This window comes from Desmodus rotundus, chromosome 12 (assembly GCF_022682495.2).
Source record: "Desmodus rotundus isolate HL8 chromosome 12, HLdesRot8A.1, whole genome shotgun sequence".
NCBI lineage: Eukaryota > Metazoa > Chordata > Mammalia > Chiroptera > Phyllostomidae > Desmodus > Desmodus rotundus.
In genome coordinates this window covers 62,257,479-62,784,698 of record NC_071398.1, presented here as the reverse complement: position 1 = coordinate 62,784,698, position 527,220 = coordinate 62,257,479, and the positions used below count along the sequence as shown (strand labels likewise).

The 527,220-nt window shown below is 47.4% G+C and overlaps 8 protein-coding genes, 1 long non-coding RNA gene and 2 pseudogenes across 20 annotated transcripts; 6 read left to right on the top strand and 5 right to left on the bottom strand.

Moving 5' to 3' along the window:
- Window positions 1-29,821: 29,821 nt before the first annotated feature.
- On the top strand, window positions 29,822-30,809 carry LOC112313982 (small ribosomal subunit protein eS25-like; annotated as a pseudogene).
- Window positions 30,810-56,991: 26,182 nt separating this feature from the next.
- On the bottom strand, window positions 56,992-82,096 carry TAFA3 (TAFA chemokine like family member 3). 4 transcript variants are annotated; one of them, XM_053916227.2, is made up of 6 exons: window positions 81,783-82,096; window positions 80,554-80,611; window positions 78,815-78,930; window positions 78,009-78,158; window positions 77,039-77,163; window positions 56,992-57,050 (listed from the first exon to the last, which is right to left on the bottom strand). In XM_053916227.2, exons 3-6 carry the CDS (start codon window positions 78,927-78,929, stop codon window positions 57,042-57,044), a joined length of 399 nt encoding a protein of 132 aa, XP_053772202.1. In that variant the 5' UTR covers window position 78,930; window positions 80,554-80,611; window positions 81,783-82,096; the 3' UTR covers window positions 56,992-57,041. The 4 variants fall into 4 exon arrangements, with proteins under 4 accessions (XP_053772202.1, XP_045059265.1, XP_045059266.1 ...); XM_045203330.3 differs by lacking the exon at window positions 56,992-57,050 and adding an exon at window positions 72,120-75,240; XM_024570549.4 differs by lacking the exon at window positions 56,992-57,050 and adding an exon at window positions 75,157-75,946.
- Window positions 82,097-85,315: 3,219 nt separating this feature from the next.
- PPM1J (protein phosphatase, Mg2+/Mn2+ dependent 1J) lies at window positions 85,316-90,536 on the top strand. The gene is made up of 10 exons (XM_024570587.3): window positions 85,316-85,673; window positions 86,989-87,103; window positions 87,596-87,883; window positions 88,144-88,256; window positions 88,532-88,616; window positions 89,176-89,294; window positions 89,498-89,561; window positions 89,715-89,822; window positions 89,936-90,087; window positions 90,215-90,536. Exons 1-10 carry the CDS (start codon window positions 85,348-85,350, stop codon window positions 90,360-90,362), a joined length of 1,518 nt encoding a protein of 505 aa, XP_024426355.3. The 5' UTR covers window positions 85,316-85,347; the 3' UTR covers window positions 90,363-90,536.
- Window positions 90,537-92,981: 2,445 nt separating this feature from the next.
- On the top strand, window positions 92,982-98,959 carry RHOC (ras homolog family member C). 2 transcript variants are annotated; one of them, XM_024570644.3, is made up of 5 exons: window positions 92,982-93,136; window positions 96,216-96,373; window positions 96,876-96,996; window positions 97,303-97,433; window positions 98,299-98,959. In XM_024570644.3, the coding sequence occupies exons 2-5, from the start codon at window positions 96,218-96,220 to the stop codon at window positions 98,470-98,472; spliced, it is 582 nt and encodes a 193-aa protein (XP_024426412.1). In that variant the 5' UTR covers window positions 92,982-93,136; window positions 96,216-96,217; the 3' UTR covers window positions 98,473-98,959. The 2 variants fall into 2 exon arrangements, with proteins under 2 accessions (XP_024426412.1, XP_053770644.1); XM_053914669.1 differs by lacking the exon at window positions 92,982-93,136 and adding an exon at window positions 93,495-93,512.
- Window positions 98,960-99,099: 140 nt separating this feature from the next.
- MOV10 (Mov10 RNA helicase) lies at window positions 99,100-118,403 on the bottom strand. Of its 3 annotated transcripts, none has more exons than XM_024570316.4 (20): window positions 118,267-118,403; window positions 108,818-108,988; window positions 108,349-108,584; window positions 107,910-108,168; window positions 106,713-106,844; window positions 105,862-106,030; window positions 105,019-105,173; window positions 104,566-104,742; window positions 104,308-104,455; window positions 103,783-103,941; window positions 103,434-103,537; window positions 103,178-103,275; window positions 102,864-103,083; window positions 101,996-102,113; window positions 101,611-101,802; window positions 101,287-101,361; window positions 100,325-100,450; window positions 100,155-100,243; window positions 99,771-99,892; window positions 99,100-99,682 (listed from the first exon to the last, which is right to left on the bottom strand). In XM_024570316.4, exons 1-20 carry the CDS (start codon window positions 118,401-118,403, stop codon window positions 99,591-99,593), a joined length of 2,979 nt encoding a protein of 992 aa, XP_024426084.1. In that variant the 3' UTR covers window positions 99,100-99,590. The 3 variants fall into 3 exon arrangements, with proteins under 3 accessions (XP_024426084.1, XP_045059324.1, XP_045059323.1); XM_045203389.3 differs by lacking the exon at window positions 118,267-118,403 and adding an exon at window positions 117,779-117,912; XM_045203388.3 differs by lacking the exon at window positions 118,267-118,403 and adding an exon at window positions 116,101-116,229.
- On the top strand, window positions 118,356-135,484 carry LOC123480707 (uncharacterized). The gene is made up of 3 exons (XR_006656798.2): window positions 118,356-118,494; window positions 119,590-119,672; window positions 135,345-135,484. It is a non-coding gene; the product is annotated as an uncharacterized lncRNA (long non-coding RNA).
- On the bottom strand, window positions 123,257-157,555 carry CAPZA1 (capping actin protein of muscle Z-line subunit alpha 1). The gene is made up of 10 exons (XM_024570091.3): window positions 157,419-157,555; window positions 146,953-147,016; window positions 144,540-144,591; window positions 140,797-140,860; window positions 135,481-135,687; window positions 132,623-132,702; window positions 131,963-132,041; window positions 126,858-126,929; window positions 125,227-125,289; window positions 123,257-124,853 (listed from the first exon to the last, which is right to left on the bottom strand). The coding sequence occupies exons 1-10, from the start codon at window positions 157,455-157,457 to the stop codon at window positions 124,713-124,715; spliced, it is 861 nt and encodes a 286-aa protein (XP_024425859.1). The 5' UTR covers window positions 157,458-157,555; the 3' UTR covers window positions 123,257-124,712.
- Window positions 157,556-157,902: 347 nt separating this feature from the next.
- Window positions 157,903-220,565, top strand: ST7L (suppression of tumorigenicity 7 like). 5 transcript variants are annotated; one of them, XM_024570633.4, is made up of 14 exons: window positions 157,903-158,411; window positions 160,209-160,291; window positions 164,430-164,592; window positions 169,287-169,341; window positions 171,468-171,583; window positions 177,093-177,171; window positions 182,546-182,700; window positions 184,399-184,496; window positions 184,762-184,876; window positions 189,571-189,643; window positions 190,558-190,660; window positions 206,208-206,358; window positions 209,731-209,823; window positions 214,729-220,565. In XM_024570633.4, the coding sequence occupies exons 1-14, from the start codon at window positions 158,198-158,200 to the stop codon at window positions 214,905-214,907; spliced, it is 1,677 nt and encodes a 558-aa protein (XP_024426401.2). In that variant the 5' UTR covers window positions 157,903-158,197; the 3' UTR covers window positions 214,908-220,565. The 5 variants fall into 5 exon arrangements, 4 of the variants coding, with proteins under 4 accessions (XP_024426401.2, XP_045059325.2, XP_045059327.1 ...); XM_045203392.2 differs by having other exon boundaries at window positions 158,201-158,334; XM_045203391.2 differs by lacking the exon at window positions 157,903-158,411 and adding an exon at window positions 158,422-159,009.
- LOC112314111 (U11 spliceosomal RNA) lies at window positions 174,118-174,275 on the top strand (annotated as a pseudogene).
- Window positions 220,566-231,109: 10,544 nt separating the features above from the next.
- WNT2B (Wnt family member 2B) lies at window positions 231,110-244,299 on the bottom strand. Of its 2 annotated transcripts, none has more exons than XM_024570634.3 (5): window positions 243,337-244,299; window positions 237,518-237,738; window positions 236,187-236,464; window positions 235,242-235,506; window positions 231,110-232,092 (listed from the first exon to the last, which is right to left on the bottom strand). In XM_024570634.3, the coding sequence occupies exons 1-5, from the start codon at window positions 243,522-243,524 to the stop codon at window positions 231,863-231,865; spliced, it is 1,182 nt and encodes a 393-aa protein (XP_024426402.1). In that variant the 5' UTR covers window positions 243,525-244,299; the 3' UTR covers window positions 231,110-231,862. The 2 variants fall into 2 exon arrangements, with proteins under 2 accessions (XP_024426402.1, XP_053770643.1); XM_053914668.1 differs by having other exon boundaries at window positions 243,608-244,299.
- A 15,646-nt stretch (window positions 244,300-259,945) lies between these two features.
- CTTNBP2NL (CTTNBP2 N-terminal like) lies at window positions 259,946-305,137 on the bottom strand. The gene is made up of 6 exons (XM_024570631.3): window positions 305,002-305,137; window positions 292,756-292,879; window positions 289,760-289,867; window positions 268,648-268,878; window positions 265,703-265,810; window positions 259,946-263,986 (listed from the first exon to the last, which is right to left on the bottom strand). Exons 3-6 carry the CDS (start codon window positions 289,856-289,858, stop codon window positions 262,505-262,507), a joined length of 1,920 nt encoding a protein of 639 aa, XP_024426399.2. The 5' UTR covers window positions 289,859-289,867; window positions 292,756-292,879; window positions 305,002-305,137; the 3' UTR covers window positions 259,946-262,504.
- Window positions 305,138-527,220: the final 222,083 nt, after the last annotated feature.

The window sequence follows — 527,220 nt, the reverse complement described above, 5'->3', positions numbered from 1 at the left end:
CTACCGTCCCGACTTCCAATCCGTCATCAATCTGCCAGGTGGTTATTGTTCCCATTTGGCAGATGAGGTTCAGTTTGGTTAAGTAATTTTCTCATTTAAGGTCACGGGGCTACTAGGTGGCTGAGCTGGAATTTTAACCAACCCAGGCCTGATACCGGTGCCTGCTACTTAATGGCCACATGAGGAAAGAAAAGCAACTCTCTTTCTGTCCTTCTAAGTTCTTCTGGCTGGTCTAATAACCAAGTTAACATGAGAGATTTATCAGAGAAAATAACCAAATTTACTATGCCCGTACATACGGGGGTTCCAGAAGCATATGGGACCTCAGGACTGATCAGGCAGTGACGGCTGCTGAGATGCCGCAGAGACGGGAAAGCAAACGCTAGTGAACCAGTGTTGGCTGGGCCATCCTTCACAACGGGACACAGAAAAAGACAGACAGACAGGACAGTGGGGCGCAGCAGGACTCTGATCAAGGGGACCAGGCCGGCTCCTCCGTGCCTGTCACACTCAGCTCACGTTAAAGGACAGTTCTCTGTGGTGACAGTGCCCGTCCTAGAGCAGGGTCTCTGTCTAAATTCTTTTAGGCAAAGAGGGGAAGTTTTTTCCTGAGTCTCTTGTTTCTTTAAATAACCAGCTTAAAATAATATCCCAAAAGCCATACTTGGGGGTGGCAAACTCTGCTTCCCTTCAAGTACACGGCCACTGAGCCTTGCTCCTGGACCCCAGCACTCCCCAGAGTGGTCCCACCCCAGAAGGTGTGGTTCTCTGACATCACCCATGGCTGTTGGGCTGCACCTAGGAATCAAAGCTCCTGGGAATGATGGGGTGCACTGACCCGAGCCCAGGCCGAGGAGGGGAAGGTCTGCTGGGGAGAAGTAGGGACAAGGACAGAAAGATCAACCAGAGCGCTGCGAGGCTCTGTTCTTGGTCTCCTCTCCCCAGCAGGGGTCAACTTGGCTTTGCAGCAGCATCCTGCTTTGTCCCGGTGTTTCAAGACCCCAGGACACCTGGGCTTGCTATTCTTCTTCCTAGTCTGGCTCTGAGAAGCCTTAAGACCGTCTTCGCCCTGCAGTGGGATGCTGTGTAGGGCCTCAGCCTGCGGGCCTGAGGCTGCCACCCTGGGTTTACGTTCCACCAACCCTAATGCCCTGAAATCCCCAGCTGAGACGCCAGACCAGGGCACGGACCTCGGAGCTTACTCACGCGCAGCAGCTGTTCAGCGACCACAGTGGAAGTGGGAGGAGACTCGGTTCTGGTCCCTGTTCCCCTTGAAAGGAAGGAAAAGCAATTTTCCCTTCTGGGTTCTTGGCTAAGACCCCTGGACTAAAAGCCAGAACAACAGGAGAAAAATGAGCAGGTTTATAGATATTTACCTCATGTATACATGGGAGGTACCCAGGGAAAATGAGTTAATTCTCCCAGGTGGCCTAAGCCAGCAGCTTAGATGCCATCTTCAGCTAAAGACGAGAGAGAGAAGTGGAGTGGAGAGGAGGCCTGTCATGGAAGGTCACCAGGAAAAGCAGGGTAAATGGGGGAAGGTCTGTGACAGAGAGCTAAGTCACTGCCCTCTCCGCTGGTGATGCTCTCGTATGATCTAGAGTCATTTTCTCCTCCTAGAACAGAAAGGGACACACCCTTACAAATTAAGATTTTCTTTATAAACATAAGTGCCCCTTTCAAACGAGTAATCTATGCTCTGTTTCCAGCGCTTCTCCTGTGTCTGTTGTTCCTCAAAATAATTATGCCTGAGAGGCAGATTCTGGAGTGGCCTATTCTGCTACCCCCAGACCCGGGCTCCCCACACCACGTGGGCAGCTTTCAGAAGAAAAAATCTGGTCTAAAATGAGACCTTCGGTGTCTCTTGGGTCACAAGACCTCTGCTGGGCGCTGCCCCCGGGCACATTGTGGTCAGCAGCAGGCCCCCACGGAGCAGCGGGCCGTGCAGCCTCACGGGTGTTGAATGGCCGGCACCAGAAGGCCTGGGGATCCGCAGACCCACAGGACATCCCCACAGTGCAATCCTACTGGGCCAGGCTGAAGGCCCAGGCTTCGGCCTCCTCCAGACTGGGGGCTCCTCTCCTGGGGAAAGCCAGCTTGCTTCAGGTTTCCCTTCTTGTTAGTACCAGCCCCAGGCCTGGCAAGCTGGAACCACCCCTTCCCACACCCCCACCTCCCCCACCCTCTACTATATTCATGGAGAAACCCACACCCCCACACCCCTATAGACAGTCACTCCCAACACAGGACACAGGCGTAGCACTCACACCTTAACAAACATTCCCCTCCCCACGGCAGGCAGCCCTGACATACAGATGCACGGATTCCTCAGGGCCTGAAAGCCACTGTGTTTCCAGTTGCCAGAGAGACTCCACACTGGCCTTCAAGTCTGCACCACACAGGAAACCTGGAGAGGGGCCAGTGTCTGCGGGTGGGGAACGCACTCTCCCGCCTACTCTCCTCCCAGCTCTCCTCTCAGCAGACCTCCTCCCCATCCTCCTTACACTCCGTCCTCCACCCCACCTTGGGGCAGTGCAATCGCCCTCATGTGGGCGAGGCTGGTCCTGCAGCCCCGCCACCAGGATGCCAGGCTGCCCTCCTCCTGGAGCCCAGGGTGCTGCTGTCCCACGGACGGACGTCATGACGGTGCCACGGCCCATGATCACTGCCACCGCCTGGCCCGCCTCCAACCTAAACTCCCTCCTTCTTTTATCTCTGAGTATTTTCTAACACACTTTAAAATACAATATTCTGTGCATATAAAAATGCATTTTACAAACGGTTAGGTATAAAACATAAGGTAGTTAGCAACCCTGGCCCTGCCACCCAGAGAGAGCTGAAATATCACTGAGTAACTGGTATCATCTTCTCCACCACTCCCTCCTGTCTGCCCCATCAAGAGGTGACCCTATCCTAAATTTCGTGTTTTCCTTGCTTTAACTGTCTCACTTCTTTTTATCGAAAACTTTTATTGTGGTAAAATATACATAACAGAAAACTTACACGTTAACCATTCTAAGTGCACACAGCTCAGGGGCATTAAGCACGCTCCCCATATTGAGCAGCCACCACCCCCCTCCGTCTCCATGGCTCTTTCCATCGTGTGAACTGAGACTCTCTTCCCATTAAACAGTAAGTCTCGTTAAAGATAAACGGAGGCATAGTAAAATTCAAGTGACTCCATTTTGCGCCTGTTGTCTTGTTTGTAACACTTTCCCTTCCCACCTTCCCCCCGGCTCCTGGCAATCACCATTCTACTTTTTGTCTCTGTGAATCTGACTGCGCTAAGTATTTTTTTAAAGATTCTATTTATTTATTTTTAGAAAGAGGGAAAAGGAAGGAGAAAAAGAGGGAGAGAAACATTGATAATAAGTTGCCTCTAATACTCCCCCAACTGGGGACCTGGCTAGCAAGCCAGGCATATGCCCTGACTGGGAATCAAACCAGTGACCTTTTGGATCACAGGCTGGCATTGAGCCAGGGCTAAGTATTTTATATATAAATGGAATCACACAGTTTTTGTCTTTTTGTGATTGGTTTATTTCACTTAGTATAATGTCCTCAAGGTTTGCCTGTGTTGTCTATGTGTCAGAATTTCCTTCCTTGTTAAGGCTGAATAATATTCCACTGTGGCCCTGGCTGGTGTGGCTCAGTGGATTGAGCACCAACCTGCAAACCAAAGGGTTGCTGGTTCGATTCCCAGTCAGGGCACATGCCTGGGTTGTAGGCCAGGTCCCTAGTGGGAGGCGTTCGAGAGGCAACTGCACATTGATGTTTCTCTCCCTCTCTCTCCCCCTTCCCCTCTGCCTAAAAATAAATAAATAAATCTTTAAAAAGAAAAATATTCCATTGTGTGTGCACTACGTAAGTGTTCATCAAGTCACCTGTCAATGGATACCGGACTGCGCCTGAATTTTAGCCACTATGAATAGTGCTGCTATGAACACGGTGTTCCAGCATCTTTTTCAGACCCTGCTTTCAGTTCTTTAAGGTGTATGCCCAGAAGTAGAACTGCTGGACCATACAGTAATTCAACCTTTAACTTTTGAGAAACTACCACACTGTTTTCCACAGCAGCTGGGTACTTTTGTATTCCCGCCAACAGTGTACAAGGGCTCCATTATTTCCATATTCTCGCCAACACTTGGTGGCTCTTGTTTTCTGATAATGGCCATCCTAACGGATGTGACGTGGCATCTCATCGTGGTTCTGCTTTGTAGTTCCCTAATGACTAATGATATTGAGCACCTTTCACATGCTTACTGGCCATTTGTCTATCTTCTTTAGAGACATGTCTTGCGCATTTTTGAATCAGGCCGCTTTTTATTGTTGAATTTTAGGAGTTCTCTATATATCCTAGATAGTAATTTCTTTTCAGTTATATGATTTGCAAATATTTTTCTCCTATTCTGTGGGCTGCCCTTTTACTGTTAGTGTCTTTTGATACACACAATTTAAAAATTGTCATGAAGCCCAATTTGTCTATTTTTTCTTGTTACTTGTGCCTTTGGTGATGCATCCAATAAATCATTGCCAAATCCAATGTCGTGAAGCTTTTATCCTATGCTTTCTTCCAAGAGTTTTATTGTCTTAGTTCTTACATTTAGGTCCTTGATCCATTTTGAGTTAATTGTTGTTTTCTATTGCTTTTATCTTTGCTTTAAACTTTATTATTTCCTTGCTTGTGTGAGCTTTTGGTTTCACTTGTTCTCCTTTTTCTCGCTCCTTAAGGTGTGAAGTGAGATTGTTGATCTAAACTGATTCTTATTTTTTATTTTTTCATTCTTATTTTTTAACGTAGATGTTTGTAGCTATAAATTTCCCCCTAAGCACCACACCTGCTGCATCCCACAAGTTTTGCTGTTGTGTTTTCATCTCTAAGTACTTTTATTCGTCTCTAAGTATTTTCTAAATTCCCTTGTAATTTCTTTGATCCATTGGTTGCTCAAAAGTGTGTTGTTTAGAGCTGGCAGGTGTGGCTCAGTGGACTGAGCACGGGCCTGGGAACTGCAGTGTGGCCCATTCGACTCCGTCAGGACACATGCCTGGGTTTCAGCCGGGGTTCCCGGTGGAGGGTACATGAGAGGCAACCACGCATTGATGTCTCCCTCTCTTTCTCCCTCCTTTCCCCTCTGTCTAAAAATAAAATAAATAAAATCGTTAAGAGTGTGTTATTTAATTTCTACAAGTTTTTAATTGTACGGTTTTTCTTATGTGCTGATTTCTATCTTCATCCCACTGTGACTGAAGAAAACACTTTGCATATATCTGCTTTCAAATCTGTGGAGACTTAAGTCTGCGGCCTGACATATGGTCTCTCCTGGAAACCGTCCCGCGTGCATGTGAGAGTAATGTACGTGCTGCTGTTTGGGCGAGCGTTCTGTATGTGTCTGTCAGATCTAGTTTTTCTATTGTGTTGTTCACGTTTTCTGTTCCTTAACTATTTTCTGCCTGGTTGTCCTGTCCATTAGTGAGAGTGGGGTATTGAAATCTCCAACTACGATGACAGAACTTTCTCTCTCACCCTTCGATTCAGACACTTTTTGCTTCACATATTTTCCTGGTCTGTTATTAGGTGCGTGAAGGTTCATAACTGTTCTCGCTTCTTGTACTATTAAACCTTTTATTCATATGTAATATCCTTCTCTGCCTCTTGTTACCTTTTCTATTTAAAGTCTACTTTGTATGATATCAGTAGATCCACCTCTGATTACGATTTTGCATGGAATACCTTTTTCCATCCTTTCACCTTCAACCTATTTGTGTCTTGGTTTGAAAATGAGTTTCTTGTAGATAACGTATAGTTGAATCATGGGTTTTCATCTATTCTGCCCATCTATGTCTTTAGGAGTGTAATCCATTTGCATTTCAAGTAATCTCTGATAAAAGGGGGCTTCCGTCTTTGACTGGACGCCTTGGTTTCTTCTCTCGAGAAGGGCCTTTCCACAGGGCTACCTACACACTCTCCAGCCAGGGCAGGGGGCTGTCCCCAGACCCAGAATCAAAATCTGCATGTGACCAAGGTGGAAACCACAGATTGTCTGTGACCTTGTCTGTCTGCCTCTCTCTTCCTCTTCCTCTCCTGCCCACACACACAGACACACAACACTTCTCCTTTATCCTGTTTTAGGAGTGAGTCACTAAATTCCACCCACATTCAAGGCAGTGGAATAAGGCTCTGCCTCTTGAAGACGGGAGTATCAAAGGGTTATGTGAACAGATTTTCTGAATCACTGCAGCTCTTCCACAAGCCTCCTCTCTCACCTCAACCCCGCTTCCCCAGGGCCCTGTGAGGTAGGCAGGGCAGGTGATGAGACCCAGGGAGGCTGCCTGGCCTGGTCGTACTCACGTGCCTGGCATGTGAGGCTGGAACCCAGGGCCTCATGAACCTCCTCTCCCCACCCCACACCCCAGACAGGAACACCCTCACATCTGGCACGTCTCACTTTTTAAGCACCACTTTCTCCCCCAGCTCTGGTCCTCGTGACGATCCTGTGAAGTATATCAGAGATTACCAAACATCAAGAAGCCAGAAGAAACCCGGGTTCTGGTCGTGGCTTTGGCACAGCTAAACTGTGATCTCGGGGAAGTCCCACCCCCCTCTGCACCTCCGTATCCTTCTCTGCAGGATGTTGAAGGATTAATATTGTGCAAGTTAATAAGCAGAAGCCTCAAAGTGAAAAACAGAAGCCAGAATGGGGAGCTCTCACGCCCTACATCACTCACAAAGCACAACAGGGGACACCCCCTTTGTTCACAGCTCTTCCCAACCTCCTTCCCCCCTCTATGAAACAGCCTCCCTCCTTCGCTTAGCGGATGTGCACGTGCCCGCCATGGCTGCACGTTCCCAACTGCAATTTCTTGTTGTTCCCCAAGAAACCCTTTCTGCTGTGCGATCAGCAATATTCAGGAGGATCCAATGACAACTCTTACACTGATGTAAAATGCACAGGAGTACCAAAGAGCTTAAGTCATCAATTAATGAGGAAGCCCTGAGATTATAACCAATTCTAAGATCCACACGTTCATAGTCAGGTAAGAAATGCTGAAATAAATTTACAAATAGTTGCAAAACTGGAACTGCCAAAACTGGTCAACAGCCATAGAAATCAACTGAATTCCAATTGTGGAATAGTCACAAATACCATTTCTCAGAAAGGAATAAATTGCTTTGCTATCAGTTTTTGACAAGTTAACGTCTACGGAGTTGTAAAATAGCCGCGTCAGAGACAAACTAGGCAGAGATGACCTGATGGACGAGCTATCCAGGTGAGGACTCCCACTGAAGTTCAAAGTCTTGCAATTTTTCCTTACAAAGATAAAAATACGAGTGTTGATCTCTGATTCCTTCCAGCTCTGACATTCTCTGGTCCTAAGTCTCAATTTGCAAATAAGAACAGGGAGGCTCAGCTTGCGGGCAGCATAATGGGAACTGTCTCCTTCAAGCTGGCCGCACCAAGGTCTGCCTCCTACTTTTCCCTTCCCTCGGCTCAACCCAAGAAGATAAAGATAAGCACCCTCTGTCCTCTCTGGACACCAGATATTCCTTTTCGAAAAGAGTTGAGCTTTCTCATTCCTTCTCTTGTCCTGGCCCAGAAGTAGGGCCCTTCTCACACTGACTTTACAGGACTTCAGAGCAAGCCGGTCCAAGGTGCAGTTCCAGTGTGTGGATTATGCTGAGCTAAAGGCAACCGGGACCCTACAGGCTCAAGACAAACTTCTGCTCCCCGCTTACCTGTGTAGAAGAATTTAAATTAGCGGCCTGGCCCAACGTAAGAGCTGACCAGAAAGGACATTTTACGTATGTACTGAAATAGATGTCAAGGTAAACTACTAATTACTGAACAGGTTATCTCCGCAATCGCCTTCTGAAGCTCCAAGGTTCATTGCCTCATCCCTAGCTCAGGATGTCTGTTATACCTCAGTCTGCTTTTCTACCTCCGAACCTTGTGCACGTGGGGTTCTCACGGCTCTCATGGATGTACGGCTCCCATCACGGGCATGTAGTTACACTTGGTCATTTTCTCTTGCTAATCTGTCTCATGTCTGTTGGATTAGAGCCATGAAGGTAGAAGAAAGTCCCCCCACCCACCACAACTTGAAGTATGTAATGAATAGCATGTAAGTCAAAACCAGCCTCATTAAAGGCACTTGAGTTAATAAACGCCTTCCAATCCATGCAGAGAGCTAATGCACTCAGAATAACAAAAGAAGAAAAGCCATTATCTTGAAACGTCTGGGCTGCTTGCTCTCTGGGCTGAGCTCTGTGAAGTCATTATGGGTACTACAGGTTATCAGAACCTATCATCCCAGCAACTCAACCAGCCCCAACTGCTAGTTAATCCGTCCAGGGGTCTGACACAGGGATGTTAAGGGTAACTTTCTGGGCTGTTATTGTTGTTTCGCATTTAAGATTTACTGTCTTAGCAACTCTCAAATATACAACATAGTATTATTAACTGTAGTCAGTTTTTATTTTTATTTAAAAAACTTATTTATTGATTTTAGAGGAGGAGGAAGGGGAAGAGAGAAACTTTGATTTTGTTGTTCCATTTATTTATGCACCCATTGGCTGATTCTGGTACGTGCCCTGACCAGGGACTGAACCTACAACTTTGGTGTATTAGGACGATGCTCTAACCAACTGAGATACCACCAAGCCAGGGCCAGCAACTTTCTGCTTTTAGTTCCCTTCATCCCACTTCTTGTGAGTGCCCCCACCAAGCTCCTCCACTCCATCACCAGGTTTCATCCCAACGGATTTGGTATTTATTCTTCTGTGGCTGTGAACTCCAAGAAGCCTCAAGGAACTTTCTTAATTCTCTACTCAGCTCACTCTGAGCTGGCTTCGCTTTTCCAGAGGGAAAGTTGAAGACTCCTAGAGGGTGTGAAGTGGGGAGAAGAATGGGTATGTGAGTTGGGGGGCCAGGAGGAAGAGTGACATGCCAGGATGACAGCTCGGCTACAGCTGAGCTACGGTACAGAGGGTGGAGAGGAGACGAGAAGACAGAGAAGCTGGGTGCTCACCGAGAACATCTGAGGCTCTGGCTGATGTCCTTCTAAAGGGGGCAGATTGGTAGGTGGGGCGGGAGGTATACAGCTCTTCAAGACTGCAGTTCAGTAAGGCAAAGGGTGATTTCCCTTTATCTACCCAATATTCCAATTAAACTCTGCGGTAGATTAAAGATGGCCACAAATTCTGTTCCTCCCCTCAGAGGTAGAATGGACTTCCCCTGTCTTTGAGTCTGGCCTGCTCTTGTGACTTGCAGAAGGGAGACTGCATGAATCCAGAGCTCAGGTCTCAGCACACTTGCCACCTCTGCTTTCCTTCAAAACACAGCCTGCAGACTGACAAATAAAAAAAACAAGTCCAGTCTCCTGGAGGGCAAGAGGTGTGGGGACTCGTAAAGCAAAAAAATGTGAGCTATGAGAACACATAAAGAAATCTTATCTGAGCTGCCCTTATCTGACTAAAGCAGTGACTCTTGAAAATGCCATTACCCCTCCTTCTGGGGAGTTTCCTGTGAATTCAGATGCCACAGGGAAGGACTGCCTGTACTTCCATTAGCATTCAAAAGTCCAGTAGAATCTTCCACACTTTCCCACCGAAGCCCTAATTATATGTACCTATGTATCTATACGTCTGCATATCTATCCATAGTTTACTACTGGGAGCTCCTATGCACATGTAAATAAACCTTGTCTGTTCTCCTGTGAACCTGTATATTGTCAGTTAATTTGCAGGCCCTCACTAGACCCAAGTTGGAAGAGATAGAGTTTTCCTCCCAACAGAGAGAGAGTGTGTTTCATCCCAAGAATAGGTTATGCGGAAGAGGGCAGAGAAGCCCACTGTAGAACTAGCCTCAAGGATCCAGACATGCGGACCTTCCGGCCCGGGAAAGCCAAGCCAGCAGCTGAATGTATCCACATGAGAGCCCAGGCAAGACCAGCAGAACGGCCCAGTCAACACACAGAACTGTGGGAAATGATAAATATTCGTCGTTTTAAACCACTAAGTGTTGGAGTGGTTTGTTACACAGCATTAGGTAACCAATAAACTCATCGTTTCCATTTGTTACACGCCCTGTACTTTTTTCATTCTGCTTCCTGTTTGGAATGCCCCCCCCCCCACAGCCCCATCTTCTGACCATGATTCTTTGCTTGACTAAACTTTAGTCAGGCTCCTGAACCTGCTCCTAGGCCTAACTATACACATCTCTGTAAAATCTAGTTTTAGCAAGAACCCTGCTCAGTCAGTTTAACAAGAAGCGCCCCCACCATTGATACCTGCTCATCCTTCATATCCGATAGGTCCCTTATCCTCCACCATCCCCCAGGTAATGTCTGATCACCCTGGCCTGACTTCAAGAAGAATCCTTTAAGTCAGTTCAGCCAGAAGCCCCCTGACTCCTGATGTTTCCTCTTGGTGATTTTCCATCCACTGACCCGACCCTGTTCCTTGGCTGTAATGTAAGCTCCCACCCACTGGCCCATGCCGCATTCGGAGTTGAGCCCAACTGCAAAACCCACTGCAGTCGTCCCCATACCCATCATGAGGGCCCTGAGCGAAGTCTGCCTCGCCATGCTTTTTTTTAAGATTTCATTTATTCATTTTTTAGAGGGGGGAGGGAAGGGAGAAAGAGGGAGAGAAACATCAGTGTGTGGTTGCCTCTTGTGTACCCCCTACTGGAGACATCGCCCACAACCCAGGCATGTGCCCTGACTGGGAATCGATCCAGCGACCCTTTGGTTTGCAGGCCGGCACTCAATCCACTGAGCCACACCAGCCAGGGCTGCCTTACCATTTAATAAGAGTCACTGAATAATTTTTTTAATACTTCACATGTTCAACCATACTTATACCCCAAAGCCTAGACCAAAGAACCCCACCTCCAGGCAGCAATCCCCAACTCTCCAGTCGGAAGAGACATCTTGCCCTGGTCGGGTAGTTCAGCTGGTTAGAGCAATGTCCCAATACGCCAAGGTTGTGGGTTCAATCCCCAGTCAGGGGTCATACGAGGAACCAATGACTGCATAAATAAGTGGAACAAACTGATTGATCTCTCTCTCTCTCTCTAAATCAGTAATTTAAAAAAAAAACTAAAAATAAAAATAAAAGAAGAAGAGATATCTTCCTTCCTCTGAATTTTCACAGCCCCTCAGCTTTACTACCCTTATCTTGCCAACACCTGTCTACCTTGTATTGCAGGCATTACTGGTCACCGCATTTCCTCACTGGAAGGTCCGCTCCTTGAGGGTAGTCTCTCTTCATTCATGAGCACCAACAATGTGCCAGGCACAGTTCTAGTCACTGCCTATACAACCATAAACAATTCAGATGAGTCCCTGCCACCTGCAGTGACATTTTCCTTTGGGAAGACAGACAATAGGTACATAAGTGAACAGGACAGACTCAAACAAAACCAATGCTATGCCAAGCCTTAGAATAGGGTGCTGCTATTTCAAGTGATTGGGTAGATTCTTGAGAGCTTGTTTGGAGGTTCGAGCAGGGGAGCGCAACTACTGCCATACCCTTGACCGAAGACTGCTCCGCTCCTCCAGTCGGGAAGGTCGTTCTCTTTGACCAAGCGCGCAGCTTCAGGAAGGACGCACACGGATCGGTGAGGGAGGAAGGGGACACCTGCCTCACCAGCCAGATCTGTCGAGTCAAACCTGGTGATTACTGGGGTGACCGGAATCGCAGCCAGATTGCCCTCACATCCTCAAGTGATTAGGCAGATTCTTAAATTGGATGCTCAGGGGAGGTATCTCTGAGGAGGTGACATTTAAGCCAAAATCAAAGTCAAAGAAACGCCAGGATGCAAATTCAGAGTGAATGCATTCCGGGCAACGTGAACAGCTAGGAGAGAGGAACGGAGAGAAGGGGAATCTGACACAAACTCACACAATGGTGTGTGTCAAGTATATTTCAATTAAAAAAGAAAGGTAAGGAGAGTCTGGAAGAGAAGAGCGTTGACCCTCAACCTAATGAGGCATAAGCTTCCAGGGATCCTCCTTACAGATGCTCCCAAAGCCCCATACTCATTTGTTATTTTCTAGTGTCTTTTTCTACTCCCCGGTGGCCCACAGCTTACACAAACTTCAGGTCCCCTCAAACTGGGTCTGCCCTTGGGAGCACAAGGGGGGACAGAGGAAGAGGATGTGTTCAGAGACGAATGCAGGGGTCAGGCCTCAGAGTACTTTGTGATGAAGGAAGGCTGAGGAGCTCGGGTTTTATTTGAAGTGTAATTTGAATCCACTAGGGAGCTTATAGCTGAAGTGAGATACAAGCTGACTGCAAATTTTCCAAGTTGACTCTGGCTGCGCTGTGGAGAATGGCCTGTAGGGAGGCAAGAGTACAAGCAGGGAGAACTGTTAGGAGGTGACTGGGAGGTCTGGCTAGGGCGAAGCAGTGAAAATGCTGAGAAGTGGTCAGACATGAAACGGAAACCTGTATCTACACAAAGCCTGTTACACGGATGTTTATAAGGACTTTATGTGTAACTGCCCCAACTGGAAACAATCCAAATACCCTCAGCTAGGAAATGGGTAAACGAGTAGTGAGTGAACGAGGGGTATATCCACACGACGAAATTCCACTATGCAGTAAAAAGGAACAAATTACTGGTATTTACAGTAACAAGAGTCCCAAAAGCATTATCTAAGTGAAAGCAGCCCAACTAAAAAGACTTTCTAGTTTATGGTTCCACTTAGATGACATCCTTGCAAAGGCAAAACTATAGGCACAGAAAGAAGGCAGCAGCTAAGAGAACCGCCCTATTAGAGAGAGTGGACTCATCCACTAGCTCCGAGATCAGAACGGAACAGCCTGGCACTTGCGGGGAAGGGAACCCACAGGGAAAGCACTTGGGTGGCCTAAGCGGACTAAAGGATGGGAGGAGGGGAAGTCAGCATCCCCTAATAATTAGGGGGAGAAACCATTTAGGTGTTCATTCAGCTGGGCCTGGCCTCAGGGAGTGGAAATGAGGGAGATGTGTCAGCATGGAAATCACTCTCCCGTATCCATCTTCGGTCCAGGTGGGGGAGAAGACAGGGAGGCCTTCATGAAACTGACACCCCATTCCTTTCACATCTCATGTAAGGTTAGCCTCATGGTATTGGACCAGGGGTGCGTTGTGAGGGAAATGTCAGGGATCTGGGGAACAGGAGAACAGGCTGTGGGGACATGAGTGATTGAGGGAGCCTAGGCAATTCCTTTGTTTAGAGATCTTCCTACCAGGGCCGGAATCACCTTGAGGCAGGAGGCATGGCAGGTGTACCATCTCGAAATCGTACAAACGTAGAGTTGGTCCCTGAGAGTGAGCGCCTCCTGCTCTGGTACCCTAGGTGCCACACGTGCAGCACCCTAGTCCCAACCCTGACCCCTACATCAATTCCTCTTTGGCCCTAACCACGTCCTAAAAATGTACAAAAGAGGAGAGGGGGGAGACACCAGGTCTAGTCTCCCTTGCGGGCTGCTCTTTCAGTCACATTCGAGTCTCCCTGACTCTGCTCTCTGTGATCTACACTCTCAAACCCATCAGCTGGGATCTGGGCAGGAAACAAACCTCTTCACATTCTAAGCAGAAAGGCCCAGATTCACTCACTTCTATCGACTCACCCTTCAAACTCTTCCCACACTCGCCCGCCCTAGTCAGGACCACAGCTCCTCAGACAAGGTTTACAGGCAAGGCAACCAGCTCTACAGTGACGGGACATCTGAGCTGAGCCCTCCCAACCTCAGTACAGACAGCTTCCTGTGCAGGACTACAGGCTTGGGAATCAGAGCCCCCCTCCCGGCTACGTTCATAGAGATTCCTCCACTCTCTCGTGTCCCCTCCTGTGACCTCAAAAACCCGGAAGCATCTTTAATGCTTAAAATCAAGGACTGGAGAATACATCCTAAAATACCCTGACCTGGCTTCCCATGACCATCTGAGTGCCCCCCAGAGCCAGTGTCAGGCTAGGGACAGGCCGTGTAAGTCCCAGACCTGAAATGAGGGCTCTCGCCACTCCTGCCTCGTGTTCCTGTGCCACACCGATCCCCAGTTTTGGCATCGGGCGGGCCATCTGGCACCTTTCCTGGAACTCTCAGTTGGCGCTCCGCATCTAAACCTGTGCAAAAATATGATGAGACCTGAGCCCACCACTGAGTTAGACTAAAGCCACTGTTTTAGCCTGGTGACTATTTACACTGAAATGCGTTTTTAGCTTCATATATTTCATGACAGGTGAGCTGAGTAGAACCAGCAGGATTTAATAGCTGATCACCCATCGAGGGTATTATTATGTTTGCTGCACAGTTTCAGCTTCAAGGGACAAATCCAACGTGGGCAACTGGTATCATCCGACCTCACTTTAACTTTTGACAAAACTTCTTCCAGGGACTCGTAACGAAAACCTTTCAACCAGCATCCACTGACAGGGGTTTGGGGGGCACAGTCACGTCCCAAGCAAAAGCAGGCTGGGCTAGGATGCAGCCCTCTGTGGCAGAGACATTAGTTTCTGACGCCTGAACTGGAGTTCAGCATGTGTTGCTATTCCACAGGAGACTGAGAAGAAGTAAACAAGCTAGTTACACACTTAGTTGTCATTAGGGGGATTCAGGCCGCCATGAGAGAGGCTCACAGCAATCAACAGTTCTCGTTTCTCCTGCGGGACGTCGTTGCCGTCCTGTGGCTGACTCTCTCACACTGCTCCCCGGGCTGCCCTGTGAGATCCATTCAGCGGTTAGGGTTCCAAACAAGGAACCAAAACCCTCTAGGTGTCCTAAGGATTCTAACCAGAAAGGGATTTGATACAGGACACTCAAAACTGCTGGCAGGGCTGGAGCAGAGGAATAACTGGACGCCACAGAACTAACGCCCTTTGGGGCTGTGGGCCCAGCCTTGACCTTTCCGTACTTCGTCGACGTGTACATATTGAATGGCTGTTAAGGAAATTAAGAAACTACTAGACAACGTTCTAAGAATAATGTGAAACATATTCTGCGTTATCTTTTAAATAAAATTCTGGCTTTTCAAGAATATCTTGTATGGGCCCTGGCTGGGGGGCTCTGCTGGTTAGAGCGTTACCCTGATTCACCAAGGTTGTGGGTTCGACCTCCGGGCAGGGCACACACAAGCAGCAACCAGTGAGCGCATCAATGAGTGGAACAGCGTATTGATGTTTCTCTCTCTTTCATTAAAATTGATAAATTAAAAAACAGAATATTTTGCATTAATTTGAGCTGCTGCAGCCCTAGATGAATGTGCCTTTTCACCCAAACTTTTATAGAACTGGGTATTTTCATTAAACACTATTCCTAACATTTTTGTAATTAAGAGACATTTTTGTTATAAAAAATTACTTTTAAATCACCCTAGAAGACATCCTGCCCAAGAATGGCCACTTGGGACGTAGTCTGCTCTTCATTTCCCGATTGTGAGCTGTCTCTTCACAGTCACGCCCCTCTACTGAGCGCCTGTTGTAAGCATAACTGTGAGCGAGGTGTTCATGTGGTGTAGATTTTAACCCTTCCAGACTTCTTAACAATACAAGTACTACTTCATGTGTTTTCCAAACAGGTCCTTTCTTTTTATGTCGTTCACTAGCACAGGACATCCACTACTACATACACGCCCCCACAACTCCTGTGTAAATAGCATGATAATAACAGCTATCATGGATTAAGCCCCTATTCTGTGCTAGACAGCAGGCTGTTGGTATACAATACCTCCTATAATTTTCCAACCAATTCATTTTACCAAAGAAGAAAGTCCGAAAAGTTAAGCAACTTGCACAAGAGGTTCTATGGCATGGTCAGGATTTAGATGCAAGTCTTTCTGGCTGTATGTTCACCCCGCGCATGCTCTAGTCCTTCTAATTGAGTAATCCTCTAGTTACATTTTTTGAGCTATATTTTTCTGCATTTATGGAGCCGGTCATCGGATTTCTCTCCTATATTCTGTCGATTGGTGAACTATCTTGATTTTTAAGACAATTTATCTTTATATCAATATTTTAAATGTTTACAGTGAATAGGAATATAATGACAACTACAAAATTAAATTAAAACACTCCATTATGATTTAATCAGCACAAATGGACTACGCTGTAGGAGAAAGTATACAAAATTTTAATGACTTACAAAACAAAATTTAAATTCTCTGATGTGGGTTAGTGGGGGATCTTCTCCATTGAGTAACTCAAAGTATTCTTTACCTCACTCTGTTGCTACTATACTTTTAATTTTTCTGTTCTTTCTTCCTTGTTGATGTTCTAAGATTTCTAATTCTATCATATTCTTTTTATTTAGACTATTCCCTTTGGCCATCCTTTTGGGATAGGGCTGCTGGACAAATACTCTTTAATTTTCCTCCTCTGAGAACATCTTAACTTCTCCTTCATTCCTGATGGATATTTCTGCTGCATGTAGAATTCTGGGTTGACGATTCTTTTGTTTCAGCTTAAAATATGTGCCACCTCCTTCTGGCCTCCATGGTTTTTGATGAGAAAACCTGTCATCTGATCTGTTTATCCCCCAATAGATAATGCATCTTTTATCTTTGCTGATTTCAAGATTTTGTCTTTGTTTTTAGTTTTCAGAAGTTGTGTGTTGGCATGGACTTCTTTGGGTTTATGCTAGTTGGGGTTTATTCATTTTCTTCAATCTGTAGGTTTATGTCTTTTGCCAAATGTAGGAAATTTCCAGCCATTTTAAAAAATACTTCGTCTCTGCCTCTTTCTTGCTCCTTTCAGACCCTGGTGACACAACTGTTAGGAGACCTTTTGTTCATAGCTCCACGAGTCCCTGAGACCGCATTCACTTTTTTGTCCATTTTCTCTCGGTTGTTCAGACTGGATAATTTCTATTCTCCTATCCTGAAGTTCATAGATCCTTTCCTCTCTCTGCTCCACTCTGCTGTTGAGCCCACCCACTGAATTTTAATTAAGTTATATTTTTAAGCTCTAAACTTTCCACTGGGCTTTTCCTTACCTTCTATTTCTTCACTGAGACTTTCTGTGTTTTCAGTGGTTTCCAGCGCGTTTGTAATTGCTCGCTGAAACATTATGATGGCTGCCTTAACACCCTGTGTCAGGCGGTCCTGACATCTGTGGCATTTAAGTGTGGGATATCTAATTACTGTCTCTCCTCATTCATGTTGAAAGGTTTTCCTGGTTCTTGTTATGAGTGATTTTTTTTGACACATGACCTTTGTGGATATTATAAGACCCTGGATTTCATCTAAACTTTCTGTTTCAGCAGGTCTTCTCTGACACAGCATGGTGGGTGCCACCTTGTTACAGAGCAGGCTTTGCTTGCTGCCTGGGATCTCCAGCAAGGTTTACAAAGCCCTTAGTGATTTGCCAAAGTACTACTGTATGCAGCAATCAAGCTGCTGGGGGAGGGGGTGGGAAGCCAAGTAAATCAGCCCAGGCATGCCGACCTTGCTGACTCATTTAAGAAAGAATCAGTTGTTAGCGAGAACAGGCTCTGCTATGGTCTGAATGTTCATGAGCCCTTAAAATTTATATGTTGAAATCCCAACCCCAAAGGTGATGACATCAGTAGGTGGGCCTTTTGGGGGTGCTTCAGTCACCAGGGGGAACTTTCATGAATGGGATTAGTGCCTTATAATAAAGCCCCCCCCCCCCCCAGAGAGATCCCTAGGAAAGGTTCTTGAAGTGAGTCTTGATAAGTACATTATTTGATAAGCAAGCTTTTGGCCAGATATCTGAACTGTTTACTCCCACCAGCCTTTATTCTTCAGCCTAAACTGGGGGCTAGACCATTACCATCTGGAATTAATATCAATTCAGATCTGGGCCACTGTTTGAGGTATTGTAATTGCCTATCAAGATCCTGAGGTGATCATTTTGAATTCTATACATGTCAGGTTTCCTTAAAAATTCATTGATTTATTTGCTAAAAGACTTAGCTCCTCTGTAACGAACAATCAGTACTAAGAGGATTATGATCGGAGTTCTTGCTTTACCTCTAAGCCAGAAGTCGAATGTGTGCAAATTTAACCAAGAGAATAAACAGCCCCCCTAATCAGAAGAGCCCACTGGACCAAATATGGGAATATTAGTTTACTCATCCCAGGATTTCTGTGTTTCCTGGATCTCCCCAGTAATATTAAGGGTCCTAGAAAAATCTGTAGGGATGTAAGTAAAACATTCCTCCCCCACAACAGCAGCATCAAACCCAAAGCAACTGTATGGTTCACGTCTTGATTTCATTAACCTATTGGGTGAAGGGTTCTATGGCTCTGGTGTCACTGTCTGGCTCTCCTGCTATTCTCCGGCATAGATGTAGGATTCTCTGCACTTCTCAGGTCTTTGACAAACTGTATTAGCCAAATCACAAGTAAAGTGTAGGCAAGGATTAATTTCATACTAAGATGTGATCAAGGATGCAAAAACCAATATAAGCACAGGGATATTACAGGTATAGTTAAGAGGCAATGAGTGTCTATTAACAATCCAGAATCTTATCCTCACAAAGAAAAAAAAAGATAACTAGGAAAATAAAAACAAAAGCATAGATAAAAGCACGACAGTGCAACTCTGTTCATCTACATCTCACTGTGTGAGTCTTGGGTGAAAACTATCTTCTCCTAATAATGCTCTGCTTCGGGAGACTTTAGAGCCAATCTCAGTTTTAAATTTGATGACAGAAGAGTGACCCAAGAGTCTGAGGGTGACACTTTGGGTCTTTCTGGCCAGGAGACACAAATCCAGGGATTTATACCCTGGAGCTATAATGCTCCAAGTTCCTGCCTGACAGTGTCCTTTCCAGTAGGACTGTGAAACGTGTACATACGTCTTAATGTCTTTTCCAGAGGACAGAGCCTCCAAGTGTCGGGCCACGCAGAGAGCACCTGGGGGAGGGTGCAGGAAGGCAGTCTGCGCCTGCTGGCCATAAGACAGTGCACATCACGCGTCCTTTGCGAATCTCTGCCATATGCAACTAGAGTAAGACAGAGCCCAACACTGGAGAATAGATACAGCCTCATAAAACAACTTGCGAAAAACCCACATGGTAAGAGTTGAAGAGTACCGGAGATCGTGGAAAATCGTGGCCATGAGGCCCAGAGGTAACACACACCAGCCAAACAAGTCCCACGTCAAATACAGTTTGACCACTAGAGCCTGAAACTTCCATTAGCTTGCTCTGCTTTTCCTAAGGATTGAGGATCATGGAGACAATGAAGTTTCTGAGTAAAAAGCAACTTCTTTAAATTGTGGTAAAACACACATAACTTGAGATCTACCCAGGAACTAGAAAAATGAGCCTGCTGGGCGGCAGCTCCAGTCTGCGTTCTGGACGACAGCACAGCACAGCGAGGAGGACACGGCCCGACGGACCTGGGTTTACCACCTGGTAGCGACCCTGCATCAACTGTTCGACTTTAAGCCAGTTACTTAACATCCTGAGCCTGGGTCTTGATCCATGCCAAAGAAAGGAGAGGGGCTACTCTTGTTCTGTGAAACATAAAGAACAACTAGAAAACGTGTACCTGCAGTATCCCTATGCAGCAGGCCCGCAGTGAACAGCTGTAGCTGTCGTGTGTGTGCTTTGCGGGCTGAGCGTGAGCACAGACCTACGTGTGCGGGTTGGGAGCAGAGCACACGTGTGGGAGGGTGGGAAAGTGCCTGGTGTGGAGCGCGGCTGTGTGTCGCTGGAGCTCTGAGCGCCTGTGAGGCCCGGACCTCTCCGTGGGTTACGTGGTCTGCATTCTCCATCCTCCGTAGAGGCCTGCAGACGAGCACGGGAGGAAACCTCAGAGGGGCTGCCTCAGGATTGTCTGGGAATGTGGGGGCGCAGAGAAATTTTGTCTTAGATGCCTTCACCTGTCATCAACAGGGAACTTGACCGAAGAAGACGGAGATCACGGTCCTTACATAGAAACACTGTGCGCTGCACAGCTACTGCTGATGATTCAATGAACTGACATCTTTGAAAGTTCTTTGGCCTTTTCTTCACTATTGCAAGATGGCTGCTGCAGTTTAAAAAAAAAAAAAATCACATCCAGGTTCTAGGCAAGAAAAAGGATATTATGGACCACAAAGCTTTCTGAGGACAGCAAAAGCTTTCCCAAAGGTACCCAGCAGACTTCCGCTCCTAAGTCACTGGCCATAACTGGGTCACTGGGCTGCTCAAAGGAGGCTGGGCGGCCAGGTGTTTTGCTCCTTCATACTCTACAGTTGAGTGAGGCTAGGAAGAAAGGTTTGGGGATGGGAACTGCGTTGGCCAACCAATGGGGTCTGCCATGGATATAATGCTCCGACTGGCCAGAACTGGTTCACCAGCCCACTTCTGAAGCTGGGGTGGACTCTCCTCCACCAGAACCAATGAACTGAGCCTGACAGAGGCAAAGTGGGAACTATAAACCTGAAACAAGGAATGAATGCTAAATGATGAGAATAAAAGCTGTCCATTATTATGTATGTTTGAGAATCTATCACTACATATAAGAAAGCAAAAGTTACATGTATTTAGCTCTGCATTATCTTAGGAGATGTTTCAGGTCCCTTTCAACTCTAACAGGTAAAGTAATAATTGCTACAACTATATGAATACCTCCAATTTATTGGATGATAATCCACTCAAAAACTTCCTCCTTCTTCCCTCCCTTACTCAAGAGCATATGTTGGCGTGTTAAGGAATATTTGTTTCTTTTTCAGGTGACTGTTTTCACATTAGCAACATATACTGAGAATCATGTGAGGTGCTTCTGCATAGATTATTCTGCGAAGCCCTCACCAGTGCAATCCATTTACTGATGAAGAAATTAAGATCAGGTGACTTGTTCAAGGCTTCACTCAGCCAATATATTCCAAGCTGCAAGTCTCCTTACTCAGAAAACAGTATTCTTCTCATCATACCTCAACTGCCGTGCAACTTCTCAGAACAGACTGGGCCCATTCCAATGAAATGAGGTCACTGGGGGCAGTTTCTGAGTATTGCAGAAAGTTTCCTTTTCTCCTTATAAAAGTGGATGAAGTGCCAATCACTCCTAGACTGACGGCTCTGAGCCTCTTCAAAGAGCAACCCTCTGTTGTAGTAAGTGTGGTTATTGCATGGGTTTTGTGACTTCTTCCAGCTGGATTCACCCAAGGGTTTCAACTAGCCTAGTGCCCTGAAGCAAAACAAGCCTGCCCGGTGGCCAGTGCCCTGGCTCCCAGGCCTCTGACAATCCTCGGGGAGGTGGTGTCCTCTGTTACGTGCAGGGCGGAGGGAGCTGGCTTCCTGCCACCACAGCAGAGAGCAACTGAGCACAGTGTTCCTAGGGAGGAATTAGAAAACTAATCTGTCAAGTCTACTGGGCCTGGCTGCGAGGGGCCTCCTCGGCTTCCTAAGTGTGGGGTTGAAGGATGGGGGTAGGAGCTTAAATGCCCAGGTCATCCGAGTGCATTTTCCCAACTCGCCATGGCAGAAATACAGGTCTCTAAATAGAGCTTCTCCTGCCATTGCTATACCCTCAATGTGAACTTCTTTTTATGTGCAGTTGACTAGAAAGGTGTTAACTCCCTGTTAAAAATATAGGTTGTAAAAAAAAAAAAGTTGTAAACCTATCAGCAAGTAGGTAACAATAATGTTCAATAAAATGCACAACAAGACTCATCTCTTTAGAGCAAAGTTTCTTTTAAAAAAAAGATTTTATTTACTTTTAGAAAGAGGAGAAGGGAGGGAGGAGAGGGAGAGAAACATCGATGTGTGGTTGACTCTTGTGCACCCCCTACTGGGGACCTGGCCCACAACCCAGGCATATGCCCTGACTGGGAATTGAACTTACAACCCTTTGGTTTGTTATTCTGAACAATAGATCTTGATTTGCAAATATTTTCTCCAATTCTATAGGATGTCTTTTCACTTTCTCAATAATATCCTTTGATGCACAAAAAGATATTAGGATATTTAATCTTAGTGAAATCCAATTTATTTACTTTTGTTGCTCATCTTTTGGTATACTGCATCTAAGAATCCACTGCCAAATCCAAGGTCATTAAGATTTACCCTTACGTTTTCTTCTAAGAATTTTATAGTTTAGCTCTTACATTTACATTGTTGGTTAATCTGAGTTAATTTTTGTGCATGGTGTGAGGTCGGGGTACAACTTCATTCTCTGGCGTATGGATACCCAGTTGTCCCAGCACTATTTGTTGAAGACTTTTCTTTCCCCATCAAATGGTCTTGGCACGCTTTTCTAAAAATCAATTGGCCTTGGATTTATGAGTTTTTTCTGGATTCTTAATTTTATTCAATTTGTCTATATACCAGTATCACACTGTTTTGATCACTGTAGCTTTGTGAGTTTTGTAGTAAGAAAGTACGAGCCCTGGCTGGTGTGGCTCACTGGATTGAGAGACAGCCTGTGAACCGAAAGGTCGCCGATTCGATTCCCAATCAAGGCACATGCCTGGGTTGTAGGCCAGGTCCCCCAGTGGGGGGGCATGCAAGAGGCAACCAATCCATGTATCTCTCACACATTGCTGTTTCCCTCTCTTTCTCTCTCCCTTCCCCCCTCTCTAAAAATAAATAAAATCTTAAAAAAGAATGAGTCCTCCAACTTTGTTATCAATATTGTTTTGGCTATTAGGGGTCCCATGCAACTCCATAAGAATTTGAAGATCAGCTTTTCCACTTTTTCAAAAAGGACTGTTGGAATTTCAGTGGGTATCGCATTGAATCTGTACAGCATGAAGGGCACTTCTGCCATCTTAACAACATTAAGTCTTCTAATCCATGAACATGGAGGTCTATTTAAGTCTTCTTAATTTCTTTCAGCAGTGTTTCCTAATTTTCCTAATTTTTGGTGTGAAGTCTTTCACCTTTGTGTAGTAAGGAATGTGGCCTCATCTAAAGAAAAGTCTCGAAGATGAGAGGAGAACCAAGATGGCGGCGTAGGTAGACACACTGCGCCTCCTCGCACAACCAGAACTGACAGAGAATCGAACAGCAAGGGGGACCAACACCAAGAAAATAGAAAATAACCATTCATCCAGACTGGTAGGAGGGGCGGAGACGGGCACCGGGGTGGAGAGGACTCGCGTGGCTGTGGCGGGACTGAGACTGGCGGAGTGTGGGACAAATGGCGCAGGCAGTCCGAGCACTAGCAGACCCTGCGGCCCGACATTTGCACAGATAAACCCAGAGGGCCGGACTCAGAGTGGCGGAGAGTGGGGCAGGCAGAGTGGCGGATAGCACATTGCGGCACCACATTCGCCCACAGATAAACCGGACGAACGGCGGGGAGTGAAGCAGACCGCGTAACCCAATAAAGCTTCAAACCTCTGATTGAAAACGCCCGTGGGGGTTGGGGCGGCAGCAGGAGAGACTCCCAGCCTCACAGGAGAGGTCGTTGGAGAGACCCACAGGGGCCTAGAGTGTGCACAGGCCCACTTACTCGGGAACCAGCACCAGAGTGGCCCAGTCTGATTGTGGGTAGCGGAGTGAAAGATTGAAAGCCGAAGGAGAGTGAGGCGGGCGCCATTGCTCCCACTCGGCCCCTCCCCCACGTACAGCGTCACAGCTCTGCGACCAGCATTACCCCGCCCTGGTGAACTCCTAAGGCTCCGCCCCTTAAAGTAACAGACGCGCCAAGACAAAAAAAAAAAAAATGGCCCAAATGACAGAACACTTCAAAGCTCCAGAAAAAATACAATTGAGCGAGGAAGAGATAGCCAACCTATCGGATGCACAGTTCAAAGCACTGGTTATCAATATGCTCACAGACCTGGTTGAATCTATTCGAAAAACAGATGAAAAAATGAAGCCTATGCTAAGAGAAACAAAGGAAGATGTACAGGGAACCAATAGTGATGAGAAGGAAACTGGGACTCAAATCAATGGTGTGGACCAGAAGGAAGAAACAAACATCCAACCAGAAAAGAATGAAGAAACAAGAACTTGGAAAAATGAGGAGAGGCTTAGGAACCTCCCGGACGCCTTGAAACGTTCCAACATCCGAATTATAGGGGTGCCAGAAGGAGAAGAGGAAGAACAAAAAATTGAAAACTTATTTGAGCAAATAATGAAGGAGAACTTCCCTAATCTGGCAAAGGAAATAGATTTCCGGGAAGTCCAGGAAGCTCAGAGAGTCCCAAAGAAGCTGGACCCAAGGAGGAACACGCCAAGGCACATCATAATTACATTACCCAAGATTAAACGCAAGGACCTACGTCCAAGATTACTGTATCCAGCAAAGCTATCACTTAGAATGGAAGGGAAGATAAAGTGCTTCTCAGATAAGGTCAAGTTAAAGAAGTTCATCATCACCAAGCCCTTATTATATGAAATGTTAAAGGGAGTTACCTAAGAAAAAGAAGATCAAAAATATGAACAGTAAAAATGACAGCAAACTCACAGTTATTAACGGCCACACATAAAACAAAAACGAGAGCAAACTAGGCAAACAACTAGAACATGAGGGTTGTCATTAAGGGAGTGGGAGGGGGAGAGAGGGGAAAAGGTACAGAGAATAAGTAGCATAGATGATAGATGGAAAATAGACAGGGGGAGGGTGAGAATAGTGTAGGAAATGTAGAAGCCAAAGAACTTATAAGTATGACCTATGGACATGAACTATAGGGGGAGAATGTGGGAGGGAGGGGGGTGGGCAGGATGGAGTGGAGTGGGGGGGGAAATGGGACAACTGTAATAGCATAATCAATAAATATATAAAAAAAAGAAAAAAAAAAAAAAAGAAAAGTCTCGCCTTCGTGCTCCCCACTCCCAGTCCCTTCCTGGGGGGTGACCTCTAAACCCTTGTAATTTCCCAAGTAACAGAGTGTCTTCGTAATTCACAGTGGGTCCCTCAGGTCCACCCTGACAGTTTGTGGCTAATGTGGCATTTCATGGTGGGTCCTCTCATAGTTCATGCAAACAAAACTGCACTGACTCAGGGTGGGGGCTGGCAATGCCAGAAAGACCAACCAAGTGACTGCATAACTACGGCTTTGGTCACTTGGTAACAGCTCAACCTCCAGGGGGCGCTGACTATGTGAGTCCAATCACATGGGTGATGATTCAGGCCAAGGAATGAAGACTCAAAAAACGCTGGACATCAGTGAGCTTCCCTGGTTGGCAATACTCTGAGCATTAGCTGGGAGGAAGTAATACCATCCAGGACTTCACAGGCAGAGGACAGCCAGAACTCCCTGTTTGGACCCCTCCAAGGTTCTGCCCTATGCTACTCTTCCCTTAGCTTATTTCAATGTAGCCTTTTCATGTAATAAACATGACCACCAGTATAATAGCTTTCCATGAGTTCTGAGTGTTTCTAGCAAATTATTTAGCCTTAAGGTGGTTGTGGGAAGCCCCAAATTTGTGGCCAACCGGTCTGAAGTAAAGGTAACCCTGGGGATCCCCGAACCTGCAGCTGGTATTTGAAGTAAGGACAGTTTTGTGGGCACTGTTTCTTCAGACTGTACGGCTGCCTGAACCCTTTGCAACCTCCGTGGTTAAATCTATCCCTAGGCACTGTATTCTTCTAAATGCTGTTGTAAAATGGAATTATTGTCTTAATTTCCTAAAGCACTGCTGTTTTAAGTCTTCATGACCCCAACGACCTGAAGTGCCTTCCCCTTCTCAGCATTTATCAACAGTAAAAAGCAACTGCTGCTCATAAGCAGTATTTGCCCATCGATTTGCGCTGTCTTCTACTACCAAGTTCAACTGTCACTGACAACTTTGCTGTGAAACAGAGGCAGAGTGTGTGAGAGGAAAGCACATGAGAGCTCTCTGGATCTGATCCCCCAAGTGCCACTCCTCCTCAATCTCAGGTTCTTCACTCACAAAACGGAAAACCTCACAGGGTCATTGTGAGAATTAAAGGAGGGGGTGAAGGGTGGGGGCACATGGCAGGATTCTGGCCTGCAGCGAATGTGCAACAAACATTGGCTGATTTTTACCTGTCTCCCCAAAGAACTTGTAAGTTCTTCGAAGGCAGGGGCTTTGACTTGTATTTTTTACTATTTCTTAAAAGTTAAGATTATTTCACCCTGGCTAGTGTGGCTCAGCGGACTGAACGCCAGCCTACCAACCAAAGGGTCCTGGGTTCAATTCCCAGTCATGGCACATACCTGGGTTGCAGGCCAAGTCCCCAGTAGGGGGCGCGTGAGAGGCAACCACACATCCATGTTTCTCTCTATCTTTCCCTCCCTTCCCCTCTCTCTAAAAATAAATAATATTTTTAAAATTAAAAAAAATTATTTAACAGATTTCATGGCAGAATCAGACACTGGAGGCTGACTCTAATGTTGGCCACTAATAATCACTCTGTTACCTCTACGAAGTTGCTTACCCTGAGCCTCACGTTCCTTGTTTGTTAACAGGACCTACTTCACAGGATCAGAGGGTTCAGGTGAACTGCTCAGCATATAATCGCACCCCACTCCCCGAAACTGCTAACTACAACTATATCCCGTCCCAAACACTCCGTGTCCATGAAAGTCTGGCCCCCTCTGTATTCTCATTCCTCCACGTTCCCGCTAGACACACCCTCGCCCTTCAGGCAACTCTTGCCACCTTCTGACTTGCTCTTCTTTCCCGACGTGTCTTTAGTGCGCACTATTCATCTAAGGCCACAGGCAAGATCCCTAAAAACGCCTACGGGGCCGGTTCTATCACTGCGGCCGGTTTAGAGAACAGGAAACAGGCCCCGAGGATTTCAGCGGCTTCCTCGAGGTCAGGGGACTCCAGGGCGACGCCACAGCCCGCGCTCCCAACCGCCGCCCCTCCGCCTCTTCCCCGAGGTCCCCGCGCCCATTCCAACCCAGCCCGGTCCCTCCACTGCCGGGCGCCTCCCCGCGCCTCCGCGCGCGCATCGCCCCCACACCTGAGTCCGGCCGTGGCGGCTTCCCCCTTTCCTACGTCAGAAGCCCGGGGTGAGGCCGACATCCGTGTGCCATACGCGTGCAGGCCGCCGCGAGGCTGCGGGGTTGCACGTGGCTAGAGCGGGAGTCGGCGCACGTGGCTGCGTGGAGGGCAGACGCGGGGAGCCGGTCGGTTGCGGGGCGGGGGTGCCGGCCGCGAGGGCCACCTCCATCCGCAGTGCGCAGGCTCCCGGCCCGCGGGGCACAGGGCGCTGCCCGATTCCTCGGGGAGTGTCCAGGGAACGCTCGAGGCTCGGTGCCACGGGAGCCCCGCCGCGTCGTCACGCACACGCTCGAAGCCAGAGCGGCGCGTAAGGGTTCGCTGGGAAACGGCCGCGGGTGGCGCCGGCTGCCGGCCCTGCGGCGTCCTGGCCGCCTCAGCGGGCGGGAGGCAGCCTGCGGGGAGCCGGGAGCCTGGTCCCCCGGGGATGGAGGCGTCGGGGCAGCGGTGCTGTGGCCGCGGGGCAGGGACCGGCCGGTGAAGAAGGAGCGGGCAGGTGTCCCGGCCGCGGCTCGCGGAGAGCACCGAAGGCGGGCGGACTTCGCTCCATTCCCAGCGGGGGTGCTTTCGATCAGGAAGAGCAGTGACCGAGGCCGTAAGTCACCTCGAGCCTCCCGGCCCTCTCGGCCGGGCAGTGCCTCTGCGGGAGGTGACTTGTGCGGGTGCCACCTGTGGCCTTCTGATCTTAAAGCCCGTTTGCTCCTCCCGAATTGATCGGGACAAACTGAATCCTCCCCACCCTCGATCGTCAGCGACTTTGCTCCGCCGGGAGCGATTCCCCTCTCCCCTCCTCAAACCCTACCGGACCCTGTTCTCCGCTGAACTTTTCTATTACGTGAACCTTTACCAGAGTTGTCGTGTTTTTTCCTCTAGTCTTACAGATGGTAAGTCTCCTTAAGGTAGTGATTTTTTAAAAAATTTTTTGGCGTTGCCGCAAAACATAGTTAAATGCGACGGCGTGTCTTGCCGTAACTTACCGGGCCCGGTGGAGCCAGTCACATTGAGTTGTCGGCAGCGCCGAAAGCAAGGGCTGGGTCGCACTGCCACGAGTTCAGCTCTAGCTCTGTGCGCAGCCCCGTGCGCCTGCCCGGGGCTGGGTCCTGAGCTGGAAGATGCGGGCCTGCGCCGGGGGAGGGCTGGGGAGGAGGGGGCCCTCGCCCACCCTCCCGCGCCTGCGCACACGGGACACACTGATATACACACACTCACTTCCCTTCCGTCCAGCTCGCCCCCTCCCCTGCTAGTCCGGCTCCCGCGCTGCGCAGAAGCAGCTAGGCGGCGGTAAGGTGTGCGTGGTGGGTGTGTGCGCAGACTGTAGCGGCCGCACAGCGCCGGTGCCGCCCGATGTCGCGCCTCCCCGAAGGCATCCCAGGCGCTGAGACTCACAGCACTGAAGCGCTTAAATTAGCCCCAAAGTTCGTCCTCAGCGCCTCATTCTAAGAAGCAGGGCTTCATCCTGCCGACTGTATAACCCTCCAGCGGACAGCGATCCTCAGCTGGGGGGGCGGCTCTGCACATTGGAAAGGCACGGGTTTCCCTCGCTCTGCGGGGGTTTGTACAAAGCAGCTGTTTGTAGTCAGTCAAACAAAACAGGGGCAGGGGCAGACAATGCTAACTACGGTCTCTTTTTCTGAAGGAAAGTCAAATTGTTGGAATTGAGTGTTATGGTATAAGTGCACCATAAAGGAGGTGGTTCTTATCTTAATGACAATATATACATTTTTTATTACTTAAAAAAATGTTTATTGTTATTCAATTACAGTTGTGTGCCTTTTCTCCCCATCCCTCCACCCCACCCCAGATGACAATATATTTTAAGACTTACATTGTCAGCATTTAAAAACTTTTAAGTTTAGCTCTGACCCATGTGGCTCGGTTGGCAAAGCCAAAGGTCGCCAGTTCGATTCCGGTTAGGTCACATGCCTGGGTTGCAGGTTTGGTCCTGGGTTGGGGGTGCATAAAAGAGGCAACTCATTGATGTTTTTCTCCCTCCCTTTCTTCCTCCTTTCCCTCCTCTCTCTCAAAAAAATAAAAAATCTCAAAAAAAACCTTTTACGCTTAACCTATAAGTGTTTCTTGAGGTAACAAAATTTCCTTTTTGATATTTCATTAGTGTTCTAAATGCCCTCTAAAATAACATTGCAACTTAAATAACCATTTATGTGTGCTTAGCGTAAATAATGCTTCTGCCTGCCAAATAATGCTCTATCTTTTTTGGTGGATAAACAGGTACTCTACAAAAACAAACAACTTCCTTCCTTCCTTGAAGTAGTGGGCTCAGACGTGAGTGATGGGCTGAGTGGTGACGCTCAGCCTCATTCATGGAATATTAGGTGTGTAAGAAAGAACTGGAGGGGACATTCAGGCATCTTGGATTTGGGATGAAAACTTTCAGAATGATGAACAAAGCTTTGAAATAAAACATGTGAGATATTTCTACATATAATTTTATACAAAACTATTTTTATAACTATTAATTATATTGTTAAATATTTGTGAGTAGTTCACACTTTTGGAATGGAAGAATAACTTTTCTCTGCTGGCTGCTTCCTTGTGATGAACTTTCCTAATTTGCCCTAAAGATCTGTATACGAAGTGGACGCCAGTGGTATGGTAGCGTTTCTACTCAAAGGAGTAATGTAGGTGACCACCACCCTAGCGCCATACTTGTTTATTACTGTAAAGGAGCCAATACATTTCTGCCTCCAACTCTGGGACAAAATCAGTCGTATGTTAATTAAAATAGTACATACAGGTTTTAATGTAGAGTGTCTACTTTGCTGCAGGAAAGTATGTATAGATGATATTCTAGGTTATAATCTGAAATTCTACCAAGCAAACTCTCCTGTACAGTGTAAAGGACGGAGTCTCTAACTTCCCTGGTTTCTCTACTTGAGGTTTGTATGTTCTTTTTAAAATGTTAAATAAAAGGGGGGGGGTCCGTATTTAGAAAGCATGCCGAGGTAAATTTCAAATGACAAAGAGGAATTTGTTAATTTGGCAGAATTGTGTTGAGTGTATGCCTGGGTTTTGGTTTTTTTTATCTATACGTTTTCTTTTGGGTGTTCATTTTATTCACTTTTTCTTTCTCAGCTTGTTTTAAGACACAGTTTTAAATATAATTTTGACACTGTGGAATAACATTTTTAATACAAGACAATGTTACTATTAAGACTGACTAGAGAGTTCTTGATGACCAAACAATTGTGGCTTTTTAAAAACAAATTGTGAGGAATCCTAACTGACAACCAAGCTCAGTTTCATTACATCCAGTGTGTACTGTGTTGTTTCCAAGGGGCCTTAGTGTACAAACAGCTCTGCTGTGACTGTGCATGTAAATTTAAGGGTAAATATTATAAGGTGAATAAATCTCATGTTTTACTTTTAATTCAGAAAAAAAATACTTGGAACATCCATGCCATGGTGCATTTCTATTTTATATTATTTTGTTAAATTATATTTTATTGGCTTTTTGTCTGACATCTTCTCGGGTAGCAGTGAGAGCAGGCGCTCCTTGAGTTTCGCTCTGCCACCCAAGGACGACATGAAGAAAGACACTGGAAACTCGCCCAAGAAAGACAAAGACCCAGTGAACGAATCTGGGGGCGAGGCCACAAAGAAGTGGTCCACAGGCAAAGTTGGGGACAAGCTCAATCACCTAGTCCTGTTTGAAAACGCAACACATGATAAACTCTGTAAGGAGCTCCCGGCTACAAGCTTATAACCCCAGCTGTTGTCTCTGAGCGACTGAAGATCGCGCTTCCTTGGCCAGGGCAGCCCTTCAGGAGCTCCTTAGCGAGGACTTAGGAAGCTGGCTTCAGAGCACAGAGCTCAAGTAATTCACACCGGAAACACCAAGGGTGGGGATGCCCCAGTGGTTGGTGAAGATGCAGGAGCAACAGGAACCACCAGCTGTACGTTTCGAAAAATAAAACTTTATTAAATCAGAAAAATTATATTTTACTGATTATGTGATTCAGTTGCCCTGGTTTTTTCACCTTTGTCCCCCTCCACCCAGCACCCCTTATACCCTCGGGCAATCCCCCACCATTGTTCATGTCCATGGGTCATGCGTATGAGTTCTTTGGCTTCTCCATTTCCTATACTGTACTTTACATCCCCGTGGCTATTCTGGAACTACCTATTTGTATTTCTTAATCCCCTCACCTCTTCACCCATTCTCCCCCTCCCTGCTCCCATCTAGCAACCTTCTGGTAACTAACTGCTTTTCTCTTGCTGCTTTTAAGAGTCTCTCTTTATCTTCAACCTTTAGCCTTTTAATAATGATGTGTCTTAGAGTGGGCCTCTTTGCTTCCATCATAATTGGGACTCTCTCCACTTCCTGGACTTGCATGTCTATTTCCTTCACCAAATTAGGGAAGTTTTCTGTCACTATTCTTTTAGACAGATTTCTGATTTCTTGCTCTTGTCCTTCTGGTACCCTTATGATGCGAAAGCCGGACCTCTTGAAGTTGTCCCACAGGCTGCTTATATTAACCTCTTTCCTTAGGATTCTTTTTTCTTGTTGTTGATTGGTTGTTTTTTGCTTCCTTACGTTCCAAATCATTGATTTGATTCTCGGCTTCATCTACTCTACTTTTGTTTCCCTGTAAATTGTTCTTTATTTCAATTAATGTGTCCTTTGTTTCTGACTGGGTCTTTTTGATGCTGCTGAGGTCCTCACTCAGTTCCTTGACCATCCTTATAACCAGTGTTTTGACCTCTGCATCTGATAGATTGCTTATCTCCATTTCATTTAGTTCTTTTTCTAGAGTTTTTGTCTGTTCTTTCATTTGGGCCATGTTTCTTTGTCTCCTTGTTTTGGCAGCTTCCTTGTGTTTGTTTCTATGTATTAGGTGGAGCTGCTTTGACTCCATGTCTTGGTAGTGTGGCCTAATGCAGTAAGTGACCTGTACCACCTGTACAGTGGCACAGCCTCCCCTATCACCCAAGCTGGATGCTGGAGGTACACCCTTTGTATGGGCTGTGTACATCCTTCTCTCGTAGTTGAGCCTTGGTTGCTGTTGGTAGATCAATGGGAGGGATTTACCCTTGCAGGTCAGTTAGCTGCAAGGATTGGCCGTGACCACTGACCACCAACCTCTGTGGAGGGTGGAGGATCAACTGTGCAGGGGTAGGGTAGTGGTGCTCTGATGTGGTCTGTAGCTGTCTATTGGGTGGGCTGGCCCTGGGATTTCCCAGGTGGTGCAAGCCCCACCTGTGTTTTGCCGGGGTACCCTGCCTGAGCTGTAAAGCAATCTGAGATGGCTACTGTTTGGCTGGGCTTGGAGATTCCGATGCAAATCCAAACTGTGAATCTAATCTGGCTGCAGCTAGGACTCACTAAAGCCAGCTGTTGCTTGTGTGATAGGATTTAGGGGCCAAGACCAGCCATTCTTATGGGAAAGCAGCTTGGGCACACCTGCGAGTTGGGTGGGTGAGGTACAGCCTCTGGGGATCTCCAAGGTAGGGTCACACAGTGTTAGCCAGGTTGACTGAGTCTCAGATATGGCACCAGCCTACCGGCCCTGATTACTGGAATCCTGGGCTGGGTGGCCTGGTGTGGGTCTGGGACGCCTCACTCCTGATATGTCTCCTGACTTTTCATCCACATGGGTGTGGGACCAGCCCGTTCTGTATCTGTGCCCCTCCTACTGAAACCAGAAAAGCTGGCCTGCCACACCCAGTAAGCAGAGACAGGGATTGACGTTGGGCATTTTATTCAGATGGTCTGCGAGCTGAGAAGACTGCGGGTTTGTACCCTAACAGACCATCTTACATTCCATTTTAAACCAACCCTTTTTACAAGGAGAAGAAAAGTGTAGGTAAGGGGATTGGAATTCAGGAGAAAAGTTAATCAGATAAAAACTGCAGCATTCTTTCATCTGTGCCCTAGGCGAGGTCTTTATCTGCGGTGGGGGCGGGTGTCTCTCCTGGGAGTACATTGCTCAGATACCACCCTGAAGGCTCGCAGTCCTCCTGAGGCACTAGGTGGAACTGTTTACGGTCTCCTGGAGTCAGGGTGGGTCCTACCTTCAGTTCCTGGAACAACAGCTTTTTACATACATTGATTACTAAGCTTACTAACTACTCCCTGAACTAAAATTTCCCCAACATTTGAGTCCCCGGTCACTACCAGTCTGGAAGGATGTGGTTTCTTCAATTCCGTAGCTGTCAGACTTCCGTTCAACTTGATTTCTGATGTTCTTAAGTGAGTGATAGTTGTTCCATATTCTAGTTGTAATTTGATGTGGTTGTGCGAAGAGGCGCGCCGTGTCTGCCCACACCGCCGTCTTCACTGGAAGTTGTGCTGAAGAAACAGCTTTTATCTGAAGTCATTAAGGTTTACTTCACACACAGTACAAATCCTTTTATAAGAGTAAAGTTTTATGAATTTGAACTACGCTATTTAGTCAGATAACTATACCCCAATACGGAATGTTTGACACAGCCAACACTGTCCCCTCCTGCCCTTTTGCATTAGTTCCCTTCTCTTAAGTTCAACCCCTGGCAGCCACTGGTCTGATTTGTTTTCTATCATTTTGCTTTTTCCAGAATGGAATAAATGGAATCACATAGCATGCACCAGTGGCATAATAAGAAATACAAGCATATATTTGGTGTTTTCCCCAGTTCTTGGTACACAGTTCCTAAAACCCTTAGAATCTCTGAAGTGGGAAGAGTGTCTTTTGTATGCTAATGAGATGATTGGAGGCCCGAGGCAGCTCCAAAAAGACCAAGGCATGATTCAAACTTTCCACCCTAGCCCTGACCTGGGGGTGGGGCAGAGGAGGAGGCGGAATGAGGGGTTGGAAGTTGAGTTCAATCACTAATGGCCAGTGATTTAATCAATGACGCCTACATAATGAAACCTCCATTAAAACCCCCTGGACTACAGGGTTCAGAGAGCATCCTGGTTGGTGAACACTGAGGTGCTGGGAGGGTGGTGTGCTGCAGTGGGGGTGATGGGTGCTCCACATCACTCCTCCCCATCATGCTTTGCCCTCTGCATCCTATGCATGCCTCCCAGCTGGCTGTTCCAGACTCGTCTCCTTTACAATAAGTCAGCAAAGATAAACGAACTGTTTCCCTGAGTTCTGTGATTCATTCCAGGCAAGTGTCAGACCTGAGGAAGGAGTCATGGGAACTCCCAATTTATAGCTGATTGGTCAGATGTACAGGTGGCAACCTGGGACTGGCAACTGGAATCTGAGATGAGGGCCGTCTTTGGGACTGAGCCTTCAAGCCTGTGGAATCTGACACTAACTCTGGGTACTTAGTGTCAGAACGGAACTGAGTTGTAGGACACCCAGGCGGTGCCTGGAGAGTTGGAGAAGTGGTTGTTGGTGTGGGAGACTCCGCATACTTGGTGTCAGAAGCGCCGGAGTAAAAACAGTTGGGAGTAGCCTTCCATGTCTGGCGTCTGTCATTGGTCCATGATGTTTTGACTCATCCATGTTGCTGCACTTCTCAGCAGTTCGTTTTTCTTTGTGTAGGTGTGCATAACTTATCTCCACCTACCAATTGGACATTTGAGTTGTTTCCACTTTTTGACTATTAAGAACAAGGCTCCCATGAACATTCACGTAGAAGTCTGTAGACCTCTGCTTCCATTTCTCTTGGGTAAATGCCTAGGTCTGGGATTGCTGGGGCACATGGCAAGCACACGCTTAACTTTGTAAGAAGCTTTCACACCCTTTTCTACGTGGCTGTCCCATTTTGTAGTCCCGCTGGCAGTGCAGGAGGGTTCTAGCTGTTCTGCAGCCTTGTCAGTACGACAGGCCCCGACTGACTGTGATTCGACCTCATGATTTCCTGGCTTTGCAACAGTGCAAATTTGTATTAGTCAGTAGAACCCATACTCACCATTTCGAATTTTGATCTCTCTCGTGATGCCAGGCAGCAGCAGCAAGGTGGTTGTGCCCAGTTAGGCTAACGTAAGTGCTCTGAGCACGTTTAAGGCGGGCTCGGCTGAGCTTTCCTGTTCGGCAGGCTACGTGTTATAAATGCGTTTTCGACTTGGGATGTTTTCAACTTACAATGCGTTTATCAGGACATAAGCCTGTTGAAAGTTGAGGAGCCCCTGAGCTGGGCATTGTTTTCGTCTTTGGAGCTGTCCTCCTGCTCTGGTTGCGTCTTGTGTGACCTCTCCCTGAACACCGCTGCAGCTGCCTGTTCTTTCACGTTCTTTCATCTGTGTGTTTTTAGTGAAGCTGTCTTCTTCAATCCTGACATTTAATCCTGAGACTAAATCTTAAAAATATTTAAGTGCCTTGAGTTTTTGTCTTTCAAACTCTTCAGTGGGTTTCTCCTGGCATGTGTGACAGTGAAATGAACAATATACCTGGAAGTCCCTGAGTGTGCGGCGGTGTGTTCCAGTGGGTGGTAATGAAGTGCAACAGCGTGGAGTATGAGTACGCCACAATGTTGCAAGAGAAGAGCAGAGCCGGTTAGATTAGTGTGTATATGATATACCCTCAGGGGGAAAAAGAGGGAAAGAAGTGCACACACGATTCCAACCGTACCTGTGTTGGGATGCTGACGTTTTTCCTATGTGTTTGTATTTGTTTTCCTTAATGTGAGTGCGATTGTTTCCTTTTCACCAATAACAAAGGAAAAATGAAAGGATTTGAAATATAAGAGTTCTGACAAGAAGAACTTGTCTTCTAAAAAAATAAAGCTAATGATGATCATAAGCAGGTATTTATTTATCTAGCTACATAAGTATTTATGGAAGCGCGGAGCCCAAAGTGCCTCAGGCACGATTCTGCTGGGACTGGATGAAAGCTGTGGCAAGGGGAGTCCGTGCACTGCCAGCCGCCCCTGCCGCCTTCCTGGAAAGAGCTTCCTTGGGGACATTATTCCCCTGGTTCCTCTTCTGATTGCCATTCGGACGCAAGTGAATGTTTAACTCAAGAAGCCAGATATCCTGTGGCTACCCAAGTCACAGTGTTGCAGCTGTTCTCCACCATTGTCACACTCTGGCAGCAGCAGAAGAAAGTACAATGATGTCACAAAGGACGGGGAGGGGTTGGCCACAGGAGGAAGTGTACCCACCCTTTCACTCAGTCACGCACAGGTATTTCTGACACTTCCCTGTGCTAGTTCTAGGTGCCGAAGACTCGCTACAGAGCAGAACACAACTGTGTTCCATGCACCCTACACCCTGGTAGGTAGGGGAAGACAGCAGTCAGTTACAAGGAAAACTGCAGTTTTCGGGATAGAGCAATGGGTGTAAGATGAGCCTTCATTCATTCATTCATTCATTCATTCATTCCTTCATCCAAACAGTGTCTTTCGTTTTGGAGCATCTTCATGTGCCTATTTGCTGGACAGAGGAGACGTAACAGTGGACAAGTCTGCTTCCTGCCCCACAGCTTCCGCTCTAATGAGGAAGACTTCTGTAAGTGCTGTGATGGGCAGCACATCAAAAGCCTGCTAACTCAGTGTCAGGAGGGTCTAACAAAGCCTAAAAATATATTCTTGAGCAAGTTAGTTAACTTCTGAGTCTCATAAAAGTGTAATTGAATTGTCAGGATTAAAAGTGAAACTGCATCACATATTGTTTTTAAGTCACCTATTCACACTGCAGTGAGGAAAACATGTTCATCATTAACCAAAACAACAATGAAAAAGAGCTGCAGTGATATCTACATAGTTCTTCATGGTTTAAAAGCCCTTCCACACACAACTTATAGCCAACCCACACAAAACCCCAGGGAGCTGTAAATAAAAACAATGACCCCTCTAAATGCCCCATGGGATCCGAGATCAGTCTTGGCATCAATGGGAAAACTGGCCTGTAGATCAGTGAATAAGATTGTCCAACGGTTACTTCTTAGTTTTGACAAACGCACCATGATTATGAACAAGACTGACCGCAGAGGAAGCTGGGTGATGAGGATCTCTCTACACTAACTTCTCTGTAAATCTAAAATTCCAAAACAAAAAGTAAACAAACAAGGCTCCTGTGCTCCTAAACTCTAAACCCTTCGCATTCCTCATCACCATCCGAAGCTCTCCTTGCCTCCTGTCTCCCCTGCCCACCCTCCTCACTGGTTCCCTCTCACGCAGCCTCGTGGGAATTCCCAAAAGCGCCTTCCAAGGACCCCCGGCCTCAGGTCTCATGCATCAATTCCAATCCGTCCTCGACTCTGCCACGGTCAAGGCACAGCCATTAAAACAGGACTGTCACATATCAAACATGCCACGGAGATGAAGTAATCCATTAATGAAGAAACAAGCTGAAGGCAAATCTAGTTCAAAGAAAACTTCAAGAAACTAAATACATTCAAAGAAAAGCAGAGGGCTGAAGTAAGATTGTAAACGTGGCCACCACAATGCTAACGTCCGTGCTTTCTCCTTTTTCATTCCTCACCTGGCCCAGCACTTTTATTGCCTTCATCCCCAGGTCTCATCTGAGGCCTTCCAAGGCCCTCCCCAGGGCTTCTGCCCAGCCTCCTTACAGGGGAGGAGGGGACTATAAAGGCACTTTCCCCACCTGACTGGAGTATCCAGACACCTGGGCTGTCTCAGCTGCCTCCCTGCCCCACACACCCCATCTGGGTCAGCCCCAGCCCTGAGGACAGCCGCCAGGAGCCTGAGCTGCTTGTGCTTCAGGAAGGGGCAGACACCTTGGGAACCTGCTCAGGCCCTACCCTGGATCAGACCAGCCCAGGGCCTGAGAGCCCGCTGGGTCACCTCCCACACCCAGCACTCACCACACCTTCCCCAAAGCAAGACGAGGTCCGCGGCTCTGGGTGCACAAGGACCTGGCTTCACAGCCTGGCTCTACCGCTCACTGGCTGTGGCTCTGCGCCTGTTTGCTCATCTGCTAACAATTGTAGCAGCCAGAGCACAGTGCAGGAAACAGTGATGATGTGATACAGAGGGTTAGGTGCTTGTGGGATGGTTAGAGTGACTAGATGGGGAAGGGGAGGCGGGGAGGCTGAGTCTCTAGAGGACCTGCTCCCTGGACCTGGGCAGGAAAGGAAGCTGGGCACCTGGAGGTTGCCACTGGCACCACTGAGTTCCGGGGTGCGCTGGCATGGCTGTGGTCTGGGGAGTGGCCAGGGGTGAGGGTGCACGCTGGGCACGCTGCAGGAAAAGATGCACGTCTGCGTGACCCTGCTTGCCAGGAGGAGCAGCCAAAGCAGGAGGAGGGGGCCACTGGCTCCTCCCACCTTCCAAATCCCAGGGGAGGGTCTAAGCCTTGGATCCCAATGTGCACCCAGCCCACTAGGAGCCCTTCTGGAAAATGCAGCTTCAGCTTTCTGCCCTCAAAGCACAGGACATGGGTGGGAATGGATCCCGGGTGCCCCAGGAGGGTCCGTGACGTTGGTGCAGGGAGAGCACTCTCACAGTTCCTGGCTCACGGTGCCTGCGCAGTGGGGGCGGGCTCCCAGAGCGCTGGCTCCCAGAGCGTGGTCAGGGCTCCACGCCTGCCACGGGCCAGCACCGGGCCAGGCCCCAGGATGTACAGCAGCAGGCAAGACAGGGTGCTCCCCTGGAGAAGTGAGGAGACTGTGGGGAGCGTAAAGCGGAATCACAAAGGCAAGTGGTCAGTGTGAGTGTGTCACACAAGCCTGGGGAGCTCAGAGAGCTGGGAGGGCAGAGAGATGGGGAGCCCGGTGGGAGGAGGGGAAACACCTCGTAAGGTGGGGACAACTTGTAACTCTGGGCAGTCAGCCGTGGGGTGGTGCCCACCCACACTCTCTCCACCCCTCAACAGAGTTCTTAAAAAGCCCTTCCCTCCCATCAACTTCATGGCCTACAGGTAATTCAAGTCTTCAGTACTTATAAGCATTCATAATGCACCAAAAGCCAGGGAGACATCTTCCAGTCACAGCTAAGGGAGACATTTTCCTCTGGATGAGTGCAGAAGCTCTGCAGCTGGGACAGAAGATGGGGTGTGAGGAAGATGGGGAAGGTTTCATACAATCTCTCTGCACCCTAGCCATCTCTCTTCCACAGAGCAAGAAGGGCCAGAGGACCACAAGCAAGCCCCCATCACTCTCAGCTGAGAGAGAAAATCCCCAGGTGCCTGCCCCTGCCCACACACTACCCCCCCCCACCCCACCCCCAAACCACCCTGGCAGGCAGCCCTGACATACAGGTGCACGGATTCCTCAGGGCCTGAAAGTCGGCTGTGTTTCCAGCTGCCAGAGGGACTTCATAAGGTCCTTCAAGGCTGGACCACACAGGAAGGAAACCTCGAGAGAGGGGCCAGTGTCTGCGGGCGGGGAGAACACTCTCTCTCCCCGCAGAAGGCGCCTCTTGCTTCTTCCAATCCCTACCGCCCCCTCCCCGGGCTGGATGTAGTGGTGTGGAGCGCCCTCATGTGCGCGAGGCCAGTACTACAGCCTCGCTGCGAGGCTGGCCCCCGGAAAGCTCAAAACAGCATCTTTTCTTTCTCCAACACCCCCCACCCCGCCTCGCCTCCTCCCTCACTGAAGCCACTTGTTTTGGAAAGTGGAATAAAAGAAACAAACTCCAAAGCAAGTCACAGTGCTCTGATCTCCATCATTATTAACAGATTGTTAATTAATTGCTTACCCACAGAAAGGAAAAGTTAATGACCTACCATGGACATTTCAAAAAGACAAAAGGAAACAGGAGGTGAAATTTTCATTAGGGTCCCTGCATGTGGGAATGGGAATGAGCTGGTTTCACCCGGATCTAATTGTTGGCCCTAAAGCAAAGGCCTTTGACCCCTGACAGCCTCCTGCTCCTCATACCAGCCCCTCAGAGGAGGCAGGGAAGAGGAGCATAAAGGGGGCAGACCACCCCCCACAGGACTGTGTGTGTGTGAGCACAGCCACACAGTAGGACAGTCACCAGCTGGCCTGGTCACCAGCTGGCACGTGTCGGACACGTTTAGGTGCTTTTGATAAGCTCCCGTGCAGCAGCGTGAGTCTCCAAGCTGGGGACTAACTCAGCTGAGGTTGTGTCACCCCCTGCATGGCAGGAAGGGCCACTGGTCCGCTAAAGAATCAGCCGGTGTGCAAGGGCTCCCTAGATTCCGCCCGTCCCTTGGACAAAGCTGGCTCTAGGACTGTGTGCTTGCTCTGACCCCAGGCACAGCTAGATGGCGCTGTCCTCTCAAGTCTGCACCTGCGGGGGGCCTGACCAGCCCGCTCAGCAGGCACTGACCCTTGTGACTGCACAGATGCACTGGGGTCCACACTAGGTCCCTGGACCCCAGTGCTAGGCTTTTACTTAAGCCATAGTCACAGACCATTGGAGACACTGCTTTGGCACAGCTGTGTGATCTGGGGCAAGTTCCATTCCTCTCTGGGCCTCCATAACTTATCTTCTCTGTAGGAGAAGATAAGGACCTTGTCTTCTTGTTGACAGGACCTTGTCGTGTCAACATCTAAGGTCCCTTCTTGCTCTGACAGTCTCTGGTTCTAAGCCCCATATAACATAAGAAAGTCGAGGCTTAGCTTGTGGGCAGCATGAATGGAAGAAAACCCTCTTCCAGTTGCCCCATGGGGACCTGCCCCGTCGCCCCTTTCCTCTGCTCAACCCAGGAGCACGAGAGGGAAGAACCCCTTGCCCTCTCTGCATCCAAGAGACTCATTTAAAGAAGAATCTAGGTTTTTTGGCTCCTGTTCTTGTCTGAACCCAGAAGCAGGAAGCTTGTCAGTATTTAATGAAACCAGGACCCACCTAATTATCAAAGGCACTTGTGTTAATAAGTGCCTTTCCATCCATGCAGGGAGCTCAGGCACTCAGAATAAAAAAGGAAAACCCATTATCCTGGAATGTCTGGGCCCCCACCTGGGCTGAGCCCCGTGAAGTCATTACGGGTAATTGTGATCTGCCCTGCTACACAGCACGGGGTCCCAGTTAGGTCCAGGTAATGAGGGGGGCATGCGGCCCTGGCGAGGCAGAGAGGCTGAGGTCGTCAAAAAGGGAAACCTGCCATTCTCAGTTCCCCTTCTTCCGCTCCTTGTGAGTCCCCACCCTGCTCCTCCATTTCCTAGTTCTGGTTTCACCCCCAACAGAGTTGTTACCCCAAGTTTCCTTTTGTTCAGGGAGAAAAGTGACTGTGCTCTGAGATTCTATACCTGGGCATTCCAGAAGCCTTCCTTAAAGAGCTTTCCTAGTTTTCCTCCCAGCTCCCCGAGCTGACCACTGCCTGGGCTGGGGTGAAGCCAGGAAAATGGTGACAAGTGGTCAGCCTAGACTTGCCGATGGATGGCATGGGGAAGGCGGGGTTGTGAGGGGCGAAGAAGAGTCTAAGATGACTGGGATTTGGGGCTCGAGCAGATGGCTGGACAGCAGGAGCATTTATCGACATGAAGAAGACATAAAAAGAAGTGCGGAAGAGGAAAAATAAACAATTATGTTCGGCTATGTTAAATAGAAGGTGCCTATTATGGACCCAAATGTCTAACATTTCAAATACGGAGTACAGGGAGGGGTCAGTCCTGGAGATAAAGATTTGAGTCACTGGAATACATGGCACAGAAGTCCACGAACGGGCGGAAATCACTTAGGGGGATGTGTCCATAAAGAAGGGATGGACTCCAGGGTTGGACCCTGGCCCTGGGGCACCCAGCATGTAGACGTTGAACAGAGGGTCTTCAGAGTTCTTGCCCCAGCACCGCAAAGCAGAGTGTGGAAGGGCAGGTCTGAAGCTGAGAGACTGCAGCTGCGTAACCGGCGAGCACGCTGGTGTGTTTGCCCACTGCCCAAGGCCAGATGCGTAGGGCTGTCTCCCATACTTACCTCCTGGCCATAACAGGCAGCAGCGGTTGAGTAAAGCCAAGGGAGGGGAAGCAGGCATCAGCTGAGAGAGCCCCACACTGTGAGAAGCACCTCAGTTTATTAGCACGGAGCTCAGAATGGAGCTGCTGGGGACTGGCAGTGCAAGAGGCCCATTCAGAGAGCACTAGAGTGACCTAGGCTGGTGGCAGGATGGGAGGAGGGGCAAGAGTAAGGGTAGCTTCCCTGGAATAGGGAGGAGAAAATATTTAGTCTTTCAGCTGGGATTCAGGGAGTAGGACTCAAGAGAGCTGATCTCACCTCTGAAAGCCTCCTCTGCCCCCATTTCTCTGTGGTCAGGCAGGGAGGAGATGGGGAAGCCTCAGGAGAACTTAGAAACCCTGCCCTTCCTTTCAAGTCCCTTTGGATTAGGTTCTTAATGGACTTCACCTGGGGTGGAGCACTGGGGTGGGGTGGGATGGGACACTTTGAAGACCTGAAAAGGGTGTGGGAATACTGGTCATGCGGGAGCCTAAGCAATTCAGTTGTCCATCTGGAGAGATCCCCACACCAACAATTCTTTAATTTAACTTAATGTCCTAGACGAACGAAAGGCACTGAAAATATGGCTGCCCCACTAGGTCCAGCTGGCTCGCCTTCAGATTCTTCCCCCACTCACCACCTGCCAATCAGAACCACAGCTCCTGGCAAACCTGATTTATAGACCTGTCCACCATCTCTCCACTGACAGGCTATCTGCGCTTGGCCTTCTTAAATCTCCAGCTATCCGAAGTCTCCCACTCCCACTCCCAATGCATCTATCTGGTCATACAGATTGCCCCACTCTCCCGTCTTCCCATGAAGACTGAAAAGACTGAATGCATTTTAAATGCTCACAATCAAGGACTGGGGAAGACATCCTGTAACGCTCCAATCGAGCTTCCCATGACCAGTAGAGTCTCTAGCCAGGCTAGAGACAGGAGTCCTGGAGTTAAGTGAAGACCCTGCCACTCCCCGCACCACATCTTCCTGCTGCCCGGCTTCCCACCTTCTGCACAGGGTCAGCCACTGGTGCCCTTTCCCGGAACTCTCAGCCTGCACTCCGCATCTGCCCTGTGCGATAAAAGATGATAGAACCTAAGCTCACCACGGATTTGGACGAAAGCCCTGGTGACTATTTAAACTGAAACACATTAACAGCTCTGAATATTTCATGCCAGGTACATTAGAACAGCCAGCATGATTTACTGAAGGCTGATTGCCCATCATGGGTGTGGCTACATTTTGCTTCAGTGTCAGCCAAAGGGAAATTAGCCTCATGGAACAAGGTAGGAGGCTTCTGGTACTTTTGCCTAGAATCTTGCATGGCTAGAAGGTGTGGCCTGATGGTGTCATCCAACCTCACTCCGGCTTCTGTCAAAACTTCTGGAAGGCTTCTCAGGAGGGCCTTTAAACCACCAGGTGAATGAGAGTCCCACGGTTGTGTCCCAGACATGACTGGACTGGACCGAGACGCAGCTCTCTCCAGCAAATGGTAACTCCCCAATGTCTAGCTCTTTTGGTTTCCTACATAGTGAAGGGAATGAACAGGCTTAACTGACCAGAGAGGGATTTGGTTGAGGGGAGGCAGAAACTCATCGACGGGCAGCCCCAGACCCTCTGGCCAGATAGCCACCTCCATCAGCCCAGGTCTCTGACACCGCTCCCTTTGGCCTGTGCTCTCATACTCACTCGTCAACCATGGTCTGCCCAAGAAACAAACCACCCTAGCTATTGGATTTTAAGCTGCAAGAAATAGAGAATGAGGTGCTTACAGAACTGTTGGAAGGACTCGCGGAGTGGACCCCATGCTGGCCCCCAGGGGAAACTCATGAGACTTCATCCAACTGACCCACCAGAAGTGTCAGTCTGTCCTTCTCTTTTCCTGGTTTCATGGGCATGCTGACATTAATCTACTGTTACAGAAATTAGGAAACTCTCAGGAAAATATATTTTGATATAAAAGCAATGTAAAACACTTTAGTTATATTTTAAAGATTAGGTCAAAACTATATAGCTCTTCAAGCCTATGGGTGGGGGAAGTCAACTAGAAACAGTTTCCTCAGAGCATTTTATGCCCTATTTAACCCATAGGACACTTTCACTCGTCCGCTGCATCCTGCCTGTCCACCCCGCCTTGCACACAGCCCCTCCGTCTGGTCCAGCCAGTTAACATCAACAAGGGTGGGGCCCCTTGATCAAAAAGCAAGAAAAAAGTGCCATTAATGCTGCTAAAATATAAAGCCCGTTCCTTTCTTCTGCACCTTTCCTCTTGACTTGTTATGGTGTTCATTTGCTATTTAATGTCAGCCTAAGACATCAGTCCACTTTCAGAAGTTAAAAACTTGAATTAACATATTTTACTGTTCATCTTTATTTCATACAACTGCAATTTTAAATGCAAATATGAGGTCATTTAGTTCTTATGCAGAATCACGAAAGATATATAATTTATATTTCATAGTTTGTACATCTACGTGTATATATTGTTCTTACCAGAATTGCGGAAACACACAAAACTAACTCCGTTCCTACTTTGCTTCTCAGTACAGGCGATGCTCTCTACTTACAGCCATGGTTGTCCTGTCTTTCCTTCCCTTTCTAAGTCCTCATTTTCACTGTGAGTGGTCGCCTGCTACAAGGAGGTAACGGGAGTAAGAAAGGAAATGATAAGGTGTGCCATTAAGGGGCACATATGAAATCGTGGCCACTTCATTTGGAGGATCAGGTTCGCAGACAATAAAGACCCCAAGTCAAAGGTGAATAGTTAAGCACTTTATTAAGCTAAAGCAAAGAGAAAAGCAAGAATCAAGAGCATACATCACTAGATGGGAAATCACCTACACCCCAACACAGACACTGGGGAATCCCAGAGGTAGCAGCATTTGGGGTTCGTCTGGGAACAGTTCTGAGAGAAGCATCCTTCCCTTGGGTGGGATTCCAAAGTCTCACTATGGGGGATATGATTAACCATGTTTTAGACAAACGTGGCTATGTGCCAAGGGCCTCGTGTGATTTTGACTAACTAATCATTCCCTCTGGGAGAAGGGCCAGTTCTCCCAAGGGAACAGCTAAAGATCAAAAGGCACTAATCTCCCGGGGAGAAGGGCCAGTTCTCCCCTGGAGACAGCACTATATTTTGCTTTTCCAATGAAGGTCACAGCTCAGGCATAAACAGACAGAATTCTCATAGTCCCTTTAACCCTTCATAAGGTTCCTTGGTTGCTCATGTTTCTTAGGACTCTATTGCCTCCCTTCTGGTTTGAAGAGAAGGTATAGCTTCGATGGGCTGTCAGTGTCCTGCCTGCCCCCCGCCCCTCAGTCTCAGATGGGACACGCTCGCTGCACATTCCTCCCGCACCTGTGGGCCAGCGCTTGTTGGGCACCATGGAAGCCACATGTGAATGGGGCAGCAAGGGAGCACAAACACACAGGTTCCTGTGTCGCTTCTGCTCCTGTATGTAATCCATTGTCCCACTGGATTTCACACAAACAAGTTCCAAGGCAAAAGCATTAAGAATTTCAAGCAGATAGCATTAAAACGAACACATCGGCGGGGTGTAGATACCAGAAGAGATAACACATTCTCCTGCCTGGAAACAGCAGAACACTTAGCCCCTCGGGCTGAAGGGCCTGGCACCCCAGAAGGAGAGGGCAATGCTGAAAGGGCTGCGTTGAAAGACGCTGAGACCTTGGGTTGACGGGCACAGCTCATTCCAGGCAACCCCATGGGGAAGGAATTGATGAATTAAGTACCCCAACCTCTCCTTCCTCCCTTCTTCCTGGCTCTTGCTGGAAGAACCCAGTGGCCAAACCCAGTGGGAAGCCAGAGGGCAAGTGAACCTCTCCATGTAGGTCAGCCTCCAGAGCAGAGACTAGGGTAGAAAGGGGCAGGTAAGGGTCTGGGGGAAAACAGGACACACCCCTGGGCAGGACCTCAGCTGGGCCGTTTAGACTCTTTCCCCAGGACCTGGATTTTGAGTGAAGCAACACAAGGATGGAAGGTGATGGGAGCTGATTGACTCAAACTGCTGTGTTGTGACAAAACCACTAGTAGTTCTTGCTCCCTGGATCCCTGCAGTTGCCTACGTCCCTGCCCTTTCCAAGACTCGCTCATTCAATTGTTGCTGCTGTGCTATAGGATGCCCCATACTCTTCCAGTAAATTCTCCTCTTGCTTTAGTTAGCAAGAGTTCATTTTCGTTGTTTGGTATAAACTCCTAGACATGGGAGGAAGCCTTCACACTGGCAGCTGGGTGGATTTTGTGGATTTAATGCGGCAGAGCCAGGAGCAGCAGGACCAACTAGGAGGCTACTTCAATAGTCCGTGTGAGAAATGAAAAGGGCTTGAACCAGGAACAAGAGCATCTAGCTAGTCTCCGGCCTCACGTTCCTACTTGACATCACATCCTGCCAGACCATGTGGTGAACAGTGAAAGACCTAGTTTTGGGTTTGGAAAATGTGGTCGCCATATGTGCTGACCTCCAATCATGAGCCAGGCACAGAGAAATTTGGGGGAGGGACAAAGAGGTAAGTAAGATGCCCCGGGAGCCTGAGCCCTTGGCCTTCCTTGGGCGATCCCAGCTTCCCCGAGCTGTGCTCGTTGTCAGTGTGCTGCCTCCTCCAGCTGTCTGTTGTCCCGCTCTCTCAGGAGGAGGAAAGGTGAGACAGAAAACCACTTCATTCGATCCATCAGTCCACCCCCCAGTTTCCATTCATAAGGGGCAATTTTCCTTTTGGCCCCCATATGAATCCTTCTGTGTATGTCTCCCTCTCTCTGTCTCTCTCACACACACACTCACACACACGTACACTCACACACACACAGCCAGCTGGCTCTGCACGTCCCTGTTCCACTTTCCTCTCTTCTCTACCTCCCTGCAATACTCCACCTCCTTTCCCTAAATGCATTTGGGAATATGGAGTAAAAATGAGAAAGCCAAAAAAAAAATGGCAAAGACCCAAAGCTAATTTGTTTGACTATGCTAATGAGCATGCACAGAAATGTATTGTTTTTGCATACATTACTTTGAAATGCAAATTGCAAGAACAGTCTGTAACTATCTCCCTCATCTCCTGGGGTTAAAGGACAAAGGGGAGAAAATTACTTGAAAATTCTTTTGTCAGCTCTTTTTTAGCAGGAAAACCTCTGCCATTCCCCAGGGCTGGCTCCTGCTCCCACCAAACAGTGAAGTCCTGGAGTCCTCCGCACACGTGGTTGAACGGGGCACTTCCGTGGCAGTGGCTTTGCAGGTTACTGCCAGCTTGGGGAACAAGTCTGACATCAGAAAGAAAACACAGCTGCATTGATTTTGTTTCGTTTTCCTCTCTAGAACACCAACCGGGACACCAAAGGCAAAGAGATGGGAGAGGCAGAGAAACAGAGCCAACTAGAACGCCTACGTTCAGAGGCCAGGCTGAGTCCTCCGTGGCTCAGAGCTCCTGGCCCTGCCCTTACACGGTCACTGGTCTGACCTTGGAGGTCACAGCAACACTGCTGGTCTGACCTTCCTTTACCATGTACTTTATGAGGAGTCTGACACCTGGTAAGGAACCGATGTATGATTTTTCAGGCCTGACCTTAGGCCAGTGATTTTCAACTGGTGTGCCGCAAGAATTTTTAAAACACACAGTATCTGTCTATTTAGTCAGGGTCACTGATCTCTTTTTCCTTAGATTGTCAAATTAAAAAAAAACAACAACAGCCAACATAACAATAGCAGCCTGGTGTGAATGAATCAACATTATATCTATTTTTTTTTTGTCAGATTGGCAAAAAATACCACCTATTTTGTGGTGTGCTGCAGAATTTTAGCAACTAGTTCATGTGTGCCATGTGATGAAAAGGCTGAAAGTGCTGCCTTAGGCACTTACCGATTCAGTCTTTTTAGTAGTAATTGGTCTGTTCCGAAGTTCTATTTCATTATGCTTCAGCCTCAGTAGGTTGTATATTTCTAGGAATTTATCCAATTCTTCTAGATTGTCCAATTTGTTAACACGTAATTGTTCATAGTAGTCTTTTATGACACTTTGATCAGCCGCTTGGACACCTGACAGCTCAGCTCTTTCCCACCCATTCCCTCTTCTCTCTCTCTCTCTCTCTCTCTCTGATCTTTAACTCAGCCCAGCTCCTAACACCTTCTCTTGCAGTTTCCATGGTCATTAAACTAGGATCCCTAAGATCAAAAGAACTTTTCCCTGATAATAACAGGTAGCATTTTTTTTAGCATTTGCTGTATGCGAGACACAATGCTATATACTATATGCATGATCTTAGCTAACACTCATGAGAATTTCCTCTATTGGTGCTAATTATGTGCCAGGTACACTCATTCCCTTCCTTAAGATGGGAAAACGGAGGTTTAAAAACATTAAATGACTTGCCCAAGGTCTCACAGGCAGTAGGCGGCAAAGTGGGAGTGAACCGCAGATCCCGGCGGTCTTTCTGACTGTGCTCCCAGGCACCTCCACAGGGGGCAGTGTCTGCACTCCCGGCGTGCAGCAGAGGCTCCAGAAATGGTTCTTACCTGACTGGTTCTCAAGTTTCCGTCTTCTGGCCGGACAGACTGCCTATCACTAATGCAGGACATTTCAGTTAGCTGCCCCTTGGCTACTTCTACTCAACATGTCCAACTCTGAATTTATCTTCTTATCCACCCAAATGCCCCTCTTTCTCAACGGTTCTACTTCTCCTCATAACCCCACCATTTTCCAGTCCCCAGGCTAACCATCCCACAGTCAGCTTAGGCCTGCCATTGCCCAGCGCCCCAGCCCTGTGCGTAGTCTGGCCTCAAGTGGGATGGCTCTTCTCTCTGATCTCAGGTTCACAGCTTCGCCACCTCTCTGCAACCACTCTGATCTCAGCTCCCCTCCCCCGATCTCGTGACCAACACAGCTCCGGTCTGCGAGCCCACCCTGCCGTCTTACACCCTCCCCCGCACACATCCCCCAGCGCCCAGAGTCTCATGGTGGGCCCCATGAATCGTATTTGGTGATGAAACAGTATGTTTGTTAGGCTTGGGTTCGATTGGAGTGAGGGTCTGTGTTTTGTTCATTTGGAGAAAGGAGATTGGTAGTTTCGTGTCATCATAAGTAAAATATAAACTCACACCCTCCAGGACTTGTTAAGCTGCAAACTGCCCTGCTGCCCTCCCACTGTAGTGCTCAGCCCCTACCTCTGGCCTCCCAGCACTTGCTGCAAGAATCCAGTTCCTATTGTTATAAACGAGCAAGCAAATAAACCCTGCCGTTCCTGTACATTATGCTTATTGTATTTATTATAGTTGTTATTCACGGCAGGCTTTCTAGACATAAGCAATTGCATAGAATAATTATTTCTCTGGCTTTAAATATAACCAGAAATAATTCAATAGTAATTAAAAATGATAAACATACTGGTAGGAATCAAGTTTGCTGCTACAGAAACTAAAAAACAGGATTTTGAAAGGTAATACTATTGGCTTATTGGATGAGGAATTATTGGGCAATTAGACTTGGGGAAGTGGGGAGTAACCACCCCTTGTCCTTAAGACACTGTTACCTCCCAGCCCAGGGATCCCTATCCGTGGGGGAGCCAGGGCACAAGGAGAAGGCGAGTAAAGGTCTTTGAGCGGGGGTCCAGAGAAGAAAGCAGGTCTGTGCGCCTCTTTGGGCCCTAGAACCCCTGGTCCCCACCCGTGCTATCTCTCCTCTTCTGTCCCAAGACCAGAGAGCACAGGCACTTTAAAGACCTTATCTGTCAAGATGTATGAAGCCTTTGCAGACCATTATGAAAATTCACACAAATCTGATTATCTCCCCCAGCAAGCCAAATTACTGTAATTTCTTCAACAAGATTAGTGTCAAATAGATTTGCTGAATTTACTGCCAGCCGCTTTGGCCAGTAACTGGGAAAGAGCAAAATAAACAGAGACCTCTGTCCCTTTCTTAGTCCTTGCCCTCATTCTCCTTTCCCCTGCCCACTCTCTGAACCATCTATAATCAGGGGTGTCCAACCTTTTGGCGTCTCTGGGCCACACTGGAAGAAAAAGAGCTGTCTTGGGCCACACACTAAATACATTTTGACAGATAATCACCAAAATATCTCATAATGTCCTAAGCAAATTCATGATTTTGTATTGGGCCACATTCACAGCCATCCTAGGCCACATGAAGCCTGTGGGTCATGGGGTGGACACCCCTGGAGATCTTCAAAGGTGAGAACTTATAAATCACACATGCCATTCATTCAATGACCTGCATCCACTGGGGCCCATTTGCACCTGATCCGAACCACATTCTGCCCTGTCCTTCCCTCCCACTAAAAAGTAAACAGTCCTTCATTATCTCAGTAGCTTTCTCTCTCTCCCCGCAGTTCCTGCCCACGGGGCAGTAATAATTGCACCCAAGGCTAGAGCTGAGATGAAAGCAATTTTTCCTCCCAGAGGTCTGGGCGTGGGTTGACGGTTAACTGACCAGTGATTGGGCGCAGCCTGGGTCGGGCCTGCCTCCATCATCACCCAACTCACAAGTTTAATCAAGATCTAAATCCACAGCCATCCTCCCTGGGAGTCACCTGCCCAGCATTTTCTTTGGCATCGGATTTCTAAGTCTCCCTTTATAAATGTACCAGGACAGCAGGGGCTTGTCACTGGTTGTAACAGTCAACCACCATCATCCTCTCCACCTTGTCACCTGAGTCACGTACCTTCCCCTCCTCCAACCTCACCACAGCCCAGCAGGGGGTGGATTGCTACCTCTTTCACAGAAGGTGAAGATGAAGCTCAGTGACACTGAGCCAGGCTGGAACCCTGTCCTGATGAGACCTTAGTGGACCCTGCCCATGCCCTTGGCATTCACCTCCACACATCCAAGGCTGCCACTGAGAATGTCTGTGTGCTTAGCAAACCGCAGTACCAGAGAGCGGAAGGCCCCGGGAGCAATCCTCAGCAACACAAGCACTGAGCCTCCTCACCCTCGGCTGAGACTACCCACCCCCCACCTCCCAAGTTCGGCAGCAGGCAGGGCCCCAGGTGCCCACTGTGGTGATGGGCATAACGGGTGACAGGCACTCAGGGGAGGGTAGTGCAGAGAAGACAGCTCTTGAAGTCAGGACACCTGGCATGAGATGGTGAAAAATACTAGGGAAAACCTGAGCTCAAAGTGCATTTATTCAAGCTTTTAAAAATGCTTGCAATTAGGTTTATAATCCTAGCTGAGTGACCTCAGGCAAACCACTTAACCACTCCAGGCATTGTTCTCCCATCCAGTCATTCATCAGACGTTTCTGAAGCTGTGTGCTAGGTACACAGACACAGAGGTGGCCCCGCCCTCTGGGAGCTCCCAGTCTAGATCCCACCCCGGGTCTGGGCTAGAAGAGGAGTCAACTCAAGGTGCAGAGAGAGGAGTACACAGGAACATCTAACCCAGGCTTGGAAAGCCAGGAAAGGGCTCCTGGAGGAGCTGCCACTGGAGCTGAGTCTTCAGCAGCAGTTACTAAAGAGAACAGCATCTGAGTGGGGGAACAGTACATGAAAAACATGGAGGGCAGCGAACCCAGAGAGGTGGGGGGTCTGAGCCATTTCTCTATGGTATGTACCTGAGACAGTCACTTCACCAGGATGCACCATGGCTTTCCCACTTGACCTGCTCTCTTCAACAGCTGGCATGATATGAAATATGATAACGTATGCGAAAGGTTTTTTTAATTCTTTTTTTGAAAAGATTTTGTTTCTTTTTAGAGGCAGAAGTGGGGGAGAAAGAGAGGGAGAGAAACATCAGTGTGCAAGAGAAACATCGATCAGTTGCCTCTTGCCTCCCCCAAATGGGGACCTGGCCCTCAACCTAGGTATGTGCCCTGACCGGGAATCGAACCCGGCAACTTTTCGGTTTGCAGGATGGCACCCAACCAACAGAGCCACACCAGCCAGGGCTGAAAGTGGAAGTTTAAAGTTCTTTGGAAATCGGAAAGACTGAAGTGTGAGCCTGACAGGGCAGACCCACACCTGCTGGTGGGAAGACGGCGGTGGGAGAGAAGCCTGGCCCACAGCTCCTTCCTTTCCCTCTGGCCGGCTGTCAGTCACACTGAGACGCAGCAAACACAATCCTGTGTAGGGCACTTGACAGCCAAGGGGCGCTTTTACAATGATTTATTCCGCACATTTTATTGAGCTGCTGTGCCAGGGACTCCTCCAGGTGCAGAGAGCACGATGATGAACAGGAGACACGCTTCTGCCCTGTGAAGCGGGGAGTGGGAGGGTCAGGTGAGTAAACAGGCCATTTCCACAGTCACACTCCGGCCTCACAACAGCCGCGTGAGGGAGACAGGGCTGAGATCCCGCTTCCTGATTTCTCAGTGAGGGAACTGAGGCCCAGAGAAGAGTGATGACTTGCTTAAAGTCACAGCTGGATCTCGGTGGTGCCAGGGCCCACACTAGGTCCCACTAGGACTCCAAGCTGTGTCTTTCCACTGAGAGCAAGATTATGCCAATCTCTGGCGCCAGAGTTAGAACAAAGGGAGCCGGCTGGGGCTCCGAGGGTGGAGGGTAGATGCTGGCTCTGATCACCCAGCAATGGACCCCAAGCAGCAGAGATGGAGAGAACAGGCAACTGAGCTTGAAGTGTTTAGTCCTAAATCCAGGAGGGCTTTCATTATTCACATTAAATCCTTCCCCTGCCTCCAGCTCCTCCAGTGGAGCTTGACTCAGACTTTCTCAGACATTAATTAATTTCTTCTGAGAGGGAAGAATGAATTCTTGGACTCCCTTTGTCTTCCTAGCTCCCTCCACGGGCTCCCATCTGCTTCCTTCATGCCTGGAAGTGAGGAGACCAAAGGAGATGAAAACAAGCCTGGGGATGGGCTGCTGCTGATCTGAGTGTCCCAAATTGAAATCTCCTCTCCAAACATGGCTTTGGGGGCCGCGGAGAGAAGGTGCTAAAGCTTCTGATAAAATACAAACAGCTGTGCGTCAGGCTTTAACTGTACAGGCTGAATGAGAGTTATTAGTAATCCGGCCCTTCATCAGGCAGAGCCAGATGTTGGGGCTGGTGCGGGGGTGGGCGGCTGCTGGGAGCAGGAATGATGGGAGATGAGAAACCTCTTTCCCGGCAGTGAGAGACACATGTCCCCATGTGCAGTGGGAAGATCCCAGGCCAGGGTCAGGGGAGTGACTCTGGGTACCCTCTGTCCAGACAGCAGAAGTCCTTGGCCAGAAGAGCTCAATAACCTTCCTTCATCCACTGGCCAAACATTCCCTGAGTACAGGAGCCAGGCACTGTCTCAGTTCTAGGAAATAAGATCAATGAGACACAGTCCTTGTAATCAGGTCCTTTCAGTTCAGGTGGGGAGACAGACAGGTTAACCAGTGAGTGAGCAGAATGTTGTCAGTCTCTGCGCAGCGGGGGCTCACCAAGGAGATGGCCAATTCTACTTGGGGATGTCTGAGAAGATTTTATGGTGGGAGAGTGCATCTTGAAAGATGAGTAGGGTCTGCTAGACCAAGAGGGAGGAAAGGCATCTCAACATTAGTAACATTAGTATCAACAGCATTTATTGGGTGTGTGAACATTCCAGGCGGGATTCTAAGAGCTTTGCGTTCATAATCTTCCAATTAATGCTCACATAAGCACTATGTGGTAGTTTTATTGTTATCCCCATCTTATAAACGAGGCCCAGCGTGGTTCAGAAACTTGCCCACTGTCAGTTTGGGGATCTGAGGTGAATTAGTGGGACTGGACTCACTCAGGTTTGGAGGTGGGATGTGCCTCAAATGATGAGGCCAGAAAGGTGGGCCAGGCTCAGGCCACGAAAAGCCTCCGTGGCTTTGCTGAGCAGAGCGGGTTTCATCCTGCTGGGCAGGTGGCGGCATGACCTGCTTACTGCTTTCCAAGATCACTTTGGCAGCAGGATGGAAGCTGAACTGGAGGCAGCAAGGCAAGGAGGCCAGTCAGGAGGACGTTTCAATGGTCCAGGGAAGACACAATGAACAACGGCGAAGACCTCAGCACCGTGACTCAAAACCGGCAGGACTTTCTGGCCACCCAAAGGAGAAAAAAATATGCTTGTAGAGTCGCACAGACCTGAATGTGAGTCCTTGTCACGCCACGCACCAGGCCTGGGCAAACTGCCCTCGCAGTCTCTCCGTGTGTGAAACGGAGACAGTAAAGCGAGCGATGAACCGCTGGATTCTAATGACGCTAGGTCACACTTTCCCACTTGACTGTGAGCTCCGGGAGGGCGGGCCCCCAGCCTGGTTTTCTTTGTACCGCCAGCACCTAGCACCGGACCTGGGACATGGCAAGCACACAGAGGCATTCATTCCAAGAAATGTGAACCAGAATCTAATGGGCTTGGGCTGTGTCACCCTGGAAGCGGATCCTGAGGCTAGGATTCGATTTAAATGGTTCATCTGGGAGGTGAGCCCAGAAACCTCCAGTAGGGGACAGAAAAGTGAGACAGGTACACTGTGGGCAGTGTGGCTCCACCTCGCTGGAGAACATGGGCAGTGTGGGACAAATGTCAGAGTCACCCCAACTGAGGCAGGAGGAGGCCGGGGCCTCTGTCCATTGGTTGAGGGTTGCCTCTGTGGACATGGATTCTCCTACATTTGCGACCTGCCCGGAGCCCAAGTAAGCCTGCTTCGCAGTGAGGCAAAAAGCCTTTGGGCAGGCAGACGCCAACCGGGGCGTGTGGAAACGAATGCCCAGGGCAAGAGAGGCATTGGCGGTTACTCTACATTAATCATCACTCCAGACCTGAACACCAGTTTACAGTGAAGTAACACCTTAACCACACCACGAGAGTACCATCAGTCAAACCCACAACGTGAGATGGCTGTGTTTCTCCCACAGGTTAATGGCTTGAGAGAAAGAGGAAAGGGTGGGCTGCCATAGATTAAAAGAGACTTAAGAGATGTATCAACTGCAGGCAATATGCAAACTCTGGGTACTTATTCGCATAAAAGAACTGTAAAAAGGCATTTTTTATGTAATCGGAACAAATGGAACATGGACTGAGAGGTAGATAATATGAAGAAAGTACTGTTAATTTAGTTGAGTGTGATTATGCTGCTGTGGCTATGTTATTTCTTAAAGTCCTTATGTATGAGAGATTCTACAAAACAGATGAAGCAAACACTGTTAGCAGCTATTACATCGAGGTGATGAGTGTATGGGAATTCGTTATATGTTTCTGCCTGCCTTTCTGCCAGTTTGAAATTTTGTAAGAGAGGAGGAGGGGTGAGGGAGGAGGGGAACCCGGACTACCTGGGTTTGAAACCTGGCTCTGAACCCTGGCTCTGCTGCTTTCTACTGGAGAGAACTTGGACATGTCACTTACACTCTACCTGTCTCTTCATCTGCAGACTAGCTAGTAACAGTGTTCAATTCATAAGATCGGGACAAGGATTAAGCGAGGTAACAAGGGTAATAGCTCAGTAAAAATGAGCTATTGCTAGTCCATCAGGAGCAAATGCCAGTGTATGACGGACGTGCAGGGAATGCAGCCTCCAGCCCATCACCTCTGGCAGTCCGGCAGGCCGTGTGGTTCCGGAGGAATGGGGCAGCTCTCCCCAGAGCACATGGTAGGGAGCGGAGGGGAGAGAGTGCTCTCGCAATGGTGATCCCAAGAGAAGGGAAGTCTAGTGCTGGACAGACAAAGCAGTAGTTGAGGAAGTGGGACTTCCTAGTGAAATTCATGGCCCGGAAGGAGGTGGTGTTAAACTCAGGGAATGCAGTATGGGAGAGAGAGTGCGGCAGGGCCCCAAGGTTACAGCTGGACCCTGGGAGAACACACAAGAGGGGTCGGGGTGGGGGGTGGGGTGCAGACACTCATTGACATTCCTCTCCCTCCAGCTACCACAGGGCACCCACAGGTCTGGAACAGGAAGCTTCAGGTGTGTGTACTCATTAACGGGCCCTGCTGGGGACTGACAGGGTGGGGGGCGGTGTCCCTAAGTGAGCCTAACTGTGCCTCTAATGACTCTCCTTCTGGAAGAGGAGTGGTGTGCACATTCCAAAGGGCTGTATCAAAGGGCCCCAGTCACAGCTTTCTGCCTCTACTCAAGCCTCTAGAACCCGAGGAAGCATCAAGCCTCACCCTGGAAAAGAGGTTTATGTTTTAGCTCTTCTCTGCGGCCGGAATACACTTACCCACAGTGACAGTGAGTGCCTTCGCACAATGGCTTCAGAGCGACCGGGCCCCTCTCCCTCCCATGAACTCCTGGCAGGTGGAAAGCCCTGTGTCACGCCTCCTGACTCCTGGATGGAGAATTCAGTTTGCTAAGTTCTGGGGACAAAACTTGCCAACACACCCCAAATAGCCTTCTGGACCCCCAGGGAGAATCCTCAGGCCAGAGGAAGCAACTGCTGCTTCCTCTTACCCTGCACCCACACTGACCATTTTCCGTCTGTCCTGGACTTGGAGGCCCCTGGTGAGCACACCTTCCCAGGGGCTTGGGAGTGAGTGGGGGGAGCAGCCAGGGACATTGTGGGACAGTGGAAAGGAGTCTGGACTTGCATGTGGGAGAACCAGTTTCAAGTCCCAGTCTGCCTCCTACTTGTTTATTTATGTCCCTTGCGAAAGTCAGCTAACCTCTCTGAGCCTGTTTCCTTGTTCGTAAGGTGGGAATGATAACAAAACCTTGACCCACGGCTGGCTGTCGGGAGCTCAAACGAGATAAAGGGAGAGCAAGGGAATGCTTTTCGAAATTCAATTTCCTGCAGAGCACCAATACATAAAACAGACTAATGTTTATATAAATAAGTTTTCCCTGGTGTAATTTATATACATTTACAGTTGTACAATTTATAAGAACACATTTTATAAGTTAAGACTTATAACTAACTTGTTAAAGGCAATAACCGTAACAATCGAGAGGCCACTCTGACGAACAGAAAAAACTGAAACTGAAGTACTGGATGACAGTTTCAGACTCAGGCGCCCTGTTTCTTTCTCAGCTCTGCTTCAGCCACACGCACGAAACTCCCCACTCACACAGATTAGCAGCTGTAAATAGTTGCAATTGTTTTTTAGCCTTGTAATCTTAGGATCCTCTTTAATACTCTTAATTCCAGAAGCTTCCAAAAAGAATGGTGGGGATTTTCCCTCAGAGTCAATATGATAATTTCTGAGAGCAGCTCAAATTCCTTATTTTAATATTGAAGTTAAACAAATTGACCCTCACCAACAATCAATGCTAACCTTCTGGAAAGGCACTATCATCACAGTGCATCGGGTGTTTGTTGATCACGGTACAGCAACAGTTCCGAGCAAAAACGCGCTTTAAACGGGTAAGCCTCCTCGGCCATTTCCGTTCCCTGCCCGCGCTGCTGCTGAGTACTCACCGGTGCGGTGGGCCCTCCATTCAGGTCCTCTTCTTGTTCAGCATCGTCACAGCATCGTCACAACATCGACGAGATGCCCTGTAGGACCTTCGCTCCTGCCGTATCAATCAGCCTGTGGTGAAATGGGTTTTGTTAGTCGTTTTGCTTGAAGTCACAGACCCTACTGAGTGAGGAGTTACTATGCAATCACAAGTAGACACAGGCAGGCCTGGATTTTTTTAAGTGACGGAGCTACCACCTTCCTAGTTGATCATACTTCAAGTTCTAATTGAGTTCATAGTGATGGCAAGAGAAGCGTTATGGAGATCTTTCTCCCAAAGAGGAGTTGGGGAATATTCCCCCCCGCCCCGTCCCATACCAGGAGGACAAGGGCAGTTATTCCCCTGCCCACCCGGCCACCCTGGAGCTGCACAGTGACGAGGAAGGAGTCCCTCCACCTACCCCCACGGTGGTCTCTCTAATTCCTTCCCAGCAGCAATTCCTCATTGCTGTCAGCTGTGGAGGGACTTCTGTGGCCCCCCCAGGATGAGACCCTTGCTGCTCTGCCCTTTTAAGGAGGGCACCACCACCTCAAGGGGTGTCAGAGAGCTGGGCAGCCTGAGCCCCAGCCACCTGAGCCCCAGCCACCAACACAGAGAACTGTGTTGGTTGAGGTCCACTGGAGAATTTAACTGGAGAACATAAGTCACAGAGCCATGAATAATCATCATAATTATCATGAATAATCACAATTAAGACAGAGGGTTGCCTTTTGAGGATCCTTAGTTCAAGAGTTGCTGGCACTTCATTTACTTTTCCAGGGAGAAAAGGAAGTTTCCAGTAACTTCTGCAGCGACCAGACTGCACGAGGCAGCTGTGTGCTGGGGACATCATGCACAGAATAAGGAGACCCTGAGCCAGAATTACTGAGGGACCTAGAGCCGCCTGACCTCTTAGAGCCCTGTTTCTCATTTGCAAATGGACACCATACCTTACAAGGTTCTGGTGAGGATTTTACAAAACCATGTGTGTGAAGCATCCAGTGCTGAACCTCAGAAATGATCACTTAGGATACAGGTCCTTTAAGATATGCTAACAGACACCAGGAGTAGGGAAAGAAGGAAAGTGTGAGGAGTATAAGGCAGACTAATGCCACTATCTAAGAAGTAGTAGGTACCCGTTCAATAGTAGCTATTATTTCACTTTTGAGAGTGGAAGGGGCCTGAAAAGTCTTACGAAGGCCCAGAACAGAACTGCTCGACTGACCCACAGAACAGCGAGACATCGGAAATGCTGTGCTAAGCCACTGAGTTTGGGGGTGACTTGTTATACAAGAGACGTTAACTGATACAAAAGGTAGAGGGCATCTTTCATTCTTGCCTCCTGAGCATCCATTTAAAAAAAAATTTGTGTGTGTGTATTAATTTATAATCAACTTAATCAACCTAAAATCTCATTTTTCTTAAGTTTTTACATTTACTTCTTGACATTACTGTACTGATTAATCTTTTTAAGATACATTTTATTAATTACGCTATTACAGTTGTCTCATTTTTTTCTCCCTTTTATTCCCCTCTGCCCTGCACCCCCCTCCCACCCACATTCCCCACCACCCATAGTTCATGTCCATGGGTCATACATATAAGTTCTTTGGTTTCTCAATTTCCTATACTATTTTTAACCTCCCCCTGTCTATTTTGTACCTACATTTATGCTTCTTACTCCCTGTACCTTTTCCCCCATTCTCCCCTCTCCCTCCTTGCCGATAACCCCTCCACATGATCTCCATTTCTGTGACTCTGTTCCTATTCTAGTTGTTTGCTTGGTTTGTTTTTGTTTTTTGTAGGTTCAGTTGCTGATAGTTGTGAGTTTGTCATTTTACTATTCATATTTTTGATCTTTTTCTTAGATAAGTCCCTTTAACATTTCATATAATAAGGGCTGGGCGATGATGAACTCCTTTAACTTGACCCTATCTGGGAAGCACTTTATCTGCCCTTCCATTCTAAATGATAGCTTTTCTGGGTAATCTTGAATGTAGGTCCTTGCCTTTCATGACTTGGAATACTTTTTTCCAGCCCCTTCTTGCCTACAAGATTTCTTTTGAGCAATCAGCTGATAGTTTCATGGGAACTCCTTTTCTCTTGCTGCTTTAAGACTCTATCCTTACCTTTAATCTTGGGTAACTTAATGATGATGTGCCTTGGTGTGTTCCTCTTTGGGTCCAACTTCTTTGGGATTCTCTGAGCTTCCTAGACTTCCTGGAAGTCTGTTTCCTTTGCCAGATTAGGGAAGTTCTCCTTCATTATTTTTTTAAATAAGTTTTCAATTTCTTGTATTTCCTCTTCTCCTTCTGGCATCCCTATGATTCAGATGTTGGAACCTTTAAAGTTGTCCCAGAGGTTCCTAAGCCTCTCCTCATGTTTTTGAATTCCTGCTTCTTCATTGTGTTCTAGTTGAATGCTTACTTCTTCCTTCTCTTCCAAAGGCCCAGCCAATCAGCATGGCACCTCTGGGGGATACCAGTGATCAGCTAACCCAACTCCCATTCCCAGCCCTCTTCTGCCTAACCCACTTCAGTTAGAGTCTGGAGGAGCAGATTTTTTTCCTAGCCTCCCTTAAAGGTAGGAGTTGCTGTGTGACCCAGTTACAGCCCAAGCGTTTCAAACAGAATTCTGCCAGGAGCCTCTGGGATAGCTTTTTCTTTTCTCATAAAGGAACAGTTGATGCTAGTGCCTTCCCTTCTCTTCTCACTGCTTTGAATCTGGCTGTGATTTTTGGAGCAGCAGCAGTCACTTTATAACTGTGAGGCAAAGGCTAAGAGCATTTTCAAGATGTGGCTGCACGGCTGAACCATTAAATTAACAATGGCAGCTGCCTACTTTCAGACTTCCTGATACACAAGAAAAATAAACCTACTTTTTAAACACTTCTTTTCTTTGTGTTGGTAGTCAAGTTTTCCGTTTCTTACAGTTGAAAAAAGTCCTAACAGAGCATCTCATTAGCTACAGTAATTATCAAAGACATTAAGAAAATATAAAGAGAGATCACTATGAATGAGAAATTATTTTTATGTTCTTCTTTGTAACTACCAGTGTCTTTAAAGTGCATTTTAGTAAGCATGCATTTATATGGTAATCAGTAGGGAAAACGAAAATTCAAACAATAACAGCAAACTAAACTTTCAATACCCAAAGCATAGAAGCAGCTTGATCCATTGTCAGGAGACAGACCCAGATGTGTGCTTTCCATGTTCAATTTTCTTATCTATAAAGTGAGGACATTTTCTAAGTATTTATTTCATATGGATCATGTGAGAATTAAATATTTATAAATGTACGTGGTGCTAAATACAGATGCACTTTTTAGTGCTCCCTTTTAAAGTAGGAATGCAGACAAAAGTGGCTGGGGTTAGTGGATACAGGGAAGAAAGACTGGGGGCATGGGACCCTAGATGACCACCCTTAGGTCACACCCCATAATTCCAGTGCCTTCTGCACCCTATCTTGGTCTCTGCCGTCCTTGTCCACGGGGCAGCCCAGCTCGCTGTGTATCTCTTCTATCCTCTTCCTTCTGCCTCTTGAGAGGCTCATTACCATTCACAGACATGTTCTGTACGGTTACATCTTCAGTGCGAAGGAATGTGAATGGTAAGCGAGGTACCTAGTCTGAAGCTTTTCCTTTGAAGTCTTTTAACAAGTCACCAGGGACTGATGAAAGCACAGAAGTGCTGTCTAGAATCCAGAGTCAGGACCTGAGAGCCGTGGCTGCTGCCAGGGAAGGGGGGCCACGCCCCCACACTCCCAGACAATCCTGAGGCAGCCCCTCTGAGGTTTGCTCCCATGCTCGTCTGCAGGCCTCTACGGAGGATGGAGAATGCGGACCACGTAGCCACGGAGAGGTCCTGGCCTCACAGGCGCTCAGAGCTCCAGCGACACACAGCCGCGCTCCACACCAGGCACTTTCCCACCCTCCCACACGTGTGCTCTGCTCCAAAACCGCACACATAAGTCTGTGCTCACACTCAGCCCGCAAAGCAGACACACGACAGCAAGAGCTGTTCACTGCGTGCCCGCCGCATAGGGAGGGGTTACACACGTTGTTCTCTGTCCGGTACACTGATTCTGTAAAGCAGGAGTTATTAACCACCTTTTCATGGATGAGGAAACCGGCTCCGAAACGTGAAGGCACTTGCCTAAAGCCACAGGGCTGGCAAGTGGCGGAACCAGGTTCGAATCCCAATCAGGCTGGCTGTGCCGGGTGCCTACCGCCCGCAGCTGGGCCCCCACGAGCGAGCGGCGTAGCGACCACACACCTGATGGATCTCGATGGACAGAAGCTGTTCTCCTCTGCCGGGCGATTCGATTTTCTGCGGAAAGGAAGCTTCGTACTCACACGAGCTTCGTTAATGTTCTATTCCCTCTCCCTCCTCCTTCACTGTTTGCTAGAATTGAGTTTTGATTGAAAAGTACTTTAGCTGTTCACTTCATCAGTCCCTGGGAGTCACTGCAGCCAAAAGGCAGAGAAAGGCGGAGCTGAGCCACTTCCTTCGGCCCGTGTCCAGCCTGGGGACCGCTGCTACAGCCTCCAGGGGCCCGGTGCCTTGGCAGCACGGGGGCGGCCGGCAGCAGCCACGCCAAGGTGGTGTCGCCCAACTCCACGCTTCGGAAAGCCACGTCGCAGAGGTGGAGGAGCGGACGCGACTCTCCGATTCGTTCTCTAACAAAACGGAGTTGAACCCGGAAGCCAGCGCGGGAGCGGCGCGGCCCGCGTGCCGCTCACGCCTGGCCTTCCTCCGCCGCCTCTCCGGCGTCCTGCGACGGCGGTCACACAGAGGCCTCGGGCAGCGCGGGCTGCGGGAGGGAAGTCTCCGCGGCTCTCCTCACCCAGCTCCCGCAGCCCTCTGTGCGCGCGCACGCCCACGCACGCACGAACACGCGCACGCACGCCGTTTGAGGGCTGCTTCGGCGAGACCTGCGGTCGTTTTGGTGCCAAATCTCTGCTTCTCCTCGTCTGACCTGGGACGCGTGCCGCAGTGTCCCCTCCGCGGCAGCGGGAACGGAAGTCCTACTTCTCAGCATCAGCGTCATGGTGGACACGGAATAGTTCCTGTGAGTGAGGTGCTGAGGACAGTGCCTGACTAGTCGCTCTGCAAGTGTCACCATTGTGGCCGTTGTTTGTCTTATTCTCCCAGACTGGGCCTGCCAGAGGCCACTGTTTCTGAGAACCAAGGAGTCCACCGGGAGGGGTCAAATAAGCGACAGGAGGGAGGTCACTATGGCCAGAGTGCTCACCAGCCTCCTCACTCCCGTCCCATCTGCCCTGAATCTGTTTTTCCTTGTTCCACTCTGCGCAGTGTCCTGCCCCTCACTTCGCTGTGCTTCCCCCTCCCGCTCAGTTAGGAATCAGGCCTGGGAAAGGGGGAGGAGGAGAAGGTAGTGAAGGAAGGAGAAAGGAAAGGGGAGAAATGAAGACGTCTTTCCTTTCCTGCTTTTTTTCTTGAGGAGGGGGGAGTGGTCAGACTTCCAGAAAGGGGCCTAGATCCCAGCCCTGTGCTTTGGTACGGAACCTTACTACGTTGTAATTGTTCTGTGTCATGCAGGTTCCTTCTGCCCAGGGTCACACTGCCAGACGCTGGCCTGGGTCAGCCTCACTCTGAAGTCCAAGCTCCTCCTACCTCCCCACACCTGGGAATGTCTGGGGGTGTCCACGCCCACTTAGCTCCCTCACCAAACAGGGAGCCCTCCCCACGCTGGCCCTCCCCTCCGCCCCAGCCCCCAGCTAAAGCGCGGCCTGGCTTTCTCCACTCCCCCACCTCTTGTTCCTGCTAGCTTCTCTGCATCCAATGTTTGACATTCTCTGATGTTTTCTGACCTTAAACGAGAATTAAAATTTTAATCAGCAAATTACACTGTTCATTGAGTTCATGACTTTGGTAAATGTTGCCAGTGGAGTCCAACACCCCCAACCCCGCCTCCAGTCCCTGCCCCACATAAATGAAGCGGTGTCCCTGAGGGGCAGAAGGACAGGGGTGGGACTTCCTATTAGCCTGAGAGGTTGCCCGCTTCAAGGGCCTTCCCTGGAGTCCAGGGCTGGGCGGGCCAGCAATGAGCAGGGCCACTTGGAGCTCTGTGGGTTCTCTGTTACCTGTCATCACAGGCACAGTGACATTTCGGTGGCTGAGCCTGCCTGTATACCTGCTTCAGTTTTAATGGTTTCTACATCTGCCTACTGGGGCTCACATTCTCTTCTCCGCGCTCTCCTGCCTGGGTCAGAATGCTGTAATGTCTGTCTGTCTGTCGGTCTCACACATACACACGCTCCCGAGCCCCAGGGAGGACCAGCACACAGAAGCCCAGAACAGAGTGGAGTGCGAAAGCTGAGAAATGATGGAGATGATTCCTATGCTGCCGTGAGCACCTTCTCCCATACCATGAGAGTGACCTTAGGGAGGGAAGAAGAGGCTGTTCTTCCTCCCAGGGACATCAAGGTCTAACAGGGGACAAATCCCCACCTCCAAGTGCACATCTAATGACCCAGAGGTCACAGAGAACATGTACAATACATACTGGGCTAGTGTGTGTTGGAAGGTAGTGTCAACACAGGACATCGGCCTGGAGGTAGGAGGAGGGGGGATTGCTTCAGAGGAGCTTCTAGGGGTACAAGGGGCCCGGGAGGGAGGAGGAGGCTTAGGTAGGGTCAGCTGGCAGCCCTGCAGCACCTGCATCTCCCATAATGACATATTAGCCAGAGACCAATTTCTCCTTAAAGGAAATTCACTCCTAGATCCTTTGTCTGTATATCAATTTCAGAGCAACTTAGTGTTCCCTGATCTAAGGGCAGGAAGAGATACTGCGGCACAGCAACCCAAAGGTGGTGTTTCCTCCTTGCCGGGACAGCACGCTCCCTTCGGCCCACATCCCCAACCCTCCCCTCTCCCATCCCAGGAGATAAGAACAGCAAATGCTTATTTCATGCCAAGTGCTCTACACAGACATGTGACATCACTGTGAACACTATTATTAGCCATACTTTAACAATGAAGAGACTGAGGCACAGTGAGGTTAAATAACTTGCCTAAAGACACTCAGCCAATAAGCAGTGGGACCTGGTTCAGAGCCCAGAGGCCTGGCTCCAAGGCCACAGTCCAACCACTGTGGGTTTCCGCCTCTTGGGTGAGCTGTGAGTCTACTTCATCGACACAGAGAAATCAAGCAAAGCCCTCTCTGCAAGCCTTGGCAGTTCCAGCTGCCCTTAACAAGGGCTGAGGGAGGCCAGGACTTAGAAAGAAGTACAATTATCTTTATTTACAGGGGACGACATTGTTCATGTAGAAAATCTAAGGAATCGTTTTAAAAAGATTTTTACTTTTTCAGAAAGAGGGGGAGGGTGGGAGAAACAGAGAGAAACATTAATGTGTAAGAGATACATCGTAGGTTGCCTCTTGCACACTCCTAACTAGGGACCTGGCCCGTAACGCAGGCATGTGCCCTGACAGGGAATTAAACTGGTGACCTTTTGGTTGGCAGGCTGGCACTCAATCCACTGAGCCACACCAGCCAGGGTGGAATCTTTTTTTTTTTTTTAAAGCTACTAGAACTCATCTGATACAGCAAGATTACAGGTTCGATCCCCAGTCAGGACACAGACAAGAATCAACCAATTAATGCGTAAATAAGTGGAACAACAAGTCGATGTTTCTCTCTCTCTCATCCTCCCCTCTCCCTCTAAAATCAATAAATAAAGATTAAAAAGAAAAAGAGCTACTAGAACTAAGAAGACCATATAGAAAGGTCAATATACAAAGAGCAATTGTATGTCTATGTACTAGCAACAACCAACAAAAAATAGAAATACTACAACACACAGTACTCTTCAATGAAAACCCCAGCAAGATTTTTGTAGAAATTGACAAGTTGATTCTAAAACTGACATAAAAAGATCAAGTACCAAAAATAGTCAAAACGTTTAAAAGAAAGAACAAGGTTAGAGGGCTCCAAGACTCACTGTAAAGCGACAGTGGCCAGACCAGCATGCTGTTGGTGTAAGGACAGACACAAATCCAAGGGACAGAAGTAAGTGTCCAGAACAGAGTTTCCGCGGGTCAGGCATTGGGATGCAGCTCAGTTGTGCGGGTCTGGCTCAGATTCTCTCATGCAGTTGCAGTTAAGACGATGCCGTGGGCTAGTCGTGCGAGTGCTTGACTGGGGCTGGGAGTCTGTCTACTCCCAGGTGGCTGCCATACCGGCAGCCAGGTTGTGCTGGCTGTGGATAGGAGGCCTCAGTTCCTCGCCACATGAAGCTCCCCACAGTGTCTTCAGTGTCTAGCTGACTTCCCCAGGTGAGCGATCCAAGAGAGTAAGGTGGAAGCCAATGCTTTTATGACACAGCATTGTAGGTATATTCCATCATCTCCACAGTATCACTACGGACTGAATGTTTGTGTCCCCTCAAAATTCATGTGTGGAACCCCTACTCCCCAAAGTGATGTACTAGGAGGTGGGCCCTTTGGGAGGTATTTAGGTCACAAGGATGGAGCCCTCATGAAAGCAATGAGTGCCCTTGAAAGAAGAGACACAGGAAGTATGTGTGTGCAGGGAGGGGGGAGGGATTAGCAGGATAGCCTGAGATGGGGCACAGGGAACTTTTTTTAAAAGAAGATCTTATTTATTTATAGAGAAAGGGAAAGGGCGGGAGGAAGGGAAAGAAACATGGATCAGCTGCATCTCACACATGTCCTGACGGGATGGACCCTGCCACCCAGGCAGGGGCCCTGACCGGGAATCGGACAGGTGATCCTTCACATTGCAGAAGGATGTCCAACCAACTGAGCCACACGGGTCAGGGCACACAGGGAACTTTGGGGCAGATGGAAATGTTCCGTGTCTTGACCACAGTAGTATGCAAATGCATCATACCTCACCAACATGTCCACAGAAAACGGGAGCACTTCATCGCATGTAAACTGCCCTTCAGGAAAGGTGGTTTTAAAAAAGGAGGCCCAGCATTCAACTGGGTTTCAATTTGAACAGACACTATTGGCACCTTTTATACGTCTTCATCAGCGCCCGCAGGGCCCAGGGCCTTCGCACCAGCAGACTTTCCCCAGTGCCACAGGGCCTGCCACGGAGGAGCCCAAGAGCTTCCACACGGTCAGCAGCTCTGGTGTACTCTTCAGTAGGTGGTGGCAAGAGTTTGGTAACAAAGGAGAGTGGGAGAAGGAAGAGGTAGGCGAGGCCCTTCACTGTCGCATCCTTGCAGGGGGTGGTAGTGGGGGGACGGAGATCCACCCTGTTGTGAGAGGGTGTCACGCGTGCAAACTGCGAAGATCCAGACCCCTCAACGGAAAGGCGTCTTCCCCCACCTGCTCCAGTGACAGTGCGCGGGGGGGGGGGGGGGGGGGGGGGGGGGGATGGGCCCAGAGGCCTCCGAGTGTGCATCCACGCCACCATCCCGGCCCTTGCCTCCCCCAAGTCTCAGAAAGGCACCGTCGTGTCTCGAGCCTGGATTAACCTAACTCCGCAGGATGGGCGCGAGGGCGCGGTCCACGGAGGGCCACCGGGCACTGGGAGCAGGCAGGAGCCAGGAGGGCGAGAGAGCCGAGCGGAGCGCAGAGGGCGGTGCCCCCGGCCGCAGGTTAGAAAAGAGAAGCTTCAATTGTGCCCGGGGATCTGGTGGAAGGACCCCTGCCTGGGCGCCCAGGTGACCCACTCTGACTGTCGAATCCCTCTAATCTGCATTGGGACTCAATCTGCTTTTTGCGGTGGCGTGGCCTCTCCGAGCGCCGCCTCTCCGGGACCCTCACGCGAGACCCAACCCTCTGCTCAGAATCGCCACTAGCCTCCCGGGCCCGCCGCACAGCACTGATCTCGCCCCAGGAGCTTCAGGTGGACACCGCGCCCTCCCATCCCCGCTGCAGGGAGCTCCGGCCCCCAAATCTCCGGCGGGCTCGGGGAAGGGCATCGCCAGACCCCCGCCCTACGCTCCCCGTCGTGCGGCGGCCGCTGCGGGCAGAACTGCTCACCACAGACACGCCTCCAATCTTACACACATCCCTCAGTCTACACGCCCCCCCTACACACACCCCTGCACACTCACGGCCCCCACTCCACCTCCCGCGCCCTCTCTTCCATCTTTTCATTGACAGTCTACAATTGCAACCAATTGTTCCTACATAAACTTAATTAAAAGATTCCTCTGGAAAGACTGCTGATGTTCAATGGGCTTACTAAGCAGCTTAGTCTTTAAAAATCAGCAGCTAAAAGCATACGTTTGCACGTCGCATTGACTGGTGATCAGCTACCAGGAAGGCGCTTGGGTGCTGGCGGGTGGGAGCGGCGGAGCGAACCCGGTCCTCCAGCCTTGAGAGCTGTCCCAGGTATCACTCTCAAGGAGGAAACTTCAGCGCTCCTGTCCCTGGGCCAGCGATGCCTCTTGGCTCAGTCCTCAAGGAGCCCTTAGAGAAAAGCGCAAGGTGGGATGGGGCTGCTCCTGCAATTTTGGGGGAGCTCTGAGGGGCCCAGAGCTGCCTCCTCGGCCCACGCGAAGCTTGGCCAGCTACAAACAGCTTTTCATAATCCACCTCCCAACCCTTGTGGAAAACACCTGCAAGGAGATGCTCTATTACATGCCTTCTCCCCTGACCCCCGGCTCTGGCTGAACCCCACTTGGTGGCTCTGGGAATATAAGTGCATAAAGAGAAGCTAAAGAGAAACTCGACCTTCGCGGGAGTGAAATGGAAGACCAGTGCTCCAAACCCCCTGGGAAACAAAAGGCAGGAATTAGGGCAGGACTCCCAGCCTGACCCCAGCAGCCCTTCTCCTAGGCAGTGTGGCCTCCTCTTTCGCAGGAATCCCCCAGCATCTGGTCCCCTGGAATTGCCACCCTTATTATCCAAACTCGTTTTCCAGGCTTTCCTTGAAATTAGCTAAATTTTCAGTGGTGGACCCTTACAATGTCACTAACTGAACACACCAGTAAGTACTCAGGAAATGTTTGCTTTTGTTGAATACTGCCCCCCCCCCAAAAAAAAGGGGCTCAGTGGAGGGTTACAGACCCTGAAGAAGGTAGCACGTTTGGATGCTGGGCTTTTAATGTCTTTCCAACAGCACAGAGGCAGTCACCTGCCTGTGCGTGGAGGGGTCAGTGGGGCACTCACACCTGTGACTGGGAGAGAGGAACAGGTAGCATCCATGAAGGAGTGGAGACATGTGGGAGCTTGAAAGTATCATCTTCCTTCCTCTCCATTCTGCACCCTCAGGCCACCACTGCTTTTGGTTTAAGGTCTTTTTGTTTCTTACCTGGGTCATTGCCAAAACTTCTAATTGGTTTCCCTGTCTGCAAATTCATCGTATCATCTGGGCTTACAGCGGTCAACCAAAGGTCGCTACCACCAATCCAATGCCAACAGGGTCCCCAATTGGGGGGTGGCAAAAAGAAACACTCTATTCAGGTAAGCAGTCTGCGCACTTTGGAAACACAGGAACCATAGGAAACTGAAAGTGTGCTTCTGTTAGATGAGGAGCAAGCCTGTTTATATAGAGAAAGTTCCTGCCCTGATCCCTTATTGGCCCATTTTTATGCAAATAAGGAATCCAAATATTCACTGTTTGATTGGTCCAAATTGTACTATCCTGATTGGTTGGAATTACATGTTTTGATTGGTCAGTAATACGCAAATGATACTACAGCTGTGCTGCTCTCTTGGACTGGGCAGATTTCTGCCCATTGGTCAAAATATAATTCCAGGAACTCCTTTATAACGTTAGGCTCAGTGGGCAGGAACCTCTCTGAGTCTTAGATTCCTTGTCTGTAAAATCACAAGCCCAAGGAAGTCAGGAACCACCAGCTGCTCACACCCGGGGGGAGGGAGAAATGAGCCTTCCTTCCCTGACCTGGAGTCCTTCTCAGCCACAGGAGGTTTGGCAGGTAAGCCTATGAGTTGCTGACCCCCGCGCACCTCCCCCACCCCCACCCTTACCCCCACCGAATTGCAGTTTGTGTGACTGAGAGGCCTCTGCAAACGGTGACTGCTGGACTCTCCATTATTTGGGCCAATCACAAGGAGCCCTTCTTGGTAGGTATTTTGTTTCTCAGGGTCAACGCAGCCCTGTCTCTAATACCGCAACCTGCCCCTGCGGTTAGCCCTTGCAAGGCTCTCCATTGTCTGGGAGTGGAATTCAAACTGCATGGTATCCAGCTTCTTTCTTAGCTCACCCTTGGCCAACTTGCAGCCTCATCTCTTACCATCTATCCTTACCCCTTGTATTCCAGCCACAGCTGAGTGCTTCCTTCAACTTTATCGCAATCCCTCTGCCTTTGCAAAGGTTTTTTTTTTTTTTTTTTTTTTTTTCTACTCAGCCTTTATTCTTGGTTTCTCCCAACACACTCACACACACTCTTCACCTGGCTGATTCCCCCTCAAGTCTAAAGACTTGGACTCAGGATGCTTTCCCCATGCTGGATTTCTTTTCTTTTCTAAATAGGTGCTCCTACAGCACAGAGGATACACCTCTGTCATCGATTGCACTTATTAACAGCCCACCCCCTAGCCCATCTCAACTTCCCTAAGCACTAATTATAAAGTACTCGGACTCGGCAGTTCAGCCCCGGAGGAGGTGGCCAGGACACAGCCCGTGTGTGGTGAAGGATATGAGCTTTCACCTGCGCAGACCTGAATTCAAACCCTGGTTTGTCAGCTTTTTTTGCTGTGTGATCTTTGGCAAATTACCTAACCTCTCTGAGTCTTAGATTCCTTGTCTGTAAAATCGGAATAGTAATTCTGATTTGGAGCAATCCTATGGAGCAATCCTTATGGAATTGTTATGAAAATGAAACATTTCACATTAGAAAAGTCTGTTCCTGAGTTCTTTCTCACCATGTGCTTTCTCCAGGTCCTGGACCCACAAGACAGCTCCTGAAGTCCCCCAGACTTTCTCTCCCCTTCTGAGCATTTGGATCTGCAAACTGCTGCTGATAACACTCACTTCTCTGGGTCTTGAGGAGAACAAATAAGTCAACGTATGTGAAACCAACTGACTGAATTAAAATAACATGGTAGGGCTCCTGCAAGAGACACTTGATTCTTCATCCCACCTTTCTTTACCTTTGACCTCAACATGTGGACAAATTTTTGTGGCTCAGGGTAAAAAATATACAGCTTCTGTATATTTTTCTGGTTGCTTTCAGGTAATTAATAGTCCTGCTCACTTTCATGAATGGGAAAAGGGAAGAAAATAATTATTTAACATGTAAATTAATACATTCATATTAATATAAGGAAGAAATATGACAGTGTTCACTTCCATAACTGGTCATGTGGCCAAAGCTGATATTTTTAACTTCCTTCTCTATGATTCATTGCACATTCCCTTTGTTTTCCGCAAACACCTCTCCTAAAGCAGTCACTGAAAGATATCTATAGTAACATATTTTGCTAACATTGAATTAACCTAGGCAGATAAATCATTTTCTGAAATAGAAGAGCCCAAAGTTGTGGGTCTGGGAAGCAAAAATCCTCTTAGTGGGTCACTGGGAGTAACAGTGAGCGGAGCCATCCCCATTTCCATGCCCCAATTTTCCTGCCTATGAACCTGACCCAGGGGAGACTGACTTGGAAGAGGACGTGTTACTGGGCCTCTCCTACTTAGAGGTCCCTCGATATGGGTGATATCTCCTTCCACTGGCCCCCTATGATGGCCTCTTTGCCTCAAAGGCTTCTGGCAGGCTTTCCCTGCCTGGGGTCGCCCTTCCAGGCAGCCCTCTTGGGCAGTCCACATCTGGCCCTTGGAAAACATACAGACCTCCATGTTCTGCTAAGCTCTGCAGGTGCAGCTTGCTCCCAAGATAGTTCTCAAGACTCACTATCCAGGCCTGCAAGCCAACCACAGCCACTTGCCTTCTGATTATTTTCAGGCCTGAATTCCGCTGTCCCCTGCCTTCCAATCAATTCAAGTCAAGCTTTTGGAGCTCTTTTCTGCAATCCCCCTCATAAATGGGTTATAGTAAGAAAGAATCAACACCTAAACCTTGCCTTTGGCTGAGGGAGGAAGAAGAGGCAACTTCAGACAGATCTTCATTATCACCAGCTTTCGACCTGAATTCTTGACCTATCTTACACAGTCTAGAGGTGGGCGATGGACTGTTATTGACCATTCCTTTTACAAATCTGTAGAAAGAGTCTACCATCCTGATTTAGTATATGGGAATAGTTGAGAATAGTTGATACCTATCTTTCTTTTCCTGACCTTTGATGCCTCTCTCCAAGCTTTGAGATGGGAAGGCTCCCATTTAACACACTGTCACCTATATAGAGTCTAGCATGATGTTTGACGCATGGTAGATGCTCGCTAATAGAAGTGATGGTGTTATTGCCCGTCACCTAGCATGTGGGTCAATCCAGCCCTTGGAAATGGTAGGACCCCTCCTCCCCTAAGCCAGAGTGAAGGGGAGTTTGTAACCTCATGTAAGGCTTGAAAGGCTGTTGCCTCATCCTCCTTATGCCCAGTCTACGTGTGTATTCCAAACACAATGTTTACAGCCATCCGAGTCCAGTAGCTTCTGTGCCCTTGCACGCACCCAGACCCACACACAGGGACAAATCACAAGCCCAAGGAAGTCAGGAACCACCAGCTGCTCACACCCGGGGGGAGGGAGAAATGAGCCTTCCTTCCCTGGCCTGGAGTCCTTCTCAGCCACAGCAGGTAGGTGGGAACGTGCTGGGCTTCATGCAGCCAACGCGCCCTGGTCTGACGTACAGGCTAGCATCTGCCTTGATTAGTCAGTTACTGAACTAAGCTAGTTATATATTTGTAATATCAGCCTTGCTCGTGGGCATGGAGATACTCAAACCCACCAAGGCACAAAACACCAGCAGCATGTGAGCATGCACAATTACCTCTGCACACATGGGTGCATAGGCAGTTACTTTAAATTTAAAAGTAGCAGTTGTAGGAACTTGGCAAATATGAACTGAGCTGATCTGGGGTGTGACAACGTATCAGGGAGGCACTCATCTGCTTCAGGTCTTTCTCTTCGCCTGGGTCTTAATCTTCCTGTCTTCGCTTCTTTGGTTGTTAGAGCTCACAAACAGTACCCGAGGGGATTAAAGGGGATACAGGCACAGTCTCAGAAAAAACAATCCCAAACCGAGAAATACAACAGAGTCATCATTTTCCAGTCTGTAAGGATGCCCTGAGGAAGATTCGATTAAAATGCCAGGGCAGGGATTGGCAAAAGTTTTCTAGAAAGCGTCCAGTAGTAAATATTTTAGGCCTGTGGGCCATACGGTCTCTTTGCAATGAGTCGGTTCTGCTGTTGTAACAGGAAAGTAGTCATAGAGAATAATAAACAGATGAGCAGAGTTACATTCCAATAAAACTTTATTTACAAAGTCATGGGCCAGATTTGGTCCATGGGCCTTAGTTTGCAGACTCCCACACTAGGGTCTAAAGAACCCAGAAGCCATTGAGACTGGCTTCACAGGTCTTCCAGAGGTTGGTAGGGGCTCTATTCTGTCGCCTCCAAAAAGGACAAAAATCAACCACTCTGGATGTGGCATTAATTTTCTTCTAATTATTTTGTGATTTGCTTGTGTTTTGATGTTCTGAATGAGTGGTCTCAATCTCTTCTTTGTCCCTACTTCCCGCTTTCTGAGTATATATCTCTAAATCCTTCCCATTCTTTGTTCTGTCCCCTTGCACTCAGAGCTGGGTAATTTGGGAATGAGACTCTCACATCCATCCTTGCTAAAATCCTGGCTTCTTTTCAGCCTCCTCATCTGCACTGGAGGAAAGAGGCAACGTGCAGTCGTGCAAAGAGTGCTTGTCTGGATCACTGGGCAGGACCTGCCACTAGCTTGCTGTGTGACTTTGAGCCAATCACCTAGCCTCTCTGAGCCTCCCTCTCCTGTCCGTCTAATGAGGGAGTTGGCTAACTGATCTCTGACAGTCCCTCTAGTTCTAAGCTTGTGATTTTAGGAAATTGCAGCCTCAACTGTAGGCAACTGCCTGGAGCCATTAATTAGGATGTCACTAACAGACTAATGAAAACTGCCAGGAGGTCACAGAAATTAGCTGCATGATTTCCTGTAGTTGGCAACCTTCCTAAGGAGGGGGTTGGGGACACAAGCTGACTCTGGGGAATCTGAGATCCCATCCCACTAAGAGGAGAAGAGGAAGACAGAACTCTAGGATGCCTGTGCTCCAGGAAAATTAACTTGCATTCCTAAACTGCCATTGAAGTAGCTATAAAACGTGCACAAACGTTGACTTAGTTGGAAGCGGGACCCTAGGGAGCTACTGTTGGGAGATGGAGCGCTTTCCCTTTTCCACCAGACCCCCCTGGATGGGGCTCTCTCTCCTGGCCACATAAAGGACATCCCTCAAAGCCCATCAGATAAATATCTGGATAGGTCAGGAGGAAATGGAGACTTTGAGAGATTAAAAAATGAATTAGCATCCCTGGCTGGTGTTGCTCAGTGGATTGAGCACCAGCCTGCGAACCAAAGGGTCAAGGATCCGATTCTCAGTCAGAGCACATGCCTGGGTTGCGGGCCAGGCCCCCAGTATGGGGCATGCAAGAGGTAATAACCACACATTGATGTTTCTCTTCCTCTCTTTCTCCTTCTCTTCCCCCTCTCTAAATAAATAAATAAAATCTTTAAAAAAATGAATTAGCAAATTTCAGCATTTGCCAAAGGAGAGAGGTCTCTGTAAGCAGGGAGGACAGAAGATCAGGGAGGGACAAGGAGCTTGGACTTTGACCAAGGCAGGGACTGGCGGTGGTCGGCAGCGCAAGCGGGTGGAGTTTGTACAGCAGTGTCCCTATCCTCAGGCTCCCCGAGCTCGTAGCCCAGCAGGCTGTGGACACAGCAGATGGGCAGGGGAGGCAGTGGAGAAGCCCATGTCCTGGCCTCTAGGAGGGCAGGCTCTTATTGCCTGACTCTGCTAAAGCTGTCTCATAAGTAGCCTAAATAATTCACTCACCGATCTCTCAAGGAGCATTAGAAGAAAAACAAAACCTGACCCAGACCTCGCGCTCAGGTTCCACTGCAGAGAAGGCAGGCCAGGAGGCTGGGAAGGAGCCCGGAAGCTGCAGACATGAGGGATGGCCGCCTTCAAAGGTTCACTGGGGTTGGCTACCTTCCCAAAACAGCCTGGGGCCTGGTTTGGTATAGCCCTCGAGCTAAGAATAGCTTTTACATTAAAAAAAAAAATTTTTTTTTAAACAAAACAAACAACACTGAAGAGAAATGCTCCAAAGAGACTGTATGTGTCCTGTGAAGCCTAAAATGTTTTCCATCTGGCCCCTTCTAGAAAGTTTGCCAACCCCTTAACCCACTCCCAGTATTGAAGGCGATGAGAACCTTTGGCCTACTCCTTGACTGCCCAGCCCGTGACCCCACTATGTGCTGAGATTCACAGCTGTCACAGCCCCAACAGTTACAGCCCAGGGAGCAGCTGGCATCATCGTTCACCCCAGGACCCCAAACAAAACAAAACAAACACAAGAAAGGAAGCCCTGGAGAGGGTGAACAGTCTTGGTTCTACTGCATGGGGTGCGAGGGAGGGAGAAAGAGACTTGGCCCCAGCCCTCAGTCTGAGGATCAGAATTCAGCATTGTCCAGGCTGGTCTCCCCCTCTTACGCCCCCCAACCCTGGGCCCCACAGTCTTGGCCATTCCAGCTGATCCCAGCTGTCACCAAAGCTTCGATTCTCTTACTGATGAGATACTCAAGCAGCCCATGTCTCTGGGTCCCTGGAGCCAGTGTGGCAGCCTTACTGGGCCAACTCTCAGCCCTGGACAGAGGTTCCATCCAGCCCAGCAGGACCTTTGAAGGGCTGACCAGCCTGGACTCCGCCCAGACCCTCTCTTGGAGCCAGAGCCTCTGAGAGTGACAGCCGAAGGATTCTGGAAGAGATGGGGCAGAGCGGGCAATGGGGCTGCCAGCTCAGAGTGTCCTGGCTGTCACTGTGCTGAGTGACCTCTGGGCTACCATGGGCCCTGTGTGGAATTTCTGGAGCTCAGGGCACAGTAGAGATCCTGTGGCCCCACATCCTGGTGTGTAGGGATTCAGTTTTATTTCAGATAGGAGAGCAGGGACCACGGTAAAAGTTCCTGCTGTAGGTTCTCCCAAGAAAAATGTTGCCACTGTGCAGCCAGTTCTTTGAAGGTTCCTGTTCTTGAGACAAAAGCAACAAGGAAGGCCCAGGTTGGATTCCCACTTCCAGGCTGACTTGGAAGGTCAGTCATCTTAAAGCAACGGAGGTCCAAGCTGTGAGGCCTTGGGCGAGCCGAGCCTCCTCTCTGGGACTTGTCCTCATCTGTTCAAACAAGCGAACAAAAACTCAAGGTGTTTGGATGGCGGCAGTCCTGTCCATCCTCTACCCAATGAACAGCCCAAACCACGTGTCGCCTCTGCAGAAGCTTAGCTGGCAAGTTCAGCTCCATCTCCACCCTCCTTCCCCAAGTCAAGCCAAAGGATGTACAGCCGGTCTGGCATGGGGGTGAGTGTCTTCCTTCAGCATGTTAGCGGCTTGCTGGGGATTTGGATTTATGTGGAGGAGGGGAGTGGTGGGTGGTGAATGTGACCTCTTGCCTCTGTGCCCTCTGGCCAGTGGTGGCTGATGAGCTGTGGAGTCTCATCCCCAAACCCCCACATGCCCACAGCCCGTGACCCAGAAGCCACAGTCTGGTACCACATGCTTTAGTCTAAATTATCTGGATTGTCGTCCATCAACTCTCCAACTTGACTGCCATTCCTTGAAGGCAGACATTGTATCTTGACCTCCTTCCGTGTCTCCAGGGAGAGCCCAGCACAACACCAGACATGTGGCTGGAGATGTGTCTGCACCGCTCAACAGCTTAACTGAAATGCCCCGGGAGGAAGTGGCGCTGCATGTGGCATGGGCGTGTGTCCAGGCAAGTGAACCTCCATGTTTGCTGGCCGATAACTGGGTACCCTGCTCCAGTCCGCAGACCAGTCAAGCTGTCCTGCCCATACCGTGACCCCCAGGGCTATCGCGTCACCTAGAGAGCAAGCAGGGGTGGGGCAAGGGTGAAGTTAAAGAAGGGAAACAATACCCCCAGGATATGCAGGTCACGTGCAGGTCACTGCCACCATCCCTTCCCCCTAAGAAGTCCAGCCTGGGGGAGCGTGGCCAGGTGGCCCACGCAAACATAAATCAGGCATGTCTCACCACAGCGTGCTTCAGATGAGTTACCAAAATTGCAAGCACAGTGAGTGATCTGCAGCCTACAAATCCAAACCTATAAAATAGTAACATATGTCAGTAGCTCAGTGGAGGGGGGTCTGCCTCTCTTCTGGTCTTAAATATACTCAGAACAGCTGTCTGTCCTGCCGCCTGCAGAGAGGAAGCTCTCCTGTATATCCAGCCACTCTTTTTCTTGCTGTAGCTCCCTCTCTGTCCTGTGCTCTCCGAAAATGCTGCTCTCTTCAGAACCCGGAAGCCAGCCTTTCCTTCTGTTCGTTTGTTTGTTTGCTCGTTTGCTGTGTGTGGTGGTGTCCAGGGAAGGCAGGAGTAGAGCTCTGGCTTGCCCCAGGGTGACACCATTTGTACAAATGGCGATGACAGAGCTATGCAACTAATTATCCGTGACACATGTGGACTTGCTGACACATTTGATAAAATTTTAATTACCCCTTGTTCTGCAGGCCAGGCAGTCTGCCTAGAGGAAGGCAGGTGTGGACTGCAGGGAGCTGGGAATCCTGGGACTGTGGGGCGGGGCCTGTGGCAGTGGTGGGCTGGCAAAGTGGCTACTAGAGTCACCTCTGAATTATCTAGATAATTGCCTCAATTCTCTACTTTGCTCTTACCGACCTGACATTTTCTGGGATGCAAACTCACTCCAGGCAGGGGAGGAAACTCAGACACGTGAAACACCAGGAAATTTGCCCAGAAGGACACATGCATTTCAAACCCAGAGGCCCTGACCCCAGACCCCAGAGTCGAGACAGACCTGGGGGGCCTGTCCAGAGATGCACCCACGCAGTTCCCGGTCTCACCTTAGGACACCGACATTGCCCAGGGCTCCTGCACGCCCTTTTCCATCCCAGGTGAAGGGGAGCAGGAGGGGGATGAAGTGGCCACCCCTGGGTACCTTGGTGGTTTTGACTCTGTGTCCACTGCTGCAGCTCCACCCCGACAGGTCCGGGAGCACTTTGCACTCCTCCCCGGGCAGGCAGGGCTCCATCTGGCACCACCACCTCTGCAGGACGATGGAGGCTGTGGGAGCAGAGCGCAAAGAGGGCCGCGCTAAGCTCTCTGAGAGTACAGTGAGCAGTCAAGGTGGCAGGGGAGGGGTCTGTCCGAAAGAACTGCACGTTTCCGCACATCCCTGGCTTTTTGGAGCCCTGCAGTTCCCTGTCTTTCCCCTCCTCGGGCTGCCCAGAAAGGCCTGGGCTCACAACCGTATCAACCGCAGTCCCACTGACCCCTGCATCTCACCAAAGACAGCACAGGGTGACGGCTGTGGACATGGTGACTACAGCAACCCTCCAGGTGAGTCACCGTGTCATTAGCAGAGAGGCACCGTCCCAGCACACCCTGGGTGTTGTGGGTAAGTGTGTGAGCCGTCTGGAGGGGCCCACAGAGCAGCAGTGCACAAGGAGGCAGGCACGTGGACAGCGCTGCCACGTGAGTGTGAGAAAATGGGGGGAGGGGCCGCGAGAAAGGGAGTGGAGTGAAGGGATGCACGGGCCCCTGTGACAGGAGGCAGAGGCTGGAGTGAGAATGAGAAGAGGGCCTGGGGAGGAGGGTAAGAGCAGAAGGCCCCGTCTGCAGGAGGGAGTCCGACACACGAGGTGTGGGGGCATCTGGGTGCAGGGACATGTCTGTGTGCGTTCTGGGCAGTGGGTGCCGGCTGGAGGGCGGCTGTGGTGTGCTTTCCTCCTCTATGAAGCACCACGGTCACGTCTGCCCTCCCCCAGAGGTTGCCCCATCATTTGAGACCTGACACGGAGGCCCTGAGATGGGTAGGAAATCATATCCTCAGCAGATGGCGAGGCCGAGACAGACCTTCCTATCTCTCTGATCAGGCCCTCCCTGCCAGGTCCCGGCCTCTCACTCACCGTCCACACAGGAGGGCTTTGCCCGGGTGGTGCCAGCCACCTGGCCGGAGGAGCAGGAGCACTTGACAGTCTGGGAGCGTTCCTCAACGCGGTTCCGGTTGCAGCAGCGATGAGAAGCTGTCACCTCGCAGGTGCCCTGCTTCACTGGGACTGCAGGGGCCAGCACGGAATCAGGTGCCAGGCTCGGCCTGCGCCCCTGCTCCCCCCACCCGTTACCCGCCCCCGCCCCCCAACCCTGGCATTCCTCCAGCCCCTCCCCCCAGCTTAGGGGAGGAGAAAACAGGAAATCCTCCTGCTGCTTCAGTGTGAGGCCACACTCATGCCCTTTGGCAGAGCCTGGCCCTGGGCAGAAGAAAGATGAAGTCCCACGCCAACCCACACCTCCCAGCCTCCTCCGGGAGGGCAAGGGCCCCAGGGTTTACAATGCGCAGGAAGGATCATCCGCTTACACAGGCTTTAGCCAACCCAGAGGGAAAACCATAGAATTAGGCCAGGAGGCTAGACTTAAGCCTCCAGGGCCGGCTGGGCAGGACGGTGGGGACCAGGGGGGCAGCTCTCTCCTTGCAGAACACCTTCCAGAACCAAAAGGGAAGGCGAGCAATGGATCTGCCCACCCCTGCTCCAGGTTGGGACAGCAGAGGGGGCAGAGTTTCCTGGGTGAAGAAGAGGAGCAGCCAGACCCCCCTAGGATCTAGGGATCTGACTCTGCCTCAGAGATCTGCCTGCTGTGGGATGGGATGGGGGGTGTCCAGCTCCCCAGGTGTCCTGGGAAAGCCCCTCCCCAGGCCCCGCCACTTCCCCCAAACCTGTGGGAGTAAGAGACTGCAAGGAAGCCGAGGCCAGGAGGGTGCACAGCCAGGCGAGACAAAGCGCCAGCAGCCAGCCGCCCGTGCTCCAGGCCCACGTGGCACTGTCACGCATCCTGCGGAGAGAAGCGCACACCTTGCTGAGCTCCACCCAGGGGCCCCCAGAGCCCAGCCCCAGCGCCTCTGTGCCAGGCACCCTGGGAAGCACAGAGGTGGGCGGGGCACACCTTGTTCCTGGGCAGCTCTCAGCCTGGCCCAAACTCACTGTACAAAGTAGCAGTGATTGCCCTCCCAGCAGGAAAGAAAGCAGGAAGGGAGACCATCCTGCTGTAAAGCTTCGTGGAGATGACATTTAGGAGGGGTCTTGAAGGATGAGCTAGGCATAGTCCCACGGACGGCTATGACACGGGAGGGACAATAATGCTGATTCCCATTTTTGGAGCACTTGACCCAGGCAGTTCATGAACAGAGTCTGGAATCCTTCATGGCTGTCCCACAAAGTAGAATTTTTTGTACCTATTTTACAGAAGAGCAAACTGATACTCAAGAAGCCCAGACACAACCTAAAGAACCATCAGTCAAGGACTGGCTAAATATATTGGGGAGCATCTGTACAAATGCAGTCCCGTCCAGGCATCTGTAAAAAAAGGAATGAGGAGACACCTCATGTGCTGAGGCACTAACAATAACCCACCGTTAAGGGGGAGGAGCAGAGTGCAGGATGATGTGTATAAACTGCGTAGCCCTGGCCCTGGCTGGGTGGGGCAGTTGGTTGAAGCATCATCCAGTACACTGAAAGGTTTCGGGTTCGATCCCGGGTCAGGGCACAAACCCAGGTTGCGGGTTTGATCCCTAGTCAGGGTGCATACAGGAGACAACTGAACCATGTTTCTCTCACATCAATGTCTCTCTCTCTCTCCCCGCCCCTCTCTCCCTTCCCTTCCCTCTAAAATCAATTTCAAAACATATCCTTGATGATGGTTGTACAATTCGCTGAATATACTACAAAGCATTTCATCATACACTTAAAATACATTTACTGTATAGTATGTAAATTATATCTTCATAAAGCTGTTATTTTAAAAATTGAAAAAAAAATATCCTCAGGTGAGGATTGAAAAAACCCCCTAAGATGTGTAAAAGGGAAGGATGATATGTGTTGCTCAAATATGTATAAGCTAGCTCTGGAAACGTACAAAAATATCCTAATAACACAGGTTGCCCCCAAGAAGGGGAAATGGTTGGCTGGGAGGTAAAAAGGAAGACACAGAATTATTTTTGTCCCTGTTACTCTTTTACATTTTGGGTTTTGAGCCTTGGGAATGTCCTAGCAATTCAATTTAAACAAATTTAAATTTTAAAAGGAAGAAATGAAACCAAGGCTAATGGAAGTCAAATGACTTGCCCACGGCCAGGCAGCGTATGGGTGGCAGAGGCCGGCAGTCTGTCCCATTCCCACTGCCCTCCTTTCCGTCCCTTCTCCTCCTCCATCCTCAATGGTTCAGCTCTCCTAAGTCCATCCCAGAGAATGAGTCAGAAATGGAGGGAATCCCAGGCAAGCAGAGGCACAGAGCAGCTGGGAGCTGCTCTGGGGCATCGCTGGGCTCCTGCAGGTGCCAGCACAGTGCTGGGAACACCAGAGGCCAAACCAAATGCCAGGACCTGGCTGCTCCCTCAGGTAGGGTGCTGGATCTCTGTCCCCCCGCCTTCTCCCCATCTTCAACTGTCTCCTCACTCACCTTTTGGGGGATTTCTCAGCTTCTGTCTGTTCATCCCCTGGCCTCAGACTCACTCTACCTAGACAAGTAGGAAAGATTCTTGGGGGGCTGCAAAGGACAAAGGGAGCCCATGGTCCTGCAGGGGGTAAAGGGGGGCCTAGGTGAGGGCAAGAGGGGTGGGCTGAGCACTGAAGCAGAGCCCAATTCTGAGGCTGTTCCCCAAGGTGCCAGGGTGGAGGCGGTCTCTCCTCTGCCCCAAGGAATTCGCAGGGGTCCCTGCGGACTCTGGGAACCTGTAGGGTGTGGTGAGCCTGAGGAGAGCAGCGGAGGAGTTTCTCTGTCCCAGGAGGAAAGCAGGCCCGAAGGCAGGAGGCATCTAAGAACCAAAGCTGTCTACCACCTACCTGGCCTTGGAAGGGAGCTGAAGGCCAGGGGTCCTGAGCCAAATCTGACAGGAAGCTACTTAAAGAGGCACCTGGGACAGGCCCCTGAGCTCCTGAATTCTCTTTGTCTCCATCCACCTCCTGCCCCCTCAACACCTGCTTCCTGGACTTGTATGGAGAAGGCCAACCCTGCCACCCTCACCCCAATCCCCACTCCCAGTGGTTAGAATGGGAGTCCTCCAGCTCTCTGAATCACAGAGGCCCGTAAACAGCTCCTCCATTTCTTCCTAAGACCTCTCCCTCAGCCTCCAAAGGCAGGTAGACCGAAGCCAGCAGGATGATGTGGCCCAAGAAGAGAGCCCAGACCTCTGTGTCCTAGGTTCCTGGAGCAGAAGGCAGAGAAGACCAAGGGGGAGGAGGGCAAAGCGGGGCTGATATCCCGGGAATGGGTAACTCTGTGAGCAGACAGCTCCCCACCCTTGCAGATGGACCTCCTCTGACGGCATCTCCTCTCCCCATCTCATTTCTCTCTGAGCAGCCACACCCTCCGATCCAACCCTCCTATGAACCCCAGGACCCAAAAGACGTGGGGCGGGGGGGGGGGTGCATTTAGGCTGGTTTTTAGCATTCTGTTCCCTCCCTCAAGACAGCTGGAGAAAGAAGCTTTGAGGATTTATTCTCTGGCTTTAACACTCTTGACTCAGTTTCCCAACCTGTTTCCCCCCAACCAATCCAGGTTACAGCTAGTCTGAGTAGCAGCCAGCAAACCAGCAGGGGGCTGAGGATGTGAACCACAAGAACCTTTAACCTTTTCCTTCCTTTCCGCGCCTCCACTCCAAATTCTGAGCCCCCGCCCCTGGGACCTACCTGTCCCACGGCGGTGCCCTGGTCCCACCCGCCGGCCTGAGGTTGTCCTCGTCTCTGGGCCGAGACCAACACTCGGAGAGCCCTCCGGCGGGAGCGGCCAGCTCTGGGGCTGTCTAGTCTGGAGCCCTGTGTCCCTCACCAAGTTGCTGCGTCCCCGAGGCTGCGGGGCTCTGGTCAAACTGGCATCACGGTCAAGTCGGGCCCCGCTCTGCGCAGGAGGGCAGTTCCGGGCCCGCCCGGACAGCTCAGCGGAGCTCAACGGGGGTCCCTCCGAGGCTCCCGCCCGCAGGCCCGGGAGCGCGCAGTCACCGCTGCAGTCCTCCAGCCCCGCGCGGGCGCCGCCGCCTCCTCGGGGCAGCGCGGGACGCCGAGCGCTGCACTCCGTCCGGCGGGCGCAGCGGGACACAGCGGCCCCTGGCGGCCGAGGCAGGGCGAGGGACGAGAGGCCCTCCGGCGCCAGCGGTGGGGTAACGGTGAACATCCTTCTGTGGCCGGGGTCACTCAGAGATAGATGTGAGAGGCCCTCAAAACTCGCCAGGTATTGGGGCCTCAGTGGGTGGGGGCTAGAGTGTGAGGAGTGACTGCGCAGACCTTCAGGGGTTTTGAGCTTTGAAGATTCTAGAAGTGCATGGTCTAATACGGTAGCCACTAACCGTTATGGGGTTTTAAACGTAAATAGACATAAAATAAAATTTAAAAATTGAGGTTCTCCTTCGCACTCACTGCATTTCAAGTGCTCAATAGCCACATGTAGCTAAGGACTACGGTACTGAGCACAAAAGATAGAGAACATTCCCACCATTGCACAAAATCTCCACAACGCTCATCTAGATTGATATGTGAGCCCTCCGCTGTCAAAATGTCAAAATCCAGCGGGGAGTAGCAGATGGTCCCCACCCTAGGAGTGGTGTCCTCAGGCGTGGGAAGACCTAGGGGAGGGATTAGGGTAGAGGTACAGCAGGCAGGAGGGCTGCAATAGGCTGGTCCCCATGGCTGTGGGATGTGAACGCCAACTTGGAAACCAGAGTCTGAGACAGGGTTTCTTTATCATAAAACTACATCATAATTGCAATTTTATAATTCTTTATAGGGTGAAATTTTGAAATTTTGGATGTGCAAGTATTAGACATATGGAAGAAAGAGGTGGTATGAATTTGTCTCTTAAGAAGAGGGACAACCCTCTTAGGTTAAGAGGGCTTGGGGTGAGGTCATGGGGAGGAGCCTGGCAGGGGAAGAAGCCCAGTTCTGAGCTCAGAGCCACTGCGTACAGGGGCCTGTCTTGAGGATGCCCAATTCCCTCCCTACCTGAGGCCCTGGCACTGAGTCTCATTTCTTCCTTTTTTTAAAATTTTTTTTAGAGAGAAGGGAAGGGAGGAGGAAGAAAGAGAGGGAGAGAAACATCATCATGTGGTTGCCTCTCACATGCCCCCAACTGGGGACCTGGCCCACAACCCAGGCATGGGCCCTGATGGGAATCAAACCAGCGACCCTTCGGTTGGCAGGCCCACAGGCCTGCAGGCAGGCACTCAGTCCACTGAGCCATACCAGCTAGGGCCTGGGTCTCATTTCTAAGCAGAGGAGAATATCTCACAAGCCCGCTTCTTCCTACCCTCCCCCCCTCCACATTTTTTTTCCTTTTCATTCTCTGCTGCCTCAGGGAGGAGCAGAGGCGGTGGCCTTCTCACCGGGTTCTGGGGCGGTCTGAGGATGAGGTGTGATGATGCCAAGAACAGGAGGTGAGAAATTCAGGGAGAAGAGAGCCAGCAGGCTGTTCTGGAGCCCGAGAGAGCTGTTGACATCCCTGCTGACCATCTGGTGCTGGAACTAGGTGTCTCTGGGCCCTGGCTCTGTGGCCCACTTGCAGCCACACCCTGCTGGGTGCTGCAAAGAGCAGGGGTTAGGGAGCTGGGCCGCACAGAGAAGTGGTAAGCAAACTGTCCCAGAAACACGGAATAATAAAAATAGTCAGGCTGTTACATTTTTTTCTTAAGTCTCTGGCTTGCTGCTAGTGTTCATGCCATCATTCTGAGCATTGCTTCTAGTTTTTCTCAAACAGAAAGGAAGTATCCACAGCACCAGCATGTTTTTTATCCGTCTGTCTGCCTGTGACATCCTATGTACCTTTGGACTGATTTCTGTGTGTGTGTATGTGTGTGTGACTTCCTTTTCTTTGGCTCTCTGCTCAGAGTGCAGGCGCAATCACTCAGGCGAAAGTTCAAAAAACTAAATGATCATTATGAGATTTTTATTTTTATTGCCAGGAAACTCACCCTTCTGGGGGCACTGTTTAGCTCCCGCACAGAGAGTCTTGTGATCAGGAAGCACGCTGCCCCCGAAGTCTAGAGGTGAGTCCCTACCATGAGCTGGGTGCTACCACTGCCTTGCATTAGGGCCACTTGTGCCCATTTGTACTGTGGGTGGGGTAGTAGGTATCTCTGGGGGCCTAGTGATCAATTCCCATTCCACAGCCCCTTCCCGGCAGGAAGCTTAGCCTGGCCTCTGCCTCCCCCTGGCGGCAGACACGGAACTTGTTCAGCATCCCCAGACTGCAGCCTCTGCCTTAAGAGGAGGAGACAGGGTGGGAGAGGAGGAACCCCGACTCTTCCCTCTACCATCCACCTCCCTCTTAACCCTTCCTCCCTGATCTCGATAAATCAGCTTGGTTCTTGTTTTGGGCGTCCAAGGACTGCCATGGCTGTGAATTTTAGATTGGCTTTGTGACCTCTTAGAGCAAGTCATGTAAAATGTCAGGAGCATCATCGGTAAAAAGAAATAAAGTAAAACCCACTTTGAAGGGTTGGTGTGTAGTATAAATGGAGTAGTAAATGGAAAGTACTTCCCAGAGGGCCTAAGTAGTAAGTCCGCAAAATGGTAGTTATTGTTGTTATCCTTACTAACTAGTACTGCCGTGGTCAGGGGAGGTCTAAATGCGGGGGGAAATCGGGTCCTGAGAAGGCAAGTGGAGTAGGAACGGCAACCGCTATCCCAGATCGAGGTGGTCTTCACGGAGACCGGGAACTTGCAGCTCCGGAGTACAGGATGATCGAGGCTCCAGACCACACCACACCCAGCACCAACTCGCTCGCCCTCACTCTCACTCCAGCTGCCCCAGCCAGACGTGTTGTCACACCAGGTGACTCACACCCAGTGGTCCCGAAGCGGCTGGCTTCGCTCGAGGTCATCAACCCTATCACCCTTCGGGCAGGCAGGCCACAGCGAACCGAGGGCAAGGAGACACCACCCTCCCGTCACAATGGGGAGGTTCTGCCTGGTGTCTGATCTAGAGCAAGGCTGAAATAGGGTTTCCTTCCCTCCCTTCCCTTCTCAGAACAGCAGTACAATTTTTCCCGAAAGAAACGGAGGCGGGGCGAAGGCGGAACGGGGCGGGAAGAGGCTTTGAGCCGGAGAGGCGGTTCCGGGGAGGCCCACAGCAGGAGGAAGCTCTGCCAGGAACCCGCCCTGCCCGGCGGGAGCCAATGGCCAGAGATAGCGGGCGGGAGCGAGCCCCGCCCGCTGCGAGCCCTAGGGGGCGGGGCCACGGCCGAGGGCGGGGCAGGGAGGCAGCATGCTAAACCGGGTGCGTTCCGCCGTGGCGCACCTGGTGAGCTCCGGGGGCGCCCCGCCCCCGCGCCCCAAGTCTCCGGATCAGCCCAACGGGACCTCGGCGCTGCCCGCCGCCCCTGCAGAAGCGCCCAAGAGCCCTCCGGCGAAGGCTGGGGGCGGGAGCGCGGCACCCGCAAAGACAGCAGAGGCTCGAGCGAGCTTCTCCCGACCGACCTTTCTGCAGTTGAGCCCGGGGGGGCTGCGTCGCGCCGATGACCACGCCGGCCGGGCTGTGCAAAGTCCCCCGGACACTGGTCGTCGCCTGCCCTGGAGTACGGGCTACGCCGAGTGAGCGTCCCTGGGGTCACCCTAATTAGGATGGGAGCCCCACCCCCAATCCCTCCCCACCTCAGCATCCCTGGAGCTGGGGTGGTCCCCCTCGCTGCGCTCGGGGCCCACAGCTCTCTTCTCCCATATCGCTCTCTATCCTCTGGGCTGCGGGCCGCATCTCCTCCCAGCCCTCTCTCCAGTCGGTGCACCCTCCTCAGGACCTTCCACGTCGTTGACTACCGTCACTCGCGCTGCCTCAGGGACCTTGTTCCCTCCCAGAGCCCGGAGTGTGTAGGGCCCCCGAAGGATGAGTTGACCCATTCTCAGTCGCGGCCTGGCATTTTAATGGCTAAGGTTGGAAGGGTTTCAAGGAGCAGGGGGTCTCTTTTCATAGAGGAGATGGAGGCTTGGGAGACTCTGTCCCGGACTTCCCGACCACTGCGCCCCAGTTCCCTGTCCCTCTTATCGTTCCCCTCCCCCTCCACACCCAGAAATAGCCCGCGACACCTGGCGGCCGCTGGCTTCCCCTGGGGTGGGGGCGGGGGCCACCGGGGAAGCGGAGGGTCCCCTTTGAACGCCCCTCCACAGGCGGATTTGCACTGGCCAGACAAGGAAGTGTACCTGGGATGGGAGCAGCCCGCTTAATCCCAGGCGATGTGTATTTTTAATGCCTGTGCTGGGAAAGCGGAGCACTCCGGGAGATGGGGGTGCTGATGTCGCCGAGGGTGGTGGTTGATGGACCCGTGGCCCCAACACCATCTCTTTAGCTTCCTGTTTTGCAAGAGTTGGTGGTTACGGGACTCCTGCACAGTCCAGGTGGGCTCCACTCCTACCCTATTTCAATTCCTCTTTCCGGATCTGGGCTGGAGCATTTCCTCATTGCCAAAGCAGCGGAAATTTTCACTGGGTGGCTTTAGGATAAGGGTGGGTGTGCCTACCAGGGCTCTGTGGTGTGGACAAGGCACTAGGAGAATTGATTGGGTTTCAGGGTGGGAGGTGGGGTCTCCACAAGCAAGGAAGTAAAACCTCATGCCCCCAACAGGCCTCTCCCCTGCAACACCGTTAAGGATGCCCACTTAGCCAGTGATGGGGACCTGAGGCAGGCAGTTGCTGTTGCTGGCCTCTCTACTAGGTGGTGGGGCCTGACACCCAGACAGAACTCCCTGTGCCTTGCCCTGCCTCCCAGTTCCTCTTCACTCTGGCCTGGATCCCAGGTGGCTATGACCTTTCTCAGCTTGGCCAGCAGGCCAGAGAGAGTGTGTATGTCTAAGATGGGGGTTATTCCAGGGCCTGGTCTGGTGTCCAACCTGATGTGGTCACTCTGGCCTGGCAGGGTCATCAACGCTGGCAAGAGCCGGCACAATGAGGACCAGGCTTGCTGTGAAGTGGTGTATGTGGAAGGTCGGAGGAGTGTTGCAGGGGCACCTAAGGAGCCTAGCCCAGGCCAGGTAAACCCCCAACCCCTTTCCTAGCCTCCAGAGACAGAGTGACACCTCTGCCCTGGGATTCTAGGCATCCAGTTTTAAATCCAAAACATGTGGAAGACCTACCTCCTCACTCACTAGCTTTCTACCTTCTGGCACAGAATGCCTGTCTCTGGCATTGATCCATTAGGCTCTACCACATCAGTATGAATTTAGTTTCCACTTAAAATGTAGATGCTCACATATTTATGGGTGATTTAATTAATTGCCAGTGTGGGTAATTACTTTCATCATCCATAAATATGTGAGCATCCCCTGAGTTTGGCTTTTTTGATGCTTTACTTTCTGACACAAAGTAGGCCCTTGGTAAATGAGTGAATAAATCTAACTTGCCCTGATTACCAAGCTCTGACCTCCTCTCTCATGTGTGTATGCATGCCCAGAGGCTTGGTCTTCTCCCTGCATCTCACACACACACACACACACAATCACTCACCTCTATTTCTTCTCCACCAGGGACTCTGCTTCTACTACTGGGGCCTGTTTGATGGGCATGCAGGGGGCGGAGCTGCTGAGATGGCCTCCAGGCTCCTGCATCGCCACATTCGGGAGCAGCTAAAGGACCTAGTAGAGATACTCCAGGACCCCTCGCCACCTCCCCTCTGCCTCCCATCCACTCCAGGGACCCCAGGTTCCTCAGATCCCTCTCACTTGGTTGGTCCTCAGTCTTGCTGGTCTTCACAGAAGGAAGTGACCCACGAGAGCTTGGTAGTGGGGGCCATTGAGAATGCCTTCCAGCTCATGGTGAGTGAGTGGCCTGCTAGGTAGATAGATACTCTGGTCAATTCTGTGTGAGAGTCAGATGGCCTGAGGGGGTGACCCTGAGAACCTACATCACCTTTGAGAGCTTGGTTCAGAGGGGAAGAAGAAGAGCATGTTCTGCCCACGTCTCCCTCCTCTCCTCCAGCTTGGCTGGGCCAGTTTACCTCTGCAGATGAGGGGCATGGCTGTATGCCTGGAACCTCTTCCTCATCTACCCCCTTTGACCCTTCCTTACACTGCAGGATGAGCAAATGGCCCGGGAGTGGCGTGGCCACCAAGTGGAGGGAGGATGCTGTGCACTGGTTGTGGTCTACTTACTAGGCAAGGTGTACGTGGCCAATGCAGGTGACAGCAGGTATGGGGGGGGGTGTCTTTGAAAACAACTAGAGGGGATGACACTCTGTAGGATGGGGAAACAGAAGAGTGAGGTGGTGGGTCTTAAATCCAAAGGCAAGCAGGGCAGGAGGGATTGCAGACATAAGGAAGGGCCTGAAAGAGCCTCCTGGGGAGGAAAGATGGGGGCTGGGTACAGGGTTGTAAGGGTCATTATGGGGAAGGCCTGGTGTTTCTGGAAATCTCCACGAGAGGGCCGAGGAGAGCTGAGTCCCAACCTCTCCCTTCCCTGGGCAGAGCCATCATTGTCCGGAATGGTGAAATCATTCCAATGTCCCGGGAATTCACCCCGGAGACTGAGCGCCAACGTCTTCAGCTGCTCGTAAGTAGGAACTAAACTCCTGACTCCTGTCCTTTGTTGAGTCTTGTGCTTGTACCCTAGGTCCTGTCCTGAGGACTCCCCCACCTGCACCACACAGACAGACAGCTCCTTACCGCAAAGAGTGGGAGGAGTGTGGGGCTGAGCTGGTGGAAGCCTCAGCAGGAAGCAGCGTGGGCTGCTCCACGCCGGTGCTCCCACTGTGGTTCCAGCTGAGGAAGGAAGTGGAGGCAGAGGTGGGGAGGGAACAGCAAAGGCCCCTGAGAGGCAGTGTGGTTTAGAGCTTTAAGCCCTGTTCCTGGATGAAGCTGGACTGCCAGGGATTGAATCCTGGTTTGAGTACTTTGCTAACTGTGTGACTTTGGACAATTCCCTTAACTTGTTTCAGTACTTCCTGCCTTAAGGGTTGTTGTGAGCAGTGAGTTAATATCTGTTAATGCCACACAGTGTGTGGCACCTAGTAAACTCCATTTAAGGGTCTGCTAAAATTAAAATCATTTAGACACCAGGCCACACTGTAAGCCTAATAACCCCTGCTCTCTCTGGCCACTCCCTACCCTAGGGCTTCCTGAAACCAGAGCTTCTGGGTGGTGAATTCACCCACCTCGAGTTCCCTCGCAGAGTTCAGCCCAAGGAGCTGGGCCAGAGGATGCTGTACCGGGACCAGAACATGACTGGCTGGTAACACTTCCCTCAAAGCTGGGCCCATTCCCATGGCAATGCAACCAGTCCCTGGCCAGTAGCAACGTGGAATCTGGAGGCTTGGCCAGACTGGGAGCTGGGGGGATGTGGCCCTTCTCAGGGGTTTATGTGAGGGGCGTGGCTCCTAAGGGAGAGGGGCTTTGATGCCTCTGGTGATGCCTCCTCTACTCCCCCTCCCCCAGGGCCTACAAAAAGATCGAGCTGGAGGATCTCAGGTTTCCTCTGGTCTGTGGGGAGGGCAAAAAGGTAAACTCCATGATAGACTTGGGAGAGGGCAGGAGGACCCGCCATGAGTTGTCTAAGGAGGTGGAGGTCCCGCTGAGGGCAGGGGTGGAGCTGAGGGCACGGGTTCAGCGCCTCGGGGAGGGTTTTAGCAGCACTGCGCCTCCTTTTCTTTAGGCTCGAGTGATGGCCACCATTGGGGTGACCCGGGGCTTAGGAGACCACAACCTCAAGGTCTGCAGCTCCAGCCTGCCCATCAAGCCCTTCCTCTCCTGCTTCCCGGAGGTGAGCTGTATGGGTGCCTCCTTAACCTCCCTTTCCCTCCTCCAGGGCTCTGGCTGGCTCTAGTGCCAGGTCCCTTATCTCCAAGCTCCCAGTCCACCCCCTTCCCTCACCAGGTGCGAGTGTACGACCTGACACAGTATGAGCACTGCCCCGATGACGTGCTAGTCCTGGGAACGGATGGGCTGTGGGATGTCACCAGTGACTGTGAGGTAGCTGCCACTGTGGACAGGGTGCTGTCGACCTATGAGCCCAATGACCCCAGCAGGTAGGGGTCGAATGGCAGCCAGGGGTGACAGTGGGGAAGGACGGGGCAAAGGGAAGCAATGAGGGCCTGTGTGTCCGTCTCCCCATGTACATGTCGGTACATGACTGTGCACGTGTGCTCCTGGCAGGTACACAGCTCTGGCCCAAGCTCTGGTCCTGGGGGCCCGGGGCACCCCCCGGGACCGTGGCTGGCGTCTCCCCAACAACAAGCTGGGTTCCGGGGATGACATCTCAGTCTTCATCATCCCCCTGGGAGGGCCAGGCAGTTACTCTTGAGGGGCTGAGTCCCTGACCCTCCCACCATCATCCTAACCTCTCCCGGCTTCACCTCCTCCCCACCCAAATTCTGAAGTTGTCCCCCTGACCTCCTTTAGTGACAATTCAGCTAAAGAAGGGTGTTGGTTAGACCCAAAACTACAGCTACTGACAAATAAACCAGTCGGATAAAAATGTGTCTCTATTTACTTTGACTAGAAACCGACAGGTAATGAGAGGCCCTTTGGGATGGTAGAAGGTGCACCAGAATGGTCCTAAGAGCAGAGCGTTCCCAGCTTCTGCCCTCTGCCCTTTCCACTCCACGTACTGTCTTCCACTGTGTGACTTCATCCGCCCACTGGTGTTGTCTGAGTCAGGACTCCCGCCCAGACTTCTGCTGTCTCCAGGACAGCAGGGCACCCCTCAGGCGCTTCAGCCCAACCTACCTCAAACTGAAGTCGCGTGTTCCCAGCAGACGTTTGCCTCCTGGCTCGTCATCTCAGTGGGCACCAGCTCAGCTGCTCACGCTGGAAGTTCGCCTTGAAATTGGTCCCTGTGGCTCTTCCTCATCAAGTTAATCACTAAGGACTTTTGAATAGGTATATCTGAAATATTTCCTATTTGTCCACTTATCTGCACCCCTACTGTCACTTCCACAGTTCTTCACTGCATTAGCGTCCTAACTCATCTACCTCTGCCTCCAGGCCGCTCCCCTGCATCCCCCAGTATACCGGGACATAACGGGCAGAGTGTCCCTTGTGCAGTGTGAATCTGAGTCAGCGATTCCCTTGAGAGAACATTTTAGTGGCTCCCTACTGCCACTCAGAAGAACGCGCTTGAACGTGGCGTGCCTTTGCGTTCTGTGTTCTGGCCACTGTTTTCTCCTCCAGCCTCCTCTCTCACTGCCACCACCACTCTCCTGGGGTTTCCCTTCTGTAATCCGGCCTGTGGTGGCCCCAACCCATTTAAAATCTGCACATCACCTCAAACACTTCACCTGTCCTTCAGGGCTGGGAATCCCACAGCGCACGCATGCGCCCAGCCCAGCGACTGCCTCCTGTGTTATTTCTGTCTGTGGGAGGAATTGGTGTGGGGTAGCAGTTAAGAGCCGGGATCCTAGAGTCCTGCTGTTTGGGTTCTGATGCCAGACCCAACATTAGGTCTGACACCTCTCTCAGCCCCGACTTGCTTCTCAGTAAATGGAGAAAACCATACTAGTGCCTAAGGTTGTTGTAAGGGCTAAAGTAGCTCATGTATATAGAGCCAGGCCCATGCAGTAAGGGGTCAGTAACTGTTAGTTATCTTTACGTTGTCTGAATGTAGACTAAGTCCTTTGAAGGCAGAGGTTGATCTAAAGCGAGCACACAGCTCTCAGTCCACACTCCAGGCCTGGGGACCAAAGTGCTCTGGACCTTGGTCCTTGGTCTCCTGATTTATCAAGTGTGGGTTGCACGTCAGACCTTAAAAGTCTATACGACTTCTAACATTTGTTCGGCAAGTATTTGGTGACAACCTATAATGTGCCACACCTTGCTAGACAGTGGGAAGGGACAGGTTGGAGGAGCACGGGGTAGCGGGGAGAGAGCACCAGCTTTAGAGCCAAAAAACCCCTCCAATGTCTGAAAAGATTTTATTTTTAGAGGGAAGGGAAGGGCGGGAGGAAACATCAATGCGAGAGAAACATCAATCTGCTGCCTTCTGTACTGGCCCCAACTGGGGTCCCAGCCCAAAGCCCAGGCAGGTGCCCAGACAGGAATCGAGCCAGCGACCTTTCGTTTTGCCTGAGGATGCCCAACCAACTGAGCCACACTAGTCAGGGCAATGCCTGAATTCTTGCTGTATTACATAGAAATCACAAAAATTGGGGAAAGCCACGTAACTTCTCTGAGCCCTAGTGTCTTACAGGCAGAGGGGGCTGGTACACTTACCCCGAAGGCCTGTGGGGAGTAGTGAGACGGCAGAGCTGTGCAGTGTACCCAGCACAAGCTAATAGAATGTTGGTAGGCTTCCTCGCCCTCCACCCACCTCGGCCACCTTCCAGGGAAGGTGATACACGTGTAGGTATATACCCAAAGCGTTCATTCAGACCCAAGTGTCCCTAGCGGCACGGAAATCCTACTTGGGCGGGAACCGAATTCCCCGCTGGGGATCTGGATTTCCAGGAGCGCCCTTTGATAGTTAAGTAGGAATTGGACTCCTGGAAATTCCAGGTGGGGGGAAGGAAGGAAGTTGGGAAGTGGAACGGTGGCCTCGGTCTCAAAGTTTCTGAAAAGGTCTCAGGTCTGGGGGATGATATCGGGCTGTATTGGCTCCGCAGCGTTTCCAGGAGCAGAGCTCTCCGCAGGCCCCTCTCCGGGCGCCCGGGAGGCCGCCCTTTCCCAGTCCCGCCTCCCGGGAGGTCCCAGGTGGCCGAGGCGCCGGCGGCTAGGCGGCCACGGGAGGGCAGCAGCGGCCCTTCCCAGACCCCACCCCGGGTGTCTCTCAACTTTCCCGACGCCGGTCCGCCCCGCTAGGGCCTGGGAAGCGGAGCAGGGGGAGAGCCCTCGGGGGGGCCGTCTCACCCCGCCGCCCACTCCTCCACAGTCCAAGCATCTCCCCCGAGCTCGGGCCACCTGCGGGGAAGACGATTGGCGGGTGGCCCCGGGCCGGGACGGTGGACGGGAGGAGCCCGGGCTCGCCCCTCCTTTGCCGGGCCCGCCCCTCCCCTCGGCAGGCTGGAGGAGGGCGGGGCGCGGCCCTCGGGTCAGTCTCTGCCTCCGGCACCGGCCGCGCAGCTGTAGGCGGCCCAGCGGAAGGTACCCTGGGCCCGGGGCTGGGGGTGCGGGGCATCCCGGAGCTCGTCCCCGGTAGAGCACTCTCCCCTTCTCCGCTTGGCCGGAGCTCGGGGCGCCGGCTGAGGAGGGGCCCGGGGCCCGAGTGCCGGCCGCCTTCCCTCCGCTAGGACGCAGCGTCTGGGCTGTGCGGGGGTCCCGGGCCGGGCCCTGCCTGGGCTACAGCCAGGGCCCCTGGGAACTGCCCCGCTGGGCCCGTCCCTCCCGGTGTCCGAGCCGGAGTCCTTCCCTTTCCCCTCCTGGCTTTCCGGAACCTGCCCCGCCGGGCAGCGAGACAACTTGGAGCTCCGCGAGAGAGCCCCAGCGCAGGCCGGGCCGTTCCGGGGTCGGGCAGCCGGAGGTGGACCTGGGGTGGGGTGTGGGTCCGGGCCGAGGCCGGGTGGACGTAGGGTTTTCCCCAGGCGGTGTCGGGGGAATGGCGGGATTAGGGGCGGGGTGTGACCGGTGGGGGCTGCCACTACTCGGCGGGGTCTGGACACCGCCCTAGACGGTTCCAGGAGCCAGCCTGGGGTGGGAGATTAGTGAGGATCCAGCTCGTGTGTGTGTGTGTGTGTGTGTGTGTGTGTGTGTGTGTGTGTGTGTGTAAGTGTAAGGTGTAAGGACCTCCTTCCTTCCAGCCCTCTCCTTCACACTCCCCTGCTGGTTTGGACTGGGAGACCAGAGGCCAAGTTCTGGTTTTCAAGTTGAGGAGGAGGCATCCGATTCCTTCAGGGTGGTTGGCAGGGAACAGCGGGGCCCTGGGTCATCTGGAAGTGAAGAGAATGCTCCAGGAGAGGGTGGATGTCTGTCTTGCCTCCAAGAAGGCCCCAGGAGTTCCAGGCTCCATTCCAGGCACAGGGTGGGGTTTGATTGCCCCTCTTAGGGTCTGCGGGGCAATTTCAGTGGGGCCACTTCTCCAGGACCTGTTGCCATTGCCATCTTGGCCTTTGGCCCGAGAGTCCTGGCCTGGGCCAGCTGCTCTTCTGGCCCAACCAGAGCCTGAAGAGAAAGACTTCTGATTGAGCTGGGCACTCCAGGCCACTTAATGTATGCCCCCGTCCCACTGCCTGCTGCCACCTAAACTGCTCTGCTGGGGGAGGGCAGTGGCACACTGAAGCCTAAGTAACTGGTGGTTGCCCTCCATCCACACTGCGCATCCCCTGCTGCGCCTGTTACCCCAGCCTGTCTCCACACAGCTGGACCAAAGGAACTAGTGGGAGGGAGGGGGCGGGGGTGGGGGGAGTTGGCCACTTGGGTTGAATTTCCAGGAACCCCCTTTTTGAAGGATGGTTTCCATTTTTGGAGGGGATCTACTGGCATGGTGAATGCCTTCTTGCCTGTCTTTTGGGGTATCAGGGAGAGCCCCTTTTGAGTTGGAGAGAGTGTGGCCGTGTACTTTCAACTCCTATAAACTCTCTGACTCATATCTACTTCCGCTCATTCCAGCATGTGTGCTGAGGGTGGGGGGAGGCCCCCCAGACCCCCCTGTTACAAGACAACGGGCCTTGGGCTGGAATATTGGCTTTGCACAGGGCAGACCAAGAGAGGGGTGTGAGGTGGTGGTAGTATGGGAGGAGAAAAGGAGTTCAGCCCAGTTTGACAGGATGTGGGACTGAGAGAAAAAGCCAGGTTTTGGGCAGAGATCAGATTACCTTCCCCTTCTTTCTTAACTACTCCCTGCCTGTTCTGTCCGGGGACTGGCTCTCATTTGTCTCCTTTTGGGGGGCTCCTCCCAGCAGCCTTCCCAACAGTCTCAACTTCATCTGGACCCCCCTCCCCTCTCCCTCCAGGCGTAGCGCCTGGGAACTCCAGCCGGCTGGAGGTCAGCTCCATTCCCTTGGGAGGGAGGAAGTGAGGCTCAGCTCAGGGGCAGGGGAGCTGGGAAGGTGTGATGAGCTGTGCAGATGCGCGCTGGCTGTGTTGGGGGTGGGGGACCTGGAAACCCTGGGAAGCTTGGGAAGCTGACTCCTTGCCCTGAGTCACAGGGAGGGGTGTGCAGGGCCTTGGGTGAGCGAGCTGGACAGAGGGGAGGAAGGGGCTGTTCCACGGAGTGGGTGGAGGTGACTCCCTAGTGGGTTATTCTGTCGCTCTGCTTGGATGTGTGGCTCCCTACAGTGTGGTCATTGTCCCCTGCCTGAGGCTGAGTGACCCAGTGTTGCTGCCAGGCCCAGGAGGAAGGGGGGGGGGGAAGGCAGGCTGCCCAAATGTGGGCTGTGGGCAGTGCGGGGACTGAGCCTCCTTTGTGTGACTCGGGGCTTTGGGAACTGGGATGGGGTGGGCCAGGGAAGCCTGCCGGCTGTTGCTGCTGCCCTCTGTCTGGGTTTCCCTCCCTCTGCTCTTCCCCACCTCTGGGATGATTCGTAGAAAAGTCACAGAGCCCTGCTTTGAATGCGGTGCCTGCATGACTCTGCTGAATACGCGTGTGAGCCCCGCTTTCCTAATTTGTGCAAATAGGAAGCTCTCCGTTTCCTTTCTAGGCTTCTGGAACTGAGGGAGATGATTCTTGTCAAAATGCCCAACAGTTTCTCTTACCCACCTACCCCGTGGTTCTGGCCTGTGGCCTTGGAGAGGGACTTCTCATTTGTGACAGGGCAGGACATGACTTGTGCTGGGCGAGGGACAGGACAGTGTGTTCTAGATTGGACCTTAGCGATTATTAAATTTTAAAAGTATCAAAATCCTGGTGACAAATGAAGTCTGACCGGAAACCCCGATATGTAGAGCAGGTGAAGGCTGGCTCTTCTGGGCATGTCCCTGAACACCCACTAGGTGTCCGGGGTCCCGCAGTTGATGAGCGGATTGGGTCAGATCTCATGTTGTCTGGCTCCCAAGTGGCTGCTTTTTCTACCTCCCACTTCAGTATTCTAACCCACCGGGGAAGACCTGACCCTGAGATAAGGAATTTCAAGCTCAGTTGCCTGAACGGTTGGTTCTTGGCAAGAACATGCCTGAGCAAGCCCGTTTCTGTCCCTTTGCTGGGCGCCTCGGTTTCCCGGGAGGTCTTAGGGGGCCCAGAGAGGTATATTTGGACTTACCCCCACGGCATTTTCCCTGCCGGCCCCAGCCATGGCTGCGCTCCGAAAGAAGCTGGTGATCGTGGGGGATGGGGCCTGCGGGAAGACCTGCCTCCTCATCGTCTTCAGCAAGGACCAGTTCCCAGAGGTCTACGTCCCTACTGTCTTTGAGAACTACATCGCAGATATAGAGGTGGACGGCAAGCAGGTGAAGGCATAGCCCCTCCCCGCATCACCCGGAGCCCCGCCCCGACACTGTGGGCCCAGGCCACCCTCCTTCACCCACGCCCTTGCTCCGCTCTCCCTGTTGTTGCCCACGGAAGTCAGGAAGTAAAGCCACAGTCAGGACATCTAAACACGCCTGGTTCTCTACACAGTGACCCCTCGCCTCTGAGCGTGAGCGCCCCCAACTGCAAAATGGTAACGACAAGGCCTCCTTCAATGGGTTTCTGTGAAGGTTAAATGAAATAGTGGTGCTCACAATGCCAGTTCAGAAACTTCCCAAAGATCAAGCACTGATGTCTCAGGATTTAAAAAAGTGCCCCTAATTTGTGTTGGGCGGCAGTAGTTCACACTCCTGGCACGTGGCAGGCGCTCAGCAGCTGTTCAGTGAGCCTCAAGGACCAGTGGCCTCACTGATAACCTCTAGGTGGTGGGGGGGGGGGTTGCCTGGGCCCTCAGGCTCGCCACTCACTGGCCCTGTATGTCAGGTGGAGCTGGCCCTGTGGGACACCGCAGGGCAGGAAGACTATGATCGCCTCCGGCCTCTTTCCTACCCGGACACTGACGTCATCCTCATGTGCTTCTCCATCGACAGCCCGGACAGCCTGGGTGAGGGCGCTGGAGGGAGGGGACCAGAGCCCCTCGGAATCAACCCACCCGAGGTAGCTCGTCTTGGCTCATCTCAGCTTTCCGCTGAGGCCAAGGCTGTGGGGAGGGATGCTGGGGGCTGTTAGCTTCCCTCACTGTGGGAACTCTGGCTCCTGGAAGGGCTAGGGAAGGGGCTTTGAGCTCTGAAAGGTACTGTCACACTGAATACCCTCTAAGCTTCTGCAGTGGGGAGACCAGGGGCTTGGTGGGGGTTGCTCTTTAGCTTAAAGGGAGGGCACCAACACCTGTTGGGACTTGTCTGTGCAGAAAACATTCCTGAGAAGTGGACGCCGGAGGTGAAGCACTTCTGCCCCAACGTGCCCATCATCCTTGTGGGCAATAAGAAGGACCTGAGGCAAGACGAGCATACCCGGAGGGAGCTGGCCAAGATGAAGCAGGTAGGTGGGGCTGCCAAGCTGGGGGGGAAGGGAGCCTTCTCTCCAGAGGACTGCCTGCTGGCGGGGACGCTGGCATCACTGCCCACCCTGGTGAGGGGGAAGCAGAAGGGCCCCTAGATCCAGTATTTGCTGTAGCCATCAGAGAATGAAGTGACCTGTCCAAAGTCACTTGACATTTTACTTGTCTGTTTGGGGTTGGAGCTGTTAAGATGAAGAAAATCCTTAAGTGGCTGGAAGAAAGGCCTAGAGTGAGGGAGCCGGCTTAGCAGGGGATCTGGTAGTTGGTTCTCTAGCCAGAGGATTACTTTTCAGAGAAAGCTGCCAAAATACGGAGTATGGACTCTCCTGAGGGTAGGTAAGCCAGGGCTTTAAACTGGGGACAGACGTGGTCAGGTCTGTGTTAGAAACATCACTCTGGCAGCCATGGGGCATGGCCGTGTGAGGGAGAGCGGAGCCCTGCTGAGTGGCTCAGCTGGTTCAAGGCTTGTCCTGTACACCAAAAGGTCGCGGGTTCAGCCCCTGTTCAGGATGAGAATGGGAGGCAACCGATTGGTATTTCTCTCTCCCCATCAAATCAATAAACATTTCCTTGGGTGACGCTAAAAAAAAAAAAAAAAAAAAAAAGAGAGAGAATGGAGGCAGGGAGGTCAGGTAGGAGGTGCTAGGTACCTATTCAGGTGAGAGAAGGGTTTACCTTGGGTATGGGGCTGAAGGAGAGAATTTTAATGTAAACACAAGCCCTGAAGCTGCCTGGGGGCTGGGCCTAGGGTGCTGCTGGGGTTAGGGCTGCAGATGTTTCTTCCGGGGGTGGCAGCGAGACGCACCTCCCTGCCAGCTCCCTTTGCCTTCTCCCCCCACCCCCCAGGAGCCGGTTCGGTCGGAGGAAGGCCGGGACATGGCCAACAGGATCAGTGCCTTTGGCTACCTCGAGTGCTCAGCCAAGACCAAGGAGGGGGTGCGGGAAGTCTTCGAGATGGCCACTCGGGCTGGCCTCCAGGTCCGCAAGAATAAGCGCCGGAGGGGCTGCCCCATTCTCTGAGACCTCCAAGGCTTCCCCTGCTCCCGCACTTCAAGTCCCTCCACAGGGGTGCAGAAACACCCCAGGTCCCACCCTCTTAGGGCACCATGCTGAAGGCCCCCTGTTCCAGTTCCCTCTAGCCCAGGACTGCATCAGTTTCCCTAGGCCCCGGCCCTGGGGATGGCAGGCCCTCCCTCCCCCGCAGCACTCGGGGAGCCTAGGGCCATGTCCGGCCCTACCGGAGCAGAGTTCTGCTGCTGCCTGGGTCCAGGGGTGGGGATTGGGGTGAGGCTCTTGGTCCCTTTGGCCTTTCCCAGAGGATCATAACAACACACCCGCACTTTATGCACTTCTGGCACACAGAAGCAGAAGCGAGTCTGGGGCAGGGGACTTGGAAGGTGGAGCCCAGAGCTCTGGGCCCCTGCTGTCTCTGCTTTGGGCAGGGGCCTTATCTTTGGCTGTACCTGGTGGGGGACATGAATAAAAGGGCCATAGGCTTTAATGTGTATATGACAGCTTCCTGTCTTTCTCTCCTGGTCCCTGTCTTAGTCTCCAGCCTATAGTCCCATCTCTCCTCTTTTCCAAGTCACTCACCAGGCTGCCCCCCACCCGTTTGCAAAGGCAGGACTCTGGGCAGGCAGGGTGGAGTCTAGCAGCGGGGGATGAGGTCATGCCTGGCTCCGAGCCTTAGAGGCGGGTTAGGGGAGTGGTCTGGAGCAGGGGCTAAACTTAGAAGCTGGTGGGTGGCTTCCCTGCCCCCTCCCACTGGGTTTCCTCCCCTGGTATGGGGGCTGGGCTCCTCTCTAGAGGAAAGGGTATGGCCTTGGGTAGTGTCCCATCTTCCCCTGTGGGGTCAGCTTGGGGGCTCCGGAAACAGAGGCCAGGCCAAGAAGACATGGACACTTTTGCATAGAACAAGGTTGTTTTTCAGAATTTTTCTGCCTCCCCTGCCTCTTTGTCAGTAGCTCTTGGTCTATCCTTCTCTCCAGCAGGGGAGGGGGTGGAATGTTTTGGATTGTAAACTCCCTCCCCCAGCTTTCCTGTCCCTCATAGGGGCAGCTAGGCTGGGTTCGGTTTTGGGGTTGGGGGGCAGGTAAGGCTTGGCTGGTGTGCAAAGGCTGGAAGCCAGCTGTGTCTCTTCAGAGCTCATTTCTCCACTGTGGCTCCACTTGCAGGGGCAGGTCGCCTTCACCCTCCAGGTCCTGGGAGAGGTAGTTGTGACTTTGGGGCCCTAGGAGTAAGAGGAAGGGAGCTGTCTTCCTTACCTGATGTGCCCCCAGTGCTGGCCTGGACCTGGCCTGCCTGGGGCCCAGCCATACCTGAGGTAGAGGAGCTGAGCTTGCTCAGATCTTTGAGTAAGTTCTGTCCTTGCTCCATTTCCAGTGTGGCAGGGAAGGGGCACCCGGTATAGCCCCCCTTTTCTTTACAGAAGTCCAGGAATCTGTGGGGGACAGGGACAGTCACAGTGCGCCTGGCGGAGGCACACCAGCAGAGCTGGGGACTAAGTCTTGGTCCCGCCATGTCGGCCAGTGCCTTTGCACAAGTTGCTTAACCTCTGAGTGCCAGGTGACTTAAATGGGGGTGCCGTGAAGACAGGCAGGTCTGAGGATGGACTGAGCCACAAGAAGGTACCTACGAAGACACAGCTGCCCTAAGCTGGGGGCTGTGGGCACCAAGAGGGGTTACAGGGTAGGAATGCTCACGCCTTCCAGTCGGGATCATGGCCCAGGAGGAGCGGGTTGCCCACCACGATGAGCAAAGCCTTGGCCCGGGTCACAGCCACGTTGAACCTCTGGAAGGAGGAAGTAGTGCTGTCACAGGAGAGAAGAGCCCTAAGGAATGAAGCATTCCTGCCCCCCGCCAGCCCACAAACCTTGGGGTTCTTGAGGAAACCCAGGCTGAAGTCCAAATCCAACTGCACAAAGCTCTGGCTGCTCCGCACGGTGGAGATGATGATGACGTTGCGCTCTTGGCCTTGGAACTCTTCCACAGAGCCCACCTGGAGTAGGGAGGGCAGTGCCTGAGCCCGGGGGCGGGGGAGCCCAGAGGAACAAGCCCTGCCTCAGGGAGTGGTGAAGTCACCGGGCAGTTGTCATGGGAGTGAGCCAGTGTCCTGATGGGCAGGAGAAGGGACAGGAGGATGGCCTGGAAGCTGCTCCAGTTAAAGGGCCGGGGGGGTGGAGAGTGTTCTGAGCAAAGAAAACCCTCAGCAGTGTTTTTCAAACTCTCCTGAAGATATTCACTAAGTACTTGTTAAAAATATATTGTATAACCCAGACCTCCTGAATCAGAATTTCCAGGGGAGAGGCCCCTAAGTCTTACAGCATCAGTTTTCAACCCCAGCTGCACCCAAGGTCACCTGAGGAGCTGGGAGCAATCTGGATGCCCTGGCTGTGCCCCCAGATCACTGTGTTAATTGGCTGGGTGGGGCCCTGGCACGGGCAGTACCAGACGCTGCCCAGGAGATTGTTATCTGCAGCCAATGCGGAGAAGCACCACGGGAGTGCAGCGACTGTCCCAGAGGGCAGGAGAGGGCAGCAGGATGCTATCACATGACGTGCCCAGCAGGCCGGCTGGGGAGTTTGGACTTTATCCTCAGGGCCGAGGCCTCCAACCAGCCTGACCATAGGAAAGGCGTGGGGCTGCTGGCTCAACACGTAGGCATGCTGGTCCCATCCCCAACCACAGGTCGGGATCTTGAGAGTGAGAGGCCTGGGGAGGGTCCCAGCCAGGGAAGAACATCAGGACAGGAGCCCAAGGAGGTCCCTGGACTGGACGTGGGGAAGTGAGGGGCACAACAGGAAGACAGTGAATGTGAAACAGTGTCTGTGTCACCTTCAAGTCCTTGATGTCGTCCAGTCCCCGAAGCTTCTTGTCAAGTCTGGTGATGCATTCCCGGATTTTCTCCACCTGGGAGAGGAGGGGACAGGTACCCTTCTCTCATCCCATTACCCCGGTGCAACAGAGAGTCAGGAGGGCAGGAGGCCAGGGAGCTGGGAGGCAAAGAGGGAGAGCAGCAGACCTCGGAGCTTCCCAGATACGGGGCCAGCACAGGCCCGAGCTCCTGGGGCCTGTACCTAGTGCTCTGGCTATGAATGAGGAGCCATCTGGGGGGGCGGGGGGGAAGGGCTCCACCCTCATGCCAGCTGAGGGCCTAACCTGCTTCCGGTATGGGGAGATAACGCCCACATGTCGGGGGCTCAGGTGGCCTTTGCCTTTCTTAGATGAGGAGGTCAGAAGCTGCTTCAGGTAGTCGGTCACTTTGGCAGCCTCTTCGGGGTTGAAGAAGGACGGGCTGTTGCCCTCACGCTCATCCTTGCCCATTACGCCGTGAAAGATGATGGGAAAGCCCTGGACACAGCCAGGGGCAAACCTCAGCCACACACCCCTGCCCCCCTTCCCCTCACCCTCCAACTCCTTCAGGCAACGTGGGCTCCCAGGCCAAGGTGATGAAGAGGCAGGCCGTAGCTTCCACTCAGAGCCTCCTCCTCCCTTGCATCTTCAATAGGAGGGAAGGTGGGGTGCACGGGTGGGAGCCCCTCACCGGTTGGGGCAGACCCTCCCAGTGGCAGAATCGTTCCCGGTCCATAACGTTGGCACGAGCCAGCAGTTCCCCTTCGTAGTACAGCCGGTTAGGAATGTCCAGGATGGTGGGGTGAGACCTGGGAGGCAGGAGGAGGAAGGGAGAGTAAGACCAGGGGCTGGACTACCCCTGCCTTGCCCTCAGGGACCCTGCTCGACATGCACTGGGCCCACACACAGCATCCCCTGCCCTCTGCCCTGTGTGCTCGCTCATCTACAACGTCTGCTGCTAGGACTGCAAGCCACAGAAAACAGCCACATGTGCTCCTGGAGAGGACCCAGTCTGTGGATTTCAGATCAGCCAAATTTAAAAGAAGAAAACCAGAAGTTAGAAACCCATTCTCAGGTTTCAATTTTGAGAAAAGAACAACACACACACAGGGATCATCTGCTGTCAGCAGTACTGGATGAGCTAATGTGTGAAGTCCACAGACGTAACATAAGCAGTACCAACGCAGCAGCTAGCGCTGATCGACCTCTTCGTGGTCTCCTCCAGGGAATTAGGGACTGGGGGTTCACACATGAACTTGCTGAAAGGAAGGCCAGGTCTATAAATAACAATGAGGTTAATGGGAAACCACATTGTCCCTATTTTTCTCATTTCTCCTTGGATTGCCCTGAAACTTCAAGTGGAACCCATACCAGACACACCGCAGTGTCCGGGAACCTGTGGTCCTGCCTCACACACGAGGTAAGCTCACCGTTCTAGGGGAGAGTCCCTTGCTAAGCCGCACAGCTGAGGAGCAGCAGTGATGGGGCTGGGGAGGAGACCTCGGGCCCCGCACAGGGTGTGGAGGCAGGGGGTTGTGGGAGGGGAGAGGGCGGGATACCTGTAGTTGCACAGCAGCTTGGTTATGAACTGGGGGTTATAGCCATTGGCGCCCTTCTTATACAAGGGGTTGTGGGTGAGCAGGCGCTCCAGCAGCGAGTGCCGCAGCCCATGCTTCTGGGCCAGTGGGGAGCGTAGCACGGGCCCCAGCTGCCGAGGGTCTCCTGCCAGCACCAGCTGTCCTCCTGGATCATCTGATGATTCCTTGACTTCCATCAGCCCTGGGAAGCAAGGTGGCATGGGGAGAGCAGTGAGTGGTGGGGCCTCCCCAACCCCACGGAGGGTGGCGCCTGCGTAGCCCACCGAGCCCCTCACCTGCTATGGCCACCAGGCTCTCGGGCTCCATGCACTGGCCAGCCTCATCGATGAAGATGTGTGTGAAGTGACTGATGGGGAACTGGGCCGAGACCAATCTAGGAGGTGCCAGGCCAGGCTGAGGTCAGCCCCGGGCACCAGACCACCAAGCCTGACTGCTCGTGCCAAATGGCGCCTCACCCCACTCCCCAGCCTGCGACCTCTTTACTTATGTGCACACGCGATTTACAAACACGCGTGCGCACACCCGCAATACCTGCTGGCAGTGATGAGGGTGGTGATTATGACTCGATACTCCTGCAGCTTCTTCTTGGAGGGAAACACGTACTCCCCCTTATTCGCATCCCAGTTACAGCAGGGCTGTGGGTGTGAAGGGAGAGGAGAGTCCACTTGGCACCCCCTTCTCTGGCTCTGGGTCCTCAGGCAGATTTATTCACCTCTCACTTCACATACACAGGAACTGAAGGCCAGAGAGGTGTCCTGACCCAGGCAAGGTCACACAGTGGGCCTCAGACTCCAGGTCTCCCAGTGTCCCTCCCTCAGTGTTTACCCTGAGCACCTCCCAGCACCCTCCATCTCTTGGCCTCCTGCACTTCCCCAGGTACCTTGATGTCTTCGGGCACCATACGGATATCCCTGCTTGGGGCCAGGAGGCGGTAGATAGAGCTGGACAGGTGGGGCCGGAGTCGCTGACAGAGGAGGTCAGCCCCTGAGTTGGATGGAGCACAGGCCAGGATGTGGGTCTTGGGGAAATGCTTCACCACCTGAGGGGGAAGGGATAAGCAGTGTGGGAGGCGGCTTCCAGGTGGTGGGGAGACTTGGTCGTGACTCAGGCTGGTGCAGTGTGACATTGGCCTCCCAAAGCTGCGGGAGGTAGTGACACAAAAGGCAAGTTCTGACTGCCAGGACCCCTGCCTAGTCCAAACAGTCCTTTACTGCTGGACTGAAACGTGAACGGTGACTCTGAGAGCTGTGCAGTATGCCACCCCCGCAACAATGCTCAGCTGCCACAGCGACCCGTGACGCCAGCTCAGGGGCACTCGGGAAGCTGGAAGGAACCAAAACCTGGGGACCACTGCTCAGTCCTGGGGAACCCGAGTGGGGACCCCAGGTCGTTACTCAGGCCCCACCTGCTTGATGGCTTCCACTACGGTGACAGTCTTGCCAGTGCCCGGGGGCCCAAAGATGATGTAGGGGGCCGGCCGGCTGGCGCCCGTGACAATGGATTTCACGGCCTGGAGCTGCTCTGGGTTCGACTCCAGATTGCGATCATACAGCCTGCAGAAGAGCCGGGTACATGAAGTCATCCAGTGTCCCAGAGACCTCCCTGACTCCAGGCTCTAGGCCCACATTCCAAGTAGTCCAGAGCCCCCCGCCCACAGTCTCACTTGAGCTTCACTCCTGAGGACAGCAGCGGGACCCCGTGGGAGGCCTTAGGAAAGAGCGTGGGCCACAGTGGGTGGCATCTCGTCAGCTCCAAGGCACGATGCTGCGCCTGCAGGGGCTGGCGGTTGAAGGTGAACTTCACCTTGAAGGTCAGCCCATCTACAAAGCGATTCAGGAGGCTTTGGGAAGGGAGAAAGAAAGGGAAGAGTTCCAGTTAGGAGAGTAGGCAATAAAAGGCCAGGACTCTCCACCTACCTCGACTCCAATCCCACTGTCCAAGACCCCCAAGCACTCCCTCGAGGACAGGAAGCTGCTGAGGCACCTCAGGGTCCCCCTGGAGAAAGGCCTCCTGTCCTGTCCCTGGGGTCCCACTCATCTCAGGAAGAGCACCCCTTCTCCCCTGGCCTGAGAGAAATGTCTGTAGACCCTTCTAGCTCAGGGTTTCCCACACTCACCTCGTGGAAAAGCTCAGCTTGACACGGTCCAATTCCACCCTGTGCACAAAGCCCTTGTAGGTGACAGAGTTATTCTGGTGAGCCTCAGAGGACAAAAGAGCAAACAGGTGGTCTCCCCGGAGTACTGAGGGGCGGCTCTCGGCCACCCCAGGAACCTATGGAGTTTGAACACAAGCAAGATTCTATCTCAGGGAGGCCCGCTGGCGGGCCCCCTTCCATCCCAGGACTCAGGGATCTTTGCCTCTTTCCTCTCCAACCAAACAGCAGAGGAGTCAGGAGGCAAGGGAAGAAACAAGTCTGTCCAAGCTGCCCAAAGATGCTAAGCACAGGGATCCTGGAAACCCTTCAATGCATGATCCCAGGACTTGGGAGCAGCTTTCCAGCCTGTCCAGTTGCCCTCTTGGCCAGCTCAGTTCCTACTGTGCCTTTAAAATCTCATTTAAAACTCAGTTCCTGCTTCTCACCAGGTCCCTTGCTCAGTACCTGGGTGTGGGAATCCATTCTCACAATTCTGGGCTTCTGTGAGCACATTTGACATCTGACAGGTGGAAAGGGCTCTGAGATCTAGGCCAGCTCTGTGCTTTTCAGATAAGGGAATGAAGCAAGGGACTTGCCCAAGGCCACACGGCTGGTGGCAGTGAAGTCTGGACTGCAACCCAGGCCCTCCCACCGCCCTGCCCTGGCACTCTTTTTGGGCACAGGATGCCCACTCTGCCCCTTGCTCAGTCCTCTGGGGCACAAACAACTTTGCCCTTCCTCCCGTCTTGCCCTGCCAGCAGGAGCAGTGTTCTGCCCACAGCCTGTGGGCTGAGCCCACATCCAGCCCCCGATTCCGGCCCTGACCTCCAGCGTGAGCAGCTTGGGGTTCTGAGTGATGAGGTCCAAAGTCATGGGCACCGACTCCAGGTCATAGTGCCGGATGTCATACTCCATCTGCAGCTCCTCCAGGTGCAGCAGCAGTCGGAATTTCGTCTCGTAGTTTGTGCACTTCAGGGATGTCTCTAGCTGGGCCCTGCCAGTGACGGTGTGGAGGGGGGGTACGGGTGGGGCAGGAGGAGGAAGGGTCAGGCAACCCCAAGCCCAGGGGCATCCACCCTCTCCCGATGGCAGTTCTGGGACTACGAAAGCATCTGGAATCAGAGAAGACTAGAAGGGCCTCAAAGAAGGGAACCGTGGCTCTCACTCCCTCCAGTGCTGCTTCCCCCAACCTCATACCTGAGTGGGCGTGGGATCCTAGTGCCCGAGATCCTCCTATGACCTCCACGCTCACCTCATTCACATGCCACTCCCTGCTCCAATGTCACCGTCTCCAAGAGGCCAGGACTAACCACTGCCCTCTTCAAAATAGGGCAGCTCATCCCCTTACCCAGAATTAGTTTCAGCTGAGCTTTCGTTTAGCTCTTCACAGCACTCATCACTCCATTAAATTATCAGATACATGTTCTTTATAAGAAATTTTAAGATAAACGTTCTTTTGAGACATTTGAAGATAAATACTCATTTTCCTCCAGTAGCGGGGCAAGGCCCTCACGTGACTGACTGACCTGGAACAGTGCCTGGGCGCGCAGCACGTGCTGAGATCGTGAACGGGTGGAGCATGGGAGGCTGCAGACAGAGGTGTGGGGTGGGGGAAGCCAGCGGGGCACCGACAAGGAGAGTGGGGAGCATGAGGGGTGCAGAGGGCTGGCACTCACTTGATTTCAGCGATCTTCTTTGGGGCGGTGAAGATATTTGTTCCCTGAATTTGGGGGAGCAGCTGCCGGAGCTGGGAGGGGGGGTTGTACTTCGCCAGGGGCAAGGTTAGCTCCAGGTCATAGCCCCTTGTGCTGTAGGAGTGGGGGGAGAAAAGCTGTCACTAACCCCAAGATCCCCCACTTCAGAGATGTGGGGAAGGCCCTGCCCTGGGGGATGCAGGAACCCTACCCAGTGCCATTGCTGAAGGGGTCAGCGGCCTTCGCCCAAGGAGGCAGCACTTACTACCTCCTGAGGCTGCGCACCCCGAGGATGGGCCATTCATTCTCAGTTCTTGGGAAGACATGATACTTGGAAGCATTAAAATATATATATAATGAAAATGAAAAATAAAAATACATACAACACATGCATATGTACGTAACAATACATATTCATTAGAGAAAAATCAGAAAATAGGTAATAGCCCTGGTTGGTGTGGCTCAGAGGATTGAGTGCTGGTCTGCGGACCAAAAAGATGCTGGTTCAGTTCCTGATCAGGGCACATGCCTGGGTTGCAGGCCAGGTCCCTAATTGGGGACAAACGAGAGGTAACCACACATTAATGTGTCTCTCCCTCTCTTTCTCCCTCCCGTCCCCTCTCTCTAAAAATAAAAATAAAATCTAAAAAAAAAGTAAAAAAAAAAAAAGATGCCTACACAAATTCCACTCATCTGAAATGCTCAGAAAAGGGAAATGTATGGAGACGGGAAGCAGAGCTGTGGTCACCCAGGATGGGGAGGGAATGGGGAGTGGAAGGGCTAAGAGGTGACAGGGATGGGTTCCTTTTTGGGACAACGAAACGTCCTGAACCAGACTGTGGTGATGGACGCACACATCTGTGAATGCACCAGACCCACTGAGCTGGGCGAACTGCACGACATACAAACACAGCTGTTAGAGGGGGAGAGGCGTCTCCATGGGGGCGGCCTGGCAATCCCCCACAGGGTGGAGACACCTTGAATTTTCTCCACACCGCCCTCGTATCTGCAACCTTCTCCCTGGACAGAAAAGGTCCCTGAGGCCTGGAGGAGTGAAGACCTCACGGTCAGGGAAGGGGCCCTTGGCTTCCTCCAGCTTCACGCCCTTCCCATGGGCCCACACTGTCGTGTTGGGGCACCCCCCCCCCCAGCCTGGCCAGGGCTGGAGGGAGAACTTACCGGTCAGGTCTCTGTCCTTCCTCAACCCGGGTGGTCGTGACAGGGTTTCCAGTGACCCGGGTCTGCCTGTAGGGCGTCGTGGGCTTTAGCTGTGCGGCCAGGGAACTGTGGGCAACGGCAGCCAAGAAGCGAGCGATGTAGAAAGTGCCAGCTTTTTTGGACCTTGGCTCCTCAGGTCCCAGCAGCTCCCAGAGCACCGTGGCCGGGAAGTAGCCCACAAAGTTGGTCTGACAGTGGACGTGGAGCTCATAGTATTCACCTGGGGGCGGGGGCCTGAGTGAGCGGAAGTGTGGTGGGAGAGGGGCCCCCCAGCACTACCCTTGTCCTGGACAAGCCCCCTAGAGCCCCCTCCCTGGCAGGAGCGCCCAGGACAGCACCAGCCCCCTCCTTGGGCAAGCCCCTGTCCACCACAGGCTCCTTCCATTGGAGACCCACTAACCGGGGCCCAGGGAGCAGGGCAGCTCCTGGTTGCCATAGAAGAAGGTAAACTGGGGGCTCCGGAAGAGTGGAAAGACGTGGGTGAGGGTGACGGACTGGGTTCCTCCATTCTGAAGCCGCAAGGTCAACACCTCCTTGCGCTCCAAATCCAGGTGGATAAGGAGTTGCCCATCCCGGTCTTCATGAGGCCCCTGGACTTCCACGTCTACCCCATGCTTCCCGTGAAGGTACTCAGCCCTGGAGAGAGCGGGAGTCAAGGGGGCGCTGGAGCAAGAGGGTCCTGCTTGGATGTTGCCCTCGGGAAAGTTTTAGGCTGGGGAGGCTGGCCAAGTAGCAGTGGTGCTGGGCAACACACCCCCACCCTAGACCAGTTAGCTCCTTCTCCATCCTCCCCCTGCTCCTTAAGGGTTGGGGCCTCACCCCAACACTCTCTCAGCCAGACAGCTCCCCCCACCCACACCCCCACACACCTGTCATGAAAGATCTTGGCGAGCAGTGACTTGTGGTCTGTGCTGAGATCAGACACATTGGCCCAGCGGTCAAGTTTGAAGAACCTGACCCGTGTCTTGGTGACGTAGGCCAGATTGGCAGTCTTCATTCCATACAGCATGGAGGAGAAGCCAGGGACGGATTTCCCAAAGCTGCCGGAAGCAGAGAAGACTGGGGAGTGAGGGAGGGCAGCAGGGCAGGGGGACGCAGGCAGTGTGCTAGGGAGGGCATCTGAGGGGGGCTCTGTGTGGGACACACTGGCCCCGCTGAGGAAGAGCCCCCAGGGCAGGGACAGAGGCTCAGGCTGGGGATCGAAGGAATTTTTAATGTGTTAAGGAAAGGCAATGGGACTTCCCAAGGCAAAATTCGATTGTTTTACACAGCAGGTTGTGGGCATGCATTTCTGAGGAGAAAAGCCTAATCATGGGCTGTTGATTAGAGACTAAGAGAGAGAAAGAAATGAAGTTTTTTGGGGGGAGAAAACTGTGGGGGACAGAAAAGGACACAGACACCCCAGCAGGAAGAACTAAGACTAAGGGAAGGAAATGAGAGGGTAGATCTGGGGTCCAGGCCAATGGGGCAGTGAGGGAGGTCAGAGAGAGAGAACAGGTGTCTGGGGCTGTGGGCAAGGGGGCTGGCAGACAGCACGTTCGACCCCAAGCCAAAGCGCTCAGGTGGAACCCAAGCAGAGAGAGAAAGGATCCTTGTCCAGAGATCAAAGGTAGTTTGGCTTTTTGCACCTAGAGAAGGTAAAGACAGGGAAAACTGGTCAGAAGGGCAAGAGCTCAACATCCCATCCCTGAAATTCGGTTTAGTCAACTCAACAAACGCTTACAGAGACCCGTTATGTGCCAGGCACTGGATGCCAGGGGTTAAAAGTGGCAAGAGCCCCAGGCCTGCCTTGAGGAGCATGGGCTGAACACATCAATCCCAGCCCCACTGCGTGGGGGGCAGCAGCAGTTCCGGGGTGCACTGAGCCCAGCCTGGGGACAGGGGCGGGTGTCCACAAGGTTTCCCCAGAAGCCAGTGGCAGGTGCAAGAGTGAGTGCAGAGTGCCGACCAGGTTGGGGAGCAGGCAAGAACAAATGCTGAGGGGCTGGGGGACTACCCGTTCGCTGCCAGATGGGTCGCTTCAAGTTACTTTGCCTCTCAGAGCCTCGCTTTCCCCGTCTGTAAAATGGGCACAACGACAGACTTACCCGGCAGGGTTGTGAGGGTTACCCCAGATGGACTGGGCAGTGAACCACAACCCCCAGTGCTAGGCACATAAGGAGACCCCAGTAAGGTGTGCTAGGGTTAGTAACACGCACAGTCTAGTTGTACGAGAGTGAAAAGCGCAAGGAGAGGAGTGGCAGGAGGCAGCAGAGGTGGGCAGGGGCCAGGTCACGCACAGCTCTGTCCACCAGGCCGTCAAGCCTGGATTTGACCTTGAAAGCCAGTGGGCATCTCTATATGTGACATATTACATGGGCACATTCAAGATCTGGCCAGCTAACAACCCTCCTTGAACGCTTTCTAGGGAAGAAAGTGAACCCTAGTTCATAAGAACCACGGTCATCACTATTTACCTGTTCAGACTAAATCAGCACGGGCACTCACTAGCGTATAGTAGAATTTACGGTTGCAGGCATTTTCCTGGTGACCCCTGCTTGGAACTCTGCCCCTTCCCTTCATCCCAAACAAATGAGAACGACACTATGCAGAAAACTTGGTATCGGCTCTGATTTGCTTTAAAAAGGGAAGGAATCATTTGAAAAGACAAAAGAAAAAAGTGCTCAGGAAATGTTAGCTATCTTTAGTGTCCGTGTTAGTGGTAACAGCAGTACTAATCGTAGCGGGAGGAGCAGCAGCAACTTACTTTCAGCCCGAGTCAGAGGCTACACTGTGGTTACAGAACCACCCGGTTGGTGGGTTATAAGCAGGGGAGTGGCAAGACCACATTTGCATTTCAGATCATTCTGGCATCAGGATTGGAGGGTGGATGTGCTGCAGGCAAGACTGTAGGCAGGAGGCCAGTTAGAAGAAGGCCACAGCAACTGTCCATCTGGAAGATGGCAAGGGCCCGAACGAGGCAGTGGTGAGGAGAGAAAAGGGGCCAGATGTGATAATAAGTAGAATGTAAAATTAGCAGGATTTGGTGATTGTCAGGAGGGGGAATGGAGAGGGGAAGGAGGAAGAGTCAAGGACAATACCCACATCGATGGCTTGGCTTTGGGGGCTGTTCCTGAGATAGGAGGTAAGGACAGGAGGAGGAGGAAGGTGGAGGGACTGACCACGCCATTTGGATTTCCATTTGGATTTGGACGTGCTCAGTGTGAGATTCCTGTAGTCCAGAGGCAGGTGGCTCAAGCTGAGAACTCAGGCCCAAGTCAAGGCAGAGCCTAACATTAGGGAACCCTCAGGCAGCGGTGACCGTCACAGAAGTGTTTGGGACCTCCCCAGGTGGTGGGAGTACTCTGAGAACACAGGAGGCCAGCACTACCCAGGGAGGAAGGGAAAAAAAGAGAAGAACTCCCCTCCCCCAGAGAGAGAGGAGCACCGGGAGGAAGTCTTCCAATCAGGTGTCAGCCTCGCCCCACCGGCTGCTGAGTCATAAAGGAACAAATCAGAAGAGTATCAGAAACTTTCAGCAGGGCTCCTTGGTCAGTAAGTCATTACATTTCACAGGTTGGGCTCAGACTCAAATGCAGACAGAAGCCAGGCTCCTCAAGTACCTCTGATACCCTCAGCGCTTTCAGGCCCCCCGTACCACCCGCTGTTGAGTCACTGGTGTAAGATGGATAACGGCCCACGCCCCTCATCTGCACACAGATGCTGCCAGCAGACAATGTAGGCCCAGGATGGCCAGATCTGGCTTTTGAGAGAAGTGCAGATCAAAATTTGAATGTAACATCACTTATTTCTGGAAACTTCTGTGTGGGCACAGGGGCAGGAGGAACTCAGCTGTGCAAATTTTACAACTTCTACTGTGGGTACTACCACCATAATATTTCTCAAGCCATTCCCCATGTCTGAGACTAATACCCCGATCCACCTATCCCTCCCTGGTCTACGGTGACTGCCATAAACAAAAATATTCTTAAAATCAAAAACTTAGTACATACTGCTTAGAAAAAAAAACAAAACCCAATTTTTGTGTTATACATGTAGTTACCCAGATGTCTAGGGAGAAAAAGATGAACAATTCAATAGAAAAACTGAATATTTAACTTGAACAAATCCAGATGACCCCCCCAAAAGTTTAAAAGATGCTTCAGAAGTAGAGATGCAAATTAAAGTAAAAACAAGATACCACTTTGTAAACTACCATTGAACCGACAAAAGTGGAAAACAGCCATGATATGTTTTGTTGTTATTATACAGGAAAGTGAAGTAAAAGGGGAAGTACTACAACCTTTGCGAAAACCACCTGGCAGTATCTCCTCACAGCTGAAATGTAGGTGTCCTTTAACTCAGAGACCTCGTGACAAGAAAGCACACATGTATAAGGACACAAGTGCAGGGACGCTTCCTGCAGAGTCATCCGCAGTGGCCAAGAGCCAGAAACAAACCCATGCCCATCAACAGGGAGACAGCTGAATCGCTTGTGGGCACCCACTCCATGGAGCACTATGCAGCCGTGGAAAAGAATGTGCCACACACTCAAGTGGCTAAAACTTAAAAGGCCGACAAGGATCTGGGGACACCAGGACACTCCTGCATTGTGGGTTGGATTATAAATGGTCCAATCATGTTGGAAAAAGGCCTTGTAGTTTCTTGTAAAACTAAACATATATCATAACATTCTGATTTTGAATAAAAAACGATGTGCAACAAAAATTCACTTAAAAAATAATGCAACTGAACACCTCGCACTGATATTTATTCAACAGGTACCTGCTGCGAGGATGAGTGAAAGAAAAATTAAATCATTGCAGACCGTTGTTCCCAGAGGAGACGGACGACAAAGCAAACAAACATCAACAAGCTGGCTGGCACACAGCACCACTGGACAACGGCCTGGAATGTTAGGTGCCAGGGTCGACACATTGCCCCGACTTGGAAAAGCTACGTAAAGGAAGAAACATAATGAAAGGGAACTAAATATATGAAGACAGGGCCAGATTGCTGGCAAGTTGGGCCCTGGCTGGTGTAGCTAAGTGGACTGAGTGCCGGCCTGTGAACCAGAAGGTTGCCGGATCGATTCCCCGTTAGGGCACATGCCTGGGTTGCAGGCAAGGTCCCCAGTAGGGGGCGCACAAAAGACAACCAAATGATGTTTCTCTTGCACATCTATGTTTCTTTCCCTCTCTCTGAAAATAAATTTAAATAAATAATATTTTTAAAAATTGCTGGGAAGTTGGGAGAAGCAGGCTCAGGAAATGGCAGGAACTAGCTAGGGAAGTCTGAGGGCCCACTTCCATACAAGGTCAAAGGGCATGAACCTTTACCACTTTGGTAAGTTCTGCCAGACTGTCCTTTAAACAAGTTATACAAACCTACATCCTCACTCACAAAAATTTGAGAACACCCTTTTCCCAGACCCCAATGGAAACCTTCAGTCCCTTAAGTTTTTGACAACTTGTTAGGAAATGATGGTGTCCTGTTTAAATGTGCATTTCTCTGTGTCGCAGGTGGGCACAGGTAACCAGGTTCTTGGTGATCACGGACAAAGGACTGAACCGAACGAATGCACAGAGTTTATAGCAGAAAGAGAGAGAACAGATTTATTCAGCGACAGCACACTCCACAGAACCTGGGAGCAGGCCAACTCCAAGCAGAGACTGACCTTGGGGGCTGGAGGGATTCTATTCTTATAGGGTGGATCCTTTCTGGCTAGTTTTGGCGGGCTTTTATTGTGTATGTAGTCTCCCATGATTTTCTTTGGCCGTCGGAGAAGGGGGTCCCACAATGTTAATTTGTCATAATGCTATTATAATGAAGCAGGGGTCATGTAGCATCTTCCGCACAGGTAGTCATGATTCACCATGATTCAGCGCTTTTCCAGAAAGCGGGAACAACCGGTTTTAGAACAGGGTCTCTGTCCTGTATGATGTCCTCTATCTTAGCCCTGGGGCACCTCCAGAATTCCCTCCTTCCTGACTATTGACTGCCTCACCTGATCACTAGATAGTTGGAGGATCTTGCCTTCTGTTTAACCAGTCATTTATATTTCTTCGTGAACTACCGGATCCTATCATTTCCCCAAGCTCTAGGAGCTGGTTCCTCCTTCACACCCCTCTCTCCTGGTCCATCGTTAACACGAATCAGATCTGGTCCCCCAGTTTATGACCCCTCGGTCTGCAGGATTAAGTCTAAAGCTTTAACACGGCATGCTTAAATCCTCCACGTTAATGATGGTAATGCAAATAACAATAACATCAACAACAGAAAACATTTATCGAGCACCCTCTGTGTGCTGTTGTAAGTACCTACACACAGAGCCTCACTGAGTCCTCACAACAACTGCGATCATTCCATGTTAGAGAAGAAACTAAGGCACGGGTCCTCCCCCAGCATGGGCCTCTGGACAACCCCTCTTTCCTGGTACGCTTCAGTCACTCACTACTTGGACCACGGAACTCCCCTCCGCACCCGGGTATCACTGTGAACATCCCAGGTCTGCAATGCCCCGCCCCTGTTGGTTGTTGGGTGAACGATAACTAATCTTTTTAGACCCGGTTCAGGAAAGAGTAATAGCTAGAGGAATAGTATTTCAGAAAGTAGTATCAGACTTGGAAGTGACCTTAAATTAAAAGGACAGCTAATTCCATGTTTTTCAAACTCTGGGTTGCAACTCTCATTAGTGGGTCAAGAGCAGGATTTTTGTAAAATTGAAATAAGATAGAATTTAAAATGTCAGAAGAAAGCAGGGAGTAAGGCCGCATATTGTTTCAAAGACACATACTGTTCTGTGTAAACAGTGTATACCAGGCCCTGGAAGAAAAGGTATTTTCTTCGGTGGACAGAGGTCCAACCACCAGCCCGTTCTCCGTGCCAGAAGCCCCAGTGATCTTTCCCAAGCCCTGACCCTGCCGGTCTCCTCCTTTGGCACTTTCTGTGCTTTGCTCTTTCTGTTAAGATTAAAGAGAAAACAAACAACCCTCACAATGTCTCTCCAGGGTCCACAAGGCCCCACACCATCCAGCCCCTGCCTCCTCCTGCTGGCTTCACATCAGCGGGTTCTCCCAAGCTCCCCCCAAGACCTTGAAGGTGCTACTTCAAAGTGTGGAATGCTCTCCCTGCCCCTTAACATCTGCTAACTCCTGCTTATCTTTCAAGATTCCGTTCAAACGTCACTTTTTCTTAGAAACTTCAAATTCCTACACTAGGTCACCCGCAAGCGTAAGAAATGCATACTGGACTTTTTCTTACAAGCGCTTGTCACAACAGTCCTTAAATAATTTTTTAAACTGCCACATCCTTCCTGAGACAGTGAGGTTCTTTCCGTGTATCTCTTGTGATTCACACGTGTGGTGCTTTGCTCTCAGGAGGCATCTGGCCAATATTTGTTGATAAAAGAATGAGTCCCCTGGCCAAGAAAAGAAACTTTCCAGCACACCAGTCCCTCCTCTGTACAAGGGACTTCTAACCATCACTGAACTAAAATGACAGCCACCAGTCCCAAAGCCCGAGCAGCATGCCACACCTGATGAAGGCCTTACCTACCACAGCTCATTTTGGCTTCACACAACCCTGAGAGAAAGGCTTTATTTTACATCAGTTGGGAAAACCGAGAAAGGTTAAGAAAAAGAAACCACAGGCCCAAGGTGGAGTCGCCTGCCCCCAGGACAATAAACCAAGACTTGATAGGAGCGTAACTGCAAACCAACCAGTCTGGAATTTCCTGACCAACACTGGTGAGGTAATGTGCCTGATAAGACCCCTGCTGCCAGGCCTTCCCACCCGCCCCCCAAAGGTGTCCCAGCCAGAAACGTCTTATCTTTTCTTTTGCTAATAACTTTCTTGCCCGACCCAGTTCCTGCTTATAAAAACCTTCCATTTTGGCCCTGGCTGGGTAGCTCAGTTGCTTAAGAGTGCTGTCCCAACACACCAAGATTGCAGTTCTATCCCTGGTCAGGGCACATACAAGAAGCAACAGTGAAGGCACGAATTAGTGGAATAACAAATCGACATTTCTCTCTCTACAATCAATCAATAAAATTAAATTAAATTAAAAAACGCTTCCATTTTGTACAACTTGCTAGAGGGCCTGTTTTGCTAGATGGGATGCTGCCTGATTCATGAATCCTTCAATAAAGCCAATTAGATCTTTAAAACGTACTCAGCAGAATTCTTGTTCTTCAACAGATAGTTGTTCAGCATCTAATGCAACCAGCGAAGGGCAGGAGCAGGACTTGGACTCCAGCTATCCAAACACCAGGGCAGTACTGCATCACGCGTTGATCTACCCATCTTCCACTCCCCACTACACGGCACAGGCACAGAGCAGAGCCTCCTTAAGTATGTTTTATTCATGAATAGAGAGAGATGGGAAAGAGAAAGAGTTGGGAGGAGAGCATTTTGTAACTCCCTAAAATAACCCAGTGGAGAGGGCCAATCCCCTCCAGTGTGGGAATCTCCCTGGAATTCCTGATGGGGTGGGGGGTGGGGGTGGTGTGTGGTTTGGTGCTGGCTACACATCCCCTACAGCCTATTGTCTTGCAGATTAACTCTACTGAATAATTCGATTAGGTTCCACAAGCATTTAATGAGCATCTACTACATACAAGGCTCTATGGTGGGGACTGAGGGAAGTTGCAAATAATGAAAAGCCTGCATCTTCTGAGGTTCTGAGAGTCTGGTTGGGGGAAGACAGTCCCTACCAGCTCAGCTCCAACACGGGCAGAGTGTACGCTGGCTATATTACCAGGGTGTGAAGAATGAGCTATGAGAGCCCAGGGGAAGAAGCAAAGAATCTCCATTGGGAGGATGAGGGCTGACGTCACAGCATTCCAGCCTGGGTTTAAAACATGCGTCCAATTAGACTAGAAATCTCCACCTGGAGTAGGGAGTTGAGGGGGGCGTGCTGAGTGAACCAAGATTTGCCTTTTGGAATGACACAGAAATATAATTCTCTCCATCATGACAGTCTTTTTTCTTTTTCCTTTTTTAAATATTCAAGGTCAATTTTTCCTCTTTTCAAGGCAGGCATTTTTCAGTTTCTTTGAACTGGGTCTCACAATTGACTATGAATCAACTTAGAAGCCTTTCCTCCTCCTCCAAATAATAAAACTCTATCCTTCAACGCCAAGGTCAATGCCATCTTCTCCACTGGGTTGCCTTGTATACTGTATGCATATCGTAGTTATCGCTCCCCTGGGATTGGGTAATCGTCACCATATATTCCCCGCAGTGCCCGGCACACTGTGGGAGCACAAACAGGTCTCATCTTTGCTCCTTCAGATATTTGCTCAAGCCTGTAAATGTCCCTCTTAAAAACGTCCCACTCATTATTGAAAACAATATCCCAGATGTAATCTGGTCAATGTGGAGTCACTCCACCCAAAATTCACTTCTATTAACACGGTCCCATACTTCTTTTGCTCTTTCTACAGCCACACTGGCCTTCCGTTTGCTAAAACCCAGGCTTTTTCAGGTCTGTTATTAAGCCTAACCCCGTATTTATTTGTATAAGTCTTTGCATTTATCCCTGTTGTTTCTTGGTTTTCTGCAGCCTGTTGATAGTGGCATTTCTGAAGCACAATTCTATGGCTGGACAGAGAGAAGTCTTTGATTTTCACTTGGATGGTACCAGAAAAAGGGAACCAAACAGCCTTCCGCCACATGGTAGAAGCACCCCCACCCCCATCGCCCCGCCGCCGCCCACCCGCCCGCGGGAGATTGGCCCTGGCCCTGGCGCTCGGTCTCCATGGAGAAGCCACAGGTGCTAATGGGGGGTTGGCACGTAAGTAGATGGTGCCTTTTCTTCTTTCTGAGCCCCCTGAGGTTCTCCCTCTTACCCTGGACTCTTCAGCTCTCACGGTTAGTGGACCCCGGAAGAAGCAGCCCCCCAACGAGGCGATGGGGGAATGCCCGTGCAGCCCGCGCCTCGGTTCGCCACCTCCACCAGAAACCACCTTCCCCGCGCTTGCGCGACGCCGGGGACTCCCCCCACCCAATGCGCCCCTCCCCCCGCAGATCCCCCAGAGCAGGACCCCGCCCGGGGCATCCAGGAGCAGGCTGCGCGGGAGGCTCTCCGAGGGGACTTCGGTGCAGGGTCCCGGCGGGGGCAGAGCTTGGCGGGCTGGCTCCAACAGACACGGAGGGGCGTGGGCACCAAGCGGGAGGGGACGTCTGCACCGCCCCTGCCCCGGGACCGACCAGAGCCACTGCGGGAGCTGCGTCCCTGCGCGCTGGCGCGGGAAGGGTGGAAGGGTGGCCTCGCCACGGGGGTCGTGGTGGTGAGCCGGGCCCGCGGTTCTGGGCCAGAGAGGGGGCCAGCCCATACCTGGTCTTGAAGTTTCGGTTATAAATGATCCGCAGCTGCTCGCGATTTGTCTCCATGTCCAGTCCCTGAATGAGCAGGAAATTCTCGAAGCATTGGCCCGTCTCCCGGAGCTGCCGGACGCTGAACTTACTGGGCATCGCGGCGGCGGTGCGGCCCAGGCAAGAGGGTCCGTGGAAATGAAACTGAAACTCGGAGCCGCGGCAGGAAGTTAGCGGCCCTAGGATGAAGGTACTGCAGGGGGTAAATACCCTAACTCTGACTTCTGACCCTGCAGGGTCGCGAATCCCCACCAGGCTTCCCTCCTCTGTCCTTTTCCTACCTGAGCCTTCCCTACGGTCTCCGTCCTATCCCCTCCCTCTCAGCCTATTTAACTCTTTCCTAAGGAGTCTGACCCCTCCCTCAGGGCCCTCCCCTGGCCCCAGTCTCCCTCCCCTGGCTCCCAGCCAGACTAGGAAGGCGGGTACCTTCTGGGGCCCCCCGATCAGTCCCGGAGGTCAGCGGAGCCTGAGCAAGGGCTGCTCCCACGCCCACCCACCAGAGCCCGGGGATTCAGGATGAAGCGGGAGAGCAAAGGGCAGGGACTGAGACCCGGGTCGGCGGCTGCAGGACTAGGACAGCTCAGGCAGCACCTCCCCCAGACTGCCGGGGGCATAAACCAGTGCGGAAGCTAACGGCACGCCTCCCTCCCCCATTTTCCCTCCTCGGGCTTTGAGACTGAGGGAGGGAGGCAAAGGGCCAGAGAAGTTTGAGGGAAAGAACTAAGTGTCTCCGAGATAAAGGTGTGTATGTGTGGGAGGGAAGGACAAGGGGCTCCGCCAGCACAAATCATTACTTTTCTCTGCTACCCAGGCTTCGTTATTTGTAAAGGCTGGCGATCTACCCTTAAGCCATATTTTTGAACCCTTAATTGCACTTCAGCCTTCATTGCTCTTTGTTACTGTCATAGAAGGGTTGCCTGAATTATCAAAATATTAGCTTTTTGAGAGCAAGAGGCCACGGCATCAGCACCAGGAAGAGAAGAGCAGCATGCTTCAAAAAAGACTGTTAAGACAAAGGGGGCGGGGCTACCACCACAAACATAAAAAAACAAGTCTCGACATCTCTGCGTCCTCTGGCATAACAAAAAAACCCTAGAAGGAGGGCAAAGATAATAACAGTTGTACCAAAAAGTTTTTTAAACAAGTATACCAGGGTTCCAAATATATCAAAAGTAGTGTTGCTCTCCAAACAAATTCCCTGCAGGAGGTCACACAATCTAACCTAGTGAGGAAGGTCCAGACCCCAGGTCTTGCTCCAGCTGAGCTACCCTTGTACCTTTTCCAGGCCAACAGCCCACTACAGCCAGGAACAACAGACTTTTTAGCAAGAGGAAATGCAGTCAATGGAAACGAAAGCTACAGGATGGGGTAAGCAGAGCTGGGGAGAACATTGTCTTAAAAATTGATTATCCAAAGTAGGGGGGGAAAATGGGAAAGTAGCCAAGGATTTTACCTTTTTCTCCCCCAAATACCTGGCGAGGCCTGAGAGTAATAGAGTGAACTCCTCTGAAATGCGTCGTTACCATTTCAACAACCTACCATCTACCTTACCCAAAGCGAATGTCTGGTTGCATTTCCATCAGCGAGTCAGTGATGTCCCCATTATCGGATGCAGGCCCTAGTCCCTCTCTGGTTAGGCTTGTTTCCTGAACGTCCTCAAAATGTGAACAGCCATAGTACAGTCAAAACTGAGGTAGAAATGTGATGTTATGTGGCTTTGCTTACAATGGAACCTCTCTAGACTAGTTTCATCTGGAAAAAAATACACTCTACGTGCAGTTGTAACTATTTTCAAACATGCTGGCTAGAATGGTCTTCCTTTCCATCTTTCACATTCAGCTTAGGTTTCATTCTCTCTCTCTTTTTAAAGATTTTATTTTTAGAGAGATGGGAAAGGAGGGAGGGAGGGAGAAAGGGAGAGAAACATTGATCAGCTGCCTCTGGTAGGCCCGCAACTGGGGACCTGGCTCCCAACCCAGGCATGTGCCCTAACTGGGAATTGAACGGGGCAATCTTTCCGTTTGCAGTTTATGGGAAGACGCCCAACCCACTGAGCAACACCATTCAGAGCACATTCACTCTTGAAGCCTTCCCCAAATCCTTCTGCACGTACAAGAATCTGACTTTTAAGGCAGTAAGGTTGATTTTAGTATGGGTTAAAATAGCACTGAAGGCCATCTAGTAGTGAATTTGGCCAGTGATGTTACTGGAATAAATTTTATAGCTTTACATCTACTTTGAAGATGAAAAGCCCTGTATTTTTTTCAGTACTCCATGGTTAACTTGGGTTCAACAATTCAGCATCGAATGTTCTCTAACTTTTTGTTCCAGCTAGACTGTAATCCCAAAGGCAACTAGAAACAGCCCATAAACCGAAATGCTGAAGCTAGTCTAACATAGATGAAAGGAGAGGCTGTGGCCGGTATTATGAATTTTGTACTTACAAATTCACCTACTCACTAAAACTTATCTGTAACTCAAAATCAGTACTTGGAGTACTTTTGCAGTTATTCACGGACCTGTCCAGAACAGGGAAAAAAAAAAAAAGAGTTGCCCACTGTGCCTGTTCCCAGCTGAGGAGGAACAAAGGTGACGTTCTTTCTTGTTTCAGCTCATATGATAAACGCATGTCCTCTTTGTGATCTATTTTATGGTCACATTTTTGGCATTTTTGTCCTCCTTGTTGGTGACTTCATTGCTGAAAATGCCCCCCAAGCCTACAGTGCTGAAGTGCTTGCTGTTTCTAAGCAAGAGAAGGCTGTGACATACCCTGTAGAGAAAAAGCCTTGAGATAAACCTCAGGCATGAATTACAGTGCTGTTGGCCACGGGTCCAATGCCCGTGAATAAACAGTGGATGTTACATGTTTGTGTATTGATCAGCTGACAAAATTGTGGTGACCAGAAGCCCACAGGAATCCCCCCTTGTATTTTCCCTGGTGTTGAGGACCACTTTGTGTGGTATCAGAGACTGTAGCCCCTCTCAAGTGAGGCCTTGAAAGAGACCTGTAAGACTTGACCGGTTTTCGGGAATGCAGGAGGCAGGCATGACCCAAGGCTAGCACTGAGGGTTCCAGTGGAAAATCAGGCCTGAAGAATGCAGTGTCCTTTGAAACTTGCTTTGCTTTGGATGGCCCTGTTGGTATAACCAGATGTTTTTAAGTTCAAAGCATAAGGAGTGAACTCCTTATCTCATACACCATGCCTTACGGACCCTCTGGCGTCAGCATGTCTAGCAGACCCTGACCTGAGGCAGATTTGTGTTTCTTCAATTGTTATCTATAGATCCTATCTGTTTTCTCTAACTATAGCCCTTTGACATTGATTGATGAGCTATGTATGTATGCTGTATACCCCAGCACAGACGGATCCCAATAAAAGCCCTTTTGGAGAAGGGTTTGAGGCATCATCCACTTAAGTCACCAGCCCCTATTCCCCCAGTTGTGTCCGGGCCAGCTTATGTCATCCTCGACAGGGAGGACTCAGTGGGACAGGCTTCCCCTCACCCTAGGAAGAGTTTGCTAATTCATTGTTTGGTGGCAATCGTATAGACCAAAACTACTGTGAACAATGAGGACTGTACACTTATGTACATATCAGAATGCTTTTGGAGATGCTGGATTTGAAGAAGTGTGAGGCTGATTTCTGCCCTCAGTCTTAGATCTTCTTTTTATATATATCCGGTCTGTTCAAGGGAGAACTGTAATTCGCTTAACTTGTCTTGATGAACCATCCACTTTTGTTCTGTTTACCAACCTTCCTTTCTTTGATTTCCCACATAGGTGATTTATATAGTTCAAAATAAAGTAATAAAATCATAAATTGGCATTCAGATATGCATCAGTCTTTTGTGAGTTCGGAGAGAATGTGCCAAGGTTTGCCAACTATCTCACAAACCTTTGAGTCCAGCATCAAAGTTCTAGATTATAAAATGACAACAGGTACCAGACCTAGGCAACTAACGGCACGGCACGGTCGCCCAGGATCAGAGGAAAGTCTCTGGCAGTGTAATTTCAAACCCAAACACAGGAGTGAGGCCTCACAGAAAACTCCTCCTCATCTGGGTTGATTTCAGCAGTGTGTGATAAAACAATCATTTAAGCACATATTCTGCAGAAGGAGGTTGAGGAAGTCAGGTTTCTGTACAACTTGGCAAGGAGGGTTGACTTTCTCCTAATTATATAAGTAACCGAGGGCTTTAAAGGCCAAAACATAAGTTCTTACAAGTCTATGGGGACTAAGGAAATCCACGGAATAGCCTGGTGGCACACTTTAAGTAAAAGGCAGAGGTCAGAATGTTCGAATCTGTTCGTGCTACAAGTACAGAGTGTAATACAGTCAATGTCCCTCAAAAAGGGGGGAATTTGAATTGAACTGACCTTGGATGGAGGGGGAAGCACTGAAACTCCTCTGGCTCTCTGTTGGAGACCAGCATAAAAGCCTTTCCCACATGTCTAGCTAAGTCAGATTTGTATGGAAGACAAGCAGCACGTAGAGTTAAGTCAACAGGAAAACATTACCCAAATTGGAAGTATAGGGATTCTTCCATTTCTATTTCCTGCTTAGTGACAACCACCACACTGAGGACCTGCTTTCTTTTCTTACTTTGATTTTTTAGAGAAAGAGAGGGAAACCTCGATGTGTTGTTCCACTTACGCACGATCGGTTGATTCTTGTGTGTGCCTTCACTGGGCAAACAAATGCGCAACCTTTGGCGTATGAGGATGACACTGTACCAATGGAACTGCCCAGCCAGGGCCTAGTGAAGGAAGAGCAGTGTGATCCACAGGGACCTATTCTTTCCAAGTCTTGGAATATTCACTATATCTGGAATAGTGAAGGCAGGATCCAATTTCAGAAATCCTGAACGCTCTCTTCAAATACAGTTAGTTCCACATCTTAACTTGAGAATAAAGGCTGAATGGATGGATCAAAAAGGAGAGACTCAGACCATTTAAGAACAAAACAGATATATTTCTATTGGACTACCTGATACAGAGGATAGAGTGGTATGGATGGATAGCATGAATAACAAATAATACAAATATATTTTATTTGAAATAAACAAAAATGCTTACACAGCTCAACAGGTCACTTGGAAACAAACTCTTGCTTGACTATATTACTGAGCAAAAACGAAGCTGAAGCACAAACACCCTTCTTTTTTGACATGTATATGGAGATAGGTAGGAAGACACTACTTGGTTTTTAAAAAACTGACCTTCCCTTAAGGCCTGGTCATAGAAGTGTAAACAATGTCAATGAGTCTACCATTTCAGCTGTCATATCATATCTATGTCACCTGTGTATTCTGGGATCACAGGTACACCTGCCAATACACCTGGGAAGGAAGGGTGCTGTATCACAGTTAAGTTGTTGGCAGGCAGGACTGAGGAACAGTAATTTGGAACAAGTCTTACATACTATTTAGAACAAATCACTAGTATTCCCTTAAATAATAGGTTTCAATAGAAAGATACTGCCTGGAAGTTATCCTTTTCACTTTGGTTCATTTTTAGGTTTTGCCTGTGATTGACATAGCTGTTTGATTCATTTGCTTACAGTACAATCCTGCCACAACGTATTAAAGCATAAGACACCTATTGTTTCTTCATCTGCATTTTCAAGTCCCTCGTATGTCAGCAGTTCTTGAATATTAAAACAATAATAATAAATGGGTAAAACTCTGCTAAAAATGCAGATGTCTACAGCTATAATGGTACTAGGTGGAAGGGAGAAAAAGCAAACATGTTCATGTGCAGGGAATGTGGTTCAAGTCTTTGGATTTAAAAACAACTTCCCCAGAGAAGCTGGCTATAATGGAGTTTCCAGAGAACTTCCTTTGCCCAACAAAAGGACCTGAAAAGCCCCAGCCCAAACTTTTGACAACTACAGTGACGCAATGCTATAAATGACGATTCAAAGCAGTCGGAGGGGGGGATGCACGTGTCTTCCATTCGGCTACAGTTGGTCGCACAGCCTCTTTAGCTGGTGGTGGATCAGGATAAACCACGGGAAGTATCAGGAGTGTTTGGAAGGACGGGGTGGAAAAGCACTGAACTTATTACCTGTCTACATCAGCAACAGGGCTTCATGGCTAGGAAAATTTTCTAAATGGTAAAATGACTCCAGGATAGATCCCTTCCTCCATCATTAAATGTGGCAGAATTAAAAAAAAAAAAAAAAAAGATTTACAAGTAGATATAGTGAAAACAGAAAATTACAAGGCAGAGAACATGAAAGCATCAAGACAATGCTATAAGTCCAACAGTATTCCATGGGGCTAGAAAACCTGCTAACTTTGAAAGCCCTAGCAAAATATCACTCTTGTTTATAAATCACTTATTTACCGTATGACCATACACTGAAACCTTTCTTTCCACATACTGAAGAATCCTACATTCAGCCTCTAAGCATTCTGCATTTCTTTGCCAATCTTGTAGCTGAGTATCTTGTTCCAGTCGATTTTGGTGCGGGTAACTGGAAGCTGCCGGCGCAAGGCTTTGAATGTGGTGTCTGACATGGTTTGATAATTTTCACTAATTGCTGTCTGCAACAGATAAAGATGAGTTACTTGACCAGAAAGGGGATGACTGTAAATAGGAAAGTAACTGAGGTCAAAGGACATGCCTGAACTCCCGAAGGATAGACAGGATACACTACTACTGAGCTCCTCTCCAATCTCTGAAATGGGTTAAGAAGCCCACCTATATTTAGAATTACTTAAACTAGGGCCACAGTCCCTTTCAACGTCAAAACCTTGACTGGAAGCACAATGTCGTTGCAAGGTCTGCAAATTCTCCATACTTAGTAACAGTGAACGCATGTGTTTATTTTAAAATGACAGAGGAGTCTATAACAAAATGTTAACAGCAAAATAATTAGGCAGTGGACTTACAAAAATTAGCTCCAAATCTTCTTACCTGATACTCATTTTCCGCATGCTCTATTATTTTAATAAATTCCTTGGCAGTTTGGCCTTCATTCTAGTGGAGGGAAAAATATGAACTTTTTAAAATGTGGAAGCAGTGAATAAAAATAGAAGTCCACCTTAACTAACATTTGTGCAGTTTACGGTTTATCAAGTGCTCCATGCACATTATCAGCTTTGATTCTCACAACCACCCTGGGAAGCTGTTACCATTTACATTCTTCATAGAAGAAAAGAGAATCCTCTTAAGTGAGCTGAGCAAAATCATACACTTCTAAATGATGAAGGTAGGATCTGAGTCCTGGTTTTTGCCCCCCAAAATCCATGTTCTTTCCAATCTATCACAGTATGGCCAAAAGACATCATCATGATATCTTAAGCTCTTTATGCCCTGAAAATATCTCTGGTCTAGTGGATATAAACAATGCAGATGGACATTATCAGTCATATATGTGTTAAGCTCATATACTCCTCTTGCTATTTATGATGCTAAACCAACCAATCACATTTTGCTTTACACGATACAGGTACAAAATGAATGGAATCTCTCTCCTCCTTTTGCCATTAAGTACACCAGAATTAAAGATAGGAGGGTAAGATTTACTGCACAGAGCAACAATCTCAGGATTCTTTCAGGCAGTCAAAACTAGAACAGTTTCTAACAGAAAGTCACTTGTCTTTTCCACTCCCATCCTCGTGCGCACACAATGCAGTTTCACAGAAGCACAATGCAGTTTCACGCGTGTGGTGATCTGATCACTCTGAGGCCAATGGAATGTGTGAAGCACACGAGGATTCAGTTCTTTATTAAGCGAGACATCGCACAATTTGTGAAAATGCAAATCACTGCCATTCTTTTCATTAATTATTTTTGGTTTGAAAAATAGTTGTTTTTCATGAGAATGTTATTTAGGTTAATGACTAGTAGATTTGTTATTGTTTAACATTTCTCAGTTTTAATTTTTTTTGCGTCAAAAATTTTTCCTTTATTAAAAAAATGTTCAATTACAGTTGACATACAGTATCTCATTAGTTTCAGGAGCACAACATAGTGATGGGACATTTATACACCTTAGGAAGTGACCACCCTGACAAATCCAGTACCCATCTGGCACCATACGTGGTTTTTCATTGCTAGTGAGGGAAATACTGACAGATATAAAGCACAAACAAAAGTTATATGAGAGTGCTCAGTATCTTTTGGGAATGTAAGGAAGTACTGAGAATACAAGAAAAATTATGTCCCTTCTTTCCAGGTATAGAACACAATACTTTTGTTGAATACTCCTAAAAATGTCTCTCTAATGATAAGAACGCAGGCTGCCAGGATTTAGTTTGGCAATCTTTCCTTCCTCCAGGTCATCACTGACTGATGACATTGCTGCCCTTGAGCAAATCTCACAACTGAGAAAGAGCAAGGAGGTCTGAATTCTCTAAGTCCACTACTCTGAGTCAAAGACCTTGAACTAATACAGCTGGTTGGTTATATACTCTGACAAGCTACCAAAGTCAACGCATTGAAAACGAACTGAATTTCTAATGTCAGAATCAATCCACAGGACCAGAACTAATTTTTAAGAGAAACAAGACACAAATGAGGCAGACATCAAATATTTAACTCACCGAAACAGTCACTGAATCCTGTACATCTTTATGACTAACCAACTGAACATTGCCATCTTCATAATAGTGTACCTGTGTGAGACAACGTCGGAGGGGGTTTATGTGCAGTTCATACAGGAACCTACTGCTTAGGGCACAAGTCCACACCTTAAGCCATTCCCAATCTTTACCAACTGAACAAATAATTAATATGACCAATGGTAATTTACAATGGTGGTTAAAATGCACAGAACACTCAAAGTTAAGAATTAATTCTTTTCTTAGCAGGAAAACTGACTTTTTGAAAAACTGATTTGAGAGAGAGAGAGAGAGAGAGAGAGAGAGAGAGAGAGAGAGAAACTGGATCTGTTGCTCCACTCATCCATGCACTCATTGGTTGCTTCTTGTATGTGCCCTGACCTGGGATCGAACCTGTAACCTTGGTGTATTGGAATGACACCCTAACCAACTGAGTGGCCTGGCCAGGACCAAGGAAAACTGACTATTAAATTCAACAAACATTTATTACGTATTATTGAGTTCCAGGCGCTGCACTAGGCATTGTGATCCAAAGACCTTAAAATTCCACTCTTTTTAATCCTCACCGAGGACACGCTTATCGATGTCAGAGAGAGGGGAAAGGAGGGAGAGAGAGAGGGAGACACACACAGATATGACAGAGAAACAGTGACTGGGTGCCTCTCATATGTGGCCTGACCGGGACCAAACCCACAACCTAGGCCTGTGCCCTGGCCAGAAACTGAACGCGTGACCTTTAAGTTTATGGCATAGCACCCCAACCAACTGAGCCACACTGGTCAGGGCCAAGACTCCACTCCTAAGAGAATTAAAATAAAATCACTAGCTTTCAGCAGCTGTGAAGCTGGAGAGATCCTGGCCAGGCCGAGCACATCAGATCTCATTCTCCCAGCCCGTCAACCCTCAATAAGTTGGTTTGACCCCCCACCTCCAAATAAATCAAATAAAATAAGCCAACATTTGCTTTTCTCTGTGAAAACCAAGGAATTTTAATGGATCCTAATCCCTTACACATCTTTCCATATATCCTATCATCAATATTGGTAAGTAGATTTGACTGAGTGCAGGAAAATCTTAATTGACGGGTCCAGACAGGATTGAAAAACAAATATTCTAATGTTAAATCAGGCTACAAAATAAGCAGGACAAAAGCAGTTCTAAGGATTTAAGGTAATGTGGGATGCTATAATTATGAAAACAATTAGCAAGAAGGAGGGGTACACAAGAGACAGACTGACCAATCAAGGACATGTAAGGCTCAGGATGTTTTGGCAACTTACAAGACAGGTTCAGTCATTTCAACATGGCTACAAACTGGCCATCTAGGATAAGATGATAACACCTTTTGTTAAGGAAGAATGAAGAACTGACTGCAGATGAGGGTTGTGTGGAGAGGGGAGGGTCACAGGAGACATTGGTATGAGGTGGGCTGGAGACAGACTGAAGAGCAACCCGTCTTAGAAACCACGTTAAAGAACTCACATGTTAACCTGTTATGGGTGATGGGAACCCAGGAAGAGAGAATGTTTTAGTAAGATTATACATGTGTTGTGAACGGAATAAAGTGGAGGGAACTGAAACGGGGCATAACGCCAGAACACTAGCCCAGGTAATGCCCACTTCCTTCAACTAGTCCCCAATACCAGGAGATATTTGAAGGGAAAAAAAAAAGGAATATTTTCAGAGATAAAGCAGAAAAGGAGAAGGAGCAAAAACCACAGCTATTATTCACCAAGTCGTTATTATGTGTTAGGTACTATGCAATAGTACTACGCAATACATTTTACTTAATATCATCTCATGCAATCTTTACAAAAATTCTGATAGGATCCGCTGTTAATCCTATTTTACAGATTTGGAAACTGAGGCTCAAGCAGTCTAATAACTCACCCATGTTCACATATCTAGTAGGAGGAGGAGCTAGAATCTGAACTAGGTCAAATTCCAGAACTAAAACCTTATCCAACATGCATTAATACCCCCCAGTGCTATGTTTTGTCCAAAGTCGGAAATTCCCTGATCCAGGAAAAGTGTCTCAGGAGGGGACTGGCTTTTCTAAGCTTTCATTAGAAGGGGATAGAAGGAGTTAAAACACATCTAGGCAGAAACCATGATCCTATTAGAAACGAAAGGACTTCCCTGGGCGATAGGAGCCCACTATGTAGCATGTCTAAGGGCTCAAAACAGGTGCATTCCTTGACAGGGACAAGTAACTGACTGTCCAGAAGGGCAAGAGAAGCTTCCCATGCCCTATCAAACCCTTAAGTTTTCATCTTGTGCCTTTCCAAAAGAGGTTAAAGGGGAAAAGACAATTTAAGACTATACAGGGAAAGCAGGGAGCTGATAAATGCCTGTGAAATTTACATGCAAAAATCAGAACAGCTACGATTTGGGCAAAAAAGACTGGGCTAAGTAATGATGACATATAAAGTCTAAAATTCCGATAGACAGGAATGAGGATATTAAAAACATAGGTGGGTTCCACCCACATACTAGTTTCATTTGATTACGTTTGAGACATACCTCAGAACCCATCTGAAGGAAGGAGGTATGCAGGAAACATCTTTTTTTGTCCCAGAATAAAGATTATGCAATTGGTCTGAACTTCTATCATGCTTCTGAAGAGGTAGGTCATGGACAGGAATATAGGGAAAGGACAGTAAGTCTCCCTGTTTATGAACTCAATGGAAAAATTCCAAAAATACCAGTTTCATTACCTAGCACACTAATGATAAATTTAGCTTAAATTCTACCTGTTTCAAAACAAAAAACTTTTTTCTTTTTTGTAAAGGGGCTTGTCAAACCATTTTACTGAGGGGCTTGGGAGTTGTAGAGGGCCAGGAAGAAGGTGAGATCCCACATCTATGCTGGTTGGGATTTCCCCAGCTGCTGAAAGCGACAAAACCTCTTCTAGGTCTGTCTCATCCGCTAACAAAAATCTTAGCGTGACTATCACCAACATAATTCCTCAGAAGTTGTTGCCCTCCTAGAACTACCCCTTTGCTTACAAAACACCCAAAAGGCTATATACCTTAATGACTTTTCCACATAATCCTCACACTGATTTTTTAAAAAATATGCAAATGAAGTAATAAGTCATTTCTGAAAGTGTGATCAGACAATCTGTGGTTAAAAGGTTTAAATGAGGTGTGGCTACCAGGCCCTGTTATAAAAGTCTTATCAGAAACTGTCATCTACCCTGGCTGGCGTGGCTCAGTGGGTTGAGTGTTGGCCTGCCAACCAGGGGGTCGCCAGTTTGATTCCCAGTCAGGGCACATGCCTGGGTTGTGGGCCAGGTCCCCAGTAGGTGGATGCGTGAGAGGCAACCACACATTGATGTTTCTTTCCCCCCCATCTTCCCCTCTAAAAATAAATAAAATCTTAAAAAAAAAAAAAAAAGAAAGAAACTATCATTGTTTGCGATGTGTGCTCCTAACTTGTAGGTTTGCATTGGCAAAGCTGAAACATAAGTAACTATATCCTTCCAGAAGGAAGGTAAATTTACTTACATAAATTCATAGTAAGCTGCCAGGTCAATGCTGATGCCACAGTCACAAGATGTCTAGAGGCATTAGGCTACTCATCCGGACGGTTAGCAGAAACAGAACGCTATGTTGTCTTAGGTTGGACTCCCCCAGAAGCAGACCCCAAGATAAAGATTTGACAGGAAGCAGTTTATTTGGGAGGTAATCTCAAGAAGCACTAGCAAGGACTGAGGAAGTGAGACACAGACGGGAAGAGAGTGTTACAGGTGCATTAAAGAGCAGGTTACAACTGTGGGCACTCGACTCTGGAAGACTGAATAGAATATGCTTCAGAGCTGTCCCACCTGAGGGGTGAGGAAGCTGGCATACTTATTTATCTACTAACTCTTGTGTGGCACTAAGGACCGCCCTAGAACTGTGAACATACCACTTCCAGCTTGCCTCATCTAACATGGGCATGTCCCAGTGGCTAGGAAAAGCTCCCAGGAAGAGAGCTGTAGCTACTGGTATAGGACGAAGCTATCAGTATTCATGGAAAGACTGAGCACAGACGACATCTACTATGTGATTTGATTAAATTATACCATTTAAAAAGGTCACTGTTGCTAACTGTCATTAAAGCAAGACAACACAACAGAGGTATAATTAGGTACTGAAATTCTCAGTTATCAGTAACTATTTAACCTGATATTAGAATTAGTTGGGTGTAAGCATTAAATCACCCTGAATTTTCAAAGTCGAACCTCTGCTAGGAAACCAGAAGTCAATTACAGATAGGCATCGAATGAGTGAACAAGCTCCTCATTCCCTGCCTGTCTATCCTGACACCAGCATTAGAAATCTCTGCTTGATTACTTGTATTTCGTAAGTGAGGACACTTGGCTGTTCTTTCTAGTCTGTTTTATTTACTAGACTTTCTGTCACTACTATAAAATAAACAAAACAAACCCATTCATGTAGCTTTCTCAGACCCAAGAGTTTTTTTTAAAAAATAGATTTTATTTATTTATTTTTAGAGAAAGAGGAAGGGAAGGAGACAGAGAGGGAACGAAACAAAAGAGAAACAGTTGCCTCTCACATGCCCCCTTCTGAGGACCTGGCCTGCAACCCAGGCATGTTCTCGGACTGGGAATTGAACTGGCAACCTTTAGGTTCACAGGCTGGCACTCAATCTACTGAGTCACACCAGCTACAGCCCAATAGTTAAGTTTTAAATATATGTATATGTACACAATTAACGAGACAACGTACATGAAAGCCGTAAGTTACAGTAGCTACTATATACTTACTTCTTAATAATTATTTATTTTCTTATTTCCTAGAACTGTTATTTGATCATTCCTGGGAAGATCTTAGGTTATCTTTGAAAGAGGAAAATAACGAACAAGCAGGACAGTCCACACAACTATCCTTTATCAAGCCATAAGGGCTCTGTTTACTTCCTCAGGAAGGCAGCTTCTATTTCTACTCATTACCATTGATCTCCCTTTGCATCTACATAGAGCAGCTCCTTATGTCTCATAACTGAACAAATTCCAACTGGCATGTTTCTTTGCAAGATGTGATGTTTTAACATGGCCTATTAACATGCTCGAATCTTACCTGAATCTTAAGTACTCCAACCACCTGGGCTGTAGGTGGTGTGAGGGTGAACTTCCATTCGGATCTCCAGCGACCGTTCCTAGTAAAAGACACACACACATCACTGCAGAATGGCAACAAGCAGAAGGAAAGGTTGATTTCCTACTGAGGCAGATAAGTTGGGAAAGAGGAAGGAGAAACAAGTCATTTCCAGTTTAACAAATCCAACGCTCTGTCCACTCAAATATAAGTTTGTATACAAGTGCCCCAATCATAAACCTTTTCCAAGTTATTTTGACTTTCATTTTTTTACACTGGAGCAGAAACCCATGCCTATTCTGCTCATGAGAGGCCATTCCACAAACATGGATGAGCTGCTAAGTTATGCAATTAACTAAAGTATTAGCCAAATCGAAGTAAAACTCACAACTGTGTACTTTATTAATCACCTATTCTCACTCAATATAAGAGTACTTTTTAAAAAAATTACAAAATCTTAGCAGTGGAAGGAATCTAAATAATCATGTCTAAATCCCTCATTTTGGAGATAGGAAGCTGACTCCTCTTAGTCGAATAACTTAGCCCCAAGCTAGTTAGATTAAAAATCACGTCTCAATTACTCGTTTGGTTCCTTTCCAACATAAATTAGATACAAATAGAAGAGAACATCTACTTTCTTACCAGAAGTTTTTAGGCTGAAACTGGTGGCTTTCAATACACGCAATAATGGTCTGTTGCCCATCTATAGTTTTAGCATAAACCTATTGTTAAAAAAAGACAGTTAGACTCTGAAAACATATTTGATCTAAACAACGAATGCTGTATAAAAGCAGTGTGCTAAATCACTAAATCTTTTGGGGGAGACAAAGAACCAGACAGGATAAGCTGAAAACTCAAGAATTCATGGGATATGAACACAAAGCAGAACTATCAGTTCTAGAGGAGACAGTGGTACAGTGAATACCAAGGGAAATGTTGCTCCTGGTTTAGGGTACATGGGAGGTGCTGGGCCTCCTAAGATGGATGAGATTCTGATAAGCACAGACTGGGAATGAAAGATGAGTAAACAGCCCTGGGGTAGCTCAGTTGGTTAGAGAACTGTTCTGATACACCAAGGTCACTGGTTCCATCCCCCATCAGGGCACATACAAGCAGCAACCAATGAATGCATACATAAGTGGAGCAACAAATCAATGACTCTCTCTAAAAATCAATCAATCGATAAACAAACAAAAAACAATACAGTCCACAAAATATTTTCACATGTATTTTCCCTTGCTCTAATAAATCTGATGGAATACACTGTTATCTACAGATGATAAAACTGAAGTTTATAGAGCTTCTTCTTGCCCAAGGTCATTCAGAAAGTAAGTAGTAAAAGTAGAACCCAAACCCAATTCTTTTCTGACACCAAATTCTGTGACTTCCTCTACATTAAATAAGCTGAGTTTTCAAGAGAGAGAAACACAGTGATGGGGCATATCTATATTTACAAAAATAGGAGAGAAGAAATAAGCAGAGACAGAGTAAGAATAATTAGAGGGTGCCGAGAGAGCAGTCTAAGCAAAAGATAATTTCTAGAAGTAGCTGGTTGGCCTTAGTGTGAAATGCCATACAGAAGTCAAGGACCAAAAAAAGGGACACTGGGTCAGGCAATTCAGGAACCATTAGTAACCTCAGAGAGCAGTTTGTGGAATAGAGACTAAAGCCAAAACCCATAAGGTTAAAAAGCAGATAGGCAATGAGGAAATGATACTAGTAGAAGCAGAATGCTCCCTAGTTTGGTGGTGTGTGTTTGGGGGTGGAGGGGTGGGGCGGGGCGGAGAGCGGGCATGGTAGAATGAAAAATAACTTATGGGAATTATTAGGACTAAGGAAAAGTTTTTCTCCTGTTTAAGGACAGGAGAAATAAAAACATTTCTAAGTAAAGAGAAATACGACAGAAGAGAAAAAGTCACAAAAAGACATCTTAAAAGAGAGAGGATAGTATGAAGTCAAGAATTAAAAAAAACAAAAGAAATCAAGAATAAGGATCCTTCTTCCTCAGATTCAAGGGAAGAAAAGGAAGTTTCTGACTTGGAAAAAAAGAGAAAAAGATTTCATGTCAATCTCCATCCTATTGAAAATGTGGGGGATTCGACACCTGTTTAAGGACAAGGGGAAAGGTTTGAAACACTATATAAAAAATATCAGAGAATACTGAGATGAAATTAAGAATTACTAAACAGAACAGCTGAGGATATAAGACGTCTGGGGACAGCAGACATGGTTGTAACAATCCCATGACTCTCCGCTGCTCATTTACTAGCTACGAGAAGAAACGAGGTGTTTCTTCTCATATTTGGTGGGAAAGCTCTCCCAGTTAAGAATGGGTAGTGACAAACTCTGAATAGGGAATAGGTCAACACATGACAAGTTAAAACAAGCAAACGTACAGTAATGATATCCAACATTTATGCAGAGCTTACTTTGTGCCAGGTACTTCGCAAGCACTTTATATGCGTTACTAACTCATTCAATTCTCACAATTCTACGAGGCAAGAACTATTATCTCCATTTTACAGATGAAGCAATTGAGGCACAGAGATGTTAAATAATTAGCGCAAGGTCACACAACTAGTTAAGTGGCAGGACTAGGATTCAAACCAGTTAGTATAGCTTCAAAGTAAGTGCTGTTAAACAACATTCTTTTTTTAAAGTATATTTCTTTAAAATTTTTTAAGATTTCTTTATTTATTTTTAGAGAGGGAAAGGGAGGGAGAGAAACATCATTGTGTGGCTGCCTCATGCTCGCCCCCTACTGGGGACCTGGCCTGAAACCCAGGCACTTGCCCTGACTGGGAATCGACCAGCTACCCCTTGGTTCGCAGGCTGGCACTCAATCCACTGAGCCACACCAGCCAGGGACGTTTCTTTTTTTAAATAAATAATATTCTACACTGACAATGAACTCATTATCATCACACATTTAAAACATTCTGACACTTTTCTTAATAATATGCCGCAATTTTACAAAGGAAAAATGATGATATAGCCTTACTTAATTTTTATTTATATCTAAGAGCAAAAGCAAGTCAAATTACTTTTGATTTTAAAAAAAAATTGTTTAGTTCAAATAGTTCTGATTGTCCAATGAAGCATCTATGGGCAAGTACAAGTAGCTCTGAGTAAAGGTACCTATAACAAAAAGCCATAAATGTGGCCACTAGCGCTCCTGACATTCTTAATTTAATTTCTTCCATGTCTAAGCTAAAAGACCTTTAGTGGGTTTTTTTTTTTGGATGGGAGTAAGGTAATTTCTGATGAAATATGAAATAGAATACACTGAGATTTACAATTTTTATGCATTGGGATTTAACAAAAGAATGTGCCACATAAAATTGTCCATTTATACCCTTTTCAGAAATTATTCAGGGAATAAAATGCTGAGGAGACTGTCACTAAGAAGAAAGAAGTGCTGCGCGGCTGGCCAAAGGAGAGGTAGGTAGGTGGGAAGTAACCCTCTGTCTCACAGCGCAGCAGGCAGGCAGATACTTAACAGTACAGAAGCCGCTGGAGTAGTGATCTCTCACGTAGGCCCTCAGCGCGCTGTCACAGGACTCCCGCCAAGACTTCAGGCCTCCCTCTACTTCCTCTGGCTGCGGGTCACTCGCTTCTTTCCGTAAGTGATCGAACTTAAAGGAAATTTTGTTTCTTGGGTCTAAAAATCTGCTATTACCCAGGTCACCGTGTTCTGTAATTAAGACCTTTCAAAGAATAATTACAAATATGAATAACTGTAAAAAAGACAGTTCTTGACATGTTATAAAACAAATAAAAATTCTGAAGAAGACAGTTAACTTTTCACTTAGTCAGGCTTCTTTCATATCAGTATTTCGATCAAGTCATTTTTATTCTTATAAAAATATGCTAATGGGCTAGTCAACTCTAAACTTCAATATTTCCCCCATCATAACAATACCCACCATTTCTTGGTTTCTCATATATTATCCATATTTATACTTTATACATAACTGTAATAACTTATGTATACTTTTGTATTCTATTATACATATTTCATGGAACTTTTCTAGTACTTATACTTAGCAGTTAAAATAGGTCATATATTCACATGAATCAAAAATGAAAAAAATATGTAAAGTGGAGTCTTTCACTTTTTTTCTTCCATCCACCAAATTCCTAACAAATTTCCCTTCCCCCACAAGGTAACTGATTTTATTAATTTAGAGCAACAGTTGGCAAGCTCTGCATAGGGAGCCACCTGTTTTTGTAAATAAAGTATTATTCAACATAGTCGGGCTGGTTTTTCTATCACCTGTGGCTGCTTTCCTACTACAATGGCAGAGGTAAGTAGTTAGGACTGACTGTTCTGTAAGGGTGAAAATATTCACGAACTGGCCCTTTACAGGAAGAAAAAATGGCCGATTCCTGATTCAGAGTATTCTCTCAGCATTCTTTTTTACAAATACAAACAAATAGGAGTATGCACTCTACTTCTCCACCCATTTGTTTTACACAGAAACTTGCTTACCAGACTGTTCTTTTTCTTTTTTAACTTAATATATCTAGATGATCTTTCCCTATTAGTATTTCGAGAACTTCCTTGGTTGTCATTACAGCATTGTACAGTACCGTATTGTATGGATGTACAAAAAAATTATTCAGCCAGTCCCCTATTAACGGATACTTGGGTTGTTTCCGCTCTTTTGCTATTATGAACTTGGCAGTGGATGTCTTCCTATGTTCATTATGTACAAATTGTGTACATGTGCCAAGTCCAACCATGGGATACATTCTCTGAAGTGGGACAACTGGGTCAAATGGTAAATGCATTCATAATTTTGACAGAGACTGACAAACTGTCCTCTATCGGGTACTATACCAAATTACATCTGCAGCAGAAATTTTAATTGGCATTTCTTTTCACCTTTTACAAAGAGTCACTTATAGTTCCTCTTCTGTGAATTGTCTGTTCAGGTAGTTTGCCCACCCTTCTACTGAGTTTTTGGTCTTTTTCCAGTTTAACTCTTTATTAATTAGTGAGATTAACCTTTTCATGTCTTTTGAGTTCCACATTCAATACTTCTCCTTGTTATTTATCTTTTGAATAATCTCCCAGTTTCAATAATTATACAGGATTTCACAACATTGACATACCACAGTATACGTAATCATTTCTGAACTGAAGGAGATTTAAGCTATTCACATTTTTATCATTAAGTCACCGCATGTAAACAACAGCAACAATAAAAAAGAAGTCACTACATATTCTACCGTAAGTAAAGTTTTCTCCTAAAAGTTTCTTCGGAATAATTTATAGTTTTGAGATTCCTGCTCTTATCACCAGACTACACTTAAACAGCTTGCTTATAATGACAGTAGGCATAATACATGTAATTATTCCCTCGTCTAACCTTCATAAGACTTTCTCTTAATTTTGCCACTTTTGTAACTAAAAGGTAAAGATATCACAGTAAAATTTTAATCTGCACTTCTTTAATTTGCTACTACTAGGCAGTCTAACACTTCTCCAAGATTGCTTTGTATTCCCTGATTGGGTGCAACTGGTTCACGTCTGTTGCTTATTTATTCACTGAACCTCTTGGCATCATCCCTAGGTATTCAAATAACCTTTTTATCTATCATGTCTGAGGTGCATACTTTGTGCTTATCTTTTAAAAAAGATTTTGTTTATTTATTTTCAGAGAGGGGGGAAGGGAGGGAGAAAAGAGAGGGAGAGAAACATCAATGTGTGGTTGCCTCTTGCACACCCCCTACTGGGGACCTGGCTTACAACCCAGGCATGTGCCCATGTGGAATTGAGCTGGTCATCCTTTGGTTCGCAGGCAGGTACTCAGTCAGTCCACTGAACCACACCAGCCAGGCCCGTATTTTCTGCTTTTTAAATCTTATTTGTAAAACTTATTGCACAGAAGTCACTTTCTATTTTTTCCCCCATCTGTCACTTTAAAAACTTTTTGTTTTACAGTTGTTCCAATTATTTCCCCCTTTGCCCCTCACTTCCATAGTCAATCCCCATACCACTGTCCATGTCCATGGGTCCTTAATATCTGTTCCTTGACTAATCCCTCCACCTTCTTTCAAACACTCCCTGCCTTTCTCCTCCCCTCTTAACCGCTGTCAGTCTAATCCATGATTCCATGCCTCTGGTTCTATCTTGCTGATTCGTTTATTTTGTTCATTAGATCCCTCTTATAAGTGAGATCATATGGTATTTGTCTTTCATTGACTGGCTTATTTCACTGAGCATGTGAGTCTGCAGTTCTATCCATGCTGTCACAAAAGGTAGGAATTCCTTCTTTCTTCCTGTTCTGTAGTATTCCATTGTGTAAATGTACCACTGTTTTTTAATCCACTCATCTACTGAGAAATCACTTTCTTTTATAAACTTTTCTAATGTTTCATTATTACTCAAGTTATGATTCACTTTCCATTTCTTACTACATTATTTTTTGTTTTAAAAAATAGTTAACCTTTAGCCCTGACTGGTGTGGCTCAGTGGATCGAGCACTGGCCTGAGAACCAAAGAGTTGCTGGTTCCATTCCCAGTCAGGGCACGTGCCTGAGTTCTGGGCCAGGTCCCCAGAAGGGGGCACATTAGAGGCAACCACACATTGATGGTTCTCTCTCCCTTCCCCCCTGTCTAAAAATAAATAAATAAAATCTTTCCAAAAAAAAAAAAAAGTTAACCTTTAAACCCAACCTCAACCTAACTTAGAAATACTCTAGATATATAGTTGGCACTGGGAGCAAAAGTTAGACTAATCCCATAAACTTTATCGATTGTTTCCTTCCCTTCTGTTTTATGGCACTTAGGCTCAGGGCTCTATGACCATCGAGTTGTCTTCATGTTTGCTAGCGTCGGCCCTCCTTCACCGTTGTTCTCCATCAGAATGATTCTGAACAGCTGGTTACACTTTTCATAGTAATTACATGAAATCTACTTGAAAAACAAGGGTTCCCGGATCATTTATTTCTTATTCAGAAATGTGGCATTTATATCCAGTTTTCCATTTATTTCTGGTTAAACTGTACGTTGAGTGTGTGTATGAACTGTGAGGCGGACTCCTGCCAGTTTCCTATCCAGTGTCCACTTTCTCCTCTTTAATACTTAACAGAATCTCAAAGGTTTCAAAAAGGTAATGTGTTCAATAAAAAAAAAAAAAATGACACTTTCTAGCTAAGAATGGGATGCATTCTAGCAGTAACTTATCCATGGAAGGTGCTTCTGTAAATGGCCAATAGTACCCTTTGCACCTACCTCCTTTTTCCTTCCTGGAACATAGATTCACTGCCCAGAAATGGAGCAGCTGTCCTGAGAACCATACCAAGGATGGCAGAATAGAGGAAGGGGCAATTTGGGTCTCTGATGACATCACAGGGCTGCTGTATCAGCCCTAAACATTACTTTTGGACTCCCTCCACAACAAAAATAAGATCTCCATCTAGTTAACCAACTGTAGTCGGTTCTTTGTTAAATGCAGTGATGACATCTCATATAACTCATACATCTTTCTTTTAGTGCCCAAGTAATACCTTTGTTGTTGTTGCTGCTGTTATGGCTAAGAATCTGATCTCCTTTTGACTACATTTTTAAGTTGGTTACTACTTATATGAGAATGTTGACAAAGTTAGCTATTTTTTATATTATGTATCTATCTGGACACAGACCTTATTATTTTAACAACTTTTCTGTATTTTAAAAGTATACAATATCAACTATAAGCAATACTTTTTATTTTCCAGTATTCTTTCCTGCTTGTAATTAATTTCGTTGAGAAAATTAAATAAGCAAAAATATAAACCCAAACAAATAAAAACCAAACAAAACAAGTTCTAGTAATACTGTGATCCCAACACTACAGTTAACATTTTGGTGTGTATTTTCCCACATTTCCTTTTCTGCGCGTAGCCACATACTTTATTTGTTCGATCCTTAAGATGCATCCATTCCCCTCATGACCTAGTATCTCATAAAATGGGATGCATTTTATACTTGATGGCATTTAGGACCGTGTCATAGTTTACCTGGCAGTGTTTTCTCTTTTTCAGCGGTACATGAAATCATGGTACACCTTGCAGGAATTTAAGATGCACTGATTCTAATACAATATATCTGTTCATTTAAATATCTATAAAAATAAACTGGCAAAATTGTACATATGCTGTTTTACATTTTAGATGAACATATCATGAACGTCTCCCCAGATCAATATTGATATCAGTTTTCAATGGCTACAGAGTATTTTAGTCTATAGATACTTAATGCCGGACATTTAGATTGTTCCAATTTTTCCCTATCATAAAACCCTGCTTCAAACAATCTTTTCATAGATCTATCCACTAACTTTCCACAGACAGATTCTTTGGACTTGTGAGTTCAAAAGGTCTCAGACTTTTACAAGGCACTTGGTGTTTAGTGCCACATTGCCTGTGAAGGGCGTGTTAATGAATTTGCAAAGCCTTGTCCTGCAATGTTAATAACCGTGGTAATAATGGGAATGTTTACTTTGTTTCTGTATTTGAATAGGAATGCCTATTTTCCCATTGAATTTAACGTCTCCTGTTACTCTTACCAAGAATTAGAAGTAGGTGGAACACCTGTATAAAACTCACTCCTTTTGTTTGCCTGTTAGGGGCGGCTCTCTTTTCCTGTCAAAGAAAGTGCTAGTATCATCAGAGAGAGGAAGAATTTCCTAATATGTAGATATTTACAAAAGCCATGAAAACTAAGACATGAATTCATTCCACATCTTTTATTCAGACACCTACTTTGGTTTATTGAGCTTCTGTTACCTTCCAGGCAGAGCCTATGTAATAGGAACAATATTTACCTGATCGTCGTATCCTTCTATCTTCACGGGCGTGAACTGGTCCATGTTATACTGGGCAAATGCACTGTTTTTAAGAAGTTAAAAAATTGGGGTGGGGGGGAGACAGGGAGAGATAAAGAATTATGTATTAATAAACACAAAAGGTATTTCATGTAGCAGTGAAAGAGAATGTAAAAATGCTCCCTGGTCCTTCCCCGTTCCCTCTGGACAACTGGTGATGTCATGATGCCTTCCAGCTTGGGGCAGGAACTCCTCTCCATAACCTCTCAGAGGGCCCTGAGCTCTGAAACTTCCTTTTCCTCTCCACTCTGAAGCTCCAACTTGGATAATTCCTAAGTTTTAAGCAATCTGATTATTGTGAATTACCAACAGTTTTAATTGTTTAGATAGAAGCTTTGGGTAAATAAAAAAAAAATCTTTCATTTATGCACTGTTTGGGGACTGTCGTCTTTATTCAGGGCTCCGAGGGAGGACTAGGTAGGAGAGGCCGTAGTTAAACAGACCGAAGGCATCTGACATAGGGAGAGGGTGAGGTCAGAGCTGAGCATAAGTCAAGTCTCAGAGGAAAATGCAAAGCAGAATAGAGGGTATTAAAAAAAAAGGAAGAATATAAATAAATATTCAAAGTACATGCCTGTATTACTTGTCAGTGCTAGATTTATAAAACTTCATTTTCAGTGGCTTCCTAGTATATCTTACAAAGTAAACTAAAGTAAAAGATAAGGCAAAAGAAAGGTGGAAATCAGCTTCAGTATAAGAAAGTGTAATACACTTATATTCTTGAGGTATCAGTCCTCTCACAGAATTCATCTGCCAAGGGAAGAGTTAAATAAACATCTCTCAGCCCAGTTTTAACCTGCTAAAAACATCTGCTAGACCATTGTTTTTAAACAAAGCATCGAACTTTTCCTCCTAGACTTGTCAAGAGAAACCAAAGTAGTAAATATTTAAACTTCAAATATTTAAGGATAATCTTCAATCTTCTCATCTTAAGTTATTGTTATGTCTTTTACAAATCATTTCCTTATAACACCACATCCCCATGTACCAAAATAAGTCCTAAACACACTGGCTCTTCAGAAAGGATTATGTTCATGGAAAGTAAATTAAATATGTATTTTTAAAAGCTTAAGAAGTAGGGAGTAAATAAGTACTTCATTCTAGGACATGTCTTAAGACTACAGATCACAAATACCAATACCAAAATTTGTTAACATGGGCTCATCCTCGATTCTTCTTTCTCTCACACCCCACGTGTCCAATCCACCAGCAAATTGTGTAGGTTTGACCTTGGGTACCTGTTGAGTTTGCCTCCTTCTCACCAATCCTACCACTATCATTCTAGAGCATTCTAGGTATAATTTTGATTGATTAAAAAAAAAAAGTAATTACCTACCCTTTTTGCTTCAAAGTGACTTTTTAAAAATATCAGGTGCCTATAGTTGTATATAAGGATTTTAGGTACCTGGAATTAACCAATCAGACGTAACAATAAAATGCACGTGACCAATAAAATGCAACTCTATTGTTATGACCTACATATTTATGGTTCAAGGTAGGGCATTCACACCAGGCGGCTATTGTTGCATTGGCTGTTGTCATTTTTAATTTGACAATCTAAGGCGGCTATATTCAATCTTTTTCATCTCACGGCACACATAAACTAGTTACTAAAATTCTGCAGCACACCAAAGTATATATTTTTTGCTGATCCAACAAAAAATAGTGTAATTTTGAATCATTCATACCAGACAGCTATTGTTATGTTGGCTGCTGTCATTCGTTTTATTTGACAGTCTAGGAGAATAGAGGTCAGTGCCCCTGACTAAATAATCAGGTACTGCATGTTTAAAAATTCTTACAACACACGGGTTGAAAATCACTGCTCTCGTCCAAACTCCACCATTTGTCTCGGCACCCGAGGCTGTCTTTGCCCCCTCTGCACAGCAGCTGGTGATTATTCTAAAATGTGTCTCATCATGTCATTCTCTGTTCAAAATGCTCTAATAATTTCCTATCTCTCTCAGAATAACAGTGCAGAAGCGCTCAGAATAATCAGAGAATGGTTCTGGCGAAAATCCGGGAAAGAGGGTAAATCCTAGGTTGTTGAGGCCTTCTTCATTCTTCACGTACGGCAGAAATGATGGGGATGATGATTACTGAAACATTTACTGAGTGCTGACTATGAGGACTAGGGCCAGAGGGCCAGAGCACCTCATCGTGGAAATAAAACAACTCCTCATCTGTATGGAAAATCAATTATTTGGGCATAAGACAACTGTCTTTTAGCAAGGAGTTTTCCAAGAATCTAGAGTCCACAAGAACCAGAATATTTACAAATACAAAGCTTTATCGCCCGTGCACTTAAAACAACTGAAGCATCTGAACTACACATCAGATTTTACTGTCACTCCTAATTGGAAATGGGACAGTAGGCTAAGGATGTGCTCACCCTTGGGTCTTGACATTCCATTCCCATCCCCGCTTCGGCAACACCTTATCAAGTTCAGAGTAGATTTATTTTGGATAGCTCTCAAGGACAAAACTAAGACCAATATGGCTGGCAAATTGAAGAACTTGCCTTGTAAGATAGCGAATTCCTTATTATTAGGAGCATTCAGATTGGATAACCATCTGTTGACAAAATGTAGATGAGATTCAGAGGGTCAACAGGGGCTGAACTAGCAAATCATTAAGGTCTTTTCCTAAGGCAGAGTCTCTGCATATAAGAAAAGTAAGAAGTAAAATGTATTTTTAGTGTGTGTTTAAATCAATGTATAATTAGGATATCTTTCATGGTGCTAATTATAGTGAAGGACTGCAAATTTTAGGTGTACAGAATCTGGTCCCAAAGTGAGTTCCAAAAAACCAGAAAGGACAGGGCAGGAGAAGATGACTGTTTCCCAGGCAGCAGCTCTTAAAGCTGTTTTCTACAGTTAATATCTAAACCAATTATATTTCATACCAAATGCACTCACAATTATTTGGTGCTCTGCATCAAAATCCTTATCCCATCTCTCCACCCTACCCTTCCCCAGACAGTATCCAATCACGTTTTACAAGGGAACTCTGGGACAGTTGGATGTACGATCACTGAAATAAAACTTTGTATTCAGCAGTAAAGGACAGTAGTGATAAAGCCAGGTAAAGGGGGCCTTGAAAGCTAGACAGTGTTTAGGTTTGAAGAAAACATAACAAAAACAAAACAAATAAACCCCCCCACATCACTGTAATTTTTTAAGGGCAAAGACAAAATGAAAATGATATTTTATAAAGATTAATTAGTCTGACAGTGATAAGTCAACGACTGGGTGGAATAATCGTGCTATTACTCTACGGTTAATTCTTACCATAAAGTCACTTGATGAATATCTGCTATTCTTTGGCAGTCTGAGAAACATTTTCATTCCTCAACAGCAGCCTAATTTTTACCTAACTAGCAGTTTAAAAAAATTCGACAGGTGCTAAAACAACTATAGAGGAAAACCTAAGAGCTAACATTCAACTCTGCTCTAATGAGGGAAATTTGCACCAAAATAAATAATAAATAAAATGATATAATACGCTTTAAGGAAGTAAACATTTTGAAGGAACATGTTTTCTACAAGAAAAGAACAACTAAAACTGCTAAAACCAATTGCTTTAAAGTGTTTTAAGCTTAGTCTTCAGGGTATGAGTTTACTATCAACATAGTTTATCCAATATTAGAATGACATTGTAAGTAGATTTTAAAAGATACTTACTGTGCAGCCCCTTCCCTGAGGAGATTGTCATTATTAAGTAGTAGCCGGACATCTGAGGAAGAAAAAAATGTTAAACGATGTTAAAGTTACAGCCCTGGCTGGTATGGCTCAGTGGATTGAGCACTGGCCTACAAACCAAAGGGTCGCTGGTTGGATTCCCAGTCAGGGCACACACCTGGGTTGCGGGCAAGGCCCCCAGTAGGGGGTTCGAGAGGCAACCACACATTGATGTTTCTCTCCCTCTCTTTCTCCCTCCCTTCCCCTCAGTCTAAAAATAAATAAATAAAATCTTTTAAAAATATATAAATAAGTAAAATTTTTGAAAAAAAAAGATGTTAAAATTGGAATGTTCAATGGAGGACAACCTTGAGAGATTTTAGCATATTTCTAAATTACATTTAAAATATATATATTTATTGATTATGCTATTACAGTTGTCCCATTTCCCCCCCATCACTCCACTCCATCCTGCCCACCCCCTCCCTCCCACATTCCCGCTCCTTATAGTCATGTCCATGGGTCATACATATAAGTTCTTTGGCTTCTACATTTCGTATACTATTCTTACCCTCCCTCTGTCTATTTTCTGCCAACCATTTATGCTACTTATTCTCTGTACCTTTCCCCCCTCTCTCCCCCTCCCACTCCCTATGTTGATAACCCTCCATGTGATCTCCATTTCTGTGGTTCTGTTCCTGTTCTAGTTGTTTGCTTAGTTTGTTTTTGTTTTTGTTTTAGGTGTGGTTGTTTAAATTAGATTTTTAAAAAATCAGACTTTGAAAGGTTAGTCTTTGGATATATTGTATCTAAAAATACAAATGAACAGATGCTGCTACTCATAGATTTGCATATAATTATTTGTGGTGCAATAAATAATCCAATAATAAATTCTCAAGGGATTTCACAGCCAATGAAAAACACGGTTTACAGAACGTTAAAGTTAGGACTGTTAATTCTGCATTTTAAAAATCCTGTAAAATTAGATTAAGAATTGCAGGCTTATCTAACATCAGACCAAGAAAGCTGGGCACTATTCGGTCAGTGGTGGTGAATTTGCTGAACATATTTTTTTTTTAATAATCTAATGTGGGGCCCTGCAATCTTTTTAAAAAGCTGTGTCAAGAGTCTAGTCACTGTTTTTTTTGAAGATCAGGGTCCTTGTTACTGGAAATACCAACAATTAACTCCAAGAAGGAGGACTAATTATAAACCAAAGGCCATTGACTCAGAGATTCTGAAAGAAGGGGTTGGCAGAGGCCGAGGTATATCAAGCCAAGAAAAACCAGCCCTCATGCCACAAGTAGCTTGCCAATGCTTAATCTAATGATTTGGTATCAATTACTTCCATATTACTGTAAAGTACTTTTGGTTGTCAAGAATAAAACAAGGAACTTCTAACTATAAAGACCATTAATATTATTAACACTTTATCTGAACTGACCAGCCAGATAAAGTTCAAGTCAAAGAAGAATTTTCCAAAAGCGCAGTTGTTGAAACTTTGCATTTGGTCAATGTGGAAGACAGACTAGGGAAAGCAGGGCCACATTTGTTTCTCTTTGCCGTTAGTGCTCAGAGTCTACAAACAAGTCTGTAAAAAAGAATGTCTTCACTTTTTCTATTGTGTTATCTATTCCTTACACTAAATGTTTGTATGTTCTCCTAGTTACTCTTTCTCTGCATAATTAGCTTTATCAGTGGAGGTGATCGATTGTTCTGTGATGTGTAAGGGCTCTTGGTCAGATACAGATGAATATCACACAGTCCCTCTCAAGTAGGTAGCCTTCTCAGAGCCACACCAGCCAGGGCTACGATGACTGCTTTCACCACGAAGTTCAAGATGTCTCACCTACGTTTTTCATCCTGTAAGTTGTGTTAAGACAGTGAATAATATGGAAGGTTGTAAATGTACTGGAACAGTGTTTCCCAAACTGGCTGTGACTCAGAATCACCTGGCAAAACTTGATAAAACAGATTCCACCCCAGATCTAATGAATCAGAATCTTTAGAGGATAATGCTGAATTGTGTGTATTTAACAAGCTTCCCAGATGCAGCTGATTCAGCCCAATGGCTCTAGAAAGTCTCCTACACTACGGTACTTCTTGAGTGAAATCACTAAAAAAATTTAAGCTATGATTTATAACGTGACAGATGTTAAACTACTTTAAATCTTTTCTAACGTTAAGACAGGTATCCTAATTTATGGGTTAAGACTGTGCTTCTGACAGAGACCTGAGTTTGCTATGACTTAGTAGCTGGGTGACACTGGCTACATTATTTTAACCTCTTGGAATATTGATTTCCTCAGTTATAGCTATAATATGTTGTAAGAATTAAAAGAGATAGCAAATACTCTATAAGTACTTATATGTTATTAAGGAGGGCTTAAATAACTAAATACTAATCTTTACTTACCATTGAATACTTCATTAAATTCCCCTGGGGGTGCATGAGTGATGAATTTAGCAGCTATGCGTACCTAGAGAAATAATATTTACAGTAAGAGAATTATGAAGAGTAACAGATAAAAGGAGAGCAATTAGCAGATTATAAAATTTTCATTACCCTCCTTGTTTAAACCTTTAGGTCCTAGTCACCCTATATTCTCCATTATTACAATCTTCATCAATAACCACAAATATTAGCAACTTTTTTACTGACCAAAAAAATTTTCGAAATGTCTCTGCTATGCTTACCTTTTAAAAAAACACCACATCTTTCAAAGTTAACGTAATGTTTTCAACTTGGTTATACTTCAGAGAACGTATAGTAGTAAACTGTGTTTTTGTAAAATTTTTAACATATTTTAGAAAAATTTTACATTATTCCAGAAGTATTCAAGGATAAACAGCTGCATTTCTCCTTCTGAAAGATATACCTTATTGTTATCCTGGTAAAAAAGTTCTATTTGCACAGAATTCAATGGGAGTTTTTTTTCTATTTGAAGATTTCAGGATGTTATTATTTTCATTTTGTACTTTAAGACTTTTTTTTTTTTAGAACAGTTTTAGGTTCACAGCAAAATGGAGAGAAAGGTACAGAGATTTCCCATATACTCCCTGTCCCCTGCATGCATAGCTTCGGTTAATAATAACATCCTCACCAGAGTGCTGCATTTCTTACAATCTATGAACTTACATTTCACACATCATTATCACTCATAATGTATTAAATGTATCCACCGTTATATTATCTTACAGAGTATTTTCACTGCCCTAAAAATCCTCCGTGCTCTGCCTATTCATCCCTCCTTACCCCCAGGAATTAATTTTGATAAGAAGAATGAATTTTTTTTTTAAACACACCTTACTTAAGTATCGTTCGTTTTCTCATCTAGTTCTAGGACTTTCAAAATATCAACAATAAACTGGTCAATAATTTAACAGGTGTGGCATGTATATATTTCAATATCAAATTAGCTCTAAAATTCCAGTTTCACTGCCCTTGTTAAATAAACAAAATCTATGCTGGTTGAGGGTTCTCAGAGGCAAGTAAAAATTTAAATTTAGGGCTGTAAATTCTACAAAAAATATATCCTCAGTGATCTCTAGGATGGAATGCAATATTGGTTTCACTAAATAAAACGTACTGTTAGCTATGTTTTAAAAAAATTTCCAATAAGCTAAATATTATTTTCCCAGGTCAACCCTGGAAACACCAAAAAGACTCAGAATGCACTAAGAAATAACATTTTAGATGTATGTGGTGCACTTTATATTGCTTTATTATTGGTAAGGGCCAAGACTTAAAAAGCATATCTTAAATTAGAATCAGTGTTATAAAAAAATGGATGGTAATATTTCCAAATAATTTGCTTTACGTTTATTCTTTTAAAAGTCATTTTCAGTAGTTCTTAGAAACTGTGTTCTCATCAGTAACCCATTATGTTTTGTTAGGTATAAACAGATGGGGAAGACAGGCAAGTTTGTTTTAAGCATAGCAATTTCATTTCTAAAAATTCTACCAACTCTAAGGAATAGTTGCTTTTCTGTTATGTCTTCAACACTCGAAGATTTATTAAAGTAACGATATAACACACAGGGAGTGCCAAAGACTCTCCTCCACCACACTTTCAGTCAGGTTCCTTTGAACTCTGCTCAACTAGACCTTGTTCGTGGCCCCATCCTGTCTGCCCACCTGCCCTCTTCCCTCTAGTGAGAAATCTCCCTCCTCTTGACAACTCATTACCCCTGATACCTGATCAAGTTCTTTATCTCCCACCTTTGATGTAGATAAGCCCTCCACCTGCCTTCAGCAAGAATTCCTCTGCCCTTAACGTTTCCTCTCAGTAACTTCCACCCACTGACCCCCTCACTCTATTTGTCACCCATAAATCTCCAGTTGTCTTTGCTTTATTTGGAGCTGAGCTAGATCTTATTTTAACAAGTGCCAGAATAATTTTTTCTTTAACAGGGGTCATCACTATCTTATGCCACCTAGTATAATAGTATAAAAATGACATATTTAAGCATAAAGTTTATAACATACAAGAAAAGATAAGAGCCAAAAAAGTCTACAAATTCTTTTTGGCCTTAAGCCAGTGGTTCCGAACCTTGGCTGCACAAAATATTGTTATTTAGAATTACTCAAAGTACTGAGGCCTGAGTTCCACCCTCGAAGAGTCTGATGTAATAGATCTGGGGTAGGGCTTGGGCATCTGCATTTCCAAAAGCTTCCTCAGGTAATTCTAATGTGCTGCCAAGGTTGAGAACTACTACCCTAAGGTACTAGGTAAATGTACATCATCATGGTAGATACAAGTAACTAAGATAAGCATACAGTCAGCACCTTAGCTTTTGAAATATTTTTATACCCTCCCACTATTAGCAAAACAATTTATATAAAGTATTACCTTTAGTAAAGACCTGCCAATAATTTAAAAATAACTATAATTCAAAGCAGCAAAACTGCCAAATCAGCAATACAGGTAACACAGAGCACAAGACTTCAGAGGAAGGTGACAGATATACGGGCCGCACTGGTCAGAGACACCTCTATGGAAGAGGGAGGCAAGACCTAAGCTGATCCCTGCAAAGTGCTTTATATAGGAGAGGAAAGCAAGAGAAGGCCCAATACGAAGGGAATAGTAAGAAAAAGGGGAAAAAGCAGCCAGTGGTCAACAGACCAGTCTGGTAGGTACAGAGGATTTGGAGACAAAAGAGAAGGAGAGGGGAGGTTGAGTCAGAGGGCGTTACTTATGCTAACTGCTGGAGGGGTGGGGGAAGGTGGCAACAGCCAAAGCAGGGAGACCAGAGAAAAGGCTACTGCGATAACCCAGGTAGGAACTCCCAGTGGTATTTTTTATTTTCCAGAGTGTTTAGAATAAAGATGTGGTGAAAAATAGTCAAATTCTGGGTATATTTTGAAGGCAGGGCCTACAGGATTTGCTGATGGATTGTATGTGGCTTGTGAGAAAAACGAGTCAAAGACGACACTTCTTGGTGTGAGCAACTAACAAATGAAGGTGTCATTAACTAAGAGGGGAAAGATTGCAGAGGCAGCTGTGACCCGCACATTTTCAATACATCAGGGCTTCCTTCTAGCCAAGTAAAATCTGTCTGGAGAAGCAATGTCCATTTCTGCCAGGGGTGCCAACCTGCAGCCCAGGATGGCTGTGAATGTAGCCTAACACAAAATTGTAAATTTACTTAAAATATTGAGTTTTTTTGTGATTACGTGCTGAAATGTACTTAATGTGTGGCCCAAGACAACTCTTCTTCCAGTGTGGCCCAGAGATGCCAAAAGGTTGGACACCCCTGAGGGTACCCTACCTAAAGTGCTGCTTGGTCTTGGTGGTGGGAATACCTTATTGAGAAGAAAATGCCATTAAATTGTTAAGACTATATTACAGTTAACTTTCGTGATCCTGACTCCATGCTGTAGAAAAATATTATTTAATTTCCCATATCTGAGCCACCTGAAAACAGAATCTAGTCCCTCTGTATTTACTGAATTAGTTGTTATTGTACTTTTATACATTAGTTTCAGCACCCTAGCCAATATGAGTTTGTCCCCGAGAGATCTAGTCTTAGTGTCCAGACGGAGCGAGCTTCTGGGCTTAACAGGCAGAGGACTGAGATTTGGAGAGTGGTTCTTGAGTTGCAGGAGAATTGTTGGGAAGCCTATTAAAAATAGAGGCCTGAGCACTGGTCCCCCAAATTTTGATTTGGTTGTGTTCTAAGGTACTGTCATACCAGAAGGTTCGTAAGACAGTGCCGTTGGCCTTGTCCAGAAGACTTTCCTAAAGTGACGTTTCTCAACACTGAGTTTATAACACATTTTAAACACGAACATTTTTAGTGTCACTAAGCTATTTAGCAGCACCTATAATGCAGTCACAACCAAAAAACAGAAATGCTTCAGTGTCTATGGAAGTACCCATGTTACTACACCATTAAATTAGACTGCTGCCTACCTAGGGCTGTGTCAATATTTTAGTGGAACTGTTTGCTGTCTTAACTCATTACTTACTGTCTGTCTACTCAAAGGAATCAGAGTGGTAAGAGCACAGGTCTGGAAACAGGTTGCCATCAACGTGTCTGCTCTACTATTTGTAGTTCTGGATATTTGGTGATGTTTTTAATCTCAAATGTGCCTCAGTTTACTCAACTGTAAAATAACTTAAGTATCTATCCTATGAGGAAGTTTTGAGATGAATACATGTTAATGCATAAAGTTATTAGGTTGGCCAAAAAGTCCGTTTAGTTTTTTTCTGTAAAATAAAAGACACATTGTTCATTTTCACCAATAACTGTATTGATTTGGATATTTTGAGCATGTCGGCTATCTCCCATTATCTGCTTCTAGTGGGCAGAGGCCAGGGTTGCTGCCAAACATCTTCCAATGCGTAAGACAGCTCCACAGCCAAGAATTATCTGGCCAAAATGTCAACAGTGCCAAGAAACTCCGCAAACCACTCTGGACACGTTCAATTAGTCACAGCACCTTCTCCACACGTTGCACACATCACTTTTTGTGTTTCGGTTGTAATTTTACCTTTCTTGAAATAATGAAGCATAATTTGCTGAAAATGTTGCATTTCTTCTTCCATCTTCAATATTACAATGGCTGCACAAAAATTCACCAATTTTGATAAACTTTTTAAAAATGCATGCTGATACAACAGCTGTCCCAATACAATCTAACAAAATTGTTTCAAATGAAGTTAAAGACAACTAAGTAATACTAGAGCCCTCTACAGAGAAAACTAAGTGAACTTTTTAGCCAACCCAGTATCTCTGGCACATAATGAGCACTTAAAATGTTGTGTAGAGGCCAAGTAAGTCACAAAGCAAGGCTCTCTCAAATTCCAACAAACCCATCACCTTTCTTTGGTGCCGTCTGGTATTATGCTGTCTTCTTGCTTGTGTGTTATACATGACTTAACACTGTGTCATACGATGCACTCAGCCGACCATTCATTCTACTGCCCCAACACTATGTATGGGCAGTTATAGCAAAGATAAATTTTATATACAGGTCAAAATTTAGTAAAGAATTTCAGTAAATCACAAAAATGCAGAAGGAGAAGCTGGAGGCAAAGAGAACAATAAAAAATGCATTAAAAATAATTCAAGCTTAAGAAAAGATCCTGAATGAAGACAATGGAAGAAGGAATGTGGACAGGTTAGACGCATCATTAAGTGTTAAGCAAGATACAAAAGAAACTGGCATACTGGCTGCCTTGCAGAGGAACTGAGTGGCTGGAAAACGGGTGGAAGGGGACTTTTTACTTATGCCTGTTACTACCATTTTAACTTTAAACACGTGATTATAGTTCCTCTATCTAATAATAGGAAGGAAGAGGAAGCTGACTGGAATATGAATGGAACCTGAAAGGAAGGACTAAGGCAAAAATATGCCAACACTCTGAGTCTGTGTGACTAGAAGTGAGTAACGGGATGAACAGAACTGCCGAGGCTGAAAGGAGGTTCTGATGAAGTGAGAAGGGAAAATAGTAAGTGCACAGTATTACCTAGTTCAGAAATCCCCAAGTGGTCAAGTTGTATTCAGTATCATGACGAATTTCCCCTGTCCGGGCTTTTTATTTTCAGAAGCTGATCCATACAAGAACTTACTTATTTATTTACCTATTCTCTGAACCAAGTATTTGTACATTGGAGAGAACAAATGATACCTGATCCTAGTGTGTTTTTCTGAGCTCAAAGGAAGAGACTTAAGAGCAGATGAAGAAAATACTTTTATTAGGAGTTTTGCAAGGCTAGTCACTTTGGTACACATTAAAGCTTTGCAGCTTCATAGGAGTTACTAGGAAAAATGCTCCGGGGGCAGGGGGGTCAAATGTTCCCAGCAGTGACAAGGCAGGGCACCAGTATTGGCAGCAAGATGCTCAGGAGCAATAACTGCCCAAAGATGCACCCAGAGTGTGGACACATTCCCTAACACAAGAAATATCAAGAGATTATCAGAAGTAGTTGGGGAGGGAGAGGGAGATGAAGGAGCACGAGCTGGGTAGATATTAGAATGAGTGAAGATGTAATTGGTTGGTTTCTTTGTTACCAATAGCTTATGCCTACACTATGTACCTGGTCATATGCTAGGCATTAGGTAAAAAACATCATTTCAGTTACCAAGGAATTTGCTTCATTATCAAGGCAAATATGCAAAAGCAGACAAGGACTGAAACTCCCAAATATTTTAATGTTTCAATATTTAAAACAGATTTTTTAAAATCAGAGTTTGAAAAAGTTCATTAAACTTTGTTTGGTTGGTTTTACCCAATTCCTCTTACCTCCCTATTTCAGAGGAAAACTGAAGCCCATCGAGGTGAGTGATTTTTTTCCAAAATCACACTGGTAGTTAAAAGCACGGCAGGGAGAGGCCAAATCTCCTGACATGCAGAATCATTCTTTCCCTCTACATCACAAAACCTTACTTATACTTCATTCAGCGGAGGCCTCTTTTTTTCACCCCCCTCCCCATTCACTGTTGGGTGGAACAAAGTATAGTGAAAAAAAAAAAAAAACGTGGCTTCCGAGACAGACAAACATGGGGTCAGAATTTTCTGACAAATTACACTGCTTTGCTTAGCATTAAGGCTGGCCCTAATAAAATAGTTGGACTGTCTAAAGGAAATAATAAACCTACATTCATAACCAAAGATCAGATATGTGACTTTGTACCTGCTCAGACTTTATGCCCCTGTCCAAGGATTTTATGACAGATTATATGAAAACTACTAAGCAAAGCTAACTGAAAAAAAGTGAAGATAAAAGAATGGCAGTGTTAATACTAATCAATGATTTGTTAGAAAATGTCGCGGCAAACAAGCTTTAGGGCTTACTACAAGGGTAATAACTCAACTAGTAAGTTAAGGGGGTAATCAAAGTCAAGGAAATCTAGTTTCAAAGTGTTAAGTAGTTTCCATGAGTTCTAGGAGGGCCCTTTCTGTATTCATATGCAACATTTTCCACATGCTCCTACATAATTTTGATAAACCTGCTTCTCAAAAAGTACCTTAAAGATGGTATCATTGTCTAAGCCTAAAGCATATAGATCCATTTTTCAGTTATGGTATTTTTGAGGTTGTACACAAATTTTACCATTAGTTAAGCTAAAGGAAAAAAATATGCTAATTGTACTTTTTTTTCCAGCCTTAAAATTCTCTCTGCATTTGTTTTAAAAATGATATATCAGCTTTCCATGCAGAGAGCACTCTCGCCAACATGGTGAAGGCTCTTAAACCCTACAGACTTTCTGTAAGAAGTGTGGCGATCATCAACCCACAAAGTGTACAAGAACGGCCAGGACTCCCTGTATGTGCAGGGAGAGCAGCATTGTGACAGGAAGCAGAGTGGCTGCCAAAGGCAGCCTGAGCGCATTTTCAGGCAAAAGGCTGAAACTATAAAAGAAAATTGTGTTGAGCCTAACTGCAGATCTAAGAGGATGCTGGCTATTAACATATGCAAGCATGCTGAACTGGGCGGAGATGGGAAGAGAAAGGGCCAAGCGATCCAGTTCTAAGCTTCGTGTTATTATGTGCCGATATAATCTTGAGGACAAGAAAACGCTGAATCATGAAATAAAGGAAATAGACATGCAAAGAACCCAAACAAGTAGTTCATTGCATATTTCAAGTTTCCCAATTACGTTATCTTATCATTTTGGTCTTGTTAAGCATCTGGAACCAAGTAACTCGAAGGGTCCTAGTAGCTAGAAGAGTAGAGCTCATTCTCAGAAGCTGAACTCGAGGATAAGGCTAAAGGCATTTACTTCTACAAATTATTACACTTGTTACTTCCTGTTTTATTTGTGCAGCTCATCATGACCATTTCAGGTAACAATGCAGAAGTAAAAAAACCCAACTTCCTCTTTATGAAGTGATAAAAACTTCAGCAGTCAGTTATGAGAATGGTCGATCTTACTAGCTTTTATAGAAATACTTGCAAGGAAATCACCAAATTCGCCTCTGGGTTCAGTGCTTTCGGAAAATGTAAGGAAGATAAAAAGCTGTATTAAAATATATTTGGCATCGTGACATACATGCCTAAAAAAACCCCAAATCAAATGCGGTTGAGGTCTTAGTTAAAAACAGAAAAAATGGAAACTTTAAGAGTTCCTTCAAGGAAGAATCAATACAAATTAAGGCTAAAAATATCTTTTTAAAAATGTTTGCAATAGCGCCTTGGTTGTTAAAATTTTATAGGATAAAAATCTCATTTAAGGGTTACTTATTGTTTCTGAATGCTAAGATACTCATTTCAACAAGTCTTGTTAGAAAAATACTTTCTCAATTCTTGAGTTCACTTAAAAGGAAGCCTGGGGGAAGAGGAGGCAAGTCAGGTGTGAAGCTAAAGAGAACTGAAGAAATCTTACAAGTCAAAGCTCTTCCTTTTTACTTAGAGATCCACAAGAAAGACATACATATCAGTTTCATCTCTGTAAATGAGAATCTAACAAACTTCAGAAACTTCAAGTCATACGGATTTACTGAGACGTTTACTATTTCAGTTATTCTTAATAATCCACACTAATGAAGATAGTGTGGTTAATCTAAAAACTGTTTACTGAACATCAAATTCGTCAACATTTTTGGGCAGATTTACCTTACTAATTTTGATGTGCTTACTATGCCATTCATTAAGCAACAAAAGAAGTGTGCTGGGAAATAGGAGGACCCAGGTCTTATCTGCTATCATAAAATCAATACTGTTAATATTATAAACACTGTCACTACTCACAGAGATCTTAATTTGCACTCTGAAGTACATACATACATATATACATATACATGTGTGTATATATATACATATATAGTCCCAAGTTTAATTTAAAAGGCATTCTAACACAGTGTCAAAGACAAACGCACTTGAGAAACTGGTAAATGTAGCTTCGTTTGGGCACAATAAACTTCCAAGTTTACTGTTATTTAAATGCTCGGTGAAATTGTGTTGTAATGATATTTTTGCTTAAAATACGTGGACCATCAGCTGGGCTCACAAGTGTTGCGTTAACCCTGATGTTCACTGTAATTTAATTTCACCTGAGTCCTATCTGCCTTAGAACAAGCATTCCTTATAGCCTCCTCTCCAGCTCAAATTCATGTAAAATGTCGTTTCCCCCTAACCTTACACAGGTATGAGAGTTTCCAAGAAAGAGACAATTTAACACTAAAGTGCATTTCAAGACGGCACACCATATGTAGGTGTACTGTATCAAATTATTCTATACAGAGGACTCCTGGATCATAAACAGTCCCCTCCACCAACCCAATCGCTCTTATTGAAAAACAGAAAGAGCCAGGATACACTTATAGAACACTCAAGGGTGCACACTTTGCAAAAGCCACTATGGGAAACAAAGGGCATCACTCTGGTCCTACAGCGAGTCATCTAGTGACATCAGTCTAATTTCTGCAGGCCCTAAAGTCACGTGACAGCCTGGCCAACTGTGAAGAAAGGTGTGCAGCTGTCAGGAGAAAAAATTCTACCTAACCCAGAATATGCTCTTATACTTGAGACACTTCTGAAAAAGTAAGTACACACGTTACACACTGGCAAATTCACGTATAATCAAAGACACCCCGGTGGAGCATCAAAGAGGCCACGATGCTTCGTCCAGACTTGCATGTGTTAACATGAGGCTTCTGTGCCTTATAAACCATCCTGGAGTTCAGAAAGAATCCGCTGGCTACGCTCAATCGGTTAACAAGAAAACGAAAATTATTTTTCAATTATTGTCGTTAAGAGGATGGAGGACGCGAGGGAGGGAGTCGCCGCGGGGCCCTCGGCGCGAACACACAGTCCAGGGAGCGTCTGCAGGGAGAAGAGTGGTGCTCGAACTCTCAATGAGGCTCACACATTTATCACTGCCGATCAGTTCGCCTACAGTGTGTGAGAGAGACGGACAGGGACCTCGCTCTGTGGACGAGTCGTGACAGCAAAATCACTTCCTGGGGAAGGTGGAGCAAGAGGGAAGTTAAGAGGCCACCCTGACCAGGAAGTGGCTCGCCCTAAACGAGCCTCAATCACATCTAAAAATGGGGGGATGGGGTCAGCCCTACCAGCTCGAGGCGGTGAGACAACCGCCTCCTACTGCGTCGCGACATCACCATCGTCCCCTCTCTTAATCGACTCCACAGGCACGATTCAATAAGGGAAAGTCTCTTCTTTTGCAGGAGGGCCACTGGGCTGTGCTTCAGGCCCAGGGGGGAAGGAGTCGAGAAATGGGGAACTGGGGCCACTGTGAGCCCAGGGCAAGCCCCTCAAGAGAAAAGCGTCCCAAGTGCGGCAGGCGTATGCCAGCACGGGCTAAGAAGCTTCTTTCTGCTGGGGTCCCTCCCAGGGTTCCCACTGCAGCCGGGTCGGGCCCCTTTTGCCTGTCGCGGGAGGAGGTGAGAGTGAGAGAGGTGCACTCCTTACCTTCTCCTCATCCGACACCCGATCCTCGAAGTCGGCCATCTTGGCTACTCTGGCCCAGCCCGGCCCGGGCGCGAGGCAGGCCGGGAAGGAAGCTGAGTGATGGAAGCGCCGCGGGGGCCGCCGCAGAGACCCGCCCGGGCCGTCTGGAGGACCCGCCCGGAAACGCCGAACCAGAGGGCGCCATGTCAGTTACGGGCGCTGGGGCGGGGGTGGCTCAGAGCGCCGGCGCCCCGGAAAGTCGCCTTTGCCTTAACTGATCTTTAAGTCTCATATCGTCCTCTCCGTTACGTACATTGCCTCATTCATCTACGGAGGGCGCGTGTTTCGACTGTTCTTGGCGCCCGAGCTCCATGCGACCGAATAGCAATTGCTATTCCAATAGGTTTTCCCAGGACCAGTGATTTCCATGGCAGACGAGTCGAAAAGAAGTGTGGCTCGGCCCTGCTCGATCCGTAGCTTTCCCAAGCCTAGCAGAGCGGGCAGGGGGTTGAAAGGTGACCCTCACTCGCACGGAAGCAACACCACTTCGCTCCGGGGTCACATCTTAGCCTAGTTTCTGCAGGAGTAGGTGCCGCTCTCCGCCCCTTCCCACCCTCGGAAGGAATGGGGAGCGCCGGCCCTGGGACGCTCCTTCACCTTCCCAATCTCGGTCCCCGTTCCCTGGGCCGCTCAGCCTTCACGGAGGCCAACCTCAGGTCCGCCACTATCCCAGGATTCCCGACGCCGGGTTTCCTGCCCAGCTCCCCCTCCCAGCGCCCGGCGCCCGAGGGAGCGGCAAGATGGCGGACGGTGGCGGCTTGGCTGAAGCCGCGACTGCTGCGGCTTCTCCCCCGGCACCTGCTCCTGGCCTGAGCCCGCCGCGGGGCTGGAGGGAGCGGCTGCGGGCCAGGCTGGCGGGGACTGGGGTTTCGCTGTGGTTCGTGGTGGGGCTGGGGCTGGGACTGCTTTACGCTCTGAGGGTCCCGCTGCGGCTGTGTGAGAATTTCGCAGCGGGTGAGAGGCCCAGACTTTTCCGGGGACGGGCAAGGGGGCCAGGAGAAGTCCCGGGGGCAAGGGCCAAAGGGCAGAGATTCAGGGTCCCTGGTGGGCTTCGGAGAAGGAGCCGGTGGGGTGCGGCCGAGTGGGTTTTTTTCTCGGGCCGCAGCCCCGCAGCTGACTGTCAAACCCTAGCTGCTGCCGCCGGCCCCTCCCTGCAGCTAGGGCCCGCCCTCAGTCTGCTGTCCTCGTTCGCCCGGGGACACGCCACCCGCCGGGCTGCGGGCTTCCGGCGGTAGGACTGAGGGGGAGCCCTTGCAAGCTGGGAGGCAGAATTTGTACACGCCCCCCGCCCCCGACCACCACCGCCATTGGCGGGAGCCCTTCCTTTGAGCCTCCCGCCGCTCTACTGCTGGGACCGCCGACCCAGACCACGAAGAGGAGCGCCTCGGAGCTTCGCTTTAGAGAGCGGAGATCTGAAAGGAAGAAAATGCCGTGATCTTAACCACCCATTCTCATGTTTTAAAATAGTTCTGTCGAGCCATCGTTTTCGTGATATTTTTTGGCTGTTCTTTGCTTGGGGCTTTATCTTGGGTGCTACAATAGAAGAGCACAGGTAGTAAAGATTAAGAGAGCCCGCCACCGCAGCGGGTTCTTTGTTTCAACATTTAAGCAGAGCTTGCGATGTAGTGTGGGCTGAGGGTACAAAGCGAGTGGGAAGGGATCCTCGTGGGGTGCTGCAGAATCACCCTTGAGCAGTAGTCAGGACACAGCGGATGGGAGCCGGGGCCGCTTACCACGTGCTTACAGTGTTTCCACCCCAGCTCTGAACAGCAACCCCAGAACAAGACGGAAGCATTTCTGTTACGGGATGACTGACTGTCAGTGCCATGGTTTATTTTTCTGTGGCACGAAAAGGGCAAATGTCCCCATTTCTATTCCATGAGATGCCACGAAAGACGGGGATAATGCACGGAAATATTTTGGACTTTTTAGAACAAAAGCATTATGTAAATTCAGATATAACTAACATGCTAAAAAGCAAGCTAAGTAAATGAGCCTTGGTACACTTCGAAGCATCGAATTTGCTGTCTCTGTAATAGGTTAATTAATGAAGTGCTGACGGGCGTTTTATACGCTCAGTGAAACGTTATTCATTGAGCTCATTTATTTCTCTACGTGTTACATAGGTACACCATTTAGATGAGACTAGGTAACTATTATAAATTTTTCTTTCTTTGTAAAACCCAAAGTATTTATGAGACAGTTATTTGAAGTGAAGAATCTGTGCAGAGTTTCAGTAAGTCAGGGGCGAGGAGGGAGCGCTCAGTTTTTGCTCCCCTCTCTGGGCTGTTTTCCCTCTCTAGCTGACATACCAAATACACACCCTGTTTTCTTCCAACTATGAAACACTGGTTTCTGTCTCACCAAAATAATTGGGGAGTGTTTTAAACCTCTCCTGCAACAGGATGTTTGTTTAGCTATCCTCATAGATTTACAAAATTATGATTAAATTATGATTTATAAGTTATTAGTTTTAATCTCAAAAGCAAGCTAAATTATTTTAATCTGCTTACTTAACAAATCAGCAGTGTAAAACCGTCCCTTTTACATATGTGAAGTCAAATTTTTAAAGGGTAGAATACAATGGGAATTTAAAGTATCTTTTTAAAAATTGCAACTTATTAAGTGAATCTCATACTAGGTATTAATCCACTTACGTTCCTCTACTCATAAAGATTGCATATTTGTAACTTGAGTACTTTGAATCCGCATTTTTTTAAACTTTGATTTTTTTTTTTTCCGTTTTGGCAGTGACAGTATTTTTAAATTCATTGACGCCCAAATTCTATGTGGCACTTACGGGAACATCTTCTTTGATATCAGGACTGATATTTGTAAGTAGTTTCCATTTCCTTCATGCTTTCGTATTTATCTAAGGATCAAATCTCTTTATATGGTTACAATAATTATAAATGTTTATGGATCAGCATTCTCAAAATGTGTTCAGCATTTGGAAAACCACTGCCTCTGCTCTCCACATGTAGAGGTTGACCGTATTCATTTGCGTATAAAAGACTTGTCTGCTGTAGGGGCCTGGGACGAGGGTCGATAACTAGATGCTTGCAGGGCCCAGTTTGGTGCTGCCGGACAAACAACATGAGTGTCGAGGGCAGAGATTAAAAATTGATTCCTTATTTACTTTGAGGACCGGGTAAACTGGACCATGCATGCTGTTCTAGAAGGGGCTGCCGCTGATCCTTGTCATGTAGACTTGCAGACCATTATTACCAGATCTTCCAATTTTTCAAATGATTCCAAGAGAACCTGGAGACACAAAGTTTTGTATAAAATCTCATAATACTTTAATCTTGGCAACATTGGACAAACTAAAAATTTATCTCTGTCTTGAATTCAGCCTATAGGCTGCCAGTTACCTTCCCTGGAGTGGTTAAGAGCAGGGATTTGGAGTCAGGTTAACCATCACTTTCGGGGTGTGACTTAGAACAACTTAATTTTCTATGTCCCAGTTTTCTCAAATGTAAACTGGGGGGCGGGGACATTAATGGTATCTACTCCATAGGATTATGAAGACTAAATGAGATTAGGTATGCAAAAGCTTTTAACAGCCTGGTACTAACAGAGTGAACACGGTGAATTTTGGCTATTGTTATTCTGAGAAGTTCTATCTTAAAGAAGCCTTTTTAACTTTAATTCAGCTTCTCATTGCCTTGTGTGACCAAGCTAGCATTTTTAATTTAAAAAAGCGTTTTAGAATGTTATAATCCTTATTAACATCCCTAGGCACTAGTGTTTCCTTGAATAAACTTTGGAAAAATACTGCTACCCATAAAAATCTTTGGAAGTATGACATGCATGACCAATGACTTTTTCTCTACTTTTTTCTCATCTCTAGGTGGTGCTCTCCAGCTATAGTAGAAATAACAGCATCTGTGTTTGAGTGTTTTGGTTTTTTTTTTTTTTTTTTTTTATAAGGACTAACACTTGACCATTTTGTTAAAGTGAAATGCCGGACAAGAAAGGGATTTTTCTCTTGACTTAAAAAAAAATTATTGAGGAATTCAGGATGAAAAGTATGGGTTAATATAAGCGTCAAAATTTATTGATTTATAAAGCCCACTCATAATTAAACATACTTTAGCATATTTAGTCAATAGCATATGAGTCCAAATAAAGAAAATAAACTATCTTTAAGTAGCTGGTGTAGTAGAAAATGCATCGGTCTTAGAACTAGAAGATGTGGTTTTAAATCTTGACTCTGCCACTTACTGGCTGATGCTTTGGGCAAATCACAGCTATGAGTCTGAATTTCCTCATTTATAAGAGGAGGAAAATTTACATATATATTATACATATTATCTTTTTAAACCAAAGCTTTAAAATTAGGAAATTGAAGTAAAATTTTAAAGGTTAAATTATATCACTACTCTCGCAATACCGATGGGTTTTCATTAGGAAAGGTTATTATTGTTTATAAGTTCTTTTATCACCCAGGCATACCAAACTTGTACACACACACATACACACACATACATGTACACTGAGGTAAGCTTGGGAGGCAGGCTGTGTAGTGGTTTGCAGGTCTGAAGTCAGGCAGACTTGACTTCAACTCTGCCAGGTGCTGGTGGTGTGACCCATCGCTAGTTATTTAGAGCTGGAGCAGGTGTCCTCTCTGAAATCGGTTGTTGTAAGGGGTGATGACATAAGGCAGGTAAAGGACTTGGCACAACGCTTGATAAGTATTAGCAACTATTATCATTGCTCATTTGTGCTGAAAAGTTGACTCAAAAGGTGAAAAAGACTAACATTATATTGATTAATAAAAAACACCAACATTTAATGTAGTGAAGGACGGTGTGTCAGTGCTGCCTTTGTGATTCCTGTGCCTGACTGTGATCCGATATAAATCTTGTCTTTTCTGTCGCATGAATAATTTCTGATTTTGTAATTTCTTCTGGTTGTTTTAAAGAGGTTTCATCGCACTTCTTAGTAAAACATGATAGGAGCCAAACCAGGGCTGTATTTGGTGGTGATTAACTGCCTGGTAACTCTGTAAAAGCAGGCAGCTAACTGCCTGCTAACTCAGGAAGAGAAGCCATGCTAGACTGAGCATAAAATGTTAGTGGTATGATAGAAAAAGTTCTGCACCTCGGTTTTCTAGCACTGTCCTATATATGTTACTAAACAGTCAGTGGAGTAATTGGGCTGCAATATAGTGCAAAGTGACTGCATATATTGCCATCTTTGTAACATATTCTATTGTTTACTGAAGCAAAAAAATAACACTCCTGAAGGTTTAGAACCTGATTTCTCTCTGTGTGGGACCGCCTGTATTTCTGACCATAGCAAAATAGTTTTTGGAAAGATTAGAATCTCTTAGGCAGTTGTGGATGTGTTTGCTTATTCTTCAAACAAAGTAATACGTTTGTCTGCTACATTTGGCAGAATAGTCTGTCAGTTAACTTTCTAAGGGATGTGGACCACAAATGAGAGGAGGAAGACATTAAAGTTATTTTACAGTCAAAGCATAGAAAATAGCTACTAATAATTTGACCAGTTTTAATCTATAAAGTCCCTGATTGATTGATTATTCATTTGGCAAATATTTGTAGAGAGCCTTTCATCTCTTAGGCATTCTTTTGGATTTTGGGGGATACCATGGTAAGCAGACAAATACAGATTCTGTTCTCATGAAACGTGGTCTAGAAGGTGACTGTGGACATTGCTTCATTCATCTGACAATTTGTTATCGAGTACCTACCTGCTGGGTGCCACACTATTTCCGAGCACTGGGCTAACAGCAATGAACAAAACAGATGAAGTCCCTGTGCTCGTGTAGCTTGCATTATATTAGAGCAGCATACAGTAAAAGATAAATAAGTAAAACAAATAGTATGTTTTTACTATCAGTGATACATGCTGAAGGGGAAAATGAAGCAGAAAAACGCATGTGAAGTGTCAGAGGGAAAGGTTGCAGTTTTAGACAGGGAAGTTAGGGAAGGCTTCACGGAAACAGCGATTCTTTCGTAGAGACCTGAAGCACATGAGAAAGCCAGCTGTGTGGTTTGTGTTACTTCTTCCTGAAGGGGTGGTATGCTCGGGAGCTTGAAGAATAGCAACAAGATCAGTTGTTCCACTAATTATTACAGGGAAAAGATTCCTGTGAAAGGAAAGCACAGATCCAATGTGAGTACAGCTTTCTGTTTCGTGGAATCAGGAAAAGTTTCCCAAGGGTGTGTCATTGAAGCTGCAACCCAAAGGAGCCAGGCAAAGGCAGTTGAGAAGGTTGGAGTGTCCAAATATGACACATTCTGCTAACTTAGCACAGAGAACTAGCTTCTTTTTGTAACAGTGGTGAACCATGGAAACGGAGAGAAGTGAATATCCTGATTTTTAAATGGTTCAAAATGGGAATCAACCTGACTCTTAAACTACATTAATAATACTGCCAAATACTAGAGCAGTAACTTTTTGCTCAAAAGGCACTTACCATTCTTGTATAACCATATTTAGTAGGTAGGACATTGAGGTTCTGAGAGGCTGGAGTTTAAGTGACTTGCCCAAAGCCCACAGCTAATAGCCAGCCAAATCAGGAGTCAAATTCGGGCATTCTCACCCTAGTCTAACCCACCGTCTGGGGTTAGTTGTTTCAGGCTCGTTTTCCTCTTACCTATGCTCTAGAGATAGAAGAAAATGACAATATAATATAACAGAGTTAAATTACCTACAGATGAAACCTTTTTTTTTGTTTTTAATGCTTTATTTACAGGTGTATTCCTTCTAGTTTTGCTTAAGCTTGTCTAAATTTCATGACAAAGCTATGAAGAAGGCATTTCACTTTTGTTTGGCATGTGTTATTGGGGAATCTTGTGTTTGTCTTATTTTTTTTTTGAAGGAGAGCACATTTAAAATGCTGACTTAAACAGGAACATCTTGAGATAATGTATTAATTTGAACTCACATATCTGCTGATCAGCCCTATCTTAAGTGAAGGATGTTTTCTATTTGTCATAGATATTTGAATGGTGGTACTTCCATAAACATGGCACGTCTTTTATGGAGCAAGTGTCTGTAAACCATTTGCGACCATTGATGGGAGGAACAGGAAACAGCATTTCAGAGCCAGGTTCTCCTTCCAGCACCAGAGAAAGTGAAACCAGCAGACAGAGTTTGTCAGGTGACTACTTACCTAATGTGTTTTCAGAGCTGAATAGTTAAGATTGTGTTTGGCTGCGGCAGCTGGAAAAGTCACAACAACAGAGAGAAGTTTGTCTTTCATGTAAATATAGGTAATCCACGGCTTGTACTGGAGAGCAATAGTCAGGAGAGGCCCAGACTCCTATTTTGTTAGCCTGCCACCTCCAAATGCAGTTTTGCCTTGTGGTCCAAGACTCTGGCTTCAGCTCTCATATCCCCATTCCAATCAGCAGGAAGGAGAATAGGATAGGAGAAGTATACCCTTTCCCCTACCTCACCCCACAGCAGCCGAGGATACTTCCCGCGAGTGTTACCTACTCTTTCAGCCTACTTCTGACTGCTCAGACCTTTGTCAAATGGCCATGGCTATAAAGGAAGCTAGAAATTGTAACTATTTTCTCAGTGTACATATGCCTAGCTAATATTGAAAAATTAGGGGACCTTATTAGATAAAGGAGAGAATAGAGACAATTAGCCATCTCTGGCAAGAGAACAAAGTTAGGAAAACTTGTTTTCTTTTATTCTCAATGTATTTACAAGGACATCAAAATTATAGTTATTCAGGTATGGATATTCCATTGTCATGCTTTAATTATATATTTTTTTCTCTATATGTATCTAGTAATACAAAATAAATGTTAATGATATATATTTAGGAAAGTAAAATTTTCAAAGCCAAATAGAAATATTTTTGAAATATTCATTTCATTTGGTACAGATAATAATCATACAAATGAGTTAATTCCATAGATTGCCATAAGGCCTCATTTGTTCAATAAACTTAACCACTAGACTTATATTCGTTTAGTAGAAGAATACCACCTGAGTGCAGTTGCTGGCATTTTTTAACTGTGGTCAGAGAAGGTCTCTGACAAAGTGCCATCTAAGCTGAGCCCTAAAGCACGAGTGGGTGTTGACCAGGAGTACTAGCGAGGGGGTGGCAGCCATTCAAGAGTACAGGAAGGAATAATGGTAATTTTCTTTCCCCTTCTCCTCTTTCATCAAACAATTACAGAACTCCTAACAATGAAACATATTACTGTGAATATGATATAGATCTGTCCTCAAGATGCTCAGTATGTAAATAATTACATAACAATGATTCATTATATAACCTTATTCCCTATTGTAAGATTGAACATATCATTTCATAATGGGAGTGATGATAACCTTAAGAACAATCCAGTTTGGTAGAGAATACAGACATATAAATAAGGAATGGCAAAAGATATAAAAAGATGTAAATAGAGTGCATAGAAGATACTGTGGTAACAGAAAAGAGGGCGTAGTTAGTTATTCTTGGAAGGAGGGCCACAAAATGTTTGACAGAAGAGATGCTTGAATTGACCTCAAAGGGGAGTCAAAGCTCTTTGGTTCAGCTTTCTCTCCCTGGGTTACTGTATCTCCTTCGGTAGTATTATCTTCCACAGATGTATATACTGGGAGAACCAATTTTCAATTTATACCCCCAAGTTCTAGATGCACATTTCTAACTCTTTGCTAGAAATCTCCACCTTTGGTGGCTCTAAGCCCCTAAACTCACTGTGTCCAAAATGAAACTATCTTCTTTCAGTAGGCCTCTTAACAATCCTAAGATCTGTTAATGGTACCCAATTCCCATACTAGAATTCTTTGGGTTGTTTCAGATTATATCTCTCTTATTTCCCTTTTTTTTCTCCAAACAGTTAACGTCCATCATATACTATTGATTCCCATCAAAAATTACTTTGACTCCATCCCACCTTTTTTTATTCTAACATTTATTGCGTCTAGGCTCTTAATATCTCTTTTCTAGACTTGCTATAATATCCTAACTGGCTTCTCTGCCTCTGATACTTCTCCTTTTTGTACGTCCTTTCTTCTTACTATGTAGAAAAGTGGTTCTCAAACTTTTTGATTCAGGAATACTTTATACTCTTAAAAAATGATTGAGGGCCTCAAAGAGCTTTTGTTTATTTACATTGATTATCTCCCTAGTATTTATTGTATTAGAAATGAAAACAAATTAAAAATATTAAGTATTTTAAAGTAACAGTAAACCCATTACATGTTAACATTTTTATGGAATGAACTGTGTCTCCCCCAAATTTGTATGTTGAAGCTCTAACCTCTCCTATAACTGTATTGGAGATGGGACTTTCAGGAGGTAATTGAGGTTAAATGAGGTAGGGTGGGGCCTACTCTGATAGGATTGGTAGCCTTAGAAGAAGAGGAAGAGGGAGAGATCAGTTTCTCTCTCCACCATGTGAGGGGCCATGTCAGGAACAGCGGAGAAGGCAGCCATCTGCAAGTCCAAGAGAGCTCGCACCAAACTGGACCTTGTTGGAACCCTGATTTCAGAACCAATACTGTGAGAAAATAAGTTTCTACTGTTTAAGGCGCCTGGGCTGTGGCATTTAGTTATGGCAGCCTGAGCTGATTATCATAATAAATGAGTTTAGTCAGAAGACTACCATTGTTTTATATTTATTTAAAACTCTTCATGCCCTGGCTGGTGTGGCTCAGTGGATTGAGCATCGGACTGTGGAGCATAGGGTCGCGGGTTTGATTCCCAGTCTAGGGCACATGCCTGGGTTGCAGGCCAGGTCCCCAGTGGGGGTTGCACAAGAGGCAACCACACATTGATGTTTCTCTCCCTCTCTTTCTCCTTCCCTTCCCCTCTCCAAAATAAATAAAATCTTAAAAAAAAATTCAAAATAAATAAAGAAATCTCTTCAATGTCTGGTTTAATAGAAGGCAGCTTATTCTCATATCTGCTTCTACATTGTTGTGATCTGCTGTTTCGGTTGAAGTGTATGAACAAAATCTGGTCTCACACAGATACATAGTTGGAAAAGGGTGGACTATTTTAATAACCTTTTTAGAAAATTGTGGATATTCTTTTTTTGATACTATACCAAAACTTACCAGGAGGTACCTTCATGAAGTTTAGTTGCCGTGTAGAATGCAAAGCTACACCAATTGACTTTTCACTCTGTTGCCCTGAAACCCGTGGGGGTGGCTTGCCCTCTGAGCAGGTCTGTCACTTGTGCACAATTTCACAACAGGACTCACTGGTCATTCAGAAAATGCTTGTTTGCTGAGCTGTGCCCATCTTCCAGATGTTGACACACTTCATCACGCAGTTGTTAAAGATCACATTTGTTAATATCATCACTGATACCACAGAAAGTCTAAGCATTGGGAAATTGCCGGGCTCACAGTAGCAGACACAGGTTTTTCAAAATTCTAATATTTACTCAAAAGCTCAAATTTTTAAAAAAGCCTTATTTTATTTATTTATTTTTAGAGCAAGGGGAAGGGAGAGAGAAATAGAGGGAGAGAAACATTGACTGGCTTCAACCGGGGTACCCCACAAGCCAGGCTTGTGCCTTGACTGGGAATCGAACCCGCCACCTTTTGCTTTGTGGGACAGCACCCAATGAACCGAGCCACACCAGTCAGGGCCAAAATCTCAGATTTAACCATTGACACCAGATACTGTTTTTCTCCCTTGAAGTTGACAGACCACTTTGTTCACCCTTGAGAAAATGTCTGCCAGGCACCTGTCTGTAACCATAAGTATTTTCCTTGGTGGCTCTTTCAAGAGAAAGCGGTGTTGGAGGTAATAAATCCAGTGACGACTAGTACAATTTGGTGTCACTGCCGTGACTCAGGCTCAGTTACAGTTTTACCCAGCATTGATTTTGTACCATCAGCTCAACTTTGCAGGACGGGGACTAGGGTGAGGCAAGTCAGGTGCCTGGGACAAAAAATTTAAGGAAACCCTCATTCACAGGGTTGAGTTCAAGGCAACACAGTTAAAAAGGCAAATATCCTTAATGCTGTAGCATTTGTTACGAAAAGAGTTGTTACTTTGCAGTTCCATGAACTATACTTTGAGAACTGCTGATCTAAACAAAGATCTGGTATCTGTCAATTTTTTGCTTATAAACCTTCGATGACTTCTGACTAAGGATAATACCTAAACTTTTATATAGTTTGTAAGTTCCTTCACCAATTTCCCCATTTTCTAGTTTTATTTACAGTTCTCCCTGTCACCCCCCTGCCCTGTACTGTATAGCCTAACCGTGTTGAGTGGTTTTATGATTCTTCATTTGCTTAGAGTATTCCGGCAACCTTCTACTCATGTACAGTGATTGGTGATTCAGTGTCAGTTCAAACATCACCTTCCTTCTAAAGCCTCCCCCAATCCCCAGAGCAAAATTAACCACTTCGTGTTTTTCCCTTGGAACAAACCATCTCTCTCCTGTAGCACTTACCATTCAGTTTTGCTGGTAGTTTACGTGACTCTCATGCTATGTTTAATTCTTTTAAAAAGGCATTCTCAAATGCTGTGCTAGGCTCCAGGAGTGTGTGCAGAAATGGACACAATTTTAAGAGTTCATATTTAAAAGGGAGAAACGTAAAACCAGACAGATAATCACATCATGGTATGGTAAGTGCTGTCATTGAATTGTGGACCGAATGCTGTGAAGACAGAGATCAGGGCGTTACTAGATTTAATTGTGTGCTTTGTGAAGGTGGGGCTGACCCACACCTTATCTGTCTTTATGCTACAGTGGCTAGCACTGTACATAGCATATAGCGACTATATAATAATGCTGGTGAGTTAAGATTGAACTACATTTGATTCAACTGTCTTATTCCTCCCTTTTCTCCTTTGTGTTTTAGAGTGCAAGGTATGGAGAAACCCTCTAAACCTTTTCAGAGGAGCAGAATATAGGAGGTATTACATTTTGCTTTCTGTATAGTTATGGCATTGGTTTTAGAGTAAAAGTATTATGGAGACACTTGTTTTTATCAATACATCACAGCTCGTCTAGTTGGAGATACTGACACCTAATAAGGTAAAGTGATCAGCCCGAAGTGTGGTTGACAGCATCTTGACCGCATTTATTTTTATGATCATGAGAACCATTGCTTCAAACCGTGCGTGTGTAATCCACAATAAGCATACATTTGGCCCCCGGTTTATGGCAGAAAGCCTTTTCAAAGAGTTTATGAGATTAAGAGAAAATTTCAAATGTCAGTATGTTCTTATGCATATGTGCTCGATTTCAAGATGTATTTGAGGATTCACTAGAAAATATCAATCTGAATGTGAATGTGAACTTGATTTGTGCAACAGTACAGAGTATAGTATTTTTATATTATATTTTATATTGCCGTTTTCTATCTGCTCTACTGTGTCCATTTCTCTCTTGCATTTTACACTAAATGAGAAAACATCTTTTGAAATTTATGACCAAAGACACTTTATGTTTTTACCTGGAGGTAGACTGGGCATGTTATTTAATTCATTGAACAAGAAACATCATGTGTCTACTGTATAGGGGCGCTGTGTAAAATGATGGGGGTGCTAAATGATTAGGCAGTAATCCCTGTGCTTAAGGACCTGATGGTGTAGGACAGTCAGTCCTGGGATGTGAAAACTAGGCTTTTATGAGAGATGCCATTAGCCTGTAGTAAGGGATTCTGCAAGAGACAGGTCCCTGAATTTCTCACTGTGTTCATTACAAAGTTTTTAGGCTATTTGTTGTCATATTATGCACGTCTACTTCATGAAGATTTTAAAGAGAAGTTTCTTAGTCTCAGGAGCACTCAGGCTTCTTTTGAACGACCAGTCTGTGGAAGTCTACATTGCACGCGGTCGCTGTCAAAGTGTGAACTGCGGTGGTAACAACTGTGCGGTCCCAGAGGCCTGCAGTCTCGCTGCAGTCACCTGTCAGCCTCACCCCAGGCCCCACCGTGTGGCCCCTTTCATCTTGTCTTTGATTATGGGAAATCTGAAAACTGATAGTAGAGAGAATGGTATAATATAATATCATGTACCCTTCCTCTAGCTAGGTGTGAGTATTTTTAAGACTTAAAAAAAAAAAAGATTTTATTTATTTACTTTTAAAGAGATGGGGAGGGAGGGAGAGAGAGAGAGAAACATCAGTGTTTGAGAGATACATTGATCGGTTGCCTCTGGCAAAGCCCCAACTGGGGACCAGGCCCGTAACCCAGGCCTGCGCCTGGACTGGGAATGGAACTGGGTCGCCACCATTTGGTTCACAGGCTGGTGCTCAGTCCACTGAGCCACACCAGCCAGGACAAAGACTCTTGGTAGATATTATCTGATTGGATCTCGGAACCAAAAATGTACATGCTAACTTACATTTATACCAGCAGTATGTGTGAGTCCGTATTCCACCTGACAACGTATGTGTATTTGCCAATTTGATAGATGAAAAGTAAAAGTTTATTTTAATTTGCTACTTGTTAATTACTAATGAGATTACATGTTTAAAAATGTATTGATTAGCCAGTCTGATCACTTGCTATTATTGTGGGTCTCAGGGGGAAATGAAAGTTTAAATTTCTAATTTGGTAACATCTGAAAGAAGTTCCTCTTCGCTCGCTTTTTTGTTTTGAAAGCCCTTTACCGACTTGACATCCAGTAAAAATCTACCCATGTTTTGTCCTTTCTTTGTAGTTTTACTGTTATACTTACTTCTGACTAACAGAGTTTAGTGAAGTATATTTAATAAGACATATATCTGAGCCAAATTGTTTTATCCCTTCAAGTCCAATTTTGAAGAAGTGTTTGTTGAATAATCTAGCATTTTCCTTTCTTAGTTTTTGTGTTTTATTATACTCTAAGTAGTTGGTATAGATTTTCTTTTTTGTTTTTTTTTATAACAAGCTTTAAAAAAAATCCTGAAATAGAATTTTTAGCAGTGTATTTTTGAATTTTAAAATCCTGAAATAGAATTTTTAGCAGTGTATTTTTGAATTTTAAAGTGTCCATTATAGCAAATCAATGCTCTCTCATGTTCAATTTACGTATTTTCTTGTGTTTTGGCAAAGATACACTTGGGTGACTGGTAAAGAGCCTCTTACATACTATGACATGAATTTGTCAGCTCAGGACCATCAGACGTTTTTCACCTGTGACACTGACTTTTTACGTCCTTCAGACACAGGTACGTGTCATCTCTGATCATGGGGTAGACATGGAGTTGTTTGCATGGGTGGTAAGAAACCCAGATTGAATTGAAACCTAATTAGGATCTTAAACTAGGCTGTTACACTACCTTTCCTTATGACAAAGAATTTAAAGTGTTTTATTAAAATATTGCTTTTATTATTACTTTTTAAAAATCTTTCAGATCAAATACAGCAGCTGCTTATGCAGAGAAAAATGTACCCAGTTTTGATATGAGAAATTAACACCTGCAAAAAGAAAAAAGAGTGAGGCAAAGTGTAAACACTGGGGCAAGGCATGTAGAGAAAAACAGGACATAATTTTATTCTAATCATAAGTTAGAGATTCATCTAAAGTGGTGGAAGACCATGGAAAAGTCTGTTTAATTCTCTGTAAGCTCTTTTCCGAGAAAGAGTGTTGAGACTCTTAAATGGACAACTTAAAGACAGACTTCTTTATCACAACTAGCCTTCTACTTGGAATGCCTTCTTCTTTCATATCTATCCTTCTATTTCTGTCCTTCAGCATGCAAATTAAAAGTCACATTCTCTAGGAAGCCTTCTCTGGGATCTCCTTTCTTCTCTGCAGTTCTACAGTACTTAGTCCAAACCTCAATGAAACAGTTTTCGACCACAAACATTTATTTATTATAATGTTATGTTGCTTTACTGTTTCTCCTCCCTAACAGGGTGTGAAACTTTGGAAAGCAGATACTATATTCTCATCATCTTCGAATCCCTATCATGTAGCACAGTGCCTGCATTCTGTAATTATTAATATTTATTCTCTGATTAAAGTGTGAGTGAATGAGTTGTGTTGGTGTCACAGATGTCTTCAGCAATTTCACTAAGAAGAGTTAACACTTGTAGAGCACTTATTATATACCAAGCACTGTTCTAAGCAATTTATATAAATGTACTAATTTTATCTTCCCAATCACTTTATGAGGTAGGTACTATTATGAGCCTCATTTTAAAAATAAAGAAACAGAGGCAAAGGGGAATCAAGTAACATGCCTAAGTCATCTAGCTATTAAATGATAATGCTGGGTTTCAAACTCAAGTCTGGCTCCTAACCACTACATTACTGCCACATTGCCACGGTTACTCACTACATCGGTAGGCAGAAGAAAATCACCAATAATAAGGGTCTGAAAAATAGCCAGTTTTCCAGCATTCAAGTGATTTCATTGGGTATCTCTTTACTGGATTAAATATATTAAGGGTGGGTGGTAGCAAGAAACCCAAGTATGTTTGGTATGGTTACGTTAAATGATTTAATTGTAAATAGGAGAAAAAGGAATTGCTTTATGTTTATATGCTTAATGTTTACATTAATGGCAAAAATATAGGTGTTGGGGATATAGCAGTGGAAAATCAGGTTTGTATGTTAACTTTAAGGACTGAAGTGACTCTGGAAATTGAGGCTTCACCTCCTTCTCACAGGCAGAATTGTAGTTATTGGGGGCTGTTTAGATAGTAACCGTGGCTACCTCCTAAAGCCGTGGTCTTAAAACATTTGTATTCACATACCTTCTAAGACAAGTTTGAAAAACTATGTATCCCTTCATATATTTTTAAGTTGATACCATAAGGTTAAATAATTGCAGAGAATATGGTTTTTGACATATTATAAATATGGACATTTAAAAATAAAGCTAGGCCGTGGCCTATGTGGCTTGGTTGGTCGGAGCGTCATCCTGCAAAACAAAAGGTCATGGGTTTGATTCCCAGTCAGGGTACATGTCTGCGTTGCAAGTTTGGTCCCTGGTCAGGGCGTGTACGGGAGGCAACCAATTGATGTTTCTCTCTCACATCAATGTTTCTCTCCCTCTCTCTCTTTCCCTCCCCCTCTCTCTAAAAAATTAATAAATATGTCCTTGGGTGATTAAATAAATAAATAAAACTGGAATATCCTACATTTAATTGTATTTCAAGGAACATAATGACTTGATACATACCATTACCCATTGAAAAATACATGAACAGATACTCATTAACAGTAGTAAATTTTATTTTATTTTATTTTATTTTTTAAAATTTTAATTTTTTATTGTTATTCAGTAGTAAATTTTATATAAGTCCTTTTTATTCTGGAAATTATATCCATCCCATACTTCATATGATTTTAATATAATTATTTTATGCTTGAGAGTCTTATCACATGTATGTGCTTTGCCACAATAACATTTTTTTGTATGAATTTTTAGAAATTTTAATTTCCTTTGACCATGACATTCTAAATGGTATCGTGTACTTTAATTATATTTTTGTCAAGTCGTTGGAGCTACATATTTCGTTCCTTCCACTTTGGAAAACGTCCTCCATACAACCTAGGTGACTGGGTGAGTTCTCATGGTCAGTCCTACTAACCAAGACAGATGCACCTTCTGACAAAGTCTGACTTCATTTTTCAGTTCGTGTTGATGTGCATCCCATAACAGCTATCTCTCTTCTGAATCTAGATTATAACATAGAAAGATAGTCTTGTAGCTTTGCCTAGAGGTTATCTCTTAGTTAAAATAAGATTCCAAAAAAGGGCTTCTGTTGTGAGTGGCACCTTTAGGGCAACGTGATTGCTCTACGTGCGGAATCAACCTCAAGAGATTTCAGAAGGATACTTTTTTGGTACCTGGGCAGCTAGTGATCCTGGCTAGGCAGGATCCCAGCCTAATTGGTCCTGGGACCTGCAAAAAAAAAAAAAAATTCCACTGTCTTTATTATTTTTCACTAATGTCCCTTTTGCCTTACTGTGAGGGGACATTCCTGTATGAACAATGCATTTTTTGATAGTAAGGAGAGAAGGGAGCTGATAAATGGAAATGATAAGAATTATCACTCCTTCCACACTCTACAGTATACTTGAATTAAGTGTATCCAAGGGCCAGAGTATTCTAATTCTAAAGCTGAGCATCACTTTTAAAGAAATAAGTGAAAGGTGGAATCCCTATTATGGGTTCCTTGATTAAAAATGGTAGTTCTCAAACTTGAACTTTAAATTGTCCCTTTGGCACCTGGAGATTTTAAATTTTTACCCTGTACAGCAGTGCACCTTGGAAAGATTCAGGGTGGGTGAGAAGTAAGTCTATCCTTTTGTAAAGTAGGAGAAAGGTATGGGAGAGCAGATGTTGGAAAGAATGGAAAACCTGCATGATGCATAGACCAATCAGAGAAACATTCTTCTGGTAGATCAGTTATAGGAGAGAATCATATAAAGTTGAGGCTTTAGAAATTGATTCTTTTAAAACCATGCATCCCATTTTGGTCCTTGCAGTGGTTCTTGTACACATTATCATGTACACATAGCTAAAGACTGAACTCAAGGACAGACTTTCTCTGGGAATGATAATCCGGAAATGGACTGTTGGTTCCATACTGATCTTTTCAAACACTCACATAAAGGTAATGATTTATAGCTGCAGATTTAGATTCAGAAAAGACAAATGTGTGTATCTATGTGATATGACAAAATTCTTTTGACTATTGTCATCAGGAATTACTACATTAGTAGATTTTGTGGTAGTGTCTTTTCTGCTTGTTAGCATGTTGAATATTATTTAACTTAAAAAATAAATAAATTTGGTTGAATTGCTAACTGCTTGTGTTATTTTTTAAGTATACCAAGAGCTCTTAAAGCAGACAGTTGAACATTAAATCAGCATTTTGCTTTAAATTATTCCTACACCTTTTTATAGAAGGAACTATATGTTTTCTTCCTTTACTTCATTTCCCCTTTGACTTAGAGCTTCATTGGTTGTGAGAAATAATGTTGAAAGGCTGCATAGAACAGTTGAAAATGAAAGAATAAGAAAAAAGTACTTAAAGGTGGATTTGATGAACTTACTAGAAACAAAAGAAATGTAAATGCAAATGAAATAGTTTTCATGTATTAACAAACATTGATATTATTCAGTGTTGGTAAGGAAGTAGGGAAACTGTCACTCTCCTACACTGCCTGAAAAAGTAAATTAACACAATTTTATTGGGAGGAATTTTGGAGTACACGTTCAAAATCTTTTAAAAGATGCATACATTTTAAACAACATTCTTCTTCTTGGTTGGGTATACAAAGATATTGAAAGGTGTTTATCACAATATCTTTATTTAGCAAAAATTTGGTGTAACTTAATTGTCTATCAAAAGACAATGGATTAAATAAATTATAATATATACTTAATATTACTAGAATACCAAAGCATTTAAAATGTTGGTAAAGATTCAGTGTCAAAATTTGACTTGTGAATATCATGTAACTTATAGAAGAGAGCCCATCATCAAAAATGACATCTAATGTTATACTTAATTTTATGTTATATTTTAATGTTTCAGCAAAATGCTATTCTTTACCTGGTTTTTATCAGATGGGTGCTGATGTATATCAATTTGTCAAGTTCAGGAAGCATTAGCTGTCAGCTAACTGGTGACATGTTTGATATCACAAATGTATTTTTGTTATACAAATAGAATATATTGTCTTATTTTCTAAGCCAAGACTAATATTTTGTTTCCAAAGGAAAACTCAAACATTTTCCACATTATTCTTTCTGGACAGTTGTAGGTTTTGTTCGAAAAGCAACATTTATAGATTCTCTATTTTTCTTACCAAACTTGAAATAGGCCAGATAGTTTCATGAATCTACATTATTTAATTTTTAAGAAACTTTACTTAGTGTGAAATTTTGTTTGGTATTGTAAAAGGTAGCAAAATGGATATTGTTATTTTAGAGTCTAATTCAGGCTTTTTTGACTCTTGGTAGAGACTTGCATCCTCTATAAATGTCCTATATTCTAAATTAATCCCCCATCCTGCCTTTAATACAAAATATAAATTCAAACATTCTTCTTGGATTGAATCATTGCTTAGACAAAGTCTTTGTTTTGAAGTGTTTTATATATTTCTAGAAGTTCCAGAGAACCTTTTCAAAATGATAAGGAACTAGAATTTCATATTGATTATAATCCGATGTCACTCAAACTCAATATTAATATGCATTTAGATGTGTAAATGTCCATGTTTAATAATGATGTGATTAATTTGATTAAGTACTTATGCATTTTTAAAAAGATTTCATTTATTTTTTATTTTTAGACAGAGGGGAAGGGAGGGGGAAAGAGAGGGAGAGAAATATCAATGTGTGGTTGCCTTTCACATGTCCCCTACTGGGAACCTGACCCACAACCCAGGCATGTGCCCTGACTGGGAGTCAAACCAGCGACCCTTTGGTTCACAGGCCTGTGCTCAATCCACTGAGCTACACCAGCCAGGGCCTTATGCATTATTATTTAAATAGAACAGAAAAACAATATATTTTATTATATGTGAAGCTTCCAAATTTAATGTACATTTCTCATAAGGTTAATGTGAGCTAGCACCCCAATTTCTTGTTTCTTACATTTAAGTACATGTTATTTAAGTCTTTGTTTGCGCTCCTAGCTCATTTTTCATGTTTTGCATAAGGTTATTTATGTTTACCATCTCATCTACTTTTTGAAATATTTTTCCTACAGTTATGCAGAAGGCATGGAGGGAAAGAAATCCTCCAGCTCGAATCAAAGCAGCCTATCAAGCTTTAGAATTAAACAATGAGTAAGTTTGAAATATATGGAAAATAAGTTTGTTTTGAAGGAAACCCAGGCAAATGATTTAATGTTTCCTTTTGTCCGTTCTTAAGACATTGGAGTCATTAGCAGTCTCCTTTCTCTTTTTGCATACTAGAGACAAAATTTGCAGTGTTCACTGACATATGTATTTGCTTCTGAAATTGTCAATTGATCTATGCTTTTAAATAGAAGTTATGCTAGATATACTTTTTAAAATGGAGAGTGTGATCTAATTGATGATAATCCTTGACAGTTAAGGAGTACTAAAATACTGTGTCACCTGTGTTAATTTTGTTTTTCATTTAAATCATTCATTTAAAGCATTCATTCAGCCTTGAGAACTTCAGTTGTTACTGGGATTAGAGGCATGAGTTGGAGATTCAAAAAAAATAACATGTAGTTCTAACTAATTTTTTCATGTTAACAGCATTTATTTTTATAGCTCTTTGTATTAACTTTATGTTTTGAAAAGACAAAATGTTAAATCATAAGTCAACTTAATATTTAAATGGGACAGATCAGTAAGTATTAATCTAATACTAAATAAATGCCAAGAGTAAAAATATGGCCCTAATTGGAATTAACCAAGGTATGCTTCCTGAATAATGTGATCTTAGCATCGTCCCCCGTATCCTTCCTCCTTCTCTCTTCCCCCAGATGTATTATCCTTATTAAGAAGACTTTCCCAAGATGGAACAAAAAATGGCAGTGTAGGGAATTCCAAAAGCAGTAAATCAACTTAACTGAAACTCTGGAAACTAATCAAAAATTTATAGCAACCTAAAATGTCTGGTAGGTCAAGGGGCTTGCCTTTTTTTAGGTTAAATCCTAACTCTCCCAACACTGACACAGTAACACTGGAGGACGATTGTTAAAACATTTAAAGGCAAATACTTCTGCCTGGGGCAAGGGATAAAAGTCAGAGCAAACAATAAACAAATCAGAAAGCTTTGGAGGAAAGGTGGCAAAATGAGATACTTTGGAAATAAAGGTTTCGAAAAGTTCCCACATGTTCCTGGAAATCTCAAAGTTTGCATTTATTTTTATAGAGAAGGAAAGAGAAGGAGAGAAACATCAATGTGTGGTTGCCTCTCATGCACCCCCTCCTGGGGACCTGTCCTGCAACCAAGGCATGTGCTCTGACTAGGAATCGAACTGGCAACCCTTTCGTTCACAGGCCGGTGCTCATTCCACTGAGCCACACCAGCCAGGGCTGAAGTTCTTTTTTTTCTATATGATTTAAAAGACAGCTATGTAAACCATAATTATAAGTCTATGTTGATGAACATAGAGTTTATAAAGATGTAACCTATGACCATAACAACATAAGGGGTGTGGGAAGAGCTTTATAGGAGCAACGTTTTATATAATATTAAAGCTAAATTGGTATTAATTTAAACTAGATCTTTAACTATTAACCAGTAAGAAATAACTAAAAATATATGGTTAAAGAAATAAGAAGGGAATCGAAATGGTGTACTAGAAAATATCTTACACACATGAAAAAGGCAGTAATACAGGAAATGAGGGCAAAAGAGAAAGGACATATAGAAAACAAATAGGGAAATGGCAGAAACAAGTTCTTTCTTATTATTAATTACTTAAATGTAAACATACCAGAACTTATGAGATACAGTGAAAGCAGTGCTTAGAGGAAAATTTATAGTTGTAAACGCCTACATTAATAAAAATAAAAGATCTCAAATCAAAAATTTAACTTTATACCTTAAGGAAATAGAAAATGAAGAGCCAACTACACTCCAAGCAAAAGGAAGGAAGTAATAAAGATTAGAGTGAGATAAACAAAATAGAGAATAGAAAAACAATAGAGGGAATCAATGAAACCAAAGGTTGGTTTTTTAAAAAAATCAACAAAATTGACAAACTTTTAAGCTAGACTAACTAATCAAAAAGAAAAGACAGAATATTAAAATCAAGAATGAAATTGTGGACATTACTACTGACCTTACAGAAATTTAGAAGAGTGTAAGAGAACGCTATGAACAGTTGTATGCCAACAAATTAGATAACTTGGATGAAATGAACAAATTCCTAGAAATGCAGAAACTACCAATACTGACTCAAGAAGGACTAGAAAATACGGATAGACCTATAACGAGTGAAGAGAGTGAATGAGTAATTTTAAAACTTTCAAAGAAAGCAAGCTAAGGCCTAGATTATTTCACTACTGAATTCTATTAAACCCGAAAAGAAGTAGTACCAGTCCTCTCAAACTCTTCAAAGAAATAGAAGAGGACATAAATATTCCTAATTCATTCTTTTTTAAAAAGTTAAAAAACATTTTTTATTTTTAAATTACAGTTGACATGCAATATTAGTTTTAGGTGTATTACGCTGTGATTAGACAATTTATAAGTTACAAAATGGTTACCCTGATAAATCTAGTACCCACCTGACACCATATATAGTTATTACATTATTATTGACTGTATTCCCTAAGCTGTACTTTACATTCTCATGACTATTCTGTAACCACCAATTTGTGCTTCTTAATCCCTTCACCTTTTTCACCCATCCCTGAACCCCTCTTCCATCTGGCATCTGTCAAAATATTCTCCGTATCTATGAGTCTGTTTCTGTTCTGCTTGTTCATTTACTTTGTTTTTTAGATTCCACATATAAGTGAAATCCTTAACTCATTCTATGAGGCCAGTATTACCTTCATACCAAAACCAGACAAAGACATCACAAGAAACATAAAGCTACAGACTAATATTTGTTATGAATATAGATGCCAAAATCCTCATGAAGCCCTGGCTAGTGTGGCTCAGTAGATTGAGCGCTGGCCTGTGAACTAAAGGGTCGCTGGTTCGATTCCCAGTCAGGGCACATTCTTGCGTTGCAGTCCAGGTCCCCAGTGGGGGGGCGTGCAAGAGGCAACCACACATTGATGTTTCTCTCCCTCTCGTTGTCCCTCCTATCCCCTCTGTCTTAAAAAAAAAAAAAAAAATCCTCAACAAAATGCTAGTACATCAAATCCAGCAGCATACTAAAAAAGATTATATACCATAAACAAATGGGATTTATCTCAGGAAAGTAAGGTGGTTTAACATATGAGAAACCAGTCAATATCTGCCACCACATGAATAGAACAAAGGACAAAACCACACGATCATCTCTTGATGCAGAAAAGATTTTTGAAAAAATCCAACACCATTTTATGATAAAAACACTAAAAAGGCACAAGGAATGGGAAGAAATGTCTTAAAACTAATGAAAGACATGTGAAAAACCCATAGCTGACTGCATTGTTAATGATAAAAGACTGAACACTGTCCATCTAAAATCAAGAATAAGGCAAGAATGTTTGCCCGTGCCACTTTTTAACATTGCATTGCAGGGACAAGCCAGCACAATTAGGCAAGAAGAAACGGGGAAAAATGGCTTTCAAATTGGAAAAGAAGTAAAACTATCTCTACTCACAGATGACATAATCTTAACATGCAGAATATCTTAAAGAATTCTCACACACACAACTATTAGAGCTTTTAAATGAGTTCAACAAAGTTGCAGGAGGCGAGATCAACATATCAAATTAAGTTGTATTTCTATATACTTAGCAATGAACTATCTGAAAAGGAAATGAAAACAATTCCATTTACAAGAGCATCAAAAAATATTAAAATACTTAAGAATAAATTTAAACAAGGGGATGCAAAACTTCTACACTGAGAACTACAAAGTATTGTTGAAAGAACTTAAAGATCTAAATAAATGGAAAGACATTCCATGTTCATAGATCGAATACTTACTATTGTTAAGATGACAGTATTCCTGGAGTTGATCTATAAATTCAATGTGACCCTTATCGAAATTTTAATAGCTATTTTTGCAGAAAGGACAAGCTGACCCTGAAATTCATATGGAATTATAAGAGACCTCAAATAGCTAGAACAGTCTTGTAAAAGAAGAACAGAGAGGACTCACTTCCTGATTTCAAAGTTTATTATGAAGCTACAGTAATTAAATAGTAAGAATAGACAGCTAGATTAATTTAATGCTATATAACATAATAAAGACATTTCTGTTGATCAGTGAAATTACTATATACTTCAAATTGGGGTATTAGTTGAAGGATGCTGAAATGGTACGATTTGCATTTTCTACATCTGAAAAACTTGTCTTGTTCCCAATATTTTGATTGTTATCTCACCATCACTTTTGTTTTGTGACTGCTTTGTTCTTTTACCAATAATTTCTCCCCTGTTGTAATGCAAGCCATATATGTAACTTTAAATTTTCTGGTAGCCACATTTGAAAAGTGAAAAGAAACAGGTGAAATTTATTTGAATAATATATTTTATTTAGCTCTATTCAAAATATTAAAATATTTTAACATATATTCAACATTAAAAGTAAACTGTTAATGAGTATTTTACATTCTTCTAAGTCTTCAAAACTCAGTGTGCGTTTTCCGTTGACCGTACCCTGACTGGTGTGCATCTCACTTTGGACTAGACACATTCCGACTGCTCAATGACCACATGTGGCCAGTGACCACAGTACCGGACAACCCAGGCTTAGATCATCCTTGGACATTGTCTCCAGAAGAGTTATTTCTGGGAGTACAAAGGAAACTTTCTGTTTCTCTTTTCTTGCCCTCAAACAAGTTAGTTTATCTTATTAGCCAGCTTTTGACTTAAAGGACATGAAGAGAAATCTGCGCTGTAGTGGGGTGAAGAAAAGAAAATTTGGAGTCCGCACGGGTGTGACAATTGAGAGTAGGCGTGTAGGAGGGGAGACTAGACTGCAGAGCAAGGGAGGTTTAGTTGCAGTATTGTCGTGGTTAAGTCCACAGGAAGATGGGGCAGCCGAAGAGGGAATCCTCAGTGCAGGGGAGAAGGTCTAGTCCTGCAATATGTTTGAGTCAAACGGTAAAGGTGCCTAGTTAGCCATGAGACTTTCTTCTTAGTCGTCACCCTCTCCTGCACCTCCCTTATCCACGAGACGGATGCTAGAAAGTATGTAATGACTAAGAGCAGGCATGACCACTAGAGTGCATAGTCCTTTTGAACTGCTTTTCAGATAATTCTTTATACGCATATATCTTTTCTTTCCTCTTCCACAAAAGGAAAATATGGGACAAAGGATCAGAGAATGGAAACTAAAGAGAGGAGAATGAAGATAGAAAAGCAGAAAAATTGTGGAAACAAGACATAAAGAATATACCAATATGTCCCTAATAAATTAAAATATAGAATGATGTTGTTTTTATTCTTTGAGAGACAGAAAGTGTAGGGAACGGTAGGGAAATGTGACATAGAGCAAAGGGACATACCCAAGAGAAAATAATTGCCTTACGGTTTTACTTAAAATTGTCTTGCTTGCTTTCTTCATAGCTGTGCCACTGCTTACGTTCTACTGGCTGAGGAAGAAGCAACAACTATTGTGGATGCCGAAAGGCTGTTTAGACAGGCACTCAAGGCAGGAGAGACTATTTACAGGCGGTCACAGCAGTGCCAGCACCAAAGTCCTCAGCATGAAGCCCAACTGAGTAAGCAAATTGGAACTAATTTTTACCTGTCTTTCAGTCCCTGCAGTCAGTTCTTTTATGTTTAAAATACAAAACAACAATAATAAACTTAAAATTTAAGGTTAGCTTCTTTTCCTGAGAGATAATTAATCTATTCATAATATCTACAAGCCAACAAGACAGAAGTATGTATTAGCTAGAGAATGCTTACAGAACAGATCTGCTCCAGTTGTTGAGAGATGTGCTGCTCTAAGACTTAATAGTAATTTATTTCATGTGAGAATTGGGCTGGTCATTGGAGAAACACAACTCAAAAGGAGCCACAAGAGCCTTCCCGTAATGATGAGCGGCTGTTAACCTTCACCCTCAGCCTAACCCCAAACAATAGTAGAGGGACATCATCTGGTTAGCTCTTCAGGCTGTGTGTACCTCCATGCAGTGCCAGGAGTGGCCCCTTTGGCACAAAAACCAGCCTGATACTTGGCATGGATTCGTTCCTTGGTTGATTTTTCTCCGGTGTGTTTGAGATCATATGGGCCATAGCAACTGAGGTCCTTTCTTTCCACTCATAGGGATATTCTCCCAGTTATGATTCAAACACTTTTACCAAATATGTTAGAATCTGTAGGACTGCTGCTTCCCGTGATTTTTTTTGTGGCCAGAGAGTTTTAGTTTCATGATTTTGGCAGATAGTGGGCAGTAAATTGAAATATGTTTACATAACATATTATTTTCTAGCAGTTAAGTTCTAAATCTTTTATTTATGGAAATTAAAATTTGGGTAGTTTCCTCTCTAAACTAAATATTGATGTATACAGAATGTTTCATTAATGCATGATGCTATAACACACAACTGTGGGAATATATAATTCTGCAGCCTGGAACCAACAAAACTGCTTCTGTAAAAAAGTTATGCCATTTTTCCTTGTATAATCTCAAATATGGTTATAAGATAGTTACAGAAATATTTGTTAGCTTTTTCTAGAAGTACTTTTATATTTATTAGTTGTAGCTATAGAGCAAAAGTTTATACTAGCCATGGAAATTTGGCTTTGGAAATCTTTTGTCATTAACACAATAGAGAATATTAAAATAGTAGATTGTTCATGCAGAAACTTAAAATAATAGGTTAATGTTATTTCTTCCTGTTAATATATGTGTTTCTTTTATGTTAATATTAAAATACATTTATCAAGAATACACTAATTACTTTGTATCTTTACTGTTCTCAGACTAATTATTATTAGAAGTAAAAGTAATTCCATATATATATAAAACTTTTAATATAAAAAAACTTCAAACATATACACAAATAGAGCAATATAATGAATGCCCATTCAATGTTCATCACTCAGATACAACAATAATTAATACTCTATCGTTCTGACACAATTTAATTTTTTAAAAGATTTTATTTATTTATTTTTGGAGAGAGGGGAAGGGTGGGAGAAAGAGAAGGAGAGAAACATCAATGTGTGGTTGCTTTTTGTGTGCCCCCTATTGGGAACCTGACCCACAACCCAGGCATGTGTCCTGACTGGGACTCGAACCAGCGACTCTTTGGTTCGCAGGCCAGCTCCCAGTCCACTGAGCCACACCAACCAGGGCTGGCACAATTTAATTTTAATTAGATCTTCCAGAGTAAGCATAAAATTAATGGATGTGTTAATAGCAAATCAAAATACAAAAATGATAGCTGTGTCATTTTTTTTTAACTAGGGAGAGATACTAATGTACTGGTATATATTAAAAGAAGATTGGCAATGTGTGCAAGAAAATTAGGAAGAATAAGAGAAGCAGTAAAAATAATGAGAGATGTAAGTGAATTTGATGACTGGACCTTTATATTCTTCAAGAAACTTAAAATGTGATTTCAGTTGCCAATTATTTTAATGTAAAATGACTGTTTTTTAATTGGTGGTCTTTATGAAAAGATGTTTATTTAATATGCATACATTTATTAAGGTTTGAGTCTCCACAGTTTTGTTAAGAAAAAAAGGAATTTCTACTTTAATAAATTTGATTCAGCTCTAATGAGTTTCTGTGTTATGATTTTAATCTCTTTTTCCTTTTAATATACAGTTGATGAAAGAATTTCCTCCTCTTACCATGTTGAACATCCATGAAAATCTCCTAGAATCGCTTTTAGAATTACAGGCCTATGCAGATGTTCAGGCAGTCTTAGCAAAATATGATGGTAAGTGATATCTGTCTTAGTTGATAGCATGGTTAAAGTATTTTTTAAATTATATAATCATAAATGTGATCCTATTCTAGTATTTCTGTGATTTTCTCTTACCATTCTTACCAGTCAGTATTTGGAATCCATCGGTACAGATTGCTGTGAAGAATCTTCTAAGGGATGCAAATTAAAGCCACAATGAGATACCACCTCACATCTGTCAGAATGGCCATCATCAACAAATCAATAAGCAAAAAGTGTTAGTGAGGATGTGGAGAAAAGGGAACCCTTCTGCACTGTTGGTGGGAATGCAGACTGCTGCAACCACTGTGGAAAACCGTATGGTGGTTCCTCAAAAAATTAAAAATGGGAATTCCATATGACCCAGGGATTCTACTTTCGGGTATATATCCAAAGAAATCAAAATACAATTTGAAAGAATATATGCATCCCTGTATATTCATTGCAGCGTTATTTACAATAGCCAAGATATGGAAGCAGCCCAAGTGCCGATCAATAGATAAGTGGATAAAAAAAGCTGTGGTATAGACAAGTATATACAATGGACTATTACTTGACCCTAAAAAAGAATGAAATCTCTCCATTTACGACAGTACCGATGGACCTAGATGGTATTATGTTAAGAGAAGTCAGTTAGAAAAGACAAATACCATATGATTTCACTTGTATGTGGAATCTACAGAACAAAATAAATCAACAAAATGGAAACAGACTCATAGATATACAAAACAGACTGATGGTTTGTTTGTCTGAGGGGAAGGATGTTGGGGGACTGGGTGAAAAAGATGAAGGGATTAAGAAGTACAAATCAGGCCCTGGCTGATGTGGCTCAGTGCATTGAGTGCCAGCCTGAGAACTAAAGGGTTGCTGGTTCGATTCCCAATTAGGGCACATGCCTGAGTTGTGGGCCAGGTCCCCAGTTGGGGACATGCAAGAGGCAACTGATCAATGTTTCTCTCCCTCTTTTTCTCCCTCCCTTTTCCTCTCTCTAAAAATAAATAAATAAAATCTTAAAAAAAAAAAAGTACAAATTGGTACTACTGCACAGAATGGTCATGAGGATGTAAAGTACAGCAGAGGAAATATAGTCAATTAAATTGTAATAACTGTATGGTGGCAAATGGGTATTAGAAATATTGGGGGAAACTGTAAAGTATGTGATTGTCTAACCACTATGCTGAAACTAATACAGAATTTTTTATAAAAAGGATCTTGTAAATCTCTTGAAAATATCTTAGTAAGCAAAATAAGATGGAAAAAATCAAGAACCATATGATTTTACTCATATGTGGGATATAAAACTGAAAGTAACAAATGAACAAACAAGACAAACATACAAAAATCATAGACACAGACAATAGGATGGTGGTTGCCAGGGGGAATGGGGGATGGAGGGAGGTAGTAAAGGATGAAGAGGATCAAATATATGGTGATGGAAGGAGGTTTGACTTGTGGTAAACACACAATGTGGTTTACACATTGTGATACATACGATGTATCTATGATATATACGAGGTATCATAGAGTTGTACACTTGAAACCTATATAATTTTATTAACAAGTGTCACTCCAATAAATTTACTAAATAATTTTTAAAAAGAATCTTTGTCATCAGGAATTTGGGGAACAAGAGCCTGCAAGGCGGAACTTTTCTTTCAAGATTTGTTTATTGAGCACCTGATAGGAGTGAGGCACTTGGCATACAGTGGTGAACAAAAAGACATGGACTTTGCTCTCTTGGGATTTGCAGTTTAGTGGAGCGGACACACAAATGAATAGAAGTTGTACTGAAGCATGGTGTGTTAGGGGAGATAATGGGAAAAGCATGGCGTGCTGTGCACGTAGGATGGTACCTCATTTGTTTTGGAGCGTCAGGGAAGGCTCACAGACATTGCTTAGCAGATGTATAAGAGTAATTGAAAATAACATTTTCACAATGCTTTTGACTTACAAAGCATAATTTATCTTGTCTGATATTTACAATAATCTTGTGAGCTGTAGGACAAGTATTTTTACTGTCTCCAGTTAGTAAGTAAGGAAACTGGAGTTGAAGAAGGTTAAGTAACTGGGTAAGGTCTTCCAGCCAGGAAGTGGCAAGCCTGAACTTAAATTCAGGTATTCCGTTTCTTTGTTTACCAGTCTTCCAATAGTAAGAAGGCAATATATTGGCTATTATTATTATTATGCTATAACAGGGCAAATTTAACACAAAGAGAGTTGGGAGAATTTTTATGAGGCATAGCCTTTCTCCTCATTCTGAGTGAGAGGTCAGCTATTAAACCCAAGCCGAACACATCCTAACTGGCAGGATGTTTCTGATGATACCTTTCACTTTAAGGGAATGTATCAGTCATTTATTTACACGTGTCCATTTGTAAGTTTCTACACATTAGCTTGGGAATCCCCATGACTTGGAAGGTTTGAAATGTGTTACACTTGGAAAGAGAAGTTTATTTCTTTTAAACATCTGGAATTCTTAGGAAATGATTCAGAATAGTGTGGGCTCATGGAGAAATTTATGAAAAATCCTTTCCATATGTAACTTATCAGATGTGAGGCCTGCTTATGATACTTATGATGAACAAGCTTAGGAACAAATATAAAACATCAGATAGGACCTGATTCATTAAAAATAAAATTAAACTAACAACTTTGATATGCTTCTCAGCGTTTTCAGTTATTTTTATGGGCCTCCAGTTTGTACCATTCTGGAATTCTGAAGTTAAAGCAATTTACTCCTTTAGTTCTCCGTTTGCCAGTATAACTCTAGAATCTAAAACTTCAAGGGAATTCTGTGGCTGTACTCTCCCAATGACATTATTTAGGGCATTATTTTTTTCATTTATTTTAAAAATTGTAGTTGACATACAACATTAAATTAGTTTCAGGTATATAACATGTTGATTAGACGTTGATATTCCTTATGAAGCAATCACCATGATAAGGCTGGTACCCATCTGACTGTATTTCCTATGCTGTATGTCACATTTCCATGACTAATTTTATAACCAGCAGTGTGTACTGGTTAATCCCCTTCACTTTTTTGGCCCATTCCTCTCCCACCTGGCAATTATCAGTTTGTTCTCTGTATCTATAGGTCTATTTCTGTTTTTTTGTTTGTTCATTTATTCTGTTTTTCATATAAGTGAAATCATACAGTATTTGTCTTTCTCTCTCTCTGCCTTATTTCACTTAGCATGATACCCTCTAGGTCCGTCCATGTTGTAGCAAATGACAAGATTTCATTCCTTTTTATGGCCAAGTAATATTTCATTGTATATATGTATGACATCTTCTTTATCCATTAGTCTATCAAAGGACACTTATGTTGCTTCCATACTTGGCTCTTGTAAATAATGCTGCAGCAAACATAGGGGAGCATATCTTTTTGAATTTGTGTTTTTGATTTCTTCAAATAAATGCCCAGAAGTGGGATTGCTGGGTCACATGTAGTTCCACTTTTAATTTTTTGAGGAACCTTCATACTGTTTTCCATGATGGCTGCACTAGTTTACAATCCCACCAAGAGTGTGCAAGGGTGCCTTTTGTTCTGCATTCTCTCCAACACATATTCCTTGTTGTCTTTTTGATAATAAATAGCCATTCTATTTATTAGACAGGTGTGAACTCATACCTTGTTGTGGTTTTGATTTGCATTTTGCTGATTATTAGTGATGTTGAACATCTTTTTATGTGTTTGTTGGCCATCCATATGTCCTTTTTGGAGAAATGTCTATTCAGGTCCTTTGCCCATTCTTTAATTGGATTTTTTTATGTTAAGTTGTCTTCATATATTTTGGGTATTAACCCCTTATCAGAGATATCCTTTGCAAATATCTTCTCCCATTCACTTGGTTGCCTTTTTGTTTTGTTGATGGTTTCCTTCAACTGGGAATCGAACCCATGACCTTTCAGTTGGCAGGCCAGTGCTCAATCCACTGAGCTATACCAGCCAGGGCTATTTTGAGCATCCTTTAGGAAAAGATTTATATAATTAATTTTATTATAGTTCCAGATTAAATTTTTAATTTTAAGCAAATTGTCATTTAAGAAAATGTAGAAAATACAAAATTATAGAAAGAAGAAAAAATTAAAACCACCCATGGTTCTATCACCTGGATTTAACTACTGTTAAATATCCCTATTGTTTTTTTGAATCTTAGTTTTTCTCTGTGAGTAGGTGGAGTCTTTATATAGTAGTTCTAACTATACTATGCCTTTTTTCCTGAATAGTATTGTTGAAAGCAGATTATTATAAACACTTGTTGAGTACATTTCACCATTGTGCTGAGGGCTTTCACAGACATAATTTAATTTACTCTCTGCCAGAAAAGTACTATTTTTCTATTTCAAAAAGAGAAAACTGAGGTTAAAGAAGTTGCTACTAGGAAAACAAAGCCCACTCCCATTTTACTAACATTTTCCAACTTCATCTATTAAACTTTTACACTGACTTCTGAATTAAAGTGCAACGTTAACACTAAAAAAAAAAATGTTGCTACTAGTTCAAGGATGCATAGTTAGTAAAATAGTAGACTCAAGATTCAAGCTCAGGTCCTACAACTACATGTCTACGTGCTTTTAGTACTATGTCATATCTGTTGAATCTGTCCTATGGAATTACTTTTATTAAAAATTGTCTTTAGATATTTTTGTTATCTTACTTAAATCGAAAATTATCATTACAGATATAAGCCTTCCAAAGTCAGCCACAATCTGTTATACAGCAGCACTATTGAAGACAAGGACTGTTTCAGATAAGTAAGCAGTTACAGGAATTACAATAACTTAGAAAGACTGCTAAACTCACTATAATGTTTTCTATCCACTGGCTTTAAACAATGCTTGCGTTCCTTCCTACTTCCTTCTCGATAAAACTTATGGGGTTCTGCGGTTTCTTACTATGTGTAGTGGAGGGAACAAGGTTTTTAGAGCTAAAGTAAACCTGGGCTCAAATTCAAGTGTACTGCATACCAGGTGTGGATCTTTGGGCAAGTTAATCAGTTTGAGTCTCTTCCTCATCTGTAGAATAAGAATGAGAATAAGAATAAAAGATAAGAATAAGCATACTGTAGGTTCTGTGAGGATTAGGTCTGCATTAAACGCCTAAAACAATGCTAGAAAGATAGTACATGTAGTACACAGTAGCTATGATGATAATGATAAGACGTGTGGTAGGAAAATAAGTTTCATGTTATCTGTTCTGAGATTATAACTCTGATTTATTCTGTATTCTTTGTAATTGTGGCTGCCTTTACAAAGTTCGCTTCATTCCACAGATAACATATTCAGAAACCAACCGAAAGGCGACCGTATTCTTTTGCCTTAGATTACTCTTCTAGATATGAATTAGAATGGAGTATTCACAGTCTGTTTCCTTATCATGAAAATTTCAAGACTGTATTTCTGTTTCTTGAGATTCTCTGGAAATCCCTACGTAGCCTTTCATATTTCATTATCTTTAAAGTGTGCCTTCAATGAACTTCTCCTGAAGTCTTTCATTACCTAAATTTGAAGGTTTCCATTTCTTATGTGCTACCTTCTTCATATGTTGGGCCAAAGGCTATAATTTGATTAGTAGTTATTTAGCTTCACCAGAAAACTCTGATTAGGTTATGATCTACAGCCATATATATCTTAATACTCATTTCTTCATTTTTGTGGTTTTCTTACAGATTCTCTCCAGAAACAGCCTCAAGAAGAGGGTTAAGCACAGCAGAAATGAATGCTGTGGAAGCAATTCATAGAGCTGTGGAATTTAATCCTCATGTTCCAAAAGTGAGAAATTTTATAATAAAAATACTACTTTTATTTAAGTTTATCAAATTGATGACCGTATCCAGACCAAAGTTTGGGGTTGCCATAATTTGAGTCAGAATTTTTTTAGTCCACTGTGTTTTGATGCTTATTATTCACCTTAAAGGAGATGTTAAAAGGCATTTGGAAAGGCGGGTAGGAGCAGTAGTGGTTCACTAGAGGTTTTGTGATTGCATCAAAATAGAATTAGATATGTGTTCACTTGGCTGTTCCTTCCAGTGTGTTATAGAGAATGAATGAAACGACTTGGCCCTAATAAAAGATCATTCATATTTCTGATTACTAGATTAAATTTCCTATTACAGTGAAAGCTTTTTACATCTAAATAGATGCCTGGGTTTTAAACTAGAGCTGAGTAGACAAAGACTGAAAACGAATATATTAAAATAATTAATGACAGGGAACAAAAGTGGAAGTTCCCAGAAAAACTGCTGAGTTGATTTTTTTTGGTCCCAGATGAAACTGTACCTATATCGTTTGTCTTTATATTATGCACCTTGCAGACATACAGATTATTGGTTAATCTTTGTGTTATCACCCAAGATTAAATTTTGCATTTTAAAAAGCAATGTCCCATATTAGGAAGTATAGAATATTCAAGAGTAGATGTCTTTATGAGAAAAATGTGGTTATAACTATTGATTCCAGTTTAATGTATGTTAACGGAATTTGGACGCTATTTAGATTAATCTCTAAAAGATAATGTCCAAGATATGGAAGTTGTAAATCTGTTAGAGTGAGTAAAGATAGAGCCTAGAAAACGACTGAAATCTCAGAATGAGAGTCAACAACTATTTACACCATCCTCTTATTAATTGACACCGGTCCCATAAATCTAAATATTGATAAAGTTTTTATGATGAATTTAATACATAGACAGCAAACTGTAAAAAACAGAAATGTGCATCTTAATGGTTTCTTATAAAGCAAATGAGTGGAAACTACCACTGAGGTCAAGCAACAGTGTTGCCAGCCCCGAGAGGCCCAGCTCACTGCCCTGTACCAATCACAACTTCTTCCCTCTTGTCCAAGGTAACCACTATTCTGACATTAATGTGTCCACTCCCTTCTTTTCTTATATTTTTGTTCTGTACTTTTCCTTTGTTGTTGGCTTCATAAAACAAGGAGTGAGCCCCTTTTATTTTATTCTCTGGAACAACTTGCGTAAAATTAAAATTATTTCTGCCTTAAACAACTGGTGGAATTTGCTGACAAAGCCATCTGAGAAGGATTCTTGTTACAAATTTTATTTCTTCAATTTAATAATTCAATTACAAATTCAATTTTCTTAACCATTCCATAATTATTTAAATTTCTTATTTCTTGTGTTGCTTTGGTGAATTGTATTCTTCTAGAAATTTATCTCATAAAAATTTTCAAATTTATTGGCAGGAAGATTTCATAAACTCCTTTTATTACCTTGTTAGTATTTGTGGGATTAGTTATAATGTCCACTTTTTACTTTCTAACACTGGCTACCTATTATTTTCTTCAATCAGATCCCCCTGGGATCTATCCATTTTATTAGTTGCAAAGAACTGAGCCCTGGCTTTGTTGTTCCTCTCTACTGTTTGTTTTCTGGTCCATTCATCTCTGCTCTTTACGGCCTTCCTTCAAGTTTCTGTGGCCCTATTTTATTACTTTTTAGTTCCTATATCTTCTTACATAGATATTTAACTCATTAGTATCCAGCCTTTCTTCTTACTAATATATCTATTTAAATTTATAAACCTCTCTCTAAACATAATTTAATTGCATACTATAGCAATATTTTTATATAATTTAGTTCAAAATATTTTCTTTTTAAATATTTTATCATTTTATTAGGAGTAATTACAAATGGGTTATGAAGAAAACTAATTCATTTGAGTTTGATGAGTTTTCAAAAACTCTTAATGATTGCCGTGGCTGGTGTAGCTCCATGGATTGAGCGTGGGCCTGTGAACCAAAGGGTCATTGGTTTGATTCCCAGTCAGGGCACATGCCTGGGTTGCAAGCCAGGTCCCCAATAGGGGGCATGCAAGAGGCAACCACACATTGATGTTTTTCTCCCTCTCTTTCTCCTTCCCTTCCCCTCTCTCTAAAAATAAATAAAATCTTTAAAAACAAAAACCTCTTACTGAAGATATGTTCACCAATAAACAATAAAATAGCATAGCAGCAAAGAGTCAGGCTAAGACCAAAAGCAACCTGAAACATAAAAGAGATACAATATAAAGAAAGACAATTTGCTGGGTATTAAAAATAATCTCAGTATGAACTCTTTGCTACCAGCACAGAACTAATTAGCTATCAAATCCAAATCACACCAAGGTAAGCTTGGCTGATGGAAGCCAGAAGCAATAATGGGGGAACAAAAATTTCTCAGTGCAAGAGATCCCAATAGTGTTTTGGAACATTTCCCTGGCTGGTATAAGCAGTATTAGAAGATCTTTTTGGCAAGATAGAAAGAGGCAAGATAGAAAAAGAAATACAAATGGAATGCTACATTTTTTTTTAATCAACATTCTGTCCCAGGAATGATAAAGGTATCAGTAAAGTAGCAAAGGAATAACTTTTTTTAAAAATTTACTTTCAGAGAGAGGAAGGGAGGGAGAAATGGAGGGACAGAAATATCAGTGTGCGAGAGATACATCAGTCAATTGCCTCTTGCACACCCCCAACTGGGGACCTGGCCTGCAACCCAGGCATGTGCCCTCATGGGGAATTGAACCAGCGACCTCTCAGTTCGCAGGCTGGCGCTCAATCTACTGAGCCACACCAGCCAGGGCAGCAAGGGCATAACTTTAAAACATTATTTGTTATGGGCTCAAAAAACACTCAAAACAAATTTATTTAAAGGTGTCACAATAGCTAAGTCCAGGCATTTAGGCTTAGGGGAAGTAATATTAAAAGAGGACCCTTTTTTTCCCCCAAAGTTAAGGAGAATTCTTTAAAACCAAACATATTGTTAAGGTGAAACATTATACTTGGTAAACAATAATTGGCAACAAAATAAGTTTAAACACTGTAATCTTCTGCCCAAACCAGTTCCAGATACTGTTCAATAACCAAGAGGCAAACTAATTTTGTTGTAACACGCCGAGGCCACTTCTGTCAAACATGTCCTTGGTTAGACTCCCAGTTTCATTTAGCATTTTGAAAGCTCATCTAACAGCCAGGCAGGTCCCTCACACAGAGCAGCTCCTCGTGTAGCATGAGTGTCTTGAACATACCATGTTCTGTTACCAAGAGACTGAAGACCTAATTTGTTTGTCATCTGACCCATGGCCATAGCTTTTGGCAAATCCTGTCTGTTTGCCAAAAGCAGCAACACTGCATCTCACAACTCACCTTCCCGAAGCACTTTCTGCAGCTCTTGGGCCCCTTCCTGAATTCTTTCACGAGCAGTGCTGTCTACCACAAAAATAAGACCCCGGGTATTCTTGGAGTAGTGGAAGTTTCGGTGTGTTTCTGGTTCACCCTTATTCCTGGGAGGTAGCTTTTGAGGATCTGAATCCAATCCTGAGAGTTTTGCTGGGACTCTCACTCTTGACAGCCTTGAACTCTTAACTCTTGTCCCCCTAGTCTTATGAAACTAGCAAAAAGGCTGACCAGCCTTTTAGCCATCTTGCCCAGAATTGGCAAATGTCACTACAATAAGAGAAGCTCCAAATGTGGCTTACTGCTCCGATTTCTGCCTTCTTTGGATTGTGGCCTGGTAATTCCTTACCCTTTATTAATTGTGATGTATTTGATTAGATTTTAAAAATATTTTGTTCAGCCTTTCTAGTTGTCTGGGAGGATTGATCTGAATTAGCTAGTCTTCCATTACTGCAAGCCGAGGTCTGAAAATACTATTATATGAAATGCTCTGCTCTTTTAGTCTTCAGAGTAGTTCAGAGAATGGATTCTGCAAACTAGATTGCCTAGGCTTGTGTTCTGGCTCCACTACTTAACCAGCTATATGACCTTGGACAAGTTACTTCTTTGGACTTGAGTTTCGCCTTGTATAAAATAGGGATAATATTCCCTACCTCTCAGAGTTGTTTGTTATTAAGATTAAATGACTTCATTTCTTTAAAGTGCTAGAGGGGTGCCTAACACACAGTAAGCATTACAGAAGTGATTGTTATTGTTACTGCCCAGGATGGGGTGGAATCTGTTCCTTGTGTGAGAAGATGAGCAGCAGTTCTTAGTCAGAACTATTCAAATTAAATATGCCACTGAAATGTCTAAAACTTTTATTGTTCACATGCAAAATAAGAAAATATGGACCCCTTCCTATGGCTGTGGGCTTCTTTTCCGCCTCAGAAACCCTCTTGTGCAAAATGTATTCTCAGCAGTAATGATTTTGATGATATGAACTGGATTTTTTAAAACTACTGCTGGCATCACATGAATGGGGGAGGGCAGTAGAAATTCTAGGTGTTGCCCTAATTACAACATTAAATTTTTGAATAGGTAATATATACTCATTTCCAGAGTAAATCTGCTCTAGATAATCTGCGCTGCTTTTAGGGTACTTTTTTCCGAAACACACACATAATGCACACTGAAATACTACTAAACAATTCCAAGAGCAATGAAAGAAAACCTAAGTAAATGGAAGGTATATGCCATGCTTATGAATTTGGAGACTTAATATTGTTAAGATCACAATTCTCTAATTGACCTATAGATTCATTGCAATTGCTAGGAAAATCCTAATATGCTTATTTGTAGAAATTGACCAGCTCATCCTAAAATTTATATAGAAATGCAAAGGACGTAGAATAGCCAAAACAATTTCAGAAAGAAGAACAAAGTTAGGATTGGCTTTACACTATCCAATTTCAAGACATTTTAAAGCTTTTTAAAAAGACATTTTAACAGTAGTTAAGGTACCATAATATTGACGTGAAGACTGGAGTATAGATCAGTGAAAGACAATAGAGTCCTGAAAGAGACTCACGTCATTATGGTCAGCTGACTTTCAGCCAGTGTTCCAAGACCATTCAGTGTTCAGTGGGGAAAGGACAGTTGTATCAACAAATGGTGCTTGAACTATTAGGTGTTTATATACTAAAAAACAAAACAAAACAAAAAACACCCAGCCCTGGCCAGGTGACTCAGTTGGTTGGTGTGTTATCCCATGTAGCAAAAGGTTGTGGGTTTGATCCCAAGTCAGGGAACATACCTAGGTTGCAGATTCTATCCCTGCTCAGGGTACATATAGGACCAATAGATGGTTCTCACATCCATCTCTCTCTCTCTCTCTCTCTCCCTCCTCCTTTTCTCTCTCTCTCAAATCAATGAAAACATATCCTTGGGTGAGGATCAAAAAAAAAAATACAAACCCCTTCCCTCATACCATATACAAACATGAACTCAAAATGGATCATAGATCTGAATGTAAGAGGTAAAATTATAAAACTTCTAGAAGGAAACCAAAGAAAATCTTTGTGCCTTGGGTTAGGCAAAAATTTTTCCAAAAGCACAATCTATAACAGAAAAAAAATTGATAAATTTGACTTCTTAAAACATTTTTTTCTTCAAGAGACATCATTAAGAAAATGGGAAGGTTAGCCAAAGACGGGAGAAAATGTTTGCAAGTCATACATCTGCTGAAGGAACGTATAAAGAACTTTACAACTTAATAATAAGAGGACAGTGACTCAATTAAAACATGGGCAAAGAATATAAATAGTCACTTTACCAAAGAAAATCCACGAATAGCTAATAGGCACATAAAAAGATACTCAGCATTAGTAGTCATTGAGAAATACAAATTAGAACCACAATATGATATATTTTATACCCACTAGAATGCCCATACCCACAAAGACTGACAATAACAAGTGTTGGCAGGAATGTGGAGAAACTTCATACGTTGTTGCTGTGCATGTAAAATAGTTTACCTACTTTGAAAACAGTTCTGCAGTTAAACATATAACTTATTATATGACCCATCAATTCCATTCCTAGGTATCTGTGCAACAGCAGTGAAAACATATTTCCATACAAAGACTTGTATGCAGTTGTTCATAGCATTGTTTGCCAGAGCCAAAAACTTGGGACAATTCAAAGACGGATGAATGAATAAATGAATTGTGGTACATCCATCAAATGGAACACTTCTTAGCATTAAAAAAGGAACAAAATATAAGTACGTGCAACAAAATAGGTTAACCTCAAATACTTTATGTCAAGTGAGAGAAACCAGACACAAAAGACAACATATTGTATGATTCCATTTATGTGCAATTTGTAGAACAGGTAAAACCATAGCCACAAAAAGCAGATCAGTGGTTCCCTGGGACTGGTGGTGGGGACTGACTGCAAACGGGAGCAAGGGAACTTTTGTGGTCATGGTTGCACAGCTGTACCAATTTACTAAAAATCATTGAGCTATATACTTACAATGGTGAATTCTATGATATGTAAAATATACTTCAATAAAAACTTTTTTATATACTTTAATTGTACATTTTTAAAGTATATAATGTGTCTATACTTTAACACTCTAAAATCATTTTTATTTATATGTAGAAATTTACCTATTTCCCCCTCAACTATATGTCACAACCAGTTGACAATTCAACTCTTTTAAAATATTCAGCTAAGTAGAATGGTGCTATAACCTTGCATCATTGTTTAAGCTGGCTGTTATCAAACAGGATAATGATTAAGGTTTGGATAATATCCCACTTAAATAACTTTAGTGTTATATGAACTGCAAGAGCACTGGAATTTGTGGCTGTCTGTGTTTGTTAGGGTTTTACAGGTGATGAAGTATGTAAAGGTTCTCTCTCTCTCTCTCCTGTTATGCTCTCTATTCCTGACTCCCAGCTACAGCAAAGCAGACAAGAAGGGCTTTAGGGTTTTCCTCCTCAAACTTCAACTGTGGGTCTTAACTTATTTAACCTAATGAACAGTGACATTTAAATATGTATATATTAAACCTTCTTTTAATCTTACAAATTTATTATGCAAATTTGTCAAATGTTGTATGAATCTTACCAGTAAAATGACAAAGGATAAAACTGTTTTAGCAGGAAACATTGTTTGGCAACTTTCCACATAACTACAACTGAAATGGCTGTAGGTCTACAGCGATGCAGTTTGTTAAAGCTGGAAACTATTAGAAGTGCAATAGAGAAAGATCACATAAATCTCTTCAGGCTATGAATTTGCTTAGATATTTCATTAATATTGATTGCCTGTACAGATTTTTTCTAATCTACTGAATGAATTTCAGTGTACAGTGACTATAATAGTAATAGTTAAAAATTAGAACAGTGTGTTTTCATGGTTTTTGACTTGTTCTTCATTACCTAACTATGGCTTTGGTTCAACAAATATTTTTTTTTAGTCACCAAACAAGAAAAAGATTGTGCATCTTTCAGCTACTATAGAAATGGTTAGATTTTAAAATTTTGTAGTAGAAATGGGTTATACCTTTTAATTATCCCACAGCATCCTGTTTCAGTCCTTCTAATGTTTCATATTCTTTATTATCAACCATCATGGAGTTTTATAGAAGGTATTCTTTTTTTCTTTTTTAATTTTTATTGTTATTCAATTTACCGTTGTATGCCTTTTCTCCCCTTCCCTCCCCCCCTCTTTTTTTCTTTAATTGAGATAATTCACATATCACAAAATGTACCCATTTAAAGTACATATTTCAGTGGTCTTTAGTACATTCACAAGGTTATACAATCATCACGACTACCTAATTCTAGAACATTTTTATTGCCCCAAAAAGAAATCTTGTGCCTATCAGCAGACACTCCCCATTCCTTCCTCTCCCAGTCCTTGGCAACCACTAATCTATTTTCTGTCTGTGGATTTGGAATCACACAATATGTGGCCTTTTGTGTCTGACTTCTTCCACTTAGCATAATGTAGCATGTATCAATACTTCATTTCTTTTTATGTCTGAATAATATTCCATCGTATGAGTATTCCACATTTTGTTCTTCCTTTCGTCAATCGCTGGACATTTGCGTTGGTTTCACTATTTGGCTATTGTGAATAATGCTGATGTGAATATTGATGTCCAAGTCTTTATGTGAACACATGGTTTCACTTTTCTTGAGCATATACCTAGGAGCAGAACTGACAGATCATATGGTGATTATATGTTAAACTTTTTGAGAGACTGCCAAACTGTTTTCCAAAGTGCTATGCTATTTTACATTCCCACCAGCAATGTGTGAGGAAGGGCTCCAATTTCTGTGCATGTGTGTCAACACTTGCTATTGTCTGTCTTTTGACTGCAGTTATCCTAGCAGGCATGAAGTGGCGTCTCATTGTGGTTTGGGTTTGCATTTCCTTAATGACTAATGATGCTGAACATCTTTTAATGTGCTCACTGTTCATTTGTGTATCTTCTTTGGATAAATGTCTATTCAGGTTCTTTGCACATTTTTAAAATTTGTCTTCTATTATAGAAGGTCTTCTTTAACATTTTTATTACAATAGGCTACTGAGATTCTTTTTTTAAAACAATATTTTATTTATTTATTTTTAGAGAGGGGAAGGGAGGGAGGAAGAGAGGAAGGGAAACATTAATGTGTGGTTACCTCTTGTGTGCCCCCAACTGGGGATCTGGCCTGCAACCCAGGCATGTGCCCTGACTGGGAATCGAACCAGTGACCCTTTGGTTCACAGGCCAACATTCAGTCCACTGAACCACACCACCCAGGGCTGAGATTCTTGATTAATATGGTCCAAAACCATTGCGAATCTCTGTAGTTAAAAGTACCTTTGTAATGTGTAATTTCACCCATGAAATGCAAGCACGAGGACAGTCATGAACTTTGCTGAGATGTGGATGCTGAAGAGTCAGGTAGGGGCATTCATTTGGCAAGTTACTCACATGTGAGCACAAGCCTCAGGGCACATGGTTCAAATTCGTGCCCCAGCAAAATGATGGCTTTTATAAATCAAGAATGTTTAAAGATACCACAGATGATTGAAATTGAAAATATTAAATCCATGAACATTAGTGGTCTACTATATATGTAATTGTTCTCAGTATGACACTGTATATCTGGCTGATCAGAAATTGAAGCCCGTAAGATGACACTTGTCCCATTCACCATAGAAGACACTAGTTCTTCAGCAGCAGGCTTACATTTCATTGGCCCAACTCCCTATATTAGAGCGGCATATTTACAAGATAAGAGGGAATCGGGCACTCTGTTGAGATTCTGAGCGGCCTTGCAGTAGTAAAAGGAGAAGTGGGAAGTGGCGCTGAAATCTGTGGCCCAAACGTGGAGCACAGTGAGGCTGTACTGTGAGAAGGTGGAGAGCTGAGAAGTGAAGCGCTGATCTTGAGGCGCTGCTCTGTAGGATGACGTGAAAAGGAGCTTTCCTGTGTCAGACGGCCTCTCTAGCCTCCCTTCCCTCTCCTTTCAATATAAGATCACGTTCCTTTTGCTCCTGAGGTGTTAGGGAGTATTATGTTTTCTTTCGGTTTATTCATAGAGCATTTATTTTCTTTCTTTGCGGGGACCATCCTTAGTCTCTCCCGTAATACACATCCATGTGGACGTTTTTGCATTCAGCCTGCCTGTCCAATCTCATAGAATGTGCACTGAGAAAACTAATTGCAGAGATAAATTGGTTTTTGGTGTGCATGACTGATCAAGAGCAAAGTACCTTAATTTCAGATGCCTTCAGAGAGATTTTTCTTTAACCTCTGCTTTTAAGAGGAAGATTATAAAGCATTATCATTACTTCAGGTCAGAATTATATTGCTTTTGGTCAAAAGCGGTTGTAAGATTTACAAAGTAGTAGAAACAAAGTAATCTACAGATAAATGATAAAGATCAAAGCAATTCAAAATTAAAGTGAATTTGAGTATAAGCATAGGTATGGTTTTAGAGTTATAAAAGAGACCATCAGACCATACATCATTATGTCTTTTTAACTATAGCTTCCAAAGTAGCTTTAATTTTTATAATTTTTGTGAAAAGTAAGAGGTGCGAGTTAATTATTTGAGTATATTGTTCATAGTTTAATGCTAGTTAAAATTGTCCCAAGCAATCCCTGACTCATTGCAGATGTAACTCTAAGGTGATTTGGAGGTGTTGTGGAAGGTCCTGTAGCACAGCTTGGGAACCAGCCTGGGTTTATATCCTCAACTGCGTTTTATTTATTGATAATCTCCAAATCTGTATCTTTTAACTCTGGCTGCCTCATCAATGGACTCCATTCCTATCTAGTTATGGAAATTTTAACTGGATATCTAATAGGTGCTTCACTTTAATGTGTCTCAAACTGAATTTTTAAAAATTTAACTCTCGTTTCAACGTGCCTGTCTTTCCTTAGTTAGATATTCTGGTGTACAGCTTCATCACCCTCTTCTCCTTGTTAGCCTTTACCCCTGCCCTTCCCAAGTCACCAACTTTTATTGCAGCCTTTGAAATGCCTTCCAGACCTAGCCATCCTCTGCACCCTGCCGTCGCCGTCGTGTACCTTCGCTGCTCAGTTTTTAAAAAATCATTGCTGTTATTATAAAAGTAATGCATACTTTTTACAAAAAATTCAGACCCCTCAGAATTTTATAAAGTAAAATTTCCCCTGTTCTTTCACTCCCAATTCTACTTCTCTAAAGTAACCACTGTTTCTGTTTGGTTTATTTATTGCCAGACATTTTCTTTCTTTTTTCAAAAAAACTTTTTTTTTTTTTAAATTTTAGAGAGAGGGGAAGGGATGGAGAAAGAGAGGGAGAGAAACAATGATGTGAGAGAGAAACATCAATTGGTTGCTTCCTGTATGACTGGGGATCGAACCCGCAACCTAGGCATGTGCCCTGACCTGAATAGAACCAGTGACCAACTAAGCCACACCAGTCAGGGCTATTGCCAGATATTTTCTCTGCATTTCTAAACATATAGATATGTGTATTGTCTCTTGCTTAGACTATTAAAACAGATTCCTCACTGGTCTCTCTGCCATCAACCACTCTCCACTCTGGTTATTGCCAAAGTTATCTACCTAAACAGCAAATCTTATCCTGCTAAAGGAGCTCTGCTAGTTCCCTGTGACCTATGAGATAAGGACCAGTCCCTTAGTATTGCAGTATAGAAGCCCTTCACAGTCTGGGCCAGTGTCTGTCTCCAGCGTTCCTCCTCTGCTTCCACATCTGCTTTGTTCCTTATCTCCAGCACTACTACTTCCTGAACTGGTCCCAGCTCATCTTGTCTCCCTACCTTTGGACAAATGCCCATTCTCTTCTCTACCTGTCAGGTTTCCGCTCGTTCTTCAAGACCCTGATCATCTGTCGCCTCCTTTAAAAGTGTGTTTTCCACTTTTCCCAAGCAGAGATAATGGCTCTCTCTCCTCTGTTCCTTCAGTAGCTTAATCATATATATTTTTTGTCTGTTTGTATGTCCTTCCCTTAGTTTCCTGTAAGTCTTTTGAAAAGAACTATTGGCTTACTCATCATTTTATGTCTGATACTCTGCCTAGCACAAAACGGGCATTCAGTGAATGTTTGGTATATAGACATGTCTTTAGTTTTGAACTGAATTGCAATAAAGGCCTGTCTAAATTAGAGAAAGTAACATTTTGGACCCCATTATTTTTATGAACTTTTAAGCCATTTTACTTATTTTTATGAGTTTTGACTATTTTTACTATTTTACTTTACTATTCTTTATAAATTTTACATATAAAATTTTGTGTGTCATTTATTTTACTATTTTTATGAGTTTGGCTTAATTATATCATCTTTGACCTTTTCAGGATGTAGTACACTTCCAGCATGACCTCACTTCTCAACTTATAAAATAACTCAACTTTTAACGGAATACTATGCAACAGTTAAAAGTAGTGCGTTAGACCTATACAGAGACAGGAAAAAATGTATTCCTAGGATGTATTGTGAGGTAAAAAGTGGGTTGCATGACAATTTGATCCTATTTTTAAGAAAAATAGAGTTGGTATGTTATACTTAAGGAAATACCAAAAAACATAAATCAGATTATCTTTATTTCCTTTATTCTTTTATTCTCCAATCTTGTAATATATTGTTTTTCTACTATGTAACTCTTCAGTGTTTGCATTTTTTGTAAGCAGAAAAAAAAAAGATAAAACAAAACCAACCACCCCTAGTTTTTAACCTTTCATATTCTAGAAAAGTGAAGTCTGGGTAGCAGATTTTATTTTGGTTTTAGTTTGCATAAAGATTTAGAATTATCTTTAAGTGGGGACTGAAATGTAAGTACGAGTTTGAAGACAAGTTAGCTATTTATATCAAATCAAGTCAGTTTTAAGTACTTTAGTGCCCTGGGTAGTACAATGTGCTAGGTGCTGCAGTTTCTATTGTGTGCTACCTTACAGCTTATGCTGGGGAGCAGAAATTCTTGAATAGCAGTTTGTGAACATGATAAAATAAGCCACAATCCTATAATTACCTTCCTTAAATACATTTTCCTCAAACTGAAAATTTTCCCTATATTTTGAGGGTGAAATTTTATTTTAGTGCTTTATTAGAAACTAAAAAATAAGATTTGCTTTGTTTTAAAGTCAAATTGGAAAGGACATTTGGTAGTAGGTAAGACATGATAATGAAATATTAAGGTAGCCTAAGGAAGATTTATTAATAATTAAATAACAAAGATTTTTACATATAAACTCCTGAAGTATCATTTCCTAATAAGTGTGCCATGTTTGTTTGGTTACTTTCTGAATTGTCACAGATTATTAAACAATGAAAATATAGATGAATAGTTGCTGTTCAAAAAGTTATTTTCTTGACATATTAAGTTGACGTTTTCTGTAAGTTCTTTTGAGTAATTGTTAACTGAATATCTTTGCTTACCATTTGCTAAGTGCCTACAAAGTAGTTTAAAGCTTCCTGGTTCTAAAACTCATTGAAAATAATTTGGTGTATTTTGTCTTCCCTATCTGTAAAATGAGGCAGAATTTTAATAGAAATGAGTTGGTTTAGGTATTAAAAAGTTTCCTTCTGAAACTGAGGTTCTCTTTTTGATGATGGAGATTTCACTGTGATGGCCGCATTTGCTTTGCTTCCTACTGAAGAAGCTCTCCGTGCACTTGCAAGGAGCATAAGGAGTCATGTCAGAGGTCAGCTATTTGAGTCCATTTTCCCACAGCCGCCTGGTGCGAGTGATCTTTTACTGTGTTTTAAAAAAATGGGCAAGGATTAGAGAGGATTAGAAAGAATATTACCCTCCTGAATATAGGCCCAAGGCACTAAAGGGGGGAAAACCCAACCAGGCAGCAAATGGGCTTTGCTTGACCAGGACACAACCTCTGCTGCATTCCTTTAAGAAACTGAATGGGAAATGTTAAGTCCCCAAACTGGATTAGTAAATAATCTCATAGCTTGTGACATCTGCTAAAATAAATTGATGAGCAGATTGTATTCTACACTTTGAGGAGAGAGCCAGAAACACGAAGACTAACATTAATTCCTTTTTCTTAAACTTCAGCTTTGTTGAGGTATAGGAGTAAGAGCCATCAAAGATGGGCGGTAAGCTCAGTAAGTGCTGGAAAGACACATTTCATATGAACAATGATTTTACATGTAGTAATATGATGTATACATACATACTGATTAATAACCTAAGGCTTAAATACTGAAACCACTACACTTTTGTTTTTAAGATTCTTCCTGCTCATAGCAGTTTTACAAAGTGTTTTTCACAAATTCAACTATTTAATTTATGTTGTTTATCTCATTAGTTTGTGTAACAATCTGAGGAATTTAGAATTTGAAATGTGAAAATATATCTTTTGAGACACCTCTGGAATGTTTCTCTTTTTATGTTATAACAAGTTAATGTGGTTTGGATCTTATGACACATAATTTGGTATCACATTATTTAGAACCAAAGAGGTCATTTCAAACTTATTTTAGTAGGGGAAGTGTTTGCAGGAAGTATTTAGCTAACTAAAATCTTAAAAAGATTTTGTTTTAAGTTGAGCACTTTCATAGTAAAGATGATGTACACATGATTAATTTTACATCTTCATGTAATTAGTACATTTGATTAGTGTAATTAACTGTGACTACTGTTTTTGTTATAGATTTTAGTATTAAGGCAAGAATTTTCTTCAAGAATTTAAGACAGAATTTAATGTCATCTATGAGTAAGAATTGATAGGCTATAGTTTCTTTAACAAGCACACCCATAATCCCTTAAATGCATCTTGTTCTCTTGGCTCAGTGCCTTTGTTCATGTCATCCCTGTACTTTGAATGTGTCCTCTTGTTCTTTTCTCCACCCACCCGCAATCCGCTCATCCACATTCCATCCATCTCTGAGTATCAGCTCAAATCCCGAATTCCATCGAGAGGTTTATTTTCAGCCCCTTAAGCAGAATTAATACCTCCTAAACGTAGAGTTACCATGTGACCCAGCAGCTCCACTCCAGGTATATACCCAAGAGAGATGAAAACAAGTGTTCACATAAAAAGCGTACACGGACGTTTTTGCAGCATTATTCAAATAGCCCTAAGGTGAAAACTGCCAAATAGCCATCAAATGATGACTGGGTAAACTAATGGATTACATCCATACAATGGAATATTATTCAGCCACAAAGAGGAACGAGGCCCGGATCCATGCTGCAACATGGATCCACCTTGAAAACAGTTTGCTAAGTGAAAGAAACCAGTTACAAAGAGCATCTACTATGTGATTCAGAATAGGCAAATGTATAGAGACAAAGCAGATGACTGGTTGCCTAGGGCTCAGGGGGAATGGTGGAGCAGGGGCGATAACTGAAGAGCACGAGGGTTTCCTTCTGAGGTGAGGGAAGGTTCTAAAACGGCTGTGCTGTTGGTTGCCTGTGTCTGTGAATGTACTAAAGACCATCGGGCTGTGCATTGTGAATGGGTGAACTGTGAAGTATGTAAATTATATCTCAATAAAGCTATTATAAGAAACTAAATTTAAAAATTAGTATTTCCTATCCATATTCCTATATACATTGTTATACCTCTAATAAAACACTTAACACAGTCTGGTTATAATTATTAATTTAAGAACTCCATCTTTCTCATTGCATTATGAAGTTCAAAAAAAAAACCCCCGTTCTTTGGTATTATCTAACAAGCAAGTGCTTTGCTCTCCATAAACATTAATTTAATTGAACTTCTTCACAATTCATCCCTTGTAAAGGGAAATTGGAAAAAAAAATTGAATGTTGCCACAAAGTGTTGTTACCAAGTGGTATTCCACAATTTTTACACTTAATTAGTTTTTGGAAAAAAAAATGTTTGGTCTCACATATTACCTCAGCTTGAGTTTCCATTTTGTGTTTAACAAGTTTAGATATAAGCCACTTATCACCTTGTTACCTATAGAAATATTCTGGCCCTTGGAATTTGCATAGAAAGCATTTTATATACATTTATCAGTAGGATCTTGAATGTCATTTCAACTAGTGTAATGTTTGTGACTTTATAAAATTTAAATCTACATTTTTGTGAATGTTTGAATTTAACACAATTTTTCTTTTTTTTTCTGTGATGTGTCTGTGTGTGTGTGTGTTATTTTTTTTAGTATTTATTAGAGATGAAAAGTCTAATTTTACCTCCAGAACACATTCTGAAGCGGGGTGATAGTGAAGCAATTGCCTATGCTTTCTTTCATCTTCAGCACTGGAAGCGGATAGAAGGTGCTCTTAATCTGTTACAGTGTACATGGGAAGGCAGTAAGTATTCTTTTCCAGATGTAACCCTGATCTCTCTGACTCTTCTTTGCACTCACAGGCAGTCTTTTTAAATGAGATTGTCTGAGTTTCTGTAGGGAGTTGCTGTTCAGAGTGGTGTCATTGTGAATTCAGTGGCAGTATGTTTGGTTTATTGGTAGAAGAGATATTTAATGAACTTATATTGCTGCCACATTTAGGAAAAGCAGAATGAGAAACTGATACGGTATTTTGCCATATGTTCACTTAAACTACATATTTGTAAGGAAAGAAAATGATAACTAATATTCCTTAGTTTATAAGCTTTTTAATGTGGTTGGGCTATTCTAATATGTTTTAAAGTGGACCGTTTTGTTTCATTTTCAGATGTGTATAACATGAAACTTTTGTCACAACTAATATAAATTCTATTCTTAAAATTTTTTAATTGTGGTAAAATACGTATAATATAGAAGTTATCGTTTTAACCATTTTAAAGTATACAGTTCAGTGGCATTAAGTACATTCACATTATTGTGCAACTATCACCATCATCCATCCCCAGAACTTTTTCAGCACCCCAAACTGAAATTCCATGCCCGTTAAACAGTAACTCCTCATTCTTCCCATTCTCCCTGGTAATCATTCTATTTTCTGTCCCCATGAGTTTGACTACCCTGGGTATCTCATATAGTGGAGTCACACAATATTTGTCCTTTTGTGTCTGGCTTATTTCGCTCATCGTAATGTTATAACATGCGTCGGAACTTCATTCCTTTTTAAGGCTGAATAATATTCCATATGTGTATATACAACATTTTATTAATGCGTTCATCTGTCAATGGATATTTGTTTCCACCTTCTGACTACTGTGGATAATGCTGCAATGAATGTGGGTGTACAAATACCTGTTCAGGTTCCTGCTTTCAATTCTCATGGGTATACCTACCCAAAAGTGGAATTTCTGGATCATGAAAATTCTATGTCTAATTTTTGAAGAACCACCATGCTGTTTTCTAGAGCAGTTGCACCATTTTGTATTCCACTAGAAATAAGCAAGCAGTTAACTTTCTCTATGTCCTCATCACACTTGTTATTTTCTGTTTTGTTTTGTTTTGTTTTGTAGTAATAGCCATTCCAGTGGGTGTGAAATGGTCTCTAGCGGTGGTTTTGATTTGCATGTCCCTGATATCAGTGGTGTTGACCATCCGTCGTTGTGCTTATTGGCCATTTGTATATCTTCTTGGGAGAGTTGGTCTGTTCCTTACATAACTACCAGATCTCTTATTTGTAACTTTTTAAAATCACTAAGAAAATGAAGAAGCTCAATCAAAATATTTTATCAGTTGACTCTTACAATAATTCTCTTGGGAAGTACACCTCTGCTATCCATACAAATTCAAAAATAAATTCAGAGCTCAATCACTAAAGTTGGTTAACCCCCTCAGTTCCCAAACTTTGCGCTAGGGCCCCTTGGAGGCATTGCAGCGTATGCACAGAGTGGCGCGGGGCATTTTAAACGTTCACTGGAAACACAGCAATGTCAACATCTGTCAGACACCGTTCAAACTATTACTCTAGACAGCTCATGGCTTCACAGTTAGATGGCCCTCCAGTCTCTCTGTCTTCCTACGTCACAGCTTTGCAAAGCTGGGATTTTGTTAGTTTTTGTGGTTAAAAGAAGTACCGCACAAAATCAATGTGGAACAGGAAATGAAGCTAGCGCTATCCAGCCTCATTCCAAGTCTGCGAAGTTGTGCAGTTCTCAACAGACTCATGTACCCCATTAGTCAGAAGAGATGGTTAATTTAAATGAAATGATTTTTTCTTTTAATTTATGAGTGTTTTTTCAAACCACTGCTAAATTTTTAGAACATAAACATTTAAAGCTGTTTGGACCCACTCACTACCTAGTAAGTGGAATTGTGTGATAATTCTTGCAGCCTAGGGGCATCATAAAAAATTACTGAGACAGAAAGGAGACACCATGTGTCCTTGAACCAAGAAAATGTAAGAACATTTGACTTCACGGTCAAACACTGTGCTTGACACTGACTCTATACAGATTGATGAAACTGGGACAGCTCAAACTGAGGAGCTGCATGTCTGGGTTATTAGACTTTATTCTGATTTTTTTCCCAGTATTCTGTAAGCTCTTCAAAACCAGGTACTCTATCTCGTTCACCTAGTATGTGTCTTCAGTGCCTCGCATTGAAGGAGGTTTTCAATAAGTGTATGATTTACATTGAATTTCCTGAATAACCATGTTAATGCATGATTTCCTAGTGTTATTGCTAATTTTCTCTGGGACTTTGGACAAATAATTACTTTTTATTGTGGCCAAACAAAATCCTTATTTTGATAGAAGTTTAGAGAGAGGCATTAAAGCAAAAGCAAAAATCTTATCACAATTTTGACGAGTACTTAGCTAGTTTTATAGATCAGTAAGAATTCCTGCTTTAAGAAGTCTACAAGCTCTGTTTGGATAGCTCACTTGGTTAGAGCTCCATCCCCAAACGCCGAGGTTGTGGGTTTGACCCTTGGTCAGGGCACATGCAAGAAACAACTAATGAATGCAACAGATCCACATTTCTCTCTCTCTCTCTCCCCCCACCCTCTCCCGTTCCCTCCCTCCCTATGTATCTGTCTGTCTGTTTCTCTCTAAAAAATCATTAAATAAAAAATTAAAAAAATCTGTAAGAGTTGGTGACAGTCTAGATCAAGGATGGGCAAACTTTTCCCGTGGAGGGCCAGATAGTAGATGTGCAGGCCACAGTCTCTGTCAGAACGACCCCACTCTTGTAGCGTGAAAGCAGCTTTGCAGAATATACAAACGGGCAAGCGTGGCTGCATTCTAATACAATTTTATTTACAAAAACTGATAGTGGGCCAGGTCTGGCCAAAGGGTTATACTTTGGTGACTCTGATCTAAATTAAGCCCTGCTCATAGAAAACATTGGTGGCATCTCACATGTGAAGTTAGAAGCCATTGGGGACTCTTTTAAGTTGCCAGCAGTACGGCCACGACAGTTATACGTGTTGCAGGTCTGTGAAGATTACTTGTAGGGAGTGGAATTCGTACTCAGAGAGTAAAGTCTCTTGTGTTTGTAATGAGAAGACCGAGGCCAGAAGGACCCAGCCAGTCTTGTCATCCAGTACTCCCTTTAGTTTTATTTCAGCCAGACCACTCACTATTCTCTAAATAAACCTTGTTCTCCTTTTATTCATTCTTTTGCTTACCTTGTTTCTTTTATTAAAATGTGTCTCTAAGAAAGAAAGATAAAACAGATGTTTCATGAAAATTCTATGAAAATGCCTTTAGAATAGCTTTGACATGTAGTATAAGATGAAAACAAGTGTGAATTGAACATCAACATATGTTTTTTTTCCCCTCAGCTTTTAGAATGATCCCTTACCCGTTAGAGAAAGGCCATCTATTTTACCCTTATCCCAGCTGCACAGAGACTGCTGACAGAGAGCTGTTACCTAGTAAGTAAATATTCTATGTCTCCTAAACTTAAGAGTAGTGGTGAGATTGTTTTTCATAGTATTCTCCCATTCTCAAAGTACCTTTGGTTGAAATTCAGGATACTGTTTATATACTATTTTAGCCATTTCTTGGATGGACTTACATAATATAATTCATTCCCCAATGTTTTTGGAGTAAAACCCTATGCTAGATGCAATGAAGGACACAAAGATTAAAGATATTAAAAAGGGCAGGCATCTTACAAACATTTAAGAAAGAAATATTATCAATACTTTACAAACTCTTTTCAGAAAATAAAGGAGGAAAGAATACTTCCCAACTTTTTCTGTGATACCAGTATTATCCTGATACCAAATCCAGACAAAGACATTACAAGAAAATAAAACTGTAGAACAATGTCCCTTATGAACAGAGACATAAACATCTTCAGCCAAACAGTAGCAAACTTAATCTAGCAACACATGAAAAGGATTATACTCCATGACTAAGTAGGGTTCACCTCACAATGCAAGGTTGGTTTAACATCTGAAAATGGAATGTACCATATTAATAGAGTAAAGGATAGAGTAATAGATTAAAAAAGTGTTTGACACAAATTCAATACCCACTCATGATAAAAATTCTGAACAAACTGGGAAAAAAAGGGAACTTTCTCAACCCAGTACAGAGCATCTATGAAAAACCCACAGCTAACACCACACTTAACGGTGAAGGATTGAGTGCCTCCCCCTGAGATTGGGAACAAGGCAAGGGTGCCTGCTCTCCGCACCTGCTCTCGGCACTGCACTGGGGCATCTCGTCAGCGCTGTCGAGCAAGGGAAAGAAACAGAAGGCATTCATATTGGAGAAGAAGAAGTGAAACTGTCTTTATTCACAGATGGTGATTTTCTATGTAGGAAATTCTAAGAAATCCATAAAAGTACTATTAGAACTTTATAATAAACAAGTTCAGCAAGGTTACACAATATAATATCAACATACAAAACTCAATTGCATGTTTATATACTAGCAATGAACAGTCCAAAGATGAAATTTTGAATACAGTTCTAATCATAGAGCAAACAATTTAGAATAAATTTAGCAAAAGAAGTATAAGATTTATACACTAAAAACTACAAAATATCGATGAGAAAATTTAAAGGAAATCTGAATAAATGGAAAGACATTCCATGTTTATGGAGTGGAAGACCCAACATTATTTATATGGCAGTTCTCTACAAATTGATCTATAGATTCAATACAATCCTTATCAAAATTCCAGCAGGAATTTTGCAAAAACTGACAAGCTGATCCCAACATTTATAGGAAAACGTAAAGGACCTAGCATAGGCAAAACAATGTTTACAAAGAAGAATGAAGTTGGACATACTATGTTTCCCAATTTTAAAAAGAGCGGTCAAAAAGTTAGGAGCAGAAGCAGAGGTACATAGGGGTGTGACTGCTGAGGCTGTCTCTGCCTCGTCACTGCTCCAGGAAGCCAGCCTGCTCAAACGAACAGTCTGCATTGCTTTCTCTCAGCTCCCTGTCATCCGCTCACTTCTTCTCTGGGAGCTGGTAAACTTCTGTTAACTTCGCTTTTTACGATTTCACCAATAAATCTGAAGGTAATAAACACTAGTACCATGTTTCCTTATAAGATACAAACCTATGCCACAGTTTTTACAATTCCGGGGCCATTAGAATTGAACTCTAGGAAGGAAAGTTGTACTTTTACAAGCATCACACTTAATGAGCTGAAAAGTTCAAACAGACAGATGAAAATGTAGGAGAGATTATATAAAGTGAGTATGCTGATATTTTTCTCCCAGGGTCTTTTATTTTCTTCCATCCTCTGAGATAAGTTATCTCTCCTTTCTTTGAACTATCAAAGTACTTTGTGTACTTTGAAATCTTCCCCTTCTGGATTTTAAACTTGAAGGCCAGGATTCTCTTTACTGTTCCTCTATGAATACCTATAATGTTTACCATAAGGTACATTGTTTATACTCAATAGAAATGTTAACTATTAGTACCTCTTCCTCCTTAGCCGACTCTGAACTCCTGAGTTGCTCGCAGGTTAATAGAAAGACCGATAAACAATGTGCTAAATGCTGTATGTATGGAATAGATTATAAGGAAGCCAAAATGGGGAGTGCCTAGCTCTCCAAGGTCAAGGATGATTTCTAAATCCTACTTGGGTGACTTGAATAGTAAATCCATCATACAGCAGGAGGAACAGGTTTGGGAATAGGAGTGGGGGAAGTAAATAAGTTCAGGCTTTGAGTATGTTTCATGTGTTACACCCACGTATACACATATACATGTTAATTTATTAACATGTTAATAAACACATACATGTTTATTTTATTACCTAGTGATAATTTTCAAAGCATGAATGATACCACTAAGGGCAACTGTGTAGCCTGAGAAGTAAACTAAGGGTAGAACCATGGGGGCACAAAAATGCCTAAGGAATGGGTGGCTGATAAGGAGTCTGGAAGATTCAGTGAAGGAGTGGTCAGAGAGACAGGACAAGAACCAGAACTAGATATCCTAGAAACTAAAAGGAGGGAAACATTTTCGAGTGAGGAGGAGTAGCTGAGATACTAAGTAAGGTATGTAATTACTGAGAAGAATCTATTGACTTTGGCAATTAGAAGGTCATTGGTGAGAGAAATTTTATTTTCTTTCCTAAGATGGTGGTAGTAGTAATTGTTCTTGTTGTTTTTCCATTTTAACAGGAACAGGGTTATTTTTTTTTTCTGGGTTTTTTTAACAAGGCTATTTAAGGTGAAGGAACAAATCTCTAATTAAGGAACATCAATATTCAAGAGTGTATTATTTTAGGCTAAGTGTATTAGCCTAAAATAATGCCCCCTAAATCATTACAAATGCTGCCTGATGTAAGGCCAACTTTACATAGTAATAGGAATAAGATCAGGGTTATATTATGTGTTATCAGAGCCACAGGCTGTAAGAACAGACAGTTTGCTTCTTGGCAGGCCTTTATTATTTCTAGGGTGCCACTCATTTGCAAATTCCAGGAGATTGGGGAGGAGGGATATGCTGGGGGCGTTTGTTTGATTATATTGTGTTCTTTGGGTATTTTTTCTGTCTCTGACTGTGGTAGAAGGAACACATTTTTAATAATGTGGAGTTCTAATACTCAGGAGTACTTAATGTTTTTTGTTTTCAATTCTCCTTCAACCTTGATATGACTTACAGCATTCTGGAATTTGCTTATGAACCTCATAAGTTCAGAATTGAACTATTCCCTTAGTTCACATAGCTATTTAGTTGTCTTTTATGCCTCCTGATAAATTTTCCTCTACAAGCCAGTGATGAAATTTACTTCCAAGGGAGTGTTTCTGTGCTAGTCATCCATTATATTGATGTATTAGCCAAACAATGACTGACAAACGAATCTACAGAAAGTAATGCAAAAATAAATGGTTAGGTTTCATATTTTAGGAAACTATGTTATACAGCTATACAGTTTTCTACCTTATAAAGTGGAAATAATACTATCTCTTAGGGTTATTAACACAATTTTAAAGTAATATATAAATTAAAAAGTACTTTTTAAAACATAAGATGCTATATAGTTTAATCAATATTATTAATTTTGCTATCTCTCACATGATAGCAATTATAGTAACCATTGGTATATATAAGTATTTGTTCCCTGCCTTTGAATATACCATGACCTGTTTCTAGGTTTGCTGGAAAAAGTTGGCCTCCCCTGGCTGAGGGACGGGGCAAAAAGGAATGCTGGTTTTGGGTGCTGAAAGCGCAGTGTTGTCCACAGCTCTAATGTTCCTAATTTTTTTTAAAAATTAGATTTGTTGTGCTTTCACTTTAAACATGACTCAAGGACCTGGAAATTTTTAGTATTTTTAATGAGTTTGGTTTGGGGTATATAATTTCTGAATATAGTATAAAACATAAAAATATCATGTCTACTGAAGGAAACTTAGGTGTAATATTCTCTGTGAATCATTATGTTTAAAAAAGTGAAATTTATAGCTGACCTTGGTTCAGCACTGAATTAGTCATCCCTTACTTATGTAGGATATTACATCAGGAATTCCTGGGTTTGTGTCCAGCTCTGAGCAGTCAACTTCCTGGACTGATGGAAACCCAGAGTAGCTTTCAGTTGAACAGACATTTATTGAGCACCTACTGTGTGCCAAGCAGAAGCATTGTCATAGGCTCATCTCAACATTGGTATTCAAGTATGTTCAAATTTTGAATAAATTATAAGTACTTGAATACTATTGGTAACGGAATATCCAGTTATTGGAAAAATATCTGAGTAAATGTTTAAATGTGGCAAAATAAGACAAGGGACTTCACTTATATTTAGAATCTTTGGGCTGTAGTATTCTACTTCAATTTTTATACTGCTCCATGAAATGCCACATACAGAATTACTGGGTAAAAGTAGTAACTGCTGGTTTTGGGAAATCTCCAACCATTTGTCCGTCTCTTGATCGCTGTACTCATCTCTGAGCTCCCAAAGAGCAAGAGTTAGAATCACTGACATTTATTAAGGGCTTACAAAGTTCATCGTAACAACTCCATAGCAACTAATAGAGGGTTTAGCAACTTATTCAAGATTACACAGCTAATAAGTGACAAAGCCTTTTTTCAAACCCACCTCAGCATGACTTTACAATTAATGTTCTTTCCCACGACACCATCCTAGTCCCAGTCCCCAGCACAGTATCTGGTGCTGTAAATATGCTGTGGATACTGGAATAAATTATGGATAACTCTTCTTCCTTGCTTGGCCAAAGACTTGTTCTTTTTTTTTTAATTAATTTCCATTTTAGTTTGTAAAAATAGATTTTGTTTGAAAATATCAAGAATGATTTACACTGTATTCTGAAATAAAATCCACGTCTACCTTTTCTCCCTTGCAGCCTTTCATCATGTTTCTGTTTACCCAAAGAAGGAGCTTCCTTTTTTCATCCATTTCACAGCAGGACTGTGTTCTTCTACAGCAATGATAGCTCTTCTCACACACCAGTTTCCTGAAATCATGGGTGTTTTTGCTAAAGCTGTAAGTATGATCTCAAGGACTTGTGTGGAGTATCTGTAAACACACAAGAGACTCGGACGTGTTTGTACCAAACCCGCTGAGCAGTGGGCGAAACTTGTTTTAATAAATGACAGGATTGATTTGTAAAGTTGCTGCCATAAACATATCAAACCTAAGTTTTTGGTGACTTGAGCTATATTTTTGTTGCTTAAAAGTTTGAAGAATACAGTGGCATAGTATTATAAAGTTGGTCTTTGTAGATAATTTTTGGTGGTAGAGATAGCACTTGTTACTAACTAAAGAATAATCTTGTTCTTTTAAATGAGTTTTCTTTGGCATTCAAAAAAATCCCTACTTTATAAACAAGCTCTTTGATTTTTTAAAATTTAAATGAAATCATTAGTTCTAAGTATTTGCTGAACTTTAAATTTAAGAATGTGACTAAGATGGAGAGTAATAGGTAAGATGGGACAGCTAGGACATTTGCCCTGGGTACCGGATGTGCCTCTTCACTCAAAGGTTTTCCCTATTAATATGTTTGCATGTTCTTATTGACCTTCCCCAAAGGTGAATGTACAACCTTCACCTACAACCTGCACTAAAGGTGCAGACCTTTATTTTCAGTTTTTCACTTTATTTTTAAACTACTTCCCCATTTCCTGATCCAGGCCCAGGAAGTACTTGAGGACTGGTATTAGAGAGGCTATCTCATGATTACTTACTCTTCGACGTAAACTTAGAAATTAATATCACTGGCTTAAAGAAGAATTACCAAAAATAAGCCCCTTTAAGTTTCGAAGCCTTTAAAAAAATGTCTTTCTTGTACTTCTTTGCATTTTTACCAAGTAATAAGAGTTCAAACCCAAAAAGAAAATCATGACTAATTTATTCCCAAATAGAAAAGCACTAAGAACCATAGAAACACCAGCTCTTGGTAATTTAATTTCTATATTTTTCTCTGAATACCTCCATTCTAAATCCCTGTTTCCTCACAGTTTCTTTTCCTGCCTTAAGAATAGTTTATTTTGTGCCTTAAAGATTAGTTGGTTTTCCTCTGGCACCAGTAGTAAAGAGCACTGGTTTCCCTTTTTCCCTGAAGGTCAACTGTATAATGTGTTAAATTGCCACTGGCTGTAGGCCTAGGAGTCTGAGACCACACTTGATTTGGGGTCAAGCTTCAAGAAGAATGACTTTCCACTGTTGTTCAGGGATTGTAGATATTTGGGTTGGAAACTGACTATCTTATTTTCTTTTAGTGTGAAAAGGAAGCTTAGTGATCATACCATAACTCTGTTGTTTTCAGTTGTGCCGAGTGGGGAGTGGGTGCATCTCAAACTGAAATGACCTTACTGTGTAGTCTGGCATGGGAAAAAAATGGACTAGAGAGGGAATCCCATCCATGTAACAACTGGAAAAAATATGCAGCTATATGTTTGTGATCACAGGCAAGCCCTGGGAGAGCTACTTCAGTACTGGGTTTCTCTCAGGACAGTGGGAAGGAGGTGAAATAGAGCTGGAAGGGAGATCCGGAATCTGGGATTGAGATGTGCCAGATGGCAGTAGTGTACCTCCATGAGGTACTGCCTCAAATTAATGTGGAGTGCGCTCCCTGTCTGCTTTGCCCATTGATCTTAGTATCCAGTGTCTGCCTCTCCCTAGGAGACCACCGATGCACCAGAAGAGCCTTTAAGATTACATAGCACAGGCTCCTTAGCACTCCCTCTAGCAGAGTCTGAGAATAAATAATCATAATTATGTTAAAGTAGAAGCTTCTTTTTTAGGCCAAAAGTTATTAATTTACTGTGATTCCAGTTCATGAATAGTGAACAGGCATTTATTTACTATCTTTTGGTATTTATATAGTTGGTGATATATAGTGTTAAAAACATGCCCAATAGCAAAATTTTACAGTCAATCCCTGTGGCCTTCACACATGCATTTTAAGTTCCTAAAAGCTAAGTATTTACTGAAATGATCTGCAAACCAATATTTGGTATGCAGAAGCTCCAGGGCAGGTTTCATTTAAGAATTAATGGAAAATGGTCCCGGCCGGCTGGCTCAGTTGGTTAGAGTGGCGTCCTGATAGGCCGTCATTGCTGGTTCAGTCCCTGGTCAGGGCACATATAAGAATTCATGCATTATGAATGCATACATAAGTGGAACAACAAAATTGATGTTTCACCATCTTTGTAAAAAACCAATCAATCAAAAAAAAAACCCTTAGTGATTATTTAAAAAAAGAATTAATGGAAAATAATTATCGTATGGGCAGTCTCCAGCTTATAGACGTAACACTTTGACTCAACATCCAGCCGGCCAGTCAGCAAGGGAACAGGAGGCTCACATCCTACCTCTTCACCACTTAAGACAGTGTGTCTGTGCACTGGGAGCGTTGCCATCCATGGCTGGGAGCTTGTTAGAATTGCAGAACCTCAGGCACCACTCCAGACCCCCTGAATCTACATTTTCACAAGATCCCTAGGCGATCCTATATGTACTTGAAAATGAGAAGCACTGCTCTGCTCTACCCCCAAAGAGGAATTTAGAACACCTGGATAGTACCGTTGTATCAAGGTAGAGAAGGGTAGCATTGCTGAGTGGTCGTGAGCGTAGGCTCTGGAGCCAGATTGCTTTTCTTTGAATTCCAACCCTGACACTTACTGGCTGTGCAGTGTCGGGTATGTTACTTACCCTTGCTCCCCCTCACTGTAAAATAAGAATAGTGCTACCTCACAAGTGTGTGTGTGTGTGTGTGTGTGTGAGGGTTAAAATGAGTTTAAAATATGTCAAGTGTTTGGAGCCATGTCTGCCCATAGTAAAAACCGGTGAGTGTTAGCTGTCGTCACCACTGTCACTGTCATCATCACCCAAGTGCAGCTTTGCAGGAAACTCTCCCCCTTTCATGTTTGGGGGAGCTGTGTCCTAATAGTAAACTCAAAATGCACATCCCATACAAATAGTAATATAAATGGTGGTATAAACATTTGAGCAATATTATGAGTACTGTACTTCTAGTACCTTACGTGTATGTGGACCATACAACGTGGAGAAGTGTTTCAAATTCTAGGCATGGCAAACTGTCTTGTAGAATAGAACCTATTGGTAGATTTTCAAACTGCCTATGCTAGGATTTTCAATTAAGTCAGATATTTGATGGCTAAATACAGTAGAAATGAATGGAGAATTTTGTTTGAAACATACAGTCTTTTGTTTGCTAAGGCAAAGCAATTTAAGTAAATGTCCTAAATTTCTTGCATTGTGACCATTGTCTCTTCCTCATCTAATAGCTTTTTGTATTAGCTCACATGCTACAGAAACTTCAATTTGAATTTGTTAAGATGTATTTGTGAACAAAAATGCTTTTTTGTGAGGCAAGGCACTAGGGATAACTGATTCTTAATAATCCTCACTGTATATCAGATTTTGATAAATGGAAGGGAGCAAACTGGAATGGTCCGTGATTCTCCTTCCCTTTCTCCTCTTGTATGGTATAAAGTGATATGGAATAAGACTTCATTTTTAGTGAGTTAGGACTTTTTCCTTTTTTTTCTGATTTCTTTCCTGGCTGAGATAAAATTTAGCCTGACATTGGACATAGAGCAGTGAAAAAAATTGCGTAAGTCCCTGAAGATGTGGAATGTGCTGATATTAGAGCTGATGTTCTCCAAGGTCAGAATTCCTGAAAAAGGAAAAGTTGCTTTTAAGTGTAGGTCATTTTCTCACCTGCTTTGAAGCCTGCTGGGTTAAATATGAGAGTTCAAAGTAAGGGTAGCCAGCAAACCAAATGAACTGGAATCTGATTCTGCTTATCTGAAAGGAGCTTCTTTATGTAAGAGCAGCACTGCCCTCTCCTTAGAGAACCAGTCTTCATCTACTCTGGCCCCCTCACTTCTCTATTGCAAGCAAAGCTTTCTTCTCTGTAAGCCTTGGGAGGGTGTTATCACAACAGTGAAAAGATAGTGTTGGTCTTTGGGGATTTCAGTCACTTACTGATGAATTCAGGCTTGTGGCATGTGACTGTAGTGCTCTGAATTCAGGAGGGTGTTTGAAAATAAAAATCCCTAGTTTGGTTTTAACTACTTAGTTGAGATGTTGGCCAAAAAAAAAGTGTTATGGGTAACGAAAGGAATCAAAAAGATTCCCAAATTAAATTGTTTCACTAAAGCAAAACTTTGTTGACATTTGTTTCGCCGAACACGTATTGTAGCTGTGCTGGGGTGGGAACGGGCCCTGTTTCCACATATTTCTTCTAATCTTTATGTGGGAAAATGTGGTTGGACATGCCAGTGATGAATTTCTGAGCAACTCATAATTGGCTGGCTCCGCTGTAACTAGGGCCTAACAATCTGCTTGATTAATTCTTTAAGGACCACATTAGCCAAGTTGCATGATTTCCAAAGATATAGAAGGTCAGATGTTATACTAACGAAAGACCTCTCTACAGAAAGTCTCACTGGGATTTCTTTAGTCCCTGCCCAAAAATAATTAACATTTTTCTCTCCAAATTATATTTAAAAAATAATAGGCAGTTATAAACGCCAAAATATCTTTTACTGAATAGTGATCAAAATTTTTGAGGTTTGTCAACTATTCTCATCATTTTTCCAGGGCAAACATTGTCCTCAGAACTAGGGAAGTTGATAGAAAATTATAACTATATGTCAATATATACTAAAAGGAAAAATGTTATTTTTAAAGGTTTTTATATTTCCTATTGTCATAAAAAGTGACATTAAATCTGTTTGTAAGTGAAAGATTTTTTAAAACCCTCCATTTAACTTCATTTATTAATACTAAAAACATCTGACAGTTGTATTTTTCTTTATTAAATACATAGGGCCACATGCAGAAATTAAACTGACAAATAAGTTTCTTTGTTTGAAAACTAATTATTTTTCAAAACTATGAGCTTTAGTTCATAAAAACTGATATAGTTTTTAAAATGTCTTGAATTGTTACAAAGCTTATAGTTATATAAAATATTGTTCTGTAATTATGCTATTTCCACAGCAATGTATTTGAAGTATTTTCCCAAAGACTGTCCTGCTAATAAAATGAGCCTATTGTGTAGCAGGTCAGAATTTTAAATATTTATATTTTTGTTCCATTGTTAGTGCCACTGAGGTCTTTATTTGAGCAGTCTGGCACATTCCGCTTTTGATTTCACTTATTAATTGACATATTTTTAGCAAGAGAAAGATGTCCCCTGTTTTCTCTAAGGGTATTGTTTCTCATACTTCCTTCTCATTGTTCTCTTTCGAAAAGAACCAGGGTGAGAAATTTGTGAAATCACTAATGTTATTCTTTATCCAAATTTTCTAATTATGAACTCTTCAAAGGAAAAAAAGAAAGAAAGAGGACAATGTACTTTTTAATGCATGTCTATATCCCTTCCCCGGGGCTTAATTTAGTTTTGAAGTTTGTGGAAAGCACTCTCTTTCCCTATTAATATGTGTTTGCCAAATATGAAGTTCACAAAAGCCGTCCCAAATTTATTTGGCAGTAATTTAATCATTTTTCCCCTCCAAGTAAAAGTCTCTGTGCAGGAGTGTGGGACGTCCTGTCAGTAACTGCTGCTAATCTATGTGTCGTCAGGCATCGGCACGTGGGCCAAAGGGGCTGCGCAGCATTTTTAGAAGAGCTGTGCCTTCTAAATACTGACTGGAATCGCTGAGTTAAACCCACTGCACTAGTGATGTAAGAATTCACATTAGGAAGCCTGCTGAGTTTTGTTTCAGAAAACATCTCTGTTTTTTGGAGACTCATCATAGTCGTTCCTCTAAATGGAGAGAACAATGTGATACAGAAGAAAATTATTATTTTTTTAATTGTTCTATTACAGTTGTCTCAATTTCTTTTTTATTATTGCAGAAGAAAATTATAATCTTGAATAGTTTTAAACTTCTTTTCTTGAATGGAACTTAGCTCCTTCCCCTACTAATCAAATTTGTAATGCTCAAAAGAACTAATAATGTATTATAATTCCAACCCCAGAATAATTGGGACTGCAGTTAGTTATTACCTTTTTTTAAGGAGGTCATACTTACACTGTCACTTATTCTGACCAGGGCCATTGGAGGCTCATCGTGCCCGTCCAGTGCTCTGGGGAAGTCTGAGTCAGTAAAGTGAAGTGATCTGCCCTGAAATCACAATGGGTGGCCCGTTAGTCATGGTAGATGTGTCACTTCACAACTTAATTCCAACACCAGTACAAAAGAATAAATTTTAAACCAAAAACAGTAATGCTGCGGGGTTACAGAATGATGGAGTGGCAACAGTAAAATGGTTTTGCTAGAGCGGTCTTCCTATCGGAGACTAATGTGGAGAAGAGTTTTAAGTGGAGAAAGTGGAAAGGGCACTTAGAGTACAGCAGTGCTCGCTGCAAAGGCAGAGACTGTAAGTAGACGAGTAAGCTGCCTAGAGAGCTATTCACAGTATGAGCCTCTTTGGTGGACTCGGGTGCCTTAAAGAATGCACATTTGCTTCTCTGTCTTTCAAACGGATCCCCTCTAATTTCATTCTTGTTCTTGCTAGTAAGCCACGTAAAGAACACTGTTTGGTCATTTACGTCACATACACAGAGAACTTCAGCCTCTCTGTCTAAAATGTGCAGTGTAGTACTAAAGAAACAGTAGGCCTTGGTTTGAATGATTCAGAAAGAATATGATTGACTCTCTGAAATGGCTAAAAAAAAGCTTTAATGTAAAGTAAGAAGATATGTATCTTATGTTTCAACCCCACTCTTCTTTCAAAATCAAAAGGTTAGTTTGTGAAGGATCATAGCTGGGGCTGTTAACTGAGTAGAATAAACGTTTGGTCTAAAATATTATCATTTGGGCTTTTTTTGATAAATTGGGAATTTTTGGTAGCAAATGTACTTCTAGTAGTTGTATCAATAGGGTGCGTTCTTCAATGCTGATGAGGCCTAGTAAAAGATTGGGTGTGAATGGTATCCTATCTGACTCTGAGGAAAAAACTCAATTACCTCTCTTAGTTCTATAATAACATTAAGATTGTCTTAGCTCCATCTTGATAGCCAGCTTCAAAAGAAGACACTATTTGGGCTTCAGATGATGCTCAACAAAATTAAGAGAACTGATATTCAGGGAAAGTCAGACCACATAACCACCCTCTGACCTCATCCTGTAATTTCCAGCCTTCTGGAAATGAAATGTGTGTCCATTCTTCAAAGTGTGGCAAAGGGCTGTCTTCCCATTAAGCACTCTTGCATATTACTAGTATGATATACAGAGAGAGAAGACATTTGGGAAAGAATTTAGGAAGGGATTTAGGAAGGGAGTGTATTCTCACGCTCTGTTAATAACATTCCACCTCTTGTTTTCATCTATTCAATGTGCTGGAGCGCCAGTTTATTTCTGAAGCCAGAGTTCAAGCTTTTACTCCCAGGTAGCAGCAGCTTTACAATGAAATTTTAATCCCTCAGTGTTGTTAGACTCCTATCTAGAGTATAGCTGCAACTATTCTTGGCAGGCGCACACACTGCTGTGTGTCCCTCAGTCCCAGTGAGACAGAAGAAAGTTCTCTGGCCGGGGTGTGGATGCAGGCACTTCACTAATCTTATACATAATCCATCCTGGGTTGCTGGGGTACTCAAAGTTGAAACTTTGCCTTCTGATAAAATTCAGCTGGATTTTTTATTTACTCGACTCTGATCCCTTTGGGAATTAGCCTTTATTGGGAGCCAAGGGACTCTAATTCAACTAAGCCTTAACTTTGCAGACTTCTCTTACTAATTCGCTCTTGGTATACTTTAGCTATCGTAATACCGTCTTTAAAAAAATGCCAAAGCTCCATCCTCCAGTCACTGATTCTGCTAATGGGCGCAAATCATGTTAATTTTTAAAATAATAGAAGGATATTGGATTAAGTCACTAAAAAAAAGCTCCTTTTCCCTCTCTTCCAAGCTGAATTTTGCTGATCAATTCTGCATCGTGGACAGTTCTATCTTCTCACAGGGGAGATGTCATTAGGCACATTTATATTTCTGGTGTATAAGGGGAGTCCCACTCTCACCCATTCACCTGTGTTCACACTGATACCAGACTGTGTCTGCTAATGTTAGGTCTCTAGAGAAAGACTTAAGTAAACTCTGGGCCACTGAGTTCCTGTGAAGGTACCAACTACTCCCGTAGGACTTGGACAGTGATAAAGAATAGTTACTTAATTTTTATATTTCAGATGACATTGAAAGTAACCATATCTCTTGTTTAGCCACAGGCTCCTTATTGAATTTTTTAAAAATTGCTTTTGAGCAATAACTTTTCCCTGGTTGCTTACTTAACCAGCCATACAAGTTGAGACTTCTTTCTCTATGCCTATTTTATAATAGCTGCTCTGGGAGAACAGATGAAAAATAGTAAGTCAGTTAGATATTTTATGAGTATTGAAATCCCTCCCATTCAGAAATGTAAATAAAATAACCAGCATGAGCAATCAGCTTATGTCAGATTCCATGGGTTTATGTTACATAGGGAAATTATAGTGCAACCTGAAACATGCTTCTTAATGAATTCATAGTCGTGTCACAGTTGAATGTAAACCCTTGAGCTTTTTCTATTGTGAAGGGTTTCAGAAATCACCTTTTATAAACTGCCTAGGGAAGGAGGAAAAAACTAAGATGATACCAATAAATGCTATCACTGTTAAGTGGCTGCCTTCCTTCCAGTACCAAATCATGCCAGTTAAGTAAAACAGACACTTAGGGTATTACTCACGTTTTGGCTTATTTAATATTCACAGATATAAAATATATGTTCCAATACTCTGTTTCTGAAAGTGGCACCAGGAAGGTGCTGTGGAGGCACTGGGTTGTCCTTGTGGTTTTTGTCTTCAGAGGTTGGGGAAGTGCAGTTAGGAAGTATGACAGAAGCCTGATGGATAGCTCCGTTTTACCTTCAACACGTGCAGGAAGCCAGGGACCTAATTGAAAATCATGAAATTGGAATTCGTCTCTTGTCTTTGGCTGCTGCTCTAGCAGCCTGTAGTGCACAAGACCTGTCTTCCCACTTATTAGCGAACTGGTTTTGCAGTCCCCAGAGCTCTTTTGTAGCCCTCCTCCTGTTCACCGTGGCCTCAGGTGTGATGAGTTTGCCAGCTACAAGAGTCCAACATGCCAAATGGGATACAGGAGACCTGTCAAGTTTAAGTTTGGAAGTAAGGGAAAGAAGCATGCGTGTTCTATTTGAACTTATTTCTTTTTTACATTCTAATTTTGTAAGACTTTGGCTTGACTTATAATCCTGTAAACATCATGATTCTGGATAGGATATTTGATATCTCTTATTTAGCCCAGAATCTCAAATGATAGGGAGCTGTAGTTAATGATACTTCACATTTTGTTAGGCTTTATAGGGTAGCTCTCTTTTAGTCCCTATATGTATAACAAATGGAGTCATTTGTGCTTCCCCACAAGTGCCCTGGTGTTTACTGACATAGATCAAGGTGCTGTGTATCTCTGTAGGGGACTCCGAACCTTTTGACAGTCTAGGCACATACAGTCACCTCGCATTATTTAAGTCCTGTTCTCAGCATTCTAGTTTGTCTATATTCCCCAGTGTATATAATATGTACTTGCTTGAAATTCCTTATATATTGCTTGCACATTCTTGCTTCTAAGTTTCAGTGTAAACCAGTTTCTATTTAGAATGTGTTCCTCTGACTGCCCTCAACCTGTCCATACCTTATCTTTTAAAAATCCCACTCAAAAGCTAACCATTGTAGAAGGCCTGATTTCAGAAGGCCTTATTCTGAAATCTCAATCACCCAATTCCTGAATTCTGAGACTTCTTGTTCTGTTAAACTGTTTCTTTGTAATTATTGCTTCTATACACGGTCACCCAATGGCATAATGATTCTAGAAATGATGCTCCTCCTCCATCCCCTTGTCTGTTTTTATTACACACAAACATTTCGAAGTCCCACTGACAACCTTTATAATTTCCCCTGGGTTCTAGTCCACTTTCCGTACCCTTTCCCTTTCCCTCCTAGCTGCATTCCTGGAGAAACAGGGCATGAGTTCAGGGCTTGGCCGCCTCCTCAGCGTGTGTGTGGCAGCCTGCTGAATAGGTCCCTACAATCGGGAATGATTTCACCCTTTGGTTGGACATTCTCTGCATTCTACTCAGACACCTCCAAGAAGTAGATGTGAAACCAGGAGTAGATCTGGAGATGGGAGTAAGGGAAATTTCCACTGAAAGCCAAGTTAGCTTTTTCCTTCCTTTTTACACAAGACCTATGAGCTGCTGTCGTCAACAGCTCACCCGACACTCTCCTGCTCTGCCTCTTTTCCAGGAGTCAGGGTTAGTTTAAGAAAAAGCCTCTTGCTAGAAGCCATGACCTCGTACTTTTATCCCCTCCATCTGGTGTGCGGCCTCATGGGGCTGTGCTGTTATGCAGGAGGTGAGCAATGGAATTCTTTAGATGATGACTTCTGAGCCCACATGCGGAGGCAGTGGGGGTGGGAAGCAGGGAGAGCAGTGAGAGCCAAGATCGATAGACCAAGAAGTAAGGTTTGCTCTGGGACAAATCCTGCCTATAGGTGGACTGTTTTCACGAGGTGTTCTTCCTCCAGCTCTACTGGAGGCTCAGGGCAGGATGGTGTAGCATCCCAGGTCTGTGATTGATGAACGCTGCATTCCTGCAGCTTTCCCTCCTGCCTTCACAGTTGGGGTGCAGGGGTGGGATAGGTGGGGATGTGAGGGCTTCTGCTGTCTCTAACAAAATGTATTCCAGCACCGCACAGGGAAGGGTTCCCTTTGCACACGTTGTCTTGGAGCTGCTTTGTCTCATGGTCTTGGATCTAAACAGAAGCCCAGATTTTGAATGAGGGTGGGAGGAAGGGTTGAGAGCAGCAAAAGTTTTTGATCAAGTGAAAATCTGTTGTCTGCCTCATCTTGCAGGGGTTTCTCTGCAGGGTAGGTATTCCTTGCCTGGGTGGAAATAAATATCTGTCTCAGCTAGAGGTCCCAGGACCTTTTACTAGGCTGTAAGTAGGCATCTGGCCTGTGGTGGGATGGTTTTTTAGCACTGCCATTCCCTGCTCATTCTTTCCTAGCCCAGCAATTGACAGCATTTTAAAAAAGAGTGACATCCCAAAGGAAATTCTAACACATACTTTGAAAGCCCAAAGCCTTAACTTCCTCACGTGGCTTCTCATGACTACTTCTATTGCCTTCTCTTTTAGCATCACTTTAAAAGGACTAGATAAACTAAAACAAATGGTTAAGTGTTAATTTAAAGAGGGAAAAAGAGCCCTGGCTGGTGTGGCTCAGTGTATTGAGTGCTGGTTCGATTCCCAGTCAGGGCACTTGCCTGGATTGTGGGCCAGGTCCCCAGTTGGGGGTACATGAGAGATGACCACGCATTGATGTTTCGCTCCCTTTCTCCCTCCCTTCCCCTCTCTCTAAAAATAAATAAAATCTTTTAAAAAATTAAAAGAAGAAAAAAGGAGTAGAAGGAACTAAGAGCCCTGAAAAAAAAGAAAAGAAAAAACTAAGAGCCAGAGTTGATTGAATTGTGGACTACTTAGTATAGTGATCATGAAGTGATGGTGGTAATTGCGGCAGAAATGGCAAAAAGGGGATTCATTGATGAGGTTAGAGAAAGCCTAGGCCATTCCTTTTATAAATTCCGCTCAGATGTTCCCTCCTAGAATATTTTGTATTAGTTTATTCTGAAGGTGCTGGGACTGTGGTGCCTCCAGCCCTATGTATCCTCAGTCTTTGAGGAGCACCCAAGATCTGGAGTCAAAAGCCCTAGGTTTGAGTTCTGGCTGAGCCACTCAATGCCCATGTGACATTGGACAAATCACTGAGCCTCTCCAAACAGCACCTGTGCAGTGAGTGTAACTCCTGCCTCACAGGTTTGGTTGAGAATTATGTATCTGCTAAAACATTTTGTTCATAAAAAGCTTTTCATGAATATCCCACATTTATTCTTGGGGAAGCCCTACCTCAAAAATTGTCAAATAGGACAGCTGTGGATTAAACTGGATTCCTTTTTTCTTCACTGCTTAGCCTTTCTCTTTGGTCAGGCCTGCTTATAGGGGCTGGTGATACTGAAATAAAGTCACCAGATTTTGGCTCCTTTTGGTCAAAGAAAGGGAACTCCTGTGTCCAGCTGTTCCATCCATAGACTCAGGCAGAATGGATGTGAGCAAAGGCAAATTTTAAGCCAAGATAGTTCCGAGTTAGGGGGCAAAGGGGAGAATGCTTACCGGGCTTTCTCAAATCCAGGATGACTAAAACATCTTAAGTAGATGAGGAATAGCCATAAAGATGCTCAGAGACCATGTAAGTCATGAAAGGGAAGTAGGAAAGTGTGCTTGTAAACACTCCCTCTCTTCTGTCCTTTTGGGCTCAGGGTCAGGATATCACTGACACCCCACTAGCTATTGCCTGAAACCTGCCAGTCACCCAAAGAGAAGGGCGTCTGGGAAATTTCAGTTCATGAAGCAGTAACTATGATAATTTGCCCTAGGAAAGCTACTGCTTGCTCCTCTCCAGTACCTCTCTTGGGGAGATCATCTCTGGAAAGCCAAAGCTGTCCTGCTTTCTAACCTAACAAGAGTTAAAAGCAACAGGTCTTGAGCAGTGGGACCTGCCCACAGCACAGAGGGCACCAATCCTGCTATCTCCGGAGTGAGTCAGCCCTAAGAAATCTCTGACCCTTTGTTTGTGTGCTAATTGTCCACTGTTGATCCCTTTCTGCTTCCTCCTCCTGCCACCCCCAGTGGACAGCCGGTCCCCAAACCAAACAGCTGCTTGCATGTTAATAATGTGACTTTTTAAATATTCCTTGGTTGTCACTGAACCTCTGTTGTTGGTATGATTTTTGAAGGATTTGATTGAAGTCTAGTTGCTTACTGTTGGGGAGAGGGAGGATTAGAATGAAAGACACTATGTATATGTCCATATATGTTTATGTATATATGCACCTCATGTGTATATGTATCCTCATGGTTGTGTACAGATGGGGAGGGAAAAGTGTGAAAAGGAAGCATTTTGAGTTTTCCAACACTGCTTCAAAGACGCCCAACCCCCATAGTAGCAGGCAATTCCTAAGTGGAGGGTGGGGGCAGAGGCCTCCACCAAGGCCATCAATAACCAGGTGTGAGCTATAGGTCTCTGTGTAATGCAGAGCTCTCCCGTATTTCATTTCTGCACCCAGGGGGCGGCTCTGCAGGATTGCTTACGGAGAGCTCTGTGTCTGGCACCTCTCTCCACAAGGCCCAGGAGCCCAGGGTCCCACCAACCTGCCCAGGAATGCATCACATTGTTCTCTGGTGCTGTAATTTGGCTGCAGGAACGAGGCCGACAGCCTCCCAGGGATGAGAAATACGTCCTCCTTTAGGCTTCTGCCCTGTGACCACTGAGGGCATTGAAATAAAAACTCGGAAAGGCAGAGGGGAAAAAATTCTAATTATCTCTCTTATATTAAGCCAATGTTCTGAGTGGGTCTGAGAATTTGGCAAGGACTTAGTGGTTGGTGTTCTTGCTGAGGGAGGTGAGAGAAAGGGGAAGAAATTACTCTCTGCAAAAGGGAGGAAGAGAAATGAGGCAGTGAGTGGTCATGAGTCAGACCTATAAGGCTTTTTGCAAACAGACCCTCAGGGCCAGGCAACATTTGATTCTTTAAAATAATCCCAAATCCCTGGTTGCATTTTTCCAACATCACTCTAAGGAAGAGTACGGATTAGTGCTGTTACTCAAGGTTGGCAATGACACAGTTTGGCCCTTACCTTCAGGATGCAGTTAAGGCTGGCATCCTTACTTTTACATAAGAGAAGCTGGTTACAGGTTGTACAGCTGAGATACTTCAGTCACATGCCTTCTCTAAAAGATTCCAAGATCTTTGCCCTGGCTGGTGTGGCTCAGTAGATTGAATGCAGGCCTGTGAACCAAAGGGCCATTCGATTCCCAGTTGGAGCACATGCCTGGGTTTTGGGCCCGGTCTCCAGTGGGGGGCACACAGGAGGCAACCACACATTGATGTTTCTCCCCCTCTCTTTCTCCCTCCCTTTCCCGCTCTCTAAAACATAAATAAAATCTAAAAAAAAAAAAAAAGATTCCAAGATCCTTAAAGGATAATGTCTCTTCAGTTAACTTTGTATCCAAATAGCACTTTCTGCCTACATCATACCCAAACATTAAAAGTTAAAAGAAAAGAGGACCCATAGGAAGGACTGGAAGAGAGGAGAGGGGCTAAGGGACTGCTGGTTTGAGGGACAGACCTCTGTTGAGTAGGGGAGGGCGGCAAGAGGGAGCTATTAGACACACTGAGTGAGTATCAGCAGAACTAAGTGGAGCCCTGACTACACCAAATAAAGTTCTCATTTTGCTGCTTGTTCCAAATAAATTAGTTTCTGTTTGTATAGCACAGAATGGACACCAGTCGTCTAAAGCCAATCGGAATGCAGAGGCAAGCTAAAGAGTAAGAGGAAAACTTAATTGCTTGGCCATCATTCCTTCTTGGAGCCACATAACCTCTGTGGTGGGGCTTACGTGGACCTCTTGTCCCTCCCTGTCCACCTCACTTTTCAAACCTCTCAGTCTCTGGACAGCTCACTCATCTCTTAACCAGATATAGGAAAACACAAAACTTGGGTCTTTATGAATTAGAATTTGGACCCTAGAGAAAAGCCCAGAGCAGTGTTAGATGCCAGAAGAGGCCCACTTCCTTCCCGAGGTAAGAACCAAAAAAGGATGGATGCTAGAGCACAGGTAGATTGAACTCAGGTTGATTTCCCATGGGAGGTCTATGCTATCATTCATGCGGTGGGGTGGATGTCTTTGTGAGATCACGGTTAGCTGGGACCTGAGGCCCTCCCAGGCGCCCAGCACACAAGAGCCCAGCACACAAGACGGCACCCTTTTGTAAACTCAGTTAACTCTATTCTTGAGTTCAGACGGACTCTAACCCTCTTACCTTCCCACTACCCTAGGGCTTTCCTCCTCTTAATCCCAGCTCTAGATGTCAGAAGCTCTTCTCTTCCCCCGCCCCCCATCTCCCCCTCCCTAATCCCACCATTGGCTCATCAGTTATCCAGTTGACTCCACTCCACAAGGAAGACATTCCCCTGGCCTGACTCACTCAGTCCTATTTCTCCACAGGAATCCCCTCACCGCAGACCACAAGGGCCCTGACTAGCTCATGTTTTGTGTTAATGGATGTGAAATCGGAGCAAATCCCCTCGCCAAAAGAAAAACCACCCCAAACTCTCCCACACAGGTCTCAGCAGGTTACACAAATATTAGTCCTATCATCCAAATAAATCTGCCCCCATGGCCCAGAGCTATGGCTCCCTTCTGCTGCCTGTGCCGAGTGAAGCTGTTCCACAAACATGCAAGGACCCCAAGGGATGTTGGAGAGGAACTTGGGAAGGGGGGCACAGCTATGTTCAGAATTCCTTGTGTAGGCTCCCTAATCCACAGCCTGCTGTCAATACTTTATTGTTCTGAAGTAAGTCTTGATGGGCTAGGCCAGTTAGGGGCTTTGGTAGAGTGTCTGTTGGCTGGAGTTCGAGGCATAATTAAAACTCAGTATCTAAGATAGTTTCATACCATCATTTTACAGATGAGAAGATAGTGGCTCAGAGAATTCGAGTATCTTGCTTAAAAATATCAAAAACAGCTGTGATTCCAACCCATGTCTGTCATAACTGTAAATTTCTACACTACTCTGCTCCTTTAAAATATCAGCAGGCAAGTGATAACCACTGTTCAAATCACATAAAAATAGGACATCACAGTTTTTGGGGCTCCGTGTCATACCCTCTTGCTGACTGTCTGCTCTCTCTAGAGACTCGGCTACTGCAAGCTGAGTTAGGCAGCGGGTAGTAGTGTAAAAGCAACTCCCCATTGAAGCCCAATACGGAATGAACAAGGATGATCACCAGGACTGGGAGAGTCACTAAACAAAGATTTGTTGAATAAATGGGGAAAGGCTGCTTTCTAAGCCGTTTACCACTTTGGCCCCAAGGCCCCGTTCTCCTTCCCTCTGTAGTCACTGGATCCCACTCCCAGCCTCAGAGGCGAGGATCCTCTCCTGCAAACTCCCAGAGCAAGAGACCTCTGCCTGCCTACCGTGCACTGGCGCCTCGGGTGGGCCCTTGAGATCAGGACTGTGCCCGCTCCTGCCTCCACGCGCCGTACATCTTCTTCTCCATGTTCCCTCAACCTGCTGACCACCAGGATAATGCATGGCGAGTTTAAAAAATAAAATCCCAAGGCCTAGGCAGACTGACTAAATTCCGCTTCCTCAGGACGTTTCCAGGTACTCTAATGATCTGGCAGGCATGGGTACCACGGCACGCCCTCACTTTGAACAGGCAGCCAGTGAGCAAAAGGGCATGTGCTGTCCGATACAGAATGAAAAGGGGGGAGAGACTGGAAGAGAATGTATGTTTGTACAGTTATATAATTTTTTCCCCTTACAAAACACAGCAGTTGATAAACATATGAGCATATGAATGGAACCTTGTCCACTGTGGGTAACTCTCATCTAACTCTCAATAATGGAAGAATGTTGCAGCCTAAGAGTTTCTTTTGGGGTCCCAGGCAGTCTGCTCAAACTGACCCAGGGAAGAGAGACGCGGTTTCATCTCTGTCCCATCCACCCCAGCCAGGTAGGAACGAAAGGAAGCACTCTCCAGGTACCCTTCCTCATGCACACACACAAGTGTCAGGAAGCCAGTGCAGGGGACAAGAAACATGAGCCTTGACTGCGTGCTTCGGTGCAACTCATTCGCTCTGAAGACCCCTTCTGACCTCCAGAGCGGGCAGTCAGAGCCGCTCAGTTTCTCACATGCCCTATCAACTCCTTCCCAGGGCTCAGGAACCAGCCCGGACACCAGAGTCCCTCCGGATTATGCTCCAAGTCCTTAAATAGAAGCTATAGCATCCCAGGGTTGAGGGTGGAGGAAGGTGTGCATGCAAAGATCTTGTGCTTTCGAGTCAGGAGGTTTGAAGTGGAGGGATGAGTGAGGTATTTATATTTCAGGTCTGGTCCAGCCACTCTGCCTTCTTGGGGGCCTTGCAGGTGTGGATGTCCACAGTGTTTCTGCACTCCTTGCACCGCACAGCACAGCACCAGTGGAATTTGCACTCACACTGGGTGACCCGGGTGACTCGAGTTGTGTCATAGCCTCGGCCACAGCACATGATTTCACAACCATCTGTCCCTTTCGATGTCTTGCTGCAGACACGGCCTGCAGTGCCCAGGGAACCTGGGTTGGGGAAGAGAAAGAGTGAGAACCAAGTTGGCACTTACTCACTCCAGCGGCTCCAAGTTCCCTTACCTGCATCCTTACCAGGAAACCCCGAGGAATCTCTTCTCCTGAAAATACCCCTCTGGCCAGCCTGATCATCCTCTCCTGGCCCTCCACCCCAGGCCGGTTTCCTCCTACCACAGGGGCTGCCCAGAGACAGGGAAGTTGCACTACACAGGGAAGTAGTATAGTGTGGCTGTGAAAAACATGGGCCTGGTGTCAGAGTGTCTAAGTTTAAAGCCTGCGCCTGCCACTTTTTAGCTATGTGATTTGCAAGTCAGTTCATCCCTCTGAGCTTTAGTTTTCTCATATGAAAATAGGCATAATAATAGCATCTAACTCAGTGGACTGTTACGTTATCGCTACAATCTCTATTCAAACCAGGAGGTGAACTGAGTCTCTTGACTGGGGGGAGGCATACCCCCACGGAATTCCTGAAGAATATCCCTTGCCTTACCCTCGCAGTGGGAACTCTGGAAGAGCTGGAATGATGGTTTCCCCATGCACAGAAAATGCTCAGGACCTCTTTCTCACTGGTTTTAGCAAAGGAGATCCTGTCACCAGATCATAAAATGATAGAATTTTGGATGGGATAGATCCTAGACAGTATCTTCTCCAACCTTCTCCCAGAGATGGGAAAGTAGCTAGCCTGGGAGTTCAGGAAGAGGAATAAATTAACTGATTTTTATAGCAGGAGTCTGCACATTCCACTGGGATATGGGAGGAAAATGCTATATAACTTCTGTATTTGCTTTTTAATCTATCAATTCAAAAATACCTATTCTGTATAGTGTTTATTTTAAATATTTATTTATTTTTAGAGAGAAGGGAGGGGAGGGAGAAAGAATGGGAGAGAAACAGCAATGCGTGGTTGCCTCGAGCACCCACTACTGGGGACCTGGCCCGTAACCAGGCATGTGCCCTGATGAGGAATTGAACCCAAAACGCTTTGGTTTGCAGGCTGGCACTCAATCCGCTGAGCCACACCAGCCAGGGCTATTGTGTTTTATAATGTACATATTAGTACAGCAGAACCTAGATATAATTTGTAAGTAAATGTACACATAAGAGAGGTGCATGCTGGAATTTTTTAAATGATAGGAATATATAATTTAAAATGTCAGAAAACCACGGCTCCAGGGTGTGGCCGACTAGGTCTTCTATATATGCTGTTCTCCTAACTGCAAGAGTTGGGTCTTAAGTCCTTCATGTGCACGAGAAGTCTCTTCTATCCTCTGCAGCTGAGATATCCAGTGTAGTAGCCACTGGCCAAATATGGTCACTTAGATTTTCAATAAGTAAAGTTAAATAAATTTTAAACCTTAATTCCTCAGTCACACTGGCTGTATTTCAAATGCTCAGTAATCACATGTAGCTCAGTGGCTACTGTGGTAGAGAGCACAGATGTAGAACATTTCTGTCATCACAGAAGGTTCAGTTGGACAGTACTGCTTTGAAGGGAATTCCTGGCTCCATATTCCCTTCGGGATGACTTGGACCCTTTGAATTCCAGGCCCCACTTTGGGTTTTATGAGACTTAATTTTATGCCTCTGAGAAAACACATATATGACTCACCTCCCTCCTAATTCCAAAGATCCTTTCCCAAAGGGGCATCTTAGGTGTGGTTGCTAGCTAGCATAGGCCTACACCTGGAATGTGATGGAATGATTTCCAGGCATTTGGAAACTAGTCCTCTCAGTTCTATCACAGGAAATCACTGGGGGAATCAGATGGGCTCCCTCAATCTTTTTGTCTCGGCACCCTTTGAAGTACACAGGCTGTTTTCTCTGTTATGTGGGTAAAGCCCCACCCTGGTTCTGTGCCCAGGTTTGCTCTGAACCACTTGACTGTCCAGCAATGACAGTGATGGTTGAAAACACAGTACCAAAGCCCTGACCAGTGTGGCTCACTCAGTTGATTGGGCATCATCCCGCACAGTGAAACGTCACCCGTTTGATTTCCTGTCAGGGCAGGTGCCTGGGTTGTGGGTTCGGTTCCCCATTGGGGTGTGTATGAGAGGCAACTGATCAATGTTTCTTTCTCTCTTTCTCCCTCCCTTCCCCTCTCTCTAAAAGTAAATAAATAAAATCTTTAAAAGAAAAAAGAAAACAGTACCGAAGACCGCTGAGGTTTTTTATTCCACCTCACCCAAGTCCTGACTGCTGAGTCTGAGCGTGGGAGTCCAGGACGGTCGCCAGGGGAAGGGCCGTTTGGGGCACTGCATGTTGTTCCTAGTTTCCCCTGTCTGAACCTGAAGTCTGACCCAAGATGGCAACTTCATTCCTTGGGGTAATACCATATCACCTTCAGCATCCCCAAGAACTCCACCACAAATACCTGTCACAGATACTGGCTGCTTCCTGTCAGTGGCTGGCCTTGGTATGAAGCTCCTCTTTCCTTGTTTCCCCAACTCCACATTAAGTGTTCAATGGCAGCACACTGATAAAGCCTTTCAAGGTCATTTGTGGTCTGATCCCAACCAACCCTTCTACTTCTAATCTCCCTTATCGGAAATCTTCACTCAGTCAGATTAATCTGCTCCCTGTTCCTGGAACCGATCATGTACCACCTACCATTCTGCTTCTGTGTAGACAACATCATCTGCCTGTTCCTTCCAGCTATCCAGATAATCCCCACACTTCAAGCAATGGCTTACATTCCACGTTTTCAAATCAGCTTCTCAATCTCTCTAGTTATCTCTCTTTTGCAGTTGCATCTGCCTACCTGTTACATCTCACTTCTTAGCTAGATTGTAAAAAGCCAGAGACTTAGGGCTGCATCTTAGGCTTCTGTGTAGCCCACACATTGCTTGGTACTGAGAACAGGTGACTCATTTAACAGTCACAGAGCAGTGTCTCACTTCTGTATATCATGCGGACCTCAGGCCTGCAGGAGCTGAGCGTCCTCCCCTCTCTGCCTTGGGCATCACTGGCTGGCAGGCCGAGTCATCAATCCTCGATCTCCTTCCAAGGTTTTCATGTCAGGAGACTGACTCTTCCCACAGCATCCCCTCCCTAACTCCTGAGGATGAACAAACCGTGACTACTCAGGGGTGCTGGCACTAGGTCTCCATGTACCCGCCCCCCCCCCCCCTTTCCCTACTCACCTGCAGCCTTGTCCAAGACACAGTAGTCTGGGGAGTTGTCAAAGTAGACGAGGTCAGTCCGGGTGGCACGGCGATAGCCTTGGCGGGCTGCTGTGAAGTTGGCACCGTCCTGTGTGGCTGTCACCTGCACAGCCCCATCATAGCGCCGCCGCAGGTAATCACCCGTGCGACGGAAGTCTGAAAGTGCACGCCAGCAGGTGCGCAGAGTACAGGAGCCACTCACACCATGGCACTTACACTCCAGCTTCAGAAACCGCCTCACAGCCTAGGAGGGAGGGAGGCAGGTAAGGGAGAGGCAGCCAGGCAGGGCACTTTAGTCATCCCTCAAACTAAAAACACTAGTGCTCTGAGATCTGCAGGACCTGGTCTTGGCTGGCCATTGGTTGTTCCTTCCCCCATCAGATCCCACCCATTCTTCCTGATCAAATTCAAGAACCTCTTCTTCCAGGAAGCTTTCCTGGATCCACAATGCTCTCCTTTTCATGATAGGCTGTTTGAACTGTAGGGCCACAGAATTCTGTTCATGATTACAGTATGCTCGCACATTGTGTATGTTGGAGTTCAAGGTACCATGCCCTCTGCTTCTGTAGCATGTCATTTTCCAGCATAGGCAAGGCACATAGGAGGTGCTCAGATGCCAGTGAGCTGACTGGAACAAGCCCTCACCCTCTCCAGTCTTTATGGAAGCACACTTTTTCCTTCTTAAAGAGGTATTTCCCTCCTTTTCTCCACCTGTCCCTACTTTCCACCTCATGAAGACTATGCATCTGGCTGAACGTAGGCATTCCCAAGCTCCCTTGCATTTATTGCTCCTGTCCCAGGGGTTGGGGTGCTTGGAAGGAACCCAGAAGCCCTCAGCACTTCCACATTCACATTTAGCCCATGAGCACACACACGGTCACCCGCAGCACACAGGAAGGCACAGGCACAGCCATGAATACTGACTGTGCGACCGCAGCGGTTGTTATGTAAGTTCATGAGGGCCCGGGCATCCTTGAGCCTCTTCTCCTTGGCATCCACGAAGGCCTTGGCAAAGCGAACACCGTAGTGGATGTTGTCACTGCAGCCACCCCAGTCAAAGTCCCCACGTTGGTCATGGTGTCTGCCACGGGTATAGGGGTCACAGCTGCACACACTCAGTTCACCCTGGCTGCAGGCACGGGTGATAGCGTGGACCACCCCGGCTGATGAGATGGCATACACAAATGCTGCCTCCCTGCTACCTAGAGAGAGGGGGGTGGAAATGTGTCTCAGGAAGGTCCCCTTCTTCAGCCCACGGAACCCCTGACTGTGAAATTTCTCTTCTTTTTTTCTTTCCTAGAGCAGCCCAAGCACCTTCTTTATTTAAATTGCCCTTCCCTTCCAAGAGCATTCTCCAGAATATCTGACCCCTTGCTCTACCCCTCACTCACTACTGTCTGTCCCCTTCTTTGTACTTCTGACCTCCTGGGTTGACCTGTACCTGTACTCTTGCTTCCTTCCAAACTCCCTGGATCCATCCATGAAGAAGTTTCAGGGTGAACCGTCACCTCCTACGGAGTGCTAACCCTGGCTCAGCTACGCCTGCCTTTGTCCCCAGTCCACGCCTTTTCAGGCCCACTCTGCTGGACAGTTCCCCAACAACAGAGACCCCAGCCCAGGGGGGTCAGCATGTTTGGAGAGCTCAGCTACTTTCCCCTGCCTGCTTCCTTCCTTCCCTGCTTTCGAGGACTGATGAATCCTCACTCCTGTCCCTCTGACACCTCTGGTTTCCCATCTCATTCCCTTTCTCTTAGTTTACTGTCATCTAGCTCTGCTTAGCTTTTTTTTTTTTTTTTTTTTTTTGCTGAGCTGGTGCCAAACCACATACTCTCCAAATATTTACATATCACCTTTCTGTTTATCCCTTGCTCCCATTACTGTAGTGTCTGGAGTACTGGAGTGAGGGTAGTGATTGTGGTGATGAGAACCTGGTCCTCAGCCTGGCAGTGCACGGAAACCCACAGACTGCGGGCTGGGGAAGGATGGGAAAGGGTAGAAGCAAGAGGGAGGTACTCAGGAGTGCCGCTCCTTTGTCCCATCATCCCAGAACACTGGGACTTAGAGGGGCCCCTGGCTACACATCTAAAGTCCTGAGGTTCTGTTCCCAACTGTATCCTGGGCTGTGCCCACAACCATTTCTCTGATTATGAAGTAGTGTATAGGACAGGGAGAGGGGATCACACCTCCCCTATCCACTCAGCACCCCAAGCACAGGACAGGGAGGAGGAGCTGGGTAGGGTGGAACAGGAGCCTACTTCTGAGCATGACGCGGCCAAAGACAGTGTGGTCCCGGTCCAGGGTGGTGCAGTTCCAGCGGTGGTGGCGGAACTGGTGCTGGCACTCTCGGATCCATTCTCGGGCACCCTCGCCCACCGAGCGCATGATGTCAGGGTAACGCTGGCACAGCTGCCGCTGCCGGCTCACCAAACCCGGGATATTGTCACAGATCACTCGGGTCCCCAGTGCCCCGATGTACCTGCAAGGTGGAGATGGCCTTGTCAGAGCATCTGGGCCCCTTTTCTGCAGCAGGAGAGGATTAAGGGGGGGAAAGTTTTGGCATTCAGACCTTGGAGTGGTTCCTTCCCCTTTCCCAGCCCACATTCCCTGAGGCTGACGGGTAGAACCAGTCCCCACAAACTCTGGAGAAATAGTTATATAGTTGCAGAGAGAGTAATTGAGTGGTCTCCAGCATCACCAGTTTCCCAGCCAAAGGCCAAAGTGACACACACTCCCAGCACGCAGGCCAGGTATGTGTCACATACACAAAAAACTGTGGGCATGTCACATAAACCCATTGCCTGTTTATTTAATAAACATTAAGAGCCTCATGGAAAAATAAACTAACAAAACGAGAGTCTGAGATAACACTTTTATACCCACATGTAAGAGGCATGTCCTGCATGATTGGTCCATGAAGACATGGTTTGGAGGAAGAAGGATGGAGACCGGGAGGGGCCAGCGAGCAGAGACACAGAGGGCAACTCTGAGTAACATTTACAGCCCTTGTCATTCCCAGCCTGAGGTCTGGGGAGGAAGACCCCACTCCCAACTCTCCTCCCCTTATGCTGTCTTTCCAGGCCAGTGGCCTTTTGTAGCTAATGAGTCTTGATTCTTTCCAATCCTTCTCCCCAGCCTTTTGGGCAGGATGTCCTGCATGGGCAGAGGGCTGTTGCTGTGGGAAACCCAAGGCCAAGATGGAGCAAGACAGTGACACTGCCCATATTCCAGTCCCCAGTTTGCCCAATATGAACTATTTTAAGAAGGTCATTGGGGGTGGGCTACTAAAAGACGGGTGGGCTGCTAGAGTCATTCTCAAATTTCTCCAGGCAATGTTTTCTCCTCATTTAAACACTCTTAGCCCTGGACTCCACCGCCAGCCTCAGGAAGACCATTTCATAGAGAAGAGAGGACTGTATCATCACTTTTTCTCCCCACAAGGCCACCAAAAGAGATCTGACCAATTCACCCACTTCTCACGCCCTTTTTATCTCTCCAATACCCCAGCACCTTCCTTGATTTGCTGGAAATTCTCCATTCTCCTGTCTTAACACATCAAGGGATGCCTTCTCTCCCCTTTTCCCAACAGGTGGGGGCCACAGAGGGCAGTTGCTACCACAGACAGGAAAGATTTTGGTTTGGGGTGTGAATGAGCCTGTGGTTTGGGAAAGAGCCCCAAATGGGCCTAGAAGTAGGTGGGGAGAGGGAGGGTGGCCAGTGGGTGATGGGGCAAAGCCAGACTGCCCCAGGCTCGATGTGCCCCCTTCCCCCCATTCCTACACCCCATCCTCACCCACAGACTGGGTCACCACTGGTGATACCAACTAAAACAAACACAGGGAGGGCTGAAGCTCGCCTCCCCTGGACCTCAGCAGGGCTGATGGGGCCCATCTGTCCCGGGGGAGGGGTGAGAGGGCTGAGAAATCTCATGGAATCAGCGTCCCCAGCACTGTCCATCAGGGCAGCAGCTTCCAGGAACAAACAAAATAAACACCCCAGGCTGGGCCAGGCCGGAAAGGGCCGCCTGACGCACAGCCATGAGTTACACCCACTGCCGCCGTGCTTTGTTTGGAGATTCAAGACCGTTGGAGCTGGAGCTCGTCCCTGTCTCACCACCATTCTGCTTCCCCAGTGCAGCCCGAGTACTGCCCTAAGCGATGGGTGTTTGTTTTTTTTTATTGGGGCTTGGGAAGAGGGGGGTTGGATGGGTATGGGAGACCAGTCATCCAGCCCTCATGAGACAGTCTGGAGTGAGGCAGGCCAAACTCTGGCAAAAAGTCCTTCCTGTGGTCTGACTTAAATCCATTCTGCTGTAGCCCACATTGGTCCTCCTTGTTACATCCTTACTGAGCGTGGGAACATCTGTTCAGTATCTAAGATGGGAAGATAATTAAGATTCTCCTCCTACCACCGCACTAAGTAGCTACTTGAAGATTCTACAGAACAGGGTGCATGTCTGCTGACCAGTGAGCCTGAGCCTGAGCCGGGCCCCAGCTCCTTCCCTTCTCAGTTCAACACATGCCTGCAAAATGCCTATCATGTCCCAAGCACTTAGCCCAGCTGTTAGGGGCACAAAGATGTTTAAGGGCTGGTAGTGGTGCGATGCCCCTGAGTCTAGCTTTGTTTACCCATCCAGAAGTTTTCAGTTCCTTCCCAGCTTCTGACCCCAGGATGATTTTCTTCACCTACTCTGACTATCCCTGCCCTTGACAAAGTGACTCATATCCTACTATCACTCTAGCCCCTCACTACTCAAAGTGTGGTTCCCAGAACAGCAGTGTTTGCATCACCTGGGGATCTGTTAGAAGTGCAGCGCCTCAGGCCCCATGCCAGGTCTACCGAATCAGGATCTGCACTTTCCTGACATCCCCAGCTGATTTGGATGCACTGCTCCGTGAAGGCATGGACTTTTGTCTGTTTTGTTCACTTCGGTATCCCCAGTGCCGAGAACAGTGTGTGGCGCACAGTAGGTACTTAATAACTACTTGTTGAATAAACCCTAACCGCTCTGATTTACCCCCAACTCTCTTCTCCCCCTTAGCCAGTCATAAACTTCACTTCAGTGACAGCGTCACTCCTTGTGGACATCGCCAGCCTAGCTGCAGATGGTTTATGTTTGCGTCTTGTTAATGAGGCCAGGGAGCCTCTTCTTAGTTCCCCCTTTTCTAGTTCCCTAGGGTACACAGTTCAGCCCAGCCCAAACAGGGCTTTGAACACAGGGATAAAACCATTACCCTCCCGGAATCTCTTAATACAGCATCATTTGTCTGGTACTGTACATTTTATAAAACATTTTTCTACACAAAAATCCTACGAGAAAGGGCGGGGGGGAGAGAGGGATCTCAAGATCTCCACGTCAGAGGTGAAGAAACTGAGGTTCAGGAAGAATAAGTGATGATTCCCAGCTCTATCCATCAGAGCTAGTCAGAGGAGAACCAGGTGAACCAAGGACATCTGACTCCAAAGTCCACACTCATTTCCATTCCAAGGGCAAGGGAGGCTTAGCCAGGAGTAGGCCAATCTGACTTCAAACTTGTTTCTGGCCACTCCCTTCCTGTCCCTCACTTTCTTCATATGTGAAATGGGGATAATAGTAGTATCCCCCACACTGGACTACTTGAGGGTTTGAGGAAGGTGATGTGCATATGCGTTTAGCCTTAGTGTCTGGAGCTTAGTGAGGGCTCATTAAATGGCAGCTACTGTTGGTAACACCGATGTTAATGTTACACCACTCTGTTCCTCTCCCTTGGCGAATCCATGACACGGTCCAGCTCTTGTGATTCCCTACAGCCGAGTCCCTGCAGAATGCAAAACGGAGCAGGGAAGCACATGCCAGGAGCCCCTGTGTCTTGTTCTGTTTGTTGTAGACTATGAAGAGACCATCATTCCCTCCTCCAGTTACATAGTGGGAGAGGGAAGGCGTGGCTGGAGAGGGAGGGAAGGGCTGTGAGGAAGAGCAGACTGTGTGCTGGGGAGAGCGTTGACCTGCTCCCGAGGGGAACGCGGACCCACACGGAATCCACAGCGTCTCCTTGGGGGGTTGTACAGAATGCCACCCTTGCTGGTTTTCTCCCTAAGGGAAAGAGATAATGCCCTTGGGGGCCTGGCATGCCTGTAGAGAGCAGCTTTCCACTTTATCCCAGAAGGGTTGCCCACAGAGGCAGGCACCTGGGTCCTGTAGCTGGAAGGGCCGAGAGGCCAGGAGATGGAAACAGCCTCTGCACTCACTGCCCACCCTGGCCCTGCTGCTGCCTTCCTCCAGTTCGCAGGGGCTGCTGAATCCCTGCTTCACCCCCTGCGTCCCCAGCTAGCTCTCCCACCCAGGGTGTTTTTTCCCAAAATCTTAATGTGAACCACGTGGGCGGGGGGAGTAGAGTGTGCAAGGAAAAGGGGGAGAGAATAGTCAAGAGGACAGAATGGGGACTCTGGAGAACTCCAGAAGGGTCTCCGGGAGCCACCTCCAGCATGCTAAAACTACCAGGCTGACTGACACGTCCTCACCTGAGTACCACATTGTCCCCAAGACAGCCCCCCAAACTGGCAAGAAGGAATCAAGAGTCCCTAAAAGCAAGCTGCTATCTGGGGTGGATAATGATGTTCGCCCGTTCTCTACAGGGCCACTGAAGAGGCATGTCCCCAGCGAAACTGAGCCCTTGAGGGTAAAGGGTGGCTTTGAGCTCACTCTGAACTTTGAAAGGCTTTTCTCCTCATCCCCCTTCTTCCCTTTCCCTTTCTAAAGGAATGTTTCAAGCCAGATGTAAGATATGGGCCTCCCTGCTCCCCCATCCAGAACCCCCCTCTTCGCCTTCCCCAACACTGCAGAGATAAAAAAGATCCAAAAGAGAGATTTTTCTGAAACAGGAAAACGGGGTGGGGGTGGGGGGGTTGGGGGTGGCGAGCGAGAGACGCATCTTGAAATGATAGGAATCTTCGGCCCAAGCTCGCTGGCCCCTCAGCCAGCTACCCTTATCCTTTCAGCCAAAATTCCGAGTCCAGAGGAGAAAAGCCACAGGGCGCAAGGGGAGAAGAGACCACACTCTAAGGTGGCGATAGGGTGGGGGAGGGCTGGGGAGGGGCAGAGTGAAGAGAGGAAGGGGGCACTGCGTGGGTAGAGAGGAGCAACAGTCCAGTCCAAGAGACCACTTCGCCCGGGGGGTGAAGAGGAAGGTGAGAAGGCTGGGCCTTTTCTTAGGCCAACTCTCCCCCTGCCCTGCTCCGCAGAAGCAAAAAGACGAGCACGGCCCAGGGACTGGGCGCAGGGGCCTTGCAGGCATCTGGTCGGTGTGCAGTGCCTTGGGGCTCCTCTGCCCTCTGGTGAAGTGTCTGGGGTCTAGGGCCTGCGAGAAGTCTGAGCACAGGCCCTCGGTGGTTTGGGACGCCATAAGCCCCTAGTTCTCGGAGGGGACCGAGAGGGTCGTCGGGGAGGACAAAGAGGAAGCCGGGAGGGGATCTCAAGGTTCCAAGTAGCATCCTTAAAACAGATGCCGGAGACAGATGCCTAAATTATGCAAACCCGAGTGTTTTGTTTTAATGGTGGGAGTTCAAGGGGGCAGTTGTTGCCACGGTTCCTATTCTAAACCTCACCAAAGCCGCGCGGCGTTGCTGGGTTGGCGACTAGCGGGGCGCTTCCACCCTCGCGCGCCGTCCCCTTCGCCACCTCCCAGGGCGGCGACCTGGGGTGATGAGGCGTTCTTGTTGGAAGGCCGCAGAGAGGTGATTGCTTTCTGAACTCACCCTGAGAGAACCTCGGAAGGCAGCTTGTGCCCTAAAACGACTGAGCCGAAGCACGGACGCAGCACATGCGACTCTGAAAGCCTCCGCCACCGGCGTCCTAGCTCCAAATACCCCGCACCCACCTCCTCGGGAGGAGAAGGCGCGGCGCCCCTCTGTCTCCCCCACTGCTGCCCCCGTCCCTCCGCAACTTCGGGAACAGCCCCTGCCGGAATGGCTCTGACTCCGTCGAAGCGCTGACCTAGGCTCCTGAGCTGCGGGTGCCGGGACTGGCGTCTTCCCTCCGGGCGCCTCCGGCCTCTCTGACCCGGAGCCTCACCCTCCCAAACCTGCGAGTCACACTCACCACCAGGACGTGTCTACGCGGGCCGGCAGCGTCAGCAGCAGCAGCAGCAGTAGCAGCAAGCAGGCAAGACTTAGGCGGGCTGAAGCCCGAGAGCCGTCGGGGGCCGCGGGTCTGGGCGCGGGGACAGGGGCGCGGGAGCGCCGTGGGGGGAGCTGCGCGGCGTCCTCCGCACCACCCGGCTTCAGCATAGCTCCCCAAAGACTCCCGCCGCGCGGCCCGGAGGGGCGAGGACGGGGCACCGGCTGGGGGTACTCAGGCTGCTCCTACTCACCCCCCTGGGGGGCCATAGGCTCGCGGTCGGCTGGGGACCTAGGGACGCCTGGGCTCCAGGAGTCGGGGAGCAGGGTCCCGGAGAGGGGCGCAGCGAGCTGTGTCTGGAAGCCGACGGCGGCGTTCGGAGCTCGGGGTGCGGTGTCAGGGGGTCGGCGCCGCGGAGTGGGGCTGCGGGTAGAGTGTGCGGACAGCCCCTCCGGCCGCGGGCTCTCATTGGACGGCGCGGGGCGGGGCCGAGGCTGGGGACACGCGCGGCCCTCAGGGCGGCTCCGCCCGCACAGCCCGGGACCTCCGCGGCGCCCTAGGTGTGGCGGCCGCCTCCGCCCCTCGACGCCGGGGCACTGTGGCGCTCCGCTCCCCCACCTGCTCCGGCTGGGTGCGGTGGGCGCAGCGGCGCCCCACTGCGCCCAGAGCGCCCAGTCCCATCCGACACCGCGCCACCGGGTCCTAGCGCCCTTCGTCCGGCAACCCCAAACCAACGTGGGCGACGGCCGGGAGCGCGGAGCAGGAGCTTGCAGACACTTCCCTCTGGCCGCTAACCTACAGTGACACTGGAGCTGAGCACGGGGGACGCACACATTTCCTCCGGTCCTCTCTCCGTTCCTGCGCTCCTGTGAAAGGGGCAGAATCGGGAAGCTGCGAGAGAATCTCTACTCCCTTTTCAACGGTGCCAACAGGGCGCCCTGGGCAGCCGGCTTCAGGTAGGACTCCTCTCCTTTAGGGCTCGTTGTCCCGGTTCCTCCGACTCCCACCCCACCAAAAAACTTTTAGACTTGTCTTCCGTCCGCCTACCAGGCCCTGCTGCTTCCCTCCGGCCTGGGGACCGGCAATCGGTGGCCGAAACAGAGGGGGCACACCTGCGGACCGGATGCGGACTCCCGGCCCGTTACAGCGCGGGCTCAGCAGAGCTTCGTCCCCCGCGGCTTCCCCAGTGCCTTGGTCCCCCACCCCCTGGGGCGGGGCTGCGAGTAGGAAAGAATCAGAAACAGCTGGGCGGCTTTCCCGAACAGAGGCCGGGGTGGGGGTCCTGCCGAGAGAATGGAAGCCCCGGAGCCATTTCTCTCCTTCGCGGTTCCACCCTTCTCCTCCCCACTGCTCCGGCTCTCCCTCCCCGCACCGCACGCCGCCCGGGGGTGTGGCAAATCGGGAAGGGGTTGCGAGGTGTTACTGCTGAAAGCGACTTCCCTCGTCTCCCCTAACACACACACACACACACACACACACACACACACACACACAGAGCCACACCTCCCCAGCTCAGCCTTGCCCCGCACTTCCCGGGCTGGCAGGTGAAGCCTCTGGAGGCAGAATGGTCCTTACAAAGACGTAAAAACTCTTCTTAAAACCCTGGGTCTCCAACTTTGGGGGTTCGACTGAAATCTGGCCCCAACCCCTTCTCCAGCCTCAGTTTCTCCCACCTAGCCTCTCATCCTCCGGTGTCTTTCAGGCCTCTCCCCTCGATTTATCTAAACTGTAAAGCCCTGGCATAAACAACGCTGTGGAAGTCGCCCACCCCCCTCAGCCCCTAACTCACTGTCAGTTCTTGTTTGGGGTGTTAGAGACGCGGGAGTGTGAGCGGACAGGGCGCAGCTGGCTGCAGAGATGCCGCAGACGTCCCGGAGGCAGCTGGGGGAGACGGGCTCCGAGGGACCTTTATCCCCTCTTCCCACCTCTTACTCCTTTACTCCTCACTTTCTGTGTCAGGGGGCGGAGTGCGTCCATGAGTTCAACAAGTATTTATTTCTTCCCGTCATGTGCCAGACCGTGCCAGCACCGAGGACTGTCAGTGAGCAAAGCAAAACACAACCATCTCTGCCCTCATGGAGTTTGCCATTTATTGGGAGAAGATCGACAATAAACAGTAAACATCATAAGTAAAACATAGTATGTAAGAAAACCGTAAGTGGGAGAAATAGATTTGTAACTAGGACGATCCAGCAAAGGCTCCATGGAGGCAGGGGTCAGTCCGGGGAGATGGCTGGTGAAGAGTGCCCAAGCTGAGGGTACAGCTGGCACAGACCTAGAGAGTGGGCTGGTGTGCAGAGCTAGCAAGGGGCCCGCCCGCTGGAGCAGAGGAAGGCAGGGTGGAGGAGCAGAGTTCAGGTAGGTGGCAGAGCTGGGCAGGTGGTGCAGGGGAGAAGGTGCCCACCCTCAGGGGAAAGGTGGGAAGTGGAGCTCGACTGGAGTCGGATGGGAGTGGGAGAGGGCTGAACAGAGACCAACCGGCTGACCCTTCCCCTGCCCTTCCGTCCTTTTTCTCAGTCTGGGAGGCTCCAGTTGGCCCTTATATTTCTTGAAAAAGCGGTGGACTTTATGTAGAGCTCTCGTGAGAGGGGCAGGTGGGAGAAGAGTAGGCCTCGGCTCATTCCTGGCCCGGCCCTTTCCCTTGGACCACTCTTTCACCTCCTCCCAGCCAGTTCCACCCTGATGCCGGGCAGCAGTCTGCAAGCTCCAGCAGCCTCTCCCAGACTCCCCTGTGTGCTTAGGCCTGGGTGTGACTCTGGCCCTGTGTTTATTTCTGCATATGGGCCTGAGGTTGCAGGGCGGGGAGCTGGAGATGATCACATCAGCCCTAATCATGGGTGGACTCACCCACATGGGCCCCAAACTCACTTATGAGGCCCCTTCTTTGGCTTCAGCTGTCTTTATAGTCAAGTGGGACTGTGTCTTGGCACAGCACATAGATGCTCAACTATTAAAGCATCTTGCTGAGCTGCGTTGGTGTGTGTGTGGGGGGCAAAACATCAGTAGCTTCAAAAGGAACGTGGGTGAGGGGACAAGACTTCTCCCCAAAGCTCACAGGCTACCTCTGTCCTAGAGTGGACAGTCCAAGATGGGGCTTCACGCCTTCTTCTTCCCCTCCCCTCTCGAGTCCCCAGCTCCCCAGCAGTAAACCCAGGCTGCAGGAGCCAGCTGACTGCAGAGCTGTGCTCAGCCACTTAACTGGAGAACAAATACAGAGCCAGAGAAGAGGTTTTCTGGGATCTGCCACTTTGGAGCTTCCAATCTTAAAATAAACTTCCAGCCTAAGGTCCTAGACATTACTGGAGAGTTCAGCTCCTCACGCAAGGGCTTGCTGTGGGACTTCCAGGCAGAGGGTCAAGGCCAGAGGCTGGGCTAGTGACTAGCGCCTGACCTGCTCCTCCTTCCCATCCCCACCCTGCTCCACTGTAATGGGGGACAGGGCAAGAGTCACGGATTTGGGAGTCAAACTCTGGTCTGTAGGTGCCCACGTGGAGTCCTGTAGGCACTCACCGAGCACCTGCTGTGTGCCCAGCACTGGCCAGGGTGTCTGAAATGACACTGGAGGAGTGAAAGGGTGTTTTCTGGCAAATACGATAGAGCCACCTGAGGGTGGCACGTCAGGCTCGGCTGTTGGAGGCTCATGCTGCAGATGTCAGCAGAGACCTGGAAGGGAACCCCAGGCACCGTCTCCCCCAAGGTTGCTGCTGCTCTGCGCCTCCAGCAGGACAGCTTTCACCCAGCCTGCGGAGCCAGGCCTTCCTCCTGCCCTCTCGCCCCGATGCCCCATCTCATACTTTGCTCCCCCGTGGAGCCACTTAGACTTAGGATTCATCTTCTTTCATGCTATTCTCAGCTGTACGTGACTGAGCGATTTTGAGTTTCTACTGGCCCTTGGAGGGGCGTGGAGATCAGCTCTAGGAGCTTGGGTGCAGATAAACAGCTCTTACTCCACCGGGCCTGTCCACCCCAGAGGCCGCCCCCCACCTTCCTGCCCATCCCAGAGGCCACCCCCTACCTTCCTGCCCGTTTTGCAATGACCTTCTCTCTTTCCCAGTGGGTGGGAGGTGGTGTGGATGTTAATGAGCAGAGAGAAGGCTGAGAAGGGGCTGGGGGGAGGTTTGGATGAGAGTCAAGGAATTCCTGCTCCTGCTGCTTGCACTAGGAGCCCTGAGCTGCCTTTCCTGAGATTCCTTTGCAAACCGAGGCAAGTCTCATTTGAAATGGGGCCAGTTTCACACAGAGATTCCCCCCAACCCCCGCCCTGTGCCCAGCCCCTGTCCTGTCTCCCCCTTTCCAGCATCCCCATGCAGGTGTCTAGGGAAGAGAGAGGAGCTTGGGAAGAACCCCGGGAATTTTAAGGGGGTGGGGCGGGGATCTATGTTTTCTACACAGCCTGACCAGCCTCTCCTTGGTATTTATGAGGTCCCAGGCGAGGCATGGAACGTGTCTCAAAGAGGCCAGGCCAAGAGGGCTTTGGAAGGAAGAAGAATCCAGTCCCAAACTGGGGAAGAGGGCTTGGTAGGGCAGGGATGCCCTTCCTCCCAGCTAGTGACCAAACAGTGGTAGACTGCTCCCCAAGGGGCCCGGGAAAAGGAAGAGAGGGAGCTGGGGGAGAAGGGGAAGGAGGAGAAGCTTGGGAGGTGGGACCAAGAGGGCGGGGCGTGGGGGTCTGGAGCCTTTTAGCACTTTGGCTGTAATCAGACTGGAGCCAGGCGGTGGGCGGGCTGCCGGCCGTCCTGGGCGGGTGGCCCAGGTTCTGTGTGAGGCCAGTGCGTGTGCTGCAGGGATCCTGGGTGGTCACTGGCCAGCTTAACCCCAAGGGATGGTGGATCCCACTTTGCCTCCAGCTCCCCTCTCCCAGTCTGCATGTATCAAGTAGGCTATGCATGGAACTTGCTTTCTCTCCCCACCACCTGTTCTGGGCCCCGGAATGATCTGCTTCCAGTGGACCAAAACTACAGAGCCCACTCTCTGCCTCCCTCCCACTCTGCCGTCCTCAGTTCACTCTGCCTCTTGCTCCGCCCACATTGCCTCTCTGTGCCTCTCTGGGTCATACCTCTGTCATTCCGTGTCTACTCCTATCTCTCTCTGTTTGTCTCTCCGTCTGCATGTGTCTCTCTGTGTCCGTGCCTGCCTTTCCTCCTGTCTGAATCTGTCTCCTTATCAGTCTCTGTCATTGCCTGTCTCTCGCTGTGTATCTGTGTCTCTCTCCATCTTGCCCTCTGTATGAATCTGTGTGAGTCCATCTCTCATCTTCTTTCACTCTGCCCGTCTCGTCACCGCTTTCTGTCTCTGCCTTTCTCAGTCTCTGTGTGTGTCTGTTCCTCTCTGTGTTTTCCTTGGTGTGTATCCTTTTTGTCCCTGTCTCTCACCCTCTGCCTCACACCTTCCCCTGAAGTCCCAGCAACACAGTGCAAACAGCAATAGCCTGAAAAAATCAGAAAACCTCAGTCCCCTCCCCCCAACTCAGCCATGCATGATTTGCATGACTCTGTGGGTCAGCTGCCATCTCCTGGCCTCAGTTTCCTCACTCTTGAAACAAGTATGGTGGAGATCTAGCTCCTTTTGTGGGGATCTCTCTTTCTCTTTGCCTCTTGCAGCACAGCCCATCCACCCTGCTTCCCTGCTCCCCGAGGTCAGGGCCTTGGCCCCCTTTGGTTCCCGGTGGGGAGGAGTCTCTGGCACTGTCAGCCAGCAGGCCCGCAAAGGAGGACTCCTCACTCCTTTATCCCCGTAAACGTCAGCGTCGGTCGACAAGGTCCCTTTCTGGGGCCATGTCTGGGACACAAACCAGATTAGCTCATCTCTCTAATCCTCTTTGTGCTGGGGCCTCTGCCAGGCAGGGACACCCACGGCGCAGGGCGAGAGAGCGTGTGTGAGTGTGTGCAGCTTCTCAGAGAAGGCAGGACCGAGGCTCTCCGTACACCCGCCTGCCTGAAAAGCCCCAGTGGGCGGCCCTTGCTGTGTAAGAAACCTCATCAGGTCTGAGCCAGATCTGGGTTTCCTAATCCCAGTCTGCCCTGCCCCACCCCTTCTTTTCTCCAGCCTCCCCCACCCCCCTTCTCCGGGACTGTAGGTCAGCCCAGAACCCACCCCTTCTGCACACATAACACGTGGCATATGTGCACACATTCTCCATTCCTTCGAGGAGAACGGTCGGTCCTTCCATCCCTTCTTGAAAAGCCTGCAGTGTCCGGCTGGGAACAGGGGGCAAGGGCGCGGGATTCACACTCCCAAGTTGGAGGCCTCCAGCCCCTCTCAGAAGTTTCATTTGGAGAGGTCTTTCTTGGCTGATAAGATCAAAGTATTCCCTCTGCCAAATCATTACCTTATTTTTGAGGCAATTATAGAACTTATTGTATCAATTAGCCGGGTCTCCAGATGCAGCCATTTATCTCCGCCTGTCGGGCGATTGCACAAGAAAGGGTCTGTGGGGCCCAGCCGGCCCGGCCGGGGAGGGGAGCAGGGAGCTGTCCCGCTGCCGGCTGCGGGGATAGGCAGGTGGAGGGCGCGGGGCGCCCCCGCGGGACCGGGAAGCGGCCGTCCCCTCTTCGCGTGCCCCGCCACTGCTGCAGGAGCGCTGTTGTCTGCGGGCGCCACACTCGCACGCCTGATGGGGCCCAGGAGGGCGAGCCTGGAGACTAGAGGGCTCAGGTCAGACCGGGACCGCCCGGCGGAAGACCACGCTGCGCTGCAGCCCAGACACCGGCTGCCCTGCCTCGCCGGCGGGTGGCTCGCTCTGGGGGCCGTGCGCCCCGCAGCGGCGTTTCCTGGAAAGGCAGGTCAGGGTGAGTTGGACCCTCGCGGGGGACTCCAGCCTGTCTGGCTCCGGGAAAACCTTAGCGGAGTGTGGCACGGAGCAGCGTGTCTTTCTGTGGGTACCCAAGTGTGGCTTCCTATGCCTCTGCCCTGTCTGCAGCCCCTTCCTGCAGAGAAACAACGGTTCTGGGAAGCACAGAAACACACCTGATTTGGGGGTCAGGTGGGGTTCTCAAACGTTTTGGTCTCAGGACCCGTTTACACTCTTAAAAATTATCAAGGACCCTAAAGAGCTTTTGTTTATGTAAGTCGTATGTACCCATGTTAAAAATTAAAACGAACACAGGAGTCAACTGAGAGCATTCCCAGTAGTCAACACTAGACAATATGAGCAACAAAGTATAAAATAAGTATGTTTGAATCCATACTGATATAAATAGGTAAGTACATAAATATATGGGGAGAAGACACAAATCACCCAGGCAGAAGAATTCCAAATACTTTCCGTAGCTCCTTGGCCCTTAATGAGGTGGTCTATAATTCCCCTCCTTACCTGTGGGCTACAGGTTGTGTCTCCCTCCCATAGAGGACAGAACACAAATGGTGTGGTGGTGGTGGGAGGTGAGGGTAGCTTCACAGGAAGAACCCGGCAGCCTCAGTCAGGCGGTCCCGGTCCGCGTGGACAGTGATAAGGCGCGTTGCTGGCAAGCGCCCTTGGTAGGAAGTGATGAGAATGACACTTCACTCCTGTGGGTTTCCTTCCCATAACCCCAGTCCAATTATAGAAAGAAAAAAGAAAAGAAAAGGGAAAAGAGAAGAAGAGCCTTTGAGTGCAATTGTTACTTTTATTTATTGTGTTCTTTACTGACCACAAATCTTAATTTTGATGTAGTCAGAACTATCAGTTTTTGCCACGTGGTTTTGTGCTTCTTGGGTTTTATTTGCCAAGTCCTTCCTTCATCCAAGCATCACAAAAATATTCCCTTACATTTTTTATTAGCTTTATAGTTTTATGTTTTATACTTCAGCTTTTATTCTACCTAGATTGAATTTCGTACATGGTTCAAAGTCTGACTTTACTTTTTTTCATATAATGTCTCTGAATTTTTTACATTTCTCTGACCATTAACCAAGTACACTTGGTCTATAAATAAACTATATTTTCCAACTTTATCTCAAAACTTTTTTTCAAAGCTATTTATCCTCCCTTGTCCTTCCCTAACCTCTGAACTTCTTGAAAATAAAGTCCACACTCTCCATTAAGGAGAAATCCAGTTTTTCCCTGCCTTAGTTTTCTTAACTCCTATTTGTTTCTTAAGCTGCTATAATCTGGTGTCAGTACTCAAAAGTGTATTTGGTCCTGGTTGGTGTGGCTCAGTGGTTGAGTGGTGGCCTGTGAATCAAAGGGTCCTGGGTTTGATTCCCAGTCTGGGGCACATGCCTGGGTTGCAGGCCAGGTCCCCAGTAGGGGGCGGGTGAGAGGCAACCACACATTGATGTTTCTCTCCCTCACTTTCTCCCTCCCTTTCTTTCTCTAAAAATAAATAAATAAAATATTTTTAAAAAACCATGCTGTTTTTCAAATATTTGGAGATTCTCCAGAGACATTTCTGTTATTGACTTCTAGTTTAATTCCATTGTAGTCACAGAAGATGCTTTGTATGATTTAAACCCGTTTAAACATAATATTTAGACATTTAAAGGTGAGTGTTCTATGTGCACTCAAAAATAATATGTATTTTGTGGCATTTGGTTGGAGTATTCTATAACAATCTGCCCAACTTATGTCTTTATATTTAAAGTAGATTTATTGTTAGGCAGCATATGTGTGAATCTTACTGTTTTATACAACATGACAATCTCTGCCTTTGGGTTATTTAGATCTTTTACATTTTAAGTCATTTTTTTAGATGGTGGGTTTTCAGTCAACATTTTTGCTATTATTATATCATCTGTTCTTTATTCCCCTTTTTCATGAGTTGCTTTATGAGTTTTTTTTCTTTTGGTTGTTTTAGGGATTGCAATATATATACATATATATCTTTAACACTTTGTGGTCTACCTTCATATGATATACTGATTCATGTATCGTATAGGAATCTTACCCTGTTACGCTCCCATTTCTCAGCCTGTGTGTTCTTGTTGTCAAACATTTTACTTCTTCTTATGTTTTAAATCCCACAGTACATTCTGATGAATTTTTAAAGAGATTTAAAGAATAGAAAATACTCTTTAATATTTGCCCACATAGTTACCATGTCGAGTGTTCTACATTCCTTTGTACAGATCCAGTTCTCTAGAATTGTCACCCTTTCACCTGAAGTACACCCTTCAATATTTCTCATACTGCGAGTGTGCTGGAGATGAGCTCCTTCAGCTTGTGTATGTTTGAGAAAAGTCTTTATTTTGCCTTTGTTTTTGACAGGCATTTTCACTAGGTATAGAATCCCCTCTAGGTTGACAGCTTTTTTCCCTCAGGGCTCTGAAGCTAATCACTTGACTCTCTTCAAAATTATATTGTCACCAATGAGAAGTCTGCTATGACTTTTCTTGTTCATCTGTGTATAATATTTTTTTCCCCCATCTGGCTGTTTTGAAGGTTTTTCTCTTTACTACTGGCTTAAACACTTCATGATGTTCCTTGGTGTAGTTTTTTTTCAATGTTTTTTATGCTCAGGTTTCACTGATATTTTTGTATCTGTGGGTTTCTCATTTTCTTCAAGTTTGGAAAATTTTGGCCATTATATGGTCAAATATTTTCCTTCAGAGACTCTGGTTAAACTTATATTAGGTCACTTGAATTTGTCCCAAAGTTCATTGTTAAACTTTTTTTCTTTCCATTCTATGTTTCATATAGTTTTTATTGCTATTTTTTAAGTTTAGCACTAATTTTTTCCACAGTCTGTAATCTGCTATGAATACCATCCTATGTATTAAAGTATATGTACATTTTAACTTTAGATATTGTGGTTTCCATGTCAGAAGTTTGATTTGGGCCTTTTCTCTACTCTTCATGCCTCTAGTCATCTCAGCCTGTCCTCTGTCTCCTTGAACATACGGAATACAGTTACGACAGCTGTTTTCATAGAATTGCGCGCTAATTCTAACACTATGTCCTTTTGGTCAATTATCAATTGATTGATTTTTCTCCTAATTATGGGATATATATAGATCTAGCTCTATTTTCTTCACATGCCTGGTAATTTTTGATTGAGTGCTAGACTTTGGGAATTTTAATTTTGGGGTTTAGATATTTTTGTTTTTCTATACAAATTCTTGAGCTTTGTCTGGGATGCAGTAATGTAAAAAAATCTGATCCTTTTAAGTCTTGCTTTAATTTTGGGGGTTGGGGTGGGAGCAGAGAAATATTTAGTACAGAGCCAGCTTTGGCCTTTATAGAGACAAAACCCTGAGGTGTAGGAGATTTGTCACCCTGCCAGTGAGAACAGAAACCACTCCCCTCTCAGTGAGCTCTGAGTATTGTTCCCTCTACTCCTTTTGGGTGGCGCTCTCCTTGGCCTTGGGCCAGGGTCCTCGCATGCATATGTTGAATAGTGCCCAGGCTGAAGCCTCCGGGGGAGCAGCTGAAAATCTCTGGAGGTCTCCAATACTCTTGTTTCCAACCCTCTCCCCTCCCAGCTCCCAGCTCCATCCCGACTTGGGGAGGTGCCAGGCTGTGCTTTGACCCCCCCCTCACTTCTGGAGCAATCAAAGGACTCACACTGTTTGCTTCTTCTCTGTCCTTTGTTGCCTGATATGCAATGTCTTGAAAATTGTTGTTTACTGTGTGTTGCTCCACGTTTAGTTGTTTTAGTGGGAGAATAAACACAGTGCCCACTATTTCATCTTGGTCAGAAGCAGAATTCTCTAAAATTAAACACACACACACACACACACCTTTTGACTCCTTGCTCTTTGATTACATCTTTGTATTTATGGCACATCTATGATTGTGTACACTGCGTCATTGGCTATTTTGCTGGCAAAAGAGAAATTTTCTTTTCACTAGGCATTGATGAGAAATTAATTGCCTGCTCATAATTTTATACACCCAATAACTGGAAGACTGTTTTAGGGACCAGCTTCTGGCTCCAGGCATTTAAGATCTTCTTTTTCCTCCTCTTACAGCAACACAGCTGGTGTTGCGTCTCCCTGTCTGTGCAAACTGAGGCGGTGTGTGCCGGGTGAGAGCGTTCCCGGGAGCCACTCCTACACGGAGACAGCTACTGCGAGCCTCATAAACACAGTTCACTCAAAAATAGTTTCTTGTTCGACTTACCTTGAGATGAATTCCCAAAACGCTGTGGCTGCCACTCCGAGGCCACTCAGCACCGGGTGACATAGGAGAAGGCAGAGTGACAAGAGCCAGCAGTCTTAACTGATTGCAGTCATCTGACTTCAGCAAATTTTAGACAAACGCATGGCCGAATGAACACACTGTCTGGGCCCTTCAGGGACTGGAAGAGGCTGTGCCAGGAATGGTCCTCGAAGCTTAAACATCCTGGTAAATCTGCCTCTGCTCAGAATGCTCCCTCAATTCAGGCTCCCCGTGGACCATCAGAGTCCCAATGCTTTCCCTGGGCTGATCATGTCCTTTCCTGCGCCCATCTGCCTCTGCGGATCCACCCTCCAGCCCAGGCTCCTCACCGGGCCCCTGGGCAGCCCTGTGCATCGCTCACGCTGTCCTCAGTCCCTGGAATGCCCTTCATCCCCTCCTTTGCCTGCGAGCATCTACCCCTCTTTCGGGACCAGGACAAACGTCATTGCCTCTGGGACACCACTCCTGACTCCGCTGGAGATTAGTTGTTATGCCACAGATTGCCCTTATTTTTATTACAGTCCACATAACACCAGGTCTTGTGTCTGTCTCTCCCACCAGCATCCAAAGCGCTAGGACCCGGTAACTTACTCATCTTTTTACCCCAGTGCCTGTCAGTGAGTGGCACCTAGTGGGAGCTGTTGCGTGGATGGCCGAATGGATGGAATCTGTTTCCTCCCACAGAGTGCTGGCTCTCGATTACTTACTTGACTCGCTAAGGGTTTTTTTCTTTTTCTTTTTCTTTTTGCAGGAGAGACAGTGTAGACATTTTTGAAGCATAATTAGATGGGCAAAGGAATAAAAATAAAATAAATGCCAATAGACTCCTCCTGACCCCCGTTTAACAAATAGTGATGGGGCACCAGCTATGTGTCGGTTACTGTTCCGGGGGCTACGTAATAGTAATGGCTCTTACCCGCCGAGCGCTTACTTAGGCCCCAGCTAGTCTGACGTCGATTTGCTCACTTAAGGCTCACAGCACCCCTGAGAGGTTGTCGCTGTGGTCTCCCTGTCACTAGTTTGGGCTCCCATCCGTGTCTGAGACAGGGACTGTGGCCGTGGTCCACCCTTCGCTGTCAGGCAGATGGCCGAGCAACGACAGGGGGAGGGGACGCACCTCCGCTCACACCAGGTCTCTGAAGCGGGTCCTGTCTCGGGGAGGAGGAGGCGCTGCGGGCCTCGGTGCAGAGAATCGCAGGAACAGAAACACCAGGGGGCGCCAGCCACTCAGCTTTGGGAAGAAGGGAGCCCCGCCTTCCCACTTCGACCTGCAGCCCTCTCCGCCCTGTGCCTTTCCCCAAAGGCGGCAAACCATCTCTCTCCTGTCGTCCGGACCCTGGTGCTGAAAGGCAGGCTAGCAGAGGCTGAGCTGCTGGAGGCCGACTTTCCTTACTCGTCTTTGGAACCCCCTTGTCCTCATCCACGCGGACCAGTATCCTTTCTTGTTCCTATACTTCGGGGTCTCGACCCAAAGGTTTCCTTGCTCTGCTGAACTTCTTAGGCACTTTGGGGGTCCCATCACCCATTTGGGCGCCGACTGTATCCTGCCCAGCACTGCCCTGAGGTGTCCCATCCGTCAAAATCAAACTTGTTCCCCCTCAAAGTGTAAAGTCTAGCCCTTAGCATGAGGCTTGGCACACAGTCAGTGCCAAACAAACGTGTGCTGAATGGGTGACGGGCAGGCGCAGCAGGTGTGTGTGGGCGTGAGTCCCTCTCAACCCGGCTCAGGGTCTGCAGAGCCATCGGCAACACACACCAGTTGGAAATATGCGAATGAGAATTTCATAGTTTCACATTTCTATTTCGTCCAACCTCCTTTATGTTTGTGTCCAGCTGGGGCTACGAACACCCAGAAGGTGTGGATGAGGAATGAGGATGTGTCTGGGGTGCGGGGAGCAGCACGGGGGCACCGGGCAGGGAGCAGAGCTTTCCCAGGGAGAGAATAAGGCCTGCACAGAGAATGAAGGAGAGAGAGGTGCCAAGGGCTGGGTTGGAGCAGAAGGAAAGTGAGCTCTGAATAGGAGCCTTGTGTGTGGCCCTGTGGTGTTGATTCACCAAGTTTCAGGGGAGGGAAAACCCACCAGGGATGAAGAAGGGGCCTGTGTGCTGTGGGCACCACCCCCATACCACCCGACCACGCTGAGGCCCAAACAGCCCTGGGAGGCTTTGACTGGGCTGGGCGGGCTGGGGAAGCAGGGGAGTGGGAGGCTGGGCACTGTAGGGAAGGGAGAGGGGTGAGTTTTTGGAGTGAAAAAGGCCCTTCTTGGGAGGGCTGTGTGTTTGCGACCAGGAGCGGGAGGTGTCTCCCACACCGGCAGGTGTGGCAGATCAGAGCACAAGCTGGGAGGGGATAGACATTCGAGGCCTCAGTGACTGCATGTCCACACCTTAGGAGCCAAGGAGGCCTTGTGAGTAAGCGCTTCCCAGAGCCAGCGCTCCACAGACGGAGGCACCGTCTGGGAGGAGAGGCTCCACTGTCCTCCCCTTGGCCGTCAAACCGGTTCAGAGATAGGACGACAGGATTTTTGTGGCAACATGTACAGTGGACAGGCCTAGGCCAGTGGGCAGAGGGCAAGGTCTGGAATCTGGGGCAGCTCAGGCGAGTAAGATCAATACCCAGAGAACCAGGTGAAGGGAAGGAGGAACACCTGAGGCAGCAGCCAGGGCTGAGCTGGCAATTCCTGGTCCCAGGTCTGGTCAGGGGGAGCACATGGCCAAGCAGAAGCAAGGGAGCCAGACTGGCTCTTTAGCCCGAGCCCTGAGGGAGGCTAGACAGGGCGGTTTGGACCAGTCGCCTGGCCTTTTTTGGGGGGCTTCCTTCTCGTCTGTAAGGAGGGAGCTGGAATGAAGGGTCTCTCAGCTTCCTTCTTGCTCTAAGATTCAATGGCCAGCCACCCCTCTCCTATCTCCTCCCTGAACCCCATCCTCAGTGCCCTACTCTGAGCTGAAAGTCTCCAGAGGGTTCACAGGTAGGAATTTGATGGACAAAGTAATATTTAAACTCTCCGCGTGTATTCTCCCATAGCGTTGGCTACAGTAGGGCCCGTGGGAGGTGGGTGGTCCGGAAGGCCAATGGAATGGCTTCAATTCCAGCTGTGACATCGAACCTCAGCCCCACTCTGCTGGGGGTCCTTGGGCCATGATATGTACCTCGGTGAGCCTCAATTACCGTGGGGGTCAAGTAGGAATATCTGCCTCTCTTAGTCGTTAAGTGAAGTTACATATACTTAAGGCCTGTTTCAGAGTTTGGAACCAAATACTTTCTTTAAAGGACTTAACCATGGCCAAGAGGTACAGCCGAGTCTGAGATGGAGATTGAGGTGCCAGTTTACCAGAGAGTTAAGTACCCTTGGGACCCACAGGGAGGAAAAAAAGGGAAGGCAAAGTTGAGCTGCAGCTCAGCCAATCCTATGGGGGGTGGGGGTGGGTTGAAGCTGGGGTGACCCTTCAGAACTCCCTTGATTAGGGACAAGGGGTCCGGTCTCCAGCTCCCACATCAACCAGCCTGCCCATGGAAGGAGCCGTGACCATGGTCAAACTGGTCTCTTTCAGTTAAGGCCGTCCCTACACCGGGCTTACAGCAGAGGGAGTTCACTGCCAGCGTTCCCCACAGCCAGGGGAAGAAACCCTTCATTCCTGAAGGGAGCCCGGGGTATCTGCCTCGTTAAATGACCAATGACCGAGCAGGTCTCTTGTCAAGCTAAGTAGGTGACTCTCCAGGGATAAGGCAAATCTTGTTGGGACACTTCCAGTAACTTCTGAGCCGACCACTTCAGCGGCATAGACAGAGCCACAGGCTACTCCGTGTCACCTCAATTCCGCCAGGATCGCCTTCAACAGCCCCACGCAGCTTTTTAACCCCACTTGTGTTTACTCAGTTGGTTGTCTGTAACTTCTTGTGTTAATGTCTCCCTTCTCCCAACTAGATTGTGAGTGCCCTGAGGGCAGGGGACACTTTAAGACTTGTCTTCCGTAAATAGCTACCTCGGCTTAAGTCTCCTCAAATAGGGGTACGCTGCTTGAGGGAAATCAGATGGTCTCCCGGGTTAGGTCTGATCATCCACTCCTGGGGGCAGGGCCAGGGGGGGCAGGAGGCACATAGTGGTGCCCTGCAGGGCTGAAGCTCACGCCATTCTCAGAATCAGACCAGGCCCTTATCTAGAGCCCCACCTTAATCTACTGCATCAGGGTCTCCAGAGGGCCTGGGGTCAGCCGCAGGGCACTCTTATTTATGAAACCAAGGGGATGGCAAAAGCAAAGCCCTGGGGCCGTCAGTCCAGGTCCCTCACTTACTAAGGCCCCTTGCACAAGTCTCTGATCTCAGTGACCTCACCGGAACACCCGGGGCCAATACCTCACAGCCCAGGTGAAGCTCAGGCAGGCAGGCAGTGTGTGTGCGGAAGCTTTAACCCAACAGACATTCCTGCCTCCGAATACCATTGCCTTTTAAAGGCAAAGAACAAGTTCTTGTGAATGAACTAGTGAGGGAGGGCTGGGAGGCACTATTTCTCCAAAGGTGGTCCTCAGGTCACCTGTGTCGCCGGCCCCTCACACACCTCCAGGAGTCTGTGCACTCAGCAGGCTCGGCAGGTTGTACTGAGTGAAGCACAGTCAGGTTTGAGAACTGCTACCCCTGACTCCTTCCTCCTCTGCTCTTACCCATGAATTGGCCGATGCGAGGGCAGATGGCTGGCTATAGGTCCTCACGTTTTCTGAGCTAATTTTACAGCAACTACATTAAAACGGCCCCTGTGGGACAGTGCCTGCCTGTGACTCACGAGCATGAAGAAAACACATCAGGGTTTCCAAAGACAGCTGACATTTCGTTTCAGGTCCTGAGCACTGAGTGTTCTTTACAAACCACACACGTGCAGACTGACGAGGACACACTGTTGGCAGGCTGCTGTGGGAAATGGGATGCCCAGTGTTTGTTGAAATGATCATTATTTGGCTTAAATGCTGGAAACTTAGGATATGTCAACACCCACAGTTTGAGCATCTTTTGTACATCAAAGGATTTCAAATGCTTCTGTCTGGCTACACCTTGCACGTACTAACAATGCAGCAGCAACAGCACTGGACTGGGAGACAGGGGTGCATGCGTCACTGGTGAAGAGAGAGGCAGGACGAGATCAGGCATTCTGAAGTCAGGGCGCAGGAATCAGGGGCGGCTCCAGGGTCTCTGGATCCTGTGAAGCCATCAACCAGATCTACATCGGAGCACACCCATTTTACCTGGGATAGAGCCTACCCTTTCTTAGATTCTCAAAAGGTCCAGAACCCCCAAATGGTTTTAAATTACGGACTAGATATTGTGAAGGCTTCTCCCAGCTCTAAGACTACGGAAAACCAGTGCCCCAGATCTCACCTGGATGGGTTGCTGACTTCATCTGGTTTTTGAAGCCGTGAACGAACAACTCCCTCTACACCACTTGCTTCTTCCTGAACGAAACAGGCCCCGCGGGGCCACATTCTTCGCTTTGTACAAACAAGACTATGTTTCCCCCAGACAGGACGATTTAACTTGTTTTAATGTAGTCTGCTATAAAAATGGATGCAGCCTTCTGTATGGCACATTTGCTTCACAAATGTTAATGACGAGTTAATGCTTGGGTTACGTGTTGCCGTCGTTACAAAGAACCTGTTGACCAGTGACATAGCTTTTGCAACATGGGTTAAACACCAGAATTGTGAATCATGGAACTTTTACTTAGCACACACAATCTACAGCAAACTTAAATACTAATCTATAACACCTAACTGGATTATTGGATCCATTGCAGTATTGTGCTTATTTATCTCAGAAGATAGGCAACTAGCAAAAATACACATTTCTTTTCCATTTCCCCACCCCCATATTACACTGTAAAAGAAATACATTATTCAGTGCACTTCCTAAGAAATAAACTTCCTCATAATCTCTCTCTATATATATCTATGCCCAAACATAGGAAGAGCACAATGCAACTTTTAAGATTACCATGTAAAGCACGAGAGGTATTAGCACTCTGGGACCATCGGAAGTTCAGCTCCTTTCACAGCACCGTCATTGGCTGTGTGTGGGAATCCGGGTCAGTGCAGGACTGCTTTGGGTGGTGTGAGGTGTCCCCTCCATCACTTGGAAGACTCTCCGGGGCATCGACAGTTTTCCATTTCCGAGTATTGGCCTTCATCAGGGCTGTGGAGACACCAGCGTGCTCCCCTGCGTTACACCACCACCTGCCCATCAACTCGTATTGGATTCAGAGGGAACAGACTTAAATGACAGCAGGGGTCAGGGGAGATGATGGCTGGGAGGGCGTTTGTGAAGCGCCCACGGCCCCTCCATCCCTGTGGACACAAAGCCACGTCAGCACACATCAGAGCTGGGTTGTGTGCAGTGTTGTCTGAGGGAAGGAGAAAGCTCTGAGGTTCTAAGGACTTTGAATTGATCACATCACTATATTCTGAGGACAGCTTCTGTCCTCACAAACCTGTTATGATGGAAATGATGTAAGTTTCCAGAACAAAAGAGATTGCAACTTGGTAGCTTGCGGGCTAAATGCAGCTGCAGAAATGCTTATAGCACTGTTTAACATTTTTTTGAATTTCTTGGTAGTTAAAATGAGAATGTTTCTCATGAAAATTTGGATTTTATGAAAACTTGAGGAGCCAGTAACATAGCTTTTGCATGGCGACAAGCAGCTGGAGCTGAACAGGAGAGGACGAGCCTTTGAAAGGGGCTCGGGCAATCCAGTTTGCTACGGGTCCCTCACGCCACGTGACTGAGTGCCCGTTCCGCTCCTGTGCATGGCCAGTTGAGCTCTGTGACACCGGGGTTAGTGTGGCTCTGCCTTTCTATGAGCCTGAAGACCTGACTTCGTTGGGCACGTCCCCCATCTCCTTGTAGACAAGACGGCTCCTCTGACTGACTGGGTTCCAGACCCGTCCAGTTGCTTTGGGAGGTAATCTTAACATGCATCTCTACTCATCCTTTACCCTATATTGCAAACTCCAAAGATATGCTCACACTGATATTTATGTGTTAAGTGTGTGTATGTTAAACATGTGAAGGGGCGTGTGTCTATACAGATACATGAACACTTGCATTTAGGCAAAAGTTAAACAGATACAGACACCAGGTGCTGCCAGCCTGGAGAATAAGTGTAACAATTTGGTAAAACCTATATAATTCTGACTTATAATATTATAAGGAGTGAATTTTAAGTTATTGCTTTTTGATTACAGAATTAAAGATCTCATTCTGTTGCAAAACTGTTACATGAGAATGAGTAACCAGTTCCTATTCAAGTGACGGCAATCACAATCAGAAGTTCCTCACACAACGGTAGAGGCCTGAAGACAGCTTTTGAATGGAGATGTGATTTCCTTCTAGTCGAGAATTTATGAAGGAACCTGGGAGTGACTTAATTTTTGAAAAGTACAAGAAAATCAGCACCCCAACTACCCAACGCTCAGGAGGGCGTCTCACGGGCTCTGAAAGGCTCCGATGTGCGGTGGGTTCACCCCACCTTCGGGACACCCGCTCTACTCATGCAGCCGGTAGTATTCAAGACAGTGAAAGAGGGTTAAAAGCAGTTTGTTTTCAACATTCAGAATTCACAGAGGATCTCATTTTCTGCAATTAAACGAGCCGGTTTGTGTTTCTGCTGCAGAATCACATTCATATGGCAGTCTTATTTCAGGCACTTTTAAAACATGTTCATCTGGAATAAAAATCTGCATGAACCACTTCTGCATAATTAAAAATGAGTATCGAGTGATTCTAGTCCCCAAAAAAGACAGCAAGTCACCACCTGGTGTACTCAGTTACCTTCACACGTTGGAGACTGCCGAGTCTGAGACATCTTTGAGGTGCCCTTCAAAGCTTTATGGTACAAAGAGGTGAATCATAAAAATCCAAACTACTCAGTTTCTACTTAAAAAAATACAAAAAGGCAAAATACACTCAATGTATTATACAGATGGTTTCAGCTACTATCAAAATAAATAATGATCTGACTCGGCGGTGGGACTCTTGAGTGCTTGGATGACATGGACGGAATGTCGAGTGTGGGCCCACCCCCCCAGAGACTAGCTGCCGGTAGGCAGAAGGATCTCGACACCCTTGCCATTGGCCACGACGGCATTCGAAGAGCAGCTGTTCGCCAGGTCTTCTGAGCTGGTCAACGGGGTCGCCTGGGAATGAGCTTTGGTCAGTGGAGCGGAAGTGGATGGAGAAGGGGCAAGGCCGGGCTTTTTGGGTGGGATGGGTGGAGGGTTTCCTCTCTCAGCTCTGGGGATGGTCGGGGACTTGATTCCTGGAGCCAGGGGACTCAGAGGACTGGATACTTTCCCTGGAGTTGGTGAATGGCTGGTGTCACCTCGTGGGCTGGCAGTACTGGCCAGATTTCGATAGTCTGTGCCGAAGGGGGAGCTGTTGGGGGAGACGGGCTTGATGGGCCCTTGCTGGCTGGTGAATCTGGAGAGCACCTGAGTGACTGTGTTGCGGGCCAGCTGCTTGGCGGCAGAGTTGTCCATGAGGGTAGGGGACAGGTCCCTGGACGGGGGACTCTGCAGACCGCTGACTTGTTGGTCCTGATCTGCTTGGGACTGGAATTTGTGCCGAGCTGCATGGAACCGCTGGTTGATCCCTACCTGGTAGGATGACTGGTAGCCAGGACTGCTAGCTGAGGACCCCAAGAGGCGCTTAGTTAGTACTGGTGACGAGCAAGGAGAGGATGTGAGAGAGGAGGATGCAGTGCTGCTGGGAGACAGTGAGCTCCCACTGGAGGGGAGCTGACTCGGCATTGGGACTGGACTCTCAGTCCCCACAGCACACCCACCATTCTCCACTGCTTTCTCTGGGGCTGATCCCACAGATTTCTCTCGTGGAGGCACTTGGTTTTCTACACTGCTGCCTGTAATCAACTCCTTGGTAGTCTGTATCTCTGGGTCCAAATGGCCATTGGTTTTGGCATAACAGTAAGTAGGAGTGGTGGGACCAGGCAGCCCAGTGATCACTGCCTTGGCCGCACTGCTCCCGTGGGTTCTTTCTGCCTGAAAACTCTCCGTTTGGCAGAATACAGACACTAGCCTGGGGGGCTCGGTCACTGTGCCTTTAGATGCGGTTACTGGTTTCTTTAGTTGCTCATTAGAACTACAACGCTGGTGAGAAGCTTCTAGATCCTTCACGATCTTCCTCAAACTTTCCATCTCTTCTTTCAGAGTTTTGGTCCGGTTCTCTTCTCTGTTCAGTTTAGCTCTCAGTTGTTCCCTTTCGATGTCAAACTCAGACAACTGCTTCTCCACCTGGGCCTCCGTCTGCAGGCCTCGCTTCCTCTCAGCGGCCAGCTCCTCCTCCAGCTCACTGACGCGGCCCCGCTCCTGCTGCAGCTGCAGGCTCAGCTCCCCGGCCCGGTGCCCCTCCTCGGCAGCCTTGCTGCTGGCTTTCTTGCACTCGAGCACCAGCATGGACGAGAGCTGCTTGTGGCGGGCACGCTCCTCCTCCAGCTGACTGCACAGCTTCTTCTGCTCCTTCTCAAACTTTTTCACCTGGGACTTCTCAAACTCCAACTAGGGAAGAATGCCACCACACATGTTGGTTAGAGGCAGGAAACAGAGATGCACTGAACAAGCACTGTGAGGAGAGGGCTCTGGCTAGCTGTTCCCGGCACACAAGGCGGTGTGCGTGCCCTGTGCTCGGGTCGGTGTCCTGAAGTGTCAGGACACCTACCACAAGCTGTACACGTTGTGATTTTTCTGATCCACACCCAAGGACATTTTTTCATTGCTTTTGGAGACAGAGGAAGGGAGAGAGAAAAACATTGACTGGTTGCCTCCCATACATGCCTAGACCGGGGACTGTGCACGCCTGGACCAAGGGTCGCAAGCACCCACACCCAGGTGGGGAATCCAACCTGCAACCTTTTGGTCACAGCTCGATGCTCCAACCAACTGAGCCACACTGGCCAGGGTCATGCATTGTAACTTAATCTTTCTTTGATGATTTAGGAGGCACCTCTAGTTCTTATAGAGCAGGGTGTCAAACTCATTTTTACCGGGGGCCACCATCAGCCTCGTGGTTGCCTTAAAAGGGCGGAGCATAATGTTAGGACTGTATAAATGTAACTATTCCTTAACTAGGGGCAAGGAGCTTGGCGGTGCCCCTGGGTAGAAACAAGGTGGAGGGCCGGATTCGGCCCGCGGGCCTTGTGCTTGCCCCCTGTGTTACAGAGTCGCAGGGTTGTTAGTGGGAATACGAACCATCACTGTGTTTAAGGTGTGGTGAGTTCAGAGGATTAGAAGCAATCAAAACAGACAATAGAAAGCCATATAAACCAGATTTTGTGATGAATGCTGCTGAAAACAAAGTCTTTAAATAAGCTTCAGTAACAATTCTTCCTGGTCTTTAAAAACAAATACACATTAAATAGTTCCACTTAAATCATACTTCTTATACAAATGCAGTCCGTTTTAATCATCATCTCAACTGTATTAAAAGGGAAGGGTTGAAGGAACCCTTTTAGTCAGTATTTTTCAAACTGTGAGACCCATTAATGGATGGGGAAACCAATTTAGTGAGTCACGACCAGAATGAGGACATGTTCATTGATTTTAGAGAGAGAGAAGGGGTGGGGGGTGGGGGAGATGTTTCTTCTCCCCCACCCCCGATGTGAGAAACATCAACTGGCTGTCTCCAGTATGTGCCCCGTGTGGGATCGAACCCACAACCAAGGTATGTGCCCTGACTGAGAATCGAACCTACAACCTTTAGGTGTACAGGGTGATGCTCCAACCAACTGAGCCACCCAGCCAGGGCATGTCTGAAACTTTTAAAAAGATAAACTGGAAGGTAAAACACCAATGTGTATTGAATGCAGTAAGGATTGTGTGATTTCATGGTATTTTTGTTTCAGGCCTCTGTGTATATACCTGGATTGTTAAATGTCTTACTTACTGGGAGCTCTAAGTCAGGATGGGTATGAGTGTGTTCTATGGAACAACAGTCCTACAGTGGGTGATCTACATCAAAAAAGGTTTGAAAACTCGGTCTGTCAAACACAGAACATGTTATCTTTTTCTTAAAGACTCACGATGTGCTTCTGCATACTAAAGGGTCTAAGAAACTGAAGTTAGAAACCTGCTTAACTTTGTTTAATCCAGTCATTCCCAGACTTACTCAACTATAAAGCCTTTTTTCTCAAGTAACACCAACTCACACCCTGCAGGACCAGTCTCTGAGAAATGCTAGTCTTGGCAAACACTGCCCGAATCCTCCACCTTAATCACCTGCTGAGTCAGTCGCTCTCGCTCCTTCTCCAGCATGTAGGTGACATCATCTCCTTCAGCTGTGTCCTGGGCGTGCCTTTGCCTTTCTTCCTCAAGGTCTAGGATCACCTTTAAAGAATTTAAAAAACAATCACTTCCAAGTACCAGGGAATCCCAGTTATAATACACTTAAATACTAAGAGCCTATCTAATTAAGAACTAAGACAGTTCCCAAGTCAGAAAGACAAGGCATCCCAGGCAGGGCACGACAAGGAGCTCCTTGTCTCGTGGGGTGAAAGACAGGCAAGCGGGGTGCTAGCAAACAGTAAGGAGGTGCTTTACTGAGCTATACACAAAATGGCATGTAATTGGCTGCAGGGCTGAGAAGGTTTCAGGGAATTAACAGAGGGCCCAGAAGAAAGGTGGTTTGGTGGCAGAAGGGGAGTGGACAGATAGGGGTAATGAAGCAAGACAGGACGGCGGTGGGCGGAATGCCCAGACGTTCTCCTCAAATGCGCAAGTCATGGGGGCACCGAAGAGAGGCCCGACACTACACATTTCACGTGGGTGGCCTCCTAGCCGTGCCTTGCTTCATTACTACCATGTCGTTTGTGTATCGTTAGATAAGAGGTGAAAAGACTCTCTCGACTTCATTCTACACATAAAAAGGCTCCATTATTGGGAGGTTAAGTAGAGATTTTTCACAAGGCCCTTTAATTAACCTGCCTGCCCATTCCACTTCTGATGCCGAAGGGTTGAGCCCAATTTTAAGGAGAACACACATTGAAAGGGACACTCGCCACGTCACCCTGCCTACAACTAGCCGCACGCTGTGCGCAGGGCAAGCGGGCTTTGTAGTGGCTGCTGCTCACGCTATGGCGGGGCCAGGGCAGGCGCAGGGCTGAGCTCTGACACCCCGGAGGCCATGGCTCACAGTTCCTCCTCACTCACAATCTTTATAAATGGAGGCGGAATATTTTCTGGGACATGAAACACCCCTTTAAACACACAAAAGTGAAACCGTTGTGGCGTACTTCCTAAAAAAACATCAGTCGGTTGCCTCTTGTGTGTGCCCTGACCAGGGATCGAACCTGCAACCTTTCTTTCGGTTTATGGGACGACACTCCACCCAACCAAGCCCCGCCGGCCAGGCCCCTCAACTTTATTCTTGTGAGTAGAGTGTTAGCAGCCAGGCGTCTCTGGCCCAGGCATGAGCCAGAGATTTATGCTCTGGAGATACCGAACAGGCAGGCTCGGGACTCGGGAAGAGCAGATACGATGGAGAACGGGGGTAAGGAAAGGTGGTTATGTTTGTGTTGGGAAGATGGTAGGGGTGGGGTGTAAGGTACAAAATCCATGTCTACAATAAAAGGAAGTGGTTAAGTGTCTAAAACTGACTGAGCAAGAGAGCTGTTTGTCATTTAGAAACACGGGAGTTATCTGCCCACATAAATGGGCATCAGAAAACAGGGCTGTCTGAATACTGGGGGCGGGAGTGGGACGGGGTGGAATAGGAACGTCCACTTTTCACAACAAGCAGAGCGACCACGTAATTCACCGCCCAAACCCCTTCTGAGTCACAGCGGGTGTACTGTTAATAACCCTGCCAGGGCGGCAGGCACAAGCTGGGCTCTCTCGGGCAAACTGGGCCTATAAGCACCCCAATTATAAGCCTCTTGATACTACTTGATTTCTAACAAAGTCAGTATTGTACTTTAGTAAAACAAGATTAGACAGGCAGTTGGTTTAAATAGTTAACACTCAAAGAATCTTATGTCGAAATACAGTTTTAAGGAATTTGAATTATTTCTAACTTCTTCCTTCCCCGATCACCCAGAGCCACAGATCATCCCAAAGCTACTCCTTCCGTGGGCACCACCGCCAGCCAGCCCCTCAGCGCAGCTCAGTGACTTCATGTGTGAAGTGGGAAAAAGGCCCGCCTACCAAACAAGGGTGTGTGGAGGTTTTCTTAGAGGATTATGTAAAAACCCTCCCCCCACGTGGACGCAACTAACTCAAACCCATTGACACCCTTCAGAGCGGGCACAGATGCCTCCAGTTCCTTCAGTAGACCAGAGATTCCAGCGTTCGGGGTCTTGCACAACTTTAGAATGCAACTAAAGATATCTATAAAGATATTTTACAGAAATTTTCATTTTCTTTAAAAAGGCACAAGCTTTTGGCATTCTGTGTATAATTGCGCCGATGTCCCCACTTGTTGGTATAAATCTAAACCAACAGTTAAAAAAAAAAAAAGGGCATATTCCAGCCAAGTGTGCTTTACAGGCCAAATTTGAGCAGTAAATGACAAGACCGGGAATACAGTCATAAGCACTAGAATTCCAATGAGATGAGGAAAGCACAGGTTTGCTTTCCTAACCAGGGGCTGTAAGACCTGGAGCCAACCCCCACAACCCTTTTCCTAGCAGGGTAGGTCAGTTTTAAGGGAAACACCCCTAGGGACTGTTTGTGTATACTTTCATGAAGTAAAATGCAACAAAACTCAAAACTAGAAATGAATGAAAATAATCTATTGGCTTGCATGTTTATAGTTCGGTAAATTTTTTCTCTCTCCCTCATTCCACAAATACCTGTTAATCTTTCTATCTATCACTTAAGTAAGCAAACAGAGACCGCTCCTTTCAGTTACAAGCTTGGTCAAATCCCAGTTTGTTGCCAAAGTTTGAAAGATCGAGAGCTGAGAAAACACACCAAGTGTTTGGAGTGTCATATCAAGAAGGAATGCTGTCTTGAATGTGTCTGGCACACTCCCTAAATTTAACACTTGTAGTGCCCTGTGTTTGCTTTCCTGCCTCCGGGCTCTTCAGTGAGCTAAGGGTCTTTCTGATACCTGTGGGACCTCCGACTGAGTTACTGTGAAAACTGGCAGCTGACGAGAAACCTCAGGCATTGTTTATGAGGCCTTCCTAAGAGTTGATGCAGCCCGTGTCCCCGGGCGGGCCCACCTTTCGGTGCCTGCTCTCGGCAGCGGCCAGCTGGGACAGCATGCGTTCCTGCATGTTCTTACACTGCTTCATCACCACCTTGAGAATCGAGAGCGGGTTTGTGCAGACTGGCTGCTTTTCGCCATCATTTTTCTCCTCCAGGGTTTCGAAGTCTCTCTGCAGAGCCATCAGAGGATCACTGATGTTGTATTTTCCATAACGTTCTTCAATGAAAGTATCTCTGTGTTGGGCCTGGGGAAGAGAAAACAAGTTCCGCTTTGTTTTTCAAAACTATTTAGGAGGGGGATTTGCTAGTAGTTATACATTAGGGTGGCGAGTTAGCATGCCTGTCAGGCACACAGTGTAAATACTAACGAGAACAAATACTATACAGAGCTAGCTACGTATCGGACACTGTTCTAAGCACTTACATGGACATTAATGTACTTGAATTTTACAGCCCTATATAAGCTAGTGCTGTGATCCCCATTTTGCAGCTGAGAAACTACCATAGAGAGGTCAGGTAACTAGTTCCAGGTTACCCCGCTGACAAGGGGTTCGGCTGGGATTCACACCCAGGCAGCCTGGCCCTCACGCCTGGTCCCTTAACCACCATGCTCACTGCCTCTGCTTGTGATGCTGTATGACCAACAGGTTCATCTGATCTTTTCTTCCTGAGGTATAGCATTTGAATTTCTAAAACAGGCTAAGCACGATGATTTTGGGAGTTCACATATTTGGAGACCTAACAAGGAGGCTGTAGATAAGTAAAGGATGCTAAAAATATTTTCATGTTATGATCTAGGACTATCTGTGATTTGTACGTACAGAACTTCACTCAGTTGGTGGGTCAAGAGGGCAGAGGTCCGTACAATTAAAAGTGCAGACGAATCCCATCTAGCTGCTGCCAAGTCCCCCCCGCCCTTCTAGTCTCTGTGTGGGCGGTTGTCTTCCACTCTCCTATCTGTCCCCTTCAGGGCGGTGAGCTTTGAGGATGAGACACAGGGTGAGCAGGGAATGCGGGCCTAGTGCTCAGAGTCTGGTCAGGGAGCAGAAAGATATCCTCAGGGTTCCTGCTGCTCTCATCTCTGCTAGGAAGGACCCGAAGTTCTGCTTCACCCGAGCACCGTATTCACGTGCAGGGGACATAACAGCAATTACTTTACTGCACAGACTTTAAAGCTTCCCGAGACATTTTACCAAAAAAAGTATTAATATAGCATCGAGGAAACTTTCTCAAAAACCCAAGCAAAGTACCATATGATTTAAAGTTTCAAATGAAATCTAGTTAAGAAAATTACTGTCATTTATCAATTAAAAAATTATTTCATCAGGAGCTATATTTTCCTTAGCACCACTGTCTACAAACACGAACCCGTTTGAAAAGGGAAATTCACAATTCAATGACTATGCTTAAAACAAAAAACCCTAAAAAAAAAAAAAAAAAAAGCATGGGGTTTGCTTGACACACAAGTATGTTTCAGTGCTGAAAATGCGATGCTTCCTTTTTTCATTAAACAGTCCAGGTTCAAGACCTAGGAATCACAGACTATGCTACTAATTGGCGTTGGTGCAGTTGAGAAATGTTCAGTGCAGAGTCGGAAGCACTGGGTTTTACTTTTGTGTTGACGAAAAGATGGCATTGTTGGAGTATCTGGAGAATACTTGTATACTGGAAATATAAAACGGGAGATTTCTTGGTTCCTTTAAGTTACTGATAACCATCATCTTCCTTACCTTATTGTGTGTGTGTGAGCAAGTGAATTAAATGGCGGAGGGACTTGAAAGACAGATTCCAAGATAGAATCCTGTATTTTTTTTTACCTCCAAATTAAAAAGGAAATGTTCAGTAAAATTTCAAAATAAGCTCTAGTCCATTTAGAATGGAGAAAGACAGGACCAATTCCTAATTGCCTGTTTATACCCATATGTTATTATTCTATTTAAAAATCACAGTGAGAATAAAACAAAAAAGCTAGTTTCCAGTTACACTTCAAAAAGCAACTGTGTTAAACAACATGGGTCTCACCAATGTTTTCCTTTCACCAAGAACATCTGTTTCTTTATGTTCCAGTGTAAAAACATGAGATTTATAACCAAGGATTCAATGAAAGTATCTATTTATAGCTATTCATGTCCTAAGGCAAATCCATGGTGAGAAAAATGCTTGGACACATTTTTTATTCGTGGCTACCTTTTCTGTATGCTTAGCGATGGTAAGGGGGTGATTATGGGTACTGAAACTGGCTTACCAGGCAACCCCCCGAAAGAAAACCAACCTCTGCAAACCTGATTGTTTTATGACCTTTTCTTTTTCAGAATACCACAGAGAAAGTGGGGTGACAGAGCAGGAGCTGGGGTACAATTCACGACCTTGACATCAGAGCTGCTGAGAAACCTTCTCTCAGGTTTGAGATTATAGTTAAACTAATCCTTAAAAATATGACTTTTTAAAACCCACACTGTTATTATCCTATATAATTAATAAGCATCACTGAATTATGAGTAATGGACAAGGAGCTTGTTTGGTGAGGTCTCAGACTTCTGAGAACAGTCGTTAAGCTGTCTGTTTTCTCTTGAAGCACTTCACAGTAATTCCATAATCACTCGCACAGTAATTACGAGTTGTACAAAATTGGTGGCTTTGCACATAAATGAAAAGAATCTGTGGCATAATCTAAAAAGGGTTCCCTGTCACAAAACAGTTCATTTAAATATGTTCTAATAGGCAAAGTGAATTCAAGGTCTCTATTTATTATACCAAACACTGGATTGGAAAATGACAGAATACGGTATTTTTCAACTAAGTTAATACCTCAATCAAGTGAGTTGTATGGATGACAGGTTAACAGTGCAAATAATAACAACAACCAAAAACAGATGTTAAGATTTGAAGAATGAAAGAGCTTCACTGGAGGTATGTGCTGGTTATCCATTCCTATGTAACAGATTACCCCCAAATTTAGCAGCTTGAACAGTAAACTTTTTTTATCTCACAGTTTCTGAAGGTCAGGAATCTAGGAGGGCTGGCTGGGGGGTTCTGGCCCAGTGTCTCCCGAGGCCGCTGGCCAGCGCTGCGGCGGCCTCGGGAGTGAAGGAGGGCTGGTGGGTGCGTTTGCAAGCTCACTCACACGGCTGCAGGCACAGGCCTCGGTTCCTCGCGAGGCTAGTTTTCTACAGAGCAAGTGATGCAAGAGGCAGAGAGTGAGGCACCGAGATGGAGGCCCCAGTGTCGTTTATAATAATCTAGGAGTGACAGACCATCACTTCTGATGTCTTCTGTTGGTCACACAGACCGACCCTGGTCACTGAGAGGGGATGACATAAAGGTGTGAACTGTCGAGAGGTGGGACTTTTGGGAGCCATCTGGGAGGCGGGTGACCATGAGGTGGATGACTCAGTGGTGCCACCATCCGCACCGCAGGTGTGAATTTAGTACAACTGCCAAGGCTGAGTTTTAGTACTTTAATGGTATGTCGGCTACTTTATAAAAAACTGTAAATGATCTTGATGTGACTTTTTTGGGGAGGAATTCTGAAATCAATCAATTTCTTGTAATTTATTATTTTCACTTCAATGACATACATTTTAATTGCACAGAAATTCCTACATTGTCGGAAAACAATGCTTTTTAGTTTCAGACACCAGGAAAATAATTGGCTGGTTAGACGGATTCAACTATACAGGGTGTTCCTGCAGCAGACAAAACACACTAGCCATCCAGTACTCACTCACTCTTACCGTCACAGGCTGAATGAAACACACCACCTCAGGAGTCAAGCTTAAAATAAAACCACGTGATATCCTTGGAGTCTGCCATGCTTGCTCTCCCAAAATTTCAGCTTTGCTCTGACAAACTTCAAAAAGAAACACGAAGCAGTTGCCTCCGCTCCCCTTTCCAATGTTATTTACACTATCACAGGGACTTAATCTCTTCATTCTCTGGATGATGATCACCAACATAAAAGTGGTTCCACAGCTAAAGGTGACGAACTAAGGTCTATTTAATTGGAGCTTATATTCAAGTACAAGGTTTTATGTACAAGGAGTTAGGCTGGTACCATAACTGTATTGGAATGTATTTTTGTCTGGGCTCTGGCTGGGTAGTTCAGTAGGTTACAGAATCATCCTGATATACCAAGGTTTGATCCCCAGTCAGGGCACGTACAAGAATCAACCAGTGAACGCATAAATGACTGGGACAACAAGTCAATGTTTCTCTCTCTCTCCCTGCCTCTCTTTAAAATCAATAAAAATTTAAAAAGCAAAAAAGTAAATTAAAGAAAAAAGAATGCATCTTCGCCATTTACTGAAAATTCTGAAGTGATACTTTAAATCATCAGCAAGACAAACTTTGTGTCTTTAGAAGTATCTGAGTACCTCTACACCAGACATCAGAAGGACAAAAGAACGTAATTTCAGGATGATTTTACAAACGCTACCGTAAGTATGTTAAAAGGAATCCTTTTCACACAAAAGTTAAATCTATTAATGTTCAAATAATTTATACCCTAGAGTCCTTGATAAACTATAAATAGCTTCCTGAGCAACTGGAAATAAAGCAACCATTCTGGATAGAGATAACATCATTACAAGGGTACCCTTTGTTCTGGAAATTCCTTTCATTTGCTGAAATAAAACTAGATTTTAATGTTTGATGGTATTGATAAAAGAGGATTTATCCTCACTTAAATTGAACTTTAATATTTGAAAAAAGGTACAAAATTTAACAGGGGAGTAAAGAGCAACGATTTTCATGATTTAAAATATGTTTCCAATATATTACTGAAAATCAGTGCTCCTCCCATCTCACCATAAGTGCTATATTCTCAAATGTAGCCTTTTCCATATGTTTAGTTTCTTTAATCAGTTCCAGCTCTAGAACCTAACAGAACTGGGATGGGATCTTGGCTCCACTACTTTCTAATTCCATTACTTTCTCTGTACCTCAGATTACTCACTGTAAAACTGGAGTAACAACCTACCTACAGGATTATGATAAAAATTAAATGAGTAATGGAAGATGCTTCCTATAGTATCTGGCACGGAGTAAGCACTATAAATATGAATTAATTATTTAATAACAAGTTTATTATATAGGCTTTCCTTTATTGTAGACCCAATGACTAAACCTACCCTTGCAGATGAAAGATTCTGTAAAACTGGATTGGGGCAGGAAATCTTCATTTAAAAAGCAAAACAAAATCCACTAATCCCCAGATGACTCCAAAGTAATACACCACTAAAAATATTTTGGGAACCCAGATAACCAGTAACTACTTATTCATTTAGCAATTAGTCCTGAACTGCTATGTGACATTCTGTATCTATATAATGTGGAATTAGTATTTATCTCTTGCATTGTAATTAAACAGTTCCCATTTATCTTTTCTTCTTCCTGCCTAAATTGTAAGCAACTCGAAGAAGCACTTCTCCTATCTTTCTTCTTCCTGTACCCTATATTTCCCCCGAAGCCCAAGACAAGTAACAGATGTTTACTTTTCAGCCTCCTTCCTCATGTCTCAGCCTCTCCTTACTCTCATCATTTTTGTGAGGTCAATATTTTACTTTGTAACAAGTAAATCATAGACTTTACTAACAGCAATCACTTAAGGCAGCAATTTTCAATCTTTCTCATCTCACGGCACACGTAAAGTAATTACTAAAATTCTGCAGCATACCAAAAACATATTTCTGCTTACCTGACCCCCCCCCCCCCGAAAAACAGGTATGAGAGGGGACCCTGGAATTATCTTCTAGAGGGTGGGCCCCTTGTAGTTCAGGCTTCCCCCACTAGGTGAGTGTTCTAAGAACCCATCTGTGTCAGTGCATCAGCTGGTGGTGGTGTGAGAGGCTGCATTCGGCTTCAGTGAGTTCTTTTTGAATGCTCGGAAGCGTTTGCTCATTTCACGGAGGGTGATTTACGAGCACATCTTGCTCACACGGCACTGAGTGGTCAGCAGTTTCTGACCGAAAACTGCATGACCTCTGTGCCCCACCCTCCCTATTCACCCGATCTCACCCCAAGTGACTTTGTTTGTTTCCCTGGATGAAAAACGTCCTCAAAGGGAAATATTTTGCTGGTGTGGAAGAGGCGAAACAACAAACAGCACAAGCACTAAAAGGCATCCAAATCGGCGAGTTCAAAAACTGTTTTGAGCAGCGGGAAAAAAGTCTAGAGAGATGTGCATTGAATCAAATGGAGAGTACTTTGAAAGGGACTGAAATGTAAGCATGTAAGAATAAATACACAATTTTTTTTTTTTTTTTTTTTTAAATATTTTACTTATTTATTTAATTTTAGAGAGAGGGGAAGGGAAGGAGAAAGAGAGGGAGAGAAACTTCAATGTGTGGTTGCCTCTTACATGGCCCCCACTGAGGACCCGGCCCGCAACCCAGGCATGCGCCCCGACCGGGAACCGAACCAGCAACACTTTGGTTCGCAGCCTGTGCTCAATCCACTGAGCCACACCAGCCAGGGCAAATACACAATTTTTAATAAATAAATTCCATTTTGGGGGGGGGCCCCCTCATATATCTTGATCCATTTGCACTGAATGGCTACTGTTGAGTTGACTGTTGTCATTTTTTTATTTGACAGTCGAAGGGAAAAGAGGTCAGTTTTGACTAAACAGTCAGGTACTACATGTTTTAAAAATTCTTGTGGCGCACCAGTTGAAAATCACTGACTTAGTAAGGTATTATCGATTTACACATCTAGCAAGCTGTGAAGTACAATGAGTTTCAGAGATTCCCTCTGAAGTCAGTCTGCCTCCACAGATATTTATAAAAGCAATTATTTACATAAGGACAGATGATCATTTATCATATCTGAAGTGTACTAAATTCGTGTGAAGACTAAAAATGGTAAGGGCAATACAAATAGCTACAAGTGTGGCACTTCTGGCTAGTGAGCTGCTTGTTAACAGAAGAGGGATATGGGGAAACAGCACAATGTAGCTGCTTCAACATGCAGACTCCAAGGAGTCCTGTGAAAACTTCTGCTAAGAAAGAAATACATGTGGCTGAAACAAGTTACAGGTAAGTTCTGGACTGGGTCAACGACTTTTTGAAATGGGGCGAAAAGTGTGTAAAGGGATTCAACAAGTCCTGAACAAATTAATGCTCCGAATACAAATGAAAGATTTTAAGTATAATTTTAAGTATAACATTAGATCCTAATCTCTTTTGTTCAGGAGACCATATATCTCTTAAAATGAGTGATCACCCGCCTCATACCATCCACAGAAAATAGATGGATCACAGGCCTAAAGATAAAACAGGAATGGCCAAAAAGCACGTGAACACGTGCTCGCCCTGCAGCGAGCAGGGGGGTGTACATTAAAACGGTAACGAGACACCACTATCCAGCCCCGAGAAGGGGGAAACCGAAGGCGGGCAACATCCAACGTTGGGGACACGGAGCGACGGCACACGCACACACTGCTCGTGGGAGGGCGAATGGTGTGACTGTTTACGTTGGAAATGAACCTGCAAGTTTCTCAGAAAGTCAGGAAAACGCCTTCCTGCAATTCCACCTCTCAAATACTTACCCAAAATAAATGAAAATCCATATCCACACAGAGACCTTTACACAACTGTCCACAGCGGCTTCACTCACAAGAGCCCAAACGGAAACAATTAAGTATCAGTCAACAGAGGGGATAGATAAAGTGCAATGCACTCAGACAATGGAATACTATTCAACAATGAAAGGGAGTTACTGATGGACCTGAAAGTTATTATACTGAACAACAACAACAAAAAAGCCAGACTTCAAAGAATTCATTCTGTGTGACTGCGGTCTAAGAGGCAAAATATCTGAATTATATCTTCAGTTTATTTTATTTATTTATTTTTGGAGAGAGGGGAAGGGGGGGAAGAAAGGGAGAAAAACACCAATATGTGGTTGCCTCTCACACGCCCCCCACCAGGGGCCTGGCCCACAACCCAGGTGTGTGCCCTGACTGGGAATTGAACTGGCGACCCTTTGGTTCGCAGGCCGGCACTCAGTCCACACCAGCCACGGCTGAATTATATCTTTAATTTAAAAATATAAAAATATATAATGAGTGTTAAAGGGAAAATTACATTTATATGTAATATATGCTTCATATATGGTGCTTCAGAAACATGGGAAATTCAAACCAACATAATTTTAGTATCAGTAACAGTAGCAGAAAGGACAAAGGAGGGTTACCACTGGAGCCCTTGCTGCCTGCCCGGCAGAGCACAGAGATTTTCATACCTAGCTGATCCTAACAATGTTCCTCTGGAGGTCGACACCCTGCCTCTGCATTTTAGAGAAGAAACTGAGCGGTTACCAGTTACCTTGTAGCTTTCCAAGGTCACGAGGCCCGTGCAGCAGTGGAGGAGAACAGTAACAGTGTACAGTAGGTATGGACTGTGTTAACTGAATGAGTGACACAGACACAGCGATCCCCAGGACTACAAGGCACATGCTGTTTTCAGAAACTTCTCTTTCGGCAGAAGAGCACAGATGTGTGTGTATGTGTGCTCCCTGGGTAACAAGATAAAGTCTATTTTTCACTATGTGTCCCTGGCCAAGCAAGGCTGAAAAACGTTAGACTAGAGTGAAGAACCCAAAAGTGTGACTCCTGAACTTACGATTTTAAACAGTTTAAGCTATGATAAATATGTAATAGCTAAAAGTAATATATAAACAGTATAATTATTTCACTTTCAGCTAATGATGTGATAAAAGTCTGCAAACCAGAACTCAGCCTAACATCAAATATACAAAACATGAAAAACAAAACACAAACAACTACCTCTCTGTGTTACCAGGGGGAGACAGCCGAAGCCAGTGCTGCTGGGAAAACCCAGGAAAATCCAGTCTGGGCAAACTGTCTGGGCTGTGGGCGCAGGGCACATGCTTGGAATGCTTTGCTTGGACACTTACGTTTGCCGGGTACTAAACATGCCAGATGGTGTGGGCCACGATCTGGGGTGCAGAGTTGACGAAAGTAAGATGTAGTCCCCTACTCTTAAGGAGCTTAAAATGTGCCACGCAAGTTTAAGGCCTAACAGCAGAAATAAACAAGTTGCCTTTGCTTGTTAAGTGTTTTCTGAACAGCATCACCCATGTTGAGAGGAACACCGAGTACAGTCTGTTGGATCAGAACTTTCTAAGACTCAGACCTCACACTCATAAGGTCATAAGGAAAAGGAAGGAAAAGGCCAACCCTGGAAGTGGGTGGGCTCTGGCAGATAAATGGGAAAATCAGCAATTTAATGAATCACAGGAAACGCCATGAGGTTGAAGGGGCACACAACCCCCAAACTGTCTCTGAAGTGCACATAAAGGGACCCAGCCTGCAGGCTGTAACTGGCTGCAATACGTGAAGTAACTGTGAACTTGAAAAGCCTCCTTCCACAGTGATGTGCGCAGGCTCTTCCGCCCACTATGCGACGACTAACTTCAGCAGAAGCTAACTTCAAGGTTAAAGTTGTAAAAAAGAGCTCACTAAGGATGTGAAAGAGCATCTTCTTCCTCTATTAGGGGGCTCTGGGGAGGAAAATGTGTAGTTGTGGGGTGGGTCTTAACTTTAAAAGTCTGTTTCAAGCAAGATTCACCACCGCACACACAGACCGCTGCTCCGATGGAGCACCGCAAGGAGCACGCCGCTCCAGTGCGAGGTCCTGGGCGGCAGGTCCTTAGCTGGGCTGAGCAGTGGAAGTGCTCACATTTAGAAGTTCACTAAGTAACCAGGAGTAAGAAGTTTGTGGGGTAGAGGAGGGTGCAGGGCTACACAGAGACAGGGTGGAATGAGGACATGGGACCTGTGTGGAGAGCCGTGGCGAGAGCAAGATACCAGGAAATGGAAAGAGCAAATGCAAACAAGGACCAGGCTAACTCCACACCCTAATGACAAGGCAGAACAGAGTATCCATGATGACATAGTACGAGAACAAGCCAGAAGCTGGAAAGGTGGCAAGTTCTATCACCACCGCAGCCTTCTACGGAGCCTAGAGGTGGCTAGCTGGCCTTTCAGTTTTAACCAGCAGTCATAGAGGTAGATTGAGACTCAAATTGGAGAAGGATCGTTGTCCTTTAGAAAACAGTGGGAAGAGGGGTGAAGAAGCTAAGCCTGCAAAGTGAAAGGGGGGCATGCGTGCACTGTGGGCTGTCTCACGGTAACTGCCAGAGTGGACGGGCAGTGCTGTCACTGCAGCGAGGCGCTGAACGTGTGGCCACTGCTGCTGTTACCTCCAATAATCCCAACTCGAGACCACTGTCGTCTTCCCAGTGGATTGGAATGTGCACTGGTCAGAGGAAGGGAGGAGTACCTTTGCTAGGAGACACTCGAGCTCTTCCTTTTCATCCTAGAGGATGGCCACACCATTAGGAAACCCGCAACGACTCTGAGGACAAGAACGGATAACCAGGACCCTTTCCCCGTTTTAACCTCACAAGGGATGGGAGGTCTGGCTCTATCCTAAGCCTCCGAGACTCCATTTCAGCATTCTTTTCCTTCGTGACTTCTGGGTCTGATGTCATTTGTCCCACTGATGGAGGACACTACCCAGAAAGGAAGGACAAGAGACTGAAAGGAAGCTTTTAGAGGGAAAAGAATGCAGTTATCAATTTGGAAAGTGAACAGAGGAGGGGGTGATGGAGGTTTGGGGAAAGCCTGGACCAAAGCAAGCACGGGTGAAACGGGGGGAGGAGTGAAGAAGTCCCCAACCGCAGAGCGAGAACGTGCGCAATTCAGATGGATGCTGCTGAGGTCCGCAGCTGACGCGTCCGGGGAAACAATTTCGTTTGGTACATATCTAGGTAGACAAAGAAAGACAAGCAATACTCTTAAAAACATACTATTTTCTCCAAGGCCTCCAAAGCTCCCGTTCCTATCAGTCAGGAAGTGCGGATGACTACATCCCAATCCGAAAGGAAAGGACTCCGAGGGAAAACGTGAGTTGAAAACTAAAACACGATTTTTTATTTTTTTTAGACCAGTACGAATACAGAGTGAACAAAGGTACATATCCAAGTCATTTGGTTTCCTTTGCTACAAATGTAGAGACAAACACAAAGCAGTGACTTCCTGTCTGAAGAACAAATTGTTCCTTCTCAGTGCAGGGTGACACGCAGACAGTGTCATCGAGTGAGCGTTATCAACGACAGTAAAAGTTATGAAACTATTTCTATGGCTAAACCTTTCTTCTCAAAAACACGAACTGATGAACAGCAATCTACCTTGAGCCTTAACTATCAGTGCACTCGAGGCAGACGTAAAGGCCCTGAACGTCTTCTATACAACAGAAACCGCTGAAGAACTTACTGGGTTCTAGATATTTGGGATGCAGTGCTGAGTAAGATGACGTCCCTGTCCCTCGTGGAGCTTACATTTAATGACAAAAGAAACATTAGACAGGAAGAAAGAAAGTAGAGGCGAAATCCCTACAATCTGTGATGTTTCTCGGCATGAACAGACAGTCTCTCATTCTCACTAACCGAGTGGAGAGAAAGAGAGAGAAACCACATTAAGTATGATTCAATTCTACAAAAATTTATTGGATATAATGATGGGAGAGGTTCCGTATATGAAGTCCCCAATCCGTAAGAACAATCATATATTCATTTCTACCAATGAATTCAGCCTTTTGTTGAATAGACAGCATGGTAGGTACTGAATTAGATTGAAAAGTTTTTAGTCATGCATTCGTAGAACTCGCTGGGTACGGTTGGCTGTCTGAGACAAAAGATTCTCTTTGCTGTTAAATGATGGAATATTATTAACTAAACATAAAAATGGAAACAGGGCCCTGGCTGGTGTGGCTCAGTGGATTGAGCACTGGTCTGTGAAGCAAAGGGTCGCCAGTTCGATTCCCAGTCAGGGCACATGCCTGGGTTGAGGGCCAGGTCCCCAGTACAGGACGCGCAAGAGGCAACCACACATTGATGTTCCTCTCCCTCTCTTTCTCCTTCCCTTCCCCCCCTCTCTAAAAATAAATAAATAAAATCTTAAAAGAAAAAAAGGAAAACAGGAAAAATACTTTTGAAGGGTGGCAGGTCTCCTCTTATGATAATTTCTTGAAATTTTAATCATGTACCTGCTTCCATACTGTCAGCCTTATTGAGTCCCTGTCCTGTGAAAAGATCTGCTAGGTATCCTGAACAAAAGCCGAATTTGAAAATTAGTGGGAAATGGACTTTTTGCTCTTTTGGGAAGAAAACCAGAGATATGGAAATAACACGCCCTTCCTAGACATGCCACGCTTGTCTCCACTTCTTTAACTATATTCTGCAATTAATACAGATTATGTGAAAAGCAGAGACACTTAGCAGTGATGATAGTTGAAAAGTAAATGTTCTTAGTTTCCTGCTATCCCACCGCTCACACTGTATTTCTTACAAATGGTATGACTGTACAATAGAATACTATGCAACCATTAAAGAGAACAAGAGAGAAATCTTCATGGGCAACACTCTCCAAGAATAAGAAGTGAAAAAGAAGAGAAAGAACAGTGTGTGTAATTAAAAAAAAAAAAAGTTGCAACCAGTGAAGCCTGAACTATATCTCACAAAGCCTGTTCCTTCCTCTCCGGGTGTGGCTCCCTTGGGGCAGGGGATGGAATCAGTGACAGGGAAGAGCCAGGCTGGGTGGCGGGGTGTTGGGCAGAAAACAGCCAAAGGAAAAAACAAAGGTTGACTGTATTGTATGGGTTGTTTATAAATCGGGTATTGATGAAGAGGATTGCATTCTTACATAATTAAGCCTCTTGATTCCATTCAGAAAAACAGTGAGCCCCCATATGTAACAGCTGACACTTAAAATAATTGTCTGTTATCAGCTACTCGCTACACAACCTTTTACCACATGTCACTGTGCACACTGCGAATGGTGGCACTTAGGGGTTCAAGGTGCCAGAAGAATAGGCAGATTTCTCACCTAACTGACAGCTTCCCGGGGCCTCTGTTTTTCTTAGGCCTTTGGGGGAAGAAAGGAGGAATCCTGCTTGTAAAATGCTACCATTTCGAGAACACACAATCCTCTCGCAGTTGTGGAGAGGTTTCAGAAAAGATTACGGGCAGCGGGGATTTCACTGCACCCACATTCAGCCTGAAACGAAAAAATAAAAAAGGGAAACAGCTCATTCCTGTTACTTTGACTTCCTCTTATTGTGTCTTCCTTGCATGTGTTTGCCTTGTGATTTGGGATTAATCAGGGGTTATTTCGAGTTGACCCCATAAAAAGAAGAGAAAGGAAGACAAAATTCAATCGGCAGGAATTTATAAGGATCACGAACACCCACAACAACACGAGCTGGAGGATTCACACTACCTGGTTTTCAGCCTTACTGTAAGGCCACAGTAATCGAGACGACGTGGTACCGGCATCAAGACAGACAGACAGACCAATGGGACAGAACAGATTCCAGGAATAAACCCACAAATACATGAGACACCGTGACAAAGGGGCCAAGGTCATGCTACAGAGGAAGACAGCCCTTTCAACAACTGGTGCTGGAACAATTGAATATCTATATGCAAAAAAAAAAAAGGGGGGGTGGATTTTGATCCATGTGTTGTACAATGTAAGAAAATTATGTTTACCATATAACAAAATTAATGAAAGTTGTAACACAGACCTAAGTGTAAACGTTAAAGCTATAAAATTATAGAAAATAACACAGACGAAAATCTTTCTGACCTTGGTTTAGGCAACTATTTCTGACACTAAAATCAAAATCCATAAAAGAAACATTGATAAATTGAACTTCAAAATGAAAACCTTATGTTTCAAAAGATACAGCTGAGAATGAAATGACAAGCCACAGACTGGGAGAAAAGGCATGTACCTAAAAAAGGTCTCGCAGCCAGACATAAAAGGAGTGCTTCAAACTCAGTAATGGGAAAAAGATAATTCAGTTCAAAAAATGGGCAAAAGATTTGAACACGAAAGTCAGCAAAGAGGACACCACCAATGGCAAATAAGCACACGAAAGACGCTCACATCACCAGCCAAAAGGGAGCTGCAAATTGAAACTGCAGTGAGATGTTACACACCCTGGAAAGAGGCGAAAATGAAAAGAGGCCACTCCAACAGTAGGAGAGGGGGTGGGGCAACCGGAACTCTCACACACGCTGGTGGGGATGTGAAATGGGACGACCGCTGTGGAAAGCAGCTGGGCAGTTTCTTAAAAAGTTCAACATGCACCTACCATATAGTATAGCTGTTCCATTTCTAGGTATTTGTCCGAAAGAAATGAAAGCACATGTCCATACAAAGCCTTGTACATGAATTTCATAGCTGCTGTATTTTTAATAGTCTCAAAGTGGAAACAATGTTTTCACCAGCAGACGAACAGATAAAACAAACTGGTGCATCCGTGCAATGGACCACTACTCAGTAAAAAAAGGAATGAACTATTCACACAACAACATGGATGGAGGTCAAGATAATTCTGCTGAGTGACGAATACATTCCTTATCTTATTGTAGTAGCAGTGTCACGGAGAACACATACATCAAAACATCAATTTGTACACATTTAATATATGAAGCCTGCTGTGTATCAATTATAACTCAAAAAAGCTGTTAAAAAACCCCCCAAAATATAACTATGCCAAATCAAACATAAAGAAATAGAGATCAGTGGGAAAAAATCAGCTCTAAAAAGGCTTCCACATTGTCCCTGCACTTCCTGTCCTCACTAGAGAAAGAAAGGGGAATCTAACACGGCATCCTGTTTCCTGCCCTGGAGTACACCTTCACCCTTGCCAGCTGTCGCGGAGCGCATGCTTTTTTGTTTTGCTTTTAAATCCTCACCTGAGGATATTTCCATTGGTTTATAGAGAGTGGAAGATGGAGAGAGAGAGACCACACACACATGGAGGTGAGAGACAGCATGGACCAGTTGCCTCCCATATGCGCCCTGACCGCCCCAGACGGGGATCAAACCTGACACCTTTTGGTGTACGGGACCACGGTCCAATCAACTGAGTCACCCGGCCAGGGCTCAAACCATGCTTTTGGTTGTGGGGTTGGGGACGGACCAATTCAAAACCATCAATTTTCATAAAGAAAACAAGCTAATGTGCCAGCCCTACTGATTAACAGAGATTTAAACATTCATCTTAGGAAGGACAGTACGTTACCGTGTTATGGAATACAGCATGCTTTATGATATATACCTCGTTCCTAAATAAACTCGAAACCTGTATTCTAATAATAATAAACAACAGAAAATGAGCAGTGAGCACCTCGATTGGCATTTGCTATCTCATTTAATCCACACAATGATCATACAAATTTATAAATAAAGCTTTCAGGGTAAATATCTGGTCTAAAACAGCACAGCGATTACTTGATTGCAAAGCTCCAACCCAGCTGATTGGTAAGCTCATGCTCTGACAGCAGCACCTGCATGTTTCAGCTGACAGTTTTGTAGAGTGCCTAGTAATTACCTTTGTCTCTTTTCTGAAAAGTTAGGATTTCATGTATGGACTTTACTCAGAAAGAGCAGGAATAAAAAAATACCAGGCATTCCACCTATAAAAAACACATTAAAATGTGGCCCAAAATGGCCACTGATGAATTCCCTTCTAAACCATATTTCATTCTAAAGGTTATGAATATAAATCTAAAATCTTGTAATTCAATTTCCAAATAAAGTTCTGTTTGCTTCTTAATTTTCCAATTCTTTTATCCAGGCAGAAAGTGAACTTCTTTCAGTTTTAGCTTTTATGTCCGTGTGATCTTTATATCAAAGATCTAAATTAACTACTCTAACTCTGAAAGCTCTTCTGAAAAATCATCCATCCAAATGAGATCATTTTTGGCCAAAGAATAATGAGGTCCAGGCTTATTAGTGCTGAGGAATGTCATCAACTTTGGGTCCGTTTAAGTACATTCACAGATCTGTTATTAAGAAAGCTAATATTTGATATTTTTCTTTCATGCGAACACTCTGGACAGGCTTACTGATACAGGGTAATGGGTGCTGATTCCTAAATTCAATTCAACCCCCTCACCTCAGACCAGCTTCTGTAACAGTCTGCTTCCCTGACGGGTACAGACCACGACCAAGAGCAGCTGTCACTCTGCTCACGGTGAAACTGTGTTTGTGATGTGGAGCTACAGCATCTTACGTATTAACTTTTGTTTTGTTCTATACATATCATTGGCACTTTACTATTATTTTAAGAATATTTCCAGCAAAAGCACAGGCACACCTTGGAGATACTGCAGGTTTGGTTCCAGACCACCGCAATAAAGCGAGTATCACAATAAAGTGAGTCAATTGAGTGTTTTGGTTTCCCAGTGCATATAAAAGTTGTTTACACTTATAAGTGTGCAACATTATATCTAAAAAAACAAATATATGTACCTTAATTAAAAAAGATGTTGTTGCTAAGAAATGCTAACCATCATCTCAGCCTTCAGTGAGTTGTAATCTTTTGCGGTAGAGTTGCCCCAAACCTCCAATTTATAAAAAAAAGCATCATCTGTGAAGCACAATACAATGATGTATGCCTGCAAATGATCTGTTGTTTCAACACAGACTTACATGTAACATTTAGATTTTTTATTTCTAACCCTGCTGCTTAAAAAACTCAAAGCAGTTAAACTAGAGTGACATATTACAATCTCATACTCTAAATACATTTCTAATTTTGCCCTGTCTATACTGTTTTTGTCTGTAAATCTTCTCGCTTGGGGAATTCCGCAATGGCCTTAGGCCAAAAACAACAAAGTTCTACCCTAAGCGTTAAAAGAGCTATACCTGCTTTATGATTTGAGACATCAGTGGGAAGGAATTCAAGACTCCTTAAGCTAATTCTACATAAAAGTTGTAACACTTTAACATTTATTACTGTTTAAGCAATTTAATGGTTAATACAGGGCCGATTCTACTTAGTCACAGCGAAGTGTAGCTTTGCATCAGACCTAAGATGTACAGACATACCCAGTGTGGGAGATTAAAAAATGAACTATTTAATCTAACTTTTAGCAGTCAGATCTATTTACTAAATTTTGAAATGGCCATTGATTAAGGTTCCCTCATCTTCCTCTGGAGCAGCCAGACCAAGCTGGGAAGCCATTTCCCAGATTTGCCTGGAATCAGTGAGCTGAGACTGTCTCGCTGAACTGCGTGATTCCACCCAAGTCTCCCCGGGCAGTTAGTTCATCAGCAATGTAATTTGCTTTCACTGTGCGGGGGATTTCTATAGAGTCCTCATTCATGAAAATTAAGTGGTCAGAGGGAAAGACTTTCATGAAGAATGTTGTTCTGTGACGTAATCCCTTCTAAAACAGAAAATCACTTTATAGAAAGTTCAGTTAGGACCAAATACAGTATAAATGGCCTCTGTATGACAATCAGACTTCAAATATAGAAGAGGCTGAATATCACACTGTTTTTTACTGGCCACCCAGGTTCTATGCCAAACGAGTCTTGGCTGTGACAGAAGAATGAGGAGGCTTTTATGTTTTGGGGAGAAAAGGGAACATAACTGTGGGGGCTCTAGAAGGGTATAGATGCCACCTGGCACTTTGCAGGAATTTTGGGAAATGAATGAAGCTCTTTTACAATCACAACTCTATCGGTAGGGTCTCTGTACACACCATGGGAACTGTGTAATACATTCCTGTGTAAACCCAAGCCTTGCCAATAAGGTTTTGTTCAGAGGTGCAAGGCTGAACCTAGATTTTATGTCCAGGAAAAAAATATCTATTTTGGAAGTAAGAAGACAAAAAAAGATAAGCTTTTTTAAAAATTATTATTTTTTACTCAAACAGAAAGAACTAACCAATCACAGCTATTTAGAACAAAGAGCAAAACCTTTGCAGCCCACTCAGCGGAATTAAGAAGGAGTGCTGAAAGGAAGAAAGGTAGTAAGCTGCTGTATCCGCCCAAGAAGGCTAACAGGTGGTGGCTGTTAAGCAAGAGCTACAGACCTAACGCAGTACATCCTGACATATCACAGAGTCCGAACCAAACCAAACCAAACACTACCTCACAAATAAAACGAGGCTTCACTTTAATTTCTAAGAACCTGTTACAGCAGTTGCTTTTTTTTCAAAGGACTAAAACAACTTGGACCCCAGCTGCTATTTATTTTATCTAACAATAGACTGTTTAAAGATATATCACTTCTGGTGAGGCTATTCATTTCACCCAAACTGCACCCAACTTAAGCCTCAGAAGATAACTTTATTACCTCCGAGCCGTATGCACAGACTAAATACAACACTTGTGCCTGCTTCTGAATGGTATCTTATATCAAAATGCTCCCTTATTATAGCTCTTGCTTCTCAAGCTGCTCTTTCAACTTGTCAGAGGCTGCCTAAAGTAACTAAAATTGGATTCCTGCAAAAAATATATATTTTAGGAAAACATGTGCACCAAGCACCTAAGCATCTGTTAACATTAAAACCAGAAGGCAGCACGTTGTAGCATACGTAAGAGCGACTGTAGTAAAGTTTAGTGATTTATAACATTCACTTTGAAATATTATGGCAACCTTTTAAAGCAATATGCCACAATGGCACAATCATTTCCTCTGTTCAACAAATATTTATTGAGCATCTATATACTAGGTGCTATGCTGAATGCTGAGGATATGAAGATTAGCAAAACAGACATATAAAGCTCTGTGGATTTGTATGGTTTCTAAGGCTGAAAAGCAAAGAGAAAACAAGGTCTCCCTTTGATTTTTCCATTGAAGGCAGCCACCCCAAACCCCTCCCCCAGCTATGAGGGGGCTGAGGCGGTCGGAGGTGCCACCGGTAGGGCCCTGCTTCCCGGGGCCCCAGGACCAACGGCAGCAGAGCCGTGGGCCAGTCTGTTTAACACGCACTGCTACACTACCGTGGTTTCGCAACTCTGACTGCTATTCGCATTACTGCTGCTCCTGGAAAATGCTTTCTGAGTTTTACGAGGGGGCACCACGGACACAGTTCTTCCTGGTTCAGCCTACGCAGAGAGTGAAACTCGGCCAGTTCTGAGCTGAAGACTCCTCCTAGGGCAAGGAATCTCAGAGAGCCGGGGGAAGGAACTGGGAAAGACGACATGCGCCGGGAGCAAGGGTCAGGAACCAGCTCCAACTTCCCCGTCCTCTTTCTCCTCTTCACTGATCGGCAGGCAGGCCAAGAGAAACGGGAGGGAGTCCTTCCTTTAAGCAGGTTAGGGCTGCTGGTGATGGTGGGATGGGGTTGAGAGAAACAGAACGGAGTGCTCGGGAAAGGAAGAGCATCACCACTAGTGTCAAAGGGGAAGTGTAGGTGGATGTGACAGAAATGAGTCACTGACCAGAGTGACCTATGATATTAGTAACAGATGTTGGCAGGGGAGCCATTAAAAAACGAGGATCGTTGAGGGCATCCGGAGACAGGCGTTCAAAAGCAGCCAACCTCAGACTGTTCCCTGGACTTGGGGAACAGGATGTGCGCTTAGAGAATACACCGAAAGGGGAAACAGACACGTACCCTACAGCACCGGAGCGTTTGCAACGCCGTGAGAACGGCAATGTTGCACATCAACACCAGTTATTAATCATTTCTTTGTACTGCAGGCAAGGAAGCTCTGCTCCAGACAGAGGGAATGGCTTGACCGAGGCCACACATGTATGCTCAGTGGCATGACAGACTCGGGCAAAGAACCTTAACACTACATGACCAGGCATGTGTCAAAGGCATAAACGTATGATTTCTGTTTAAAAATCACAGGACTGTCACGCAAAGCAAGACCTAAGCAAGCGGGAAAGGACAGTAGGACAGACTGCACCCCCACGTCACAAGGGCACTGCCTCGTGCGCTCCCGAGAAATGAAACCACTGGCAACTACTTCCATGCATCACAAAGCTGCAAGGGAATACAAACAAGCCATAGTTCTCAGTGCAAAGTTACCCTGAAGCACATTTAACTAGATAGAAACGCCAGTCTTTTTCAGTCAGCCTTAATAACATAAATTAATGTCACTTTAAATTTAAGAGCATATAGAAATAATAGGGTTAGATATTTTTATCACAATTATAATTTTAGAGTAATCCAAGAAAAGGCTACCCAGACACGAGTGAAGGGACACATTCATTGTATCTCAGTGCAGGAAGGGAGGAAGGACGAGCTGAAGGACGAGCTGGAGAAGAGCCCCAGCTTTCTGCAGGAACTCCCCCCCCGTACGCCTCAGCTGGTCACTGAGGAAGTCACCCATTCTCTAAGCCTCCTGGAGAGGCAAAGAGAAAGTTATCTTTGCTATAAAAGGCTTTCAACAAAGGAGCTTCCTATAAACATACATGACATATTAACATGCTATTTAATATAAAGAGCGAGGGTAATTTTGGAAAAACGTAGGAAAGCACTTCATAAACTTAATGAGCTTTAGGATGCACATCAGTATAACCTCTAACTATAATTTTAAACTATAAAAACTTCTTAGACACTCAGACTCAGTAACATTTGGCAGGGAACTCTGCTTCCTTTGGCACTCGAGTCTCATCTTCTTTGGCCATTTCCCCCCCTTTTGGGGGAATCATCTTCCTACTACTCAAAGACACCCGTAAGGTCCCCAGCTGTCATCTCAAGACAGACAGGAAAACAGGAAATCCTTACCTAGGTGTACAAGTTTATGACACTCCCCCCACCTTGTATTTTTTTTAAATGAGACTTTTGTCTTTTAGAGCAGTTTTAGGCTTAGAGCCACATCGGGTGGAAAGTACAGTTAACACCCGCCCCCTTTACATTGCAATGGGCATCAAATACTAAAACAAGAGTAGAATTCTTATTCTGCAGTCTAGCAAACCCGTGCGTGGTCTTCAAGGGGCCCTTGATCTCGCAGATACTACATCCTGAACCGGGAGGTGTGGGTGCTCTATGTTTAGGAAGCAGGCCACACCCAGCTATCAAGAAGTTAGCATCCAAACACGATGAAGGTCACTAAGCTAAAGAACGAAGTTCAAGGTTCAGACATCAGGTACAGAGACTAAAGGGACTATGTTGGGGACAGAAAGGCTTCGGTGTCCCTAAAATCACACCCCATAGGTGGGTGCCACTCTAAGTATCAATGAGTATATCCAGGCCTCTACCTTCAACAGGGCTATAGAAATACTCTGGTTAAATAAATCACAACCAATTAAACAACTCTCCAAACATATGATGACATACCTTTAAAGCTTCTATAACAAGGTCCCTAGCTTCGAGCTCTCCTTCAAGAATACTGAATAGTGTTAGGAGTTCAGGCTTGCTGAGTTTTTCCAGATTCATCCTGAAAGCCTAAAACAGAGACAAAAATCAGACAATCTCCAAAGACAGAGTTAATTTGATATTATTAAAGAAAAATAAAGAGACGGACAAGAGCAACAATTACGGTATAAGATGCTCTGAGAAAATAAAATTCCCTTTATTGATTTCATTGCTACTCACAAAAATCAATTTGTATCATTTTTTCCTTCAGGCATATTTACAGACATCCCAGAAGGTCTCAGAATGACTGAGGCACTAGTTTTTTCCACTAGAAACTGCATTACAATGAGTAGTATTTCACCAAAAATTGTTACACCACGGAAAGATTTCCCACCTTTAAATAACCAGACTCGAAAACTGGTGTCCCTCTGAAACTGGCTGAAGTGCCATTTGAGCAAAGATAACGTTCAGGAGACGTATGGAAGAAATTTTTCTTTTAAATTGTCTACTTTGACAGAGAACATCCAGCACAGTATTTATATTTCATGTAGCAAAATAAGACTAAAACGCAACCACATGAAAAAATAATCTTAAATAACTTCTTTAAAATATATTGTTTTAAACATCTTACTTGGCCAGGCTACTAAATGCATTTCACTTACGTTCACGTTTATATAAAGCCACGCATCTTTTGAAATATGTTAAATGGCACAAACTCTCATCTTTCCCACAAGATTAACTTCTCACACACCACACATAGATACAAATCAGAAGTCTGTATTAGGGTCTTCTGACCAGCATTTATGGTAAAATGCATTTTGTAACTTCAGAGCAGAGCAAGTACTCATTTCCCGCTCCCACTTCTTACTTCCAAACCGCCTCTCTCACATAGTTTTCTGTAGAGCAGAGAGCAATCACGCCAGGGCCACCTGTGCACACCCTGGACTCTCACGAGCGCACTCGCCGTTAGGAGGCACACGGAGACCCGCTGGTTCCCTCCAGAGCTCCTGCCTTCAGGTGAAGGGAAACGTGGAGAAAACTCTCACTTTGCTGTGTTGTTCGACTGTGTCCCGGGACGGGCTGTACAAATCTTTCGCAACATGGTAAAGTATGTTCAACGTAACTTTAGCTTTAAACTGCTAACTTTCTAACGAGTGAGTCCTAAGACTAGTAAGTGATTCTCACGTCAGTGTGAGGGAGCTATCCCAGAGCAGTGATTTTTAAAGTAAGAACACAAACAAAAACAACAACAAACCCAATAAAGCTTAACTTCATGTAAGACGGAATGCTGGGCACAGCCCGTGGCTGTGCAGAGAGAGATGCCAGGGCCGCACCTCCCCGGTTGTGTAACTCGGGGCCAGTTTCCCGGTTAGTGTTCTTATCTGTGAAAGGGGGTGATGAGCTCTAGCTCCCACAGTTACCGTGGAGACTGCCTTAATACGATACATGCGAAATACACCGCCAAGTTCCTGACACAAGCTCAACAGCGGCTTATTAGTAACCACTATCCTCTCGTTTTCCAAAGGAATTCAAAGAAAGGTATCACCAAAATTGGGGGCAGACAAGATCAATGACCTCAGAAATAACTTCAGCTGCCCTGGGTTTAAAAAAGACAAACAAAAGAGGGTGATAGCATCCTGAGTGAAGAGTGGTGAGGAATTCAACTGCCAGCTGAGTCACCTGCCTTATTAGATGGACCCTCCCCAATCTCCCTGATGGTTTCACGTTTTTCTCTCTCTCAGAGAGATGACAAGGCAGAGGAAAAACCCGATCATTTTATTCCAGTTCTGGAATAATGGAGTTATTCCCCTCCACAACGTCAAACAGGCCAACGGACGCTGCTAAGGGGACCCCGTGAACCCCAACTGCACTGAAGTCACCTGGGTATACAGGCCCCAAGGCAGGGACGTAGGAACAGAGGTACAACCAATAGCGTTTCTGCATATTACTTTTTCCTTCAATGCCCTTACAGTCCGTAAATATTTGCACTGAGCGATGCAAAACCGTGGCTTCTAGAGGCAGCGGGATGTGAGCAGGACACAGACTTGGAGTGAGGAGTGCAGAACTTTAGTCCCAGCTCTGCCACGGCCCAGCTGCAGGGCCTGGAGGGGGAGAGATGACCCAGTCACTCTGGCACTGGCTCCTCACTGGGACAATCAGACAGACTAGCCTGAGTTAAATAATGTAAATAAAAACATTTATGGGCTGAAAAATTTTTTAAAAAATTAGAAAGGCTAGATAATATCTAAAGTCCTTCTTGGTTTCATTCTAAGCATCTTTGGGTGAAAATCAAGACTGATTTGTTAGAGAATTCAATTAAATAAGAGATAAACAGCTGTAATACAAGTAAATACTGTAATAGTTAATAATAATAAACTGTCCCACGTTCTCACAAATGTAAACCTGATTTTGCCCACCTCTGTATAGAAAGAACTAAAACAGACCGTACCTAAATCAAGTTTCCCATCTATTGTGATGGATACACATCCTTACCAAAGAGTAAAAGTGAAACAATCTTCAGAGTCACTTTAATTATAAAGCAGTCTAGCCTAGGCAGGAAAAGCATCTGTTCTCGGTCAGTGGCATAAAGAACAATATTCTTGTCATCTCCACATTTGTAGTCATGCCCGCACACAAGTTTTAGTATCTGGACCGTTCTGCTACCCTGTACCAGCCCCCTCAGCTTAGCGTGTGCATCCAGTGAAAACTGTACAAAAGCGGCACGGGAGGGGTCGAAAGGCCACAGCTGTGTAAAAATCCAAACACCAACAGACCTCTCTCTGCATATTCCAGTAACCTTTCTTTATAAATTAAAATTTAGCAGTTCTTTGCTTTTTTATGCAGTTGAATCTAATCTCAATACACGAGACACTATAATACATTTTTTGTATGAAAGAAAAACTGCATTATGCTGCGGGAGGTCGGGGAGGCTGCTGGGGATGGGATGGGGGTGGGGGAGAGAATGGGGTGATACTGACCTGATAACTGGCGGTCACACCTTCGTCCTCAAATATAAACTCTTAGAGCTTTCTTCAGTTAACACTTGGGAAGACTGACCAGTGTATTTAAGGTGCTGTCCACATGGTGAAAAAACATCCAGCCCTGCAAGACAATAAGAAACGTATTGCCTATGTGACCATGCTACAAACAGTTTCTAAGTCTTGTGAATGTCAACTGTCATCATGGTGAGAGGCCTGACAGCCGCAGGTTGATTTGAAAAACAAAGAGGAAAGTGACGCTTCCTCTAGCTGAAGCTGAGCAATACAGGAAAGACACCAGGGATCTGACTTCCCGCTGTAGTTACAGTTAGGGAAGGTGAGGGGCGCAACCTCTTTTCCACGTTAAGATGTCATTTCAAGGACTAACCCGTGAATGTCTCTAGCAGAGACTGACGTTCTCTCCCTGAACTGACAGAAGCCTTCCTGCCAATCAGTAAACCAATGAACCCACCTGCCACCATCTCGACTTTGCCTATGAGGCTGAGTACTCATCCCAAGCTTCTACTTTTTCCCACTTATTTTCAAATATTAAACGTTGAATTATACACAAAGTGTTTTTAATGTTGTCCTGACGTGTACTGGACCGAGCGGACTTAAAAAAAAAAAAAAAGATAGGTTTTCAATCTTATTTGATAAGATATGATTTTTGTCTCGTACTTTTAGGCACTGAGGCCTGAAAGCCTCTCTGAGGTGCCGAAACCTGACTGTCAGATAGGGACAGTGTCAAAGGGGCCCGTGTCTTCCAACCAGGAATCGGTCACTGCCCTAACGACGAGCCTCCCCACTGAGGAGGGGGCGTGAGTCTGTCGTGCAGTCGGTAACGTGAGCACAGAGCCAGCGCACAGGCAAACCACTGAACAAGCCCCACCAAAAACTTCTGCCCGGTACATAAATTATGCGGCCCAGGATCTTCAGAAAAAGGCCGTCTCTGACTCCACAGTCGTCAGAAATACGACCGCCAGACTTCTGGCGTGCTATAACGCCGTCTGCAGACTCGCTCTCCGCTCATTTTCTAAATGAGCTGTTACTTGTCACTGTCATCATCCATTAAGCAGCTCTGAAAGACAAGATCATTTCAACCAGATGCTCAGCTCATTCCCCGTTAGAGTCTGAGGCCCAGCTTTCCCTGCCCTGAGAGGTGAGCCACAGATACTTCCGTCTGAGGAATGCCAGTCTATAATCTGAGCTGAGGGCCACTTGTGGACAAGCCGTCTGGGTGCATTATTATTCGCCGGGGCGGGGGGGGGGGGGGGGCATCGCTAGCCGTAGCTAAATGAGGCATCATAGTTTTCCCAATGAAAACACTCATATACATATATGATAAAAAAGACAAAGTTACATATATGTATTTAATACTTGGAAAATTAGCCTCTTTATGGGCTAAGTATGAAACTTGTTTTTAAGTTATCAGTCGATTACAGACATGAGCTTGCCCAGCACACATGTGGCCTCTGCGCACGCTGCTCCCCAAGTCAGAGCCAGCAGCCCAGACAGCGTGAGTGTCTTCTACACCCACTTCCTCATGCCCACAGCCACCAGAGTCATGGGTGTCGAGAAAGCCTCCCCCCAGCCCCCCAGGGGCCTCTACATGGCAGCGCCGACACTGCCAGGAAGTCTGTTGTGCCTGGGCTCTGTCCATTTACTTCTGACCTTGTCCCTTCCCTGGAGGGCACCCAGGCCCCACTCATTCTGGTTCTGGTTGTGCCTTTTCCTTCTGGAGGATGCCCCAGCTTTTGCTCTGGAACTTTGAATTAATTCTACAGGATAGCAGGCTTTGTTGCCTTTATACCACAAAGAGTTTTGGAGGCAGAAAAAGAAACACCCCAAACAGCTTCTACAGCCACGTAAACAGTGGGCAGGGCAGGGTGGAGTGCGAGTGTGGTGTTTGTCTACCCAGCATCTGGGTGTGTTTGTCTTCATGTGGGACTTCCTAAGTGGAGGGTGACATGGGACATGAAAGAGGGAAAATAACATTTCCAACATATCTTAGATACTTCCTGACATAAAACACCTTGAAAAACCTGCACATATACACATTAAATCAACTTGGCTAGTACAAAAACCAATCAGTTGTTTTACACAGATCACGCTTGCAAAACTGGATAAAAATCGCTTCTTAATATACTCAGACATCATAAGTAAGGAATTTATACTTGAGCCACAAGCGAATGAGATTCAAGCCATTCAGAAAGTTTTTAGCATCGGTGATAAGATATAAGCAAAGATACAAAGCAAATTTGCTCCAATTATGTAAAGGCTCTTTCACATACACATAAGCAAAGCCAAAGTGTAGGAGGCCAGAGAATTCTTAAAAACCCAAGAGCCAACACTAACACAGGAAACGAGTGCTTGTGAGGGCTTTCCACGGGACACTGCGCTTCCTTAGAAACCCAGGACACAGGGTCCGGCCCAAAAGGCGCCCCTTTCTCATTGCAAACTCTTCCATCACAAAACCCTAAGCAGGTCACTCTGTAGTATAACAGCGTCACACTCAAGCACACCATGTGACATTTTAGGTGACATGTTCAAATTGAAACTCTAAGTTATTAACCCCTATTATTACCCTGCCAACCACACTCGAGCAGGCTTTACTTCTGCCAGACCCTGTATATGAAATTAAAAAAATAATGGACTAAAAGCACTGCTATTTAAAAGATGGATGCACAGCAACCTCCCATCTGGGGACGGGAGGTGTTGACACGTTCCCTTGACCATCTCAGAAGATTTGTCTCCCCACCGCCTGGTACTTCAGGTTTTCCAGAAGGGCCACATACCCATTTGGGGGTAAAGAGCGACAACAGTCTGAACTGTACCTCTCATTCCATTTCTGGCATTTTAGGGTTAGGCTAGGGAAGAAAAACGTGTCAAAATGCTACCAGAAAATAATTTTCTGATGAAGAAAGCCATTTTTTAATACATTTACTAAAGGGAGCTGTTTTTGCATTATTAGTTACAAAGGTTCTAAAACTACCATATAAAAGCAAACCTCATTTTACTGAATTCTACAATACTGAGCAATGTAAGCTTTTACTACAAATGTCAAATCAATGTTCTCTCAACTGAAGGTAAAAATATTCCCGGACTATTTGGATCTGTATGTGTCTGTGTGTGATAACATGTTAGGGGCTGAACTTATCCCCGCCCCGCCCTGCCCCACCAATTCCTGTGTTGCAGTCCCGACCCCTGGGACCTCAGAATGTGACTGCATTGGGAGGCAGGGTCTCTAAAGAGGTGGTTAAGTTAAAATGAGGTCGTTAGGGAGGGCCCTAATCCACAGGAGTGGTGTCTTTACACGAGGGGAAATCTGAATGCAAACACGGGACAGGAAAGACCACGTGAAGACACAGGGAGAACGCCCCTCGCTGTGCGCCAGAGAGGGAGACCTCACACGAACCCAGTCCTGCCTGCAGATCCTGGACTTCTGGCCTCCCGCGCCGAGAGATGATTGGTTTCTGCTGTTTAAGCCACCCGGTCTGTGGTGCTGTACTTCGTTATGGCAGCCCTGGCAAGCTAATACAACGTGCTAACCACTTACAACTTTTAAAGACCACTAGAGCAACTATGTCCAAGCCTTCCCCTTCCCAAGTGTCGTAACATATTTCTCAGAATGCCTTGCTTTGTCTTATCAGTCTGCTTTTCCCAGCCACACTGCAGACAGCATTCTATGAAACAGAATGGCTTCGGAACAGTTTGAGAGGTTGTCAATTTCAGGGTCCTGAAATATAGTATCAACAGAGCACTCACAAAGAAATTACAGTAGTGTTAAGGGATCGAGATGCTTGTTTATCCAAAATTGTCAATAGACTCTTTAAGGTCAACATTTAAAAATACAGAGTCTGGCACAAATAACGCCCCTATCATATTACAAAATCATAAGCATGTAATTAATTCTGTAATGTAACACTATCACACTCCAGCCTACCATAGGATATTTTAGGCGAAATGTTCCAATAAAAACTGCAACTCGTTACACCCACATCATTACCCTACCAACCACACTCCAGCAGGCGTTACTTCTGCGGGATCCTGTACTTTCTGTAGTCTATTCAAAGACATGGTGCTGTGCTCTTCAAAGCAGATTCTGGGATATCAGACTGTCTGCATTTATGCTTGGTACGGAAATTAATAATGATGTAATTGAGCTTTCCAACATTAATCACCACCACCTCAGAGTGCTCTAGGATTTCAAGCAACAGCAGTGACACTGAAAGGATACACACTGGAGCTGAACAGACACTCACGTGTCCCAGGCAGTGTTCTAAGTACTTGACATGTTCTAATTCAATCCTCACTTACCATCATCATCACCACCCCCCTCACTTTGCAGATGGGACAATAAGGCACAGAGGCTAATCTGAGTTTCACATCTGGTATGTGATGGAAATGGGATTTGGACCTAAGTAATTTGATTTCAGAGGCTCACTAACCCCTGCACCTTGGTAACCACAGTCCACATCTGATCTGCTCATTTTATCACCCTTTCTTTAGGAACCGTGTGGTGGAAAAACCTCGGCTCACACGTGATTCGCCAGAGCTGGAAGGGGCCTCAGAAAAATCTAATCCGGCACTCACATTTTATAGGTGAAAACTGAGGCCAGAGTTAAGTTAATTTTCTGAAGATTACAGTTAGATAGTAAAACTAGGTCTGGCACTCAGGTCTTTTTAAGATCCAGTCTAACCCACTTTCTGGGACACCAAGATGGATATCAGGTTTCTGTTTTGTTTAGCTTGTTCTAAGACTCATGCGTGCGTGTGAATGTCTGTCTCTTTCTCTCACTGTGCGTGCACATCTGTTTCTCTCCTTGTTTTTCTGTTGCCAACAGGATCTGCATGTACACTGGAGAAAAGGAGGAGGTGGCCTCATGCCCATAAACAAACATTCAAACATCTCTCCCCCAAAGGGAGGGCATTTAGCACAGCGCTATTGAGAACAGGTCTGTCGACCTGGCTATCTGTTTACACCTTTCAAGCATGCTCATCTGAGACAAGACCAAACCAGAAGAACTACGTTAGGTAAGCTACTGGAATGTATGTCAATGAAAGTGAATAATAGTTTTTGTCACTACATTTTCTCCATCAAAATAAAAAGGTATGTCTTTTAACATCAGAAAATTACCAGAAATCGGAGCCATTTCAAGTATATTTGTCAGTTGGCTTTATGTAGTTTAAATGAAATTGTGACATGATTTCATTGAAAGTCTGTCTGTCTATGTCATCTATCTGTCCACCATTCCCCTACATTTTTGCTTTTCTGATATAATGCCACGATGATTTGTAAAATCCCACAAGGAGGGAACAAACAACATGTAGATTGGTTTTATTTCCAATTGATTCATGGGCTGCAATTTAAGAGGCAACCTGGAGTATAAAAGCCCTTCAGATGTTGCTGTAGGATGAAGCTGTGGACTCCATGAGAAATTCACACTGGGAAGAAAGAGCGTGTGGTGTGGAGGAGGAGCCCCGAACCGTCACGGTGTGTGTGTTTCAGCTGTGCCCCTGCCCGGACCCTCCCTATACTGCAAAAGACTTCGTGAAACCTCTAATGGGAAGAATCGTAACCGATGACGGGGCCATGCTTTTTCAATTTTGTGTGCTAAACCAGATCAGGTTTATAAAAAGGTTTAACAATTTGGTATCAGTTGAAAATTACCCGCAACAGACATAGCGATTGTGTCTGCTCCAAGGTTCTTTGGGGACAGTAACTCTCCCGGGAGGCAGAGTCTTGCAGTGGAAAGTACACGGGCTTTAGAGTCGGACAGACCTAGGTTTGCACCCTAGCTCAGCCTCTTTGTGGTTCCCCCATCCATCCAACCTTTGGGCTTTAAGTTCTGTATCTATAAAATGGGGACAACAATACATACTCTAACAGGATTCCAAGTGGTTTAAATTAGTGACAGGTCAGTTTTCTCATTTCTCAGCCCCAGAGAGAATATATCTGGTTTCATCTGCAAGGATAATGAAGTTTTCCTTTTTCCAATGAGCTATCATTTTCTGTCATTCACGTGTCATATTTAGAAATCTAAACAGTTCACCCCTGCTGACTTGACAGCTCCAAGAAAGAGACGGGCGGCCAGTTCCTGGGAAAGTAGGCTTGGGAACACGCAGGGCCCTGGTTCAGGCCAGCAGAATCTGCCCGCTGCTGGGGAAAATGAAAGGCATTCTTCTGCCTACACTAGCTTTGTGTGACTCGAGCATGCAAGTGCAAAGCATGCCTTTGCTTCCACTGAATTTCTACAGCTTTAATCAAGTCGCAATTTTAACTCAAAATCACTGAGAAATGGGTTTTCTAAAAATAGCACAGCTATTTTTTAATTATGTTAAATGCACAGGCATGTATCTATATTCATAATCCAGGGGCAGTTATCATATTCTATTAAATCAATTCATCTGTTTACACACCTGCCTTCTATCTCACATGCCTCTCCTCTTCTAGACGAACACTCTGTCTTGTTCACCTTGTTAAACTTAGCACCTAGCTGTCTCCGGTTCAAAGGGACCCTCAGAAAATGCTGGTGGGAAAGAAAGGTACAGCACACAGCACCTTGAATGAGAGCCATCAAAATGGGACCTTATCGTGTAGGAAATGACACACCACTGACATGTTCAGCCAGGTGACTGTCCTAACAAAAGCACAGTTTTAGGAAGGTTAAGGCTTGAGGCGTGCAGCTGACTGAAGGCAGAAGGGGCAGTGGGCAGGACACTTTCCCAGGGTAGATCGGAGGCAAAAATGCATGAAGTAGGATGGGGGCGGAAAGAATGACCCATGCAGGAGACTGTACAAAGAATCTACAGTACCTTGGTTCTGGTTCCATTTAAGGAGGCAAGAGGGGGACTTACCGCAGATCAGCTGAGGTTTTAAGACTGGGTGACTAAAATGATGATGACATGAACAGAAACAGGGATGTTAGAAAAGGAACTGGTTTTAGGGGAAATGATGACTAGGATGTGAGACATGCGGAATGAGAAGCACTTGGGCCCTAAGAGGAGTGTGTTCAAAGTCCGTCAGTGTGGTGGAGGCTAAAGATTTAGAAATGGAGAAGTCTTTAGGGGTAGAAGCTTTTCAGAGAACTTCTATGCTTTCAACTTAAAACCAGAAAGCAATAGGAAGCAGCTGATACACAGAAGCAGACCAGACCATTTTGGGGCCTAACATATCAAACCAGTTAAGAACCACATTGCTTGTGTCCTCGCTCCTCTGCGACCTGCTGCAGCAAAAAGGACCACTTAGCAGAAAGCAAGAAGGCCCCTTCCCACCAAAACAGTTGTGCTTCTCCTTGTCCTGCAACTTAAACTGCCAGTTATTCTCTTTTTTCTCTCCTTTATAACTCATAGTCCTTACCTCTTGTTAAAACAATTCACCCCTACTTTTTCTCCCTTCCCCGGCCCTCCACCCCCGCCGGCTCTCACCTCCTAAGGCGAGCAGGCCCAGAGCACCCCTGGCTGCCTGGCCTAGCAGCTTTCCCCAGAGGACCCAAGCGGGTGCTCCCAGGTTCAGGGGCAAGAGTCTTTTTTGTCTGTAAACCCCCCTCATCCCATGCTCTGTCTTCTTTTCTGGTTCCTACTGAACTCTGTAACAATTAAGGATTACAGTCTTTAAACTCAGTTACAATAGTATTGGGTTGGCCACAAAGTATGTTTGGTTTTTTTTCTGTAAGATGGCTCTAGTACTGTTTACTTTTCTTTAACTTCACTCGAAACAATTTTGTTAGACTGTATTGTGACAGCTGTCATATCAGCATGCATTAAAAAAACATCAAAATTGGTGAATTTTTGTGTAGCCATTTTTCTATTGAAGATGGAAGAAAATACGCAACATCTTCTGGCATATTATGCTTTATTATTTCAAGAAAGGTAAAAATGCAACTGAAATGTGTGTGGAGAAGGTTCTGTGACTGATCAAATGTGTCAAAAGTGGTTTGCGAAGCTTTGCGCTGGAGATTTCTCTCTGGATGATGCTCCCTCCACAAGCAGGGAGACCAGCTGAAGTTGATAGCGAGCAAATCAAGACATTAATTGAGAATAATCAATGTTATACTACGCAGGAGATAGCAGACATACTCAAAATATCCATCAATAAAGTTATTGGTGAAAATGAAAATAATGTGTCTTTTATTTCATGGAAAAAACTAAACTGACTTTTTGGCCAACCCAGTAACAATTAAGAATTACATTCTTTGTGGCTCCCAAAGCCAGAAAGGATTCCTTTAGTAGCAAAGGACGCAGATTGGAAGCTCTGGCTCTGTACCTGAACTACAGCTGAGAAACACTCGGCAGACAGGGAGGAACCATCTACTCACCAACTGCATTCTTTACACCACCGCCTGCTGCAGCCCCGTTTCCCTCCCCACTCCCGCCCCCACTCATAACTCGGAACTCCTCTGTTGGGCTTTCTTCTCACTTGTCTTGGTTGTTCCCCTGACTGCTCCATACTTCGGGTGCAGTTGGGGGGTTGTCTTCAAAAGGCGAAAAATCACTTTTAATCGAAATTACCACTGCAAAGCCCATAAACCTCACAGAAGGTACTGTATGACGGTAGCCACAAAACCATTCACGTGACACTGAGGACAGAGGTACTTAAGATATTGGAGTATGGAGTAGAACAAGGACAGTTCAGAGAAGACATCAGATGGTTAAACCCCTTGCCTTTTTTGTTTGCCAAAAAAATTCAAGAGGACAATCTGCGTGACAAAATTAGGAAACACACCACACTACAGACACACAATCTCCTAGAAACCCTTGCGTCACACCCTCTCCGTAGGAATCTTAGCTGCACATGGAAGAACTTAGAGAGAACCAGCCAGCGTCTAAAACCAGACGCCAGCTCTTCACCATCGCTAGAACGTTTATTTAACGTTAAATTCTTTAACAGGCATGCGCAGTGCTACTAATGACAATACCTACTAATTAATTATCGAGTGCTTCCTACAGGCTCAGCAGCTTGCCTTGTGATCTGTACCTATCTCTCTTTCCGTCCCAGCTGAGGGACCTGGGGTATGGTGGAGACCGGAAACAGCCTCACCATGGCTCACACAGTGAAAAAGGTGCGGAGTTGCGATTTGAACCCAGGTCTGCCTTAAAAATCTGTGCTGTAAATTACCACACTCTATATGTAGCCTCACAATAAATGCCATTTTCTCACTGAATGCTTTGCACTGAAATTTGGAAAACTTGGTTTTTAGTTATTAGCAGCCAGCATTAGAAAATGAGAAAAAAAATGAAACAGGCTGACAAGCCACCCCCAGGGTCAATCAGGGATGGACAACAGGCTGGACAAATTATCTTCTAGAAAGAAATCTTTTTCTTATCTCATGCCACCGAACACCATTTCAATGGCAACCTTTACAAATACCATTCTGCTCCACTCAGAAAAGGCATGAATTCCAATCCTGTTCTGCAAGTTCACTGGCAGCTCTGCAAACCAGAATCTGCCAGGACACAAGCCCGCTGCAGCCGAGCCCTTCATGCCGACCACGATCGGTCTGAGGACTCCATTGAGGCACCAATACTGTTTGCCCCTGTTCACGTATTTAGCGGTAGATCAGAAAAGTACAAAAGCAACTAAAAAATCTCTTTTGAAAAAAATCCCAAAGTAGATCAGTAACTTGTGGAAACCAAACACTCAGGAACCATTCTTAAATAAAAATCAGCAATCAGCTACTAGTTTGCTCTCCTAAATTCACTTCATTCGTCTGGGGTCAGATTCTCAGGAAAATAAAATCCTAAAAGGACTAGCAGTGATTGCATTATTTCTCGTTCAGATTTCATTACAGCAAAATTATATATTTAATCAGCAGCTATTTTCTTATAGGAAATTTAGTATTTGAGAGTCACTTAAGATACTGGAGTTTCATAAGACATCAGATACGGAACATAAAGTTAAACCGAGGCAAAAAGCAGACTGTTTACACTAACGAGGTGTGCCACACCTTATCAGTACATTACCTTTCTAGATCACACTCAGGTGACAGCTCCGCACTAAGATTAATACTCATTTAAGTCAAACTAGACACTAGGCACTTGAAAGATAGAAAGATGAAAAAAACAAAACAAAACATACTACCTGCGCTCACAGAATCTGTAATTTAACGAGACAGACTGATTACACATATACATAAAAACCTTCTGTGTACAACGCTTTTCTCCATCTACTATGACCAAGCAGGTGCTGAAAAAGTTAAAGGAAACATTTCCAAGACCAAACATGTATCAAACTGGTCTTGCTTCTGGTGCCAAATAATCAAAGAGCATGATTTGCTTTTTCCTCTCTGCTCATTAAGGCCCTGGCAATCACCGCTACTTTGGTTTCCTGAGTCTCTTACCTTAGTTTATTTTCTGTTCTCTGCTCATGTAATAAGATCTGTCTTTTTGGGATTTCCTGTTCTGCTTTGAGTTTTTTCTGCTGCTATTGCTGGGGGCTTGAGCCTCGCCCTCCTAGAGCAGTACACTTTGCGTGGGCTGGACAGACCCTCCACACAGTTTCTCCTTTGTGCTTTTTTTATTGGAGATCTGGAAACAATCAGCGAACAGATCTGTGAGCACTGAGAGTGGCTCTGAAAACTTGGAACCTAACTATTCAGAAGTAATTTCCTGCGGGAAGTCTACCTTTAGAAAGTTTAATCAGGAAGGTAAAAGACGGCCATTCCAATCACCTTCTGTGATTCCAGAGTCCTTGCATCTCCTTGCTGTAAGCTTTAGCTAGGTAGGTAACCAACAGTAGTAAGATGGGCTATAGACTGGAAGCAAAAGAACCAAGCTAAAAATATGGCAAGTTTTAATATATGGAAGTGCTACCAACAGATGATTACTGGGGATTCAATCGCATCAACATTAGGCCAAAGTCATCGCTAGACTGCACCTGCTGAAATGAAGGTCAGCCTGACAAAGCCTTTATGTGCGCACACGGACACTTCGGCAGTCCCGCACACGTGAGAGTAGCTGGAGTTACCCACGTTTTTACTTACCCCTCTCTCTCAGATTTAAAACGTGCTCTTACTTTTCATCCCCTAAATTTTGCTAGGTGATCCTGGTCTTGTAAAACTAATCAATAGTTTCGCCGGGAGGAAAAAAACCCACCGTAAGAGGGGCTTCGAGAGTAACCAAAGGCCACAGGAACAGATTAATCATAAACCTAGACGACAGAACCTGAATTTTCTCCAAGCACTTCCTGCCTTTTGTTTCAACAGAACTACACCTTCAAGGTTAACTGCAGTCTCCCTGAGCACCACACCAGCCCAAGGTAGACAGACGGGGAGACACTCATTCCTAACCGAATGCTCTTTATTTACTCGTCAGTACCGTTTCGTTGGAAACCATGCTGTTACTCGCTGACAGTCGAACAATACACACTGCACTCCTACCCGCACAAGGCCAACTCTGCAGATATTCAACACGCCCGCCTCACTGTGAAATCCAAACGATGGTTTTTCATCAAGTTTCCAGGGAAGAAATATAAAAGAAAGCAAAAATAGAACGCTACTCTCATCCAAAACCCCCTTAGAAGTTGGGTTCTCCCTCAAGGAAGAGTAGAGGGAAGGTACAAAAGGGGTGGGGGTGGGGAGTTACTGTTTTTCCTTCCTCCAGAGTCTAAAAAGGTCCCGCCGTAGGTGAGCTCTCGACCCCCACAGGAGAGCGGAGGATCCGGGGGGCTTCGGGAGGAAGGCCGAGGGTCAGCATGGGGGATGGGAAGAGCTGAAGTGGAGGAAGGAAGGCCGCTCCATCGGTGGAGCTGGCTGCTAGATCGGGTCTTTGATTTTAGCTTCGCCCCATCCCTGTTTTTTGGAAAACACCGATTTTTTTCTTGCGGATGAAACCAGCTCTGGTGCCACCTTAGCGAGAGGGGGCAGGTGTAGGAGGGATGTCTGGCCTCCCGGGGGGACAAAATGGGGGTGGAGGCGGCAGCCTAGAGAATGGGAATCTGTGCGCCCTCCCCCATGGTTGAGGCGCTGGGCGAAGGGGGCCTTTAAATGAGGGGTGTCAGGAGGGGCGCCCCCTCTGCGGATCTGGGGTTGACGCGGACAATGAGTGGCTGCGAGGACCCTCGAAGGATGAGGAGCCGCCTCCTCGGGGAATACCGGGAGGTGGGAGACACGGCCCCGCCCCCTCCGGGGATGGGCGCGAGTGGCACTCGCGACGGCGGCGGGAGGATCCTATGGGTCCTACCCTAGCTTTTCTCTCGGGAACACGGCCTCCCAACCTCTGCTAAGCCCCAGCCTTAGCGGCTCCTACCTTTTCCCGGCGCGCCCGGCTCCTCTACCCGCCGCCTCCGCCACCCGCTCCCATCCACAGCCCTTCGAGGCCCCGCCCCTCAACCGCCAGGCGGGGCACTGGCATTCACCAGGGCCAATCGCCACCTCGCCTCTCCAGTCCAGGCACCAATCCTTGACCTCTGGAGGCGGGGCTTATCCAAAGTCATTGCGGCTCCTCCCAGGGCCCCTAGATCCCTTTTGTTTGGGGAGAGCCAAACTGGGATCGAGGGCGCGTCACTTCCGGGAGGAAGCGTTTCGCCCCCGCTCCAGCCAGAGCTTGGGGGTGGGCTCCCGCCTTTCCCGGCCGGCTTTTGCAACTTTCCACGTTCTGTGAGGTTTCCCGGCAGGACTCAGGAGAGTGCTTCGTTCTTTACCATCCTGGTCCTGGAAGCTTAGGAATGGCGGGTGCGCTGATTGCTTGGCCACATTAACGTTTTTGAAGTGTGCTTTGGTGTCTGGTTTAGAACTAGTTGTTGAAAACCTGGTAACGTGTTTTTCCGGCTTTTTGTTTTTCATCGTGGATGAGCTTGTGGATGTGCTGCTAGAAGCAAGGGCGCAAAGATGAAAAAACCCGGACACACCCGTCCCCTTTTCTTTTCACACTACATTTGGGAGAGGATGCTGGCTCTGGAGCCCCTGGCGTGGGGGCGTCGGGTAGTACCCGGATGATCATAAACCCAGCCGGACTTGCCTTACAGGTAGAAGTCGAATGAGTAATGACAAATTGTATGTCAAGGTTTTCCAGGCTGTGGTTGCTAAATGCAGGGACTTTTCTCATGTGTCCTCGGCCACCTTATACTGTGGGCAATGGCGTTTGCATTGAAGCTGGAACAAAGGACAATGTAAAGGATTCAAGGAGTGGCTGCCCCTTCTTGTGAACACAGAAATGCAGATCTTGCTGGTGGCACCAAACCCTACCCGGGCCGCAAAGCCCAGAGAGGGGAGAGGATACATCCCTGCCTGAGGTCAAGTTTTCTGGATTCCTTTTTCCAGTTCACAGATTGATTCAGCTACTTAAATGATTAATAACCACATTACTTTAAATATACAATAAATGCTTATAATACCATTGCATATAATGCACAGTGTACTAATTTTAATACCTTATTTCTAATCTTAATTATTAAGCAAGACAGTGTTAGGGGCTTAGTATACACCTAGGCAGACATAGCCCTAAAGGCAGATGAAGCCCTGCCCTAATGCAATTGACAGTCTGAAGGAGGGATGTGGTCAGTCTGTTTAATCAGAGGGAAATTGGAAGGTAGTAAACCAGTTTTTATGTTACCACTGTGCTGGGTACTTTTATATAGACTTATTTTCACTTCATCTTAACTACTATATGAAAAATCTTTCTTAACCTGTAAGATTTCTTTGTGCCCATTTTACAGATGAGATGATAGAGATTCAGAGAAACCAATTAAAGTCATAGAGCTAGTGAATGGGAAAGAAAGAACTTCCCACAAGGATGTGTAACTCCAAACCTGTGCTATATTCTGCTGTTGTTGACTCTCACAAGGAGGACAAGTCCAGAGAATGGGCCCGTATGGCTGTAAAATCAGCATCAGAGTAGGGGGGAAAAAATTCCCTGCCTCCACTTATTGATTGTAGGCTTGGGAGGGTCAACAGCAGCCCGAGTGCCTTCTAGGTAATGAAGTAGGAAATACGGAACTTCAGAAACACTATTCCCTGTGTTTAGGAGACTGACAATCTGAAAGGCAAGATCAAGGGCCAGGCACATAGTAGGTGCTCAATAAGTAGTGACTTGACTTGAAACAAAATGTCTGAAATGGTTACACAGAGGCCAGGTAGTGGAATAGGCCAATGAACTACGAAAATCCCATTTCCTTCTCTTCCCTTTCACCCTGCCTATGGGTACGCAATAAGGAAGTGCCTCATTGCCTGACAATGAGGCAGACATGGGAGAACAGGCTATTTTCTGCAGTCTGAGTCACTCTAAGAGTTGTCCTAGTGAATCAGCTCCTCCCTCCTTCCCCTCCTTCCTTTTGTAGCTGCTAACCCACCACCACCCATTCTACTTCAGGCTGTAGTGCTCTGTGGCCTACACCCTTTAAATAGCATTCGTCAGCTCCCCTGACCCCCAGGGATCCCTCCTGCCCATTTCTGAGTGTGGGAGGGCCCAGCAAGAGTAAGATCGTCTTTGCCTTGTAGTATTCAGAATCCTGAGGATTTTGATTGCTTTCGTCTGCAAAAGATTTCTGTCACCAGCCCAATGCCAACAGGAGTCCCCAATTTCAGGTGTGGGTGGGTGGGGTGGGGTAGGAGACTATTTAGTTTTGCAAATATTTTGCAAAGGTGGGAGAAAGGCAATCTTTACGGGAAAAGCAGCTTGGGAGAAGAGGGGAACAGAAAAGGCAAACGCCAGAGACAAAGTGCAAGCCGTCTTTTTTTTTTTAAAACGGCCCCCCTGATCCTGATTGGTCCATTTTTGTGCAAATGAGGAATCAAAAGCTTCAGTTTGATTGGTTCGAATAGCACACTCCCGATTGAAGAGAATTGCACGTTCTGATTGGTTGTTACAGAGCCGCTCTGACTGGCAGATAAAGATGCAAATAAGGATTAGCTGCCTGCCTCCAATTGGATGGGGCAGGTCTCAGCCCATTGGTAAAAATATGATTTCAGGAACTCTTTTATAAGGCAGCTCAGCCAGTAGGAGCTCGACAGCAGCGAAAAGGCATGGCTGGTTCCGTTTTGCGCGTGAGAGGCCTCTGCAAACAATGGCTGCTGCTCTCTCAATTATGACTTTGGACCCAGTTAACCACAAGGAGTCTTTTTTGACAGGTACATTCCTTCTTGGAGTCAACACTTTTCTTTTTAATTCATCACCCCTGAAGGTAGTTAATGGGCAGTGCTCTAAACCTCAGGAGACCTTCGGGCTGCAGCTCTGAGAGATACAGGCAAACCTCGGTTCTCGAACGTCTCCCATCCCCAACAATTCGGCTTTCCGCTAAGTTGTTCACGGAAAAAATGTCTCTGTCGAACAAAACTGGTTCTCGACCCGACAACTTTTTCATGCCACTCACACGTTTCTCAGGTAACAAAGAAGATTTGGTGTTTGAACAAATCACTTCTCGAACAGCTTTCCAGAATGAATTAAGTTTGAGAACCGGGCTTCCACTTCTGGAATGAATGAAGTTCGAGAATTGAGGCTCTGAGTTTTGTAATTCTTCCCTATATAAAGTGTATAAATAAATTTAGAGGACCAAAGTGTACACAGAAAGTGTGTTTGTAATATCTCAAGTTTGTACAATATACCATTTTTATGTCTATTATTTTGCCAACTTGTCAGAAAATATTTATTAAATGCCTACTGTGTGTCAAGCAAGAACTTAGGAAAGGCAAGACTGTATAGATTGTGTCAATTTTTCTCCAAACAGGCAAACTTCCTAGGTAGGTGTTCCATAAACGTTTATTGCTGGCTTGGGGAGGCAATGATGGAGTAAAGAGAGCTAGACTTGGAATTAAAAAATCCTGGAGTTCTATTCGTTTCCTAGGGCCCCCCTAACGAGTTACCACACATGGATGGCTTCAAACAACAGAAGTTTATTCTCTCTCAGTCTGGAGGTTAGAGGTCTAAATCAAGGTGTTGACAAGGTTGGTTCCTTCTGGGGGCTTGGAGGGAAGATCCTTTCTGTACCTCTCTCCTAGCTTCTGGGAGTTGCCAGCAACCCTTGGCATTCCTCGGCTTGTAGTCGCCTCATTCCTGCCCCGGCCTCTATTTCCCCATGGCCTCCTTCCCACTGTGTCTTGATGTGGTCTGCTCTTCTTATAAGGACAACAGTTGTGCTGGATTCAGAGCTCACGCTAATTTTGTACCACATCATCTTAACTCATTACACCTGCAAAGACCCTATTTCCAAACACGTTCACATTCTGAGGTGCCAGGTGGGCATGAATTTTGGGAGGGGGAAGCATTCAAACCTATATGTAAACCTACTTCTCAAAGTAGCATCCTCACCTAACTGCATTTGACTTTATTGGTAAATAGCATACACGTAATGAACTAATTCAGGACGATCATTTCAGTTCTAAGATGATAATTAGATATGCTAGAAGCCATTAGTCAAGCCTTCACTATATGCCAGTCACTATAAAATTGCTTTACATCTCCTTTCACCCTTAAAAGAATCCCAGGAGATAGGTGTGCATATTCTTAATGTACAGATAAGGAAATTGAGGCACAGAGAAGTCCATTCTCATGGACTTACATGACGGACATAAAATGTTTACTCAGATCTGATTCCAAAATACGCTTAGTAGGGGTCTGGGGGGTCAGGGCTCATGCCTGGGTTGCAGCCAGGTCCCTGCTGGGGGTGAACCGTGTGAGAGGCAACTGATGTATCTCTCACACGTGATGTTTCTCTCCTTCATTCTCCCTCCCTTCCCCTCTATCTAAAAATAAATAAATAAAATCTTAAAAAAAAATCTTAGTAGGGAAGAGGAGAGCTAACCTGAAGCTCAGTTTCCTCATTTGTGAAATGGGATAATAATCTCCACCTACAACTGCAGGTGGTTGTGAGTATACAGGTGGGACGATGGACATAAAAGTATTTGGTGAGCTCTAGGAGGAGTAATTATTAACTACCTGGGAGATCTAGCTCAGACTCCCTTTCCTGCTTGGATCCCAGCCCTTGAGCTAAGCATCTGGGGGTTGAACACCTAGCTGTGACTCACTGGGGCTGACTAATGTTGGGCGTCTAGATGTACGAGTTGGAGTGACTGGGAAAGGGACCCGGCCCGTCTTCCCTACCTCCTGATCCTCGCTGGAACTCCCTGTGGGCTCCTCCAGCAGGGGATCTGGAGATCGCAGGCTAGAAGCCTGAGAGGGCTCTCCCAAGCAGGTTCCAGGCTGAAGGTGGGCTCGCCACAGCTCCCTGCATTTTCTCCCTTCAATTGTTTCCTTACAAAGGCCTTTCAGAGTATCCCTTTAGCCTTCTCTTCCTGCTGGTTCTGCTGAATCCGAGAGACCAGGGCTACGGAAGTTGTGAGATTTCGGGGCGTGGCCCTCACTGTGTTCCCGAGCCTATTGCTCCCCCTAGTGCTGAGCGGTGAGTCCTGCAGCTGTCCGCTTCCCTCTAGGCCTTCCTGTTGCGCCTCCGCAAGGCCTCTGACCGGAGGGTTTTTCCTTTTACGGGTGTGGGCTGAGAGCCCAACAGGTAGAGGGCTCCAGGGATCAGCAGTTGGAAAAACCACTTCCAGGGACAGATACCTCTGTTTTGTAAGTTAATTGTTGGGGCTAGCTTGGCTATGAGGGAGCCAGGAAATTCTTACCATGGATTGTGTAGGGGGAAATATGGGAAAGAAAGGGTAGGAAATTTAACGTTGAGTGCTTCCTGTGTACCAGGCCCTGGTGCCAGGTGCTTTATGGACATTACATGTATGATTCTCATCGTCTTTACATATATGATCCTTGGGGCCATCCTCAGTGGTAATTTTCATTGCCTCTAGTTTTTCAGATAAGATAGCAGACTCAGAGAGGTTAAATGTCTTGCCCAAAGCGTGCACAGTAACACTAACAGTGACAACACCACCAACTGTTTACTTAGTGCCTACTTCCCACTAGGCAGGTTACTTCTTGTAATCCTCACAGGAAACCTTTAAAGTAGCCACTGTGTTCTTTATTTTACTGATGAGCTCACTGAGATGTAGCTAGTTGAAGAAAGGATAACTGAGACCCTTCACTGAGATCAAAGGGCTAGGTCCTCCAATCCCACACTGTTCCCATTTCACCACTGTCTGGTGGTGCTGGGGTGGGGGGTGGGGAGGAAGGTGGGACCCAGGCCCCCGTGACTTGCTCTCTTTTCCCTTGCTGGGGCTGCCTGGCAGCCCTTCCCAAGGACCAGGAAACTAGGGCCCTGAGGTTTCTTGGATCTCCGGATCCAAAGATAAGATCCTGGAGATAGGATGGCAAAGGGCAGAGTCCACCGGATCCTGGGCACAGTTTGCTTGGGGAGATGTGTAACCAGGCAGCACTTGCGGGCTGCACAACAGTGTTGCTGTGGAGGCCTTGGGGAGACCACCCAGAGGACCCTGGGTCCTGTTTCCCTCTCCTTCTGTGGGGCTCTCTTGCTCCCCCGAAGTTGGTGGGCCAGGATGGGGAACACAAAGCTCATAGAGGGGCTCAAAGGAAAGGTAGATGGGGTGTAGTCTGGCCCAGATAGAGAATTTCTGGAAGGCCCTGGCTGGGTAGTTCAGTTGGTGAGAGTGTCATTCCCATACGCCAAGGTTGTGGGTTCAATTCCTGGTCAGGGCACATATAAGACTCACCCAATGAGAGCTTAAATAGGTGGAAAAACGAATCGATGTTTCGCTTTCTTGATCTCAAATCAATAAATTAAAACAAGAGAGAGAGAATTCCTGGAAGTAAATGAGATAAACTGTGGTTTCCAAATCACCCAGTTCTCAAGGATTTGAGTCATTTTTAACTCCTCCCCTCACCCCACAAATACAGGTTAGTTATAGGTCCCTGGAAGAATGTTCTGTGTTCCTTTGGCTGAGTCTCAAGTACCTTTTAATTCTAATCTTTTAAATTATTAAATTATACTTGAAAAACCTATACCAGATGATGAGTTAATGAACTGGTGGATGTTGTGTTCGTTATTTCCAAGTGTTAGATATAGGCAGACAGGTAGGAAAGGAGATTAGTCAGCTACTGTTTTTTAATATGTAAGTTTACTTATTTCATGAAAGGCGAACTCTTTCCTTTTCTCCTAACCCTTCCCCTTTCCGTCCTTCTTCCTGTTTCTGCAGGTGCCTTCTTCCTCCAAAGCCTGGAGCCAGACCCACTTTCTGTCCCTGCTGGCTTTTCAGACAAAGCTCTGTGCCACGTAGCTTTGCCAGCAGGGATACGCTGACTGGAAGGCTGGTCCTCTTTCTCTTTCCCTTCTAGCCCCCCTCTTCCCTACTCACTGCCTGACATTCAGCAGAAAATAATTTCTGTGCTACGGCCGGAGGCAGGGCTTCGGCTTGCTGTGCTGCCCGGTTTCAATTTGATGAGAGCCAATGACACATTTCCCCCGGTCTGTTATTTCAGCTGAGGCACCACACAGTTACTGAATGGGTCCTTGTTGCTCAAAAAAGGGAGAAATATTTGTAGGGAAAGTAATGACCCGGTGGTGGCCACACCTCCATTCCTAGGCAGTTTTCTGGTAAGTGGCCCTTTGGAGTAGGCTGGTGCTGGAAGCTTCTGTGCCCTCATTTCCTGCTTCACGGCTCCTGCTGGGCTCCTGCAGCATCTGGTCTGTCCTAAACCCAGGGACCAGGGGACCCAGGTCTCCTGCTTCCTTATGCAGGGAAGAGTCTGTATATATTGCTTATCCCCTTTTCTTTCTGCCACCTTGCCTCTTGTCCTCTTTTTAGTCCTAAAATAATTATTGAGTGCCTGTTGTCATCGCCACAAGGAGTAACATACAGTTCAACCTCAGGGAGCGCCGAGTCTTGAGCGGAGGTACACTTATGTGACTTCTTGTCCCAGGTTCTCCTGCTTTCCGTGGGCACACCTTCCGAGGAAAATAACTCAACCCACCGTCTTATGTCATAATTGGGACTCCTCCAGATAGAAGGGACGGAAAACTCCATCCAAACCGGCCAAAGCAGAAAGGGTTTTTGTTGTCTCCTGCCAGGAAAAAGTCTAGGAATAGGCTGATGAAGAGGAGGCTGGACCCGGCTTCTCAAAAATGTTCCCGGGCTCAGGTTTCTCTCTCTGTATCTCGCTGTGTTGGTCCTGTTTTTAGACACACTTTCTTCCTCAGTGGGCTGTAAGCATAGGAGCTCCAGGTTCACATCCAGTCCTAGTCAGTGGCCAAGAGCACCTCCCTCTGTCCCGAAGGTCTGAGAAAGCTCTCCCTCTGTCTTTGTGGCTCTGCCTGGACCATTGCGCACCCCTGCACCCGTCACTGTGGCCAGGGGCGTGTGTTGCTCTGACTGGCTAGGTCTAGGTCACGTGCTCTAGAGCTATGGGTTACATGTGGGGAAAAGCTGTGACCTGAAATGGAAATCAGTCAATCACTTACCAGAAAAAACGGGGGGTGGGTGTTTGTCTCACATGCTTCCTAACCTTCCTTGCTGTTGGCCATTGTCAGAAACTCTGGGGTGGCTGGTCTTTGTCCTCGGTTGCCCAAAGCACTGCTAACGAAAGACTTGTGTGTAGCAGTTTTTTACCGAGGACTTGGGGGCCTGGGGGATGGTACGAGTGGTGATAAAATGTTCTTAAAGGTTAGAGGATCTCAGACTTGAGGGTGTAGTGGAATGGCCTGCAGAGCTTGTTAAATTACAGGTTGCTGGCTGGGACCCATCTCCAGAGTTTCCACAAAAACATGTTTCTCTCCTGTGTGCTAGACATCGTGGCTTCAGTGGTGGCCACGGTCCCTGCTCCAAAATTCCTCTAACTTCGTCATGCAGAGCGATGTAATTCCTTATCGCCCAAGCCTTTCTCTTCTCAGCGCTCCCAGGGCTTCCACTCCTGTAGCTGGAGAAGCTCATGAAGTCACTTTCTTCAGCAAAGGAGCTGATTTATACAATCCTCAGAGGTCAACTGACTTACTGCTGCCAGCTTCCGGGATAATGTTTTTTATTTATTTTCCTATTGCATAGGCAGACGGGGGATGTTGTGGGTCAAGTACGGCAGAGAAGTATTGACTAGGCGTAGCTGTCAGAGGCAAAAAAAGAGGAAGTAGAATCTTCTTCAGGGAAGAGCTGCTTGACTCTTCCGTAGCCTCGTGGAGGGAGTCACGCTAGAGCCAGACCTACTGGCTGTATGACCGGGGTGTGCCACTTAACTGCTTCCAGGTTCAAGCCCCTTACCCCTGAAGTTGAGAAGAATAATCGTGTGGTCCACGGGGTAGTCCTAAAGGCAAGGCGATGCCAGGAGACTGGCTGATGCCCTGTTCTGCCCACCGCCGATCTGTCACCGAGCGCTGTCTATTTTACCTCCCGACTATCTCAGACCTTTTTGGTCTGTCGTTATCTCGTCTCTCTCCAGGACAACAGCAGTAGCTTTCAGAGGGGTCTTCTAACATTCACTCTAGCCCCTCCCACTTTATTCTCCACGCAGCAAGCTGAGTAGACTATAAGAAAACACAGTCTAATCGTGCAATGCCCCCGTCCTCTGAATTAAAACTTTCTAGTGCCCTGAGGATAATCTGATTCACAAAGTGCTTGTCATTTGGTTCCTGCTCAGCCCTCCAGAATCACCTAGTGCCCCTCCGCCTAGACACCTGGAGATGAAGTCTGTCCTTGACCAAACTGCTGTCAGCCTCCTCCAAGCCTTCTTCTTGGCTCGGTCTCAGCGTCCGGCCTTACTGGGCCTGCACATAGCCCAGTCTTAGCAAGAATCCCGCTGAGTCAGTTTAGAGAATCTCCCCACCCAGGACGTCTGATCCGGTTCCTCATCCCCCACCTTTGCTGTCTAAGTCCTTGGCTGGCCTTCAGCAAGAATCCCCCCACCCTCAGTGTCTCCTCTGAGCACTTTCTCGTCCCCATTTGTCCACTTGGATTTGGAATTGAACCCGGTATTTTCCCCCTGTTGCCATAGTCTCGACACCCTACTGCACAGTCCCAGAGAAAGTCTGCCTCACTGTTCTAGCAGGTGTCAGAATACCTTTCGTTCTGTAATGCTGGCTGCTTTTCTGTTCCGGAGTTTTTGCTAATATTACTCCGTTTTTTTCCGAGCTGCTCCTCCCCCCCTGTACTTAAAGCCTACACATCTCAATGCCACTTTCCCAGAAAAGTTTCCTTACCCCAGCAGAGTGAGTAGGTTCCAGTATTATCTTTGTAGCCTGCGTCGTGATTTGTAATTAGATATTTGTCCGATTATCTTGATTAACGTGGCTTACGTAACTCTTTTGAAAGCTCCATGGGCAGGCAGATCATGTCTGTTTTACTCGTTGTTCTTACCTCTAGTACCTCACACAGTGACCGGCACAGAGTAGGTGTTCTATAACTGTTTGTTGATTGAATGAGTGAACGACAGACAGTGCTCTATCAATCGTTTCTCCTAGTCTCCAGCTGTGGTGACAGTCCCAGACACTTTTGTGGGAGACAGAACCTTCTTTGGCCTATTTCAACCTACTGCAAACCCTTCTGGGGAAAACCTAGGGTCATATCCTTGGAGGTGCCTGGGAAGCTCAGAGTTTAGGTGGCCCGCCTGAAAAATTTCCTTCTAACTATCCCCCAGGACCATGAGTTAACTCACCTTTAAACCCTGAGTGCCTACAGCAGTCCTGGGCCTGTTCAAATAAATGATGTTGGAATTGAGGGAATGTCCAAAAGGGACCCAGTGGCCCACTCGGGTGGCTCCCAGGAACACAGGCAGTCCTCTCGACACAGATGGTCTCCTGTGTGGGTGCTGACAGACAGGTGCTCCTTCTGCCCTGATGGCGCCACCTAGCGAGAGATGCCCTGTTGGGAACCAAGTCCATTAGGTGCCTGTTCAGTAAAATGGGGAAATGGCAATGTGAGTTTTGTGAGATCCCTCAACTGTTTCTACTGTGGCTACCTGTTTTCCTGTAGTTTCTATTGGTAGAACAGGTGGGGAGATGCAGGGAAGGAGAGGACACAGTAAGAACACAGGGAGCTGGGCATCCAGTCCAGGTCTTGACCCCACTTCCACCACCCCCACTCTCTCTCTCCCCTCAATGCTGAGCTCCGCGAGACTGCTCCCCACCCTCGCCCCATCCTCTCTGACCCCTTTGTAGTCACCCTGCTGCCTGCCCTGTGCAACTGCTCCCCTAAGATTTCCCATGACCATCTTGTCAATAAACCGTGTGGGTGTCTGGCCCTACCGTGTGCTCCCTGCAGCCTTAGACACGGTTCTCCTTTTCCTCCCCCTTCTCCTGGTGGTGCGATGACACCGTGCTCCTTGGTTGGTCTCCTGCCTTTCCTTCCCCTTCTTCTTTGTGGCCATTTCTTTCTCTCCCCACTTAACACACTCTCACGGGTGAGCCAGCTAATCTGATGTCTCGGTTACCACCTCCACTCGGATGGCTTCCAAGTAAATGCATGTCTCTTGCCAGGGCCTCTCTCCTGAGCTCTAGACTCCGAAAGGACCTCTCCAGGCGTCCATGACCCTCCTTTCCCCCCACCCAGCCACCCAGCCCTGCCTGTTCTGCCTCCTCCATCCACCCAGTCTCTCCACATTTCCCGTCGCTACCTCAGTTCAAGCCACCTTCCTCCTTCCCCTGGGTCCTGGCAACAGCCTTCCCTCTGGGCTTCCTGTGTCTGCTCCAGTTCTTCCCCCTTCGATCAGTTTCTGCATGACAACCACAGTGATTTTGCTACAGTGAAATTTTCATCCAGTCACGTCTCTGTTTACGTTTCTACAAAGTCCTGGGCTTCCCAGAAAGTCATGGGCTTCCCATTAACTCCAGGATCAAGTGCAAATGTGAGCATGTCAGCAACATCCCTTGGCGATCTGGTCTCTGCTTATGTTTCCAGTTCCAGCTTTTGCTACTTCCCCGGCCCCAGGCAGCAAGCACCAGGGCGCTCCTGACCAGCTGAATTCCCACTTCGTTGTGCTGTTCTGCCTTTTCTGGGTTCTTCCGGTCCAGCTAACTACTCTCTTTAGGACTCTCCTCCATGCCACTTCCGCTAGGAAGCTTCCTGTGATCTCTTCAGGCCAGGTTACCTGCCCCTCCCCTATGTTTGTTCTTGGTGTCCCCTGCACTCGTATCTGTGTCTCCCCCAGACCCGAAGTTCCTTGACGCAGGGACTCTGCCTGGTTCATGAATGTCTTCACAGTTGGTAGCAGTGCCTGGCACATAGTAGGCATGCATATTTATTAAATGGAAGGAGTGATTTCCTACAGCTTTTTCATAGCTAGCCTACCATGGTCATTAAGAACCGTGACTGCTTAGCCTCTGTGCCTTGGTCTCATATTTTTAAATGTTTCTTACTTCATAAGATGGCTTTGAGGGTTAAATAAATTAATGTCTGTGTGCTTGGCATAAAGTAAGTAAGTGCCATAAATAGAGTAACTTACTCTATGACCAAACATGGGTACTTTTGAGAGTGAAAGGGATGCTATTAATAGTTCAATCAGATGAGATCGGGCGCATTCAGGGTGGTATGGCTGCAGTAGATGAGTGGATGGAACAGCCATGGATATTTACACGATGGAATACTACTCAGCTGTAAAAAAAAGAAGAAAATCTTACCCTTTGCAACAGCATGGATGGATCTGGAGAACATTATGCTAAGTGAAAAAAGCCAGCCAGAAAAAGACAAATATCATATGATTTCACTCATATGTGGAATCTAATGACCAGACTGAGCTAACAAGCAAAATAGAGACAGACTCACAGATAGAGAGCAGGCCGACAGCTAAGGGCGGGGTTTAGGGGGTGGAGGGATTGAGCAAAAAGGAAAAAGGACTCATGGGCATGGACAACAGTAGGGTGATTGCGGGGAGTAGGAGAGGGAAGAGGAGTATAAGGGGGATAAATGGTAGTGGAAAAATACAATTGAAAATTTAAAAAATTAAACAAAAATAAAAAACAATTAGATCAGGACAGCAGATATAAACCAGGACTGTCCTGGGCAGAGAGGGACGTTTGCTCACCCTGCATATAGGGGCTCATTAGGGAAATAATGTCTTCATTTTTATTATTTTTGTTACTCCCTGTCCATTCCCCTAGTGATTAGCAGTAAACTCTTTCAACCATAAATGCCCATATGCTGCTGAACTTTAGGGACCACAGAGGAAGGAAGACCTGGGGCGACAGTGTCCTAAGGAGCAGAGTTGGTAGGGCAGCATGAAAGAAACAGAAATCGAGTTGAATTCTTGGGCTGTGGGTGTAGGGAAAAGGCAGAGCCAGCCTGCACCCCCTGAAGCCTGAGGGCTGGCCGATGAGAGGCCCGTGTGGCCTGGGGGTGGGCAGTGTGTTTCGAGGGGGCTGCCTTGCTGGTGGGGAGGGTCTGGAGTGGCCTGCGCTGGTCCTGCTCCATAAGCACCTGCTGCCTGCTCATTGAGTCGGCTGCTTTCTCTCCCATTGTTTCAGAAATGTGCGGCTCCATTTGCTTCCCCAACAGGGAGTGTTTTTTCATTACCTCGAGATAGTTGTTTTTATGAACAGGGATAAATACCTGGTGGGCAGGAGTTTTATCTCCCGGTCATTCCAATTTGAGTTCTGTTATTTCTCCTGCTTACCTGGGGAGGGAAAATATGCTTTCTCAACAGTCTTCCTAGTCCTGGTTTCCCAGACAGATGCCCCATCAGATAACAGCGACTCGGCCCTGGCTGCACCTGCCTGGAATACCAATTGCAGGCAGTTCTGGCGGTGACCGTGTGCACGATGGGAGGGGGGGAATATCTTCCCTTATCTTGAAGCACTGACACCATTCTGAGATGTATGTGTGCCAGCCCGTTCCGACTCCCTTTCCTCCCAGAGGGAGAGGGAGGGGAAGGATGGGAGAACGCACTAGCATTTACTGACACTCCCTATGTGCCAAGCAGTGTCACATTCCTTTAAAAAAATGATTTTATTTATTTACTTTTTTAGAGAGAGGGGAAGGGAGGGAGAGAGGGAGAGAAACATCAATATAGAAGAGATATGTGGTTGCTTCTCCCATGCCCCCTCCTGGGGACCTGGCCCGCAACCCAGGCATGTGCCCTGACTGGGACTCGAACCTGCAAACTTTCAGTTCACAGGCTGGTGTTCAATCCACTGAGCCTGCTAGCCAGGGCTCACATTTCATTTACCACTCAGAACAACCTTCGAATATAGATATTAGTCTTTCTACTTCACAGGTACGGAAAGTGGAGTTCAAAAAGTGAAAATCACATGCCAAAGATCTATTTATGGTTGACAGGAATTGGAACCTGCTTCTAAATGATTCCAAGCCCATGCCTTTTATATCATTTCTCTGAGGCCCTGAGAGGGTGAGAATTTGCTCAGTGTCACATGATTAGAAGGAAGTTATATCTTTCTAGCCTCCTTTGACTGGCTAGTCAAAATGTGTTGGTCATGTCCTTAATTAATATATGCATGCATATATTACATATATAGTACATAGATATGTATTAATATAGTGTGTATGTGTGTACACACACATATACACACTACATATATGTAGTGTTAACTCTGTGTCAGGCATGGTGTATCAGTTTATATGAAGAATGCAGTAGAGATCTCGGGCCAAGATGGAGGCATAGGTAGACACACTGTGCCTCCTCGCACAACCAACAGAAGGACAACAACAATTTAAAAACAAAAAACAACCAGAACCAACAGGAAATTGAACTGTATGGAAGTCTGACAACCAACGAGATAAAGAAGAAACATTCATCAGACTGGTAGGAGGGGCAGAGTCGGGCAGCTGGGCGGTGAGGCAGAGGCTGGTGGAGCAGGTGGTCCCACATTCGCGTGCAGATAAACTGGGAGGAACAACTGGGGATTGAAACAGACCATACAACCCAGAGTTCCAGCTCGGGGAAATAAAGCCTCAAACCTCTGATTGAAAACCCCTGTGGGGGTTGAGGCAGCAGTGGGAGAAACTTCCAGCCTCAGAGGAGAGTTCATTGGAGAGACCTACCTGGGAATCAGCACTAGAAGGGCCCAATTTGCTTGTGGGTAGTGGGGGAAGTAACTGAAAACCATCAGAGAGTGGAGCAAGTGCCACTGTTCCCTCTTGGGCCCCTCCCCCACAAACAGCGCCACAACGCACCCCATGGGTTGTCCACCCTGGTGAACACCTAAGGCTCCGCCCCTTACTATGTAACAGGTGTGCTGAGACCAAAAAAAAAAAAAAAGGCCTGAAAGAAAGAACAGATCAAAGCTCCAGAAAATACAATTAAGCGATGAAGAGATAGCCAACCTATCAGATGCACAGTTCAAAATACTGGTAATCAGGAAGCTCACAGAATTGGTTGAAATTGGTCGCAAATTAGATGTAAAAATGAAGGCTGTGCTGAGAGAAACAAAGGAAAATGTACAGGGAACCAACAGTGACGGGAAGGAACTGGGACTCACAGTGCGGACCAGAAGGAAGAAAGAAACATTCAACCAGAAAAGAATGAAGAAACAAGAATTCAAAAAAATAAGGAGAGGCTTAGGAACCTCCAGGACTTCTTTAAACGTTCCAACGTTCGAGTCATAGAAGTACCAGAAGGAGAAGAGGAAGAGCAACAAATTGAAAACTTATTTGAACAAATAATGAAGGAGAACTTCCCCAATCTGGCAAAGGAAATAGACTTCCAGGAAGTCCAGGAAGCTCAGAGAGTACCAAAGAAGCTGGACCCAAGGAGGAACACACCAAGGCACATCATAATTATATTAGCCAAGATCAAAGACAAGGAGAGAATCTTAAAAGCAGCAAGAGAAAAGGAGACAGTTACCTACAAAGGAGTTCCCATAAGACTGTCAGCTGATTTCTCAAAAGAGACCTTGCAGGCAAGAAGGGGCTGGAAAGAAGTATTCCAAGTCATGAAAGGCAAGGACCTACATCTAAGATTACTGTATCCAGCAAAGCTATCATTTAGAATGGAAGGGAAGATAAAGTGCTTCCCAGATAAGGTCAAGTTAAAGGAGTTCCTCATCACCCAGCCCTTATTATATGAAATGTTGAAGGAATTTATCTAAGCAAAAGAAGATAAAAAATATGAACAGTAAAATGACAGCAAACTCACAGTTATTAACAACCACACCTAAAACAAAAACAAACTAAGCCAACAACTAGAACAGGAACAGAGTCACAGAAATGGAGATCACATGGAGGGTTATCAACATGGGGAGTGGGAGGGGGAGAGAGGGGGAAAGGGTACGGAGAATAAGTAGCATAAATGGTAAGTAGAAAATAGACAGGGGGAGGGTAAGAATAGTATAGGAAATGTAGAAGCCAAAGAACTTATATGTATGACCCATGGGCATGAACTAAAGGGGAGAAATGTGTGTGGGAGGGGATAAGCAGGTCAGAGGGGAATAAAGGGGAGAAAATGGGACAACTGTAATAGCATAATCAATAAAATATATTAAAAAAAGAATACAGTAGAAAAGATGGGCATGAAGTTACACATGGTAACTGATCTCAGTTTTAGACATGCTGAGCTTGAGATACAGGTTTTTCATTAGGCATTTGGATACTCATACCTGTGTAGAGCTCTGGGGGAAGGTCTGTGCAAGAAATGGAGATCGGAGACTGGTCTTCCAGTTGGTGGTGGTCACACCATTAGCAGTGAGTGAGATCTTGAAGGTTGCATGAGGGAGAAGAGCACTGAGGACCGAAGGCCAGGTAATCCCCGTGTTTCAAGGAGCAGACAGAGTGGAGAGTTCATTCCAGAGAGTTAGGCAGAGAATCAGGAGACAGGGACCAATCGAGTGACATTTTTTTCTATTTCCTTTTAAATAATCAGCCTATTCAGGTGTAACTCACATACAGCCAGCGCACCCATCCTGAGTGTACAGTTCCCAGAAAGACGCCGCTGTCTGGTGCCACCGTCTTGGCGGCTGGCAGGCAGTCCTGGTGCAGTGCCGACAAAGGTGTGCATTCACGCAGCCTCCACTCCAGTCAAGAGGCAGGGCATTCGTTGCCATCATATTGGAGGTTCCTTCGTGCCCTCCGCAAGTAGTATGCCCGTGCCCTGCTTGCTCCGGATGCCAGCGATCTGATTTCTGTTACCATGGGTGGGTTTCCCTTAGTCTAGAATTTCCTGTCAGTGGAACTGCCCAGTGTATACCTTGCGTCTTGCTTCATCATGTTATTGCATGGGTCAGTAATGTGGTCCTTTATATTTTGGGGTAAAATTGCACTGTATGAATATTCCACAGCAGTTTATTCACTTGCTGATGGACACCTGAGTTATTTCTAGTTTGGGAACATTATAGATGAAGTGGCTAGAAAAATTTGTGTGTATTTTGTGTATATATATTTTTTCATGTTTATTGTTAAATACCTAGCAGTGGAATCGCTTGGTCAAATGTAAGGGCACATTTAAGAGAAATGGCCTAACTTCCTTCCAAAGTGATTATGCCATTTTATACTCTCATCAGTAATCCCTGAGGCTTCTGATGCTCTATTCTCACCTTACTTGGTATTTTATTATTTTTAATTTTGTCATCCCAGTAGGTGTGTAGGAGGACCTAACTGTGGATTTAATGTGCAGTTATCTGATGACTGATTGAATATCTTGTCATGTCTTATTGACCATTCTTGGGATCTATTTCATTTGAATATATGCCTGTCCTATGGCATATATTACCAATACCTTGTATTGATTATTGCACTCCTAATAAATCTTCCAGTCAAGTTATGTAAGTCCTCTCACTTTGTAATTCTTTTTTCAAAACTGCTTGGCTCGTCTAAGTCCTTTGAACTTCCACGTAGATTCCACGTAAATCTACTTGTCAATTTCTGCAACAGTAAAGCCTGCTGGGATTTTTATTGGAATTATGTTGAATCTATCGATCATTTTGGGAATAGTTGACATCTTAACAATATTGTGTCTTCCCATCCATTTATTTAGGTACTCTTTCATTTCTCTCAGCAGCGTTTTCTAGTTTTCCATGTATGAGTTTTGCACAAATTTTGTCATATTTATTCCTGAGTACTTTCTGTTTTGATGCAATTTTATAATGTGCCTTAATTATTCATATTTCATGTGCTAGGGTTCATTCTGTAGATTTATGATTTTCCTAAAATTTGGAAAAATGTTGGTCATTATTTCTTCAAAAATATTTTCACTTCCTCTCTCTCTTTTTTCCTTCAGTGTCCAAGTTGTCTCACGGCTCACTAATGCCCTGGTCATTTTCCTTTTGTGCTTTGTTTTGCATGGTCTCTCCTGTTCTGCCTAGGGAGTAGGGTCTCTCCCAGGCTTCTGTCCTCCTCGGGTGCTCTGTCTCAGCCCCAGAGGCAGAGACTGCTCCTTATGTGGAGGTTTGTGTATTTCATTGAGTTCTTCCTTTCCCTTTAGAAAGCAACCCCTGTTATAGTTAATAATTCTTTATATTGAGATTTCCCTGTTTAAATTAGGGTGTGGTTTCTGTCTCCTGAGTTGATGCTCACTGACATGCACATAAAAGAAGGGACTAGAAATTTCAGAGATGTGGAGAACATTGAAGACAAGAATTTCAGCCCAGGTGGAAAGGCAGGGTCTTTACAGGGAGAGGAACACCCTTTGAGCCTGGAGACCGTTAGGAAAGCTATGTGGTGGGTAAGCCGAATATAGCTGTGACAGAAGGCGGATGAGAAGCTGAGGGGGTCCTGGGCTTTGGTTTTCTCCTGGAGTAGGAGGGCAGGCTTCCTGCCCAGGGCTTGGGGAGAGTGAGGCGGATGTGTGATAGCCTTGGTGAACCTCGCAAAAGACCAGTTTGTGCCGGAGTGGGCAGTTTTCTATATTAAGACTCAGAAGTACAGGCTCAAGAGCAGAGCAGGCAGCTGTAGAGCCGACTCTGGGCCCGCGTGTCTCAGGACTTGTGAATGAAACGCAAAGGTCTTGGCGGAGGCTGGTGAGAAATCATCCAAGCTGTTGGCCAGAGCTCTAGCTAGGGTCTCGAAGGACTGAAGCCCAGGGTTGAGGGGGAAGGGAGGATAAACCGTGAGGCAATTAAAGGGTTAAGTGCTGGAACTCAGTGAGGTCAAGGAGTGGTGAAGTGGGAGGACCAGAATAGAGCTGGGGAAAAATTGTGGTCCCCTGGGATGTTGACATTTATTTTTTGAGAGGCAGAGCCATGCTAGTAATGGTCCAGGTGTGGCCTTGGAAAGCGTAGCTAAAAGCAGAGTGGGAGGTTGTTTGAAGGAGTGAGGACAGAGTTAGAGACAGGCTGGGGTGTCAGATGGGTTGGCCTGTGCAGTGTCTCAGGGTGGGGGGGAGTTAATGGGGAAGCAGGGACGAATTGTCAGCTGGTATGGGCCAAGGTCAATGACAGCAATAACAGGTAGAGGGCAATGAGCCATTTAGTGTGAGGAGGCCTGTAAACGAGGCTAGAAAAGTCATGGCTGTGGAAGTGGTGGAGGAAGCTGGGAGACTGCTGACCCGGAGGGCACCTTGGCTGGCTGGAAGGGGGACTCACGTGGGAGGGAGAACCTCCTCCTCACAGAGGGCTACAGGGTGGCCGGAGTCCTTGGGCTGGGCCAGGTTAGGGCTTCAGTGAGGAGGAGGCTGTAGTGCAAGTTCCCAGAGGCTGCCGTGGGTGTAGAATTTGTTGTTAGTGGAGTGAGGGTTACCAAGGGCACAGGGGAAAATATTCAGAAGGAAAACAGTGAGAGGAAGGTGGAGAGGAGAAAGATCGCCAAGTGGCCCAGTGAAGAGACTTAAAGTACAACAGCTGAGTTTCATCCAGGTACCACAGTACCAGATGCATAGTAGGAGCTTAAATAATATATGTGAGCAATTGAGAACATAAATTAATACATAAAGTCTGTTCCCTGCAGCTGCTTGCTTTGATTCTCTGGGCCTTAGTTTCTCCATTTGTTTACTGGGAATGCTGCTGCTTCTCTATCCCTAGTTCTGAAGTTTATAGTAGTTCCCTCTGAAAAGTCCCAGTTCTTTCCATTTGGCAGAGTGGGTGTCTTATTATTCTGTCTCATTTCACCGTAGGAGGGCAGGCAAAGTCAGGGCTGCATCTTCTAGTTCCAACCTGGGAAAAACTGAAGTTCAGAGAGAGCAAAGAGATCACCCAATATGATAGATTAAGATTTATAGAAAGACCAAGAAAGAAATGGGGGTGTCATTCTCCATTCCAGCCTGTTCTGTGGCCCTGGAAGCAGTCCCAGAGGGGCTGCGTGGGGGACTTGCAGAAAGTGGTCCCACGCGAGCTGTGGCCAGTCAGGCTCTGTGCAAGCCGGCCTCCAGCAGGGGGCGGTGTGGAGTCGCAGAAGGCTGGCCGCCGGTTGGACTGGAAGCAGAGCGGCTGTGCCCCTGCCACCTTCTGACTTGGATGGGAGAGGCTCTTCCCAGGGCTGAGATCGTCCTTGGAGTGGTGCAGCCGAGTTGGGGTGGCCTGCTCTGTCATTCTCCATCCACTCCTCCGAGCCCTGCTGCCTGGTAGGAGGGGCAGGAAGCAAGAGGAGATGGGTCCGCACTGCCTCTTCGCCCTCAAGTGCTGAGTCCTGCGTCCTGCGTGATGGGGAGTGAGGTCTGATGCAGGTGCACAGGGTTTGTGGGCTCTAAGTGCCCGCACACCCACGCTCCAGCCGTGCGCGCCGGCCACTGCCAGACCCCTCCCAGTGAGTGGTAATGGGGCGTGCTGGACCTCCTTGTTCTCAGGCTTTCACCCTGAAATACACCTGAAAGCCCTGGTGGAGTACAGATGCTGAAAGTGTAAGGACTTATCATTAATGATTAATGGCTAGTTAAGAGCAAAAATATGTTCCTTGACCTATTCCAGAGGGGGGAAGGGGAACTCTAGGGAAGGCACAGGCTGAAGATTTTCTTATTTGCAGACTGGCCCTTTGGCCTGTGTTCACCTCTGTGAGGTCGCAGAGGGGAAAGGTGAGCATGCCAGTTTGTCACAGAAGGTCGTGGGGAGGATGTAAGCACCCAGAAAACAGAGGCCGTAAAAATAACAGTAACAAACTACCATCTATTAAGCATCCGCTATGTTCCAGGCGTGCTACATGTGTCACTTAATGTAATCACCACGGCAGCCCAGTAGGATAGATGTAATTATATAACTAGAAATGGAAACTTAGAGTCTGAGAGGCCCAATGGTAGCAGAGGGTTGCACAGGTAATAACTAGGGATGGCCGGATTCGAACCCAGGCCCATTGGGCTGTAATGGCCCACGCCTTTCTCACTGTAACGTGCGGCCTTGTACAATACTTTACTAAACCTCCAAAAGCCTTTCTAAGGAGCTGTCTTAAGCTGGCTCCTTAAGAATCACGCAGGGAAATTGTTGAAATGCATCTTCTTAGCCCTGCCCCAGGGAGAATGTCGTCAGGGTTTTCTTCCTTTTCCTTCTACGTTTCCCCCTCTGTTACTTTAGTTCACAAGGCGCACTAATCAGTATGCTGTCTCCTAAACACATTATACCTTAAACCTGTTCTGGAAAACACCGGCAAGTGCAAATTCATTTTGTGAAGCAAGGGACCCCTGAGTTTCACCAACAGAGTTCTGTACAATTAGGGGCTCCCTGTTGTTCCAACAGGGGTACACTTTTATCCTCCTTACTCTGCAGGAACTGTACTTGGATAGAGACGGTTCATGACTGGGAAGAAGCCTCCACCTGGGGAGGACCTGGTCCTGGGAGGAAAACAGAAACAGAAGCAGAAAACAGGTGGATTCTTGGCGGTTTTAGTCACTGCCTCAGTCAGTAAGTAACTACTGAGGCTCCGGGTGAGGTGTTGGGGACGGAGCCATGTATAAAGCAGACGAAGTCTCTGCTCTCGGGAACCTCAGTTCAGTGGACAGAGAAGACCTCTCTGATGAGGTGGCGTCTGAGCTGAGACCTCATTAAAGTGGTAGAGTGAACCATGAGTTGCCGGGGAAAAGCATACCATGCAGAGGGAACAGTGAATGCGAACACTCTGAGCAGGGGTCTCGGATGTACTTGAGGAGCTGCAAGACATAGGTGTCGGGCGAGAAGGCTGGGTGGCGTGTGCAGACAGGAGCGAGGTAGGAGATGAGACGGGAGAGGCAGCACGGGACGGAGCACGCAGGGCCAAGGAGGCCACGCTGAGAATTTGGGGTTTGTTTCAAGTGAGGTGAGATGCCATTGGAAGGTTTTGTACAAGGGAGTGACGTGATTCACTTCAGGTTTTAAGAGGATCCCCCTCGGTGCGGGGTTGAGGATAAACTCTAGAGGGTCAGGGGTCCCCCTGGATCCCAAGGCAGCTCTCCATGTCTCTTGAATAGTTCTGTCTGATTTTAGCCCTCATGTCTCTACCATGATGGCCAGATGGGGGACACAGGCCAGGCTAGTGTCCTCCATCGTCCTCGCTGCGTCTCCTGCTCCCTCCCAGTCGTAGCTCTGTGAGTGTCAGTGGCTGTGAAATTGATAGCAGTGGTGGATGCCGTAGCGGTAGGGATGCTGGCCACATCAGGGGTGTCTAGATACCCGATCAGCCCAGCCAGGGCGCCCTCATTCCGCCAGAGGTAAAGCAGTTTTGACTTTAGGAGCAAAGTGGGAGAGCCGTAACTCATTACTCACTCGTTCTTTTAACTCCTGTTGAGTACAGACCCTGGGCCAAGCTCCGCATGAGCCATGAGAACTAGAAAATTTTAATAAAGCCCCTCATACCTAAACTCTGCCCTAGAGGAAACTCTCAAACTAATTACTAACATTTATCAAGCACTTCTGATGGATTAGACACTGATTTAAGTGCTTTTTATGTATTGCCATATTCAATCACTTAAATTAATGCTGTTAGGCAGGTACTATTTTACTCGCCATTTTAAAGATGAGGAAATTGAGGCACGCAGAGGTCAAGTAACCTGTTCAAGGGCACACAGCTGTAAAGTGAATTGAGATTTGAGCCCAGGCAATCTGGCTTCAGAGTCTCGACTACTCTGCTTCTCAGACTAGAGGGGAGGTAGCTAAACACACTATGAAGCAACAAGATGAGTGCTTGCTAGAGCTCCTGGGAGTTTTTGACATTCCTGAGGGGCAAGGCCCAAAGCCTTTTCAAATCTGCAATCCTGTTAATGTCACCCAAGTATGCAACTTATCCCAATAAAATGCTATAAAGTACAACTAAGATTTTGAAGTGATTCTTCCAGATTCTTAATAAAAGATTAAAGTAATTTACAAAGTATTTTCTGGCTCAGAACCATCCCTTTCTTGGACGGCTTCACACACTCATCATTTCCATCATAAGCTGACAGCTGCTTTTTAGGCAGTCTATTCTTCATAAAGGCAAAAAACCCCAGACAAACCCAGTTTTTATATCAGGTAGAGGCCAATGGGCCGGGTTGGGCTGTGAAGGCCTGGAGGTGGGTGGGGGCTTGGCTCCCTCGTTATCTCACGTCTCCTTCCTTGTCAGACTCAAATCTGTGCCTCAGTAAAATGGCAACTCAGTGCAAGTTGTGGACCTTCAGGACCTTCCGGGAACAGGAGAAACCACAAATCTGACACCCCAGAATGCCAGGGGGGCAGACACTGGGTTCCTAGGTGCTGGGACAGCACGGTCTGAGGCCGCTAACTGTGCCTGGAGAAGACAGGGAAAGCTTCAAGGAGAACATGAGATTCGAGCGGGGCTTGAAAGACGTGGTGACCTTCACCAGGCTCAGAGGCGAGGGAAAGGTGTTCTGGTAAAGGAAAAGTTTGTGTCAAGGACCTGGGGTGGCCTTCTGGGCCTTCTGGATCATTCCCTCCTAAATGCTAAAGATCTTGGGGTGGAATCCAAGTGGACTTTCTCTGCTTTGTAGGATGTTGTAATAGTAAGTTATATCTTTACTCACAAGTGTTCTTCCTCTCTCTCTCTCCAGCTTTATTGAGGTATATAACTGACTTGCAATAAACTGCACTTACCTAAAGTTTACAATTTTTGTAAGTTTTAGACATACCCATGACACCTCCACCACAATCAAGGCAGTGAACACGTCCACCCCCCGCAGAAGTTTCCCCGGCCCCTCTGGGTTCCCTGTTTCCCTCCCTCTCCTGTTCCTCCTCTCCTGGCTGGGGGCAGCCTCTGCTCTGCTTTCTCACTATACGTTAGTTTGCACTTTCTAAAATTTTATATAAATGCAGGTACACAATATGTGTTCCTTTCCCTCTGGCTTCTTTCACCCAGCACGTTTACTTTGAGATTCACCCCTGTTGTGTGTATCAATAGTTCATTCCCTTTTTGAAATGACTTTATTTATTTATTTTTAGAGAGAGGAGAAGTGAGAGGGGGAAAGAAAGGGAGAGAAACATCAATCAGTTGCCTCTTATATGCACTCCAACTGGGATGGAACCCAAAACCCAGGCATGTGCCCTTACCGGAATCGAACCAGTGACCTTTCACTTTGCAGTATGATGCCCAACCAGCTGAGTCACACCAGTCGGGGCCATAGTTCATTCCTTTTATTGCTGAGTAATGCTCCTTTGAATGGATATACCACATTTGTTTTCCCATTCTGCTGATAACGGACATGTGAATTGTTTCATTTTTTGGCTATTACAAATAAAGTTGCTATGAACATTCTGATACAAGTCTTTTATGGATTCATGCTGTCTTTTCTTTTGGATGAATATGTAAAAGTATGGTAAGAATATATATAATTTTTATTTTTTGTAAAGATTTTATTTACTTATTTTTAGAGAGAGGGGAAGGGAGAGAGAAAGAGGGGGAGAGAAACATCAGTTGCCTCTGACTTGCCCCTCCTGGGGACCTGGCCTGCAACCCAGGCATGTGCTCTGACCGGGAATCAAACCAGTGACCCTTTGGTTTGCAGGCTGGCACTCAATCCACTGAGCCACACCGGCCAGGGCTTTAATTTTTTGTATAAAAGACTGCCAGACATTTCCAAAATGGTTGAACCATGAGAGTTTTTGTTGTTCCACACCCTTGGCAACACGTGCATGGCCGTCTTTAGTTTTAGCCGCACCCGTGTATAGTAGCACCTCGGCGTGAGTTTCAATTTGCGTTTCCCCAATGACTAATTATGTTGAGGGCCTCTTCATGTACTCATTTTTCATTTCTCTAGTAACTTTTTTGAAGCGTCTGTTCAAATCTGTAGCCCATTTAAACAAATGGGTTGTTTGCTTTTTTATTGTTGAGACTTTAGAGTTTATGTTCTGGACACAAATCTTTTTTAAAATATATTTCATTGATTATGCTATTACAGTTGTCCCATTTTTTTCTCTCTTTTATTCCTCTCTGTTCTGCGCCCCACCTCTCACCAGCATTTCCCCCCACCTCTTAGTTCATGTCCATGGGTTGGTTGTTCACATAAGTTCTTTGGCTTCGCCATTTCCTACACTATTCTTACCCTCCCCCTGTCTATTTTCTACCTACCATTCATGCTTCTTGTTTTTTCCCTCATTCTCCCCACTTCCTCTCCCTGCTGATAACCCTCCATGTGATTTCCACTTCTGTGATTCTGTTCCTGTTCTAGTTGTTAGGTTTTTTTTTTGTTTTTTTTTGTTCAGTTGTTGACAGTTGTGAGTTTGTGGTCATTTTACTGTTCAAAGTTTTGATCTTCTTTTTCTTAGATAAGTCCCTTGGACACAATTCTTTCATCAAATATGTGTTCCACAAAGAATTTCTCCAAGTATATGGCTTATTATTTCATTCTCCTAGCAGTATTTTTCATAGAGCAAACATTTTTATTTTGGTGAAGTCCAATTTATCCATTTTTTATGGATTGTGTTTTTGATGCCTTATCTGAGAAATCTTTGCCTAACCAACTTCACAAAAGTTCTCTTCTAGAGGTTTTATAGTTTTAGTTGTTTTTCACTGAGATATAATTCACACACCATAAAACTTACTCTTAAAAGTACCCATTTCAGTTGCTTTTAAATATAGTCACACAGTTATGCAACCCTCACCACTAATTCCAGAACATTTTCCTCAACTTCGAAAAGAAACCCTATACTGTCATTCCCCATTTCTGCCCCCTCCCAACCCCGAGCAACCACGACTCTGCTTTCGGTCTCTGTGGATTGGCCTACTGTGGACATTTAATGTGAACAGAATCGTGCCATATGCGGCCTTCTGTCTCCGACACGTCACGCAGCATACCGTTCTCAAGGTTCACCCGCGTCGCAGCGTGCACCAGTACTTCAACCGTTTTTATGGCCGAATAATATTCCATCGTATGGAGGTGCCGCATCTGGTTTATCCGTTCGTATTGGACGTTTGGGTTATTTCCATTTTTTGGCTATTGTGAACATTTGTGTACGAGTTTTTGTATACACACGTGTTTTCGGTTCTCTTGGATATGTACCTAGGAGTGGAAATACTGGGTCATGTGGTGGTTTTGCCAAACTGCTTTCTGAAGGGCCTGCACTATTCTATATGCTCACTGGCAATGCATGAGAGTTTCAATTTCTCATTCTCTCCAACACTTGCTGCGGTCCTTTTAGAGATATTTATAGCCATTCTAGTGGGTGTGAAGTAGTACGTCATTGTGGTTTTGATCTGCATTTTCTTAATGACTAATGATGGTGAATATTTTTGCAGCATCTATCAATATGATCGTGTGATTTTGTTTTTTCAGCCTGTGGATGTGATGCAGGACATTGATTTTCAAATGTTGAGCCAACTTGGCATAACTGGGATACATCCCAGTTTGTCGTGGTGTATAATTCTTTTTAAATATTGTGGGATTCAATTTGCTAATATTCTGTTGAGGGTTTTTCCATCTATGTTCGTAAGAGATACTGTTCTGCAGTTTTTTTCTGTAATATCGTTGTCTAGTTTTGGTATTGGGGTGATGCTCATCTCATAGAATGAATTCATGTTTTGATTTACATAAATATATACATTACCTATATTTCTTTTTTTGCGTCTGCTCGCCTGCTTTTTGAATTGAACACAGGAATCATAAAGCATGCCCATGAGGCACAAAACATAACAACACTCAGCCTCTCAGTCCTACGTTATGGCAGTTGAAGGGCTGGAAGTGGCACCGGGAGAAGGAGAAAGTGAGGGTGACCATTTACTTGGGTTTACACTTCACAGCGTGGTTGAACGTTAGCCACTGCCTTTGAGCACTGAGCACCTGGTAATCAAAGATAATGAGTTGTTCCAGGAAGCTCTGGTCCTCCAACCTTTAGTAGCTTTCCTCTGGGAGGGGTGAGCCGCAGCTGCTAATGGGAAGTCACTCCCTGGGCTGCAGAAATGCTACCTCAGGGGTGAACAAGAGCGAGGCTAACGTGTCAGAAGGAGCAGGAGCCTGGGCGGCAGACTGTGGGAGTCATGGGTGGGTTCTCTGGGAACCAGATGCTGAGAGGGAGTTGGGAGCACCTGTGAAGGGCAAAGGCCAGGAGTGGGCCTGGCCTGCAGGAGGTCCCAGTCTGGATGCAGGCCTGACAATGCCCATGCCAGTCCAGAGGGCACCCTGGGGCAAAATTGCTAGTTAGAGGAGTCTGTGCTGGTAGGAAAGGGGAGGGCACGAGTACCACCATCTTGCTCAGCCGTTGGCTGGAGGCCACCAGGAGAAAAGTGTGACTGTGGCTGGAAAGCCAATGGGTGGGTCCCGGAAGGAGCTGACTGCTGGGGGCAACTGGAACTGACATGCTTAGTAGCAAGGCAGCAAAGCCTTTGTTGAAGGGGCAGCAGAAACAGTAGGTCGCTACAGGCACCGTCCAGACAGACCTGAGGTTCGAATTCCAGCAGCGTGTGACCTGTGACCAACGACCCTGACCCGCTTCCTCCTCTGTAAAATGGAGAGGAGGCCTCTCTTGCACAATTGTGGGAAGATTAAATAAGACGAGGGCGAACGCGGTGCCTGATATAGTACAGGCGTTGGATCGTGTTCCTCCCTTTCCCCCAGATGGACGTTAGCCAAGGGAACATCCTGTTCCAAGAAGCAGTTCTCACCCCGCTCTTTGTAAACTTTGTTTCCCCTCGCTTTCCGCTAGGGCAGCGGTTTCAGCCTCTTCCATCTTACGGGACACATAAACTAAACATTAAAACAACGCGGCACACCAAAAAATACATTTTTTTGCTGCTCTGACAAAAAATAGGTATAATTTTGATTCATTCACACTGGACAGCTATTGTTGTGGTGGCTGTTGTCATTTTTTTAATTTGACGATCTCAGGGAAAAGAGGCCAGTGCCCCTGACTAAGTAGTCAGGTATTGAGTGCTTTAAAAATTCCTGTGGCATGCCGGTAGAAAATTGCTGCTCTAGGGGACTGAGCCCCTGTGGCAGTTTCCTGACCCCCAGGACATGCTGCCTCTGTGTCCCTGCCTGGGGTGTCCCCGCCTGCTGTCCCTGACTTGTTCCTCTCCTGCCTTTCCCGGGCAGACTCACAGACCTCCGCGGCTGTCAGCTCTCCCAGCGAGGACCGCTGGCTGGTGTTAGGAAGAGATGGGGGATGCTTCCTGGAATAGGCCAGAAGTGAGCGGATCGCACCATCTCTTTCAGTTGCCTGCCAGTGCATTCCGGTGCCGGTGCCGGTTCCTGTAAGAAGACACCCGCATTCCTTTCTAAGTGCCTCCTTAGAAGCTTGAGGACAGATTCTCCTCCTCCACAAAGGGTCGGTCTCTATCCTGGGAGCTGAGGCCGTGTCTGAATGGGGGGAGGCACTGTCTTTCATCTGGGCACCCTGACCAGAGGGACATAGGGCTCCAAGGGCCAGTTCCTTCCCGTGGGCATGTGAGTGGGCCCCATTTACTGGGGCGTCTCCACTCGGAGCATAAACACCAACTGGTTTTATTTCTTCCAGTAACGGCCTGGCCTAGCTATGTCTTGCCAGATCCCTTTCCTGCTGGGGAGCAGCTCCCGTAATGACGTCTTGGTCCGCGGCCACAACTCTCCAGCCACTTTCAGTTACTAGAACAATCTCATTCCAGTAATTAGGACTCCGTCTTCTACATTTTTAAAACTTCCATTGCAAGCTCAATCCAGAGCTTTTCTCCCTTCCCTCCAGCACAAGCTAGAGCTTGCTTAGCGTTTGCCATTTGGGGCAGTGGTGGGTGGCTTGGTGGCCCCTTACCCCCTCTTCAGCACCTCAGCATCTCTGCTTGAGGCTGGGGGAGGGAGAAGGAGGAAGGGGCCTCTGTAAAAGACTTATGGAAACAGATGAGGCATCTGTGTCCTTGACCCCTTCCTGGTTCTCTTGGATGCTAGAGATTCTACCCCAGGCTCCTCCATCGCTCTTTCCCCTCCTGGCCCCACCCCCAGCTGCACCTGCCTGGGGCGGCACCAGTGCTACGGGCTCCCAGTGACTCCAGTCTCTGGCTTAGGTATCTGTCTCTTAGTTCAGCAGCAACCTGAGCAAACCTTTGGTCCCTGCCCTTGAGCTGACTTCTGTGCATTTCTACAGAGCCTGCTGGGATGACCGTGGCCTTCAAGGGCCACATAGACCTGGGGTGGGAGAGCCCCCATCGCCTTCTCACTCATGCTGCCCCAGGTCCCTTCAGGCCCTGCTGGGTAGGCTCCTGCTACATTCCAGTGTAAGCCTAGACCTCAGGGCAGGGACAGCAAACCCTCTACTTTCTTTCCCACTGTGGGGAGTGGAATAGAAAGGGCTCGGGAGGCAGCCCAAGGCTCCCGGATCAAAGGGCTCTTTGACAATGCTCTGTGGTGGGGTCTGGACACCCTCTTTCTCTTTGCATGGGGCAGGAAAGCTCCATCTCTTCCCTACAGGGGAGAGGAAGGCCTAGCCTCTCCCCACAGGCCTGCCAACTCTCCTCTCCTCTCTGTTTTTTACCTATCCTGACTAAGGTGGGCAGGGTGCCGGTTTCGTGAGGGATCCTGGTGCCTCACTGGCCCTGCGTGGGGGTGCTGGCCCCATCTGCTGGTGGTGTGCTCTCTGGGGTTTTTTGGATCCTCCTGTCCCACTCTTGAGGCCTTGGCTATAATTCTGTCATAATGGGAAAGCACGTGAGGATTTGCCCAGCAGTATACAAGAATGTCCTGTCTCTTCTCATTTAAACTGTGTTGAAGTTGCTCTTCCTCCTGGAAAGATTTCTTGATTTAAACCCCATCAGACTGAATTCTGTGTTGCCATGCGCTCCCTCAGCACGCAGGCTCTCCGTTGGTAGTGAGTTCATGCGTGTGCGAATGTTGTTTAAATGTGTCCTGGCTAGTTTTTATGTGCTGTCAGCATCGCCAGTGTCTATGGAACTCTAGCCACGTGCCGTCTACTGACATCAAAATACGTGACGAACTTCATCTCATTCGGTCCTCACACCGCGACCCAGGGAGCTCCATGCCATTATGATGTCCATTTAACAGATGTGAAACTGGATGGAGATAAAAATGCTAAGTAGCTTCTCCAAGGTCTATAACCAGGAAGTGATGGAAACAGGCCGTCTCAATCCCAATGGCACACCCTCTACCAATATCCCGTTCTTCCTACTTGGTTTGACACAGTTGTCCCTCTGCCCCTCATCTGTCCCCCTCTGTCACCCCTTATCCCCTAAGTAAGTGCCTGTAGATGGGTGTGAATCACTCTCCATAGTAATTTTTGTTGGCACTGACAGAATCCGCCCTGTTGGGGCTTGCGCAGGAGCTGAACTAGCCACGGTGAGCCTGTGGTCAGCAAGTCGTCCACGGGCCTGACCCTGTGACCATGTGGAAGTCATCGGCACAGGCCCTTTGGACAGAAGGCTGAAGCTCCCTCATCAGATCCCTCCCCTGACATGTTTAGGTTCCTTGTGCCCCCGGAGGCCTGGAGTCCTGGCCACGAACTCCAGGATGGTGCACCCGAGCAATCGTTTCCTTCTGCGAAACGAGAATTCTGTCCTCTGTGTAGTGCCTGTCCTTCCACTGTCTCCTAGACATCCGTAGCCAGCCTGAGAGGAGAGGTGTCATCATTCTCAGTTTACGGGTGAGGAGGACACTGGGGCACGGAGGTTAGAGCTGTGCACTGCGACTGGGGCCCGGAACCAGATTTCTGCCTCCTCTCTGTCATGCCCAGGCTCCTCCTCAGTGCCCTTCCCCCGACACCCTCAGGCCCCTGCCCCCTTGCCGTGGGCTCTGCACACTAGTGGGTGTTGCCTTTCTCCACTTTCATCCGTGCCCATGCCCCTCGGTCCTGTCTCTTCCTCTGGCCCCTCTGGCCTCTCCCACATCCTCTGCCTCTCCCAAGGCCTGGAAGTGCCTCCTCTCCGGGTAGGGGGACTGGGCCTTGAAGCTTTCTGACCCCAAGCCCCTGGAGGGGCTGTTCACTGCCGGTCTTGGCCCTCATTACAGTGGATGCTATTTATAGTCAGATAAATGCATTTCCAAATAGAACCGAGAACAAATAGCTGCAGTGACAGAGCTGTGAAAAACCCTGCCGGCTCGCTCACTTGGAAGACAAGCCGGCACAACTAATTAACCTGGGCAGGCGGTGCTGGGAAACAAGCTGGGATTAATACCGCCCTTCTCAGCTGCAGGAGCCAGCCTCTCCATCTTCCCTGGGTGGCAGCACGCGAGAGAGACTCACAGAGAGTTTCGGAGACAGTGAGAGGCCGGGATGGACGGGGACACAGAGCAAGAGAAATACAGTTACCTGTCTGTCTCCACATGCACATATGTCATCTTAGCTAGACTCTGGATCCTAGAAACACAGACAGACAGACAGACAGACAGACCTCATTTCTTTGTAAAGAGGTAAGAGGAGAAAATAGAGCCTCTGTCCAGCTCAGAGGACATTTTGTTTCTATACCATTGAAGTCAGAGAGTCAGAAGCTTCTGGACTGAGAGGGGCTTGCAAGAGGTCATCTATCTAATTCAGTGGTTTTAAAATTATTTTTAGCACCCAAACGCCTTCTTGATATGAAATCACAAGCAGAAGCACCGTGTACAAGGCAGATAAAAGCGGAGCGCTGCTCCTCGCGGGCTGCCCCTTCTCCCCACAGAGCCGCTGTGTCCCCAGGGTCCTCGGGGCTCGGGGGAGCACACTCAGGAAGCCAGGGCCGCCTGGCCTCTGTGGGGCAGGGCTTTGGGAGGGTCCCTGGTTTCTCCCTGGAGTGAGGCTTTGCCTATTTGGAGAGTCTCCAAAGGGGGAGGGTGCTAGAGAGGCCCCACATGCTGGCGAAGGAGGTGGGTTACCTAAGGGGACACCTCCTCTCTCCTCCCAGAACCAGAGTTCAGTTGGGCTCTGGAACTCTGATGCTTACCCTTCCCGGGACCTTTGCTGGAAGGAACGGTGGGGCCGGGCTGGCTGACCCTCACTGACGGTGGCTCAGTGGGTGAGCTCTGTGAGTCCTCGGCCGACCTGGACTTGGCTTTGCATAGTGTACATCAAGTTCAGAAGGGGGACCAAGAGTGTGAGGAGGACACTTCTCTTCTCTGGAAGATTCAGTGGTGGCCAGAGGGGGCTTCCCTAGAGACCTGCCAGGAACTCCCTGTAAGGAAATTGTACTTCATCTGCTTTTTTTCCTCTAGGAGATGGGGAGGCAGTGGCCTGAGGCTAGAAACCATCCAGTCGATTGGCACTGTGGGGATTTGACTGGCTTCCTCTGAGGACGGTGCCACTGGCTTCTGGCAGCCTTGCTTTCAGCATTGACAGCAGAGCCCAGGGGCTGGGGGAAAGGCCTCTCTTGGAGTCAGTGGTGGGTGATGGGGGGGCAGGAGGGAGAGAGGGAGACCAGGCGCTGCTTGGAGCGTCCCCATCTCCGATGAACCCCCGAGTGCTCTTGGCTCAGGCCTAGACAACAAGGGGGCACAGCGAGGAGGAGAAATCAAGAAGTAATGCTTTTTTTTGAAGGAGAAATTATAAATTGCAATTTAATCACATAATCACTTTGACACTCTCAAGCAAGCTAATTTCTTCCCTTGCCTCATTTCATCCACTCGGTGAGATGAATCTTAATGAATAATGTCCTATGAATATTTAATTTTTGATCAGTTTGAATTTTCTCTGGCATACCTGCTGGAGACATAAATCAACTCCTCTTCTCCCCAGCAGAGTGGATCTGGGCAGTGGCCCGGGTGGATCTCTGCCCACGGCCACAGAAGTGTGCTGCCTGAACGCCTGGGGTTCTGGTCTGCCACCATCTCCACAGCGCGACTCGGACTTCGCTGGAAGCATCGCCTAAGCCAGTCTCTCTAATTCTGCCCTGCTGGCAGATGCCTAAAGCCAGCGGTTGTCTAGGCAGAGGAGATGCATCTGAAAAGGTGTCTGTCTGTACAGGTGGCCCTCTCGCTCCATCCTTTTTCTTCAGTGACTTAAAGAAGCCTGCCCCCTGATGCGGACTTGATCCTTCCTGGCCCCTGGGACAAGTATCCAGAGAGGCAACATTAAGAAGTACCCTCCTCGGCTGCTTGAGAAGGCTGTTTCCATGAGATAATACCTGGTACTTGTACAGTGCTTTACAGTTTCCAAAGTGACTTTACATCTTTTCGTGTCTGACAGCATCCTGTTTGATGGCTCTGTGCTGACCTTGGGGTGAGGGAACGCGGCTGCAGAGAGCTCTTCTTACCCTCCGTCAAGAAGGGAAGTACAGGAACTCACACCCGGCAAGGACTGCTGAGTTCAAGGCCAGAACAATGGGCTTAAACGGAGCAGTCCACAAACGGGGAAGATTGAGTATTTGGGAGTGAGGCCTGGAGGGAGGAAGAGGGGTATTCTTAATCGGCAAGCTGGCGGCGGGCTCGATAACGGCTCGGTGGCAGTGATGGCATTGTCTTTGATTAAAAACTTTTTTCTATTACAGTTTACATTCAGTATCGTTTCACATTAGTTTCAGGTGCATAGCATGGTGGTTAGACAATCGCATACTTTACGAAGTGTTCCCCCTGATATTTCCAGTCCCCACCTGGCACCGCACATAGTTATTGTAATATTACTGAGTGTATTTCCCTAATCTGTACTTCATATCCCTGTGACTATGTCGTAACCAACTCCCCGTTCGTGCTTCTCAGTCCCTTCACCTTTTCCACCAAGAGTTCCTCCTCCCTCCCCCGATGATGCTATTTTTGAGGGAATACTTTAATTGCCTAAAGGAGATAGATAACATAGTTAAAATGTACTTTGACTGCATATCCATGTCCTGTAATTTTTGTTTTATTGGGGGCCTCCACCCAGAGTTTTGGTGCTTCAGGAAGGGCAGGAACCACCTGGAACAAACAGGTCATTGTTTAGCTTTAAATGTCAAAGGTGACCTCCTGTTTTTAGTCCATTAGGACAAAACAGCCCTTAGAGTAAGGTTTTCTAAAGAAAGAAAAAAGTTTTCTGGGTTTCTTACCTTCTCACTAATATGATCACAGAATTTCCTTATAAACAGTAGGGCAGAGATAATGCAGACCGTGGGGTGATGGATGTCGCGTGGGAGGCTCACCCCTCTCACCTGAGGCTGTGGAGGAAGAACAGAAAGGTGGGAGAAGGACAATGGAGTCAGAATCCAGTTTCCTTGTTTTCCACTCCTATGGGACAAGTTACTGGACATTGTAAAAGCTTTCAGATGATATGTAGGAACCCAAGAACCTGGAGTTTGATATCGCCGATCTTATAGTCCCTTCAGTGGGCCACGGAAGTTTAAGTGAAGGCGGTGGGTTAGTAGATGAGACGGGAGCAGTACTTCTGTCTCTGTGGCCCGGGTGTGTCGTACAGGAGAACTTAGACGTTCTTATTCGCCCTGGTTGAGATGCTGAGAGGATCTGTAGTTGAGCAGAGGACTGAGGTTGGAACAAAGAGTTCCCAGAGGAGGGGACTTTGCAAGTGGAGAGAAAGGACCAGAATTATGGCCTTTAGTTGTGGGGTTAGTGTGTTATCCTGACAAGTCAGCTGGGATCAGTTGCGGACAAGTCTAGGAATCAGACTGGATGAATAGCCCAGTGGCAGAGGACAGCTTTGACCAGCGGTTAGTTCTTTCTCCGCATTATCACAAGATCCAGTAACCTCCGCCTTTCTTGTAGCTGACCTTCAGGAAGAAGAGTCAGGGTGGTAGTGGAGTGTTGCGGAGGAGTTGGGAAGTCTGAACATTTATTCTGAAGAGACCGTGCCATCCAAAGAGATGTTTCTGTCAATGTAACTGATTTCCAAATTAACTCCTTGTCTTAACCCAAGTTTCAGGAACACAGAACTTCAAACAAAACGTCTATGCTAAAGCCTCACCGAATAGCGCAGTCCTAATGTAGCAGGAATGAGAGAAGAAAGGAAAGTGAAGCAAGATAGGAGAGAGGGCATTGCCGAGCTGGCCACCGCTTCACGAGAAAACCCATTTGGCTGTTTGGACCCAGGAGACTCCTTCCAGATGCATCATGGGAAACCACCACACCTCAAAGTAGCCTGTGGATGGTTTGAGTTTGTTTTGCTGTTTGCAACTCTTTCCTGTCTTTCAATGGTCAACATTTGCCTGTTTGTTGCTTTAAGCCCCAGGTGTTGAAATAATTTGTTACAAAGCAATGAGCAAAAATACACCCTTTTTCTGAGTCTGAAGGTGGTAGAGGAACCAGAACCTTTGTGGGTCCTGCCTGCCGAGTCCGACCTGGACACCATAGCTGCTGTAGCTCCCACCATGGCAGGGAAAATGAAGGAACTGAAGCTCTCGCTTTGGAGAAGGTGGAGCTACGTAGCAATGATCAGGAGAGGAGGTAGTGGTGGACACATGGGGTGGAGGGGAGAGGCACGCAAACCTGGGGAGACCCACATACTGCGTCTGGCCTTCTAGGCTCCTCCTCCCTAGTCCTGCACTTCCTGCTAGGATGGAGTCTCCAGGATCACAACTACGCATGTTATCAAGAAATAAAGAAGCCACAAATGTTGTCCATACCTGCTTAATAGTGTGAGTAGAATCAAGACAACTGTTTTTGTTAAAATAATAAATTCCCACTGCAAGTAATTTAAAACAATATGGCAAAGGCACAAGAGGCAAAGCGAGCATCATCCAACAACCCATGACCCAGAGAGAAGACTGTTATGTAACTTAGTTTCTTATATTCACTCCTTATGCTGACATTTTCCCTTGCCAATGAATACTATACCTATCATTTCATCAAATGTAGTGAGCTAGATGTTCCATGAAACTCCTCTAGGGCCAGTATGCTTCTAAATGATGCACTATATATGTGTCCCTGCCCCGTTTATAAAATGCACGAGTGCATGGTTGGGTTGGCACAATACAAAGGGAACTTCTTAGAGACAAGAAGGCAAAACAAAACAAGGAAATATGAATTTAAGAGAATAAGTGAGCTGTAGAGCTAGTGTTTGTCTTGGAGCCTAAATGGGGTTTAATAGGTCATACAGCTGTGTCCATGGCAGATGGCAGATAGAGCCCAGGGCTCCAGCAGGCTGAATTCTCACACAAAGCTCGGATCCCTGAAGGGGAAACCTCCTGGTAGGGGAAGTAGAAAGAACACACTCCATATAAAGAAAAGTTGGTGAAGATACTTGCTAGTCATCCTTGCCTTTTGATGGAATAAAAGAAAAAACATGAAGAAAATTGTTTTGTTGGAGAATTCCTAAGCTTAAATCTGAATTTACCCCAAACTACATTCTGAAAATTTAAAATGTCCTAGATTGGTGAGAACCCCCAGTGCTTGAAAACAAAAACAAATCCTCCATGAAAAAAAAAAAGTTAAACCTTGGCCTTAGAGAATTATCACAAAGTTCAAGGGAGATGGACTTCACAGTTAAACCTCAACAAACACATGTGGAAATAAATTATCCTTAATGAGACTCAGTATAAACAACAGATTCCTCAAAGACTGTAGTGACCTTTACTTATCCAAATAGCATAGAAAATAAATGTATTTAATTTGTTCATGCACTAAAAGAGAATATTGGATATATAATGATGGAACAAAAGATATCAAATAACCTAGTAAAATATAAAGGAAACAAACACAACCTTTAGAAAATAAGAAGTATAATCATGGAAATTAATGACTCAATGGATCTGATAATAAATTAGACACAGATGAAGGGAGAATTGGTGATCTGGAAGTTTCTCTGAAGAATGACCTGGAATACAATAGAAAGCAAAGCTGTGACAGAGTTAGGAGATGTAAGGGACAGAGTGAGGAGACAACATACATGGAATTGGAGTATCAAAGAATGACAGAATGGGAGAGAAGTTTTAATAAAGATGACTAAAATATTTCCAGTTGTGATGAAAGATACCAGTCCTTAACTTTAACAAGCCCAGTGAATCCAAACCAGGATAAAGGAAAAGAAACTCAAATTTGTAGAAGACAGAATAACACTAAAGACAGAGAGAGGACCCTGGAAGTAGCCAGAGTGAAAAGACAAATTACCTGCAAAGCAACGATAACTCCACCTATGACTAATTTCTCAACTGCAACTTGGGAGCCAGAAAACTATGGAAGGGTAGCTTTGAAGTCCAAAGGGAAAATATTATGTTAGAATTCTATTCCAACTAAAATGATCTCTTAAACATGAAGGCAAATAAAGATAATTTTTAAATGTTTTAAAAAACAAAACTGATGAATTGATTACCAAGAGATACTTTCTGAAGGAACTTATTCAGATGTATCCCAGGAAGAAGAAAAATGATCCCAGAAGTGTAAGAATGAATAGTGAAGAAAGAAAATGGTAACTCTATAAATAAATGTTGATTGTATAAGGTAATAATAATTAACTTGTGGGGTTAAAATCAAGTTAGAACTAAAATTATGGGCAAAAGTACACAAGTCGAGCATATTTAGATAGCAAAAGTAGAATAAATTAAAATTTTCTTTTGAAAAAGGTATGTAGTGTGGGTGAAAACAATAAAGGAGCCCTGACCAATGTGGTTCAGTTGGTTGGGCACCATCCTACAAACTGAAAGGTTGCTGGTTCGATTCCTAGTCAGGGCACATGCCTGGGTTGAGGGCCACGTCCTTGGTTGGATGCATATGAGGCAACTGATGGATGTTTCTCTGCCACATCGATGTTTCTCTCCCTCCTCATCTCTCTAAAAATAAATAAATAAAAAATTTAAAAAACTATAAGAAAAAAGGGAATATTAGCACAAAATTGGGGGTAGTGGGTTCCTGGAGAGAGGGACAGGGGTGGGTGAAATGGGGTAGGGCATGTAGGGGGCTTTGAAGGCATTATGAATATTCTGTTTCTTAAGATAGATGTTGGATAGTTAGCTGTTTAATTTTTTATTATGGCAATTAAAAAATGCAAATGGGTATCACATATACTTTCCGTATGTATGGTATAATAAAAATGGCATAATTGTAAATGACTTTGTGATGACCTGTGTTAAAACATGCATCTTCTCACACACCTTAAGTACATTTCTGGAAAGAAGATTTTGAGGAAAAGAGTGAATATAATGAGTTTTCTTTGACACTTACTGCCGACCTCCCTCCGCCTCCCCAAGGGGTGTAGCAACTTACACATCGACCAGCAGGTGCGCAAAAGGGTGTATTTCCCCGTACCCTGGGGCCACTTCCTTTGGAGTGCCTTTTCTAGAATGTACTCACACAGGGCAGCATGGGGACTGCTTATTTACAGAGGCTGGAATGGGATGAGCAATTTAGGAAGTAGGTGGTGTTATTATTTTTGTAAAATATTCTATTTATTCATTTATTTATTTACTGTTTTAGAGAGAGGAAGGGAAGGAGATAGCGAGGGAGGGAAACATCAGTTGGTTGCCTGTCGCACGCCCCCAACTGGGGACCTGGCCCGCAACCCGGGCCTGTGCCCTGACAGGATATCCAACCAGCGCCCTTTCAGTTTGCAGGGTGACGCCCAACCCCCTGAGCCACGCCTGCCAGGGCTAGGTGGTGTCACTACTCTCATTTTATAGATAATGACGCGGAGAATCACGGGGGCTGAGTGGCATGCCCAGGTTCACACTGTGACCCAGTCTTGTAAACGCATGGTCAGCTCAGTGAGCTCACTGCTTCCCACCGCGGGATGAATTCCACCGAACCTCTGTGTCAGGTCAGCCTGCTGCCGCCTGTGAGACTCTCCCGGCCCAGTCCAGCCAGAACAGGAGGCAGAAGGGACGTGTGCTCTGAGGGGTGCTGGTGGAGGCAATGGAGTCGGGGTTGGGGAGAAAGGTTTTTGGTATTTACATCCTCAAATCTGAGCACCCCTCCCTTCCTTCGTCCTTGTTGCTCAAACCCCTGATTATAAACTTTGGAGACAGAGGGTTGGAGTGTCTGCGCTCACTGAGTATTTGCTGGCTCTTGAATAAACTCTAGTTGATATTTTAGTCACCAAATATGGAGGGAGAGCTGTCCCTTTGGCTGGGCCAAGTTTCTTTCTCTGCGTGAAGCGAGTCTGGGCCAGGGCCAGACAAGGGATGAATTGATCTTCTAAGGTCCCTTCCTGCTGAAAAGACAAGGCTGGCCAGCAGGCAGTGCTGTAGTGCCCAGGCCCCACCCTCGCTTCCTCGAGGGCTGTGGGCTTTCTCTTCTTCAGGTGATTAGCAGGGAGAGTGGCAGGCGGTAGTGGCAATGGAAGTTTAATGTTCTGGAAACCCAGTCTTTTTCCATTTTCTCCGAGGTTTTCCCTGGTGAGCCAGGGAAAGGTCTTGCAGCTTAATAGGCAGACAGGGATGGGGCCTGAGAGTTTTGCCATCAGACAGGAATTCATCATTGTGACACTAAGCCCAGGCATGGCTGCATTTGTGGGGGAGAAGTGGCAGGTGGTGGGGGCAGGGAACTGCTGTCTTGGGGACATTGTCCCTGTCAGAGCACTGAGACCCTGCCATGACCCAGAGATTGGACCAAATATCCATCTCTTTGGCCCACTCAGCCCAAGACAGGCCGGGGTACCTTTGGCTCACAGCCTCTGGAGAGAGCAGATGGCATCAGCTGGTCCTGCCGCTCTGCATCCTCGGTGCCCAAGATCCTTGGGTGCATCCTAAATCCTTGTGCCTATTAGACAGAGGGCTTGGTGCGGCTGGAAGGGCTGACAGCCCTGTGTCACTGCCCTACCTCAGTCCCCCACCGGCTGTCTGACATTGGGGCTGCTTCTCTTTCCTCAGCCTCTGTTTTCCTCCTCTGAAGTTAGGGCAAGAATAACTACTTTTAAAAATGAAATGAAATTAAATGGTATGTGCACCCGGCTAGCACTCTTCTTGCCACCGAGAGAGGCAGAAGAGGGAAGTGGTAATGGTCACACCGCTGCAACCACATTTCCCAGGTTCCCGTGCGACTCTGACAACTGTGCAGCTGTAGGAACTCGGGCAAGTAAGATAGCCTCTGTGTGCCTCGGTGTCCCCAGTGGAAGGCGGGGACAGTAATGATACATACTTCATGGAACCATTACGACGACTAACTGAGTTAACCTTCTTAAAAGGTTTAAAGCCACGCCGGCACGTACTGAGCACTATACAGATTGTCTTTTGTTTATTTTTATCACTTCTCCTTCCCCCTCTTTTCCCTCCTTCCTTCCCGCTTGCCCCTGTGCTGTTCGCTAGGCTGTGTAAAATCCGATCTGGGTCTTAGTGTCCTGATTTGTAACCAGTGCTTCTTGAGGTCGCCGATCTTATCTGGGGCCCTAGACCCTAACTCAGTCTCACTTCCCTGGGGGAGGGGAGACTGCCCTCAGGAACCCCACCTAGTCTAGATGGAGCCCATCTAGATGGATGATTCCAGAACTCACTGCCGTCTTTCTGATCCTAATCACTGGCTCTGCTGCCTCCATCCACCCCTCTCTCAGGGGTCTGGTGCTGCCCTCTCAGCCCCATGCCTTCTGCTTTCCCTTTGACTTACCTCTCTTATCCAGTGAGGCTGGCATCCCGCAGGCCCCAAGGCCAAGTGCACCTGAGGGACATGGAGGTCTTGTTGGGTTAGACTTTATCTCTTGTGGGCCCAAGGTGGGCAGGGACCCAGAGCCTCCTGGATTTTAGCCCCACATTCCATCCAGATCCTTCTCATTGCCAAGGACAGTCCGTCCTGGGGACCTCTCATTTCCGCAAGGCAGTCATCTCATTGCTAAGTAGCTCCAACGAACGACGATGACGACAACAACGAGCGCAGCTGTCATGTGTTGAGCACTCACTGTGCGCCAGGGTGCTACCCACATGTCATCTCCGAGTTTTACAGCGGCCCTGGAAGATAGGTTTCGTCATCTCCATCTTCCAGATGCGGAAAAGGAGCCCAGGGGGGTAACCTGTTTGCGAAGAGGTGCAGCCAGGAGGCAAACCCCGTTTGCTCGCAGCCGTGGGGGGCTGGAACCTGCCACCCCATCTGCTCCATCTCTCGCGGGAGGAGGGACGCACAACCTGCCTTCCCTCGTCCACGTGTTTGCCTTTACTGTGCTTGAGGAAGCTGTCATGTCACTTTCGGTTTTGTCTTCCTCAGGCTAAATATCCTCAACTGTTTGTTGAATCATGTGACAGTGTTTCTCGGCGTCTTAACTTCTTGGCCTCCCCCTCTAGACATGCGTGTCGGTCAGTGTCTTTGTGATGTGTTCTGCTTTCCTGATGCAGAGCTGGAGGCGTGGCGAGTCTCTTGTGGCAGCGTACTGGTTTCAGAGAGCAGGCTTTGCAGCTAGTCTGACCTGGGTTCAAGGACCGTCTCTGCCCAATTCCCTCGCTGTGTGATTGTGGTCGATTGCCGTTTCCCAGGGTGGCCGCCACACGACAGCCCATCCCACATGCTCTTCTTGCAGTGCAACCACACTCTTCCCATCAAGTGCTGGGGTCTATCTCCTCCCCCTTGAACCCGGGCAGATCTCTGTGACTGCCATGACCAGTAAAAGGTGGCAGAAGTGGTGCTGCGTGTGTTTGGAGGGTACACCATAAAAATGCCATGCCTTTTCCACCTTGCTCTCTTTGGGATTCAGTTACATCTTGTGAAGAAGCTCGAACTGACCCCAGTGAAGAGACCCTGTGGAGAGGCCACCCATGGGTGTTTTGGCCTGTAGCCAGCATCATCCACACACATGGACACGGTGAGGCGTCTCTGGGTTGACTCCATCCCTAGCCACCCTCTGGTTGCGACCTCCTGAGTGACCTCAAGCAAGAATCAGCCAGCTGAGCCCAGTCAACCCCCAGAATAAGACTTGTTTTAAGACCCAAATTTAGGGGTGATTCCTATACAGCAATAATCAACCAGCCATCTTAAACTTCACTTAGCCTCCCCGAGCCTCAGTTTCTTTATCTGTGAAATGGGGACTCTGAAACCTGCCTTAGAGGATTATTATGAGAATTAAAAGACAGTGGAAATAGAGTACTTTGCATGTGCAGGGTGTATGTATTGGTAATAGTTGTGCAACAAGCATAATAATTATGATCAGTGACATCATGAGTGGGATAGGAAGGGGGCCTGGATTGAAACCTTGGAACTAGGAAGAGACAGAAAGTTGGGCAACTGAACGTATAGTGGGGTGACCTCCACGCAAGAAGCTGCGAGTTGAGCCAAGGTACCAGATGTGCGGTGAGCTGTGACAAGGTTCCAGCCGCATCGGTGTGAGGAGGACAGTGCAGGCGGGAAGCCTTTACTTCACTGTGTGGTGCGTATGAGCTGGGGGCATGCAGATTGGAGGCGAGCCGGCGGGACCTGGGTCACACCCAGGGTCCGTTGCTGGGAGGGAGGGCAGGATACAGAAGCCTTTTGCCTGAAGATGAAGCAGAGTAGGGGGTTGGCCATTAGGGTGCCCCACAGCAAGCCTCGAGGCGAGATGGGTGTGTGGGAGCAGTGGATGTTAAAGGTCACAACTGGCAGAGTTAACCAAGTAACGAGACGGGGCGCCGGGGCGGTGCTGGTGGACGTTGCGTGCCTGGTGTGCTCTGTGGCTTGGCTCCCCTGCTCCAGGGTCCGAAAGGTCCAGCCGCTGAAACAAGGGTCCAGAAAACTCAGGCAGCCATGAACGCATAAATCTTACAAAGCAAGTCTACCCCACCCTCCAAAAAAACCCCTACCACAACAAAACCTCTTACTCCACCCCCACACTGCACCCCACAAATGATGTACATGCTCATTGTAGGAAAATTGTACGATATATAAGAAGCAAAAAGGGCAAAAGAAAACTTTCCTACAGGCCAGGCATAACCTCTGTTAACATTTTGGTGCACACGGAACCTTCCTGACGGTATCTAAAAATAGAATCCTACTGTGCATACTGCTCAGTAACCTGCTTTTATCACCTGCTGATGGGCTCTGGCCATCTTTGCATATTGTGAAATATGCACCTGCAGGCCTGCGCTTTCAAACTGGGGACGTATAGCTATGTGCCAAGAGCTCTGTGAAGCGGCAGGAAGTCCATGGGTGATCACTCTAGAGTATCAATTTTACTCAGTGGTAAGTCACTTAAAATATTATTTTTATATTAAAACACACCCCGATAGTGTCTGGAGGAAAGTACAAAATTTGCATGAATTTTTCAGAGAAGATAAGAGACTTCAAAGAAATACCCAGCTTGCTGCATTCTTCTGTACCGTCATTTTAAATGGCGGGTAGCATTAACTTAGGGGGGGATCAGTTGAATGGGCTGTGGGAGAGGAAAGAGGGAAGAGATGTGACAATTGAAGGACAATAGGGCAACCAAGGCCCTGCCACGGGGCACAGAGTCTCTGCCCAGTTGGCAGTCAGATGCCCTGAAGGGCAATGTGGATGTCTTGATGTCGCGGCTGGGCCTTCAGAGCCTGGGCCTGAGTGGGTGGCTTAATTCTAAGCCACGCCACCCTTCACCTCCCCTCCTGTTGGCACAGATGGTTGAAGGCTGGGGTACCGTCAGCATGGGGACGAAATGGCTGTGGCTGACACGGTGCTCAGGACTGAGCCGGGAGCTCCAGATAGGGCTTGGATGTGCACGGCTCTGCTGTGAGCTGTGACATGTCAGGTCACTTAACCTGTTTCTTTCGTCATCAGTAAACCAGTGATAAAAGCAGCAGCCCGTAGGCTTGTTGGGGGCATTAAATGGGTAAAGTACGCTACATAGAATGTCACTTGGGACATGGTAAATGCTCAATATATGTTAATTATTATTATTATATAATCTGTGATTGCATAAGCTTCTCATGGTAAATGAGCCCCACTCTTGTTTCCAGCTGAGCTCGTGGCTAATTAAAACTCTTGGGTCTTTTTCACTGGAATTGGTATTGAGCTTGCATTCTCTGTGCTGTCATTAATTTTTAATTGCATGGCTTATTAATGTGCGGTTTCTTTTAAAAAATTATTTAATTTATTGGGGTGACATGTGTTAGTACACTGTGTGCTCACCACCAAAGTCAAGTCTCCTTCTTTCACCATAGATTTGACCCCCTGACCCTTTACCACCTGCCTCCAACCCCCTTCCCTCTGGTACCCACCGTACTGTCGTCTGTGTCTATGAGTTTGCGTGTTTGTTTGCCTTGTTGGTTTGTTGCTTTCAGTTTTATATCCCATGTGTGAGTGAAATCATGTGGTTCTTGACTTATTTCGCCAAGCACGATATTCTCAAGAGCCTTCCATGTTGTCGCAGACGGCAGTCTTTCAACTTACGGCTAAGTAGCATTCCACTGTGTGCACGCACCACCTCATCGCCTATCCAGTCATCTACCGAAGGGCACTGGTTGTTTCCGTGTCTTGGCCACTGTGAGTAATTCATGTGTATTTTCCTGATTCTGGTCCAGTAGTTATCCAGTCCATTGGCGTTCAGGTTTATATGTTTATACGTTTATTGTCCCGTTTTACAGATGACAAAGTAGAGGGAAGGGAACTACTCCGTATTGAGGGTATCCTTCGTGCCAGACATTGGGATGGGTGCTTCAGTAAATCTCCAGAACAGTCTGAAGAGGCAGGGTTTATTATTTATTGTACAGATGCAGAAACTGCAGCGCAGTGGGGTTAAGCAAGTGGCCCAAGGTTGCCCAGCTGGTTCCGCATTTTCTCCCCCACCTACACACATCACGTTACCCCTTTGTCTGTGGTCATCTGTAAACCTAAACAGCATGCTTTTAGTCAAGCTGTTGAAGTAGATGCTTTATAAGACAAAGCCAAAGACAGACAAACCACTGGGGAACGCCTTCCAGATTGATCTATGCCACTCACATCAATTCCTGAATCAATGCTCTTTGTAGAAGATTCTTCGTCCACGAAACTGGAATTGAATGCCCCTATTGGAAACAGGGCTGGAGCTTCTTGTGAGGTCATAAAGAAACTTCCTGCCCTCATGTTTTTAAGGGACAGGCCCCTTGTCCCAGCTCTTCCCTTGTCCCCTCTCGGCTGGAATCTAGGTTCTTATAGAATCACATCCAGAATCAATCCCAGAAAGTGTTCCTTTTCAAGCTGAGCGCGAGAAGCTTTACGATGCATCCTGGGAACAGCCAGCATCTGCCTGTTTACTCTTGCTGTTGATAAAAGCTGACAGCTGGAGCACCAGGGGCCCAGACTATAGGCACAGCCCTGCTGACGACGAAGAAAGAGTTGATTGTAGAGGCTGGGCCCCAGCTCCTCCTTTCCTGCTGTCATGACCCCGAACTTGACAGAGAGTGGTCAGGCCAAGAGAAGAGGAGGGGAGCTGTCTAATGCAGACTTCTCCCTGGAGGTCAGGGCACAATGATGGCCTGAGCTCTGGATGCCCTGACTGACCCATGGGCCCCCACTGACTGGAGAGAGCCCTGGAGAGAACGAGAGCAGGAGGAGTCAGAGAGTGTGCATCTGATCCCTGCCTGTGGAGGGATGGTCCCATCCGAGTTGGGCGGGCCCCTGACTCCCTAGTTCCCCTCTCTATGGCTACACAGTGGCAGGTTAGTATTGCAGGCTCTGGAATAAGCTTCTTCTTTGATCTCCTCCATTTGACCCTTCTGGAGGGGGGATGCTTAGGGGAGCAACGTTGTGCCTCCTCTTTCTGTCCTTCCCACAGCCGCTCAGAATCCTCCCAGGTCTCCCATTCCCTTCTATCAGAGCCCGGCGTGGGCTCCGTGGCTGCCTGCCCCGGCCTCCGCCCTCTCTGGCCTCCCCTCCCACCACACGCCCTCCTGTCACCTCCATGCTCGCCAAGCGTGTTCACACCTTCCCTTCTCTCTCTTACGGTCGCCAGATTGAGCGAATAAAAATGCAGGGTGCCCTGCTGACATTGAACTTCAGATAAACAATGAATCATTTTTAGTGTAGGTGTGCCCACGTAGTATTTGCTTATCTGAATTTCACATGTAACCGGGTATCCTGCACTTGATCTGACAACCCTAAAGGCTCTCTATGCTCTGCTCCTCAGGTTCCCACAGGGCTTCTCCGTCACTTCCTCCAGGTGTCTGCTTTCCTCAGCAGCGGCCTTGCCTCTCTGTCCCGTCTACAACGCACTCTACAACCCACATCTCCTTCAGAGCGCTGACCACAACCTGATGTGTGGTTGTTTATTCATTTATTTGTTGACTGTGTGTCCCCCGCCCTGGGTGCAAACAAGGGCAGAGGTTTCTGTCTTCACTGCGGTGTCCTCAGGCTCTGGGGGTCACGGTCGGTGCTTGGTAAACATTTGCCGAGCAATGGAATGACCTTTTGCCGCACCACCCGACTCTGTTGACCTCTCCGATCCCTTCCCGGGGGGCCTGCTGTCGGGGCAAGCCTCCCCTGCTGTCCATGTGGCTGCTCCTCTCCTCTTAGCTCTCCGAGAGGGTTCGGTCCTCTGACTTCACAGTCCAAAGTAGCCCTCTGACCCTTGACCTTTCCTTCACCAGACTCTGTTTCACTTCCTTCAAAATCCTTACTGCTTTAGGAGATTGTGTGTTTAATCACTGATTGACCTTTGTTTCCCGTGCACAAGAATGTAAGTTCCAGGGAGCTGCTGGCCACGTGTGGCTCGGACATCCCTGGGTCCCTAGCACCTAGCCCCATGCTTGGCACAGACTGTGAAACCGATAACTCTGTGCTGACTGAATGAGTGAGGGAGAGGTTTGGGGGTGTGTGATGAACCCCAGCTTTGCAGGAACATTGGGAACTGCTGCGAAGGGGAGGGCTGAGCCCAGGAACCAGCGTGGAGAGGTTTCCCCCAGGAAGCTGACCTGTACCTCGTCTCCAAAGTGTGGTGGCCACGTGTGCTCTGTCAGAGCGCTGATGGACGGTGAGGAAGCCTGGAAAGGGCTCCCGGGCTCCCAGCTTCTCTCGGCCTCTGTGGCGGGCAGGAGAGGTCTGTCTCCTTGCTGCCAGGACATGCCACTCCAGGGCCAGAGAGGGGACTGCCTCCTCCGTGCCTCCTTTTTCCCTTTGCCCGCTGCTGCAGGTGATGACAAGACCCAAAGGCATGGTGACACCCTGGTGGCCGTTAGGCTGCCCTGGAGGCTGGCAACCTGGGTCCCTGAACAGCGGCGGACGACCTGACCGTTCAGTCTTGTGTTTTCTTTCCATCACCGAGCACAGGGGCTTGTCACCACGCGGGAGCCCCGGTCAGGGACATGTGTCTGCGGCCGCTGTGTCTGCTGCATGGAAAGCGCCATGTGCAGTGGTGGGTTCCCTGGTGGGGGAGGCCTGTTTAGCAAATGGAACAGCTTGGCGTGAACGAACCCCAGGGGACCAGTGCACCCCTTTGTTTGCCCAGAGAGTGCTCCTGCACTTCTTACCTTCCTAAGGTCATCAAACTCTCAAAGCCCGTGGGTCTCCCTCTCCGGGTTTAGCAGGGGACAAACATGTAAAGAGGCGTCCTTTAGGGCACCAGCAAAAATGTGAGCCGTCTGCTCTTTTGACTGACTTCCACTCTCAGGCGGTTTCTCGGTTCCTTTGTGTTGATGGTGGCCTGAGTTTCTGCAGCCTGAGGAGTTTCTGCAGCCTGAGGCTTGGTTGCAAACTCTTAACTCGGTTTCGGCAAAGAGTTTTTGCATGAGTCTCGACACTTCTCTTCATGCAGAGTCTGCATCTCTCCTTTCCGCGGACCTTGATCTTGATCTCGCTTTCACTGCTGCCACTGCGTTAGGAGTGGACAAACCACTCTCGCTGTTGTTCTACCAAGAGAGATGGGATTCTTTAGAAAAGAAGTGTTACTTTGAAATTAAGGAGCCAAGAAAATACTCAGAACGCTGTTCCATAATAAATTTGGAGACATTGGTTTTCTGGAGGACACAACTGCCAGTCTCCCAGCTCACCGATAAATCACTCAGCAAGCATTTAGTGGTTTCCTATGGGGCATTGTCGTGGATACAGGGGATCCAAAGATAACTAGTGTGCAGGAGCGGAGCGCTCTTGGTATTTACAAAACAAACAAACAAACAAAAGCAAATGGGGAAACCTGAGTCATCCTTTACACTCACTAATGCGCTGGGCCACACGTACCCGTAGGAGGGAGAGATTCGCCACGGAGAAAGAGCGAGCTGAAGCTGGAAGACTCAGGTTCAAACCCTGCGTCTGCCCATTTACTGACAGTGGTATTGGGCCTGTCAGCCATTCTGAGCCTTCGTTTCCTGCTTTGGGGAAAAAGTACTTGTCTCATGGTTTTGTGGCACAGATAGTGTGCTGTTCACCAAGTCCTGTCTCCTTTTCTCCTGAGTGCCCAGCCTCCCTTGGAATCAGGGGGCCGTGTGACTGAGTTCTGGCCAATGAACGAGGGTGCAGATGATGTCCCTCACTTTCTGGCCTGGCCCACAGAAACCTTCCACACGACCTTCCGCCCTCCATCGTTCCCTGCTGGGCTCTGGAAGGGAGGGCGGGGAGGTCCTCGGGGGTCGCAGCGCCACAAGAAGAAAAGAGCCTGGGTCCCTGAGTCTACACAAGACAGAGTTTCCCCCCGTCTTTGCCCATCTGCACTGAAATGAGATGCGAATAAGAAATTCTTTCATCATGTTAAGGCCCTGAAATTTCGGGGTCATTTATGATAGTAGTTAACTTACTTTGACAGGGTTTAAATGGATAAAAGTTTTGCAGGAACTTCAAAGTGTTATGTTAATGTTACCGATCATTATCAGGGCTTTTATTTGAGAAAACCTTTTGAATGCACATTAAAACTTTTTTCAAAAGCTACTTTCCAGGCTCTATATAGTCCCTGCATTTTCTCAAGGACGGAGGGCGGTGGGGCCACGGGAGCCCCTTGGAAAATATCCAGCGGTCTGACTGCTTGGAGGCGCGCGCCTGGGTGCCCAGGTGCGAATCTGACCAGGAAGCGGAGCCTGATTGGCTCTCCTGCTTGGAGGAGCAGACCTGTCGCAGGGTAGACTCCGGGTGGCAGACTCAGGGTGGCAGCGTCCAGCGCAGGGGGAGCCTGGGGGCCCGGGGGCCCCGGGCCAGCTGTCTGCGCATCAGCTGCTTGGGGGCGGAGTACTCTAGGCTAAAAAAGGGAGGCGAAATCGAACCAATTGTCAACAGGTTCTGGGAGACCCTGGTGACCATGGGAACCACCCAGAATTCTGTTCCATTGACCTGCGGCTACTCCCAGAGTCTGATCCCATTTGACTCTTACCCGTGGTCTTCTGGCCTGGCCCAGCAGAGGCCTGAGAGCAGACACAGAAGCCCCTTCAGAAGGTGACTTGTTCTAAGATCTGGGCAGGGAGTGAGGTGTCGTACGGATGGATCCTGATACCAATGGCTGGGGCTGTTTCTTCAAGGAAGCCACGAGTCATCAGCAAGCCCCACTCCTGACTTACAGAAAGGGGAGGGGAGGAAAAAGGATGGACTCACTCTGCTGATCACCAGTCCGGGGCCAGATGCTCTCTGGATCTGTACAGTAACTCCGAGATAGGTGTTACTATCCCCATTCTTCCAGATGAAGAGACCGAGGCCCAGGGAGGTAGAGCGACTTGCTCAGGGTCACACAGCTGGTAACTGCTGGAGCCGGGGTTACGACTTAGGGCCTGTGTCTTCTACTCTGTATCTTGCAGCCTTCCCAGTAGGTGAGAGATACAGTCCCACCCCCCAGTAAGGCCGAGGAAAGTGACCCCCTGGCTCTGTCCTGGCCCTCCTCATGGTGTTGGCTCCTCTCCCCGGCAGGTCTGTCTCCTGAGATTGGGAGAGACGCCTTTGGTGAGCTTTTGAAGGCTCAGGACAACTGGTAGAGGCGACCAGGAAAGGAAGTGGGCAGGGTGGGTACTGGGAGACAGAAGGGGGAGGAGGGAGAGGAAAGGAGGAAGAAGAGGGGAAAGCAGCTGAGAAGGTCAAAGAGAAAGAAAGAGGAAGGAGGTAGAAGTTGCCTCCCTGGAGCTTTTATCTTGAGCTGGGTGTTCTCTGTGGGGAGGGAGGGTGGCAGAGGGTCTGGGTGGCCTTCAGCACCTGAGAGCCTATGAGGATTCGATGCCTCTTTGGTATCTAGCTAGCTCTCAGTTTAGCCGAGCCTAGAAACTGAGGACAGTTTCAACCATCTGCAGTTGAGGGATTGATCTTTCACAACGTAGCCCTGCTCTGAGTCTCCTCCTGGAGCCACACAAGCCATCCCTTTGGCACAAACCTGCTTCTTGGGATGTGTGCAGGATGGGTCGGGGGTGAAGCACTCCTCCCAGGCAGACACGCCTGGCCTGGGAGGCCGGGATGGATACCGCCGCACGGGTTCCTGGCAGCTCTGCGGGGGCCAGCTAGCCAGCTCCCCTGAGAGACGCCTGGCATAATAACGCTATATTTGTTATTTTCCAATTGTCATTCTATTAATATTTGTGTCTAGCCCAAAGAGCTTTCAACAGCAGCCAGCGCCACTTCTCTTATCCTGAGTGGGAGGAGAATATGCATTAAGAAGCAAATTGCTTTTCCAGTGGCACTCGAGGCTCGGGGAGGCTGGCTCTGAGCTGGGCTGGAGAACAGCTGAGCCCTCCCATGGCTCCTGGACCCTGCAGTCTCCCCACCAGGTTTCCCAGAGCCTTGCTCTGAGGCTGAGCTCCGGGGAAGGAAGTGGCTTGTGGAGAAGAGGTGTTTTGTATTTTCTGCAGACTTGGAGTGAAGTAGGGGAAAGGAACAGTGGCTGAGCCTCTAGGTGTAGACCCTAGTGACTTGATGCTGTACCCACGGGCCGGCATGAGAAAGGGACAAAAGTCTTCAGGCAGAGAATCACGAACCTTCCTTACTTGAGAATTCTCCTGTTGTGGAAAATTGAGATTCTGCATGGTGTTTTGAAGTTAATCTATTGGAACAACTTGTTTATTTTTCTTTTCTTCTTCTTTCTTTTTTTTTTTTTTGTGGGAAGGAATGCCTTTAGTCATGTTCCTAATTTTAAGAGGCTCTGCTGAGTTTTTTCTCACTGGTTGAATTATAAAAAGACCAGTGAGGTCACAGTCGGTGTATTAATTATGGCAAGGCTGGTGAGAAAATGCAACGTCCTTTGATAAACACAGCTTAGCTGCGCTCAGTGAACGATTTTCTACAGCAAACATTTCGTCGTTTCCCGCAGCAAACTTTAATGGTCTCACGATTACAAGTCGGCCGTCCTTAAACGCTTAAACTCTTCCCTCTTTTCCTGCCTAGCCTTAGATGGAAACTCAACTTTAAGATGATAAGATCCAGAACAAGTAAGGATGTAACCTAAATTTTGTATCTGATATGTAAATATTTTCTAACCTTTTTCATCTGCCTCTGCCAAGGCTCAAGCGAACCCAGGGTTTTGCATCCTCAAAGCCCTTGTGTCAACAGTTTCTTTACTTAACGTTTTTTCATCAGCTGCCATTTAATCAAGGCTGAATGAAAGAACCTGGGGTTTATTTTATACATATATATTTCCATATCGAGTGCTATTTGCTGAGCAAGCTGCTCTGCAGTCGAGTGGGGCGGAACTGGGAAGAGCTGCAGGAAAGAAAAGTAGTCGGGCAGCTTTCTTTGAATTTGCCCCTCGCTGGTGTGCTCCCTGCCTGAGACCCGCATACAGGGGCCTTCCTTCCCTGTGAGGGTGCAGAGCCTGGGGAGCGTTGAGGCCCAGCAGGTTAGAGTTATGGTGTTTTTTGTTGAATCCTTGTCCACTGTGTGATTTTTTCTGAGCTGCACCCATCGCAGGACTCTGTAGGAGCACAGCACCCACCCTGGGGCCTGGTGCCCTGGGTACTTGATAAATATTGAACGTTAGATGGGTCAGTGGACAACTGCTCTGGGGGGAGGCAGCCCTCCCCACCGCCCAAGCAGTGTCTGGGCCCCAGTGAGCGTGTCTGTTCCTTCTTTTGACATGGGTCCTTTACCCCTGATGAGCTACGACTCTTGCTAGTGAGTGCCCCACCCCCCACCTCCCTGGGCCTAGGACATTGGGTGACAGACAGTCGGGCCATCAGGAGCGGGCTGCTCCCGTGTCATCGGGCTGCTCATCCTGGCGATGGAGCAGTAGTCAGAGGGCAGGCTGGGCATGCTCTGGCTGTGGTGTGTTGGTCACTTCTTAGACCAGGGAGCTCAGAGTATTGGCCCTGCTGTGACCTCACACATCCTCCTAATGGCCCTGGGAAGGGCAAAGGGTTCTGAAGACCAGGCGTTGGCAAACTTTCTCTTTGAAAGACCTTTAATAAATATGATAAGTTTTGAGGGCCATAGCTTGTCACACCACTCAATCCTCCCATTGTTGTGTTAAAATGGACACAATAGGTAAATAAATGAGTGTGGTTGGCTTCCAATAGAACTTGGTTTGTAAAAACAGTCAGTGGGCCGGATTGGGCCCATGGGCTGTATTGTGCATTAGATGGTGAGGTTCGTGAAGTGGGAGTGTATCTGTTTTTGTCTTGAGTGGGAGTGTGCAGTAGTGGTTGAGAGTTTGTTCTGGGCCCTGACTGGTGTGACTTATCTGGTTGGCTGGGTGTCCTCCTGCAAAGTGAAAGGTCGCCAGTTCGATTCCTGGTTAGGGCACATGCCTGGGTTGCGGGTTCAGTTCCCGGTCAGGGTGTATATGAGAGGCAGCGGATTGATGTTTCTTACCCTCTCTTTCCTTCCCTCCTCTCTAAAAATAAATAAATAAAATCTTTAAAAAAAAAAGCATGGTCTGGGATCAGACAGACAGTCTGGGTTCAAACCCTGCTCCCACACCTCCTAGCTGGGTGTCCACGAGCAACGCACTCGGTTTCTCGGTGCCTCGGTGTCCTCATCTACACAGCGTCTGTAACAGATGCCGAGTCCTTGGAACGGTGTCCACGTGTCAGGGTAGTCAATGTTAGCCGCTATCAGTGGGATCCTCAATACTGAACAGAGGGCCTGGCACAACCAAGAGGCTCAAAAATTATGTACGTTATGCGCCTGAGGCCCAGGGAGGCAAAAACATCTGTGCAACGCCAGAGTGGGTGAGAAGGATGCTGCATCCTGAAGCCACGTGGCCGACTTCTAGGTTTCTATCCCGTCTTCCGGAAGCCTCCAGTGGCACGCCAAATTTTTGTTATAAAGACTTCACATGATTTAAATTATTTACAATGTCATCAATCTCATCATAGGACACCTTTTCAAAAGGTTCATTGCCTTCATTCTCCCAGCCCTGGAACCCGTCTTCCCTAAGGCATGACAATTAGGACAGTCTTCTAGAATGTCCTGTGTGTGTATGTGCACGCCTGTCCCCTGCCTCCTTCAGTGGCCTCTGCACTGTCCTTCCCTAGTGACAGGGGAGTGGGGTGAGGTCTGGTGGTGGGGTGATGGTCAGACGAGGTGCATGGCGGAGGACGGGGAGCCCCACCCCCAGTTGAAGACTTGCTGTCTCACCTCTTCTGCCTCCCAGATTCCCCGGACTGGGGGATCCAGCAGTGAGAATTTCCACTTCTGAAAAGTGGCTTAGGATGCCTTTCTCACCCTACTTAGCTCTTGGGGGCTCACCAGCTTCACACCTGAGTAGCTGCTGGTGCTCCCTTCTCCTCTTGCTCCTGCCCTGTCCTCAGCCGCCACAGCCAGAGGGCACAGGGTGAGGCAGGTGGCCCTGCCCCCTCTGTGTGCTGGCCTTGCCCAGGCTTCAGGCTGCTCAGCCTGAAGGGGGAGACGACAAGAGCACAGGGCAGTGGACTCTGTTTCTCCAGGGAAAGGTGTGTGAATGCTCAGGGGCGCTGGGGAGGACTTGCAGGGGCTCCCAGAGGCTGCCTGTGGGTGGCTCTGGGGGCTGCCTGTGGGTGACGCTGAAAGCGACTCTCTGGAGAGGAGGCCCCTGCGTGAGGAGCCTGCCCAAGTGCCCTCACCCTGAGATCTCACAAGGTGCGCTCCCTCCCTCTGTCCCCACAGGCTGACTGTGTACTCACCCCAAGTGGGGCCCAGAGATAGCTTTCCTAGCATGTCTAAGCTGCTCTGGGTGTGAACAAGGTCCCTGCTCTCGTTTCCTGGTGGGAGCTGACCCTTCCTCTCTCTCAAAGGTGGGCTTGAAGCTGGTGAAAGCCAGGGAGCTGGGCCAAAGCTTTTCATTCTCCTGTTTCCATAGCCAACTGTTTGCATGTCCAGGGAAGACTACTGACTGAATGGACGTCTCTCACAGTCCTAAGAGCAAGTGCGTCCTAAAATTGTGCACCTTCAGTGCCTCCCTCTCCTCGCCCCTGGCCCAGCCTTCTCTGTGAACTGCACCAGTTCTCTGCATTGAGACCACCAGCCGAGCAGCTAGCAGGCCTGGTGGGGCAGAGGGAGGCACCACCGCTGGGGTGGACCTGCTTCAGCTGGAGGGCAACCCCACCTGGGGTGGTAGTAGGTGGACGGTTCATTCGCTTTGGTTCTAGGTCTTGTGAAGTCAGTGTGACCAGGCCTGAGTGACCTCTCCAAGCGCTGGCCACTGGTACTTCTTCATGTTCTCCCAAAATTTCAGCAGAGCAAGGCACTGGCAAGGAGAGGGCCCAGGGGCCTTTGGGGGTAGGAACCATGAGTTTGGATTTTACTCTGAAAAGAAAATGGTTGGCGTTTTGCTCCTCGGGGCCCCGCTAGCGTCTCAGGTCTTTTTTTCCCTCCCTCTCCAGTGGAGCCTCTTTCTGTGGGGTCACTGAACATCGTATGGGCCTCGGAGTGTGTGGCCACTAGAGTGGGCACGTAAAGTGTGTGCTTGTGTGTGTAGGTGCAGTCTCCTGTTCAGCTTCTCAGAGAGGTCCATGGTCCCAAAAGGGTTAATAAACTGATTTTTTTTGTGTGTGTATTGAAGCAGAAAATTGCTCTAGGGATGTTTGGCTGCAGAGTTCCTTATCTAAGGACAGAGTTTTGTCTTCAGAGGTGAGTGGGAGTGAGGGGCAGGACTAGGGGACCGGTTAGAGCAGGGGACCTACGCCCAGACCTCTGGGGAACTTCCACTGTGGGACATTGGGGAGCGCTGGTGATACTCACCTTTCCCGAAGTAGTTATTATTTTATCCCTTTTCTCTCTATTACCAAAACAACTCAAGACTCAACAAAAATCAACCAACCTCAAGAGAACAAGAAGGCCAGCTATAGACTGGGAGAGAATTGTTTGCAAAGACACATCTGAAAAAGGACTGCTATTCAAAAATATTCAAGGAACTCTAAAAAGTTAACAAATTGAAAATCACATGATTTTAGTTATTTTTTTTAATCCTCACCTGAAGACATTTTTTCATTCCATTGCTTTTAGAGAGAGGGGGGGAGAGAGGGGCAGGGAGGTAGTGGGGATGGTGGGAGGGGGTGGGAGAGAGAGAGAGACATCGATGTTAGAGAACCACTAACTGTTTGCCTTCTTGCGCATGTCTGGGGATTGAACCCGCAACCTAGGTATATGCTCTGACTGGGAATTGAACCTGCAACTGCTCCGTCTATGGGATGACACTTCAACCGACTGAGCCACACTGGCCAGGGCGAAAATCATCTGATTTTAAAGAATTGGTAGAAGTCCTGAATAGACATCTCACCAAAGAAGATGCAGGTGGCAAATAAGTAGATGAGAAGATGCTCCACATCACATGTCATGAGGGAAATGCAAATTATAAGATGCCAGTACACACCTGTTAGAGTGGCCGAGATTCAGAACACTGCCAAGCCAGCACCATTGCTGGTGGGAATGCAAAATGGTCCAGCCGCTATGGAAGACAGGTTGGGGGCCCACTGCGGTGGGGGTGAGGCAGAGGCTTGACCAGGGGCTCTTAAACTCTAGCCTGCTTTAGAATCACCTGGAAGGCTTGTTGAAAACCAGAGGTCCCTGGGCCCCACGCCTGGAGTAGGTCTGGGGTGGAGCCTAGAATGTGCATTTCTGACAGGTTCCCGGGTGGCGCTGCTGCTGGTCTGGAAACCACGCTATGAGACCCACTGTTTTTTACCAACTATTTCAATATCTTCAAAACTGGCCCAGCCCTAGTTGAATATCAGGCCTAGGAGTAAGAATTCCTTTTGCCTCCACTTTACAGATGGGTGCATAGAGGCTTAGAGCCCAGTGGATGGTGCAGGGGGTGTGAATCCCATCTGCCTGACCCCAAAGACCCAGCGCTCTCCCCAAGTTTCCAGTCTCCCAGCACCCTCAGGGCCAGTAGAGGTCTGGGCAAGTTGTGGGTCAGCTGGCCAGGCCTTTGACAGGCTGGAGGCGATGTCAGAGGCATGCCAGAGCCTGCCTACTCCTATCGGGGCTCACTCTCTGGCGCTGGCCTCCCTCAGCCCCCCTCCCTCCCAAGCAGCAGCTGTGAAGGTGATGAATTATCCTAAACTGTGATGCCTCCTTGGGAGCCTGTTCCAGGATGTGCCTTGATGGCTTCCCGAGAAGGCGGCAGGCACGTGAGTGGCTGGCTCCCTCACTCTTTCGCTCAGCATGGCAGCTGCTCAGAGGCAGCGTGGGCCCTTGGCGGCCCACCGGGGGAGCCTATGAAGAGACACACCACTGAAAAGCACAGCAGCAATGCCCCATTAAATCCAGGGGTGGGGTGGGGTGGGGTGCTGCTTATCAGTGGGACCTACCTCAGCAGTCCTGGCTCTGCCCAGCCCTGCCTCAGTCTCCAGCTTGGCCGTCCTTCTCCTGGCCCCTGCAGCCCTTCCCAAAGCGGCTTGGGGCCTGAGTGACTCTGAGTTTCTGGCTGGAGCTGCTAAGATTGTGTCTGGAAGGGGAGGGCGAGAGCAAATCCAAGGGAAATGTCCTCTGCGCTGCCTGGCAGGGAGCAGCGTGCTGCTTGCTGGGGGTGTGATGCTGGTGCTGCTGTGTAGGAGGGGACCCCGCTGGGCAAGAGGGACCCCGCTCTGGACACTGCTCTTTAGAGGGTCTCATCCTGGCCCTCTTCCAGCTGTAACCCTCCCCATGGGGGCCGAGAGGATATGCCCATCCAAGGCCCATGACCCCCTCTCTACACCATGCTTCAGCTACCTGGGAACCGGCAATTTCGTGCCCAGACGGCCTAAAACTGGCTTCTTGTGTCTGCGTAAGCTTCTACCCCCGCACATCCTTTAACAGTAAATAGACTATGTCACGGGGGGTGTGGACAGAGCTCGGCCACATGGGCTGAATGTCCACGTGTGTGTGTAAGGTCCCTCGAGGTTGAGAAGACATGGGGGGCAGGCAAGGGCTGGAAATCCTCTCTTCCCATGGCCCCCTGCCTCCCCCCACCAGCCCCGCTCCGCCCCCGCTCCCTCCCCTCGCCCCCCCCCCGCCCCCCCCCCCCCATCAGAGCAGGCTCCAAGGAGCCTGAGATTTCCAAGTTTCCACGTTGCATGCTCTGAGACACATTTGTCAAGGAGAGAGTATATTTTAGCTCACAGTTTGCTAGCTTGATTTATAACTTTGAACTCTCTTGCTCTTGGCCCTGGAAGTGTTCCGGGAGGGCCCAAGTGAAGGTAGTGGTGAGAGCAGGCTCCAAGGCTCCCCAGCACAGGCCAGGCCAGCCCTGCGCTTTCGGCCCACCAAGCACAGACTCGGCGTGAGGGGCACATGTGGGTGATGGTCCAAGCCCCAGGGAAATGCTCACTTGTCTTCTGGGATAAGCGTGATGAAGACCAGGTGCTGATGAGGTGTTAGGAGCCCCTGGCCTTGTGAGGAAAGAGCCCTAATCCTTGACCTTTGACCACGGCCTTGACCACACCTTTGACCTGCTGCTGTCTCTCTTTATAATCTTGTGCTTTCGTCTCTTCCCCGTCCTGGTAACTCTATGGAAAAGGGCCTTCCTCGGGCCCCCTGTTGTGATGAAGCCCTCTACTGGACTTGGACTTGGGAGGGGAGACAGAAAGGAGGGTCCACCTTCGTGACTGCCACATGGCCTCACTATTGGCCGGGAGCGGGAGGAGAGGAGGGAGCGTGGGAAGTCCCTCCTTACATGCATCAGAAACCCACAGTCCATCTAAAGGACTTTCCTGGGTCTTGGAAATCTCTCTAGAGAGATCTCTCTATCTTGGCATCTCTCTAGATCTCTCTTTATTATCTCTCTCTTTTTCTCTTCTTTTCTTTCCCCTGCCTTGCTCCCTCCCACCCTCCCTTCCTTCCTTTTCTTTTTTTAAATCCAAATATGAGGTTTTAACATATTCAGTGAGTGCCTACTATGTTCTAGGCTGTGTGCCATATTATTACCTCATTTAATCCTCATGAGAACCCAGTGACAAATTATCCCCATTTCCTAAATGGGCAAACTGAGGCTTTCGGAGGTAGGACAGCCAGCCTAAGGTCACAAACCTCAGAAATGGGAGACTTGGGGCTTAAGTCATGTCATCTGACTTTGAGTTTTGTGTTTTTGTGCTGTTGCCACCGAGGGGAGATTATCCCCAGGAGCTTTTTCTGTCCCTACCCAGCCAGGAACTGGATTTTTTTTTTTCATATTTCAAATAAAAAAAGAGAAATGCTGCCTCAAGTGTTTGCTTCTCTCTCTCCAGCAGCGTCCCAGGGGGCCTGGGGCCTGGCTCCCAGGAGCGAGATGGGGGCCAGGCTCCGACTCCCGCCAGGCGGCCTGCAGACTCGGCCCATCTGCCTGGGGAGCCCGGCCACCCGTGCTGCTTGCTGTCTGCTGAGCCGGCAGGCAGACCGCACAGGCCGCCTGGACACAGTGACCGAGCCTGTAAACACAGCCGTTTGACACTCCCTGCTGCTCTTTAGAACGAAACAACCAACAGAGGGGTTGAATGAAATGCAGAGGACGCCCTTGTTTCTATGTGGCTGAGGATGTTTTCACTTAGAGAACATTTACTTTCCCTTTTCCTTGCTTCCCTATTTACCTACCTAATCATTTCCCTCCTTCCCCCCTCTTCCACCCTCCCTTCCTTCCTTCCATCCTTCTGTCCTTCCTTTCATTGAAGACAATCTCCCTGCTTCTGTTTCTCTCATTTCCATTGAAGTCATCTTCTCTCCAAGGACGCTCTTTAAGTCTTTCTCTTTGTTCCTCATTTTTCACCTCTTCCATGCTTTTGTGTATTAATTCATCTCTCCCACTTTGGGTACATACCATCCCAGATGTGTAGTTTTGTAAATTCCAGTGTTAGTTGTATGATATCCAAGTTGTCTTCCAAGGTGGGGGCAGGGAATTCTAAAACCAAATGGACCGACCCTTCTCTCTGGAACCACCATGTAATGTAGCTGAGTGAAAGTATGCATAAAAGCACGGGGTGTCTGGCGGGAGCGGGCGGTCCCCTCCGGCCCCTTCCTTCGCCTACACCTACAGGTGCTGGGAGAGTAGTCCTCGTACTTATGCTAACTTTGGGGCTGTGGCCCAGCTCTGCACTGCAGCTCCTTCAAATGCGTAGCCTGTCCAGCCAGCTGTTCCTCACACAAAAGTTCCTTCGCTTACAGAGCGAGGAGGGCCAGCTTTCAAGGCGACACAGGTAGTAGGTAAAGTACGGGCGCTCAGCTGGGGCATTGCATGCGGCCTGACCAAGCTTTACAGGATAGACGTCTGCACCCTGTGGCAACCTGGGTCCTCGGATGCGAGGGGCCCTTCTTTCGGGTTCTAGTTCCTCGTTCCTCAGCAGGTTATCTGCTCCCTGGAGTCCTTTTGGGTGCTCACACTTCTTATGTTTGTGGCCTACACCGAATTCCACTAGAACCCAGCTCCCTTTTCAATCTTTCTTTCCTATATTCTTTCCAAAGCGACTTTCTTCAACTGTTATCTTCCTGGTTGCCCACTGCTGTTTGTTCTTATCCCTTGTTCCAGTTATCTTCTCTCTCAAACTGGTAAGAAGTTTCCTTTTTTACTTCCTGTTGTCTGTTACCCATCAGTGGTCCATTGCAGAATGGACGCTGCTGGCGTTGGCTGTGCACCACCACGTGCGTAAGATGACCTTGAGTTTGCTGCCAGAGAGGTCTGTGACTGCTGCGGGAACGGAGAGCGCAGCCAGGTCTGTGGCCAAATGCAGGCTTTCCTCTCCTGCCCCAAATGGAAGCTACAAATGTCCCAGGGTGGAGACAGAGTGACGGTTCAGGCTGGTAGAGTCTCTAAGGAAGCCCAGACAGGGCTGAACTGTGCCTTCATAGATGTTTCTCCAAGATTATCAGTGAGACAAGTCTTTCTGGAGAACCAGGAGGAAGTAGAGAGAGAATGGAGAGAGTTTTGGGGTTCCCTCCCAGGGGATAAAGTGAAATGCCTTTCTCTTCATGGAAATGTGAGGTGTCACCCAACCTTTGGTTGTTGGACAGGGAGTGAAAGGGGACATGAAGAAAGTGATTGTGATGGTATGTCACAGTTCCCAAGAGGCTGGGAATCTTTGGTGTCTTCCCCTAATATTTTCAAGGTTCAGGCAAGAGTAGAAATGGAGGTCCTCCTAACCTACCTTCTTTCTCATCCCTCCTTCTCTTACTATAGGGGCCTCGTGCCTTTTCCCCAAATGTCTAAGCTCTGCCCACGCCCTCTCCCAACAGTATCCCCTTGGCCACCCCTTGGGTCTAGGTGTGTCCCCATTCATGGCACCATGCACCCTTGGGAAGATGAACACGGGGAGGAGACCTGTGAAGGGCAGGGAATTCCAGTGTCTCAGAGACCCAGAGTGCTATCTGGAAGGGAGGTCACAGACTCCTGGGAGCATGTCTCCTACCTCTGTGGACCCCTCATCCCGTGAGTCAGGGTGTAACCAGGAGGAGGAGGAGGAAGTAGTAAAGGTCTCTAAGCTGTGGAACCAAGGCAGAGGCCCTGGTCGCCCAGGTTCAGGGGTGGGATTGCCGTATTCCCACAAACACAATAGACCCCATGTGTTTGACTTACAATACACTCAGTCCTCAGGGTTTTGCTGACTTCCTGTTCCTGGAGATGTTCCTGTCGTGAGCTGGGGAGGGCAGAACTGCAACCACAAGAGGGGCTGGAGACCTGAGACCTTCTTTAGTTTTATCACCTTTCTGATTCCAGCCAAGAGTGTGTCGTGAGTCCAAGACACGCCAGCAACAATGTGTTAGGTCTATTCTGGGTTCTGCAGTGATTCACAGTGAATAAAAATTAAGTTGGTCCTAAATTTTATGGACTCTTAAAAAAAAGTTTTCTCTTCTTTGAGCTTCAACTAGATGGTGCCTGAGGCAACTTTTAATTAGCATCTCGCTACTGCAAAAGGAGGAACCCAGACCATTGCCTGGCAACCTCCGATCACAGCCTCTGTCACCTGTAACATGCCTCCAAGGACATGTCTGGGCATACCCTGCCTGTGTCTTAGAGCCCCCTTCCAGGCTCATTTTTATTGAAAAGCTGGCCCTGGTCATTGCAGCCCTGGCTCTTAATTGTCTGACCTCCTAGTTATGTGCCCAGGTAGGACCTCTCCCAGCCTCCCCCCCAGCCCAGGTTGCGTGGTGTTAGTGATGAGCTCTCCGTGGACATGCTCTGTCTTCCCACCATGTTCCCCAGATAAGTAAGTCGAGGGCAAGAAAACCTTCCCAAGCAGTTCTCATTAGTCATGTGACCTTCCTTATATTTTAATGGGTCCCTAATTATGAATGAAGGAGATAGGTGAGAGAGTTTAGCACCAAGCATCAGTTATACCCGTGTCACTTGAGTGGTGCGGAGGGGGCCGCTCTCTGGGGTGACGGTTCTCTAGCTTCCGTGGACCTCAGACTCACTGAGCTGCCTGTAGAAGGTGCTGGTGCCCAGCCACGCCGACTCTGAGTCTCCCAGGGATTCCGCTGGAGACCAAGACTTGAGAACAACTTTCCAGGGGTGTGGCTTGCCAGACCAATTTTACAGATAGAAAGTATCACGTGGGTTTTTTTAAACAAGAAGTTTCCTAGTGAATATTGAGAAAATACAAATGGAGTATGTTCTGAAAACAGACACAGTACACAAATAAGAACGGTAACTAACAAAAAGAATCGTAAATGTCAAGTGCAAAATTGGCTGTTTAATTTGAGCTGGTAGGTTTAATTCGTTTACAATTGATCCTAGGTTTGTTTTCAGCTCTGGCCTGTCTGCATTTGAGCTTCCTACCTGTCTTCCAGCTCTCCAGTGTGTGTGTAGTTTCGTTCGTTAACTATGGGATTTCATGGCCATGGGAGAGGCACTGGCTTCCCGGCCAGGCCTCCTCACTCTGGCTGTTCAGGACCTGTCCTGCCTTCTGCCTGCCACCCCAGCACTGCTCTCGACACCCAGGACTGTCCTTTCACTCGATGGTTTTAATCAGAGCTTGAGAGGCAGAATTAAACATCGTAAACAGTCGCGTGATTCCTTACATTTATTTAAAAATCCAAAGTATAAATACAAGTAAACGTATGGCTTATTCCATCTCCCTACTGACTCCAACCATCCTTTAGATATTGAAGAAGGGATGAGAAAACCATCCTCTGAAGCTCAAAGAGGAGTGTAGGATACACATGACTAGCCCACGGGAGTCTGTCATCGTATTTCCAGTGAGAGCGGACCAGTTCGCAGATCTCCTCAAGAGACCGGATGTCTCCCACGGCTTCCCGAGTTAAAATGTGATGTGAAGAAAAGCCACGTGATTAACTGTAACATGTTTAAGGGAATGTTGGCCAACAGAAGGTTGGGTGCTGTCACGAGTGCAGCTAAAAAGGGGCCCCAAATAAAGCCTTCTTCAGCACACACACCTGCGGTGCCCTCTCTTTTTTAGGAATATTCTTAGAATGGAGATGGGATACGCTCAAACAGAACACATGTCCCGGGACAGGGCAAAATTTCTATTAGAAAACTTCAGATTCTGTCTTTGGCTCCTTCACCTGGCCCCGTAGGTTTTAATTCATTTCTACTGGGTCTCAGGTTTCTTGTTCCTTACCAGTGTTTCTACACTTTTGCAATTATTCTGATTAACCCTTGCTTTGACTTCTGTTCTAAGATTGGTCTTGACAACTAGCTCTGACTGAGAAGAAAGAACCAGAGAGTAGAACGGGGGTGCTGGGGGCGGGGGGAGTCCGGGGGGTGCTGGTCACAGGGCGCAGACATCTAGGTATAAGGCGAGTAGGTCCTGAGGACCTAGCGTACGACGGGGTGACCGCAGTTAATGAGACTGGAGTGTGTGCTGCGATTTGCTGAGAGTAGATCTTCAGCATTCTCACCAAAAAAGAAAAGACAGGCGACTAGGTGAAGTGAGGGGAGTGTTAGTTAGCCCGATGGTGGGAGCCCTTTACAGCACGCACGTGCAGCAAACCATCCCCACGTGCACTTTGCATATGTTACCGCTTTACTTGTTCATCGCACCTCACTAGCGCTTGCACCGGGAAACACAGCTTCAGTATCTCCAAAGGCCTTCGGCTCCCCTTGCCCAGTTCCTCACTCCCCACATGGGAGCTGGTGGCCCAGCTCGTGGAGGAGGGGCTCCCGGAGCCTCTGGGGAAGGCAGGGTGGGCACTTTTCCCTTCAGTTCCAGAAATGCAAACCTCTTGAGGGCCGAATGTGTCCTTGCACCCTCAAAGCAGGGGATACAGGGAGGAGAGCCCATTTGGAAGCAGGTGTTGGCCACACCTGGGCATGGACAGCCACCGGCTGATTCTGTCCCCAGTCACCAGAGAGTAGAGACTGAGGGGCCTGTGCACCTAATTAGAAAAATGGGAGCAAAGCAGACACTGCTGGGCAGGTAATAAAATAATAGCAAGTATTTCAAAAATAATAAAGTAAGTCAGTATTAATTATCACAAATAATTCGTTACTGAAGAGCAGCAGCCACACCGTGTCTCAGGTGCTTCATACACAGTATTTAAATTCCGAGGGCACTCCTGGGAGGGAGGCACTGATGCTGTCAGCATTACACAGATGGGGAGACTGAGGCACAGAGAGGGTAACAAGTTGTCTAAGTCACAGAGCTCGGGAGTACCAGGACCGGGATTCCAGCTCTGGCTGATTCTGGGGCCTGGATTATGGGCCAGTGTGTCATGCTGGCCCCTGTGTAATACGCAATAGAGAAGAGCTGACATTCACAGCTGCAACAGGCCCGGGGATTGACCACCCCGGACAGTGGGCTGCGACCACCACGCCCAACCGCTGCTGAAATGCTTCCGGCCCCAGTTAGGATGGGTCCTGGACCCCAGCAGGCCCGAGGCCACAGGCAGAGGACAACAGTGCCTGGGACAGGTCTAGGAGGGATGCAGGCTAACAGCCTCTTCATTTCCTTTCTATGGGACAGCTGTTCTTTACTACAGATGTGTAGTGAGGTTGAAACCAGAGTCCAAAGTCCTGAGGACTGTGCTGACATGTCTGTAAAGGAGGCGCTTGAGAAAGACCTGGTGGAAGCGGAGGAGGCGGCAGGCTAGGGGACTTGCCCTGAGGCTGTTTTGTACAGTCAGTCCTGGTTTTACTGTCAGGAGTGGGTTCGTTTGCGGTATCCTAGGGGCAGATGGAGGTCTGGGCGGATAAAGCGCCTTCCTTGAGCCATTCTGTGGTCTGCCACCAGTGTGAGCTGGACGTGGCTGTCATTAACGCGTTTGTAAGTTCAGCTACCTCCCCCGTGTGCAGTGTGTTGGTGAGCTCGCACCCTCAGAAATGTAGACCCGTCAGGCGGCCCTGGACCCCAGATTTCTGGAGCTTCTCTTCCGAGGGCATAGCTGGCGTGCCTGAAACCTACCCGCCAGAGAAGCGAACAGGGCGAACTCGGGGATGGGCACTCTGGGATGGGAGTGTGCTGAGTGATCAGGAGTGGATGAAATTCCATTAGAGGTAAATGCTGTCCGACAGCTGGCTGGAAAGATATATTTTAAGCTGAGAAATTACTTAATAAATTCAGACCAACGCTCTGTGACATTTCCCACAAGACTTTAATGCTGTTTACAAATTCCAGAGAACACCCTGCGTCTTTTCTGGCATGGGCTTATGATTTATTTCAAAGGAAAATGGGACAGAGTGTGTGGGTTTGTATTTAATTTGAACAGGGATTTGGAGATGAAAAGTCAACTGGCATGAAAGATTGCAAGGCTGATGCAGAGGAGCGGAACAGTGGGTGGCCTTGGAGCATGGACCGCGGTATTGAGAAAGGAAGGCGCCTCTCTCCATTCTAGTGCCAAATAGCTCCCTTTGCACCGGCCAGTAATGCGTGGAAAGGGTGCATTGGGAGGCCCCGCTAGGTCCAGTGTTTCAGAAGCACTTCAGTCCCAAAGACTTTCATGTCAAGACCAGGCAGAGCTTCTGCCCTAAGGAAGGAGACCAGTTGTATATAGTTTACTCTCCACAAAAGTCAACACTTAGAGGACATGACCTTCGTCTACAACAGGATGGACTTCAGTTAGACCAAAGGAAGGCATTCCTAAAGAAAGTAAGAGCTTGGACTAAGAACAGGAAGGAAGATCTGGGACAAGTTTCCACATCCGGTACTCTGGGTTTCTTGGCAATAGTGGGATGGGTTAGGTGGCCCTGTGATTTACTCTCTGTGTAGATACAGGGGTCGGGGAAGGGGGCACCGACCCGGGGACAGTGGGTTTGTGTGTTGGGTGATGGGGGAGGCAGCGGTGTGGGCCAGGCTGGCAGGGAGAGGAGACAGTGAGGAAGGATCTTGTTTCTCCCTTCCTCTCCCCGGGAAACTCCCAGTGCCATTAATCTTGCTAACCGGGGAGTATGTGGTTTGAATGGGAAACGAAGACAGTGACGTCCCACATCTCTCTTGGAAAAAAAATGACATTCCATTTGGTTTTGGAAAATACACAATATTACACTTATAAAATATTCAATCACTGTCATTAATCCTCCCGCCTGGTTGGCCCTGCCCCACTTAGCGGTGAGCAGCAGGCTCCGGCTGTGGCCGCGGGCCCAGGAGCCTCGAAGCCTTCCCTTGTGTGGGCAGTGTCATCAGGGGTGGAGCGCCCTCTGTTTCTAGAGTCGAGCTCTCCCGGGCAGGGGCCTGCGTCTGCCTGGGGCCTTCAGAGCAACCTGAGTTGAAAGGCAAAGGGCTCCAACTGACCTGGGGCCTCCCTGACTGGGCTGAGGAGCTGTAGAGAAGTTCTAGGCCTTGACTCATTAATTCTTCTTAGCACAACAAAGGGCACCAGCTCTGAAGCTACTATGCCACTCCGCAAAGCTCAGCTGCAAGGTAGCTGTCAAATTCCACAATGTCCGAGCTGTAAGAGGCCGCAAGAAGCACCAAGGTCCATCCCTTCTTTCACAGTGGAGGGTGCTCAGGCCCAGACCGGGGAAGTTAGTAGATGTTTTCCCCAAAGCTTCAAAGCAACAGCTTCCTCCTTTCTTCCCCACCCGTCCCTCCATTTGCCAAGAACCTAGGCTTTGTGGTCCCAAAGCACTCCAGACTTGCTGCCTGGGGCCTGGCATCCTGAGGAGTCAGTCCCTGCCTTGCTGTGCTGTGAGGACAAGCTGAGGTCCCCAGGTGGGGCGAGCTGGCTGGTGGCCATTTGTCTCCAGCTCCTGGGACAGAGTTTGTTGTGCATCGCTTAGCTTGTGGTAAAAGAATCATCTGGTTGAAGCCTCATTTTCCTGACTGTGCATCAGCTTCTTGTGCTTGCTGGGAGGCCTCTCAGTCTCATTTCTCGGGCCTTCCCAGGGCACAGCCTCTAGGACTTACCCCAGACCGAGGGCTCTGTGCTCCTGCCCCTCCCCACCCTGGGGACACTCACCCTCTCCCTCCATTCACTGTGCCTGCCCGAGATGCTACTCAGCTTCACCAGGACTCTAGACACATTTGGATGCAGCTTTCAGTTGACGTTTTTAGGAGGGACCTCCAAGTCTAAACAAGCAGGGAGAAGGGGAGGGTATTCTCCTCTGGGGGAAAACCAGCTACCAGGTGAGGACAGCACTCTGGTCTACCTGAGTGTCCCTTGAGCCTGAGCCCTGAGACTGAGGGAAAGTTGCGGACGTTCTTCCTGCTGGAACATTCCTGTCCCAGCTGGAGAGACTGCCTGGGCCTGAACTGTCCTCGGGCCCAGCTGCTGGCACCAGGCTCCTACTGAGGGTGGGGACGTCTCCCTCGTGGCAGGCTAGACAGATAACCCTAATACTCCCCCTCTCTGCACTCCTTCCTGTCCCTCCAAAGGCCACCTAGGCCCAGGAGTCTTAGGGCACAGGGCTGGGGCCAGCCCAGAATTACAGCACTGGGGAGTTCTCGGGAGGTGCAGCTCCTTATGTGCAGGATGAGGAAACTGCTAGGTGTGCAATGAGATGACTCCGCGTCCCGCAGTTTGTCGGTGACATCACCAGAGCATGCGTGACCGCTCCTGCCTTCCAGGATGTCAGGAGTCATCCCCAACATCAGCTCCATGAACTCCCTGACGGCTCCGTGAGGTCAGAGGACAGGGAGCCCATCCTGTTTTCCCAGCTGTGGGATAAGCCCTGTCCAGAGCTCTTGACACCAGACTTCTTGGTCCTACTTGGGTGGCAGTGTGGCTTGGAGGGGAGCTGTGGCACAGCGCAGGTATCTACCTGGGTCTAGACCAGCGAGGGGGGTGGCTCTGTCCCTTCCTGTGCTTCAGGGTCTCAGCTACCTCAAAGGCATGCACGAGAAGTGGCGGTTAGTCCAGGGTGCTTGGATATTACCAAGTCCTCTTGGTCCCGAAAAGGACCGGAAGTGGCATTGTATTGTGTACACCTCTGAAGTTGCGTGGCGACAAAGACCAGAAGGGGGTGGGTTGGAGGGGGAAGGACCGGCCCCCAGGTGTGCATGATACTCAGCCTTGCTCTCTTTTCCTCCTGTTCCTTTGCGCATTGTGATTCCATGACTCTTAAGACGACACGTCTGTCATCTGATTCTAACCCTGCTAATGAAGGGGTTGAGCTGATGCCTCCAAGAAAAAAATAAATCACTGGAGCTATTTGACTCTGCATCCACACATTCCCCATCTGGAGGCGGGGCTGGAGAAAGTGGCTGGAATCCTGAATGCACCTGGGTTTGTTCTGCTGAAGCAGCCCACCTGCCAGCAGGCCTCCCCCAAGGCCGGGCCAGCCATTCCCCAGAGAGCCACAGGTAGTTGTGAAAGCATTCCGATGAGAGCAAAGCTGAAGCTAAATAAGCCTTGGCAGCCAGGACAACACTTCTCTCTGCACACAGAGAGATAATCGCCTGTCCTGGCTCCGTTCTAACGTGGTGAGCAGCCACCTCCACAATGCCCTAAGACGGTAAAGGGCACGGGATCCTGGGATTGCTGGGGTGAGGGTACAGCCACACCTTCTGCAAAAGGCACTTTCCCTCTGGAAGCAGCCCTTGTCCGGGCACTGGCTCTGGGCTTCCTGTGATGCCCGCTCATAAATGATTCAGGCCCTGTGTTCTGGAGAGCACTATCGAGCTCTCTCTCTTCTTCTTCCACTCGGGAGCACAGACGGTGGCCCGACGCTGGAATTTAATACCCAGTGAAGCTTTCAGGTTCAGGAATAATAAGGCAGCTCTGTAAACAGCACACAAATCCCACATCCAACCAGCAACCGTGGCTGGCTTGGCTGGGGCTCAGGGGAGGTGGGGGAGAGGGAGAGAAAGCAGCTTTATTAATTCTCAGCTGATATAATCACTTCTCGGGAGAGCCAGACATCTCCCCGGGCTGCTGGTCCCAAGCCCAGGCCACCGAGGAGGACTCTGTTCCTATTCCACTGCCCACAGTTTGAGGGGAAGCAGTGTGTGTTCTTCAAGGCTGCTACCCCTTGGGAGGCTGGCTCCTGGGAATTGGCAGTTTGGTCTCTTCTCAGCGCCCCTTCACGGCCCAGCCTGCACTGCCCCCTGGCCCCCTCCCCACGCAGCTTTCTTCAACACGCCAGCCCAGTGTTCTGAAGTCCAAATGAGCTAAATTTCTACAACAGTTGTAGTGGCGATGCTATGGTGACAATGACGGTGATAATAGCTAATGTTTGCTAAGCACACACTTTGTGACAAGCTCCCTTCTGAGTGCGTTTTTGTACAAAGCCCATCTGTCCCCACAACAGCCCCATGAGGTGGGTCTCACAGTGAGGGGGAGGAGGCAGTGTTCCTCTCTGGTTTCATGTGAGTGTGGGTCCCCCCCCCCCACAATGGGCTCTAGCAGGAAGCCGGCGAGGGTGGGTCACCCAGTGAGGATAGTGAGCGGCTGGGCTCTGCTGGGCGAGATCGGATTGACCTTCACAGCAGCCGCATGAAGTAGTCAGTATTCCACCCACTTTGCAAATGTGCTCGGAGAGGTTAAGTAGTGCCACAGGTGGGCACAGAATATGGGTGGCCCGTGTCTTCTGTGATCTAGTGGTTGCATGCAGTCCTGTTACCACTTAGCAGTTAGGGGACTTTGGACTTAACTCTCTGCACTTCAGTGTATCTGAAAGATAGTAGGTAGATGCACCTACTTGTTCTAAAGTTGTGATGAGAACTGAATGGGAGGAATGCATTTAGGGAGCTTAGAACAGAGTCCCTGGCGCACCGTAAACACGCAATAAATACCACTTATTATCACAGTGCAGTGCAACGAACGTCTAATGAGCACTGCGATGTGACTCTGGTCCAGACTCTCCATCAGGTGCTTCCCTGTTGTACTCTCCTCACTCTCCATGGTGCCTTGAAACACCACGAAGCGTGTAGTAGCCGACCAATACATGCTTTGTCGTTGATTTCTGCAACACAGCTTGGGGCTGGGTCCCGAGAGAGAATTCCTGCCTGTCATTGTGTCTGCGTCTGCCGGTCCTTATTTGTTTTCCCTCTCAGCTGCACCTGAGTTTAGAAGAACCAGCACTATGTGATGGAGCCAGGTGACCTGGGGGTCTGCTTTATGTTCTACATTGACTTTGACCTGGCTAAGTTACTGCTACCTTCGGGCGCTGGGGCTTAGCCAAGGTGGTATCTCAGGTCCCTTGGATGCTTCAATTCTTAGGGAAAGTGAGTATTAAGGGAGGAGAGACCTTGCAATGCTCCCCAACTCCTAGCACTTGGATCTCAATTTTAGAACTTGGCTGCTATTTTAAATTGTGTTTAGCCGAGGAGTAGAATAAATGGGGGAAGGGACCCTCAGTCATATGGGTCAGCCCATCTGTACTCGCAACTGTGGCTGTGCCCACGCTGGCCACACTCAGCTCGCCCCCTTCCCTTCGCAGCCCCAGCTCAAGTCAAGAAAAGATCGTGTGAATGTGCACACATGTGAAGTAGGCGCCGTGGGAAGTCCCGTCTGAGCTGGCCGCTCGGCTGCAACTACTGGGAGGGAAGAGACCACTGAGCTGTTCAGGGCTACTTATTTAAACTTCGCTGAAGTCGGCTAACTCTGGTCAACCTGTTGGGCTGCCTTCCAGGGTCCCTGGGCTGTGTGTGTCGGAGGAGGGGTGTGGTGGAGGGAGCAGTGGAACCACATGTTTCATTCATCTGGGCAAATGGAGATATGCAGCCTGGCTCGGTCCAGGAAGTTCGGGGGGAAATCAGGGCGGAAAGGGACATTGCTGAGGTGAGAGGGAAGAAGGGGTCCCTTCATCCTAGAAAATCAAAGCTTTCCTTCAGGTATGTCACCAAGGAGAGAGGAAACAGAGACAAGGCAGAGCTGTGCTGGAATTGTCATGAGACTGTATGGGTGCCATGCTGACCTGGAAGCAGGAGTCGGAGTTGGAGTCACATGATAGGAAAAGGGACAGCATGCGTTCTTTCTCAGAAACGCAGACTCAGTTGTGACCCCCTAACTTCTTCAGCCCCTTCGGGCATTTCTGATTTTTACTCGTCTCTGAGATACTTCTTACAGAGAAAAGATCTGCTCTTACTCTTTGAATTAGCTGCTACCAAATCCTTGGTTAGAAAGGAAGTGGATGTACCTGGTCAAGAGGAAGAAGGTCAGGGAGGGGCCTCCTCCCACTTCTCTTGAGGGCATGTGCAGCCCAGGGGTAGCTGGATTCTCTTTTTTGAAACGACCCTCACCCAGGGACATTTTTTCATTGCTTTGAGAGAGACACACACTCAGACACAGAGAGAGAGACAGAGAGATGTGAAAGAGAAACATCAATTGGCTGCCTCCCACACATGCCTCAACCAGGGATTGAACCGCAACCTAGATATGTGCCCTGACTGGGAATTGAACCTGCAACCTTTCAGTTTATGGGATGACGCTCCAACCAACTGAGCCACTGGCCAGGGCCAGATTTGTTCCTTATTCTAAGACTATATATCCTAAAGAGTGTTGAAAGAGAATGCTCTTAAGAGTGGCCTTGTACCTGCCGAAAACACGGTCGTGAGTTGGCAGGGCAAAGTCCCGTAGTGGAAGCCTGTGAACCAGGGCTCGCATCAGGGTGCCTGTCAGGTGCCGGGGCTACACCTTCCAGCAGGTGGGGCCTGGGGTCTGGGGTTTCCTCCCCCTCTGCATGAATCTGCAAAAGGAAGTAGGAGGGAAAATGGCACAACCTGGCAAATTCGTGAACTGGCAAAGGAAGCATGGGCTGCAGAATCCGGAGCTGCAGACCTGGGGGCACCTTCTGAACCAGGCAGACGAGTGGAGCAGATCCAAGACTAGGCTCCAGCCCCCACTTCCTCCAGGAGACCGTCCAGAGCCCGCAGCCCCATGGTCCCCTGCCACATTGTTGTGTATCCCCCTTGTGCAGTCTCAGCCCTTACGTGTCATGTGGAAATGACTTGCTGACACAGCCCCCCGACTGGACTGAGAGGTCCTTGCAGGACGGTGCCTGCCTTGTCAAGAAGGTCTGTGCCTGGCAGGGGCCAGGGATGCAGTACGTGTCGGGTATCAGCCAGATGGGAAGCACCCTCACGGGACAGGCCCACCACCGGGGCTAGCTTCCTCCCTTCTGAACGTGGTTCCCGTTGGCTTTTCACTCTGAGAATGAGCCCAGCATGCCAGTTCCAAAGTCAGGAAAGACAATAGGGGGATCATCCACGCTGGGACATTGCCCACCCCGCTGCTCCCCTCCATGAGTATGCATTGCTGAGCATTGAGGGCGGGTCCCCATTCCTCAGCAGCCCCTCCCCTTATGAACCCCAGCTCTGATGGGGCAAGGCAGAGCCACTCGACTGAGAGATCATTTCTGCTTCCTGTCCAGGTGGGAGCAGGAGCCTCTTCCTTGGGGGTGAATTACTTAAACACTTGTCTCTCCCCTAGAGTCAAAGCAACTAATGAACATCTTTTGCTTCTTCTTTCCTTTCCCCTCTGCCCTCCTCCTCTCGCATCAGCCTCTTGTTATTCAAATTTCCTCTGATGACTTTACCTGGGGAAGGCTGCCCCATGTGGCAATCAGGCCTTCTCTTTCCTTTCTCATCTTTCTTGATCCCCTTGGGGCTCAGTCAGCCTGTGGGGCGGGGAGTGACACCAGCTTTGGGGGACTGGAAATGCCAGAATCTGCCCGTGTCACACAAGGAAAGGCACTCATGCTACTTCTGAGAGGGACACTTCAGAACAAGGTGGTGTGGCCGGGCAGGGGAGGGAAGCAGCAGTCATTTGTCATGGCTGGATAGAAATTTATTGCTATAATCCCAGGGCTAGAGAAAAGCTGTAGTTAGTCTGGCAAAGGCAACAGTAACTCCAGCAATTGCTAGAAAAATAAGCTACCTCCCAAATCAATCTACTGGCTGGTGGTTTTTATTTTGAAGGTGTGGTGGTGCCCGGGCCATGGGTAGGCGGCCTGAGGTCAGGCAGCATGCAGCACTGGGCTGCCCATTGCTTTGACAGCCCTGTAGGTATCAGCTCTGGGCAGTTGCTGGCCAGGGGTCCAAGTGTGAGTTCTTCTGCCGCCTCCCCCCCCTTCCTGTGAGGTTGGGCAAACGCTCCCTCACCCTGTGCTTAGGCTTCAGGAGCTATCTGTCAATAAACCCACTGCCCAGCACAACCCTAGGCCCCATGGGGGGTGGGGAAAAGTACGTGTGTCTCCACCCCTCAGACCGCTGCACTCTAGGCAAGGAGAGAAGGCTAACAGTGGCTGAAGTGGGGAGAAGCCCAGGGCTGGATGTTGAGTGTGCACAGCAGGAGATTGTAGGAGAGAAGGCGCCAGGTGAGCTAGGAGTCAATCTCTCAACTCATTCCTTACATTTCTGTAGCCATTTACAAAATGCCCTCGTAGAAAATCTTACCCTATTCTGGTATTCTGATGCTTATGTTCTACCAACATTTCTGTTGTGGGATATCATTACCACCATTTTAAAGGTGGGACAACCGAGGCTGGGAAAATAGGTGTGGTCAGTTGACTTGAACACCAGTGTTCTTACTTTGGGTTCTCTATGCCTCTCATACTGTGTTCAGGTCTTAAAGGGGGTGGAGGGTGGGGGAGACAAGCTTCCAGGCAAGCAGGATTTAGATCAGTGCAAAGGAAAGGGGATGAAAATTCCAGTAGGAGAAGTCAATGAGCAGGTTGTATGCTTGGCACGGAGCAGAGGATGAAGAGTTTTGGATGAATGAATAAATATACAAATGAATTCCAGAGTGCGCTGTGTCCCGGGATGGAGAGAGGAGCAGCGAGTCATTTGTCATGGCTAAATGGAAATGTATTACCACAATCCCGGGGCCAGAGAAAGGCTTCATTAACACAGGGCATGTTCTGCATAACAGTGAGGGAGCAGGGGCTGTGTCTGGGTTCTGGAGGCCTGGGCACCAGGCCAAAGATGCTGGGTCCGTGTGAGATGCTTGGAGAGAGGCACTGAGATTCTAGGATGGGGGCGTCTGCCCCAAAGGCGAGAGAGTTGGTGAGACGACCTACCCAAGGGCTCAGTGGCATAGAGGACAGAACCCTGCACTGAGAGTCGGAAGATGGCGGATCTGTAACGAGCCTCATAACCTCTCACAAATGCAGCTTTCCCGCTGTGTCCGTGCTCAGGATATGTTGCTTCTCTGGTCACACATCTTCTGGGTGCCCCCGACGGCTCCCTTGGGGCAGTTGTCACAGGTGTAATTAGTTGTCTAATATCTGTGGGTCCAGGAAAACAGGCATCAAATCTGTCACTGAGCATGGAACTGAAAATAGGTCTCAAGAAATATCGTTTTCACGAAGAATGGATGTGCTGAATAGCACGTATAACCATGTTCACTCAGAGGCCATGCTGCACGCTCTCGGTAGAGCAGCCGTAGGGCAAATGGGAGAGATTTCACTTGTTGGGACCTGGATGAAGACCAGGCGAGAGTCTGGCAGCAGGGCTCAGCTCCAGCGTCCATCATCCAGGTGATGGGAGGGTGGGGAGGAGTTGGGAAGGTCAGAAGCTTGAAGGAAAGAACGACAAAGCACAGTGCCCGGCTATCTGCATAGAGAATAAAGGGGAGGAAGAAAACAGTTCAGGTTTCCAGCCAGAATGATGAAGAGCAGGGCGATGGCGAGGCAGCTGGGCCAGCTCGCTCTCTTGAGGGTTCCGTTGGCCTCCCCCTCTCCTTCTCCGAAGCTTTGACTCCGTGTTCCTGTCTCTCTTCCCCTTCTGGGCTCTCTCTGACTCACTGTCCTCCTCTGTTTTGGTCTTTCTTCGTTTCTGTTCTTATTTTTCAGTCGTTGGCCCTCCCCGCCTGAGATCCCACTCAACACCTTCTATTCTGGCCCAGCTTTTCTCCCTCTGCTGCTTTCTCTCCCTTCACAGCCCTTTGCCCCCGTTCTCCCAGTCTTGAGTCTACTCTCTGCTTAATGCTTTCCCCCTTGACTGTTGGTCCCTTCCGGCCTCTCTTTCCTGCCAGGTGTCTGGCGTCTTGGATGCTTATCGAGACCGGCCAAGTGGATCACTACGAACACAGATTTCTCTTGGTGGTTCTTCTCAGGGCCCTTCCATTCCTCTATTGATCTCAGTCTCCCTCAGTTATCCTTTCTCGTGGAATTCAGAAACCAAACCAGTGCCTACTGATTAGTGAGGCAGGCCCTGGACCTGACAATCCTTCAGCCCCTTTTCTATTCCTTTCCATGCCTTTCCTTGTTCAAATTGAGCAAACCTGAAGCTTTCCCACCCCTGGGCTTCATCTCCCACCCCTGACCTAGAACGTCCTCAGCTGTCTCCTTATCTGCCCCGCTTCTCTCTTGCCTCCCCCTCCTTCCTCCTAAACCGATAATGAGGCAAATATCTCATTGTCTCTCCCAGTCTTCATTTAATGCCCTGCGATTTATCTTCATGTCAGAACGCCCGTCTAGAAAACTGTCAGGGGACGTGGACCTGGCTGGTGTCACTGTCATTCAGTCTCGCCAAGTGGGCCCTTCATAAACATTTTTTGATACTGATGTTCACGATGTCGCTGATGAAGCAGGCACTAAGTGAGATGAATCACAGCGGCGTTTCTGGAGCTCTGCCTGGCACATAATAGGTTTTCAATAATCATTAGCAGACTCTTAATCTGAATGATAATGTTAATTCCCTTTCAAGACTCCTTTGATTGCAAGTAATGGAAACTGACTCAGAGGAGCTTGTGGAAGAGGGGGCGTCGAGGAGCCTGGACTCAAGGGCAGGACATAAATTTGGGCTTCGTTAGAATCATGGACCAGGAGCTGGGAAGTTGTCAGGGCCTGGGACAGCTACTGCCCGGCTGCGTGGTCTCATCTTGTTCCCCGTGCAACTGCTTTGCTTCGGTAGACGAGTTTCCTCCGCTCCGCTGGGTGCGTGGCCAGACGTGGCCGCCCTGCCCCTGCGTCAGTCACCTCTCAGAGCCCTAGTACCACCAACTGGGGTTCTGGTTCTTCTGGTGATGTTTACAGAGGAGAAATGTGATCGGCCCGGGTGAGGCTAAGTGTCCTCAGGAACACGCGCCACAAACACAGGCACAGGAGTGGCCCATGCAGAGTGGCAGGAGCAGCTCTGAAAGTGGTGGTGTGGCAACAGGGCAGACACAACCGAACGTGCCTCTGACACGAAGTACAGTAGAGAGAATGGAGCCTGTAGGCCTGCTAAACCCATGCCCGGCAACTGGAATCTCTCATCCAGTCACCCTGGGCTTGTGCATTCCAGGTGAGCAGCGGTTTTCAACCTGCGTGCCACAAGAATGTTTAAAACATGCCACGCCTGCCTATTTAGTACGGGGCACTGACCTCTTTTCCCTTAGGTTGTCAAGTAAAAAGAATGACAACAGCCAACACAACAACAGCCATCTGGTGAATGAATAAAAAATTATACCTATTTTTTGTCATACTGGCAAAGAATGTAATATGTTTTTGGTGTGCCACAGAATTTTAGTGATTAGTTTATGCGTGCCCTGAGATGTGCAGGTTAGAAATGGCTGCAGTCGGGGATCACTCCATGAAGTCCATCCCCGAATCAGCGCTGAGCTCAGCCCACCCAGTGTGGGGAAGGCAGCAGCAGCAGAACGCACCTAGCTTCTTTGCCCTGCAGCATCCTTTAGGTCCAGGCCCTCTCTGTCTGACCCCACCTCATTTCCTGTCTACCCTCAGGAAGGGAGATTCATAAACCCTGGCTAAGCCTGAGTGGCAGCTTCTTCCCAGAAGCTGATTACAAAGGCAGAGGTCTTCCGCTCTTGGCGGAAGATAAAGAGAAGCATCTTCCCACACTGGCTGCAGCAATGGATGGGTTTGCCCTTCTGGGAGTGATTACTTTGGCTCAGATAAGGAGCCCACAGGCTAGTGAACCAGCAGATTTCCTGTAATCTCTTTCCTAGGATTTGAGCTCAAACAACCTCAACCACCCCCACCCCTTGCAGTATCTACTCTGTGATCTCTCCTGAGAAGAAACAAATGTTTGAGCCTCTTGGAGCCTCCCGGGACTCTGAGAGCTCAGGATGATGGGAAAAAACAAAGTCCACCTCGTAATGGAGGATTGTGGGTAAGAATTTAGGCCTGGAGTAGACAGAATGGCTTGCCATCCTGGTAGACTACTCAATAGTTAATCAAGTATTATTATTTTTTAATTTATATTTTAAAAAATCACAGGAAAACAACCATGGATTTCTTTACATCCATTTTTTGGGCTGGTTTGGCTTTTCTTTTGCATTATGTTTCAAGAGAACATCATAATCTTTTCAGTGCCTTAGGCTTTTGCATTTTGGATCCTTCACTTATTAAACATGTGACCCAGGTCAAGTAAGGCAAATGGGAAACTTACAGACCAATCCCATGGGCTATTCTGAGGATAACGTGGAGTAATTCCTGTGAGCCCGCCTCCCAGCTCTGGGCACACCGTGTGAATTGTAGCTATCGGTTTCGTTAGAATGACTGTCAGCTCTGAGAAGTGAAGGGCTTTAAAAACATGGGCCCAGAGCTGGCAAACACCTGGAAGAGAATCATCCTACAGGCTGGCCAGTGCAGACTGTGCCTCAGGCCAGGTCCGGTAGATCCGTCACTTGGTAGGAAGCTCGTGAGCCTCGGGAGCAGGAGCAAGAGGAGGGCTGGCCATCCTGATTTTCCCAGCACTTCACCATCTAGAAAAATACACTAAAAATCAAGTGCCAGCATTTTTTATTCCACTTGGATTGACCCTCGTTTAATTTCTCTTATTGTTTTAGAATTCAGATGGTGGGTGTCATTCTACCCATCCCCCTGCGGTCCCCTGCCCTGGCCTGATGTTTAGGAACCCTTCCTTGAAGTTGGCATGCCCTTTCTCATTCTTTATCATCTGCTTCTTATTTTACACCATCAGGAAGTTCTTTCAGGCCTCCCCTACGGAATGGGGTTCTCCTTGTTTCTTGTGACTATGGGTGTTGGGAACCATTCCAGATTCTTCGCTATGTCCGTAAGAGAGTTGACTGAGTCATTCATTCATCTATTCATTCATTCAGCTATCCTTGTGCATTTACCAGGGACAGAGCCCAGTGCTGGGCCCTGGATGTCTGGGCCTTTGGGAGACACTTAGTCTGTTCTGGCCCATCGAATTGCCAGGGGAGGAGGTCTGACTGTGAAGGGAGGGTTCCACTCCTCACACTCATTCCCGCTCCTCAACCCACTGGCTGATTCTCTAATCGGATAGTTCGCACACAGAGTAAATTGTCTTAATGCTCGCAGGACCTGCCTGGCTTTAGTGTAGGGGATGAAATCCCTTTGTGTGCTTGTCGGCTTTCCGGGATCATCCTCACTCTCCAGCTTCTGAAATGAAACTCAGCCTGCTTTCTCCTTGGCAAACAGAATCCTGGCATTTGCATAAATGATTAAGTCTGGGCTTTTAAATTGGGCCAGTGTGCCTCCCCGCTCACTCAGTGAGCCCCTCATCACGGGGGCAGGCAATGTGGCCCGAGGAAGAGCCAGGCTTTTTCCCCCGAGCCTGTGGGCTGCAGGCACAGGGGAGTTTGAGGTTAGTTAGGTGAGGCTCCCTGACTTTAGAGCTTTGTTTATTAACTAAATCCTTGGGCAGGTTTTTGAATTTGTTGTGACTCAGTTATCTTGCCCACAACATGGGGCTAATAGTTCTGAACTGTTGTAAGAATGAAATGAGATGATGCAGGTAAAGCACTGAACCCGAGGTCTAAGCCAGAGAAAGCCCTTGGTAAAGAAAGCAACAATGACGCCAATGGTGTTCAAGATGGAGGAGGCGGCCCCCGTGGAGGTGGCACCTTGTGCTGTGATGGAAGGAAGGAGAAAAGGAAAAACTGAATTTATCAAGACAGACGCAGTGCTGGGGGTGTTATAGTCTTTCTCGCTTATTTTTCAAACGCCCCCATGAGTTGGGTGTTATGGTCCCTCCTTTCTAGAGAAGGAAAGTGCTAGAAACTCTAGTAACTTGCACTAGGAGCACACAGCCAGAAGTGGTGAGCAAGGTTTGAAACCATGTCTGCTGACGCCACCTCATTCCCCGTCTACTCCAAGAGAAGGAGATTCTTAAACACTAGCAGAAGGAAAGAGGAGGTAAGTTGATTTGTCTGCTTGGGCCCAGACCCTGTACACACATCATCTGCCTTAACTGCCCACGTTGTTATTACCCAGCTTTGCACATAAAGCAGTAAAGATCAGAGGAGGGGGCTTGGCCTGGGGCAGAGCCGGGATGGGGCCTGGGTCTGCCTGCCTGCCAGGCAGGTTGGTGCCCCCTCCAGAGGGGCTGGAATAGTCCCACTCTGTTGTGACCTTGAGCAGGTCACTTAACTCATCAACACTGCAGCTTCTTTACCTGTAAAATGGAAGCAGGTTACAGCTGCCCTGCCTGCCTCTCAGAGCTGCAAAGGGGCCCACATGAGGTGATGGGACTGAGAAGGCTTTATAAACTAGAAAGTTCTGTGGATGTGGAGGGTTATTACCATCACTCCACAAAACCTCTCAAGTCTGCCGTCTCCCTCCTGAGGCTGTGGCCCGGATTTAGTGCTTTTAGAGTCTGACACATTACCTTCCATCTCCTGGCACCGGAGAGGAAGGGTTTCCGCCTCCTCAGTCCCTGGGCCTCACTGTGGGCTCCAGAGTGGACTGGATGGCGGCGGTTGGAACCGGACCCAGGGCTTGATGGAATGGGCCCGCCAAGGCACCCTGAGTGGACTTCTGCTGTCTCGGTGGGGCAGGGGCTCTGCACCTTCCCAGGACGGGGCTCTGCTGGGACCTCACAGAGTGCCACTGTCTCCCCAGGGACCCCGGCCCCCAGTGGGGCAGGTCCTATCACATGGACTTCCCCACCCAAGATGCTCAGACTTTCTGTTTTAAGTTGCCTTCTGATGCAGCCCTGGAGGAAATAAGCTCTCACACCATAAAGACCCTTTTAACATCATTCCCTGCAGCCTTCTCTCTCTCCTTCTCTTGTCTCCTTCCCTGGTCTCCTTAGCCCGTGGGCAGCCACGCTGGTCTCCCCTCAGCGCGGCCACAGCCAGGAGTCTGGGGCTTTCTAATTGCACTGTGTCCCTTTGAAGGTTGATCCAACGTCAGAGCTGTAAGAGGTCGTGACCATGACTGGGTCCAAGCTTGTCATTTTACAGATGAGGAAACTGAGACCAGGGAAGAGAGAGTTTATTTATTCATGCTCACTTGCTGTGTTAGTGCCTTCATTTTGCAGGAGGGGCTCGGTGGCCTGTGGTCATGGCCTGTGGTCGGGAGGGGTAGAGGGAGGTGGTAGCAGAAGGGTTTTAGAGTCTTCTCATCTGCCAGGCGAGATCTGATGGCCTTAGCCAAGTATCAAGAAGTGGCCTGAAAGTCAGGGGTGTGTGTGGGGGGGGATTGGAGGGAGGGAAAGAAAATTCACTGTGTGCTGGCCATGTTCCAACATGACCAGTGGGAGAAATGTAAGACACGGCCCCACTCATCCCTTTCTGGAATATGCTATGCATGAGGCCTGGTTAAAATGGTCTTGGGACTTTGCCTTTCCCCGAAACTGTTTTGTACCTCTCTGCCGAGTCCAGTTTCTAAGCTGAGGAGAGCTTCCTAGGTGCCTAGCAGCTTTTGGGCACTCAGGAAATGGTAAATAACCGTTATCATCAGTTGCAGCATAAAGGAGTAAACTGCATGAAATTTCATTTTCCTACCGGCTACCACGATCAAAGAGACAAAGCAAACGCAGTTATCTCCTCTCTGCCCAGAGACAGCCACATCATCTTGGCTCCATCGCCCCGCCTCCACTGCCCACACCTCCACGATTCGAGACAACCTGGTGAGGGGAGCGGAGAGCTGCTGTTCAAACTCACTCGCAGATTTCGCAGTGGAATGAATCGCAGCATCAAATCTTCCTCCTCTCTGCCCCCAGGTAGGAGGCTCTTTCCCCAGCCCAGTGTAGGGGAGACCAAAAAACAGTTCACTTCCGTGTTTTGAAGAGGCTCAGGTCCTGCCATGGCCTCTGTGACTGCAGACCCTGAGGAGGTCAACGGGGCAAGGGCAGGAGGGGCGGCTGTGGAGGGACACAGCCCTTGAGCAGGCCAGACCCCGATGGGGCATCTGGACCCCTTCCAGTTCGCTCCATTATTTATAGGCAAGGCTGAGAGCTTGGGGCAACTCCTGGCGGCAAGTCTCACCTCCCCCCTGCTGTCCCCATCAGTTCAGTGCTGGCTTCAAACTTGCCTACTCTACCTAGTTAAAAAAAAAACCAACAAGCCCTTGAGTTAAGGAGGACAGTCCAGGGTTAGAGGATCTGTACCCAGAACAGGCCCTGCCTTGGGCTTCCTTTATCTCTGAGTTCTCTCCTTATCCCCCACCTCCAGTCCCAACCTCAGCAAAGTACTCCACCCACCCCTACAGTCCCTCCCAGGGTGGGGCTTTGGCAAACACCTCCTCTGTACTTCTTACTCTCCGGGGATATTTTAGTTCTTGTTATAGATGGCACCTGGGTGTTGGCCTGATGGGTGCACCCTCGATTTTGTTCCAACTATAGGCTCTGCCCCTTGCTGCCTCTGCTTTGGAAGCCTCATGCTTGCCTGCTGGGCCCTGACTCCCGCTTTCTCTCCTGAGACTGGTGCTGACCTGTTTCTAGCCTCCATTTGTTCTAACACTCCTCTTCCCACACCCACCTGGCTCTTCTTTCACCCACTTGGCACTGGCCTCCCAAGGCCCCAGGGTAGTTCAAACCTTTGTTCTGCTATTCAGGTGGCTCCTTTTCCTGCCACGAAGGACCATGCTTATCCAGAGCCCCTCTGTGGCTGGTGGGCTGGTGCAGAGTCCCTGCTGGGCCCTGGCTTCCCAAGGGTCGGTGCTCTGCTGCCCCCTGGGGGCGCACGTCCTGCAGGCCAGTCCGGGAGACATTTCCACAAATTGTACAAACCCAAGAAAAGCTTCAAAGTCACGTTCTTCTGTCTCACACCCCCCTTCTCTCCACATCTGTCTTCCTCTCCAGCTGCCTCGAAGCCCGCAGATGGTCTTGCATGTGCACAAGCCCCCTGCGGACGCCAGGTGAGAACGTTGTGGCATCCTTCCAGCTCGGGGATGGGCACCTGCGGAGAGAGGGCTGGCGCCTTCCGTCCACAGAGAAAGTGATCGCTGTAGATTTGCTCCAGCCTGGGCTCCGCTAGAACAAGCACACGTGCGCCCATACCACCCATGTGCCAAAAACTCAATTTCGGCAACCAACCAGACCTGGCTAATTAAAATGTCTAATTCATTTAAATGAATTCAACAATTAATTTAGCCAGACAGTAATTGCGTGATTTGAATACTGTTCCTTTTCATTCCCACCGAACTGGCTGGGGGACTCCTTTCCTGGGTGGGGCCTAAACCCTGTGATCTTTGAAATGGGTTTTGCTGCTCAGCTTCCCTACACAGAAGACCTCCCTCTTCACCTGCCACTGAGGAGGTTGGTCCCTGATTTCAGGAAACATCAACTATTGGATTATTCCTGGCTCGAGCCCCGCCGGTGGAGGACGCCTGAGTTGGATTTATTCCCTCCCTGGCACGCTGCCTATCTGCAGGTCCCTCTGCCTGAATTTCTGCCCAGGATGTGGATTTGCAGCTGTGCTCGTTCCCCATGCCTGTTCCTCCCAAAGACTGCCTGATGAGCCCAGTTGCCATCAGGAGCAGACAGAGAGAAAGATAAAGAAATTGAGAGAAAGAACCAAAGAGGCAAAAAGAGTCAGGGGTTGAGACCCAGGGAAAGAAAGAAGTCTTGCCCACGCGATGTGAGTGTATGTCTATATCTGACATCAGATATCTGACATCAGAGACCTTCTGCATCACCAGTGCAGAGCCAGGATCAAAGGGCTCCCGCCGGCCCCCCTGCCTGGCTCCATATAAGGCCCTGATGTGGGGGCTGGAAAGAGATAAAACATAAGACACAGTGATGGGAGCCCCTGGGCGGGTATGTGAAGCTGCAGCCGCGGCTCCACGGAGTGCCTGCGTGGGACAGCATTGGGGGCTGTCGCTGGACGGAAAGAGGGTCAAGGGCACTTGAAATGGGGTTTGCACAGCAGGAGTGCTGTGTTTCCTGAGATTCAGGGGCAGATCCAGGTTTGGGGGGCCTGAAGCTTATTGATTGGGAGGGGGTTTATTTAAGAAAAAGAAAACAAACTTGTGAATATAGAATTAGGTATAAAGTTAAATATTTATTTCAAGTAAGAAAATAGATCACAATAAATTATGCATTATCAAAGCCGACGATACCACAAACACTGCAAAATGCAGAAAAAGAATGGCAGGGAAACAGGAATTGGCTGAGGGGCACGCCTCTATAGTGCTGTCTCCCTGCGTTGTTCAGCTGCGTGGTCTTTGATGCTACTTCATATGACAGCAGCTTTGAAATGTCATTTTCTAAAGAGAGAATAGATAATTCTGGCACAGTTGATCAAAATTGTTTCTTATTATTGATAGTTGGGATACATAAAAAACATGGGACTCCACACACAGACGTACTTGTTTTTGCGGCAGTGCCGCAAACTTGTGCCCCAAAGCTTGGAATTGTAATGAATTTGGTGGGAGAAGCCATGGCGCGTTGACCTCTGGCCCTCGCCTTCACATCATGGCAGCCAGTGATTTGACCCAGAGGTGGGAAGAGCACGCCCAGAGCCATTTCTAAGCAAGAACTTAATGCAAAACTGCACACTAACCCAGTTAATAGCTTTCCCAATTCCTTGAACTGCCCTAAATGCCCATGGCCCCGCTGGCACCTCTGACCTGAAGGGCAAATGTGGTGGAGGGAGGCTGGGATGGGAAGAGGTAGCAGCTTTAACCGATTTTGCTTTAACTATATTATTTTGGAAAGTTTAAAAAGATATAAGATCATGTGAACACATTGCTGGGGCCTCTCCCAGAACCTCAAAGGGGTCTGAGGAGGGAGGGGTCTTGATGCTTAAGGCTTCATGGGCATCAGAATAAACCCATCTCTGCTTCGATGGCCTGGGATGGGGACGGAAATGGCAGGAGTGACAAGTCCCTCCTGCTCAGCCCTTGGAACTGGAGAGAGTGTCGCACAGTAAATTGTGGACATAAATTGTGGAGTTGGTTGTTCTGGGTTCAAGTTCTGGCTGTGTAATTTAGGGGTTCCGTGATCTTAGGCAAAGCACCGAGCCCCGGCTTTCTCATCTGTGAAGTGGGGCTAACAGCGGAATGGGCATCATGGGCAGGTAAAGTGTAAAGCGTGTAACCGACAATCAGTAAACGCTGGCTGCTTTTATTTTTTCCAAGGAGGCGAGAGGCCTTCCTGCTTCTGGGTGGCAGAGTGAGGGTGGAGGGGAGAGTGTGGTGAAGGAGGGGACGTTGGATCTGGGCCCTAAAGTTCCAGTGTCTGAACATTTAAGATGGGGGTGCACATCCAGTCTGGCTGGAGTACAGGGGCCAGAAGGAAAGGATATAGGTTCAACAAGGCAGTTTGGGGTGGAAGAGGTCAGGAATCCTAGACTGGATTTCTCATACTTCAGCACAATCAGATCTATGATTTTGAAACACAGGTTTTGTGGCATGGGAGAGGATGGCTGAGGAGAGAGAATATGTCGCAGACCTGTTCGAGGCTACTGAGACAGCCCGGGCAGGAGGTGGCAGGACTGGACTAGGCGGCGTCAGGGGTTTGCACGGGCAGGTGCGCAGACACACGTGCACACGGACCCACAGTCGAAAACAGGGTCCACACTGAGGGCATGTGGCCCTCTCTCTCTTTGAATTGTTTATCCTGCTCACGGCCGGGACTTGATAGATAGGACACCAGCGTGGCAGGGCTGTCGCTGGTGCCAGGATGAAGCTGTGCCCTCTCAGGCGTGCACTGGCTCTTTGCAGGACAGCATCACACTCCCCGGGCCTGGAGGGTCCCTCCCAGCACTGGCTGCAGCTGGCTGACTTGTCTCCACATCTGAGAAAGCTCTTTCTGGGGCTGGTGGGGGCAGCCGCAGGTGCTCGCCTCCAGCGGGCTGATGGGCAGGGCAATTTACTTTATGCTGAAATGACAGTGGAACAACAATGCCTCTGGCAGGAGGCGATTTGGGTTTTGTAATTGCTATCCTGGGGGCAGAGGGAGAGCCCCCTCTCTCCTCTCCTCTCAATATCTGCTAGAATAGCAGGGATGGCAGCAACAGGCCTTTGAAAAAGAGCCTCAGCCCTGGCTGGGTGGCTCAGTTGATTGGAACATCATCCTGTGCACCAAAAGGTTGCAGGTTCTAACCTCACCCCTGCCTGCCCCCCTGCCCCCGCCACTCTTCCCCGGCTGCTGGGGTGTGTATGGGAGGCAACTGATTGATGTTTTTCTCTGCCTCTCCCCTCTCTAAAATCAATAAACATAACAAAAACAATTTAAAAAGTAATAAAGAGGCCTGGAGCCCCCTCTCAGGAGCCTGAGATGAAGCGATTAGGGGCCCCAAGAACGAGCCAGTCTGGATGTGGCATTTTGCCCAATGGTTTCTACCTCATTTGGACCTAGCTCTATCCTAGAAGTTTCTGCTCATTGATTCAGGACACTGTTGCAAACCCAATAAATCACTAATGGTAGTTCTTACATGTCCATTTTCAAGATACAGAAGACGGAGGCAGAATGCCTCAGACCCGGCAAGGGAATCTTAGAGTCCCCTGTTACGGGCTGTGTTTCCCATACGAAACCCCTCTCCCTCTCGCGTGCCTGTCTTTGTAGCTTTACCCCAGCTGCGTAGTGACTAGTACAGTTTTTGGCACATCAGTCAGTACTGGCTTGTTGACTGACTGACTGCATTCTGAGATGAAGAATAATTTGAACCAGGTAATTGATTCTATTAGTTTACTGGGAGAAGGAGGAGAGAAGACTAGTGTTGGTCTTCATGACAATATCATTTATTCACCCCACAGATGCTCGCTGGGTGCTTACTGCGTCCCAGGCACCGTGCTACGTGCTGGAAATAGAACTGTGAGCAGGCCTCAAGGAGCTACCGTCTTACACAGGGGTGTCCAGCCTTTCGGCATCTCTGGGCCACCCTGGGAGAAGAAGAGTTGTCTTGGGTCACATATGAAATACAGCATGACATGTAATCACAAAGAAACTCAGTGTTTTAAGTAAATTTACGATTTTGTGTTGGGCCCCATTCATTGCCACCCTTGGGCCGCAGGTTGGACACCCCTGCAGGGGAGGTCCTGGTGCTATGGGAACCATTCCAGGACCACTTCACCTGGACAAGGTGTGCAGGGGTGGTGATGTCTCACTGAGCCCAGAGGGAAGGGTGGGAGTTACCCTCGGAAGAGGGGGTGGGGAGGTGAAGGTGAGACCAACCCATGGGCCAAGACACCAAAGAGCTTTCCTGGTTTCTTTCCTGGTTTAGGGAAAGAATTTGGCAAAGAGACAAAGGTGATTGCAATTGTGTGCACGACCCGAGGTGGGGGAAAGGGATGCCTAAGGGAGCTTTTCCCAGTTACGTTTAGAGTAGTTTAGAGACAAACTACTGAGTTGACTCCAGGCAGCTCAAGATGAAGGCCACCCTGTTTGTTCACAGAATCAAAGAGAAAACCGAACAAACAGGGCAGTTCCAGGGTCTTCACTGTAGGTCGTCCTGGATCTTGTCTCCAGGGCAATGGATGTCAGGAGCTCCAACAGCCTGGTCTCTGTGTGCTCAAGTCTTCAACTTCCTGGGAGGAAGAATCTGATTGGGCCAGGTTAGGCCAGGTGTCTCCACCCTTTGACCAATCAGGCATGGGCAGGAAACAGAAGTATGGATAGACGTGGCCAATGAGAGATCCCTGTCTAATCTACCAACAGCTTCATGTTTTGTTTTTGTTATTTTATGGGGGTTTTTTTGTTTTTGTTGAGTGCAAACAGGAAGGGCACTTCACTAAGAGCAGGTGCAGGGGGCGGCAGAAAGTTATGGTAGGTTTCCCAATGTCTCCACTGAGTCTTCGTAGGCTGGGAACAGTCTGCATTTATTTGCCAGGCCCACTTTTTTCCCCATGCCAGCCATCCTACCCCATGAATGGAACTCTCACAGCCAGCTCTAGTGCTGCCAGATTTTGGTATGTCCTCCAACGTCTCTGACAAACTCTGGAAATGTCTGAGTCCTGGGAACTTTCCAAGGCTGCGACTGGAGGGCCGGAGGGGAGGAGGAGTGTATGGGTAGAAGTGTGGGGAGCAGTGCCGAGACTGTAGACATCTGGGGGGTAAGGAGAAATGGGCTACTTTCCTAAGTCTAATTTAGGTTTATCCAAGTGAATAATTCCTCAGGCAGGCAGGAGGAGCCGTAAACCCTGGAGACCAGGGCTGCTCAGAATTCAAGCTGCAGTTCTGACAGCTTCAAATTGGAATCAAACTCAGCCTTGGAGCCTGTGGGGTCCTTCACTGCTTCACTGGGTGCTCCCGGCCTCAGGCAGAATTCCCAGAGGCTGGGGACGCTGCTGTGCCATGTCTTCACTGATACATGAAAGGGGCAGATGAGTCTTCAGCCACTCCCCCCTCTTCACTTGCTTACCAGGCAAGGGTTTGATATCCCCTGGCCTGGAGAGTGAGAAGGAGTTTGGCTGTGAATAAACATCTCTGCCCACTCTACTTGGGCAGGGCACCCTCTGGCCCTTTCCTTATGCCCCTGGGTGTGCTTGGCTGGTTGGGTGGGCAATTGCTCTCAGCCTCTTAGAATTCTAGACTCAATCAAGTCTAGAAAGCTCCTCAGATATCTTTCTTTACCTAAGTGCATCCTTTAATTTTATAGAAAAGGAAATTATGGCTGGGGTGAGGTGGGGAGGGATGAGACTTGCCCAAGGTCAGTAGCTAACTGGTGACAGAAGTGGCACCAGAGCCAGGCATCTCGGCTCACAGTTGAGCCATCACCTACGTTGCCTCGCCCACCTCTACTTTCTGCGGGAGGGCTGACTGTGCTGGGACGGCTTTCCCTCTTGCAGTCGCCTTCCCTAAGGGTCAGAGGTGCATTCAAAGCAGACCCAGGAGTGAGGAACAACTGTTGAAATGCCCTCCCTCCCTCCCTTAGGCATTCCTCCTTGGATGAGGAGCTGCTGGGTCCAAGAGTCAGGCCCAGGCTTTGCTGAGGAAGAGGAGTCACCGAATTCTCACTTTACTTAGGAGCTTTATTTCCACTTTAAGGGTCTCCTAGTCCCAGGTCCCAACTGGACCCGAGGACAAGGGTCCTGTTAGCAGAAGACCCCTCATCATGTCTGAACTACAGAAGAAGGCAAGGAGAACTGAACTGGTGGGGTTAGACCATTGGACAGCCTGGGGACTTGTACTCTGGGCAATTTTGTAAGGACAGGGTGGTGACAGCAGCGGGGCAAGCTCCTGGAGACCTCCCTGTCATCCAGGGATGATGTGACCTGTTCAAGGCCAGCCCCTGGCCTGCCTCTTGGGACCCACCAGGCCTTCAGATGAGAGAGGATCTGAGCCTATCAGCTTCCCTCTTTCCTTTCAGGGAGAGTTTCTTCAGACTTGAAATGTCAACCTCACCACTCTGAGGCCAGTGATTTTGTCTTTTCTTTAGAGAGTCGTATATTTTGGCATTTTTCTTTGTTTGTTATTTTTGGGGGGGGGGTGATGGAGAGTGACAGAGAACAGGAGGCAAAACCAGAAGGAGAGAGATGAGTTTGGAGACTTTTTTAGATGGCGGATTTTGTCTGTGTGTGGGTGTCAGCACATGTGTGTGCATGCAGGTGCACATGTGTGTACATGTAGGTGCACATGTGTGCTTGCTCCAGGCCAGCTCATGACAAACAGCAGCCTTCACTATCCACAGATATGCCTTCTTTCATCTTCTCTGGTAGCGTCTGGGTTCTTGGTAAATGGAGTGCCTAGGCCTGGTGATAAGCCCCACTTGAGGGCCAAGCTGGGTGCCTCTTTACTGCAGGGAAAAAGTGACAATGATTTACTGTAGGGACAATGATATGCTGTAGGGAAAAACAACACAATCATTTTCTTTCCTCCCCAGTCTTTCCTGAAAATGGTAATAGCTCATACTCACTGGGCAAATGCACTATGCTAGCCACTCTTCTAAGTTCTTCACACATGGAGGATAAACACATTTGATTTTATTTGCATCATTTATACATGAAGAAACCAAAGCACAGAGAGGATAAGTAACTTGTCTGAGTCACACTGGTTCTAAGAGGTGGAGCCAGGAATCAAACCTGGGTCTTCTGGCTCCATGTCCTTGCTCTCTGTGGCCATGGTACCACTCCCTAAGGCTACACATGAATGGGCTGCTCCTGCTGCAGAACCAGAAGGTGCAGGGGGGAAAGGGAGCCTGAGGAACGTCTAACTCATTGCCCACTGGGGCTGGATGTGTCAGGGAGAAGACTGACCCATGTGCATGCTCAAACCATCTCGCAGCTGGGTGGTCTCTGGGAGCTAGGACACCATTGCTGGCCACACGCCTGCCTCCCCCAAAGTCCATAAAGCGCAGGGTGTCCTCACTGCAGAGAGGTCAGCCCCCAATGCAGTGCTGCTTTCCCTCCATGCCACCCCCTGCGCAGTAGTCCAGGCAAAGATGGACAGCCTTAGCGATGGGGACCCTGCTGTCCCCCAGAGCGGCTCCTTGCACCTTTGTGTAATTGTGCTTGTTGAGAGTTACGGTGTGAACAGAGCTGACACACGCCTTCCTGTAGCCTATTGTGCTGGCGGAACAGATCTGGGCCTTCACCCACAGGGCAACCTTTTCAGTATTTGTAGGTAACGCCGTGACCCACAGGTGACACCTTCTCACTTCCTCCTATGACATTTTCTGGACCAACCTAGCCTCTTACTGGCTTGTCCATAGTCCTGTTAGGGCATCACTGGCCTGGTCAGAGCAAAGCATAGCAGGGCAGTCCCCTCCCTCCTTGCAGAGAGTCTGCTAATGAAAAGATGAAAGTCACTTTAGACAAACTTCATTCCTGACTACTTGAAGGGCTTATTATGATTGATCACCTGAGACATCAGAGAACTATTGTAGCTTCACATAAGAATCATTTGGAGACCTTTTAAAAATACTAGAGGTTCTTATTTAATTGGTCTGGTATGTGCTTGGGTGTTAGGATACAAGAAATTCTCTAGGTATTTCTGATGTATGGCCGAGGTTTAAAAGCACTTGTCTTAACTAAAACCACGCTAGCTTATAATTTTTAGGAGAGCAGGGACTCGATCTCTTTGGTTCACTGCTATATTCCCAGTAAACAACAAAGGTTCTTGGCACATAGGCGCTCTAGTTCAAAAAGCATTTGTTGATGAGAGAAAGAATGAATGACTCCTTTGCACATCATTGGGTGTTTGCTCACCATTTCATCAAGCCTACCTGATAAAGTGATGGCTGAAGGGCATTGCGAGACCGCCTCTGCCTCGGACGGAGAGGAATAGTGTTGGCCTGGGCCTTGGCCACACACAGTTAAAATGATCTAAGTAGGCCAGAGCAAAGCTTGTTGGCCCATGGGAGGGCTGTTGGGTCACAGTGCTTGTGAAGGAGGCTGGGTTAAGTCAGTGTCAACTTTGAGTTTAAGAGCCCAGTTCCAGAGGGATCAGGAGCAGTTTAATGGCAGCCCGGAGTCCCCACAGGCTGGGGAAAGGGTCAGCTCAGATCAAAGGCAGTATCTGGAGGCATGGAAGGCCTTGCGGAGAGGCGGGCAGACACTCTCCTTTCACTGGCTGGGGTTTTAGTGAGGCATTTGAGGCAACTGAACTCAGACCATAGCCGATCTGCAGCTATAGCTGAAGTCCGGGGGCTCAGCCGTCATCCGGGATGCTGCCTCCATGGAGACAGGGGAGGTAGTCCTCTCTCTCACTTCCACCTTCCAGGCTGTGTTGTGTGCAAGGCTATAGTGGGCCCCAAGATTGGGGGAATCAACATAGAACCCATACTGAGGGAATGAGGAAGGACGCCAAATACAAGAGGAAAAGGCATAAACTGAGAGCATGAGCATGGTGGTGGGGGGTCCTTGGCACAGGAGTCTTAGAGTTGAAAGAACCGGTTAAGGAGCAGCTTTCTGAAGGGCAAGTGCTGTGGAAATATTATAGAGGAAGTGGGGGATGTGCGTGGGTAGAGAGGAGTTGAATGCGTATGTGAGGTGGCAAGATGGAAGGTTCAGAGGCTTTACCTTGATGACAGGGAGGGGAACTGCTAGTGTGGACATTTAACACTCACACCTCTCCTATATGGTGGAGTGTCAGCCGACTTTACGGATGAGTATACTGCGGCTCTCAGACATTGAGTGACTTGCCTAAAGTCACTAAACCCAAGTCAGTGGAGTTCATTTCCCTGTCTCAGAAGCATGCGTTCAGAGAGGAGAAGCATACACAGATGGGGACAGCTCCAAGTTCCAATCCCAGTGTTTAAGGAAGCTAAGTCTGTATTGATACAAGTAAGGCAGGGGATAACGTCTTCCTTTCCATTGCCCAGTCGATGCAGAAGAAAGCAGGCCATCAGGAGGCTATGAGTTGCTTGTAGGTATGAGTCACTTTCCAAGGTCTTGTCTTCTGGGTTCCATTAAGATGGGACATTCCTCTCAACAGCTGAGACAAATCCTCTCAATGCCTCCCGAGTGCTGGCAGGGTCCCCAGGTGTTAGCAGAGGACCCCACTTCCTCTCTTTCCATCTGGAATGTGAATCAATTGCAGGCAATTACTGGAGTGGAAAGAGCCCAAGTCTAGGAGACATGCCATCTGAATTCGAGGCTGGCCTCTGCCACTGTCTCTCCCACACTCTTTTCTCTTTCTTCTGGTTAACGAAGTCCCTCTTCCTGTGGGGAGCTCATTCTAAGTGGTTTTTATGGAGCTGGTGCCATGGTCACTGTGTGTAAGGGGTTCTGTAGTTCTGAGCTGCTGATTGCCATCTTTCCAGGTAAGTGGGGAGAAAGAGAGACAGAAATCCGGCAATGCTTGAGCTCCTGGATCCTGCTGGGCTGCATTCTGCACATTTGTTATGTGATCTGACAGATACCAGACTGTTTGCAGAGATGGCCCCAGTAACCTTCCCCATCTCTGTGTGCATGCTTGTTTGCACTGTGACTGTCTCCTCTTAGAGACAAATAGTCTATTTCCCCTCCCCTTGAATCTGGACTTAGATTGGACCGATAGAATGTGGCAGAATGACATGTGTGGCTTCTCAGCTTTGGTCTCAAGAGGGCCCTGCAGCTCCAGCTGTCATCCTCTTGGAACCCTGAGACACCCATGCTGTGGTCCCCTTGAGGAGGGGAGGACACGTGAGGAGAGAGGCCCAGTCAACCTGCCAGCTGAATGAAGCCTCACTGAGTGGCAGAAGAGCCACTGAACTGACCCCCAGAGTTACGAGAAATAATAAGTTGTTGTTGTTTTAAGTCACTCATTTGGGGGGGTTGTGATGCAGAAATAGATGTCTGCTTCATGAAAATACAGTCACCAGTTCATTCTGTGACCCTGTATATCAATCATTGTTCTTGATTTCAAGCAAAACAAAATCAGCTTTTGCTAATAGCTGTGTAGTAATTTATCCAAAAGATGTTGGATCCTCGGGAAGGCTGAGATAGTATGATCAGGGCTGCTCAGCCAGAAACGTGCCTCTAAATTAGCCGCCGCCAGGGTTCCTCTCAGGGCTGCGCCTGGAATTCAGTCTGGCTGGAATCATCAGTGGTGCCAGACAGAGAAAATCCCATAGTACCCCTGGTGGCTTTGCATTACTAGCTCCTGTTGATCACCTTTAGGTCACGTATCTGCAGCCTAACTACAGCAAGTGTGGGAACCAAGTACCTGCCATTTCAAGCTGTTAAAATGGGAGGCAGACTGACAAGACGGTGGATTTTTCCAAGTGTAGGAAGTGGTCCAAAAAAGAATGTCCAATGTCCCTTACAGCCCACCCCTCTTCCCGATGGACATCAATGTGCACTCTTCTGTCCACATTCGTGCTGCTCAGAGGAAAAGACCCCGCCCAATGTAATTCAGCCATCTCTCACTTAACCTAAGACAGCTTGTCTCCTCTCCGCATTCTCTGCAGACACCGCATCTAGCTCCCAGTTAAAGCTCTGGCTGATATCTATTGCTCCTCTAGATCTGGCATGAATTTGCATTACGTAACTTATAAATTGTGAGCCTAGTGGTTGTGAATCACAACAAACTGCATACTCTGCATGAGGGAAAGGGGGGGAATGTAGATTAACATTTGTACATGTATGTAGTGCGTTATACAACATGGAAGATAATTCACATAGGTACTTCTATCCTTGTTTTCACTAGAGTTGACATATAGTTTCTCTATGGTTGGTACTACATTTTCCTCTTTCATTAAGTTGCCCATATTTCTTTTTTTTTTTTTTTAGTCAGTATTCAGTCAGTCTAGGTTTTTAAAACTGCAGGTGATGCAAGCACTCACTTTTCGGGGACTTTATCCGTTAGTCGTTTTATTTGCGTAGGGCTGGAATGGTTTTCCATCAATCTATAGCCACCGGAAGTAGAAGTATCGTAAGTCACTTCATGCTGTCCTTGTGGTATTCATGCCCTTGCCAGACTCAGTGTGTTGCAGCAATATTATTTCCCTTTGATGTCTAAAGCAAATACTCAAAGCGACACAGTGACCCCATCTTATTGCCTGTTCATTCAGAGGGAAAAGGAACCACAGATGGCTACGTTAGAGCCTCAGTTTTCAGTTCAGTGAGCTAATTGATGTGTTCCCTGGAAGACAGAGTCTTCCTTGGATGCTAGACTTTCTAAGTCTGCAGTGCCCAGCGCCACAGAGATGGGAAGCGCAGACTCTGCTCACATATTTAGTGTTTTCAGACTCATGATTTCTAGCTACGTAAGAAATAGCATTATATATGGCTCAGATAATGTACTCCATCCTGTGTACTTCATGGCAGCTCGGCCATGGGGGAGAGTTGAGTGAGGAGCACCAACACCTCAGGAGCAATCACACTGGGACTGTAACCTCATGAAACCCACTTGTTCCATCAGGGCTTTCTTGAGCCTGGTCCTTGCTTCTGTCACTTGCACAGCTAATGGTGTGCTCTGGGCCTGCCTGATTTATAGCTGGGTGGGTCAGATAACATCCAGTTCAGGGTGGGTAGCTCAGGTCGCATGACTATCTGGTGTCTAACGGTTATACATTCAACTAGGGTCTAGTAGCAAGCCAAGGGCTCTTTCTCAAAAGGGTAATAGTAACTTGCTGAAGAGGACCTGGCTTTCTCCAAAACCTCAGGGACCTGTCCTACAATTCTCCCATCCAACCTTGCGTCAAACGGCATACAGCACCCTGATCTGCCAAAGACGCTTCAAATGGCATTGGATTTCAGGGATCCCAAGGACCAAGTGAAGAGATGCTTACACTGCAGCCTGAGCTAGTTAAAGCATTTTCTCATTCTCTGAACTCTGCTCAGAGTTGGCAGCCTTCTTGGTCTCCTGGAAAATGGAATGTAGCCGAAATGTGGTATTTGTTGCTCCTAAAATCCAAAGAGACCCTCTAAATGTTATGCCATTTTTCTTCCTTGTAAGAGAGAGGTGCGAGGTGTGGACATGATCTTTTATTTTGGAAGGAATGACCAGAAATTCTCCACCATGGACCCCTCCCACGTTTCCGGTATGTGCGTATATGACCAAGGCATCTGTGAACCCCCGCTCCTTGCTCTTCACATCCTGTCATGTCCACATCCTTGTGAACCGGCATATTCTTGGTGGATGTATGAGATGGTCGAGGTCTCAGAAAACTAATTCGGGGCCCATATCTGCGGGCAGACACACCCCTACAGCTAGAGACTGTGAGGGGACTCTGGTCTCCACCAGGTGAAAGCTTTGGCTATTCTCTGCCTAGGGAGAGCAAAAGGTACAGCAGGTCCTCATGCCGTTTTGTTATGATGGTGATGAGATGCTGTAGAAACTTGACTCTTGTTTACACCAAGTAGCCTGTGGTAAAAGTGGTTTAGTTATACATCATTTCACCACAGTTCCAAGAACTTACCGATGACATTGACAACTCACTGTATTTGCTGGACAGATGCATTCGGGGTGCCAAGGGGTGTGTTGATTTGTTCTAGTAAAAAGACCACACCAGAAGCTATGATTGTAACTGGAATTATCACTTGATTATGTTTATAATTATCCACGGCCATTTGTGAAGGCCCAACTGTCTTCTGAACTGGCCAAACTGGACAGGCAAATCAGAATGTAGGAGAATTTGCTACTTCTGCCTCTTGCAAGTATTTAAGGGTGATACTGAATCTCTGTGATTCTTTCATGGCAGAAGCCTTGCATTTCACTTACCATCTTGATAGTGAGGGAACTACAGGCATTTCCACTTGACTCTTCCTACCGAGCAGCCTTTAAGTTATTCCCTGGCTCTCTAGTCAGACAGCCTGTGTGAGAATGCTGCAGCCTCTAACTCTGTCTGTTGCAGCCACGTGCCCCACACGCTGGGAAAATGACCAGAGGATTGGGCTCGAGGGCCCGCTGGGCCTACCACGGGGTAGACTTAGGTGAAACTCCATTTATTGCCTGTCTCCCCTTGGTACCTGCTCTGACACCGCAATAATGTTCTGGGTCCTCAGGTTTTATTCTTTTCCCTAGGACACAGATGCTATGGTAAAGGTTTGCAGGGCAATTTAGAGACTCCTGGGAGGAAGATTCAGGGTATAGTTGCCATGTAATGACAGGTTTCTTACTCAAGGGTACTCAGCTTCCCCTTCATACGTGGAGAACTGTGTCTGTGAACTGACTCAGGTTGGAGGATTGAGTGAAGGACTATGGATCATCAGGAGATTTTAGGCTCCCCTAAGAGAAAGTCTTGCCTGGCTTGAACAAGAAGAAAGTGGATCTCATCATGAAAAGTCTGAAAGCAGAGGTTGATTCAACAGCTCAGAAGATTCATCAAGGACCTGGACTCCTTACATTTCTGTGCTCTGCCCTTCTCGACGTGTTGGTTCACTTCCCTCCATGGTCGCAGGTTGGCTCCCACCCAGACTGCCGAGCCTGGGGCAGTCAGCTAACATCTCACAGAACAGGGGACTCTTCCTTCCTTAGACGTTTTTTATCTTTGAGTAAGGAATCCTCCCAAGAGGTCCCATCAGACTTTTGTTGGAAAGGAGGAAGGGGGTCGTGAATGGTTGTGAAGTGGGACATGACCAGGACCTGCTCTGGACGGCGCTCGTAGACACGATGGCGTAAGTCAGGCCTCTGCGTGCCCGGCCTGTCAGGTCGTAAAGACCTTCCTGACTTGTCCCTCTTGTGTCTGCTTTGGACCCTGTGAGCTGTCATCACAAAGATCCCTGCGGGCCAGACCACGCTGACTTTTAGGCTGGCTGGCCACTTGTTGTGATAGCCAAGCTCACGATGCCTCTGGCCATGAGTGCGGGTCCCAGACCTGGGTGTCCTTGTGACGTCCCCAATCCAATCGAAACTGCATTTCATTTCTGACTACAGTTTTTTTCTTCTCCACCAGCAACCTTGGCTGACGAATAACAGCCCCTGTAGCTTTTCATAAAGATGCCCTGTGCTGATGTATTTACCACTGCCTTGACAAAGGCGGTGTGTTTTGGGTCCTCTTGGGAGACATAGTTGGAAGATGGGTAAGCAGTTATGATAAATCCACCCCAACATTGCTATCTCCCTCGGTCTTGGAATTTACTTCCTCTAAATTATAATTTATAATTTCTGACATCTCAACTACATTTAGTGCGGAGCATTAATGAGTCCAGGTTTCTGTCAACCCACCCAGCAAATGATGAAAGTGATTCCTAGATGCTCAAGCTAGCACATTAAGTGCAGTATCACTGGCAGATGCTGCCACATCAATAAACGCAGCTGACCCAAAGTGATGGGCTAGCACCTTCCGAATCTGCTCCCCAGTCTCTGCTAGTATCAGTTCTTAAAGTCATGCGCTTTTGTCTACAAGCTTTTCTCTTCGGAGCTTCTGTATGGACTTCGGATCTGAATTTCACGCCTCCCCATCCCACCCTGTACCAGGCACAGGTTGAGGTCTTACTCTAGTTGTAGGTGGGGAAACGGTGAGGGGTAGAGGGGGTAGGTATTGGTCTCCCCTTGCTGAGTAGCACCCTCAGGTTTGATCACGGGGGTTTTAAAGCGAGGTGGGAATAGACACAGGAGAATGAAGGGAGGGGCCGATCTGGCTGATGAGAGACACAGGAATCAATGAAGTTTAGAAATTCAATGCTTTCTGACTTATCGGAATCCGCCCACAAATCTCTGTTTCAATTCCCAGGCCTACCTCTTTCCTAATCAATGCTGTAATTTTCTCCGAGGAATAGTGGAAGGCTGCAAATTCAACTCATTTTGTAACTCAGCAGCCTGCAGGATAAAACTGTGTGTTGGACTGTTTTTTTGTCTAGCTCAGCATTGTGGCGATAAGATAAAAGAGATGGTGCTGCTACAGTCATAGAAAATCCTTGGTTTTCATTTTGTGCCTTGAGTTGAGAACTTAAGAATTTGTGTTTTTCGTTCTTCTTCTTCTTCTTTTTTTTTTTTTAAGTCCATCTAGCATGGTTAGAAGCCAGCATTTTGTCTGACAGACCTTGAATTTCCCATGCCCTTTATATTGTTCTTATGCTGTCAACCTTGACTTCACTAGTCAGGTAGTACAGGTAAAAGCTCAGCAGGGTCGCTCCTGGTCACCATGTGTAGGCAGAGCCACATCTCTGCCAGATACACCATCCCAGATTCCTGCCAGTTTCTGGAGGGTCTGTTTCTGCTCTTGGTATCTTTTTTTTTTTTTTGCATCAGCCAAGGATAGTATTTGCAAGCAACAGAAAGAGACTATGGCTAAGTTAGGAAGAAAAAAATGAGATGGATTAAAAGGATATTGGGTAGTTCACTGCATCAGCAGTTTTGCATCCAGGAACAACATCCAGAACCATGACCTTAGAGGTAAAATTGTCCCCTCTCCCCGTGCTGTTGAGTCACTCTCTGTGCCATCAGGACATGCGCAGGGGTGTCTGGTGGGCAGGTGTCTTTGCTCTGGCTCCAAAAGAAACATGGGAAGTGATTATCTGTCATTACAGCTTCTACAGTGGGAGGTGGGCTCCAACCCCCACCAAGACTACTGCGGCCCTGAGTTCCCCCAACAGAGGAAGGAGTTGAGGGCTGAATGGCCAAAGCGAGCAGTAGACCCCCATGGGCTCCTGGGGGAGTCACTGCTATGCCTGTTTCTCAGCTGCCTCATCTACGGAAAGAAGGGGTTGCACTAGCCGGTTAATAAGGTCTCCCCCAGATCTGTCGTTTGGAGGCTTTCTTTGGCCTCTGTGGAGTTCTAGTCACGTAGTTCCAACTAAAGACAGTGAGTCCTTATCCTGTTCCCAGGCACAGGGGGACCGGGTTGGGGGACAGAGGGGAGTCGGCCTGAGACTGGCTGCTGGAGGAGGTGGAGGCCATTCTCCCTGGCTCCTGGTGGCTGTTCCTGCAGCAGCTTTCGCACTGATGCAGAGCAGAGAAGCCGTGTCAGGCCCGTGCTGTGCTCCTGGGAACCAAGTTACTTTTCAAGACACTGCCCTGCTTGAACACTGGATGTTGAGGTGGCAGATCTTGTAGAGGGGTTATGAGAAAAAACCCACATCTCTGAATGCTTTTGAAGCCTTTAGAAATACTTGGCACGTAGGAGCAGTTGGTTCCCCACAGCTTCTCTTTCATCGATTGCTTCTGTAAGAAGCCGCTGGGGTGGTTGGGGAGAAGGGTGCATTTCTCCCTGTCCCTCGGGCCCCCTTTCCTGCACGCTGCTTTTTCAATAGGAAGAGGCAAAACTTTCTCCACGATCCCTGAAATGGAGCCTGCATATTAAACATACGCCAGCTTCCTTTGCTATTTGCTGGTGGATTTGTTTCATTTCATACCTCACTGCAGCCTCCTCTCTGTTCAGAACATGCTGTACCCGGTTGTGAGGAGAGAGGAGGGGTGCGCAGGGACTCGAGAGAGCATCCCTTGTTTTCCTAACAAACTCTGAGCAGCGTCAGAACTGAAGTGGTGGCTTCGGGTGAACAGAAGCCTGAGCACCTGAGGTGGAATTTTAATTCACCGGTTTGCCTGCAGCTTTGATCCCGTTCTCTCCTTCCCTGGAGGGCAGGGCCCACAGGTCACTTCTCAAAAGGCTGGGGCATTGGGTGTGGGGTCTGAATCACCACTGCCTTCGGGCCCAAGTGCAGCTGGGACCCAGAAGCACATCCATGCTGCCACCTAAATGAGAGGTACAGAGATTTGCATCACTGAATATGAGACCCATGTCAGAAACCAAGCCATTTCCTCTTACATCTGTTTACCATCTGTAGGGGGCTAAAGTGTGCGCCCCGCCCCCCCCCCCCATTCATATTTACTCACATCCTCAGAATGTGACCTTACCTTGAAACAGGATCTTTGCTGATGTAGTTAGTTAAGCACCAACTGTCATTTCAGGTGGAATCATCCTGGACTTTTATGGTGGCACCCTAGATCCAGCGACTGGTGTCCTTACAAAAGGAGAGGATGCAGACACAGAGAAAAAGGTAGTGTGATGATGGAGGCAGAGATTGGAGCCAGAGATTGGAGCCAGAGTCTAAGCTAAGGGACTTTAAGGGTTGCTGGGAACCACCGGAGGCCTCAAGACAGGCATGGGGCAGTTCTTCCCATGGCCTCCAGGGGGAGCCAACCCTGCTGGTACCTTGGACTTTGGATGTCAGGCCTCCTGAACTACGAGTGAACAAATTTCTGTTTTAAGCCACCAAACTGGAGGTATTTGTTACAGCAGCCGTAGGAGACTAATATATTACCTATTAAATGTCCCTTTGCCATCTTGCCCTCAGCCCATAATGCCCTGCAAAACTTTCTCCTCCCTTAAGTTTCAGCTCCAATGTCCTTTCCATCATGGAGTTCCCTGTCTCCCCATGAGAAATCTATCACTTCTTTCTTCTGAGCTCCCGCAGACTTCAGCACTGACTGTTCGCTCTTGTGTTTAGTGAGCAGCACGCATGTGCTCCCCCTCCCCGACCCGGGGCTTCCTGAGGGCAGGGACCAATCTCCTCACCTCTGGCTTTCCAGCACCTGACAATGCGCCTGCCGCGTCAGATCCACTGGTAAATGCGTGTGCGAACGGAGGGAGGGGAGCAGTGGCATCCCCCCACGACGGTGCCCCCAGTGGTGCTCAACTGCTGCGGAGGGCAGCTCGCCCTGGTGACCTTTCACACCCTTCCCTGATGCCTTCCTTCCCTTCCAGTGTCACCGCTGTCCCCCACAATTCACTGCCCACAGTCAGCACATCTCTGCTTACATGCTTACAGAGAATCTTGCTGTGGGCTGCTCCCAGTTTAGGGCAAGGCTCTTTCTTGAAGCATCCATATTCACAAGGTAGAAAACGTCACGCTTAGGGACATCTGATGGGAGGAGGGATAGGAGGATGACCTAGTGGCTCAACCCAGAACAGAGAGATGGAAGACACGAAGGAGCTCAGGCTTGTTGTGTCCCCTCCGGATCAGGGCCCACTCCTGGGAGAGCCGGTCCACTGTGGCTCTCTCTCCATCTGCCTTGTGTCCACTGCGGCTCCCTTCCCTCCTCCCCACTCCCCTCCCTACCCCCAGTCCCTGCCAACCACCAAAGGATCTGGATCATTTGGGTATAAGGAAAACTCTTGTCCTCATTGGGTTCTCTTTTATGTTGTTACTGCAAGACAATACCCAGGAATTTGGAAGAATTAAACTATTTCATCTTCTTGAGACAAACGCCCTGGGCACACAGCAGTGAGGTGGTGACCGTGGCAGGCCCCCACCCCCTGTGCACCACACTGACACCCTTTGCCCTGGGGGTGCTGTGTGCCTTCCCTGCAGTGGGGGTCTGAGGCCTTGGGCACCCCACCCCCGTGGCAGGAGCTCTGCAGTGTGGGGCCTGGGACAAGGCAGCTCGGGAGAGCCAGCATCCCTCCCCAGTGACAGAGACTCTGTGTCCTTGTGGAGTCTCCCACAGGCTTGTTGGGTTGCTCTCCACCACAGCGCTGGAGGGCACCCTGGCCACGCTCAGCTGCGTGGAGCAGTGGCCGAGGGTGGGGGTCTGCAGGGACCACACTGGATTCCTGTTCGGAGGACACACACTCTGAGCCTGAGAGTGATTTATGAGGAAGGCCCCGTTCCCTTCCTGCAGTTCCCGCTGGACTCTCTGGAAGGTTCTAGTCATTTTATTTTATTTCTAAATCACCAGATTGTCCTTCACCCTGAGCAATGGTCCTGGGACTTGAAGGTAGCTGCTTCGGCAAAAACATTAATCACAGAGCCTGGCGGGGGCTGCGGTGCTCTCCTCTCACCTTCCCTGCTCCGATGGCGGACGCTCTGCCCTTCACGTGCCCTCTTCCCATGGCCTGGATTTCAGTCTGACCGTGAATCAGGACTTGTGTGGGGAAGGCTTCAGGAGGAGAGAGAATGAGACAGGCTGGTTCGATCATTCATTCCTTCCTTCCTTCCTTCAGTGTTGAGTATCTAGTCTGTGCTGGGTTCTTTCTCTCTTAGGCACTGAGGGTCTAGCCATGAACAGCACACCACAAATCTGCCCTCCTGGAGCTTACATTTGAGCTCTGTGTAGACTTTAACAGTGGCTGTGCTGGTTTTTTCCTTGCTTGTTTGTTTTTGAGAAGGTAGAAGCAAGGCAGGGGATAGAAAGAGTTTCCTGCTAGACTGAGGCTGCAAGGGTCCGAGGGACGCACAGCAGACATCCCCATCCTCAGAGGGGTTGCCTGGCGCTTGGGGGCTGCTGCTGACCGGCTGTCACTTTACCAAAGAGTCTGCTCTTTTTCCTCAAAGTCGGCTGGATGAGAAGGGGCTGGAAGGCAGCAAGGCCAACTACCCCAGCTTTTGCGGTCAGGTCACAGGGGAGGAAGCTACCTGCCACTCTGGGAGGGGACTCAGGGTGGAGGGGAGTTTGAGTGTGTGCGTGTTTGCTCCACGTGACAGGGTCAGTGTTCTGAGCAATGCGAGTCCTTGCATTTCCGCACTTGTTTTCTGTGGCCTGAGCCTCCCGCTGCACGTGGGAGACTCTGGTGGGGTTAGAGAGGTGGAACTCTCTCCGAGTGAGTTCTGGGACTAAGTTGTCTTATGAGGGTGCCTGTGTTTACCTTCTCCCTAGAGCCAAGGACCAATATCCCACCAGCCTCCAGGGGCCTCCCCGAGACAGCTGTCAGGAAATTGTGGGGGAACAAGATCAGGACAGTGGAACTAGGGATGGGGGAGCCCCCACGCTCTGGGGCTTGAGGAGTCTGGTGGAGCCACAGTGTCAGGGACTCAGCCCAATTAGAAAGGAGGCGTTTCTGAGTGACCTTGCAGAACTGGCTTTCCCTTATCCATATTTGTAAGGAAGCTGGTGTGTCCACATGTCCAGCCTTGTCCATCCAAGCACAGTAGAGCTGTAGGGTGGGAGGGCCTGCCCCAGAGTGACAACAGCAGGGAGAAGGCAGCGGGCTGGAGGTCACTGGTCTCCAGGGAGGCAGTTCTCCTGGCCCGGTCCCCAGGGACCTTTGCTTAGCAGTCCGACAGCTGCCGCGTCTGCTGGAGCCTGACTCGGAACACGCTCCTAGGTCTCTCCTCTCCAAGCACAGGGCCTGGGTTTGATCTGTGTTGTGCATATGGGTTTTTGTGGTTTGTTTTTTTTCTAAATAGAAATACTATTTAAAATAAAATTTTACCAGGAACTTCAGTTTCAAAAGCAGCTTTAGAAAGCAGAGCTGTTTTGGCTGAAGCAGGGCAAGGCTGCAGTTCAGCCTGCTCAGCCTCTCTCCTCCTCCCATGTGGCCTTTGAGGAGCAACTCTAGGAAGGCTGGGTTCCTCAGTGCCCAGTTTGAGAACCATTGGACACGCACTGTGTAAGGCCCTCTAGCCTGTGACATTGGGCCTGTGCAGCTGGTCTTCCTAGGGACAGGCAGGCCAGTGAAGGGCCAGGAGAGCTGAGGGTGTGCATTTCTGACACCTCCTAACGGGATCTGGTCATAAAGTTGTTGTCTTTCATAGCTTCAGTTCTTTCCCATTGGTTTCTTTTGATCTCTGTTTTCTACTGCAGGGGCTCTTGTCAGGTGGCTGGTGATGCTGGGGAAGCACTCAGAATGGAGCCCCCCTGTTTTGGTCCCAGGCAAACTGTCCTTGCCGGTGCCTGGGAGCCAGTAGGAGGGTGGGGTGCTTCCCTGGTGTGGAAATGGGAGGGGGATCTAGGGGCTGCTGCTTTTGTTTTTCATTCCTTTATTATATTCATTAATTCATTTTTATTTTTTAAGTCATTTTTTATTTTTCAATTATATTTGACATACAATATTGTATTAGTTTCAGGTGTACAAGCTGGTGATCAACCATTATGTAACTTACTAAATGATCATCCCGATAAATCTTGGACCCGTCTGACACTTTGTAATTATTAGAATATTGTTGACTGTACTCTCTATGTTGTACTTTACATCCCCATGACCATTCTGTAACTCCCAATCTGTGCTTTTCAATCCCTTCACCTTCTTCATCCATCCTCCTAAGCCCCTACCCCATCTGGCAACCGTCAAAATGTTCTCTGTATCTGCGAGTCTGTTTCTGTTCTGCTTGTTTGTTTATTTTGGGTTTTTTTAGATTCAATTGTTGATAAATATGTATTTATTGCTCTTTTATTGTTCATATTTTATTATTACTTTCTTCTTTTAAAGAAGACCCTTTAACTTTTCATGTAATACTGTTTTGGTGGTGATGAACTCCTTTAGTTTTTTCTTGTCTGGGGAGCTTTATCTGCCCTTCCATTCTAAATGATAGCTTTACTGGATAGAGTAATCTTGGTTTTAGGTCCTTGCTTTTCATCACTTTGAATATTTCTTGTCAATCCCTCTGGCCTGCAAAGTTTCTGTTGAGAAATCAGCTGATAGTCTTATGGGAGCTCCCTTGCAGGTAACTAGGTAACTAACTGCTTTTCCCTTGCTGCTTTTAAGATTCTCTTTGTCTTAACCTTTGGCATTTTAATTATGATGTGTTTTGGTGTGGGTCTCTTTGGGTTCCTCTTGTTTGGGTGCTTCTGGGACTTGTATGTCTATTTCCTTCACCAGGTTAGGAAAGTTTTCTGTCATTATTTTTTCAAATAGGTTTTCAATTCCTTGCTCTCTCTGTCTCCTCCTTCTGGCATCCCCATGATGTGAAGGTTGGTACACTTGAAGTTGCCCCAGAGTTTCCGTACACTATTTTCGTCCTTACAGCCGGTGTTTTGAACTCTGCATCTAGTAGATTACTTGTTTCCATTTTGTTTAGTTTTTCTGAAGTTTTGTTTGATTCTTTTATTTGGGACATGCTCTTTTGTCTCATTTCAGCAGCCTCCCTGAGTTTGTTTCTATCTATTAGGTGGACCCGCTATGTCTCCCAGGCTTGGTAGAGTGGCCTAATATAACAGGTATCCTGTAGAGTCCCGTCGCACAACCTCCACGTTCATCTGAGCTGCACACTCCAGGTGCGCCACCCCTCTCATGTGGGCTGGGTGCACCCTTCTGTTGTAGTTCAGCCTTGGTTGCTGTTGGCATGTCAATAGGAGGGACTTATCCCCAGGCCAGTCAGCTGCAAGGACCACCAAACACTGGTGGTGGAGGATCAGTGGAGGATCAGCTGTGCAGGGGCCCACTCCATGGAGCAGGACTTCCTTTGGTGGGGGTCTGCTGCCTGCTGAGTCTGCCCCTTTTGTATGTCACTGTGGAGGTGGTTGGGTGGTGCTTCAACATGGTCTGAAGCTGTCCCCTAGGTGTACTGGGTTCTGGGGCCTCCTGGGAAGTACAGGCCCAGGTCAGCTGCCTCCTGTGTTCTGCCCAGGGCCACTCAGCTTGAGCTACAAAGTAATATGCAGATGGCTGCTACTTGTACTGGACTTGGGGGTGCTCAGGAGAAGCCAAGCTGCTAACCAAGGCCAGCTGCCACCAGTGCTCGACCTGGGGCCACCTAGTGAGAGGTATGAGGCATGCCGAGGCCAAATGTTGCTTATTTGAGAGATTTTAGAAATGTCCACAGTATGAGCCAAAACAGGCCATTTCTATGTAAAAGCCACTGGAAACAGCTTGGGTGGGCCTGAAAATCAGATGGGGTCTCAGGGAGTCACTAGGGCAAGGTGAACAGTGTTAGTCAGGTTGATGGAGTCTCAGATATGGTGCCTGTCTGCTGGCTCTGTGTGGGGAAGGCTCAGAAAAGGAACAATGGCCCCTGCCAGCACTTCTGTCTGGGAGAAAGCTGCCCCACCAGCTCATTCCCTGATGCCAGACACTTCAGCTCCTCCTCATATGTCCCTGGTGCCTTTTGAACTGCTGACCCCATGCTGGAGCTCAGAGGGAGTGAGTCTGAGTAGTCTATGCACGGGCCCTTTGGAACTGCCCTGGGGCTCCAGCAGCCCTCCTTTTCACGAAGCCTCAATCCCCACTGGTTTTCACAGTTGTAGTTATGGGGACTTCTCTTCCTGACCGTGGAACCCTGGGCTGGGGGGCCTGGTGTGGAGCTGGGTAACCCCTTGCTCCTCAGGGGGGACCTCTGCAGCTGAGATATCGCTCCAATTTTTATCTACCACACGTGGGTGGGGGACCAGCCAGTTCCGTGTCTCTGGCCCTCCTACTAGTCTCAATGTGGCTTCTTCTTTATGTCCTTAGTTGTAGGACTTCTGTTCAGCTAGGTTTCAGGTGGTTCTGAATGGTGGTTGTTGTGTACCTGTAATTTTGATGTGGTTTGGGAGGATGCGAGTACCCCATTTACCTGGTTGCCATCTTGACCAGAAACCCAGGAGCTGCTGCTTCTTAAACATCCTTTCCCCTCTTCTCCTTGTTTTAGCCACCCCTAAACCTCCACCACCTCCACTTTCAGAAGTCCCTGGTGCTGCCAACTCCAGGGTATTTTGAGGATTCGTGGTATAAATGAGGTTGGCGTTCAGCTTTCCTCACTATCAGCAGTGACTTGGATTTCTTGAATCTGCCCACTGCTTTGCAGCTTCTCCAATTTTATTGCTATTTTCTCCTTTCCCATGTTGCCTTGTCCTTGTGGGTTTATGCCTTTGTAAACAATCCCTTTGTTGTAGTTTTAGTGACATTGGGGAAGGAGTGAGATTAGATGTGCGTGTTCAGTTCACCACCTTTACCAGGAAATCTGCCCATTTACTTTTATCATTTGAAGAAACAACTTGCCAGTTTCTGGCTGTGAAGAGGCCCCAGATGCCTGGCCCAGGCTGTGCGAGCTTGCAGAGAAAGCTGCTGTTAGCCCGCCTGACGGCCCAGTGGCCACGGTTCCAGGTCCAGCATCTTCTCCCTGTCCTGATGATACCCCTGTCAATCAAGCTCCTTCCATTCGCTGCATTTCATCACTTGCCTATTCCTGTACATCGCTCTTTCCACTTAGATGCCCCTGGGCCTTGTCAAGGTATTTTCAATCCATCAAGAAAAAAAAATCAATGAATTATTTTAAAGAACCTGAGTATGTAGGTAGGCTGTATGGGTATGGAATTTTGGTTATGGTCCTATATTAAAAGGATTGTTTGACTGATGGTATCCTTTAATCATGAAAACTTTTAAAAATTCAGGAGCGCCAGGACGGAATCCTTGAAATCCTACCTGCCCCAGAGAATCTGGAATGTCATCATGTATCTGGGAGAAAGGTGAGAAAACGGCTCTTTCTCCTGGAACAAGCGGTCCAGCTGGGCTGGGAAAATGGAAACACTCCCCAAAACAATACCAGAAAGTTTGGACTGTTCCAGGTAACTAATAGGAAGTGCCTATTATTGAGGAAGGGAGATCCTGGAGGTGCTGGGCTGGTCAAAAGAAAAAAAAGAGAGAGAGAGAAAAGAAAAGGAAAAAATGGCAGCTTCCTGGAGACAGGATGAAAAATGGGCTTTGAAAACTTCCCATAGATGTGTGAGGCTGGGTGAATGACATGCGGAAAACGTGGTCCTGTCAGTTCTCCATCAATTACCTTTCTCCTGCCCCCTATTACCCCATCTCCACCTGTCACCTTCTACCTTCTCACTGTAGGGGCCTCTTGATAATTCCCTCTCAACTTTTAAACTTTGTTTATATTATTCAGATATAATATAAGTTTTGCCATAAGTAACAGAGACTCAAAATAACTGTGACTTCCCCATGAGAGTTGTTTCTGTCTCAGCAAAAGTCCAGATGAATATAGTTTGCCACTGATAGGGAGGTTCTATTCTATGAAGTCCTGAGGGATATAGGTTCTTTCCAGCTTACTGGTTCTCATCCAAGATGGAGGTTAGTGCTCCAGCCATCACATCCACATTCCAGGCAGCTGTATGGCGGGGAGAATAAAGAAAAGAATGATGACTTTCTTGTAAGAAAGGTTCTCAGAAACTACTACATGTCACCTTTGTTTATGTCTGATAGGTCAGAACTTAGTCAAGTACAAAGTACATTGGGATCAATAGCCTTCATTCTGGGTAGCCAGTTGTTACTATGGAAGAGGGAATACTGGTACAATTACAGGTCAGGGCTACACTGTCACCATCAGTCACTCTCAACCCACATGTAGCCACCCCCTCCATTTGTCCTTCTCTCACTGGTACGTTCCTCCATCAGTTTGTCTTTTCCTGCGTGGCCATCATCACTCAGAGTTGATGAGTGCCAGAGCTGCAAGGAAGCTGGAAGTCACTCAGTCTGGTCTTTTCCTTGTCCAGTTGAAGAATGAAGGTGTGAGAAGGGATGTGACTTGTCTGAGGTCAGCCCCCCTGCTGAACAGTTGCAGAGTCATTATGAGATCACCGAAATGAAGCTTTGTCCCAATTGAGCACCTGAGAGCCAGGGAGTGAGAGCGAAACAAAGTGCTTGAAGCCAGGTCAGTTACCTGGGGATGTCCCCTGCATGGGGCAAGAACTGGAATGAGTTTAGGGAGGAAAGAAGTCCCTTAGAAAGGAAGAGAATGCTTATGGAGGGGAAATGGCCTAGATAGAGCAGTCAAGTGAGAACATTTTGTTTGGGCCTATGAATTTGAACAAAGTGGAGGGTGCATTGTCCACTATGCTGAAAATTAAATGGTGAATCGTGGTAGAGGATAAGGGAGCGTGGGTTGAATGGACTTTGAACTGTCCCCAAGAGTTTGGAATCAATAAAGAAATACAGCCTTTTTGGGCTTTTTAGGTTTAACAGAATCTGGTTCAGCCCTGTCTGTGGCCATCTGTCTCTGCCTCTCCTTTCATTTGTCTCTGATCCTCTCTCAGCTTCCATCTCCCCATTTCTGTGTCTTGTTTGTTTCCTCTCTCTAGCCTCTGGCAGCAGCTTTTATGCTTACAAATTGTTTCCTGTAATCCCTTTAATAACCGTTGATGGGTTTCCAACGCTGAACCTGAATAGACCTCCAATCCCCACACGTCTGAGGTCGGTGTTGCCTCAGCCTCCCTCCTGTACTTCATGAAACACAGTCCAGGGCTTTTTTTTTTTTTTGCCTGGCTGTGGCCCCAGGACAGAGACAGACACAGAAAATGCTGTGCTCTCCTCCGAAATGACGCTGGGGAGCCCCGCTTACTCCACAGTTCCTGTGGATTCAGAGCCTGTGCTGCTGCCTTGAAATCTACCAGCTCTGAAATTTATGAATTCCCTGTCCCTACTCCTGAGGTAGCTGCCAAGGAGACAGGTTAAAAGCCTGTATTTATGACAAGTGACAGTTTCTGAACAAGATGTTGATTAAGGAACATGTTGGGTTCTTACTGTTCCACAAGCTCCAGAGGCTGAGCGAAGAGTGCCGAAGACTGTGCGTGGGTTGGGGCACCCACCACCTGCCCAGGCCTGAAGACCGTCAGGGCAGTGGGGGACAGACGGAGCTGACAGTTTTGTGCTGAAGTTAACTCACCGCAGGCACATCGTTAAACGTTAGGAATGTCCCGCGCTGGCTGTTACATGTGTGTAGCTTGAAATTGGTGATGTGGGACTATTTACACCAGGGAGATGGGCAGGCACTCTGAGTCAGGGTTGTTTTTCTCCCCTGGGCCACTTTCACTTTGTTGGGGTACTTCGTGGGGAGAGTGGCAGCTGTCCAAGATCCTCCAGACTTTGTTGGGGATCTGGCCAGATGCGAGGGATTCCTGGCCCAGTGAGGGAGAATTGCTCCGCCTGGGGGCGGGAGGCTGTTATTAGAAGAGAAGCAGAAAAGTAAATGAAGGTCAAGTTCTTTCTGCCAAGTCTGGCTGAGCCTCTGATCTGGTTCGGGACCCAGGACAGCAGACAAATGGATCACAGTGACTATTTCTTTACAGTGAAAAAATTAGCTCGGATATACTTTTTAGCCAGCACATTACTTCCTCTCTTGGCTCTCCTGTCTACTGCATCCTTGCTTCCTTAAGGCTCATTTTCTTTTGCAAAGCGAAAGGGTAGCTTCGCATTCACAAACCCCAACCCAGAGACGTCCAAATGTTTTGACTAACAGTTAACCGCAGGCTGACAGCTGCGTAATTGCTGCCAATGTGGGCCCTGCTGCGCGGGGCCGGCTCGTGTCCAGTTATCAGTGTGAACCACGCAGCCTGGAGAGACCGCACCGTGAAGCACATACCCAAATGCATCTGGCCAGCCAGGGCCTTTCGAATGCTGAGGCCCCTACTTGTGAGCATCAAGTGAGGTCGCTTCTGCACCCTCAGGTGAATGTTTTGGCTTCACTCGAACATTAAGTCATAGGGGGCCTGTTGGGTTAACCCTAGGCATTAGGCTATTGGCGAACATCAAGCGCTCCAGACTATTTCCTGTGTATAGCCATTACCGCACAGTCTAAACACAGAGAGAACATAGACCCTCGCAGACACATAGAGGGAAGCCTTGGAGAGTCGGTGTAGGAGAGAGACGCCCAGAGCTACGGATCTAACTGCTGAAAACAGGCCCAAGGAAAGTAACGTAATTGCCGTTAACCAGAGTGAATGGCCCTGCTGATGGATGCCGGCAACGCGTGAAGGCTTGATAATCGTCTGCTCATCCCAGGATGAATGTGGTGCTCTCGTTCCCCTGCCAAGTATTTATTTGTAGGAGATTAGATTTGGCTGGGGAATACTTCTCCCTTTTCTAAATTATTAACGTCTAATAAAAGGTTATAGCCAAATTCCCCGACAACCTCACATGTGGAAATAAGACCGTCATTTTTGTGCAGCGACCATGCATTTTCTCTTCACAACTGAGGACTATGAGAAAAAAGGAAAAAGAATCAGGGTTATGTTAGTTCAGTGGGGGTGTTTCTCTCTCCACTGGCGTCTGTCCCTGGGGTGTTTTCTTTTGTTGGTGGTGGGGGGGCTCTAGTTTTTAGCCTTTCTCTATTTATAAATATAATGCTGTGTCTCTTTCTAATCCTTTTAGCCTCAGAGCTCTGTCCGCACTTCCGTACTTCCGGTAGCGCTGCCATCATGGTTAACTCTGAAGGAGGGGCTCCTGCTGGGGATGGTTTGGAGGCAGTGTGTCAGCCAGCCGGTCTGTCAGTCAGTCAACAAGTCTTTATTTGTCTCGGTGGTGCAGAGCGCCTGTTAGATGCTGGGACACGTGGTCTGTCCCCTGCCTGCAGTTTCTCCCCCTCACACCATCCTACTCACAACTGTCACATTAACTCTTTCTCAGGCACGACTCCAGTCCCGTTGAACTCTTGCTCAGACACACTTAGTGGTTCCCTATGTCCTCCAGGGAAAATAAATCCATGCAGCTTAGCCTAACATTCTGGGGTGCCCCCAATTTAACCCATCCTCAGGACTTCAACTCTTGTCTCCCATAAACCTCTTTGTGACCCCAAATGGAACTGCCTGCTGTTCCCTTTTCCAGCTCATCTCTGTGAGCCCAAGGTCTTCTCACCCTTCTAGGTCCAGCTGCAAAGTGACCTCTTCCAGGGAGCCAGAAGCAATGGTTAACCTGGCCAGAAGCAATCTCCTCCACCTCTGCACTCTGATAGCACTGTATCTGTCCCTTTTTCCTGGCACGTCAGTTTTCACCTTGTCAGCCAGCAATACAGGAGGCAGGATGGTAGGGTGACAAGGAGCACAGATTCTGGGACCAGACACACCACTTGAATCCCAGCTGCTGACTAGCTACGTAACCTCTCTGAGTCTCAGTTCCTTCATCTTTAAAATGGGGAGAGTCATAGTACCCGCTTGGTGGGCTAATCGTGAGGGTTACATGGCTTAATCTAGGTAAAGGGCTTAGAGTGTGATCCGGTAGATAGTACCATAGATATATCAGCCATCATTATTTGCAAAAAAAATTGTATTATTTTACCATGGCTTAGAATCCAGTAAAATTTATCTACAAACTAGGCAAGGCTGGTTCCAACTCTAAATGTCTGTACTAATAATGCAGACATAGAATTTAATGTTTACATAGCATCTGCTCACCTATGCTTCGATCCCACCAACATTCATTGGGAATGCCCTAGGTGCCAAGCACAGAGTCTCACTTTACACGTGACATAAAACACCGAAATTCAGCAGGACCCAGGGATGGATGGCCCGAGGGAAACTCAGCTGGGATGGCCGGCGCCAGAGTCTTCTGACTCCCGACCACATCTAGTCGTACTGCTGCCCTGTGTCTGTGATTCAGTAAAGGACCCAAGTTGCAATTCTGGGGCATCTGGATGCTCAGGGAAGGGTTCCAGAGCCACTGCGCATCAGCAAGGACCTGCTGTGTCCTGAGGACCTGAAGCCCATTCCCTGAGTGCAGACCTGTGGTCTCAGGTCTGACAGAGTGAAAACGTGGGTGTGAACTCTGGTGGGTGGCTCGTGTGCGACCGGCTCCTCAGCCCACTTCCAGCAACACTGTCTGTACCTCCCAGGTGGCAAAGGTATGTGTGAACTCCAGGAGTTACCAACTCCCTTCACTCTCAGCCTAATGAAAATTAATTAGGAAGGCGTAACTAGTGCAGAAATCCCCAAACAAAACAATGATGTATTGTCTAATCAGGCATGTCAAGGCCAAACAGAAATGTTTGGGGCTCATTTGCAATTTGTGGAGGATCTGACCCATTGCTCTCCTCCACCTAGTTTGGAACTAGAACATGTGCTTTTCTAGATGTTACCCTCTCTACTCCCAAATGTGTTGACTTTCACCCCATAGGACACCCTGTCCTCAGCATGGTCCATCCAGATGCTGGTTTGGGATGAGCCTGCCTGGTGCATGTCCTCTACACAGTGGCTTATGTCAGGGCACTTGATGCGGCATGAGAGGTCCCGGAAGGCAGAGCGTGAATTCTTGTAGTTCTTTTTGTAAGTGGCCCAGCACAGTGCCAAGTGAAGTATGGGGCAATTAGCGTGTCTGTGTCTGGAGCAAATTAAATTTTTTAAATTATTCAGACCTGGACTCCTAGGGTTTTGATGATCTGGGCTTTAGTTCAGATCCCAGTACTCATTAGCTCTGTGTCTCAGTCAAGGTCCTGGTGGGAAACAGTGGACATATTCGGGAGTCAGTGAGGAGGGCGTTAAAAGGGGGATGTGTGGCTTTACGGAACCTTATGCAAGTTCCAAAAAAATTCTTTGATTTTCAGTCTTTAATTTGTAAAATGAGGATAATTATTTAGCTAAAGGGTTGTCGAATGTGGGAACTATGAGACATTATAGAAATGTATGGGGTTGTGATAATTTTTTATCCTTGCTTAGCTGGCTTTCATTTTATTTGTTTGGATCAAGTTGACCAAAGACTGGTCACAGGAGAGGCAGGCCTAGGAGCAAAGAGAAGACTCCAGCAGGCGTACCCAGCAGGCCAGGGCCCCAGAGGACCCGGGCTTCTCACTGCTGTGTCCACACAATAGGAGAGAAACTCCACACTCACTCGTGATTCATATGGAAGTCATCTTTTCTCTTTGCTGCCATTTATTCAGGTTAATAGAGCACATAAAGACCTACAAAGGTGGCTTTTTGATGTAGTTATGCAGTTATAAACTTATACAGCTGCAATAATTGCATTTTAATGATTTCTTTATATTGCCATAGTTGGTAGAGTTAATGCTCATGTTAACCAAACAAAAGGATGCTTCTCACAGCCAATCCCCTTCTCCTCCTCTCTGGGCTCTCTAGCGAGCCAGGACCGATAGAGGCTTCCTGATTCCCCTTTGTGCACAGCAAATGGACACCCCCAGCTGCTATTCACTGAACCCTCAAAGTTCTCCACGGAAAGGCTTCCAGTCGTTACATCCCATTTGCTCTGCCCTTGTTTCGTGAGCAAACTTCCTCACCTCTCTCTCCAGAAGGAACTGGGCTGGCTCGTTGCTACAGTTTCTCTGCACAGTAGTTTTCCGCTTCAGGCTTCATTACTGAGGAAAGATCTGGGAAGTGAAAGGGTTTGGGGCTGGCGTGTGCACGTGTGCCTGTTATTTAATAATGTCCCAAGTGTGGTAACAAAGTCCCTCTGAGATCAGAGCTGGATGAAAGACCTTCATTTTAGCTGCAGGGAAAAGGGGGAGCTAAAACCCAGCTTGACTGAACATCCTCATAAAATTTGCAAAATCCTGAGGCTGAGAGTTGTGCAGTGCGGAGTCTCTTCCCTGCGAGGTAAACAGGGTCGTTTCAGGCCTCGTGGAGCTGGGCGGAGGCCCGTGTCCTCAAGCCCATGTTGGGCTTGGGATGGGGGTGGAGGGAACTGACCCTCAAAATAGAGAGTGCTTTGGGCAAGACTGGCAAATAAATAATTCCCTTCCTCCCACCTTTCCCATCTGCTTCTGGCAAAGAGAGGAAAAGGAAGTCAGTTAACCGCCTCCCTGGTTTGATGTGCAGTGCGGAAATTCTGGACAGCTCCTGGGAGCGGGGGCTGTCACTTGATTACTGGTGATACTGATGGGGGTGGGTGGGTAGTGGCAGTGGGGTCAGGAAGTGGGGAGTCAACAATGAGGCTGTGAAGAGGAGGTGAGGGGCGGGTGCTCTGAGTAGAGCATAACCAGAGCTGGTTGATGACTAATGAATAACTATTGATTGACTTGGTCATTTAAATTGGTTTTGCAATGAGTCAGCGCCAGCAGACTACCTCATTCCCTTATGCTTTGTTGAGGCTAATCTGAAAAGTAGATTTTATGCCCTGAACACTCACCAAAGCGCAGTGCAGAGTGGAAGCAGGGGGACAGCCAGTGTGGCAGGGAGGCCAGCCTGACACAAAACATTCGCCAGAGCAGCTTAATAAAATGCTTTGTCCTCACGAGGATGCCTTGGAGTCGGCTGCAAACTGGTCTTGGAGAGTCAGGGAATCTCTTCCATTCCAAGAGCTGTGAGCACAAAGAATCTACTTCTGTGTCCTCCTGAGGATAACAGTCCTCTGGGCAGATTTACCTCTGGCCTCCAACTTTCAAGTGAGCCGGGAGGAAGAAACATGGAATAAAGGAAAGAGTCTCAGCATGACCATTTGGCCTTGCTTTGAGCCTGAATAATTGGTTCCTAGGAGTGTAACTTGAGGGTCTTTTGGAAGGCGCGTTGTTCCACTTTCCACTCTCCAAATACCTCCTCCTTTACTCCACCTGAAATCTTACCTGAAGGCATTCAGGCCAATGAGAAGACCCGCAGCCTTTAGAAAGCTGGCACTCAATGGTTAAGGGGCCCCCAGGCTACCCCACATCTTGGTGTGAATTGACCACAGTGACATTATGGATTCTGACCATGAGGTGAGATGCGCGGCTCTGGAGGAGGAAGAAGCTGGAGCAGGGAGGTGGAAGGGTGGACAAGACCTGGCGGTCTCGGAGCACTGGTCATGGGAGGGAACCTTGGATGAGCACTGTTATTCTTGGGGATAAGTTAGACAGGGGCTGGGGGGTGAGGGGACCAGAGAGATGCCTCATGTCCTCTGGTCATCTGATCAGTCCAGGTCAGATCAGTGGCATCACCTCGCCTTACATGAACTCTGGTTGCTCTCTTATTCTTTATGTGACCTACCGCATCCTGATTTTTCAGTAGGCAGCTCCATCCTGTCTGGTATGGCAGCGAGAGGGTTTTAGGTTACATCTCTGTGGGTAACCGATGGACTATAGAACAAATGACCTTGTGGTGTTGAGCTTCATGGCTTCTTTTTCCTAAAAAATACTTACTCGAGGATATATCCATTGATTTTGAGAAAGAGAGGAAAAGAGAGAGAGAGAGGAAGAAACATTGGTGTGAGGGAAAAACATTGACTGGTTGCCTCCTGTATGTGCCCTGACCGGGGATTGAACCTGCAACCTTTTGATGCATGGGATGATGTTCCAGCCAACTGAGCCACACTGGCCAGGGTGGATTTTTCAGTTTTCTTTCACAATCATCTCATCTGTTCTTCCAAAAATCTGTGAGGGAGACAGCAGAGGACCCGTCTTAGGCTGGCGGAAGGGTATGGCCTTTTCTGTGAACGCTCAGCAGCTGCGCAGCAGGGCCAGGAGTTGGATGCTCGCTGCTCTCCTACACCACACTGTCAGTAGCTGAGTTGGAAATATCTCTTTTAGTGAGCATCCTTCGTATAACCCTGCTTATCAGGGGATAAACAAAGTGGCCTTGGAAAGGCTTGGCCTCTGAGTTGTTAATTATTCAAGGCCATATACTCAGAAGAAGGATGCAGGATTCTGAGAATGTAATTATTGAAAATCCCCAAGAACCCCAAAGAGGACTGTTGTCTGGCCAATTCGGTTCTTTCCAGCCTAGAACCGTAGCCATCTGGCAACTTCTTCAAGTGGGAATCAATGGTGATGAAGTTCCTTCCATTCTATCTCCTTTACTTTGCAGAGACTCGAGCATAATAAATGGGACGGGAATGCCTGCCAGATGAAAATTAGAACCATTTACCACTAATACACCATCCCCCTTGGCCTCTGCCAGGGTAGGAAGTGATTCAGAAAGAGAGCAAGGAAGGAGTGACTCAGTTCAGACACAAGGAATAAACTTGACCAAGTGCTTTCCCAGCTGCTGGATTCTCTTGTGGCTTGACAATGACCGTACAGCTGTCCAACCCCCTGGCTGCTCTTAGGAGTCTCTTGGAATCATCTTGATTTTCACAAAATTAAAGCATCCTCTTGAAATCATGAAGAGCCATTAACCCTTTCATCTGCCTAATCATACCACCAGCTATCTATCTAATCAACCACCTATCCATCTGTCCATCCAACAGAAACTCGGAAAAATCACTGTATTGGGTATTATGGGAGACTCAAAGGTGAATAAAATACTGTCTCTGTGTTAGTCAGGGTCCAGGCTGAAAAACAGAGGGTGTGCTTTAAGTGTGTACAGCAGAGGGATTTAGTGTAAGAAACTGAGGATGGAAGAACAGGGAAGCCAGACAAGAGATGGTGCGGCCACACAGCAATACTTGGAAGACACTGCTACCCTCAGACTGGGGAGACAAAGGAGGGTCTGTTGTCGCCTACACCTAAGGGTTGGGGTCATCAAGTAGAAGCTGGAACCATGACAGAGGTGTTCAGGAAGACCTTGAACCCCAGCACACTTGTCTGGTGAGAGCTGGAGGCATGGACCAGTCACAGCTGCCACAGAGACTGCAGGGACAAAGAGGGAGAGAGAGGAAGTCCCTGGCTCCTCCCTGCCTCCTGCCCACAGCTCTCCTGTGGAAGCCTGGGAGCTGCCCCCTGCGGGGCCCATTTCCCTGTCCCCAGGGCAGTACGGAACAGAGCAAAGGAAGGGCTGGGTGGATCTGAGGGTCAGCAGATCTGGTGAGAGCACAGCCCCAGAATGGGGGTACGGAAGGAGAGTCCAGGGTCTGGTGCACCCAGACCCCAGGAAAGTCTCTGATCTTAGAACAGCTTCAGGAAGGAAATCGGATCTTTGCTGACATATCCTAGTGAACCTTTCAGGAGTCTGGTAAAAGGCTGGAGGTTCTTTCCAACATGACTGCCCGAGGGAAGGGCTAACTGTGACTGGGGACATTTGGGTTGAGTGTCAATATGTCATCATGGTGCCTCTGTGCCCAGTAAATGATTGTTTGTGATGCTCGGCCATTAGTTACCCCTCCAGGCCCCCTGTACTCCACACTCCAGTCAAACCAACCAGTCAGACTCCCTCCCATCGTCTTGCCTTGGTGGGACCCCTCCCCTCTGCCTGAAGAGTCCTTGTTTCTCTTTTCTATTTGGAGGATGCTCACCTCTCCTCTGATAACCAGGGGGTTATCACAGGAAGAATGTCACACCCGCTAGCACCCCCTCTATCCTGCCTCTGTGCTGCCAGCACTTCCTTCACACCTGGGTCCTGGTACCCAGCATGATGTGTATTGGTGGTTAGTTGTTTATTGGTCCGTCTCTTCCATTAGTCACAGGTGCCTGGGTCCAGGGGCCACGTCTTAATCACTGTCCATCCACACTCAAGTTTACATCTGGCCCAAAGTAATCAATACATGTTAGTTGAGGGATTGAATGTCTTACCATTGCATACGTCCAAAAGCAAATAGATGGGTAAATAAGACATCTGCTTTCTGAGTGCTTCAGCCTTCCCACCTTCCCCAGGGGCGATGCTTAGCATCACGGCGGTGGCCAGGCTGGTGGACCAAGTGAATCCTCAGCTCCGGCTTTCTCATGCATGAAATGCTAGAGATACGTCTTTGGAAAGAAACTCAAAGAGCAGTTGAGTCTGAGGGCTGTGAGCAGCTACTGGAACTTTCCTTTTGATGTTTTATAAATGTGTCTTCTCAGTCCAGCCCCGCCCAACACAACTCGGCAGAGGCAGAATTCGCATCTGTTTGAACAACTCAGGCGGTTTTTACAGCTTGATTATTCGGGCGACTTTCTTGATGAAGAAAACAGGATCTTGTGTCCTTTCCTCCTCCTGCAGGGCTTCTCCCCCTTTCTTTTCTCCTGCCCAGGGGAAGCCCTGCTCTGCCCTGCCCCTGGCCCCACCCCAGCCTTTGGGGTCCTGGCCTGGTCTAGGGAGAAGCTCCATTTTTGCCTCTCAGGCTGTCCCATGGTTCCCAGGTGCCAAGGACAGATAGAGGGCAGCACTCCTTGCCCGCACTGAAAGGTTTGGAAATTTCTGCAGATGCGGATTCTCCTCCTTTTTCTACCCCAATCCTCAGCCTCCCTTCCTCCCCATCACTTCCTCTTTCCAGCAATGACTTGGTAGCTCTCAAAATAATACGTGTCTTCAGGGATGCCTGCAGCTGGAGGAGATCTGCTTCCCATGAGCTCTAGCGTGTGCCCTGGAAGGTGACCCAGATGTTGCTGAGCCAGGGTACCCCTGACCTGGTGTAGTGGCCTGGGTGCCTGCTAGGCTCAGGGGAAGTGGTGAGGTTGCCCCAGAAAGGGCTGGGCTGGGGCCCCGTATTTCCAGGGAGCAGGCTGACTGGTCCTCTGGGGATGTCTGAAGACAGAGGTTTTGGTTCGGCGCTGCATCTCTATCGAGGATGGCAGTGGGTGGGGCGGTCACAGGCTTTCTGTGACGTGGCAGTGCCCACCGGTCCCCCATGGCACTGCTCAGATTCCCTCACATCCTCTGTCTTTTTGTAACACGTGCAGTACGTAACGCCGACCCCGTCGTTGTTCAGCAAGCACATTGGAAGTCCCCTGTGGGTCTGCCCCACATTAGGAGGATCTGAGTTTGTAAATCTATTTCTAAAAATATTGCACCTCTTTCCCTATCATGTCTTCAACATTTGTGCTGATCTACCCAGACCCATGACCCATAGGAAGCTTCCAGATTTGAAATTCTACTGAAGGCCATCCAGGATCAAAAAGCTAAGTCTGTGGGCAGGACCCTGCAATGCACTTGCCTGCTGTCTGATACTGCAGAGTGGATGATACTGTGGAAGCTCTGGGCCCATGACGGAAGGCAACAGGGCAAGTGGGTCCCGCTGGGCTCAGACTCTTTGCTTGGGGCTTCTCTGAACAGTCCAGTGCTTGAGACACATCTTGGGACACAGGGTGACCCTGCAGGCTTGGGCAGGGCCTGGACTAGACCCCAGTGTGGGGTAAACAGCTCTGAGTGAGCGTCAGAATGGGAGGGGGCCAGGGCCCAGGTAAGCGGTCAGCACGGGGCGGGGCGGGGGGGGCGGGGCTGTGGGCCAGCCAGCCAGCAGGCCTGTGAGAGGCACTCTGACAGGTGGGCCCGCAGACAGCTAAGGAAGCCGGCTCGTGTGCTGCTCGGATGCCAGAGGATTAAGTGTGTTCTCCCCGCCTTGTTTATGACAGCGTTTATTTATTTATAATGCTGTTACCTCTAAAGCAATCTCATGTGGCTTTATTGTATGGATGTTACTGAAATCATCCTTGAGGTTTTAATCATTAATGTATGATATGCCAGAGGAACAATACCGACAAGGATGGCAAAACTATAAATACACACATCGAACCAGAACTGTATCTACTCGTTTAAGCTTTTAATTTTGATAGAATTTCACACTTACAGAAAAGTTGTGTTTTTGCCCATTTGCCTATTATGCTATCAGGTGCTTTTGAAAGCAGGAAGCAGCAGCCTTGTAGCCATCAGATTTGGGGAAAGGGTGCAGGCCTTAAGGGGACATGCGACCACAGGCCAGGGGGCCCTGGGGAGACAGGGGACGGAGCCGGTCATCAGAGCATCAGAGGACGGGCTGGCCTGGCCACTGAGGTAATTTTCCAGAAGGACGGGGGATTGCTTAAAGCCCAGTTCGGCCACTTCTAGCTCCATTATCTTGGCTAAACTCTGAGCATCCTTCCTTCTTGGTCAGTGGGGAGGTTAAGGTCAACTTCAGGTTTCTTGTGAGGATGGAATGAGCTGATGTGTGGAAAGTAGCTTACAGTTACTGCTCAATAAATGGTAGTTATTTATGATGATGATGATTAGAATGTGAAAGGAATACCTCCTGAGGCTGAGATTGGAGCCAGGGGCCTGGCCTGCTTGACTGGGCAGGGGAGGCTGGCGGAGTGGGCCTGCGGTAGCCGGAGGGGATACTTGGACCTGCATTCTAGTCACGGGCGGCTGCTGGTGTGGGGAGGATCTTGTGAGGGATTCTTCTGCATGAGGAGCCAAGTTCCTCGGGCCAGACTCAGGGCCTGGGGGTCCCGGGGAAGGAAAGATGAAAACTGACAGCTGTGACACAGCCCTCCCTCAGCCTGAGGAGGGTGCACGGAGTACCCAAGATGCCGCAAGCCCTCCTACGTGCAAGTTCAAAGAACAGAAAGTGTCTCGCTTCTCTGAGGATTCCAAACAGATTTTGCAAAAATGTAATTAAGTTCTAACTCCCTGGAAATCAATCACGTTCCCAGGAACTAATACCTTGGCTTGTTGATTAGAAGTGAGGGGAGCCAGGGGCAATGACTCTCTGATGAGGGAAATTTGTGGCTCAGAGATCCAAGTGCTCGGAGACCCGCAGCCAGGGAGCTGGGGACTGAGGGGTGCTGGGGGTAGCAGGGTGGCCTCTGGGGGCTGCGGCTAATTGCACACAGCCTGTTCCTTTGGGCTGAAGTTCTCTGTTGGCTACAAGTCCACCTCCTGATTTATGCTTCGTCTCAGGAGCTCCTCTTCATAGCGGGGCAAACTGGTAGAACTGATGCCTGGACCCCAGGGCTTCTTGAGGCCATCAATCATTGTTTGGCTCATTTGGCTACCACCAGCCAGAGGGAAGGCAGGGGGAGCCGGGGCAGCCTGGCGGTCGGCCACCCCGCTCGGAGGCTCCTTGTCACACAGTCGGGCACACGGTCCTGCCCCTGGTCCTGGGCATGCACTTGTTCCTGGTCTTGACAAGCTTCCCTCCCTCCGCCAAAAAGGAAGTCGAGAGCCCCGCGGCCCAGCCCAAGCTCTGCCTCTAACCAGCCACATGACTGGAACAGCTGGCCCTCCAGCCTAGGTTCCTCACCTGTGCAACTAAAGGGTCGGACATCACAACCTGTAAGGTGCCCCCAGCTCAGACACCCTTCTGCCCCATGCTTGCTGCAGGAGGGAGGGGAACAGGGAGGGCAGCCTGGTGGCTGAGAGGCAGGTTGCAGGCAGAGAGACACGGAGGAGACAGAGCACAGGGAGATGGGTCAGATGAGGTGGGGATGAGAGACGGAGGGTGGAGGACAAACTCAGGAAACAGTGTGCTGAGTAAGCGCTTCTGGCTCTGCAGCAGGGAGCTGGGAGGGCTGAGCCGACAGTGGGGAGGACGCGACCAGCCCAGCAGATTTCTCTCACACAGGACGACTGGGCCCGACTCGTTTCTGCCCATCCCCATGTGCTGAGGGCAGAGAGGGTGGAGAAAAGGAGCAAAGAGCAGTCAGAAGCCCTTTTAGGAGATGCTTCAGTGGACTTCTTCCCTGAGGTCAAGGGCAGCTCCGAGTGGGCTCCAGACTTGAAGCCCCGAGGGCCTGTGGGTGGCCAGCGGCAGGGCAGCTGGAAGCAGACAGGGGCTGAGGGCTGAGGGTCAGGACGGAGTCTGCAGGACAAGGCCGAGTGCCCAGTGTCAGTGTTGCATCCACCCCCCAGCACCGGGAAGCTGGGCCCCTTGCTGTGAAAGTGTAAGAAGAAAGTCATTACTGTTCCCTTCTTGGCTGTCACCTTCCAGCCTGGCCCCCGAGCCCTTGTCTCTGTTGAGCTGGCCGGTGCACTAAGCAGGACGCAGAGCGGTGGCTCCCACTCTGGATGTGTTCTTTCTGGGGTTTCCCACAAAAGCTCCATCTGGAAATCCCTCCCTTCACAGATCAAGCTTCTGAGCTTGTCCCACTGAAGCAACTGGCCCAGCAGAGTGGTTAAAACAGGGACTTGGAATCACAAGGACCTCCATTCAAACCCCAGATTACCCACTTATTAATTGATGTAAGGCAATTTCTTTACAGTTAGAGACTCATTTCCTCATCTATAAAATGGGGACTAAGATAATACCTCCTCGTTGAGTTTGCGAGGATGAAATGGGGTCATCCATGTAAAGAGCTTAGCGTAGCACCTGCTTCATAAGAAGCTGTTACTGTTATAATTATTAGAATTATTATTATCGGGTGTCCAACCTGGAGCCCAGTCACCTAACTCTAGGGTGAGTGTTGTCGGAAACCTCACCTTGACCTGATGGAGCTGGTTTGGGTTCCTCAGGGGCAGCAAGTGGCCAGGATGGATTCTGGAACCCTGGGCTCTCCTCCCAGTGTCTGTACCCCTCACTGTCCACCTTGGGGTTCTGTGCTCCCTACTTCCATCTCCCACCCTCTCAGACCCGTGTCTGTCTGGGCTGAGGGTCTTCTGACCTCCCCTTTCCCATGTGGCAGCTTCAGGGAGGAGTCCCGGCCCCCATACGTCCCTCCTGGCATACCCTGGCCTCTCTCCTAACCTGGTGTTGGCTTTGGCTTGGTTCTTAAGCCCAGAGGCTAACAGCCCATTTTCCATGAATCACAATCACTTCACCCCATTAGGCAATTGAGATTGGATGGTGGACCTGTTTGCTGAGCACACAGAGGAGCTGACAGCTGTCTGGGGCCCTCCCCTCCACCCAGTGCCCATCCACGGGGCTCCTCCCCCAAAACCTGGGTCATTCACACTCGGGGGCCTCAGAAGGGCTGTGCAGCTGCACACCGCCCGCAGTTCCGGGGTCCTTCACTGAATCCCACAAGATGTTACTGAGCACCAGTTGCCCAGCTTGCCGAGAGCTGGCTGTGACTACATTTACTGGTATTAATTTACATGCATTGACTGCTTCCTGTGTGCCATGCCCTGTGCTAAACACATTACACAGATGGTCTCACTTAATCTTCACGGCAGCCTGGAACATGCTACTGTCATGAACCCCAGTTTACAGATGAGAACGCTGAGGCCAGGGAGGTCGAAGCGCTCCCAGTCACACGGAGTCAGAGACAGCTGGGATTTGAATTCGGGCAGGCTGACTCCAGAGCCACACTCTTAATCGCCCCTCCCGGCCTGAGTGTGACAAGTACAAAAATCCAGCAGTTTTCCTTTCTTCTCCTTCCTTCTTCGCCCCCTGCATTGTGTCCTCATTTATGAGCGCCGCCCAGGCAGCGCCCGCCTGGCAGGGTGTGGCACTGGAAGCGTAGTTGTTTTGCAGGTAATGGAGGGTTATAGATCCCCCCACTCTCTGCCTTGTACCCTGAGGACAGATGCAGATGAAAAATGTGGTTGGGGGTTGGGGGCTCAGGGGTGAACCCTGCATTATGAAACCAGACAGGAATGTCAGCAGTATCTGTTGTTTTCGGATTATCCATGGGTGTGGATAAGCAAGAGTTGGATGCATTTTTAAGCACAACTTAATCCACAGCTTCTAAGCAACTTCTGCAGCACATTTTTGGACAAGAAATTAGTTTCAGATGAGGGACTCTTGCTCCTCCTTGAAAAACATTCTTCACTTCAAATCATCGCTGCGGGCCATCAGGGCCAACAAGAAAGCAGAGAATTAAGCTGTTGACGTGAGCCCTGGCTCTTGGCTGTCCCTCATTGGCTCATCACAGATTCTCTTTGTATCTCCCTTCAGCTGTCGAGGAGGAGCGGGTCCAGCATCATGGCAGGCTTCAAAGCTTTGCGCGAGCTTTCTTGTCAGCCTCCTGGAGCCTCTTTCTCCCTAGAGGGGCCCTTAGCCGATTCTGGAAATGGGGCCAACTCGGAGGGGCCTCTGAGCTGCTGGATGAACTGGCAGCTTCTCCTCCGGGCAGAGCTACCAGGTGTGAGACCACACCAGGGGGGCTGCCCACTGCCATTTCCCTGTGCCTGGTCAGCCAGGGGAGAGTAAATACCTTCCTCCAGGGGACAAGGAAGTGGAAGGTGCAAGGGCACCTATGACAAAGCAGGCTCAGTGTTAGTGCCCGCAGACCTTGTATACGTAATTCATCTCTGTTGCCACCCCTGGAGGAGAGAAGCATTATTTCCATCTTATAGGGGAGGTTTGGAGGGGCTGGGGGTTGCCACTTTGTTGTGTTTGCAAGCTCCTATGTGGTCTTCTTGAGGTTTGAACTCTGACCCCATGTCAGAATCTTTGTTCTTTCACTTATTCTGACCTCCCACTTGTCTGTATCTGGCACGCGGTCTCTGTCTAGGACGGAAAGCTTTCTTTAGGTCTAACTCCAGGCAAAATTGTGATTCCTCCTTTCCTGCATAGGACTCCCATATGAAGTCCCACGTCATAAGTGGCAGGTGGCCCTCAACTTCCTAGAAGGGAAGGAAATCATAGCAGAAATGTTATAGAACCATCTTCAAAAGAAGGTGAAATGGGATGCATGACTCTGAAGCATGAACTTGCAGTTCTATTTGTTTTGCAAGTAGAGTAAAAAAGCACATTTTTATCAAGTTGGAAAATGCAAAGAAGAAGGAATGCTTGGGCATCACTTGGCTGATAACTTTCAACAGTCAGCGGGCACTGTGCCCCTCTGCCCGTGTGAATTTGTTCTTTCATAATAGCAAGTGGTAGCCATAGAAAACATATAGTGCTTACCGTGTGCCAGGAAGTGTTCTAAGGGCTTTGGTTTCACAACTTACTTGCTTCGTTACTTAGTCTCTATAATAAGCCGGTGAGGTGGGTACTATGGTCATCCCCGGTTTACAGATGAGGACCATGGAGCACAGAATGGTTAAGTAAGTTGTTCATGGTCACACAGCCAGTAAGAGGCTGAAGTGCGATTTGAACTTGGGCAGTCTGGTTCCAGAGTCTGCACTCTTAACCATGCCCAGACTGTCTTCCTTAGCACACAGGTTTCCTGCTGCCCCTCGGTGGGGTACTCCGTTGATGTGACCCTTCAGCCGTGGTCTCCTGCTCGGCTCTCTGGGCCTGTGGGGGTCACGGCATGTCTGTGTTTAGCATCTGTCTGGGGGCAGCTCTTGCATTGACGATGGAGCCATTAACATGAGGGGCCTTGGCTTTTCCTGCTGCCTGCGTGGGGCCCAGGGCTGCACCTGCATGGACCTGGCGCATTTGCTCCTCCACTTGGGAGGAACACTTGCTCACTTGTTAAGTGCATTTGGGCTGCACCCTGTGCCGGCACCGGCCTCAGTGCTGAGAGCTGTGGAAGCAGCACAGGGCCGCCTGAGGAACTCTCTCTGCTCCACCTCCCATAGCTCCATCCTTACCCAGGAGGCAGGCACAGCCTGGAGAGGAAAAGCAATCACACCAGGGCAGCCCTGGAGGGCTGTGAGGAGGGGGAGCAGCCCCACAGTGATAGGCTGAGGCCGATGAGGGGTCCCCAGCCAACAGGGGACCCTGGGTGACGATCCTCAGGACTCTGTAGCCTCAGCTCTGGCTAGACAACGTGCTCTTGGAGAGGGGAAGGAGCCTATTTCCCGGAAACTGTGACATTGGATAAGCTACTTAGCTCCTCTCCCTCGTTTCTCTAACTGTGTGGAAGACATACCCAGTGACACTCCCCTTGAGGGATTATGGCTTTGCCTTCCCATGGGGTCCTAAAGGGGCCAGCACTTATGTTGTCTTGCCTCCCTCCACTGACACATGACACAGGCTGGCCAATCAGAGTGCCCTACCTGTCTTATGCAGCAACCTGTCTCGATGTGAGCACAGAGCCCTGCAAGTATCAGTGGCTTTTCCCCGATTGTTCCTCCTGCCCTCCCCAAACCTACCTTTCTTAGTCTTCCCCCTCTCTGTTGATGGTAATTCCATCATTCCTGTTGCTCAGGCAAGAAATCTTGGGGTCCTTTTTGACGCTTTTCTGTCAAGCCACAGAAGATTCATCTGGAAGTGGCGTCAGCTCCATTTCAACATATCCCAAATCTCGTCACTGCTTCCATTCTAGCTGAAGCCACAGACCTCTCTGGACTACTACAATAGTCTGGTTTCAACTCATGCCCCACCCCCACCATCTGTCACAGCCTCAGACGGAGGGAGGGGCTGTGTAAATCCTATCAGGTCATTTCTCTGCCCCAACCCTCCAGTGACAACCCACGTCTCTCTATGAGGCCATACACAAACTGTCCCATTCCCGCCGTTATTTCTCTGACCCTATTATCTCTACTTCCTCATTCTGCTCTAGTCTCACTGACCTGTTTTCTGTCCATCCACCTTGGCAGCTGCACTCCCACCTCAGGGCCTTTGCACAGGCTGTTCCCTTTGCTTCTCGTGCTCTTCCTTCAGGTACCTGCCTTGCTCACTCTCTTGCCTCCTTGCTCTCTGCTCACGTGAAGCCTTCACCGCCCCCTACCTCCATTTAATAATGTGCCACTCAGCAGTCTTATCCTCCTTCCACTTTATTTTTTCTGCAATCACCACCATATAACATACTACACACTTCACTTCCTTATGTTGTTTTTTAGCTCGTTCCCCACCCTGCCTCTTACAGAATGTCTATTCTATAGTAAGAGCATGCGATTTACATCTGTTTTGTTTATGACTGTATCTCTGTGCCCGACCACAGTAGGTGCTCCCCGAATCCTGTTGAAAGCATGAATGGCTCTGGAAGAGGGGATCCCTTCCCCTATGCGTGGTTGGCCCTCAGAATGCAGGCTTTGGGATGTCCTCTCTCCTTCCACATGTAGAGGGCCTTCCCGAGAGTCTGGTCCACACACAGGAGGGGCAGAGGTGGAGAAACTGAGTCCTGAAGACATTGGGTCCCTGGACACGGCTGTGCCTCCACTGAATGCAGCTGATTTCACCCTGGGCTGATCACTTTGCAGCAGAATGAACCCTGGACTTTTGGGGACTGTGCTGATTCAGCCAAGCGACAGAGTCGAGCCACTTGGAAGGGGGAGCTAGATATAGAGGTGATGGCTGATATATATTCTTTTTTAAAAGATTCAATTTATTTTTAGAGAGAGGGGAAGGGAGAAAGAGGGAGAGAAACATTGATTTGAGAAACCTCAATTCGTTGCTTCTTGCATTCCACAACTGGGGACTGAACCCACAAACCAGGCATGTGCCCTGGCCAGGAATCAACCCTGCAACCTTTGCCTTGGTGGGAAGACGCCCAACCAACTGAGCCACACTGGCCAGGGCACAGCTGCTACATGTTCTACCGAGTTCTCTCACCCCAAAAGGAAGGGGAGAGTATTCTGGCTGGGAGAGAAGCCATCTGGAAACAGGAGCTGAATTTCCCCGGCTCCTCCCTTTGCAGATCTATCCAGGGCTGACCTGCTCCACCTGGGACTCAGGGCCACAGGGGAAAGACAAGGAAGACTAGCAGTCCACCCCCCCCTTCCCATTCCAGTCCCTGTGGCATTTTCAGATCACCGCACGTGACAACAGGCAGGGGGGCCCTGGGCCCTTGAAAGAGCTTTGACTGTGGTGTCTGAAATCCTAGGTCAGGATCTGGGCTCTGCCATCTACCTTGGGCAAGTCCCCATGCCCGTTTGGCCTCCGTTTGGCCTCCGTTTCCTCATCTGTAAAGTGAGAAGTTTGAAATAATTACTCCTCAAGGTTCCTTCCAGCAGGAAGGTTCAATGGAGGGAGAGAGCTCCATTACACCTGCGGGCTCTGGGGCCAGACCGCCTGAGGCCAGTCTGGCCACTGACTGCGGCTGACCGCTGAGCCTCAGTGCCCTCATGTTAAAATGAGATTCGGGGGTACCCCCCTCCTGGGGTGGGAATCAGATGGGAAGAACACATGAGGGAGTATCACTATTGACTGGTAAAGGGTTTGGGGGATCCTGGAGTGATTGCTGCCCCTGTCGCTAAGGGAGACCCCTCTACAGGCAGGGCCCTCCCCACGGGGGTGGGGGGTGGGGGGCTGTCAGCCACCCTGTCTGTGCTGAGCAATGACGTTTTCTCTCCCTCCCTGCAGTGACTCCAGGCAGCACCAAGGGCCCCGGGCTAGCACTCAGCTCCCCCCTACCCCCCTGAGCTGAGGCCCAGGCCCAGGGCTGGGGCTGACTTCCTTTATTTAACTTGAAGAATTTCCATAGCACTTTTAGCACATTTTGCTGGGGCTAGCTATTTTATGGTAACCATACATCTTATCATTGTCATACATTTTTAGTCCTATGGACCCATCTAAATTTACGGGTTGAAATAACATAATTTACATGCTATTTAGTATGCAGATTGGGTTAATCTGCTTCTGTAAATTCACCCCAGGTTTGTGCAGACCCCCACCCCCACCCTGCCCCTCCCTCCAGGACCTCCACTGGATTTGAATACCACACTGTTCTGTGGGGGAGGAGGTGTGGGGTGCTGAAGTGCCGGCCACCCCCAGACAGCTTGCACCTTCCCACCTGAGCCTGCAGCCCCCACAGCACACGGCTTCCCCCAGCAGAGGCCTTCTCTGTGGGTCAGACCCTCCGTGGAAGGTTGGGAAGCCACCAGCGGGGGCCAGGTGAGCTCTCTCTGTCCAGAGCGCGCTGAGATGAGGACTCGAGTGGGTCCAGGGGTGGTGAAGCAGGAAGCACCGGCAGGTAGGGGGTGGGGAAGGGGACCAGTGCCTGGCGTGAGTGAGCAGGTCTCCAGGCCCAGTCCACCAGTGCCTCTGGGAGGTGGTTCTCAGGACCCCTCCGACTTGGCCCATGGAGGGGGGGGAGGGGAGGGAGCTGGGGCACTGACTCCCTAACCGCCTGCTGGCATTGGCTGAGTGCTGCTCCCAGAGGTGCAGCTGGCCTGACCCAGGGGCAGGCCCCACGTGCAGGTGGAGAGAAGCCTGCAGGTGGGAGCAGTAGACACTTGCAGAGAGACAGCATTGGCGAATGACAAGGGGAAGCCCTGGTTGGTGGCTCAGTGGATTAGAGTTGGTCAGATACCCAAGGTTGTGGGTTTGATCTGGGGTCAGGACACATACGAGAACCAACCAGTGAGTGCTTAAGTAACTGGAAAAACAAATCGATGTTTCTCCCTCTCTAACATCAGTTAAAAAACACGAAGAACGACAGGGGATGTATACGGGTGCAGCACCGTGTTCACGGCCTCTTTCCTGCCTTAGTCCTGGTTCTCGCCTGGGTCTCACCTCCATTTCCTGTCCCAGGAGAACTTGCCTAGCCACTATCCCATGCTCTATCCCCCTCCCCTATTTGTTTTTCTTTATAGAAACTATCACTACTTAATGTATTATATATCTGGGTTTTCTCTTGTCCGAATCATTTTAGTGCGGGACAAGACGGCAAGCACTGTATATATTTAATGTGCCAGGCAGTCACGAGTGTGATGGAGAAAACTAATGCAGGAATGTCATCTGGGGATGTGTTGCCATTGTGTGTGTGTGGCGGGGGTGGGGGGGAGGTGAGCCTCTCTAGTAAGATGTCACTGAACTGAGAGAGACACTTCAGAAGTGAAGGAGTGAGAGAGCTTCCCAGGCAGAGGGAACAGCAGGTACAGAGGCCCTGAGGCGGAAGCATGTTTCACTCATTTGAGACCAACATGGTGGAAGCAAGGTGTTGAAGGGGAGAGGAAGGAGATGAGGTCAGAGAGGAAATGGGGAGGTTTGACGTGTAAGACCCTGTAGGTCTTGGTAAGAACTTGGGATTTTACTGTGTGTATTAGGGTTCTGTGTGTATGTGTGTGTGTGTGTGTGTATGTGTATATATACATGGAGAGAGAGAGAGAGAGATGGACTAAGATTTATTGTAAGCAATTAGCTCATGCAGTTATGAAGGCTGAGAAGTTCCAAGATCTGCCATCAGCAACTTGGAGACTCAGGTTTAAGTTCTAGTCTGTGAGCCCACAGACTTGAGATCCAGGAAGAGCCAATGTTTCAATTTGAGTTCAAAGGCAGGAAGAGACTGATGTCCCAGCTCAGCAGTGAGGCAGGAGATGTTTCTGCTTACCCTACCTTTTTGTCTCATTCAGGCCTTCAACTGGTTGGATGAGGCCCACCCACATTGGGGAGGGCAATCTGCTCTCCTGTCTATAGATTCAAATGTTAGTCTCATCCAGAAACACAGACACACCACGGTAACTTTGACCAAATGTCTGGGCTCTCGATGGCCCAGTCAAGTTGATAGAAAACTTATTGTCACACTGGGAGTGGGATGGGGAGACACTGAGAGTTTCAGAGATGACCGATGTGATCTGACTTATGTTTTTAAAAGATCGCTCTGGCCGCTGTGCAGCAAAAGGTCTGTGAGGGGCAACGGTGGGTGAGGGAGACTGTGTCAGAGGCTGCTACAGTAGTCTAGGCAAGAGATGGTGGCGGCTTGGACTGGGGGGCGGTGGGAGTGCTAGAAGTAGTTAGATTCTGGGTATATTTCGAAGGGAAAGCGCACAGGACTCATTGACAGGTTGGAGTGTAGGATGTGCCGGAAAGTTCTACAGGGTGATCCCTAGGTTTTGGGCCTGAGCAACTGGAAGGTAGGAATTTCCATTAATCGAGATGAAGGGGACTGTTGGAGCATCTGGTTTGAATAGGTGTTCGGTTTGGGACCTGCCAAGTTCCAGATGTCTATTTAAATCCAAGCAGAAATATAGAGCAGGCCAGTGGGTATTTTCAATGAGAATAACTTCATCAAGGGTGAAGGTTTCTTCAGTGAGGTGCTTAACAAACCCCCATTGAACAAACCGCTGTGTGGCGGTCAGGTTTCTCCCATGAGCCTCATCAGCCTTCTGTACGTCTCTACCTTCTGGAGTCTCAAGAGGCCACCGCAGCAGGTGACACTGAAGTCTCTGTTCTACAGTGGGACCCTTTAGGCTGTTGGCCATGATGCTCTAGCCAAATCCCTGACCTGGTAGAATCCAGAGAACTGGCTCTCACCCGGAGACCTTTTAAAACGTTTGATTCCTCCCCTCCCAGGCTTGTTTCAGGTGGGCGGGGTGGGCCTGCACAGCGGTGGTGGTAAAAGATCTGCAGGTGGATCTGAGAAGTTCCGCAGAGGTTGAGAACTACTATTCTGAGCTCCTGCCTTAAATGACCCCGGAACTTAACTCTTTGTTCGCTGGGATTTTTAAAAAAAGCGTCAGGTCTTTTGTCAAGCCCCCAGGAAAATTCTGAAGTCTTCGGCAGAAGTGGTTGAAAAATAGCAGTGACTTAGAAGAAGAAAAGCTTTATGTGAAAAGATTCTTGGCATAGCATTGTCTTCAGTAGTTGTAATTTAGAAGCAGCCAAATGGAGTATCATGCAGCCAGAACAGATGCTTTTGTAGACAGTGCAGTAACTTGGAAAAATACTTATGAGAGATGGTTAAGGAAGAAAAAACGGCACGCCAACTTGTGTCTGCGTTATGAGTGCCACTATATGAAATTATGCACGCATATAAATAAAGCACTGCAGGGGAATGAGGAAAAATGAAAACAGTGGATGTGTTAGCGTAATGGGATGTGGATGATGTTTCTTCTCTTTTGAATTATTTCTCTATTGCTGCAGTAAGTAGAAGAAGTAAAGAAATGACAATGTTACTGTCAGCTCACAGCCTGCTTCCCTGCTTCTCAGAGGGGTCATGGGCGTCTCATCTTCTTCCATCTCCGTGACACTGGGTCCAACCTCTGGACTTGCTGGGGAATCTCTTCTTTGCCTACTCGGTGCCTAAAGCCTTCCAGCATGAGGCAGGCTCCGGGGGCCCGAGGGTCAGTGAGTCCCTGCTCTTCAGGAGCTCTCTGGCAAGAGGGGGCGATCGATGTAGAAGCAAACATCACAGTGATGGCAAGACAACCTCATGAGCAGGTCACTGGGGTAACGGACCCAGTCCTGTGCAAGCTCAGAGCAGTTTGCTCTGAGGAAGTGCAGGAAGGTAGAGAAGAGGAGGTGCTGTGTCATCTTGGTCTCAAGGATAAGTAGGAAGGAGTTTACCAGGCAGCAAATGGAACAGGGGAGAGTGGGGCAGGGAGGAACAGGTGTCCCAAACAGAGTGTACAAGAGCGAAGAGTTATAAAAGCCATTTAGGGGTGTTTAGGAAATGCCAGATAGTTACGTTTGGGTAGAATATATCCATACATTAACTTACTGCGTAAGTAATTATTGGTGACATTTCAGACATTAGAAAGACATTGGGGAGACAGAGAATGATCAACCTTAGCTATACCTTGAATACTGATCATAATAATAACAGGCATTCATTGAGAGCTTAATATGCATGAGCTCATATACTCCCAACAGTCCTATGAGAAGGTGCCACCTTTATTTCCATTTACAAAGGATGAAATTGAAACTCAGAGGTTCAAGGACTTGTCCGGTCACTTATCATGCAGTAGAGCCCCTAGAGCTTACAGTCTAGTGGAGGAAATGAGGAGACCAATGATTCCAAAGCAGGGTGATAAGACAAAAGTGGAGGAAAGGGAGCTCAGACAAAGGGCCTGGGATGCAATCAGGGTAGACTTTCTGGAGAAGGTGACTCGAGCTGCATCCTGGAGATTGAGCAGGCATTAGACATGGCAAGTGGAGGTGTGGGGAAGAAAGGTAGGGGCTTTATGGTGATGATGGTTCATAACTGGTGTGGTTGATTAGACTCATCTTATGAATAGCCGTGAACGCCCTGCTAGGGCATTGAGACTTTAATCTATCAGCAATGGTGAACTAATAAGCTCTTTTGCTCTGTTTTTAACCAAAAGGCTGAGTCACTTGGGCAATGATTCAGCCACACCAACTGTGAACTCCCAATGACTTGGGCTAATGAGAAAAATAGCATGGATAATCTAAAAATAATGGACAGTGGGAAAGAGCTTCAGCCTTGTTGCGGAATGCACCAGGTCACGATCTCCTGGTTGGGCAGGAGGCAGCTCATTTGCTTCATTCGTTGTAGGAACTCTGCTCTGGCCCACGTTGTATCTGCTTGTTCTTGGGAGCCCCCATGGCCATCGCACCAGGCTCCGGATCATGGGGGTCTGGGGGGAGGAGCTCCCTTCTGGCCGAGGGCAGTGGAATAAGCATGCAACTGGGGTCTGCAACAGGTCGACTAGTGTGTTCCGCTGCCTTATCTCATGTACATCCATCCACAGCACGCAGAAAGGTGGACCTGAGATCCCTGCCCCCCTGGGCCAGAGGTTGCTGGGCTGGCTGGAGCTATAGGAAAGCTCTGGGCTCAGACTGAAGGGTGTGGAGGGGTGAGTGCTCCCTGCGAGCTGTATGGGGCGGCTAACTGAAAACCCTGTCCAAGTCAGAGCAGCAGGGAAGGGCTGACCCCCAAGACCACGTGCCTGGAGATGGGGTTTGTTCCCACAGGCTTCACTGGGTAATGTAGGGTTATTCTGTGAGTAGAATCTGGGGGGCCACTGAATCTGAGTTCCAGTGGCTGTAGGGTCGGGGTTTTGCTCCTGCTCTGAGACAGCTGTGTTGGGGCCTGGGCTGACAGCACGGTGCGGTTGTTAGAGCTGTCAGGAGACACGAGAAGGTCCTTGGTTGAATTGGGAAAGGGACCTAGAAATACCTGTTGAATCTGGGACCAGCTGTGCCTCCTCTGTGCCAGTCCCAGGTGCAGAAGCCCAGAAGCCTGGAGGCCAAGACCCAGCTCTGCCAGGAACTTGCGCAAGTCACAGCACCTCTGCATGTGTCTCCCTTGCTGTGAAAGGACAGGGTCGGGCTAAATGAGCGCTGAGCCTCCCCCATCTCAAAGTCTCCCGCGTGTGCATGTCATTTCATGGATAATCAAAGAGTATTGATCAAGAGCACAGATGTGCTCCTCACACAGAAGGCTGCAGAGAGCTGGGCAGCACAAGAGAGGCTGGAGAGGTTGGCTGGGTGCAGGGAATGCAGAGGTGCATTGTCTATGGAGAATTTTCAAACAATAATGAAATCAGGGACAGGCTGGTCTGCTTTTCCTTGTCACCACACATCAGCAATTCTAAGCGATGTCAGTGATAAAATACATCCCCCACCCTGGTATGCCACTGTTTGGCTGTATAATTCTCTTTTTATTCTTTGCTCTTTCACTGCCTCTGACTATACAGGGAGATAATCTACCGTACAACTCTTAGTGCTGACTTGTGTCCAGAGAGTGATGAGTGACTCTGAGTCACTTTTTTAACAAAAGGGGTGTGCTACAGCAGTGCGCTGGGGTGTCACCATGGAAACAGGGACAATAAAAAGGGAGATACCAGAACATGGGGCGAGGTGTGGGATGTAGGGTGGGTGACTTAGGAAGTCAAGTCCTGAACACATGGCCTGCGGACAGAGTGGGGACAGCGCCCCCCCACCCACCAAAGTCCAAGGTCAGTCCAAGGGACATGGGTTGCCTGAGAACAGAGTCCACCTGGCTCTCAGTGGGGATTTCTCAGACCCTGCCCTTTCACCCCTTCCCGGAGCTCTCCCTTGCCACCTCTGAGACGGATTGCTTAGAAACGAGCTGCTCTATACTCAAGCCACACCACCCACCGCCCTTCTTTGGATTGGATTTACACCCCACCCTGTCCTAATGTCTCGAGTAAGAAGGGGCTTCACCACTCTCCGGGGACTTGCATGGATCTTGTGCAAGGCCTCCCTTACACAGGCGTGGTCTGCTTGGTGCCCCACCCTCTGCAAGACGGCGCTGCTTCAGGCCGTGTGCGCATCCTCCAAGGAGCCATTCCTGAGAGCCATAAAATCACCCCTCTGGGCCCTTTCTGGGGGTGCTGGCTGGGGGGGGGGTGCTCTGGAGAGGAGCACGGGGGTGTGGTATGGGCGGAGCCTGGAGAAGGGATGTGGAACCTAGACAGGGAGAGAGGGGCAGGGAGATCTTCGCCAAATTAAATAAAAAGTTATTGTTGTTTTTGTTTTGTTGCAAGGTAATAGCCTAGTGAGGAGACGTTAAATTGACAACGAACCTAACTCAACTCCAGCAAACCAGGAGGACCGACTGAATTCTGGTTTCTTACAGATTTGCAATTCGCTAAATTTTGTCTTTTACACACACACCAGATGCCTCTTCCCTCTTGCACATTTGGTTCCTAATTGTTATCCTAGGGTTATTTATTCTGCCAGGAAGAGGGAAGAGACAGCTTCCACGGGAGCTTATTTCTTTAACTCCTCCTCTTCTGACTATTACAGGCACATAAGCTTGTAGAAAGTTTAGGCAATGAATATTCCAAATGGAAATAAGTACTACTTCCTATGAGTCCCATTACCAGAGACCCGCTGTGAATATTCTCACACTTTCTCCTGTGCCTACAGGCAAGTTCCTCTGTAATGTGTCCCTCGGAGTGGACACTGCTCGGTCACAGGAAGGATGCATCTCATTGACTTAACTAGAAGCTGTTTCCAGAGTGCGTGTATCAATTTATGCTCCCACGGCTATTCGCATACTAACAGCCAGATTCCGGTTCCGCTGAAGGAGGAACTTTCTGTTAGAGTATCCAGAAGAGGGGGTGTGTCGAGGAGGAGGTGGTTGGTTCTCTGGAGGTTTTAAAGTGCGGGCACGATTTTTTTAATTGGTAATTTTAGAGAGCAATTGACGCACCATGGACAGAAGGACGGAGAGCTGAGGAATGCAGACATTTGCCAGAACTCACGATTCTTTGGTGTTGGTGGTTGTCAGTGGTGAGGATGGTGGTGGGAAGGCATGAACATCGGTACGAGCATCTAGTGTGACAAACGTTACACTGGAAACTCACACGAATTTCCTCACTTTTCCTCATAACAATCTCATTGCCAAGGTGCCTTCCTCTCCGCCATGCTGCTGATGGCCCCAGCAATGACAGCAGAGGGGGGCGGCTATCACAGCGTCTCCCGGGGGGCCGTGAGCGCATTCTTTTCTGCTCTTGCTTTAAGGTCTTCTATGTTCTCTGCTCAATTCGCCACCACTCAGATTTTCAATTGCTGTCGAAAGGGAGAATTATATACAACCCCAGATCAATTTTGGCTACAAAAGGGGAGCTTCCAAGGACATGCCACTGGGAGATCACATAATGCTATCACTAGGATTTTGATTTCAAATGCTTAGGGATAAACAAGGCCATAAATAGGCTACTCTGTTTAGCAATTTAAATATCCTCTGCAAGCTCATTAGGGCCTGTCACCTCCACACAAAGGGCTGAGGGCAGAGAGGGAGAGGCAGCTCGTTGAGGAGCTGGAGTGTTGCCTCCACTTCTGACCTCTGACTCGGACTGCTTTCTCGAACCCGCTTCGCTTTCTCGAAATGTGGAGAGAGCCAAGGGGCTTGCTGCTCATTTCAGGGCATTCATGTAGATCATGTAAAAGTGGGGAATGGACACACAAATTGGTGTGGGGAGAGAGAACACAGATTTAAAAGACACAGTTTGGGGCAGAAATGGGCGAGAACATGTCAACTCCTCATTTCCTATAAGGCTCCTTGTATATCGTTTTAAAACAATTCTGTTCTGCAGTATTTCCTTGGGTCCTTAAAATAAATTCCATTTTATTTAAATTGTTTGAGTAAACATATGTTCCTTGTAACGAAAATGCCTCTAAGACATCTCACATACTCTGTGTACTTCTTCCTGTTCTACGGCTAGAAAAATTAGCTTGAAGCACTGGCCCCTTTCCCCAGGCTGCCCACTGTCTCAGACATGAGGCAAGAATCCCCTCTGAGAGAAAAACCACCTTCTATTGGAACTGAGACTTGGCATCCACTTGGAAATGTGGTCTTTGCTATTCCTGCCTGTGTTCTCTTTCTCCACGTGTTTGGTCTCAAACACGCAAGACAGGAGGCAGCTGGCGACGGGAAGTGCCTGTGGCTTTGAGAACTGCAGCCGCGTCTCCCTGGTGCCCTGGCTGTAGCTCTGAGAGGCTGCTGATTTCCTCAGAGGCAACTGCCTGGATCTCATGGCAATGCTTGAGGAGTCACCTAACACGAGGACAGAAATGCAGAAAATATGCTTCGTGTCCCTTGAGCCAGATTTAACTTTAATGCTCTTCCACCCAGGTGGTTTCAATTCATTTGCATGTACTTATTGAGCATCTACTGGGCATCAATTATCTCATCTCTCCTTGTTTGCTCCTCTCCTGATTCTCACTCCTTAATTTACATTCCAAGAACCTTTTCTTCTCCAATGTTCCCTCGGGTTAGTGACTCATTGTTCTGTTTTATTGCTGAACTTTCTCAAAGAGCCATCCGAATCACTATGTCTTCTTCCTTAACCTTTTATCTCTGTGCTGTCTATTTTGTGCTTTCGCATGATACAGCTTGGGTCTCTGAACGTCCCTGTATCTTTACAATAAAAGTCTCTCTTCTTAAATTTGTTGAAGGCACTTTCAGGTGCTTGTAACTAAACAATTTCTAAGACAATCTCACTTCTGCAGTGTGCCGCTCTGACCCGCTACTGTACTCGCTGACTCGGCTTGTTTTTCCTTAAGCATCCAGGGAAATGGGGATTTCTCTGGTCAAGATCAAGGGGATCTAGAAATACCCAGATCTTGTCTTGCCTCAGCCACATATCCTCCCTGGATGTTCTCCACGTGGCTGTGTTCACACACAGCAAATGGAAAACCGTGAGCTGCTCCGTTTGTGGTTGGCAGAGGGCTTGATACCTCACTACAGGGATTTTTGGTCAAACTGATTAGAGCGTGCAGCTTGGGCTCAAGCCCCAGGAGGCTCTCTCTGCGATGGATCTTCAAGCTTGAGTTCGCAGAGGCTCCGGTACCGCTCCTGAGACAGGCAGCAGGAGAGAGGGTCAGGCAGTGGCCTGACGTGTGGGCAGCAAGATCAGCATTGGAACCATTCCCCACTGGGATCTTGGAGAAGGGATCAGGGAAAGCAAAGGGGTGGTTGTAGAGAACTCACCCCCAATGAGCAATCAGAGTGCTTTATTTCCTTTAAAGTGTGGAGACGTGTGGGTGGGGAAAGTGGAGGAAACCAGTCCCTTAAAACGATGTGACACTCACCACTTGTTAACCGTAGCCCACGCCTAGTATGAACTATGGATATATGGAACCCTCTGTTGGCACGTCAGTTACTCTCACCCCTATCAAATAATTACTCTGAAAGCAATTTGGTGTAAAATTTTCATGATATTCATTCACAAAACTGTTCATTCATTCATTCATTCATTCAGCAGATGTTTGCTGAACCAGGAAGTAGACATAAAAAGTGAATCTGTAAGGCAAGCTTCCCAGTCTAAGGAGCATAGTCTATGAGATGGAGGAGGGGCTGGGAAACAGCAGACTTATAAACAAGTAAGTGCTGTGAGGTGTGAGAGAAGCCTGAACAGCTTAAGAGGGGACAGCAAAGGAGGAAGGCTCTGAGCAGCCGGGCCACTTCCCCGTTCCCCCTTCACATTCGGTGACAGCCCAGGTGAGCAATTCTGACTTTGCTAGTCAGGGAAAGCACGGCCCTTTCGGCTGGGCTCCCAGGACTTACTTTTGTTCATGGTTGACAAACAGCCCCTGAAAACAGATCATTAGTGCTGGCAGGGGTCCGTGAGGACATCTGGCCAATCTCTGCATTGCAGAAGCTGGGGAGGCTCAGAGGGGGAAGGAATTTGTCCAGTGTGACCAGCCAGGGGGTAACACAGCAGGGCCAGACAGAGGAGTGACCGAATCCTGCACTGTCTGGATTGGAGGGAGCCTTAGAGATCTGCTAGTTCAACCCCCTCAGCTATAGGGGGAACAGAGCCACCCAGGGAAGGAAGTAGATTGGTAAAAAGTCACACAGCTGGTCCAGAGACAAAGATCTCTGGCCTCCCAGCCCCTCCCCTCAAGGATGCCCCACTGCCCAGCATCCTTACACCCTGCCTGGCAGTACTGCCCCAGGGTCTCCAGCTCAAGATAAGCTCTTCAAGGGTTGCAGTAGTGTTTCCTGGGCTTTTGTTCCAAACTTCTCCTCTCTCTGGTCTTAGCTGGGTAAGAAGTCCCCCAGTCAGCCCTGAGGCTTTGTTCTTCTCCTTTGTTCTCCAGTAAGTTTTCCCTGGCTTCCTGCTTCTCTTGACCTTGAATGGTTCATCCTTGGCCTGATCTAGTTTCTCTAGTCAACTTCCCTCACCCCTGTGGCTGGTTTCCCCTCCCACCCCCATTCCTCAGATGTCTCTGGTTACCAGCAGTTTCCTGTCCCCCACAGAGGTCTCTAGCTCCTCCCAGGGCTCTGAACATGTGCTGTGACCTGGAGCCTCTGGCTGCCAGGCTGATCCCATGCACGCTTTCTCACAATACTGCTCCAAAGTATACGAAGCAAAACGTAACCACAACAATCCATTATTTTGGAAGACACTTATCAAAGCATAAAAGCAAATCTGTACTATAGTAACATGTGTATTTTGAGTCAATGTGTTAAATTATAGGATCTCATTGTGAGTCTGATGATTTCTATACAGTTGAAGCAGTGATGGGGACAGATGATTTTGTCAGGTGATGTCTGCAATGTTTTATTACTGACAAAAGTCAAAGGTACTTCGTATACTACTGTAGTTTGTTGTCTACATTCGTAATGAAAGCAAATGCTAAATTCAGTTAAAATTTAGTAAAGATGAAAATACAGCATTTTCCCATCCAAGTTCATTAATATGATACATGACCCCCCTTGGCCATTATAGACTGCAGGTCAAGAAATTCTGTCCTAGATGATCTCATAGCTTGAAGTGCTTTATCCGTATAGCTATTACCTAAATTTGTAACTCCAGACCAGAGCAGCAACTTGGATATCTGATGGACATCTATAAGATGACACATGTCAAAAAATGAATTTCCGATCTTATCCTGCAAATGAGCTCCTTTTAATTTCTCTCGTCTCAGTAAATGTCCCTTCACTCCTCCTTAGTGATGAAGCCCAAACCCTGGAATTTATTCTCTATCCTACCTTCTTTTTTACTTTTGCCTCTCATTTACAAATTATTCTTTTACAAGTTTATTCATCAAATTCTTACTCAGAATTTACTACATGACAAACAAGGTTTTAGGCATTGGGAGTTCAGCAACATAGAAGACCAGTCCTTACTCTCCTGGACTTACGAGTCGTTGTCGTGATATATTGACAATAAATAAGAAAATATGTGATAAATTAGGTATCAGTAAATGCCTCTAAAATATTATATCTCCAAACTATTTCTCCAGTCTTGCCACTTCATTCCCTATCCACTCTCACTCCTTTAGTTTAAACCACTTTGGACTCTGCCTTGTCTTAGTCTTCTAGCGTAGACTGTAGCCAGGCTTGTTCTGCTCCGATCTTTTCTCCCCACAGCAGCGCAGGTCGGGGGAGGGTCATGCCCTCCACTGCTGAAACCCCGCTGTACTTCCCACCGCACTTAGAATAAACCCAGGCCCCTTCCTGGAGCGTCCTGTGTGATCAGCCCCTCGTCGACCTGTCCTGTCTTCCTCTCCTGTCAATCCTGCCCACTTCCCGTGGACCCTGCTGGCCTGGATGTTCATTGCTGGCATCAGTTTCCTGCCTCAGGACTTTTGCCTGCCTCTAAGCCTGGCCGGTTCCTAATCACCCTTCAAATCTTACCCGAGTTCATCTTTATCCGAAATGCCACCTCCTTGGAGAGTCTTCCCCTCACCTCCCAATCTAAATTATGTCCTTCTCTCATTCTCCTTTTTAGATATTCTTTTCCTTTTTATAACAAGCTACTAATTATAATTATTATTTTATATAATATTCAAGTGTCTACTTAATATCTGCAAGAGCTAAGAAGGCTACACATAACAGCTTCTGGCAGATTGCTAGTGCTTAACCAAGGGGTGGCTGTTGAACGAGTTATGAGTTACTATACCTTCGTCTCTGACATCTGTCCCCAAGCTCATCACATATTCCAGGTTCGTACTTCCTCTTTAATGCACAGGCATATTAAAACCTCTATCTGTACTTAAATTATTCCTGACATAATCAGATATCATTATCCTCAAATTCATTCATCCATCCACTCACTTAACCATTTTTTACTGAGCACCTTCTCCTTACACAGCACCATACCAGGACGTGTAGAAGACTAAAGGATGAGTAAGATGTGGTCCCTGTCCTCAGGACATTTACAACTAGAGGGAGATTGGAAAAGCCATTCAGTCGGTGTCGTGAGGAATGGGTGCTATGTGCCGTGATCAGCGCAGTCAGCCGTGGCGGGGCTGCGGAAGAGGTAGGTGATATTTCCAACCAGAGGTTTCAGGAAAGCTTCCATGGAGAGGGGGGTCTCTGAGCTGGACCTTGCAGGGTGGGTGGGATTCTGGTAGCTGGAGGAAGTAGAGGAGGACTCCCAGTTGTGCAGCAGTAGAAAAACTCAGGAGGGTAGTGGGACCCATGGGCAGCCCACAGCCTGGGCTACCTGTCGGGGAGCCATGGAAGGCAGGATGGGGCCTGTGCCGTATTGTCCTCGATTTGCTACCTCCTGGGGAGTCAGCAGAGATTGTTGGACAAAGGAATAGAAGAAGAGTTAGGGGGAGCACTGGAAAGACCTAGCTGCTTGCACCCCTTTAAGTTAGGTTAATTTTCCTTATTCAGTTAAGAGATGAACAAACATGGAGGTAGGCAGAGTTCAGGGAAGAAGGCTATCTACGTGCTTGGAGTGCATGGGGAAACCATTGTGGAGGAAGTGGAATGTCCCTTGGCCTTCAAACCGGGACACTGACTTGTGAACACTGGAGGAGTCAAAGGGATGTCGGCCACTCTCAGCCCTGGATTGAGAGGCCACTGACACTGCACCGGGCTGTGTTAGTCCAGAACAAAAAGCCACAGACCGCAGGCTTGAACAATGGAAATTTCCTTCTCACAGTTCTGCAGGCTGGGAAGTCCACGATCAAGGTGCCGGCTGATTTCATTCCCAGTGATCATGCTGGCTTGCGGACAGCACCTTCTCGCTGTGTCTTATGGCCTTTCCTTGGTGCGTGCCTGTGGAGGGAGAGAGATCTCGCTCTCCTCCTCCTCTTATGAGGCTACCAGTCCTATCAGATTAGGACCCCTCTTATGACCTTCTCCTACTTCAAACACGTCCCAGAAGCCTTGTCTCCAAATGCAGTCACATTGGAGGCTGGAGCTTCAGCATATGCATTTTGTGGGTCCATAATTCAGTCTGTAGCATGGGCGGAACTAGCATCTTGATCCTTTAGAATTAAAGACCATGCAGACTTTTTTAGAAAATATTTTTTAAAAATTTATTTTCAGAGAGAGGGGAAGGGGGGGAGAGAAACATCAACATGTGAAAGAAATGTCAATCAGTTGCCTCTTGCACGCCTCCAGCTGGGGACCTAGCCCACAACCCAGGCATGTGGTCTGGCTGGGAATCGAACCAGGGACTTTTTGGTTCACAGGCCAGCTCTCAATCCACTGAGCCACACCAGCTAGAGTGAAGACTTCTAATTCAGTGGTTTTCAGGTTGTGTTTCAAGGAGCATCGGGCGTTCTCAGTAGCACTTGGGGAATCTGCTCAAGGCCCAAAATGCTCTGCCTGCTTTCTGTGTTAGGCTTCCACTAGGATTTCCTCCAAAAAGAGGGTTATGCTAAGGGTCCCTTAAAAATCTAGGGACCCCCTGATCTAGTCTGATGACTTCATTTTGCCGGAGAAAGAGAGGATCCTGAGATTTAGAAAGACAAAGAGCCTTGCTCACAGTCACCCAGCAAGGCAGGGATTCTAATAGCCAGCCCTGTGCACAGGGTCCCCATCCAGCGTGTGGTCCATTGTTCCTTTCAGCTTCCCCCAGGTCCAAGAGGGGAGGCCGTAGATGTCCCCATCGTGTACATTGTGTGCCGGAGAGGGGGACTCCTCTGGCTTGGAGCGGTTGTTACTGAAGGTCACATCCAGGAGGGGAACTGGCACCCCGGAACTCCAGCAAGGTGCAGGTCTTCTCTCTGTTCCCCCTTCCCCTCGTGGTCTGCACACCCAGACTTGCATGATGAGCTGACAGGAGTTCTGTACTATTAAATCATTTGGGCATTTTTCCCCAAACAAGTAGGCCCAGAAAATGATGCCACACAAAAATGCCCAGAAAATGAGGCATCACAGATACCTCCATGATGGCCTAGGCCCTGTCCATCAACCACCCAGAGGAGGCAGAGGAAGTAAACGGGAGAGGTAGATCCTAGCTACACAGGGAGAGGTCCCCATGCGGGGTTTTCAGATCAGCTCTAATACTGCAAGGAGCCAAAGACACACAAGACCAAGGAGGAGCCTGACTGGGGTTCCTTCTGAATTCAAAATGCTCAGCATTGGCTTGCCAAAGTTATTTTTGTGGAAAAAGAATTGACTTTTAAAAGATCAATTTCCCTCGTGGCTAAAGTGAGTGAGCAAGTGTCAATGAGCTCAGGCACGGCTACCCAGTCCTTGGAGAAGAGCCCCGTCCCCTCCCCTCATCCTCCCCTCGCCTCATCCATGGAGGCCTAGCAGCGAAGGCTTCTCACTGCGGCCTTAAGATCCAGGCCATTGTGACCAGCTGCTTTCCCTTGGACCACCTCCCCTTCATTATTCACTCATTATCCTCCACACATAGCTTAAACGTTTCATCTTTGCAGAGAGGCGTTTCCTGACCACCCTACCGCCCCTCTTATTATTCTCAACGTGACACTTCTCCTTTCCTTCAGGGCACTTAACCCAGGTATAATGACATATTGATATATTTGAAGGTGGCCTCTCCCACATTCTAGACCCCACTCAGAGGCTGTGATCAGCATCAGTGTATTACAGGTGCCTGCTCAGTATCGGGCACGTGGTAGGCAACTCAGTGAATACTCACCGAGTGAACGCTTGGTTTATTTCCACTCATGTGGACGTTCTATTGTTTTCTCTTGTTTTGTTGAGGATCAGCTCTTTGCATTCAATAATCTTGGTAGCTGTGGATTTTCAGCCTAGAGCCAAAAGAGTTAAGGGGTTTGAGAAATTACTGTTGTCTGTAATTGACCAGTGAGAGATCAGATCTTGGAATGAGGCTTCCTGTGACACATTCATTCATTCATTCACTTAGTCTTTCAGCGACTGTTTGACTCTATTACTTGCCCTGTAAGAGTACAAGGGATGCAGCATGAATGAGATAGAAATGGTCTCTGCCCTCACAGAGCAGAGAGAAAAAAGTGGACAAAAATCTGCAAGGTTGTGGAGAACATGAGCAGGATGATGAGCCGGAGTGTAAGTGACCGAGGTGACATTGAAAAGGGGTCAGAAAAGGCTGCTCTACGCCAGTGCACGGCCATGCAAACCACAGGCAGCAAGAACAAAAGATACAAGAGCCCGAAGGTGGGGGTGAGCTTGGCGTGGTGCAGTGACAGAAAGGAGGTAAGAATGGCCAGAACAGAGTGAGCACGGGGGAGCCTGGACGGAGAGGAGACTGGCCACGAAGAGCTCCCAGGCATGATGACGAGTTTGGGTTTCATTACAAGACCAAGTGTAAGCCACTGGGAGATGTTAAGCAGATCACTGACCTGATTTGGTTGTGTTTTAGAAAGGTTGCTAGGTAGAGATAGGGTTAGAAAAGGGCAATATGGAAAGAGACATGTGTGTCTATTGCCATAGTCAAAGAAGAGTGAGGGGCTTGACCTTGGGTGGGGGCAGTGGAAATGAAGAGAAGTGGACACCTGAGATTTATTTGGAGCTAGGACTGGCAGGTGGCGGTGATGGATGGAACATAGAGAGCGAAGGAGGGGAGAAATTGAAGACGACTCCAGTATGACAAATGGCCCTTTCCTTGAAGTCATGCGTCTTTTCAATTTGCGACCGACCTGACCCACCCTGCTTTCCATCATTCTAAACCGTTAAGGCTTTCACTATTCCCTCCTTGGCGTCACTTGGGCTCCATATTTAGCATCAACTCAATAATGTACAATCTGTATGGCTCATCTCTCGATCTTCACAGCTCATTGAGCCTCTTTAATTGGTCTGCAACACACATGAATTAAACATGGCGGGCAAGGTGAAAGCGTCTCTAAGTGGCACGCGTCCCTGCTCTCTCGGCCAGGTGATCTGAGCAGAGTCCAGGGTGGGTTTACCGCTGCAAGGTAATGCTGATGGCCACTGTCTCCGCAGGTATTGTTAGGAAAGATAGAGAAACTAAAATGTCTCATGGAGAGACGGATATGGGGGTATGAGGGAAGGAGAGAAAGACAAGGTCTGAAACACCTGCCAGTCACGCATCTTGAGGTACTGGGCTGGGTGAGGTGATCCGTGTTTTGTGGAGCCAGGCAGTGTATGTGTGTAGACACGGAGCCAAAGGGAAGGGAAAGAGAAGGAGCTGGGTGGGAGAAGTGAGGTTGGCAATGAGAATAACAGCTGGCGCCATTCACTGAATTCTTACTCTACGGTGTACATTGTGCTTCACCTTTCAGGCAACAATGCTGTTTAATCCTTACAGTGCCGCTTCGAGGATTGCCTCCACTTTACAGATGGGGAAACCGAGACCTAAAGGAGGTTTAGGTAACTTCCTTTCAGACAAATAGCTAATAACTGGTAGAGTAAGGGTGTAAGCCCTGACTAGTGTGGCTGCAAAGCCTGTGCACTTAACTAGGCTATGCTGCCGTCTTCAAACTGAGGACTGAATGGAAGGCAGAGGGGAGGAAAGGTGGGGGAGGGAGAAAGTGCCCAAGAGAACAAATGTGCTTGATCTTGCAAAAAAAAGTAGTTGACTAAAATGAAGGAGAATCTAACCCGGAGGAAAAGGAGATTAGTATATGACATGAGAGTGGATCAAATCTTATGAAATTTCTAGAGATGGAAACCGTGTGATAACAGCCTCCCACTCTATTTCCCTGCTGGCTACAGGCTCATAACTTTTGTCTTTATTGCTGTTTCTTCTCCCAGCCACAAAACCATCTGAGATGAGCCATTGGCCTCTGACCCAGACTGTAACCCACCCTGGGAATGGAGGGCTGGGAGAGGGGAGCGGGATGCACCTTGAGTCCTGAGTAAAGGAAACTCATGCTGGACAAAGACTCCAGAGGAAGAGACCCGCGCTGTAATTAGCTGAGATGTATAACTTGGCACAAAGTCTGCTTGTGTTAGATATTGCATGTCCCTGTTCTTGTTCCACGTTTCCAAAGACATCCCTCTGGCTTCCCTGTGGCTCCTGGACCCAGGGCACACCCCAGGGGAAGCCCGTTTTCCCTCTTAGTGAAAGAGAACTAGTTTAAGGAAAGGCACCTCGCTCCTGCGTCTGTGTGCTGGGTTCACTGCTCTCTGTTAACAGATATCTAGGCCCTTGGCTGTCGGATCCCAGGCGTTGTCCTGCCTTCTGCCCTCCCCAAAGCACTTGGCACTAGATGGCACGGTTCGTGGGACTAGCTGTTTATTTCTGGCTTCATTTCAACTCCAAGATTGGATTTCTCGCTATAACTTGCATTGAGGACCATATGGGCATTTTGAATATTCCATGCCCACAAACCAATAAATACAAATGAAAACAAATCAACTCTAAATATGTTCTCTCTGTCTCTTGCAGGCCAGGCCCCCATGGCAACAGCTGGCAAGGAGGTGAGGGGTCCCCACACTGCTGCCCGACCGGCTGTCCCCTAAGCTCCTCCTGCAGTGGCAACCCTTTAATCACACTGGCACTCCTTTGAAGGGACCCTACTCCACCCAAAGTGACTCCCTCCCATCTGGAAGGAGGACAGAAAGCTGCAGCCACTTTCCCATCCAGCAGCAGGTAGCCTAGTCGCCTGTGGAGGAAGAAGCAGGCCCTTCCCATCTCCGGACAAAGAGAAACCTCTGCTGTGGATGCAATGGCTTCGTAAGGAGAGCGGCCTGGTCCCTTGGTGAGTGACATTGTCCAGGGCAGGGGGAGGGGAAGGTTTGGGTTCGAGCCATAGACTGTTCTCAGCAGAGAAAACCTCAATGCACAGATGCTTCATGGAGGAGGGAGCCTTTCTGACATAAATCAGACATAAAAACAGACCATTAGGCAAGAGTGGGGCCAGCTTTCGTGGGAAACTGTAACCAGCGAAGGGCTTCTTTATCGGTGCTGCTGCTGGGAGTCAAGGAGATGGGCAAAGCGACCTCAAAACCAAGCCACACGCACTTATTGAGCACCTGGTGTTTGCCGAGTACTCTCCATCCTAAGTCTCTCTTCCTAGAGCTGTGCTGTTCCTCCAGAGCAGGGTCAGCAAATGATGACCTTGGGCCAAATCCACTGCTTGCATTTGTGGATAAAGTTCTATTGGAACACGACCATGCCCCTTCCTGTACCTGTCACTTGCGTCTACTTTCACACCACACTGGCAGAACTGAGTAGGGTGACAGAGACTGTGTGGCCCGGAGAGCTCAGGATACTTATGATTTTGCCCTTTACAGGAAAAGGTTGCCACTTCTGCTCTCAAGTATTACGTCCTGGCAAAGGACTTCCCAGTGAAGTGGCAGCTGGGGAGAGGTAGTTAGGAAGGAAAAAGAACAAGGGTGCATGTTGGACGGGACATGGGTGCAGCGGGTCAGCATGCAAGCCCTGGAATCAAACAGACCTGGGTCCAAATCCTGACTCTGTCACTCCCTAGCTATATGCTTGGGCAAGTCACAGCTTCTGTGTCTCAGATCCCACATCTGCGAAGGGGCTCCAGCCCCGGTACTTCCCTCCCAGGGCGGTCACGAGGATTGGGCTGGTTCGTGTAAGTGCTGCCTGATGCATCTGAAGTGCTCCGTAGAGGACTCTGTTGTTTTCATGGCCGACTTTGTGTTCCGGGCACTAGGCTAAACACATCGTGTGTATTAGCTCTGTCCCTATGAGGTAGGTGTTGTCATTAACAGTTTACAGGAGGGATCTGTAGCTCAGAATGTTGCTTTAGGTCACAGGACTCATGGGCGCAAAGTGGTCAGCGTGAGCCTACGTCCTGAGGATCCCTCGGGTGGGAAATGGTCGAATGCAGCAGGAACGCAGGGCTGAGGGAGAAGGCCAGCCCTCAGAGAGCATGTCAGTACCAGCCTCGCTTCGGAGGAAACTCAGTGACATTCCCCGAGTCGTCACAGAGCAACGGGGCTCCACAGAGGGGGTGGCAGAGAGCAAGGGCCTCTGTGTCATTTCTTTTGGAGAAGCGGTGCACCAGAGTGTGGAGGACACTGGGCGGGGGGTCGACAAGGTGTGCTTTGGGATCCGGGGGGGTGGGGGGGAGTTGCATGGCTTTTCCATTTCCTGTCACCCTTGGCTTTAATTCCACTCACAGCTTCTTCCTGTCATCCTGAGACTGGACAGGAAGTACCTGGGCTGGGGAGGGGAGGGTGGGGTTGAGATGAAGGTGGTGTCTCATAGTCACAGAAGACTGAGAGCCAGGAAGGGGTGGACACTGGAGTCATCACCTGGTGTCTCGAGGCTAAGTCATACATATTTTAAGGCAAACCCCAGAAGTGTTATTTAGTTACCTGGGTCTGTTGATGTCACCTGGGCCGGATCAATATATCTTCCTGGAGAATTTGGAGAAGAAAATCTCTGTGGGGCCTGCCCTGTGGGGAGAACACGTGGGTGCCAGAGTTGCAGCCATGAGGAGATTGTTAAGCACTCAGAAGCTGATGTCTGTGCCGTGTCCCTGGCTGGAGCTTGCCTCTGCCCACGAGGTGGGCTGAGTGACGTACGGGAGAGCAAATGAGTGGGAGGCTGTCACAGCAAGTTCTGGGTTTGCTTCGCTCACGCGGTGGGCTCCTTGGGAGAGGAATCTAATGAACAAAATAATCTAACAAACAAATTAGAACCACAGGCAGGGAAACATGGAACAGACTGAAAGTGACCTGATGGGAGGGGGGAGTGGGATAGTGGTGGAAAGACAAGGAAGGGACTAGTCAGAGAACATGAATGAATGACCCACTGACATGGACAACAGTGTGGGAATGGACTGTGGGAGGCATGGGAGGGGCAGAGGAGGGCAAAGGGGGAAAAATTGGGACAACTATCATAGCATAACAATAAAAAGGCAAAAATAATGATTTAATAAAAAAAACCTTTCACATGCATTTCAAGATAAATTGAAGGCATTGGTACCTTTTCCCCTAAATAGTTTATTCAACAAATATTTATTGAGCACTACCAGGGGAAAGGCACTATTCTGAATGCAAGGGACACAGTCTTCCACAGCCTGGTCGCCTCAGGATAGCTGTCGTCAAGTTGAGGGAGACAGAGGGAGAAAAAGAGAGGGAGGCATGTGAGTATGAAGGCAAGAGGGTTGAAACCTTTGCATTTGATTACTGGCACATGCAACTGACTCGCACTGACAAGAAGCAAATAGAACAAAAGCCCATTGTTTCTGAGGAAAATGTACTATTAAGAGATTTGGCGATGCTCGCCCAGTGGGACTGAGCAAGTTGTTGCAGACCAGGCACCGTGGCGTGTCTTCGTTCTTCCTCCTGTTCGCGGGGGAATGGAGACTGCAGTCACATCGTCCTTGCTCTGGCACTATGTTTAGCATGGAGGCTGCTCTCCAGGGTGCTGAAACCAGAGCCCATCAGTCTCTGCCAAGGATTGACCCAGGACGAAGCTACCCTAACTGTTGGGCAGACATTTGAGGCCCCAGGCAGAATGTTACAAATGACCTTCTTGGGCTTTTCAAAAAAAAAAAAAAAAAAAAAAAAAAAAAAAGCGCTGTCTAGATTCCACCCACACAAGGAAGGAAAAGGAAAGAGAGGACTGACAGAGTGAGAGCCATCAAGGAGTTCCGTGGTGCTGCTTTGCCGCCTCACATGGAACCAGACAAATACTTGCACCTCACATGGAACCAGACAAATACTTGCACTAAGTAAGGAGGATTATCTGAGTCACTGAGTGGTGTTCCTGGAAGTCTGAAGGGTTTAGCTGAACTGGTTGTGATATGTAAGTGAGATGCTTTCTGACACTTCAGAGCACTGATTCTTAAAGTGTGTGGTCCCTGGGTTAGCAGCCTCACAGTACCAATTGCAAACACAGATTCTCATCCCCCAGCCCAGACCCACTGAATCGGAAACCCTGGACGTAGGCCCTCAGATTTGTGTTTGACCAAGCCCTTCAGGTGTGCTTTCTAGCATTCAAGAAACTTTTTTTTCCCTTCCAATTCTTGAGCAATGGTTCTCAATGCAGGCTTCACATTTGCGTCACCTGGAGCTTTGTAAAATATTGAGGCCAGGTCTCACCCCCCAAAAACTTGAATGAGAGCTTGTGGGAATGATGTTCAAACTTTAGTGTGTTTTAAAACTTCTAGAGGTGAATCTAATGTATAGCCAGTGTTGAATCACTGCCTTGAAATTTTAGAGAACATATAGAATATCCACTGAGTAACGGGGAGCTACAGCCCCCAACAACATCACCTCAGTTATCAGCCTCGGGCTTCTGGGCCCTGAAGCCTTCCTGGGACTCCTTGAAGACTGACCAGACCCATGAGAGCTGCACCAGGACATCCCACTGATAGGACACAGGAGATTACTGAGGATATTTGCCTAGAATTGACATATATACATGGACTGTTGCCATCAGAGATTATAAGGCCTAATTTGTGGCATTGTTCAGATCAATACCACATATTTCTGCACTCTGGTGAGGTCACCACAGTTTGATTTGTCTCTGGTTTTTCCCCACTGCCCCCGATTCTGGATGAACAGGGAGACTCAGCTGTGGGGAATAGAAATCATAAAAACAAAAGATGTGGAAACCTTTCTAAGCCATCGTGAGGAATGGGAATGGGGAGCTCCCAGCACATCACCTCTCCACATCTCTTATGTGTCTGCTTGGATCTGCAGTGGGAAAGGCAAGAAGGAAAAAAAAATAATACATGCAAATGTGTGGGGTTTTTTAAAGATTTCATTTATTTATTTTTAGAAAGAGGGGAAGGGAGGGAGAAAGAGAGGGAAAGAAACATCAGTGTATGGTTGCCTCTCATGTACCCCCCACTGGGGACCTGGCTTGCAACTCAGGCACGTGCCCTGACTGGGCATACGAACTGGTGACCCTTTGGTTCACAGGTCAGTGCTCAATCCACTGAGCCACACCAGCCAGGGCACAAATGTGTTTTGTGAGCTGTAAGGCCTCATAGAAATTTAAGGCAGTGGTGTGACGTTTTTGTTCTTAAATTAATGGTGCAGGTGGGCATTCTCTAGCAGTGTGGTCTGAGTCTAGACCACAGGTTGAATGAAATACCTCAGCAGCATTTTGCTAAATGAGAGTTCCTGAGAACCGAGGATGCAGTTGACAGTTTAACATTTCAGAACCTCCAGGGCTTCATCTCCTGACTTCTTCTCTGGGGTTTAGAAAGTGACCCAGGTCTAAGGTCGTTTTTAAAATTTTATCATTGATTTTAGATAGAGATGAAGGAAGAGAGGCATAAAGAGAGAGAGAGAGAGAAACACACGGATGTGAGAGAGAAACATCAGTCAGTTGTCTTCTGTACGTGCCCTGACCAGGGGTCAAACCCACAACCCAGGCACGTGCCGTGACTGGGAATTGAAGCGAAGACCTTTCGCTTTGTGGGACGGTGCCCACCCCACTGAACCACATTGGCCTGGGTAGACCTGAGGCCTTTGAAGATCCTGTCAGATTACATCTATTTTAAGGGTACAATAAAATGGTATCTTAAAAGGAATTAGGATAGGTCCCCCCCCCCCTTTTTTTGGTAATAACAGCTAAAGTTTATTTTATCTGTCTCATTTGTTTTTCCCTTAAGTTTCAGAGACACTTTTAATCACTGTTTTAGAAACTGGATGTCATTAAAGAAGCTGATGTTTCCATCAATGCAGGGGTGGTGTTGGAAAACTTTTTAAATAAATTCATCGCATTTCACTTTGAAAAGCTATTTGAGAGACATTGAAAACTCCCTTCTGAAGTTTCTTCTAGAGCCTTCGTGCCATTTCCCTGCATTATTTACCATGGCGAGCGCCCAAAATAGCATCATTCTGGCAAATATAGGCCATGGGGCGGGAGCTGGGGTTGGGGAGGTAATTACTGAGCCCTTCATGGAAACTGTGTCTGAGTTAAACAGTGAGGCCAAGCTGCTGCTTCGGGCTTCATTCACACTGGAAGAGATTTCAGGTCATTTAACTGTCTGGGCTTTGGATTGCTCCAGCGGAGGTTACAGGTCGGCCTAGCAGCACCGTCTTCTCTGTGCTTCTACGAACTGCAGTGGAGGGGGAGGTGATACGGAGAGTGCAGCTCACGTCCAAGGCTGGTTCTCAGCATCATTGTGAACAAGAATTTTGCCCCTGCCATCCTGGTCCTTATTCGGTGCTTTTTGGTCCCTGTCTGCATCCTCTACCCCAGAGCGAGGATGAAAGTGAGGGTGAGCGTGCTGCCTTGGATAAAAAATGTGAGGCTTAGTTAAGTGACACCTCTGCCCTGGCGTGAACCTGGGAGGGGTCGCCTCCTTGCATTTTGAACCCTGGGCACCATGCTCGCTTCACCCTCGTTCAGGTCCCGCTCCAATCACTCTGCACACCTAGTCTTTACACACTAGTGTCCCCGTGTTTCTTCCCTACCGGCCACCAGGAAAACCACCTGGTACACTAATTCATGCCAGGTGTCGGGAGTATAATGGGTTGTTCATGTGCAGGAATACATGTGTCCACAGAGAGTTTCTGGAAAGGCAATATTTGACCCAAGGGAGGGTCCATTTCAACTTGGGCGACTTCTTCCCCTTCCCTTAACTACTAGAGCACTCCTGGTCTGTATCTTCTACTGGGCACTGGGAGTATCTGCAATAAATTGCAGGCTCCTTCAGGGTCTTCTATTTCTGAACAGCCCCTCCCCCTGGCTCCCACTTTGTCTTGTATCAAGTGGGAGCTCATTGATGTCCTGAGTTCTGAGAGTCTAAGGGTAATAATGTAGATGTCTGTGAGGGATACATTTCAGGCTGGGGCTCCTTCCTGAGCTAAGATGGATCTAGGGATACCCACCACACAGAAGGGAAAGTGCAAGTCGAGGGAGAGGAGCCATGAGAGGAAGAAGAGACTGTCTCCATACTGGGGAACCCGGGAACGTTTTGTGCAGGAAATAGACTTTGAGCTTAGTCTTAAAGAGCAGCTTGAAAATGGATCTGCAGCGATGAGAGGGTGGGCATTTCAGGTGGAGGGAACAGCCTCCAGGCTTGGGGGCAAGAGAGCACGGGGCGTTTTACAGTGGCTGCGCCAGTCTACCCTCCCACCCCGGCAGCGGACAGGTTCCCTTTCTACACATTCTTGCCGACACTTCTCTCTCTCTCTCTCCACCCTCTCTGATAAGAGCTGTCCTCACAGGTGTGAGGTAATATCTGATATCTCATTGTGGTTTTGATTTGCATTTCCCAGATGGTTAGTGATGTTGAGCATCTATTTATATACCTGCTGGGTGTTTGTACGTCTTCTTTGCTCATTTTTAAATCAGTTATTTATTTTTTTTTTGCAATTGAATTACAGGAGTTACTTATATATCTCAGAAACTAACCCTTTATCAGTATATACATTGCAAATATTTTCTCCCATCATTGCATAGGTTGCCTTTTCATTTTGTTATTTCCTTCGCTGTGCACAAGTTTCTCAGCTTGACGTGCTCCCATTTGTCTATTTTTGCTTTTGTGCTTGTGCTTTTGATGTCATATCCAAGAAATTATTGCCAAGACCAGAGGTTAGTAAAATTATTAAAAATAAGACTATGTATGATCCAGCAATGCCACTTTTGGGTCTACATTGAAAAAGAATTGAATAAGGATCTTGAAAATATATCTACACTCCCACGTTCATTGCGGCATTACTCACAAAGGCCAATACGGGGAAGCGATCTAGCTGTCCACTGACAGATGAGTGGATGAAGGAAATGTGCTACAGACAAAATTGGAATGTTCTTCCGCCTTAGAAAAGACAGCAGTCCTGCCGCTTGCAGGCATATGGATGAACCCGGAGGACACTGTGCTAAGCGAAGTAAGTCGGGCACAGAAGAACAAATACCACAGGATGCCACTTATATGGAAAATCTGACATAATCAAACTCATAGAGCAGAGACCGGAATGGTGGTGGGTGGAGCTGGAGGGAACGGGGAGGGATTAGCCGATGGGCACAAAGTTTTGGTTACGCAAGAGGAGTGAGGCCTAGGGATGTGTCCATGGCAGAGTGCCTGTATTTAACAAATTTTATTACATACTTAAACATGTACTGGAAAGGTAGATCTTGTATTAAGTATTCTTTTCACAAAATATGTAAATAAACAGAGAGCGGGGGAGACTTCTGGAGGGGGTGGATACGTTTCCAGCATAGGCCGCGGTGACGGGCGCAAGGGTGTGTACCGTAAGCTCATCACGGTGTAACACCGCACACGTACAACTTCCTGCATGCCAATCACACCGTAGGAAGGCGGTTTGGAAAAAGAAAGCCCAGGATATATGATGTGGAGCACAAAAAAGTTCTGTTTCTTACGGGAAGAATTCTGGAGGTAATGGAAGGTAAAGTTGGAAAGAGGTGTCATGGTCAGATTAAGAGGGGCTCTGTCTGCCACCCGAAGAATGGGGGACCTCAGGTCACAGACAGTGATATAACTGGGTTGAGCATGTTTAATTTGAAGAACGTTGGAAGGTTCCCAACCACCCTTTGGCTCAGTAGAGCTTAATTTGTATTTCTAGTAGAGATTAATGGGTTTGGGGTAACAGGCCCCGGGGGTGCCCAACTCCTGAATATAAACATGTGTTTACACTTTAATGTAAACCAGTAAAATGACCTCATTCCTTATAATAACTCACGAAAATTAGGCAACTTGGTTTCTATTTATTAAAAGAAGCACTGTTTACTGAGGGCAGACTTGGAGAGATTTCTGCAGTAGGGTACTCGGGGCAACAGACTGGGACGAAGAAAATGCTATAGTAACACAGGAGGCAGCCGTAAGATAATATGTATCAGTGATGATAACTAGTTTAGAATTCACAAGTCAATGTCACCTCCACTGTTTTCATTTTATCCTCATAACGGCTCCAAGACAGAGATGAGACAGTGATAATTTTATCAACAAGGACACTGAACATCCCAGAGTACGTGCCCGAAGGTCGCCGGGTCTGTAAAATCCAAGTGTTCTTTCCATCACTCTGCCAAGCTCACCTAGTTCATCCTCATGCCAAAGTGCAGCCCTTCGGGGACTTAAACCTCTGGTTCTTCCATTAAATGCGAGCACGTATCTGAGACTGCAGCCTCGAAGTCGTGAACATTGACAATCTGTGAATGACAAAATCAAGGCAGCTCAGCCGGCCCTAGTCTTGACTTTCATCTTTGAACCTCTATTTATGTTCTATGTGTCAGTGCATTTTCAGAGTCAGTGGAATAGAGAGAAGGGATATCAGTGGTTGCAGGGGTTGGATGAATATTACTATTTTTATTAAAAACATGAAATATTTAATATTACAATCATTGCTTAGACAGGTCTCTGGGAGAAGACTGAGCTGAACCAATGCCGGGTTCTTCTGGTGTGGTTTTCAGTACCGCGTGGCTGATCTGCTCATGGCCCCCGAATCCCCAGCAGCTTGTTTGCTATTGCAACTTCACTCGTCTCCCCACTAAGACCATTGTTTCCTGAGACTGGAACCTGCAGCTGGAAAGCGATGTTTGGGAACCTCCCTGCAGCCCCAAGAAAGGTGTCTGGAAGCTTGGAGTTGATGTGGCAGGAGAGGAAGCCTTGTGGAACTCCCCCTGGAGCTCAGGGAGGCAGAGAGAAGGGGTCCTGCCAGAGCAGAGAGAAGCAGAGAGTGGCTCTGAGTCACAGAGTTGACAGAACATTTGCATCTGGGTTATCTCGTCAAGGCTTTGGGACAAGATGGCGCCTTGAGGAGCACGAGGCCGAGAGGCTCCTCTCTGGAAGCGATCTGGCTGGGGAACGTCAAGGCTGGTGCGTGAACTCAGACCACCAGAGTGCTTTCTGCTCCAGCACCCTGCTTCCCAGAGCACCTTGTCCAATTTCAACCCCCATGCCCTTTTCTTTTTAACACGCTGGTGGGGTGCACCCTTAGCTCACCAGCTCTGGAGTCACCACCTCCGAGAAGCTCTTCTTGTTGGCCTTGACCTCACAGCTTGGGTTTGGGGACCCCTCCCCTGGACTTTCACTGAAACTTGAGCTCGGCAATAGCACTTACTCCGTTCTTGTTTACTTGGTCTCAAGAACTAAGCTGTGAGCTGCGCTGGATCTGGGTCTTACTCACTGGCTCTCCACAGTGCTTAGAACAGAGCCAAGAACATAGCTGGTGGGCAGTGCAACTCGAACCCTGTGTCTTTGTCGGAGTCCTTTGTCCCTGCATGGAGTCAGTGCCTCTCTTTTTCCCTTGACGTTGGTGTGTCTCATATTCTCAGAAAAGGATCTCACACTGTCCCTCACCCTGAAGTATGAGTGGCTGAGAGGCTGCGTGCAGAACCCTTCCCTGGGGTGCTTGCATTTGAACAGTTGATCAAGACTGCCATTGTAGGATTGATTTCCAGCACTGGGGACCCTCTAGGCATCGTTTGGTGGTGGCAGTGGTGGGGGGTTTAGGGGCCGGTGTTGAGAGAAGGCTTTGGTCCCCCAATGTAACAATGGAAAATGGCCAGGGAAAGGGGGAGGGGCCTGTCTCTAGGATGATAGGTCTCTTATCTGTGAGAGCATATGGGTGCCCTTATCAGAATTTGATGTGTGTGTGTGAGTGTATATGTGTGTGTGCACCCATACACCTTTGAACTCCTAGAACAAGGAGGTAAGAGAAGATGAACCACATGTAGCCTTTTTCTCCCCCAGAGACAAAGCCTTCAAAGGAAGCCCCAGAGGGAAGAAGCCTTACTGCTTCCCCATCCTCTGTCGCTTCTCCCTCCGGACACATCTGGGTAGCCCCTGGCCAGTGCTCACAGCTGTCTGGAATTCGGGAGTTCCTGAATCACATCGTCACCAGGCTCCTGGATGGGTCCAATAAACTTCTACCGTGGAGAGGGCGACACGGGCACACAGCAGGCTGGGGGAGACTGGACAAATCACCAGGGATGGAGAGCGCGGCATGCCTGCAGTTCACTCTCCAGAACACCGTGAAATTTTAATGCCCACAAGCGTGTGCCCAGGTCACTCCGCCTGTTGTCCTTCTGGGCGCACGCTCCCCGTAATCACAGGCACTTTCGTTCATTGTTGGTTCTTTGGTGTTTGAGCCAAGCACTGTGGGGGGTGCTGCTTGGGAAAGATGCTGAACCTGCCGGGGCCGCATCTGCACCTTCTTTCCTGGTGCTGTTCTCAGCTCTGCTTGGGTTATAAGCTCCTGAGGGCAGGATCTAGGTTCTGATCATCTCTGTCTCTCTCTGTAAATATCTCATGCGATACTTTGCCCATAAGTCTTATATACATGTCTGTTGAACAAATAAATAAGTAAATGATGGAGGGAAGTGTAAGATAAGATCTCTACCTTTAAGGACTTTGCTGTCTATTAAGGGACAAAATACTCGAAAGACTTCCAAGCTCCCTTCCGATGTTGCGGTTCTGTTTTCATGAGGTGTCTACAATACAGTGCAGGATGTAACGCGTGTTATGTGAGTGTGTACGTCATTGCAGGAGAGGAGACACTCAGCTTAAAATCCAGCCAGTTATTGAGTATTTGCTGTGTCCAGTTGTGTTCTGGGCACTCCTGAATTACTGCTGCATTTCAATTGGCCAACAGTTTTCCTATTTAGAGTGCAGTAGAGTTTAATGGTGAGAGCAGGTATTGCTGAACTCTGTGTATGAATGAGCTCATTTAATCCCCACAACAAGCCAGTGACTAGGGTATCATATTTCTGTTTTATTGATGAGGAAACTGAGGCCAAAGGAGAGTAAATAATGAAGAGACATGGCCTTAGTTACTGGCTGCCTTGGGGTTTGAACCCCATCTGTTTGACATCAATAGCTGGACTTTTGACCCCTTTGGCTGGGATGCATATGGGCTCCGGGACCATGTCTACGATTCAGTCCTGGTCCCTCACTTTCTAGTGTGACCTTGGGACTCTCATGCTCTTTGAGCTTTGGGCCCCTGCCTTGTAAGGGATGGCAACCCCTACCCGGAAAGCTTGTTGTAAGGACTGAATGAAATAAGTATACGTGCGTGCCTCTCACATAGTAGGTGTCAATGCATGTTAGTTCTCTTCTTTTCAAAACTGAGGTAACTTAAAATAAAAGGACCAGCAAATCAGCATTTGTCCTTCAAACCTGCCCTGTTGGTCACCTTCCCCTACCTCTGGCCAGATTCTACAGCTTTCCAGACACTTTCAGATATTAGAAGTTTTATCCTTAGGTATTAAAAAGACCAGGTGGATCTAAATCAATACTTTCATTTCACATCCAATTTCAACTTTTCTCTCTCTTCCCATCTCAGGCCCTCCTTGTGCTCCATAAGCAGCGGTGGGGTCGGCGTGGTGGTGGTGGTGGGGGGTCATTCATTTCTTCAAGCTCCCTGCTCCACTGAGACATAGCCTCATGCACTGAATTTTATTAGGCAGTACAATTCCAGGGGTACAGAAGTAAGCAGAAGTCAGGCAGGGAAGGGGGCAGCTAACACAAAAATGGTTACTGTGCTTGGCAGCCTGTGGTTCAAGGGCGGCCATATTCCTCAGTCTTACAGGACTGACTTTCAACTATGAGTGGGTGCGTCTCAGAGCAATCTATCTGAGGGCAGGAAGGGAGCAGAGTTTATCCAGCAGTCCCTTGCTCCAATGGGTCAAAGGTTCACCCCATAGGGAGTTCACTTCCCTGCAGTTCTGAGTTGCATGTGATGGGTGCTGAGCAGATCCCACTGTGTCGGGGAGAGCTCCCGGTGGCAGCGTGAGTGGAGTGCTGGCGTGGACTTGCTTGGGTCCCATGCATCGCTGGCCACGGTGCATTGGATGGTGAGGAACAAGGGGTAAGAAGGCAAGACCAAGATGCACAGGAGACACTCGATATGGTGGGAGTCAGCTTGCCCCGCATTAGCTTCTGCACTGCTCTGCTCCCCTAAATCGGTTATCTCTTTTCCAATCGCTTTCCAGTTACTAAGATTATATTGATGTTTTTCATTTGCTCTGATCTCTACTTCCCTGTTTTTGTCTGTGTGGATTTACATTTAGAAAATAATTTTCAGTCCTTTTAGAAATTCTGAGCTTTGAGAAGAACTGGATATAAGCCGTGTGTTGGTCATGAAGCAACGTCCGCAGTCACCCATGGGGAAGGGTTTCCATGAGCCCCCGGGCTCCTCTGCCCACCCTCCACTCATCCGCACCCTTAGAGCTCCGCCATTGGTCCCCGTCATCCCTGGACTAAAGGTGGCCGCTGTTGCCCGTGGTGATGGGGCATCAGTGAGCTTTCCTGGTCAAGTACTCCGTCAGAGAAGAAGGCGGTCTTTCAGGGGTGGGGTAGGGGATTCTAGGCGGCATTCTGAGACAGTGGGATCGTTACCAGGCCTCAGGGCATACATATGATTTCCATAGAGGAAAATGAAATGTGGAGGCAGGTAGAACTTTCTAGCATAATGAAGAGCAGGGAGTAAGATGGAAAAGTAGGGAAGAGCACACTATGCTCAAAGGCTGGCAGGCAGCTTTGAGAGGCGGTGGGAGTGTTCTCAGACATCAAGTTGGGGGGTGTGCTTGCGGAGGGAGGGCCTCGAGCTCCAGGTTAAGGAGTTGGACTTGGCTCTGTGTGCAGGGTGAGTGTCCGAGCACTGAGGGACCCGGTGCCATCGACGCTGTGGTGGGACTGACCCTGTGGTCATGGGCTGGGAGGCTGAAGGGGGAAGGTCTGGAGGCCGGGAGCAACTTGAGCAGCGTAGTAAAGGTTTGCAAGAGAAATTGCAGGGCAGACCTGGGAGCCACCAAGAGGGACTTAAAGGTTTGCCCAGCAGTGCTGAGGCCTGAGGGTCAGTCTGCACTGGCTTCCTTCACAGGGACGGCTACCGGTCAGCCTTCTACCTCTTCTTTGGCTGAGGCAGGCCCGCCCCTGCACTGTCACTGGGCGCGGATCCAACATAACACTTCTTACGTTAGATAGTGAGGCTGATTGAACTCGTGGAATGCTCCTGTGCACAAGGCCCGAGGGGGACACAGTCTCGCCAGCAGCACGCGCTCAATACGTGTTTGTTGAGCTAATGAAGGGTGGAGTCTAGGGTGCCCCTACTGAAATGGGTTTGCTGGCCTTCCCTGGCCACAGTCAGCAGCCTGTGAGCCGGAGCCCGGGACGCTGTCGGGGGAGTTAGGCCAAGGTCAGGAGCTGGTGTGGGAGTTCTGAGACAGTCAGGGGTCCAGGATGTCAGAGGGGCAGTGTCAAATCAGCCTCCATGGAACTTGGAACTTGAGCTAGATCAAGAGGCGCCCCCTGCGGACAGAGGATAGCTGTAATTGTCACTAGCACTTACTGATCACAAGGGAATGTTTTTGTCCCTTGTGTCCTGAACCCCTTGACAACCTCTGAGACTTGGGGGACCTGTATTACTCTACCCAGGTGGCAGGTGAGTCAGTTACAGGCCACACGGGGATCCTGAATAGCAGAGGCAGAACTCACATCCAACTGCCTGTCCACGGCTGCTTCTGCCTTGTTGTCACACAGTCCTGACACGCATGCACTTGGAGGATGCACAGGTGGGCACACACAAGCCCACACTCACACAAGTGCACACAGAGACACACACCCTAAAACTGGAGACGGCAACAATCCATTTCACTGTGGGTCTCCCGAAAGCCCACGTCTCCCAGGCTGTCAGACCACATGGGCTGCCAGAGAAGGAGGGGAAATCCCAGAGCCTCCTCGACGGCTCCCGTTAACTGAAATATGAGGGGAACAGAATGAAATAAAGTTGGGAACGAGCTGACGGGGTTTTCTTTCCGACGGGAAACATGTGAAAGCCGTTGGCCTGATGGAAACCCCTTTGTCACCTGCCGCATCTAGTCAGTCTCCATAGGCCCCTGCCTCACACCCACCGGTTTTGGAACCTCTTTTTAGAAAAGGGGGGACCCTGCCAGGTCAGCGCAGAAAATCACTTCATGGGTGGGCTTCCAGCACCAGTTCCCATTCCAACCCCGCCCTGTTCCCGGGTCTCCTCTGTCCAGTTCCTATTTCCTGTACTGTCTCCACATTCCCACAAGAGCCCTGCATTCCCAGACCTTTCTCTCCCACTCCCACAAGCCCCTGCTCTGGAACGCTCAGTAATCAACCGCAGCTGTTCCTTGGATCACCCTTCTTTTCCTGAGCATCCGTACTCCAAGCCACTTCTCCCATAACTCATACAGCCCCCCTTTTGGGACAGCCCTGCCCCACCCCCTTCTCAGAATCTGGGACCCCAGTCAAAGAGCAGAGAGCACAGGTTTCCAGTCTCCCTGTCCCCGGCCGTCTTGAGCTGAGCCCTGCTTTGTGGGGACTTCGGTGGGTTTCCTGATCACCACAGATTCCCTCTCCCAAGTCGATCTCGCCCTTTGCTGTCATCTCGCACCCCTGGGGGAGTGAGGACGACAGAGAGGTTTGCAAGGCCTGGGGTACAAGGAGTTATAACATCAACGAGAATTCAAACCAATCCAAGCAAATCAGCTCATGCCTTGGGAGGGCTCTTCAGCTATTACCTAAAGCTTTATTTCCATCTGAGCCCATGAAGGGGCTTGATACTCATTTCTCTGCCTTCTCCCTCCACTGACTGCCCCTGGGGCAGGGGCAGGAGACAGTGCCCCACCCCCTAGGACTAGATTTGGGGAGGAACTCCCCCCCCCCTCCAGCTTTCCTCTTTAATCCTTACTTCTCCAATCGATTCTAATCATCCTTCCTGGGTGCCATTTTTATTCCATTAATCACAACTAAACAAATCCATACTGGCGCCTAATGATCTCTCCTTATAGATCCTTCTCTGTGTATCGCCAAGCAGCCACTCTTTTCTCTCCCCCTAAATGCTGTCCACACCGCACGTCCACACCGCACAAGGACTTGCTATGACCCTCATCTCTTGTGCACTAGCCCTGTGACCTGGGAAAGCCACCAGGTTTCTGTGTTCTCACCTAAGTTCCAGGTTGAGAGAACCTGTGTGAAAGGGCTGAGCACCTGGTGCCCAGTTAGTTCCAGTGTGTCTTCCCGTCACCTGCTGGCTCTATTGGTCTGTGGTAGCCCCGCCCAGGCCAGCCAGCCCCCTGCCTCCAACACACAGCTTGCCTCCTCCAGCCTTCATGCATCACTGTCAAGAATGAACCCACTCGAATCAGCTCAGCACTGAAAGGGGACTTTTTAGGAAGGGTACAAAGGCACCTCCTAGGCCCCGGGAGCAGGCAGGGGTGTGGGGAGCTGGAATTCAGCCCTCACATACCTCTCCATCTGCTGGGTGAGGAGGTTGCCTCCTCTCTCTGCGTCCACCACTCCGCCACCCTCATTGTTCACTGCAGACGGGCTCTCCGGGCACCGTGTGAAGGTGACAGAAATGGTCCCACTCACCACACTCCCTGAGTGCTGGTGCTGAAAGCCAATGGGCTCCAATCCCCGAGTCCCACACTCAAAGCCATGGGAGAGAGACCAATTGGTGCCACGCGTCCGGTTCCCCTCCTGTCCCTCCATCCACTCCTTCTACCCTCTGCAGATATAACCTCCTTCCGCCTCTGCCATTCTTCTGCTGCTCCACTTTCATGCCTTCGGTGACCACATGGATTCATGACCCCAAGTCGTAAATCATCTCACTCTTGTTTGAGTTTAAGAGCCACAAGTCCATTGGCCTACTTGAGGTCTCTGGGTTTTTTTTGTTTGTTTGTTTGTTTGTTTTTGTCTCAAAGGTACTGCTAATGTCACATGAGCAAAACAAAGCCCCTGCTCTTCCGACCCGCCCCCACCCCACCCCATCCAATCAGGGACTTGCCTAGTGTTCCCCATGCCATCTTCCACCAGGTGAGCTCCCTGTCCACCCTGCCACCTGCCCTTTCCGCATTCCCCGTATGCAGCCCATCATCAAATGCATAGATTTTACTTCCCAAATGTTTCTTACATCAGATCTGTTCTCTCCACCTTTCTTAACAACCCCAAGTTCACACTATCCTAGTTCAGTCCCTAGATTGCTACTGCAGCTTCTTCAGTGCTCTCCCAGAGCCACTTCGACCTTTCTGGAATATTCTGGGCTTTCTCTATATTGGGCCAGAAGAAACTTCAAAAAAAAAAAAAGTGCAAATCCGATGAGGACCTTAATCAAAAGCCCCTAATGCAACCCTCTTGAGGTTAGAGTAAAATCCTGAGTCCTTGACATCTGCCTTTTCTGGCCTGCCTGTCCCTCCAACACCAACTTTTGTTGCTCTCTTTCCTCTCTCCGTTTCTGTATGTGGGCTTCCTGCTGGTCAAGGCCACTGAGAGCAGACTCAGTGGGAAAAGCATGTCTGGGCAGCCACCCACGAAGGTGTGTTGTTAGGCTGCCCGTGCCTCGTACTGGCTTCCGCTCTTCCCTTGCCTTTCCTTGGCCTTGTTTTCAATTTCTTGAGCCTCTGCCCAGAAAACTATGCCCTCCCACCTCATTATCTTGAAATTCTACTCATCATTCTGCTCTCCGCTAAAATAACCACTTCTTCAAGGGAGACTTTCTTGATTGCCCCCAACTTTGTTGGGTCATCATTGTCAAGTGCTCTCAGCTTCCTGCCCTGGAACTGTCATCCAGAGCACTCAATTATCACAGCTGAGTCTCATAATTCCATCATCATTTGATTAATAGCATTCTCTCTGGAATACAGTTTAGATGAAAAAAGGTCACGTCTTCTATTTGCTAACCATCGTAGCCTCACTGTCTAGCCCTGGGGCTTCATTGCTAGGAATTCAATGAAAGCTTTTTGCAAACACGATGTCCTAGCTTTGGGTCCATGCCTGTCCCCACCTGAAGCCGTGGAAGTTGAAATCTAAGGGAAGGTAGACCAAGTCCACCGGTTTACCCCAGGCAGCAGGTACTGGCAAAGGCTGGGGAGTGGGCCACCATGCATGTTGGAGATTTTAAAGGTATTAGAGTCTGGGTATCCCTCTAGATTTTCAAGATGCATAAAATAGCCATCATGAGAGTAGAGAGAACATAGTAGGAGTTGGCCTGTGAAAAACGGGCCCATCATTCTTTACGTCCATTGCTGCAAGGAGAGTTCATTCACCCATTCAACAAATATTTATTGAGCACCTACTGTACCCTGGCATATACTTAGAGTCTGTAGTATGCAAGATGCACATGAGAACTACTTGGTATAATTCTGTTCACACAACAATTCTGGGTCTGTCAAGATTTCGCACTTTGTCAGCCTGACAGCTAAGAATATCTTCTTCCTGTGGATCCTTCTCAACTCTGAGGCTCACCCATCTCGATCTGGTAACACCTTCAGCTGCACAGAGGGAGCCCTGCTGCCCCTACAAGGCCGGCATCTGAGCGGCAGAGACCAAAGCAAAGCTGCCACCAGCTTAAACCTCAGGCTGAACACCCATACCTCCAAGTCCTTGCTCAGGAGTTCTCTAGTAGTCGGTGGAAGGCGCTTTCCATTGGGGCCAATACATTTGCATGCTCCCAGATAGAAGGAAAGAAGGGAGGAAGGAAGAAAGACAGGAAAGAAGGATGGAGGAAGGAAGGAAGAAATGATGGAGGAAAGGAGGAAGGAAGGAAGAATGGAAGAAGAAAGGAAGGGAGGAAGGGAGACAGGCTTCTTTATTCCTAACCCAGGCCAGACTGTCCCCAGACCTCAATGGAAGTGTGAATCAACGTGCCTTGCTCCCAGTTGTGATTCCTGTGATAAACCTTCCTACAGAGCAAGGATGCTCAGAGAGCACGGCTTTTCTCTTCCACAGTGGTGGCTCATTTGTCTTCCCTGTCTGTGCAAGCATCCGTGGAGCCAAATTGGTAACAATAGGGGAGCTGTTATTGACACAGCGCAGGGTGCTCCATCCATCCAGATGCTGAGGAGCTGAGTCCTGGGGGTGTCTCCCAGACGATGGGCAAGAAAGAAAGAGCCAAGTGGCAGGCCGGGTGGAATCTTCGTCACTCAGCCCATTAGCTCTTGCTGCTCCCCTTTGTGCTTGTCACTTTCCATCTGTTTTCCCTTTGTCTTTAGTCCATTCACATTACTCTGCCTCCCTATCGAGGCGTGATGGTACCTGGTGCCTTTCCAGGTCCAGACCTGCCTGCATATTAATCTTGACAATGCCCCTGTGGTTTCACTCATTCTTACTTCAGCTGCTGATCCAAATGGCCCCGTCTGGGTGACAGAGTGGCTTATTTATATCAAAAGAAGAGTTGGGAGCAAGGCATGCCGATTCACACTTCCATTGACCACTGGTGAAGGTGAGCAGTTTGTCAGGTAATTGATATGCTGGTGAGGGAGGCCACAAAATTGGCTGTGAGCCTCAGTGGGGAGCTGTGTTTTGTGACTACATGGTCCCTCGGTTGCTCTAAGGCATGTGTGTGTGTGTGTGTGTGTGTGTCCTTATTTGGGAATGTTTTCAAGTGCTTACCTTGTGCCAGGGGGCTATTCAGAGCTGACAGGGACCTGGCAACTGCCCTTTACAACTTTTCTCTTGGCTACTGTTCCCAGTGTGGTGTCCAGGTACCTAAATGGGAATCTCCTGGGAGAGGGGCATGGTTGCCCACTTGCCAAAATTCAGATTTCCAGGCCTCCACCGACTCAGAGCAGATGTCTGGGGTGGGACTCAAGTCTCTGATTTCGACAGGCTCCCCAGCTAATTCTGGCACAACCCTGGTCTGACAGCCCTGTAGGCTGAGGCACAGCTGCAGTGTGGGGTACGGCAGGGGTTCCCACCTCGGCCCTCTGGGCACATTGTGCTGGGTGCTCTTTGCTGTAGAGGGCTGTCCTGGGTGTCGCAGGAGACCCAGCAGCATCCCTGGCCTCTACTGTCTACTTGCCAACAGCATCCCCTCCCATAGCTGTGACCACCAGAATTGTTCCTGGATGGTGCTGATGTCCCCTGCTGGGCAAAGCCACCCCCCAGCAGAGAACCAGTGATGGAGAGGACAGAGTGGAGGAGCTGCAGTTGGGTCAAAAAAGATTGGAACCCAGGCTGGGCCTCTAACTAGCCTAGCTGAGAAGATTTGGACAAGTTACATTGTTTCTCCGAGCCTGGGGCCCCTCATCTGTAAGATGAGGGAAATAATAGTTCTGGCCTCACGGGATTGGTCAGCAGTGAGTGCTCAGCAAAGGGGACTTTCCATCTTCCCTCCTGCAGACCGTAGCAGCTCTGGACGGCTGCATGTTTGGGGGCTGGGCTGGGGACAGGAAACATTTTCCTTCCCGGTTGAGGAGGCATCCATTTGTGGAAGAGAAGAGTTCGCAAGCATCTTGGGGGCAGCTGCAGTCTTAGAGGGGAGCAGCAGGGATCGGAGTGGGGAGAAAAATGCTAAAGAAGCCTTGGGTGTCCTCAGACACTCATTTCTGACCTCCGCCCTCCCTGCTGGCTGTGGCCTTGGGTGCTCTGTGGCCCCGGGGACCGACCCCGTGGCCCGCTGTGTGCTCCCACGATGCCGATGGGCCTGCAGGCCTGGCGTCTGTATGCCCTCCTCCCTCGCCCCTGCCCACCTCCCTGTGTCTATGGGGCACAGGCAGCCATATTGCAGGAAGGGTATTTTTAGCTGCCCTAGCCCGATGCCTGTTTTTGGCACCTGGCAGAGGGCTGGAAAGCTGGGCCATGCTCAGTGTAGCACCCGGCCCCTGGCCAGCTTGCTGCTCTGACAGCGCAGCCCAGTTGGCAAACTCTGGGTCCACAGCTGAAGCTGCACAGGGGGTGGGGGGGCCGACAGTGGGAGGTGGGGACGGTGGGGAGCAGTGGTGGTCACCCTTCCAGAGAGTTAGTTCACTTCCCTGCACAGGATGTGAAACCCACCCATGCCACCATGCTCCACGTCTGAGGAGTGGAAAAGGACTCTGTTCTGAAGTCCTTACGGGCATGATCTCTTTCTATGTTCACACACACAATTCCTGGATTGTCATTACCCTTTTTAGGAGCGGGTAGTGCATGGAGAAGCAACTTGCCCAGGATTACATGGAAGGAGGGGCGGAGCCAGGATTTGAGTCTGAGTCAGCCTCCAGAGCCCGCAGGTGGCCAGCATGTTGGGTGCCGGGGACAGGCCCCCGTGGCTGTCAGACTGAGCACGGGGGGCGAGATCCACACCACCGCTACCGTCCGCTGAGCCCCTTTAGGCCAATACTTTGTCTGTTTCCGGGGAGACAGCCCTCCAAAATGGGTGCCGTGGGTCCAGGTGTCAGGACTGAATCACAGCACTTCCCAACACGTGTGTCGTGCCGACAGGGTCCCTGTGCCATTGCCAAGGCTGCCGGACGTGCTTCACATCAGCCACTGGGCCGCTGCAGCCCAGCTGTTGCACCACCTCCGACCACATCTTTGCACCAATTGAAGGGACCACCTTTTCTGGGGATGGAGGTGAGAGTGAGCGGAGTGAGGGATGCCAGCTCTAGATTTGCCTGTTGTCACGGCCCTCATATCCTGACCTGACTGTCCACTGCTCTTCTCTGGATGCACCGGATCCCTGGCCCCACCGAGGATGAGGAAGATAAGTGCTGTGCGTGGGGATGACGTACTCTTGCTAATGATCTCTGCCTCGGAAAATCTCAGCCCCGAAGGGGACTTCCAGTTCCTCTTTCTGCATTTGTTGAGGCTCTAACCACCAGAGGACACAGAAAGACGTTTCTGACAACCGGGGCCTGCTAGTGTAGACAGAGGTCCTGAGTTCTTCCTTCTGCTCTTGGTCCGCACCACCCCCCCACATCGACGTCCATCTCCTGAGTGTGCAGAGATTCCTACAGGCGCTGTGACTGCCCTTGTGTCTGTGGCCTCGGGTTACCCCTGACGCCCCCAGAAAGAGAACCATGGGGCTGTTTATTGTATTATATTCCTGAATCTATTATATTGTATTCCTATATTATGTTCCAAAAAATGTATAAACAGTCAGGTTGTTGCTTCAGTGTCTGTCAGGGAGGGGAGGAGGGGGACCGGACCCTCAACGTCTCTGGAAGTGTGTTGGGAGGGGGAGAATGTGGGGGTCGTTTCTGAGGTCTGATGGGTTGGCAAAACAGCTATGTCATTAATTGCTATTGTGGGGCCCTATGGAAAGGGGCAATGCCTTCCAGAACACCTGCCCTTAGGGCGGGGCCAGGGTGCAGGGGGAAGCAGGCCATGTGGAGCCATCAGTACGGTGAACCAGCTATTGAAGCAGTAAGCCGCTCCTACACACACTGGCAAAGAGGATGGCAGTTGAGACCATAAGCCCCCACTAACATTGCCTGGAGGGGCAACAGTGGTGACAACGAGGTCAGGGAACAGAGGGGAGCAAGTCCGGGAAACTCCCAGCAGCTGCTGAGCTAACTGAGATCGTGGGGGTGGACTCAGCCTTCATTCCCTCATCCTCAGTGGCAGCATGTCAGGAGCACCTAGGGCAGGTGCCTGCCTCTGGGCCTGTGGGAAGCGCTGGCATCAGGTGCACACCCAGCTGTGGTGGGCTTTCTGCAGCGGTTCCCTCCCCGGGGGACCTCCTGACCAGCAACTGCATAGGAAAACGATTGAAAGAGTTTGATGTAGTCCCTACGTCCGATCACAGAGAGGGCCATCATTCAGGGAGCGACAACTGCCTCAAACAAAAGGTCGCACCAACAGCTTTTAAAGATAAAAAAATGAATAGGATGTGATTGAAACAGTTTGATGAATGACTGGGAGTACAGCTTGCATCGCACGGTAGGCAGCTGTAGTTTGAGAACAACAGGTGTAGATTTAAAAATTTTAATTTCTATGTTGGCGTAGGTAATGATTTCTACTACTATACTGGTTATAAATATTCTGAATATTATTCTTGCTAGATATATGTATACACTCCAAGTCCAGGAATAGTTTCAAGGTCAAAATAGCTGACACAAGCCCAGTGCCCTGACCCAGCAGTAAGGACCAGCAGGCAGGAAGCGTGGCCACGGAGAAGGGGGTGGGGGACAGGCGGCCACAGTCAGAAAAGGCTCCTTGGGAGAGAGGAATTTTGAATCAGATTTGGAAGGTCAACGTGAATATTTTGGGGTAGAACATTGTAGGGGGGACACAAGGGAGCAGGCACTTGGCACAGGACCCCCACCCCCCACCCCCACCCCCGCCACCTCAAAGGGCAAAGTTGGGAACATCAGGACCCTTGGAGCCTGCCAGTGACTGCACCAGGCACTTGACCTGCTACAGCTCTTTGAAATCTGAGGCAGAAAAGCTGCCTTTGATCCTTGAAAGGCTGGGAACAATTAGAGTGGCCACCCCCACCACCAGCCATAAAGAAGGAAATGGAAAAAGGGAGAGAATGAGAGAGTCTTAATTAATAGTGTCTGTGGTCTGTCCCTACTTTGATCAGGAGGCTGATAACCCTGTGGTCTCTTACAAACTTCATTAAGGGTATTTGCCTGCCAGGGGTCCGCCCTTTCTCCTGTTCCGTCCTGTCAAAGATAAATGACTCTAGTGGCCCCACTGATCCCTTCTTTTTTTAAATAAATTTTTTAAAATATATTTATTGATTATGCTATTACAGTTGTCCCATTCCCCCTCCACTCCACTCCATCCTGCCCACCCCCTCCCTCCCACATTCCCCCCCTATAGTTCATGTCCATGGGTCATACTTATAAGTTCTTTGGCTTCTACATTTCCTACACTATTCTTACCCTCCCCCTGTCTATTTTCCACCTATCATCTATGCTACTTATTCTCTGTACCTTTCCCCCCCTCTCCCCCTCCCACTCCCCTATTGACAACCCTCCATGTGATCTCCATCTCTGTGGTTCTGTTCCTGTTCTAGTTTGCCTAATTTGCTCTTGTTTTTGTTTTAGGTGTGGGTTTAACTGTGAGTTTGTTGTCATTTTTACTGTTCATATTTTTTATCTTCTTTTTCTTAGGTAACTCCCTTTAACATTTCATATAATAAGGGCTTGGTGATGATGAACTTCTTTAACTTGACCTTATCTGGGAAGCACTTTATCTTCCCTTCCATTCTAAATGATAGCTTTGCTGGATACAGTAATCTTGGATGTAGGTCCTTGCGTTTAATCTTGGGTAATGTAATTATGATGTGCTTTGGTGTGTTCCTCCTTGGGTCCAGCTTCTTTGGGACTCTCTGAGCTTCCTGGACTTCCTGGAAGTCTATTTCCTTTGCCAGATTAGGGAATTTCTCCTTCATTGTTTGTTCAAATAACTTTTCAATTTTTTGTTCTTCCTCTTCTCCTTCTGGCACCCCTATAATTCGGATGTTGGAACGTTTCAAGATGTCCTGGAGGTTCCTAAGCCTCTCCTCATTTTTCCGAGTTGTTGTTTCTTCATTCTTTTCTGGTTGGATGTTTCTTTCTTCCTTCTGGTCCACACCGTTGATTTGAGTCCCAGTTTCCTTCGCATCACTATTGGTTCCCTGTATATTTTCCTTTGTTTCTCTTAGCATAGGCTTCATTTTTTCATCTGGTTTTCGAACACATTCAACCAATTCTGTGAGCATCTTGATAACCAGTGTTTTGAACTGTGCATCCGATAGGTTGGCTATCTCTTCCTCGCTCAGTTGTATTTTTTCTGGAGCTTTGAAGTGTTCTGTCATTTGGGCCTTTTTTTTTTTTTTCTTTTTTTTTTCCTTTGGAGCGTCTGTTACTTTAAGGGGCGGAGCCTTAGGTGTTCCTGGGGCGGGGTAACGCTGGTTGCTGTGCTGTGACGCTGTACATGGGGGAGGGGCTGGGAGGGAGCAATGGCATCCGCTTCACACTCCTCCGGATTTCAATCCTTCACCCCGATACCCACAACCAAACTGGGCCCCTCCGCTGCTGGTTCCCGAGTGGGTGGGCCTGTGCACACTCTAGGCCCCTGTGGGTCTCTCCAACAATCTCTCCCGTGAGGCTGGGAGTCTCTCCTGCTGCTGCCCCAACCCCCACGGGCGTTTTCAATCAGAGGTTTGAGGCTTTATTTCCCGGAGCTGGAGCCCTGGGTTGCGCAGTCTGCTTTGCTCCCCGCCGTTCGTCTGGTTTATCTATGCACGAATGTGCGGCCGCGGGGTGCTACCCACTGCTCAGCCTGCCCCGCTCTCTGCCACTCTGAGTCCGGCCCTCTCGGTTTATCTGCATGAATGTGGGGCCACAGGGTCTGCTAGTGCTCGGACTGCCTGCCCCGTTCGTCCCACACTCCACCAGTCTCGCTCCGCCACAGCCAAGCGAGTCCTCTCCACCCTGGTGCCTGTCTCCACCCCTCCTACCGGTCTGGATGAGTGTTTATTTTTTATTTCCTTGGTATCGGACCCCCTTGCCGTTCGATTCTCTGTCAGTTCTGGTTGTGCGAGGAGGCGCAGTGTGTCTACCTACGCCGCCATCTTGGTTCTAATCCCCACTGATCCCTTCTAAGCATTGCCTCCACCCCTGAGTTGGCGAAGGCCACCTGAAGGGGAGCGTGGTGTGGTGGAACCAGGGAAATCAAGTCAAATGGTCCTTCCAAGTCTGCCTTTTTCGCCAACGCAGCGAGACTACATTCAAAGCCAAGCAGCCAATCAGAATTGCATCCGGTCACTCACGAGGTTTTTCCTAAAGTTGAATGTGGGCCAGGTAATGGGGGCTGTAGACCATATCCAGCCAGTGAGATAGCAATTTAGCCTGATGTTCATGGACTCTCTGTCTTGGGAGGGATGAGAAAGGTCACCTCCTGCAGCCACTGGTCTGAAGCTCTGCGCAAAAGATTGCTGAGACTGCTCTTGAACTCCTCCAGTGACGGGGAGCTCATCACTCCAAAGACAGCTCATTGCAGTCTCAGACAGCTCCTACTGAGTCCAAAACTGTCTTCCTCTAACTTCAAACTTATGGTCCCAGTCCTCTCAATTGAGTCAATGCGTTATATATTTGAAGAGAGAGATTCTGTTGCCCCAGTCTGGCTAACCCTTGACTTCATCACCAATCTGTATGTGATAGAAGTTATATCTCTTTAAATATGTCACTCCTAGAATTGACAAAATACTCCAAGTGTGGCTGGACCAGACAAAGCAAAGCCGGACTGTCACCTCCCTTGTTTTGGACATTATGCTTTTAATGGGACACATTGGCTGTTGTGTTAGCCACATGACTGTTAGTGAGCCTTCTAGGACATACACACCGGCCAAGAATGATGCACTGTGAGACGGGCTAGTTCCTGCTGACCAGAGGCAGGAGCTAGCTTATCGGCCTTGCTGAGCATAGCATTGTGTGTTGTGGAAGCCTAGCAGATAAACAAGCCCAGCCAATTTAACTTGGGGACTGTGGCACAGTAGCACACTGGTGACTACTTTTCAACAGTTCTAAATTATATTAATTAATCCATTAATTTGTGTTTAAGAGAATGACTTTAGTAGGGTGCCGAATATGTTTGTTGTTCAAACCAGAATTAACAGGTAACTTTTTTGCCGTCAGGACCATCACCCAAATAATAAGCTATTAAATGCACATTAACATATAATAATTGTGTAAAGAAAACCTAAGCAATTAATTAGCATTTAATGCAGTTCATAGTAAATTAGATAGCAAGACTTATTAAATGTCAATTAGCCATATTAGCTACTGACACCTAAGTGATTCAACATGCTAATGCTAATTTATTTCTTATTTCTACAAGCTTAATGACTTAACAAAAGTGTATTTACATATGTAGAGATTCTTCATGTCTCCAGCCAGCCAGCAGGAAGAGTGGTTGTCTGGGCGACTGATTAATATTTTATTTGGGGCCTCTTCTTTGCACCCCTTTTACTGTTTCCTCTTGGGGAATTTTTTTTTTTAGAAAGAAGAGTGTGCAAAGAGTTTTTGGGAGGTGGTTCCAGGGAGTACGGTGAGGGGGCAGAGAAGGGGCAGAGCCTGTGAAAATGTCGCCTTGGGTGGGTCTGCTGTGGTGGCCAGGGCTCACTCCTCGGGGGAACTGCTGAGGGGTGTGTGAAATAAAGGAGGCACTCTCTCCCTGGGGGACAAGAGAGCTGTTTATACACCGACTCCCATCCTGGGCGACGGTCTGTTCGTCTGGTTCTAGTGGGTGGTTCTGTCTGTCGGACCCACCTGCTTTTGTGCTGTCTAAGTTCAAGAGAATTTTCTTTGAGAGCACCCGTCTATTTGGTCATTAAAATGTTGAAAGCCCAAGGTGGTGGTGGGGGGCAGCCGTGTAGGAGCTTCAGGGACACTAAACCCGGCCCCTTGCGCTGCTAGGACTCTCCCCCACTGTTCTTCCACTCTCCCTCATCCCGATGGGCTTTCTCCATGTGTCAGAAACCTGGCCTCGAGCTCTGGGTTCTCCGTCTTGGAGCTCCGAACCACCAGGGCGCAATGGCTCGGAAATGCTCTGTCCTGAGTCTGAAACCCCAGGGGGGGAAATGGCCCCACGTGTCTCAGGTGTCCACACCTGCACTGGCAGCACGTGGCCATTAGGCAAGGCCTGAGCCGTCTGTGACACCCGGCAAGCCCTGCAGCTGGGCCTGCGCAGGTGAGCAGGGTGTGTGTCCTCTGCTCCCATTGCTCACAGCCTGGGGGGAGAGAGAAGCAGGTACTGAGGGACCAACAGGGCCGGGGGATAGATGTTCACAGAAGTACAGAGGAGCTCTCCAAGCACAGGAGGCTGAGTATGGTAGGGGTAGGGGATGGGACGAGAGTCCTGCCTGGGCCTTGGGGGAGCCAGCGGAGAGGAGGATAGGGGCAGGCCGTGCCGGTGACAGCATGGTCCTCAGGGGCCTCCCAGGGTGGTCTGCCTGCTCCAGCTCCCTCCTCCACCCAGGAGGGGCACAAGAGTGAGTGGGTCACCCTCAGTAAGAGTATCCACTTGGACTTTGTCTGTGGACAGAGTACAACGCTCTAGTTAATATATTTTTTTGTAATTCTTGGCATTGAATAAGAAAATGTCTCAGTGAGTGGACCACTTCGGACTTACACTAATAAGTGGACTTAACCATTTAGGTGCTATTGCTCTCATTATTCTTCACTCTGATTAAGTTGTGCGGGCCAGTGTCTTTACGTATGTGTTAAAATCTTCTAGCAACCTCTATGATATTATAGTATTTTTATTCCCAATTCACAGACAAAGACGCTGCAACTCTGAGATGAGTAAATTGCTGGAGGTTTTAACTCAATCTGTGAGTGGGAGAACCTGTCTTCAAACCCAGATTGGATTGTCCACAAAGCCCATGTTCGTTCATCCGTCCATCCATCCATTCATTCATTCGCGTATTCATTCAGCCGTTCTCTGTAATAGGCACTGTGCTACACCCTAGAGATACACAGCCACATGACACTGTCCCCAGCTTCAGGGTCACAGCAGCCCCAGCAGCAAGGAAAGTGCTAGGATAGAGACAGACACAGGGTCACCATGTGACCATGGGCAGGACACTGGGGCCAGAGGAGATGGCACACAAGTCCCCATCGGAGGAGCGAGCAGGCTTCACGCAGACAAGGGGTGTGGCTGGTGTGTTTCAGTCAAGGGAGCAGCTTGTGCTCACGCCACCGAGATGGGAAAGGAGCCTGTGGGCCGGCTGAGCACATGCAGAGAAGGGGAGGGTCAGATAGCGAGAGGAGAGAATGTGGAGGGAAGCCGGGAATAGATTATGAATGGACCCATTCTCTACCAATGCGCCTGAGGGTCGCTGTCTCCATTCTGGATGTGGACTGAGAGGCGGTTGGTTGGCAGGACAGGGAAGTCAACCCAATGAATTGAGGAATTCTTCCCGAATCTGTGAGCCCCCTTCTTCACGGAGGGAAATGCTCTTTGGGATGCCCATCCATCGCATTCGGCCCCGTGTGACCGAGTGCACTCACAGAGAAGGTGCAGGAGAAGACAAGGGCGGACTGTATGGAAACAGCAACAGATTTGGGTGCAAGTCTTGGCTCTGCTGTTTACAAACTCTGGCCGTGGGCACATTTCAGAAGCTCTTCCTTGTCTGTAAAAGAGAAGACTGGGCAGAGCTATTATGGGAATTAAATTAGGTGTATGTAAGTGCCTGACCCCTGACAATAAATCCAGTAGGTGTTAGTTTTCTTCTCCACCATTCAGAAATCTCAGTATATAAATACTAATGATTACATACCTCACAAGAAAGCTATATGATTGTATCTTCAAATATTTGAAGACAATTGTTTGCCTATTAAGCCTTTTCTTCTCTGGGCTAAAAATTACCTTTCCTCCTAATCAGTCTTCCTATGAAACGCTTTCTAGACCGGTCCATGCTGCATGTTTCCTAAATCATGTCTAGTTGGTAGTTGTTCCCTGCATGAGTGTGTTGGCTGGAAGTGGACCAGAGTCTGGATGTCGTCTGCGTGGCCCAGAGCGCGGCCGGCCCATCGCAGCCCTGGCTCTGGCTTCTGTGGTCCCGTCAGAGCAGCTGCCTCCCACTGGGGGCACACGTAGATCTTCTGACCAACTTGCACCTTCTCCACCTCCCCCGTCTGCCCCAGGTCCTGCTCATTTAACCTACCAAACAACCACGTCTTGAGGACAGGCTGAGCCTTGTTCATTGCTGGCTACCGCTCAACACCAGGGCAGTGTTGGTTTTTGTAAATCTGGGGTCAGTGTGGCGGAATGGACGGAGATTCAGCTGTCAAGCCCATTGGATCTGGGTTCAAATGTCAATTTTGAAATATAGGCAATAAAACCATAAGCAATGTGGCCTTAACTTTGCCGTCTGTAAGGGAAACAGGGTGGGATTGCCGTAAGAATTAGACACTCTGTGGCGAAAAGTTCTGGCTCCTGTTGGCACTCAAGCAGTCTCTGTCTTTCCCTGCACATTGCCCTAGACTCCGGGGCACAAAGATGAGGCCCGGTTCCTCACCTGGGAGGGAGACAGACACGGTTTTAGTAAAATCTGATCACGGTAAGCATGGGAGCTGTGGGCTGGACGTAGAGTGGGTTTGCAGGAAGCGCTGGACAAGTGAATAAATATTTCTGTTGTCAAGCCAGGTGTCCCAGGGCTTACCATTTATCTGGTTAAATTGATCCAGTTGGTTTTAACCATTGTCCCAGCCTGTCAGAATGTTTGTCGAGTTTTTATTCTACCATATAACACATGATCTATTGTACTCAGCTCTGTGTCACCTAAGGGCCTACTGTCTCATCCAGTTTATTGACAAACAAGTTGACCAAAATGGCACAGGAGAGAGACATGTGGCCACCCACTGCAGCCTTCCCTCCAGGATGGCCCGGTATGGGTACCAGGCATTCGACAGCGGCATGGCGTTGCCAGAAGCCCTTTCAGGGGCCCTGGCCCTGGGTGGGGCCAAGCGGCTGAAACTTGGAAGCAGTGACAGTGCTCAGTCAGCATCCTGGCTTGGCCGCGAGTCACAGCAGCTGGGCAGGCGGCCCCCATCGTGTTGGCCAGCAGAGAACTCTGCCCTTCCCGTCTTCCTCTAATCCACCTGCCACACTGCTGCTGGAGGGACCCACAATCAAACGGACTGTGTCACATGCTTAAAACCCTTCTGGGTGGCTTGTCTGGAACGTGGACTCCAAGCTTCATAAATAGTGCAAAGGGCCCTCTGTGGTCTAGCTCCTGCGTCACCCTCAGCCATACTTCCTGACACTCCATTCTTCATAACTTAAGCACTAGAAATCCTTTAGTCACACTTGCCCATCTGTCTCTCCATATTTCATTCCCATACCTTTGCTTGTGCCGTCTTCTGTATGGGATGCCTTGCTCTCTGCCTGTCCCCTTTGCCTTGTCTATCCTTCTCAGTCTTCCAGGTCCGGGGACAGCTCCTTTTCCTGCATCTGGGACGGGGTTAGGTGGCCCATCTGGGATCTCTGAGACTCCTGAGCATCACTGATTGTTCACTGATGCTAACTGTTTACCCCACCTTGCATGGGAGGACCGTGTTTCATTATCTGAGAAATTACAGCTGCTGTCTTCAGACCTGGTTCACGGTCAATGTGTAGTAAATACTTGTTGAAGTGTGTGTGTGTTCTCAGAGTATTTATGCTACATTCTAATTATTTCCCTGAGAGTTAGAACACAGAGGATTTCTAGGTAGAAACTGAGGTGGAAGAGAGAGGGTGAGTGACTTACCCAAGATCTCGCAGCTGGGATTAGTCTAACTTTACTTTCTAGCCCCAAATTTCCATTAACAGCAGTACTGTCTTACTGTTTCTGGAGCATCCAGGACTGCATGTATGAGGGGGGACCCCCCCAAATCTGGAATTATCTTTTGGAGGGTGGACCCCTTATACTACACACTTTCTCCACTAGCCAAGTGTTCTAGGAACCCATCTGTATCAGTGAACCAGCTGGCGTTGTTGTGAGAGGCTGTGTTTGGCTTCAGTGAATTTTTTTTTGAAGACTCTTTCATGATGTCCATTTCATGATGGGTGATTTATGAGCGCACCTGCCCATACCACGCTGGGTGTTCAGCAGTTTTTGACCGAAAATGGCACGACCCCTGTGCCCCACCCTCCCTATTTACCTGATTTGTCCTGAGCGACTTTTTTGTTTGTTTGTTTCCCTGCATGAAAAAAGTCCTCAAAGGGAAATGTTTTGCTGATGTGGAAGAGGTGCAACAAAAAATGGCAGAAGCACTAAAAGGCATCAAAGTCGACAAGTTCAAAAACTGTTCTGAGCAGTGGAAAAAAAAAGTCTTGATAGGTGTATTGCATCCAATGGAGAGGACTTTGCAGGTGACAGAAATTTAAACATCTAAAAATAAGTACACAATTTTTATAAGTATATTTCATCTTGGGGGGGGGTCTGCCCTTGCATTTATGGCCCTGGCCTACCTGGGAATGCTCAGGCACCGTTCTGAAGAGAGGAGGTGCACTTGTACTGGGGTATCAGTGACAAGTCAGCGAGTTCATCTCTGGCGAGGGTGTTTCCACCCTGATGGGGTGCTCCTGGAGACACGCTGCCTCAGCCCATTGGAGTGCAAGGGTTCAGACACTGGCACCTGCAGGGAGTGCCGCCAGGAAATGAATCTTGGTGACTGGGAAACCACGCAGCGTAGGTGACTGCCCTCTCCAGCTACATGTAGGGTGAGTTCGACCTGAGAGAAATTCTAGGTAGTCCTGAGGACTGGTCATGTGCTAGGGTTAAAGGTCAGAGAATGGGAAGACTGACAAGGAGCGAAGGGAAGGAAGGACAGGGGAGGAGAGGGCAGAGCCCGGCGGCACATGGCCTTTGAGGGCAGGAGTCGGAGGCTGTGCTCATCTCCCCACAGGCTCGTGGCAAGGATGGGCTGCAGACAAAGCTCGCCCCTGGTTACCCCAGGCTGCCCCACAGGTCTCTGAAGGCTACGGGGCATAAATAAACTGCTCCTCTGTGGAACCTGTCACGCAGACAGAATGTGATGAGGTGGACCTGGGGCTGCAAGGCAGGCTTTGAGCTCAGTTTCTTTCCTGGGCAGAGCTTTTGATTACAACCTGGTGCTGCTTCCAGCTTTGGCACTGGAGGCAGCTTTAGTCCTGTTTGTCCACTGGGTCCAATGTCCCCCGGGGGCAGCTGGTGGTCGCCTCCATGTGGGAAGCAGAGTGCAGAGCCCCTGCACTTGTGGCCAAGGGAGCTCCATCACTCAGCCCCATCTGGAGGGGGCCAGGCAGACGCAGAGTCTGCAGAGGGAGCGAGGGAGCGAGCACAGGACAGAGCCTGTGGCCATTGTTCAAAACCGAGGGAATTACATGGGACATTACCCTGTATATCCAGGCTGGCAAAGGCAGCTCAGAGACTGGCTGCCAGATGAAGACAGGTTGTTGGGGAATAGCTCTCCCCCCTCGACTCCACCTCCCACACCCCGAACCTCAATGGTTGCCCAGTTCCCTGTTCTTCCAAGAGGTGAGTCACCTTCACATCATAATTCAAGTGCTGATCTCCACTGGCTGCGCTGAACGTCTCTCAGCAGGAGGCATCTGGGGCGCTTGCCAGTCATGCCAGCAGTGCAGGGGCAGCCACTGCAGAGGGTGGGCGCCCCGCCCTCTCTGCTGGCTGTCAGACTGCACCCGCCTTACCCTCGTTCCCTCCTATTTTGGCTCAGCCCCTCATGGCAGTCTTACTTCAGCCCCTTCCTGTCCAGGCTCCCACCCTGCAAAAACCCGGAAACGATGGGGGTGTGGGGTGGGGTGGGGGTGGGGGGTGGGGGTGGTGGTCCTGGTCAGGACCTAGGAGAGCTCCATACCCATCCAGCCTCCCAGGAGATGCAGCCACTTCTGGGGTTGACTTTCCTACAGAGCTCCTAGACCGTGCTTCAAGCCCCCCCACCGGTATATCCCCTGCTTACCTGAGGCACAGGGCTGGAACTTTCCTCACCCTCCCTCCCAGGTCCTGTCTTTGGACATGGCCCGTGGGGCCCAGGAAGCAGTGTGATTTTAGGATCAAAGAAAGAATCTTCCATCTTGCTTGGGTTTATTTATTCCCTCTGCCCAACTATTTTACTTGTTACAGCTTCACTCTGCCTCAGTTTCCCTGCTAAGTGTGGCCAACATCCTCTCACGGGGCTAGTCTTTTCAGCTTATAGGTTGGAGGTGAAACACACTCATTGTCATTTTGGAAGGGGCCAGAGAGGTGGAAGGCGCAGCCATGGCCTGACACGGTTAAACATGCCCTGGGGACTGGACACATGGGTGTCAGGCCCTGATTTCTTCTGAACCACCCCCACCCCCGCCTGTGGGCATAGCAGGGTCCACACATCCCAAAGGCACACTGCGCAGCAGCTCCTAGGTTGGGAAACACATGGTGGACGTGGGAGGGTGTTGAGGAGGGGAGGAAGAGCAGAGTGAGAAACAGGCTTCCAGGATCAGACGGGTCTGTCTGCAAAGGCCATCAGGTCCCGGAAGGAGCAGAAAGGGAACTTGGAGGACAGGAAGCAGCGGGGGCCTGAGCCTCCAAATTGGTTAATGGTCTTGCCCAACATTTACTGGCCAAGGGCTTTCTGTACATGTGCTCCATATAATTGCCTCCCCTCACCCTTACAAGGGCCATTGAGAAGGGCCTCGTCATGTGCACTGGCTGATGGCTCAGTGGGGAGCAATGACGAGTGATTTTAAGAAACTCCAGTATATCGACAAGTCCTTCACCTTTGCATACGAGTTGCAGCTGACAAAGCACTTGCGTATCTGTGATTTCCATACTCACGGTGGCCCCGGGAAATAGTCAGGGAGGGAAGGGCCATGTCCAGTCCCCAGATTTAACTCTGCATTTCTTCAATGCCCACTGTGTTGCAGGCAGAAGAACAGTCCCTCCTCCAGGACTCTGCAAGTCAGGCGATGCTCCCCAGAGAGCAGACAGGCAATCCCACAACAGACTCAGAGTCACAGCATCCCGAACCTCAGACCCCTGCTGGGGCCTCACATCCCCAGGAGACAGAGGAAAGTTGAAGCTCATATGTGAAAATCAAGGCCCAGCAACAGGCCGCTGACATCTCCCCAGGCAGCCCCCTCTCTGGCCCTGTGGGCCCCTCCCACGGCTGCCTGTCCAGCACGCACACTCAGAGAGATGAAGGCTCTCAGCGACGGGGGCACAGCTGGTAGTGGCCAACGAGGGAGTGTACGTGGGTCATTTGGATCATGGTGCAGTGTTTTTTTCCCTCTGTCACACTGTTCCCTGGACGGCCAGGGGCCATTATACTGGCCCGATGTCCTTAGACCAGTGACTTTTATCCTGGTAGGGCCAGCTTTAGCTTTTGTGTGGTTCCTTTATTCTTTCTTCCCCTTACCCACTGCCGCTGCCTCCACAGACACCCAGGGCCCTGGTGATGCCCCAGGTTGCCTTGGGCCCTTTCTAAGCTGCCTTCCCAGGCAGGCCACGGGGCCCTGGGTCTGGCCCTCGGAGAGTTCACAGGCGCTGGCGCTGTGACCCGGGGCCTGGCCCGCCAGCAGCCACGGTCAGTACTGAAGTCTGGGTCTTGAAGAGGGACGATGCGCCTCTGCCAACTCTGCCTTCACCTCCACTGTCACTAAACCCGGGGGCTGGAGCTTTCAGGGCCTAGCAGATGCACGCCATCTACAATCAGAGATTTCTAAAGGACTTCATTGCTGTGTGTTTGCTCATCATCCCCGGGATTTAAGACTCCAGATGTCTTTGGGGCCCAACCCTTGATTGCTGGTGGGAGCAAAGTAAGAATGAGACAGACTGCTTGGAAAGCGCGAGTGGCAATTAAAGATTCAGATGAGTAAGAAGGCAAGACAGACGTCTCACCCTCTTGCCAGGACTCCATTAAACATCTGCCTTGCTGGTGACTGGCTGTGTCCTAGAGAGGAGGGAGGGGCTGGGGTAGAGGACGTTTGGTATCAGTGGTGCCTTCTGGCCATTTTCAAGTAATTTTTAAAGAATGCAATCATGGACCTGCAAACCTGACAACCGTGTTCTCGCCTCTCAATATTTATCACCTTTACCTCCCTTGGTAAATTATCTAACCGTTCAATGACTTGTTTCCTTACCGCTAGAGTGGGCGTAATAAAAACAGTACCGCTGCAAATGCTACCAATCACCGAAGGGTTACTGGGCGAATTAAGTGAAAACCAAAAAGTACTTGAAGCCTGAAATCTAATGAGCGTGCGATGAAAATCTGTTTCTCTTTTTTCTTATTATCTGTACATCATGTCTTATTTAATTAGCTCAGGCTTTCAAAACAGTGCTAAATAATAGTGGTGATAACAAAGATTCTTCTGTTGTTTTTGAAATTTAATGGGGCCGTATCGAAGACGTTATGATCAGGTGTGGTTTTGACTTTGAGTGTGGGACAAGGGAACAGAAGCCTGAATCTTCTCGGGCGGCACTTCCACCCTTGGGAGCCCATGTGACTAACCGAGGCTTCCTGTGAACGAGCTGCCTCTTGCTCACACACTGATCAGCGTGAGGCCGGCGATGCAATGGATTGATGGGACATTCTGCGGGATGACCGTAGGTTCCAGATCCCCGCGGGTTCTATTGTGACAGGAGGTGGGGGAGTAACCTTGCCCAGGGGCAAAGCTGAAAATGAATATAGTCTGTTCCACATGAGTGTGAACTGTTTCTGATTCTCTGTCTTGGTTGGCACAGAAGAGAATGCATTTGCCAAATCAGCGGGTTCCTGTTATGTCCCTGAGACCTTATTACTGTGCTGTAGCAAAGAGACCACATTTGACGTCACCACTGTGGCCGGGCTTCCGCTTGGTTGAGCCTGTGGGAGTCTAGTTATTCCCGACAGCCCATTCAGTTTCTCCTGGAGTCGGGCTGGAGAACTGAATGGATATGACAGGGACCACCGCCCCACATTCTTTGAAGATAGCGTTAATCTTTGCCATCCATCTAGGGGTGATACTTATTTTTTATTTATTTTTTACTTTTTAGATTGAATTTGTTGGGGGTGGCCTTGCTTAATAACTCATATAGGTTTCAGGGGTACAGCTCTATAATACATCATCTGTGTATTATATTGTGTGTTCACTACCCCAAGTCAAGTCTCCTTCCATCACCATTTATCCCCCTCTACCTTCTACCTATCTTATTCTTCATTGACTATTTGGCCAAAAGGAAAGCAGTTTCAGAGTCTTCTGCTTGGTCTTCCTGTTATATTAGCTCTTACCCTGCAGGCCAACGACCCGCCCTGGAGCTTACTCCCACCACCAGTTATGTTAACCCCATTATCCATGCAGTGACCCGGGAATGGCCACGGGGTGGGCCCACAGACCCCTGGACCACTAGATGCAGGCTTCTATCAGGTTGCATGCACCTGTGGCTCCTCTGTGACCCCACTCTTGCAGGGGGCATGGTGGTGGCCTGCTCGTGAAAGACAAGGGAAGAGGGAGCTGGAGTTGGTGGGGAAAGCCTTCACACCACGATGCCGATGTGACGCTGTGAGTGAAGAGGAGGAAGGAAGGGAGATGGGCTAGGAAGAGCCCGAGGCTGAGGGACCACTTGGAGGAAGGCCCAGTGGGAGAGCCGGGATCTGGTGCAGCTTGCTCATGTGCAGCAGTCCCACATTGCGCAGACACGGCCGGGCCCTGGGGTCCCTCTGTGCTCCTTGGGCCAGTCACTGCCCAGGGCAAGCGTGGCAGAGGCTCAAACATGGCCCTAGTCTGGAGGTGCTGTGGCTGTGGGCTGTCACCAGCCCTCAGAGATGCTCCTCAAACCACGTGACCTCGCAAAATCCCCACGTCCTAAGTTTGTGAGTGTGTGAGCGTGTACCTGCAGAAAGACCCAGAGATACACACCCTGAGAACTTGACAGAAGTTACCTCTCAGGAGTGGAGTAACAGTAAAAGAACCGAAGGATGACATTCACATTTTCTTCTGTACATCTCTTCCTTGATTTAATGTTTGCAATAACTTATTCTCATAGTAATAATTTATGTGCTTAAAAATAAATAAAAATATAAACATAACCTCTCAGGGCCCTTAAATCCTTTTTCGTAAATGCAGTTTTGACTTGTGTTCACACAGCACCTTTGCTGTCTTTTATTTGCATTTACCTGATGTCTCTTTAGCAACTCTTAATTTTTCTGAGCTATTTCATTTTAAGTATTTTTTGAGTTAAAAAATTTTAAACTCCGCTCGAGATTGCTTTTTATCTCTTGAAAGGGACTTTTAAAGCTGTTGTTCTTGTGATAGCATCTATTTCGCTTCTCTGCTCTCACTTTGTTTTATGCGGTGGCCGCTGGGTTCCTGCTTGTACGCGACAGAAAGCTAATCTACACAAAGCAGAATGAGTACATGTGGTGGGCTGCCCGGGAAGACGGATAGCCAGGCTCAGGAAAGTCAGCCGGAGCTGACAGCGTGACATCATGCTCCGGGGACACGCCAGACTCTGCAGCCGGGCCTTTGTGACTGTTCCCCACCCCCAGGTGGCCTTTTCTCCTTTCATAAACTCTCTCTTGCCAGTGGTTTGGCTCCAGTTCCGTGTGTTCCACTGGACTGTCAGCTGCACGAGGATGGGGCCCATCTCACTTTGTTTATGGTTCTATCCACAGTACATAGCACAGAGCCTGGCAGTAGTTGTCCACAGTAAGTGTTTGTTGAATGAATAAATGAAAAATTACAATCAGCAGTGTGTACAGCAGCCAAGGTTTTCCCTGTTGCCACTTCCAGCTACCACCCTTGCCCTATGTATAGCAGTAGCATCTTTTAGGAGCCAGGGAAGGACAGCTAGGCTGTGTCTTCCAAAGGTTTCAGGCCATGTCTGTCTTGTGAGTGGATCGGGGTTCGGGGTAGCCTACCTTCTGTAACAAACAACTCCGAAATCTCAGTGGGCTGACTTGGTAGAAGATCACTCCTCCCTCACACCCCAGCACAGCCTGCAGTGGAGTTGGGAGGTGGCGCAGGGGCTGCTTCCCCTGGTCCCCGAGGGATCTGGGTTCCTGCTATTGTGTCTCCATCCTTCTCTGCTTCTTTGGGATTCGGGACGCTCCGCATTCAGTCGGAGGATGGAGAAAGAGCGCATGGAGGACTGTGCTTGGCAGGTTGTCATGGGCCCCTCCTGGAGATGTCTGTGACTGGAACCCAGACATGTGACGACATCTAACTCTTAGAGAGACTGTGAAATGCAGCTCCTGTGTGTCCCTGGGGGAAGAGGGGAGAAGCTCTGTCACAATGAGGCCAAATCTCCCTGTGCTGGGAAGCTCGACCTGGGGCGGGGGGCTTTTCATGCCAGTTCCGCTTGCTGCTTCGAGGGCAGAGGGTCCCTGCAGCGCCTGTCATTAAGTCACCCGTCAGTCTTCGTCTTCAGTGTTGCAAGTTTTCTTCCCGATCCCTATTTCTGTGGGTATCTCGGAGGGAAAAGTCGATAAAGGCTTCCCTGGGGGATGTTAGCCAGGTGCAATTTTAAATTGGAAGGTTTCCCGAGTCCTTCCTGGTAGATGTTTTACTTCACCTTGTTTTGTTGTAGACCTAAATGAAGAATTGTACATTTATTTCTATTAAGTTTTATTTGAGTCAGGCCAGGTTGTCAGCCTGTTGAGATTTCCTTGTGTGTTGATACTATTTTCAGGGGTAGTGCTGGCATTTCTCCAGGGGGCTGCCATCCAGCTATCCTGGATCATTCTCTTCCGGGCAGGCGGAGACAAGTGAGCGACATGGGGAGGGCTGGTTTCTCCTCCACGTCTTGGTGGTTGGATGACCAAAGTATTCGTTGTAGGTCTTCCGCCCCACAACCCACCACCCTGTGCTGCTTGGTTCCTTTGTTTGCTTGGTGACATTGCTAAGCGGCTGCAGAGGGAGGAGCCCCAGGCAGGGAAAGAGGCATGAAAACAGCTGGCACTGTGCCAGTAAAGGTCAACCTGTGCCCATTTTCCCTCCTTCTTTCTACCCTGGCTGCACTGAAGTCAGGTTGCTGAGATTATTTACTCATCCCTGCTTAGTGGGGAAGACTCTGGTCCTTAGCTTGGAGGCTCTGGTTGGACAATGAGTATATTTAAATTGGAAAGTCGGTGGTAGGTGTGATGGTTAATTTTATGTGTCAACTTGGTTAGGCCAGGACATCAGGATAATTGGTCAAACCCAATTATCTGGATGTTTCTGTGAAGATACTTTTGAGATGAGATTAACATTTAAATGTTAGACTTTGAGTCAAGCAGATTGCCCTCCAGAATGTGGGTGAGCCTCACCCAATCAGTTGAAGGTCTTAAGACAAAATGACTGACGACCCTCAAGGAAGATGAATTTTGGCAGCAGACTGCCTTGGACTCTGGCTACACCATCAAACTTCCCTGAGTCTTTAGCCTGATGGTGACCCTGTAGATTTTGGATTTGCCAGACTCTAAATCACATGAGCCAGTTCCTTGAAATCTCTCCCTCCCCCCCCCCAACCCGTCTCTATCTCTATCTCTATCTCTATCTCTATCTCTATCTCTATCTCTATCACTATCACTCTCTCTCTATCTCCCTCTCTGCCCTATTGATTCCCTTTCTTGGAGAATCCTAAGTAAACACACTAGGCAGTTGCCACCTCTGCTCCTCTAGAGATGGAGACAAAAGCACCATCTCTAGACATCCCTTTTTCCGTTTCACCCACGTGCTTTTCCTGAGGCCTGCCACGGCCCATCCTTCTCCTCCTCATCATCCACGTCATCACCATGATCACTTAGGAAATACCTGTGTTGTGTCAGGTAGGGCAAGGTGTCTACATACATTATACAATTTATTCCTCACAAAACCCTATGAGAGAGAAAGTTGTATTATCTTCATTCTACAGGTGAGGAAACTATGCTGTAGGAAGGAAAGGTGATTTGCCCAAGGTCATGTAGCTACTAATGAAAAAAATAATTTCAAACCTGAGATGGCTAAGTCAAAAACCTTCACTGAATAATCACCATACTATGGTAGCTATTGGAAACTCTAGCTCTCAGGGATTATATGAATCAAAAATTAACTGGCAGTGACCTCGAGAAGCTGGGCCAGGGTTTGGGGAGCACCTCAGACACAGGAAAATTAATGAGGCCAAAGCTAAAGAGCAGACTATGGAGCTGGTCAGATCCAGGGTCAAGTTCTGGCTCCCTTACATTTACTATCAGTATAAATTTAGACAAATTTCTTAACCTCCTTATTTTCAGTTTCCCCTTTAGTAAAATGGAAGTCACTCCACTTACCCTGTGGTTTGTTGAGGATTAATTGAGGTAAAATATGTAAAATACATGTTTTTAACCATTGGATAATGGTAGCCACTCAGTAAACAAAAGCAATTATTTACTTTAAAAAAAGGAGCAATTGAAACATGGAAAGCAGAACTTAGCGGCTGGGAGCACAATGTCCCCAAGAGCTCCTCTTCTGCTTTTGAGGTTCAGGGCCAGTGACTCCCTCCATTACTGGCTGCGGGAGACTCCAGCAGTCCCCGGCCGAGCACCAAAGTGGGTGAGGGGAGGCGGCAGTCAGACACGGTGGCTTTGACCCTTCAAGCGGTGGCAGCATTCTTGACATGATTGCTGTCACTTCGTCCAGGGCTCTGGCCCTAAAGTCACATTTTAGATAACCCTCTCCTCCCTCCATGCTTTAGAGCTTTGACCCTCCAAAGAAGGAGAGGAAACAGCTCTGAAAAGTCAGCATTTCCTCTGTGGCTGCAAATCTCTGGGAAGACCGACAAGAAGCACAGGCAGGGGGACAGAAGCGTGGCCCCCCGAAGGGCCTGGTTGCCCCTCCTTTGGTCTGTGGAAGGAAGGTGGATAACGGTTTTTGGCACTATCAGAGGCCCCATTGAAGGGTTCTAAATACTCAACTTCATTAATGCCTCACCACCAATTCTGTTCTATCCTGGGGCTGCTAATGAAGGGAAAGAGCCATTTGCAAAGCTGGGCCAATGTGAACTCCTCTGGCTCCCACTGGAGAAGACGCAAGGGGCTGGTGTCAGCTGGGTGGCCTTACAGAAAACCCAATCTCGTACTCGAAGTCTCTGTAATTCAGTCTCAATTACTCCGTGATGTCCCACCGCACCAGCCAGCTGCAAAGATTGCCCTGCATTTGGTGAATTACCCACTCCGAGGAGTGCGTAATTCCAAAGAACCACACTAAAGGAATTTGACTCCATTTACCATATGCTGCCTCATTTTTTTTTCTGAGAGATGATTTCCAAATTGGACCTGCTCTTGACTCCTACAACCTTGAGGACCCAGCCGGAGCCCAAAGACAGCGGCCCTGGCAGAAATCCTCCTGCATATGGATGAAGGTCTTTGCCCCTGAGCTGGGCCCCCAGTGACCATGATGGGGTTGGGTGGGTATATTCAACTTACTCCCTGATCTCTGGGCAGTCTGTTAAGTATCTGGAGTGTGTGAACTTGGGTTGATTTCCTTGGGTTGGCAGTTCTTCCAAAACAATAGGGCCATAATTTTAACTTCGGTAGGTAATGAAACAGACATTAAATGTGTTTGTTGTTAAATTCTCAAAGGTGTTGAGTAGCACCCAAGCAATGCACTAGGATCATAGGAAAACCTTGAGAATTTCTTTTTTCTTTCAACCCAACTTGTTTCTCTGAAGCATCAGGAGTTTGTTGGATCTGCAGCTGGATCTGTTGCTCCCTGCCACTCCACTCCGCGCCTCCTCCCCGCCCCCACCGCCGTGGCCCCCACCACAAGGCAGGTCAGACCAAGTTCAGCCTAGTAGGCTTAGGGAAAAAGCATGCCCTCGGGCCTCAACAGTGCCGAGGGAGCTCCAGATGCACTATTCTCATGCTCTGAGACCTCAGACCAGATGCCTAAGCTCTCTTAACCTCAGTTTCTTTACCTGTAAAATGGGGAAAATAGACTTGCCTCACAGTGTTGTCAGAAAAAAAATGAAATGCACTTTGTGAAATGTACTTTGCAAATGCTAACATGCTTTACAAATATAAGTTATTTTTGGTTAAAATGAAATAGCAGACTAAAGCTTTGTTCGCTACATTCCTCTTGCTTTTCCTGATCCCATCTGCTTAGGGCAAATCTCTTGGCCCTAAAGCCAAATGTCAGAAAAGGTTCCCGTGGTACTTCGTGACCTGCAGAACAAATTCTTCTCCAAGTCAAAGAGGCCCATTCTTTTTTTTCTTTCAGAGCCTGCTCAGATGCCTTTGCAGTATATTTTCAATATACTTCCTATGAGTGACTCAGAGCAATATGTTGGGGATACTCTTGTGAGGATGCATGCCCCTTTATAAACGAAGATGGTGGATGCAGAATCACACAGCATTTAAGTGGTAGCTCCAGGACCTGCCTGCAAGCCTTCTTCCCACAAGTCCCAGTCTTCCCATTACTGTCCCCCCACTGCACTGGCTCCCTGTGATCACACCTAAGGTGTAGGTCTGAGGGGACTCGGGAGAGCACAGAAGGGTGTGCACACATCGGCCCCACTGTGATAGGAAAACCTGCCATCCTGCAGGAGAATCAGCGACAGATCACAGTCGTTGAGGTTTTATCCACCCAGGAGTCACAGTAAAGGGTGAATGAACCCAGACTCTGCTCCCAGGGAACTCACCTATAATACACAAGAGTTAGATCTAGCCAGCAAGCGTCTCCATAAAACTATGGTCTCCAGTTGTGTTTGTTGGTTGTGGTGAGGGTCATCACTGCATTGGATAAGGAGCTGGATCAATCCTGGAGCCTTCCTGGAGGAGATGCCCCTTGAAATTTAAGGAGAGCCAGTAGAGTGACAAATACTCTATAACTCAGGATGACCACAATTAGAATTAAAAGAAATAAACTGGGAGTAGAGACAAGAGAGTCTTATTTACCTGCTCTACAGCCTATGGTTTTTCTATTCCACTATATCTGGAATATAAACCTGAAGTAGACCCAATAACTACAAGCTAATATTTATATAATGTTCTAGAACATAGTATGCTTACAAAGCTCTTTGATTTTTGTTATTTTTAAAATTTAATCTTCACAGCAGTTTTGTCAAGTCATGTCTTCATCTGGGTTTCCCAGAAAGTCGTGCCTGATACAAAGGCTTATGCAATACTAATCCCCGAGGGCACGCAAACCCAGGGAGCAAGAGTGAGGGAAAGCGGTAGCTCTCCAGGGCAAGAAAGCGCGCCCACAATGGACGTGTTATTGCTGCTGCGTGTGACTGGCAGCTGCTGCACGGGACTGGTTTCATGGGTAGCTGTTGAGGAGCGCATACACAACAGCTCAGAGCAGTTGACCTTGGAGCACACAGAGGGAAGAATGTATCTACTCACCCCTTTCTCCTCCTCCCCAAAGCATTGCTCTTTGCGCATTAACTCCCCCACACTCTTGGGCCTCAAACGTGTGAGTGCCACGCAGGACCCTGCAGCATGTTCAGCTTTGGGGACAAGGAAGACCCGTGACAGGTGGCAAGCTGCTCTAGGCGCAGACGGAAGCTGAGACTGTAAGATTGCCTCTGCTTGAAGTCAGTAAATGAGATGCAGAGCTGGTTGACACAGTGATGACGGAACAAGGGACAGGAGACAAGGTCCACGTGGATGTGGTACAGCCCACCCCTCGCACGGCTCCGACCTTCTTGTGCTTCTGATTATATCTGGCTCCCATTTTGCAATATGGAGCCTCCATTTGGGGGAGAACAAAATTACCTTGATTCTTCCCTGAGAAATGAGGTACAAGCTCAGTGAACCACAGAGTCTTTTTCAAGGTGATGACCAGGCATGACCTTCGAAGAGTGAAGCGAATAGGTCAGTGAAATAAGCGACAGGTCCCATTGCTAGCTCTGGTTCCGGACCATGACCGATACTCATGCTCTGCCTCCTCTATCACCGATTCTGTCTAGGTTTCTCTCAAACTTGGCCAACACTTGAGTTGGTCTGGATTGCTGGCCTGGTGGGGTGACCCAGACCTTCATCCACAAGAAGTCTGAGCTCTTGTAGAGCTGTAATTGTCACAACTGCCCATTTACCATTATCGCTCGTCACAGAAGCACTCGAGATTTCCAGGTAAAGTCCCTTGGGTTCCCAGCGTATTCTCCATGTCACCCCACCTCCTACCCTCACCACGCAGAAGCAACTCTGGCTCCTCGTGGTAAGCAAGTTTGATTACCCTCACAAGTTCAGGAACTCTCTTATTTGGCTGTTGGCCTACTGGCATGAGGACCCCGAAGTGAGCAGGTGGCAGCCAGAGTTTCAGTGTAGCCCTTGCTGCCTCCCAGAAGGAGGCGTGCTCCGCCGTCTCTGATAAACAGGACTGCTAACCTCGCAGACGCTGAGGCTGCGGGATGCAGTTGCTGAGAGTGAGGATAAGAGGGCCAAGCCCGCTTCCATCTCTTGGGTCCTGGTTCCCTGTGTTGTAGCTCCTGGATCGCAGCAGCATATAGTGGCCTTGGTTCAATGTACACCGCATCCCGAGGAGAGTGCTCCGAATGCACAAGTGTTATCCCTAAGCTGGGACCTTAGATGAGCCTTTAACCTATTATTTCTTCAATCCTCTTAGGCCGGCAGTTTCCATGGATAGGGTACACGGTAGAAACAATCAATTCATGGTCGTGTGCCCATTGTCACACCCCCTTTTGTTGTAAAATAAGTCCTCTGGTTTTATGCCATGTCATATGGGGTTACATGTAGGGGAGATAGGCATGTGTAAGCCCTCGGGCTGGTACCCGGGAAGAACTGACCAGTAATAACGAGTTCCTGTTCCCTCCAAGGTGGGAAGGGTCGGGTGTAGTTGACCCGCCACCCAGCGCTTGACTGAGCTCTTAGAGCCATGTACCGCCCGAGGGCTTGACTGGCACAGCGGCAGCACACACATCAGCCTTGGTGAGTGGGAACCTGTATTTTATCCCTGCCACCATGTTCGTCATTGGGTCCCTTGTGCCAGCTCTGGAGTGGCCGAAGAGCCTTGATGTCAGTCACAAATGAGGCACCCATTCACCTGGCTGTGCAGAGCCTTCTCAATGGCGAATGCTTGCTGCTGGGCCGTAACTCAAACCCGAGGGCCGGCGTGCTTTGCTCCTGTTCCTCAGCCAGTTTCCCAGTCTTCCTTTTCAATGCCGACTCACCAACCAAGCCACGTAGCAATGCCGACACCAAGAAGTCGGTGTCTCTATACTCCGGGCCACTTCTCCCCCCATCCGAGTGGATGAACCAGTGTACTGCTCCCCGGTCTGTCCTCTGTGACAATTGCTCTTCTCCTTCACACTTAGGGACATCCCTGAATAGGGCCATGTTGTGACGGCAGTTCATTTTCAGTTAGCGCTAATATACTGTGTTGAGTTACCTGTGAACTTGGCTGAGTTCTTTCCTTCTTCGTCAGTCTCATAGGGGAACCCCCATAAAGTCATAGGTTTGAGCTGAGGACTAGACATTAGTGCACTAGAGGTAGAGGATATGGAACAGTGGGCCACATATTTATGTGATTTATTTAGGCCTTTGGAGCCTACTTGGGCCTGATTCCAAACATATCATTTCTACCAGACAGTTGATTGTTGCTGTGTCCACCTGACCTATGACTTGGTGGATATGATCGTTTTTTAGCTTGTGATGGGTCGTTTCAGTCACATAGTCACTCAGGATTCCTTGATCAGGCATCTAGTTTCTGTTGCGGCCCAGCCGCGTACCCCGGAGCTGTCTTTCAGATAGAAAGTAGTTTTCCGCTGCAAAAGTTATGGCTTTTTTTCAGAACCTTAGATCCTGCACTTTAATTCTCTTATTGACGCTTGCCAATAGGAGCAGTCCTGTCCAACACGGATATCTCAAACGCCATCAGATCTGCTGAGTCACGCATCCCCAATGGCAGGTAGATTATTCTGCTACTGGAGCTGCTGCTGCGGAGCTTCTAGTTCTTGGCCGTGTTTGAAACCCGCAGCCTTCTGAGTCATCCAGGCTTCTGGTCAGAGCCTTATTCTCTAGTGCAATAAATTCTACCCTACAATCCAGAGAAATTTACCAGCACTGTGCCTTTTTCTTAATGGTCAGAGGTACAAAGTACAGCAACTTGACCTTGACTTTAGAGGGAAAGTCCTGGAATGCCCAAGACCACTGCACTTGTAAAACTTTACTAATATGTCAGCCCCTTGCATCTTCTTGTGGTCTATCTCTCACCCTTTAGTAGCACATGTCCTGCCAGGGCATCTACAGTAGTTGCGTCTTCCTGCTCACTGAGTGCGGTTAGAGAGATACCATTCATAGTGGACCATAATGATGTTCTGTGGAATTTTAAGATGGTCCAGTCCTCTGTGGACTATACTGTGATGAAGAGTTAACATAGCCTTAGAGAAAGACAATGAATACTCATATTGCTATCTTTTATCATATACAAAAAACTGCTTTTATCCTCTTATTGATGGGGATTGAGAACTATGTATTTGCCAGCTCAACAGCTGCACCCCAAGTGCCAAGGGCCGCGTTAGTCTGCCTCAGTAAAGGTCTCACATGCCGCACAGCAGCTGTGACCGGGACTACCACTTACCTCTGGTTGTCCACCACAAGGTGCCTGTATTCACCTGGTTTTTGCAGGGACCACCCAGGTAAATTAAATGAAGATGTGCTGAGACCATCACTCTTACATCTTTCAAATCTTTGCTGAAGGCGCTGACCTCTGCGATTTCTCCCGGACTGTGCTTCTAATTACTCCTTTGGTCAGTATAGGCGGTGAATAATTGGTCAGTTTCCGAGGCTTCCACTTGGCCATTACTAGCATAACGACCCTTCCTTACTTCATCAGTCAGGGAATGGGCGTGAGAACTCTGCCAGGTGCTGAGTACATCTGTCCCAATTATACTCTTGGAGACCAGAGATACAACCATAGAATGAGTCTGCAGACCCAGTGGACCCATTGGGAGGTGGACTAGGGCCAGGATGCTATTAATACTTATCACCTGGCCTCCGCGAACTCTCTCACTTTAGGGCTACAATAGCAGTTTAGGCACCATGGGTCAGTCTCAGAGTCCATGTGCAACAGTTCTTAAACAGTGAGGGTCTTCGCCATTCCCTAGTGCACATGTACTCTAGCAAAGGGCCATGCGTCCCTATTGAGAAAGGTCAGAGGAATATTCACCATATATACTTGCAGTGGCACTTCAGGGTCCTTACTCAAGGCGACCCCTTCTTATCTTCAATCAGTGGGCTGGGTGTCTGTGTGCCGCCTTAGATCAGGAGAGCAAATAGGGAGCACGATTTTCCATTCTGGTGGCTGAATAAGAGCCTTCTTCTCGCCGGCTTTTGAACTTTTCTAACTATGTAAGTTGTGGAACACTCCAGCTGACCGTGGAGATCTATGATCTATTAGCCATGGCCCAGTGGTGTGCTGAAGCCAATTCATATCAGTTCACAGATACTGATTGTGCTTCTCTCTTCTCAACTCAGTGGCCAATGAAGTCAGATTGGCAGCTTGAAAATGACTGTGGTGGTAGTGTTTACACTATGGAAATTGGCAAGTGCCACAAGTAAGGTTTTTATTTTTTATTTTTCAGAGAGCTAGTTGTTAAACATTTACCAGCCTATCACCACCATTGCCACAGACCCCTAATGTTCAGGCCCCCTGGTTTCTACTCTGACCTTGTCACCCATTACAGTAATTATGTCCACCGTGCTTCTGATGGTTGAGTGCAGCCCCCTACACCGTTCTTTTTTCCTGTCAAAGCCTCTGATATGAGGCATCCCAGTTCTAGGGCAGTGCCTCCCACTAGCAATTCCAGCTCACAGAGGAAAGCCACTCTCTCAAGGATGCTAGTATTCCTTAATGCCTTTGTGATGGGGCTGTCTGTCCCCTGGGCCATCCTGGGGGACCCATCAGGGGGAGAGTTCTTAGGTCTCAAAAAGTACATCCATTCTAACATTCTGCTGTCCTGATCCCTTGTGATCCCTTCTTCAATGCCACACCAAGGAAGATCCCAGATCTCCACCTAATTTACTGTAGGTCTTTTGCATGTCCAAGTCAGGAAGTCATCCCAACAGACTGTGAGGATAGCCTCTAGTGGTCCTTTCCAGAACATGGGCAAGGTTCTCCAAGTCAAAAAATATTTCCTGTTTAGTCTACTATTTATTCCCCTCCCCAAAGAGCCACTCTACACACATTTACTCTGGTTGCCGCCAGTACAAATTATCAAGACCCTACAATTCTTTCAGCACCTAAGCTGCTTCCTCCCAGACCAGAGACTGTACTTCCGAGCTTGGGGCGTGCTGAAATCTGATCAGTGTATAAGTTAAAGGTGTACAGCACAGTCGTTTGACTTAACACATGTGATATTATAAGAGGATCATCACAGTAAGTTTAGTTAACATCCACCATCTCATACAGATACAATAAAAAGATAAAGCAAAAAACAATTTTTTTTTCCTTGTGATAGATTTTGCTCCACTGTACGGATGCAGAAAACAAGGCTCAGATGGGGCTACCGACTTCTCCAAACGCAACGTTTGGTGAACAGAGGAGTGGAGGCCTGAACTGCGGGTCTCCTCGGAGCCAGGCTGAAACGGCCCCTCCCCTGCTATTCCTTGGGGGAGTTAACATTCTGTTCAGCTTTCCAGAACTTAGTTTCTGCAACTCGAATGAGCGCTGGAAAGCCATCTGGCAACCAGCCATTGCCTCACATGCTTTCCTAAACACAAGACTGCCCCAATCAAAGGGCCTGAGAGCAAACTGAATGAACTTGAACTCAGTCCCTACAAACCACAAAAGCTTGGGCTGTGTTCCTGTGGTTTCCAAACAGGGTGGTCTATAGCGGGCTCCTGCAGGGCTAACTTTGTGCCCCTTGCTGCCCTTCCTGTGCCTGGTTGACCCCATTTTCCTCTCCTTGCCATAGGGGGAGGTCCCTCCCTCCCTTCCTGGTCTCAGGAGCATTAATCAGCTTCACCTTTCCCCGAGACCTGGCAAAGGAGAGGCAGCACCAACTTTTTCATAAACCGTTGCTGGAGATGAATGAGGATGCTGCACAAGCTTGGAGCACCCCAGCTTCCCAGTGCGGTGGGTGCGGGGAAGCAAACAGGGTGGGAATCAGGAGGAAAATACCCTCCAGGACAGGTCCCCGAGGATGGAGCCCAGGAGCCAGCTGCCTTCTCCTGCCTCCCTCCTCCTCATTCCCCTAAATACCCCTCAGGGATGTCACCATGACTGCAGTAGGGGGAGACCGTTTAGCTGTCCGTTTTCCAGCGAGACAGTTCGGAGTGTGTGGTCTGTGGTATAACCATTGCCAGCGAGTGGTCGTGAACAGTGCTCCCCATGTTGGATGTTACAGTTCCCTAAGTAGAGACAGCTGTCCCAGGGCCCCTGGACACTTTGTCCACCCCCCCCCCCCCCCCGCGCTGGGCACAGCAGCTCCTGGGTAGATTCCCAGGGTGTTCTGTGCAGCCCTCTCCATTCAGACCGAAAGCTCAGTCTGCTACTGCCGTGCTAGTTCCAGGTTAAATGCTTGCACCCAGGTGCGATATGCAAGATCAGGCGAAAATATTTGCGATCTGCACGTGTACCTGTTTGAACATCCAGGATGCTAACCTCTCTCCACACCTGCCTGTCCTCAATACAAAAGCTCTGTCACCTGGCAGCTGGTACTCTAACTGCTGTTTACAGAGGCTTCAAAGTGCCGGGCGCTGCGCAAAGCATTTTGCAGATAGTCTTTCATTTCACCTTCACCATAATCCTCTTTGGTAGGTTGTTTTTATCCATCACGAGAAGGAGGTGTTTGAAGCCTAGAGAGGCTGAGTGATTGGCTCCATATCATTCAGCCGGGAAGTGGCAAAATCAAGTTTGAATTTGGTTCTGCAGAGTCTGCACCTCATCCTCTTCCCACAATGGCAGCTGTGCCTTTCAGCAAATTAATAAATGAGCAAATAACAACTAGCACCTACTATGGACCAGGCTCTGAGCCAGGAACTGTCACATAAGTATCTTACCTACCTGATGACAGTCTTGTTTTATATGGGAGGAAACGCAGTCCTGGCTTGTTAGTAACGAACAGAACTATAAGGCCTTTCCTTTCCTTCCTTCCTCTCTTCCTTCTTCTTCCCTCCTTCCCCGGTTAATCATGTATCAATTGGGCTAAGGTTATAATCTTACCTTAGCATTCTTGAGAGATAAGTTGTGCGTGGTGCCTGTTTGGCACATGGGAGCCACTTGAATTATGTTCGTTCCTACCTCATCACACCCTCCAGTCACCTAGAGAAGTTTTGTCACTGCTTCCTCTCCACTTCCTGTTGACTAGAAAAGAGACAGCTTTTGTTCTAGCTACACAGGGGGCAGAGATTGCTGGGGTTCCCTCTGCTTGGAGAGCAGGGCCTTGCAGGTGATCTAGTGTGACCCCTTCAGGGACACGTAGAAGAGCCGCGGTGACCTGCCGGCCCGGGAGCTCCTTTCTGTTAGTTTCTGAAAAATTCATGAAAAGGAAAACTTCTCAGGATGTCCAGACAGGCTTTGTTTTCTCTTCTTTCTTTCTTTCTTTCTTTCTTTTTTTTTGCTGGCATTTTAAGCCCAAGGAAAACTTAACAAACATTTGCTGTAAATCACTTTGCTTTTTACCTCTCATCCAATAGCCTCCCCCACTCCAGAGGTTTGCGTGGCAATGCCTGGAAGGAGCAGGGGAGCCGGCAGGAAGCATACGGAGTCTCATTAAGTGCCTTTGCTGTGTTAGTCGCCTCTCCCAGAGGGGGCTGTAATTCTCTCTTCGTAATACTCAGCCCCGCTCACAAATTGGCAGCTGCTTTCTCTCAACTTATATTCTTGGCCAAGAATATGTTCACAGGGATTTCAGAAAAGCCTCCCCAAATACCTGTTTACTGACTTTCTCGGCGTGCCTCTGCGATGGGTCGAGGATGTGGCATCTGAAGTCAGCTTCCTCTTGCGAAGGAGGCTCAGGCTAAGCACCTCCCACAGCCCCGTGTTGTGGGGGTGGCGGTGCAGCTCTGCCCCTCTTCCTGTGCCCTGGACTGACTCTCACTCTCTGGCCTGCCTGTGCCCTGTCCCCACAACAGCTTGTGGCGTCTGCCCAGTCCTCGGCCAGCCTCCCCTGAATCCCCCACCCAGATTAGAACCTGGGGTGGGTGTCCGCACTTGACTTTAGAGTCTCACGAGCTCTTTGTTCAGGACTCGGGGCGTCGTCTCTGGCCTTGCCATTCCCCTAGGTCTGGTTCTGTTCTGTATATCTTTGTTAAGAATGTAAAAAAGTCTGCTGACTTCTGAGCTTGATCCATTTGGATGAATTTTATGATGCCAAGTATTGGACCCTGGTCTTGGGATCTCCCTTGGAATAATAAAATAATGAACTTAATAGCTCAGGCACTGTTCTACATGCTCTATTCATTTAATCCTATAATAACCCTATGAGGTAAGTACTGTTATTCTCCCTATCTTAAAGACAAGAAAACCAAGACATAGAGATTAGGCCCCTTTCCCAATGTCACATAACCGTGGAAGTGGTAGAGTAGGATTGTCATCTCGTCTCTGTCACAGACTTAACCATGGCACTGACCTTCTCTGAGCAAGTGGGCACCTGTGGGCAAGCTGAGCACTGGCCCCTGGAGAAGGAAGCCTGGCCTTGCCTGACCTGCGGGGTATGTGCGCAAAGCCCCTTCACTCCCGTCTCAGCATCCTCGTTTCTCCTCGCTCCCATTGTGGAGACTCTGCTCCAGCCAAGAGACCCTGCTTCCCGGCTACCACCCAACCATGCTGCACCCCCTGCCATTTGGTACTTGTTCATCTGCTACCTCTTTCCTCGAATGTCTTCCTCCTCTACCTCAATTGAAATCTCACCTTGCTTTCCTTCCAAAATCATCCTGAAATCTTATCTACCCAAGAAGATGTCCTTGCCTTATCCACTGCTTCCCATCTCTGATTCAAATCCATTTGGCACTCTCCTTGAGGCATGGAGGTAGAGAAAAGCCAGCTGAGAGTGTTTTCTGGGTAGGTGAAACTGGAGACACTCCCAAAGAGAATCTTTCTCCAAGGTGGGACATCCTCATTCATGGCTTCATTCTTTTCTGAACATGGCTCTGCGTGGAGGTTGCTGGGGGTGCACACCTGCAGGCTGGCACTGGATGGATAGTCCCTGCCCACAAATAATTCCAGTGCAAGGATGCAAGTCAGCAGTGTCTCCATAGAGACCTCAAGGGCTTGAGGGCCCAGAGATGGGCAACATCACCTAGTTAGGGGCAGGGAAGGAAGGCCACATGGCAGAGGTGGCATTTGAGGTTGACTTTCAGCGGTGTATTTTCAAGGCTAAGGGGACAATATCAAAATGTAACACTGGAGGAATATTTGGGGTTGGATAAAGGAATCTGTGTGAAGCAAATGAGAAATAGGACTGAACATGTAAATTGTAGTCAAAATGGAAAGAGCCTTACGTAGGAGAGCACATACTTAAAAATCACAGCTGTTAGAGAATGAGGAAGGAGCCGGGATTTCACAGTGCACGCCATCAGCAGGCTTTGCAGAGTTCTCAGGCGGCGAGGGGATTAATCAGAAGTAACTCTGATAGCCACGCGGGGCAGTCGAGGTGTCACGCAGCTCTTTCAGAGACCAGCAGGCCTTTGTGGAAATCCAAGCGAAGGGATTCTGGCCTGGAGCCAGCGGTGACAGTGGGAATGGACGGAAAAGAACGAATGGGACAGATTGAATGAGATTTGCCATCCGACCAGCTACAGAGAGGGGAGGAGTGAACATGAGTTCAGGACAATAACGGAACCAGGAAATTAGGAGGAAATGGAGAATTTGGTAGCTGAGGGCGGGATGGAGAGGATGGATAATGAGCTGGCTTGGGACCTGTCAGGTTTCAAGGGCCTGAAGAACCTCTAATGCATTCGTTAGCACACAACTTGGAATTGTGGCGCAAGCTGGGGGAGTGTGGGCCTTGTGGTTCCTGGCAGAGGGGAGTGTGGGTCGTGTGGTTCCATACTTGGGTCATTGAGGCCTTGAGTCTCTGTGACTAACTCCTACCCAGACCAAGAGCAGATGCTTCCTGGTCTACTTCTCATTCAGATAAAAGCCCAGCCGGGCCGTGAGCAGCGCCGTCTCGGGTTTCTGCCTCCATCTAAGGATTTCTCTTTTCTTCTGGTGGTTGGCGTGATCTTTCTACCTAGATCCCAGACTGGAGGGGAGAGGCTCCTGGATGGAGATGCTGATACCCGGTCTTCCTTCCAGTGCCCATCCAGGGCATGGTTTTCCTTAATGTCACAGGGTGACTTTTCCAATGTAAGGTAAAGAAAATGCACCAGAAATCGCTCTCTATCCCTTTATGAACAAAATCCAGGATCCCTGTCCCTTCACCAGAAAAGTTCAGAATGGGGAACATCCGTTTGCCCCCCCTTTGACATAGCTGATCTTGACCCTGATTCGAATGGATGAGAGCCTTCCTCTTTGAGCTGTTTTCCCATAATAAGTAAACAGGTATTGATTTTTCCGAACACGCTCAGCTGGGAGTGAATCCTGAACAAATGCGCACCCTTGCCAGGCATTGCTTACCCCTCTGCCTTTGCACCAGAGTCTTCGCACGTTTCGGCATCTGTGAGGGGTGTCCGTGAATTGTCTACGAGTTGAGGAGAATCAGGAAGGGAAAGAAATAGGATAAGAGAAAAAATTTTAAAACATGCTTATTTTCTTTTCAACAATAACTGTAAACATTTTAGAGTTAGTCATTCTTTATGGAGAACAGTCACAGATATTCCTTGTTTTGATCCTCAATTTATGAAGAAAAAAATCGGTGCAGTCTGTAAGCATTTACTGAGCATCTACTAGAAGCCAGCCAATTAAACGCTCAGGAAACATGAAAGCAAATAAGACACAGAAGGAGATCCATAAAGAGCAGTCTCAGCAAGAAAGACAGATATGTAATAAAAAAGTAGAATCCCACGAGATACGTAAAATAGTCCAAGCGTGTGCGGGGGTCGGAACCGGAACAAAGACTCATCTCTGAGATAGGAGACAGAGAGAACACAGAGGAATCTCGTCTTGCTGGGGAAAACATGGGGGACTTGTTCTCGGTTAAAATGCCCACCAGGGACACATGGGATTAAAGCTCAGGGGAAGGTGGGGAGGGGCACAGACAGAGAATCATTACCTAGATGGTAGCTGCAGCCAGGGTGGAGGAGGCATGCCCCCAAGGAGGATGCAGGGGACAGCACCCCGGGGAGCAGCAGCACTCCAAAGGTGGCAAAGAGAAGCTGGCAAGAAAGCTCAAGAAGAAATGTCACGAGCATTAGAGGATGCAAAGACAAGTGGGCAGGAATGTCAAGGCACATTTCAAGAAGGGGCGTGGTCATCAGAGTTGGCTCTGAGAGAAGCATGTTATGGACTGGAAAGAGTCTCTTGGAGGTGGCAAACATAAGAATCTATCACCGTGGAGAATCGGTGGGTAGGAGCTTGAATGAAGGGTGAGAAAAGGGAGGTAGCAGTTGGAGTCTGCTCTTTTAAAAAACTGAATTGGAAAGGGGAGTGGAAATGGGGAAACCCTGAATCAAAGGGGGTATTTATTTGCTTAAGATAGCAAATAAGTGTAGCAAGTAACTGTCTGAGAGATGTGAGCATGTTTGTGTGACTGTAGGAAGGAGCCAGTCTTACCAGGGGAGGTGAAGATTCAAGAAGGAGCTAATTGCAGTTAGTTCTTGAGGAGGAAGGGAGTGTGGTTGGGGCGAGACCCAGAGTGCAGAGCAGGTGGAAGGGCGGCTCTTCCTCAGGGCGGGGGGCAGTGGGAAGGGAGGCACAAACAAGACAATAGTTACAGAAATGGAGGAGGAAACAGGAAAGGAAGTAAAATCCGTCATTTTGAGGCTAACGTGAACTATTTGGGCAAAATCACATTATCTCTTTTTGATCCAGTATCATTGTGATGGAAATCTCTGTAAAAGAAAAGCTTTTCAAGTTCTGGCTGGCGTCCCGCATATATGACAAAGCCAAATCCTTTGGTCAAAGAATATGGATAATTCTTGGAGGTGGTGTCAAGGACTTATTGCCAATAATGTACAAGTGCTTCAGAATAAAAGTACAAGTGATTTCCAAATGGAAGCTGGGATTGAGCAAAAAAGAAAAAAAAAGAGAAAGAACTCACGGACCAGGACAACAGTGTGGGGCTGGCTGGGGGGAAGGTGGGTGGGGTGAGGTAGAGGAGGGTAAAAGGAGCATAAGTGGTGATGGGCGGAGACTCGACTTGGGGTGGTGAACACACAGTACAGGGTACAGATGATGTGCTGTGGAATTGTGCACCTGAAACCTGTATAATTTTGTTAATCAGTGACCCCCCCCAGTAAATTCAATTAAAAAACAAAACAAACGGAAGCTGGTTTGGCAATTATTGTGTAGGTGGATGCCCCTAACTCTTCTGCAGTCTCATGTAGATAGCACAATGGAAAAGGAACCCTGGGTGAACAAGCTATCCAAAAAGCCAACTGGGCACACGCATGTGCGTGCACACGCACACGCAGCAGTCATCCCCGGGCCTTAACAGATCCCCTTTCCACAGTGGGGGCCCTCTCTAGAGATCAAGTCTGGAGTCGAATCCTGAGAAGTGAAAGAGGCGCATCTAGAGGGTGTCTCATTTATATTGGTTTCCCTCCCACAGAGTTAGGGGGCTTCTGTATCCTCCTGGAAACCACACCAATTCCAAGCCAGAGGGCGAAGACAGTTTGATTTTGCTACCCTGTGCCTCCTTCATCCTTTTTCTGTTCTTGGCAGCTAGGCCCTGTCTTCTCCTTCAGGCATGCACCTCCTGACCTCTACTCTTCACCTGCCATGGAAACTCACTTTTAGTACAGAATCTGAAATTTCACTGGGCATTGACACCTTAATGTAAATCTAAGGAGCTGTGTTTCCTCCTTAGGGGGCTTGGTTGTGTGAAGACTTCCCCTTCCACTGTAATAAAGGCTTTGATTTCTGTTAGAAGAGTGGGACATTCCGAAGCAGGACAGAGATGGCTTTGGGGACCAAAGCCTTTCTTAGCATGTGTGAGCATGTTGTTTAACTATGTTTATCACAGATTTTGTCTGGAACGGTGGCTCCTGCCTGTGAAGGGGCAAATGGAGGTCACTGGGCTCACTCACACCCACGTGTAAGCCATGAGGACTCAGCCTCTGTGACCACTGGTCCTTCCTTCATCCTGCCCTTGTTCTAACCCCCCAGATCTTCCAGGACTAGGGCAGAGCACCTGGCGATAGCCCAGTCATGCCCACACCTTTAAAGAATCCTCTCTGGCATCTTAATAGTTTTCCTTCTTCGTAGTTCTTTGTTGCTAGAAAATAAACGCTTAAAGATAAACACAATCCTTTGTTAGCAGAAACACAGTCTTATGTTAGATGAGTGCCCTTTTCTTCTGTTCCCTTACTGAAGTCAGTGACAGTTGGGTGGCTCTTGCCCTTTAACTGCACCCGAGCACCGAAGTTCACTGAAGTTCGTGAACTGGATGACCGAAGTTCAGGGGTTAGGGTAATGACTTTCTATGGACCAGGTCACTGAGGCTTCATCTTCAGGCAACCGTGTCTTAGAAAAGTCCTGTATCTCCAGCCCTGTTCCCTGCGCACTTCTACACCAAAGGGTGAAAATCAGAGTTGACACCATGCGGATTATTTATGCGGACAAAAGCCCACCAGGCTCCTCACGATGTGCTTGCTACAAGCACTGGCTGTTCTGCAGCTCTGGCCCTGGGAGGGCCGATTGCACTCAACACAAGGATCAGCTGGGCCTGAGAACACGGTTTCTTTGAAATGATCAGACTCCGGTGGGAAGACCGTGGAGCTCTGAGCTCTGGTTCAGCTCCTGGAATGCTGTGACTCAGCAGCCCCAGGATAACGATCTCACCAAACACAGTCAACATCTGAAATTGCATCTTGGTTAGACTGAAACTGTATTTCTCCCCCAAACATTACTTGTCTCTCTGTCCTTGAAGGGGCTGCAGGCACTAGGGATGCCAAGAAAGATGGGGAGCCTGCGCCAAAAGGGGGGCTTGGGGAGAGACACAGCAAAGGTTTTAAGACGATTTTTCCTGATTATATAAGCAACATAAGTGATATACGCCCACTGAGGAAATTTTGGAAATAAAAGAAGGCATAAAGAAGAAAATTAAAATTACTCATCATTCCATCTACACATAATAATATTACGGTGTATTTCCTTTAAGCATGTTGCATATTTCACAAATTAGAACCCTATCAAGTGCATGGTTTTATATCCTAAGTTTTGCACTTCACGTTATATCATGGATATGATCAGTTTGATTATAAAGTGTCAAGCTCACCAGGGTGTAAACGTGGAGTATTTTTACTTTCCGAGAATGGGTACTACTGTGCCATGTCCAGCTCCTTCCCGTACTGGGAGAGGACACCCTTGACGACGGCTCAGGGGATTCCGTAACTTTCGGCCATTCGGTTATTACACCTGTCTCATCTTGGTTATTAGGCCTAGTATTTCACATTAAAAAATTTTCAATCTCTTATCTGATTGATTCAAAACTTTCCCCAGATCTGCTCTTGTCCCCAGGGGACTGGCTAGGCTCGAAGCTTGGACTGGAAAGGCCAGAACCAAGGAGACAGAGAGTGTGATCTGCTCTTTCCCACACCTTCCCTCTCTCTTCCCTGCACTAACTGCTTCTGTATGGGGAGGGATGTGCAGGGGAGAAAAATAGGGGGTAAGGCCCTCCTTATGTGACTGCCCTTGGCAACTTACCCCCTTCCTGTTGGTCATTACCACTGTTCTAGTTCTTTGTCGTCTGGTCCATATGGATGGGCAGGGGACCCAAAAGCTGTATGATGAGAGGCCTATCCCCACAGTACTCCTTTTTGCCCCCAACTCCAGCTTACCTACCATGCTCATATACCTTTCATGGCCTACCATGTGGCCTGTGGGCTCAGGAAATATCTGGAGGGCACTCAAGGAGGCATTTCTTGCCCCTAATCACTTGGCTACCCCCCCTAGAACCTAGGAATAAGATGGCAGGCCCTCCTTGGGCTCACCCCAACATTTTCAAACCATTCTCTTGGGAACCCCTCTTTTAGCTCAAAGGTGGGGATCCGTTACACTTTCCCCATCTCTTCTTCCATGGAGCAATAAAGAGTAGATAAACTCACTTCACAAACATTATGCTCCCTAAAGAGGTGACTTTGTTTTATATCTCCATGATGAAAAGCCATTAAATCATTCAACTTCTGTCATTTCTGTCCATAAGGGGAGTCTCTCAAGATTAAGAATCAGGCCTCCTTCACGCTTAGCCTCTCTAATACTTAATTACGTTGTGTTCGCCCTTCTCTCTCTCTGCTTGCACTGCACTGTTCCCAAGGGCAGGGGTCTCAGTCAGTACCATTCTCTTTTGCAAACATATTTTCACGGGTGTGTTTATTCCATTGTGTGGATCAGCACGTCGGTAAACATTTCCACTGTTTCTGTTTCTATATTATAACAATGGAGTAATGAATGTCTTTGTTCACATTCTATATAGTTTTTTTAGGATCATACCTAAAAGTTATTATGCACATCTTAGATGCTGCCCTTTGTAAGATTTAGTCCTTTACACGGATTACCGTATTTAGTCCTCAGAAGCTGTAAAACTATTACTGGATCTCTAGATGTGCAGAGCTTATTCATTTATTCAACAACAATATTAAGCTTCTACGTACGTCAGGCACTGTTCTCCGCCTTCTCATCCATCTCTCCCTGTTCTGACTGTGGGGGACCGAAGCTGCCACGAGCGACAGGCGTGGCTGGGTGGGAGCCAGGCTGGGCAGTCTCCCCACACAGGCTCAGCAAATCCATAGGATACTGATGCCCTAGACTCAGGCCCCAGAGGCTCCCCTTTTCCAGGAACAGAGAAAAAGTTCAGAGTATGCCAAAAGTCCTCAGGAAAAAGGCCCAGAGCTCCTTGCCCTTGTGTCCAGGCTCCTGAAGAGTCAGAAAAGGGGGGTGAGTGCTCTCCAAGGTGCTGAAAACAGCAGCAGTTACTACATGTGCTCACAGAAAGGATGAGTGGCCCTGTGTTTGGTCATCACTCGATTTTCTGAAGAGTCAGCAGGAGAGATACTTGCCTTCCGATCATCTTTTAAGTAAAAAGGGAACTGAGTTCTTAATCCTCCCTCCTTTCTCCTGTCCCTAGGGCAATTTGGTATTAAGCTGTAGAAGTGCCATTTGTGTCACCTGGGGACTGACCCGTACTTCCTGGAGAAGCGGGAGTGGGGAGAGGCCCAAACGCTTGGAAGTCCTGATTGTGTTGTGTTCGTCGTAAGTGAGAGTGGGAGGAGTGGAATATGCCCTAGCTGCCCTGCGTCATCTTTTTTCCCTTTCTCCCTGGCACCCGTGCTTTGTCTTTTTCTACTGGAAAAACAGTAGGATTTAGCCAGGAGGAGATAGCAGAGAAGTCACAGTCTTGTAGTCTCAAGCTAGAACTTCGTGATCCGTTCAGTATCACCGTGGGCTGTGGGCTGGCAGAGGTCACTTCTTCCTCGTGGAAGTGCAGAGGCGGGCAGTGCAGGGCCCGCGAACCTCCTCAGGGATGTCGCCTGGGGCCCAGGTTCCTTTTTACTTCCTCATATGGCTTCTGAGCCTGTGGTTTTCATCTTCGGGGCTGCTAAACAGATGCTGCAGCTCGAGGCTTTGTGTTTCTGCTTCAGATCGGAAGAATGTGTGGGGGTCATGGCAGATAAGTCCTCCCTTCAAAGTGTTTTCATAGATTCACCCAGAACTTTGACTTTCATCTTATTGACCAGGCTCTCTTATTAAAAGAGAAAGTGGAGAAGACAATCTCTATACAGAGAAAGACAGGGAGAAGCTGGTTGCTAGTGCCTCATCATCTGTGGATCTACTCCATCACTTCCACTCCTGCCCCCCTGGCACAGTTGTCTGGATGTTGCCTACTTGCAGGGTTGAGGTAATGTGTGATAAGCCAGTCCCTGGTTGGTCAGCAGCACTACGTTAGACCTATGCTCACGGACCATATGGAATGAAGGAAATATACTATTCAGAATAGGGCCAGAGCCCCTGGCCCTAGGATTTTTCCTTTAGCTGGGCGCTCAGCTGAATTCCGAGCATTTATATTGATACTCTCTGCTAATGGCAGCTGGCAGGGATCAAGAGACTTGGCAATCTCTATCAACACCGCAGCGGTGCTCATTACACACAGAATATTTAAGAACGCATCCTGTTTGGCGTGATGCTTGTGATGATTCGCCTCACCGTCATAATGTGTCACCGAAGAGAGGCGAGTAGAGAAAAAATTGGTTAATCCTTTTAGATGTGGAATGGTGTGTCTGGGTGTTGGACCTGACGCTGCCACTTCCTGTCAGTGTGGCCTCGGGCTAAACCTGTGTAGACTTCAGTTATCTGTCAGTTGGGGTTATAAAACTTTTTACCCACCTCAGGAGATTTGGAGGATCAATTCTATGCAAAAGCCCTTTGTGAAGTACGGGCATTCAAATAAAAGGCAGCTTTAAATCCCAGAAGCAGCAGGAGTGTGCACTGGAGAAGGTGGGGCTTGGGAACTCTCACCTGAGAGGAGACCCCTTTCTCATTTCAAGAGGCCCAAGCATCTCCTCCAGAGCTGGGGACATGAGCCCAGACTAGGCCAAAATGTCGATGGAAAATTTCTCTTCACCTCCCTCGTCCCACTCTGTGACCACCCCTGGCTGCCCCCAGGACATTTACCATCTCCAGATCTTTCCGGCATGTCCGGCTCCGCTCCTGTGTGCTCAGCAAAGAGGACAAGGATGGCTACAGGTACGAGCAAGAAAAAAGGAATTTTGCTGAGCCCTAACAATTGCTGGACACTATGCAGGGTGCCCTACATATTTTCTATATTTAAAGTTTCGATGCCCTCTTTTCAGACATTTTATACACACGTATGTAGAATTTAACAGGTGAGACAAAGGAGGCTCCAGCAGGTTAAGCAGCTTGTCCGTGGCGACGCAGCCAGTTGGTAGCCAGAGTGGGATCGCTGTCCAGCTCTTCAGCAGAAGAGATCACAGAGCATCAGCTGGGGGACAGTTTGACCAGCACTGCCACTTTAGAGATGACGATTCTGAGGGTTAGAGTAGTGAGGTGATTTGCCCAAGGTCACACCTGTTATCAGTGGGGCCAGAACTGGATTCCAGACCTCTGAATGGCCAGACTAATAATTTTCCTACGGTGTGATCCTGAGGTCCTGATGGCAGAGTTTCAGGTGCCAGCAGAGGGACGAGAATGGAGTCCCCGGGCAGCAGGGCCGCTTACCCACCTGAAGTCTGACCAAGGGGCCCTGCAGCAGGTGGCGGAGGAGAGTGGCTGTCCCTCCGGCTCTCAGTATTGACAGAGACCCTTTTCCCTTCGAGAATATGTCTCTTGAGAGAAGGCCTGACCAAGCCCTGCCCCAGTGTCCAGGTAGGACCTGTGGGGACGAGGAAGAGAGTGGGGAGAAGAGAAGAGAAATGAAAAGCAAAGGGAGCAAAACAAGGCAGGGGAAAAATCAATGCCTTGCTGCACGCAGGTGGGAGCCTCACTTGCGATAAATATTTACTGTGCAGCGGCCTAATGATTTTAGAAATGTTTTTCCGACTGTACTGAGCGCTTGTGGGATTGTTTTCAAGAAATAAAATACATTAAAGCTCGGTCATTAAGAGCCGAAAGGAGGAGGGAGCACAGGCTCCAAGCCCATTAGCACACCCTGTAGTTAAGTAAGGGCCTCATTCCTAATGCATTTTTAATTTATTCTGTTTTGTAAAATAAAACTTTAAACTACTCCTTGTACCATCCAACTGGTAGGTACCTACCTCCCTAGCTGGCCCTTAGCCACGGAGCTCTGGTGAGCTGTGGGGCGGTCACGCCAAACTGGGGTCCAAGTGCCCTCCCACCCTGGGCTCCCAGGCAGCTGAGCCCAGCTCGGCTCTGTGTAGGAGCCCTGCCTGGTTTCTTGAGGCTGGACCAGCCTCAGGCACTGCAGAGACTGCTGCTGGGGAGGGGGGGGGTGCTTCAGGCTGAGGAGAGAGCTAGATGGTTCAGACCCCTAGGAAACCTGTGGGTCTAGAGAGAATGGGAAACCCCAGCATAAGGGCCCTCTGATGAAGGTGCTCACCTTCTCTGAGGACCTTGGAGACCCAGGAGAGCCTCCCTGAAGTACGAGAGAGGAGCATGAACCCCCCAAACCTGAAATGCATTAGCTCATCCAATCCTCTCAACTGTGCTAGGAAGTAGGAATTAATTTCCTTATCATCCAGATGAGAGAATATGTTTAGAATGGCTGAGTCACTTGCTCACTTCTTGTTCAAGCTCAGACTGTCTGACAGTAAGTGACAGGCCTCACCTTTTCACTTAGCTCACTCAGCTCAGGTGGCCTCCCTCCGGAGCCAGGCTGTGGGGAGCACAGGGTGGGGGGAATAGAGGGCCCCAGGCAGACCGCCCCTACGGTGAGTTTGCAGCAAGATCTAAAACTTGCTTTGCCTCCCAAGGAAGACAGGAATGCGACTTGCCTGAGGTGTTGCTGAGCAAGGGGATTTGAACTTTTCTTTGTATCTTTCTTCCCTACCTAGTTTCTTTCTGTAAACCCGCCTCCTCTTTCCTTCAGCTCTCCACTCAGATGTCTCCTTATCGGAGAGGCCTTCCCTGACCACCTGCATGAAAGGGTCCCCCACACCCAGGACCCCTACCCCCTTAGCCTACTTTAGTTGTCCTCATAGCACTTGTCACCGCCAGACTTGTCACATTTACCTGTTTACTGGCTTCTTTTTAGTCTCCCTCCCTAGACTGTAAGCTCTGTGTGGGCAAGGATTTCATCTCTGTTGTCTAGGAGAGTCTCTGGCATAGAGGAGATGCCCAACAAAGAATTGTTGAGTAAATCAATGAGCTCCCTAACTCTGGGATCCATCCCACTCACTGCAATGAACGAGTGGCAGTTCGTGGGCGACAGTAACTGAACGACCAGCATGAGAGGATTGTACAGTTGATGTTTCCAGGGACGAACCCCTCAAAGCAGAATCTAGGTTCTCTGGATCCATGTGATGCCTCAAAGATGAGCCAAACCAATCTTCTCATTTTAGGGATGATTAAGCAGCCCAGAGAGGTAAAGTGATGTGCCCAAAGTCACACAGCTTGTCAACTCAGGTCTCCTTATGCCCAATCTGATTTTCTTTCCATGCAGCAGACAAGCTGCCGCTGGGACCAGGACCCCAACCTCTGATGGCATCTGAGACATTTTCAGAGACCCACCCAGCCTCCTGTCTTTGTGGGAAGCCTGGGTCAGTCCTACAGTCGAGACTAGGTTAGCAGGTTAGGAGGGTGAGGGGCCGAGAGCCATGCTGAATCTGGCAGAGTGGCCGTGTGCCCCTTCCTCACGACTTCTCAGTCCCTCCCACAGTCCCCTCACCTGGCTGGCTGCGATCGCAAGTGCAATAGGAAGGTGCCTTGATGGTGCAACTTCTGAGGCTCTGAAAAGGGCCCCTTCCTCCATATCTGCTTTTCCACAAATCCTGAAAGTCCTCCAACAGTGTCCAAAGCCTGAAAACCATGATGAGGGAGAGGCAGGTCTTATGGGAGAAGGAGGGACACACTGACATGAAGTCATTCAAGGGGCTAAGTGCCTTGAGGAAGATCACATACTGATTCTCTAAAGAGTGACGGTGAGCATGTTGGTGGTGCAAGGGTGGGAAGACCCTTCCCTCCCACCACGAACCTGCTGCTCATCCCAGGTAGAATCTGCTGTTCTGTCTCCTGCCCCCTACCCTCCCACCCTGCCACCTGGGCACCCAGCAGGGTGGCGATCCAGGCAACATCGGGCTGCCTCCGAGGAGCCACTTCCTGGCAAGAGATTTCTGGACTTGCAATCACCTAAGAGGGAAAGCACACACACGTTTTTAAGCATCTACATGTGTCCAACATTACATCAAGTGCTTTCACATGGATTTTCAGCCAGGGTAGACGGATGAGATTAATCCCATTAAAAGATGAGAAATCCTAGGCTGAGCTGGTGTTCATGGATCCAGCTGATCCAGGCAGCTCTGGTCCTTAAGCAAAGGGACTTCTGTCCAAATGGACTCAGTGAGTGGGTGGCGTGGTGGCCCAGTGGAGTTGCCCCATCCTGGGGGCGCCTCACAAGGAGCCAGGCTGCAGGACACAGGGAGGAGCACTGCCAGGACGACCCTCTGAAGCCAAAGCAGTTGCCACCCCCCGCTGGGTACTGTTGCGGTGACCCATAAGGCCAGGTCCCGGCCCAACATAACCGCCCCCGATCTGGGGAAGATGCACACTAATGCAGGACCTCACTTAATTACTGCTTTTAATCTTCATTAGTGGGGAGAAAACTGTGGGCAGACCCTCAGGAGTTTCTTGTCCCCGTACCAGGCAACGAATGCCTCCCTCGTGGGGCCAAGTCCAATGTCTGGTGGCCTTGTCCCCTCTCTCCAGTGCCATCTCCATCCTAGGATAATGCAAGCAGCTCCCTCCTCAGCTCTCATGAAGAAGTCTCTCCAGTGTCTTTGACAGCCCTACCCCTCCCTTACCTCTGGTGTTTTCAGCTTGGCTCACACTTTGTTTTCAGGGCACCGGCACCAACAAATCACTTTAATTGCCATGGCAACTTGCTGCACACACATTTGCTGAGAAAATAGCCCCCAAGTTCATGATGTTGGGAGTAATTGGGTGGGAGAAATGGCCTCCACTAACAGTCCGCTCTGGGGCCCGGGCCAGGCTGGCTGCTGGGGAACTCAGGCTGTTAGGGAGTCAGCTTTTCTGTGCAGAAATCTAGCCTTGGGAGTTCAAGTGCTCTCCTGGAGGAAGAAAGTCATAAATTTGGAAGACTGCAGCTTCTGGTAGAGCCAGCTGAAATAGAACAGCAAAGGCCGTTGTACGGCAGTGTGTGAGGAAGGCCCGGATGCCGTAGGGAGCAGGTATGGGAGGGCAAGGGGCTCAGTGAGACTGAGAAGAATGCCTTTGATGAACCCGGCTCAAATTGGGAGTCACTAACAGAACACCCAGGTCAGGCGAATCTGTTGCTAAATCAGCTCGTCTATGTTTCTGCCTCTGTGTGATACCACCTGTTCTTCAGCACAGCCAGCCAGGTTCCCCTCTATCCCGGGAAAATAGCGAGGAGGGGGATCTCCTGAGATCACAAGAAACTATTTGGTTTAAGGGCCTAGCTTTTTACATGAGAGAACGAAGGCCCACAGAGATGAAGTGACTGTATGCAACAGAGCTATTCTGTAGCAAAGACGGACTTGGAGTCTGGGTTTCTGAACTGCAAGCTCAGGGCTCTTCCATTTGATAAACGCATCCACCCACCTTTCCCATCCACTGAGCCATCAACCCATCCACCCATTTACCCATCCATCCAGCCATCCACCCACTCATCCAGCCATCCATCTCTCCAGCCAGCCAGCCAGCCAGCCAGCCAGCCAACCATACTTTCCTAAACTTAAAAAGCTGGAGTTCCACAGTATTCCGAACCAGGATTTCTGATTAGATGGTTGTTCTTATACAGCTGACACTACATCACATTCATAATCTCCTAGCCACTTATAAAATATGAGCCCAGGGTACCTCCCAAAAGGACATTGGACCCATGAAAGGATGAATGGATGAACAAACTGTAGCATTTACAATGTAATATTACTCAGACATAAAAAAGAATGAAGTACTGATACATGTGATAGTGTGGATTAACCTTAAAAACACATGAAGCGAAAGAAGCCAAACACGAAAGCCCACATATTCTATAGTTCCATTTCTGTGAACTAGCCAGAGTAGGTCAATCCATGGGAACAGAGCGCAGAGTGGTGGTTGCCCGGGGCTGGGGGAGGGCAGCACCTGTTCAGTGGGCACAGGGTGTGCTTTGGGGGCAGTGAAACACTTGGGAACTTGCTGTGGCAGGTGTCCGCACGCCACGGTGAATGCACTGAATGCCGCTGGAATATGAGCTTTACGATGGTGACTTCATGTCACGGAGACTGTACTCTAACGAAAGAAAGGGACTTTCTATTTTCTTCAGGTCCCGGATGGGAGGAGGGGGCCCTAGGTGACGGCCTTGGGGCCTCGCAAGCAGGAGAACTCTCCTACAGAAGGGCACCCTCAAACCAGGGGGCCCTGTGGTCCAGGCCCCAGCAGGAGGTTTGGGGGGCTCTTCCCAGCTGGTCGCTCCGGGGCCTACCCAGAGGGCTGCAATAAGCTAAGTGAGGAGAGGCCACAGACCTTGAATTTAAAACAAAAATCTGAATTTTAAAACTCTCAACAGCTTTAGTTGCTGTCACTATTTTTAATAGACTTTTATCTCATGCATTCAATTATTGTCATTGTCACAAGCACATGGTGGGAATTTCAATGTGCCTCTTAAAAATGTCAAGTTTATTAGACACTCACTCAAAGCTTTGTTAATTTTGCTGTTTTGTTCTCTCCTGCCTCCTACTTTATTTATTTCTTGGTTGTGCACGCATGACTAGTCTAAACATATGGACTGATTTTTCTCCACTGGTTTTAAAATACTTTGATGAATTCTGCAGAGGCTTGTTAGTAGAATGGGTGCAAGAGGGGGGTACCGACCGCTCCCTCGCAGAGGGAGGGGCAGATTCCTTTGGTTCTGCCCAGGTTGCCCCCTGCTGGGCCTACCTGGGGGAGAACCAGTCTCTTCTCTTTGGCCAATAGAAACTGCAAAGCTCTTGGCCTTGGAGTTTGGGTTTCCATCTTCTCTTTGTGTTGGGGGACTTATTTCCTTTTCCCTGACAGATGGTCTCCACGGAGTTCAAATGGGTTGTCGTTGTCCTTGGGACTCCAAAGCTGCTCTCTGTTTCTTGTGCACACTCACCCACTTTGGACGGTGACTCCCTCCTCACTCCCTTTGCCTTTCCTGTTGCAGAGTTAAAAAAAAAAAACAAAAAAACTCAAAAACCAGAGGGAGGAGAGACTCAAGAAATGCTGTTCTTTTCTTGCTTTGGCCCGCTTTCCAGAGGGTGCACCAAATACCCCTGTAACTGCTTCACCAGCCAGGGTCAGAGAGAGCTGGGGGTGCACCCAGCACCTTCCTTTCCAAGCCCTGAAGGCCACCCCCTGCAGGGCTGGTGACTCTGCCGCCCACTGTGCATCTCGAAAGGGCCCCCCGCCCCTCATTGCACTGGTGTGGAACAGTGAGCTGCCGGGACGTGCTCGAGGGGAGGGCACATTGGTGACATCAGATGCCAGTTTTCTAGTACAGGGGCCCCCTGGAAATCACGGTTTTCCTTGTACTGTGTGTGTGGGGGTGTGGTCTAATGTTCTTCCCTCGGCTAATTCACCGTCCGTCTTTTCTCACCGATAGTGCAAGTTTCAAAACTAGAGACTTCATTCTAACTACTGCGTTAGCTGCATCCTGCAAGTTTGGATCTGTAGTATTCTTGTTATCCATCATTTCTAATTTTTTATTTTCATTGTGATTTTTATTCATCCATGAATTGTTTAGAAATGTGTTTTCATTGTCCAAATGTGTGCTTTTTCACTGGTTCCATGTTTGTTACTAATTTCTAACTTGCATAATTGCCAGATAAAGTGATCATGTAAAACTAATATTTCTTCAGACTTGCTTTATTATGGCCTGGAAGCTAATCAATTTTTTTTATAAATAGTCCATGAGTGCTTGAAAAGAGTGTCTTCCCCACTGACTGGGTGCAGTATTCTGTGTGCGTTCATTAGATCAATCCTTTAATTGTGCTGTCCAAGCCTCCCTGGTCATTTTGTCTGCTGGATACATCAATTACCTAGAGAAGTGTGTCGGGTTCTCACACCCGATGATGGATTTGTCAATACCTTCTAGCAACTCCTTCAAGCTTTGTACGTATTGTGATTACCGATGTATTTAGATTTATTTCCAAATACATTATATTTAGAGTTATGTCTAAATACAATGTATTTATAGTTACTTCTAAATACATTATACTTTATTTTGTGTTTTCTATTTTTCTGTTTCTCATTTTTTTCTCCTTGCCATCTTTCAGATTGATTTTAGGGTCCCCCCCCGCTATTCTATTCTTGTGGGTTTTGGTTTTTACACTTATTATTTAGGTATATATGCCATTTTTTGGTTTTTTATTCCTTATTTATTATTTATTTAGATTAAACAGGGTTTTTTTAGAGCTGTTTAAAGTTCACAGCAATACTGAGGGGAAGGTGTAGAGACTCCCCACATGCCTCCTGTCCCCAACTATGCATAGCCTCCCCCGTTAGACGGCTACATCTGTTACCATTGACGAACCTACACTGGCGCACCCGAAGCACCCAAAGTCCACAGGTTACATTATGGTTCATCCTCGGTGTTGTATATTCTATGGGTTCGGACAAATGCATAATGACATGTATCCATCAGTAGACTGAAGTACTTTTTACAGATTCATTCTTCTGTTTTTCCCTTTACTCTTAAAAATTGTCTATGTTCATTCTTTTTATGGTTGCCCTGGATGGTATTTAGAAGTTACAGCCATGTCGTTAAATGTATACAAACTTAGAATTCTTGTATCTTTCCAGTGATTTGAAGCTACCATCGTATAGTGCTTAATCCTTTTTATATCGAGCTAATGCGTTGCTTTACAGCTGATTCAGTTTGATCTTCGTACAGACACACCATCTTTCTGGAGTCGGCGCTTGCTTGGCATGTCTTTTTTTCATTTTTTCACTTTTGGTGGTTCCTACTTTATAAACAACGTTGACTTGAATTTAAAAAAATCTAGCCTGGCAATTTTTGTCTTTTCACGGGAGAGGTTATCAATTTCTATTCATTCCAGTTGCTGATGTATTTAGATTTATTTCTCCCATTTTACTTTGTGCTTCCTACTTGTCCCACTCTTGCTCTTTCCCATTCTCACTCCCTTCCAGCTGTCTTTTGGGTTGACTGAAGTGCTTTGTCTGTTACTTTTCTTCCACGCTCCTCTCCTAGACTGGAAGTGATGTTTTATATGCTTGTTCTTTTAGTGGTTACCCTAGACATTTTAACATGCAGACATAATCTAACAGTTCTAAAATCAATCAGTATCTTTCTCTTCCCCCAAATGTAAGAGCCTTAGAATGTTTTAACACCGTCCCCCCTTTTCCAGCTAATATGCTGTTTTCGTCTGGTGTGTTAAGGTACAGCTGCCCGTAAATTCACAACTGAGACATCGTTATTGTGGTTGCTTTATTCAGTTCCTAGTTATTTAGATTTATTCACATGTTTCCAGGACGGTATTTCTTCATCTTAGACATTCCATCTGGGATCATTCTCCTTCTAATGTATCCTGTTTAGAATTTCTGCCAGCGAGAATCATTTGTCTGAACATGTAGTTATTTCACCCTCATTCTCAAAAGATGATTTCACTAGATGTGGGATTTCAAGTCATTCCCGCAGGACATCGATGATGTAATTCAAACATTTCCTGCCTTTGGCTGGTACTGTTGAAAAGCGAGCTACCCTTCTAGTCACCATGCCTTTCAATGTGATGTTTTTCTCTCTGACTTTAAAAATATTCAAGTATAACACATGTTTTTTGCCTTGAAGTACACCCATCGAAACGTGCCACCTGCTGAGTTGTCGCAAAGTGAGCACACTCATGTAGCCACCACTCCGATTAAAATCCGGGGCAAAACCTGGCCAGCCCTGTAGACGCCTCCCCTGGGGGATGTGCTCTTTCCATGTCTGTCTCCACAGGCCCGAGCCGCCTGCTTCCGGTGGGGCTTTTCTTTTCTCTTTGTCTTTGGTGTTTTGCAGAGGCACTCTGCACGTTTCGTTTTCTACGTTCTGCCTGGCATTTGTGGAATGCCTGGAACTGAGCTTTGGTGTCCTTTACCAATTCTGGAAAATTCTTAGCCATTAACGCTCTCGCCTTGGCACACGTGTTCTCCCATATGGTCGGTTCCCTTTTCATCTTGATGATGGTTTCTTTAGCCGTGAAGACACTTTTTAATTTGATGTAATCCCATTTGTTTATTTTTTCCTTTACTTCCCTTGCCCTACGAGATACGGTGGCAACAATATTGCTACATGGGATATTTGAAACTTTACTGCCTGTGTTTCCTGCTAGGACTTTTATAGTATCATGACCTGTATTTAATCTTTTACCCATTTTGACATTATTCCGCTGTATAGTGTGAGGTGGTGGTCTGGTTTCATTTTTTTGCATGTGCCAGTCCAGTTCTCGACAACACCATTTATTGAAGAGACTATTTTTACTCCATTTTATGCTCCCGCCCCCTGTGTCAAATATTAATTGACCATAAAGACATGGGTTTATTTCTGGGCTCTTTGTTCTGTTCCATTGATCTATGTGTCTGTTCTTATGCCAGTACCATGCTGTTTTGATTACAGGGGCTTTATAGTATAGTTTGATATCAGGTATTGTGATTGCTCCTACTTCGTTCTTCTTTCTCAAAATTGCTGAGACTGTTCAGGGTTGTTTACAGTTCCATATAAATTTTTGAAATATCTTGTTCTATATCTGTGAAATATGTGATTGGTATTTTAATAGGTATTGCATTGACTCTATGAATTGCTTTGGGTATTATGGACATTTTGATGATGTTAATTCTTCTAATCCATGAACATGGTACATGCTTCCATTTGTTTGTGTCTGCCTTAATTTCTTTCTTCAGTGTTGTGTAGTTTTCTGAGTACAGGTCTTTTACCTCCTTGGTTAGGTTTTTTCTTAGGTACTTTATTTTTCTTGTTGCTATAGTCCTTGCTTAGTATTTTCAAACTTATTTTTATATCTTGAACATATTAAACATACTCATTTTATATTCTATGTCTGAGAATGCTAATGTATAAAATATGTAGGATCTGATATGTTATTTCTTTGTTTGCTCACAGTACTCTGTTTCCTTCTATGTTTTGTAATTTTGAAAATTGAATTTATCGGGGTGGCCTTGGTTCGTAAAACCATACAGGTTTCAAGTGTACAACTGAATAATACATCATCTGCACACTCTTCATGTTCCTTAAAACTTCGTCGGAAGAAATTCGGAGGCCTCAGGCAAAGCTGCATTCTTCCAGAGGAAGTTTGTGTTGGTGTCTGCCAGCAGTTGCCCCCAGTGCCACTTGAAATGAAATTTTCTGCTTGATTATTTGGGTCAAAAACTCCAATTAATTGTTTTGACTCTCAGGGGAAAGATTTTTCCCTCCTCCTAACCTCAAGTTAAGACATAAGTTTCTTTGCTGTTCCCTTCTGTACAATAGGTTTATTTTATTTAATTAAAAAATTTATCCCTGGCTTGTGTGGCTCAGTGGATTGAGCATGGGCCTGAGAACTGAAGGGTTGCTGGTTCGATTCCCAGTCAGGGCACATGCCTGGGTTGTAGGCCAGGTCCCTAGTACAGGGTGCATGAGAGGTGACCACACATTGATGTTTCTCTCCCTTTCTTTCTCCTTCCCTTCCCCTCTCTCTAAAAATAAATAAATAAAATATTTTAAAAAAAATTTAGGATGATTCTATATGTACAAAAAAATTCCAAAAATAAAACAGAGTTTTCATATACACTGTTTCCAGCTTCCCCTGTTGTTAACATCTTATTTATCTATGGAATTACATTTGTCAAAATTAATGAACCAATATTAATGTAGTATCAGTAACTAAAATCCGTATTTCATCTTCATTTCCTTAGGTTTTACCTCAAGTCCTTTTTCTGTCTCGGGATCCCGTCTGGGACACCACATGACATGTCATCATCCTGCAGCCTTAGCTTCCTCCTGCTGGGACAGCTTCTCACACCGACCTTGTCTGTCTGACCTTGGTGGTTTTGAAGAGCACTGGCCAAGTATTCCGTAGACTGTCCCTCTGCTGGGATTTGACTGGGGTTTTTCTCGCGATGAGACTGGAATTATGGATTTGGAGTAGACAGACCAGAGAATGGTCTTACTTTCCATTCATCCTTTCACTGGGGACAGAGCCCTTTGTTATCTGGCTTTTTACGGTCTTTCTCACCGGGCTGCCCACCGCGGCTGAGCCCTAGGCTTTACCTACTGATTTCTAAGCCCGCAGCAGCCACCGTCGGCTTACGGTCCTCAGGGTGGGGCAGGTGTGCTGTTGCAGGCTCCTCTCACCTCCCAGGATGCTGACTTTCACTCTGGTTTTGGCCTCTGCAGAATCTTTGCTTTCTTCCTAGTTCCACAATTACATAAAAAGATGGTCTTACATAATTCATCTACTTTCTATGTTCTTTTCACTGGGATAGCCCTTCAGAAGGCCATAGTGCTGGAAGTAAAGTCGAGGGAAGCACGCTGGGCCCTGTTAAAGCTGCAGCCTCATCTCCACCACATCTCACTTCCATTAATTCCATGAACAGGTATTAGGCACCTATTATGGGGCAGCTGCTTGGTGAGGCACCAGAGAACCATTGAAGTACAGCCTCTGTCTTCACGCAGCTCACAGTCTAACCGCAGGTGCTGGAACGGACTGTGGAGAAGCCAAAGGGAGCAGAGTGGGGGGAGCACAGAGTCGCAGAGCAGGGACGCCAGCACAGTAGGAAGGGCCAGGAAAGCGTGGGGGCCACGCTCAGAATGTACAATTGGATCCTAAGAGCACTGGGAAGCCACTGAAGATACTTTGATTCCAAGGTGTGCCCATATGTAGCATTTTAGCAAGATCTCCCCAGGTTCTAGAGCACTTCAGATTGAAAGGACGGTGAGAAGGCTGCTACAGCGTCCAGATGAGACGGTGGAGGTGGGGGGAAGTCGACGTGGAGAAACGGTGAGAACAGAAGGCGCACAGTCTGGTCAGAGCGCGGCGAATAAGAAACATGGACGATCAAGGCTGATGCCCAGGTCTCTGAACAGAGCAAGTGGAGGACAGTGGCACCATCCCTGAGAAGGGGGCACCAGGGACAGGGGCGCAAGTTATTTGGAAAACCGTTGCCTTTACCTTGTAATGTGTTTACTCTAAGGTGCCGTGGTGGTCTGCAGAAGGAGGTATCATATTGCAGGGACAGAGATCCAGAACTCAGAGACAGGTCTGAGCTGTGGATAGAAATGTGTGAGCTCTGCTGGACTCCTGAGACTGAGGGAGAGGGAGGAAGAGAGATGGTGAAGGTCAGCCTGCAGGGCATGGGAGGGAATGGGTCATCACCCACCCAGGGAGGGGGCCTTGGAGTATAGGGGTTCATGGGACACTTCCTCATTGGCTTTCCAAATGCAGAGAGAAGGTACATTTGGGGCTCAAGTGTATGTGTATGTAACCCAATCTGACGTACAAAGCCCTTGCTGAGATGGGGTCTTATTGGAAGCTGGTCTTCCTCCTCCTCTCTGTGACTGTCTCTGCGTCCTCACAGTGTCCTCTCTGGTACCAGTCTCTGCCTGGCTGTCTCTGTGTCTTCACGGTGTCCCTTCTGTTTGTCCAAAGCACAGGAGCCTTCTCGCCCCAGGACCTGGGCCTTAGGAAACAAAGGCCACAGGAAATTAAGAGAATCCTTCAGGCAGAGTCACATAAGCTAGATCTGAATACAAACCCTGTGGCCTTCTATTAACACCTGGCAGCACCCTTGCACCTGCTTACCTTTAGCAAGGTGAGCTGATCTATTGCTGACTTCAGAGAGTTGGCTCCTGCAGGGGGAGTTTGAGAACCAATACGCGTGCAAGGTGGTGAGGGGTTGGAGAGGGACCCCTGGCATTGCCGAAGTCTGAGGACAGTGTGAGGGGGCCAGGGAGCCCTGGGTGGGGCCTAGGGAGGGAGAGTGTCTCTCCATGTCTGTAGGGAGCAGAGCAAGAAAGAGCTGGGGGTGACACAGGACAGATTCCCAGGGGTCTCAAAAGACAAGTTTTGTCTCACTGATCCTTTTGCGTGGGCAGACTACACCAGGTCAGCAGGCCTGAGGAGCACGAGACAGGTCCCGGGATGTGGGAAATAGCCTTGACTGGGTAGGGGGTCTCTCAATGGTGGGAAGCCCAGGCCAACTGCACCTCTAGACATGTTTGAACTCCAGTCTGATGGAACCACGTGATCCTCTCAAAGCACTTAATTGTATAAAAATTGCCCCAAAGCCTTCCAAGCAATTGTGGAGAGTGGGTCTGCATTCCCTGGAGGGGGGGGGTCACCCTGTGCTCACACGTGGAGGCTGGGTGAGCCGTGAGCTCTGCAGACACAGGGTGAATGCCCCTCCCAGCCTCCCGTCCACCCTCACATGACCCACCACTCTGACTCCCCGCCAAGCCTAGACTAGTCCATTCACTGAACAGGTGTTCACTGAGCAGCTATTGTATCCCAGGCAATGTGGACCACAGAGGTGATTCAAGCACAAGTCTATCCCTCCAGGGGACTCGAAGAAGGGATAAGGCAAGACCCCAAAGGGAGGTCATAGAACAGAACATGGGACGCACAATAAAAGGGACAGAGAGGAGCTCCGAAGAAGTTTAAGTATTGAAAACTTCTGTTCAAGTGTTTCTCGGGCATTATTGGGCACACGGGTGTGGACGCAGGCCAGGCTGCCTGTGATTTATTCCTAGTTCCTCCTTCTGCTTCTAGCTGAGTGATAACAGGCAAGGGGCTTAATAAGTCCCTGAGCCCCAATCTTCCTAGTTGGGAAATTGAGGATAAGAATAGGAGCGATCCCATGGGGTTAATGTGGGGCTAAATGAATGAATATGTTTAAGGGGCTTAGGATATTTCTTGGCACTTGGCTGTGCTCAGAGCCAGTGGTTAGCTGTGACAATGACAGCTGTGACCACAGCGGTGCTGGTGGTGGGACAGGCTCCAGGGATGCAGCCAAGGGCACAGTGAATAAATGAAAAGGTTCTCGTGCTCCCATTGCTTCCAAATTTGGGCAAGGGAAGGAGAGCTGCTAGGGATCTGGGGAGGCTTTGTGGAGAACCTGGCTTTGAACTGAGCAGGCCCTGGAGCCCTGTGAGGGCCTTCCAGCAGGTCTCCAGCCACAGCGACTGTCTGGAGGCGGAAAGGAGGGAGTCGGCGTGCCTGGGACCCTGCCTGCCGGGGAGTCGGGCAGAAACAGGCTGACGTGTGAGGATGTTACCCTGCGGCCTGAGCCTGTGCCCTCTGGAGTGCCCTCTGCCTTTCTGTGCAGAAGGACAGAATATTAACGATGCAACCAGACAGCTGGCTCTTCATCGGGGACAACTGCTTGGGGGCTCACTCACCCTCTTCCAAGCCAGCAAGCCTCAGCTTAGCTTGGAGGTAACACCGTGCCCATCCCGACGTAGGAGGGAGACGGAGCCCCACCCTGAGCGCGACTCTCCTGCAGGCTGCCAGAGACCGAGACAGGGCTCCGTCCCCTGTGTGGGCATCCCAGCGCCCCCCGGGACCTGTGTGGACGCCCCGTGGGCCCTGTGCAGCAGCAGGAAGCCTGCGTTTCTCAGCCTCCCAAGGATGGCCTCTCCAGGGCAGCCCGCGTCCGAGAGGGCAGCAGACAGGGGACTTGCGGCCTGCGTTTGCACTCTGGCTCTGTTGGGGGTGGGCTCGAGCCAACGACTGAGCTTCAGGCACCTCACACAGAGATAACAACGCCCCTGCACAGGCCAGCTCTGGATGTCACAGGAATGAACACTTGTGGAGAACGTGGCCCGGAATAGGTGCTTGGTTCATGTCGCTTCCTCACCTTCCTCAGGGCTCCGAGTCCCCGGGCTCCATCTGTAGACCTGCATCTAAGTCTCCCTTCACTTTCAGCCCGGAATGGGAGTGGGGGGGGGGCGCTGTGAGCTCTCAGAAAAGGAGGAAACAGTTGGCCCTCACATTCCCTCTCCCTCTTCCTCTGGGGGGCCTACCCACTAGGCAGGAGTGACGGGTTAGGGTTAGGGTGATGCAGCCAAATGGGGAAACGCTGCGCCCCCCCCTGCCCCCGACCCCCCCCCCCCCTGCCGCCCCGGCTCCCAGGCCCAGGATTTTTGTCCTCTTCCTTGGGATCAGCAAGAGATCTAGATGGTTCTCTAACCTCGAGGCCTAAAGAGATTGAAACGGGTTTCTCTGCTACCCCTCCCAGGTGCTTCCCTTCAACAGAGCCAACCGCGGACGGTAAAGAAAATGCTAGTGTGGGTTCCTACGGCCTTCGTGGGAAGGGTACTGGGGAGCAGGAGGGGACGAAAGGGCCGCGGGGGCAAAATCTCCCTGCAGATTCTCTCTGGGTTCACATCCGCCGCCCGTAAGCCTGGGTCTGCATCTCGGAAACTGGGGGACGACTGAAATACCGTGAACGAGAATATTCTTTGGTCTTAGCAACTGTATTTCCTGCCTTCCAACTTTGTGCTGTAACTAACTGTCTGGTGAAACCCGGGACGGTCTGGCATTCAGGCCCATTTAGGCTAATGAATTGTTTGCAACTGATACAGTGGCATCTGCTTTCACAAGTGGGTCCGACCCTAGCAGACTCTTCAGCCGGGAGAGAGGTGCTGACAGCCCCCCCCCCCTTCCTGTTTTCCCCTTTGGCTTCTGGAGGCTTCTTGGCCCTGTACTAGAGCTCGGGACAGGAAGTGGCAAAGTCAGGTGTCAGGACTGCCGGACACTTCTGCGCTCCCTTTGGCCCTGCTTCTCCGGGTCTGGAGGGACCCCAGGAAAACGGACCCCTCTCTCTCCTGCAGCAGCCTGGAGACGCACACGGGCAATGTGCTGTCTCTGCATCTGACTGTTGGGATTCCGTCAAGAACTTCAGTACAAGAACCTGTTATTTTATGAAACAGGGCTGCTTAAAAGTTACACATAAATCTGATTGTGTCTGGGGGAGAGATGGGCAGATTCAGTCAAACTGGATTTTAAATGTCTCACAGACTCTGAGTGTTTGAGAGAACCCCAGGGCGATGCTTCGAGGAGAGGGGAGTCTTCAGGGAGAGAGTGGCCAATGCTGAGCATTCTGCTAGGTCCAGTTGTCATTCATTTTGCCACAAAATAAGCCCTGGCCAGCACCAACTGTGTGCTGGGCACTGTTCCAGCGACCAGCGATGAGACAACAGACAAGCCGCCTGCTGTAGTTTCTCAGGCAGGGACTGTGCTTGGGACTCAGGGGGCCCGAGTGGCAGATGCCTATGCGTGTCTGAGGTGCAGGTGTCCATCAGCGCTGACCAGGCCCTGCCCTCCTGCTTGGCCAGCTGCATCCCCGGCCCGGTGAGGCACGCTGATAAGTCCCCGAACTGTCAGTGTCCGCTGCTGAGGCCCGACCGAGCTGTGTCCCTCCCCTTCTGTCAACACCACCTCTCCTTCATGATGCGGAAACGCTGCAGGAAGGGGCATCAGCGAGGCTTTGGTGGAAACTGCCGTGGCATCGAGGGGCACGTTATTGCCAGCGCAGGTGGCAGGAGAGCCGGCCTCCTTTGCATCTCCAGGAGAGGCTTGTCTCCCTCCTCTTCACCTGCCCCCACTCCCACCCGCTCTCCACTTGTCCCTGCCACGTCCAACCTGTGGCTCCAGAAAAACCAAGTGTCTCGGCTGCGGAGAAAGCACGGGAAAGGGAGACGGGTCTGAATTCCGGCGGGCGCAGGGCGGGGGGCTGCTCTACATATGTCAGCCTCCCGGAGTGTGGGAGACGGCTGTGTTAAGCGGAGACAACAGTGGTCCACGCCACCAGGCAGTCAATGGGTTTCGGTTCCACTTTAATTTCTGACAAACGGCCATGCCTGCACTGCCACCTCTGTCAGCGGGAGACGATTGTGCCGCATTAACAGGCTTGCTGAATGGCTGCCTCCCTGCTTATCACGCTTCGCCTGATTAGAGTGTTCTATAAAGAGAAATGTGGTGTGGGGTTTTTTTGCAATAAATATCTGTCGAGAATTTCAGTCAGGTTCCAAGGTCACCATTGCTGAGTCATGGTTCTTTTCTTTTCCCTTAATGAAGCTTTCAGCGGCCCTGGGAGGGGCGGACTTTGGGG

Bases quoted from the DNA above. Each gene is read 5' to 3' on its own strand.
- MOV10 (XM_024570316.4), bottom strand. From the start codon at position 118,403: ATGCCCAGTAAGTTCAGCGTCCGGCAGCTCCGGGAGACGGGCCAATGC. The intron at 106,845-107,909 runs GTAAGTTCTCCC...CCACTCCTACAG, and splicing joins GAAGGACAGAGACCTGACCG to CACAAGGGGCTATGACCTGG. The intron at 103,538-103,782 runs GTACCTGGGGAA...TCACACCCACAG, and splicing joins TGGTGCCCGAAGACATCAAG to CCCTGCTGTAACTGGGATGC.
- WNT2B (XM_024570634.3), bottom strand. From the start codon at position 243,524: ATGCTGAAGCCGGGTGGTGCGGAGGACGCCGCGCAGCTCCCCCCACGG. The intron at 237,739-243,336 runs GTGAGTGTGACT...TCCACCTTGCAG, and splicing joins CGCGTAGACACGTCCTGGTG to GTACATCGGGGCACTGGGGA. The intron at 236,465-237,517 runs GTAGGCTCCTGT...CCCTCTCTCTAG, and splicing joins TGGCCGCGTCATGCTCAGAA to GTAGCAGGGAGGCAGCATTT.
- ST7L (XM_024570633.4), top strand. From the start codon at position 158,198: ATGGCGGACGGTGGCGGCTTGGCTGAAGCCGCGACTGCTGCGGCTTCT. The intron at 177,172-182,545 runs GTAAGTTTGAAA...CTTTCTTCATAG, and splicing joins GCTTTAGAATTAAACAATGA to CTGTGCCACTGCTTACGTTC. The intron at 184,877-189,570 runs GTAAGTGATATC...TTATCATTACAG, and splicing joins AGTCTTAGCAAAATATGATG to ATATAAGCCTTCCAAAGTCA.
- PPM1J (XM_024570587.3), top strand. From the start codon at position 85,348: ATGCTAAACCGGGTGCGTTCCGCCGTGGCGCACCTGGTGAGCTCCGGG. The intron at 87,104-87,595 runs GTAAACCCCCAA...CTTCTCCACCAG, and splicing joins AGGAGCCTAGCCCAGGCCAG to GGACTCTGCTTCTACTACTG. The intron at 88,617-89,175 runs GTAAGTAGGAAC...TCCCTACCCTAG, and splicing joins GCCAACGTCTTCAGCTGCTC to GGCTTCCTGAAACCAGAGCT.
- CAPZA1 (XM_024570091.3), bottom strand. From the start codon at position 157,457: ATGGCCGACTTCGAGGATCGGGTGTCGGATGAGGAGAAG. The intron at 140,861-144,539 runs GTAAGTATCTTT...TCTTAAAAACAG, and splicing joins CTCAGGGAAGGGGCTGCACA to TGCATTTGCCCAGTATAACA. The intron at 124,854-125,226 runs GTAAGAAGATTT...TATCTGTTGCAG, and splicing joins ATGCGGAAAATGAGTATCAG to ACAGCAATTAGTGAAAATTA.
- CTTNBP2NL (XM_024570631.3), bottom strand. From the start codon at position 289,858: ATGAATCTGGAAAAACTCAGCAAGCCTGAACTCCTAACACTATTCAGT. The intron at 268,879-289,759 runs GTATGTCATCAT...TCTCTTCCCCAG, and splicing joins TTGTTATAGAAGCTTTAAAG to GCCCAACACAGAGATACTTT. The intron at 265,811-268,647 runs GTGGGCCCGCCC...AATTCTTTAAAG, and splicing joins CCGAGAGCAGGCACCGAAAG to GTGATCCTAGACCTTGAGGA.
- RHOC (XM_024570644.3), top strand. From the start codon at position 96,218: ATGGCTGCGCTCCGAAAGAAGCTGGTGATCGTGGGGGATGGGGCCTGC. The intron at 96,374-96,875 runs GTGAAGGCATAG...CCTGTATGTCAG, and splicing joins TAGAGGTGGACGGCAAGCAG to GTGGAGCTGGCCCTGTGGGA. The intron at 96,997-97,302 runs GTGAGGGCGCTG...TTGTCTGTGCAG, and splicing joins CGACAGCCCGGACAGCCTGG to AAAACATTCCTGAGAAGTGG.
- TAFA3 (XM_045203330.3), bottom strand. From the start codon at position 78,929: ATGCGTGACAGTGCCACGTGGGCCTGGAGCACGGGCGGCTGGCTGCTG. The intron at 78,159-78,814 runs GTTTGGGGGAAG...TGGCCCCTGCAG, and splicing joins GCAGTCTCTTACTCCCACAG to TCCCAGTGAAGCAGGGCACC. The intron at 77,164-78,008 runs GTGAGTGAGAGG...CTGCTCCCACAG, and splicing joins AAAGCCCTCCTGTGTGGACG to CCTCCATCGTCCTGCAGAGG.